The sequence below is a fragment of the Nycticebus coucang genome, chromosome 12 (assembly GCF_027406575.1).
Source record: "Nycticebus coucang isolate mNycCou1 chromosome 12, mNycCou1.pri, whole genome shotgun sequence".
Taxonomy (NCBI): domain Eukaryota; kingdom Metazoa; phylum Chordata; class Mammalia; order Primates; family Lorisidae; genus Nycticebus; species Nycticebus coucang.
Genome location: NC_069791.1, coordinates 16,451,249 through 16,954,824, shown reverse-complemented (window position 1 = coordinate 16,954,824; position 503,576 = coordinate 16,451,249). Strand labels below are relative to the sequence as shown.

At 45.6% G+C, this 503,576-nt stretch overlaps 12 protein-coding genes, 2 non-coding genes and 3 pseudogenes across 43 annotated transcripts; 9 read left to right on the top strand and 8 right to left on the bottom strand.

Annotated features, from left to right (window-relative positions):
• The first annotated feature begins 15,567 nt into the window (after window positions 1–15,567).
• On the top strand, window positions 15,568–25,457 carry TUBA1C (tubulin alpha 1c). Its single transcript, XM_053558136.1, has 4 exons — window positions 15,568–15,725; window positions 19,836–20,058; window positions 20,234–20,382; window positions 24,373–25,457. Exons 1-4 carry the CDS (start codon window positions 15,723–15,725, stop codon window positions 25,345–25,347), a joined length of 1,350 nt encoding a protein of 449 aa, XP_053414111.1. The 5' UTR covers window positions 15,568–15,722; the 3' UTR covers window positions 25,348–25,457.
• Window positions 25,458–45,092: 19,635 nt separating this feature from the next.
• PRPH (peripherin) lies at window positions 45,093–50,457 on the top strand. 2 transcript variants are annotated; one of them, XM_053558134.1, is made up of 9 exons: window positions 45,093–47,503; window positions 47,895–47,955; window positions 48,147–48,242; window positions 48,645–48,812; window positions 48,909–49,034; window positions 49,117–49,337; window positions 49,444–49,493; window positions 49,726–49,805; window positions 50,049–50,457. In XM_053558134.1, exons 1-9 carry the CDS (start codon window positions 46,959–46,961, stop codon window positions 50,112–50,114), a joined length of 1,413 nt encoding a protein of 470 aa, XP_053414109.1. In that variant the 5' UTR covers window positions 45,093–46,958; the 3' UTR covers window positions 50,115–50,457. The 2 variants fall into 2 exon arrangements, with proteins under 2 accessions (XP_053414109.1, XP_053414108.1); XM_053558133.1 differs by having other exon boundaries at window positions 50,046–50,457.
• A 17,779-nt stretch (window positions 50,458–68,236) lies between these two features.
• On the top strand, window positions 68,237–76,876 carry TROAP (trophinin associated protein). 3 transcript variants are annotated; one of them, XM_053557280.1, is made up of 15 exons: window positions 68,242–68,452; window positions 68,740–68,888; window positions 68,993–69,185; window positions 70,751–70,908; window positions 70,996–71,133; window positions 71,320–71,402; window positions 72,261–72,313; window positions 72,739–72,860; window positions 74,458–74,598; window positions 74,706–74,789; window positions 74,925–74,984; window positions 75,354–75,488; window positions 75,579–76,164; window positions 76,381–76,574; window positions 76,706–76,876. In XM_053557280.1, exons 1-15 carry the CDS (start codon window positions 68,341–68,343, stop codon window positions 76,751–76,753), a joined length of 2,256 nt encoding a protein of 751 aa, XP_053413255.1. In that variant the 5' UTR covers window positions 68,242–68,340; the 3' UTR covers window positions 76,754–76,876. The 3 variants fall into 3 exon arrangements, with proteins under 3 accessions (XP_053413253.1, XP_053413255.1, XP_053413254.1); XM_053557278.1 differs by having other exon boundaries at window positions 68,237–68,452; window positions 75,579–76,574; XM_053557279.1 differs by having other exon boundaries at window positions 68,404–68,531; window positions 75,579–76,574.
• Window positions 76,877–77,769: 893 nt separating this feature from the next.
• Window positions 77,770–80,958, bottom strand: C1QL4 (complement C1q like 4). The gene is made up of 2 exons (XM_053557403.1): window positions 80,422–80,958; window positions 77,770–78,326 (listed from the first exon to the last, which is right to left on the bottom strand). The coding sequence occupies exons 1-2, from the start codon at window positions 80,956–80,958 to the stop codon at window positions 78,147–78,149; spliced, it is 717 nt and encodes a 238-aa protein (XP_053413378.1). The 3' UTR covers window positions 77,770–78,146.
• A 10,123-nt stretch (window positions 80,959–91,081) lies between these two features.
• Window positions 91,082–179,417, top strand: DNAJC22 (DnaJ heat shock protein family (Hsp40) member C22). Of its 6 annotated transcripts, XR_008373146.1 has the most exons (7): window positions 91,082–91,222; window positions 91,560–91,632; window positions 91,733–91,803; window positions 93,353–94,310; window positions 95,496–95,677; window positions 129,645–129,734; window positions 177,482–179,417. XR_008373146.1 is itself a non-coding variant. In XM_053554108.1 (4 exons), exons 2-3 carry the CDS (start codon window positions 93,471–93,473, stop codon window positions 95,673–95,675), a joined length of 1,020 nt encoding a protein of 339 aa, XP_053410083.1. In that variant the 5' UTR covers window positions 92,048–92,187; window positions 93,353–93,470; the 3' UTR covers window positions 95,676–95,677; window positions 114,472–115,484. The 6 variants fall into 6 exon arrangements, 2 of the variants coding, with proteins under 2 accessions (XP_053410083.1, XP_053410082.1); XR_008373147.1 differs by lacking the exon at window positions 91,560–91,632; XR_008373145.1 differs by lacking the exons at window positions 91,082–91,222; window positions 91,560–91,632; window positions 91,733–91,803 and adding exons at window positions 92,049–92,187; window positions 139,193–139,262.
• Window positions 123,901–255,968, top strand: SPATS2 (spermatogenesis associated serine rich 2). Of its 2 annotated transcripts, none has more exons than XM_053554106.1 (12): window positions 123,901–126,384; window positions 204,782–204,861; window positions 207,324–207,432; window positions 209,000–209,049; window positions 212,400–212,661; window positions 213,912–214,091; window positions 225,431–225,566; window positions 240,440–240,498; window positions 246,595–246,704; window positions 251,853–251,955; window positions 253,644–253,858; window positions 254,955–255,968. In XM_053554106.1, the coding sequence occupies exons 2-12, from the start codon at window positions 204,850–204,852 to the stop codon at window positions 255,264–255,266; spliced, it is 1,548 nt and encodes a 515-aa protein (XP_053410081.1). In that variant the 5' UTR covers window positions 123,901–126,384; window positions 204,782–204,849; the 3' UTR covers window positions 255,267–255,968. The 2 variants fall into 2 exon arrangements, with proteins under 2 accessions (XP_053410081.1, XP_053410080.1); XM_053554105.1 differs by lacking the exon at window positions 123,901–126,384 and adding an exon at window positions 177,605–177,737.
• LOC128562934 (U6 spliceosomal RNA) lies at window positions 175,492–175,596 on the bottom strand. Its single transcript, XR_008373629.1, has one exon. It is a non-coding gene; the product is annotated as a U6 spliceosomal RNA (small nuclear RNA).
• Window positions 229,769–230,747, bottom strand: LOC128560736 (prothymosin alpha-like; annotated as a pseudogene).
• Window positions 255,969–267,718: 11,750 nt separating the features above from the next.
• Window positions 267,719–288,320, top strand: KCNH3 (potassium voltage-gated channel subfamily H member 3). Of its 4 annotated transcripts, none has more exons than XM_053554097.1 (15): window positions 267,722–268,327; window positions 269,565–269,798; window positions 270,233–270,367; window positions 271,244–271,377; window positions 271,795–272,038; window positions 273,406–273,563; window positions 273,653–273,860; window positions 278,517–278,798; window positions 279,061–279,260; window positions 279,702–279,951; window positions 284,732–284,949; window positions 285,632–285,963; window positions 286,388–286,494; window positions 287,205–287,281; window positions 287,363–288,320. In XM_053554097.1, exons 1-15 carry the CDS (start codon window positions 268,252–268,254, stop codon window positions 287,960–287,962), a joined length of 3,255 nt encoding a protein of 1,084 aa, XP_053410072.1. In that variant the 5' UTR covers window positions 267,722–268,251; the 3' UTR covers window positions 287,963–288,320. The 4 variants fall into 4 exon arrangements, with proteins under 4 accessions (XP_053410074.1, XP_053410072.1, XP_053410071.1 ...); XM_053554096.1 differs by having other exon boundaries at window positions 287,172–287,281; XM_053554098.1 differs by having other exon boundaries at window positions 267,723–268,327; window positions 269,504–269,798; window positions 287,172–287,281.
• MCRS1 (microspherule protein 1) lies at window positions 288,307–298,167 on the bottom strand. Of its 5 annotated transcripts, none has more exons than XM_053554101.1 (15): window positions 298,030–298,167; window positions 296,282–296,725; window positions 295,970–296,108; window positions 295,487–295,625; window positions 294,715–294,873; window positions 294,503–294,579; window positions 293,489–293,597; window positions 293,070–293,208; window positions 290,277–290,352; window positions 289,931–289,959; window positions 289,720–289,812; window positions 289,463–289,545; window positions 289,223–289,310; window positions 288,858–288,985; window positions 288,307–288,747 (listed from the first exon to the last, which is right to left on the bottom strand). In XM_053554101.1, the coding sequence occupies exons 2-15, from the start codon at window positions 296,400–296,402 to the stop codon at window positions 288,661–288,663; spliced, it is 1,467 nt and encodes a 488-aa protein (XP_053410076.1). In that variant the 5' UTR covers window positions 296,403–296,725; window positions 298,030–298,167; the 3' UTR covers window positions 288,307–288,660. The 5 variants fall into 5 exon arrangements, with proteins under 5 accessions (XP_053410076.1, XP_053410075.1, XP_053410077.1 ...); XM_053554100.1 differs by having other exon boundaries at window positions 294,470–294,579; window positions 298,030–298,166; XM_053554102.1 differs by having other exon boundaries at window positions 294,470–294,579; window positions 296,606–296,725; window positions 298,030–298,166.
• Window positions 298,168–298,551: 384 nt separating this feature from the next.
• FAM186B (family with sequence similarity 186 member B) lies at window positions 298,552–343,071 on the bottom strand. Its single transcript, XM_053556571.1, has 8 exons — window positions 342,803–343,071; window positions 341,228–341,453; window positions 338,740–338,916; window positions 333,980–335,624; window positions 333,017–333,209; window positions 320,667–320,836; window positions 319,776–319,961; window positions 298,552–298,633 (listed from the first exon to the last, which is right to left on the bottom strand). Exons 1-8 carry the CDS (start codon window positions 342,896–342,898, stop codon window positions 298,552–298,554), a joined length of 2,775 nt encoding a protein of 924 aa, XP_053412546.1. The 5' UTR covers window positions 342,899–343,071.
• Window positions 339,801–339,964, bottom strand: LOC128563081 (uncharacterized; annotated as a pseudogene).
• A 4,405-nt stretch (window positions 343,072–347,476) lies between the features above and the next one.
• LOC128562883 (U6 spliceosomal RNA) lies at window positions 347,477–347,583 on the bottom strand. Its single transcript, XR_008373582.1, has one exon. It is a non-coding gene; the product is annotated as a U6 spliceosomal RNA (small nuclear RNA).
• A 1,821-nt stretch (window positions 347,584–349,404) lies between these two features.
• Window positions 349,405–373,898, top strand: PRPF40B (pre-mRNA processing factor 40 homolog B). 9 transcript variants are annotated; one of them, XM_053555407.1, is made up of 26 exons: window positions 349,405–349,595; window positions 357,491–357,571; window positions 358,350–358,493; window positions 358,806–358,871; window positions 359,548–359,575; window positions 359,806–359,831; window positions 359,961–360,071; window positions 360,384–360,504; window positions 360,603–360,627; window positions 360,855–361,061; window positions 361,278–361,407; window positions 361,491–361,555; window positions 362,097–362,261; window positions 362,364–362,472; window positions 362,851–363,001; window positions 363,709–363,842; window positions 364,560–364,674; window positions 364,825–364,916; window positions 370,904–371,020; window positions 371,234–371,371; window positions 371,581–371,676; window positions 371,925–372,011; window positions 372,226–372,400; window positions 372,925–372,986; window positions 373,101–373,244; window positions 373,335–373,898. In XM_053555407.1, the coding sequence occupies exons 1-26, from the start codon at window positions 349,593–349,595 to the stop codon at window positions 373,425–373,427; spliced, it is 2,685 nt and encodes an 894-aa protein (XP_053411382.1). In that variant the 5' UTR covers window positions 349,405–349,592; the 3' UTR covers window positions 373,428–373,898. The 9 variants fall into 9 exon arrangements, with proteins under 9 accessions (XP_053411382.1, XP_053411381.1, XP_053411384.1 ...); XM_053555406.1 differs by having other exon boundaries at window positions 371,922–372,011; XM_053555409.1 differs by lacking the exon at window positions 357,491–357,571.
• A 137-nt stretch (window positions 373,899–374,035) lies between these two features.
• FMNL3 (formin like 3) lies at window positions 374,036–448,197 on the bottom strand. Of its 5 annotated transcripts, none has more exons than XM_053555395.1 (27): window positions 447,791–448,197; window positions 402,719–402,802; window positions 399,863–399,943; window positions 399,522–399,598; window positions 395,456–395,539; window positions 391,614–391,766; window positions 390,288–390,396; window positions 390,077–390,153; window positions 389,644–389,737; window positions 386,371–386,445; window positions 385,243–385,353; window positions 384,773–384,922; window positions 384,242–384,343; window positions 382,131–382,404; window positions 381,623–381,691; window positions 381,410–381,534; window positions 380,925–381,127; window positions 379,390–379,624; window positions 379,216–379,284; window positions 379,018–379,098; window positions 378,800–378,929; window positions 377,120–377,280; window positions 376,725–376,826; window positions 376,292–376,384; window positions 375,920–376,043; window positions 375,668–375,784; window positions 374,036–375,103 (listed from the first exon to the last, which is right to left on the bottom strand). In XM_053555395.1, exons 1-26 carry the CDS (start codon window positions 447,914–447,916, stop codon window positions 375,693–375,695), a joined length of 3,081 nt encoding a protein of 1,026 aa, XP_053411370.1. In that variant the 5' UTR covers window positions 447,917–448,197; the 3' UTR covers window positions 374,036–375,103; window positions 375,668–375,692. The 5 variants fall into 5 exon arrangements, with proteins under 5 accessions (XP_053411370.1, XP_053411372.1, XP_053411371.1 ...); XM_053555397.1 differs by having other exon boundaries at window positions 384,773–384,919; window positions 447,791–448,191; XM_053555396.1 differs by lacking the exon at window positions 375,668–375,784 and having other exon boundaries at window positions 447,791–448,191.
• A 21,006-nt stretch (window positions 448,198–469,203) lies between these two features.
• Window positions 469,204–477,934, top strand: LOC128561883 (60S ribosomal protein L7-like 1; annotated as a pseudogene).
• Window positions 477,935–478,589: 655 nt separating this feature from the next.
• Window positions 478,590–502,871, top strand: TMBIM6 (transmembrane BAX inhibitor motif containing 6). Of its 2 annotated transcripts, XM_053555411.1 has the most exons (10): window positions 478,590–478,675; window positions 491,086–491,173; window positions 491,836–491,944; window positions 494,109–494,229; window positions 497,320–497,368; window positions 497,476–497,573; window positions 498,336–498,415; window positions 499,149–499,249; window positions 500,416–500,620; window positions 502,734–502,871. In XM_053555411.1, the coding sequence occupies exons 2-9, from the start codon at window positions 491,118–491,120 to the stop codon at window positions 500,579–500,581; spliced, it is 780 nt and encodes a 259-aa protein (XP_053411386.1). In that variant the 5' UTR covers window positions 478,590–478,675; window positions 491,086–491,117; the 3' UTR covers window positions 500,582–500,620; window positions 502,734–502,871. The 2 variants fall into 2 exon arrangements, with proteins under 2 accessions (XP_053411386.1, XP_053411385.1); XM_053555410.1 differs by lacking the exon at window positions 478,590–478,675 and having other exon boundaries at window positions 500,416–500,491.
• Window positions 502,872–503,576: the final 705 nt, after the last annotated feature.

Sequence of the window (503,576 nt, the reverse complement as noted above, 5' to 3'; positions counted from 1 at the left end):
TGTATTTTTTTCTATTTTATTTTATTATTATTATTTTTTTTTGTAGAGACAGAGTCCGGCCCTCGGTAGAGTGCTGTGGCATCACACAGCTCACGGTAACCTCCAACCCCTGAGCTTAAGTGATTCTCTTGCCTTAGCCTCCCAAGTAGCTGGGACTACAGGCGCACGCCATAATACTTGGCTATATTTTTTGTTGTTGCACTTCGGCCAGGGCCAGGTTTGAACCCGCCACCCTCGGTATATGGGGCTGGCGCCTTACCGACTGAGCAACAGGCGCTGCCCTCTATTTTATTTTTTATTTTTTCTGTTGCAGTTTGGCCGGGGCCATGTTCGAACACGCTACCTTTGGTATATGGGGCCGGCGCCCTACTCACTACGCCACAGGTGCCACCCAAGTATTTTTTTCTATGTTTAGATATATGAATACTTAGCATTGCATTACCACTGTCTACAGTATTCAGTACAGTAACATGTAGTACAGGTTGTAGCCTAGGAGTGATAGGCTAGACCATACAGCCTAGGCGTGTAGTAGGATAGACCTCTATGATGCTCACATAATGAAAAAATTGCCTAAGGACTCATCTCTCTAAACTTATCCCCATTGCTTGAGCTCAGGAGTTTGAGACCAGAAAAACTAGCTGGGTATGGTGGCACATGCCTGTAGTTCCAGCTACTTGATGACGCCATGGAACTCTACCCAGGGTGACAGAGTGAGATTCTGTCTCAAACAAACAAACAAAAACTTAACCCCAACGTTAGTGACACATAACTGTACCCAAATAAAAGAAGACTGCTTCGTTTCCTAAGTGTATAATGTGTGTGGTGATATTCCCTAGTATTGAGGTTCTATTGTCCTAATTATGTAGAAAACTCCTAAAATTTAGTGTACTTAATAATGGCTAGCTCAGTGTCGTGGGAGCAGGAGGAGGAGGGGGGAGGTAGGGAGAGACCCAAAAAAGTGAAAGGAAAAAGATTGTCCTGAATGTCACAGGTGAGAATTCACCTCTGAGCTATTGAGTGGATCTGGTTCGTTCACCCAGCGGAACCAACAAATTCAAAGGAAGAGCAAGACCCTGGGGAGTAGAAAATGAGGTACCTGGGATTCCAATATGGCAAAGAGAGAAGTGTAATTTTTATTTAAAATTTATTTAAAAGCAAAGATGACTTTTCCAAGAGAGCGGAAAAGGGTCTTCCTCACAAGTGAGAAAAGAGGCCTTGCACCAACACGAGTGGTGAGGAACTCTCACCCCAGTTCCTCTTACAGTCATCTATAGGAATTCCCATTGGTGGGCGGCACCTCCGGCTCAGTGGGTAGGGCACCGGGCCCCATATACCGAGGGTGGTGGGTTCAAACCCAGCCCCAGCCAAACCGCAACAAAAAAATAGCCGGGCGTTGTGGCGGGCACCTATAGTCCCAGCTACTTGGGAGGCGGAGGCAGGAGAATTGCTTGAGCCCAGGAGTTGGAGGTTGCTATGAGCTGTGATGCTAGGACACTCTGCCCAGGGCAATAGCTTGAGGCCAAAAAAAGAAAAAGAAAAGGAAAATAACAAATTACCTTAGAAGATAATATCCTGCTATCCTGTATTTACAAAGGGTAAAAAGAAGAAAAAATAAACTGCCTTGAAATGGATACATTTTCAAATGATTATTGTAAAGGAGGTCTTAAAAGTGGTGTAAATTCCCTCTCACTTTTTCTTCATTGTTATATTAGTAGTAGCCCTGCCTTAAGGCAACAAATCAAAAGACTTTTTAGGACTTCCTTTCCCTTTAATGTAGAGCCAGTAGGGCTGAGGAAGACATAAAAATAAAACAAGCTGGCTCTGCGCCTGTGGCTCAAGCAGCTAAGGTGCCAGCCACATGCACCTGAGCTGGGTTCAAATCCAGCCAGGGCCCGCCAAACAACAATGACGGCTGCAACCAAAAAATAGCCAGGTGTTGTGGCACGTGCCTGTAGTTCCAGCTACTTAGGAGGCAGAGGCAGGAGACTCGCTTGAGCCCAGGAGTTGGAGGTTGCTGTGAGCTGTGATGCGATGACACTCTACCCAGGGTGACAGCTTGAGGCTCTGTCTCAAAAAAAAAAAAAGAAAGAAAGAAATGAAATAGGCAACTGTCATTTTAGGCATTTTTCTGAGTTCTTCCTCTTGAGGTTTAGGGTAAATTATTTCAAGTCTCAGGACCTTATTTCCTACAGTTCTGTAATAAGTACCTTTGTTAAAAAGGCCCCCTTAGGGGGGCGGCGCCTGTGGCTCAGTGGGTATGGTGCTGGCCCCATATTCCAAGGGTGGCGGGTTCGAACCTGGCCCCAGGCCAGCTAAAACAGCAGTGGCAACTGCAACAAAACGTAACTGGGCATTTGTAGTGGGTACCTGTAATCCCAGCTACTCGGGAGTGTGAGGCAAGAGAATCGCTTAAGCCCAAGAGTTGGAGGTTGCTGTGAGCTGTGACACCACAGTACTCTACCGAGGGCAACATAAAGAGACTCTGTCTCGGGCGGCACCTGTGGCTCAGTTGGTAGGGCGCTGGCCCCATATACCGAGGGTGGCGGGTTCAAACCCGGTCCCGGCAGAACTGCAACCAAAAAATAGCTGGGCGTTGTGGCGGGCGCCTGTAGTCCCAGCTACTTGGGAGGCTGAGGCAGAGAATCACTTAAGCCCAGGAGTTGGAGGTTGCTGTGAGCTGTGTGAGGCCACGGCACTCTACCGAGGGTCATAAAGTGACACTCTGTCTCTACAAAAAAAAAAAAAAAAGACTCTGTCTCAAAAAAAAAAAAAGGGTGTCTTATGCCTGTAATCTCAGCTTCTTGGGAGGCTAAGGCAGGAGGATTGCTTGAGTCCAGGAGTTCAAGACCAGCCTGGGCAACATAGCAAAACCCTGTCTCCAAAATAATAGTAATAATAAACAATAATAACTAGGCATGGAGGTGGTGGGGTTACAGTTCGGTTTTATACATCTTAGGGAGATGGGGATTACAGGTGAGCCCATAAATCAATATGTGGAAAATATACATTGGTTTGGGCCCAAAAGTTGGGACATACAGAAGCAGGAGTTTACAGGTTATAGGTGGGTTTAAAGATTCTTTAGCTGGCAATTGGCTGAAAATTAGGCTCTGTCTAAAAGACCAGGAGTCAGTGAAAAGGAATGCATAAGATAAAGGGTCTGTTAATTCTTTTTTTTTTTGATTTTGGCCAGGGCTAGGTTTGAACCTGCCACCTCTGGCATATGGGACCAGCGCCCTACTCCTTGAGCCACAGGCGCCGCCCCCCTTTTTTTTTTTTTGAGACAGAGCCTCAAGCTGTCGCCCTGGGTAGAGTGCTTTGACATCATAGCTCACAGCAACCTCCAACTCCTGGACTCAAGCGATTCTCCTGCCTCCGCCTACCAAGTAGCTGGGACTACAGGTGCCCACCGCAACACCTGGCTATTTTTTGGTTGCAGCCGTCGTTGTTTGGCAGGCCCAGGCTGGATTCGAACCTGCCAGCTCAGGTGTATGTGGCTGGCACCTTAGCCGCTTGAGCCACAGGCGCCGAGCCGAGGGTCTGTTAATTAGAGACAGAGTACCTAACAGACTGAAGTGGTTTGTATATTGAGGACCTGCAGGTAGGTCTTGCCTAGCCTTAGACCTGTTAGTGAGCCACAAAGAACATTTCTAAGAAAAGGAGAGACATGAAGAGGCCTGTCTGATCTCCTTTCTCATGATTAGCAACTGGTTTTAGGGATCCTCTTGGCCAAGTGGGGGTCGAGTCAGTCACTGAGGGGAGAGCCTTAAGTATTTATTTTAGTTCACATTTGTAACATGTAACTTATAACTGAACACAAATAAATTATTCAATATTTGACTAGTATCCCAGCATAGAAAACAGGAGTTTGACTTTTAAAAATATATGGTTTGGGGTGGCACCTGTGACTGAATGAGTAGGGCACTGGCCCCATACACCAAGGGTGGCGGGCTTGAACCCAGCCCCAGCCAAACTGCAACAAAAAAATAGCCAGGCGTTGTGATGATGCCTGTAGTCCCAGCTACTCCAGAGGCTGAGGCAAGAGAATCGCCTAAGCTCAAGAGCTGGACGTTGCTGTGAGCCGTGATGCTACGGCACCCTACTGAGGACAACAGAGTGAGACCCTGTCTATAAAATATATATATATATATATAGGGCAGCGCCTGTGGCTCAAAGGAGTAGGGCGCTGGCCCTATATACCAGAGGTGGTGAGTTCAAACCCGGCCCCTGCCAGAAACTGAAAAAAAAAAAAAAATATATATATATATGGTTTGGCCAACAGAGGTAACTCATGCCTGTGAACCTAGCACTCTGGGAGGACAAAGCAGGTGGCTCACTTGAGCTTAGGCGTTCTTAGTCCAGCCTGAGTAAGAGCGAGACCCATCTCTACCAAAAATAGAAAAATGAGCCAGATATGGTAGCATGTGCTTGTAGTTCCAGCTATTTGGGAGGCTGAGGCAAAAGATTCGCTTGAGCCCAAGAGTTTGGGGTGGCTGTGAGCTATGATGATGTTATGGCACTCTACCCAGGGTGACATAGTGAGACTCTGCCTTAAAACACACACACACACACACACACACACACACACCATTTGGTTTTATCTGAATTCTTTTCTCTTTACTAATATTTTGTGGACATGCTATAAGACAGTAATTTAAAGTCCAAGTTCTCCAGGCTAGAGTAAATATGCAACACTTATTTCCCTAAAGCGTTGCAAGACTTCAGCAAAAGCCTCATTTGTAATTATTTATCTAAGGTACTGGTGATTTTTCAGTCAAGAAGACCTTGAGTGAATGAAGCATGTTTTCATTTTTGCTCATATTTGTCCAGCTTATGTGGACTGCAGAAACAACAGTGTTAGAGCTGGAAGAGAGAATCCTGTCCAACTCTTTTTTTTTTTTTTGAGACAGAGCCTCAAGCTGTCACCCTGAGTAGAGTTCTGTGGCATCACGGCTCACAGCAACCTCCAACTCGTGGGCTCAAGTGAGTCTCCTGCCTCCGCCTCCCAAGTAGCTGGGGCTACAGGCACCCGCCACAATGCCCGGCTATTTTTTGGTTGCAGCCATCATTGTTCAGCAGGCCCAGGCTAGATTCGAACCTGCCAGCTCAGGCGTATGTGGCTGGCCCCTTAGCTGCTTGAGCCACAGGTGCCGAGCCCCTGTCCAAGTCTTTCATATTGTAACAGGAACCTAGAGTCTGAGAAGGAGGTAACTTTTTTTTTTTTTTTTGAGACAGAGCCTCAAGCTGTTGCCCTGGGTAGAGTGCTGTGGCATCATAGCTCACAGCAACTTCCAACTCCTGGGCTTAAGCGATCCTCTTGCCTCAGCCTCCCAAGTAGCTGGGACTACAGGCATCCGCCACAACGCCTGGCTATTTTTTGGTTGGAGTTGTCATTGTTGTTTGGCAGGCCCGAGTTGGATTTGAACCCGCCAGCTCTGGTGTATGTGGTTGGCACCTTAGCCGCTTGAGCTACAGGCACCAAGCCAGGAGGTAACATTTTTAACTGTTCACCCAAGAAAGAGATTTTTTTCCCCTGAAAAGTTTCCAGCAGGGGGCAGCAAACTTAAATTTAGATTCCAAAGCTTAAAGTGATTTTAAAATGCAAGAGAATGTATCCTTCATCTCTAATTTTGTCCAACACCATCTTCAACAGTAACAGCTACTTGCCAGGCACAGTGGCTCATGCCTGTATTCCTAGCACTATGGGAGGCCAAGGTAGGTGGATTGCCTGAGCTCATGAGTTCAAGACCAACCTGAGCTAGAGTGTGACCTCGTCTCTAAAAAAATAGCTAGGCATTGTGGTGGTAGTCCCAGCTACTTGGGAGGCTGAGGCAAGAGAATCGCTTAAGCCCAAGAGTTGGAGGTTGCTGGGAGCTGTGACACTGCAGCATTCTACCAAGGGTTGCAGAGTGAGACTCTGTCACAAACAAACAAACAAAAACCAACAGTAACAGCTACTGATTATTTTTAGGGCTTTCCCATGTGCCAAGCATTCTGTATATGCTGTGTATTATTTACCACATTTAATCCTTATAGTAGGCTCAGCACCTGTAGCTCAGTCATTAGGACTCCAGCCACATACACCAGACTGGTAGATTCAAACCGGGCCCAGGCCTGCTAAACAACAATGACAACTGCAACAAAAAAATAGCCAGGGGTTGTGGCAGGCACATGTAGTCCTAGCTACTTGGGAGGCTGAGACAAGAGAATCACTTAAGTCCAAGAGTTTGAGGTTGCTGTGAGCTGTGATGCTACAGCACTTTACCGGGGGCGACATAGTTAGACTCTGTCTCAAAAAAAATTTTTTTACAATAATATATCACCTAAGAGTTACATATTATCCCATTTTGTAAGGAAGGAGATTTAGAAAGATTAAGAAATTTGCATAAGCCCTCTGGGAGACTGAGGATTGCTTGAGCTCCTGAGTTCAAGACCAGGATGAGCAAGAACAAGACCCAGTCTCTACCACAAAAATAGAAAAAATAGCCAGGTGCAATGGTACATGTTTGCAGTCCCAGCTACTCGAGAGGCTGAGGCAGGAGGATTGCTCAAGCCCTGGAGTTTGAGGTTGCAGTGAATTATAATGAACCCACCGCACGCTCTACCCTGGGTTATAGAGCAAGACTCTGCCTCAAAAAAAAAAAAAAAAAATCACCCAAAAGATCCATAGCCAGAAAACAAAAAAGCCCAAATCTAAACTGAGGTCATCACAACTACAAAGCCATTAAACTAACATCTTGCCTGATTCAATATGAAGTGGTAGAAGTGAAAGGAAGAAAAATAAATACATTTTGTCATTGAATTAAATGAAAACAGAATCTAAAAATAAAATGTCATATATATATATATATATATATGTAGAGAGAGAGAGAGAGAAATTCTCACTCTATTGCCCAGGGTAGAGTGCCATGGGCTCAGCCTAGCTCACAGCAACCTCAAACTCTTGGATTCAAGTGATCTTCCTGTCCTGAGTAGCTGAAAGTACAGGCACCTGCCACAATGCCCAGCTAATTTTTCCATTTTTAGTAGAGAAAGGGTCTTACTCTTGCTCAGGCTGGTCTTGAACTTCTGAGCCCAAGCTATCCTCCTGCCTCAGCCTCCCAAAGAGCTAGGTACAGGTGTGAACCACCATGCCTGGCTAATATATATATATGTGTGTGTGTGTATAGATATAGGTATAAACTGAAACAGGGTCTTGTTCTGTTGCCCAGGCTAGAATGCAGTGACTCCATCATGGCTCACTATAGCCCCAAACTCCTGGGCTCAGGTGATCCTCTTGCCTTTGCCTTCCAAGCAGCTGGGACTACAGGCTGCACCAGCATGCCAACCTAGTTTATTTTTATATTTTATTATTATTATTATTATTTTAGTTCTTTGCTTTGCCTTTTTTTTTGGTTGAAACAGAGTCGCATCCTATGCCCTGAGCAGAGTGCAGTGACATCATAGCTTACTGCAACCTCAGACTCGGGCTGTGGGCATCCCACTGCGTCAGCCAAGGGAAGCTGCTGGGATTACCGGTGCTTGCTGTGGCGCCTTTTTTTTTTTTTTAATGAGTCAGGGTCTCACTCTCACTCAGGCAAATCCAACCTAGCCTTTTCTATCTTAGATAAGAAACTGGGCGGCGCCTGTGGCTCAAGGAGTAGGGCACTGGTCCCATATGCCGGAGGTGGTGGGTTCAAACCCAGCCCTGGCCAAAAACCACAAAAAAAAAAAAAAAAAAGAGAGATAAGAAACTATGTTGCCCAGGCTGGTCTCAAATTCCTTACCTCAAGCAATATTCCTTCCTGCCTTGGCCTCCAAAGGGATTATAAGCATGAGCCAGGGTTCCTAGACTATTTTCTTTTTTTTTGTAGAGACAGAGTCTCATTTTATAGCCCTCGGTAGAGTGCCGTGGCATCACACAGCTCACAGCAAACTCCAACTCCTGGGCTTCAGCAATTCTCTTGCCTCAGCCTCCCGAGTAGCTGGGACTACAGGCGCCCGCCACAACGCCTGGCTATTTTTTTGGTTGCAGTTCAGCCGGGGCCGGGTTTGAACCCGCCACCCTCAGCATATGGGGCCGGCGTCTTACCGACTGAGCTACAGGTGCCGCCCAAACCAGATTTTTTTTTTTTTTTTTTGTAGAGACAGAGTCTCACTTTATGGCCCTCGGTAGAGTGCCGTGGCATCACACAGCTCACAGCAACCTCCAACTCCTGGGCTTAAGCGATTCTCTTGCCTCAGCCTCCCGAGTAGCTGGGACTACAGGCGCCTGCCACAACGCCCAGCTATTTTTTGGTTGCAGTTCAGCTGGGGCCGGGTTTGAACCCGCTACCCTCGGTATATGGGGCAGGCGCCTTACCGACTGAGCCACAGGCGCTGCCCCGCCTAGACTATTTTCTTTTCTTTTTTTTTTGAGACCGAGTCTCAAGCTGTCGCCCCGAGTTGAGTGCTGTAGCATCACAGCTCACAACCTCAAACTCTTGGGCTTAAGCAATTCTCTTGCTTCAGCCTCCCAAGTAGCTGGGACTACAGGCGCCCACCACAATGCCCAGCTATTTTTTTGTTGTTGTTGCAGTTGTCATTGTTTTAGCTGGCCCTGGGCCGGGTTGGAACCTGCCAGCCTCAGTGTATGTGGTTATTGGTGCCCTACCCACTGAGCTACGCTACGAGTGCTGCTTCTATTTTCTTTTCAATTGCTAAACTTAACTGTTATTATCAAGATCACAGTGGCTAAATCTAATGGTCATTTTTATCTTGTTTCTTTTTTTTGTTTTGTTTTTAAGAGTATCAGTTGAGTACCATCAGTGGTCAGTTCTGAGAATTCTGAGACCTTATCCTTCTTCTTCTTTTTTTTTTTAGACATAGCCTTACTCTGTCACCCCAGGTAGAATGCCATGGCATCGTAGCTCACAGCAACCTCAAACTCTTAAGCTTGCATAATCCTCATGCCTCAGCCTCCCAAGTAGCTGGGACTACAGCTATGGACCACTACACCCGACTAGTTGTCCTATTTTTTTTTCTTTTTTTTGAGACAGAGTCTCACTCATTTGCCCTGGGATTGAGTGCTCTAGCGTCATAGCTCACAGCAACCTCAAACTCTTGGGCTCAAGTGATTCTTTGCCTCAGCCTCCCAAATAACTGGGATTACAGGTGCCCCACCATAACACCCAGCTATTTTTTAGAGATGAGGTCTCACTCTTGCTCAGGCTGGTCTCGAACTCCTGAGCTCAAGTAACCTGCCTGCCTAGGCCTCGCAGAGTGCTGGGCTTATAGGCGCAAGCCACTGCGCCCAGCCTAGTTGTCTTATTTTTAGTAGACACAGGGTCTTGCTTTTGCTCAGGTGTTTGGGAACTCCTGAGCTCAAGTAATCCACCAGCTTCAGCCCTCCCAAAGTGCTAGGATTTTTTTTTTTTTTTTTTTTTTGTAGAGATAGAGTCTCACCTTATCGCCCTCGGTAGAGTGCTATGACATCACACAGCTCACAGCAACCTCCAACTCCTGGGCTGAAGCGATTCTCTTGCCTCAGCCTCCCGAGTAGCCGGGACTACAGGCGCCTGCCACAAGGCACAGCTATTTTTTGGTTGCAGTTCAGCCGGGGCCGGGTTTGAACCCGCCACCCTCGGTATATGGGGCCGGCGCCCCACCGACTGAGCCACAGGCACCGCCCCCAGAGTGCTAGGATTACAAGTCTGAGCCACTATGCCCGGCCTCCTCATCCTCTGGACCTATCAGTGACAACTGACCCTGATGATCACTTCTTGCATGGTTTCTAGAACCTCATGCTGTTGAGTTTCCTTAGAACTCACTGGCTGTGCCTTCTCAGTGGCCTTTGCTGTTCGGCCTCTTCTCCTGGAGCTCATTCCTTAGTCCTCTTCTCTTCTATATTTATACTCCTTTGGTGATCTCAGCCATGCTTTAGGATATATAACTGTAGTCCAGCTCTCTCTCCCTTGAACTCTTGACTCTCGTTTCTAGCACTGTACTGTTTATCTCCATCTCTGTGTGGAAGTCAACATGTCCACTTAATGGAAAACATTATCATTGCCTTTATCTCCTGCCCTATTTGCAGGCTTTTAGATTTGTTGATGGCGAATACATCTCTCATTCCCTCAGGCAAAAACTCTAAAGTAATCCTTGGTATCTCTTTCCCACCCCTATGAATCTTTAGGGAATTATTTTGGCCCTATCTTCAGAACTAGCCAACTCCAACCACTTTTCACCACCTTCTCTGCTACCACTCAAGTCTGAGTGTTTGTCAACTTCAAATGCGCTACAACAATGAATATCACCTTAAAGTGTCTCCCTGACACTCCCTACCTGTGCCCTCCTATAACCTAGTCTCCACATATTAACTAAAGTGATATTTCAAAAAATGCATGAGGTCATGCTATCTTTCTGAACCAACACTGGCTTCCCATGTCAGAGTGAAAGCCGCCATTACTTGCAGGGGCTTACAAGGAGCTATAAGTTCTGCCTCCAGTTTCCTCTCCAAGATCATCATCTTTTACTATTCATCTTTTTTTTTTTTGTATTATTATGTTTTTTTTTGTAGAGACAGAGTCTCACTTTATGGCCCTTGGTAGAGTGCCATGGCATCACACAGCTCACAGCAACCTCCAACTCCTGGGCTGAAGCGATTCTCTTGCCTCCCCCAGCCTCCCAAGTAGCTGGGACTACAGGCGCCCGCCACAATGCCCAGCTATTTTTTGGTTGCAGTTCAGCCAGGGCCGGGTTTGAACCCGCCACCCTCGGTATATGGGGCCGGCGCCTTACCGACTGAGCCACAGGCGCCACCCTACTATTCATCTTTTACAGCCTGCTGGCCTCTCCACTCTTCCAGGAGCACTTTTGTGGCTCTTTTTGGCTCACTCTTGCCTGGGCCCTTGGTTCCAGCTGCTGGGTGTTCTGAGACTATTCTTCAGAGTTAATCCCCTTGGGGCGGTGCCTGTGGCTCAAGGAGTAGGATGGGGCCCAAATACTGCAGGTGCCAGGTTCAAACCCAATCCCAGCCAAACTGCAACAAAAAATAGCCGGGTATTGAGGAGTAAGCCCAGGAGTGGGAGGTTGCTGTGAGCTGTGACGCCAGAGCACTCTACCTAGGGCGATAAACTGAGACTCTGTCTCTACCAAAAAAAAAAAAAGACTAAAATGTAACAACAGACTAAAATGCTAGTTACTCCAAAAGCACTGCTCCCCCATCCCCCGCCCAGGCAGGGTTCGCACTCTATTGCCCAGGCTGCAGCGCAGTGGCATGATCATAGTTCATTATAGCTTCAAACTCTTGGGCTCAAGTGATCCTCCAGCTTTGGCCTCCCTGGTAGGTGGGACTTTAGGCGTGGACTATCATACCTGGGTAATTTTTTTCGAGACAGCCTTGTTATGCTGTTGAGGGTGTTCTTGAACTCCTGGTAAAACCACCCTTACAAATAGATGAAGGGGTGCAAGGCAACAACTAAAGTTAAGGGCCCCCAAAATTCTGAGAAGGAACAGGCCAAGCTAAAATAAGGATAATAATCAAACTCTGTGAAGGAACAGGCTTAGCTAAAATAACAATAATCAGTCATTGTCCCCTCTTTCCTCGATAATAGTCACTGTCCCCTTGTTTGCTTCACTATAATTGGGCACCAGCTGTGCCCTGTAGAGGAGCAAAGATTCTTAACTTTTCTCTGTAAATAACATCACCTGTAAAGATTCTTTTCTCTGTAAATGACATCGCCTGTAAAGATTCTTAACATTTGTCTGTAAATATCACCTATTTAGAACCTGGGGTTGGGCGGCGCCTGTGGCTCAGTCGGTAAGGCGCCAGCCCCATATACTGAGGGTGACGGGTTCAAACCCGGCCCCAGCCAAACTGCAACCAAAAAATAGCCAGGCGTTGTGGCGGGCGCCTGTAGTCCCAGCTACTCAGGAGGCTGAGGCAAGAGAATTGCTTAAGCCCTGGAGTTGGAGGTTGCTGTGAGCTGTGTGAGGCCACGGCACTCTACCGAGGGCCATAAAGTGAGACTCTGTCTCTACAAAAAAAAAAAAAAAAGAACCTGGGGTGAGTTTTTGTTTCTTTCTTTGAGACAGTCTCACTATGTCGCCCTTGGTAGAGTGCCGTAGCGTCACAGCTCACAGCAATCTCCAACTCTTGGGCGTAAGCAATTCTCTTGCCTCAGCCTCCAGAGTAGCTGGGACTACAGGCGGCTGCCACAATGCCCAGCTATTTTTTTTACAGTTGTCATTGTTGTTTAGCAGGCCCGTGCCAGGTTTGAACCCGCCAGCCTTGGTGTATGTGGCCAGCGCCATAATCACTGTGCTACGGGCGCTAAGCCCTGGAGGGAGTTTTTGAGATATCTTCCAGGTCCTGCATTCCAGTGGATCCACTGACAGACTCATTCCAAAGAGCTGATAATTCCATCCCAAAACCAGCCCATTAGCAGACCCTGATTGCCTGGCAAACTTCTTTTAAAAACTGGGTCCCCCCAGTTCTCAGGGAGATAGATTTGAGAAATGGCTTCTGCCTCCCCCCTTAGCACTGTGCAGAATATATTCTTTCTCTGCTGTAAACCTTGCTGTCTCTGGACATTGGCTTTCTCTAGGGCAGTGGAAAGAGCAATCTGCCTGGATAGCAACAGTTACCACATCAGCTTCCAGCTAATAAGCATTTGATGAATGAAAAAAGTATACACTGGGAAGGAGGGAGAGGGGTGGGGCCTTGGTGTGTGCCACACCTTCTGGGGGCAAGACATGATTGCAAGAGGGACTTTACCTAACAAATGCAATCAGTGTAACCTAGCTTATTGTACCCTCAATGAATCCCCAACAATAAAAAAAAAAAGTATACACTGTAATTTTTTTTTTTTTTTTGTAGAGACAGAGTCTCACTTTATGGCCCTCGGTAGAGTGCCGTGGCGTCACACGGCTCACAGCAACCTCCAACTCCTGGGCTTAAGCGATTCTCCTGCCTCAGCCTCCCGAGTAACTGGGACCACAGGCGCCCGCCACAACACCCGGCTATTTTTTGGTTGCAGTTCAGCCGGGGCTGGGTTTGAACCCGCCACCCTCGGTATATGGGGCCGGCGCCTTACCGACTGAGCCACAGGCGCCGCCCTAATTTTTTTTTTTTTTTAAGAGAGAGTCTCACTTTGTCACCCTCGGTATAGTGCTATGGCGTCACAGCTCACAGCAACCTCCAATTCTTGGGCTTAGGTGATTCTCTTGCCTCAGCCTCCTGAATAGCTGGGACAGGCACCCACCACAACGCCCAGCTATTTTTTTGTTGCAGTTTGGCTGAGGCTGGGTTTGAACCTGCCACCCTAGGTATATGGGGCCGGCACACTACTCACTAAGCCACAGATGCCACCCTATATGCTGTAATTTGAAAAAGCGTCTCAACATCTATTTTCACAGGGGCCATTTTGTATGAGTTGGGGTAAAACTTGAGTTCTTCCTATTCTGTATCCAAACCTATTTTGGGGAGTTTCATTTTGCCTTTCCTGTTATACCTGAAGTAAGTGGCCAGCACAGAGTCCAAATTAAGCAAGGGTCAGCTGGGCTGAGAGCGGGCTCACACCTCAAAGTCTTTTGATCTCACTCTGCGCCTGTGGCTCAAGCGGCTAAGGCGCCAGCCACATACACCTGAGCTGGCAGGTTCGAATTCAGCCCGGGCCTGCCAAACAACAATGACAGCTGCAACCAAAAAATAGCTGGGGGTTATGGCAGGCGCCTGTAGTACTAGCTACTTGGGAGGCTGAGGCAGGAGAATCGCTTTAGTCCATGAGTTGGAGGTTGCTGTGAGCTGTAAAGCCACAGTACTCTACCCAGGGTGACAGCTTGAGGGAGGCTGTCTCCAAAAAAAAAAAGGTCCCTTGATCCCTACAAGCAGGGTTGGAAACCTTTTTAAGGGGCTTTCGGTAGGGGAGGGGGAGTCCTTAATGCAAGCTGAATTTGACAAGAGCCAACACCTAGTAAGGGGAGCCCTTACAAGGGGAAGCTGAGGTTTTGCAGTTATTACTAAACTCTTTCAGCTGAGCTTCCTGTCTTAAAGAGGGAATGTGGAAAGCCCTTAGCAAGATGGAGTTGGGGCATAACATTCCTACTTCAGAAAAAAGACTGTAACTTCTATTCTGTAGAAAATTCGCTTCTGTTACTCACAATTTCCATAAACTTAGCTGGGCCTTGTGGTAGGCTCTTGTAGTCCCAGCTACTTGGGAGGCTGAGGCAAGAGGATCCCTTGAGCCCAATAGTTTGAAGATTTGAGGTTGCTATGAGCTAGCGCCTCACTCTACCAGGGTGACTCTGTGAGACTATCTCCAAAAAAAAAAAAAAAAATTCCATAAACTCTATCCCCCAGAGATGGTTAAAGAATATATGTGTACTCAGATAACACGATGAAGTTGGAGAGAAAGAAAAACAGGGCGGCGCCTGTGGCTCAGTGGGTAGGGCGCCGGCCTCATATACGGAGGGTGGCGGGTTTGAACCCGGCCTGGTCAAACTGCAACAAAAAAATAGCCGGGCGTTGTGAGGGGCACCTGTAGTCCCAACTACTCCAGAGGCTGAGACAAGGGAATCGCCTAAGCCCAGGAGTTGGAGGTTGCTGTGAGCTGATGCTACAGCACTCCACCGAGGGCGACAAAATGAGATTGTCTCTAAAAGAAAGAAAGAAAAACAACAGAAGTAAAGGATGCTTATACGAAATAAACCTTTTTAGCGACTATCGTAGAGGTGTGTTTAGTATGAAGCAGTACAAGTGAGTGAAGGGCAGTCACACAGTTGGATTCTAGCCCCCCCCCCCACACTGTGGACTTCATCTGTAAAATGGGGATAAAAACTCAGAGGGCTTGTCCTATGGGTGAAATAATGTGAAAACCCAACTATGCTGGAATCTCTTATTACAATGAACTAAAAATTGCTTTTGCACCTATTAGGTTAGGAACCAAAAGGTCCACTTAAAGAGGAGGTAAGTAAACAAGTAAAACAAAGCAGCCAAAGGGTGGGAATAAGGGTTTAAGGCCTGTTCTGTAGTAATTAAGGTCTAGAATGGGGGCACAAGGCACTCTGTCCGGACATCCCTCAGCGGCGAGGGAGGGGATGCCCGCGGAGGGTGCCAGGCCGCGCCGGGACTCAGCCGGGCAGAACCAGCCGCGGGCGGACCAGCCTTGGCGCCTCCCGGGCGCTCAGGGCGCGAGGGCGCGAGGGCGCGAGGGCGGGAAGGCGGCAGCCGGCCTGGCCTTGTAGGGAGCTGAGCGGCGGTGACTGGCCCGGAGGCCGGGGCGGGCAGAGGCGGACCTTCGCCTGGCGCTTTCCCTGGTGGGGGCCCCGCTGACGCAGCCACTGAGGACAGCACAGACCCCTCGCTCTTCCTCTCCTCCCGGTCGCCATCGCCATGCCTTCCCCACCGGCCACCCCGCTCCTCCCGCCCCTGGGTGGTTCCTCCCCTCCAGACTTCGGCCACTTCCAAAGAGTTTGGTTCGAACTTTTGAATCCACCAATCAGCAGCACGCGGCCTCCCCTCCCCGCCGGCCGGGTGCGGCGGGACGCAGGGCCCAGGCCGGGCGGCGGGAGGCGGGGCCGTGGCGGCTTGGGCGGGGTTCGGACCCCGCCTCCAGACGCGTGGCCCAGGAAGAGGTATATAGGGCCCCTCCGGCCACGCCGCCCTCTCACTACTTCTCCCTCGGACTCCTTGGTAGTCTGTTAGTGGGAGATCTCTGTTGCCGTCCCTTCATCTCCTTCAGCGCTCAGCGACCCTACAAGTCCCTGTCATGGTGAGTGGGCCCAGGGTGCGGGGGCCGGGGTGGAGCAGAGTGTGCATCCCAAGGGGCAGCGAGGCGCGCGGAGTTATCCTTGGGGCCGCGCCCCAGACGGCTCCCGACTGCTCCAGACGCCTCTGGCCAAACTGGCTCCTGGTGGCCGGGCAGGGAAAGCCGAGTTCACTGGGCAGACCCCACCTAGGATTCGAAAACGTGGCCCGAGTTCTGCCCTCGGTACAAATGAATAGCCCTCTTGACCCTATAGAGAGGGTTTCCCCGCCGGGACCGGCTACCGCCCTACGAAGGTCAAGGACCCGTCTCATTGACCTCCAAAAAATTGGAAACTAAGAATCCCCGCCCTCATTTCCCAAGTGACCTCACCTTCCCCACTGCCCTGGAGGACCTGGTGCGCTCCTGCTTTCACGGCTCAGACGCTTCCGGGCGCCCCCTCTCCAGCGCCCTGTGACTCGCTGCTGAGTCACCTGTGGCTGCACTCTGGGGAGAGTTTCCAGTTGCACCAATCCACCTGAAGGATGGAGGCGGGCTCCTCCTCCAAAGAGAATAATTAACTGTCAATTGTCTGATCCGGATTTCTATTGTTACTTTAGTGGGAGGTTTATTGCTGAAGCTTTCTACTGAAACCGAGTTTTGAAAACAAGTCCATAAAAGGATGTTTCCTTTAAAAACCGCAGAGTAAACTAGTACTGACCCCGTATTCTAAGGTTCAGCCTTCAAGAAACGTGAAACTATACACTTTTCTACATAGTTCTCTAAATTGTTTTCAAGACCTCTTTTAACATCTGTTGGAGGCTTATTTGAAAGAACCCATGTTTTAAAACAAGTATTCAAGTATCAAGTATTTCAGAAGAGTATCTTCTCTCTTTTTTTTTTTTTTTTGAGACAGTCTCTTTAGCCCAGGTAACTAACAGCCTAGCTCACAGCAACCTCAAACTCCTGGGCTCGATCTATCCTCCTGCCTCAGCCTCCCAAGTAGCTGGGATTACAGGCACCCGCCACAACACTTGGCTGATTTTTCTATTTTTAGTAGTCTTGCTCTTGCTCAGGCTGGTCTGGAACTCCTGAGCTAATGTGATCCTCCGGTCTTGGTGTCCCAGAGTGCTAGGAGCACAGACCCAAGCCACCACAACCTGGCCACAAAATAGTATCTTAAGGAAGAAAAGAATACAGTGAATAGTTAGTTGACCAGAGACTCTTCTGAGACTACCACAAAAATATGTCTCACTATAGCAACTTCCTTGGGCTATTTACCAAGCAAGTCCACAAAGATACTGGTAAAAGCGAGATTCAGAAAGTCATGGGACTGTTGAAGAGCCAGGAGAGCCGCAGCAGATCATTAGTGTTTTTTCTGGGAGAGATGGCTCAACACTAAGAGTAAGTGACCACCACCTGTTCCTCACTAAACTTCCCAAGTGGCTGGTGGGAGAGTGGAGAGCAAGCAGTGGCCATTAGCTTTGCCTGCTAACCCTTCAAGAAAACAGTTTAGGCTGAGCAATGAAAGAAAAATTGGAGGCTCGAGTGGTGCCTGTGGCTCAGTGAGTAGAGCGCCGGCCCCATATACTGAGGGTGGCGGGTTCAAACCCAGCCCCGGCCGAACTGCAACAAAAAAGTAGCCGGGCGTTGTGGCGGGCGCCTGTAGTCCCAGCTGCTTGGGGAGGCTGAGGCAGGAGAATCGCAGAAGCCCAAGAGCTGGAGGTTCCTGTGAGTCCTGTGATGTCATGGCACTCCACTGAGGGCGGTAAAGTGAGACTCTGTCTCTACAAAAAAAAAACAAAGAAAGAAAGAAAAATTGGAAGCTTAAAAATTCCAGTAGAAACTTTTTGTGGGTGGGGGGAACGGAGACTTACTCTATCACCTTGCGTTGAGTGCAGTGGCATCATAGCTCACAGCAAACTCAGCCTCCCGAGTACCAGGGACTACAGGTGCCTACCACAACACCTGGCTATTTGAGACCGGGATCTCTCTCTTGCTCAGGCTGGTCTTGATCTTGTGAACTCAGGCAATCCACCCGTCTCCTTCTCCCAGGGTGTTAGGATTACAGGCATGAGCCACCGGGCTCAGCCTGAAGAAGCACTTTCTTAGAATGAGTGGATCTGGCTGGGTGAGATGGTTCACACCTGTAATCCTGGCATTCTGGGAGGCCCAAGCAAGTGGATTGCTTGAGCTCATGAGTTTGAGACTAGCCTGAACAAAAGAGAGACCCCATCTCTACTAAAAATAGAAAAACTGAGGTAAGAGGATCAACTTGAGCCCAAGAGTTGGAGGTTGCTGCGAGCTATGATGCCTTGGCACTCTACCCAGGGTTATAGCTTGAGACTATCTCAAAAAAAAAAAAAAAAAAAGAATAATGAGTGGATCTAATCAGATAATTCATCTCCTTGGGCCTGGGGCCCACACAGACAGATACTTGGTTCTCTCCAGCCTTTGGGCGCTGTGGAATTTCCAAAGTCCAGTTAAAGATAAACATGATGCAATGGTATATAGTTGTAGGTTCATTAGAACAAACAGGTCCGGTTCTCCCACAGCCCTAGAGGTGGGCGAGTAAGCATGGGTAATACAGGAGACATTGATTGTTTTTGTTTTTTTTTGTGGGTTTTGGCCGGGGCTGAGTTTGAACCTGCCACCTTCGGCATATAGGATCGGCACCCTACCACTTGAGCCACAGGTGGCGCCCGACATTGATTGTTTTATGGGGCGTGTGGGTGGGAAGGGGGTGATCATAAGTCAAAGGTTGTGAGTAATTAGGTTTTTTTTTTTTTTTTAAAGAGAGTCTCACTTTAGTTACACAACTCAAAGTAACCTCCAACTCCTGGGCTTAGGCAATTCTCTTGCCTCAGCCTCCCTGGTAGCTGGGACTACAGGCGCCCCCCACAACGGGGGACTATTTTTTTGTTGCAGTTTGGCTGGGGCTGGGTTGAACCCACTACCCTCGGTATATGAGGCCGGCGCCTTACCTACTGAGCCACAGGCGCTGCCCCTAATTAGGGCTTTTATTATCTTGGGTTATGAAACAAGGCCCTTTGAGAACTTAGTGTTTGAATTTTCTTTAACTAGTTTCGTATTAGCAGCTTTAAAAAATTTTAAATCCTACTATTTGGGGGAAATGTACTGGGAGAATTTGATGTTGATACTTTGAAAGTCCTCTGCCAGTCTCCAAAGTAGCTAATCTGACTAATGACAAAATACAATGAACACTTTTTCTTAAGTCTGTGGGTACAGACTCTGTTCACTGCCTTATTTTACTAACCAGGAACAGGTTTGGGGAACTTCTTAAAGGGCCATGTTCAGCAAATAAAGGAAAACAAATATTTCCTCATAATTGTTAAATTCTTGAAACCATAGACTTTTTTCCCACATGCCAGATAATAAATGTATATTTTATCAGAAAACAGCTAATTTCTTAAATGATCAGTAAAGTCTTGGTAACACTTCTAGCCTTTGTTAACGTGTCACACACACACACACACACACACACACACACACACACCCAAATATGTGGATGGTGAAGGAAAAATGTTCTTCCTAAAGATGAAATTCTTCCACAGGGTTAAAAAGCTACTTCTGACCAGTTTTTAAAATACAGCTAACTGCTGCTTATCTAGCATTTTCTTCATGAGTCATATGCCTGTAATTTGCTGGTTCAAGCTGGTTTTAAAGAGGAGAGGGAGACCTTTTGTCTTGTAAAGAATAGGATTAAAGAGGGACCAGAATGAGCTCAGTGGTTACACAATCACACAGAGAATGAATCAGAGCTGGAAGGGAGAATTTTGCATCAGTTTAAGGAATCAGCAGACACATTTCCCAGGAGCTGGTGCAAATATATTCTTATAGAGCAGCTTATGTCATTCTAAAATGGTAGAAACCCAGCTTTGAATATCCACTGTGGTACAAAGCAAGAGTCTGGTTTTGCCTAATAGTTCAGTAACATATCTTTGGTTTTCCAAAATATTTTCTCTGAATTCGGTCTTCAATGAGGAATTTTGCTTGTGAAATAGTACCTGCAAAAGGTGATTATCTATCTTGAAGGTTAATTAGTCATTTAGGTGTGAATCATTTACAAGTGTCCCATCTGATGTGTCATATTCTGACATTTTCTTCCTTCCACAGCGTGAGTGCATCTCCATCCACGTTGGCCAGGCTGGTGTCCAGATTGGCAATGCCTGCTGGGAGCTCTACTGCCTGGAACACGGCATCCAGCCCGATGGCCAGATGCCAAGTGACAAGACCATCGGGGGAGGAGATGACTCCTTCAACACCTTCTTCAGTGAGACGGGTGCCGGCAAGCATGTGCCCAGGGCAGTGTTTGTAGACCTGGAACCCACAGTCATTGGTGAGTTGACCTCAGTAACCCAAGTGAGATCCCAGGGTTCTGGGACAGGAGGTCTGTCCTGGGGACTCCATTGATTACATACACACACAGTGCCCCACCCCCACCCCCTGCTAGGGCTCAGCAGGCTGGTGCAGGTGACTGAGTGATGGATGGCTGGTTTGTCTTCCCTTTCCAGATGAAGTTCGCACTGGTACCTACCGCCAGCTCTTCCACCCTGAGCAGCTCATCACAGGCAAGGAAGATGCTGCCAATAACTATGCTCGGGGGCACTACACCATTGGCAAGGAGATCATTGACCTTGTCTTGGATCGAATTCGCAAGCTGGTAAATAGTACTTTATTTAAAGTGGAGAGAGAGGTGGGGGGCTCACGCTTGTAATCCCAGAACTCTGGGAAGCCAAGGCGGGTGGAAGGCCTGAACTTATGGGTTTGAGACCAGCCTAAGGCAGAGCCAGACCCCCGTCTGTAAAAATAGCCTGGGCTCCGCACCCATAGCACAGTGGTTACAGTGCCAGCCACATACACTAAGGCTGTCGGGTTTAAACCCAGCCCAGGCCAGCTAAACAACAATGACAAATTCAACCAAAAAAATGGCCGGGCATTGTGGCAGGCACCTTAGTCCTAGCTACTTGAGAGGCTGAGGCAAGGGGATTGCTTGAGCTCAAGAGTTTGAGGTTGCTGTGAGGTATGATGCCATGGCATTCTACTGAGGGTGACAAAGTGAGACTATCTCCAAAGGGCGGGGGGTGGGCAGAGAGTGAGTTCTCTTATAGTTTTAAAACAGCCAAATTATAAGGGTAATTTCATCCCAACTAAAATGACATTTAGGCTGCTCACTAAATTATCTGGACTTATAAACCAGATAGCCTTGGGTATGGGACAACCATGGGAGAGGAGTAAGTGCTCCTTTTTGGCCTATTTTTTTGTTTCAAGTGGAGACACCCCTTTTTAGGTCATTTTAGTTACACTAAGTGGTTGATTCCTACATGTAACTAATTGATAAAACTCATTACAAAAAAATCTGGGGCAGTGCCTGTGGCTTAGTGGGTAGGGCGCTAGCCCCATATACTGAAGGTGGCGGGCTCAAACCTGGCCCTGGCCAAATTGCAACAACAACCAAAAAAAGTAGCTGGACGTTGTAGCAGGCGCCTATAGTCTCAGCTACTGGGGAGGCTGAGGCAAGAGAATCTAAGCCCAGGAGTTGGAGATTGCTGTGAGCAGTGTAATGCCACAGCACTCTACCCACGGAGACAAAGTGAGACTCTATCTTTTAAAAAAAAAAAAAAGAAGAAGAAATCTGGGCTGTTAATGTAGAAAGTTTCAAGCATAGGAAGCCAGTATAACACTGACTGGAAACTTTGAACAAAGCTGAAAGTGGGGTAGTGCCTATGGCTCACTGGGTAGGGTGAGGATGGCAGGTTCGAACCCTGCCCTGGCCAAACTGCAACCAAAAATAGCTGGGCTTTGTGACAGGCACCTGTAGTCCCAGCTACTCAGGAGGCTGAGGCAAGAGAATTGCCTAAGCCCAGGAGTTGGAGGTTGCTGTGAGCTGTGACACCATAGCACTCTACCAAGGGCGATAAAGTGAGACTGTCTCTTGAAAAAAAAAAAAAAAAAAAAAAAAAGATGGGCGGCGCCTGTGGCTCAGTCGGTAAGGCGCCAGCCCCATATACCGAGGGTGGCGGGTTCAAACCCGGCTCCAGCCAAACTGCAACCAAAAAATAGCCGGGCCTTGTGGCGGGCGCCTGTAGTCCCAGCTACTTGGGAGGCTGAGGCAAGAGAATCGCCTAAGCCCAGGAGTTGGAGGTTGCTGTGAGCTGTGTGAGGCCACGGCACTCTACCGAGGGCCATAAAGTGAGACTCTGTCTCTACAAAAAAAAAAAAAAAAAAGCTGAAAGTGGAGTCAGGGGAGGTTCCTTAGGAAGGTGATTTTTAAGTTATTTTCATTAAGAGTCAGATGGTCAGAGGATTCTTTGCTCTTTGGGCATGTGGGCAGGTAGTAAGTATTAACATAAAAGCCTGAGCAGAGTAACTTGTCAGGAAAATTACATTATACTAAGCCCAGCCACAACTGGTCTATTCTAGAAAGAATGGTCTTGCATCATTCATGGTTTCATACCTTTCTCAGATGTTTATCATAGTCATCTTGGCAAAATTGGATTAATGGCCCCTATGGTTGGAAATCAAGCTTCAGTTATAAGCATTGACTTGCAAATCAGGACCTGCCTTTAGGGACAAATAAACCTAGTAGAAGCCATTTAGGGTTCTGGAATGAAGTTTATTGACTACCAAACCAATTATATTTTTTGTTGGATTACTGTATCCATGGGAGAATTACTGGATGTAATTGGTATATAACAGTGTTCCTCCTACATTGCTCTCAATTAGTTACCTGGAGTAGGGACCACAGGTTAAGGAAACTGAGAGGTCCAGGGACATTGTCCACAAATCTGGGAGCACTTTGGAGAAGTGAGGCTTGTCAACAGAATGCTTTTGTTGACAAGCCTCCTTTCAAAATCATCCTTTCATAGAATAGCAGTTTATGGGCGGTGCCTGTGGCTCAGTGTGTAGGGCACAGGCCCCATATACCGAGGGTGGTGGGTTCAAACTCTGTCCCAGCCAAACTGCAAAAAAAATAGCCAGGCATTGTGGCGGGTACGTGTAATCTCAACTACTCGGGAAGCTGAGGCAAGAGAATTGCCTTTGGAGTGGAGGTTGCTGTGAGCTGTGATGCCACATACTCTACCGAGGGCAACAAAGTGAGACTCTGTCTCAAAAAAAAAAAAAAAAAAAGCAGTTTGTTAGTCAAATAGCCCAGGTAGGTGGTAGAAAGTCCCAGTGATCTCAGGTGTTGATCTGGATTGTGGTAGTATGTCACCTAAACCCAAGAGTAGGCCTCTGGGACATAATGTTATATCCTAAATGCTTATGTGTAGAGCTCTATTTCTTTTTTTTTTTGTAGAGACAGAGTCTCACTTTATGGCCCTCGGTAGAGTGCCGTGGCCTCACACAGCTCACAGCAACCTCCAACTCCTGGGCTTAAGCGATTCTCTTGCCTCAGCCTCCCAAGTAGCTGAGACTACAGGTGCCCGCCACAACGCCCGGCTATCTTTTTTTTTTTTTTTGGTAGAGACAGAGTCTCACTGTACCGCCCTCAGGTAGAGTGCCGTGGCGTCACATGGCTCATAGCAACCTCTAACTCTTGGGCTTACGCGATTCTCTTGCCTCAGCCTCACGAGCAGCTGGGACTACAGGCGCCCGCCACAACGCCCGGCTATTTTTTGGTTGCAGTTTGGCCGGGGCTGGGTTTGAACCCACCACTCTTGGTATATGGGGCCAGGGCCCCACTCACTGAGCCACACGCGCCACCTGCTTGCTTTTTTTTTTTTTTTTTTTCTAGTTTTGCTTTCAACTGGCTTTCACTCTTCTTACTTTGAAGTTTTTATTTTTTTTGTAGAGACAGAGTCTCACTTTATCGCCCTTGGTAGAGTGCCGTGGCGTCACACAGCTCACAGCAACCTCCAGCTCCTGGGCTTAGGCAATTCTCCTGCCTCAGCCTCCCGAGTAGCTGGGACTACAGGCGCCCACCACAGCGCCCGGCTATTTTTTGTTGTTGTTGCAGTTTGGCCAGGGCTGGGTTTGAACCCGCCATCCTTGGCGTATGGGGCCGGCACCCTACCCGCTGAGCCACAGGCACCGCCCTGAAGTTTTTATTTTTTTTAATTTTTTTTTTTCCTTTAGAGATTCTCTTGCCCTGCCTGCCACAATGCCTGACTTTTTTTGGTAGAGATGGGGTCTCCCTCTGGCTCACTCAGGCTCAGGATGGTCTTGAATCTCCGAGCTCAGGCAATCCACTTGCCTCAGCCTCCCAAAGCGCCAGGATTACAGACTTGAGCCACCATGCCTGGCCTTATCACTGCTTTCTTAGCAAATACTATTCAGAAGCAGTTTTGTTTGAGATCAGAGTCTCACTATGTTGCCCTCGGTAGAGTGATGTGGCATCACAGCTCACAACAACCTCCAGCTCTTAGGCTTAAGCGATTCTCTTGCCTCAGCCTTCCAAGAAGCTGGGACTATAGGATCCTGCCACAATGCCCAGCTATTTTTGTTGTTGTTGCTGTTGTCATTGTTTTAGCTGGCCTGGGCTAGGTTCAAACTCACCAGCCTCAGTGTATGTGGCCAATGGCCTACCCACTGAGCTACGAGTGCCGCCCAAGAAGAGTTTTAAAATCTCTATCGCTGTAACCGTGGATTCGTAGAAATCATCACAGCTTTCACCAAATGCCTCAATACTAAAAAGTCTTTCCTTTTGCAGGCTGACCAGTGCACAGGTCTTCAGGGCTTCTTGGTTTTCCACAGCTTTGGCGGGGGAACTGGTTCTGGGTTCACCTCTCTGCTGATGGAACGCCTCTCTGTTGATTACGGCAAGAAGTCTAAGCTGGAATTCTCCATTTACCCAGCCCCCCAGGTTTCCACAGCTGTAGTTGAGCCCTACAACTCCATCCTCACCACCCACACCACCCTGGAGCACTCTGATTGTGCCTTCATGGTAGACAATGAGGCCATCTATGACATCTGTCGTAGAAACCTTGATATTGAGCGCCCAACCTATACTAACCTGAACCGCCTTATTAGCCAGATTGTGTCCTCCATCACTGCTTCCCTCAGATTTGATGGTGCCCTGAATGTTGACCTGACAGAATTCCAGACCAACCTGGTGCCCTATCCCCGTATCCACTTCCCTCTGGCCACATATGCCCCGGTGATCTCTGCTGAGAAAGCCTATCATGAACAGCTTACTGTAGCAGAGATCACCAATGCTTGCTTTGAGCCAGCCAACCAGATGGTGAAATGTGACCCTCGCCACGGTAAATACATGGCTTGCTGCCTGTTGTACCGTGGTGATGTGGTCCCCAAAGATGTCAATGCTGCCATTGCCACCATCAAGACCAAGCGTACCATCCAGTTTGTGGATTGGTGTCCCACTGGCTTCAAGGTTGGCATCAATTACCAGCCCCCCACTGTGGTACCTGGTGGAGACCTGGCCAAGGTACAGAGAGCTGTGTGCATGCTGAGCAACACCACAGCCGTTGCTGAGGCCTGGGCTCGCCTGGACCACAAGTTTGACCTGATGTATGCCAAGCGTGCCTTTGTTCACTGGTACGTGGGTGAGGGGATGGAGGAAGGAGAGTTTTCTGAGGCCCGTGAGGATATGGCTGCCCTTGAGAAGGATTATGAGGAGGTTGGAGCAGATAGTGCTGACGGGGAAGATGAAGGTGAGGAGTATTAACCTGTGTGCTACAACTTTACACTGTGTTGTCCTGAGACTGTCTTATTTCTGTTCTGTTCTGTGAAACTGTCCATTGTAGTAGCCCTAATGTGTTAATAAAAGTGATATTTTAGATGCCAAACTGACTTCTCTGTCACAATAAATACTTGACCCACTTAAGACTATTTGGGGTTGTATTTGGGAACCGCCTGATCATTATTCAGTCAACATTTAAATGACTTTTGTGCTATACACTGTGCTAACTGGTTTAAGTTTCATTTAGACCTGAATTCATGAGTGGGAGAATCATTTAAGTGGAACAATAGGCTCAAATAAGTTGTGTCTGTGCTTCTTGAACTAAAGTGTATGCAAATCACCTGTAAATATTAAAATGCAGCTTTAATTCTATAGGTCTGAGAAGCAGCTTTAGATACTACTTTTCAGGATAAACTCCCAAATCATGCTCTTGGTCTGCTGTGACCTCACATTTGTACCGGAGAGGGTTTGCTAACAGTAAATACTGGAGCCAAAATTCAAGTAATCCAGTCACACTGCTGGGCTGAGAGTACTATTGCTGTCTTTAATGTTAAGTCACATGGGAGTGGCTTGGAATGTATTCCTTGCATGACCATAACCTACAATGGTATGTAAGATGGGTTTGTTCTACAGGTGTTACTGCTTGCCAAAGTTATAGTAGGCACTGGCTGTTAATTTGGGTTCTTGAATTACCGTATGTCATGGAGAATATCTGAAGTGGGAATGATGACAATTCATGTTATGCATAGGAAGGATTGGAAAGGGGAAGAGTTTCCTGATTTGGATCCTCTTCCAAGCGCCCATTGCCATAGGGAGCAATGTGGTTGTTGGGGTCAAAAGGGAGCTCAGGAAAGGGTAAAGGCCAGGGGATGAGGGGCTTGGTGCTTGGTATAGGCACAAGTGGTGTAGCCTATAAAGTTAAACGGTGATGGCTCGGCACCTGTGGCTCAAGTGGCTAAGGCGCCAGCCACATACACCTGATCTGGAGGGTTCCAATTACCCCCCAGACAATACGGCTGCAAACAAAAAATAGCCAGGCATTGTGGCAGGCGCCTGTAGTCCCAGCCACTTGGGAGGCAGAAGAATTGCTTGAGCCCAGGAGTTGGAAGTTGCTGTGAGCTTTGCTGCCATGGCACTCTACCCAGGGTGACAGCTTGAGGCTCTGTCTCAAAAACAGAAGTTAAACAGTGATGAGAAAGGACAATGACCAAAAAGGCCGGGCTTTGTGCAGAGGGAGGAACCTGTTTTGGTGCTTGCCCAAATGGGAACACCCAGCAGGTGGCTAGAGCTGCAGCACTGTGGCCTTTGACCTGTGACTTAACCTTGTTCCAGTGGTACCCATTACCATCTCTCACACAAGTGTTTTGTACCCTTTGCTCTTTGAAGCAAACACCTAAATGCATGTGTTCTATCTGCAAGCATGATATGACATGCTTTTATAGCCCGAGATGCTTACGTGCTCAGGATGGTTTTATAGCATTTGTCTTGACAGTAACCATGGTTATGTTTTTTTTTTCCTCTTAATTTTTTTTTTTTTAATAGAGACAGGGTCTGTTTCCTAGGCTAGATCTGGGCTCAAATGACCCTACTCCCTCACCTTCCCAAGTAACTAAAATTACAGACTACTTAAGTCAACCTGTATGGCTTATTTTTCTTTTCTTTTTTGAGACAGTCTCACTTTATCACCCTTGGTAGAGTGCTGTGGCATCACAGCTCACAGCAACCTCAAACTCTTGGGCTCAAGCGATTCTCTTGCCTCAAGCAATCGTTCTCTGGTCTCTGCCTCCCTAGTAGCTGGGACTACAGGCACCCGCCACAACCCCTGGCTGCTTTTTATTTTATTTTTTTAAATTTATTTATTTATTTATTTTTTTGGAGACTGAGTCTCACCATGTCGCCCTTGGTAGAGTCCCTGGGGTCACAGCTCACAGCAACCTCCAGCACTTGGGCTTAAACATACTCTTGCCTCAGCCTCCCAAGTAGCTGGGACTACAGGTGCCTGCCACAACACCCGGCTATTTTTTGTTGCAGTTGTCGTTGTTTACCTGGCCAGAGCTGGGTTCAAACCCGCCACCCTTGGTGTATGTGGCTGGCGCCGTAACCACTGTACTGTGGGCTGCGAGCCCCCTTGCTACTTTTAAGACATGGGGGTCTCACTTGCTCAGGCTGGTCTTGAACTCCTGAGTTTAGGCAATCCACCTGCCTCAGCCTCCCAGAGTGTTGGGATTATAGGCCAAAACCAATGTGCCTGGCCTAGGCCTATCTTTGAGCATAAATTTGGCTGTTGCTGCTTATCAGATGGGCCAGGTTTTCACTGCAGGCTGAGCGGGGGTGGGAGTTTGTGATCAAAAACAGCCAAAATGAACCTCTGAGATCTAGCAACCCAGAAGATCTGCTGATTGCCACAGCACAGTCACTGGAACAGGACACTATGTATGCAAAGGAGCAGATAAACCAGGCAACTTCAGTCGAGTGTGACACCACACGATAAGTGATAGGTCCATTCTGAACCAGTGTTTCCCAAGCAGGATGCCTTGAGAATGGGATTCAGGGGTGCCCACATATGACTTCTTGGCCTTGAGAACAACCTGGAGAGCTTGACCTCTCACTCCTGCCTGGGAGCCAGTCACCTCTGGCCAGGAGCAGCCTTTTCTGGAGGAATTATTTTCTACCTATGCCAAGATGTGAAAAAAGTTGAAAAGCTTTAAGCAGCCACAAAGGTATGGGGTGAGAGAAGGTGAAGAGTTTAGCTGAGAAGAAATATTCCAGTAAAACGAAGCCTGAGGAATTGGAAGAGCAAAGTGCCTGTGGCTGGGGAGGGATCTGTCCTTGTAAAGCTGATTTCCCCTCTCCCCTGTTGGAGAGAGAGTGAATAAAATTTAGCCTGCAGCAAGAACAAGTATACCTCAAGGTCTAGGTCACAGCTTTGTGGCTGACAATCATCTGATCTGCCCTTGAGTGCAAATGGAAAGTCTGGACTCGGAATGGCAGCCCATGCTGCTGAGGCTGGATGGGGATAAATGCACAGCCAAAGAGGGTGGGGCTCCTGAGGTTGCCTGTGGCCCCAGACTCTGGCTGTCTAGACCAGACTAAGGTCTTAGACTTCCCTCACCTGACCTGGCCAGAGGGGTGACCTGCTTCTACCACCTGGAATTGGCCAGTGAGGGTGAGTGGGTCTAGGCAGAGTGGCTAGAGTGGCATTAGTGGCTCTAAGCTGGGGCAAGGGAGAGAATGGCTTGAGCGTTTGGGAAGCAGCAGGCAAATACCTCTGCTCCAGCAGGAATCTGTCAGTCCAAAGGAAAGCCACATGGGTTTAGGAAAACTACAACTCCAGCCTGCAGAAAGCCCCTAACTCTGTGTTGAAGGCTGTGCAGCAGCTCTGAGTGAAGGGGCAGGGAGGCCCTGGCCCTGTCAGGACAGGAGAAAGGGGTGCATGCACAGCTCCCATGTTTCATCATCTCCACAGCACCCCAGGGCTGAGGTTCCTTTACCCATTTCCACATTTGGGGAGAGGAAATATCTGGCTTAAGGCTACAGAACTCTGGGCAGTGCCTGTGGCTCAGTGAGTAGGGCACCAGCCCCATATACCGAGGGTGGCAGGTTCAAACCCGGCCCCGGCCGAACTGCAACAAAAAAAAATAGCTGGGCATTGTGGCGGGTGCCTGTAGTCCCAGCTACTTGGGAGGCTGAGGCAAGAGAATCACCTAAGCCCAGGAACTGGAGGTTGCTGTGAGCCATGTGATGCCATGGCAGTGGGATTCTGTCTCTACAAAAAAAAAAAAAAAAATTACTCTGAAATTTGACCCCAGAACTCTTCACTGCATCTGTTGTGCACTCACTAAGTACCCCCAGGACAAGTCTCAGGGCCTGTAGCCTTTCCAGCCTGGGGGGTGGCACCATATCCTGGGCCGTGAGACCCACAGAGGCCAGCCCTCCTGTGAAACACCGAATGGAACCACAGCCACAGAAAGGAGATCTCATTATGCCAGAGATTGTCGGGAGAACTCCCAAGAGCCCCATTCCTGGACCCAGCAGGCAGCATGCCGATCCAGAATGGCAAAGCCACCTGGTCCCCACTGTCCAGGCCTCCCTCTAAACTCAGTGAATCAATTCTAAATTCATAGGGCAATATGGTGTCCTTGCAGGATAGCTGCTGCCACTTGCCTGGACTCCTGCTGAGAAGACACCCGCCAATGTGCAGACAGGACAGCTCACACCTGGAGGTCAATCCCCTTGGCACTAGGGCCAAGACAGTCAGTTCCTGTCAGCCAAGACCACATGGTGAGGCCAAAATGACCCTGGCAGATGCCTGGGCAGCTGTCTGGGAGACATGGAGCAGCAGAAACTGAAGAGAAAATAGACCCCTGCATGTCAGGGTGTGGGTTGGGAATTGGCCTTCGGCTCATGTGGAAGGTCCCCTTTGCTGATATCTCATTAGCCTATCACTGCCTCATTCATTCCAAGAACCTGCTGACCCTAAGTTTGTCAGCCCGGAGAAGGTTTTAGGGAAACAGTTCTTCCCTCCTCTGACCCTCCAAGTCAGCAGGAGAAAAATATTCAGAATCAATGAACTTTACAGAACTAGAAACATGTCTGCATTAGTCACAATATAGACGATGCTTTTAAACACTTATTTCACCACCAGAAGATTTCTTTCTCTCTTTTAGAAATTAGAACCAGACTATAAGGATTTTCCTAATGACATAAATGCTTGGTCTATATTCACAAATGAATGTAGCTCGTGGAGAGGGTAGGTATAAACTCAGCCTCATTGCTATCCCTTTAAACCCTCCCCACACTCCTCTGTTGTTTTTTTTTTTTTTTGTAGAGACAGAGTCTCACTGTACCGCCCTCGGGTAGAGTGCCGTGGCGTCACACGGCTCACAGCAACCTCTAACTCTTGGGCTTACGCGATTCTCTTGCCTCAGCCTCCCGAGCAGCTGGGACTACAGGCGCCCGCCACAACGCCCGGCTATTTTTTTTGTTGCAGTTTGGCCGGGGCTGGGTTTGAACCCGCCACCCTCGGCATATGGGGCCGGCGCCCTACTCACTGAGCCACAGGCGCCGCCCTCACTGAGCCACAGGCGCCGCCCACACACTCCTCTGTTTTTATCAAATATCTCATTTGGCTCACCAGAGTAAACTAATACTGAAATGCCCTTGGCAAAGGTAATCCAATTATACTATTATAGCATAGTGTACATTTCAAGTTTGTTTGTTTGTTTTTTGTAGAGAAAAGGTTTCACTATATCATCTAGGCTGGCTTCAAACTCCTGTCCTTAAGTGATCCTCCTGATATTACAGGCTACACCTTCATTTCCAGATTTTGTTTTTTGCTTTTTTTTTTTTATTTGAAACCGCAGTCTCACTCTGTTGCCATGGGTAGATTGCCATGGTGCCATAGCTCATAGCAACCTCAGTGTCTTGAGCGCAAGCAATTTTCTTGCATTAGCTTCCCAAGTAGCTGGGACTACAGGCCACAACACCTGGCTACTTTTTCTATTTTTAGTAGAGATGGGGTCTCACTCTTGCTTAGGCTGGTGTCAAATCCCTGAGCTCAAGCAATGCACCCTGCTCAGCCCCCCGGAGTGCTAGGATTACAGGTGTGAGCCTCTGTGCCTGGCCTCATTTCTAGTTTTAAAGTTTCTTTTTTTTTTTTTGAAACAGAGCCTCAAGCTGTCATCCTGGGTACAGTGCTGTAGCATCACAGCTCACAGCAACCTCCAACTCCTGGGCTTAAGCGATTCTCTTGCCTCAGCCTCCCAAATAGCTGGGACTACAGGTGTCCGCCACAACGCCTGGCTATTTTTTTTTTTTTGGTTGCAGCTGTGATTGTTGTTTGGCGGGCCTGGGCTGGATTCGAACCCACCAGCTCAGGTGTATGTGGCTGGTGCCTTAGCCACTCGAGCCAGATGCTGAGCCTAGTTTTAAAGTTTCATTCAGGGGCGGTGCCTGTGGCTCAGTCGGTAAGGCGCCGGCCCCATATACCGAGGGTGGCGGGTTCAAACCCGGCCCCAGCCAAATTGCAACCAAAAAATAGCCGGGCGTTGTGGCGGGCGCCTGTAGTCCCAGCTGCTCGGGAGGCTGAGGCAAGAGAATCGCTTAAGCCCAGGAATTGGAGGTTGCTGTGAGCTGTGTGAGGCCACGGCACTCTACCGAGGGCCATAAAGTGAGACTCTGTCTCTACAAAAAAAATAAAAAATAAAAATAAAGTTTCATTCAGGCCAGGCATGGTAGCTCATGCCTGTAATCCTAGCACTCAGGGAGGCTGAGGCAGGGAAATGGCTTAAACTCAGAAGTTCGAAACCAGCCTGAGCAGCTGGAACTATAGGAATGCTAATTTTTCTATTTTTAGTACAGATGAGATCTTGCTCTGTTAGTCCCAGCTGATCTTCAACTCCTGCACTCAAGCAATCCTCCTGGCTCAGCCTCCCAGAGTGCTAGGACTACAGTCATGAGCCAGTGTGCCTGGCCAAGGCTCTTTTAAATCTGTACAATTCTTTTTACTGTGCAAATATTGCTGGAGAAGTAAAGAGCCCGATTTCCCCTTCCTTTCTTCATTTGTTGACCTTTTTCCACATGTAGTTCCTGATAAACTTTCAGTCTTCCCAGGAGTCTTGGCCAAACTCAAACCATAGATCAAAAGAATAGGCTAGGCGCGGTGGCTCATGCCTGTAATCTAGCACTCTGGGAGATTGAGGTGGGCCGATAGCCTGAGGTCAGGAGTTGGAGACCAGCCTGAGCAAGAGCAAGACCCATTTCTAAAAATAGCCGGGCATTGTGGCAGATACCTGTAGTCCTAGCTACTCGGGAGGCTGAGGCAAGAGAATCACTTGAGCCCAAGAGTCTGAGATTGCTGTGAGCTATGACATCAGGACACTCTACCAGGGGCAACAAAGTAAGATTTTGTCTCAAAAAAATTAAAAAAAAAAAAAAAAAGGCTCAGTACCTGTGGCTCAAGCGGCTAAGGCGCCAGCCACATACACCCGAGCTGGCAGGTTCGAATCCAGCCCGGGTCTGCCAAACAACAATGATGGCTACAACCAAGAAATAGCTGGGCGTTGTGGCGGCTATTTGGCTCACCAGAGATGTCTAGCTCAATAGTAGTCCCAGCTACATGGGAGGTGGAGGCAGGAGACTGGCTTGGGCCCAGGAGTTGGAGGTTGCTGTGAGCTGTGATGTCATAGCACTCTACCCAGGGCAACAGCTTGAGGCTCTGTCTCAAAAAATAAATAAATAAATAAATAAAAGAACACAGGTGGCGCCTGTGGCTCAAAGGGGTAGGGTGCCGGCCCCATATGTCAGAGGTGGCGGGTTCAAACCCAACCCTGGCCAAAAAAAAAAAAAGAACACAGAGAATACCTGCACGTCCAAAAAATGTGCCACCTCCTCCCTGTGTGCACACCCCTGTGAGTGGGGCCTGATGGCTGCTGTGGGGAATCAGAGAAGAGCAAGTAAGCCCCTCTGAAGGAACCCCTTGTTCCCAGGAAGCCCACCAGAGTGAGCCCAGCCCCACAGCCTCCCACACTATTTCAGACCAAGGATCTTTGAGCTGCCCCTGTAGATAAGGGGTGTCTCTTGGGACAAGAAACAGACCAGACTCTGAAGGGTTCCAGGGTATGAATACAGGTCACCTAACTGGTCAGTCCCCTGTGTGGGGGCTCTTAGGCCCTTGAGAGGAGAAAGGCTGAGAGTGTCCTTTGATGGCTCATTTGGTTTTCTGTCTCTTACCTCCCCACCCCACCCCTCTTCTCCCTACCCCACCCCTCTTCTCCCTACCCCACCCCTCCTCTCCTCTCCCCTCTTCCTCTCCCTCCACCCACATTTCTCCCTTTCCTCTCTCTTCTATTCATGTCTCCCTTTTCCAATCTCAATCTCCTCCATCACTGCCCTCCCAAGAGTTGGAGGTTGCTGTGAGCTATGACACTTCAGAACTCTACAGAGGGTGACACAATGAGACTGAAAAAAAAAAAAACTGAAGAAAAATCAGCCGGGCATTGTGGCAGGCGCCTGTAATCCCAGCTACCAGGGGGACTAAGGCAAGAAGATTGTTTGAGCCCAAGAGTTTGAGGTTGCTGTGAGCTATGATGCCATGGCACTCTACCTAGAGCAATGGAATGAGACTCTGTCTCTTAAAAAACAAACAAATTAAAAGAAAAAAACAGTTGGTAATATTTGCCATTTGCTTTCTCTCTCAAGAACACGTATGTATTTTTGCTGATTCCCTAGAAAGAGGGTTGAAGACATCATGACACTCTATGCTAAATACTTGAGCAGGCATCTCCTAAGAACTACATAACCACATCCCCATCTTTCTTTTTTTTTTTTTTTTTGAGACAGAGTCTCACTCAGTCACCCTGGAGTTGAATGCTGTGGCACCACAACGCACAGTTATTTTTAGAGACGGGATCTCAGTGTTGCTCAGACTGGGCCTGAACTCGTGAGGTCAAGCAATCCACTTACCTCGGCCTCCCAGAGTTCTGGGATTACAGGTGTGAGCCACGGCAACTGACCACATCCCATCTTCACCTCTAAAACAGGAATAATCATTCCATAGCAAATAATTCTCCTAATCCTCCAATAGCCTCTTTTTCCCCCCCAAATTCAGGATCCAATGTAGATTTGCCCATGCATTTGGTTATTACATCTCTTAATCCCTTCTCATCCCTTCTCATCTAGAACAATCCCCCACTGTAGTGGGTTGAATGTTGAACCCCAAAACATAGGTCCATGTTCTGGAACCAATGAATGTGACCTTTTTTGTGAAAAGGGTCTATACAGATGTAAATAAGTCAAGGTTCTTGAGGTGGGCTTCAAATCTAATGATAAAAGAGAAGACATGGTCAGAGGAAGGGAAGGCCACATAGAGACACAGGCAGACACGGGAGTGATGTGGCCACAAGCCCAGGAATGCCTGGAGTCACCAGAAACTGGAAGAGACAAGGGAAGATTCTTCTCCTTAGAGCCTTCAGGAGGACAGCCTTGCTAACACCTTGATTTGGACTTCTCTAGATCTACGGGAGAGGAAATTTTTCTTGTTTTTTTTTTTTTTTTTTTTGTAGAGACAGAGTTTCACTTTATTGCCCTCGGTGGAGTGCCATGGCCTCACACAGCTCACAGCAACCTCCAACTCCTGGGCTTAGGCGATTCTCCTGCCTCAGCCTCCTGAGTAGCTGTAGCTGGGACTACAGGCGCCCGCCACAACGCCTGGCTATTTTTTTGTTGCAGTTTGGCCGGGGCTGGGAATTTTTCTTGTTTTAAGCCACAAAGTTTGTGGTGGTTTGTTATGAAAGCCCTGGGAAACTAATATACCAACTTAAAAAAAAATGACGTTAACTTGTTAAAGAGGGCAGCACCTGTAGCTCAGTGAGTAGGGCGCTGTCCCCATATACTGAGGGTGGTGGGTTCGAATCCAGCCCCAGCCAAACTGCAACAACAACAATAAAATAGTTGGGTGTGGGCGGCGCCTGTAGCTCAAGGAGTAGGGTGCCAGTCCCATATGCCGGAGGTGGTGGGTTCAAAACCAGCCCCAGCCAAAAAAAAAACCACAAAAAAAAAAAATAGTTGGGCGTTGTGGCAGGCATCTGTAGTCCCAGCTACTTGGGAGGCTGAGGCAAGAGAATCACCTAAGCCCAGGAGCTGAAGGTTGCTATGAGCTGTGACACCATGGCACTCTACTGAGGGCGACAAAGTGAGACTCTGTCTCTTAAAAAAAAAACAAAAACTTGTTAAAGAATCTAGGAATACTTTTTTTTTTTTTTAATAGAGACAGAGTCCCACTTTATCACCCTGGGTAGAGTGCCGTGGTGTCACAGAGGTCACAGCAACCTCCAACTCCTGGGCTTAGGCGATTCTCTTGCCTCAGCCTCCCGAAGCTGGGACTATAAGTGCCCACCACAACGCCCAGCTATTTTCTTGGTGCAATTTGACCGGGGCTGGGTTTGAACCCACCACCTTTGGTTTATGGGGCCGGCGCCCCACCCTCTGAGTCACAGGTGCCACCCTAGGAATATATATATATATTTTTTGAGACAGAGTCTCAAGCTGTTGCTCTGGGTAGACTGGTGTGGCATCACAGCTCACAGCAACCTCAAACTCTTGGGCTCCAGCAATTCTCTTGCCTCAGCCTCCCAAGTAGCTGGGACGACAGGCACCTGCCCAACACATGGCTATTTTTGTTGTTGTTGTTGTAGTTGTCATTGTTGTTTTAATTGGCCTGGGCTGGGTTTGAACCACTAGCCTTGGTGTATGTGGCTGGCATCCTACCCACTGAGCTATGGGCACCACCAGAATACTTGTTTTATAGAATGTCCTGAGTCTGAAATTGTCTTCAGATTGACCTTTTAAAATCATAAATCAGATCAAGTAACTTCCGGCTTAAAACCCTCCAATGGCTTTTCAATGCATTTATTTATTTATTTATTATTATTTTTTTTTTGTAGAGACAGAGTCTCACTCTACTGCCCTCAGTAGAGTGCCGTGGCATCACACGGCTCACAGCAACCTCCAGCTCTTGGGCTTATGTGATTCTCTTGCCTCAGCCTCCCGAGCAGCTGGGACTACAGGCGCCCGCCACAACGCCCGGCTATTTTTTTGTTGTTGCAGTTTGGCCAGGGCTGGGTTTGAACCCACCACGCTCGGCATATGGGGCCGGCGCCCTACTCACTGAGCCACAGGCGCCGCCCCATTTTCAATGCATTTAAAATAAACTCAACTTGTTACTTCAATTTAAAAAGCCCTGTGATCTCTGACTCCTTACCACACCCTAACCCCACCTTTCCCACTCTCTTTCCTCACCTGCCCCATTCCAGCTTCACTGACCTTTCTTCAGTTCCTCTAACATCCAGGCTCTTCCCAGCATTACCCCTCTGCTCTGGCTGTTCCCTCTGCCCACGAGACGACCAAATACAATTCATGATCTTTTTTTTTTTTTTCAGTTTTTTGCCAAGGCCAGGTTTGAACCCGCCACCTCCGGCATATGGGGCCGGCGCCCTACACCTTGAGCCACAGGCACCACCCACAATTCATGATTTTTGAATCCTGGATTGGTGGAAATAGCTGTAAAGAATGTTATTCTTGGGTTGGTGCCCGTGGCTCAGTGGGTAGGGCACTGGCCCCATATACTGAAGGTGGCAGGTTCAAACCTGGCCCCAGCCAAACTACAACAATAAACCCTACATAAAAAAAAAAAAAAAAGAATGTTATTCTTGGTGGCACCTGTGGCTCAAAGGAGTAGGGTGCCAGCCTCATATGCCGGAGGTGGTGGGTTCAAACCCAGCCCCAGCCAAAAACTGCAAAAAAAAAAAAAAATGTTATTCTTTAGCTGTAGTCCCAGCTACTTGGGAGGCTGAGGCAAGAGAATCGCTTGAGCCCAAGACTTTAAGGTTGCTGTGACGCAATAGCACTCTACCCAGGATGACAGCTTGAGATTCTGTCTCAAAAAGAAAAAAAAAGAATGTTACTGGGGGCTCGGCACCTGTATCACAGTGGTTACAGCACCAGTCACATCACATTACACCGAGGCTGGTAGATTTGAACCTGGCCCGGGCCAGCAATGTCATTGCCAACAATGACAACTGCAACAAAAAAATGGCTGACCCTTGTAGCAAGCACCTGTAGCCTAGCTACTTGAGAGACTGAGACAAGAGAATCACTTAAGCCCAAGAGAGCTGGAGGTTGCTATGAGCTGTGACACCACCGCACTCTACTCTGGGGGCATTTGAATACAGACTGTGTAGCAGGTAACATTGTTACATCAATATCTTGATGTATCTTCTGTTAGGCTAATAGTACTGTAGTTGTGTAGGAAAATGTCCTTGTTCTTATGTTATTATGAGATGCATGCTGAAATATTTAGGGATGAAATACAGTGATGTGGCTGGGCGCCTGTAGCTCAGTGGTTAGGGTGCTGGCCATATGCATCAAGGCTGGTAGGTTTGAACCCAGCTGGGGCCTGCTAAACAACAACTACAAAAAAAAAAAAAAAAAAAAGCTGGGCGTTGTGGCAGGCGCTTGTAGTCCCAGCTAGTAGGGAGGCTGAGGCAAGAGAATTGCTTGAGGGCGGCACCTGTGGCTCAGTCAGTAAGGCGCCGGCCCCATATACCGAGGGTGGTGGGTTCAAACTCGGCCCCAGCCAAACTGCAACCAAAAAATAGCCGGGTGTTGTGGCGGGCGCCTGTAGTCCCAGCTACTCGGGAGGCTGAGGCAAGAGAATCGCTTAAGCCCAGGAGTTGGGGGTTGCTGTGAGCTGTGTGTGGCCACGGCACTCTACCGAGGGCCATAAAGTGAGACTCTGTCTCTACAAAAAAAAAAAAAGAGAATTGCTTGAGCCTAAGAGTTTGACGTTGCTGTGAGCTATGACTCTACTGCACTCTACAGAGGATGACCAAGTGAGACTCTGTCTCAATTAAAAAAAAAACAAAGAAATAAAAAAAAAGAAATTTATCTCTTGATAAATCCAAGAGAGAGCTAATTATAGCAGCATTCTTTCAACTTTTCTATGGGTTTGAAATTTTTCAAAACAAAATGGAGTAGCCAGGCATGGTGGCATGTACTTGTAGTCCCAGCTACTTGAGAGGCTGAAGTAGGAGGATGGCTTGAGCCCAGGAATTCTGGGCCATAGTGTGCTATGATGATCAAGTGTCTGTACTAACCTTGGATTCAATATGGTGACCTCCCTGGAGGGGGGAACCCCAGGTTGGCTGGGTAAAGCAGCCCTGGTAGGAAATGGAGCAGGTTAAAACTCCCATGCTGATCAGTAGAGGGATTGCACCTCTGTATAGCCACTGCACTTCAACCTAGACAATATAACAAGATACTGCCTCTTTAAAAAGTTAAATAAATACAATAGATAAAAATACAATTGGATAGGGCGGCGCCTGTGGCTCAGTCGGTAAGGCACCAGCCCCATATACCGAGGGTGGCGGGTTCAAACCCGTCCCCGGCCGAACTGCAACCAAAAAATAGCCGGGCGTTGTGGCAGGCGCCTGTAGTCCCAGCTACTCGGGAGGCTGAGGCACGAGAATCGCTTAAGCCCAGGAGTTGGAGGTTGCTGTGAGCTGTGTGAGGCCACGGCACTCTACCGAGGGCCATAAAGTGAGACTCTGCCTCTACAAAAAAAAAAAAAAATACAATTGGATAGACTGGGCGGCCACAGCTCAGTGGTTAGGGCGTCAGCCACATGCTCCACCGGGGCCTGCTAAACAAACAAACAAAAAAAAATAGCTGGGTGTTTTGGCAGGTGCCTGTGGTCTCAGCTACTCGGGAGACTGAATCTCCCAAGAAGAGAATCGCTTGAGCCCAAGAGTTTGAGGTTGCTGTGAGCTATGAAATTATAGCACACTACAGAGGGTAACAAAGTAAGACTGTCTCAATAAAAAGAAATAAAGGGCGGCGCCTGTGGCTCAGTCGGTAAGGCGCAGGCCCCATATACCGAGGGTGGCGGGTTCAAACCCCGCCCCTGCCAAACTGCAACCAAAAAATAGCCGGGCGTTGTGGCGGGTGCCTGTAGTCCCAGCTACTCGGGAGGCTAAGGCAAGAGAATCACTTAAACCCAGGAGGTGGAAGTTGCTGTGAGCTGTGTGACGCCACGGCACTCTACCGAGGGCCATAAAGTGAGACTCTGTCTCTACAAAAAAAAAAAATAAATAAATAAAATAAAAATAAAAAGAGGGCAGCGCCTGTGGCTCAGTCGGTAAGGCGCCGGCCCCATATACCAAGGATGGCGGGTTTAAACCCGGCCCCGGCCAAACTGCAACCAAAAAAATAGCCGGGCGTTGTGGCGGGCGCCTGTAGTCCCAGCTACTCGGGAGGCTGAGGCAAGAGAATTGCCTAAGCCCAGGAGTTGGAGGTTGCTGTGAGCTGGGTGAGGCCACAGCACTCTACCAAGGGCCATAAAGTGAGACTCTGTCTCTACAAAAATAAATAAATAAATAAATAAATAATAAAAAGAAATAAAATAAAATTGGATGAAAAATGGCCAATTTAGGGTGGCGTCTGTGGCTCAAAGGAGTAGGGCACCGGCCCCATATGCCGGAGGTGGCGGGTTCAAACCCAGCCCTGGCCAAAAAAAAAACTAAAACTAAAATAAAATAAAATGCCAGTCATTGTTAAAATAGCTATTCACCTTTAAAAAAAGAAAACTGGCCAATTTAAATAAAAATATTTTAATTCAGGAATAATCAAAACCCACAAGAGTTTGTCAAATTCACATTCTAGGGATTCAGCAGATCTGGGTGGGACACAGGACTCTGCTTTTTAATGGTCCCCAGTGATTCTCAGGCAGGGCCCAGGCCACAGCTTGAGAAGGCTCACTCAGTGTTCTGCATGGAGTGTGGCTTGCTGGGCACAGCCATTCCCTTCTATTCTCCGTTGAGGACTAGCTGGTTGAAAAAGTCAGGCACGCAGACGGAGATGTGATTTTATAATGAGGGTGGGACTAGGCATTTCGGGCATAGTGAATATGGAGGATAGATTTTTTTTTTTTTTTAGACAACTTTTTTATTATATTTACTAAGAAAATAATCAGAAAAATTAAGCCAAATATTGAATAGGAATTTAGAGCCAGAATAGGGCTTATTGGAGGAAAAGTCTGTTAAAATAGGATTACATTTATGAACCATATGCATAATTAAAAAGTTGAAACTAAAGCAAGATGTAATTAAGAAAAGCAGAGGAGAAAGAATAAAAAACATGGAGAAATTGGCCTTTGACAAGGGAGGGACAGTTTATTATCACGAGAGGAGAAGAAGATGAGTTCAGACTCAACTAATTTGTGGATTTGATGATGAAAATAAAATGGAACTCAAATATAGTAGTTAGTATTTTCTTTTCTTTTTTCTTTCTTTCTTTTTTTTTTTTTTTGCAGTTTCTGGCCAGGGCTGGGTTTGAACCCGCCACTTCCGGCATACGGGGATGGTGCCCTACTCCTTTGAGCCACAGGCACTGCCTCGTAGTTAGTATTTTTTCTGGTATTATATCAGTCAGAGTTTAGTGAGAAAAAGAGAAATCACTTCAAAGTTTTACAAGAGAAAGAACAGAATACAGGGAGTTAGTTATACCAATGCCAAGGAGTTAAGTACCCACATAGGGATAATGAGATAACATTAGATAAGATTGTAGACAACAGCGCATGCTATCACCTCCACACTGGAGAGGAATGGAAGAGCAGCTGTCAATGGTTCCAGGCACTGAGGTCACCCCACAGAATCTGGAAACCGAGACAGTCTGCCTAATAAGAGCAGGAGGAAGTCCCGCTACTTCCAGAGATACTCCAATATGTATAGAGGAAGGAGGACAGGATAGCCCTGGCTTCTTCCCTTCTGTTGTCTTACCATCTTCCACCAGAGCTTCCCACTGGCAAACCAGATGAGAAAAAAAAACTCGGGAACCCCAAACAGCTGAGACCAAACAGGGCCAATGCATCCACCGGTACAAAATAATCTCATTGACCAAAATTGAGAAGGAGAGATAAGAAGTGGGAAGTTCAAGGACTGAAGAAATATGGTCACTGTGAAACAAGTGAGTGAACTTGTTTCGAGAAACAAAATGAGACTAACTTTTAAGTAAAATCATATGAAGTTGCCATTACCTTTAAGTAAAAAAATATATAATTTGGAAATCTAATATGGTTAAACTAGTACCAGTTTTCTCATTTTTGTGCAAGGAACTTAACTAGAAAATTATTACATAAATTGAGATAATTTGTATAGTGTACAACTACATAACATTTCTGTCATTAATGCTCAGCAGAGTCATAAGTTATCTGTTCTATGGGGCATGAAGTTTGTTTAGGGGGAACGTAAGACAGCAGGCCTCAAAAAATGACATCATTTATGCTAAATTTACCAAGGTCCTCATCCTTGAGGTGCAAAATAGAACTTTTATCCATATGGTCAGGAATTGGAGGATAGATTTTATCCTCTTACCCTGCCTTTTAGCTTCTGGGGGAACAGAGAAGGCTCCTAGAACCCAGAGGGGAAATGGAATCATGGCTCTGAATTCTATTTTTTTTTTTTTTTTGTAGAGACAGAGTCTCACTTTATGGCCCTCGGTAGAGTGCCATGGCATCACACAGCTCACAGCAACCTCCAACTCCTGGGCTTAAGCGATTCTCTTGCCTCAGCCTCCCGAGTAGCTGGGACTACAGGCGCCCACCACAACGCCCAGCTATTTTTTGGTCGCAGTTCAGGCAGCGCCGGGTTTGAGCCCGCCACCCTGGGTATATGGGGCCGGCACCTTACCAACTGAGCCACAGGCGCCGCCCGGCTCTGAATTCTTAATACCAGTGCTTCACTGACTCTAATTTATATTCACTTTGATCTTTCCTCATCCAAAAAAATAAGAGGTCGCAATAAATAATTCTGAAGCATCCCCCAAATCCAGACGTTCCAGGAAGCCTTCAGTCTTGCCCTCAAACTTTAAGCATTGGTGCGTTCAGATTGCTACAGGTCATTCTGGCTTATGACCAGAAGGTGGCAGCAACACATTTCTCTTTACATACATGTTAGGGACTTACAGCCAAGGGAGATTTTTCAAGTGCCTGACATTTAGTTAACCTAGACACCATGGACAGAAAAATGAGTAAGACCTGATCACTGTCCTCAAAGATCTTATTGTCAGAGAGGGGGAAGTCAGACATATAAATAGTTTACTTGTTTGCTTGCTGTGTGACCTTGGGCAAGTTGCTTAATTCTCTGCCTCAGTTTCTTCAACTGTAAAATGAGAATAGTAATAGTATCTATGTCACAGGGTTAGTGTAAGGATTAGAAGTGATGAAATGTATTAAGTGCTTATAACAGCGCTTGACACATAGGAAGTGTTAACTCTGACTACGTGATACAGTGAGAGAAGGGATAAGATGGCAAAAGAGGCCCAGGCTGCTCCCTAACTGTGAGGAAAAGAGCCCCAAGTGGAGATAATGGGGAAATGTTTCTACCTTGAAGCCACTCTGCAGCCAGATCAGGCAATGGAGAGTCCACTTGATGATTGTAGAACTGAATCCCTCTGGCTGAGGCTCACCAGAGCACAGAGTACTAGCAGGGCCACCCAGGGCCTGACCACACAGGATGCAACCTCCCAGAGAGGGAGTTGCCACCAACTCACTGTGCAACCTCAGACAAGCCACTTGATCCCTCTGAGGTCCTACCTAAGTGATGAGGAAAAGGACCATGGGAACAAGGGACAGTGCTCAGTTATACTCTGGGACATTTCGAGAGAATCTGTAAAGTCTGACAATTCAGAAGCAGGAGGGACTCAGAGCTAAGGACTTTCTCTTTTTTTGAGACAAAGTCTCACTTGATCACCCTCATTAGAGTGCATGGCATCTTAGCTCACAGAAAACTCAAACTCTTGGGCTTAAGTGATCCTCTTGCTTCAGCCTCTCAAGTAGCTGGGACTATAGACAACCACCATAATGCCCATCTATTTTTTAGAGATGGGGTCTTGCTCTTGCTCAAGCTGGTCTCAAACTCCTGAGCTCAGGCAATCCACCTGCCTTGGCCTCCCAGAGTGCTAGGATTACAGGTTTGAGGCACCATCTTTGCCCTTCTAGAGCTAGGGACTTAAGGAGGAAGCACTTAGGAAAGTAAATGAAGGTTGGGAAGGACTTCAGACTTTCTCTAGATGTGGAGTGGACATTTAAGGCAGTGCTAGACCAAGAACCAGAGAGACTCCAAATGATACTTAGTTACAAGTAATTAGGGATGTGTCGGAGCAGAGGGGTAAGGCTGGAATGAGCATGGTATGTCTTTGCACTATGACTGTTCTTTTGCCTTGCCTAGGAGACCAGGTATGGATCTCTCTTTTTTTTTGAGACAGAGTCTCAAGCTGTTGCCCTGGGTAGAGAGCTGTGACATCACAGCTCACAGCAACCTCAAACTCTTGGGCTTAAGTGATTCATTTGCCCCACCCTCCCAAGTAGCTGGGACTACAGGTGCCCACCACAATGCCTGGCTATTTGTCGGTTGTAGTTGTCATTGTTTGGCAAGCCTGGGCTGGATTTGAACCCACCATCTCTGGTGTATGTGGCTGGCACTCTAACCGCTGAGCTACAGACGCCAAGCCTGGGTATGGATCTCTTTACTCTCTCCACCTCCCACTCTCTCTTGCCTATATGCCCCTCCGAATGCAGCTTTGAGGTCATGACCGGTCATTTAGTAGCACTCTTGCCAGTAATCTAAACTTTGTTGCTCACCCTCCTTGCAAACCTCTGACCGTACCCCACTGCTGTTTCTCTCTAAGCCAGTGGTTCTCAACCTTCCTAATGCTGTGACTTCATGTAGTGGTGACCCCCAACCACAAAATTATTAGCAACGAAAATAATTTTATGGTTGGAGGTCACCACAACATGAGGACCTGTATTAAAGGGTCACGGCATTAGGAAGGTTGAGAACCACTGCAAGCCTTCACCAGAGCAGCAAGGGAGGCGGGCGGGGGAGGGACAGTAATAACACTGGGCAATACTTCTATAGCATGTACTAAGTATCAAGTACTAAATGCTTCACATATTATAACCACTTCATCCTCCCCATGCTGTAAGCTAGACAATAGCTTTCTTTTTTTTTTTTTTGTAGAGACAGAGTTTCACTTTATTGCCCTTGGTAGAGTGCCGTGGCGTCACACAGCTCACAGCAACCTCCAACTCCTGGGCTTAGGCGATTCTCCTGCCTCAGCCTCCTGAGTAGCTGGGACTACAGGCGCCCGCCACAACGCCCGGCTATTTTTTGGTTGCAGTTTGGCCAGGGCTGGGTTTGAACCCGCCACCCTCGGTATATGGGGCCGGCGCCCTGTCACTGAGCCACAGGCGCCGCCCGACAATAGCTTTCTTTAACCGATGGATAAAGAAAATGGAGTGAACAGAGGTTAAATCGTTTACTAAAACCCAAAGCACACAGCTAATTAAGTTGCAATGATTGAACCCAAGCAGTCCATCCAGAGTCTCTGTACCCGAAGGAAGGATGAGGCCACCTTTCCCTCCACCCATCTGTCATAAAGTATTTGAGTTCCTTCCACCTTGCATCTAGCACTGCTCTCAGCCAAAAGAAACAAACCCAGATCCTTGTGGGGTGATAATATCACTCAGGAGTTTAATAATAGTAGTAATACAACTAGCTTACATTTTCAGCCTTTACGGTGTGTCCTAAGCATTTTACATGTATTTATTCATTTAGTCTTCACAACAGCTCTGTAAAGTAGAATCCCCATTTTACTGAGGGCTGTAACAACGAGCCTTAATTCCTACAATAGAGAGTGGTAGGATCAGATGGAAGCTATGGCAGCTGGATGCCAGAGCCCCAGCTCTTAACTGAAACTCTTTTCTTACCTTTTTTCCTGTCCCAAGATCTCCCAGGCCAGCTCCTGCTGAGTTAGGAGGAGCTTCCTCTCCTGCAGGGTCCAGCCTTGCTCACCCCACACCTCCCAGAGCCCCTCTCCCCTGAGGCATCTGGGTGGTGAGATGGGCACTTAAGCAAGGGAGGGGATGGGAACTCCATCAGAAACTCCCCAGGCCCAGCCATCTCTACAAGCAAAGGCCCAGGCTATCACCATCTCTCTGTACAGACACCTAGTTGTCCTCCCCACACCCTACCTACCTTCCCCTGCAGTGCAGACTCCCAGTTTGCTTCTGGGTGGGGGACAAGTCTGGGGTAAGGCTTCAGACCAACGGCCTCCGGGGCTGCTGCAGAAAGCACTAAGCTTTCCCTAGTTCCTTCCTGAATCCTGCCAAACCCCCACCCCCACCCCACCATTTCCATCCCAGGTAGAACCCTACCTCTTCCCCCTCTCAGGAGTTAGGAGGGGACAGGCCTTGGTTTATTCATCCGTTCCCTCTTTCCCTTCCTCCCTTTTTCATTCCCCTGACAACCAAACCAGACCCATCAAGGCGAAGGACCTGGCAGCTGTGCAGGGAGAGACTAATGGCCCAGAAGGAAGGAGGGGCCTAGAGAGGAGAGGAAGGTGGATGGGGATGTGAGCAGGCGGGGCCTTGGCCCTGACCCAACTCAGAGGATGCACAATGGGGGGAGGGGTCCTCTGCCCTGCAATACGGATGAACTGGCCAGCCAGGGAGCCGCCCTCTTCATCCCCAGACAGAGATCCAGCCTGGAGCTCCAAACCTACTTCCCCAGACACACAGCTGTCATCCTCAAGTCCAATCTGAGGCAGATCCATCCTACAGGCGAGGTCTAGAGTCCCTGGGCACAGCAGTAGCCCCAGGGCTCCTGGCAGACCCAGCAGGCCTTGGCAACCTGACTCCTGCAGACTGTCCTTGCTGTCTGTCCACCTGGGCCTGCCTGTCCACCCTAGGACATACAAAGGCCAGAATCAGCCTTTTCACTAACTCTGGGGTGGGGGAAGGTATGAAGGGATGTGTAGCTGTATGTTTGTGTGTTTCTGTGTATAAGGTGAGTTCATATAGGTACATGGGATTATGTGTATGCACCTGTGTGCACGTTTGTGGGTCTGTTCTGGAGCCGTCTCTCTCTTCTTTCTGCTCTTGGGGATGGGTGCCTTCTCTTTTCCCACCTCTTCCCCAACCAGCCCCACCCATCCCTGGGTACCTGCAACTCCTCCATACTGACACCAATGCCTGCCGGTCTATCCATCTATCAGCTTTGGCAGCAGCTGTTGGCCCTCAGCCCTCTCCCCTCCCTACCTCAGGAATCACTCTCATTCCCGGAAGGTCTGTGACTGAGCAGTCAGTGGGGGTTGGGGGGTGGGGGAGAATCCAGTAAACCCAGGCAGCATATAGCAGCCACTCAGCTGGCTTCTAGCATGGCACAGACACTCTCCAGTGGGATCCAGATGTTCCCACCTATGACGTTCCCACCTTGTTGGGGTAGTCCAGGTTTGGAGGCTGTGTCTTTAAGGCTGAAACATCAGCAGGCAACCTCTGCTGGGCCAAATGTTCAGGAGAGGGGGAGGGGAGTTGGTCAGTCCATTAGCTGCAGAGCTGGCGCCAGACACCAACCCTTCTCCCGGCCCTGGGGATTAGGTAGAGACCAGCCCTTCCTCAGCCCCTCTACCTCTGCTCTCCTGTCCCCCATTTCACACTAGGCATGGTGAAGGAGTGGGTAGTTGACAGCAAGTAGAGCCCAGCATTTAGGAGACAGGTTGAGGCACAAGCTCTGGAGCCTAAGCCAGGCCAACTCTCTTCACTTGGCCTTCTCCCCACTCATGTGCCAGAAGCCTGCACTTTAACCTCAGATCCTCCTGTTCCCCAATTTTTACCAGCTCTTTCAGACAAGTCAGGCCTCAGATCGAGTCAGGCTCCGCCACCCTAGGCTCTAGCTTACAATGCTTGCTGGAAGGTGCTGACCCTGGCCTGCATGTGGTTGTCATCCCTGCTTCCTTCCCTGCCAGCAACAGGGGGAACCAAGTAGGCAGAGCAGCGGCAAGCAGGGAGGGGAGGGTGCTGTTCCGCAGGGGTGGGGCATCCCCCTCCCCACACAGCCCCACTCTCCCGGGCTGTCAGGCCAGTGGGAGGAGCTGCCCATGCCCCCCCTGAGACCGCAAGTCTATAAAGCCGCCTGGCAGCGGTCTGCGGCTCCTTCCCAGCCCCTGGCCTAGCTACGAACGGTGACTGCCCATCTTCGGCCACCATGAGCCACCACCCGTCGGGCCTCCGGGCCGGCGTCAGCTCCACCTCATACCGCCGCACCTTCGGGCCACCGCCCTCGCTATCCCCCGGGGCCTTCTCCTACTCGTCCAGCTCTCGCTTCTCCAGCAGCCGCCTGCTGGGGTCAGCGTCCCCGAGCTACTCTGTGCGCCTGGGCAGCTTCCGAAGCCCCCGAGCTGGCGCGGGAGCCCTTCTGCGCCTGCCTTCGGAGCGCCTCGACTTCTCCATGGCTGAGGCCCTCAACCAGGAGTTCTTGGCCACACGCAGCAACGAGAAGCAGGAGTTGCAGGAGCTTAACGATCGTTTCGCCAGCTTCATTGAGAAGGTGCGCTTCCTGGAGCAGCAGAACGCGGCCCTGCGTGGGGAGCTTAGTCAGGCCCGGGGCCAGGAGCCGGCGCGCGCCGACCAGCTGTGCCAGCAGGAGCTGCGTGAGCTGCGGCGAGAGCTAGAGCTTCTGGGACGCGAGCGCGACCGGGTGCAGGTGGAGCGCGACGGGCTGGCGGAGGACCTGGCAGCTCTCAAGCAGAGGTCAGGGGGCAGGATTGGGCGGCGGCCGTCGAGGCGGCTGCTCTTCTCCCTCCTCCCTTCCCAATCAGCAGCCCAAGGGCGTGGCTCCCCTTACCAACCCAATGTGTATAGGCAGCATCTTCGCCCGTGGGCTCCAAACCCTCACTTGGCTCTGAGAGTCTGAAGAGGTGTGGGAGGAGTATCTATGCCTCCCGCGTGTACTAAGGAGACCTTGTCAGCTCCCAGCCCATTAGTGAGAAAGTAGGGTCCATTCCATCAGGCAGCCTGAAGCTCTCCTTGTAGAGTGATGGGCAGCAGCAGCAGCATCTAACCTGAAGCTGGGGGGCGCTGTCTGGGGTGAGAGCTGAGGGCCTTCATTCTGCAACTCTGCCTCTGCGCCTCTTTCCCCTAGGTTGGAGGAGGAGACGCGCAAGCGGGAGGATGCGGAGCACAACCTCGTGCTCTTCCGCAAGGTGAGCTGAGGTTCCTCTTACAGTTCCTCGCCTTCATCCCTACCCCCAGCCTGAGTATTCAGGAGTGGCATCGGTATGTGTGCAAGGGTTGGAGCAACCAGACGCCTCCAGAAGTAGGCAGGGAAGACCTGACCCTTCCTTAGCCTAACCAGCCCCTTCCTTCTCTTGAACCCCACTGCCACCCCACAAAGGACGTGGACGATGCCACCCTGTCCCGCCTGGAACTAGAGCGCAAGATTGAGTCTTTGATGGATGAGATTGAGTTTCTCAAGAAGCTGCACGAGGAGGTGAGTGGACCCAGGTGTCAAGGGTGGCTTCGGAAGTTAGAGGGGGGTGGTCTCACTGGAGTTGCTTAGAGGAAGCTCTGGAGGAGGCTGACAGGTGGAGTGGCAGAATCGTCCTGAGGATGAGAAATGAGATTGGCGGGGTAGACTGTCACTCAACCCCTCCACAGGCGGTCTGACTCCCGCCCTTTCGCCCCCTAGTGGCAGACGCTGGGCTGGACCCTTGTGACCTGGCAGCTGCATTAGAGCCACCAGACAGCAGGGAGCGTCTTCCTGGGGTCCCTGCACTCCCTGGTGCCCCCTTCTGTTCATTCAAGTATTTCTTCTTTTTTTATGTGCTCTAACTGCGTGGCCCCGCGGGGGTTTTGCGCCGTCGGGTCGCCCACTGCCTGTCCTGGGCTGTAGGAGCTTCGAGACCTGCAGATGAGCGTGGAGAGCCAGCAGGTGCAGCAGGTGGAGGTGGAAGCAACTGTGAAGCCGGAGCTGACGGCGGCCCTGAGGGACATCCGAGCACAGTACGAAAGTATTGCAGCGAAGAACCTGCAGGAGGCGGAGGAGTGGTATAAGTCCAAGGTGGGAGAGCCCGGGAGGGTTTAGGAGGGAAGGGCTGCGTCGGGGTGGCGCGTCCAGGCCGGCTCAAGACTAGGTCGCCCCGCCCTTGCCTCGCAGTACGCGGACCTGTCCGATGCCGCCAACCGGAACCACGAGGCCCTGCGCCAGGCCAAGCTGGAGATGAACGAGTCCCGACGCCAGATCCAGAGTCTGACGTGTGAGGTGGATGGGCTCCGCGGCACGGTGAGTACGGAGCTGCGTGCCCAGGCCGGGGGAGCGGACGACGAAGGGTCCCTTGACTGGCTCCTCCTCGCCCCCGCCCCAGAACGAGGCACTGCTCAGACAGCTGCGGGAGCTGGAGGAGCAGTTCGCCCTGGAGGCAGGTGGGTACCAGGCGGGAGCCGCGCGGCTCGAGGAGGAGCTGCGGCAGCTAAAGGAGGAGATGGCGCGGCACTTGCGTGAATACCAGGAGCTCCTTAACGTCAAAATGGCCCTAGATATCGAGATCGCCACCTACCGCAAGCTGCTGGAGGGCGAGGAGAGCCGGTAAGGGGCGGGGACCTGGGCGTGGCGTGACAGAAGGAGGTTGGGGCTGGACGCAGGGAGGGGCGTGGCCTGCCCCGGGGGCGCTGACCTCGTGCATCACCTCCAGGATCTCTGTGCCTGTCCATTCCTTTGCCTCCTTGAATATAAAGACCACTGGTGAGTCTTCCACGTCGGGTTTTTACTTGTGCACTTCTGCCCTGATCGGACTTTTGCTCTGGCTCTTTCAGGGATCTGCTCTCTTCACGAGACCGCCCAGTCCTGGCCTATGCCTGACCCCTACCACCCATCAAGCCCCGCCCCGCCCCTGCCCTTGAGGATGGGAGTGGGAGCATAAAAGGAGAGAACCTCTAAGGCTTCCCACTCCCACCCCTCATCCTGTTCTCTCCAGTGCCTGAGGTGGAGCCTTCCCAAGACAGCCACAGCCGGAAGATGGTTCTGATCAAGACAGTCGAGACCCGGGATGGGGAGGTGAGACAGGATCCTCTGATACCAGGACCCCATCGTTTCCCGTGTTATTTCTGAGCCGCAGCCTGGCTGTGGCTGATCGTAGGGTGATGTGGGTGGGTGGTTCTTCGGAAGAGACAAGGAGAAACAGAAGGTGGATGGATAAACGGGAGCCTCAGCTGGTTATGCCAGCACCGTAATCCAAAGAAGCTGAAAGAAGAGCGGCGCTGAATGGTCCATTCTTGTCATGTGCCTTGGCCCCAGCAGGTAGTGACGGAGACCCAGAAGGAGCAGCGCAGTGAGCTGGACAAGTCGTCTACTCACAGCTACTGAACCCATTGGTCTGGAGATCCCTGCCCCTGCCCTGGGCCTGCTCTAAGCCCAAATCCTAGCACCAGTCCTGAATTAGTCTCCCCTCCTTCTGCATGTGTTAAGATGGGTTCCAGTGCCCCCCCCTTTCCTGGCCCACAGCCAAGCCCTACCCAACTAGCAGTTGCTGGGCATGTCCCTGCCCTGACACAGATGTGACTTGTGCCCTCCTCCTTTTCCTAGTGTGGTAAAAATCCAGTGACACTCTCCACACACACAGGTCTCTTCAGCCATGATCCTCTGGCCAATGGGTGGGCCAGGGTCAGAGTTTCACTTTTGAATCAAGTAAAGCTGCTGTTGAGAGAAACTATTCCAGTGCATCTGTGTCTGTGGGAACTGGACGGGACCTGAGGGTGGAGCCTCCACAGAATCTTCTTTGTCTCTAGTGTTTCTGACTCCCATACCTTGGTATTTGTGACTCCTCTTGACCCCTCCGGGTTTTCTCCTATCTCTCCATCCATTCCTTCTCAGTGTTCAGCTGCCTTCTGGGTGTCCCAACAGAGCTCTCACCTCCCTCTCAGTCTGAATTCATGTTCCTTTTCCAATTCCCCACCCTGGAAGAAGACAGCATTAGCACACCTATCACCCAAATTAGAATTTACCTCAGCCTACACACTTTGCTTTTCTTCCACTATCCCCTAAGACTATGAAACCTGCTTCCTAACTCTTGCAAGTCTGTCTAGTTCTCCCCATCCCCATGACCACTCCTTAGTCCAGGCTACTATGAACTTTGTCTGGGTTATATTATCTGCATTATGAGTGGTTTCCTTACCCTGGCCTTGCCCAGCAACCTACCCGAATCTATTCAATATCCTTAGATAGCAACTCAAATTCTGCTATGACCACCCCTGCACCTTCTTGAAAGTGTGTTATTTCCACACTGTCCACCAACTCTGTTCCATGCTACCCTTGTTTTCATGTCAAAATCCACTTCTGGATTTAAGATTATCTTCACTCAATTATGGTGCTAGGTACAGGGAATAATCCAGAGTCCCTGTTCCCAAGGAGATGAATAAGCAGAAAATTGTTACCTCCAGCTGAGTGCTCTGCCTGGGATAAGCAGATGGTGGTGGTGTAACAAGAAGAGGAGTGCCTAACCTAGTATTAGGGGGTGGGATAGGGATGGCTTCCCAGAGAGATGACATCATAACTGACCACTGAAGGAAAAGAAGGAGTTAGGTGAAGCAGGGAGAGAAGGAGGACTTTTTAGGTAGAGAAATCATCCAGGAAGTTAGAGAGACAAAGTTTGGGAACAGAAGTCCTGTAATGCTGGAGTGAAGGATAGAATGGAAGGAACGGTGTTGAGTCTGGAAAGATGAAATAAGGACAAAATCATGCAGGGCTTGATAAGCCATATTAAGACTTCCATAGCCAGGGCAGCGCCTGTGGCTCAGTGAGTAGGGCACTGGCCCCATATACCAAGGGTGGCAGGTTCAAACCCAGCCCTGGCCAAACTGCAACAACAACAACAACAACAAAAATAGCTGGGCATTGTGGCGAGTGCCTGTAGTCCCAGCTACTTGGGAGGCTGAGGCAAGAGAATCACCTAAGCCCAAGAGCTGGAGGTTGCTGTGAGCTGTGACGCTACGGCACTCTACCAAGGGTGACAAAGTGAGACCCTGTCTCTAAAAAAAAAACAAAACAAAAAAGGGCAGCGCCTGTGGCTCAGTGAGTAGGGCACCGGCCCCATATGCCGAGGGTGGCGGGTTCAAACCCAGCCCCGGCCACACTGCAACAAAAAATAGCCAGGTGTTGTGGCGGGCGCCTGTAGTCCCAGCTGCTCAGGAGGCTGAGGCAAGAGAATCGGGTAAGCCCAAGAGTTAGAGGTTGCTGTGAGCCGTGTGACGCCACGGCACTCTACCCGAGGGCAGTACAGTGAGACTCTGTCTCTACAAAAAAAAAACTTCCATAGCTGGGCATGATGGCTTGTGCCTATAATCCAGCACTTGGGAGGCTAAGGTGGGTGGGTTATCTGAGCTCACAGGTTTGAGAATAGGCTGAGCCAGAGGGAGACCCTGTCTGAAAACACACCTGGGCATTGTCGTGGGCGCCTATAGTCCCACTTGGGAGGCTGAGGCAAGAGAATCACTTGAGCCCTAAAGTTTGAGGTTGCTGTGAGCTATGATGCCACAGCTCTCTACTGAGGGTGACAAAGTGAGACTCTGCCTCAAAAAAAAAAAAAAAGTAAGGAAGTTCAGTCTGGCTGAAATGTATAGAAGGAACTGGAAAGAGATGGAGGACAAGTTCAGAGGTTTTTGCCATGAAACATGCAAGAAATGATGGTGGACGTGGTAGCAGGAGATGAGTTGGAGAAATATTCTGAGGGTAGAATGTGCAGTTCCTAAGGATTGATTGGCAGTATAAGGGAATGGGAAATAGATGATCCAAGTTTTTGGCTATCCAGGCAGATAAATGGTGGTATCTTTCATAGAAAGAGGGAAGATTGGAGTGGGGGAAGGAGGGAGCCTACGACAGTAAAGTCAGCTTAAGATTTATTGAGCGTGAGATGTTCTATATCCAAGAAGACAGGATGGTAGGCAGTTGGATCCACTAGTCTGGATTTTAGGTGTGATTGGATGTTTTGTGATACTGAATCTATTAGAATGCTTTTTATTACAAGTAACCAATAATCCCTTTATTTATTTATATTTTTAATTTCAAAATGTTAATTAAGGGGGTGCAAGTGTTTTGTTCTTTTTTTTGAGACAGAGTCTCAAGCTGTTGCCCTGGGTAGAGTGCATGGATATCTTTTTTTTTTTTTTTTTTGAGATGGAGTTTCACTATGTCACCCTTGGTAGAGTGCCGTGGTGTCACAGCTCACAGCAACCTGCATCTCTTAAGTGATTCTCTTGCCTCAGCCTCCCAAGTAGCTGGGACTACAGTTGTCCGCCACAATGCCTGGATATTTTTTTGTTGCAATTGTCATTGTTGTTTAGCTGGCCCAGGCTGGGTTAGAACCCTCCAGCCTCGGTGTAGGTGGCCAGCACCATAACCACTGTGCTACAGGCGCCAAGCCTGGATATCTTATATAATGCTTAAGTCAGGGCTTTTGATGAACCCAGCACCAGAATGGTGTTCATTATACCCAACATATAAGTTTTTATCCCACACCCACTCTCCTGTCCTCCCTCTTTAGTTGCTCATTCTCTTTTTTGACTTTGTGCCCACATATACTCATCTATTAATTCCCACTTATTAGTGAGAACATATGGTGTTTGGTTTTCCACTCATGAGATACTTCACTTAAGGTAATGGTCTCCAGTTCCATCCATGTTGCTGCAAGTACCATTATTTTATTCCTTTTTATGGCTGAGTAGTACTCTATAGTGTGTGTGTATTACATTCTGTTTATCCACTCATGAATTGAAGGGCATTTAGGTTTTGTAATTGTACTATAATAAACATTCAAGTACAGATGCCTTTTTGACAAAATGACTTACTCATTTCAGTCGACTTCCATGGCTGTAATCTTAGCACTCTGGGAGGCCAAGACAGGATTGCTTGAGGTCAGGGGTTTGAGACCAGCCTGAGCAAGAGCACAAGCCTGTCTCTACTAAAGATAGAAAATCAGCTGGGCAGCTCAGCGCCTGTGGCTCAAGCGGCTAAGGCGCCAGCCACATACACCTGAGCTGGCGGGTTCAAATCCAGCCCGGGCCTGCCAAACAACAATGATGGCTGCAACCAAAAAATAGCCGGGCATTGTGGCAGGCGCCTGTAGCCTCCCCAGCTACTTGGGAGGCGGAGACAGGAGAATCCCTTGAGCCCAGGAGTTAGAGGTTGCTGTGAGCTGTGATGCCACAGCACTCTACCCAGGGCAACAGCTTGAGGCTTTGTCTCAAAAAAAAAAGGGGGGGGCGGCACCTGTGGCTCAAAGGAGTAGGGTGCCTGCCCCATATGCCAGAGGTAACAGGTTCAAGCCCTGGCCAAAAAAAATACAAACAAAAAAAAAAAAAAAAAGGAAAATCAGCTGGGCATTGTGGCAGGTACTTGTAGTCCCAGCTACTTGGGAGGATTGCTTGAGCCCAGGATTTTGAAGTTGCAGTGAGCTATGATTCACTCTAGCCAGGGTGACAGGACAAAACCCCACCTCAATAAATAAATAAATAAATAAATAAATAAAATGTACTTAAAGAATTACTTTTTTCCTTTGGGTAGGTACTTGACAGTGGAATAGGTGAATTGATTGGCACGTCTACATTTCTTTCTGTTGGCCAGGCTAGAGTGGCCATAGCATCAGCCCAGCTCACAGCAACCTAAAATTCCTGGGTTAAAGCAATCCTCTGCCTCAGATTCTCAAGTAGCTGGGACTACAGGTGCCCACCACAATGCCCGACTAATTTTTCCATCTTTAGTAGAAATCGAGTCTTTTTTTTTTTTTTGTTTGGTTTTTGGCCAGGGCTAGGTTTGAACCCTCCACCTCCGGCATATGGGACCGGCGCCCTACTCCTTGAGCCACAGGCGCCGCCCTTTTTTTCCTTTTTGAGAAAGAGTTTCACTATGTCACCCTCGGTAGAGTGCTTTGGCGTCACAGCTCACAGCAATCTCAAACCCTTGGGCTTAAGCGATTCTCTTGCCTCAGCCTCTCAAGTAGCTAGGACTATAGGCACCCACCACAATGCCCAGCTATTTTTTTGTTGCAGTTGTCATTGTCATTTAGCAGGCCCAGGCCAGGCTCAAACCCGCCAGCCTTGGTGTACATGGCTGGTGCTCTACCCCCTGAGCTACGGGTACCACCAAGACTGAGTCTTTTTCATGCTCAGGCTGGTCTTGAACTCCTGAGCTCAAGCAATCCTTCTCCTTCAGCTTCATAGAGTGCTAGGATTACAGGTGTGAGCCACTGTGCCTGGCCTACATTTATTTCTTTGTGGAATCTCCATACTGTTTTCCAAAGATGTAGCGCAAATTTGCTGTCCAACCAACAGTGTATAAGCATTCCTTTCTCTGTGCAGCCATGCCAGTATTTATTGTTTTTCAGCTTTTTTTTTTTTTTTTTGTAGAGACAGAGTTTCACTTTATGGCCCTCAGTAGAGTGCTGTGGCCTCACACAGCTCACAGCAACCTCCAACTCCTGGGCTTAAGCGATTCTCTTGCTCAGCCTCCCAAGTAACTGGGACTACAGGCGCCCGCCACAACGCCCGGCTATGTTTTTCAACTTTTTAGTAATGGCCATTATAATAGGTGGTATCTTCTTATAGTTTTAATTAGCATTTCTCTGATGATTAGTCGTGTTGAAAAATTCTTCATGTGTTTTTTGGCCGTTTGTTTATCTTCCTTTGAAAAACATCTGTTTATGACTACAACCCTGACTTTAACCTTACTTTTTTTTTTTGAGACAGAGTCTCACTATGTCACCCTTGGTAGAGTGCTGTGGCATCATAGCTCACAGCAACCTCAAACTCCTGGGCTCAAGCGATTCTCCTGCCTCCACCTCCCAAGTAGCTAGGACTACAGATGCCCACCACGATGCCTGCCACAATGCCTGGCTATTTTTTTGTTGTAATTGCCATTGTTGTTAAGCAAGCCTGGCCAGGTTCCAACCCGCCAGCCCAGGGTATGTGGCTGGCACCCTAGCCACTGAACCACAGGTGCCAAGCCACACTTTTTCTTTCTTTTTTTTTTGGGGGGGGGGAGACAGAGTCACACTTTATGGCCCTCAGTAGAGTGCCATGGCCTCACACAGCTCACAGCAACCTCCAATTCCTGGGCTTAAGCGATTCTCTTGCCTCAGCCTCCCAAGTAGCTGGGACTACAGGTGCCCGCCACAACCCCCAGCTATTTTTTGGTTGCAGTTTGGCCCGGGGCCGGGTTTGAACCTGTCACCTTCAGTATATGGGGCCGGCACCTTACCAACTGAGCCACAGGCACCACCCTTTTCTTTCTTTTTTTGAGATAGAGCCTCAGGCTGTTGCCCTAGGCAGAGTGCCGTGGCGTCATAGCTCACAGTAACCTCCAACTCTTGGGCTCAAGCAATCCTCTTGCCTCAATTTCTTTTTTTTTTTAGAGACAGAGTCTCACTTTATCGCCCTCGGTACAGTGTCATGGCATCACAGCTCACAGCAACCTCCAACTCCTGGGCTCAGGCGATTCTCTTGCCTCAGCCTCCCAAGTAGCTGGGACTACAGGTGCTCACTACAACTCCTGGCTATTTTTTGTTGCAGTTTGACCAGGCCTGGGTTTGAACCCGCCACCCTTGGTATATGGGACCAGTGCCCTACCCACTGAGCCACAGGCACCACCCATCAATTTTTTCTATTTTTAGTAGAGATAGGGTATCAGTTTTGCTCAGGCTGGTCTCGTACTCATGAGCTCAAGCAATCCACCTGCCTTGGCCTCCCAGAGTGCTGTGTACCCCCATATACACAGCAATAAAAGAAAAAGAAGGGGCGGCGCCTGTGGCTCAGTGAGTAGGGCACAGACCCCATATGCCGAGGATGGCGGGTTCAAACCCAGCCCCGGCCAAACTGTAACAAAAAATAGCCGGGCGTTGTGGCGGGTGCCTGTAGTCCCAGCTTCTGGGGAGGCTGAGCCAAGAGAATCACCTAAGCCCAGGAGCTGGAGGTTGCTGTGAGCTGTGATGCCATGGCACTCTACCAAGGGCGATAAAGTGAGACTCTGTCTCTACAAAAAAAAAAAAGAAAGAAAGAAAAAGAAAAGAGAGAGCATTAGCCATGTCAAATGATGCTTGTAACTGAAGTTAGATAACAATAGGAAAATATCGGGTTTTTCAAGAAGGAAGATGCTAGACACCTCAGTGAGGGCAACTTCAGGACAGGGTAGGGTCAGAAGACAAAAGTGGCCAAGTGAGAAGTGAATGAGTGATGAGGCAGAGAGCAGATTACTCTTCCAAGATTTTTTTTTAATTTTAAATTTTAGAGACAGAGTCTCACTCTAACACTCAGGCTGGAGTGCAGGGGGACCATCATAACTCACACTAACCTCCAACTCCTTGACTCAAGCAGTTCTCCTACCTGAGCTTCTCTAGTAGCTGGGACTACAAGCACCAGCTGCTACACACCACCTCAAAATATTTGACTGTTAAAAGGAGATAAAAATCCTTAGCAAAGAAAGACCTGTGTTTTTAGGAAGGGAAATTTATTTTTTCACAGACAAGCTCTTACTCTGCTGTCCAGGCTTCAGTATAGTAATGCAATCATAACTCACTGCAGCCTCCAACTCCTGGGCTTAGGCAATGCACTTGCCTCAGCCTCCAGAGCAGCTGGGACTACAGGCACATACCATCAGGCCTGGCTAATTTCAAAAATTTTTTTGTAGAGAGGGAGTCTTGCTCTTTTACCCAGGCTGGTCTTGAATTTCTGGACTCAAGCTATCCTCCCACTCAGGCCTCCCAGAGTGCTGGGATTACACATATAAACCACCATGACTAGCCTAGGAACGGAAATTTTGAAGAAAGAAAAGACTGCACCAGTGTTTTTCAAACTGCAGGTCACAAAACATCATACTTTAAATTATTGGGTGAAGACTAGCCCTTTTTAAAAAGAAAGAATAGAAGGCGGCGCCTGTGGGTCAGTGAGTGGGGCGCCGGCCCCATATATGAGGGTGGCGGGTTCAAACCCAGCCCCAGCCAAACTGCAACAAAAAATAGCCAGGCGTTGTGGCGGGCGCCTGTAGTCCCAGCTGCTCAGGAGGCTGAGGCAAGAGAATCACCTTAGCCCAAAAGCTGGAGGTTGCTGTGAGCTGTGTGATGCCGCGGCACTCTACCGAGGGTGATAAAGTGAGACTCTGTCTCTAAAAAAAAAAAAAGAAACAAAATTTAAAAAATAATAAAATAAAAAGAAAGAATAGAAAAATCGAAGAGTTGGGCGGCGCCTGTGTCTCAGTGAATATGGTGCCGGCCCCATATACCGAGGATGGCGGGTTCAAACCTGGCCCGGGTCAAACTGCAACGAAAAAATAGCCAGGTGTTGTGGCAGGCGCCTGTAGTCGCAGCTACTCCAGGAGGCTGAGGCAAGAGAATCGCCTATGCCCAAGAGCTGGAGGTTACTGTGAGCTGTGATGCCACAGAACTCTACCCAGGGTGACAAAGTGAAACTTTGTCTCTAAAAAAAAAAAAGAAAGAAAAATCTGAGTGTTGTTCCATGGCTCAGCCTAGCTCACAGAAACCACAAACTCTTAGGCTCAAACAATCCTCTTGCCTCAGCCTCCCAAGTAGCTGGGACTACGGGCATGTACCACCATGCTCGGCCTAAAATTCCTTTTTAAATTTTCTTACTTTTCTTCTTTCTTTCTTTATTTTTTGAGGCAGAGTCTCAGGCTGTTGTCCTGGGTAGAGTGCTATGGTGTCATAACTCACAGGAACCTTCAACTCTTGGGCTCAAGAGATCCTCTTACCTCAGTTTTTCTATTTTAGTAGAGATGGTATCTCGCTTTTGCTCAGTCTGGTCTCAAACTGGTGAGCTCAAGCTATCCACCCGCATTGGCCTCCCAGTGTGCTAGTATTACAGGCGTGAGCCACCATGCCCAGCCAATTTTTTAAATTTTAGATTGTTATTTTAAAAAATTAAAAAAGACCGGGGTGGTGCCTGTGGCTCAAGGAGTAGGGCGCCGGTCTCATATGCTGGAGGTGGCAGGTTCAAACCTAGCCCCAGCCAAAAACCAAAAAAAAAAAAAAAAAATTAAAAAAGACCATAATTAAACATGTTTAAACATGGGGAGAATTTAAAAAATTAAGTTGTCATGGATGAGCTCAGCCATTTGTTAAAATGGTATGTGTACACCTTAGACTTGGCTGTGATTGAAAAGTTTTAGGGGGCGGCACCCGTGGCTCAAGGAGTAGGGCGCCGGTCCCATATGCCAGAGGTGGCGGGTTCAAACCCAGCCCCGGCCAAAAAAAAAAAGAAAAGTTTTAGAAAAATTCCAAGTCCGATTCTTTTTTTTTCTTTTTTTTTTTTGTAGAGACAGTCTCACTTTATGGCTCTCAGTAGAGTGCCGTGGCGTCACACAGCTCACAGCAACCTCCAACTCCTGGGCTTAAGTGATTCTCTTGCCTCAGCCTCCCGAGTAGCTGGGACTACAGGCGCCTGCCACAACGCCCGGCTATTTTCTGGTTGCAGTTTTGGCTGGGGTCGGGTTTGAACTCGCCACCCTCCGTATATGGGGTTGGCAGCTTACCGACTGAGCCAGAGGCGCCGCCCTCCAAGTCCAATTCTAATCAAGGTTATCTGATATTAACCTCAAGAAGACAGGGCTGGGATTTGACTGTAATTAAGAATGCTTATACTGGGGCAGCGCCTGTGGCTCAGTGAGTCACATATGCCGAGGGTGGCGGGTTCAAACCCAGCCCCGGCCAAACTGCAACAAAAAAATAGCCGGGCGTTGTGGCCGGCACCTGTAGTCCCAGCTGCTCGGGAGGCTGAGGCAAGAGAATCGCGTAAGCCCAAGAGTTGGAGGTTGCTGTGAGCTGTGTGACGCCACGGCACTCTACCGGAGGGAGGTACAGTGAAAAAAAAAAAAAAGAATGCTTATACTGGCTCGGCGTCTGTGGCTCAAGCAGCTAAGGCGCCAGCCACATACACCTGAGCTGGCGGGTTCGAATCCAGCCCAGACCCGCCGAACAACAATAACGGCTGCAACCAAAAAATAGCCGGGTGTTGTGGCTGGCGCCTGTGGTCCCAGCTACTTGGGAGGCTGAGGCAAGAGAATCACTTGAGCCCAGGAGTTGGAGGTTGCTGTGAGCTGTGATGTCACAGCACTCTACCCAGGTGAGGCTCTGTCTCAAAAAAAAAAAAAAATTAAAAATAGAATGCTTATACTTGGGGGTAGCACCTGTGGCTCAGTGAGTAGGGCGCTGGCCTCCTATACCGAAGGTGGCAGGTCCAAACTGCAGCAAAATATTGCCAGGCGTTGTGCCAGGCGTTGTGGTGGGCGCCTGTGGTCCCAGCTACTCGGGAGGCTGAGGCAAGAAAATTGCCTAAGCCCAAGAGTTGGAGGTTGCTGTGAACTGTGACGCCATGGCACTCTACCGAGGGCAATAAAGTGAGACTCTGTCTCTACAGAAAAAAAAACCAAAACAAAAAAAACAGAAAAAGAAAAAAAGACCTGCTTAAACCACAATGATTTTATTGTACTCTGCTTGTTGGAAAAAGGTTAACTGAAGGGAGAGAGTTTTCATTACATCTGTAAAAAGGTCATCTCAGAGGTGAGGGTGCAGCCACACATATTTTATACTGTTCTACAGAGAACCAGACTATGGCAGGCATATGTATCCTGAGTCCTACTGAGGTGCCCACTGTTATAGCAGGGATAATTCATCAGGGGCCACCTGCAGAGTGTAGAAGAGGGAGTTCAATTATCCGGGTTGCAAGGAACAGAGACTAATCAAATATCTCAGACAAGGGGGAGTTGATTGTGAGTTTCCATGTGGAAATAAGGACAAGAATTGAACTGCATGGAGTGTCGGGAGTGCTTCACAGGAACTGGGAAACACCTGTACAACCTGACCTCATGGAAAGAATGAGCCCAGTTGGGCCTCACAGAGCCTGTGAAGTGACCAGTAGTGCCCTTAGCAGGAGAGACACACTGCTTCCTAGACCAGGGTTCAAGTCTTCTATTGCTGGATGAATGAATGACCATGATGAATGAATGACCATGCCCAGCTAATTAAAAAAAAAAAAATTGTAGGCTCGGTGCCTGTGGCTCAAGTATCTAAGGCGCCAGCCACATACACCTGAGCTGGCAGGTTCAAATGCAGCCCAGGCCCGCCAAACAACAAAGACGGCTGCAACCAAAAAATAGCCGGGCGTTGTGGCAGGCACCTGTCGTCCCAGTTACTTGGGAGGTGAAGGCAGGAGAATCGCTTGAGCCCAGGAGTGGGAGGTTGCTGTGAGCCATGATACCACGGCCCTCAACCCAGGGTGACAGCTTGAGGCTCTGTATAAAAAATAAAATAAAATAAAACTGTAGAGATGGGTTTTCACTCTGTTGCTGGTCTTGAACTCCTGGCCTCAAGCAACCTTCCCACCTCAGCCTCCCAGAGTGCCAGGATTATAGATGTTAGCCACCACTCCTGGTCATTCTTACTTGTGGCTTTGATCTCCCCATGGCATCCATGTTTTCCAAGGCCTAGTAGCAACTGCATGCTGACTTCTGGGGCTTTCTTTGGTTCTGTTCTCACTTCCCATCACAGAAGGTCTCCCACTTTATCAGTATTACCACATTAATGAATACTCCCTATCCCCTCCCTAAGACATACCACCTGATGTCTAAAACATGCTGAGCTCTTTTTTTTTTTTTTAAGTTTTTGACCTTTATTTCTGATCCTGAGTTCTTTTTTAAAATACATTTTTATTGTTTTCTTGGCTAAGTCCAGTCAGAACCAACTCCCCAGAAGGGGGCGCCTGCCACACGCCTGGCTATTTTTTTGTTGTTGTTGCAGTTGTCATTGTTGTTCAGCGGGCCTGGGACAGATTCCAACCAGCCAGCCTCAGTGTATGTTGCTGGCGCTGTGCTACAGGCCCCGAGCGGCATGCTGAGCTCTTGAGACTGGTTGGCTGCTCTAGCTCCCTGCACACTTCAGCTCCCACAGGTTGAATTAACAAATGTTAAATGCATAATAAATGTTGGTTGTATTTGTTCCTAAATCTGTATTTGACACTTATACTTGCTATATAATCCTGTAGTTTAACATTTCTTAAACTGTTGAAAGAATGTGAAAAGTACAATTTTCATTTAACAGATGGCATAGTGGTTAAGAATCTCTACATTTGAATATTGAATCTGCATACCAGATGCATGATCTTGTGAAATGCACTTTACTTGTCCTTGCCTGCCTAAGTTTCACAATCTTTAAAATGGACACAACAATAGTTGTATAATAGTTACTTTATAGAATTTCTATGAAGATGAAATGAGATGACTGATGCAGATCTGGGTGGACTTGGTCGTCCTGTAGGCAAAGCAATAGTGACATGGTTCAGAATATGACCTCTTAGACTCCTTCCTTTACTGGGTAGCAGGAGATTGATCATAAATTGTAAACCAAGGATTACAGTTGGGTTTTGTTTGTTTGTTTTAGAGACAGAGTCTCACTTTGCTGCCCCCGGTAGAGTGGCGTGGCGTCACAGCTCACAGCAACCTCCAGCTCTTGGGCTTAGGCGATTCTCTTGCTTCAGCCTCCCAGGTAGGTACAGGCACCCACCACAATGTCCAGCTTTTTTTTTGCAGTTTGGCTGGAGCCAAGGTTGAACCCGCCACCCTCGGGTGAGCCACAGGCGCCGCCCAGGATTACAGTTTTAGTTGTTCTTCAATAGTGTAAACATCAAACAGTTTTTTTTCTGTTGTGAGTGGAAAGCTTGAACATATGATGCAGATTTTCATACTATATTAATTTCTTACTGGTGTCGTAACAAATTACCACAAACTTACCAGCTTAAAATCACAAATTTATTATCTTACAGTTCTGGGGGTCAGAAGTCTAAAATGGGTCAGATGAGCACAATTCCTGCTGGAACTGTTTCAAGATTCCTTGACATTTTCAGCTTCTAAAGACAGCCCACATCCCTTGGATGTGGTCCTCTTTTGTCTTCAAAGCCAGGAATTGTAATCACTCTAAACTCTACTTAAGTTATGACATCTTCTCTGACTCTGACCCTCCTGCACCTCTCTTATAAGAATCCTCGTTATTGGCCAGGTGCAGTGGCTCATGCCTGTAACCCTAGCACTCTGGGAGACTGAGGCAGGTGGATTGCTTAACCTCAGGAGTACTAGACCAGCCTGAGCAAGTGTGAGACCCCATCACTGTGAAAAACAGAAACACTAGCTGGGCGTGGTGATGGGCACTTATAGTCTCAGCTACTTAGGAGGCTGAGGCAAGAGGATCAATTGTGCCCAAGAGTTTGAGGTTCCTGTGAGCCATGGCACTCTACCCAGGGCAACAGAGTGAAGCTTTGTCCCCCCCCAAAAAAACAAAAAACAAAAAATTAATCCTTGTTATTACATTGGGTGTACTATAATGATCCAAGATGACCTCCTTACCTCAAAAAAAAAAAAAATGAGACAGAGTCACTTTGTTGCCCTCTGTAGAGTGCTGTGGTGTCACAGTTCACAGCAACTTCAAACTCTTTGGGCTTAAGCAATTCTCTTGCCTCAGCCTCCCCAGTAGCTGGGACTATAGGCGCTCACCACAACGCCTGGCTATTTTTGTTGTTGTTGTTTTTGTTACAGTTGTCACTGTTGTTTAGCTGGCCCCAGGCAGGGTTCAAATCTGCCACCCTTGGTGCATGTAGTTGGCACTGTAACCACTGTGCTGCAGGCACTGCCCCTTCTACCTCAAAATTCTTAAACACATCCTCAAAGTCCTTTTTGCATGTAAGAACATATATTCACAGATTCTGGGGATAGGATGTAGACATCTTTTGAGGAGAACATTATTATGCCTATTATAGTCTTCACTCTGGCCTCCAAAGATTCCTGTTCTTCTCACATGGAAAATATATTCATCCCATTTCAAGGTCTCCAAAAAGTCTGTAGCCGTTACAGTACTAACTTGAATACAAAACCTCATTTAGCTGTCATCAGCTCAAAAGTCCCAAATCTCATCAGTTAAATTATCTAAATTAAGTATGGGTGAGGTTCTGGGTGTAATCACTCCTAAGGAAAAACTCCTCTGCTTCTCTGGACCTGTGGATTTAGAAAAGAAGTTATTTGATCCAGGGTCAGTGCCCGTGGCACGGTTGTTACAACTCCAGCCACATACACCGAAGATGGCAAGGTTCGAACCCAGTTGGGGCCAGCTAGACAACAATGACAACTGCAACAAAAAACAGCTGGTGTTGTGGCGGGCGCCTATAGTCCCCGCTACTTACTTGAGAGGCTGAGGCAAGAGAATCGCCTAAGCCCAGGAGTTGGAGGTTGCTGTGAGCTGTGATGCCACGCACTCTACTGAGGGTGATAAAATGAGACCCTGTCTCTTAAAAAAAAAGGAGTTATAGACATTTTGGCTCAGTGCCTATAGCTCACGCGGCTAGAGTGTCAGCCACATACATGGGAGCTAGGTAGTTGGAATCCAGCCTGGGCCTGCTAAACAACAATGACAACTATAACCAAAAAATAGCCAGGCATTGTGGTGGGTGCCTGTAGCCCAAGCTACTTGGGAGGCTGAGGCAAAAGGATTGCTTAAGCCCTAGAGTTTGAAGTTGCTGTGAGCTGTGACGCCACAGCACTCTACCCCGGGAATAGCTTGAGACTCTGTCTCAAAAAAAAAGAAAAAGTTATAGACATTTCAATCAAAAAAGGATAAAAATGTAAAGAAAAAAGGAGTTACTTGTCTGAAACAATTTCAAATCCCAACTGGGAAAACATTATGTAGCCAAAGCCTAACAATAATCCTCTGTGGTTCCTGGTTCCCCATCCTGGCCATGCAGTTCTCCCCTTAGAGTTATCCTTCCTTTTCCATGTGTTTTCCTTTTTTTTTTGGAGACAGAATCTCGCTTTGCCCTTGGTAGAGTACCATGGCATTATAGCTCACAGCAGCCTCAAACTCTTGGGCTCAAGTGATCCTCTGGCCTCAGCCTCCTGAGTAGCTGGGACTATAGACACCCATCACAATGCCAAGCTATTTCTGAGGTGGGGTCTTGCTCTGGCTCAGGCTGGTCTCGAACCTGTGAGTTTAGGCAATCCACCCGCCTCAGCCTCCCAGAGTGCTAGGATTACAGGTATGAGCCACCACACCCTGCCCTCCATGTGTTTTTGTCTGTTATTTGGGAGTATGACAGCTTTCTTTCATTTTGCCCTCTTTGTTCCTTTCAGTACAAGCTGGCAGTGTTTCTGCTTGTTTAACATTCTTTTTTTTTTTTTTTTTGCAGTTTTTGGCCGGGGCTGGGTTTGCACCCACCACCTCCGGCATATGGGGCCAGTGCCCTACACCTTTGAGCCACAGGCGCCGCCCCTTGTTTAACATTCTTAAGAACATTGTAGATCTCCTTTGTATGTCTCAGGAATTCATTTCATTAGACAAGAGACTCTGCCACAAATCTTTTTGAATGATCTCATTTCTATGCTAGGCTTATGCTTAGACAACTGAAGAGATCCATGAGCCACAGGCCCCTTGTGTGACTGAATACTCTGACCTTTGATACTTCCTAGGCACTAGCAAAAGATTGTCCGGGTACACCTTTGCATTTCTCTTCATAGCACATTTTCCTGACAATGACTGGTCAAATTTAACATACTTGGCCTTATGGGTAGATTGTTACTAGTAAGTAGCAAGAAGAAACCAAGTCCACCTCAATACTTAGCAACACAACTAAATATCCAAGTTCATCCACACAAGGTCTGTTTTCTACATAAGTAGACACAATTCTGCTGAGCTTTCTGCCACTATATAAAAAATATCCCTTTTCTGGGAGGCTGAGCCAGGAGGTTCACTGGAGGTTAGGAGTTCCAGCCAGCCTGAGCAAGTACAAGACCCAGTCTCTACAAAAAGGGATAGAAAAATTAGCCAGGCGTGGTGGTGTGTTCCTGTAATCTCAGCTAATTGAGAGGCTGAGGGGAGAGGATGACTTAAACGCAGACGTTTGAGGTTGCTGTGAGCTATGCTGCCGGGAAGGCACTCTAGCCTGGGGCAAGACAGGGAGACTCTGTCTCAAAATAAAGTGTTTCAGGCTGAGTGCCCATAGGTCAGTTGTTAGGGCTCTGGCTACATGCTCCAGGGCTGGTGGGTTTGAACCCAACCTGGGGCTAAACAAAACAAACAAACAAACAAAAAATAGTCGGGCATGTGGCAGGCACCTGTAGTCCCAGCTACTAGGGAAGCTGAGGCAAGAGAATCATTTAAGCCCAAGAGTTTGAGGTTGCTGTGAGCTATGATGCCAAGGCACTCTACCAAGGGTGACAAAGTAAAACTCTGTCTCAATTAAAAAAAAAAAAATGTGGGGCGGCGCCTGTGGCTCAGTGAGTAGGGCGCCGGCCCCATATGCCAAGGGTGGCGGGTTCAGATCCAGCCCCAGCCAAACTGCAACAGAAAAATAGCCGGGCGTTGTGGCAGGCGCCTGTAGTCCCAGCTGCTTGGGAGGCTGAGGTAAGAAAATCGCGTAAGCCCAAGAGTTAGAGGTTGCTGTGAGCCGTGTGACGCCACGGCACTGTACCCGAGGGTGGTACAGTGAGACTCTGTCTCTACAAAAAAAAAAAAAAAAGTGGGTGGCACCTGTGGCTCAATAAGTAGGGTAGTAGGGTGCCGGTCCCATATACCAAGGGTGGTGAGTTCGAACCCGGCCCGGCCAAACTGCAAAATAAATAAATAAATACACAAGTGTTTCAGGTGGCCCCATAGCACAGTGGGTAGGGCACAGGCCACATACACCAAGGCTGGTGGGTTGGAGTGCAGTCCAGGTCAGCTAAAATCAGCAGTGACAGCTGCAATAAAAAAATATAGCTGGGCATTGTGGCCAGTGCCTGTAGTTCCAGCTACTTGGGGCTGAGGCAAGAGAATCTCTTAAGCCCAAGAATTTGATGTTGCCGTGAGCTGTGATGCCACAGCTCCCTACCAAGGGTGACAGACTGAGACTCTGTCTCAAAAAAAAAAAAAAGCTGGGCGGCGTCTGTGGCTCAAGGAGTAGGGCGCCAGTCCCATATGCTGGAGGTGGCGGGTTCAAACCTAGCCCTGGCCAAAAACCAAAAAAAAAAAAGAAAGAAAGAAAGAAAAGAAAACATGGCAGTAAACCAAAAGTAGTCAAGTCACCTTCATTGCCCTCTTAGAGGTTTATTGGGGGAGACTGAGTTTAATAAACATATTATGTTCACATTACCAACTGAGATACATGCTCTGAGGATATACATACTACTCTTTAAGAGCACATAACCAAGGAATCTTTTCTAGATTGGGGTGAGTTTGCGGCAGAGGGGTTCAAGGAAGGCCTCTCTGAGGAAGCAACAATGGGTATCAATTTGGAAGTATAAACAGGCAAAGTGGAAGCAAAGAAAGCATTCCAGACAGAGGGATTGCAGGGAGTATGACAAATTTGAGGAATTGAAAGAGGCCATGGAGTTGGAAGGGTGGGGGAAGGACAAAATGGAATGTTTGTATGGGTAGAGGTCAATATATCTAGTCATGCGACCAGAGTTGCATTTTGGAAAGATTATTCTAGCTGCTATATGGGGAATGGACAATGTGGAAAAGTAGGTGCTTTTAAAGTAAGATTAGGCCAGGCACGGTGGCTAGTGCTTGTAATCCCAGCACTTTGGGAGGCCAGGAGTTCCAGATCACATGATGGCCAGTGCCTGCAGGCCCAACAACTTGGGAGGCTGAGGTGGGAGGATTGCTGAGTTGGAAGGTACAATGACTATGATGTGCTGCTGCACTCTAGCCTGGGCAACAGAGTGAGATACTGTTTCTAAAAAAAAAAAAAAAAAGTAAAATTTCTAAGAGCGGACAAGAGATGGGATATGGAAAGGGGTGGGGAATAGTTCAGGAATAACTCCGAGGTTCCTGCCTTGTGTAATAGAAACAGCTGTGGTCAGGAGGGAAATCTACCAAAATCCTGTAAACTTGAGACCATTGTTTATTTCCTGTCCTCCATTAGGGTTATTCCTTCCATCCTAAGGAGGATAAGATCTCACACCCCTACCTGCCAATAACGAGCAGGCAAGCTCCCTCTATCCAGACCTCTAGGTGAGGAGACTCCCAGCTGTAAGAAGCCATTCCATTCTAGTGTTGTGTTAACTGAGCTCAACGACAACGAGTCCTATTTCTTATCTGTGGAGACCAAACCTCACTGAGTTGCAGGCTCCCAGCCCTCTCAGCCCATTTGGAGGGGGTCCCTCGTGCCAGGAATAACTTGCATATCTATAAGCGTCTTTAATGGCGCCCCCAAGCGTGGGGCATCACGATGATCGGAGTCAGGTCAGTGGCTATAGACAGCCTCCAACACTGCTTGCTACAACCCGGCGGTGCAGACCTTCCCACAATGCCGCAGCCTGTTTTGCCAGTGGTCCACCCCTCGCCAGTCCCGAGAGCTCGCGAGAGTACAGCGGCTCCCGCTGTCGCTCAGACTTGGAGCGTCAAGCAGTCTCCGGCCCCAGGACGGCTTCCTTCTTTCTTTCGCCGCGTTCCATTCGCGTTCGGCTCTGGGATTGGCTGATTGGGCCGGGTCAGTTTTTCCCGGTCAGATAGCGGTTCCACCACCAGCCCTTCCTTTGGCCCCGCCTCCGAAGCCTGTGGATTGGACGATTGCGTCAGATGTCACGAGCCTTCTCGGAAGCGCAGACTAACCAATCAGGAGCTTCGCGTATTTTACAAACTGGGGAAAGAGCTGCAGCTAAGTCCGAGAATCCGGGCAAAAGCGAAGAAAGTAAGGGCGACCCTGAGGGGTTCTCGGGAAGGTGCTCCACGGGGATCTTGGAGGGAGTGAGGACTGTGGGGGCTCATAGGTAGGACAGCAATTTGGGTTCCGGGGTCGAAAGAGTATAGTCTCAGGGTATCTAGAGATGGCACTTAGAAGACCGGCCTTGCAGGCGCTGAGGGCTTGTGGGCGCATGGATTTGGGTGGAGGTATCAGGGTGTCAGGACTGGCACCCCAAGAACTAGTTGACCTTTGATCCATGATCCTTCTTGCCTTCTTCCCTATCTCATTTGTAGCGGTCATGACCACCGTCCAAGCCACAAAGGATCCCCTCCTCAAGGGTGTGCCTCCCACCCCTAGCAAGATTCCGGTACTCTCTCAGAGACGGCCGCCTTTCCCCATGGTCAAACCGTGTGCTGTGGACCAGGAGAACCAAGATCCAAAGGTAAGAAGGGGCTAGTGGTGAAGACAGCAGTTGCAAGGGATAACATATGCCGGCAATGCACCCCAACGATAAACTCCAGCTTTTTATCCCCTTTCTCTCTCCAGAAATGGATGCAGAAGCCAAACCTCAGTATTCAACGCCCTCTGCTTGACTCAGCAGGTCCCAGGCCAAAAACCACACACCAAACAGACACATCACAGAGATTGGTGGGGATCACTGAGCTCCGGAACCCCTTGGAGGAGCTCAGGCCTAACCCTGGTGGTCAAAATGTGGGGCCTGGGCCCCCTCCCCAGAAAGGTACTTGTTGGAGGCTGGGAACACAGCCTCCATGGCTGAGGGACTGGGAAAAGCACAATGGAGTTTGGGGGCTTTGTACTCCCCCTCATCTCCTGCTTACTGTATGAGTCCTGGTCCCTGCTCCAGGAAAGCTCTTTGTTCTTGAAAGCCTTTCCTTCAGCAAAATGTCTGAGACCTTTTCCAGCACCCCTCCCCTCTAATCAATTGCTCTGTGTTCTCCTAATACTTTGCAATACCTCTTTTATAACATGTCCATACTTTGGCTTGAGTCCTCTACCACTTAGATTATAGCTTCTTTTTTGAGACAGTCTCACTATGTCACCCCTAGAGTGCTGTAGCGTCACAGTTCACAGCAACCTCAAACTCTTGGGCTTAAGCGATTCTCCTGCCTCAGCTTTCCAAGTAGCTGGGACTATAGATGCCTGCCACAATGCCCAGCTATTTTTTTTTTTTCCTGGTTGTAGTTGTCATAGTAGTTTGGCAGGCTTGGGCTGGATTTGAACCCACCAGCTTCAGTGTATGTGGCTGGTGCCCTGGCGGCTGAGCTACAGGCAGCGAGCCAGCTTCTTCTTCTTTTTTATTTTAAGAACAGAGTCTTAGAGCCATGGCATCATATGTAACTCATAGCAACCTGAAACTGTTGGGCTCAAGTGATCCTGTTGCCTCTGTTTTCCATTTTTAGTAGAGACAGGGTCTCACGTTAGCTCAGGCTGGTCTCGAACTCTTGAGCTCAAGTGTTTGTCCTGCCTCAGCCTCCCAGAGTTCTGGGATTACAGATGTGAGCCACCTCACCTGGCCTGATAATAGCTTCTTCTTCTTCTTTTTTTTAATTGAGACAGCGTTTCACTTTGTTACCCTTGGTAGAATGCTGTGGTGGGCGGCGCCTGTGGCTCAGTGAGTAGGGTGCCGGCCGCATATGCCGAGGGTGGCGGGTTCAAACCCAGCCCTGGCCAAACTGCAACAAAAAAATAGCCGGGTGTTGTGGCGGGTGCCTGTAGTCCCAGCTGCTCGGGAGGCTGAGGCAAGAGAATCGCATAAGCCCAAGAGTTAGAGGTTGCTGTGAGCCAAGTGATGCCACGGCACTCTACCAAGGGCAGTACAGTGAGACTCTGTCTCTACAAAAAAAAAAAAAAAGAATGCTGTGGCATCACAGCTCACAGCAACCTCAAACTCTTGGACTTAACTGATTCTCTTGCCTCAGCCTTCCTAATAGCTGGGACTACAGGTGCCCGCCACAATGCCCGGCTTTTTTTTTTAGTAGGCCTTGGCCGGATTGGAACCCACCAGCCCCGCAGCATGTGGCTGGCACCCTAACCACTGAGCTATGGGCACCCCACCAATGATAGCTTCTTGAAGATAGCAGCTTTATCTTATTCATCTTTGGGCCCCGGTGCTTAGAATGGTGTCTTTAGTAAAGTTCTGTGAACATTTGGGAAGCTGAGTTCAATTAAATGAGTCTTTTTTGCTCATTTTTCCACCTCAAGGTTATAATACCAAGGTCCCTAGCCCCTCTGTCTTCTTCTTTCCTGTTCCTTCTCATCTTTCTTTCTCCTCTTTCTTTGCAGAGGCTCCAGGGGCCATAGAATTTGTGGCTGACCCTGCAGCCCTGGCCACTATCCTGTCAGGTGAGGGAGTGAAGAGCTGTCAACTGGGGTGCCGTCCCAGTCTGGCTAAGAGAGTACTGGTTCGAGGGAGTCAGGGAGGCACCATCAGGAGGGGCCAGGTAATGAGACGGTGTGAGGAGATCAGGCTGGGCTGGGCTGAGGAGGGAATCTTGAGCCTCTGCTAATAGCCTCTGTTGGGATCCCAGAGTGCTCGGTCCTCTGCATATTTGGCTCCCAGAACCCCCACCCACCGACTGGACCCTACTAGGGCTTCCTGCTTTTCAAGACTGGAGGGATCAGGACCACGAGGCCGGACTTTGTTCCCCCAGAGGCTAGAGACTCTGGTGAGTACCCTTGAGGGGCTGATACTCTGCTTGTGGAAGCTCCTTTCAGGGATAAAGCTGAGCCCTGGGAGAGAAGGTCCCTCATGGTGAGTCAAGGGATTCTATGGGGGTGGATGGGGTTGGTGGTGGGGCCTGAAGGAAGACCCACTTCTGAGTCTGCTTTCATCTCTTGTTCCTATGGATCAGATTTCACCTTCAGGATCCTCCTTTTACCCCTCTACTGGCCCCAGTTTCCAGGAGCTAAGAAGAGAGACAGGTGGCAGCAGCCGGTGAGAAGGAGAGGGTATGGGAGAAGGTCATTTGGAAAAGAATGAACTAATGTATGATACAGGGCTCCCTAGATCTAGGGCCTTCCAGTAGTTTTAGGACTCCCTACGAACCCAGGAGGGGAAAAGGGATATCTGTAACTTGCCAAGGTGAGCCCTTGAAATAGGGTTCAGGTCTTTATAGCCAGGCCTCAATATGACATCAATTTCCACAATGAGAAAACTGGGGCGGGGTGGGGGGAAGGATGAGGAGGGCAGAAATATGCTGTGTCTTAAAAAAATATATATATATGCTGTGTCTTTTGTTTAGTGTCTAGTAGAACATAGGCTATGGCAACAAAGGGAATTTGAGTTTAATTCCTGACTCTCTTATCACTTACTAGTGCAAACTTGCCTTAATCTCTCTGAGCTTTGGTTTCTTTCTTTTTTTCTTTTTTTTTTTGGGGGGCGGACAGAGTCTCACTTTGTAGCCCTCAGTAGAGTACCATGTTGTCACAGCTCACAGCAACCTCCAACTCTTGGGGCTTAAGCAATTCTCTTGCCTCAGCCTCCCAGGTAGCTGGGACTACAGGCACCTGCCACAACACTTGGCTATTTTTGTTGCAGTTGCCACTGCTGTTTTAACTGGCCGGGGTGGAGTTCGAATCCACCACACTCAGTATATGGGGCCGGTGCCCTACCCACTGAGCCACAGGTGCCACCCTGAGCTTTGTTTTCTTTATCTGTCAAGTAAGAATAATGTTTGTAGCATCGTTAGAGGTTGCTGTGAGAATGAAATGAGACGTTCATAAAGTACTTAGCACCTGCCCAGCTCATACTTGGTACTCAGTGACTGCTAGCTGCTGTCCTTGTTATCATCAGGACTTCAGTGAGTGAGGCCTCAGGATTGCTCATGGAAACCCCTGTGCAGCGTGGTAAGTATGTTTGACTGTGGGCAGAGAACAGGAGCAGGTAGTCTGCCCACAGCAGGGAACAAGACAAGAGAAAGCTCAGCAGGCTATGGGGAGTGGGGCGAGTGAGGAAGCGGGGAGGAGTGTAAAAGGAAATGGTCCCCATTTCTTCCCCTCCCTCCCACTTTCTGCAAGATTTACCTTCACTCCATGTTCTATCCCCAGCCCCTAAGGGCCATCATCGCACCCACAACCCACTTAGACTGTTCAGATTAATAAGTGTTTACTGACATAGTGTTGAGATTTGAGGGCCTGCTAGATGTATCCCTTTCTCTAATGGTGCAGTGGGGGCTATTTAATGAGTGTTCCCTCTTCAGAAGTTGCAAAGCCCTGTGCCAGACTTTGGTGGATGTTCCAGACACTACAGCAAATTTCCTATTTCTTCCTAGCTTCCTCTCTCCCTAAAGGAGAACATGAGGTTGTCACTCACTCAGATGAAGGAAGAGTGGCCTCCCTTGGTCTGGCCCAGCGGGTACCACTAAGAGAAACCCAAAAGATAACACATACCAGGGTGAGCTGGGACCTTCCTGGAATGGGAGGTGGAGGTGAGAGGCACAGGAGATGCTTGGGGGAATTCCACAGTAGCAGCCAATACTAAGGATTGTGGGCAGTCCTGGGCCTCACAATGCTATTGGGTCTGCCCCAGAAGGACCCCAGCCCTCTCCAGTGTGGGACTGACCTCTCTTTACCAGGTGTCTGGGGCCTGGAGTGAGAGGTCACAGACTGGTATGTATCAGATCAATGCTGAGGGTAAGACAGATCTCACACTTGTCAGCCTAAAGCATTCATCCCTTCATTTCACAAATATTTACTGAGTAGGACCAGCCACTGAGTGCCAGGCACTGTTCTAGGATATGGACACGTAGCAGTAAGCAAGTTCATGTTTTATATAGAAGAGAGAGACAAAAAATAAACACGTGGAGCAGGTGGGATGGCTCCTAGCACTCTGGGAAGCTGAGGCAGGTAGACTGCCTGAGCTCAAGAATTCTAAATCAGCCTGAGCCAGAGCACGATCCTGTCTCTAAAAATAGGGCATCGTGGTGGGAAATGTAGTCCCAGCTATTTGGGAGATGGAGGCAAGAGAATCGCTTGAGCCCAAGAGTTTGAGGTTGCTGTGAGCTATGATGCCATGGCACTCTACTGAGGGTGACAAAGTGAGCCTGTCACAAAAAAAAAAACATGTGAAATATATAGTATTTCACGTGGTGACAAGTTATCTATAAAAGAAAAATAATAATGATAAGGCACTGAAGAGGACTGGGAGTAGAGGAGCTAGTATTGTACTTTAAAATAGATTGGTTAAGGGACTCTTGAGAAGATGATGTTTAAGTGAAGACCAGGAGTTGAAGGAGTGAGCTCTGTAGATAACTGAGGGAAGAACATTCTAGGTCAGGAGAACTGTGTAGGCAAAGGCTGGGAGGATGGAATGTGCCTAGTGTGTTTGAGGATCTACAAAAGGAGAAGCCAGCAAGATTGGAGAACAGTGGGAAATGAGGTTATAGTGATTACAGGGTCAGACTGTGTAAGGGCTTGCACACCAGTATAAGTCCTTACTTAGATTTTTCTTGGAATGAGTGGAAAGCTTTGGGGAGAGGGGACAAGCAGGAGAGTGACGTGATATGACTTGGGCCTTAAAAGAATCGCACTGGGCGGCACCTGTGGCTCAGTGAGTAGGGCGCCTGCCCCATATGCCGAGGGTGGCGGGTTCAAACCCAGCCCCGGCCAAACTGCAACAAAAAAATAGCCGGGCGTTATGGCGGGCGCCTGTAGTCCCAGCTGCTCGGGAGGCTGAGGCAAGAGAATCCCGTAAGCCCAAGAGTGGAGGTTGCTGTGAGCTGTGTGATGCCACGGCACTCTACCCGAGGGCGGAACAGTGAGACTCTGTCTCTACAAAAAAAAAAAAAAGAATCACACTGGCGGGCGGCGCCTGTGTCTCAAAGGAGTGGGGTGCTGGCCTCATGTGCCAGAGATGGCAGGTTCAAACCCGCCCCCGGCCAAAAACTGCAAAAAAAAAAAAAAAGAATCACACTGGCTGTTGTAGTGACAACATGACATAGGAAGGCAAAGAGAGATGGAGGTCATTCTTCCTACCTTTTGCCTCTTCACAGGATAGCTGTGACTCCCACCTGATGCCTTCCCCTTCCCCTGTGGCCCAGCCCATGCATGGTCATAAAGTGCCACCTTCTGTTACCCGTCCATCACCCTTTGGAAGGGCTCAGCGTGTATCCTCCCCTGGTTTCTCAGCTCTGGTTTGTATCACCAACTCCTAAGGAAGGGCCAGGGCAGAACATTCTGGCTGGAGATCCCTGCTAAGTCTAGGTTTTGTCCCTGCTCAGCCACCCACATTTCTCCACAGAACTCATATTCAGTGTTGCGGCGTCTAGCTGTTCGGCCCAAAATCCGGTTCACACCCATGCCATCAGTCCCTAGAGTTCAGCAGGTAAGGTACTGGCACAGGCCACAGCTGGAGGAGAAAGGAAATGGATGGGTATATGGAGAATTCAGATAGAGCCAAGGGGAGATTGGGTCCCATCTGTGGGTGCTGGGCCTTGCTGACCTCTTACTTCTGTCTCAGACCCGATGCTTGAGTGGCCTCTCCCCTCAGCCCTGTCCTGAAGAGCCTACCCTGCCCTGGGTAAGTATCAGAAGCCTTCTCATGCTGAAATCTATCACTCTATCCTCTTGGTCTGGAGTCCCACAGAGTTTGAGGCAGATGTGTTCTCTGGAAAAGCTACCTAACCCTCCAGCACTCCCTGCTTCTCTGCTGCCCTATTCAAAGTCTGGGGCCTGGGCGGCGCCTGTGGCTCAAAAGAGTAGGGCACTGGCCCCATACGCTGGAGGTGGCGGGTTCAAGCCCAGCCCTGGCCAAAAACTGCAAAAAAAAAAAAAACAAAGTCTGGGGCCTCTCAGGGATTTTGATCCCTTCATGTCGGTGGGACTCAGACTGGCCTTTTTGCTGCCCTAGCATGGCTCCCTCATGTGTCCCCTTCCTCCTCTATGGCAGGAGGATATCGCAGTGCGATTATTTGACCAAGAGAGTTGTGTAAAGTCACTAGGAGGACCTGGGAAGCTACCTGCACCCACCCCTTCTGGGCCCTACCCCAGTGGAACCCCCAGCCTCCCAGAGCTGAAGATGCAGGTGGGTGTGGGGAAGGGAGAAAGCAGGGGGATGGGAAGAGGACAGTGGGGGTAAGTTACCCCATCTTGATAATATTCTCTCCCACCACAGCGCATTGGTATCCTGCAGCAGCTGTTGAGACAAGAGGTGGAAGGGCTGGCAGGGGGCCAGTGTACCCCCCTTACTGGAGGCTCCCCTCTTGATATGGTTGAACTTCAGCCCCTGCTGACTGAGATTTCTGAAACTCTGAAAGATCCTGAGCATAATTCTGGGACTTCCCATGTTCCTGGATTGTTAGAGCACTCTGGGCAGCAGACAAAACCTTGCCTTCCAGAACAGTGTGAAGAACCACACGCCTGCCCTTCAGCAGAGCCAGGAACTCCAGAGTCCTGTAGGAGTGAGCCTGAGATTCCACAACCGTCCCTCGAGGAACAGCTTGAAGTATCAGAGCCCTGCCCGCTAGTGGAGTCCAGACCCCAGGGACCCACTGGATCCTCAGAGCCCTGCCCTGAGGTAGAGCCCAGGAAATCAGAGGCCTGCTCCCTGGAACGTAGAAATCCAGAGTCCAGCCCACCACCCTGCTGCATTCAGTGGGCTCCGGCTACCACCAGCCTGATCTTCTCTTCCCAACACCCACTCTGTGCCAGCCCCCCTATACACTCAATCCAGTCTCTGAGGCTCCCAGCAGGTCAGGCAGGTAAGGAGTTTGTTGGGAAGGGGTATGAAGAAAGGATGGCCTCATCTCTCCGTGCAAGCTGGGCCCCTGCCCTGCACCACATGATCCCATGCTTCCTTTCCTCTGCCTTGTACCCTTCTCCGTCCGGGAAAGGGGAGGAACTGTACCTGAGGGTAGGCAGTGTGTGGTGGGAGTATAGGATTCCAGAGTCCCCTCTACATTCTCCATGGCCCTCAGGCCCCAGCAGTCTGGCCCCTCGAACCCTGGCCCTGAGGCAGCGCCTCAAAGCATGTCTAACCGCCATCCACTGCTTCCACGAGGCTCGCCTAGATGATGAGTGCGCCTTTTACACCAGCCGAGCCCCTCCCTTGGGACCTACCCGGGTCTGCACCAACCCTGTGGCCACATTACTTGAATGGCAGGATGCCCTGGTGAGACTCCAAACCACAGCCATGCTGTGTCTGCACAGCAAGCCTTGCGGGGTGGGAGCAATCTGGGCTCCTTTGTGGAAGGGTTTGCTACAATTCAAGGATGACTGTGATAGGGTCTGCTTTCTCTCCAGTGTTTTGTTCCAGTTGGTTCTGCTGCCCCTCAGGGCTCTCCATCATGAGGCATCCAACTCCAGCCACTGCTGCCTTGCCTGGCTTCTTACTTTTAGCCCTTATTTATTGTTTGTCTGCCCCATGGTACTGGGAGCTGACACCCTTTTGTCCTCTAATAAAGTTTCTAAAGTGTCTAAATGTCTGGCTAATGAGTTTTGGTCCACATATGCCAAATACTGTTGCTGCTCTCCAGTTGCCCACATGGTGGCAGTGTCTCCAGCTTAGAGGCCAGTCCTGGGCTCTCAGGATCCCTCAGGAACCACCATCTGGAAGTTGTCCTGAAGGGAGAAGTCATCCACTCTTCCCAGCCCACCCCTCCAACAAGCTCTGAGTATGGTGGGGAAAATTGTAGGACCTGTTCCTCTTGTTCGTTGACCTCAGTCCCTCTTCCAAGAGCCATCAGCTACTCTTTCCTTCCCTAGCGCTCCTCTTGTAGAATTCCATCTGTCAGGCAGAAAAGCAGATGCACCAGACTTAGACCTTTGGAATCCTCCCTTGCTAGTGTCACTTAGCTGGTATCTCCCTCTACCAATGGTGTGAGGCCCCAAAGCTCTCATGAAAGTCATACCAACCCCCTCTTTCCCTTACAGAATAGAAGACCTGGGCAGCCCCCTCCCCTTCCCCCAGAGGCAGATCTTTCTAGGAATTAATTGAACCTTGGCCTTGAGAGGCGAGAAGAAGGCTCAGCCACTTTCCCCACACTCTGCACCATGTTAAGCAGCCACACACAATCTCCCAACCTCACTTTATTAGAAGGGGCAACAGCTAGTTGCCCCCAAAACTAGCCCGGATAGGGGTGGAATGAGGACTGTACAGAATGAGTTTTAAATGCCAGGAAGAAATTCACTGGTTCCTCCAGTTCACAGCAGAGCTGCCAAAGCTGGAGCCTGGAGTCTGAAAGTGGAGATGAGAGGAGGAGGGCATGGCGAATTGAAGTTGTCACGACAGAGAACCAGTCCTACCCTGTCTTACTATCTCCTCTTACCTAAATGTGCTCCTTCTGTTCTGTTTCTGTTCTTTCACTCTCAAGCTGCCAGGGCTTCCCTTCAGTTTTCTGAGCCCTGACTAATAAAACTGCTCCCCATCTCCAGATAGAAGAAAAAGCCACGACCTCGCCCTGATCTGGTCCCGGCTTTCACAAGCACATACGTGGATGCAGGTGGTCCCTTCGGAAGTCTCTCGGCACCTCCTCCAGCCCGGCCTCCTCCCCTCCTCGGCCTCTTATACCCTTGAGCACCAAGAGTCCGCCCATTTAGGCTGCCTCTGGGAGCCAGAGGGTCCGCCCCACCGCCAGGCTCTCAAAGGATGGGGTGGTGCCTTGGGTGGGGCCGGCTGGAGACGCGCAAGGAAGGGAGTGAAGAGGCGAGCGGGGGAGAGGGTGAAGTAGGGGTGGGGTTCGCCTCAGTCTGGGTAGATGATGAAGCCAGAGAAGGTGCTGTACTTGTTGGTGTTGCCCCCGTGCACCTTCCCGCCGTCCAGCTTGATGAAGACCTCGTCTCCCACATCCAGGTGTAGAATGACGCTGTTGCTGGCGTAGTCGTAGTTCTGGTCCGCATCCTGAGCAATGGCGCTGGCACGGACCTATCAAGGGAGAAAAAGACAACTGGCTCATGCCCTGTGCCGAGCTGGGGTAAAGAGAGGAGTCGGACCAAGTCTCCCGGTTGCAAGAGCAAAGGCAGCAGGCAGCGGTGGACAGCAGCTGGCTGCAGGGGCCCGGGAGCCCAAGGAGAGGGTAGGAGACCGCTGAGCTCATCAGGCTCTGCCATCCACTAGCCGTATGACTCTGGCAAATTTCATACTTTCTCTGGGCCTCAATTTGCACTCTAAGTGAGGGGGAGTAATACGGCCTACCTCTCAGGGTTGTTAGGATTAAATGGTTTACCATACTTGAAGTGTGTGCAAAACAGTGGTTTGCACTCGCTAATCATTATTTTCATTTTCAAAATAAAATTAACCTGCAGGACAATTTCTAAGATTCCATACCTGCTTGGGCTTCCTGTTAGACCTAAACATGGGTTCCATTCCCCAGGTGACAGGGCATAGGTGTGTCTGTGTGTGTGCTACAGAGTGTCGGCCGTCGGAAGGTGCACTGTTGGGCTCTTGCCTCAGAAGCTGATTTCCCTCTGATGCTCCAACCAGGAGTCGCCATCCCTGAACAAGGAGCTCGGTCCTCCTCTTCTGCTCACGGAGGCGGTTGCCTCGGCCTCCAGCCCCACTCTTTCCGTCCCACAGGGGCTGGTTATTAATTCATTAATTATTCATCATTATTCTAATCACTATTTACCGTCCCCACGGCCGCAGCGCCTGCACCGCAGAATACAGAGTGGGAGCCGCGGAGGAGGGGGCCCTCAGAAACCAACACACACTAGTTACACATTCACCCCCCTTGCTACCCTGCATAGATCAAGCACATACACTTGGTGCCACATGCAGATAAACACCTCTATTCTCACACCTTCACACTCGCTCACACACTCACTCACATCATGCATACACACTTTCATACTCCCTTACACACATTCACTACCTCCCCCATACAGATGTACACATTCTCTCACTCCCTCTCCCCAGGTACCTGGGATTATCCTGCTCGGAGGAGACCCCAGGCAGGTCTGGGGACAGGCAAGGACTGTGGTGATAGGTGGGCTCCAGGCTTAAACAGGGCCAGGAGGAGCAGGCCTGATACTCCTGGGTCACCACCACTCCCATCTTAGGGGAGCATTTGGAGGTCACTGCTCAGGCCCAACCTCCCTGCAGCCTGGGGTGGGGGAGGCTAGGCACCTCCCCCTACCCCATACTACCTCACACTTTCTGCTTCTGGGTCCTGATATCTGGGTCCTGGTCCTCCAGCAGAGTCCTTGGGGCTACTCTCCCAAATCAAGGTAGCAGTGACTCCTACTCTGCCCATAGGGGCAGGGAGTGGCATAACCTGGAGACTAAGAGGTTAGGAGGGAAGTTGTGGGGCTTATCGGACCAGGCCAGGGTCCAAAGCTTTGGTCCTACCTGTCTTTTTCTCAGCTACCTGGCTGGCCCCTGAACTGCCAGACCATTTCCCACCTCTGCCTACAGACTGGATATTAGCTTAGAGCAAGACTCATTCTAGGCTCGACTGAGTGTTTTCTTTCTTTCTCACCTTTTTCTCAAAAATCTAAGCTGAGTGTCCCCTACATGGGAACATCTGCTGATTGCCCATTACTTGAGACATGGATTCTATCCTACTTTGAAGGAGCCTAGGCTCTGGGTAGTTCACCCAGCACAAGGCTGGGAAACCCAAAAGCCAGTAGGATGGCCTCAGAAGGGAAGGTAGCTAAAGAATGGACAAGAAAAGAGGCTAACTGGCAGGCCTAGACAACCAAAGATGTTTGCTGTGGTGGCCAATAATTGGAGTGTGAGGTCACAACCGCAGAGACATTAAGCTTTGAGTCCTGAGTCCTAATTCTGACACCATTTCTAAAGCTGTATAAAGCCTTGGATAGATGGTTTTCTTCTGTGGTCCCCAATTCCATTTGTGGTAAGTGAAGCAATTTGTGAGTTTTAGGCAGCCTCCATTCCTAGACCAACGACTCCAGGGAGGGACTCAATGGCCTTTCTCAAGGGGTTCCAATGAGTGGGATGAGTGCGGGAGATTTAGGAAGCTGTCGGTGGGATCTGGGCTCGGTGGGGAAGGGCATCTCACCTGTCCGTTCTTCATCAGGTCAGCCCACATACTGGTGCCGTCGCCGCCGCGCATAAGCACGTGGTAAGCGAAGAAGTAGACACCCGGCATGGGGCAAGTGAACTTGCCGCTGGCTGCCTCATACGCGTTGCCCACGTTGGTCACCACGTCATCAAAGCGCAGCACCTCGTAACCCTCATGAGGCCGCTTCAGGCCCGCGTAAAAGGCGATTCGAGGCACAAAGCCAGCAGGGGCAGCCACCCCTCCGGGGCCTGGGCCGGGAGGGCCCGGGGGACCTGGCCTGCCTAGCTCTCCTGGAGGCCCTCTGGGGCCTGGCGGTCCCGGGGGTCCCCGTAGGCCTGCCTTCCCGCGCCGGCCTCCTTCTCCCTTAGCACCCGGCGGGAAGGGGGACACCGAAGCGGGCGCGCCGTCGGGGCCCGGGCCTCGGGGCCCATGCGGGTCGCACACCATCCGGCAGCGACCCAGCATCTCGTAGTGCGCGGGCCCGCGGGAGCTGTGCACCAGCAGCGGAATGGCCACCAGCAGCAGTAGCACCATGGCCACCCCGACGGCCGCGCCAGCCACCCGCTTGCGGCGGCTCAGCCGGGACGCGGCCAGGGCCAGTAAATCTTCCTCACTCTTGGGCGCAATGGCTGCGGAGGCTGGGGGCTCTCCGCGGGCCCAGGAGGCAGTGGCCCGGCTTGAGCCTGGATCTGTATTTCCCCCGACGGCTGCACCCGTCCCCCCGCCCCTGCGGGCTCCCGCCTCAGTAGTGCCTTTCCCCAAACGTCCGTCAACGCAGACCGAGGTGCCCTGAGGTTTACGTCAGGGGCAGTTCCCGACGGTCCAGCTCCTGTGGTCCTATATTACCCTCCTGCTCAGTCCTAACAGTCCCGGGCACCTGAGATCCGCGGCTTCTCGGACGGTTGATTTCCGATAGATCTAGGATGACTTCTCTCCAGACAGCTTCTCTATCACGGATGGTGGTACCTGGGTTCCAGGCTACCCAGACGGATAGCTCCGGGCTAGAGGCAGGACTACTCCCAGCGCTCCGGACGTCCCGGGCTTTGAGCTGCGGGTGGCGCCCACCAGACGCGACCTCCTCATAGGTTTGGCGCTTTGGCTCTAGGCGAGCACTGACTCAACCTCCTAGCCCAGGCTGGCCCCGGCCCCTGCGGAGCCCTAGCCCAGCGTCTGTCTCCTGCGAGAGCGCTCTTCTTCTTTGCGTCCCTAACCTTCCTCCTCTCCCTCCCGGAGCAGCAGTGCGGGTGATGTGAGTCGCCGCGCGGCCCGAGTCACTATAAGCGGCTGGAGACCAAGCGACCCCTAGCGCCCAGAGTAAGAAGTGCGGGGGCGGGGCAGGCAGCGGCCCCCATCCACGTTGCCCCCCCCGCCCCCGCAGTCCCCCTGCCTCTGGGTTCCTTCCCCACTCTGAGCTGGTTCTGCGGGTTTTGCCGCCGCCTGCACTATGCTTACTTTCTCCCTTTCCGCGGAGTTTGGCATACTCAGAGCCCAGAGGAAACCAAAAACAGCGGTGGGGTAAAGAGCGGTAGATTTCCAAGCTAAAATAAAGCGGGGGTGGAACCTCACAAAAAAGAAACAAAACAAGAAAGGCTAGGAAAGATAAAAATTCGCCATCCCACGGCCCACAATGCCCATGACCGAATGATATGGTAAAGGGTTCAAACCTATACTTGTTGGCCTAAACTGGAAAAGGCAAATCTCCATCCACCCCCACCCGTCAGTGTTGGGGGCGCAGCCGAGAATGTGAGAGTGTGTGTGTGTTTGTGTGTGTTTAGGGAGAGAGAGAGAGAGACCTGGGGGAGCGAGCAGGAAACAGACAGGAAAGCAGAGAAGGAGCGACAGAGAAATCAAAGAGAGGGAAAGCCAGTTAGAGACGCAGAGACAGAGACAAAGCTTGGAAAAGAGACTGACAGCCCCCAGGGGGAGAGGGAGAGACAGAGACGGAGACAGAGAGACGGGAGCCGAGACAGGTTGACAGATCGAGAGAGAAATGTAAATGGCGTGCTGCAGAGAGACACCCAGGTCCGTGTTTGGACTCCAATGTGACATATCAACTGTGGGAAGATGCGGGGGCAGGGCGGTTCTGCCAGCAGAGTGGTAGGCTCTAGGCCTGTGCATTGTGACAGTGTGTTGGAAGAGTAGAGGTGGCCATGGGATCCTGGCCTTGTGTGTTCCTGGGTGATGGGGTTGCAGATTGTGTTTCTTTGTGTATGTATATGTGAGTGCTGTTTGAAGGGATGTCAGTACTTGTCTTCCTCTTAGTTCCTAAATTTGGGACGCCCATGAATGCCATTTCTCCTACCTTATGACTGAAGAGCAGGTAGTCTTCTGGGGAGAAAGAGTCAGAAGACAGCAGTGGTCCTACTTGCCCAGTCCAGCCCAACAGAACCCACCCTGCCCCAGTCCTAGACCTGTCCATCTCTCCTCCTTCCTCACGGATTTATTGTTAGATGACACCCAGAGAAGCTGGATCCCACATAATGGGTGTTTGGGGTGGGGATGGAAGTTGTTTATGCAAATTAACCATTAAATGCAGATTACGGGTTAGGCATCTTCCTTTAAGGAAGAAGTTACTGTCTTTCAAAGTGACCAAGAGGTAACACAGCTTCAGGCTTTGGTACATCAGTGCCCAGAGAAAAAGGTATTGGCTCCCTCCTTCCCTGCCTTGGCCCTCTAGGGGAAATTTCTTCCTCACTGGACTCCAGGGCCAGAGGCTAGGAGAAGAGGCTCTGAGACCAGTGAAAGGTGGGATGCAAAGGCATCTTAGAAACTGTAATGTGCCAGGACTGTAATGTGTGGGAATACATTGTGTGAAATGGAGGGCACAGGGCACACCAAGGCATGATGATTGGGTAGACAGTGATTTCCTCATCTCCTTTTTCTGTACTCCTTCTCTGCACCTCCCCCCATCCCTTCACCCATAATGATGAAGGAAGAGAGAGGTTGCTGAGGTTGGGCCTGTACAGTGGTGGAGGGGAGACCCCTATATGCACGAAAGGATTGGAAGAGAAAGGATTGGCAGACAGTGGGGGAGGGGGCTCTTCCTCCAACCATAAATACAAATTTTATTCAAGGTCTTTGTCGTCATTTGTCTTCCTTGGGGGGCTGAGGGCCGTATCAGCCCCGTGCATGTCTAAATCCAGATCGGCTCCCCCAGGCTGGATAATGGATGGATCAGAGAGGAGAAAAGAGTAATCCTGGGCTCACACCAGCCTCCTCTGCCCAAATCCGCAGACCCCCATCTACCGCAGGTCCTGCCACCCTTCTGTTTCCCCCTGTCCTCCCTCCACTCACCAGAGGGCTTCTCTTCGTGGCCCCACTCCCCACCCCTCTGATTCTACTCACCAAGAGCCCTTTTTGAGTCCCTCACCTCAGTCCCTTTTAGATCCCCAGCCTCGTCTCTCTAGAGCTTCCCCTCTCCTCTCATCCCCAGCCAGGGCTGTGAGCTGCGGTGACCAGCAGAGCTGCAGCGAGTGTGTGTGGTGGGGGGAGCCGGCTTGGCTCACAGGGAGCTGAGGGGCCAGCTCCATGAATTTATTCATGTTCTGTTGCTCTTTCCCCACGCTCTGGAATGAAGCTGCCAGCTCACCAGGTCCTTATTGCTTCTCCTGCAGCTGTCACATTCAGCTGAGGAGGGACCTGGGTAGGGCCTGGGTGCTCCTGGGGCCAGAAGCCAAGTGTCTGGGCTCCAGGGAATGCTAAGGCCCAGTCTGGTGTCCAGGACAATTTACATAGAGGTCTTCTGGCAGCCAAACTGGGAGGCCCCAGGGAAGTGGTGTGGTTGGGATAGAGATAGAGAAGGGTGTGCTGCAGGAGAAAGGAGCAGTGAAAGTGGCAGACGGAGTTGGTAGGAGGGAAGGGAGGGGAGGGGAAGCCTTTAACAGTCTCCTAGCCTCCCTCATTTAAAAACACAGCCTAGTTTGGATCCTGCATTAATCCTTACCATTGACTCTGAACTAACCCCAACTAACCCTAATTTATACTAATTTATACACTTGACTCTTCTTCAATCCTAAAATAAATTTTAGCTCCATAATCTGACCCTAGATGGACTCCATTCCCCCACTGTCCTGGAACACAGAGGTCTCCCCAGAATTTCACCCCAGGGCTATAGCTAGGTGTGTGTCAGAGTTCTGAGGGCCAGACTTTAGATTAGCATGTGATTAGCATATGATTTGCATGTGATATGTGCCTTCTACTCTGCGGAAGTTTTCATGTTAAAATTTTATGAAGTCTAGCGAAAAGGTCCTGCCTTCTTGAAGGTTCTCTCTTTTTGTTCCTTCTTTCACACTTCTTGTCACTGACCCAAATCCCCTCAAGGGAAGAAAGGGGGTGAGGAGGTGAGCACAAGGTGAGGAGGAGGGAAGACAATAGCAGTGACATGCCTCCATCACTCGAATAAGCCTCAGTTTCTTCATCTGTAAGAGGAGAGAAACCTCCTTTCTAGCTGACTGTTCCATTAATATCTAAGGAAGTGTGTTTTCCCCTTGCAGTCTCTCCTTCCTCTCATTCAGGGCCAGTCATGGTGTGGTTCTTCCCCACCTCCTCCCACACTCTGGCAGTTCAACTCTCACATGGAAAATTACACAGAGCTGGAAGCAGCCTGGGTTACCTGTTACCAGACCCCTGGTATGAAGAGAAGGGAACTTTGTCCACCTGAGAAAACAGGAGATAGCATGGAAAGGAAGTAATGTAATTGAGTGCCTATTGTATTTGGGGGCTGACTACTCATTGCATCCTCACAGCACCCCCTAGAGGTGGATATATTGTCTCCATTTTACAGATAAGGAAATTGGAGCCCAGAAATGGGAAATGGCTTGTCTAGTATCAGCCTGTATAGTGGCAGTCCCACAGTTGGAATTATGATTTCCTGACTTCATTCTCAGTGCCCTAGAGGAAATAAATAGCACCCGGTGCTGGGAGGGTGAGAGAGAAAGGACATGAGTGAGCGGCGAGATATGAACGGGTCTTGGGAAGACCCATGTGTGTGAGGTCAACTGGGAAGGGTCTTGGGAAGACCCATGTGTGTGAGGTCAACTGGGAAGGGTCTTGGGTTTTTTATCCCCCAACCTCCACCCCAATACTGTCAAGCCTGACACCCAGCAGGCTCTCCGCCTTTGGCTAACGCGGGGCAAACGTGCCGGGATAGAGGAGGAGAGGGAAGAGAAAAGGGAGAGAAAGGAACAGGAAGCGAGCCAGAAGAAAATTTGCTAAGGGAGCAAAAGGGAGAGCTCTGGTGAGAAAACATCGTGGACCAAGACCTGAGCACACTTTGCCTCCCTGCAAAGACTGCCAACGTGCCTCGCCGCCAGGTCCAGGGCTCCATTGATCTGCTGCTCAGTTCAACCTTGAATTCAAAGAGTAGTGTCAGGGCCCATAAGGCTAAGGACAAGTTCGTGGTTCCCCAGAGTGAGTGGAGATTGCTTCCAAGGTGACTGTCGGGCCAGAGTGCCATAGCTGATTTACTTCCACAGCCCCGGCCCCCTGGCCAGGTGTAGCTCCTAACCTTAGCTTCTCCACCTCCCACTTTGCGCCTCTTCTTGGACTTGTCGCCTGCTCCAGCCTCCAGTTAATGAAATGTGGGGATCAGCTGTTGTCAGGCCCGCCATTTCTCGACTGGGATATTGGATCCCGCGCTGGGAGACCAACAGGTGGGAGAAGGGAGGTGGACCTGGGGAGCCGAGAAAGGGGCGCGGGCTGGTGAGAGCCCGGAGTGCCGGAGGTAGTGCCAAGCTCCAAGTCTACATGGCTCTGCGGAGCGAGATAGGCCCTAGGATACTCTTTCTGTCTGAGGCCCCTAGCTCTTTCCACTTTGAAGAGCGGCAAACTTAACGTGCACCACCCCCACTGCACCCCAGATCCAGGTGGACCCTGTACTCCAGATCCAGCTCTCCGGGCGGGCCCGGAGTTAGTGCGCGCCACTAGCAGAGCCTCGGGGCCGGCTGCCGAGGCCCGCGCTTCCTCCCGTCTCCTTCTATCCCTTCCCTATTGCTCCCCCTCCCTACTGCACTCCCTCCCCGGCGGCCGCGGCCTTTATTAGGGATTCCGCGGCTGTCGGTCCCGCCATCCATCCTGTCCGCCGGCAATTAGGCGGCCAGACAAAGAGCAGCTTCGGATGGATGAGGGTCCCGGCGGATCGGAAATGTGAAGGGTCAGCGCTGCCGCCCGCGGCGCACCCCGCTCCCCCTTCCGCATAATCACTGGCCGCCCGTCATTCAGCCGGCCGCGGGGTGAGCTCCGGTGCCCAGGCAGGGGAGGGAGGGGATGTGACTACAGCCTAGGTGCCCAGGGCAGGGCGAGCGCGGACCTGCAACAGGGGCGCCTCCTGCGGGAGAGCGGAAGACTGTGGCCAGAGGCGCCTTGAGAAGGGAGGGGAGTGGAATTGTGGCCACCGGCGTTCCCCGAGGAGGGACTCGGGGCCAGCGGTCTGGGGCGTCCGTGTGAGGAAGTCCTGGACAATAGCTGCCTGAGACAGGAAGATTGCGACCCAGGGCTCCCCCTGCTGGGAGGCTTAAGGGCGAAGCCTCAGTGTCTCCGGTCAGTGCAAGGAGAACTGTGCCCAGGGCGACCCCTCCTAGGGAAACTGAGGGTCTCAAGCCTGACTCGCCTCCTATCGGAATAGAAATCACACTGCGTTTCTCTTCCCTGCTCTCTTTAGTGAAATACAAAGCATCCATATCAAATAAAGAAAAGCTCAAAGTCCTGGGGAACCCGAGTAGAGCAGACAGGAAGTTCAAGGAGTCTAGGTTTTACTGTTTATTCTTTGGTGTTAGCTCCCAGCTGACAAATCAACATCTCAATCTGACAATTAGCGGTCTAGGTGGGGGGGAGAGGGGCTCTTACAGCCAGGGCCCTTCGCCTTCCAGGCGGGAGGCAGAGAGGTGGGCCGGTTCTGGCAGTGATGAACGACTCCAGGGGGGCCCCGGGGCCCCGAGCGCGCATTCATTACCCGACTGACAGGCGGGTGGCGGGCCGGGCGGGCTGCAGTGGACGTGCTGGGAAAGAGACCAGGGGCAGGAGGGGGAGCGAGGGAAGTATTTAAGAGTCCCACTGCTCCCCCTGGCTCCGAGTTCTTTGCCTTGATTACGGTACTTCTCTGAGCTCGGCCTTCTAGTTGTTGGAGCTGGCCCTGGTTGCAGAATTTGGGAAGCAGAGGCAGGGACCTAAGCCCTTCTCTGGGGTTAGGCGACTTAAGGTCTGAGATGTCAAGAAAGAGTGTAGACAGGCCATAGGACTAGGCGCTTCGGCCTGACCTCTGTGGAATTGTGCATGATTGCGCACTCAGAGATGGTGTGTGTGACAGGGATTGATGGGTGTGAATCTCGCGTGGGGATCAGTGACTATGTATGTCAGTGCTAGGCATGTGTTGGCCTGATTTTGTCAGTGGAGGTGTGAGATTCTCATGTCTGAGGATGAGACACCACCTCTCCCTGCGTGTAGGTCCCCCCACCCCACCAGCTTGCTGTCAGTTCTGTCTCCAGTTTTGGAGGAAATGGCAGTGTGCACAGTGACAGCTGAGGTGCTGCTGGTGTGTGTGTGAGTGGTGTTGGATGTTAACTGTGAAAGTGCTGATCAGGACAGTTGTTCCTCTACCACCTTCTCCACAACCATCATCTTTTTCTCAAGCATCTTCAAAGTACAGTATTTTTTCCTCCCAAAGTCTGGAGACCTGAGGTAGGAAGTGATTACCACCAGAGTTCTCTATAGTTCATACTCATACATACAGTCTTCAATATAAGATGTGATCTCCAAACCACCTGGGCTCTTCAGGCTGGTTGGTGGTCAGTGAGCAGGAGGTAGATGTTGAACAGACCAGCATTATGCTCAGGAAGGGAAGAGGCAGAACTTCATACCTGTGAGAGAGCCCTCCTCTTTGTGGCTTGGACTAGCATCCCCTGGGACCCTAACCTTTTGGATCTCAGGTCCATTCATTACCAGTTGACACCTTTGGGAGAATAAACCTAACTGTACTTTAATTCCTCTCCCTAATGACTCTCTTTTTTCACCTGGCTTTGTCTCCACTCTCCTCTATTCTCAAAAACACCTAGAAGCTGGGTGGCACCTGTGGCTCAAGGAACAAGGCACCGGCCCCATATATACCGGTGGCAGGTTCAAACCCGGCCCTGGCCAAAAACTGCAAACAAACAAACAAACAAACAAAAAACACCTAGAAGCTGAGCCTTGCCTCCTCCCCATCCCTGAGTATCCAGGGTCTATAGAGCAGACAATTGGAATGACTCTGGGTCTCTGGTCCCCTGTTTTGTTCAGTGAATCATTAAGGCACCTTCCCTTTGCCTTTCTGTTGCTTAGGGCTAGAGTATCTCTTGGAGCTTCTAAATCTTTATCTCTGTACCATTTTTTGTGTCTTCATGTTTCCACTTTTAGAGATTTCTTTGAAATTTGTCTTCTGTACATTTTGGGGGGCTAACTGTCTTTGTTCCTCTTGGTTCAATACCCCAGCCCAGTAGTGAGACCCACGGGGATTGGGGTAGAGGGAGCAGGGCTTCTTTCCTGCCCCCATCCAGAGGCGATCGCTAACACAAGGATGGTCATGCCTGTCAGGGCATGCCCAGGTCGCTTCTCATTCCGGGCACAGGAACCTAGTCGATGCCCCGCTGTCCGTCCTCCTTCCAAACCTCCCTCCTCCCGGCCCCCGCCCCCTCCGCCCGCCTGGAAAAGGCAAATTTGACATTTTTAAATCCCGAGCCTTAGAGGGATCGATGCAGCCCGGGGGCCCCGCCCGGGGTCGATATTCCTGATTGGGAAGCGGCCACTGAGCGGAGCCTGCGTGTAAATCACCCGGGCTGGGGGAAGGGGAGCGGGGAGCCTACTGCGTTCCAGACACGCGGAGCCTGGCAGGGTCAAGGCCCGGCCGGGACCCGGGGGCGACAGAATGAGGAGAACAGACTTTAGAGAACCAGAAAGAAGCCCGCCCAGAATTTCCCCCCTCCCTGCCCAGCCCTGCCAACTCCCCCGGCCGGCTCCAGTCTCGCTTCAGCGACTGCCACCCTCCGTTGCCCCTGGAGCCGCCGGGGAGGCCGGTGTCGGAGCCAGCCATGCGGCGGCTCCTCTCCGGCCGCTCCCGCGGGGCCGGGGCTTTGGCGGCGGCTGTCACGGAGCCGACAGGCCAGGCTAGCGGAGAAGGGGCGGGTGGCGGGGAGGTGGGGGGAAGAAGGCTGGCGCACCTCAAGCACTCAGTGGGCGCGCAACAGATGTTTGCCGAATTAAGAGTCTACCAGGTGGTCTGGGACACATTGGGGTGGGGTCGGAGGACGCCGGTGGAAAGGAGGCAGCCCAAACCTGGCGAGGGCCAAACCTCACTCGCGGGGATGGGCAGGCACTTGAGGGGCTCTGGCGATCGAGGGTCTGGGTTAGACGCCCCCTTCCTATCCCCCGCCGGAGAGACTAGGTAATAAAGCACAAGAGAGAATGGGATGGGCAGGGAAGTTTGGACCCCAACTACAACCTCCTTCTCTGCCCCTAGCCTCTAGTCTTTGCCACGCTCTGCTGGGGAAACCCAGGGCACTGAAGCTGAGAAGGACCAGGAAGGTTAAAAGCCGGGTCCTCGGCAAGGCTGGGGCAGCAACCAGGATTCCCGCGTGGGTCTCTGGATTCACCCGCTCACCCTGGTTCTGCTGGAGGGTAAATACACCACCACGCCTCTCTCTGCAGTTCAGACCCTTCCTTCCCGTTTCAGCTTGTCAGATCCCCCCACCTTCCACCCCACGCCAGTTTATAGAACAACAGTTTGGGGAAAACAATCCGGGCCGAGTGACGGCCCCGTAATTGTGACAAAGTGAGTGCGCGCGGCTGGAGAGCGCGCTAGGGCGGGAGCACTGCGGGGCGAGGCGGAGGCCCGGGCGCCTCCCGCCCTCCCTGCAGCCCCTCGTTCTTATTCTGGTCACCTCCCATCCCTCTCCTTGACTCTTCTCCAATTCCTCTTCTCCCGGCCCCTCGCGCGCCTCCCTTCGCTTGTTCCTCCATTGCTCTTCCCTTTCCTCCCGGTAACAGCTCTTCTCCGGCTCCCCACCCCCTCCACTCCCCTCCCCCGTGTGCTTTTTCCTCGCTCACTTCTCCCTCTCCCCTCCGCCCTCCAGTCGTTTTTTCATCTTTTTCTGCGCTTACATTGCCCTTGGGCCTCTAGCTTTCTCGGCACTATCCGCTTCTCTCCCTTCCCAGGCCTAATCTCCCAATCCTAGGTCGAGTCCTGAGTCCCCTTCCTGACCCCCCAACTCTCCAAGAGCTACCCCGGGCTCTCCTTGGTTTATCCAGCCGCAGAGCTAGCGGCAGGCTGCGGCCCTGGGGCCTCCCGCGGTCTGCCCCCTTCCCTCCCCATCCTACCGCTGCCCCCCCACCCGGCTCCCAGTGCGGCGAGCTAGTTTGTTTGTCCAGCGGCCACCGCCGCCTCTCTAGCTGTTTGCCAAGCTTAGCGCGCAGCGGCGCAGTGCCGGTCCAATTAAGTCTCATTCATTATTCAGTGCCCCGGTCGCCCCGCCCCCAGCGGCCTAGGGCGTTGCTTTGGAGCCCCTCCCCGCTCAGTCCCCTCAGTGATCCCTAAGGGTTCATGTGGGGAGCTGTATTTCCTCCTCTGGCTGGAGTAAGGATAGAGGGGATAGAAGCACTCTGCCTACTGCAGGGCGATGACACCGGTGAAGCGCACTGGGTTCACTTTGTTCTCAAGTTAAGACTGGGGGACCTTGGAGACCCAAACCCCTCCTTTATAGAGCAGGAGATTGAGGAGCAAGAAGCTGAATGACTTGGCCAAGGTCACAGAACAGAGCAGGACCCAGGATCGAAGGTCTGGACATTGAAATTAAGGCATATTGCATTCCAGCTCCATCCCGGCAGAAAGGCAGATCACCCTCTGAGATTTGGGCTGCTACATAGCTCTCCTGATGGGGCTTTGTCACCCTACCCCTTTTGCTCTTGTTTTTCCCCTCTAGCCCATGGTGGGTGGGAGAAAGCAGCCTCGGGGCTCCCATTGGATCAGGAAGCTCCTCGGATCTCAGGCCCAGGTCTGGATGTAGAGTCCTCTAACTGGAAGACTTAGAGGCAGAGGAGTGAAGGAGAGTTTGAGGCAAACTTGAGATGGGCCGTCTCTCCCTGCTGCCTATCTGTGGGTCTCTCTTCCTTAGAATAATTGGAAGTGGAACCAAGCAAGGCAGAGTCGAAGGGCAATGAAGTATGGAGAGGAGCCTGCAGCCAGAGGTGAGGGAGAAAAGTCACTCTCCCATTTACTATCAAGGGCATGTTCTTGCATTTATATCTATCTTGTTTGTTTGTTTGTTTGTTTTGTTTCGTTCTACAGGTCGGGCCCGTCTCCATGCTCCCGCCAGGCAGAGGCTGCCCTGGGCTGCTCTACCTGGTCTTTTGGACAAGGTGAGTCTGGGGATCCGCCCAGACCCGCCCTTCCATAGGCCGCAGCACCACCTGGCGGCTATAATACCGTGGTGCAAGAGGCGCGCTCGGCCGTGGGGGTGGGGCGCTGCACCAGCCCATTTGAGCTGCACGCGTCTGGAAAGACTTCAACCGAGTTTTCCCGAGAGGGCGGGCGAGAGGAGTCGGGGCGGGAGGATGATCCCGAGGGCACCGGGGAGGGCCTTGGGGGAGGAGCCTGCCCCAGGGCAGCCGGAATTTTCGTGACAAAGCAGGCACGGAAAGACAAAGTCCATTTGGATGGAAATTGTACCACAATGAGAGGGGCCATTTTGATCTGATGAAAGGAATGCCTTGTCGGACGCGGTCAGGAGCGGGGGCACTCAGGTAGGGCCACTCAACCAGGTACTAGCGGGTACTGGCTGACGATAGTGAGACGCGCTCCACCTAGAAGGGGACTGGTAGGCATGCGTTGACATCTGGTTTGAAAATCTGAGCATTCGTTTAGGTGCTTTGGAGAGGGTTTCCAAGTCTGTGGGGAGGGAGATGGTTCTGGGGTCTCAAGGGATGGTTCAAAATCGCAAAATGTTTAAGTGGAGGGAATTCAGCACCTACTTCACAACTTAGATGGGAAGGTTGGAGAGGCACTAAAGCCTGGGCCAGGTGTCTGAGGGCAGCCATAGTCGGAGTTAAATGTGTGTGTATGTGGGGAGGGATGACCTGAGGAAAGGGACTTTCAAAATGCTTGGGGAAATTTGAAAGGCATCCTATTCAGCCCTTCTTCACACTCCCTTTGTGAGTCATTCTGGAGTCAAGGGTCAAAGGGAAGGTCTGAATTTATTTATTTATTTATATTTTATTTTTTGTAGAGACAGAGTCTCACTTTATGGCCCTCGGTAGAGTGCCGTGGCCTCACACAGCTCACAGCAACCTCCAACTCCTGGGCTTAAGGCGATTCTCTTGCCTCAGCCTCCCGAGTAGCTAGGACTACAGGCACCCGCCACAACGCCTGGCTATTTTTTGGTTGCAGTTTGGCCGGGGCCGGGTTTGAACCCGCCACCCTCGTTATATGGGGCCGGCGCCTTACCGACTGAGCCATAGGCGCCGCCCCGGAAGGTCTGAATTTAAACAGTCTTCTCCCCTACATTTGAAGTTACTGTGTTTGTAAAGAACAAGACTGAGGTGCTGGGACAGAGTAGAGGGGATAACTAGCATTCCAGGGACTCAGGCAGGTCTGGATTTGACTTGACATGGTGGCTCACACCTGTAATCCTAGCATTCTGGGACACCAAGGTGGGTGGATTGCTTGAGCTCACTTTAAGATGAGGGTGAGCAAAAGCAAGACCCCCCATCTCTACTAAAAATAGAAAAACTGAGGCAAGAGGATCACTTATGCCCAAGAGTTGAAGTTTGCTGTGAGCTATGATGCCACAGCATTCTACCCAGGGCGACAGCTTGAGATTCTGCCTCAAAAAAAAGAAGAAGAAGAAGGACAAATTGTTACTGTGTTGGACCTGGATATAGTCATATGACTCTTTTGTCCATCTCTTAGGTTCTAAGGATAATTCTGCAGCCATGATGGTCGTGATTCCCACAGCAGACTCCAAGATTTCTGCACTTGAGCAATGTTGGGTGCCACTGGACTTGTTCTGAGACCCTTGCCCTAGAGGATGGCCAAGGGGCTCCTTGTTACCTATGCCCTCTGGGCTGTAGGGGGCCCTGCAGGGCTCCACCACCTGTACCTGGGAAGGGACAGCCACGCCCTGCTCTGGATGCTTACCCTGGGTGGGGGTGGGGTGGGGTGGCTCTGGGAGTTCTGGAAGCTCCCCAGCTTTGTAGCTCAGGCCAACAGAGCCCAGGGGCTGAGGCAGAGCCCAGGAAGGGGAATGCCCCCTTTGAGTCCCATTCGCTTTGCTGCCCAGATGATAGTAGGCATCTACTTTGGCCTTGTGGCTCTGATTAGCCTTTCTTCCATGGCCAACTTCTACACTGTGGCCCTTCCATTGGCAGTTGGCTTAGGGGTCTTGCTGGTAGCTGCTGTTGGCAACCAGACCTCAGACTTTAAGAACACTTTAGGAGTGGCATTCCTTACTTCCCCTATCTTCTATGGTCGCCCCATAGCCATCCTACCAATTAGCTTAGCTGCCAGTATCGCAGCCCAGAAGCATCGCCGCTACAAAGCTTCAGTGAAGTCAGAGACACTCAGTGTGCGGCTTTACCGGCTGGGCTTGGCTTACCTCGCTTTCACGGGCCCACTGGTATACAGCACCCTCTGCAACACAGCTGCCACCATCAGCTACATAGCAGAAACTCTTGGCTCCTTCTTGAGTTGGTTCAGCTTCTTCCCCCTTGTTGGCCACCTCATGGAATCTGTCCTCCTTCTGCCTTACCGGATCTGGAGGCTACTGGTAGGGGATCCTGGCTTCAGCAGCAGCTACTTCCAAGAGTGGGAGAAACTCTATGAGTTTGTTCACGGTTTCCAGGATGAAAAACGTCACCTGGCTTATCAGGTAAGGGTTTCTTACTTCTCATTCCTGTTTTGGATGGCTCTGGGAGTTAGGCTAAGCCTTGTTGGAACTAGCATCCCTCACGCAGAAGTACTTTTCTCATTTCTGCTGGAAGAGCATTCTATATTCTATTCTTTTGGCATCTGTGTGCAATGGGCAAAGGTTACAGAGGCTTTTTTTTTTTTTTTTTTGTAGAGACAGAGTCTCACTTTATGGCCCTCGGTAGAGTGCCGTGGCCTCACACAGCTCACAGCAACCTCCAACTCCTGGGCTTAAGCGATTCTCTTGCCTCAGCCTCCCGAGTAGCTGGGACTACAACGCCACAATGCCTGGCTATTTTTTGGTTGCAGTTTGGCCGGGGCTGGGTTTGAACCCATCACCCTCGGTATATGGGGCCAGCACCCTACCGACTGAGCCACAGGCGCCGCCCGGTTACAGAGGCTTTAATATTTAGTGGGGAAAAATATGCATATATTATTTACTTTTTATTGACATATAATATATAGGTATTAAGTGCCCTAATTTTAGGTATACACTGCTCAGATCAGGGTATGGAACATTTCCAGCACTAAAAAGGTTCTTTTGTGCCCCTTCCCAGTCTGTACTCCCGCTTTCAGAGGTAACTTCTATTCTGACTTCTATTGCCATAGATTAGTTTTGAACATCCTTGAACCTCCAATAAATGGAATCATACAGTATATACTTTTCTGTATTTGCCATCTTTCATTCAATATTATGTTTATGAGATTTATTGATATTGTTGCAGGCAATTGTAAATTATTTATTTTCATTGTTGTATAGTATCCCATTATATGATTATACTACAATTTATTTATTCACTCTATTGTTAATGAACATTTGGATTGTTTCCAGTTTGGGACCATTACAAATAAAGCTGCTAGAAACATTCTTGTACATATCTTTGGTGGACGTATATACTATTTATTTTTCTTGTGGAGGAGGAGATCTTATCAGGGAAGTTAAGTTCCAGATTAGAAAATGTCCAGTTGTGATTAAAGGCAAATCAGGCTCTTGCCATGAGATCCAGAACTTGTCCATGTTTCAGAAGGCTGGAATTCTAACCTGAGAGGGTGGTCTATTCCCATGGGTAAGTAGAAGCCAATTCCAGAGAGGCCCAGGGACCCTGACAACTTGTGAGATTCTAATTTTCAGCTTTGTTTCTGTAAGGTTTTGGGTATCCCAGAAGGGGCAACAGATGAAGAAATACATCAGAGTTACCGGGAGCTGGTGAAGGTCTGGCACCCTGACCACAATCTGCACCAGACAGAGGAAGCACAGAGGCACTTCCTGGAGATCCAGGCTGCGTATGAAGTCCTGAGTCAGCCCAGGAAGCCCAAGGGATCCTGAAGGTGAGAAGAAACTTCCCCCTGTGATGGACTCTTCTCAGCAGGGCTGGGCAGCTTTTCTCAATTCTAGCTTTGCCCACAAGTGACATCCCAACAGTATTAAAGAAATTATCTGCTTGCAGTGGAGATGAGAAAACCTTAAAAGGATGAGAGAGATTATGATAGAAGAATGTATTTATGTTCTGAATTTCTGAATTTTTGGCTATTGTATTCTTGACTATTTCTTCTTAAGACTAGAGAGTGAAAGACATATTATCAAACCAATAACATATCTTTTAGCATATATACAAATATTATATGTGAATTTTTTTTTTTTTTGTAGAGACAGAGTCTCACTTTATCACCCTCGGTAGAGTGCTGTGGCATCACATAGCTCACAGCAACCTCCAACTGCTGGGCTTAAGCGATTCTCTTGCCTCAGCCTCCCAGTAGCTGGGACTATAGGTGCCCACCACAATGCCCGGCTATTTTTTTGTTGCAGTTTGGCTGGGGCTGGGTTTGAATCCACCACCCTTGGTATATGGGCTGGCGCCCTACCCACTGAGCCACAGGTGCTGCCCCTATATGTGAATTTTTAAAGTTAAAATATATATATATATCTTTTAGCAAATATACCACCTCGTCACACCTGGTGACGAACACGAACATGAACATGAACATGTGGAGGAAGGTTATTTCATTTTCTTTTTTCTCTTTTTTTTTTGAGACAGAGTCTTACTATGTTTTCCTCAGTAGAGTGCTCTGGCATCATAGCTCACAGCAACCTCAAACTCTTGGGCTTAAGCGATTCTCTTGCCTCAGCCTCCCAGGTAGCTGGGACTACAGTTGCCTGCCACAACCCCTGGTTATTTTTTGTTGTTGTTGTTGTAATCATTGTTGTTTTAGCTGGCCCAGGCCAGGTTCAAACCCTTCAGCCTTGGTGCAGGTGGCCGGTGCCCTAACCACTGAATTACGGGCACTGAGCCAATTTTCTTTTCTTTTCTTTTCTTTTCTGAGACAGACGGAGTCTCACTCTTCTGCCCAGGCTAAAGTACCCTGGCATCATTATAACTCACAGCCACCTCAAACTCCTGGGCTTAAGTAATTCTCCCTCCTCAGCCTCCCAAAATGTTCAGATTATGGTGTGAGCCACCATGCCCAGCCTAATTTTTACTTTTTGAGATAGAGTCTCCCTCTCTTGTCCCAAGCTAGAGTGCCATGGCATCATAGCTCATAGCAATTTCAAACTCTTGGGCTCAAGCGATCCTCTTGCCTCAACCTCCTGAGTAGCTGGGACTAAGGACGCCTGCCACAACACCTAGCTAGTTTTACTTTTTTTAAATTTTTTTGAGACAGAATTTTACTATGTCACACTCGGTACAGTGCAGTGGCATCGCAGCTCACAGCAACCTCCAACTCTTGGGCTTAAGCGATTCACTTTCTCAGCCTTCCAAGTAGCTGGGGCTATAGGCGCCCACCACAATGCCTGGCTATTTTTTGTTGCAGTTGTCATTGTTGTTTAGCAGGCCCAGGCTGGGTTCAAACCTACCAGCCTCAATGTATGTGGCCGGCACCGTAACCACTGTGCTATGGGCACCGAGCCTAGTTTTACTACTTCCAGTAGAGATGGGGTCTTCTCTTGCTCAGGCTGGTCTGGAACTCCTGAGCTCAAGCAATCTTTCTACCTCAGCCTCTCAAAGTGCTAGGAATATGGGTGTGAGCCATGGTTCCTTCCCTAATTTTTTTTTTTTTTAATGTATAAAGTAGTAGGTTAGGAGATTGACAGAAAAATATGAAGTAGCTAATATTTTACACGCTGTCCTATGACAAGAGGAATTCGATGTATTCTGTAGATTACTAAGGGATAAGACTGGGGTTAAATTTCAAAATTTCAAAACAATATTTTAATTGTATTTATTTATTTTATTTTAATTGTATTTATAGGAGAACTTTCTAGCAGCTATAATTTTCCCAAGAAAGAACAAGCTGCTAGGAGTAGGGGGCAGTCCCCCAGCACACTCCTCTGCTTGGAGAAGTATTTCTGGAGAGTTTTCAAACTTTATATAGGTGGTTTGACTGGCCGAATTCTAAAGTCTGCCCAATTCTTGACATCTAATTTTGAGCTATATACACTGCTGGCTAGGAGTGTATAATCTGATGTGGTATGATAACACCCCATCACAGATATCAAAGGTACACAGATATCAAAGTCTCTGTTCCGTGCTTTGAACTAAGTGTTATAATGGCTGTAAATAGTATATTGGGATGTTGGAAGAGGGATAGATAACATTATTTTATAGGGACTCCTGGAAAGATTCATGATTTTATATCTTGTGTCTTCTTGGGAGACTTTGGGGAAACCCTAGGGAACTAGCAGCTTGAGCATCTCAAGGGGGCCTTATTCAATTCTAGGTAACTAGCCAGGTATGAAAGTAATTGCCTAGGATGTTTTAGTTTGCAGAAGAAGACTGGAGACTAGGAAAATGATGTTAAAATTATTTATCTTGACAGTAGCTCTTTTTTTTTTCTTTTTGAGACAGAGTCTTGCTCTGTCACCCTAGCTAGAGTGCTGTGGCACCATAGCTCACAATAACCTCAAACTCTTGGACTTGAGCAATTCTCTTGCCCCAAGTAGCTGGGATTACAGGCACCTGCCACAACACCTGGCTAGTTTCTTCTATTTTTGGTAGAGATGGGGTCTCACTCTTGCTCAGGCTGGTCTTAAATTCCTGAGCTCAGAGAATTTGCAGATATAGTGCTACATATCATGTTAATAAATTACTAATTAATAGCCTATAAAAATGCCCCAGGTGGGGCAGCACCTGTGGCTCAAGGAGTAGGGTGCCGGTCCCATATGCCAGAGATGGCAGGTTCAAACCTAGCCCCGGCCAAAAACCAAAAAATAAAAAAAATAAAAAAATAAAATAAATAAAAAAAAGAAATGAAGGATATCAGAATTATTAAAAAAAAAAAATGCCCCAGGTGTGAGCCACCATGCTCTTTTTTATGTATTTATTTTCTCTATACTCTTTTTTTTCTTTATTCTGGATGTTAATCTAAGTAATATATAGAAATATATATCATATATATATACACATATATATGTATATAATTTTAAGTAGAATCAAGTTGGGTAGTGTTCTCTAAAGATTAAGGAAATGGTCTGAGGCCAGGCGTGGTGGCTCACGCCTGTAATCCTAGCACTCTGGGAGGCTGAGGTGGGTGGAATGCTTGAGCTCATGAGTTCGAGACCAGCCTGAGCAAAAGTGAGACCTAATCTCTACTAAAAATAGAAAAACTGAGGCAAGAGGATCACTTGAGCCCAAGAGTTGGAGGTTGCTGTGACCTATGACGGTATGGCACTCTACCCAGGGTGACAGCTTGAGACTCTGTCTCAAAAAAAAAAAAAAAAAAGAAAGAAAAAGAAAATGGTCTGAGCAATTTTTTTTTTTTTTTTGGCCAGGGCTGGGTTTGAACTCACCACCTCTGGCATATGGGACCAGCGCCCTACTCCTCGAGCCACAGGTGCTGCCCAAAGATCTGAGCAATTTTAAGAAATTAAATTTGTAGATTTTTCTTGCACTAATATGTATAAAAACTTTTTTTTTTTTTGCAGTTTTTGGCTGGGGCTGGGTTTGAACCCTCTACCTCCGGTATATGGGGTTGGCACCCTACTCCTTTGAACCACAGGTGCCACCCTGTATAAAAACTTTTTTATAGGCCAGGCAAGGTAGCTCATGCCTCTAATCCCAGCACTTTGGGAGGCCAAGGCAGATGGGTTGCCTGAGCTCAAGAGTTCCAGACCAGCCTGGCAAGGGCGAGACCCCATCTCTAAAAAATAGCCTGGTGTTGTGGTGGGCACCTGTGGTCCCAGCTACTCAGGAAGCTGAGGCAAGAGACCCAAGAGTTTTGAGGTTGCTGTGAGCTATGACTTCACAGCACTCTAGCTGGGGTGACAGAGTGACACTCTGTCTCAGAAAGGAAAAAAACAAAACAAAAAACTTTTTTACATTTTGTCATCGAATATACTTATATACCATGGTTTTAAGACCAAATAAACCTTCACCTTTTTTTTTTTTTCTGTAGAGACAGAGTTTCACTTTATCACCCTCAGTAGAGTGCTATGGTGTCACAGCTCACAGCAACCTCCAGCTCTTGGGCTTAGGCGATTGCGATTCTCTTGCCTCAGCTTCCCAAGTAGCTGGGACTACAGGTGCCCACCACAACTCCAGGCTATTTTTTTGTTACAGTTTGGCCGGGGCCAGGCTTGAACCTGCCACCCTCAGTATATGGGGCCGGTGCCCTACTCACTGAGCCACAGGCGTTGCCCACCTTCACATCTTTTTTTTTTTTTTTTTGTAGAGACAGAGTCTCACTGTACCGCCCTCGGGTAAGAGTGCCATGAAGTCACATGGCTCACAGCAACCTCTGACTCTTGGGCTTATGCGATTCTCTTGCCTCAGCCTCCCGAGCAGTTGGGACCACAGGCGCCCGCCACAATGCCCAGCTATTTTTGGTTGCAGTTTGGCCGGGGCTGGGTTTGAACCCGCCACCCTCGGCATATGGGGCCTGCGCCCTACTCACTGAGCCACAGGCGCGGCCCCACCTTCACCTCTTTTTAAAGTTGCCAGAAATTGATACACATTTTCTCTAAAAAACACAGTTTGTGAGAGTATCACATGGAATTTTTTTTTTTTTTTTGACAGAGTCTCAAGCTGTCACCCTGGGTAGAGTGTCACAGCTCACAGCAAACTCAAACTCTTGGGCTTAAGAGATTCTCTTGCCTCAGCCTCCCAAGTAGCTGGGACTACTGGCACCCACCACAACCCCTGGCTATTTTTTTGGTTGTAGTTGTCATTGTTGTTTGACAGGCTGGGCTGGATTCAAACCCGCCAGCTCCAGTGTATGTGGCTGGCACCCTTACCGCTAAGCTATGGGCACCGAGCCTGTCACACAGAATTTTAATGGGCATTTTAATAGGCTATTAATTGGTAATTTATAAACATGATATGTAGCACTATACTGCAAATGTAAATATATTAAAAATAGTCTATAAGAAAAATGAAACTAAGGAGTGATTAGGGGCTTTACTAGATTTGGAAAATTGTTTTATTATTCTTAAATTTTATTATATGTTTTTGTTACAAAATATGGATATATTTACATTTATTTGAATAGGAACTACAGATGAGTATAAGCCAGGGTATAATATGTATCTTTGAATACATGTACTGATGCTTTATTTTATTTTATTTTTTTTATTGTTAAATCATAGCTGTGTACATTTGTGCAATCAAGGGGTACAATGTGCTGGTTTCATATACACTCTGAAATATTCTCATCAAACTGTTCAACGTAGCCTTCATGGCATTTTCTTAGTTATTGTATGTAGACATTTGAATTCTGCATTTAGTAGGTTTTGCCTGTACCTATTTACGATGCACCGTAGGTGTGGCCCCACCCATTACCCTCCCTCCACCCTGACTTCTCTCCTCCCTTCCCCTCCCTTGGCCCTTTCCCCATATTCTTGTGCTATAGTTGGGTTATAGCCTTCATATGAAAGCTATAAATTAGCTTCATAGTAGGGCTGAATACATTGGATACTTTTTCTTCCATTCTGGAGATACTGTGCTAAGAAGAATATATTCTAGCTCCATCCATGTAAGCATGAAAGAGGTAAAGTCTTCATCTTTCTTTAAGGCTGCATAATATTCCATGGTATACATGTACGATAATTTGCTAGTCCATTCATGGGTCGATGGGCAATTGGGCTTCTTCCATGACTTAGCAATTATGAATTGGGCTGCAATAAACATTCTGGTACAGATGTCTTTGTTATATTGTGATTTTTGGTCTTCTGGGTATATACCTAGTAAAGGAATTACAGGATCGAATGGCAGGTCTATTTTTATATCTCTAATATTCTCCAAACATCCTTCCAAAAGGAACGTATTAGTGTGCATTCCCACCAGCAGTGTAGAAGTGTGCCCTTTTCTCCACATCCACACCAACATCTCTGGTTTGGGGATTTTGTTATGTGGGCTACTCTTACTGGGGTTAGGTGATATCTCAAAGTAGTTTTGATTTGCATTTCTCTGATGATTAAGGATGATGAGCTTTTTTTCATGTGTTTGTAGATCATGCATCTCTCTTCTTTAGAGAAGTTTCTCTTCAAGTCCCTTGCCCACCCTGAGAAGGGATCATGTGTTCTTTTCTTGCTAATACATTTGAGTTCTCTGTGGATTCTGGTTATTAAACCTTTATTGGAAGTATAACCTGCAAATATTTTCTCCCATTCTTAGGGCTGTCTGCTTGCTTTACTTACTATGTTCTTGGCTGTGCAGAAGCTTTTTAGTTTGATCAGGTCCCAGTAGTGTATTTTTGATACTGCTTCAATTGCCTGGGGAGTCCTCCTCATAAAGTTCACCCAGGCTGATTCCTTCAAGAGTTTTCCCTGCACTTTCTTCAAGTATTTTTATAGTTTCATGTCTTAAGTTTAAATCTTTTATCCAGTGAGAGTCTATCTTAGTTAATGGTGAAAGGTGTGGGTCTGGTTTCAGTCTTCTACAGATCCCCAGCCAGTTCACCCAGCACCATTTGTTAAATAGGGAATCTTTTCCCCACTGAATGTTTTTAATTGGCTTGTCAAAGATCAAATAACGGTAAGTAGCTGGATTCATCTCTTGGTTCGCTATTGTGTTCCAGACATCTACTTCTCTGTTTTTGTGCCAGTACCATGCTGTTTTGATCACTATCAATTTATAGTATAGTCTCAAGTCTGGTAGCGTGATTCCTCCTACTTTGTTTTTATTTCTGAGTAATGTTTTGGCTATTCCAGGTTTTTTCTGATTCCATATAAAATGAAGTATTATTTTTCCAAGATCTTTAAAATATGACAATGGAGCTTTAATAGGACTTGCACTAAAATTATATATTACTTTGGGTAGTATAGGCATTTTAACAATGTTGATTCTTCCCAGCCATGAGCATGGTATGTTTTTTCATTTGTTAACATCTTCAGCTATTTCTTTTCTTTTTTTTTTTTTTTTGTAGAGACAGAGTCTCGCTTTATGGCCCTCGGTAGAGTGCCATGGCCTCACACAGCTCACAGCAACCTCCAACTCCTGGGCTTAAGCAATTCTCTTGGCTCAGCCTCCCAAGTAGCTGGGGCTACAGGCGCCTGCCACAACGCCCAGCTAGTTTTTGGTTGCAGTTTGGCTGGGGCGGGGTTTGAACCCGCCTCACTTGGTATATGGGGCCGGCGCCCCACCGACTGAGCCACAGGTGCCGCCCAGCTATTTCTTTTCTTAAAGTTTCATAGTTCTCTTTATAGAGATCTTTCGCGTCCTTTGTTAGATAAACTCCCAAATATTTCATCTTCTTTGGCACTACTGTGAAAGGAATAGAGTCCTTGACTGTTTTTTTGGCTTGGCTATCGTTGGTATATATAAAGGCTACAGTTTTTTTTTTTTTTTTTTGCTTGTACAAAAGTTTTTTATTGGCCAGGGAGGAGAGAAAAGAAGAGAGAGAGAGGGGAGAAAAGAGAGAGAGAGGAAAGGGGGGAAGAGATGGAGAGAGAGAGGAGAGAAGAGAGAGGAGAGAGGGAGAGAAGGCTACAGATTTATGGGTGTTGATTTTGTAGCCTGAGACATTGCTGTATTCCTTGATCACTTCTAAAAGTTTTGTAGTAGAATCCCTAGTGTTTTCCAGATATATGATCATATCATCTGTGAAGAGTAAAAGTTTGATCTCTTCTGACCCTATGTGGATACCCTTGATCACCTTTTCTTCCTCAATTGCAATGGCTAAAACTTCCATTACAATGTTAAAGAGCAATGGAGACAATGGGCAACCTTGCCTGGTTCCTGATCTGAGTGGAAATGATTTCAATTTAACTCCATTCAATACGATATTGGCTGTGGATTTGCTGTAGATGGCCTCTATCAGTTTAAGAAATGTCCCTTCTATACCAATTTTCTTAAGTGTTCTGATCATGAAGGGATGCTGTATATTATCAAAAGCTTTTTCTGCATCAATTGAGAGAATCGTATGGTCTTTATTTTTCAGTTTGTTTATGTGCTGAATTACATTCAGAGATTTACATATATTGAACCAGCCTTGAGAGCCTGGGATAAATCCCACTTTGTCATGGTGTATAATTTTTTTGATGTGTTGTTGGATTCTGTTTGTTAGGATCTTATTGAGTATTTTTGCATCAATATTCATTAGCAATATTGGTCTATAATTTTCTTGTTGGGTCTTTCCCTGGTTTAGGGATTAAGGTGATATTTGCTTCGTAGAATGTGTTGGTAATATTCCTTCTTTTTCTATATTTTGGAAGAGGTTTAGTAATATAGGTACTAGTTCTTCTTTAAAGGTTTGGTAGAATTCTGACATAAAGCCATCTGGTCCTGGGCTTTTCTTTTTAGGGAGATTTTGTATAGTTGATGCTATTTCAGGACTTGATATAGGCCTGTTCAACATTTCCACTTCGTTCTGGCTAAGTCTTGGTAGGTGGCGTACTTCCAAGTATTGGTCGATTTCTTTCAGATTTTCATATTTCTGAGAGTAAAGTTTCTTGTAATATTCGTTAAGGATTTTTTTAATTTCTGAGGGGTTTGTTGTTATTTCATCTTTACCATTTCTGATTGATGAAATTAGAGATTTTACTCTTTTTTTCCTGGTTAGGTTGGGCAAAGTTTTATCTATTTTATTGACCTTTTCAAAAACCAAGTTTTGGATTTATTCATCTGTTGTGTAATTCTTTTGTTTTCAATTTCATTTAATTCTGCTCTGATTTTGGTTATTTCTTTTCTTCTGCTGGGTTTGGGGTTGGATTGTTCTTCCTTCTCCAGTTGTTTGAGATGTCCCATTAAGTTATTAACTTCCTCTCTTTCCGTTTTCTTGAGGAAGGCTTGCAGTGCTATAAATTTCCCTCTTAGGACTGCCTTTGCAGTATCCCAGAGGTTTTGATAATTTGTGTCTTTATTGTTGTTTTGTTCCAAAAATTTGGTGATTTCCTTTTTAATCTTGTCTATAACCCATCTATCCTTCATCATAAGGTTGTTTAGCTTCCATGTTCTTGTATGGGTATGCAGGTTCCTGTTGTTATTGAGTTCAACTTTTATTCCATGATGGTCTGAGAAGATGCAAGGGATAATTTCTATTTTTTAAAATTTGCTAAGGTTAGATTTGTGGCCCACAATGTGGTCGATTTTGGAGTATGTTCCATGGGCTGATGAGAAGAATGTGTATTCAGTTTTGTTGGGATGAAATGTTCTGTAGATGTCTGTTAAGTCCAGATGTTGAATGGTTAAGTTTAAATCTAAGATTTATTTGCTTAGCTTCTATTTGGAGGATCTATCCAGCACTGCTAAAGGGATGTTAAAATTTCCAACTACTATGGAAGTGGAGGAAATCGAGTTGCTCATGTCTGTTAGAGTTTCTCTTATAAATTGAGGGGTGTTCTGGTTGGTGCATAAATATTAATAATCGAAATCTCATCATATTGAGTATAATCTTTAACAAATATGAAGTGTCCATCCTTATCCTTCCTTATTTGGTTGGTTGAAAGCCTATTGCATCTGTGAATAGGATTGCAACACCTGCTTTTTTCTGCTTTCCATTTGCCTGGAGTATAGATGACCATCCCTTCACCTTGAGTCTATATTTGTCTTTTAATGTAAGATGCAATTCTTGTATGTAGCAGATATCTGGCTTGAGTTTTTTTATCCAGTCAGCCAATCTGTGCCTCTTTAGAGGACAATTTAAGCCATTCACATTAATTGAGAATATTATAAGCCTTTTGAGAGTCCGGTGGATATTTTTAATCCTTTTGCGACTGTGGAAGGTGGAATTTGATCAAAATTTTCTGGGTGGGTTTACTTTTGTAGTGGAGGATTATGCTGGTCTTTATGGAGGATAGGTCTGAGAATATTCTGAAGAGCTGGTTTAGTTGTGGCAAGTTTCTTCAACATGTGAATGTTGTTAAAGTATTTAATTTCTCCATCATAGATGAAACTCAGTTTAGCTGGGTACAGGATCCTGAGTTGAAAGTTATTTTGTTTTAGGAGATTAAAAGTCGATGACCATCCTCTTCTAGCTTGAAAGGTTTCAGCAGAGAGATCTGCAGTTATTCTAATATTCTTTACCTTGTAGGTGATGGTTTTCTTTCATCTGGCTGCTTTCAGAATTTTCTCCTTCATATTAACTTTAGTGAAATTGATTATGGTGTGTCTGGGAAATGTCTTATTCGGGTTGAGTTGTGGTGGAGTTCTGAAACTGTCTGCTATTTGAATTTCAGAATCTCTTGGCATGTCTGTAAAGTTCTCATTCATAATCTCATGGAGAAGAGACTCTGTGCCTTGTGAAGCCACTTCATCACTTTCGGGGATCCCTATAAGACGAATATTGGTTTTCTTTGAATTATCCCAGAGCTCTCTGAGAGAGTGATCTGTTTTTGCCCTCCATTTCTCTTCCTCTCTGATAGTTTGGGAGCATTCAAAAGCTTTGTCTTGGGCAGCACCTGTGGCTCAAGGAGTAGGGCACCGGTCCCATATGCTGGAGGTGGTGGGTTCAAACCCAGCCCCGGCCAAAAAAAAAAAAAAAAAAAACCCCCCCAAAAAACAAAAGCTTTGTCTTCAATGTCAGAAATCCTTTCTTCTGCTTGCTCCATTCTGTTACTGAGGGATTCTACTACGTTTCTCAGATGTTTGAGGGCTGCAACTTCTTGTCTCAATGTGTCAAAATCTTTTTTTTTTTTTTTTTTTTTTTGTAGAGACAGAGTCTCACTTATGGCCCTCGGTAGAGTGCCGTGGCCTCACACAGCTCACAGCAACCTCCAACTCCTGGGCTTAAGCGATTCTCTTGCCTCAGCCTCCCAAGTAGCTGGGACTACAGGCGCCTGCCACAACGCCCGGCTATTTTTTGGTTGCAGTTTGGCTGGGGCCAGGTTTGAAACTGTCACCCTTGGTATATGGGGCCGGAGCCTTACCGACTGAGCCACAGGCACCGCCCTCAATGTGTCAAAATCTTTGGTCATTTGGTCTTTGTTTTTTGTTTTTTTTGTAGAGACAGAGTCTCACTTTATGGCCCTTGGTAGAGTGCCGTGGCCTCACACAGCTCACAGCAACCTCCAACTCCTGGGCTTAAGCGATTCTCTTGTCTCAGCCTCCCGAGTAGCTGGGACTATAGGCGCCCACCACAACGCCCAGCTATTTTTTGGTTGCAGTTCAGCCGGGCCGGGTTTGAAGCCACCACCCTCGGTATATGGGGCTGGCGCCTTACTGACTGAGCCACAGGCGCCGCGGTCATTTAGTCTTTGAATTCATTGAATTCTTGAGACATCTTTTGGGTTACTGCTTGGAATTCTTTTTTTTTTTTCTATAGTCACTTATTTATTTATTTATTTTTTTGGGGGGGGTTGCAGCCGTCATTGTTGTTTGGCAGGCCCCGGGCTGGATTGGAACCTGCCAGCTCAGGTGTATGTGGCTGGCGCCTTAGCTGTTTGAGCCACAGGCACTGAGCCAATTTGATGTAAGGAATTCTAATTTGATCTTATTTGCTATCCAGATTCTGAATTCGATTTCTGAGATCTCAGCTTTTTGTTTTTGCATGGGATCTTGTGCTGTGTCTGCCCCATTGATCCTTGGGGGAGTTGATCTACTCTATTCATATTGGCAGAGTATTTCCTTTGATTTTGTCTCATGATTGTTTTTCCCCATTGTCAGAGTTGGGGTGGTGTCTCTCCGAGATTAGACATGGGAGAATCACTCTATTGTTGCTGGATCTTTGTAGGGAGTGACCCTGTGTAGCTCCTCTGGGGCTGCCCCAGCCAGGGAGTTCTGGTTGTGGGAGCAGCTCCAGAGTGTGACACCCCGGGATCCAGCAACAGGGCGGGGCGGGGTGCTGCACATGGTTCTGGGAGCGCCTGGCGCCCAGTGACTTTGGCACAGAAGGCCCAAGGCTCCAGCAGTCTCTGGCCAGGAGAAGGGCTCCGCAGAGGCAGCGAGGGCTCCACAGGGCATGCGGTTACCAGAGTCCCTGGCCATATGAGCTGGTGGTGTGGAGGCCGGGAGGGTACAGGAGGGAGGACGCGGGGTTGCGCGGCTCCCGGAGTTCCTGGTTAGGGCGTCGGGAGGCCCAGTGAGCAGGGTAGTGGGTCCCTGCGCAGCTCTTACCTGGGTCTGGGAGGGTGCCGATCACGGGGCCCTGCACAGCTCTTCCTACGCTTTTTTTTTTTTTTTTTTTGTAGAGACAGAGTCTCACTGTACCGCCCTTGGGTAGAGTGCCGTGGCGTCACACGGCTCACAGCAACCTCTAACTCTTGGACTTACGCGATTCTCTTGCCTCAGCCTCCGGAGCAGGTGGGACTGCAGGTGCCCGCCACAACGCCCGGCTATTTTTTTGTTGCAGTTTGGCCGGGGCTGGGTTTGAACCCACCACCCTCGGCATATGGGGCCGGCGCCCTACTCACTGAGCCACAGGCGCCGCCCCACACTCAGCTAATTTTTAAAAATTTTTTGTAGAGGGGTGGCGCCTGTGGCTCAAGGAGTAGGGCGCCGGTCCCATATGCCGGAGGGGACGGGTTCAAACCCAGCTTCGGCCAAAAATCACAGAAAAAAAAAAAAATTTTTTTTGTAGAGGTGAGGTCTCAATATGTTGTTTAACATGGTCTTGAGTTCTTGCCCTTAAGGGATCCTTCCCCCTCAGCCTCCCACAGCGCTGGGATTACAGGTGTGTGTGAGTCGCCACGCCAGCCAATTCTTGAGCTATAGATTTAAAATGGGGCAGAGATTTTCTCAGCCTATTTTGATAGTAAAAGCCCTCAAAATGATACAATTTCAAGTGTAAGACAAATTTCATGGGGGAGGAAATGGAGAACTGTTTATGAGGTGACCCTTTTTACCTGAAGATTCTTCCTGATGACCCTTTTCAACCTGTAGATTCTCCATGCAAAACTCTCTGTTCATCCTCTGGAAGATTCATTGTAATTAGGGAGGTTATTCCTTGACATCTGGGGTCTTAGTCCTTGTATATTTATAGAAAAAAAGCTGAGATATTTATAATTTATGAGGTAACACAGCATGGATAGTCTATTGCCCACTCTGTAATAACTGGTCACTTTAGTGAGTATTGGTGCTAAGCTTTCCACAGGAGAGAGTTTTGTGGGTATGGGCTGGGGGGTACTAGGTGAGAAGTGAGGAAGAGGTTGAAGGATGTTTAATTCCTAGTGGGAAAGGCTTTTTGATTAAGTAATGCTTGAATTTCATCTTCCTTCTTATCCTGCGAGCAGGTTCAGGAATTGAGTCCTGACCAGAACTAGACTATCCACCCATCCTGAGAAGGTTTCTGTTTCTAGACATTATAGCCAGTGGTGTAGCTCAGCCAATTTTGAAAGTAAGGAAGTAGCACAAAATCATACAAATTGAGAACTTATAGAATGGAATGCCTCTTCACTACCAACCCTGGGACATTATAATCTTGAGAGAATTTTCTGGGGATGTGCTTCCCAAGTACCCATATAATGAAAATCAACTGAAAGTAGAAATTTAGTAAAGGCTGGGTGCAGTGCAGGCAGATTGGTTGAGCTCAGGAGTTTGAGAACAGCCTGAGCAAGAGCAAGAACTCCTTCTCTACTAAAATTAGAAAAACTAGCCAAACATGTAGTCCCAGCTACTGGGGAGGCTGAGAAAAAAGGATTGCTTAAGCCCAAGAATTTGAGGTTGCTGTAAGCTTTGACGAGGCCACGGCATTCCACCCAGAGAGTGTAAGTCTTATCAACAGAGTAACACTGTCTCAAAAAAAAAAAAAAAAAGGAAAAGGAATTTAGTAAAATAACTAAGTGTGGTGGCATGTATCTGTAGTTCCAGCTACCCAGGAGGATAAGACAGAAGGATCATATGAATCCAGGAGTTTGAGGCTGCAGTGAAACATGATCTTGCTTCCACCCTGGGCATTCTGTCTCTGAAAAACAAATGAGTAAAATAAAAAGTAAAAAACAAAGTATATTCTTTAAAAAAGGAAAATAAATTTAATATAAAAACTAAGATATTAACAAACAAGTCTTCCTTATTCTCTAGTTGATTTAATGAAATTCAATGATTTTCTATTCTCCCATTCCTACAAATCCAAAAGGCATAGACCCTTTAAAGAGTTGGAAGGGAATTGAGAAGGCCTTGAGCCTAAACACCTATACAGAATCTCAGAAATAGGTTACCTTAGTTAGAGATGACCATTTTAGTTTTTGCTTGATTTAGAAATCTCCTACCTGTCCCTTCTTTTGACATCTTTAATTGTCAGGGGGTTATTTTATGGTCTAAAATTTGATTCTCTAATTTCTAGACCTTCTATCTCTGCAACAAAGAAGAAAAACAAAAACTTTTTCTTTCTCAGAACCTGCCCTTTATCTCATATACCTCTAAATCTTCCCTTTTCCACATTAAACATCACCTTGTTTAAGGAGGCACTGTACTTTGGTGGAAAGAGGAGAGATGAAGAAATGAAGAGATGGGGTCCTACTTCTTCCTCTTTTAATGACCAGCCTGGTAACTTTGGGTGAGCCACCTTACCACCCAGAGCCTCAGTTCCCTCCCTTCCTTCCTTCCTCCCTCCTTCCTTTCCTTTCCTTTCCCCCCCTTCCTTCCTTCCTTCCTCCCTCCCTCCCTTTCCTCGCTGCCTCCTTCCCTCCCTCCCTCTCTCCTTCCTTTTTTTTTTTTTTCCCCAGAGTCTCACTTTGTTGCCCTCAATAGAGTGCCATGGCACCAACTCACAGCAACCTCAAACTCCTGAGCTCAAATGATGTCTTGCTTCAGCCTCCGGAGTAGCTGGGACTATAGGCACCCACCACAATGCCCGGCTAATTTTAGAGAAGGGGTATCACTCTTGCTCAGGCTGGTCTGGAACTCCTAAGTTCAATCAATCCACTGGCCTCGGCCTCCCTGAGTGCTAGGGTTACAGGCATGAGCCACCATGCCTAGCCATCTCAATTTCTTTCTTGTAATACAATGTGAGGGAATTGAACTTAGATGACCTTTTTTTCTTTTCTTTTTTGAGAAAGGTCTTGCTCTGTTGCCCGGATTAGAGTGCAGTGTTGTTATCATAGTTCACTTCAACCTCCCAGTCCTGGCCTCCCAAATAGTTTGTACTACAGGCATGCCATCATGCCCAGATAACTTTTCTATTTTTTATAGAGACCAGGTGTTACTCAAGGCAGTAGTCTCAAACTCCTGGCCTCAAGCAGTCCTCCCACTTTGGCCTTCCAAAGTGCTAGTTTTATAGCATGAGCCACTGCACCCAGATGGACTTAAATGACCTTTAAGATTGCTTTCACAGCCTCATGGTGCACACTACTCAGGACATTGAGATGGTAGGATCACTTGAGTCTAGGAGTTCCAGTCCAGTATAGCCAACAGAGCAAGACCTTGTCTCAAAAAAAAAAAGAAAGAAAAGATAGCCGGGTGCTGTGGCGGGCGCCTGTAGTCCCTGCTACTGAGGAGGCTGAGGCAAGAGAATCGCTTAAGCCCAGGAGCTGGAGGTTGCTGTGAGCTGTGTGATGCCACGGCACTCTACCAAGGGCCATAAAGTGAGACTCTGTCTCTACAAAAAAAAAAAAAAGAAAAGGAAAAAAATTGCCTTCAATACTGGATTCTGTGGTTCTTAACTTTTCAGCTAAAGCTTATGTTAAGTGATTAAATGGGGCTATGTGTGGTGGCTCACACCTGTAATCCTAGCATTTTGGGAGGCCGAGTTGGGAGGATTGGTTGAGGCCAGGAGTTCAAGACCAGACTGAACAAGAGTGGTCTCTGGATGGCGCCTGTGGCTTAAAGGAGTAGGGCGCTGGCCCCATATGCTGGAGGTGGCAGGTTCTAACCCAGCCCCAGCCAAAAACTGCAAAAAAAAAAAAAGTGTGACCCCCATCTCTATGAAAAAAATAGAAAAATTGGCCGCATGGTGGTGCACACCTATTGTCCCTCCTACTTGGGAAGCTGAAGCAGGAGGATTCCTTGAGCCTGGCAGTTCAAGGTTGCAGTGAGCTACAAAGATGCCACTGCACTCTAGCCCATACAACATAGGAAGATTCTGTCTCATTAAAAAAAAAAAAAGAGGTTAAATGGTTTGATTTGTCATCTTCTGTCTGCCCTCTTGTGGACACTGTTTTGGGAAGAAAGTAAGATATTTAATTTCCTACGAACAATTTAGTGACCCTCCCCCAAATTCACTTGCCTCCCACAGCTTGTTTTTAATTATTCATGTTTTCTTCTAGTTCTCATCCATAAATTTACCTCATTTTATAAGGATTTGATTTTATACTGTTTTTCTCCTTCACTGATAATGATGTCTTTACAGTAAAACATAAAAATGCCTATGAACTAATAAGCACCTTTTTATATAGTCATATACTATATGTCTTTATAGTCATAGACTATAAAGACTTTATGACCAGGCATGGTGGTCGCACCTGTAATCCTAGCATTTGGGAGATGGGAATTCTGCCATCAAACCACCTGTGCTATCTTGGCATTTTGGGAGGCTGAGATGGGAGGATGGCTTGAGGCCAGGAGTTTGAGACCAGCCTGGGCCACATAGTGAGCCCCTATCTCTACAAAATAATAAATTTAACTGGATGTGGTGGTGTGCACCTGTAGTTGCAGCCACTCAAAAGATTGAGGTAACAGGAATCATTGAATCCAGGAGTTCGAGGTTGCAGTGAGTTGTGACTGTACCACAGCACTCCAGCCTGGTCAACAGAGTGAGAGCCTGTCTCTAAAAAATAAATTTAAAAAAGGATTTTCCTTATGTATATTTAATTGAGATATAATTTGCATAAAACTCACCCTTGTAAAGTATACGATTTAGCAGTTTTTAGTATATTCACAAGCTTGTGCAGTCATTGCCGCTATATCATTCTAGAATGCTTTCACTATCCCAAAAAGAAATCCCCTACTGGGGCAGGAGTCTTGAGAGTCTGGTGGCTGCAAATGGCAGTCTGGAACATGGTACCATGGGTATATGGACAGCCTCCTACATTACCAAGGACACACTCCCAGGGTCCTATCCTAAGACCCTAGAAGAATGGGCCACTGCTACTATGCATGTGGAAAACTATGAGCTTTAACGTGGATGATGGCATGGGACCTGGTGACTGCCAGAAGGTCCCTGACTGCTCACAGCAGAAGGATCCAGGTATGACTAAGACTGCTCATACCTGATGTTGAACTGGGGTAAAACTGAGGTTCTGGGGCCTGTGCATGTGTATCAGGCATGTATCTCACAGCTGTTTCTTGGACTATCGTGTATAAGCAGCTCTTTGGCTTCACGACCTTTGTAATGTAGGATCAAAGAAATAGCCTTATAATAATCTGTATCTAGAATCAGGCTCTGGTCTTACCAAAGAACCTGAGCTTGTGGTTAACTGGAAGATCTAAGGAGGCTTTGTGGGCTTTTGTGCCCTCTTAACTCAGACTCTCTCATTCCTAGAAATTTAACCTTAATGGGAACTCTAATAAAACTTAGTGCTGTAGAAAAAAAGAGAAAGAAACCCTATACTCACTGGCAGTCACTCTCTATTCCCTCCTCCTTCCAGCCTCTGGAAACATTAACGTACTTTCTGTCTCTATAGGTTTGACTATCCTAGACATTTATTTTTATTTTATTTAACTAATTAATTTATTTATTTTGAGACAGTCTCACTTTGTCACCCCTTGGTGGAGTGCTGTGGTGTCATAGTTCATAGCAACCTCAAACTCTTGGGCTTAAGTGATTCTCTTGCCTCAGCACCAGGTATTTTTAGAGATGAGGTCTCGCTCTGGCTCAGGCTGCTTTTGAACCTGTGAGCTCAGGCAATCTACCTGCCTCGGCCTCCCAAGTGCTGGAGACATTTGTTTTTTTTTTTTTTTTGAGACAGAGTCTCACTTTGTCATCCTCGGTAGAGTCCCATGGTGTCATAGCTCATAGCAATCTCAGACTCTTGGGCTCAAATGATGCTCTTGCCTCAGGCTCCCGTGTATCTGGGACTCCAGGCACCTGCCACAACGCCCAGCTATTTTTTTAGAGATGGGGGTCTCACTCTTGCTCAGGCTGATCTCAAACTCCTGAGCTGAAGCAATTCACCCACCTTGGCTTCCCAGAGTGCTGAGATTACAGTTGTGAGCCATCTCGCCTGGCCCCTGACATTTTATATAAATAAATCATACAATATGTTGCCCCTTTGTGGGTATCCGGCTTCTCTCCTTTAGCATAGAGTTTTCAAGGTTCAAACATGTTGTAGCATGGATTATAATTTATTTTTTAATAACATTATATTTTAATGCTGTATAATATTCCACTTTTGAGAGGCATTTACAATATATATATATGTGTGTGTTGTAAATAAAGCCACATCAATATCTTCATGCCTCTAATTCATCTATTCTCTTGAATTATTTCCTTAGAATAAATTCCCATGGGTGGGATTACTGGGTCAAAGGGTATGAATATTTTTTATAGCTCTTGTCAATATTGCTCTCAAATTGTGGTGCCCAGAACTAAGTGCAATTCTGAGATGTATTCAGACAGAATGGGGTACTGTGGGGCTATTAAGTTCTCAAGGTCTGAACAATATATCATCCTTTAAATCCAATAGCCTAAGAATTTACTAGCTTTTTTTGTTGCTATGTAAGTGTGACTCATTGGCTTATAGCCCACTGAGGCTCTTAGATCTTTTCCTAGGACTTTATATTATAAAGCAGGGTTTTCATATGCTCTAGGACTCAGGTAGTTTTTGAGGACTCCTTGACTTGAATTTAGTACAGTATTCTTAGTTATCTTTTTTTCTTTAGCAGTGGATGTCCTAACAAGCTCACGGGAGGTATGGTTTATTGTAGCCTTAGCTAAGAACTGCAGATGGCGCTATAAGGCTGTCACAAAGGTAAAATATGTCCCTCTTCTATCCCCTTCACTTTTTTTTTTTGTAGAGACAGAGTCTCACTGTTCCGCCCTCGGGTAGAGTGCCGTGGCGTCACACGGCTCACAGCAACCTCTAACTCTTGGGCTTACGCGATTCTCTTGCCTCAGCCTCCCGAGCAGCTGGGACTACAGGCGCCCGCCACAACGCTCGGCTATTTTTCTGTTGCAGTGTGGCCGGGGCTGGGTCCGAACCCGCCACTCTCGGCATATGGGGCCGGCGCCTTACTCACTGAGCCACAGGCGCCGCCCTCCCCTTCACTTCACTTCACTAAGAGAGAATCTGGTAGAGGCATCTTCTTAGCAGGTTCATTACCAGAGTTCAGTCCTCCCCTTTTATTGAGAATGAGTCAGCAACTGTGAAGTTGGGATTGGGGTGTTAAGGCAAGCTCCAATTGAGGCGTGTTTTTCAGTTGTCATTGAATCTGCTTAGGGGAATCTGTAGCAGTCTATTTCACATTACAGCTCTGTTTGACACACATCTTATGCCACTGATTTGGCTTTTGAAGCTCACACCCTAAGAAACTGATTTTTGTTTTGTTTTGTTCCGTGTTCCTTGTGATCTTGTTCTCTCAGTTACTGCAAGGGATCAAAATTTGTTCAACTGTTTTTTTATTTTTATTTTTTTTTAAAGAGTCTTACTATGTCACCCTCAGTAGAGTGCTGTAGCATCACAGCTCTCAGAAACTTCAAACTCTTGGGCTTAAGCGATTCTCTTGCTTCAGCTTCCCAAGTAGCTAGGACTACAGGCACCCACCACAATGCCCAGCTATTTTTTTGTTGCACTTGTCATTGTTGTTTAGCTGGCCTGGGCCAGGTTCCAACCTGCCAGCTTTGGTGCATGTGGCTGGCGCCATAATACTATACTAGGGCGCTGAGCCTGTTCAACTTTTTTGGACAGAGTCTATGTCCTTGGGTAGAGTGCATTGGCATCACAGCTTACAGCAACCTTAAACTCTCAAACTCTTGGGCTTAAATGATTCTCTTGGCTCAGCCTCTGCTTTTTGTTTTTTTGTTGTTGTTTTGTTTTTGTGAAGATGAATTTTTGATTTTTGTTTTTTTGTTTTTGAGACAGAGTTTTATTATGTTGCCCTGGATAGAGCGCCATGGCGTCACAGCTCATAGCAACCTTAAACTCTTGGGCCTAAGCGATTATTTTGCCTCAGCCTCCTGAGATTCAGGGACTACAAATGCCTGCCATAACACCTGGCTATTTTTTGTCGCAGTTGTCGTTTTTTAGCTGGCCCGAGTTGGGTTCGAACCTGCCAGCCTAGGTGTATGTGGCTGGCGCTGTAACCACTGTGCTACAGGTGCCGAGCATAAGATGAGTTTTGGACAACAAAAGTAGAAAACTTATGTAGGATTCTAGCTAAATAAGATTTCATTTCAGCAATTTGTTTCTCATGTATTTTTCATTTTCTTCCTAATTCTCTTTTTCCCCACTTCACCCTTTCCATAGTCCATCTGCTTATATTTGCAAACTGTTATAACTCTAAGCAAGAACCTTGGAACTTCTGATTTTAAACCTTACAGACAGGCTGGGTGTGGTGGCTCAGACTTGTAATCCTAGCACTCTGGAAGGTAGAGACAGGTGGATTGCTTGAGCTCCCGAGTTTGAGACCAGTTGAAGCAAGAGCAAAACCCCGTCTCTAAAAAAAAAATAGCCAGACATTGTGGCGGGTGCCTGTAGTCCCAGCTACTTGGGCGGGTGAGGCAAGAGGATCGCTTGTGCCCAAGAGTTTGCGGTTGCTGGGAGCTATGACACCTCGCAGTCAACCTAGGGTGACAGTGACCAAGTGAGCTGTCTCAAAAATAAACAAACAACTTTGGCCAGGCACCATGGCTGATGCCTGTAATCCTAGCACTCTGGTAGGCTGAAGCGGCTGGACTGCTTGAGTTTACAAGTTGGGCACCAACCTGAGCAAAAGTGAGACCGCGCCTCTACTAAAAATAGAAAGACTGAGGCAAGAGGATCACTTGAGCCTAAGAGCCTGAGGTTGCTGTGAGCTATGACGCCATGGCACTCTACCCCGGGTGACGGCTTGAGACTCTGTCTCAAAAAATAAAATAAAATAAAATAAAACCTTATGGACAACAGAATAAAGCAGTGGCCTATATGGGACAGTTGGAAGGGAATAATTTTAACCCATTCTGTGTCAGACCTCAGTCCCATTTCTGGGCTGAGAAAGGTTGTTTGGAACATCTGCCAGGCAGGAACTGAGTTAGTATGTGACCTGACTTTGTAAGCACCACCTAACAGGGTACCAATAGGCTAGGCACTTTTCAGGTGAATCATTACCAAGAAGGGAATGGGAAGGGATTGGGGAAAATATGTATGTCTTGGCTCGGCACCTGTGGCTCAAGCGGCTAAGGTGCCAGCCACATACACCTGAGCTGGTGGGTTCGAATCCAGCCTGGGCCCGCCAACAATGACGGTTGCAACCAAAAAATAGCCGGGCGTTGTGGCGGGCGCCTGTAGTCCCAGCTACTTGGGAGGCAGAGACAGGAGACTCACTTGAGCCCAGGAGTTTGAGGTTGCTGTGAGCTATGATCCACGGCACTCTACCCAAGGCAACAGCTTGAGGCTCTGTCTCAAAAAAAGAAAAAAAGAAAGAAAATATATATATATGTTTTCTGATCATATGTTTCCCTATCACAGATCTAAAGTCCAGTGATGCTCTGGTTATTCCCCTCCACCTCCAGTTTAGACTTGACTTTCCTGCCCCTCCTTCCACACCCCTACCCACCAGTTTAGACTTGGCTTCTCTTGCTTTTTTCTCCTTTTCCCCTCCAGGGTCCACAGCACAGAGTGTAAGTTTATTGCTTTTCTTTACTTTTGCTTTTTTTGAAAGAGTCTTGCTTCCTCACCCTGGTTATAGTGCAGTGGCATCATCACAGCTTACTGCAACCTCAAGCTCCTGAGTTTAAGCAATTCTCCTTCCTCAGCTTCCCAAGTAGCTGGGACTACAGGCAGGTACCACCATGCCCAGCTATTTTTTTTCTATTTATGGTAGAGATGGACTCTTACTTTTGCTTAGAGCTGGTCTCCCAAAATTCTGGGATTACAGGCATGAGCCATTGTGTCCAGCCAGTTTATTGTTTTTCTGTATAGAGTAACTGGGTTGGAAAGCAAATAACTGCTCAGTCCAGGTGAGTGGTGCCAGATTATTTTATATTCAGTGCCTGGGAATTCATTGCCCCTTAGCAATTGTGATCACTTGCACAAGTAAGAAGACTGACTGATCTTTTTTTTTTTTTTGTAGAGACAGAGTTTCACTTTATGGCCCTCGGTAGAGTGCCATGGCATCACACAGCTCATAGCAACCTCCAACTCCTGGGCTTAAGCGATTCTCTTACCTCAGCCTCCCAAGTAGCTGGGACTACAGGCGCCCACCACAACGCCCGGCTATTTTTTTGTTGCAGTTCTGCTGGGGCCGGGTTTGAACCCGCCACCCTCGGTATATGGGGCCAGCGCCTTACCGACTGAGCCACAGGCGTCGCCCAGACTGACTGATCATTTCAGACCCCTCTCCCTTCAAGCTCTAATTCTTCTCCATCAATGTATTTCTGGTTTTGATGTTCCTATCTTTGCTGATGTCACTCTTCTTTCTTGTGATTCTTTTTCCTTTCTGCTAATCCACACCCAGTAATCTTCAACTCTTGGATTCCTTCTGTATATTTTTTTTGTTTGAGAGTCTCTCTGTTGCCCTGGGTGGAGTGCTGTGCCATCATAGCTCACAGCAACCTCAAACTCATGGGTTCAGGAGATCCTTGTGCCTCAGCTTCCCATGTAGCTGGGACTACAGGTGCCCACCACAATGCCTGGCTAGTTTTTTCCATTTTAAGTAAAGATAGGGTCTCACTCTTGCTCAGGCTGGTCTCAAGCTCCTGAGTTGAAGCCATCTACCCATCTCAGTTTCCCAAAGTGCTAGGATTACAGGCATGAGCCACAGCACCAGGCTTATACTGTTCTATCAGTTTCCTGTATATTGCTATACAGTTGTTTTCATGTTTGTAAATCTTCTCTTCTTAACCATATAGCAAAGCTCCTCGAGAGCAGGGATTGTGTGTTCTCCCAATACTAATAGCAGGATGTTTATTAAATGTGTGACCTTAGGTAAATTATTTAACAATTTTGAGTTTCAGTTTCCTCATTTGTTACATCTGGATAATGATGCCTGCATCACAAAGATATTGAGACAAATGACACAATGTGTTGAGAGTGCTTTATAAACTATAAAACATTTTACAGAGGTTAAGGCATTATTTTTTTTTTTTTGGCTGGGGCTAGGTTTGAACCTGCCACCTCCGGCATATGGGACCGGCGCCCTACTCCTTGAGCCACAGGCGCCGCCCTGGTTAAGGCATTATTTATTTTTTCTTTTTGTTTTTTCTTTCTTCATTTTTTAAAGATGGTGACAGAATGTATAATGAAAGAACATGCCAAAATACTATGAATGGGCCAGATACGATGGCTCATGCCTATAATTCCAGCACTTGGGAGGCTGAGGTTTGAGACCAGCCTGAGCCAGAGCGAGACCCCCCTGTCTAAAAATAGCTGGGCATTGTGGCCGGCACCTGTAGTCCCAGCTACTCATGAGGCTGAGGCAAGAGAATCGCTTGAGCCCAGGAGTCTGAAGTTGCTGTGAGCTGTGATGCCATTGCACTCTACCCAGGGTGACAAAGTGAGACTCTGTCTCAAAAAAAAAGAATCTCGGTGGCACCTGTGGCTCAGTGAGTAGGGCGCCGGCCCCATATACCGAGGGTAGTGGGTTCAAAGCCAGCCCTGGCTCAAACTGCAACAACAAAAAAAAGAATCAAAGTACTATTAATGTATTTAGAGTATAGCAGTGTTAGTTATATCCTGATACATATGAACAAATTCACTAACAATCAAATTCAAGTTTTAATTTACCTGTAGGGGCCGGGCACGGTGGCTTACACCTGTAATCCTAGCACTCTGGGAGGTTGAGGCGGGTGGTTTGCTTTAGCTCATGAGTTCGAGACCAGCCTGAGCAAAAGTGAGACCCCCGTCTCTACTAAAAGAAATAGAGCCCGAGTTGGAGGTTGCTATAAGCTATAATGTCATGGCACTCTACCGAGGGTGACAGCTTGAGACTCTGTCTCAAAATAAATAAATAAATAAATAAATTACCTGTAGGGCACTCACACTGTTTCAGATTTGAGTTTTGGTTTTGGCTCTGCTAATTATTCTGTGATGTAACATAGCTTTCAACACCTAATATACAAGTGAAAATTTGGGTATTTGGGCCCAGTTTTCTTTTTTCTTTTTTAGAGACAGAGTTTCATTCTGTCGCCCTTGGTAGAGTGCTGTGGTGTCACAGCTCACAGCAACCTCCAGCTCTTGGGTTTAGGCGATTCTCTTGCTTCAGCCTCCCAAGTAGCTGGGACTACAGATGCCTGCCACAACGCCCAGCTATTTTTTTGTTGCAGTTTGGATGGGGCTGGGTTTGAATCTGCCACCCTCACTGAGCCATAGGCGCAGCCCTTGGCCCAGTTTTTGATCCTCAGTTCAGTTATCTATAAAATGGGAAATGCTGACTTACTCAAATCCTTATTTATTTATTTATTTGAGACAGAGTTTCACTATGTTGCCCTCAGTAGAGTGCTGTGGCATCACAGCTCACTGCAACCTCAAACTCTTAGGCTTAAGCGATTCACTTGCCTCAGCCTCCCAAGTCGCTGGGACTGTAGGCACCTGCCACAACGCCCAGCTATTTTTGTTGTTGTTGTTGTCATTGTTGTGGCAGGCCCAGGCCAGGTTCAAACCCTCCAGCCCCGGTGCATATGGCCAGCGCCCTAGCTGCTGAGCTATGGGTGCTGAACCACAAATCCTTTTATTTATTATTATTTTTTTTTTTTGTGGAGACAGAGTTTCACTTTATTGCCCTCGGTAGAGTGCCGTGGCGACACACAGCTCACAGCAACCTCCAACTCCTGGGCTTAGGCAATTCTCCTGCCTTAGCCTCCCGAGTAGCTGGGCCTACAGGCGCCCGCCACAATGCCTGGCTATTTTTTTGCTGCAGTTTGGTCGGGGCTGGGTTTGAACCCGCCACCCTCGGTATATGGGGCCGGGGCCCTGCTCACTGAGCCACAGGCGCCGCCCCACAAATCCTTTTATTTTATTTCATTTATTTATTTTTTGAGGCAGAGTCTCACTTTGTCATGGTGTCATAGGTCACAGCAACCTCAGACTCCTGGGCTCAAGTGATTCTCTTGCCTCAGCCTCCCAAGTAGCAGGGATTATAGGTGCCCCCACAAAACCAGCTATATTTAGAGACAGGGGTCTCGCTCTGGCTCAGCCTTGTCTCAAACTCATGAGCTAAGGTGATCCGCCTGCCTAGGCCTCCCAGAGTGCTGGGATTACAGGTATAAGCCACTGTGCTTGGCCTGTCTATCTATCTATCTATTTTTTTCTGAGACAGAGTCTCAAGCTGTTGGCCCTGGGCCATGGCATCATAACTCACAGTAACCTCCAACTCAGGCTCAAGCCATTCTCTTGCCTCAGTTTTTCTATTTTTAGTAGAGATGGGGGTCTTGCTTTTGCTCAGGCTGATCTCACTCAAGAGCTCAAGCAATCCACCTGCCTCGGCCTCCCAGAGTGCAAGGATTATAGGCATGAGCCACAGTGACCGTACTTTGGAGTCAGAGTTTCATTTTGTTACCCTTGGCAGAATGCGATGACGTCATAGCTCACAGCAATCTCAAACTCTTGGGCTCAAGTGATCCTCTTGTCTCAGCCTCCAGAGTAGCTGGCACTACAGGTGCTCCCCACACCTGGCTATTTTTAGAGACCAGGTCTTGCTTTTGCTCAGGCTGGTCTTGAACTGCTGAGCTCATACAATCCACCCACCTCAGCCTCCCAGAGTGCTAGTATTACAGGGGTGAGTCACCACACCTGGCCTCAAACACTTTGATAGAACTTTGTAGAATTAATGTTCAAAGAAACATTAATCCTGGCCAGGTGAGGTGGCTCACGCCTGTAATCCTAGCACTTTGGGAGGCCAAGGTGGGCAGACTGCTTGAGCTCTGGAGTTTGAGACCAGCCTGAGCAAGAGTAAGACCCCATCTCTACTGAAAATAGAAAAACTAGCCGGGTATTGTGGAGGGTGCCTGTAGTCCCAGCTACTTGGGAGGCTAAGGCAAGAGGATCCCCTGAGCCGAAGAGTTTGAGGTTGCTGTGAGCTACAATGATGCCATGGTACTCTACTCAAGGTGACAGGGTGAAACGTTCTCCAAAAAAAAAAAAAGAAAGAAAGAAAAGAAAAAGAAACATCAATCCTGCAAAAAAGTCTCTTGGGTGGGGGTGGGGGTGTTCCAGCTACATATGTAGCCTGCTCAATTCAATATGAACAAAACACATTACCATATTAAGTACTCCCAGAAGAAACCAGTTTAACGTGATTTTCAACTAGTGCTTCCCAAACTTATCTGGACACAGAATAGTTTTCTCAGATAGCATCTTTTTAGCATCCTGTGAAACTAAATTTCTGTAACTCAAAATTTGGACTGCCAAGATGAATATTCTTAGGTACTAGCGGTAGTATAGGCAAAGGAAAAATACAATCTTAGATGTTCTCTACTGTTTTTTATGTCTGTTGTGATTTGTAGCTTCAATGGATGCTTTAAAAAATTATGTTCCTTATGGTTATCAAGTCTCTACGATGATGAATTAAATTTCTGTGACTCTTAGACTATAGCTTAATTTAGCCTCTTTCCCTCCAGAATAAAAACTTGGAATCTGGCAATCAATCACTACAATACTAATTATCAACTCAAAGCAAAAACACTAGGTGGCTCACGCCTGTAATCCTAGAACTCTGGGAGGCTGAGGCAGGTGGATTGCTTGAGCTCACCCGCTCAAGACCAGCCTGAGCAAAAGCAAGACCTCATCTCTACTAAAAATAGAAAAACTGAGGCAAGAGGATCACTTGAGCCCGAGTTGGAGGTTGCTGTGGAGCTCTGACACCACAGCACTCTATCCAGGGTGACAGCTTGAGACTCTCGTCTCAAACAAAACAAAACAAAACAAAAACACTAAAGCTAAACTGAGACATATGTATACTATTTCAAAATGATCTTTTTAAAGAAATCCTTAACACTTACTCTAATCATTCAAGAAATTAGGTTGTTTTGTGTTTTCACAAATACTATATGGCACATTTATTGCAGCATTTCTTTTCCTCCCATATAATTTATACATGAACTTTGAACAATTTGCAGTTATTTCAAAGCACTTAGCTATCACTTTGTTTTATTGTGAAGTAAAACATGCACATACTTGGAGAACATATATATAATATAAAGAATAACAGTATAATTATTGTCCAGGTCAAAAAAGTATTTTGGAAACATTTGTTCAAAGTCCTTTTAGAGAAGTTGAGTAGTGCATGGACAAAGGGTGAAGGTGGGCCACGAGTTGCAGTATCCCTTTTGCTAACTCCACACAGTAAGACATATGCTTTATGCAAACACCCTCCTTGGGAAGCAGATAGTTTGGGGGTAAAATCTCTGTGAGGTCAGCACTACTGCTTAGCAAAATGTTCCTTTCAACCACACTCAGAATGCTCCCTTGGAGGAAATGTTAAATACAATATTCTCCATCTCATTAGATTTCTAGTGTTTTTATTTATTGTTTGCTTTTTGTTTATTTATTTATTTAGAGATAGGGTCTTGCTTGCTCTGTCCCCTGGGCTAGAGTACAGTCATGTAATCAAAGCTCACTGCAACCCCAAACTTCTGGGATCAGGCAATCCTCCTGTCTCAGCCTCCCAAGTAGCTGGGACTGTATGCATTTGCCACCATGCACGGCTAAATTTTAATTTTTGTAGAGACAAGGGTCTTGTTTTGTTGCCTTGTTGCACATACTGACCTCCAAGTCCTGGCCTCAAGTGAGGCTCCTGCCTTAGGAGGAGCCCTCCTAATGCTAGGATTACAAGTGTGAGCTACCACACCCAGCTACCAGTGCTGTTTTTTTTTTTTTTTTTGTAGAGACAGAGTCTCACTTTATGGCCCTCCGTAGAGTGCCGTAGCATCACACAGCTCACAGCAACCTCCAACTCCTGGGCTTAAGCGATTCTCTTGCCTCAGCCTCCCGAGTAGCTGGGACTACAGGCTCCCGCCACAACGCCGGCTATTTTTTGGTTGCAGTTCAGCCGGGGCCAGGTTTGAACCCGCCACCGGCGCCGCCCAGTGCTGTTTTAATAGTTCTCAGAGATTGGGCCTAGGGTTGCTCCTTAATCTACCTCCCTTCTCTCTCTCTTTTTTTTTTTTTTTTTTTTTTGAGACAGAGTCTCACTTTTTGCCCTGGGTAGAATGCTGTGGCATTACAGCTCACAGTAACTCAAAATCTTGGGCTCAAAAGATACTCTTGCCTTAGCCTCCCCAGCAGCTAAGACTATAGGCGCCCACCATAATGCCCAGCTACATATATATGTATTTTATTTTGAGACAGTCTATGGCGCTCTGGGTGAGTGCCATGGAGTCACAGCTCACAGCAACCTTGGGCTTTAGCGATTCTCTTGCCTCAGCCTCCGGAGTAGCTGGGACTACAGGTGCCCACCACAACGCACGGCTATTTTTTGTTTATAGTTGTCATTGTTGTTTGGCAGGCTCGGGCTGGATTTGAACTCATCAGCCCTGGTGTATGTGGCTGGCGCCCTAGGTGCTGAACTACAGACACCGAGCTAATGCCCGGCTATTTTTAGAGATGGGTCTCGATCTTGCTCAGGCTGGTCTTGAATCTGTGGGCTCCACCCACCTTGGCCTTCCAGAGTGCTGAGATTACAGGCATGAGCCCATGGTGCGGCCCTCTTGACAGATTTTTTTTTTTTTTTTGAGACATAGTCTCACTATGTCGCTCTCGGTAGAGTGCTATAGCGTCACAGCTCACAGCAACCTCAAACTCTTGGGTTTAAGCAATTCTCTTGCCTCAGCCTCCTGAGCAGCAGGGCCTGCAGGCGCCCGCCACAACGCCCGACTATTTTTTGTTGTAGTTGTCATTGTTTTTAGCTGGCCCAAGATGGGTTCGAACCTGCCAGCCCCGGTGTATGTGGCAGGCACCCCACCCACTGAGCTACGGGCGCCGCCAACTTAACAGATTCTTTTTTTTTTTTAGAGACAGAGTCTCACTTTATCACCCTTGGTAGAGTGCCATGACATCACAGCCCACAGCAACCTCCAACTCCTGGGTTTTGGAAATTCTCTTGCCTCAGCCTCCCCAGTAGCTGGACCTACAGGTACCTGCCACAACGGTCGGCTATTTTGTTGTTGTTGTTGCAGTTTGGCTGGGGCTGGGTTTGAAACCACTACCATCGGTAGATGGGGGTGGCGCCCTGCTCACTGAGCCACAGGTGCTGCCCAACTTAACAGATTCTTGATCAGCATAAATGAGTGCCTCACACATGTGGGACACTGGCTTGAAAGATGCACATGTATTAAGAGATGCTAGATGGTTCCCGCGCTGAGGAGGTTGGGAGTCTTTCTTGGAAGACAGAGGAGTATTTAACAGAAACATTCGACGGCGGGCGTGGCTTACCACAGCCGTACAGTGGTAGACCCGGAGCCAAGCAGATCAGAAATCCGACCGTTCAGAAACTGACTTGGGCAGTGGGTGGAGCGGGCAACGCCCCGCCGGGACAGAGAACCTTCTTTCGCTCTGGAGGTTACCCTGCCCCAGGGGCGTCCTCCTCCTGACACCACCTCCTCGCCAGTCTCCTGGGACTCCCAGGAGGCTGAGCGACAGCGTTCGTCGTCGTTGGTAGGTCTCGATGTTTCCTGCAACTGGTGGCTCTAAAATGGCCTTGGGGACAAAATTTGGGTCGGGAAGGAGGAAAAGAGGAAAGCGGCATAAAGTCCCCCAGGTGGACTAGTCAGTGGCAAAATGGAGGGTGGCCGGACAGTCCCGGCCCAGGCGAAGAGGAAAAAGTTGCGCGGGCGCGAGGTTTCTTTCAGGCGTCCGCCTTCGGCCACCTCCGGGACAGTTTCGGCTCTTTCCGTCAGTTCCCGCTCAGGCCCTCGGTGCCCCGCACGTGCTATCCCGAGCCACACCGCCCGTTTTTGGGGGTGTATGGGCCGTTCTGCACGCGGACCCGAACTTGTGTCCTACTCGTTTCCCCCCTTCCATCTAGTTTATCCCCGATCCCACTCTTCCTGCTCCTTCCTTTTTTCAGTAATTCTCAATCCCCGGTGACGCCCTAGCTCCCATAACTCAGGCGCGTGAGCTGGCGAGATGCGAGAGACCAGGTCCGGAGAGGAGCGGTCACCAGACCTACAGGAACCCGCTCCTCCCTTCGAGTCTTTCCACTCGACGGTCTCCAGCGCGCGCGCTGCCTCGCTCTCGGAGCCGTGCTCGCGCGCCCGTTGGCTACAACGGCCTCGAGGTCGGCGGGCCGGGTTCGCGCCTACTCGAGCACGCGCCCTGCGCGCTGGCTGGCTGATGCGCACGCGCCCGAGAGGGCTCCGGGGCGGGGCGGGGCGAGCAGCTAGCGCTCTGGGGAGAGTCGGTGTGGGTCCGCTGGCGCTTCGGCCCCCAGCCGCGGCTGAGATCCCTGCCAGTTCCCCGGCCCGGGAGGAAAGCCGGGAAGGCGGTCGTGGGGGCAGGGCGGTGTCCGGTTCTCGGCAAGCTGAGGGAGGAGCGCGGCGACGGCGGCGGCTCTAGAAGAGGAGGAAAAGGAAGCGGAGGATCTTTCCTCTTCTCAGACCCCGAAGCGTCTGGGACGTAGAGCCCGGAACGAGGGGGACGCGGCGACTGCGGTGCCCAGTCTGAGGTGAGGCCGAGGGTGTTGGGCGGAGGATTTGGCTGGGGCTCAGAGGGGCACAGAGGTGCAGAGATCGGATTCGAAGGAGGGAAGAGGCGGTGGGGGCAGTTGCTGGGGGTTGGGAGACCGAAAATAGAGGGACGTGAGTCCTTTGGGACCAGGAGTGCCTAGAGGGTGGAGGGTTTTTCGGGTCCGCGGGCCGGCAAGGCACACGGGTCCTAATTGGGAGTTTAGAGAGGGATAGGCCAGGGAAACAATGGAGTGAGGGGAGCTCTGGTGTGAGCGTGTGTGGGGCATTGGATTTTAAGAAACCACGAGCGAGATCGAAAAGAATGGATCATTTGGTATGAGAAGTACAATGAATAGGGAATGCAGTGGGGATGCGTAAGGTCATGTGCGTGGGTGTCCGAGGTCCTTAGGATTTGGGGGGCAATAATGGGATTTGAAAATAAAGGGATGGAGGGGCATTCTTGGAAACGGAATAGAAAATAAGGCAAAGAGAGGCAGAGATATACAATAGATTTAATTATGGCTTGAATTAAAGCAGGGAGATCCAGTCAGAGAGTATAGGTGGGTAGGACTAGAGTGTATCTTTATCCTAATTCATAGAAGATGATTGGGTTCTTATAAAAAGTGGATCTTTCTCAATCTTGTCCCTCTCCCTATGCTGAGGAGTACAAGCTATTCTTTTAATAATTTGAGTGTCATTTATAGTCCATTTTATTGAGAAAGCATGACTGTAAAATTTATTTTCCCCATTTAGGTTACTGTATGTCATTTTAATGAAGCAGGAGAGGATAGATCACCAAAAATATCTTGCTTTGAGTGAGGTCAGTGATAATGCAGAGTTTAGGGTGTTTAGGGGGAATCAAGAGGTTGTATATTTGTTTTTAGTTGGACCAAAAGCTAATAATAGGCTTGCTAAAATCTAAGTTATTTGTACTTCGTTAGAATTGCAATTTCTCACTGAGAAATGTTCTTCTACCATCTTGCTACTGGTTTTATGCTTGTGCGAGATGCGAAATGTCCTGCCTCAAGAAATTATTTTCTTGATGCTGACTTCAGATTAGCAGGCTGCCTCATATCTTCCAGTTTGAATTAAGGTTATTTGAGAATGTTGTTAAAAAGTATTTCTGGAGTTAGGATCTTTGCATTTCCTTAAAACTTGGATGTCCAGACCAAATTTAGAATGATACTGTACACTAGATTAAAAAAAAGCAGATTTTGAAATTGTAGTTATCATTCCTTATTCATATATAGTCCACGTTAAACTTTATTTGTTTAGCATTAAGTTTTGCTGACTCATTTAACATTTTTGGACATTCATAAGTTTATATTTCTCTTGGATGGTAGCATTAGTCTGCTTTATAAAAGTCCACATAATGATCTAAATTGTCACTTTTCTTACATGTTATGAAAACTGAACAAAGCAATAAGTGAGTGCAGTGTCCTTGTTAGTGATAATGTGGCTCTTTATTGACGTCTTTCAGTGTGCTAACATTTTTTTCATGTATTACCTCATTTAATCCTCACAATTATTTCTTTTGTAAATTAAGAAGCTAAATAATTTGCTAATGTCACACAGCTAGTGAATAACAAAGCTGGATTCAGATCAGCTTTATTGGATGCCTTTAAATGATCACTCTCATGATCTCTTCTCTTTTTGCTCCACACTCATCTTAGTTGTAGTAAAGCAGCATGAACTGGTTGAAACTTGGGTCTGTTATGGTTAACAGAGATTTAGCTGAGGATTGGGTTAGTAGGCTACATCTGTAGGGTTATGGAAAGTGTACTGCTCCTGTGATTCAACAAAGCTAGAGTCCTAATGACAGGGCTAAAAAACATCTTCTTGCTAAGAATTTGTCCTGTGAGCACACTTAATTTTCTGTTAAGGCTTGTGTGGCTGAAGTACTGTGCAGATGTGGCACTTTTGTAGAAGTCAAGATAGCCAGTTGTGGAGCCAAAACCAATTAACTCTGGAAAACAATTGAAAACTGCTCAGTGCTCAAGGGCCCTCCAAACACCTGTTGAACCCACAGTTCGTACTGGCATTACCTCTATAGATAGGATCCTCTTAGAAACCGGGAGTGAAACAACTAGAACTGAGGGAAGCAGCTGGGGCCTGAGGGAGGAGGAAGTTACAGGCCAAAACATTAGCATAGCCTCTGGAGGCTGATCAGGCTACAGATACTAGTGAATGGCAGGAGGGGAGGGAATTTTCATTTGTTGAGCATTTATGTATGCTTTAGATGTATGTGTGCTTTATGTGTATTACCTGATAAGATAGTTGTAAGTATTATCATTTTTCAGAGGAGGTTCAGAGGATTAAGTAACTTGCACAAAGTCAATAATGGTAGTGAAGGAAGTTTGTATATAATGTTTTTTAAATTGCTGCTTGCAGTTTCCAGTTGTAGGGTCGCCATATTAAATCTGGGGACTAAAAGTCACTCAGATCTACCTTCCTTCTCTGTTAGAAGTGAAACTGATGGGCGGCGCCTGTGGCTCAAAGGGATAGGGCACCGGCCCCATATGCCAGAGGTGACGGATTCAAACTCAGCCCTGGCCAAAAAGTGCAAAAAATAAAAAGAAGTGATACTGATCATTTCAGTCTTGCTACTTTCATTGGAAACTGGAAGGAAAGCTTGTATTTCTCTGATTTAGTTGATCGGAAAGGGAGTCCATTCCATTTATTACTTTACAAATGATCCGACAAATATATGTGGTAATTCTCCTTCCTTGTTGCTTAGTGTATATTTGCAACAACATGAAAATATCACATCCATCTTTCCTATCCTGAGGTCTTGACTTTCAAGGTAAGTCATCTAGATTCTGTAGGATGACAGTGAAGCATGCTTGTTAAAAATGCTTTTACTTCTTTGATATGTTATTGCCACAAATGTTTGATCATTGTTCTATCTTGGTTACTTTGTGTTCCTTTTTTTTTTTTTTTAAGTTTTTTTCTTAGAGGCAGGGTCTCACCCCATTGCCCAGGCTGGCCTCAAACTCTTGGGCTCAAGGATCCCCACACCTCAGCCTCCTCAGTAGCTGGAAATAGAGGTGCATGCCACCACCACACCTGGCTAGCTTGGTTACTTTTTTTTATTTTTGTAAAATACACATAACAGAAAATTTACCATTTTAAGTAATGCCACAGATCACTGGTATTAAGTGCATTCACATTTCTTGCAACCAACACAACCATCCATCTAGAGAACTTCATTTTTCCAGATTGAAATTCTGTACCCAATCATTTCTCCTTCTCTTCCTAGCCACTGGCAACCACCATTGTACATTTCTGACTCCATGAATTTGACAACCCGTGTATGTGTATAAGTAGAATCATCATTTGACATATGTGTGTAAGTAGAATTATACAATATTTACTATTTTGTATGTGGCTTATATCTCCTAGCATGTCTTCAAGATTCATCCATGTTGTCGTATGTGTCCTAAGTTTCCTTTTAAGGTGAATACTATTCCATTGCATGTATATATCATAGTTTATTTATCCATCTTCAGTGGACATTTGGATTGCTTCCACCTTTTGACTTTTGTGAATAATGCTGCCATGAACATTGGTATGTACACATCCCTGCTCTCAGTTCTTTGGGGTATATATATGGGTTTAGTGAGCCCATGCTAACCTATGTTTAGTTTTTTGAGGAAACCTGGTTACTTTTAGATGGTGGCTTTGTTATATGTTTACCCGAAGATAGCACTTGGCCTTATGTATGAGGGATGGTGCTTCCTCTAGCACAAGGGTCCTCAAACTTTTTAAACAGGGGGCTAGTTCACTGTCCCTCAGACCGTTGGAGGGCCGGACTATAGTTTAAAAAAAAAAAAAACTGTGAGCAAATTCCTATGCACATTGCACATATCTTATTTTGAATTAAAAAAACGGGAACAAATGCAATATTTAAAATGAAGAACAACTAAAGTTAAATCAACAAACTTATCAGTATTTCAATGGGAACTATGGGCCTGCTTTTGGCTAATGAGATGGTCAATGTCTAGTTCCATATTTGTCACTGCTAGTTGTAACAAGTGATGCAAGTGTGCATCAGTTAGTCCCGAGACTGAGAGGAGGAGTCGAGAGACAGGAGGGGAGTCGGAGAGTGCTGCACACATTCCACACATGCACACTGTAGCAGGACAGGCAGGCAGCTGTAGCAAAAACACCCGGAGGGCCGGATCAATGTCCTCAGAGGGCGCATGTGGCCCGTGGGCTGTAGTTTGAGGACTCCTGCTCTAGCGCATTGATTTTCATCTAGTGTGCCTTGGCACACTGTTGCACCATGATAGTATCTTAGATGTGTTGTGAAAAATTTTAAAGATCATTAAGTTATTTTCTTTTTTTTTTTTTTTTTTTTTTTTTTTTGTAGAGACAGAGTCTCACTGTACCGCCCTCGGGTAGAGTGCCGTGGCGTCACACAGCTCACAGCAACCTCTAACTCTTGGGCTTACGCGATTCTCTTGCCTCAGCCTCCCGAGCAGCTGGGACTACAGGCGCCCGCCACAACGCCCGGCTATTTTTTTGTTGCAGTTTGGCTGGGGCTGGGTTTGAACCCGCCACCCTCGGCATATGGGGCCAGCGCCCTACTCACTGAGCCACAGGCGCCGCCCTCATTAAGTTATTTTCAAAAGAGGGTCAAATCACAGTAAGTATATTCTTTCTTTTACTTTTTTTTTTTTTTTTAGAGACAGAGTCTTACTTTGTCACCCTCCATAGAGTGCTGTAGCATCATAGCTGACAGCAACCTCCTGCTCTTGGGCTTAGGCAATTCTCTCCTGAGTGGCTAGGACTATAGGTGCCCGCCACAGTGCCTGGCTATTTTTTTTTTTTTTTTTTTTTTGTAGAGACAGAGTCCCACTTTATGGCCCTCGGTAGAGTGCCGTGGCCTCACACAGCTCACAGCAACCTCCAACTCCTGGGCTTAAGCGATTCTCTTGCCTCAGCCTCCCAAGTAGCTGGGACTACAGGCGCCCGCCACAACGCCCGGCTATTTTTGGTTGCAGTTTGGCCGGGGCCGGGTCCGAACCCGCCACCCTCGGTATATGGGGCTGGCGCCTCACCGACTGAGCCACAGGCGCCGCCCGACTGGCTATTTTTTTGTTGCAGTTTGGCTGGGGCTGGGTTCAGACCCGACACCCACAGTATATTGGGCCGATGCCCTACTCACTGAGCCCACAGGTGCTGCCCTCACTTTTTTTTGAGACAGAGTCTTAATCTTTTGCCCTGGGTAGAGTGCTGTAGTATCACAGCTCAGAGCAACCTCCAACTCCTGGGCTCAAGCGATTCTCCTGCCTCCGCCTCCCAAGTAGCTGGGACTACAGGCCCCCTGCCACAACGCCTGGCTATGTTTTGATTGCAGCTGTCGTTGTTTGGCAGGCCGAGCTGGATTTGAACCTGCCAGCTCAGGTGTATGTGGCTGGCGCCTTAGCTGCTTGAGCCACGTGCTGAGCCTTCACTTTTTTTTTGTACAATATAATTTGATTTGCGGAATTTAACTATAGGTTCAGCTGTGCCATGAGATAAAAAAAGGTTGAAAAACACTGCTGTAGTGACTTTTCCTATATTGCTAGCAGTATGCTTGTAGTGGAAATGATTCAAAAGGAAGTATTTTACCCAGTTTTCATGTATCCAGTATGGAAGGAACAATTTGTTATATGCAGTTTTTTCCCGTCATACTTGCAAAAATGGATGATTATCTTAAACACACTGTGTGTCTATGAAAAATGTGTCAGTAGTGTAGAACATTTTTAGTACACTTTGCTGCCTTTGAAATTCAGGGTATTTTTTTTCATTTAAAATGTTTTACATGTTTGAGCTGTTGGTTATTGCTTACCTGCTGTATCTTTTCTTCATTGGAAAACGTTCGAATGCCTGGCATATGCTTTAAATAGTTTAAGTAGGTAGTTGGAATACACAGACAGAACAGGAAGTAAAATTGATAGAAGTTATTTGTTTGACTCTATTTTCTCTCCCCGCATATACAGTATATGAGTTGTCTCATAATGTCATAATAACAGGTTGCAATAGCTGCTGCAGTAAACTGCCGCGTAGGATGGCTCTAACTTCCCATTTCATTTTTTCTAAATGTCACATGAAGGTTAATTATCCCTGTATCTTGCTTCACGAGGTTATTGGGCTACAAAGTGACTTCAGACTAATATGCTGTTTTCTGGGAGTCTTATAGGAGGCTTAGTGAGCCCATGCTTACCTTGCAGGTGGTAGTGTACCTGAAACCCAGGTTAATTGCCAGTTGAATTGGTTCTGAAATATTTCTAAAGATCTGACATTGGTAAACACTTTAGGTTGCTGGATATTAAGGATTGGCCAGAGGTCAGTATTCCCTCTCCATGTTGGTCACATCTAGCATGACAACCTATAGGAGTGGATTTCTGAAACATACATCATCTTCTACACAGATTCTATAGGAGCTCCAGGCCCTTAAAACATTTCTGCAGGGCCTTAGAATATAGATTTTATCTTAAAGATAACTTTTCTGAGGCCTTTGTCCTATGACTAGTTTGTGATTAGGCCCAAGTTGATTGGAGTTTTTTGGGATTCTTACTGGTCCAAACCCTAAATGACAACTTTGGATTGTTGGTAAGGAAGATTTTTACATCACTTTGTTTTTTTTGAGATAGAGTTTTATTATGTCACCCTCGGTAGAGTGCTGTGGCATCACAGCTCACAGCAACCTCAAACTCTTGGGCTTAAGCAATTGTCTTGCCTTGGCCTCCCAAGTAGCTGGGACTATAGGCGCCTACCACAACGCCTGACTATTTTTTGTTGTTGTAGTTGTCATTGTTGTTTAGCAGGCCCAGGCGGGGTTCGAACCCACTAGCCCTGGTGTTTGTGGCTGGTGCCCTAGCCACTGAGCTACAGCACTGAGCCATGGCTATTTTTTTGTTGTTGTTGTTGCAGTTGTCGTTTAGCTGGCCTGGGCCGGGTTCAAACCCACCAGCCTCGGTTTATGTGGCCAGTGCTGTAACTGCTGTGCTAACGGGTGCCGAGCCTACATTACTTAATTAGCACGATGACATGATTACTAGTTATAGAGAGAGAGAGTGTGTGTATGTGTGTTGTTTAGAGTTGACTAAAAGGTATTGGAACTGAGGAGAAGGAGGTTTGTGATGAGGACATATACAGGGTGGATATAAAGTTTGTGTGCAATTTACTATGTTAAACTATTTTCTTTTTTTTTCTTTAGAGACAGAGTCTCACTTTGTTGCCCTTGATAGAGTGTCGTGGCGTCACAGCTCCCAGCAACCTTCAGCTCCTGGGCTTAGGTGATTCTCTTGCCTCAGCCTCCCAAGCAGCTGGGACTACAGGCACCCACCACAACACCTGGCTATTTCTTTGGTTGCAGCCATCATTGTTGTTTGGCGGGCCCAGTCTGGATTCGAAGCTGCCAGCTCATGTGTATGTGGCTGGCGCCTTAGCTGCTTGAGCCACAGGTGCCGGGCCGTGCCTGGCTATTTTTTGTTAGAGTTTGGCTGGGGCTGGGTTTGAACCCACCACCCCCAGTATATGGGGCCAGCGCCATAGTCACTGAGCCACAGGCACCGCCCTATGTTAAACTATTTTAAATTGCACACAAACTTAATGTCCACCCTGTATGTATGATTGTGGGTGAATCAGGGTAGATAAGTAATATATCTTTTGTATGTGAAGATACTGCCGATGATAATATTTCCTATTGACTTAGGACTGAAAAGATCAGTTTTGCAGTCTTTTCTATCTTAAATGACTTGCTGCTGTTTTAAGGCTACCACCAGTAGTAGAGCAATAACTTTTCCTTCAGTTATCCACTTGGTCTCTGATTATAGGCATGTCAATGTGATTAGCCCACTGCTGTCTCTACTAGCTTACTGTTTAGCCTGTGGCAGAAATAATTCTTATCTTGTTTGGTTATCTTGCTACGTCTTTATAGTAATTTGCCTTAGTAGCCTACCTGCTTGAGCCCTTTGTATAAAGATATCATCATAAAGAGTTTCCATCACATTTGATGAAAACAGTGAAACTTATCTATGACTTATATGGGATGACAGGAAGCTAAACTATTGTACTTGAGTGATAGATGGAACAGACCCACCACAGAGATAAGTTGGCCATTTAGTTTATACCCAAACTTGATGTTTCTTTTCTTTTTTTTTTTTTTTTTTTTGTGTGTGGTTTTTGGCCGGGGCTGTGTTTGAACCTGCCACCTCCAGCATATGGGACTGGCGCCCTACTCCTTGAGCCACAGGCGCTGCCCGATGTTTCATTTTTTTTTTTTCTTACTAGTCAGTACACACTAGGTCTCTCTTCCCCTCCTCTTTTTCTCTTGTCCAGAATATACCTTGAACATAGCTATGGTTTTTTTTGAGGTAGAGTCTCATTGTGTCACCCTCGGTAGAGTGCTGTGGCATCACAGCTCACAGCAACCTCAAACTCTCGGGCTTAAGCAGTTCTCTTGCCTCAGCCTCCTAAATGTCTGGGACTACAGGCATCCACCACAACACCCGGTTATTTTTGTTGTTGTTGTTGTCGTTGTTCTTGTTGTAGTTGTAGTTGTCATTGTTGTTTAGCAGGCCCGGGCCAGGTTCAAACCTACCAGCCCAGGTGTATGTAGTCAGCGCCCTAACCACTGAACTATGGGTGCCAAGCCCATAGCTAGGTTTCTTGAGACAGTTACCGAATTTCATCTGAAGTTGACAATGCTTTAAAAAAGGCTTAATTAGGGCGGTGCCTGTGGCTCAGTGAGTAGGGCACCGGCTCCATATACCGAGGGTGGTGGGTTCAAACCCAGCCCCGGCCAAACTGCAACAAAAAAATAGCCGGGCGTTGTGGCGGGTGCCTGTAGTCCCAGCTGCTCGGGAGGCTGAGGCAAGAGAATCACATAAGCCCAAGAGCTGGAAGTTGCTGTGAGCTGTGTGACGTCATGGCACTTTACAGAGGGCAGTAAAGTGAGACTCTGTCTCTACTAAAAAAAAAAAAAAAAAAAGCTTAATTAGTTGGGTAATCTTCAGCTCTTTGACTACTCAAAAGTTGTATTTCAAGTAGGAATTTTAAAAATTTATATTTTTACCTGTGTTATTAGTTTGCTAGCCCATAATGTTATAATGATCCTGTAAGTTAGACTACAGGATATTATTATGTGATGTTATTGTAATTTGAGAGCACAGAAAATAATGCAACAACAATGATTACTAAATGTGCGCTTGGGCACATGAGATACAAAAAGCTTCTGAAAAAAGGAGGGATATTTGGTACTTTCTTTTTTTTTTGTAGAGACAAGAGTTTCACTTTATTGCCCTCGGTAGAGTGCTGTGGCGTCACACAGCTCACAGCAACCTCCAACTTCTGGGCTTAGGTGATTCTCCTGCCTCAGCCTCCCGAGTAGCTGGGACTACAGGCGCCCACCACAACGCCCGGCTATTTTTTGGTTGCAGTTTGGCCGGGGCTGGGTTTGAAACCGCCACCCTCGGTATATGGGGCTGGCACCCTGCTCACTGAGCCACAGGTGCCGCCCGATATTTGGTACTTTCATTTTGATTACTTGTTACCTGAAATCCTAACAGTTCAGTAAGATTAAGTATGATTATATTCAATTCTTACATGATTGTATTTTTGACTGGGCTGTAAAGCAGAGAACACGTGATTCTTTTCACACCCTACTGGCTAATTATTTTCATTGCGAAACAGCCCCCAGTTAAATTATTAACCAACTTGACAGCTGAAGTTTTTGATACCTGAAATGTGGATCTGCTGAATGGTGTTAGTTATGATCAGGCCAATACTGATAATGTATTTCCATGTGTAATATTTTCAATATTTTTCCTTTAATTTCTTATTAAAATAGGGGAGCTGTATAACAGGTTAGTTAAGAGCCCAAGCCATTGCGTGTATAAGTCTTGCTTTGAATCTCTACTTATTCCTTGTAATGACTTGGTGAAGTCATTTAATTTCTCTGACCTGTGTTCATATATCTGTGAAATGGATGAAGGAGTGGTCCTTGCTTACAGAGTTGTCATGACTGTTGGATTTTATTTTTGAGGTGAAATTCACGTAACATAAAATTAACTGTTGCATGCTATGTAACTGTCACCTCTATCTAAAAGTTCCAGAACTTTGTCATCACCACCAAAGGAGACCCCATACTCATTGAGCCTTCACTCTCCATTCTCCTCTTCCCTGTCTCTGTTAGCCACTTATTTGCTTTCTGTCTGTGGACTTACCTATTCTGTATATTTCAAATAAATGGAATGATTCAATATGACCTTTCGTGTCTGCCTTCTCTCACATGATATTATCAGTGTCATTCCTTTTTTATGGCGGAATACTATTCCATTGTATGGATATATCACTTTTTTCCTCCTTTTTTAAACAGTTGTGGCCATTCTTCTATGTGTAATATTTTCTTGTGATTTTTTACATTTCTCTAGTGACTAGTAATGTTGAGCATTTTTTCATGTCCTTATTGGCTATTTGTATATCTTCTTTGGAGAAATACCTGTGAAATCCTTTGCCATTTTTAAATTTGGTTGTCTTTTTATTGAATTATGACTGTTGAATTTTGGTTACAGTTTGGCCGGGGCCGGGTTTGAACCCGCCACCCTCGGTATATGGGGCCGGCGCCCTACGGACTGAGCCATAGGCGCCACCCATGACTGTTGAATTTTAATGGCTATAAAATATGTAGTATATGTGGTATGCACTTAATAAATATTAGCTTATGCTATAATTATAATTATTTTTGCTACTTGTGGCCTGAATTGGAAGGAAATTTTGCCTGGTTTTTGCAAGTAGGAGTGGAGGGGCAACAAAACCTATATTATTGTCTTTTTAAAAATCTTTTCTTGGAGAGAGTGTCTTGCTCTCTTGCCCGGGTAGAGTGCAGTGGGGTGATTGTAGCTCATATCAACCTCAAACTCCTGGGCTTAAATGATCCTCCTATCTCAGCCTCCCAAGAAGCTAGGAGTACAGGCATACACCACCATGCCCAGCTAATTGTTTCTGTTTTTGATAGAGACGGAAGATAGATGAATGAAAACAGGAGATCAAAGTAATTATTAATTTAGAACTTTACCTTCTAGTCAGGATTGAACCATCTAGACTTAATGAATATATTCTGCCAAGGTTATAGGATAGACATGCTCATTTCATTATGTCATGTAGAGTGGGACAGTAGCTTTAAGCAGAATGTTGAGAAAGCCATATGCAAGTCTGAATTGCTTATTTTCTTGGAATAAACAATGGAAAGTATATGCATTCCAGAACTAGTGATTATTCAAATCCTTGCAGGCCCTTTCTCCTTGTGCTTCCTGTCTTTGTCCTGGACTCCTGTCTTTTGTGATGTGCTTTTACCCATTCTATGAACTCTGCCTGTAAAGCCTTGTAAGTGAAACCCCAGTGAGAATGGCCCACATCACAAAATCTCAAAACTGCAGATGCTGGCGTGGTTGTGGAGAGAAGGGAATACTTTTACACTGCTAGTGGGACTGCAAACTAGTACAACCTTTCTGGAAGGAAGTATAGAGAAACCTCAAAGCACTCAAGCTAGACCTCCCATTTGATCCTGCAATTTGACCCAGAAGGAAAAAAATCCTTTTATCATAAGGACACTTGTACTAGACTGTTTACTGCAGCTCAATTTACAATCGCCAAAATGTGGAAACAGCCTAAATGCCCACCAACCCAGGAATGGATTAACAAGCTGTGGTATATGTATACCATGGAATACTATTCAGCCATTAAGAAAAATGGAGACTTTACATCCTTCGTATTAACCTGGATGGAAGTGGAAGACATTATTCTTAGTAAAGCATCACAAGAATGGAGAAGCATGAATCCTATGTACTCAATTTTGATATGAGGACAATTAATGACAATTAAGGTTATGGGTTGGGGAAAGCAGAAAGAGGGACGGAGGGAGCGAGGGTAGGGCCTTCGTGTGTGTCACACTTTATGGGGGCAAGACATAATTGCAAGAGAGACTTTACCTAACAATTGCAATCAGTGTAACCTGGTTTATTGTACCCTCAATGAATCCCCAACAATAAAAAAAAAAAAAAAAAAAGCCTTGTGAGTTGGTGACCTTTTAAGCCTTACTGAATTCTCTCAGGTGGAGGAAAACACTCCTTTTAGGTTTTTAAATCTTTCACATACTTCACAATAGCACTTACTCTAATGTACTTTTAAAAAATGCACATTAAATTTTTTTAAAGCAGGGCATGCACATGGTAAACAAAATTGAACAGCATAGAAATAAACAGTGTAAATAGTTTCCCAATTTTCTTCCAAAGGTAATCACTGGTAGCACTTTCTTTTTTTTTTTTTTTTTTGCAGTTTTTGGCCACGGCCAGGTTTGAACCCATCACCTCTGGTATATGGGGCCAGTGCCCTATTCCTTTGAGTCACAGGTGCTGCTCACACTTTCTCTTATATATATTTCCGGAGATGTATATTATATCATAATATAGGTGTCAAGTGGGGTTGATAGAAGAATTTTTGTAGTGTATGAAATGCTTATATTTACTCTTTATTATATTTATTTATTGTAATTTATAAATACTGAAAAAAATTCAAGCATTATTGAAATCTATGGAGTGTAAAGCAAAAGGTTTCCTTTACGTTGGTCCCTGACACTTTCCAAATAACTCTTCACTCCAGAGTAATCTCTGTTATAAGCCTAGTATGTGTCCTTTCAGATTGTTCCACTTACACTTACATACCTATGTACTTATTTAAAAGTATGTATTTTTGTATGTGGGTTTTTTGTTTTGTTTCATTTTTTAAATAGAGATGGTGTCTCTCAATATTACTTAGGTCTATGGTCTGTAACTCCTGGCCTCAAGTGATCTTCCAGCTGGCTTGCCAAAGTGCTGGGATTACAAGCGTAAGTCATCATGCCTGGTCTGTACTGTCATTTTCTACAATATTTTATGTATTTATTCTGTGATGTTTTTTCTTCTTCTTTTTTTTGTAGAGACAGAGTCTCACTTTGTCCCCCTTGGTAAAGTGCTGTGGTACCACACAGCTCACAGCAACCTCCAACTCCTGGGCTTAGGTGATTCTCTTGCCTCAGCCTTCCGAGTGGCTGAGACTACAGGCGCCTGCCACAACGCCTGGCTATTTTTTTATTGCAGTTTGGCTGGGGCTGGGTTGGAACCCACCACCCTCAGTATATGGGGCCGGCGCCCTACCTGCTGAGCTGATGTTTTTTCTTCTTAATAACTATTTGTTAGATGTTTTTTTTTTCTGTTAGTACATACATAGCTGTTTTATTCTTTTACCCTCTGCATGATATTTATTCCATAATAGTACAGGTACCGTTTATTTAACCATATCCAATTGATGGATATTTATACCGGGTATATATATATGTTTCTAACAATGCATCAGTTAACACTTTTTATATGTTTCTTTTGAGGCATATGTGAATGTTTCTCTAGACTGCTAGAAGTGAATTGCTACATGAAAGGTATGCTGTTCTAAAAATATTGGAGAATACTGCCAAATTGCCTTTTTTTTTTTTTTTCCTGGAAATTGTGTCTTGCTGTGTTGCCCTGGCTAGGATGCAGTGGAGTCATCATAGCTCAGTGTGGCCTCAAACTACTGGGCTCAAACAGTGTTCCCACCTCAGCCTCCCAAGTATCTGGGACTAACAGGCTGGCTCCATGATGCTTGGCTAATTTTTCTTTTTTTTTTTATTGTGAATTCACTGAGGGTACAATAAGCCAGGTTACACTGATTGCATTTGTTAGGTAAAGTCTATCTTGCAATCGTGTCTTACCCCAAAAAGGTGTGGCACACACCAAGGCCCCACCCCCCTCCCTCCTTCCCTCTCTCTGCTCTCCCCTTCCCCCACCCCCACCATGACCTTAATTGTCATTAATTGTCCTCATATCAAAATTGAGTACATAAGATTCATGGCCTGGCTAATTTTTTATTTTTATTTTTTTGAGACAAGAGTCTCATTTTGGCACTCTGAGTAGGGTGCTGTGCTGTCATAGCTCACAGCAACTGCAAGTTTTTGGGCTCAAGTGATCATCTTGCCTCGGTATTTCTATTTATAGTAGAGACGGGGTCTTACTATTGCTCAGGCTGGTCTTGAACTTCTGAGCTCAAGCTATCCTCCTGCCTCAGCCTCCCAAAGAGCTAGGATTATAAGCGTGAGCCACTGTGCCCAACCTCTATTTTTAATAGAAATGAGGTCTTGCTATGTTGCTCAGGCTGGTCTTGAACTCCTGAGCTCAAGCTGTCCTCCTGCCTCAGCCTCCCAGAGTGCTAGGATTATAGATGTGAGCTGCTGCACCTGCTCCCCCATTATTATTATTTTTTTTTTTTTTGTAGAGACAGAGTCTCACTTTATTGCCCTTGGTAGAGTGCTGTGCCATCACAGCTCACAGCAATCTACAGCTCCTGGGCTTAGGCGATTCTCTTGCCTCAGCCTCCCCAGTAGCTGGGACCACAGGTGCCCGCCACAAAGCCTGGCTATTTTTTGTTGCAGTTTGGCCGGGGCCAGGTTTGGACCCACCACCCTCAGTATATGGGGTTGGCGCCCTACTTCCTGAGCCACAGGTGCCGCCCCTGCTCCCCCATTTTATATTATGTAAGTAATATGCTTATTATGAAACATGTATAAAGTGAAAAGTCATAGTCTCCCCACCCTCTCTTCAGTTCTATTCTCTATTTGGGTACTGTTCTTACCCCACAGGCTAACAGATAAGTCTTTTTTTTTTTTTGAGACAGAGCCTCAAGCTGTCACCCTGGGTAGAGTGCCATGGCATCACAGCTCACAGCAACCTCCAACTCCTGGGCTTAAGCGATTCTCCTGCCTCAGCCTTCCAAATAGCTGGGACTATAGGCGCCCGCCATAACGCCTGGCTATTTTTTGGTTGCAGTCGTCATTGTTGTTTGGTGGGCCCGGGCTGGATTTGAACCCACCAGCTCAGGTGTATGTGGCTGGCGCCTTAGCCGCTTGAGCCACAGGTGCCGAGCCAATAAGTCTTTTTCTTTCCAGAACATTTTCTATGTAAGTGCAGAAACATGTATGTATGTGTTTATGTGTGGAAGCATATATGTATATGTAAAAACATGCATAAATATGCTTTTGTATTAACTCCCTTCTATATGACTCTGGGCCGGACTTACTGACTGTTTTTAACAAACAGAATATGGAAAGAGAAAAACAGCCAGGTGTAGTTCTCCTAGCTACTCTGGATGCTGAGGCAGGTGAATTGCTTGAGCCCAGGAGTTTGAGGTTGGTGTGAGCTATGACGCCACGACACTAGCCAGGGTGACAAAGTGAAACTGTCTCCAAAAAAATAAATAAATCAATAAATACATTTTTTTTTTTTTTTTTTTGTAGAGACAGAGTCTCACTGTACCACCCTCGGGTAGAGTGCCGTGACGTCACACGGCTCACAGCAACCTCCAACTCTTGGGCTTAAGCGATTCTCTTGCCTCAGCCTCCCGAGTAGCTGGGACTACAGGTCAATAAATACATTTTACAGGAGAGAAACCTGGCACAGACCACCTCAATGAGATAATACAATATTATGCAGTTTTATTTTTATCAGTTAACAAATCATGCAAAGTAATACTAATGTGTTATAAATGTATGTTTCACATATACTCTAGTATGTAGTATCTTTTTCTCACTAGATAAGTGCTTTCCTATAGTGACCATGATTCTTCCCACCCTACACCTATTCTTTTTCTGAATAAATGATACCACCAGCCGTGCATTTGTTCATGCCAAAAACCTTTTACTTTTTAAAAAACAAGTTTTATTGAGTGCCTACTATGTGCTGGGTACACAGGAGTAAAGGAAGCATGAAAATTCTTGCCTAAATACAGCTTATATTCTGGTGGGGGAAGGCAGGTATTAGGTGAAGGAGTGAAATGTTTAGTATTTTACTTGGTGATAACTGGTATTTGCCAGGAAACAAAAACCAAACTCAAAAAACAAAAACCGGGAAGGAGAGAACTATATGAGCATGTGAGAGAGTGTGTGTGTGTATGTGATAGAGGCAGTGACAGAAAGATACAGATGGGGTAAGGGAAGATGTCACTGAGAAAGTAATATTTGACCAGAGACCTAAAAGTCATTTTTGAGTCTTTTCTTTTTCATACTTCACATTAAATACATTGCCAATTTCTGTTCTTTACATCTTTAAAATATATCTGAAACTCACCTACCAGGTAGGTAGATTGATTTGGCAGTGAGAGTTTGTGAAAGTTTTCTTCTTACTGTTTTTAATATTCTTAGTGAATTAGAAAACAAAGTGCATTGTTGAGAGTGAGGGTGGGGAGGAGTGGAGGTTTGTGGGGAGAGAAGGTGTGAAATTGAGAGAAGGGAAATATTATATGATTACCAAGTGGCATTGAAGGCCTCTTGAGGTTTTGGTCATGAATTTAGAGTGAGATTCGTATGTTTCTTTTTTTTTTTCTTCCGGTAACATTCAGCTGCAGGACTGTATGTCTGGAGAGTATTTAACCAGGGAAGGGTTTCCTCAAGATAATAGAACAAAGCAGGAAAAGGACAAGGGAAGAGAGGATATCTGTATAACAATTATATAATATACTATGGAATTTAAACCAGGTAAGGAGGGAAGGAAGGACATAAAGTGGCTAAGAGAGAGTGAAAGATGGGAGGATCAGTAGATTGAAAGTTCTGGTGGTATCAAAAGCTGTTAGAGTTTGGGTATGTGAGATACTGAGTAATAAAGATGCTAGGTCATTATCAGACAGTGGTATACAAAAATAGAGATTGTGGAGGCATGATCATGGGCTGAGTGGGTGAAGGACAATATTATTGGGAATGAGAAACTTAAAGAACTGTTACAGGAATTCTGAGAGGTGGAGTATTGGAAAGATCATCTTTGTGGAATCACTGAGACTTAAGATGAGTAGTGGAAAGTCACAGTAAGCCAGGTAATGGGGGCCAGGTGTGGTGGCTCATGCCTGTAATCCTAACATTCTGGGAGGCTGAGGTGGGTGGATTGCTTGAGCTCAAGACTAGCCTGAGCAAGAATGAGACCCCATCTCTAAAAATAGCCGGCACTGTGGCGGGCCCCTGTAGTCCCACCTATTTGGGAGGCTGAGGCAAGAGAATCGCTTGAGCCCAAGAGTTTGAGGTTGCTGTGAGCTATGATGCCACTCTACCACGGGCTACAAAGTGGGACTCTGTCTCAAAAAAAAGCTAGGTAATGAGTAATAGACTTTTCATAGGATATTCAAAGCAGGGGAGTTGTTTAGGGAAGAGGGAGACTGGAACTCCCTCTTCAGACTCCCTTCCCTGAAGACTGATGTGGAACCTACAAGCATAGTTGGAGGACACTTAATCTAGCCTGGGATCCATAGAAGAGGCGTGGGAAAGATTAATTTACTCCACTTTAGGGCTGTAGGGCCTCAGAGGAGATCCAGATTTCGATTAGAGGAAGAAGTTAAAGGGAATGTTCAGAGATGTTGAAAATGTAGGGCACAGAGGAAGGGTTTTCAAATTTGGGGAGAGATGGGTATCACAGAGACAGAGCCAGAGATGCATAAAACCGTATGGAGGTTAAAATATAGGAGATGAGAGAAGGGTTTCTAGGCTTCTTTTGATGGCCAGCAGAGATGGAGATGAAGAATATGAAAAAATTAGGCCTGGTAAGGAGGAGGTGATTACCAGAGGTGAGGGTCAGAGTGTTGGCAGGGAGGGAAGGGCATTCTTACTCCAAGTACCTGGACCTCCTTCCTATGTATCGTCTGTCCATGGTGGGGAGAGTTATCTCACTCCAGATGTAAGGGGTTCTCTTTTGATGACCACATATTAATGGTTTTTTCATTAAGTCTTTTTATTGTTGTTTTTTTTTAGGTGAGTTCTCCTGTGATGCCCAGGCTCCCCTCAAATTCTTGGGCTCAAGTGATCCTTCTGCCTCAGGCTCCTAAGTAGCTAGGACTATAGGCACACACCACCATGCCTGGCTTTTTGCTTTAAGTTTTATTGCTTCTGTTATTAATATTAAAATGAATAACAAGATTTCTTTTGATTAATATTTTTGTAGCATATTTTTTTCTCAAACTTTTATTTTATGTTATTTTATTTTTTTATTGTTAAATCATAGCTGTGTACATTAGTGCAATCAAGGGGTACAATGTGCTGGTTTCATATACAATCTGAAATATTCTCATCAAACTGTTCAATGTAGCCTTTATGGCATAGGCATTTGTATTATGCATTTAGTAAGTTTCACCTATACCCATTCTAAGATGCACCGTAGGTGTGGCCCCACCCATTACCCTCCCTCCACTAAGACCTCCCCCCTCCCTTCCCCTTCCTTGGCCCTTTTGTAGCATATTTTTAACATCCTTATATTTTTCAGTCTTTCTGGCTTACTTCCCTTTCAAGTGTATCTTGGTAAGCAGTGCATAGTTGTATCTAAAAAAATAATGTGACTGTCTTGTCTTCTGATAAATTTAATCTTTTTGTCACTATGTCACCCTCCATAGAGTGCTATGGTGTCATGGTTCACAGCAACCTCAAACTCTTGGGCTCAAGCCATTCTTTTGCCTCAGCCTCCCAAGCAGCTGGGGACTACAGGTGCCTTCCACAATGCCCGGCTTTTTTTGGTTGTAGTTGACCTGAGCTGGATTCGAATCCACCAGCTCTGGTATACGTGGCTGGCGCCCTAGCCACTGAGCTACAGGTGCCGGGCCTTTTTCTTTTTTTTCCTTTTTTATTTTTTATTATTATTTTTTTTTGTAGAGACAGAGTTTCACTTAACCACCCTCGGTTGAGTGCCATGATGTCTCAGGACTCACAGCAACCTCCAGCTCTTGGGCTTTCACGATTCTCCTGCCTCAGCCTCCCAAGCAGCTGGGACTACAGGCGCCTGCCACAATGCCTGGCTAGTTTTTCTATTTTTAGTAGAGATCAGGTAAGCAGTCTGCCTTTGGTTGCAGTTCAGCCGGGGCTGGGTTTGAACCCCCCAGCCTTGGTATATGGGGCCAGCGCCCTACTCACTGAGCCACAGGCGCCTTCTTTTTTTTTTTTTTTTTTTTTTTTTGAGACAGTCTCACCATGTTGCCCTCGGTTGAGTGCGGTGGCATCACAGCTCACAGCATCCCCAAATTCTTGGGCTTAAGCGATTCTCTTGCCTCAGCCTCCCAAGTAGCTAGGACTACAAGCGCCTGCCACAACGCCCAGGTATTTTTTTGTTGCAGTTGTTTAGCTGGCCCTGGTATATGAGCCCACCACCCTCGGTATTTGTGGCTGGCGCCGTAATCACTGTGCTAGGGGTGCAGAGCCCAAATCCTAAAATGGAAGAAACATAATAGTCACTGGTCCACAGCAATTCTGAAATCCAACCAGGCATGTCTTGCCAGTTCTTCCTTCCCAGGAAAAAAAAGTTAATTGCAGCCAGATTTACAGGGTGTTGTGAAAAGTTCCTCCAGTTGGATGATAAATAGTTGTCTTAGCTGTTGGAGACAGACTTTTCACACGTGTTTCTGATCCTGTTGTTGAGTCTATGATACCATTTTGGATAGGTTTGAGGCCAGGTGCTCAGCTCCCAGCCTAGTGTTTCTGGGAACTCTGGAACCCCTGGGGCTATAGGAACAAATTCTGAAAGATGAGAACTGATGAAATGCAGAGAGAAAGCATTTACATTTCTGTCTGTTCTTTTCAGTGGTTTGTAAAAAGGGAAATCTACAGGTGGCCAGCTAGTAAGTCACTAGGCCGAGAAAGAATGCAGGTAGAGATTCAGGTCATAATTGAGTGGTATACCGGCCTGGGCCTGCTAAAACAACGACAACTATAACAAAAGAATAGCCGGGCGGGCCTTGTAGTGGGTGCCTGTAGTCCCAGCTACTTGGGAGGCTGAGGCAAGAGAATTGTTTAAGCCCAAGAGTTTGACGTTGCTGTGAGCTGTGACAACACAACAACTCTACCAAGGACGACATAGTGAGACTCTGTCTTAAAAAAAAAAAAAGGCAGTTAGAGAGCAAGATTGATTTTAGTTCTATTGAAAAAACTATTTTTCTGTCATTTCACTATAAAGACCGACTATTTCTGAACATAACATTTTCTTTTTTTTTTGGTAGAGACAGAGTCTCACTGTACTGCCCTCGGTAGAGTGCCGTGGCATCACACGGCTCACAGCAACCTCCAACTCTTGGGCTTACGCGATTCTCCTGCCTCAGCCTCCCGAGCAGCTGGGACCACAGGCGCCCGCCACAACGCCCGGCTATTTCTTTGCTGCAGTTTGGCCGGGGCTGGGTTTGAACCCGCCACCCTCGGCATATGGGGCCAGCGCCCTACTCACTGAGCCACAGGCGCCGCCCATAACATTTTCTTTAAGACTTTCCAGGTTTCCTGTGACTGTTATGGGTTGGAGGTTTCAATCTATTACGAAAGCTACTTACACATTGATACACAGAGCCTTCTCTAGCTTAGGGTTCCTATAAAGCTTTTGTGGAACAGCTTTAAGATTCTTAGCAGGACTGTTTGAAAGGATCTCTGAGGTATCACCTTAAATCTCTTACAAGTCTAAACTGGAAATAGGCAAGCTAAGGCCTTTGCGCTAAGTTTTGTTTTTATATTTTTAAATAATTTTTAAAAAAGAAGAATGTGCGGGCGGCGCCTGTGGCTCAGTGAGTAGGGCGCTGGCCCCATATGCCGAGGGTGGTGGGTTCAAACCCAGCCCCGGCCAAACTACAACAAAAAAATAGCTGGGCGTTGTGGCGGGTGCCTGTAGTCCCAGCTACTCGGGAGGCTGAGGCAGGAGAATCGCCTAAGCCCAGGAGTTGGAGGTTGCTGTGAGCCGTGTGACGTCACGGCGCTCTACCGAGGGCGGTACAGTGAGACTCTGTCTCTACAAAAAAAAAAAAAAGAAGAATGTGCAACAGAGACTATATACTTAACGGTCCTCATAATCTAAGATATTTATCTGGTCTTTTGCAGAAAATGTTTGCTAACTCTTGGTCTAAGTAAAGGTTTAACACTGCCCTGTAGTTCATCTTTGTCCAGAGGGGATTTTCCTTTTCTTTCTTTTTCTTTTTTGAGACAGATTCTTACTCTTTCACCCTGGGTAGAATGCTGTGGGGTCATTGCTCACAGCAACCTCCAACTTTTGGGCTCAAACGATCCTCTTGCCTCAGCCTCTTGATCAGCTGGTGGGACTACAGGTGCTCCCCACCACAACAGGCTAGTTTTTCTATTTTTAGTAGAGATCAGGTAAGGCTGGTCTCTAACTCCCGATCTGAAGCAGTCTGCCTGCTTTGGCCTCCGAGAGTGCAAGGATTACAGGTGTGAACCACTGTGAGTGGCTCTTTTTCTTTTCTTTTTTTTTGGAGCCAGGGTCTCGCTGTATTGCCTGGACTAGGGTGCAGTGGTGTCATCATAGCTTACTGTAACATCAAACTGCTGGGCCCAAGGGATCCTCTCACTTCAGCCTTTTATATAGCTGGAACTAGGCATCCAGCCAATTTTCCTATTTTTAGTAGAGATGTAGTCTCATTCTTGCTCTAGCAGGTCTTGAACTCCTGACCTCAAACAATTTTCCCACCTTAGCCTCCCAAAGTGCTAGGATTACAGTGTAAGTCACTGTGGCTGGCTGAGAGGATATTTCTTAATTTGAGTCATGTTTACAATACAGGAAGGCTGGGAATAAGAAGCAGTTTTATTTTTGGACCTAGCAAGTCCTGGCTCTTTCATGTATCTTCTATATTCACCTTGAAAATTGTATAATTCCTTTTTTAGCTCATCTCTCTCTGTACCTTATGATGCACAGCTAAAAGAAACCAGTTGAGGGCGGCACCTGTGGCTCAGCGGGTAGGGCGCTGGCCCCATATGCCGAGGGTGGCGGGTTCAAACCCAGCCCCGGCCAAACTGCAACAAAAAAATAGCCGGGCGTTGTGGCGGGCGCCTGTAGTCCCAGCTACTTGGGAGGCTGAGTCAAGAGAATCGCCTAAGCCCAAGGATTTGGAGGTTGCTGTGAGCTGTGTGATGCCATGGCACTCTACCGAGGGCGATCAGGTGAGACTCTGTCTCTACAAAAAAAAAAAAAAGAAACCAGTTGATACTTGATATTCTGCCTGGAAATCTCCTTATGCCGTATATTAGTTGATTAGTTATATTTTCTGTTTTCCACATTACTGCAGATGACAGCTTTGCTAAACTTTTCTACCATTTCCCTAATACAATTCTCCTTTTCTTTAGCTTCTAATAATACTCATTTTCTTTTAAGCCAAGAGTCAACAACCTTTTGATTAAAATGTTTGGTTTTGGGACTGGCTAACCCTCTCAAGACCTTTCTTGCTTTTTCCCTTATTGCCCAGTCTGAAAGCCAAACATTTTAATTTTTTGTTATGGCAGAACAAAAAATACACTCCCTATACCAATGTTTTGCTTATCTATTGCTGTGACACACCATCCCAAGTACATTTATATGAAATATAAAACAAAGCTCCGGAATGCACCTGTGGCTCAGTGGGTAGGGCATTGGCCCCATGTACTGATGGTGGTGGGTTCGAACCTGGCCCTGCCAAACTGCAACACAAATAGCTGGGCACCTGTAGTCCCAGCTACTTGGGAGGCTGAGGCAGGAAAATTGCCTAAGCCCAGGAGTTGGAGGTTGCTGTGAGCTGTGATGCCACAGCATTCTACCGAGGACGATAAAGTGAGACTCTGTCTCTAAAAAAAGAAACAACAAAAAACAAAGTTTTTTTTTTTTTTTTTTGAGACAGAGTCTCACTCTGTCACCCTCTGTAGAGTGCTGTAGCGTTACAGCTCATAGCAACCTCTAACTCTTGGGCTTAAGCGATTCTCTTGCCTTTGCCCTAGCCTCCCAAGTAGCTGGGACTACAGGTGCCGGCCACAACGCCTGGCTATTTTTGTTGCAGTTGCCACTGCTGTTTTAGCTGGCTGGGGCCGGGTTCGAACCCGCCACCCTCTTTATATGGGGCTGGCACCCTACCCACTGAGCCACAGGTGCCACCCACAACACTCCTTTTTTTTTTTTTTGCAGTTTTTGGCCGGGGCTGGGCTTGAACCCGCCACCTCCGGCATATGCGGCCAGCGCCCTACTCCTTAGAGCCACAGGCACCGCCCACAAAGCTCCTTTTTATCTTTTATGGTTCTGATGTTTGGGGTTGGCTAGGCAATTATTTCGTAGGGTTTCAGATGAAGGTGTAGTCAAATGATAGCTGGGGCTGAAATCATGTAGAAGCCTTTTTCACCAAGGTCTCTTGTGCAGTTGGAGAAAGATGGGCCTGGAATCATCATTTCAAACTGTTCTTCATTCACAAAACTGGTGATGGGGCTGGGAAGACTTGAATAGCTAGTGCTTCCAGACATCTTTTTAAACCTGTTAAGATTCACTGGGTATCTTACATAATGAGTTAGGACTCCAGAGTTGCCTCTGGTTGTGTCCAGAAGGGACACAACTCTGAGGTTGTGTCCCCTCCACTGTATCTTCTTCGTGGGAAAAAGAATTAGACTCTATCTTTGGTGGGAGAAGGAGCAAAGAATTTGCAAACATGTTTTGAAACACTAAACTACCCACACATATACTACCAACAAGTTTTGGAAGCTAGAATATAGTAGCTCCAACTTTTCCTTCCATTTTCACTGGGCAGGGGGGTGAAAGACTGCTTTCTTCTTTTTCTTAAATGCTCAAGAATGTGTTGTCAAGAGCTGTGGAAGGAGTCTTCACAATAACAAATACTGTACTTCTTTTCTTCACTAGAGACAGGACCTGGAATCTTTGAACTGGCATTTGTTTTCCTCTTCTTTTGGTATGAGAGTAGGCATAATGGTGCTTCTATCTCAAGGGAGCAGAAAGGAAGAAAGGGAGGGAGGACAGAGAAGAAAAAAAGGGAAGGGAAAGGAAGAAAGAAACAAAAAGAAAGCAATCTTTGAAATTATTAAAAATTTTACCATTAGGCCAGGCCTGGTGGCTTATGCCTGTAATCTTAGCATTCTGGGAGGCTGAGGGAGGAGGATCGATTGAGGTCAAGAGTTTTTTTTTTGGAGACAGAGCCTCAAGCTGTCACCCTGGGTAAAGTGCTGTGGCATCACAGCTCACAGCAACCTGCAAGTCCTGGGCTCAAGCAATTCTCCTGCCTCCGCCTCCAAAGTAGCTGGGACTACAGCCGCCCGCCACAAAGCCCAGCTATTTTTTGGTTACAGCTGTCATTGTTTTTTGGCCAGCCCGGGCTGGATTCAAACCTGCCAGCTCAGGTGTATGTGGCTGGTGCCTTAGCCGCTTGAGCCACAGGCGCCAAGCCGAGATCAGGAGTTTTGAGACCAGCCTGAGTAAGAGCAAGACCCCATCTCTGCTAAAAATAGTAAAATTAGCTAAATGCATATAGTCCCAGCTACTGGGGAGGCTGAAGCAGGAGGACCACTTGAGTACAGGGGTTTGAGGTTCCAGTGAGCTGTGATGATGCCACCCACTCTACCCGGGGCGATAGAGACTCTGTCTCAAAAAAAAATTAACATTTAGAGATTTGCTTGAATCCATAAAGTAATGTCTTCCCAAGGGTTAAGGAGTATGTGTAACTGTCATTCACACTTTCAATTGAATTAGTTTAGCTAGTTTTCTCAATTCCTACAGGGATAGTCCTAAGGGAGATTTTGAAAAGGAAAATAATTTTAAATTTGGGATCTAGAGAGTAGGTGGTAAAGCTGGTTATAAGAGACTTTGAATGGTATTAGGGAATAGCCTCTAAGACCATCTCACTGCCTGTGGAGCAGGAGACAAATTCAAAAAGTTTGTATTTTATGATGCGTGTTTATAAGGATTTTTTGTGTTTTGTAATCTTTACATTATGTTTTCTTTTTTGCTTCTTTGCCTTTTCTGGATTTGTACAATATGGGAGCTTCCACTCATATTCTCTGATGATCTGAAAAAAGACCGTAGCTTAGCAAATATGAAGTTGCTATTAAAAATAGCTGCCTGCCAGGCGGCTCCTATGGCTCAGTCGGTAAGGCACCGACCCCATATATTGAGGGTGGCAGGTTCAAACCCGGCCCTGGCCACACTGCAACAAAAAAATAGCTGTGCGTTGTGGTGGGTGCCTGTAGTCCCAGCTACTAGGGAGGCTGAGGCAAGAGAATCGCCTAAGCCCAAGAGTTGGAGCTTGCTGTAAGCTGTGTAATGCCACAGCACTCTACCGAGGGCAATAAAGTGAGACTCTCTAAAAAAAAAAAAAACTGCCTGCCATATTACTTGTTCCTCTTTGGGGAAGAACAGATGTCTGTATTCAATCATTTCCTTCTTTTATTTTTCTTGGTATCCAGGTTTATACATTCATCATTGAAATTGGGGTAGAGGGGGAAAAATCTCTTAGACCTTTTAAATGACTCACTTATCTTTTTACTTAGTATTTGAAAAATACTTTTACAGAGCTTTAATAGACTCTTTACAAGCACACACTTATTTGTGGTGATATAAGAACCATGAGAAGAGTCAGAAAAAAAAAGCTTTGGAATGAGTTACATCACAGAAAGGAAGACAGTATGTACATAATCTGAAAATCGAAAGACTTGGCTATAGTTCCTTAATTTCTGTTGCAATTTGGAGGAAGTATTGGGATTAGTATTCTATACCTTTTCAGGTTTTTATTTTGTTTTTATCTGCATTCTTTTTCCCCTCCATCTGGCATGTATTGTCCCTCCACACCTTCCTCACCTGTCCCCATCTCAAAGATTCCTGAATGGTTTGGAGTGAGTAAAGATGGAGAGAAGAAAGAGTTAACTTTTTGCGCTTTTAAATTCACCAGTATTACTTAACTAATTTCAGCTAGATGAAAACTTTTCTTTTAGAATGTTTAATGCATGATATGCTACATGCATTATGCATCCATTTTAGGAATTATAATACAGTAACATAGATTTATGAATGACACGGACAGCAAATTATTTCCAATCTGAATTGCTCTGTTCATTTCTAAGCAAAATAATTACTAGAGCAATATTTTTCTGACATATTACAAGCCTGGGAGTGGTTGGAAGGATTTAAATGAATGCTGAGTGTAAAGATTTTTGGTGTAACTTCATTTTCTTTATTGAAAGTGTCAGGGGATTAGAATGCTGAGTGTAAAGATTTTTGGTGTAACTTCATTTTCTTTATTGAAAGTGTCAGGGGATTAGTTTGATCTCACATGAGGAAAAAAGCTGGTTTGTGAAACCAGTAATTCCATAGACACTGGTGGTATTTAGATATTTTTAAATTTGGAGCTTAGAAAGCCAGAAAGTTGAGCTTGATGTGCCTTTTTATTTTTGCATTAAAAATAACGTCGTTCTGAATTTAAAATATATTATTGATTTGAAAATGTAGTTTGTGTATTGACTTCTGATTTGGGCTTCTTTAAACTGTGTACATATTTGAATCAAGTTAATTTGTTAAAAACTAACAGTTTACTCATTCTGTCCTTTCATCTGACATACTTTATAGAAGACAGCTATTATTTTGAAAACAGCAGATGTATTTAATATTTGGATTATTGTATAGATATGAACAGGAGCAAATCGTTTGTGTCCGAAATGTGTCGAATATAGATTTTTAGTCCAATATTAAAATATGCCATTTGGGCTCGGCCCCCATAGCACAGTGGTTACAGTGCCTGCCACATACACCGAGGCTGGTGGGTTCGAATCTGGCCCAGGCCAGCTAAACAATGACAACTGCAACAACAAAAAAAACAGCCGGGAGTTGTGGTGGGCGCCTGTAGTCCTAGCTACCTGGGAGGCTGAGGCAAGAGAATCACTTAAGCCCAAGAGTTTGAGGTTGCTGTGAGCTGTGATGCTACAGCACTCTACTGAGGGCAACATAATGAGACTTTGTCTCAAAAAAGAAAAAAAATATATATATGCCATTTGTTTTATTGGTCTGCAGTTAACAAAAGTAGTTTAGACAAAAGGTTCTAAGCATTTCTGAAATGATGAAATGTCTGTTCTTTTTTTTTTTTTTTTTTTTTTTTTTTGTGAGACAGTCTCTCACTCTGTTGCCCTTGGTAGAGTGCTCTGGAGTCATAGCTCACAGCAACCTCAGACTCTTGGGCTCAAGTGATTCTCTTGCCTCAGCCTCTAAGTAGCTGGGACTGCACGACGCATGTCTATTTTTAGAGATGGGGGGTCTTGCTCTTGCTCAGGCTGGTCTTGAACCCATGAGCTCATGAAGTTCACCCACCTCGGCCTCCCTGAGTGATAGGATTACAGACGTGAGCCACAGTGCCTGGCCCGAAGCTTCTGTTCTTGAGACACTGGTTTACCTGTTTTGAGACAGGTTCTTACTATGCAGCAAGAAAAAAGCAGCTGGAAATACCATTTCAGAGAATTCTTTTGTGAATTGTGGGCTCTTTCAGGAACAACCAACTTCAACAATGACTGTTTTTTAGAGTACTAAAATTTTGGAATGAGGAAGAGACAAGGCATAAGTTTTGTCTGGCCTTCCTTAAATACATAGAGGGGTGGAAAAGCAAATTCAGTCTAATTAGATGCTCTTGTATAACTTGAATTTTCTTGTGTTACTGAGAAACCCATGGTTTGTATTGGATTCAGGGAAGGCATTTTAAATAACATGTTTTAGAGAAAGTTTAACTCTCAAGGCAAATTTCCTTTTTCTTTATTCCATGGGAAGAACTCAGACCATTCTTTTTCCAGTTCAGTGATACTTAGACCTTTGTTCTTGAGTCCCATGTATTCTGTTCAGCAGCAGTCTTCTTCTAAGACCTCTTATATTAACCAGACCACACTCAGATGGGGTAACCAGGCTGCCTTTTGTTTTTTTTTCTTAGACAGAGTCTCACTTTTTTGCCCTCAATAGAGTGCTGTGACATCGTAGCTCACAGCAACCTCAAACTCTTGGGCACAAGTGATCCTCTTGCTTCAGTTTTTCATTTTTAGTACAGATGGGGTCTCACTCTTGCTCAGGCTGATCTTGAACTCCTGAGCTCAAGCGATCTGCTCGCGTGCTAGAATTACAGGTGTGAGCCACCTCGCCTGGCTGCTGCCTTTTGGTTTTTGTGAATAGCAGTTATGACCCCAGAAGCATATTCCTTTAAGCGTAACTATCCCAGCTTTGGTCAATTTGATTTCTCTTTTGTCATTACAATAGGTAGACATGTTAACAGTTAATATTTTTGCTTTATCTGTGTGGCATAGTATTAGTTTGCCGAAAGTTATTATGGCAAGCTTTCTTTGATTATAGAAGTGCTCTTAATCTGTTACTTTTTTTTTTTTTTTTTTTTTTGAGATAGTCTTCTTTGTCGCCCTGGATAGAGTGCTGTTGTATCACAGCTCACAGCAACCACAAACTCTTGGGCTTAAGCAATTCTCCTACTTCGACCTCCCAAGTAGCTGGGACTACAGGCGCCCGCCACAATGCCTGGCTTTCTTTTTTTATTGTTGTTGTAGTTGTCATTGTTGTTTTAGCAAGCCTGGGCCAGATTCGAACCTGCCAGCCTGGTATATGTGACCAGCGCTCTAACCACTGAGCTATGGGCACTGACCCAGTTACTATTAGATCTTATGTAGTTTACTGTTAATTGAAAAAGTTGGGGGCGGCGCCTGTGGCTCAAGGAGTAGGGCGCCGGTCCCATATGCCGGAGGTGGCGGGTTCAAACCTAGCCCCGGCCAAAAAAAAAAGAAAAAGTTGGTTAAAATAGGAAATAAAAAATGATACATACATACATACATAAACATTTTTAGATTAAAACATTATTTTAGATTAAAACAAATGTACATTTATTCACTAATCTTTTGATGTATTTGGTATGAGTGTGTTGATTAGAACTCTTTTGGAATTAATTATATTGCCTGCAACTTCTATTTAAGTTTTTTTAAGTAGAGTGAGAACTCTTAGAGACTTGAAGCAATGAGTGTAGACTCCTAGATTTTTTTTTTTTTTTTTAGAGACAGAGTTTCATTTTATCGCCCTCGATAGAGTGCCGTGGCGTCACACAGCTCACAGCAACCTTCAACTCCTGGTCTTAGGCGATTCTTCTGCCTCAGCCTCCCGAGTAGCTGGGACTACAGGCACCCGCCACAACACCCGGCTATTTTTTTTTTGCAGTTTGGCCGGGGCCGGGTTTGAACCTGCCACCCTCGGTATATGGGGCCGGCGCCCTGCTCACTGAGCCACAGGCGCTGCCCTCCTCCTAGATTTTTTAATTTCCCCCAAGCTTGTATATGTGTCTCTCCCACACTTAAACTGAGGACAGTTTTTAAAGCAGTATCATTCCGTCTTGCAGAGCCTTCAACTTAGTTTTCAAAGAAATAGCAACTTATATTCATAGTTCATTAATTTAGTATTTCATTACAATTATGTAATTGTAATTGTGGGTATTAAGTAGGTTTGAGAACAACAAATGCATCAGACTCTTAGTAAGTGTAGTGTAGTGGAAGCAGAGATGCCCCAGTGTATGCCAGTGTTGCCTCTTAGCTCACCAGTGTTCAGTTGAGGGTGCCATCGGACTATACTAAGTGGAGTGGAGAGTATCAGTTAAATTGTGAAGGTAAGAGGTAGAAGAACATCTTCAGTTTGTTTTCTTTTTTTTGGTAAACTTTCTTTGGGGGGACATGTAACATATACACAAAGTAAAATACAAAATCCTGGGCCGTGCTTGGTGGCTCATGCCTGTAATCCCAGCACTTGGGAGGGCGAGGCAGGCGGATTGCCTGAGCTCATAGGTTCAAGACCAGCCTAAGAGCGAGACCCCCATCTGTAAAAATAGCTGGGAGTTGTGGCAGGTGCCTGTAGTCCCAGCTACTTGGGAGGCTGAGAGTAGAGAATCGCTGAAGCCCTAGAGTTTGGGGTTACTGTGAGCTATCATGCCACGGCACTCTACCAAGGACAACAAAATGAGACTGTCTCAAACAAAAAACCAACCAAACAACAGCAACAAAAATACAAAATCCTTTAGAGTACAGCTTGATGAATTTTTACAAAGTGAACACACCTACATCTAACCACTATTCAGATCATGACAATAGAACATTACCAGGATCTTAGAAGCCTCTTTATGCCCTGACCCAGATTTTCTTCCCCATCACTATTCTGACTTTTCTCACTATAGATGAGTTTTGCTTGCTTATTAACAAGTTTGTATAAATGGAAACATGCAGCATGTACTCTTTTGTACCTGACAGTTTTTGCTTAGCATTACTTTTGAAATTCATCCATATTGTATCATGAGTAGCTCATTCTTTTTCATTGCTGTCTGGTATTCTGTTCTGTGAATATGTTATAATTTATCCATTCTATCATTGATAGATATTTAGGTTTCTTCCTAGTTTTGAACTCTTACAGATAATGCTGCTATAAACATATCCTGTACATTGTACGTGTATTTTTGTTGGCTGTGTACTTAGGATTGGACTGTTTGAGGGATAGGGTATGCTTATGTTCAGCTTTAGTTATTTTTTTTTTATTTATTTTGTTGTTGTTGTTGCAGTTTTTGGCTGGGGCCGGGTTTGAACCCACCACCTCCGGTATATGGGGCTGGCGCTCTACTCCTTGAGCCACAGGTGCCGCCAGCTTTAGTTAAATTTACTAAAAAGATTTGTATACTCTTATTAGCAGTATGTGAAGATCAGTTCTTTTACATCCCTCAATGGCCCTATTTAAAAACTGTTACTTATTTTCTGACATTTTGTTTGTTTTTTTAAATGTTATGTAGAACATCTATGAACCTGTCTAACCTAAGAAGTTTAATATTAAATATTGGCAATAACTTACATGTTTCCTTCTCTAATACTGTATTGATTTTTTTTTTTTTTTTGAGATTATGTCCTAACATTGTCACCCCTCAGTAGAGTGCTGGCATCATAGCTCACAGCAACCCCAAACTCTCTTAGGTTCAAGTGATCCTCTTGCCTCAGCCTCCCAAGTAGCTGGGACTATAGGCACCTGCCACAACTCCTGGCTAGTTTTTAGAGACAGGGATCTCATTCTTGCTCAGGCTGGTCTTGAACTCCTGAGCTCAGGAGATCACCTGCCTTGGCTCCCAAAGTGTTAGGATTACAGGCGTGAGCCACTGCACCTGGCTGTATTGATTTTTTTGTTTACTTTCTGTTGACTTCTCAAAAAGTAGTTTTATCAGATATAGATGTGTGCCTAAATAATACTTGGTCTAGTACTAGTTGTATTTGAATTTTATAAAAAGGATATTATGCTATATGTAGTCTGGGATTTTCTTTTCATTTTTTTTCTTCTTTGAAACAGAGTCTTAATATATTGCCCAGTCTGGTCTTGAACTCCTGGGCTCAGGCAATCCTCCTGCCTCGGCCTTCCCACTTGTCAGATGTTCAGCTGGGAGTGCCATCAGAGTATGACGTGAGCCACCACCCTGGACTTACTTTTTCTTTTTTAATATTTAACATTACATTGCTGAAATTCATTCACATTGTTGCATATGGTTGTAGTCGACTTTTTCTCTGCAGTATACTACTTTATTTGGGGAGTATATCACTATTTACTTATTTTCCTATTAATTACATTTGGGTTGTTTCCATTTCTTTCTTTTAATTTTAAGTAAATTTATTTTATGTTAATGTGAGGGTACAAGCAACCAGGTCAAAATATTTGATTTCGTTAGGTAGAGTTTGTCTTGTGGTTATGTCCCACGAGACATATGAAAGGTGTGCCAACCCATTTTTTTGAAACAGAGTCTCATTCTGTCACCCTTAGTAGAGTGCTGTGGTGTCATAGCTTATAGCAACCTCAACTCTTGGGCTCAAGTGATCCTCTTGCCTCAGCTTCCTGAGTAACTGGGACTACAGCCACTTGCCATCACCATGCCTGGCTAATTTTTCTGTTTTTAGTAGAGATAGGGTTTCGGCTCCTTTAAAACTCCTGAGCTCAAGCAATCTACCTGCCTTAGTCTCCCAGAATGCTGGGATTACTGGCATGAATCACTGTGCCTGGCCACTATTTCCTTTTTCTTTCTTTCTTTCTTTTTTTTGAGTTTACAAAATTGTGGTATATAATTCTTTTTTTTTTTTTTTTTTTTACATTCCCACATTCTCTTTTATTGTTAATAAACATTTGGGGTATTTCCAATTGTTTTTTGGCCTTTGCAAACAATACTGACAATACTGCTTTAAACAATGTTGGCATCGTTGAGCTTTCTAGTTTTTCCAGCCCAATAAGCAGTAAGTGGTAGTTTGCTGTAGTTTTTACTTTTGTCATTACTAATGTTTATAAACATCTTTTCATATGCTGATTATTAGGTTTTTCACTTCTATAATTTAGGTCTGCATTGCTGTCCTTTTCATATTGTTTTATAGGTTTAATGTCCGTTTTTCATTTTCTTTTTTTTTTTTTTTTTATTGTTGGGGATTCATTGAGAGTACAATAAGCCAGGTTACACTGATTGCAATTGTTAGGTAAAGTCCCTCTTGCAATCATGTCTTGCCCCCATATTCTTTCTTTCTTTTTTTTTTTTTTTTTTTGAGACTGAGCCTCAAGCTGTCGCCCTGGGTAGAGTGCGGTGGAATCACAGCTCACAGCAGCCTCCAACTCCTGGGCTCAAGCGATTCTCCTGCCTCCGCCTCCCAAGTAGCTGGGACTACAGGTGCCTGTCACAATGCCCAGCTATTTTTTGGTTGCAACCGTCATTGTTATTTTGGTGGCCTGGGCTGGATGCGAACCCACCAGCTCAGGGGTGGCGCCTGAGGCTCTTGAGCCACAGGCACCGAGACGGTTTCCTTTTTCTTAAGTGTCACGAATACTGTATGTTTTCTGTTGTACTATGAGTAAGAATTTCTCTTAGTGTTTAGGAACGTAATCTCTGGGACATAGGATTGATAAATGTGCTGCTTGATACAGTAATGATGTATTCCATATTCCAATTTACCCTAATACCAGCAATAAAGAAGAGATGAGGTCCTTTTGTTATGAGAGAATTTTAAATTATGACCTCCGTTTCTTTTACAGGTTATAGGATTATGTAGATTTCCTGTTTTTGTGTGAGTCTATTTTGTGCTTGTGTTTCTATTTTGTTTTGTCACTTATGTTTTTCAAGAAATTTGTAACTCAAATTTTCAAATGTATTAGCATATGCTTGTGTATATTTTTGACTTATGTTTTTAATATCCGTGTGTATAAGATCTTTAATGATTATTTTTAACAATTACTGAGAACTGCTATTCCTTTTTTTGTTTTTGAGACAGGGTCTCACTCTATTGCCCTAAGTACTGAGTGCAGTGGCATGATCATAGCTCAAAGCAGTTGCAACCTCAAACTCCTGGGATGAAGCGATCTTCTTGTCTCAAACTATTGAGTAGCAAGGACTACAGACGTCTGTCATGATGCCCTGCTAATTTTTCTATTTTTATTAGGGACAGGATCTTGTTCTTGGTCAGTATAGCCTGGAAGTCCTGAGCTCAAGCAGTCCTTCCACTCCGGCCTCCCAAAGTGCTAAGATTATAGGTGTGAGACACAGCTCTTGGTTAATAGTCTTTTCTTTCTTCTTTTTTTTTGGGGGGGGGGTCTTAGCATTTCTAGAGGTTTCTTGCTGGGCTAAGAAATGAATTATTTTCATAGGTGTTTTTCTTACTGCATTTAAAAATTTTTTTAGGCTGTACACAACGGCTCACGCCTGTAATCCTACTAGTTTTGGAGGCTTAGATAGGAGGATCGCTTTAGGACAGATGTTTGAGACCAGCCTGGGTAACATAGTGAGACCCCGTCTGTACAAGAACATTTAAAAATGAGTCAGGCATGGTGTCCTCTACCTGTAGTTAACAGCTACTTAGGAGGCTAAAACAGGAGGATTGCTTGAACCCAGGAGTTTGAGGTTGAAGTGAGCTATGATGATGCCACTATATTCCAGCCCGAATGACAGTGAGAACCTGTCTCTAAAAACATATATAAGTAAATTAAAATTAAATTTAAATTGTTATAGAATGAACATAACATGAAATTTACCATTTTAAACTTTTTTGTTTTTGAGACAGAGTCTTACTCTGTAAGAGTGCCATGGCGTCATCATAGCAACCTCAAATCTTGGGCACAAGCAAACTCTTGCTTCAGCCTGCCAGATAGCTGGGAGCACAAGCATGTGCCCCACTCCTGGCTTGTTTTTCTGTTTTTAGTAGAGACAGGTCCTGCTCTCACTCAGGCTGGTCTCAAACTCCTGAACCTCCCAGAATGGTAGGATTACAGGCATGAGCCACTGTGTCCGATCTCATTTTAACCATTTTTAAGCATACAGTTCACTGGCATTAACTACATTCACATTTTTGTGCAACCATCACCACCATCCATCTCCACAACTTTTTTCTGTCTTCCCAAACTGAAATTGCATTCATTAAACAATAACTCCCGGTTCTTCTTCCTCTCTGGCAGCTATCATTCTACTTTTTGTAGAATTTGACTAGTACATCAAATAAGTGAAATCATATAGTATTTGCTTTGTTATACTGGCTTATTTCAGTTAATGTAATTTTTTTTTTTTTTTGTAGAGACAGAGTCTCACTGTACCGCCCTCGGGTAGAGTGCCGTGGCGTCACACGGCTCACAGCAAGCTCTAACTCTTGGGCTTAAGCGATTCTCCTGCCTCAGCCTTCCGAGTAGCTGGGACTACAGGTGCCCGCCACAACGCTCGGCTATTTTTTTTCTGTTGCAGTTCGGCCGAGGCCGGGTTTGAACCCGCCACCTTCGGCATACGGGGCCGGCGCCCTGCTCACTGAGCCACAGGCACTGCCCAGTTAATGTAATATTTAAGATTCATTCAGGTTATATTACATGTATCTGAATTTCCTTTTCAAAGCTGAATAATATTTCATCTTTTATAGTTTTTTTATCGTTAAGTATTGGCACATAGTAGATTTGTATTAAATAATTATTAATCAGGACCAGGAGTGGTGGCTCACGCCTGTAATCTAGCACTCTGGGAGGTCGAGGCAGGTGGATTGCCTAAGCTCATGGGTTCTAGACCAGCCTGAAGAAGAGCAAGACCCCGTCTCTAAAAATAGTCAGATTTTGTGGCAGGCACCTGTAGTCTCCACTACTTGGGAGGCTAAGGCAAGAGAATCGCTTGAGCCCAAGAGTTTGAGGTGAGCTATGATGCCACGGCACTCTACTGAGGGCAGCAAAGTGAGACTCTGTCTTCAAATAAATATTAATCAATTAATAATTTTTACATTAGCAGGGCCTTTAAAATTGCCTTTTCTGGGCGGCGCCTGTGGCTCAGTCGGTAGGGCGCCGGCCCCATATACTGAGGGTGGTGGGTTCAAACCCAGCCCCGGCCAAACTGCAACCAAAAAATAGCTGGGCGTTGTGATGGGTGCCTGTAGTCCCAGCTACTCGGGAGGCTGAGGCAAGAGAATCGCCTAAGCCCAGGAGTTGGAGGTTGCTGTGAGCTGTGTGAGGCCCCGGCACTCTACCGAGGGCCATAGGGTGAGACTCTGTCTCTACAAAAAAAAAAAAAAAAAAATTGCCTTTTCTGTGTGCGTAGACTCTCCCTTTATGGGTTGGAATCAGTGCATAAAGTTGCTCTTAATTATCTTGTTTTGTTTTTGCCTCAAGCTGCTTGCTCTTGTGTGCTTTGGGAAGCTAGGAGGAATGGAGTTTATGTGTATGTAAAGTGGATGGGGATAAAATTATCAGTATTGTTTAAATCCATATCAGCTGAGGATAATTTAGCTTGGCCACCTGGGTGAGGAGGAGGTACAGACCGCTCTAACCACCAAGCTAGCTGTGAAGCAGGAGGAGCCAAACAGATAATGTATTCCAACTCTGCTCCTTTTGAGCTCCCTCTACTCCCACACTTACAGCTGCTGCTGGTGACTAGTGTTGAGCAATTTGGGGGGCAGTGTGTCTTTTAATAGTAGTAGGGAGGAGTTAATGGCATCATATGGTTCACGGTCCTGATTTTCCACTTAGAATGGATTTTAAATTTTCAGAAATTCTCTTATTCCACGGCACTCTACCGAGGGTGACAAACTGAGACTCTGTCTCTGGAAAAAAAAAAAAATGTAACCAAGAAAACCAACAACAAAAAAGAAATGGAAAAAATGAAAGAAATGCACACATTCACTATGTATGTGTGTGTGTATATATATTAATATATTGCCTGGACACCAGGTGGTGTTGTGGTGTTAAGAGACAGAGAACACATGCTAGGTTTTTTTGTGGAAAATGAGGGCCAGAGCCACTCTAATTGCAGAGGATATCAAGTCCTGTCTTCCTGACTTAGTTGCCCTCCATCAGAGCCTGGTGGTGTTGTCAGCATTCAGTCCCTGTTGGATTGAGATTCTAATGCTCTCCCCAAATTGCTTAAGACACATGTCAAACAGTGTCCTCTGATAACAATGCGGCCTTCGCTGGGGCATGAGGGACACTCAATTCACCCCAAGGATCGATGCCTGAGCTCAGCAGGCATACTAGAGCCAGCCAGCCATACACTAGGACCCTGTGGACTGTTTCTCCCACATGGCCTTTCTACAGTGGTGGTGCTCACCTAGTAGCCAAGCAGATGGGAAATCTACCCTACCCTGTATTCAAATCTGAACACTACGTGCTTTTCGAGTCTACTCACTCATTTCAGCCTTCCAAGGCAGCTCTAAGGACCTGTTTAGCCCCAAATCAAAAAACTGCATGATGGCCCTTTCCTGTCCCCGGTCCTCTGCCGATGGGTTTGCTGGTTGGCCCCTTCCCATTCCCAAGCACTTACCTTCTATGCTGGTTTTCCTCAGCTCCAGACCTCTCTGGCTTCACTGTGTCCCTGGAGTGATGTTCTTGGGTTTTTTTGGTTATATTTCTCCAGCCAGAGGTGGGTGGAGTTTTCTTTCTCCTGCCTGCCTGTGAATGACTAGAAAGGAGATGTTTCTAGTTTACCATCTTGCTCTGACCCATGCTTTAATTATCTTTCAAGAAGAAACAGGGTAGTCTCTAGCAGATACACTTCACTGGTTTCATTGGCATGCTGGTGCCTGAGCTAACTGCTGAATACAAAAAGGTCAGTCTTTTTTTTGGATACAGAGTCTTACTATGTTGCCCTCAGTAGAGTGCTGCGGCCTCACAGCTCACCGGCAACCTCAAACTCTTGGGCTTAATCGATTCTCTTGCCTTAGCCTCCCAAGTAGCTGGACTACAGGCACCCACCACAAGGCCTGGCTATTTTTTTGTTGTAGTTGTCATTGTTATTTGGCAGGCCCAGGCAGGGTTCCAACCTGCCAGCCTCAGTGTATATGTTTGGTGCCCTAACTACTGAGCTATGGGCCCTGAGCCAAGAAGCCAGTCTTATTGATTTGAGGCATTACATGGTGGGGTTCAGGGCTGTCAGAGTAGCTGGAAAGGGAAGAAGAAAATCTGGCTCACCAGAAAAAATGTCCTCCCAGGAAATGAAAAATGATACTCCAGAGCAGCCACACATGGAGCCTGACATATGCCAGCATCTTGTGCTCCTGGGTGCAGTGATAGAGGCTTGGGGGTGGGGAAATGGGAGAGCTCTTTTCATATTTCTTTATGTAGCTAATGAGAATGGTATTTATTGGTAAACTGATGATATTCTGAAGCCTTTCTTATAACCAGAACTCTAAAAATGAATAAAGAAATGTTGTGTTTGGAACTTTTATCGTTTTATTTTCTTTCTTTGTTTTTTATTTTTATTTTTATTTTTGAGACAGGGTCTTACCATGTCTCTCCCTCTGTAGAGTGCTATGGAGTCACAGCTCATAGCAACCTCAAACTAGTGGGCTTAAGCGATTCTCTTGCGTCAGCCTCTCAAGTAGCTGGGACTACAGGTGCCCGCCACAATGCTGGGCAATTTATTGTTGTAGTTGTCCTTGTTGTTTGGCAGGCCCAAGCCAGGCTTGAACCTACCAGCCCCAGTATATGTGGCTGGTGCCCTAACTGCTGAGCTACAGGTGCCAAGCCTTTTCTTGCTTTGTTAAGCAGGCTCAGGCTAGGTTCAAACTTGCTACCCCTGGTGCACAGGGCCAGTGCTCTAACCACTGAGCTACAGGTGCCCAGCCCTCATTTTCTTGTTCTCAGTTATTTTGTAGGTATAGCGAGCTAGCCTTTCTTAATTCTTTATTGACATTTCTTGAACCTGTTGATTGGTTTTTGAATTGGAATAAGTATTATTTAGACTCAAATGAGGGGCTGGGCGTGGCAGCTCGTGCCTATAATCCTAGCATTCTGGAAGGCTGAGGCGGGTGGATTGCCCTGAGCTCAGAGGTTTGAGACTAGCCTGAGCCAGAGTTGAGACCCTGTCTCTACCATAAAAAAAGCCAGGCATTGTGGCAGGCACCTGTAGTCCCAGCTACTTGGGAGACTGAGGCAAGAGAATTGCTTTAGCCCAACAGTTGGAGGTTGCGGTGACCTGTGATGCCACGGCACTCTACTAAGGGCCACAAAGTAAGACTCTATCTCAATAAAATAAATAAATAAAAGGGAAAAAAAAGAAAAGTTGAAAAACTTCAAACCAAGATAATTGAAAGCAAAATTTAAAAAAATAGATTCAAATGAGGGCTTTGATTTAATTTATGGAGGAGGGATCTTTTGTAAAAGAGTACATATTGACTGGCACCATCGCTCAAGCCTGTAATCCTAGCACTCTGGAAGGCTGAGGTGGGTGATTGCTTGAGCTCAGGAGTTTGAGAACAGCCTAAACAAGAGTGGGACCCCATTTCTACTAAAAATGGGAAAATTAGCCAGGTGTTGTGATGTGTGCTTGCAGTCCCAAGTACTGGAGGCTGAAGCACGAGGATTGCTGGAGCCTAGGAGTTTGTGGTTGCTGTGAGCTTTGACACCACCACACTCTACCCAGGGTGACAGAGACCCTGCCTCACAAAAAAAAAAGAGAAAGAAAAGATGTTTATGCTATTCCAATATCAAAATACAAAAAGGTAAACTAAAAAAGTTCTTAAACCTTAGTTTTCCATCTGTTCAGTTTACATTCCCCAATAGATTGTCACTGCTACACTTTTTTTATTTATCCTTCCGATACACAATTTATGTATATGTATGTATACGCAAGCCAGTATAAGTACATTCTTCTCCCTCATCATATTCATTTAATATTTTCCTGTATCAGTATATAGAGAACTTCTCAAAAACATTTACGTATCTCATTGCCTAGGTGAATCGTTATTTATTAAACCAGTGTTCTTTTAATGGATAATTAAGTTGTTTCTAATATTTTGTTCTTATAAATAATGTTGCATTGGGTAACTTTGAGCACTCCATCCTCTTGCTTTCCTCCCTCCCTCAACTCCCTGTTCTGGCTTCCACGGGTAATCATAAGTGTTTCTTCTGGTATTATTCTCTATATTTCTAAATAACATGGTTATAATGATTTTTTAAAATCTTTCACTTTGAGACATTCTCATTATGGAAGATGATTTATTTTTCTTACTATTTTCTATCCTTCTCACTCATCCTCCCTTCTTCCATGGTTCTCTTTATAAATAGATTTTGTAACACTGTATATTTTAAATTTAGTATGACTAAACTGTAAGTACCTTTGTGTACAGCCCAATCAATCCTTTGTTAGTTTGTCAGATCCATATAAAGCCTGCCAGTGTTAAAGTTCATGTACCCTAAGGCTTGAAAATCATACCTTCTGTATCTTTAGAGTACTTCAGACTATTCCAGTGTCTTAATTGTACATCACCTAAATTTAGTAAAGTTGCCATTTGAAAGCTCTAATAATAATTATGATCTATTTCCAGTAACCCATAATCTTGGTAAAGTCCCATTTCTTTGTAAGGAAACTTACATATAATCTATGATTAGAATATTTCAGTTTTATGGAACATGTCCTTCATTGCAGTTAATATCAGACAGTGTTTATTGAGTGGTTGTCAGTGTTAGACACTGTTTTAAGGACTACATCATACGTACATCTGTATGACCTCAATAAAGCCATGTATCAATCTTGTGAGGAAGGCGCTAGCATTATTTGCATTCGGGAGGCTGAGGCAAGAGACTCGCTTAAGCCCAGGAGTTGGAGGTTGCTGTGAGCTGTGTGATGCCACAGCACTCTACCGAGGGCCATAAAGTGAAACTGTCTCTACAAAAAAAAAAAAAGGAAAGAAAAGAAACTGAGAAGTGGAGAAGGTAAGTATTTTGTTTAAAGTCATTTAGCCATGATGTGATGGAACTGGAATGGAAACTCAGGCAGTCTGGCTCCAGAGCCTTCACTTATCCATTCTGCTATGTGGCTTCTATAACAACGATATACTCAATCTCAGCAGAGCATGTGCTTTGGTTTGATATTCTGCTAATAGCGATGGCTTTATACCAACCACCCATGTTTAACATTTATCATCTTTTTTTTTTCTCAAATCACCATATTCCTGAAAATTTTGAAAATTTCAGTACTGGTAAGAAAATAATATAAAATTTGCCATCTTAACTTTTAAAATATACAGTTCATTAGTGTTAAGTAAATTCACATTGTTACATAATGGATGTCCAGAATTTTTTTATCTTTGCAAAACTGAAATTCTGGGCTGGGTATGATGGCTTAGGCCTGTAACCTCAGTGCCAAGGCAGGAAGATCACCTGAGGCTGGAAGTTTGAGACCAGGCTGGGCAACACAGTGAGACCCCATCTCTAAAGAAAAAAAAAAGGAAAGAAAAAAATTAGTGAGGTGTGGTGGTGTACTTCAGTAATCCTAGCTGCTTTGGGAGGGTAAAGTGGAAGGATCACTTGAGCCTAGGAGTTTCAGGTTACAATGAACTATGATTGGGCCACTGTATGCCACCTTGGTTCACAGAACCAGACACTGTCTCAAAAAAATAAAAATAAAAAAACCCTCAACCCCCCCCCCGAAAAATTCTGAATCCATTAAATAGCAGTGTCCTGTTTCCCTCTCTCTGCACAACCCTTGACAACTTCATTCTACTTTCTTTTTCTATGAATTTGACTATTTAGATATCTCATATAAGTGGAATGATACAGTAACTTTTTGTAACTGGCTCTTTTACTTAGCTTAATGTCCTCATGGTTCATGTTGTAGCATGTGACAAGATTTCCTTCTTTTTTGAGGCTGAATGACATTACATTATATGTATATACTACATTTTGTTTATTCTTCCCTTGATGGACACTTGGGTTCCTTTTGCCTCTTGGCTATTATAAATATTGCTACTGTGAACACAAGTTTGCAAATATTTCTTTTATATCTTGCCTTCAGTTCTTTTGAATATATACCCAGAGGTGAGATTCCTGGATCATATATTAATTCTATTTTTAATTTTCCGAGGAGCTCCTATTCTGTTCTCCATAACAGCTATACCATTTTATTTTCCCACTAGTAGTATACAAACTTTCTAATCTCTCTACATCTTTACCAACACTTATTTTGCTTTTTGGTATTTTTATTGGGAGGGGGGAGAGTTGGTAGCAGTCATTCTGGAGGGTGTGAGGTGATATCTTGTTGTTTTGGTTATTTTCTTAAAGACACAATGCATCATTGTGGTTTTGATTTGCATTTCTCTAATGAGTGAAACAGCATCTTTTCATAGGCTAGCTAGCCATTAGTGCATACTCTCTGGAAAAATGTCTGTTCAACTTCTTTGTCCATTTTAAAATTCAATTATTTGTGTTTTGTTTTGTTGAGTTGTAGGTGTTCTGTATGTATTCTGCATATTAACTCTTTATCAGGTATGTATGATATGCACGTATTTTGTCCCATTCCATAGGTTGTCTTTTTACTCTGTTACCTTTTTTACTTTGTTGATTGCACAGTTTTTAAGTTTGATGTAGTCTCACTTGTATATTTTTTCATGTTTTTGCTGTTATATAAAGAAATAATTGCCAAATCTGGTGTCCTTCGATTTTTCCTGATGTTTTCTTCTAGGAGTTTTATAGTTTTAGGTCTTACATTTGGGTCTTCAATTCATTTTTAGATACTTTTGTATGTGGTGTAAAGTAAAGGTCTAGCTTCATGCTTTTGCATGTGGATAACCAGTTTTCCTAACATTTTTTGGGAAACTGTCCTTTCCCCAGTGGTCTTGGTACTCTCATTGAAGATCTTTTGACCATTTATATAGGGGGTTATTTCTTGGCTCTCTGTTCTTGGCTCTTTGTTTAGACCCCATAAAGACTAGTCTAGGGGTCTGTCTTATGGCAAAACCGCGTTGTCTTGATTATTGTAGCTTTGTAATACGTTTTGAAATCAGGAAGTGTGAGGCCTCCAACTTTGCTCTTTTTGCAGATTGTTTTGGCTTTTTTGGATCTGTTACTGAAATTTTAAAAAATATGCATAACATATTTATCATTTTACCATTTGTGTATTGATGCCATATCACAGGCATTAAACACAGTCACATTGTTGTGTAACCATTACTACTGTCTATACCCCCAATTTTTTCCCCAACAAAAACTTTTTACCCATCAAACAATAACTCTTCCTACCTGCAACCCCTGGTAACCTCTATTCTGTTTTTTGTTTCTCTTTCTCATCTGTGTCCCATTCTGAGAAATATAAAAACTGCATGCTTGGCTGGGTGCAGTGGCTCACGCTTGTAATCCTAGCACTCTGGGAGGCCAAGTTGGGTGGATTGCTTGAGCTCACGAGTTCAAGACAAGTCTAAGCAAAAAGAGAGACCCCGTCTCTACTAAAAATAGAAAAACTGAGGCAAGAGGATTGCTTGAGCCCAAGTCGGAGGTTGTGAGCAATGATGCCATGACATTCTACCCAGGGTGACAGCTTGAGACTCGGTCTCAAAAACCAAACAAAAACCATATGCTCACTTTTGTTGTGATTTGAAATGAAAAATAAATATGAAGATTAACTATAAGTCAAAGTAATAGATTTTAAAACGACATACGTCTATTTCTCTCCCATTTCCCTTCCTTAAGAGTGAGTCATTGAGTTGTACCCTCTGGTTCACAGGCCCTAGTTCATACTAGGGGTGTGGTCTGTGACCATGGACTTCTTTAGAGCAAAACTAATTTGAATATGGAATTTAAACTGTAGCTCCCTGAGGTAACTTATCCCAGACTGACCATTTTGAATTTTGCTTCATTATTTAATAAGCAACAACAAATTAATATAAACATCCATATTTGATCATTTTTCTTTTCAATACATCCAGCTGTTATTAATTACTAGTTTCTTCAAATTTCAAGTTTTATTTTTTAAATTTTTAAAAACATTCCAGGTTTTGTATATAATTCAATGTATTATATACATTTTCTTCTCATTTTGGAAAAATGCTTGACTGAATAGTTTCTTGCAAGCGACTAGATTAGTTGAGAGTACTCTTTGGAATTTTTCTCCCTAGTTTTATTTATTTATTTTATTAAATCATAGCTGTGTACATTGATATAATCATGGGGCATCATTCACTAGCTTCACAGACCGTTTACCAAGTTTCACATATACCCTTGTAAGATGCACCGCTGGTGTAATCCCACCAATCCCCTTCACTCTACCCACCTTCCCCCTCCCTCCCCTCCCTTTCTCCCTTCTCCCTATTCTTAGGTTATAACTGGGTTATAGCTTTCATGTGAAAACCCTAAATTAGTTTCATAGTAGGGCTGAGTACATTGGGTACTTTTTCTTCCATTCTTGAGATACTTTACTAAGAAGAATATGTTCCAGCTCCATCCATGTAAACATGAAAGAGGTTTTTCTCCCTAGTTTTTACAGAAAAATTAAAAAAAATTTTTTTGAGTTGTTTTATGTACAGTAAAATACACAAATCTTTAAGGGTATACCTTGATGAATTTTTATATATGTTGTATCCATATGAGTAACACTAGATCAAAATACATTTTACCTCCTAGAAAGGTCCCTAAAGTCTGTTCAGACTAATGCCTTCCTTCCAGAGGTAACTATTATTCTGACTTCTATCACTAGATACTACTCTTGACAGTTCATATACTTCATATAAATGGAATCATACAGTATACACTCTTTGGATCTGACTTCTTTGCTTAAATTAACATAATGCTTATGATGAGCAGACATAGTGGCTCATGCCTATAATACTTTGGAAGGCCAAGGCAGGAGAATCACTTGAGGAGTTTGTGACCAGCCTGAGCAACATAGTGACACTCTTATCTCTATGAAAATTTTAAAAATTAGCTTGATGTGGTGGCACATGCTTGTGGTCCCAGTTAGTTGGGTGATTGAGGCCAGTAGGATTACTTAAGCCCAGGAGTTTGAGGCTTCTGTGAGCTGTGATCATCAGGCAACTTCAGCTGCTTGAGCAATAGAGCCAGACCCTGTCTCTATAGCCAGATAGACAGAAAGAAAACTAAATAAGTAAACAACCAAACAGTGCCTATGAGATATATTTTATGTTATATGTAGCAGTGGTCCTTTTTTTTTTTTTTTTTTGGCCAGGGCTGGGTTTGAACCCGCTACCTCTGGTGTATGGGGCCAGCGCCCTACTCCTTTGAGCCACAGGCGCCGCCCGCAGTGGTCCTTTTTAAATGAGTAGTATTCCATTATTTTAACATACCACAATCTTTTGTTTCCACCCTGTTACTAATAAAAACTACTATTGACATTCTCATTTGTAGCCATATGTACTTACTTCTTTTGGGTATATGTCTTATCACATAGTTTGACAAACTTTTTCTAGGAAGGGCCATATGGCAAATACGGGCCATGTGATCTTTGCTGCAACACTGATTTCTGTGGTTGTAGTACAAAAACCACAGCTATATATTATACATAACCAGTGGGCATGCCTGTTTTAGAATAAAGTTTTATGCATAAAAACAGCAGAGCTATTTTTGCTGATTTTCTGTTTGGGTTATTAATCAATTATTGAGTGTAAGATACTGAGTTCTTTTTTTTTTTTTTTTTTTTTTTGATTTTGTCCGGGGCTAGGTTTGAACCCGCCACCTCTGGCATATGGGACTGGCACCCTACTCCTTGAGCCACAGGCGCCTCCCAGATACTGAGTTCTTTATTATTGTTTTTGTTTTTGCTTTTTTTTTTGAGACAGAGTCTCAAGCTGTCAACCTACCTAGGTAGAGTGCCGGGGCATCAAGCAATCCTCCTGCCTCAGTTTTTCTATTTTTCGTAGAGACAGGGTATCGCTTTTGCTCAAACTCATTTTGCTGATCTCAGACTCATTAGCTTAAACTATCCACCCACCTTGGCCTCCCAGAGCGTTAGGATTACAGGCGTGAGCCACTGCGCCCGGCCTGAAATCTTTATTATTGTTGAACTCTTTATTCCTTCTGTCAGTTTTTGCTTTATGTATTTTAGGTCTTGTTGTTAGGTGGATTATATATTTATAATTGTTATATAATTCTGACATCATGACCCTTTTATCATGATGATGTATTTCTTTCTCTAGAAATATTTTGTCTTGAAGTCTATTTTGTCTGATCTTAAGCTCTTTTATTATTACTGTCTGCATGATACATCTTTTCTTGCCTGTTTATTCTCAGTCTTTTTGTATCTTACTCTGTAGTGTATCTCTTATAGGCAACATACAGTTGGATTTTATTTTTTCATCTAGTCTGACAATTTTTGTCTTTTGAACGTAGTCTTTAATCCATTTATATTAAATGTAATTTATGATACAGTTAGATTTCCCTCTGCCATTTTGATTTTGGTTTTTTTGATATGTCTCTTATCTTTTTTGTTTGCTTGTTCCTCTTTTATTGCCTTATCTGTGTTTAATAGATTTTTTTAATGCATGATTCTTCTGTTGTCTTTTGTTTATTTTTACTGTTTTTTAATTTTTTCTTAGTACTTGCTCTGGACATTACAATATTCATTTTAACTTATCACAGTCTATTTTAATTAAATTACTGCTACTTTAATTCTATAATGAAGCTTCTTTGCAATTATTGTATATGTTATACCTATTTTTGTTGTACACCCAACACTGTAGTATTATTACTGCTTTACTTAATCTTGTATTTTTAAAAGAATTTAATAGAAGAAAATTTTAAAATATATGTTTTATATTTACCTACAGATTTGTTTTTCCCAGTGCTCTTCATTTCTTTGTGTAGATTCAAGTTACCATCTGGTGCCATTTCCTTTTAGCCTGAAAGACTTCCTTTAGAATTTCTTGTAAGTCAGATTTGCAGGCACTGTATTCTCTGTAAGTCTTTAGGATGCCTTTATTTCACCTTCATTTTTGAAATACAGTTTTGCTAGATATCGTATTGCTTGACAATTTTTTCTTGAATATCATTTCACCGTGTGCTGGTTTCCCTTATTTCTGATCTGAAGTCAGCTGTTACATTGTTGCTTCCCTGTACATGATTAGGTTTTGTTTTTGTTTTTGCTGCTTTCAAAATTTTCTGGTTTTAGCTTTCATCATTTTCTCTGTGTTACATCTAGTTATGAATCTCTGTGTGTATTGCAGTTGTAGTTCATTGAGCTTCTTGAGTCTCTAGATAACATTTTAAAAAATAATCAGTGTGCATTATTTGGGTCATTATTTTATCCCCTGGCTTCACTTCTTCTGGAACTTCTACTTTGTATATATTGATATATTTGACATGTTCCACAGATCTTTGGAGCTCCCTTTTGTATCGTTTTTTTCTGTGTCTTCTTCAGATAATTTCCATTGCTCTTTCTTCAAGTTCATTGATTTATTTTCTTCTACTCTGGTATTCAACTTAAGAATTTCTGTTTGGCTCTTTTATTTATTTATTTACTTTAAAAAATTTGTTTGTTTGTTTGAGACAGAGTCTCATTCTCTTGCCCTAAGCTGGAGTTCCATGCTGTTAGCCTAGCTCACAGCAACCTCAAATTCCTGGGCTCAAGTGATCCTCTTGCCTCAGTCTCTGAAGTGAATAGGATTACAGGCACCTAACATGATGTCCAGGTAGTTTTTCTATTTTTAGTAGAGACAGGTTCTCACTCTTACTCATGCTGGTCTCAAACTCCTGAGCTTTAGTAGTCTACCCACCTTGGCCTCCCACAGTGCTAGAATTACAGGTGTAAGCTACTGCACTTGGCCCATATTTTTCTTTCTTTAAAGAAATTTGAAGTCTTTGTGAAGTCAGGCATTTGGGCCTATTCAAGCACAATTTCAATTTCCTGTTGTTTTTTCTCCTGAGTTTAGGTTACACTTTTCTGCGTCTTTACATATCTAATAGTTTTTTGTTGTTGTTATTGCTGAAACTAGGTATTTTATTTGTTTTTATTTATTCATTTTTTTGAGGCAGAGTCTCCCTATGTTGCCCTGGGTAGAGTGCCGTAGCATCATAGCTCACAGCAACCTCAAGCTCTTGGGCTTAAGAGATTCTCTTGCCTCAGCCTCCCAAGTAGCTGGAACTACAGGCGCCCTCTACAATGCTTGGCTATTTCTTTGTTGCAGTTCTGCTGGGGCCGAGTTTGAACCCGCCACCCTCGGTATATGGGGCCAGCGCCCTATCCACTGAGCCAAGGCACTGCCCTGAGTGCTAGGATTATAGGCGTGAGCCACCGGCCCCTGTTTTTTTATTAAAGAAAAAAAAGTTAAGTCTGGCTTGTTGGAGTTGTACCTATGTCTTACTAGGCTAGTGGTCAGTTAATGACTAGTCAAAGGTTGTACTAAAATACCCAAATAGTACACGTTTCTTTCACCCTCTGCCTGTAGATCTTTTTGTGTGTTTGGACCACTTTCAAAGTTTGGATATTTTAAAAGTCTATCCTAACAGTTACTTTCCACTGGGCTTTCTTGTGCCTTTTTCACCTTTATGCACACACTTGTGATCAGCCAGAAATGTTTGGATAGTTTAGACCCTGTCTAGTATCTCTAGCATGAATGTGTGGAACACGTTGCAAGGTCCCCTTTAGTCTTGTTTTTGTATTTCCTTTTAAAATTTCTGTGTAGTCATTGATCTGTTTATTGCACCAATTATGACAGCAACCTTGGGCCTGCTGAGCCCTTGGTCTTGCTTATTTGTCACCAAGAATACAAACTGCCTATGGGTGTGGGATTTTTCTGTGCTTTGCTTTGAAATCAAGTCAGCCCCCTCTGTCATTAAAGCTGCTGGTTTTCATGGCTTTCCACTGGGCCCCGGGGAATATGTACGGGAAGTAGCTCCAGGCAACAGTTCCACAGACTCCCACTTTTCTTACCCCAAGTTCACAGTTTCATATGATAACCACAGAGAAGGTAACATTTGAAAAAAGACCTGAAGATGAGGAAGTGTTCCATATAGTTATCGAGGGGAAGAACATTTTGGGCAGAGGGAACACCTTCAGAGCCCCTAGGAGAGAACATATCTGGAGTTTAAAAAAGGATGATTGTAAGGCCAGTGTGGGAGAACAGTGGGAGGTCAGAGAGAGGTAGAGGAAGGATGGGTGCAGGACATTAGAATAGATAAGAACAAGTTAGGCCATCATAAGGACTTTGGTTTTTATTTTGAATGAAATGGGAAGCTGCTGGAGGGCTTAAGCCACAAAGTTGCTGCCTTTAAAATAATTTTAAAAGCAGCTGAGGTGAAATAGAAGCTGGAGAGTAGCAGAATAGAAGATTCAGGATGCCAGTTAGGAGGCTATAACAATCCTGATTATAGCAGTGCAGGTGAGAGATGGTTGTGACTTTTTAAAAAGGAGGGATGGCAGTGTAGGTGGTGAGTAGTAGTCCAGTTCTGGGTGTAAATTTTAAATGTAGAACAGATAGGATATTTTTGTGATGGATTAGAGGTGGTGGGGATTTGAATAGATTCAGGACTTTTATTATTTCAAGGGAATTTACTTGTATATTGTCTGTGAAAGCTTTTTCTGTTCTCTTTATTGAGTCCTAAAATTTTTGAGTCCCTCTGTTGATTCCAGTTATCCTTAGATTGGATCATTTTTTGTGCTCTTATGTTATCTTCTAGTTGCTTTAATCTCTGTTTTTTTTTTCTTCTGAAGGCTCTTTCTTTGGTTCATTCATTCTGTTTTCATGTGTGCCTATTGTACTTCTTGCTATTTCTGACTTCTTAATGATGGTGTTTTTTCAGTTTTTCTTTAATTTTGCAATCTGCTTTCTTTTCATTCTATTTTTATCCTTTATTTATAGCTTTTGTTTTATTGAATTCAAATCCTTATTTGAAATATTCAAATAAGCATTTAAGGGGGAATCTGCTTTTGTTTTGAGGGGTTATATTATTTTACAGATTAGAGTCTTCATCTTTTACATGGTAATTCTTATCTCTCATTATTTTTCCCTTTTGTTACAGTAGGTTTGGTAGTTGCTGTGTTATTTTTCTTTTAATATGGAATAAGTCACAAATTTGCATGCCATCTCTGAGTAGGATATGCCAATCTTTTCTGTATCATTCCAGTTTTTGCAAATGTGCTGCTGAAGTGAGCACTGTTGTGTTATTTTTATTTATCTTTTCTATGATCTGTGTGAACAGCTTTGGTTATACCTTTTGTTTGTAGCTATAGAGTATAGATGAAATACCCTTGATATGTTTACAAACTTACTTGGGACCTATCTTACCCATTCCTACTTACACACTATTGTTAGTTGTTGGATTTTGCTTTCATCTTCTTTTCTTTTCTTTGTTCTCTTCCTTTTTTGAGATGAGTTTGAGGTCTGCCTGTGTTGCCCAGGCTGGTCTTGAACTTCTTGGTTTAAGTAATCCTCCTGCCTCAGCATTTGGAATTAGTAGCTGGGAGTATAGGTTTACACCACAGCACTGGTTTCTTTAAGCTGAGAAGGTGAAAGTGGAGAAGAGCTTGCCTTAGGAGACTTCAGTTCTTTTTGATAGATAGGAACTTTTTTCTTTTCTTTTTTTTTTTTTTTTTGCAGTTTTGGAGGGGGCTGGGTTTGAACCCGCCACCTCCGGCATAGGGGGCCAGCAGCCTACTCCTTTGAGTCACAGGCGCTACCCTTTTTTCTTGTCTTTTTTTTTGTTTGTTTTTTGAGACAGAGTCTCACTATGTCGTCCTCAGTAGAGTATTACGGCATCGCAGCTCACAGCAACCTCAAACTCTTGGACCTAAGCAATTCTCTTGCCTCAGCCTCTCAAGCAACTGGGACCACAGGCACTGGCTACAATGCCTGGCAATCTTCCTGTTGCAACTGTCGTTGTTGTTTAGCAGTCCTGAGCTGGGTTCAAATCTGCCTGCCCTAGTGCATGTGGCTGGCGCCCCAACCACTGAGCTACAGGCACTGAGCCTATGAACTTTTTTTCTAAAATCTCATTAAATGTTCCCTATCAAGCTCACTGTATCCAGGGGGTAGATTCTATGTATTTCCATAAGCTTTGGCTGATTCTCCCACCTTGGCTTAATTTTCTGAAAGATTGTAAGTCTCAGATGCTTATGCTGCTTTTCCTGAGGTCCCACTGTGGTATGTAGAGGTACTTTTTCTTGGTGGAATTTTTTTTTTATTTTTATTTTTTGCAGTTTTTGGCCCTGGCTGGGTTTGAACCCACCACCTCCGGTATATGGGGCCCTACTCCTTTGAGCCACAGGCACCGCTTCTTTCTTGGTAGATTATTTTTTTAAACTTTCCTATTACCTACTTACCCCTTCCTTTTCTTTTCAAATTGGAAAGTATTTCAGATAAAGCTACTTTCCTTGCATTGTATTTTGTAAAATGTTTTTCCTGTCAGATGTCCAGGAGTAAGAGTTCTGTAATCCTTACCTTGCTTTCTTTACCCAGAAATCTTGGGCATGTGTCTTGAAAATGTTTAGTACTATGGAAACAATAGCTTATCTTTATAATTTAGAGAAGCTTCCTGTAGTATTGACTAATTTCATTTTAGTGCTTCAGTGTTCCATTTTAAAGTTCCTTTGCATTCCCCTCCATTACCCTGCTCAAGCTCCCTGAGTTTTTACAGCTGCATTTGAGCTGAGAAGTTAGATATAGGAAATTCTGGAGGAAGAGAAAAAAGACTCTTGATTTGAATGGGAAGATAAGGTGGTGAGAAAGATTTTAGAGAGTGATTTTAGGGAGGTAATATTTTAGATTGTGAAGCAGAGATAAGGATGAGATGTTTGAGATACATACAGAAGACTGAGAAAAATGCTTTCTAAACTAAGATGATCTGATTCTAAGATTAAGTTTTCTTAAGGCAAAAAATACTGCTTTTCAACAGATAGTCTTTCTAAAGTACATTTATTTTTTGTAAACTAGTTGTCTTTAGAGAATTACATAATAAACTTTATGGGTATTGCTCAGAAATTTTGTTTATATAGCCATTATTATAATCGTGAATGAATGTATGTTTCTGTTTCTCTCTCTAGAATCTTCCTGGAAAGAGACATGAATGAATGCCTGCAATGATACTTTTTGACAAGCAGTTGATACAAGAGAAGGAAAGGAGATTAACAGCAGTGAGCAGAATTTCCAACAACCAGGATTTTGTATTTATGACTTCTAATTATAGACTTTTGTTGCTGGCATAAATCAAAGATACCTACACAAAGGCAAAAGGATACTTTTCTTCTGTATTTTTTGAGATCAAAGAAACTGCAATGTCTAGGAAACAAAGCCAGAAGGGTAAGATTACCCGTGGGCATAAATTGTTAAAAGCATAGTTGTAGAGCAATGATCCCCATTTATAATCTATATATTTAAAAACTGTTTCTAACAAAGTGTTTTGAATGGCTTTGCAAATGCTCTAGGCTGTTAGGTATTAGCTTTGTGTAGTACTAGTCTGGGAATAATTTGTATAACAATTGCTTTTCTACTTATGCAAACATTAAATTGTAATATACTTACAGGAAGGCCAAATGCACCTTGGCGGTGCACTTTTGGAGAGTAAAAGCTTTAGGAAGATGTGGTAGACAGCTTACTGCAGAGCATTCTGTGTCCTTTGAGTTAACATTTTACTGGAGAAAGGAAATGAAACAAGAGTAAATGCTGGTGGTTTTTGTTCCTCCTTCACCTTTCCTTCCAGGAGTGTCACTCTAGCTTCTTATCTCAAGTAAAATGTAAAGTGCCAAAGAGTCAGGAAGCTCAATGGTCAAGGGTAGTTGAATGAGGGGAAGGACAATAAAGGCTTTGTAAAACTATTTTCAACTTTCCTAGAATAGCTGCAAACATTTAAAGGGACAAATTTAACAATAGCACTAGAACTATTAATATTACATGTTACTGGAATATATTTGTTAAAAGAATGACCATAGGTATCTTGGCCTTTTCTCCTTCACTCAGTTTAACATTCAATTTAAAATTGATGTTCTTTAATTCAAAACAAAGCTCCGTAGATCCCGGTCTCACATGTTATATTTGACAGAAATGCTTTTAAACTTTATTTTGACTTGGTAGTTCAAAAACCTCTCAAAAGAATAATATATCAGAGCTGCTTATGATTTTGAAAATTGTAGTTTCATTGTATTGTATTTTCTTCATCTAGACTTAACTGTATGAAGAAAATCAGAGTTCTAAGGAATGGCTAGATTATACCGAATTATTTATGGAGAGAGATTTATAAAGTGAAAATTTTTTTATAACCTCAATTCTTAGTCATCATAATTGTTTGTTTTTTTCCCAGTAATGGTTGAAACATTGAGCATCTTGTTTTTTTCTCCTACAAATGAAAAATACTGTGGTAAAAATAGGATTCTGGACTTTACAATAAAATAATTCCATCTACAAAGTTTAGCATTATTTAAGTATTCCTAAAAATACTGGCTTTGCAAATGCTCTAGGCTATTAGGTATTAGCTTTGCTTTGATCTCTTTAGCAGATTGCTTTGATCTCTTTAAAACTGGAGTCTTCATTTATTTCATTACTTTTCTGCCAGAGCTGTAAAAAAAATTGTTGCTTTTTGTAATTGGTATCTAAATACTATTAAATGAACTTAAATTTTAGACTACATCATAGGCATTAAGTGATTATTAATTTTGGTTAAACTTAGCCTATATTTACGCTTTATTTGGAAAGATAATAAAGTTTGTGGTGTTGGGACTTTTTTCTGAATCAAAAATCTATGCATGTAATGATTTATATGTCTGATATTTGATATAGAAAAGCACAAAGTATTATAAAATTTTGTCGTATTTATTGATTTATACATTTAGATTTTCATTGTTTGGGGTTTTATTAGTTCAAATAATCTGTAATTATAATGACTTTTATCATCTACTTAGTAGATTTTGTTCTCTAGAGGCATCTCATTTAACAGTCATTTTGTAATGAGTTATGATTTATTCCACAATAAACCGTGTTTCCATATTTTCCCTTTGTCAATAATACTTGTATATTCTCTATTTAATGAAATATTTAGAGAAGTTAGAGAAGTTAAATTTGAATAGCTCTGTTACAACTATTTTTTTTTTTTTTGCTTATACGAAAGGTTTTTATTGGCGAGGGAGGGATGCTGCAGAGCAGCACCAAGGAGGGGAGAAAAGAGAGAGGGGGGGAGAAAAGAGAGAGAGAGGAAAGGGAAAGAGCTCGGAGAGGGGGAGAGAGGAGAGACCAAGAGAGACAGGAAGAGAGAGGAGGGGAGCTTTTTTTTTGTTTGTTTGTTTGTTTTTTGTTTTTTGTCTGTTACAACTATTGATTGCTCAAAGCTTTTTAGCAGAAGTTCGGTAGCTAGTACTGCTCAGAGTGTGGTCCATGTGGTTACTTGTCTGTGAGCTGGCAAAATATGTAGAATGAACAGTGTATAGAAGTTCTTTCATAGCGATTTGATAATGCAGCAACATCTAAGCTCTTTTCAAAATAGTTTTACTGAGATGTAATTCAAATACCATAAGATTTACCCATTATAACTAATTTTTTTTTTTTTTTTTGAGACAGCCTCTCACTATGTCGCCCTCAGTAGAGTGCTGTTGCATCACAGCTCACAACAACCTCAAACTCTTGGGCTTAAGCAATTCTCTTGCTTCAGCCTACTGAGTAGCTGGGACTACTACTCAGTGAGTAGGTTGGTGTCCTACTCACTGAACCACAGGCGTAGTTAATATATGTTCCTCAGCTTCCAAAACTCTCTTACCTGTTTGGGATCAATTCCTGTTCCCTACCATAGCCCCAGCAAACACAGATTTTCTGTCTCTTTAGTTTTGCCTTTTCTAACTATTTAATAAATACAAATCAATATAGTTTTTATATCTGGCTTCTTTTACTTAGTATGTTTTTGAGGTTTCTTGTGTTATTGAATGTATCAATAGTTTGCTCCTTTTTATTACTGAGTAGTATTATGGTTATATCCCATTTTTCTTATCCGTTTACCAATTGCTCTTTTCTTGGATTATAGTTTATGCTATTATGAATAATGATAAATTATGTACATTTGATTATGTGTCTTTGTGTGGACATCTGTTTGCATTTCTCTTTTGCAAATACTTAGGAGTAGAATTGTATAACTTTCAGAAATTGCCAAACTATTTTCCAAAGTGGCAATATCATTTTATTATACAATCTCACTGGCTGTTTCAGATTGTCCATATCTTCCCCAACACTAGGTATGGCCAATTTTTTTATTACAACTATTATTGGCCATTTGTGTATTTTTTTTTTTTTTAGGTAAAATGCCTATTCAAATTCTGTAGTTATTTAAAAAACTGGAGCCTTACTGTGTTGTAAGTGTTCTTTATGTATACTGGATACAAGTTCTTTGCAAATGTTCTCTCAATCTGTGGCTTGTCTTTTAAAGAGTGCATTTTTTTTTTCTTTTAATGAAATAGAGATGGGGTCTTGCTATGTTGCATAGGTTTGTCTTGAATTCTAGGGTTCAAGCAATCCTCTTGCCTCAGCCTCCCAAAGTGCTCAGAGTACAGAAGTGCGTTATAGCACTTGGCCATATGAGTGAACTTTTTCAATTTTGGTGTCCTACTCACTGACCAAAAAAGATAAAGTCCAACTTATCTTTTTTGTTCTTTTATGGATTGTATTTTGGTATAATGTCTAAGAATTTTCTGCCTAACTCAAAGATGTAAAGATTTTTTTCCCAGAATTCATATAGTTTTACCCCGTACATTTAAAAATCTGTGATCCTTTTTGAGTTAGGTTTTCTGTGAGGTGTAAGGGTACCTATGATTATCTAGTTGCTATAGCCCCTTTTATTAAAGAGACTGTCCTATATCCCCATGAATTGCCTTGACATCTTTGTTGAAAATGGGTTGACAGGCCTGGAATGGTGGCTCATGCCTGTAATCCCAGCACTCTGCGAGGCCAAGGTGGATGGATTGCTTGAGCTCAGAAGTTCAAGACAAGCGTAAGCAAGAGTGAGACCCCATCTCTACTAAAAATAGAAAAACTAGCTGGGTGTAATGATGTGTGCCTGCAGTACGAGCTACTCGGGAGCTGAGGCAAGAGGATTGCTTGAACTCAGGAGTTTGATGTACTAAGTATCATGTTAGCTGTAAGTTTCTCATGAATTCTCTATCATCTTGAGGAAGTCTTTTTTTATTCTTACTTGCTGAGTTTTTGCATGAATGGGTTTTGGGATATTGTCCAATGCTTTTTTGCATATACAATAGAACTTCTGTAAGTTGACTAGGAACTAGGCCTACTGTATTGATTCCTACATGTGGTACATGTTTGGTCTATGAAAATTCGGTCAATTTAAGGAGATGGTTGATGTAGGAAGGTGGTCAACTATGGTTCTTAACTGGGATTTTTTTTTTTTTTGAGACAGAGTCTCTCAGATCTGGGTAGAGTGCCGTGGTGTCATAGCTCATAGCAACCTCCAATTCTTGGACTCAAGTGATCCTCTTGCCTCAGTTTTTCTATTTTTGGTAGAGAACGGGATCTTGCTTTTGCTCAAGCTGCTCTCGAACCAGTGAGTTCAAGCTATCTGCCTGCCGCAGCCTCCCAGAGTGCTAGGATTACAGGTGTGAGCCACTGCACCATGCCTTAAGTGGGATGATTTTGCTCCCTGGGAGATAGTTTGCAAGGTCTGGAGACTTTTTTGGTGATGACAACTTAGGAGCAGGATGGTACTGATACCTGGTGGGTAGAGATCTAGGCTTCTGTAAACATCATTCAGTGCAAAGGATAGCACTTCACAACAGAGAATTGCTCAGCATAAAATGTCAATGCTGCTGAAGTTGGCCCGGCACCTATGGCTCAGTGGTTAGGGCACCAGCCACATACACCAGGGCTGGTGGGTTTGAACCCAGCCCGGGCCTGTTAAACAACAACAATGACAACTACAACAAAAAATGGCTGGGTGGGGCGGCGCCTGTGGCTCAGTGAGTGGGGCGGCGGCCCCATATACTGAGGGTGGCAGGTTCAAACCCAGCCCCGGACAAACTGCAACAACAACAAAAAAAAAAATAGCCGGGCGTTGTGGCGGGCGCCTGTAGTCCCAGCTGCTCGGGAGGCTGAGGCAAGAGAATCACGTAAGCCCAAGAGCTGGAGGTTGCTGTGAGCCGTGTGACACCATGGCACTCTACTGAGGGCAGTAAAGTGAGACTCTGTCTCTACAAAGAAAAAAAAAAAAATGGCTGGGTGTTGTGGCGGGTGCCTGTAGTCCCAGCTACTTGGGAGGCTGATGCAAGAAGACCGCTTAGGCCCAAGAGTTTGAGGTTGCTGTGAGCTGGGTGACAAAATGACACATTGTCTCAAAAATAAATAAATAAATTGCTGAAGTTAAGAAACCTGATCTGGGCTGCCCATGGCTCATGCCTGTAATCCTAGTGCTCGAGGAACCAGAGACAAGAGGATGCCTCGAGATCAGAAGTTCTAGACCATCCTGAGCAAGAGTGAGACCCTGTCTCTACTAAAAATAGAAAAACTAGCCAGGCATTGTGGCAGGTGCTTGTAGGTCCAGGTACTCAGGAGGCTGAGGCAGGAGAATCACTTGAGCTCAGGACTTTTGAGGTTGCTATTAGCTAGTCTGGGGTCCCAGCACTATAGCCTGGGGCAACAGAGTGAGATTCTGTCTCAAAAAGAAAGGAAGGAAGGAAGATCTGTTAGGATTATGTGGTCTTGCCTTTTATTAATATAGAATATCTATTACATTACTTCATTTTCAGATGTTAAAGAAATCCTACTTTCTTTCTATAAATCCATATACCCCATCATGGTGTATAATTTTTTGTTTGTATTTTGTTTACTAGTATTTTGCTATTGATTTTTACACCTGTATTCACGAGTGATATAGGTATGTAATTTTCTGCTCTTGTGATGTGTTTGCGTGATGCTCTGTCCTTACAAAATGTGCTATGTATATCGATCTATTGTTGGGTAGAGTGTTCTGTATATGTCAGTTAAGTTGAGTGATAATGACCTTCAATTTGTCTGTATCCATATTAATTTTTGGAGTGTTTGTCCTGTCATTTACTAAGAGAAAGGTATTGAAATCTTTAACTGTAATTGTTTGATTCTGTATTTTCCCTTTTCATTCTTTCAGGTTTTCCCCCACATATTTTAGCACTCTGTTTTTTAGGTGCATATACATTTGTAATTGCTGTATCTTGTTGACATATTGTTTTGGTTTTGGTTTTTGGTGGGGATACAGATCTTGCTCTGTCAGTCCAGGCAGTGACATGATCATACCTCACTGCAGCCTTTAACTCCTGGGCTCAAGCAATTTTTCTGCCTCAGCCTTCTGGATACCTGGGAATACACATGCATACCACCACTCCTGGTTCTTTTTAAAAATTTTTTTGTAGAGATAGGGTATTACTGTGTTGCTCAGGCTTGTCTCAAACTCCTGGCCTCAAGCAGTCCTCCCACCTATCTCTGTATTATTCTAATTTTTATTATCATGAAATGTCCCTCTTTGTTTCTAATAATATTTCTTATCTTTAAGGGTTTAGTTTTTGTTTGTTTGTTTGTTTTTAGAGACAGACACTTTGTCATCCTCAGTAGAGTTCTATGGTGTCATAGCTCACAGCAATCTCCAGCTCTTGGGCATAGGCGATTCTCTTGCCTCAGCCTCTCGAGTAGCTGGGACTACAGGCGCCTGCCACAATCCCCAGCTATTTTTTTGTTGCAGTTTGGCCGGGGCCAGGTTCAAACCCACTACCCTTGGTATATGGGGCCAGTGCCCTACTCACTGAGCCACAGGCGCCGCCCAAGGGTTTTAGTTTTCAATTTGCTTTCTTTTTTCTCTTTTGACATAGGTTGTTGCTATTATTTGCCTAGTCTGGACTTAACCTCTTGGGCTGAAGAGATCCTCCAGCCTCAGCCTAACAAGTCCCCAGGACTATGGCCTTTTGTGACTGCAGCCAGCTTTTAAAATTAAGTTTTAATTTTTCTGCTAGTAATATAGCTGCTTCAGCTCTCTTATGGTTATTATTGGCAGGGAATATTTTTTTCATCCTTTTGCTTACTTCTGTTTGTCTCTTTGAACCTAAGGTGTGTGGGCACCATGTAGTTGGGTCTTGCTTTTTTATCCAGTCTGAGAAATCTACCTTTTGATTATTTAATCTATTGGCATTTAATGTAATTATCATATGATTGGGTTTATGCCTGTTACATGTTCTACATGGCTCTTATTTTTCGTTTCTGTGTTTCTCCTTTATTGCCTTCTTTTGTGTTAAAAAATAAAATACATTTTGTACTGCCTTCCTTTCTCTCTCTTTCTCCTTTATATTTTTCTCTCCCCCCTTTCCTTCCTTTGTGTCCTTTTCTTCTTTTCTCCTTTCCTTCCTTCTTTTCCTTCCTTCCTTTCTTTCAGTGAATAGTTTAGATAATATATATTGTATTAATTCTAGATTCTCATTTAATTTCTGAGGGTGTTTGAAAAATAATTTGTCTAGACTTATTAGACAAATAATAAGGACTCTTATAATAATGAGGACTCTTCCTTTCTCATATGTACAGCCTCGAATACATATGTGCTTTTTTTATTCTAATTTTTATCCTGTATTTTTAGGGATTGCCTCTGTGCTTAGTAGTGACCAAGTTATTTGGACAACCCAGAAATCTCAAGCCCATGAGGCCTTGATCCTATGTGGGCTGAGTACAAAGTTCAAACAGTTCTCAGTTCGGCTTTGGCTTTCACTTTCTGCCAGCTGCTGTGTCTCCTCTGTGCATGTAATACTTTTGTGTTTAGGTAGGTATGTATACACGGCTTATTTACCTTTTCTGTGGTTTTCTCATTTGTTGGAGTTCCCTGTTACATTTTCTATTTGTTTACCTCTCACTCAACTAAGACTCCAACATCAGGTTAGCAAAACTGCAAGCTCTGTTCATTTCCTACTGAGTTCTCCACTTCAGCTAACAAAGCTATGGGTTTTCAAGTCCTTTCTAAATGGATAGGCCTGGTTGTAGTAAAGCTGCTGATTTTCATGGCTAGCCCAGCCCTGGTAAAGTGACTCTTCTTGAGGGAGCTAGAGATAGCTGAATAGGAGCAGCCTTATTCTCGGCAAGGAGGACACAGACTTCACTGTTCTTACCTAATGCTTTAGCATTTTCTTGACAATTTGTGGTCTGCCTTTGGTTGATTTCCAGAGTTCTGAATTATTTTGTTGTTGTTTTGAGACAGAGTTTTACTTTGTAGTCCTTTGTAGAGTACCATGGCATCATATCTCACAGCAACCTCAAACTCTTGGACACAAGTGATCCTTTTGCCTAAGCCTCCCAAGTAGCTGGGACTACAGGCACTGGCCATAAAACACCTGGCTCTTTTTAGAGGTGGGTTCTTGCTCTTGCTCAGACTGGTCTTGAATTCCTGAGCTTAGGCAATCCACCTGCCTCGGACTCCCAAATTGTTAGGTTTATAAGGTGAGCCACTGCACCCAGCCTTTGAAGTAGTTTTCTTTTTCTTTTTTTTTTTTGAGACAGAGCTTCAAGTTGTTGCCCTGGGTAGAGTGCTGTAGCATCACCGCTCACAGCAACCTCCAACTCCTGGGCTTAAGCAATTCTCTTGCCTCAGCCTCCCAAGTAGCTGGGACCACAGGTGCCCGCCACAACGCCCCGCTATTTTTTGGTTACAGCCATCATTGTTGTTTGGCGAGCCCTGGCTGGATTCGAACACACCAGCTCAGGCGTATGTGGCTGGTGCCTTAGCCACTTGAGCCGCGGGTGCTGAGCCGAACAACTTGTTCTTTAATGTAGTTTGAATAACACTGAATTAAATAATGGCAACAGTGGGCAAGTCTTTAGAAATTAAGTGGCCTACTCGTTCATGTGGCTTAGTTGTTAACTAGGTAAAGATAATTTTGCCAAAAATCTCCTGTAGGCTGGTTGGGCATGGTGGCCTCATGCTTGTAATGCTAGCACTCTGAGAGGCCAAGGCTGGAGGATCTCTTGAATTTAGGAGATTGAAAACCAACCTAAGCAAGAGTGAGACCTCATCTCAACTAAAAAATAGAAAAACCTGGCTTTGGGGTGGGCATCTGTTGTCCCAACTACTTGGGAGGCTAAGGCAGGATGATGTCCTGAACCCAGGAGTATGAAGTTGTTATGAGCTAGGCGGAAGCTCTGGCACTCTAGCTTGGGGCAACAAAGTAAGACTCTGTCTCAAAAAAAAAACAAAGCAAAACAAAATGAAAACTCCTGTAGGCCTTACTCTGGGATTATGTAAACTGTTTATTGAGGAACCATGTCAAAAATTATGAGATAAATAAAAGAACCTTTGAATAGAAACCAAGGCAAAATATTTGAGAACCTATTATATTTATGACATGAATTTATAGCAGGATAGACATGTATAACTTTTTTTTTTTTTTTTTTTTGAGACAGAGTCTCACTCTATCGCCCTGGTAGAGTGCAGTGGGGTCATCTTAGCTCACAGCAACCCCAATCTCTTGGGCTCAAGCAGTTCTCTTGCCTCAGTTTTCCTGTTTTTAGTAGAGACAGGGTCTTGCTCTTGCTCTTGCTCTTGCTCTTGCTTAGGCTGATCCTGAACCCCTGAACTCAAGCAATCCGTCCACCTCAGCCTCCCAGTGTGCTAGGATTATAGGCTGGAGCCATTAGCTGGCCTGACATGTATAACTTTTTATCTTTTCCTGACTGATCTCTGAATCCAGCACTGGATAAAAGTAAGCAGGGGTAATGCAAAGTTAGCAGTAGCTTGTTTGTGATTCCCACAGATTGCTATTGCATCTTATATCACTCCTAACTTAACTCCCTCCCTTTCTCCCTTTTTTTGTTTGAGACAAGGTCTCTCTCTCTCTCATCTAGGATGGAGTGCAGTGGCACAGTCATAGTTCATTGCAACCTTGAATTTTTTTCAAGCGATCCTCCTGTCTTGGTCTCCCACGTGGCTGGAACAACGGGCATGTTCCACCATGCCCACCCCATTTAAAAATTTTTTTTATGAAGATGGGGTCTGTCTATATTGCTCTAATTTTCTTTCTAAATGGCCTCTCAAGCTGCCCATTTTAAAATATTTTTTGAAGTCCTCATTTTATCATATGATCGTTGCCTCCCAAATCTGACAGCATATCAGAATCATCTCAGAAATAAAAATAATTTTTACATCTTTCTCTCTCTCTGGGGATTGTACACTTGCCTTTTTAACAGTCAAGATTGCTATATTGTTTTAGACATAAAATTGTGTTTGCCTGTTAATGTCTAGCTCTGTTTATCAAGTTACAATAAGAGCAAATTCACAAGTGTACTTTTTTTGTCAACTTCATCTGGCATGTTAAGTTTAGTTCTCTCTCTTCCTTTTTTCCCCCTCATAAGACTATTCAGCTACCCGTTTTCACACTTGGTATTTAAATCTGAGAAACACTGAAACAGCTAACTTGATTTTCATAGTTTATCATGCATGAATGTCCTGTAGTACTGTGCTTATTGCTTAATTCTTTCTCTACTTGTCTAATAAGAGCTACATAGATGTTTCCCTCCCCTTCTCTTTTCCCATCATTTTTTTTAGTCTTTGGCTGTAAAAAGAAATCTTCATTTTGGTTTTCCTGCTTTTATTTGATTTTATTTATTTATTTTTGAGATAGAGTCTCACTATGTTGCCCTCAGTAGAGTGCAGTGGTGTCACTGCTCACAGCAACCTCAAACACTTGGGCTTAAGCGATTCTGTTGCTTCAGCTTCCCAAGTAGCTGGGACTATAGGCACCCGCCACAACGCCCGACTTTGTTAGAGATGAGGTCTTGCTCTGGCTCAGGCAGACTTTCTGGGAAATCTTATGTCACATTTTAAATTTCTTGAGTCAACCACTTGCTTAGAAATCTGCCACCCTGAATTCCTGTGCAAATTTTTTAGCAACTTCATCCCAGAGCAGTGATTTTCAGCAGGTGTACTGGGAGAGGATCTTAGGTATGCTGCGAAAATTTGTTTTTTTTTCGTCTTTTTTTTTTTTTTTAAGAGACAGAGCCCTAGTTTGTCGCCCTCGGTAGAGTGCTGTGGCGTTACAGCTCACAACAACCTCCAGCTCTTAGGCTTAGGCTATCCTCTTACCTCAGCCTCCCCAGTAGCTGGGACTAAAGGCACCTGCCACAACACCTGGCTAAGTTTTTGTTGCAGTTTGGCTGGGGCCGGGTTTGAACCTGCCACCCTGGGTATACGGGACCGATGCCCTCCTACTCATTGAGCCACAGGCGCTGCACCATCCTTTTTTTTGGTCAACATAATGTAAGTGTGGTGTTGAAAGTTAGCTATAGGTTCAAGTATGCTGTGAGGTAAAAAAAGACTGAAAAAACAATGGCCCAGAGATTGAAGTGTTAACTAACCTGGTTTGCTTGGACCAGCTTAACAAGCGTAATGTGGCTTCTTAGACTTCATTGAGGGAAGTTTTCCTCCTTTTCCACTGTAGGTCTTGGTTTCCTTACCATATCTTTCCAAGGGCTCATGTTTACATTTTTGGATGCTGTTAACATCCAAAATGTTCAACCATCTTTCTTTGGCTGCTGCTTTCCAGAAAATGTAGAAGATGAACAATTTCCTTCAGTGTCAGCCCTTGAGTCCTTTCCTTTGGGCCATCATGTCTCAACTCTAAAATTTTTTAGTTACTGTAGGGTGTACCTACCATTCAGTCTTTCACACTGAAAAGAAAATCTTCTACAACACATGATAAACAATTAGACATTATGCCTAATCCAGCATGTGGTAATAATAAAACATGAAAAAAATTTTATACTAAAGAAATAATAAACTAGGGGCAAAAGCTCATACTTTCTACCCTTTGATGTAGACTCAACTATTCAAGTTATAGAGGGTAAATTAATATTGTGTGTCACAGTCCAAGTGGTCAAGGTACAACTTACAGAGGTGGTCAATATATGGAGGTCAGTGTTCCATTGAGTCTATGTAGTACATGTCTGGTCTACGGAAATTAGATCAACTTAAGGAGGTGATCAACTATGGAGGTTCTACTGTGTACGTGTGTATGCATACACAGAGGGTGCCAAAAATGTATACATATTTTAAGAAAGGAAAAATACTATTAAAATTGTAATACTCGGGCCAGGCACAGTGGCTCTCGCCTGTAATCCTAGCACTCTGAGAGGGTGAGGAGGGTAGATTGCCTGAGCTCATGAGTTTGAGACCAGCCTGAGCCAGAGCAAGACTGTCTCTAAAAATACCTGGGCGCTGTGGCGGGCACCTGTAGTCTCAGCTACTCCAGAGCCTGAAGCAAGGGGATCAGTTGAGCCCAAAAGTTTGAGGTTGCTGTGAGTTAAGACACCACGGAACTCTCCCCAGGACAACAAAGTGAGACTGTGTCTCAAAGAAACAAAATAATAATAAAATAAATCGTAGGGCGGCACCTGTGGCTCAGCGGGTAGGGCGCCGGACCCATATACCGAGGGTGGCGGGTTCAAATTCGGCCCCAGCCAAACTGCAACAAAAAAATAGCAGGGCGTTGTGGCGGGCACCTGTGGTCCCAGCTACTCTGGAGGCTGAGGCAGGAGAATTGCCTGGGCCCTGGAGTTGGAGGTTGCTGTGAGCTGTGTGACGCCATGGCACTCTACCAAGGGCAATAAGGTGAGACTCTGTACAAAAAAAAAAAAAAAAAAAAAAACCTTTACAAAATAAATTGTAATGCACAATATATATTAATATATACCAATAACAGAAGATGAATATGTCACATTGAGCACCTTGTCATTGCAAAAGTCAAATGTAACTTGCATATTACAAATTTAATAGTTTTTTTTCATTTTAAAAATGCATATACTTTTTTTGACACCCTCTGTGTATACAAACATACTTGTTAAGAGAGGAGATGGAAAAATAAGCTTAGCACAAGTTGTATATTAAGTTACTATACCAAAGACTTTCCACTTAACACTTAATGTTATAAGATTATGTTACTTTTTTTCCATATGTAATTGTTCTATCCCATTATCTCTCTAAATAGATTACAAGTTCTCTTACAGTACTTAGTAAATATTATATACGCTTTTGTTTAGTATATATTTGTAAAATGAATTAATTATAAGATTAGTCAGAATGAGAAATGATCATCTGATTATAATATTATGATGCTTTTAAAAATTCATGAATTCTTAAGGAGACGTGATTATTTTTTTCTCCCTGAATAATGTTTTACTGTCTGTTGACAGTAATAACAAGACTTCCTTAATTTTAATTTTTAAAATTGTAATTATATCTACATAAAATTTTATATTTTAACTATCTTTAACTGTACAGTTTTGTGGCATTAAGTACATTCACATTGTTGTGAACCATTATCACATCTAGAACTCTTTTCATCTTGTAAAGCTGAAACTCTGTACTCATTAAACAGTAACTCAAGGTTCCCTCTTCCCCTCAGCCCTGACAGCTATCATTCTATTATCTATCTCTGTGAGGTTGGCTACTTTAGGTACTCCATATATAAATAGAATTATATAGTATTTGTCCTTTTGTGACTGGCTTATTTCACTTAGGGGATAATCTCATCAAGGTTAATTCATATTATAGCCTGTGTCAGAATTTCCTTTTTAATGCTAAATACTATTCCATTGTAGGTATACACTGCAGTTTGTTTATCCATTCATCTCTTGATGGACACTTGGGTTACTTCCATCTTCCAGCTGTTATGACTGAATGCTGCTGTGAACATGGATGTATAAAGATCAGTAATATTCCCTGCTTTCAATTCTTTTGGGTATATACCCAGAAGTGGAATTACTAGATCATGTTGTAATTCTATTTTTAATTTCTTTTTTTGTTTTGAGACATGGTCTCTCTGTCATAGGAGTAGACTGCAGTGGTGTCTCTGCACACTCTCTCTGCAACCTCAAACTGGAAGTCAGGACTACAGCACATGCCACCTTGCCTAGCTAATTTTAGAGATAGAGTCTTTCTCTATTACCCAGGCTGGTCACAAACTCCTGAGCTCAAGCAGTCTTCCTGCCTCAGCCACCCAGAGTGCTGGGGTTATACGCTTGAGCTGCTGCACCTGGCCCCAAAGTCTTACAAAATAGCATTTTGCCATAGTTATTTTTCTAAATTTTCTGTCTCTAATAAGCTTCCCTTCCAACCCTGATGCCCTATTATTTTCACTTTCTCCATGTTTACTTGGTAAGTTGGCAAAAGAAAGAATTGCCACCCAGAAAATTAAAGTTGGTAACATTGTTAGTTTTGAAGTTCTAAATACACTCTGGTCCTTAGCTCCTAAGGTGACAGTAAGTTTCTTTTCCATGCACTCATACTTGTATAGTATAGTCCTGGTCCTCACTTCTGCCATTAGCACACATGAAAAAACTGAAGTCTGTTTGTAATTTTTGTCCTTTTTTCCTCTTTTTATTAAATCGTAGCTATGTACATTAATGCAATCATAGGGTACAATGTGCTGGTTTTATATACAATTTGAAATACTCCATTTGTAATTTTATTGATGACTTACATGTAGATTATTCTCAGAGTTGGCATGAGAAAAAGCAATTCCCCAAATTGGTCACTTTATGGTCAAATTTTGGCTGTGTTCTATAAAAAGGAGAACTTGAGTCTGTTTAATTGTTGATGAGATACCACTTCTGCAAGAATAAGCACTTAAGTAGGCTCTGCTTTTGAGTTTACTTTTATTTATTTTATTACTTTATTTTATTTTTCTTTTTTTTTGAGACAGAGTCTCAAGCTGTTGCCCTGGGTAGAGTTTCATGACGTCACAGCTCACAGCGACCTCAAACTCTTGGGCCTAAGTGATTCTCTTGCCTCAGCCTCCCTAGTAGTACAGGCGCCTGTAACTATGCCTTTGGTTGTAGTTGTCGTTGTTTGGCAGGCCTGGGCCGGATTTGAACCTGCTAGCTCCCATGTATGTGGCTGACGCCCTAGCCGCTGAGCTACAAGCGCCGAGCCTTGAGTTTACTTTTTAATTTTTTAAGAGGAAGTTGATACAGTTAGAGAAAATGTGATAAGTGTACTTGTCAGGTTATCTGGACTTCTAGGATTCATTTGTGGACTTCACCTGTAGTTTAATTGGATCCTGTTACCTCTTCTGCCCTTTCTTTAGCCATGGTAAAATGTGAATAGTATTGTTACCCAGCTTCCTTGATGTATCTGTAAGGAATATCAAAGAGTTGTAGCAAAAATCAGAAATCCTAAAAGGAAGGTGATGTATCAAGGTACCATTAAAATAATGGCAACTTGAGAACTAGAATATTTGATGAGTTACAGTACTAATGTGTTAACATAAAACCTGGTTCTTCTTAATTGTACTGTAAAATTTAGCGTATGACATTGAAATCAGCACCATGGACTGATTTTCTCATCATTATAAAATAAATGATGGCAGGTGGGGTTGCTTACACCTATAATCCTAATACACTGAGAGGCCGAAGTGGGTGGATTGCTTGAGCTCAGGAGTTCAAGACTATCCTGAGCAATAGTGAAGCCCTATCTCTGCTAAAACAATAAAGAAATTAGCTGGATATTGTGGCATGTGCCTGTAGTCCCAGCTGCTTGGGAGGATGAGGCAGGAGGCTTGCTTGACTTTGAGGTCACAGTGAACTAAGGTGATGTCACTGTACTCACCTAGGGCGACAGAGGAAGACTCTGTCTCAAAAAAAAAAAAAAGTTAGAGAGGGTGTTCCGGGAGAGATTATAATTCCATCTTTCTCCTTATTTGTCAGAAGGAATAATTTACGATTTTCTATTTTAATAAAGAAAGATACAAGCAATCTAAAACCATGAGTGGCCTCATGAGAATCTACTTACTCTATGCCTAGTTTAAGTCCCCTTTACTCTTGTCTCTACTGTGAGCAGCTTGGAATTTGTGCACAGACCTATACATGATGGAGATAATTTACTCATGGGTAATCATATCAAGTACTTCAGTACTTCTAAGAGCCTTACTATGTATTCATAAAACTACTTCTGCTAAAACTCTTTAGACAGAGCCGAAGGTGGTAGGGCTTTTAATAATCTTCAATCCATAATAGATAGTGTTATTGTAAAGGTTTAGCATATGTATTTAACACTGTGCAATTTGATAAACTAATGCATAGTTGCTATCATAGTGAGATTTTTTATTATTATTATTTTTTTACTGTTCTCTTGCTCTATAGGCTATCAAACTCTTAAAAGGGCAGGAACCATGGATATCTTGTTCACCATTGGATCCTTAATGCCTACAACTGTAGTGGGTGTAAAAAATACCTCTGAGAGACCGCACTTTAATTTCTTTCGTGTATATACCAAAAAGCAGAATTACTGGATTGTATGGTAGTTCTGTTAATTTTATAACATCTGGGCATGGTGGCTCATGCCCATAATGCTAGCACTTTAGGAATTGAGGTGGGGGGATTGCTTGAGGCCAAGAGTTCAAGACGAGACTGGGTACACCATAAGATTCTGTCTCAACGAAACAATTTTAAAAATTAGCCTGACATGGCAGCTTGCACCTAGCTACTCAGAGGCTAAGGCAGGAGGATCCTTGAGCCCAAGAGTTCAAGGTTGCAGTGAGCATTGATCACACCACTGACTGTATTTCAGACTGGGTGACAGAGCAAAAAAAGATTCTTTTTTTTTTTTTTTTTTTTTTTGTGGTTTTTGGCCGGGGCTGGGTTTGAACCTGCCACCTCTGGCATATGGGACCGGTGCCCTACTCCTTGAGCCACAGGCGCCACCCAAAAAAAGAGAATCTTTTAAGGGACTACTAATATGGCTTTCTATAGGGGCTTTACTATTTTACATTTCAACACTTGTTGTTTTCTGCTTTTTTTTTTTTTTTTTTAATGTATAGGCATTCTTGGTATGAATATAATCAGGACTTCAAAACAAATTAATCAGGCCAGGCCTGGTGGCTCATGCCTATAATCCTAGCACTCTCGTAGGCCGAGGCAGTTGGATTGCCTGAGCTCAGGAATTGAAGACCAGCCTGAGCAAGAGTGACACCCTGTCTCTAAAAATATAGCTGAACATTGTGGCAGGCACCTCTAGTCCCAGCTACTTGGGAGGCTGAGGCAGGAGGATCACTTGAGTCCAGGAGTTTGAGGTTGCTATAAGCTATGACATCACAGCACTCTACTGAGGATGACAAAGTGAGACTGTCTCAAAAAAGAAAAAAATTAATTCTAAAACACTTAATGTATGATCTCCAGGTTAAATTATAAATTAACAGACCATGAAAAAAAAAATTAACAGACCATGTTTTAAAGGTTATTAAGATATGTGTTCAAGGTTGATTTAATACATAGAATAATTTGCCTTAGCAATTTCTGTGTTATCCTCAGTATCTAAAACAACCTTGACATGATTTTTTGAAGCTAGCAGAAACAAACCTACAAGAACATATTATAAATATGTGTCTGTTGTACAATAAATAACAGACTTTTTCTAAAATGTGCCTGAATGTGTGCTATTTTAAATTATTTCAAAAAACTTCTCAAATGGTTTATGAGAGAGGAAAATAAATGATCATAAGAAAACTCAGGTGTTCCTCATTTACTTTGTGAATCCTGCCTAAGATCTTTATTTTTTTATACAAACAAAGTCTTGTTCTGTTGACTGGAGTAGAGTTCAGTGGTGTGATCATAGTTCACTGCAGTCCCACCTCTTGGGCTGAGTGATCCTGTTGCCCCTGGAGTAGCTATGACCACAGTCCCATGCTGGCTAATTTATTTATTTATTTATTTATTTATTTAATTTTATTTTTTAAATTTCAGCTTGCTTGTTCATTCTTCTTCGTTTGAAGTACTCTTTTTTTTTTGTTGTTGTTCATTTTCTTCTTCCTCTGGCGATGCTCTTTCCTGTTGCCTCCCCAGTAGCTGGGATTATAGACGCCCACCACAACGTCCAGCTCTTTGATGTTAGTAGAGACGGGGTCCTACTCTGGCTCACTGCTGCTCATACTGGTCTTGAACCTCTGAGCTCAGGCAGTCCACCCGCCTTGGCCTCCCACAGGGCTGGGACTACAGGTGTGAGCCACCACGCCCGGCCGCTAATTTAGCTTTTTGATAGACACTGGGGTCTTGTTGTGCTGCCCAGGCTAGTCTTGAACTCGTGGCCTCAGTGATCTTCCCACAAGGGACTCCCAAAGTGCTAGGATTACAGGTATGAGCCACCATGCCTAATCTAGAATAATAATTGATAGCAATTTTAAAAAATGTATTTCTCCTCCAACAGTGGTTCTCAACCTGTGGGTTGCGACTCACAGGAACTATATTAAAGGGCCGCAGCATTAGGAAGGTTGAGAACCACTGTGCTAGAAATATGTTCTTCTATCATAGCTAAATAAAAAGATGAAATCTTGCTTTATTTCCTACTAATAAAATTAGGTAAATCCTAGCATTCTTTTCATGAAAAAATTACCGTGTTGTTAAATCACTAAATACTATTGACAGGAATTAAAAATTACTTTTCTCTATAATGCTGGGAGATACTCAAGCTCCAGTTCATTGAATATACTTATAGTAGTACTAGTTTAAGATAAACAAGGCAATATTCAGGGTGGAGCAAGATGGCGGCCGAGTAACAGCTTCCCTGTAACTGGGCACAGTGAGTCTGGGGAGATAAGACTCCAGGCATCTCTGGCTGGTGGGATCTGCCTATAATCATCCCTTTGAGTATACAGGGAGTCAGCAAGGGACTTCTGGACCCCAAGAGGAGGACAAAAACAGTGGAAAACTGGCAAGTGGTTGCCTGTGTTCGATCAACCTAATCCTGCCAGCAGCTGTAAGTACAAGCAGCAGTGAGACTGCAAACTGGAAAGGCCTTACCTGTGAACTGTTTCAGTGTTTTTGGACTTGGCACTCAGTTGAACTGCCTTGGGGAGAGCTTGAGCAGGTGTGCAGAGAACTTGGGCATTGTCTAGGGCCCCAGACTGAGCTGCTGAGCCGGACGGAGCTAATAGTGTTCGGCTGTGGGCTACAGGGAGCCATTGTAAGAGAACTGCCCCAGCAAGCTCCGCCCTCAGGGTCGCAGAGCAAGGATCCGGCGGGAGCTAGTAACATACTGACTGAGCAGCCTAAAGGCAGGAACTGACCTGCCTTACAGCCTTAACCCTCAGGGGCAGAGTGAGACTGGTTTTGGCACACTGGAGCCTCGGGCTATTGCCCTGGGTAGAGTTTTGTGGCATCACAGCTCATAGCAACCTCAAACTCCTGGGCTCAGCACCGCCCAGACCTCCATAAGATCTGCACCGCGACCCGCACCCGCCAGGCCTCCGCATGCCCTGACCAGGAACTGCGGGAGCCACACAAGCCTGCATCCTCCCTCCTCTACCCTCCCTGCCTCCACACCTGTCCCTCATCTGGCCAGGGACTCTGGTAGCCATGTGCCCTCCAGAGCCCTCCCTGCCTCTGCACAGCACCCTTCTCCTGACCAGAGACTGCTGAAGCCTTGGGCTTTCTGTGCCAAAGTCACTGGGGACCAGGCACTCCAAGAAGCGTGCACACCACCTCCCGCCCTATTGCTGGATCCGGGTGTGTCACACTCCAGAGCTGCTTCCACAACCAGAACTCCCTGGCTGGGACAGACCCAGAGGAACTACACAGGGTCACTCGCTACAAAGATCCAGCAACAATAGAGTGATTCTGCTGGGGTCTATTCTTGGAGAGACACCTCCCCAACTCTGAGGATGGCCAGAGGCAATGGTGAAAAACAATCATGAGGCGAAATCAACAGAAAAACTCTGGCAATATGAATAATCAGAGTAGATCAACTCCCCCAAGGATCAATGGGGCAGACACAGCACAAGATCCCATGCACAAACAAATAGCTGAAATGTCAGAAATTGAATTCAGAATCTGGATAGCAAATAAGATCGAATTAGAATTCCAAGCAGTAACCCAAAAGATATCTCAAGAATTCAACGAATTCAAAGACCAAATGACCAAAGATTTTGACATATTGAGACAAGAAGTTGCAGCCCTCAAACATCTGAGAAACACAGTAGAATCTCTCAGTAACAGAATGGAGCAAGCAGAAGAAAGGATTTCTGACATTGAAGACAAAGCTTTTGAATGCTCCCAAACTCTCAAAGAGGAAGAGAAATGGAGGGCAAAAACAGATCACTCTCAGAGAGCTCTGCGTAGTTCGAAGAAAACCAATATTTGTCTTATAGGGATCTCCGAAAGTGACGAAGTGGCTTCACAAGGCACAGAGTCTCTTCTCCATGAGCTCATGAAGGAGAACTTTCCAGACATGCCAAGAGATTCTGAAATTCAGATAGCAGACAGTTTCAGAACTCCGACATGACTCAACCCAAATAAGATATCCCCCAGACACATCATAATCAACTTCACTAAAGTTAATATGAAGGAGAAAATTCTGAAAGCAGCCAGATGAAAGAAAACCATCACCTATAAGGGCAAGAATATTAGAATAACTGCAGATCTCTCTGCTGAAACCTTTCAAGCTAGAAGAGGATGGTCATCGACTTTTAATTTTAATCTCCTAAAACAAAATAACTTTCAACCCAGGATCCTGTACCCAGCTAAACTGAGTTTCATTTATGATGGAGAAATTAAATACTTCAATAACATTCACAAGTTGAAGAAATTTGCCATAACTAAACCAGCTCTCCAGGATATTCTCAGACCTATCCTCCATAAAGACCAGCATAATCCTCCACCACAAAAAGTAAACCCACCCAGAAAATTTTGATCAAATTCCAACTTCCACAGTCTCAAAAGGATTAAAAATGTCCACCGGACTCTCGAAAGGCTTATCAATATTCTCAATTAATGTGAATGACTTAAATTGTCCTCTAAAGAGGCACAGATTGGCTGACTGGATACAAAAACTCAAGCCAGATATCTGCTGCATACAAGAATCGCATCTTACATTAAAAGACAAATACAGACTCAAGGTGAAGGGATGGTCATCTATACTCCAGGCAAATGGAAAGCAGAAAAAAGCAGGCATTGCAATCCTACTCGCAGATGCAATAGGCTTTAAACCAATCGAAATAAGGATGGGTAAGGATGGACACTTCATATTTGTTAAAGGTGATACTCAATATGATGAGATTTTAATTATTAATATTTATGCACCCAACCAGAATGCACCTCAATTTATAAGAGAAACTAACAGACATGAGCAAGTTGATTTCCTCCAGTTCCATAGTAGTTGGAGATTTTAACATCCCTTTAGCAGTGCTGGATAGATCCTCTAAAAAGAAGCTAAGCAAATAAATCTTAGATTTAAACTTAACCATTCAACATCTGGACTTAACAGACATCTACAGAACATTTCATCCCAACAAAATTGAATACACATTCTTCTCATCAGCCGCAGAACATACTCTCAAATCGACCACATCCTAGGCCACAAATCTAACCTCAGCAAATTTAAAAAAATAGAAATTATCCCATGCATCTTCTAAGACCATCATGGAATAAAAGTTGAACTCAATAACAACAGGAACCTGCATACCCGTACAAAAACATGGAAGCTAAACAACCTTATGATGAAGGATAGATGGGTTATAGACGAGATTAAGAAGGAAATCGCCAAATTTTTGGAACAAAACAATAATCAAGACATGAATTACCAGAACCTCTGGGATAGTGCAAAGGCAGTCCTAAGAGGGAAATTTATAGCACTGCAAGCCTTCCTCAAGAAAACGGAAAGAGAGGAAGTTAATAACTTAGTGGGACATCTCAAGTAACTGGAGAAGGAAGAACATTCCAACCCTAAACCCAGCAGAAGAAAAGAAATAACCAAAATCAGAGCAGAATTAAATGAAATTGAAAACAAAAGAATTATACAACAGATCAATAAATCCAAAAGTTGGTTTTTTGAAAAGATCAATAAAATAGATAAACCTTTGGCCAACCTAACCAGGAAAAAAAGAGTAAAATCTCTAATTTCATCAATCAGAAATGATAAAGATGAAATAACAACAGACCCCTCAGAAATTAAAAAAATCCTTAACGAATATTACAAGAAACTTTACTCTCAGAAATATGAAAATCTGAAGAAATCGACCAATACTTGGAAGTACGCCACCTACCAAGACTTAGCCAGAACGAAGTGGAAATGTTGAACAGGTTCTGAAATAGCATCAACTATACAAAATATCCCTAAACAGAAAAGCCCAGGACCAGATGGCTTTATGTCAGAATTCTACCAAACCTTTAAAGAAGAACTAGTACCTATATTACTAAACCTCTTCCAAAATATAGAAAAAGAAGGCATATTACCAATACATTCTACGATGCAAATATCACCTAATCTCTAAACCAGGCAAAGACCCAACAAGAAAATTATAGACCAATATTGCTAATGAATATTGATGCAAAAATACTCAATAAGATCCTAACAAACAGAATCCAACAACACATCAAAAAAATTGTACACCACCACCAAGTGGGATTTATCCCAGGGTCTCAAGGCTGGTTCAATATATGTAAATCTATGAATGTAATTCAGCACATAAACAAACTACAAAATAAGGACCATGTGATTCTTTCAATTGATGCAGAAAAAGCTTTTGATAATATCCAGCATCCCTTCATGATCAGAACACTTAAGAAAATTGGTAAGAACGGACATTTCTTAAAATAATAGAGGCCATCTAGAGCAAACCCACAGCCAATATCATATTGAATGGAGTTAAATTGAAATCATTTCCACTTAGATCAGGAACCAGGCAAGGTTGCCCATTGTCTCCATTGCTCTTTAACATTGTAATGGAAATTTTAGCCATTGCAATTAGGGAAGAAAAGGCGATCAAGGGTATCCACATAGGGTCAGAAGAGATCAAACTTTCACTCTTCACAGGTGATATGATCGTATATCTGGAAAACACTAGGGATTCTACTACAAAACTTTTAGAAGTGATCAAGGAATACAGCAATGTCTCAGGCTACAGAATCAATACCCATAAATCTGTAGCCTTTGTATATACCAACAATAACCAAGCCAAACAAACAGTCAAGGACTCTATTCCTTTCACAGTAGTGTCAAAGAAGATGAAATATTTGGGAGTTTACCTAACAAAGGACATGAAAGATCTCTGCAATGAGAACTATGAAACTTTAAGAAAAGAAATAGTGAAGATGTTAACAAATGGAAAAACATACCATGCTCCTGGCTTGGAAGAATCAACATTGTTAAAATGTCTGTACTAACCAAAGCAATATATAATTTCAGTGCAATTCCTATTAAAGCTCCACTGTCATATTTTAAAGGTCTTGAAAAAATAATACTTCATTTTATATGGAATCAGAAAAAACCTCGAATAGCCAAAACATTACTCAGCAATAAAAACACAGCGGGAGGAATCATGCTACCAGACCTGAGACTGTACTATAAATCGATAGTGATCAAAACAGCATGGTACTGGCACAAAAACAGAGAAGTAGATGTCTGGAACAGAATAGAGAACCAAGAGATGAATCCAGCTACTTATCGTTATTTGATCTTTGACAAGCCAATTAAAAACATTCAGTGGGGAAAAGATTCTCTATTTAACAAATAGTGCTGGGTAAACTGGCTGGCAACCTGTAGAAGATTGAAACTGGACCCACACCGTTCACCATTAACTAAGATAGACTCTCACTGGATAAAAGATTTAAACTTAAGACATGAAACTATAAAAATACTTGAAGAAAGTGCAGGGAAAACTCTTGAAGGAATCGGCCTGGGTGAATATTTTATGAGGAGGACTCCCCAGGCAATTGAAGCAGTATCAAAAATACACTACTGGGACCTGATCAAACTAAAAAGCTTCTGCACAGCCAAGAACATAGTAAGTAAAGCAAGCAGACAGCCCTCAGAATGGGAGAAATTATTTGCAGGTTATACCTCCGATAAAGGTCTAATAACCAGAATTCACAGAGAACTCAAACTATTAGCAAGAAAAGAACACGTGATCCCATCTCAGGGTGGGCAAGGAACTTGAAGAGAAACTTCCCTAAAGAAGAGAGACGCACGATCTACAAACACATGAAAAAAAGCTCATCATCCTTAATCATCAGAGAAATGCAAATCAAAACTACTTGAAGATATCACCTAACCCCAGTAAGAGTAGCCCACGTAACAAAATCCCAAAACCAGAGATGTTGGTTGGATGTGGAGGAAAGGGCACACTTCTACACTGCTGGTGGGAATGCACACTAATACGTTCCTTCTGGAAGGATGTTTGGAGAATACTTAGGGACCTAAAAATAGACCTGCTATTCGATCCTTTAATTCCTTTACTAGGTTTATACCCAGAAAACCAAAAATCACAGTACAACAAAGACATCTGTACCAGAATGTTTATTGCAGCCCAATTCATAATTGGTAAGTCATGGAAGAAGCCCAAGTGCCCATCGACCCATGAATGGACTAGCAAATTGTGGTACATGTATACCATGGAATATTATGCAGCCTTAAAGAAAGATGGAGACTTTACCTCTTTCATGTTTATATGGATGGAGCTGGAAAATATTCTTCTTAACAGAGTATCTCAGGAATGGAAGAATAAGTATCCAATGTACTCAGCCCTACTATGAAGGTAAATTATAGCTTTCACATGAAGGCTATAACCCAACTATAGCACAAGACTATGAGGAAAGGACCAAGGGGAGGGGGGAGGTTAGGGTGGAGGGAGGATAAAGGGTGGGACCACACCTACGGTGCATCTTAGAATGGGTGCAGGTGAAACTTACTAAAGGCAGCATACAAATGTCTACATACAATAACTAAGAAAATGCCATGAAGGCTACGTTGAACAGTTTGATGAGAATATTTCAGATTGTATATGAAACTAGCACATTGTACCCCTCGATTGCACTAATATACACAGCTATGATTTAACAGTAAAAAAAAAAAGCCAATATTAGCTAGTGAGTAAACAAATTAAGATATTATTGTTTTCTTTTTTTTGGTGATCTCACGATGTAGAATATGAGTACAAAATTGTCATTTATGCTTTGGGATGGCGGTCTGTATAAACTGTTGCATTGGCACCCTATACCCTCTGGCTGGATTGAGTTTGGCTGTTCGACAGCATTGGCAAAAGATTCTGAGGCAGGGAAGAAAGTCTGTCTCTGAGGGGTACCTATGTCCTTTGACTAAAGGGCATAGCAGCTCTCTGATAGCCCTCTCCATACTATATGAAGCAAAAGTTGAAAGAGCTCTTCTGGTTTGTGAGTTCCAGTAATTGCTCCCTCTTTAACACTCTTTAAAACCTTCTAGTAGCAGTGCACATTGCTGTTATTAGCCAAGAGGTACTGCACTCTGTTGATTTCCCTACTCCCTGCGAACATCTTTGAAAATAATCCCTTTATTAAACTCTATTCAGATTTCCCAATTTCATGTGCTGTTTGTTTCTGTTGGGATCGTGACTAAAATAACTGCTGGTGTATTTTTAATCATTATCCTAATTGATACACCAGAGAAGCCCTAATAATACTTACGCTAATTTGTCTGGGGGCAATAACTGAGTGTTTGCAGAACTACCCTTGGTGTGTTGTTAAGGTGAAAAACTGTGTTAGGTGATCTATAAGGGGCTAGTAATAATAATATTTTATTTAAATATAAACTATTAAAATGCTGTTTTACTCCAAATGGTCCCTATTTTCTCTAAAAGAGATTAGTGATTTGATTCTTTAATAAATTATCAGTATCCTTTGTATCAGTGAGACTCATTGATACCTCTTTGGAGGATACCTTGAAACATGCAAGAAATATCATTTGGCTGATCTGTGAATAACTCTGAGAAAGTTCAATATATAGTATTTTGACTGCATAATATTGTCATCGTTTTTTGTTTTTTTTTTTTGTAGAGACCGAGTCTCACTTTATGGCCCTCGGTAGAGTGCCGTGGCCTCACACAGCTCACAGCAACCTCCAACTCCTGGGCTTAAGCGATTCTCTTGCCTCAGCCTCCCGAGTAGCTGGGACTACAGGCGCCCACCACAACGCCCGGCTATTTTTTGGTTGCAGTTTGGCCGGGGCCGGGTTTGAACCCGTCACCCTCAGTATATGGGGCCGGCGCCTTACCGACTGAGCCACAGGCGCCGCCCAATATTGTCATCTTTATATATTGTGTCTCTTTTCAATTAATAAAGATAATTGGACATTAACCATTTTATATAGTCAAAAGACTCAGGCTTAAATACTGAGTTTGTGTTAAGTGCAACTAAATTTTTCATTTCAGTAAAATTCAGGATTCAAAATTAATCTATAAAAGAAGCTTTAATTAAAACATCTATAATAATAGCAGAATAATTTATAAAGTGTGACAGAATATTACTGTGGGTTTTTGGACTCCTTTTCTCAGAATTTCTCCTTTTATTTGCCTTGTTGAAATTCTAACTCCAAGCCACTTCTAAGTACTGTGCGGGGATCAGGATTACCTGGGAGTAAAAATTTCAGGCCATAGGCCAGACTGTTGAACCACAACCTACACTTTAGCATAAAATTGCCCAGATGATGAGTATACACATTAGAATTTGAAAAGCACTCTAACCAATTCCTGTAATTGCATCTCACTGGATTAAAACTAAGTTGCTGAGTGTTAAAACTGAGGTAATTTATTGATCACTTAATCAGAAGTAAAGATACTAATTAAGTTTACAAATAGCCTTTTATTTCTAAGTACAGAGAAGCCAGAACATTTTTTTGTAATCAAGCATATTGAACTAAGTTTCCCATAATTTAAACTTGAGTTCATTGCTTGTCGAATACAGAGTTTCATTTGACTAAGGTAAACTTGGGTACGTTGCTTCATCAAGCATTATATTGGGGTTACAAACCTGATTGTATCATGGAGTTTATCGCTTTAGAACATAATTTGTGTGGTGTAGTCTAGAAAAGGAAATTACTTTCATGTGTTATTATTAATGTTATAGGGCTTAAGCGATTCTATGGCCTCAGCCTCCCAAATAGCTGGGACTACACAGGCCTACCATAATGCCCAGCTATTTTTTTGTTGCAGTTGTTGTTTAGCTGGTTCTGGCTGGGTTCAAACCCGCCAGCCTCGATGTACGTGGCTGATACTGCAACCACTGTGCTAGGGGCACCAAGCCTGCTTGTAACATTTTTAGAGGGACTTTCAAATTAAAGTAGGATAATTAACGAGGATATCAAGGATACAGGACAGTCTGTTATAGTTGATATATTTAGTGTTTCCCTCAAGCTGTGACAGTTTGTAATAAAATCAAATTTTATTTTATAATTTAAACTCAAAAAGTTGATACAAGTTACTCATTTAATAGAATTTGCTGAATAGCAGCTAAGTTGTTAATTGTTCTATGGGGAAAAAGCAGCCAATCTTGGCCCTTCTATTTTGGAAATGTGTTTCATAATAGTTTCAGATCATTTTGAATATATTTTTCCCTTTTCATTCTTTCAGATTCATCAGGATTCATTTTTGATTTGCAGTCCAATACTGTACTGGCTCAGGGAGGAGCTTTCGAGAACATGAAAGAGAAGGTAAGACTAGTCACTATGGATAGTAAACTTGAATGTCATAGGAAAATTATGGCTATCACCAGATCATTATGAAACTGAATTTTAAAAATAATACATTGCCACCATGTAAGAGTGGTGATTATAAAGGTTCTGAAGAATCAGAATCTATTTAAAGTACAAACATGATTTCCTTTGTGTATATCCCTATGTATTCATTCTAAATTCTCTTGAAGATACTTACATTAATTAACTAATATTTATATGGCTGAGTTTGTATCTCATTTGGTAACATTCTTTGAAAACAAGCTGAGTAAGATACTCTCATTCACATGAAGAGCATTAAAGATCCTTGGAGATCTTTATTTATTTATTTAGTTAGTTAGTTATTTTTATTGAGACAGAGTCTCATTTTGTTATCCTCAGTAGAGTGTGTGGTGTCATAGCTCACAGCAATCTCAAACTCTTGGGTTCAAGTGATTCTATAGAGCATTCCTTCAGGAGAAAGTAGGTATTTTTAGAAACATAACACTTGGTGAACTATATTGAGAAAAACATAAGAGCTTTATATATACTTTCTGTCTTTCTAAAAGAAAGTATATTGTCATAAGGCAATGATTCAGTAATATAAGTACTCACATTTTAAATTATCAGAATTTTACCTTTGGGATCTTTAAGTTTTGCCTAAAGTCCAATTTTTAGGCATCAGTGCTAAGGGGTTTTTTATGTGGGGGGGGGGGCGTTGAGACAGGGTCTTGCTCCGTCACCCAGGCTAGAGGCAGTAGTGTCAGTATTGGAATATCTAATTTAGAGAACAATTTGGCATTATCTAATGAAGTTGCAGATGCCCTACTAGCCAGGAATTCTACTAGTAATTATATAAAACAGACATATTCACTGTTCACAGAAAACTCAATTTTTTTTATTGCTTATAATGTTCAAAACATTGTTTTTAGGGACTGAGGAGTTAGCAGCAAATAAGCATGAAAATGTTCATTACAGCATTGTTCATAATAACCAAAACCTGAAAACAATGTAAGTGCCCATCAATAGGAGAGTGAATAAATTTGATATGTCATACAATGGAAATACTTTGTGGTAGTTAAAATAAATGAGTGAGATACATTTATCAATGTGGAAAACAATAAAAATAACCAATGCTACTTGACAAATGCAAATCAAAGATAAACAGTGTGAGGGTGGCACCTGTGGCTCAATGGGTAGGGCACCAGCCCCATATACTGAGGGTGGCGGGTTTGAACCCGGTCCCAGCCAAACTGCAATTAAAAAAAAAAAAAAAAAAACAGGCATTGTGGTGGGCGCGTGTAGTCCCAGCTACTTGGGAGGCTCAGGCAAGAGGATCACCTAAGCCCAGGAGTTGGAGGTTGCTGTGAGCTGTGATGCTACAGCATTCTACCGAGGGTGATAAAGTGAGACTCTGTCTCTTTAAAAAGAAAAAGAGAAAAGAAAAAAAAAAGATAAACAGTGTGATGTTATAATATTTATGTAATACAGAATAACAATGTATATTACCTATGGAAACATCATAAAAATGCAAAAGCATATATTGAAATAATAACAAATTCAGGGAAAAATTAAGGGAAATGGGATTTATTAGGCATTCATGGGGCTTTACTTGTTATGTTTTAGTAAACAGGGTGTCACATAGTGGGTGTTCATTATTTTTTGTGTACCTGAAATAGTTTATTATAATTTAAATTATTTGTATACATTGTTTCTATAAAGTTTTTATATAATTAAATGATGATAAAGTAAAAATGTTTTAGAAAATGCTATACAAAAATTCAAGTTGTTTGGCGGTGCCTGTGGCTCAGTTAAGTAGGGCGCCGGCCTCATATACCAAGGGTGGCGGGTTCAAACCTGGCCTCAGCTGCAACAACAACAACAACAACAAATAGCCAGGCATTGTGGCAGGCGCCTATAGTCCCAGCTACTCGGGAGGCTGAGGCAAGAGAATCGCCTAAGCCCAGGAGTTGGAGGTTGCTGTGAGCTGTGTGATGCCACGGCACTCTACCGAAGGCACGAAGTGAGACTCTGTCTCTAAAAAAAAAATAATAATAAATAAATTTTAAAAATTCAAGTTGTTATTGTGGTTAAACTTTCCACCTCTTTTACAGGATACTAAAAATGAGTGAACGTTGATGCTAAATTAGAACCTGACACCTAAATTAAACCACCCTTTCTTGATACAAAATCTAGAACATATTCTATGTATTTCTAGAAATGTTCTGCCTTTCTAGGTTTTGAAATTAATTTTTTATGTGCTGTTATCACTCTTCTATTTATCATTCCCAGTGAGATGGTTGTAGGTACTCTTACTGACACAAGAGTGATAGATATTGTTAAAAATGAAATGTCAAAAAAAAAAAAAGAAATGTCATTCTTTCTGTTATTCTTTGTAATAGGCCTCAGCTGTCTAGTGACCTGTGGATGTTAAAATTAAATTACCTTATCATCTTTTCCAGATAAATGCAGTGCGTGCAATAGTTCCCAATAAAAGCAACAATGAAATCATCCTGGTTTTGCAGCACTTTGATAATTGTGTGGACAAAACAGTACAAGCATTCATGGAAGGTAACTAGCTCAGTTTCTTTTTTTCTTTTTTTGTAAGTTTATATTTGTTCAAGTAGAATTTGTTTCAGACTTTTATAACATTCAGCAATCAAATTCCTCATAGACGATATATTAGACCAGTGGTTCTCACCCTTCCTAATGCCGCGACCATTTAATATAGTTCCCCATAAAATTATTTCATCAAGTAGCAATGAAAATAATTTTATTATTGGGGGTCCACAACATGAGGAACTGTATTAAAGGGTCGTGGCATTAGGAAGGTTGAGAACCACTGTAGTAGACCCATGATAATGTAACATACCATGAAATTTAAGACACCTCTTTCAGCCCTATAAGCAATTCATTCATAAGTTATATGATACATGGAATAAGAGACAAGCTTGAGAAACTGCATCATTTTACTCAAAATGTTCTCTAATGGTATTTAGGAAGAAATCATTCCAGTGGCATAAGGAACCTGATTGGAGTTGGGTTGAATAAGAATTTAAGACTCTTCATATCAAAGTAGTGATTCAGTGATCCAGCACAGATGGCAAGTTTAAAGACTCAACATGCTGTTCCAGACTAAAATATTATTAGTTTGGCTCTGGCAGGTGACTTAGATGTGTGGATTTGAATTTTCTTATCTAGCAAATAGAAGAGTAGAGGGCTTAGTCATGCCTTCCGATTTACTGAGTTGAAGAATGTTGTACAAACTTCTTTCCACATAACTCATTTGAGAAAAATTTTACCTTAAGTAGCTGTCTCATTGAATAGCAACATCAAGTTGGGTCTCTCTGTTTCCCTTTTCCTGAATTTGCTAGGATAGGATAAACAGATTCAAATATGGTAAGATTTTTGTCTTCATTTATTTTCTTTATAATGTTAGCATTTGGGTGTAAGATATTGTGTAGCTCTCCTCAAAACATTGTAGCCAAGGTGGTTATGTTACCTGGAGGGGAAGGGATGGCACATTTGGGCTGAAACCAGTCATCTTGGTGTTCGTTCTACTGTATAGATAAAATAATTTTCTTTTCTTTTCTTTCTTTTTTTTTTTTTTTGTAGAGATAAGAGTTTCACTTTATTGCCCTCGGTAGAGTGCCATGGCATCACACAGCTCACAGCAACCTCCAACTTCTGGGCTTAGGTGATTCTCTTGCCTCAGCCTCCCGAGTAGCTGGGACTACAGGCACCCGCCACAATGCCCGGCTATTTTTTTTTTTGTTATTGTTGCAGTTTGGCCAGGGCTGGGTTTGAACCCACCACCCTCGGTATATGGGGCCGGCGCCCTACTCACTGAGCCACAGGCGCCACCCTAGATAAAAGAATTTTCAAAATGGCTAGACTACATTAGTTTCTTCTTACAAGAACTTAGTGAGGAAATTACATGGAGAAGGGTCTTCCAAAAGGGAAGCATGAATGGTTATCTCATCACATTACTTCAAATACTTGATCCTTAACTTTTCCTGTTAGAAGCTTTGGAAATTCTCCAGCAGCTACAAAACAGGATGGGAGAAGGGGAGACACTAATTCCTGCATGGTTGTGTGTGTGGTAGGAGAGAAAATGTATGATTGGTTTCTCTTACAGGTAGTGCCAGTGAAGTACTCAAAGAATGGACAGTAACAGGCAAGAAAAAGGTAAAAATGAATTAAATTTCAAAGTATAATATTGATGTTTATATTATTTCTTTATCTTTATTTTTTAGTATAGTTTTTTATTAAATCATAACTTTGTACATTGATGCACCAGAATTTTTTTTTTATTGTTAAATCATAGCTGTGTATATTAGTGCAATCAAGGGGTACAATGTGCTGGTATACTATTTCTTTAAATTTAGGTTCTGCAAAACTATTTGAAAGCAAAGGTTTACTTATATTCACATCTTCAGTTTAGCTGGGTTAAAATATACATCATCTTCTTTGACGTTGAAACACGCTGTGTGTCCCTGAGTACCACACAGACCCCTTCATGCAATTTAAGGCAGGAAACAGAATGACTTTGCCTCCATGGTGCATTTACTGAGGGGATATTGGACGGGGGGAAAAAAGAGAGCAAATCAAAGAAAGCAGAGCTCCTCCAGAGAAAGTAGTTTAATTGTATGGTTTTCAACCATATTCGTATTAGATAAGTTAAAACAGTTCAGATTTAACTAGACTGTAGTCTCTGATATTAGGTGCCTTGCAGAGGACTCTGATATTTCAATTTGAGGAGATAGAGGGCATTTGGGCTATGGATTCAGTCAGAACTGGATTTCTATCCTTGACCTTGTGACCTGAGAGTATTGTTTAACCTTCATGCACTTCAGTTCTTTATCTCTAAAAAGGAAAGTAGTACTAATAAATACAAGTACCTAATATAATGCCTAACATTAGTTCTCATTCTGTTTTTTTTTTTTTTTCTTGGTTTTTGGCTGGGGCTGGGTTTGATCCCGTCACCTCTGGCATATGGGACCGGCGCCCTACTCCTTGAGCCACAGGCACCGCCCTCATTCTGTTTTCTTTATCCACTTGAAACCAAATGCTTTTCCCAAAGGATACTAGCTGGTCTTAAAATTCTTCCCACAGTTCTATACCTTTAATGTAGCCCCTTAAGGAAATGGTTAAAGTATATATGGATTTTAATCAAACGTATCTATGAAATCTGTTTGAGGTATTCTTTTTCTGCATTAGTTTAGTGCTAGAGTTATGAAATGTTTTTTGAAATTCTAATATCACTTTGTGAGGAGTTCTGTCAGGTCTTGACCGAACCAGGCTTGGCCTCAAGGACCCTTGAGAATTTTTTCCAAGGGGTGCTTAGTACCCTGTTTCCCCGAAAATGAAACAGTGTCTTATATTAAGTGTTGCTCCCAAAGATGCGCTAGGTCTTATTTTCAGGGGACGTCTTATCTTTCCTGTAAGTAGGTCTTATTTTCAGAGGATGTCTTATTTTCGGGAAAACGGGGTACTACGACAGATTTTCCAGAAGCTCCCCATGCCTGGAACTTGGAATATTTAACTTTTTCTTACTGCTTTCAACCTACATAAATAACTATGAGTGTTCTAGAAAACACCAGTTCTTATTTATTGGCCCAGGGTTATAAGTTATTAGTGACATAAAATATGCATAAAGCTGGAAAAATACGTATATTGGAGATAAGTACACTTTTTTTAAAATTTGGAGAAAGCCTAGCACTCTGGGAGGCTGAGGCAGGAAGATTGCCTGAGCTCAGGAGTTCAGTACCACCCTGAGCAAGAATGAGACCCCAATTCTACTAAAAATAGAAAAATTAGCCAGTTGTTGCAGGCACCTTTGTAGTCCTAGCTACTTAGGAGGCTGAGGGAGGAGGATCACTTGAACGCAAGAATTTGAAGTTACTGTTGAGCAATGCTGCTGCCGTAGTACTCTAGCCTGGGCAACATAGTGAGACTCTGTCTCAAAAAAATATGTGTGTGTGTGTGTGTATGTATGTATATACACATAAAAAGTATATATGTGTGTATATCACACACACATAAAAGTATATATGTTTCTTTTCTTAAGAAAGAACAATAGCTTTATTATGGCACTCCCAAATGAATGCACTAATCCAGTCAGTTAACTGTTGGGAATAGTCCAACAGGATATGATTATATGCAGTTATGGGGCTAGCTATTAATATACATGGGACAATGATATTAGAAAACCAAGCCAGTTCACATGAAGGAAAGTATGTAAGAGAAAGGAAATTGATAGCTGTGTGGAGGAGAAAAAGCATATTTAGAATTTAGTAGTGTTTCTGCTAAGAGGGCCACAGAACTTGGGGAAAAACTGATTTAGTTTTATCAGTCTAGCAATATAGGTAGAATTAAGTATTGCCAGTGGAGCAGTGGGTTGACAGAACAAAAGGGTAAAGGACTTTTTGTTTGTTTTAATTTCCTGTTTATGTATATAATACATTCACGTGGCTCAAAATTCAAAGATACAAGAGTTAATACACTGAAACATCGTTATGCCATCCCTATGCCTCAGCCATTTGGTTTCCCACACATGAGGCGAACAGTGTATGAATTTTTTATTGCTAAGTATCACTATCCTCCAGGATATTTTATACATATATAAGCAAATATAAATACATGTTCTCCTCTTTGTCTTTTTTCTTTCATGTAGTATATCTTAGAACACATTTCATTAAAATATAAAGAGCTTCCTTAGTGTTTTTTTTTATGTATTCTACTGTTTGGATGTACCATAAGTTATTTAACCAGTCCCCTATTGATGAAGATTTGGGTTGTTTCTAATCCTTTGCTTTTAATAACAATATTATAATAAATAAGCTGTATGTGTATGTATATTTTGTATATATAATTTTGCATGTTAATATTGCCAGAAAAAATTCCTAGGAGTAGAATTGCTGGGCAAAGTACATATGCATGTAATCTTGAAAAGTATTACTAGATTGTTGTAGAGAGTACCACTTTACACACCCACAAGTATATATGAGAATGCCTGTTTCTCAATACCCTCAACTCTGTGAACCCTATAATGTTAATCATACTTTTTGACTTTTGCTAGTCTAATAGATTAAAAATGATTAATTTATATGTCTCTTATTAGACTTTCCTTTTATGTTTATAGCTTATACTGTTGTTTTCTGTCCGTTTTTTTTTTTTTTTTTTTGGTTAGAACTCTGTGGATATCTAGCTCTTTGTCTGAATATAAATTGCACGTATTTTTTCATGTTTTGTAATTTATCTTTTGTTCTGTTTAAGGTGGGTTTTACCATGAAGAAATGTTTTATATTTATTTATGTTTGAGTTTATCCAAACTATAGGATTTTGTATAGTAAAATTTTATTTTAGGCAGTAGTTCAAAATATACAAAAATGTGTTAAATTTCTGGAAGAATATATGAGAAATTGGTAACACTGGTTACCTTTGGGTAGCTAGAGTTACCTGTTTGGATGTTGGGGCTATGGGGGTGGGGGTGTCTTCTTTTACTTTCCTTTTCTCCAAATTTTTAATAACCTTAGAACAAAAAGAAGAAAAGCAAACCAAAACCTGCAGCAGACACAAGTAACAGTATCCCAGATTCCAGTAAATCAGTTTCCATTCAAGAGGAACAGTCTATGCCTTCCTCAGAGAAAGGTGGTATTAATGGTTACCATGTCAATGGTGCCATCAATGATACTGAGTCTGTGGACTCACTCAGTGAAGGTTTGGAGACACTTTCAATAGATGCCAGAGAACTGGAGGATCCTGAGTCTGCCACACCAGATACGCTGGATAGAACAGGTAAGTTTAGTGACGGGGGGGGGGGGGGGGGTTTGTTTTGTTTTGTTTCGTTTTGAGACAGAGCCTCAAGCTGTTGCCCTCAGTAGAGTGCTGTGACATCACAGCTCACAGCAACCTCAAACTCCTGGGCTCAAGCGATTCTCCTGCCTCCACCTCCCAAGTAACTGGGGCTACAGGTGCCCACCACAATGCCCAACTATTTTTAGAGACGAGGTCTTCCTCTGGCTCAGCTGGGCTTGAACCTGTGAGCTCAGGCAATCCACCCACCTTGGCCTCCTAGAGTGCTAGGATTATAGGCGTGAACCACTGTGCCTAGTCCAAGAATTATGATTTTTAGATGTTCTTTTATTGGTTAGTTCACACACACAGACTTGGAGAAAAACACTGTACTTACATTGACTTCAAACAAACCAATGTTTTTCTGAGCTAGCTTTCCTCTCATTTCCTAACTCTTTGTCCTTTTTATTGCCTAAAGCTTTTTAAATTCTTTGCCTGGGAGAGTGTAAAACTTTTTTTTTTCTCAACATAACTTATGGAAGGCAACCTTCTACAAGGCTGCCTTCCTCACATACAGTGCTTCAAACTGCTTATAGAAGTTGGTGATGTGGAGTCTTTATTTCCTTGTGCCAGGGCTAAAAGAAACTACTAAGCTACAAAGAAGCCACTGAGTTGCGGGGAATTAGCTCCCTCTCCAAAGATGTATAACCACAGATTTCTCTTCTTCATTCACACCCCTTAGCACTAAGCCAGCTGATTCTGATTTTTGTTTTATTTTGTCAGTTAATTTTGTTCACAACCTTTTAAGAGGCATCATTTTGTGTAAACCGTTTTTCCCTGTTGTTTTTTTTTCTTTTGTGTGTGTGTGTGTGCACTTAAGTTTGCTTGATTGAGGTGAAGACAGTGCTGTGGCTCATGCCTATAATCCTAGTACTCTGGGAGGCTGGGGTGGGTGGATCCCTTGAGCTCAGGAGTTCATGACCAGCCTGAGCAAGAGTGAGACCCTGTCTCTTCCAAAAATAGAAAAACTAGTCGAGCATAGTGGAGCTAACCTGTAGTCTCAGCTTCTTGGGAACCTGAGATAAGAGTATTGCTCAAGCCCAAGAGTTTGAGGTTGTGAGCTATGATTCCATGGCACTCTACCCAGGGTGACTGAGTGAGACTCTGTCTCAAAACAAACAAACAAAAAAAAGATTGCTTGATTGATTTATCTCTAACTTGTGTTCTGAAATATTGTTCTCTTTCTTGTACAGGATCCATGCAGGAGAATGGTGTCTCTGATTTGGGGTCCAAGTCTTTGTCTATGTACTCTATTCAGAATTCTCAACAATCCAGGAATGCTGCCAAATCTCTCTCAAGACCTACCACAGCTCCTCACTTTTCAAATCTGGGGATGGAAGATGTTCCCTTCTCCTCCACCAATAAAAAGTTAGGTAAGTTGAGGACCCACCTGTGAGAAAGAACAAAAAATCTGTGTTTTTGGCTAAAGAGGGCAAATTTATCTCTTTGTTGTCATAGAAAGTTTCAGAAGGGCATCTAGTAATACTTTTACCCAACTCTTCCCTGCCTCTGTGTAATCTTTTAGAGTCTGATAGTAGTTTAAATGCTGTATAGTCTTGTTAGAAAAAGAGGGACCCCTTAGCTCGGCACCTGTAGCTCAAGCGGCTAAGGCGCCAGCCACATACACCAGAGCTGGCAGGTTCTAATCCAGCCCGGGCCTGCCAAACAGCAATGACAACTATAACCAAAAAATAGCTGGGTGTTGTGGCAAGTGTCTGTAGTCCCAGGTACTTGGTGGGCTGAGGCAAGAAAATCACTTAAGCCCAGGACTTGGAGATTTCTGTGAGCTTCACAGGGCAATAGCTTGAGGCTCTGTCTCAAAAAAAAAAAAAAGAAGAGGGACCATTTTTTAAATTAAAGTCAAATTCTACTGCCAGAATGACTTATCTGCTAACATTAATCTATTTCTTTTGTTTGCTTTACTGCAACATTTTTGTGCTATTTCCTTCATTTTTATCTCCTGGTTGACTCAACAAGTAAAAAGCTCTTCCATGTTGGAGATGACATTTTAAAGAAATATTTTTACTCCTCTTCACAACTTCATGCTCTGACTGATGTCTGGAAGACTCTAGCTTTTAGATAAGATCATTTTCTCTTAAGTAAGTACATAGCATTGACTGGCAGTAGCTCTTTGCTTTGCTTTTTTTTTTTTTTTAAGCTATTAATATGATAGTCATTTAAATAAACAGCCAATAAACAAACAGAGATATTAACCCCTTTGAGTTTCATACATCTAAGTATAGCGGTCCATTCCATTTGAACAAATGAAAGAGAAATGTAAAGGACATATATAATTGATAGCTTTTTTTTTTTTTTTTTTGGGCAGTTTTTGGCCGGGGCTGGGTTTGAACCCACCACCTCCATCATATGGGGCCGGCACCCTACTCCTTGCTCCACCCATAATTAGTAGCTCTTTATGGAATTAATTTATTCTACATAAACTAAATTTTAATTAGTGAAGCTCTCCTTCATTTTCCTAGTAGTCCTCAGTTTGCTGCAAAAAAGCAAGTCTGAAAATACCCAATCAAGCAGAAGTAAAGAATGTATATAGGCACAAGGCTTAGAAGTTTTTAGGTTCTAAAAAAACTCAAGCTGACATGAGGAAGAATTTAAATAAAAACTTGAAAGTGTGTATCTTGGCACAATTATAAACTTTTTAGATTCATGATTCTGATAGTAATTTGTAAATATAACTTTGGCATTGGTAAATACAGAAAGGTCGGTAGAACTCTTAGAAACTGTTTAAAATGTGTTGGGTAGGTAAGTGCTTTTCATCTTTTTCTAAAAGGCTGCCTTCCTCATATACAGTGCTTCAAACTGCATGCAGACCCATGCAGTGTTAATTTTGTCATGTCCACATGGTGAATTCTATTTTTTATTTTTGTAGAGCTGAGGTCTATGTTGCCCAGGCTGGTTTTGAACTCCTGGCCTCAAGTGATCCTCCCATCTCAGTCTCCCAAAGTACTGGGATTACAAGCATGAGCCATGGTATACAGCCTCATTTTTAAGTCTTTTTTTCTGTTTTTCATTTCATTTTGGGTAGTTCCAAAAATTACTGTCTTTAAATGTATTAACCCGTCTTTAAACTGTTTCTAGTCTGTGTTTAACTCTATCCATTGTATTTTTCATCTTAGACATGGTTTTTTACATCTTTAGAAGTTCAATTTTCATTTATTAAGATATCGTTCATATCCCTCCTTAACATGCTTATGTGTTGTCTTCTATCTTCTTGAACCTACAGTATCTAATTATAATAGCTATTTGATGTCCTTTTTGATTGTCATATTTTTCTGCGTATTTTTATGCCTGATAATTTTCTTTTTTCTTTCCTTTTTTGTGAGACAGTCTCAAGCGGTCGCCCTGGCTAGAGTGCCATGGCGTCACAGCTCACAGCAATCTCAAACTCTTGGGTGTAAGTGATTCTCTCGCCTCCACCCCGGCAAGGCCACTATTTCTTTGTTGTTGTTGGCAGTTGTCATTGTTGTTTTAGCTGGCCTGGGTCGGGTTCGAACCCACCAGCCTTGGTGTATGTGGCCAGTGCCCTACCCACTGAGCTATGGGCACTGCCTATTCCTGATAATTTTTTATTGGGCCCAGAAATTGTGAATTTTACCTTATTGATTACTCAGTATTTCTGAATTTCTTTAAACATCCTTATGATTTGTTCTGAGACTTGTGGAAACAGTTTGAGGCTTGCTTTTAAGCTTTTTTTTTTTTTTTTTTTTGGCCGGGGCTGGGCTTGAACCCGCCACCTCCGGCATATGGGACCGGCGCCCTACCTGTTGAGCCACAGGCGCCGCCCTGCTTTTAAGCTTTTTAGATGGAACTAGAGTAGCCTTTAGTCCACAGTAATTTTGCCTCATTACTGAGCCAGTATCTTTCTGAGTGTTCTGCCATGTGCCACATTTATTGTAAGGTTCTCTCACTCTGGCTTGTGTGAACACAAACTATTCCTAGCCTGGGTGAGCTCTGGCTATTGTTCTGCCTGATGCTTTCTACCTTTTCTTTTTCCTTTTTTTTTTTTAATTGCTCTGCATTTGGGGACTTTCCGTAGAAAATCCTGGAATTGTGCTAATTGGCCCTAACATAGATTTATAGTCTTGACTCGGTGCCTGTAGCTCAAGCGGCTAGGGCACCAGCCACATACACTGGAACTGGCAGGTTCGAATCCAGCCTGGACCCGCCAAACAACAATGACAACTACAACCAAAAAATAGCCGGGTGTTGTGGCGGGCACCTGTAGTCCCAGCTACTTGGGAGGCTGAGGCAAGAGAATCACTTAAACCCCAAGAGTTGGAGGTTGCTGTGAGCTGTGACGCCACGGCACTCTACCCAGGGCAACAGCTTGAAACTCTCTCAAAAATAAATAAATAAATAAAAATAAATGTACAGTCTCTAATTGAATCTGTACTTTTCTTTTTTTTTAATTTCAGAATATGAAATTGGTACAAACGTTTTAGTTGCATAAATTTCTTTTGTACAGTTTGAGTCAAAGTTATAAATGTACCCCTCACCCAGATAGTGTGCAGTATATCCATTAGGTGTGAATTTATCCCTACCTTTGAACCCCTTCCCACCTGCTTGCTTTCCACTGAGTTGAGTTTTAATAAAATGTGCACACAGGTTAGTTTCCAATTTAAGATGTACATACGGTGTTCATTTTTCCATTCTTGTGAAACTTAGAAGAATGGTCTACAGTTCGATCTGGGTTGTTCCAAAAGGTATTAGTTCATCTTCTTTTTTAATGGCTGAATAGAACTCAATGATATACATATACCACATGTTATTAATTCATTTATGTGTTGTTGATGGGCACGTGGGTTGATTCTACATCTTTGCGATTGTGAATTGTGCTTCTATAAACATTTGAGTACATGTGTCTTTCTGATAAAATGACTTTTATTCCTTTAGTAAATAATAGTGGGACTGCTGGATTAATGTCGGTCTACTGTTAGTTCTTTGAGGTATCTCTGTATGACTTTCCATAGAGGTTGTACTAGTTTGTAGTCCTACCAACAGTGCATAGGTGTTTCTTTCTCTCTGCATCCACCCCAGTATATCATGTTTGGGGATTTTTTTTTTTTTTTTTTGAGACAGAGCCTCAAGCTGTCACCCTGGGTAGAGTGCCATGGCATCACAGCTCACAGCAACCTCAAACTCCTGGGCTCAAGCGATTGTCCTGCCTCTGCCTCCCAAGTAGCTGGGACCACAGGCACCCACCACACGCCTGGCTATTTTTTGGTTGCAGCCGTCATTGTTGTTTGGCGGGCCAGGCTGGATTCTAACCTGCTATCTCAGGTGTATGTAGCTGGCGCCTTAGCTGCTTGAGCCACAGGTGCCGAGCCGGGATTTTTTTTTTTAAATAAAAGCCACTCTTATTGGAGTTGAGTGACACCTCATTGTGGTTTGGATTTGCATTTCCCTGATAATTAGAGATACTGAGCATTTTTTCATGTTTTTGGCTATTAGTTATCTTCTTTTGAAAAGTTTCCATTCATGTCTTTTGCCTACTTTTTTATGGGATTGTTTGATTTTTTTTTCTTGCATATTTACTTGAATTTTTTATAGATTTTTATTATTAGCCCTTTATTGGATGAATAGCATGCAAACATGTTCTCCCATTCTGTAGATTGTCTGTTCACTCTATTGATTGTTTCCTTGGCTGTGCAGAAATTTTTTAATTAATTCAGGTCCCATTTGTTAATTTTTTTGTTGCTGTGTTAGCTTTTGAGGTCTTCATAAATTCTTTGCCTAGGCCAATGTCTGTCTATAAGAGCGTTTCTAACATTTTCTTCTAGAATTCTTATTGTTTCACATCTTAGATTTAAGTCTGTTATCCATTGTGAATTAGTTTTTGTGAGTGGTGAAAGGGGTAGATCCTGTGTCATTCTTCTACATCAGGCTATCCAATTTTCTTTTTTTCTTTTCTTTTCCTTTTTTTTTGGAGATAGTCTCACTGTGTTGCCCTTGGTAGAGTGCTATGGCATCACAGCTCACAGCAACCTCAAACTCTTGGGCTTAAGCTAGTCTCTTGCCTCAGCCTCCCAAGAAGCTGGGACTACAGACACCCTCCACAATGCCCTGCTGTTTTGTAGTTGCAGTTGTCGTTGTTTGGCTGTCCCAGGTTGAGTTTGAACCCACCAGCCTGAGCGTATGTGGCCAGCACCCTACCCACTGAGCTATGGGCGCCACCAGGCTATCCAGTTTTCTACATGTGGCTATTCATTTTCCCCAGCACCATTTATTAAATAGTTGAATAGGTATTATTTTCCCAGTGTATGCTATTGTCTACTTGGTCAAAGATCAGAGGATGAGGATGGTTTTATATCTGGCTTTTCTGTTCTGATCCATTGGTCTCTGTCTCTGTTCTTTTGCCAGTACTTATAACCTTTTCGTATAGCTTGAAGTTCAGTAAGTGATGCCTCCTGATTTGTCCTTTTTGCTTAAGGTTGCACTGGAGATTCAGACTCTGTTTTTCTAGATCTGCAAAAAATTATGTTGGTGTTTTAATGGGGATTGCATTGAATCTGTAGATCACTTTGTGTATTATAGACTTTGTATCTGTGTTGATTCTGCTGATCCATGAGCATGATATATTTTCCCATTTGTGTATATTATCTGTGATTTCTTATTTCAGTATCTCGTAGTTCTTCCTGTAGAGGTCTTTTACTTCCCTGATTCAATATATTCCTAGATATTTTATTTTCTTTGTTTCTGTTGTAAAAGATACTGAGTCTTTGATTTGATTCTCAGCTTGAATGTTGTTTGTGTATAGGAATGCTGTTGCTTGGTATATATTGATTTTGTATCCTGAGACTCTGCTAGATTTATCAATTCCAGGAGTTTCTTGGTAGAATCTTTGGGGTCTTTCTAGATATAACATCACGTTTTCAGCGAAGAGGCTGGTTTCACACATGGAGGCCTAGTAATCTCCCTGATCCCTAGCCCTCAGCCACCTCCTTCCTCCTCCTTCATTTTTTTTCCAACTGGTTCAAGGTCACATGCAGAGGCCAAGTAGAGCTCTCAGACCCTAGCCCTTAGTCACCTCCTTCCTCCTCCTCACAGGTTCTCTTTACATTCTCACTTTAACCTCTTTTTTTTACCTCCTGTTTCTGATATGGGGACCACTCAGTCACAGATAACCCTTTCTTTACCTTTAAGCCGCCTTTTAACTCACCTCAAGCCTCTAAGGCTCTATCCTGACCTTAAGCCTACATGCCTCATCTTTTTCTGTAATACTCCTTGACCTACATATAGACTAGAGTCCAGGGGTCCTCAAACTTTTTAAACAGGGGGCCAGTTCACTGTCCCTTACACCGTTGGAGGGCCGGACTATAGTTAAAAAAAAAACAACTATGAACAAATTCCTGTGCACACTGCACGTATCTTATTTTGAAGTAAAAAAACAAAACGGGAACAAATACAATCACACCGCTTCATGCGGCCCACGGGCTGTAGTTTGAGGACCCCTGGACTAGGCAATGGTTCCTGATGGCCTGAAAATGGCACATTTGACCTCTTAATCCTCACTGATCTCAATAATTACTGCCAGAGATTAGACAAATGGTTGGAGATTCCCCACATCCAGGCCTTTCTCCTCTGAAACATTCCTTCTCTGTGTTCATCTTGTAAACCTCCCAAATTTTCCTTGTACAGGCCAACCCCCCCCCAACCCACTCATCCAAATCTCCATTGTCTGTTTTTGACCCAGCAGACAACCTTTCCCCTTCTACCCCTCCAGAACCCCCCTTCCCTCAACCTCATTCTTACCCACAGAATTCCACCCCATCCCCCTCTCTCTCCACCGCCCTCCACCTCACATGGTAAAGAGAGAAAAGATGGCAGAACCAGGAGAGAAAAGAAACATGGTGGAACTCTTAAAAATTCCCCCAGGGCCCCCAGACCCCTTAGAAAGATCTCTTTGACCTGGCTTTCCAGGTCTTTAATAACTGAGAAGAGACCTGTAAACAGCAATGCCTTTCGGAACTCCAGTTATTGGCTTCTGCCATTAGACAAAACCCAGCTGCTTCTTGAAACTCCACAGGGCACTCAGGAAGAACAAAATCTCTCCCACTGGGACACTGGGCAAAGCAGTGCCCAAATCCAAACCGTCCCCCCAAACCACGTCCAGCCTGTGAAAGTCCTCACTAGAAGTCCAACTGCCCAGGTCTTTCTGAAGATCTGGTTTTGCAGTCACTCCCAGGACCTAGCAAAATTTCCTGACCTTTTAAGCCTAGCTGCAAAAGACTGACAATCCCTGTTAAAATCAGCATGCCCTCAGATGCTATCCTAGAAAACTAAACTCTGGGTATTTTTGCTAGTGGAAGGTAAGCCAGTTTCTTTTCTAATAAACATGGGACCAACTTCTTCCACACTGCCATCTTATAAAGGTCCTCTAAACAAACAGATCTCCATGTTGGGAACTGATGGTAATTTACCAGGCCCTCAGGCTACTCCACCCTCATGGTGCTGGAATCATGGCCTCCTTGGTTATTTCCTATTTTAGGGTCACTAATTATGATTTTTCTCATTCTCAGTTTCAGACCAGTAATTCTCTGTCTCATCTCCCCATTTATTGACCAGGCAGTCACCTGGAAAACAATTGCTCATATCCTTGCCCTGCATGGATATCAACCAGTTCAAACTGAAGACCCAAGAGTGTTCCTGTAAACATCACTGCCCTCCATTTTCCTTACAGTCAGCCCATGCCCGGCCATCATCCCGCCTCCATATAGTAGACTAAAAAGACAGGGATGACAGACCCAAATAGAGCGGACCTACCCAAATACAATCAACCCACTCAAACGGAATGTGTCCACCCCCACCCTTCCAACCCTTTCAATCCCCATCCACCTTAACCCAGTGCTGACTTCTTTCTCCAGCTCAGCTCAACTGCACCCCTGTGGGAAAAGGCCAGTGTTGCCCACCCAGAACCTGGACTCCATTTCCTTTTGTTCACGTTACAGAATAATCTTTTATTTTTGGCCTTTGACCTCTCAATAACCTTATGTAGAATTGTTACATAAGGTTAACCTTATGTATTGGAATTGCTTTCTAATTTTATTCCACTGTGGTCTGAGAAGGTACATGGTATAATTTCTATTGTTTTGAATTTGTTGAGACGTGTTGTGGCTTAAGATGTTGATCAGTCTTTGAGAATGTTTGTGTACTGATGAGAATTACATATATCAGTAGTTTTGGGGTAGAATGTCCTATAAGTGTCTGTTAAACTGTTTGCTCTGGAGTCTCATTTAAATGCCATGTTTGTTTTCTTTTCTTTTTTAAAATCTCAGATTAATATGAGTACAAATGATTATTTTACATTGTTTGTGTTTATTAGGTAAAATCCAAGTTGGTTGTAATTGAGCCCTTCACCTGGGAGGTGTGCCATATACCCCTACATTGTACCTGTTAGGTGAGAGCTTACCAAACCCCTTTCCTTCCCTCCTCTCTCCCCACTTGAATTTTTTCTTGTGTGGGCATCTTTGTTTATTTTCTGCTTGGAGGATCAGTCCAGTTCTGTCAGTGGGGTGTTGAAGTCCCCAGTATTATGATGTTGCTATTTATCACTTTGTTTACATATAGTAATGTGTTTTGGGTTTTTTTACAGGTTTTTTTTTTTTTTTGGCTGGGGCTGGGTTTGAACCCCGCACCTCCGGCATATGGGGCCAGTGCCCTACTCCTTTGAGCCACAGGTGCGCCCAGTAATGTTTATTTTATAAATCTGAAACCTATGTTATCTGGTATGAGAACGGCTATACTAGTTTCCTTTATCGGTTTGCATTTACATGGAATATTGTTTTCTATCCCTTTACCTTGAATATGAATGAATCTTTATGGAATAGATGCATTTCCAGAGATAACAGATAATTGGCTTTTTTTTTTTTCCTGAGACAGTCTTGCTCTGTCACCCAGGCTAGAATGCCATGGCCTCACCCTAGGTCACAGCAAACTCAAACTCTTGAGCTTAAGCAATCTTCCTGTGTCAGCCTTCTGAGTAGCTGGGACGAGGCATCCACCATAATGCCTAGCTAACTTTTCTACTTTTAGTAGAGATAGGGTCTTGCTGTTCCTAAAGCTGTTCTTGAACTCCTGAGCTCAAGGGATCCTCCTGCCTCTGCTTCCCAGAGTGGTAGGATTATTGGTGTGAGCCACCACATCCAGCCTGGCTTGTATTTTTTATCCATTCAGCCAAACTGTGTCTCTTGAGAGGGGAATTCAATCCCTTCACATTAATTGTTTTTTTAAGACAGAGTTTCATTATGTCACCCTCAGTAGAGTGCTGTGGCAGCACAGCTCACACTCTTGGGCTTAAGCAATTCTCTTGCCTCAGCCTCCCAAATAGCTGGGACTACAGGCACCTGCCCCAACACCTGGGTATTTTTTGTTGCAGTTGTCATTATTGTTTAGTTGGCCCCGGGGCCAGGTTCAAACCCACCAGCTTCAGTTGTATGTGGCTGGTGCCATAACCACTGTGCTACTAGCGCTGAGCTCATTCACATTTATTGAGAGAATTGATTAAGTGGGATGAATTTCTGTTCATCCTGTTGAGTAGAACTTAACTGTTATATTTTGGCTTTTGAGCCATTGTAATATTTGGGCTCTGAACTTTAGCATTTCCATGGTTTTACATTGGTGGATGTCTGTTGTGCTGATCAGTGTAATGCAAAACTGAATTATTTCCTGTGCAGCAGGTCTGGTCTTGACAAATTCCCTTAGTGTTTGCTTGTCTGAGAAAGTCTTTATTTCTCTCTCATATAAGAAACTTAGTTTTGCAGGATACAGAATTCTAAACTGGCCATTATTCTGCTTGTGAAGACTGAATTAGGACCCCAGTTGTTTTTGGTTTATAAGGCCTGCAGCTGATCTGACCGGTTTTCCTTTATAAGTTATCTCATGCTTTCTCCTTATGGTTCATAGGAGTTACTCTTTCCAATTAACTTTGACCAGTCTGATAACTACATGTCCTGGTGATTGCCTCTTGGTGATGAATCTCCCAGAAGTCCAGTACTCTCTCTAGCAAGACCTAAGAAATTTTCCTCAAGTAATTTGAGTTTTCCAGCCCTTGTGCATTTTCTTTTTTACTCTCCGGGATGCCTATGGTAGGCCTCTTTACATAATCCCATATTCTTATAGACTTTATTGGTTCCTCTTCTTTTTCTTTTTCTCTCTTTTTTATTTATTTATTTTTTTGAGACGGAATCTAAAGCTATCACCCTGGGTAGAGTGCTGTGATGTCATAGCTCACAGCAACCTCTAACTCTTGGGCTTACGTGATCCTCTTGCCTCAGTTTTTCTATGTTTAGTAGAGGCAGGGTCTCGTTCTTGGTCAGGCTGGTCTTGAACTCGTAAGCTCAAGCAGTCTACCTGCCTTGGCCTGCCAGAGTGCTAGGATTAAAGGCATGAGCCACCGCGCCCATCCTGTCTTATTTTCCTGTTCTTTCTCTTTGATTAACTTGTTTAATTCAAAGGTGTTGTCTAGTTTTGTGATTCTTTATTCTGCTTGATCTAGCCTATTCTTAAGGTTTTCCACTGTGTTTTATATATCTTTGAATGAATTTTTCATTTCCTGAAACTCTTCTTGATTTTTAAAAATAACTTGATTTATTTAGTGAATTTTTCATTCATTCCCTGTATTGTTTTTGTGATTTCTTCGTGTTGCGTTTCTATATTATTTTGCATTTCATTGAGCTTCTTTGTAATCCATATTCAAAATTCTTCCTCCGTCATTTGAATTTTTTTTTTTTTTTTTTTGTAGAGACAGAGTCTCACTTTACTGCCCTCGGGTAGAGTGCCGTGGCATCACACGGCTCACAGCAACCTCTAACTCTTGGGCTTACGCGATTCTCTTGCCTCAGCCTCTCGAGCAGCTGGGACTACAGGCGCCCACCACAACGCCCGGCTATTTTTTTGTTGCAGTTTGGCCGGGGCTGGGTTTGAACCCGCCACCCTCGGCATATGGGGCCGGCGCCCTACTCACTGAGCCACAGGCGCCGCCCCATCATTTGAATATTCTTATTTTGATTGATTTCCATTGGTATGGGGTTATTGCTTTCTTTAAGGGTGTCCCTCACTCTGGTTTTTCATGTTTCTGGAGATCTTTACGGATTCCTTCTCATCTAGAGCAGTTTTTGCTTCTTATTTTTGGTTCTTTTGTTTAGGTCATGTTTTTTCCCTATCTTGGAATGGTTTCTTCACACTCATGCACTGATCATCTCTGTAGATCTCTGTGTAGCTCTCTCTTTACCAGTACTCTGCTCTGAGAATTCTAACCACCTGGGCCTCCCTGAATTCTCAACTCGGCCCCCTCAAGTCAGGGAGACTGCTGGGCTTAGTTAAGGATTTCTCTTCCCTGCGTTGCAGTCTGGAAACTCTTTTGAGGCAGTAAGTTGGGATAATCATAGGCCTCACTTCATTTGTTTTGGTTTTGTCAGGGGAAAAGTATTACTTCCTGTCCATTGGCCGACCATTGTTTGATATATTTTGTGTGTTTGTGTGCGTGTATGTGTGTATTTAGTTGCATAAAATAGTAGGATAAATCTAATTCTTGATTTGGATACTTATTTTTTTGAAAATGTTAGTTTTTTTTGTTGAGAGAGTGGTCATTTAGGAAATATCTTTAGTCCACACGACATTTACCTTAGGTGTTTATATCCAACTTTCATGTTACCTACATTCCTTTTCTTTATTAATCCTTGGTTTTCCCCCCAAGGTTCCAATATTGAAAAATCGGTAAAAGACCTCCAGCGCTGTACAGTGTCTCTTGCACGGTATCGAGTTGTAGTTAAAGAAGAGATGGATGCTTCCATTAAGAAAATGAAACAAGCTTTTGCTGAATTACAGAGCTGGTAAGTTGCATTTGATACCAGTAGCATAAAAATGACCCTTTATGAAGATGGTCAGTCATTCACAAAGTTCTTTTGTTTCCAACCCCTCACTACTCTATATAGTGGGGAAAGACTTAAAAATTCTATGGTGTATTTAGCTTTCTGCTTTATTCTGCTTTTAGTGACATGTGGGAATGAGTGATACATAGAAATCACAATGTTCTAGAAATGGGCCTGAGGTTAGTATCGTTTAGCAAGGGACAAATAATTATAGAGTAGATCATACTCTCTTATTTTAAGGTCTGTTAACAGGAGTCTGTAACAAATGGCTTGATGTTTTTGAACAAAATTATAAAGTAGGAAAGATCCATCTTTGCCTTCTTCTATACTTCTTATTTATTTATTTATTTATTTTTATTTTTTTTGGAGACAGAGTCTCACTTTATCACCCTTGGTAGAGTGCTATGACATCACAGCTCACAGCAACCTCCAACTCCTGGGTTTAGGCGATTCTCTTGCCTCAGCCTCCCCAATAGTTGGGACTACAGGTGCCTGCCTCAACGCCCGGCTATTTTTTTTGTTGCAGTTTGGCCAGGACTGGGTTTGAACCCACCACCATCTGTATATGGGACTGGCGCCCTGTTCACTGAGCCACGGGTGCCGCCCCTTCCATACTTCTTAATACATCCCACCCCAATGTTCTCTTCTGTTCCTTATTATTAACTATTGATTCATTTTTAATTTTATATTTTCAAACTGTGTTCTATACAATACTTCTTAAAATATATTAATATATGTTTTGGGGTTGGGAGAAATGGCTTTGGTGGTTAAAGAGATATGGAAATACTTGTATTTTACTGCTGGCCTTGGTGCTTTTTCAATGCTAATGTGCATTGCTGTTTATCAAATATATTTGATGATAGAATTGTTTTGGGGAGAGGAATGTATTTATCTTAGTCCATTTTGCATTGCTATAACAGAATACTTGACGCTAAATTTAATGGACAGAGATTTATTTCTTACAGCTCTGGAGACTGGGAATTCCAAGGTCAAGGGGCCCATATCTGGTGAGCGCCTTCTTGATGTGTCATCTCATGACATGAGACAAAGGGCCAAGAGAGGGCAAATGAGAGACCACCAGAGAAGGCCAAACTCACTTTTATAATGAACCTTCTCACATGATAACAACATTAATTCATTCTTGGGGGCAGAGCCCTCACGACTAATCACCTCTTAAATGTCTTATCTTTAAAAACCATTACATTGGGGATTAAGTTTCCAACTCATGAACTTTGAGAAACACACTCAAACCATAGCAGTATTTTAATGTTCCCTTGAACACTGAAGCTGTTTTAACTATTAGATTTTAAGGTGTTAACTAAAATTTAAGCCATAACTTTTTTCTGGGGGTTATTTATATTTTATTTTTATTTTATTTTATTTATTTGGTTTTTATTATTGGGGATTCATTGAGGGTACAAGAAACCAGGTTACACCGATTGCATTTGTTAGGTAAAGACCCTCTTACAATCGTGTATTGCCCCCAAAAGGTGTGGTACACACCAAGACCCCATCCCCTCACTCCTTCCTTCTCTCTGCTCTTGTTATTTATATTTTAAAGGGATTTTTTTGAAACAGAAAAAGACTTAAAGACTAAATTAAAATTATGAGAAGACAAGGAGTTAGGTTGATGTTTTGAGATTCACTCTACTTATTTGTAAGAACTGCCTAGAGCTGAGATAGGGAGGACTTGTTCATGAATAGGGAAACTCTACACCACTCTTCCTCACAACCATCTGTTGTTTTCTTGTTGTCTTTAGGTCATACCCAGCTGTGTCTCTGTGCACAAACTTAGTCTGTCACTTTGTGCCACATCAAACCAGAGATAAAGGGGAGTACGGGTCCCCTCAGTCCACATGGTCTCTAGAATTGAAGGAGTGAATCAATGAAGCTGAATTAAGTAATACCTCCAAAAGTTAAATCACGACCAAAAAGTACTTTTAGGATAGAAAATTCATCTAGTAGTCTACCTATATGTGGTCTTGAATCCCAAGTTCACCTTTCAGTTTTTATAGCTAAGAACTTAATATCATGTCTTCTGTTTTTTGTTTTTGTTTTTTAATAAGACAGAGTCTCACTTTATCACCCTCAGTAGAGTCCTATGGTATCACAGCTCACAGCACCTCCAACTCCTGGGCTTAGGTGATTCTCTTGCCTCAGCCTGTCCAGTACCTGGGACTACAGCACCTACCACGACGCCTGACAATTTTTGTTGTTGTTGTTGTTGTTGTTGCAGCAGTTTGGCCGGACCGGGTTTGAACCCGCCACCCTCGGTATATGGGGCCAGCACCCTTTTTGTTTGGTTTTTGTTAGAACAAATCAGCAAAATAAAATTCTGGTTTATTGTTGGACAACATTGTTTCACACGTACATCAAACAGGTCAAAAATAAATAAATAAATATACAACAACTTCATAGACAAAAAGGGGGAAAGGCGACCTGTAGAAGACTGAAACTGGACCCACACCTTTCACCATTAACTAAGATAGACTCTCACTGGATTAAAGATTTAAACTTAAGTCATGAAACTATAAAAATTCTAGAAGAAAGTGCAGGGAAAACTTTTGAAGAAATCGGCCTGGGCGAATATTTTATGAGGAGGACCCCCCTGGGCAATTGAAGTAGCATCAAAAATATACCACTGGGACCTGATCAAACTAAAAAGCTTCTACACAGCCAAGAACACAGTAAGTAAAGCAAGCAGACAGCCCTCAGAATGGGAGAAGATATTTGCAGGTTATGTCTCCGACAAAGGTTTAATAACCAGACTCCACAGGAACTCAAACGTATTAGCAAGAAAAGAACAAGTGATCCCATCTCAGGGTGGGCAAGGGACTTGAAGAGAAACTTCTCTGAAGAAGACAGGTGCATTGCCTACAGATGTATGAAAAAATACTCATCACCCTTAATCATCAGAGAAATGCAGATCAAAACTACTTCGAGATATCATCTAACTCCAGTAAGATTAACCCATATCATGAAAGCCCAAAACCAGAGATGTTGGCGTGGATGTGGAGAAAAGGGAACACTTCTACACTGCTGGTGGGAATGCAAACTTCTATGTTCCTTTTGGAAAGATGTTTGGAGAACACTTACAGATCTAAAATTGGCCTGCCATTCGATCCTACAATTCTTCTACTAGGTATATATCCAGAAGACCAAAAATCACACTATAACAAAGATATTTGTACCAGAATATTTATTGCAGCCCAATTCATAATTGCTAAGTCATGGAAGAAGCCCAAGTGCCTATTAACCCACAAATGGATCAATAAATTGTGGTATATGTACACCATGGAATATTATGCAGCCTTAAAGAAAGGTGAATACTTTACCTCTTTCATATTTACGTGAATGGAGCTGGAACATATTCTTCTTAGCAAAGTATCTCAAGAATGGAAGAAAAAGTATCCAGTGTACTCAGCCCTACTATGAAACTAATTTATAGCTTACATATGAGAGCTATAACCCAATTATAGCCCAAGAATATGGGGAGAGAGGGGGGAGGATGGATGAAGGGAGGGTAATTGGCAGGACCACACCTATGGTGCATCTTACAAGGGTACATGTGAAGCTTACTAAATGTAGAATATAAATGTCTTAACAAAATAACTAAGAAAATGCCATGAAGGCTATGTTAAGCAGTTTGATGAAAATATTTCAAATTGTATATAAAACCAGTGCATTGTACCCCATGACTGCATACACAGCTATGATTTAATTTAAAAAGGGGGGAGGGGGAGAAACCTTTTATCATTGACATTTTTGACCATTTCATACAAACCAACTACTTATAGTACAGCTAAGTACATACACAAAAAAAGTTACTGGAATGCTCAGAATAAGATTGTTTTTTGGGTTTTTTGCCTTTTTTTTTTTTTTTGAGACAGAGCCTCAAGCTGTGGCCCTGGGTAGAGTGCCCGTGGCATCACTGCTCACAGCAACCTCCAACTCCTGGGCTTAAGCAATTCTCTTGCCTCAACCTCCCAAGTATCTGGGACCACCGGTGCCCACCACAGTGCCTGGCTATTTTTTGGTTGTAGTTGTCATTGTTTGGCAGGCCTGGGCTGGATTCAAACCTACCAGCTCTGGTGTATGTAGCTGGTGCCTTAGGCGCTTGAGCTACAGGTGCTGAGCCATGTTTTTGCTTTTTTTACAAGGCTTTTTTCTGCTTTGAGATTATAATGAACATGATCACACCACAAGTAAAGTCAGAGTCAGAAGTAGGACAGAAAATGTTCTGAGGCTGATTTGGTCATCCAAGATCATTAAAGATGGCTGACCCCTATGTACAAAAATATAAAATGTAAATAAAAAATACAAACAAATTTCCTTTTTAAAGTACTTTTAAGAATAAAAGCAGGGCCTTGGAAGTTTTGGTTCTTTTTTCCTCCCCTGTTGCAAATTCTCGTGGTTTTGGTTGGGTAGTAAAGAGTGGAATATGTCGCTGTGGCTTTTTTTTTTTTTTTTTATAAGTTTCACTTTTCCTTTTCTGCTGTCTGATCCTCCTCATCGGTCTTCTGCTTCTTGGTATCAACATAATCCTTTTCAGCTGCCCATTTGCCCGTGGTGGCCTCAACTTCCTCTTCTTCACCATTACCTTCTTCTTCTTCCTCCCCACCTTCTTCCTCTTCTTCATCTGCCTCATTGTCAGCCTCCTGCTCCCTGTTTTCCTCATTAGCGTTCCCAGTAGCAGAGGTGTCTCTTCCACTCTCTGCCTTGTCCACATCTTCCTTCTTCTCCTTTTAGTCCTTAGTGGTGATCTTAGAGGTGGTATCCACCGCTGTGTCTGACATGATGGGGCACATCAGTGATCCTATGCGGGGGATGGGAAAAAACGTGAGAGTTTGAGGACTCTGGCCATAAAGTTACCAGAGTCAACCGTGGCAGAGATGGTTGCGATGAGAAGGAAGCCAGACCCAGGAACAATGCTAAGATGGCCTTTTAGAGCCGTCAGTGGGGCATGTCTTTTGTTTTTCTTAACATACATTTTTAATCCTACCAGATTACTCATTATCTCACAACTTAACATTTACATTTCCTCTTCCATATATTAGTTAATGGCACTTTCTCAGCCTGATACACTCTCCTGTATCTCTCTGTTTATCTAAATCCAGCCAATTCTCCAAAATTCCCCCCTAAATTTTCCTGGAAATTTTTCTAAGTAACTTATTTCTCCTTTTTCTGAACCTGTGGGAGAAAGCAACTTGCCATTTGTACTACATTCTTTTTTTTTTTCATTGTGCCTCTGAGTTATAATTCAGACTGTATCTTTACATACTGGGCTTAAAAGACTCATTGGCTGGGCGGTGCCTGTGGCTCAGTGAATAGGGTTCCGGCCCTATATACTGAGGGTGGCGGGTTCAAACGTAGCCCTGGCCAAACTGCAACAAAAAAAATAGCTTGGTGTTGTAGTGGGCGCCTGTGGTCCCAGCTACTCAGGAGGCTGAGGCAAGAGAATCACCTAAGCCCAAGAGTTGGAGGTTGCTATGAGGTGTGATGCCACGGCACTCTACTGAGGGTGACAAAGTGAGACTCGGTCTCTACCAAAAAAAAAAAAAAACTCATGGCTTTGGTTTTAGTATTGCACTTCTTAAAGTGTACTACATTCTTGTCTATCAGATATTGTTGGCTCATTTGGAAAATAAAGAGCTAAGTGTAGGTCATCATAATTTTACCTTGATAAGCCTCTGGTCTCCATGGTTGTTTAGCTTACTGATTATTTAACCACAGAATCTGATTCCATTCAGAACAAGCCTGAACCAGGAAGCACAGTTCCTGGAAAGAGATTTGTGAGTTCCTGCTGACTTGGAAGCCAGCCAGGAGGAGCCTCCTTCAATAAATGACAAATGAAATGGTTTCCTGCCTAGGAACTGTGTATTTAGGATTGATTAGCAGGTGTAACAACCAGGTCAATTTAACCTGAAGAAAGAGATTACTTGCCCTTTCCTGCTGGTATAAAGCCCTTGTCTTTGTCTGATTGGGTTTATAAACTACCTTATTCCAATGTTCTTTGTAGTTTCTACTTTAAGACATAATTGACAGGTGAGCTAACTCCATATGGCACCAAACCAGAGTTTGGAGTTAATGTCACGTTTGGAAGGCATTTTTGGGTTGGTTATAGTATAAAAGAAATGCAAAGGGTTCTAATAGATTTCCAGCAGTAAGATTACGTTACCCCTGACAGGGCACTAGGGAAATTATACGGATAATTCTTTTGACTTTAATGATGCCAAATAGAAACTGACACACATAGGAAGGTAAAATCAGAAGCCTTCCAATATAAAAGACTTGAAGTTTGTTCTTATTGATGATTTAGTAATAATTATCTCTAGATTGAAGTTTACTTTTTTTGTGAAGTATTAATATTTTTCTGCATCATATTGTTGGAGCTGTTAGTTGACTTGAGTTTAAGGCTATTAATGAGGCAGGATGTGGAATGGAACCTGAAACTGGAAAGCTTTTTATACAACATTTTTTTTTTTTGGAGACAGTTTCACTATGTCTCCCTCAGTAGAGTGCTGTGGCGTCATAGCTGACTGCAACCTCAAACTCTGGGCTTAAGTGATTCTCTTGCCTCAGCCTCCCAAGTAGCTGCAGGCACCCACCACAACACCTGGGTATTTTTTTGTTGTTGTCATTGTTTAGCTTGCCCAGGCCAGGTTCAAATCCGCCAGCCCTGGCTAGCGCCCTAGCTGCTGAGCTACAAGTGCTGAGCATTTTTAAAACATTTTTTTATGAAAAATGCCAACAGGCTACATACTCAGCTTCCCTTTTAAACAGAATGGTTTCCATTTTATGCCAATCAATAGATATTTATTAAAACGAGGAAAGGGTAAGAGAAAGACTATCAAGAAATTTGAGATTATACAACACATAAGGTCATGTAAATGTGTAATTAAAATTTTGAAAGTTTTCCTGATATATCATTGCTCTTAGAAAAGTTATGTCCTTTTATTTGAGCTTGTTTACTGATGTTAAAACAAGCTATCAGTAGAATTACCAAAGGCTTTTAAGTCCTTAAATTTAAAGTCCATATAGATGCTGAAGTCTTAGGAATCATTTTGTAAGCCAAAGTATCTCCAGAAATATTTAGAAAGCATAGAGGTAGAAGAATGCTAATATAATACTATATTATCAAAAATGTTTACAGCACTATAGTTGTAAATGATTCAATTTTTTAATGTTTAATATGTTGATGTCTTATTTCTACTTGTACTTGATTCCATCGTTCTTGATGGTCTTTGATTTAAAATTCAACTCCTTAACCACCTATGAAAATAATTACAGGTTAAGTATCTCTTGTATGAAATACTTGGGACCAGAAGAATTTCACATTTTTTTGGATTTTGGAGTATTTGCAAAAACCATTTGAGCATCTCTTGATTTGAAAACCTGAAATGTCACATTTCCTATTAGCATCATGTTGGCTCTCAAGAATCTTCAAATTTTGGAGTACTTTGGATTTGGGGGTCAGAGATGCTTAACCTGTATTAACATGAAGAATGCCACTGAACAAGTTCAGTTACATTATCTGATTTATTTATTCTGATTTATTTCCCACAAAGTAAGGTATTTTAAATTGTTTTACTGAAAAAGGATTTATGTTTTAGGTTAAACAGTTAATCTCACATGGCTTCATAAATTGTAGACCTAATATTTGAATCTGTGTATTCTGACCCAGTAACTGATACTGTCCATCCCATATCTCATTGATGACTCCTCACTAGAGCTTGGGAATGCTAGAGACTATTGGTACATGTCACATAGACAGACAGTTTCTGACTTGCAGTGATTCAACTTACAATTTTTTTTACTTTGTAATAGTGCAAAAATGATACACATTCATAGAAATCATACTTTTGAGTACTCATACAATCATTCTGTTTTTCAGTTTCAGTATGATATTCAATAAATTATATTACATGAGATAGCCAACATTTTATTATGAAATAGGTTTTGTGTTAGATGTTTTTTGCCCAACTATAGGCTAATGTAAGTATTCTGAGCGTGTTGAAGGTAGGCTAGGCTCTAAGTTACAGTGTTCAATAGGTGAGGTTTATTAAATGCGTTTTCAACTTAGACTATTTTGAGTTTACTATGGGTTTGTTGGCATGTAACTACCTCATAAGTCAAGGAACATCTGTATTATTTCCTTCACAGCTTAAAGGCTAGGTATATAGCAAGTTCCAGAGAAATCTCAACATAGGAGAATTTAGTTACTAAGGAACTTAGCATTATGGAACAGGTATAGAATAAATGGAGAGGACTTGGAGTTTTTGATTGATTCTATGAAAGTATTTTTTAAATTCAATAAAGTAAAGCTATAAGAAAAGATACTGTATATGAATATTTAATGTTCTTTTGATTTTATAACTCAGAAGGCCATAAATCATTATTCTCCAGTCACAACTTGGGAGTACCTCATGATTCTTCAGGTCAGATCTTTTTTTTTTTTTTTTTTTGTAGAGACAGAGTCTCACTTTATGGCCCTTGGTAGAGTGCCGTGGCCTCACACAGCTCACAGCAACCTCCAACTCCTGGGCTTAAGCGATTCTCTTGCCTCAGCCTCCCGAGTAGCTGGGACTACAGGTGCCCGCCACAACGCCCAGCTATTTTTTGGTTGCAGTTTGGCCGGGGCCGGGTTTGAACCCGCCACCCTCCGTATATGGGGCCGGCGCCTTACCGACTGAGCCACAGGTGCCACCCCAGGTCAGATCTTAATAGTGGGAAAAGTGTTGAGGTGAAGGGCAAAGTCACTTTTGCATAGGGTTAATTAGAAAAGATTTCTTGGAGAAAATGAATCATTCTCAAGCTGTGGGGAAAAGCCTGGAATTTACGCTGGCAGAATAGGAGATAGAAGCGAAGGCATAGAAGGGATATGGAGGGACTGTACACAGTCTAGCTGAGCAACTGAAAGTAGAAAGGGATGAAGTCAAACTGAGGCAGAATAAGAGCATTTAATAGGTCTGAATTTTGTGGGGTTTTTTTTTTTTTAAGATTTCATCAGTCCCTCTTATTTTTACTCTATTACCTATGATAATAATAGTTTTTTAAAAAAATAGAATAAAAGACATATAATTCTACCACCGTAACATGTAATTTTTTTTCTTTCTTTTGGAGACAGAGTCTTGCTTTGTCTCTAGGATAGACTGTAGTGGCATCATCAAAGATCACCACAAACTCACACTCCTGGGCTCAAGTGATCCTCCTGCCTCAGGCTTAAAGAGTAGCTGGGACTACAGGTGTACACCATCATGTCCAGATAATTTTCTATTTTTTTGTAGAGACAGGGGTCTGGCCTCAAGTGATCCTCCCGCCTGAGCCTCCCAGAGTGCTAGGATTATGTTTGCCACCATGCCCAGCCAATGTAATTTTTCTATTTCCCTTGTGTTACTTATCTATATTGATAGACATTCTTTTTTTTTTTTTTTTTTTTTTTTTTTTTGGTTTTTGGCCGGGGCTGGGCTTGAACCCGCCACCTCCGGCATATGGGTCCGGCGCCCTACTCCTTGAGCCACAGGCGCCACCTTGATAGACATTCTTAATACTTATAATCCTAGCAACAGTGGAATTTTTAATGTGTCCTTTTCACTTAAAATTATCTTTCATTCATCTCTTTGTAACTGCCTACACTGTGCCTACCTTCTGTTAGTATGTGTATCTATTTACCTATTTCTAGGCCAAGGCTGGGCACAGTGATCCATGCCTGTAATCTTTTTTTTTTTTTTTTTTTTCTGAGACAGAGCCTCAGGCTGTCCCCCTGGGTAGAGTGCTATGGCATAACGGCTCACAGCAACCTCCAACTCCTGGGCTCAAGCATTCTCCTGCCTCCGCCTCCCAAGTAGCTGGGACTACAGGCACCCACCACAGCGCCCGGCTATTTTTTGGTTGCAGCCTTCATTGTTGTTTGGTGGCCTGGACTGGATGTGAACCCATGTGGCTGGCGCCTTAAGCCACTTGAGCCACAGGCGCTGAGCCCCATGCCCGTAATCTGAGCACTGTGGGAGGCCAAGGCAGGTGGATTGCTTGAGTTCAGAAATTCGAGACCAGCCTGAGCAAGAGCAAGACCCTGTCTCTCTAAAATAGCCAGGTGTTGTGGTTAGCACCTATAGTCCCACCTACTTGGGCAAGAGGATCTCTTGGGCCTAAGAGTTTAAGGTTCCTGTGAGCTATGACACCACGGCACTCTCCCAGGGGGCAAAAAAGTAGACTCTGGCTCAAAAAAAACTAGCTCAGGCACAGTGGCTCATGCCTGTAATCCTAGCACTCTGGTAGGCCAAGATGAGATGATCACTTGAGTCCAAGAGTTTGACCAGCCTGGGCAACATAGCAAGAACCTATCTTACACTGAATTTAAAATTAACCAGGCATGATGGTGTACACCTATAGTCTTAGCTCCTCGGGAGGCTGAGGTGGGAAGAACACTTGAGTTCAGTCATGCCAATACACTCCAACCTGGGTGACAGAGCCAGACCTTGTTTCTAAAAACAAAAACAAGCTAGTTCTTTTAGTTCGGTTGTGCCCCAGTTGCATGGCTCAGTATGATCTGGTTCTGGCTCCCTAGTTGGTGGTTTTTGTTTTGTTTTGAACCCAAACGAGTGTGCTGTACTCCCAACAAGGCCAGTGCTAAGAGTACAGAGTTATGCAAAACACATGAAGCGTTATTAATTCCCTGGTAACAAAACTATTGGAAATTCTCTTTTATGTTCGTTTTATATGGAAAGAAGAAAGTGTCTTCAAAGAAAAAAAGGGTTTGTATTTGCTTTGACTGAATTTCTGCCTTGATTGGCTGATGGAATTAAAATAAATAGATTTCAGATTTTGCGCAATTAAAATCAATTGCAAATGTTTTCTAAAAACATTATTTAGTGGTTTAGAGTATTATCCCCTGAAATAATTGGCTGTGGAATTGCCAGAGTTGTGTTTCCATTTTAATATTATATTTCTAATGCAACCACCATAAACAAATGATAAGTAACAATTTTTGGGTACCAAGAGGTTTCTAAAGGCAAGAGCTAGACTCAATAGCTGCATGTTAAATACCTGTGTATTAATTAAAGAGCTTGCTTCAAACGATGAGTATACAAGATGTAAATAGTAATACTACAGGAATAGCTATTCTGAGCAACTAAATTATGCAAAAGTTCTAGCATAAGTTGAGTAAATGTGACAATGGTAAGAAGTTCTGACAAGGAAAGAAGGAAATGTAGAACATTTAATTACCAGTCTTTTTCCTTTCCAGTAAGTGACCAGTCATCTCAAACCATCTTTCATAATTAAAGAAAGGACATGGAAATTCCTAACACTGAAGAATGTCCCAGCTTAAAAAGGCCTAGTGTCTTTCCAAATAGGGTCCCAGGAATATTTAGCTGAATATCATTAGCATTTTCCAAATCCAGTGTACCAGATGCTTGTTACAGCATATTCCATTCAGGAAAGTCTTGAGAGAAGCGTAGTACCCTGAGGCATTGGAGTAAGCTAGGTAACAGAAATTTGGAAAAAACCTTTCATCAGTCCCTTCATTGTTTGCAGTTACGGCATCTAAAAACTGTTATCTCATACCACTGTTACTTTTGAGTCTCTTGGCCACAGATAACTTTCTGTACATAGTGGGACTACTATTCAGCTCAGGAATAAATGGAAAACTTTGGCTTAAGTTTCTTTGTTAGAAAGTTGTATTATGGTAAATTGGGCGGCGCCTGTGGCTCAACGGGTAGGGCGCCGGTCCCATATGCCGGAGGTGGTGGGTTCAAGCCCAGCCCCGGCCAAAAAAAAAAAAAAAAGAAAGTTGTATTATGGTAAATCATTGTTTTTCATTATTAAAAAAACCTGACCTACTTTCCACTTTTGAACTTTTCCCACCTACTGTTTATTTTGTAATACATACAATCTCCCTAACTTTTTATTATGAAAACTGTCAAATATACAGAAAAGTTGGAAAGATATTACAGTGATCAATATATTTGCTGTGTGTTTGTATTTTGGGAGAACTATTTGGAAGTTGCAGACATAATTTATCACCCCTAGATACTTTAGCACATATGACCTGCAAATAGGTAATTTTCCTATTCAGCCATAATGTCATTATATGGTGTACTTAGTTTTTATTACATTTCAACATTTATTCATTTTTATATTTTTTTGAGACAGAGTCTCTGTCTCCCTTGGAAGAGTGCTGTGCCGTCACAGCTCACAGCAACCTCCAACTCCTGGGCTTAAGCAATTCTTTTGCCTCAGCCTCCTGAGTAGCTGGGACTACAGGCACCCACCAGAACGCCTGGCTATTTTTTTGTTGCAGTTTGACTGGGGCCAGGTTCGAACGCGCCACCTTCGGTATATGGGGCCAGCACCCTATCCACTGAGCACAGGCACCACCCTCATTTTTATATTTTAAAGATTGGTCCCTTTTCTCTGAGAAAACAAGCCCAACAGCCTCAATTAACTAGTAGGTTCTTCTGTTTAATGCTGGGGTGACATCACAGTACCTTTCATTAGATTTTATCAATAAATAGCAACGTGACAACAAATAAAAATGCTGTATTTCATTGGGGGGGTTGGCATGAAAATATAAGCTACTTTTTTTAAATGAAGGCTTATATGATGGTCCATATCCTGTCTAGGATGCTAGTCATTCTCAAGGGGAGGGGGGCATTGCTGTCACGGTGTACTAGCTCATATTGCCACAAACAGTCTGATTGTGTTGATATATAGCTTTCTTTCCTTGCTAAAAGTGCCATGCGATAATCTAGTTTTCGTAGTAAAGATCGTAAGCTGCAAAAAGCTTACTTGTTTGCTGAAGTCTTCTAATAAATATTTTACAAGCTTTGTCAGAGACAAAGAATTAGTCATCTGGTGGAAACAGCGTCTGCATCTTAAGGTGATGTGGCAACAGAAGATAGGTAATGTCAAACCACAGCCCTCGCAGCTCCTATCTCAGTTGTGCTTTTGTTTTGCCTTTTAGGTATTCCAAAGGCTGCTAGAGTTCTTGGAGCAAAATATTGCCAAGGTTTGGGAAATGTTTTTTTTTTTTTTTCTTTTTTTTTTTTTGAGACAGAGCCTCAAGCTGTCACCCTGGGTACAGTGCTGTGGCATCACAGCTCACAGCAACCTCCAACTTCTGGGCTCAAGTGATTCTCCTGCCTCTGCCTCCCAAGTAGCTGAGACTACAGGCACCTGCCACAATGCCCAGCTATTTTTCGGTTGCAGCCATCATTGTTGTTTGGCATGCCGGGCTGGATTCGAACCCACCAGCTCAGGTGTATGTGGCTGGCGCCTTAGCTGCTTGAGCCGTAGGCGCTGAGCCTGGGAAATGTTTTCTTAGCAAAATATGGCTACCTCACAACAGTTGTATCTTCTTTCCAGTCTGGTACTTTTGGATTAATACGACAACCAAATTTGTTTAGTTATAAATCTGTTTATCAACATGCATAATGAGGTGGCGCTTGTGGCTCGGTGAGTAGGGTGCCGGCTCCATAAATCGAGGGTGGTGGGTTCATACCCGGCCCCCACCAAACTGCAACAAAAAATAGCTGGGCGTTGTGGCGGGCACCTGTAGTCCCATCTACTCGGGAGGCTGAGGCAAGAGAATCATCTGAGCCCAAGAGCTGGAGGTTGCTGTGAGCTGTGACGCCCCCATACTCTACGGAGGGCAACAAAGTGAGACTGTCTCAAAAAAAAAAACAAAAAAAAACATGCATAATGATTATCAAACCTATGTTCTCTGGAATTTGCCCTATAAAGGAATTTGCTCCTTGAGTAAATGATTCTTCCTTATACATTTTTGTATATCTCACACTATAGTCTCTGTATTAACAACTTTGTGCTAACATAACTACATATGGAGCTGAATTGAATTAGTGTGTGTGCACATGTGATTGCTTTCACAATCAGAAACAAGAGTGGATCTTTTATTTACCCTGTAGTTATATTCCCTTCCGAAGGAGAAATGAGAATGAACGAATTTGAAAAGAGTTGGAACGCTTCGGTTTTTACGTGCGTTTAAAATTTTAGGTGTTTTCCTTTGTCACCACTAAACCAAACTGATATGGCAAGGAAAATTCTTTGTATTCAGAGGTTGGATACTAGGGTAACCTACTGTGTCCTTAAACATTAAAGTCTTTGGGCTCTTTTATAAGGACATAGAAAAGTTTATGTGTCTCCAAACCATATACATTTGCAGTGGAAAATTTTCTAATGGCTCGTTAATGTTCTTTTTCTGTATAAAAGCCTACCAGAAACCTTAAATTCCATCCTTTACTACTAAATATTACTCAGAAGTCAGCACCCTATATGTCTGTCTCTTGACCACTCTACATTCTATGTACTTGGGGCCAGTGGACTTGGCAACGGTGGTCAGCTGTTAAAGATATACAAGTCCTAATTATAGCTAAATTTACTATACCCAAACAAGGATATTGTTAGGTAAAAATTCATTAGAAGCAAAGCTGTTATAGACCAAAATATAAAAAGTATGTGAGTGCATTTGTGGAAATAATTTCCACAAATACTCTTGCTTTAGCACAATGTACTTAGAAACAAGTTTTATAACTTGCTACTGCCATCTACTGGTTCTCAACTCTTAGCCTTACAGTAATTGGTCAATTATAATAAATAGAAATAAAGGGGAATGGGTTCTATTTATTTTATTGGAAATGGCTAAAATATTCTTCACTGAGTAAGATAGCAGAATTTCCATGTGGTCCATACAGTATTATCTTGTAGTATGTATTATGCTTTTAGTGAACAGACTCACGTGTCCTCCTCCATTATCAGTAATGTGCTATTTCTGTGTCTCATCAAACCTTTTTTTTTCCTTTGTCATTTCTGCTTAGTTTAATGGATCGAGAAGTGGCATTGCTTGCTGAAATGGACAAAGTGAAAGCTGAAGCAAGTAAGATGATTACCTTTAATTAAAGTGATTACCTATATAAATAGTAGGTACCTGCCTCCCAACCCTCATCACAAAAGCTTAATATAAATGCCACAAAAAGAGTTTATGTACAGTATTTAAACAATCTTGAACAGTTCATATGCACTTGTATATGAATATTTAAGGTGAAATAACTTTATACAAGCATATTTTTTTTTCCTTGAGACAGAGTCTTATTTTGCTGCCCTCAGTAGAGTGCCATGGTGCCACAGTCACAGCAACCTTAAACTCTTGGGCTTAAGCGATCCTCTTGCCTCAACCTCTCAAGTAACTGGGACTATAGGCGCCCACATAACACCTGGCTTTTTGTTTGTTTGTTTTTTGTTTAGCAGGCCTGGGCCAGGTTGAAACCCACCAGCTGGGGAGCATATGGCTGGCACCCTAACCACAGAGCTATAGGCACCCAGCCTTTTTTTTTTTTTTGAGACAGAGTCCCGACCTATTGCTCTGGGTAAAGTGCTATAACATCATACTCACAGGCACCTCCAACTCTTGGGCTCAAGCAATCCTCTTGTCTCAGTTTTTCTATTTATCTTATTTTATTTTATTTTTCTTTTTTTGAGACAGAGCCTCAAGCTGTCACCCTGGGTAGAGTGCCATGGCTTCACAGCTCACAGCAATCTCAAACTCCTGAGCTTAAGCGATTCTCTTGCCCCAGCCTCCCAAATTAGCTGGGATTACAGGCGCCTGCCTCAACGCCCAGCTATTTTTTTTTTTTTTTTGGTTGTAGTTGTTGTTGTTTGGCAGGCCCAGGCTGGATTCGAACCTGCCAGCTCTGGTATATGTGGCTGGTGTCATAGCTGCTTGAGCTACATGTGCCAAGCCAGTTTTTCTATTTTTAGTAGAGACAGGATCTTGCTTTTGCTTAGGCTAGTCTCAAACTCGTGAGCTCAAGTAATCCACCCGCCTTGGCCTCCTAGAGTGCTAGGATTACAGGTGTGTGCCACCTCGCCCAGCCTACAGGCCTATTTTTAAAAGATTTCTAAAGTTTAATATTGCCAATGTGGAGTTCAGTGTCTGAGAGACTGCATTATGATATCTGCCACCAGGGTTTTGTTTTGGGTTTTTTTTCCTCTGATGATTAAGTAATTCCATTGGGTTTTTTTTTTCTTACTTGGAAAAAAAACTTTCAGCATAATCAGAGAAAACTTGATCAGGTTGCTTATAATTGTGTATATACATTCCTATCGTCATTTATCTCAGAACTTAACTTTGTTTCTCAGTTTGTAAAACAGTCTTCACTTAGTGTCTGTTATCAATGGGTAAGCAGAAAACTCAGTGAATTGAGGGTTCAGGATACCATATCTAGGATTCTTTGAAAGCTGACTAAAATAGATTCTGAAGGAATAGAGTCTAACTTGGGTAATTTGTGGGGTTTTGTGTAAAAGAGCCAGATTTCTTTCTTTTTTTTTTTTTTTTTGTAGAGACAGAGTCTCACTGTACCGCCCTCAGGTAGAGTGCCATGACATCACACGGCTCACAGCAACCTCTAACTCTTGGGCTTACACGATTCTCTTACCTCAGCCTCCCGAGCAGCTGGGACTACAGGCGCCCGCCACAAAGCCCGGCTATTTTTTTGTTGCAATTTGGCCGGGGCTGGGTTTGAACCCGCCACCCTCAGCGTATGGGGCCAGCACTCTACTCACTGAGCCACAAGCGCCGCCCAAGAGCCAGATTTCTGTTAACTGTTAGGTTAAGGATGCACAACCACATGAAAAGTAGGGATCGTCAACTGTAACACGTGCAATAGCATTGATTTGGGGCATATCATTGGCAGGTTCTACCTTCATGCATTGAATGCCAGATTTATAATTAGGAAGGTTGTTTCTTTTAACCCACCCTCAAACTGGTAAGAATAGAAATGCTGGGCTAGGTCGAGATGATGACTCACAGTTAAATCATTTGTGTATGTGGTCACAGGCCAGAGGAGGCAGCTTTGAAGCAGTGAGCTGAGTACAGTTTGGGTCCATTTTAACTTTAAATGTTGAGAATGTAGCAAGATGCCGTCCCAACTGTTTACCAGAAGTAGATGAGATGTCGTTTATATTGAGCAGTATATCTTGGAATTTCTAAATTTGACAGCCCACATTCTTACTCTGTGTATTCTCTTTTTTAGATGAAGGTTTAGATAAACTAAAGCCAGTAAGAGAAGAAGGTGCTTTTCTTTTTTTTTTTTTCTTTCTCCTCCCCAGACAGAGTCTTAAGCTGTTGCCCTGGATAGAGTGCTATGGCATTACAGCTCACAGCAACCTCCAACTCTTGGGCTGAAGTGATTCTTTTGCCTCAACCTCCCAAGTAGCTGGGATTACAGGCACCCACCGCAACACCAAGCTATTTTTTGGTTGTAGTTGTCATTGTTTGGCAGGCCCAGGCTGGATTTGAACCCACCAGCTCCTTAGCCACTTGAGCTACAGGCGCCAAGCCAAGAAGAAGGTAATTTTTAAAATACATTTTTTAATCCTAGCACTTGGGAGGCTTAGATGAGTAGATTGCCTGAGCTTGCAGGTTCAAGACCAGCCTGAGCCAGAGCGAGACCTTATCTTTAAAAACACCTGTGGCAGGGCGGCGCCTGTGGCTCAGTGAGTAGGGCGCTGGCCCCATATGCCGAGGGTGGTGGGTTCAAACCCAGCCCCGGCCAAACTGCAGCCAAAAAATAGCCGGGCGTTGTGGCGGGCGCCTGTAGTCCCAGCTACTCCGGAGGCTGAGGCAAGAGAATCGCTTAAGCCCAGGAGTTGGAGGTTGCTGTGAGCCGTGTGACGCCACGGCACTCTACCCGAGGGCGGTACAGTGAGACTCTGTCTCTACAAAAAAAAAAAAAAAAACACCTGTGGCAGGTGCCTGTTGTCCCAGCTACTTGGTAGGCTGAGGCAAAAGAATTGCTTAAGCCCACTAGTTTGAGGTTGCTATGAGCTATGATGCCACAGCACTTTACTAAGGGTGACAAAGTTCTGTCTCAAAAATAAATAAATAAAATATCTTTTATAGAAAATTTCAAATATAGGGGCTAATATTATATAAGAAACCCTTATTACCCAGCTTCAACCAATTCATGGCCAATTTTTTTTTTTTTTTTTACCAAATTCAAGACTACGGAATCTAATTAATATATATTTCATCAGTTTTATATACATACATATCTGTATTTCCTTTCTCCCTGAAAATCCTAGTTCTCAACACAATGTGATTACTATTTACCAATACTATCAAGAAGGTGGGTTTTTTTCTTTTTTACACATTATAGTTTTATTAAATAACTTACGTGTTCATAGGTCACAGTTCAGAGTTTTTTCACATATATTCATGTATGATCTTTACATCAACCCTATAAGGTATGTTTGTTTTTCAATTGTTTTTTTTTTTTTCATTTCGTAAATGAAGAAACACATTCTTTGGAACAAATATCACTTGTTTGGCTGGGCATGGTGGCTCACACTTGTAATCCTAGCACTCTGGAAGGCCAAGGCACGTGGATTACTTGAGCTCACGAGTTTGAGACCAGCCTAAGCAAAAGCAAGACCCCGTCTCTACTAAAAATAGAAAAACTGAGGCAAGAGGATCGCTTGAGCCCAAAGAGTTGGAGGTTCCTGTGAGCTATGATGTCATAGCACTTTACCCAGGGCAACAGCTTAAGACTCCATCTCAAAAAAAAGGCTCGGCTCCCATAGCACAGTGGTTACCTCGCTGGCCACATACACTAAGGGTAAAGGGTTTGAACCTGGCCCGGGCCAGCTAAACAACAATGACAACTGCAACAAAAAAATAGCCAGGCATTGTGGCAGGCACCTGTAGTGCCAGCTACTTGAGAAGTTGATATAAGAGAATTGCTTAAGCCCAAGAGTTTGAGGTTGCTGTGAGCTATGATGCCACAGCACACTACTGAGGGTAACATAGTTTTTTTTTTTTTTTTTTGTCAGAGAAAAAACAACAACAACAAATATCATTTGTCTAATGCTGTCTAATTAGGTCCTCTGAGTTATCTGACATGTGTAGAACTTTTTATTCATTACATTTTCTCCATCTCGAGATCCATAAGACTCCTATAAAAAGCTTTCCTGTAAATCCTGCCTTGTGAGTACTGGTTATAGCTCAGTGGCAGACTGTGTTCACATGACCATTTCATCCATAGCAAAGCCAGGAAACAGAGATTTTTACCTGAGCGTGTTGGTACCCCAAATCACTGGACTTCTGATAGGTAGGAAGAAAAGGAGAGTGGATATTTGGTCAACTAACAGTCTTCGCTATAGTCTTCCTATCTCTCTTTTTTCTAAGATGAGAACAAACTTACCCTCTTCTCAATGGCAACCCCTCAAAAGTCTCATCTAGTTAGCATTTTCGGCTGAAAGGCCAAGACTTCTAAATAATTTCAGATCTTCCGTTGGGTCTGGAAATGGTGTGTTGTGGTCTGGGTGTCATAAACTAAAAGAAAAGTTAAATGCCCCATCTGCCAATATTATATAATTAGAGAAAAAAGAAAATAATTATAGTCAAAATTCCCACTTAGAAAAGTAGCAACCAAATCTTGCTGGACAGAAATAGTGGAGTGGTAGAGAAGGTTGCTCTTATAACTTATCTTACAGCCTTAGTTCTGCTTTTTGGGAGGATTTCTTTTGCTCATTATCCATTGTAGCTCCTGTCTCTCTTCTCCAGGAGATTTTTGTTATCTATTATACACCATGGTTATATGTGAGTCAGATATCAGGGAGCATGCCAAAGCAGGTGCCATAACAATCTAATAGCCATCATTAAAGTACTTGGTAAATAATTGTGGCACAGTAGAAGAATAGGTGGCTGTTAAACTGAAAGAAAGTGATCCACATGTATTAATAAATGAATTTCAAGGGCGGTGCCTGTGGCTCAGTGGGTAGGGGGCTGGCCCCATATACCAAGAGTGGCGGGTTTGAACCTAGCCCCAGCCAGCTAAAACAGCAGTGACAATTGCAACAAAAAATTGTGCCAGGCACTCTACCGAGGGTGACAAAGTGAGACTCTTTCTCTAAATAATAAAATAAAATAAAAATAAATGAATTTCAAGATATATTAAGTAAAAAAGGTACAGTAAAGTAAGGGCTATGTGTGTGATATACTTCCCTTTGTGAGGAAGGAAGTACAAGGAGAGAGAGACATGTTGTAAATACATAGATAATATCTGGGAGTATACGTGAGAAATACTGTGATCAACAGTGATTTCCTCTGGAAAGAAGACCACAAATTCAGAAGTTTAAGGGTTTTACTTTTTGTTTTATACCCATTTATTCTAGATGAAATCTTTACCAATGGCTTATTTCTGGTTATTTTATTTATTATTTTTTTGAAGACAGTCTCACTTTGTTGTCCTTGGTAGATTGCCATGGTGGCACAGCTCACGGCAACTTCAAACTCTTGGGCTCAAGTGATTCTCTTGCCTCAGCCTCCCAAGTAGCTGGGAGTACAGGCGCCCAGCTATTTTTTAGAGATGAGGTCTCACTCTGGCTCAGGCTGGTCTTGAACTGTGAGCTCAGACAATCCACTCACTCGCCTTGGCCTCCCAAGTGCTGTAATCCCAAGGGATTACAGGCATGAACCACTGTAACCGGCCCCATATTTCTGTTTTAATTTATATACTTTTCTTTCTTTCTTTCTATCTATCTTTCTTTCTTTCTTTCTTTTCTTTCTTTCTCTCTCTCTCTCTTTCTCTCTCTCTTTCTTTCTCTCTCTCTCTCTCCCCCCCTTCTTTCTTTCTTTCTTTTTTTTTTTTAGGAAAGACTCTCACTGTGTTGCCCCAGACTAAAGTGCTATGGTATCATAGCTCACAGTAACATATGCTTCTTAGTAAAAAAAAAAAAAAAAATTGACTGAAAATGAGAATGACAAATGATATATTAGTCTTTGTGATTCATAAAAAATACTTACCATTTAACTCCAGAAGGTGGAAATTAGATCTTTGATATTTTCATTTTCTGGATAGGTGGGCAGCTAAGGCTTTGGCTATCCCAACACATACTGAAAGGCTCGTACTTGCAGTTCTTCTTTATCCTATTTAGCAGTAGAACAAGATTCATACTTGCTTTTTCTCTACAGTGGAAATTTTGCTAAGCCGACAAAAGAAAGCTGAACTTCTAAAGAAGATGACTGATGTGGCTGTTCGAATGTCAGAGGAGCAACTGGTTGAGCTCAGAGCTGATATCAAGGTAAAACCCCTTCTCCTTTCTGCCTTTCTTCTTAACCTCAGGGGCTAAAGTAATAAATCTCTGTAATTCATGGCCATATCTAATATACTGAACTCATGACTCTTCCCTTCCCCAGCCTAGCCCTCTTCCAGGTCCCTTTCCATTAAGTGGTACTGTCATCTATCCTGTTGTCCAATCTGGAAACCCTAGGAAATTTCTCCATTTCCCACATGAAATCTATCAGCAGACCTTGTCCATCTGACCTCCTACTAAATTTCAAATCTGATCTTATTCCTTCATCTCTACCACCACTGTCATGATCACCATCAGCTACTGCCGTCTCTTATGTGGACCCGTGTAATGGTCTCTGAACTGATTCTGTGCATCATTTTGCCACTGCCTTGTCCTCCCCACCATTTCATATCTGTTCCTCACACTATAGAAGTCTGCTCCAAACTTTCCATTGCTTTTATTTTTTATTTATTTTTATTTTTTTGTTTTTGTTTTTCTTCGGTTATTGGCCTGGGCCGGGTTTGAACCCGCCATCTTCAGTATATGGGGCCAGCGCCCTACTCCTTGAGCCACAGGCGCTGCCCCTTACTTTGTTGTTGTTGTTTTGTTTTCTTATTTATTTATTTATTTATTTTGGGCTAAGCAAGTGAAACATTGGGAGAGGAGAGGGAACAATCCATTGATTTTAGGATATATGTTCTAGTCCTCAACCTGGATTGTAGGCCTGCATGGTCTGACTCTGCCATCACCCTTCAGTCACTCCGTAACTCCCCTTGTCCTCTGTCTTCCAGCTGAATTTGTTTTTCCTCTCCACAGACATATCCTCCTCCTTCCTGCTAGCGGCCACTGTGTGTGCTTTCATCTGTCCAAAACACTGCAGTGGTGCTAACGTAGCTCAGTGCAGCCTTGACCTCTTGGTTTAAGCAATCCCTCTGCTTCAGGCTTCTCAGTAGCTGGGACTACAGGCATGTGCCACCACACCCAGCTAATTTTTAGTACATTTTTCTAACAGGATCTTGCTCTATCATCCATATTATTCTCAAACTCCTACCCTCAAGCAATCCTCCTGTTACAGCCTCCCAAAGTGCTAGAATTATAGATGTGAGGCACCATGCCTATAATGTGATAAATCACTCTTTAATCTTTTTTCTTTCTTTTTTTTTTTTTTTTTTAGACAGTGTCTCACTTTGTCACCCCTGGTAGAGTGCCCAGGTATCATAGCTCACAGCAACCTTGAACTCTTGGGCTCAAGTGATTCTCTTGCCTCAGCATCCCAAGTAGCTGGGACTACAGGTGCCTGCCACAACACCCAGCCATTTTTGTTGTTGTTGTCGTTGCAGTTGTTATTGTTTTTTTAGCTGGCCCAGACCGGGTTCAAACCCATCAGCCTCAGTGTATGTGGCTAGTGCCATACCCACTGAGCTACGGACATTGCCCTCTTTAGTCATTTTTCACCTACTCATCCTTCTTACTTCTCTGACATCATATCCCCTTATTCTGTGCTTTCAGAACACGGTTATAATTTTATGTGCATTTGATTAGTATCTTTCTACAAGATTGTGAATTTCACAATGGCAGGAGCTTCTGTATCCCTACTGTCTAACACAGTGCCTTGGCACATAATAGGTCTTCAGTAAATAGTAGTTGGTTGGTCAGTTCTGATTTTATAAAGAAAAAGTAGCAATTTAAAATGTTGATTATAGGATCGGCGCCTGTGGCTTAAGCGGCTAAGGTGCCAACCACATACACCCGAGCTGACGGGTTTGAATCCAGCCCAGGCCCGCCAAATAACAATGACAACTGCAACCAAAAAATAGCCGGGCATTGTGGCGGGTGCCTGTAGTCCCAGCTACTTGGGAGGCTGAGGCAAGAGAATCGCTTGAGCCCAGGAGTTTAAGGTTGCTGTAAGCTGTGATGCCACTTCACTCTACCCAGGGCGAAAGCTTGAGGCTCTGTCTCAAAAAAAAAAAAAAATGTTGATTATATTGTAATCTGTTTATAAAGATTCCCTGGGTTCAATATTTATCCCTATTAAATTCTTATTTTTAGATCCAGAATTTTACTTTGTCACCCTCGGTAGAGTACCATGGTGTCACAGCTCACAGCAAACTCCAGCTCTTGGGCTTAGGCGATTCTCCTGCCTCAGCCTCCCGAGTAGCTGGGACTACAGGTGCCCACCACAATGCCCAGCTATTTTTTTGTTGTTGTTGCAGTTTGGCCAGGGCTGGGTTTGAACCCGCCACCCTCAGTATATGGGGGCCAGTGCCCTACCCACCAAGCCACAGGCACCGCCCCCTTTTAAATTCTTATATAAAGAACTGTATTTGTGAGACGAAACATGGGAAGCTGGGATATTCATGAGTAGTTGTGGATATTACATTGGTGTTCTCCATAATTGGTTATTCTGTAGACCATGAACTGTATGGACCGGAGAATTGGTCTTTTCCACTCCTGTGCCCCTTAACCTCTGCTTCCCCCACCCCCCAGACAGTCTTACTTTGTTGCCCTTGATAGTATGCTATGGCTTCATAGCTCACAACAACCTGAAACTCTTGGGCTCAAAGCAATTCTCTTTTTTGTTAGAGACAGAGTCTCATTTTGTTGCCCTCAGTAGAGTGCCATTGCGTGACAGCTCACAGCAACCTCCAGCTCTTGGGCTTAGGCGATTCTCTCGCCTCAGCCTCTCAAGTAGCTGGGACTACAGGTGCCCGCCACAACACCCAGCTATTTTTTGTTGCAGTTTGGGCAGGGCCGGGTTCGAACCTGCCACCCTCGGTATATGGGGCCGGCGCCTTACTCACTGAGCCACAGGCGCCACCCTCAAAGCAATTATCTTACCTCAGCCTCCCTGGTAGTTAGGACTATAGGCACCCGCCACAACACCTGGCTATGTTTTAGAGATGGGGTCTCGCTCTTGCTCAGGCTGGTCTCAAACTCCTGAGCTCAGGCAATCCACCCACCTTGGCCTCCCAGAGTGCTAGGATTATAGATATGAGCCACTGCTCCCAATCTAACCTCTGCTCTTTTTGAACACATAAGATTTGTTGTCATAATTGAGAGGGACACTTGCTACAGAAGCTGTACAGTACCCTCTGTAAGATCAGCTAGGACCCTGCAAAAAACCTCATGATCATTCTGACCCAGTGTTTTATACAAACCCCTAGAGTAATTAACGATTCTCACACTCCTTCCCCTTAGACTCTGTTGGGATGAAGTAGCCAAACAATGCAAATTTTAAATTACTGTTTTCTGTTTAACTAAAACTATATTACTAAATTTTATAGAAAGGCTTCTTACTTTGATGCTGGTCATGCTCATTCAACTATCTGGGAGAAGCCGGAAACCCCTTTGGAATTAGATGAGAATGCTGGCTCTCACAGGCTTCATCTGTTCCCCTTCCCACATGGCTGAAAAGCTGCTAGAAATATTTCTGCAGGCTGACTAAGGATCTGTTTCTCTCTACATTTTCAATGTACTGAAGCGGGTGCTGTACAATTTAAATGTCTTATTTCCGGATAATTTTATTTCCGTCATTCCTATTATGTCTTTGGCTCAACAAACCCTAGAATTTGTTTCACAGTTAATCTCAGACTAATATTACATTTCCAAAGGCTTTCTTACAAGAGGTTTATGTGCTTTTCTAAAGCCACAGTATAATCTGATGCTTTAGGACTTTAAGGCCAAAAGGTAATTTTTAATCTCTGCTTTCCTTTTCAGTGCTTCTAGATGCATTCGAAGTAGAATCAGACCAGTTAGGAGGACTGCCCTGAGTAGTTCAGTTGTTCTAAATTATATTTAGGTCTTTAACTTTTCTTTTTCTTCTTTTCATCTAGGGGAGAAAAAAAAAAAAGATTCCAGGCTACCTTAGATATTTCATATTAAAATAGACCCCTAGAAGCACTATACTTGTGACATGTTCCTAGGCCCACAATTTCTATAGTATAATTAGTTTTTGCCTCAGGGGGTTGGTTACTTCTCAGGTCAGTCTACCTAAAAATATTAAATTACCTACAGCATAAACTCTTCTCATTTGCAAAGTTGACTTCTCACATGAATTATGTTTTATTGTTCCTGGCTCAGCACCCGTAAGCACAGTGATTATGGTGCCAGCCACATACACCAAGGGTGGCAGGTTCGAACCCGGCCCTGGGCCATCTAAACGACAATGACAACTGCAACAAAAAATAGCTGGGTGTTGTGGTGGGCACCTGTAGTCCCAGCTACTTGGGAGGCTCAGGCAAGAGAATTACTCAAGCCCAAGAGTTTGAGGTTGCTGTGAGCTATGACGTCGCAGCATTTTACCAAGGGTGACATAATGAGATTCTGTCTCATGGGGAAAAAAAAGAAATTGTTCTTACTTCAAGGACTAACGAATCCTACTTTATAAAGAGGTAAAGTGGGTTTCCTAAGGAAGTTCCTATTAATAGCAAACCATTTATCTAAATGGGATCATGGTTATAACTTATAAATGTTTTCTCTGCCTCTATTTCTGTATAAAATGGAGTGATGTGAAAAATAGCCAACTGGAAAGATGGCCTTCTACTATAAATTCTTCCTCCTTTTCTCTTTCCCTATAGTTTCTCTTGATGATACTTAATGGGGTTTGACCGTCACGTAGCATTCATAAAACTTCCAGACTTATCTTTGAGTTCTTGAGAAAATGTATGAATTTGTTCTTTCACCCAGCATTGGTAGTATGATGGCCGTTTAGTAAACTTTGAAGCGGTAAAGAGAAGACAATTGAAAATAATTCTAGCCGGGTGTGGTGTCTCATGCCTGTAATCTCAGCACTCTGGGAGGCCAAGGCAGATGGATTGCCTGAGCTCAGGAGTTTGAGACCAGCCTGAACTAGAGCGAGACCCTATTTCTAAAAATAGCCTACCACAACGCTGGCTGGGAGGCAGAGGTAAGAGAATCGCTTGAGCCCAAGAGTTTGATAGCCTACCACAACGCTGGCTGGGAGGCAGAGGTAAGAGAATCGCTTGAGCCCAAGAGTTTGAGGTTGCTAGGGGCTATGACACCCCATCACTTTGCTACGGACGACAAAATGAGACTCTGTCTCAAAAAGAAAGAAAATAATTCCGTCTTATCTGTACATGTATAGATCTCACATATAATGTTTATCTAACCTAGAGGCCTTTCTTGCCCTTTCTTCAGCACTTCGTTAGTGAACGTAAATATGACGAGGATCTGGGGCGAGTAGCCCGGTTCACCTGTGATGTGGAGACCCTAAAAAAGAGCATTGATTCCTTTGGACAAGGTGAGATGGTGAGGGATTCTGAGCACTAGGGGTGGGGATTATTAATTAGAGACTGACGTGCTAATTGGCTCCTCCACTGTGCTTCTTCAGTGCCTCTTGTTTGCTTATTTTTATGAAAAGTAACTACAAGATACATATGAAGTCCATGGATGCAGATGCTTTGAACTCTGGGGACAAGCATTTGCTAGTTCCCTAAATGTGAAAGACTAGTCTTTCATGATTTTCTGCTGAATTGAGGTGTATGATAATATAGGATGTCCATAAAGTTCGTGTACAATTTAAATTACTAAACTGATTTAGATTGCACACGAACTTTATGGATTCCCTATATAGTGTAAAGAGGGCCCTATTGTCAGACCTTGCCTCTTGGAACCTTATTCTACTCCTTTCCAAAATGGAGAAAATAATGCCTAGCAAATAATAGATCCTTAAAAGCATTTAAGCGTACGTGGTGGAGGTTGGGGAGGAGGGGGTTCCTACAAGTTAAGCCCTGAACTCAGCTTCTGTATTCTTTTTCAGTATAAAAGTTAATGGCTGCGCCTGTGGCTCAAGGAATAGGGCGCCGGTCCCATATGCCAGAGGTGGCAAGTTCAAACCCAGCCCTGGCCAAAAACCAAAAAAAAAAAAAACTTATTCAGTATAAAAGTTATGGGTTTTTGGGGGGGAGGGAGGGTGTTTTTTTGTTTGTTTGTTTATTTTTGAGATAAAGTCTCACTCTGTTGCCCTGGGTTGATTGCCATGGCATCATCATAGCTCACAGCAACTCAAACTCTTGAGCTCAAGAGATCCTCTTGCCTCAGCCTCCAGAGTAGCTGGGACTACATATACTCACCACAGCACTTGACGAATTTTTCTATTTTTAGTAGAGATAGGGTCTTGCTCTTGCTCAAACTGGTCTCGAGCTCATGAGTTCAAGTGATCTACCTGCCTCAACCTCCCAGAGTGCTAGAATTACAGGTGCGAGTCACCACACCTGGCCTAAAAGTGAAATGTTGAACTAGGGCAGCGAGTATGAACTCATCATTAGCTTAGGCTTAAAGCCTAGAAAAATGTCTGGGGAGTAGTTTTAAACCATTGAATTCTGACAAAATTTGAATTGAAAATATTAATACCTTTTCAGTTAGACTGGTATTTTAAATTTGAGGTTGAAAGAAATTTGACAAGGTACATGTTTGTTGTAAAGACTAGTTTTATTCATATTTACATGATCTTGATTATTTATACTTTGCGTCATTCAAATTTTTTAAAAAGGATTTAGCAAAGATTTGATTTATTTACCTTTTTCTTTTTTTTGCAATGTCTGTACTTTGGAATGTTCCTTGCATAGGAAACTGAACATATGGCCTATACTATTGTTCTCAGCTTAGTCATCTGCTAGAGCCATAGCCAGGACTTTAGGTAGTAGGAAATGCCAAGAAGTCATTAGCTGAGGAGATGAGTAACTTCAATCTTAAACTGTTCTCCTTTCTCTAAGAATTCCTTTACAAAGCAGTGGGGATTTGGAGGGAGTGGAGGAAGACAGCAAAAGGGAGATTTTTCTTCCTGTTATCTTTTTTATAGGGTTTTTTTAGATTGCTTAAGTAGATCTTTATCTTTAATTGCTCATTGTAAAATTGAGATATAATAGAAATCTAACTCATTATACTCTTCCATCATCTGACTACATATTCCTGGCATTTCTGTTTCAGTGTCCCATCCAAAGAATAGCTACTCGACCAGATCCCGATGTAGCTCAGTTACATCTGTATCCTTGAGTAGCTCGAGTGATGCCTCTGCTGCTTCCCCTTCCACCTTTGCCTCTGCTCCCAGCCTTACAAGTGCTAACAAGAAAAACTCTACACCAGGCGAGACTCCTCCTGCCATAGCAAGCTCCAGTGGCCGGCCCTACCAGCCGCATCGGGAGGTAACCCAACTTTCACACTGAGCATGTTAGGAAGAAAAGCCAGCCAGAGTATCAAAGTTTAAATGTTGATAGTTCAGTTTGAGGTAATACACTGGGAATAAAGATATTACCTTACTTTCTTTATTCCTATTCCACACCTATTTTGAATCCCTCCAGCCCCAGTTAGTTCCTGAGAAAGCATTTGAGATGTATATTCCAAACCACCAGGAAGTTTAAATTTCCTGGTAGCAAGAACTTCTGACTTTGTTATATTGGTGGTGATCCTTACAGTTGTAGATTCTATTGCCTGGTAGTTAGTCACACTGGGAGTCGTGCACCCTTCTCAAGGTAGACAGGCGTCACATATGGCGTGGTTAACCAGCATGCATATGAAATCAGCAACTCCCTAGAAGCACAATGTGGACTATATTAGGGAAAGAGTGAACCTGGGTGGGGAGATGGGGCGGGAACACTAGAAAGTTGAAGAGTAATCCATAGTTTCTTTTCCTTGGTTTGAAGAAGAAACACAAAAGCTTTCCAAGGCAATGCTGTCAGTAATTCTTTAGAACTGGTATAAAATTGGAATTTTGGAGGACAAAAATAAAATTCCATGCCATAAGCATAAGCTTTTTTGGATTGTAATGTGAAAAATATACTAAATGTCATAGCAGCATGGCTTAATCTGTGGTTCATGGTGTATAGCAAAGCAGAGCATAATGATCTTTATTTTATATCCCAAATGTTTATTATCTTCATAAACGGCCTTATGATCTGCAAAGTTCAGACATGTGATACTCGTCTAGTTGAGGACTTATAACAACCCAAAGAATGTTCTTTCTTCCTTCTTAGCTTTCTTCTTGTGCCCAGCTAAAGAAAAGTAAAGTCCTCTACAGTAGAGAAGAGCCTAGGAATGAAAGGCAGGGGAAAATGTGTTAATTCTGATGTAGTGACTATATTGGATTTCTGACAGAATTCTGTGAGTCTTGAGAGATGACTGAGTCCCAAGCATGGGATACCACCACAGTTATGCTTTCAGAATACTCCTACAAATGGATCTGGAACAAATGGGGCCTGATGATGCCAGAGCACCTTGAACATTGTATTATTTTCTCCTTAGGTATTGCCGGGGAACAGACGAGGAGGACAAGGCTACAGGCCACAAGGGCAAAAGTCCAATGACCCTACGAACCAAAGTCGACATGACAATGTGGGTCATTACAGAAACAGCTCGTGGTATTCATCTGGTTCTAGGTATCAGAGTGTTCTGCCCCAAGCACCAGAAAACACGAGTGAATGGGGCCAGGCTCACTCTGCAGGGACCAGTGGAACTGGAGCCAGCGTGGAACCTAGCCCACCCAAGCCCTCATTCAAAAAAGGGCTCCCCCAGCGCAAACCCAGGACCTCTCAGACGGAAGCCGTGAACTCCTGAGGGAAATTCCAGTGGGCCTCTCTCTTCCATCCTACACAATTTAACTTGATAACTGGACTTAGGAAACTTATAGCTAGATTTAATGACAGAAAGAAGTTTATGCATATAACTTTTTGTGCCATTCTAAATATTTTTGGTTTCTTGTCTCCTTACTTCCTCTTTCCCATTTTTGGAGAGGAAGCTGTTTTTTTTCCTTGATCTTTCCCAATAATATGGATTTATTCTGATTGGTCATTTCCACCAGGAATCAGAAGCAACTGTTGCCAGGTTTCCCAAGGATAACAACATTATTTCCAGTGCGCCAGGCCTCCTGCTGTCTAAGCTGTCTCAGGAGGAAGTGGGTCACAGCTAGTCAGTGGCCTTGCCAATCTAAACCAAAGCCACAGATGCCTGCTAGGTTCCCTCCAAATAGTAGTTTGACAGGAGAGGCAATGAGGGAATTTCATACTGCACTGGATTAGCCAGAGAAGGGGAAACGTAATTGGTGAAAAGGAGAGAATACTAAGAAACGGTTGAGAATCTGCCTCTATCCCAGACCGTGCCTGAGATTTGACACTGAGTTCAGGGTTTCAGTCTTCTGCTTGGTACCATGGCTTAACCTGCAGTTTCTTCAAAATGCCCAGAGCCTTGTTTCCTATTACCTTAGATTACAAACCAGTCTAGGGAAATCTAAGGGAAAGTGCATTTAATTAAAGTTTAAAAGTTTAAAAAGAAGTATTTCTCTGTTTCAATGTTCAGAGACTCTTTTTTTTATTATTTTTTTATTTTTTTGGTTCTCTCCCTTTCCTGAATCCTATTCTGATCCTGAACCAAATTTATAGCAGTGTAATTAGTGTTAATCTAAGGTGTTACCTATCAAAAAATTGCTGCAATCTTTATAATTGAATAAAAGCAACTGCATAAATGTTCCCATATTTGTTTTACAGCAGCAAGTGATTTCATTTCATTTTCAATTTTTCTTCAGGCCTCACAGGGTGGAAATCACTCAGACAGCTTGTTCCTGAACTTAAATGAGGTATCCGACTCCAGAGTCATTTGTCCACTGCTGCTTATAGCTTCAGGACCAAATTAAAATGTCAAAGCCAAGATAAGCAAATGCAGTTGTTCCTAGAGGGAAAGGATCTATAGGACAGGGAATGGTGACTTTCCAAAGGAGTATTTACCAGTTAAGAAAAACCACAGCTGCCAATGGCTCTCCCAGGCAACCAAGGTTGTATTGACACTCTGCTCCCACACTTCTTGTGCCTTGACTGAGCAGTGAACGTATCTGTGTAATTGAACTCCTGCAAGTGGCATTGATGCCTGACCCCCCCAGCCTCTACCCGCCTCCACTGTCTATGATTTAATAATAGCAGAGGTTTTTCTCCAGCATGCATTCTCCCAAGTCAGAAGCCCAAACTGTTAGTGGCAGCAGTGCAGAATGTACCTGCCTTGGGGCTTTCCCTGGCTCTTTGGCTGAAGCTGAGCTGCCAAGGTTCAGGTTGGTTGAACAGATTGCAAGAGAGAGTGTGTGTGTGTGTGTGTGTCTGTGTGTGTCTTTCAGTAAAGAAAACAGTAGTAAAGGAGTACTGTGGAAGCCATTTTCCAAGGGGCTGATCACCTCATTTTTAGGAATTGGTTCAATACCATCAGCTTGTTGGGTATCCGGGAAAATCCCTGCTTTTCTAATTAATTGCTTACCTTTATCAGAAATCCAGAGATTGAAGCAACCTTGAAGAATTCTGTCCCTTTATCCAGGCAAGACTGTATTTAACCACCCAGACAAATAGGAAACCACATATTTGTCAAAACCACTTTGAGGTTAAAATTCAAATCTCCTTATAGGAAAATAAAGATTTTTTTTTTTTTAGATACCAAGTTTGAATATTATGAGGTTTTTTTACATTTTGTTTTTAATTACAAAAGTATTTAAAATATCAGATAATATAGAAATATAGAAGGAAAAATAAAAAATGTTCCATGTTCCCATTCTACCTTTCCGGGGTAGTAGTAACTATTAATTATTTGGCCTTGTCCTTCTAAACCTCTTTCTTTTTTTTTTTTTTTTTTTTTCTTTTGTTGTTGTTTGTTTGTTGTTTGTTTTTAGAGATAGGTTCACTGTATTGCCCAGGCTGGCGTGCAGTAGCTATGCAAGGTGTGATCATACCTCACAGTAACCTCAAACTCCTGGGCTCAAGTAATTTTCCTACCTTGGCCTCCTGAGTAGCTCGGACTACAGGCGTACACCACTGGCATCAGCCTAGCTCACACCAACCTCAGACTCCTGGGTTCAGCAATCCTGCTTCAGCCTCCCAAGTAGCTGAGACTACAGGTGCCTGCCACAATGCCCAGCTAATTTTTTTTTCTATTTTTAGTACAGGCAAGATTCTTGCATTTGCTCTGGCTGGTCTTGAACTCCTGAGCTCCAGGTATCCTCCTACCTCAGTATCCCACAGTGCTAGGATTACAGACATTATTCTCTGTGTTTGGCTGAAGAGAAGTTAGGATTATCTTAAGTTTGGATTGCATAGTCCAGGGGTGTCCATCCTGCAGCCCATGGGCTGCGTGCGGATTGAGGACTGTTTTACTTACCTATGGCGTCAGATCTTTCGTTCATCTGTTTTCATTAGTGTTTATGTTATTTACTGGGTGGCCCAAGACAACCTTATTCTTTCAATGTGTGGCAGAAAAAAAGAAAGGCTGGACACCCCCATAACTCCATTCCTTGCTCCCTGTAATATCTCTGGACTTCCCAAAAGTTTCCATACCCTGGGCAGCTACTACTAGTGCTCAAAGAGGCCCTGCCTATCCCTCATTTTTCCTTCCTTTCTCCATTTCCCCTTGTAGACAAATGTCTTGCTCTCCCAGAGAGAGATGTGGGACTTAAGTTGTTTAGCTCTCAGTATTTAAATTTTGAGAGAAAATTTAAGTTAACATGGCTTCGTTATGAATTTCAGATATTTCCTAAGCAAACTAATCTTAAAAAAGGATACATAGTGAAAATTTAAAAATTCCCACTCTCCAGGAAAAATCACAGGTAAGTTTCTTAAATATCTTACCAGAAATGTTCTAAATCCAAACATAAAAGTACATTTTTTTCAGCTCAGCACCCATAGCATAGTGGTTACCGCACCAGCCACATACACCAAGGCTGACAGGTTCAAAACCAACCCAGGCCAGCTGAGGCAACAGTGATAACTGTAACAAAAATAGCCATTGTGTTGGGCACCTATAGTCCCAGCTACTTGGGAGGCTGAGGCAAGAGAATCTCTTAAGCCCAAGAGTTTGAGGTTGCTGTGAGCTGTGATGCTACGGCACTCTACTAAGGGTGACGTAGTGAGACCCTGTCTCAAAAAAAATAAATAAAAGAATGTAAGTGTGTGATCCCTGTCTGAACAACAACAAAAAATACCGTTTTTCTTTCTTTTATGTAAATTGGAATCATACTATGCATACTCTTATAAAGCTTGCTTTTTTTAATTTGTCCTCACTTTTCATAACTAATTTTTGTTTTAAGTAAAACCACTATATGGAAAGAGTAAAAAAAGAAAAATCTAGGCTTAGGGCCTGTACCTCAGTGAGTAGGGCGCCAGCCACATACACCAAAGGTGTTTAGCAGCCCGGGCCTGCTAAACACCATGACAACTGCAACCAAAAAATAGCCAGGCATTGTGGCGGGTGCCTGTAATCCCAGCTACTTGTGAGGCTGAGGCAAGAGAATCACTTAAGCCCAAGAGTTTGAGGTTGCTGTAAGCTGTGACGCCACGGCACTCTACTGAGGGTGCCATAGTGAGACTCTGTCTCAAAAAAAAAAAGACTAACCAGTTCAAAAGATGTGTGATGGAAGAAATAAGTCTTTATCCCTCTCTGTACTATCACACCTCCCCAGAGTCACCCACTGTTACGTTTCATGCGTATCCCTCTGGAGATGTTCATGCTAGTGTAATCATGTCCTAAGAATGTATACCATTTAGACCTCCTTCTGTGTAGGATATGTAGATATAACTTGTTTTTTCTGTGGCCACATAGTATTCCATTGAATAAACTTGTCACAATTAGTTTAACCAGTCCCTAATGATAGTTTTCAGGGTTTTTTCTATTATAAATATTGCTACAAAAAGCATCCTATAATGCATATATCATTCCTCACTCGTGAGATATCTTTGTAGGATAAATTCCTAGGAGTGGAATTGCTAGCTCATTCAGTTATTGATAAAGAATTCTTCATTATTGATAAAGTTGCACAATGTACCAGTGTTTGGGAGTGCTTTGAACAGTAACTGAGCTGGAGGCTAAGGAGACAGAAAGAACTAAAGCACAGTTCCTAACATCAAGTGGCAATAAACTAGTTGGAGCAACTGAGAAATACAGATAAATAATTCTTCAAGAGAATAGTGTTGGCTTGGCGCCCAGTGAGTAGGGTGCCGGCCATATACACAGATGCTGGCGTGTTCGAGCCTGGCCCAGGCTTGCTAAACAACAATGACAACTGCAACCAAAAAATAGCCAGATGTTATAGCGGGTACCTGTAGTCCCAGCTACTTGAAAGGCTGAGGCAAGAGAATTGCTTAAGCCTAAGAGTTTGAGGTTGCTGTGAGCTGAGATGGCACAGCACTCTACTGAGGGCGATATAGTGAGACTCTGTCTCCAAAAAAAAGAATGTTGTGGGCGGCGCCTGTGGCTCAGTCGGTATGGTGCCGGCACCGGCCAAACTGCAACCAAAAAATAGCCGGGCGTTGTGGCGGGCGCCTGTAGTCCCAGCTGCTCGGGAGGCTGAGGCAAGAGAATCGCTTAAGCCCAGGAGTTGGAGGTTGCTGTGAGCTGTGTGAGGCCACGGCACTCTACCGAGGGCCATAAAGTGAGACTCTGTCTCTATAAAAAAAATAAAAATAAAAAAAGAATGTTGTATGAAGGCACCACTATGTCCTTGAGTAAGGTAGAGGATGCACTGTCATGTCAGAAGGACTGGGTCCTAAGCTAGAACTGCACCAGCAGGTGATCAGGCAGTTGTGCAGTTATGTTTAGAGATGGTGACCTGTTTGAGAATCCAAAACGAAGGTACAGTCTTGTGAGTATGGATGTAGACAGAGTTTCGCTCTGCCACCCAGGCTCTAGAATGCAGTGGTGGCATCATAATTCACAGCAACCTCAAATTTCTAGACTCAAGTGATCCTCCTGCCTCAACCCTCCTGATAACTGAGGCTCCCTCCAGGTGTGCCATCATGCCTGGCTAATTTTTCTTTTTCTTTTTCTTTTTTTGTTGGAGGAGGACAGGGTCTTGCTGTTGCTCAGGCTGGTCTCATATTCTTGACCTCAAGCGATCCACCCACCTAGGCCTCCCAGAGTACTAGAATTACAGGCGTGAGCCACCATGCCTCACCCAAAATAGTCGTGTCTTGCCCAATTTATAGGGTTCATCCCACCTTGTCCCATCTGGTGATGATTGTATCCTTATGGTAGCACACTTCTTGGAAGAAACAGGTGTCTAAAACAACACATGTTGAGAAGCCACCAACTGATAGGAGGAATTATTTTAACCAGTGAGTTCAGAATACTGGCCCATAATGCTGGTAGCCAAAACAAAATATTATAAAATCAATCAACCTTCTGTTTGTTGTAGTCACTTGGGCGCATTCTTTCCTTCAAACACTGAGACACCTCCTGTGTGCTAGGTACTTTCTTGAGTTCTGAGGCAAAGATAAATTATTCCAGCTCTTTCTTCAACCATTTTGCAGGTGAAGGAAGTAGAACTCTTCCTTAAACCCTGGAAAGCCTTGCCTGTTGGCCAGGCAATGTGGTAGTGTAAGACAGACCCTGGGTAGGGCCAAGCCTGGTAGTGCACACCTTAGTTCCACCTACTTAGGAGACTGAGGTAGAAGGATCCCTTGAGCCTAGGAGTTTGAGGCTGCCGTGAGCTATGGTCACAACACTGTACACCAGCAGCCTGGGCAACACAGTGAGACCTGGGTAGTTGTGGGACTGACTGGGTAACCAAGATAATATATTTGAACCTCTTCCTGAACTGTAAAGTGGAGACACTACACTTGATCTTAACCAAAAGGCGGAGAAGCAATTGTAAAGTGGAGACAATGGCAACTACTTTAAAGAGGTATCTAGCCAAGTACTATAGCTTAGCCCGGCATGATGGCATACCTGGTGGGAGCCCCAGTTACTCAGGCAGCTGAGGCAGGAGGATCACTAGAGCCAGGAGTTTGAGTTGCTGTGAACTATGACAACACCACTAGAACCAGGGTGGCAGAGCAAAACTCTACCTACTTACAGAATAGGTATCTAAGCTAATCTAAGACAAGTTGAATGTTCATTCACCATAACTCCTTTACTTCTGTGTCTCTCCTGCCCTGTTAAAAAATATGTGAAAGAAGACTTCTTCTACCTCCAGCCATATAGACCTTATTAAAAAAAATTTTTTGGAGTGGGGTCTCATTACTGTTGCTCAGGTTGGAGTACAGTGGTACATCATAGCTCATAGCAACACCTCCACTTCCTAGCTCAAGGGATCCTCTACTTCAGCCTCCCAAGTAGCTGAGACTCCAGGCATTTGCCACCACACCCAGCTAATTTTTTACATTTTTCATTTCAGAGAAGAGTTCTTAGTGTGTTGCCTAGGCTGTTCTCCAATGCCTGGCTTCAAGGGATTCTCCTGCCTCAGCTTCCCTAAGTACGGGGATTATATTCATGAGCCACCACACCTGGCCAAAAGAATAATTTAGTTATTGTATTCCTTCTGTCACTTTTCTCCTTGAATATGTGTCCTTCCAGCATGTGAGCCTTGTACCCTCTGTCTGTCTGCATACCTTTCAGAAAATGTCTGCTCAGGGCAGCGTCTGTGGCTCAAAGGGGTAGGGCGCCGGTCCCATATGCCAGAGGTGGCGGGTTCAAACCCAGCCCTGGCCAAAAAGAAAAAAAAAAATCACCTTTCTAAAAAAAAAGAAGGACAGCACAGTGAGTAGGGCTCAGTGAGTAGGGCGCTGGCCCCATATGCCGAGGGTGGTGGGTTCAAACCCAGCCCCGGCCAAACTGCAACAAAAAAATAGCCGGGCGTTATGGCGGGTGCCTGTAGTCCCAGCTGCTGGGGAGGCTGAGGCAAGAGAATCGTGTAAGCCCAAGAGTTAGAGGTTGCTGTGAGCCGTGTGACGCCACAGCACTCTACCCAAGGGCGGTACAGTGAGACTCTGTCTCTACAAAAAAAAAAAAAAGAAAATGTCTCCTCGCCCTAGTTTCAGAGCTGGGTGAGTGGGGCAAGTGGATGCTGATGGAGTTGAGTTCGGTGAGCAGGGTCACCACTGTAGTAGCCTGTGGGAGTGATGCCAGGGCTGGGGTTTCCTGGAGGAAAGCCAAGGAACATTATTTCCATACAGGTGATGAGGGAGTTTTATAACCTGCTCTGATACTCCATACCAAGGAGGAAACCCTACCTGAAGGTGTCTTGGGGTGAGGAAACCCACCAGCACAACTGTTCTGCTTGCCCCTTCGCTGTTGCCAAAACAGCAGAAACAAGTATCACCCTCTCTGATTCATCAGAGAAAAGTCAGGTTTCCTTCTTAAGTCTCTAACTTAATGTAGTTAGTCCTCTATAACTTGATTTTAAACACACTGTTTTCTGATACTGCTGGAACATGCAAAAGAGATTATGATGTTTCTTGGAGTCAGGCACTCTTATGAGGTTTCAAAGGAGTCAGGCACTCCTTTGCCAGCTCTAGGACAGTTGACTGCCCTTCTGGCGGGGCCTGCTCTCACTGTAGGTCCTATAGTCAACTGCATTATCTGCCTGTGCCACCAAATCCCAGGTGGTTGTGCACAGAGGCTGCTCACTACAGGTCACTGCCTGACCACCCGTCAAACTGACCATGCTGTTCCCTTTTCATGGGCTGTTTACCAAAGGATAGGACAAAGCGTCCCTGCAGCATGGCCCAGTAGTGAACTGCTATCAACCTACTCAAATCCTAAGTCCAGGCCTGGTTCTTTCACTTATCAACTGTCATATATATATGACAGTTTATCTGTACATAAAGCCTTGTACCTTCTAGGATTCCCTTATTTGAACAGGTTTATTGTGCTCACACTAGCTAGAGTCCTCCACGAAAAGAAAAGGAATACCCTAGAATGAGACAGCCAAGGAATGGCCAAGTGCTGGAAGTCTCAAAGAATTCTAAAACGTTTATTTTGTTTTGTTGTGGTTAGGGACCTTTAGGAAGGGGCTAGAATTGAAACCCAGACTAGTTTGACTTGAAAACCCAAGATTTCCCCATCAGAGAACACAACCTTAGAAGCAGAGCCTGGCCACACTGGCTAAGAGCTGGGCTTGGAGCAGGCCTGGGGATCTCCAGAAAGGAGGTAAGGGGGGAGGGGGGCCCCGGCTTTTTTCCTCGACAGCCACCTGTTCCCACCCCTGCACACAGTGTCTGACTCCGCCTGCGCTTTGTGGTTAGGGGGTGGGGGGGCTTTTTCCATCTTTTGTGTCTTGAACGGTTTTTTCCTTGCTTTGCTCTTCGCTACTCTCTCTCCTTGTTCCTTTTTGTAGATAATACTCCCACAGGCCTCCCACAGCAGCTCCAAAATGCAGTCTCCTGAGCTGCTGCTTGTTGACAAAGGCTTTGAGCATCTCTAACAGGGCTCCTGCTCAACCTTCCCCTCCCTGTGACTCCCCACCTTGTTGAATGAGTCAAGAGTTGGGGGAGGGGACGAGTATGGGCACGGTGGCTCATGTCTGCAATCTGAGCGCTCTGGGAGCCCAAGACAGGAGGATCACTTGAGCTTATTATGATTTGAGACCAGCCTGAGCAAGCTCAAGACCCTATCTCTACCAAAAATAGAAAAATTAGCTGGCATTGTGGTGGACACCTGTAGTCTGAGCTACTTGAGGCTAAGGCAGGAGGATTGCTTGGACCCAGGAGTTTGCTGTGAGCTATGCTGAGGCCACAGCACTAACCGGGACAACAGAGTGAGACCATGTTTTGTTTTGTTTTGTTTTTTGCCGGGGCTGGGTTTGAACCCACCACCTCCAGCATATGGGACCGGCGCCCTACTACTTGAGCCACAGGCGCTGCCCAGAGTGAGACCATCTTAAAAAAAAAAAAGTTAAGGCGCAGTGGCTCACACCTGTAATCCTAGTACTCTGGGAGGCCGACGTGGATAAATTGGTTGAGCTCAGGAGTTCAAGACCAGCCTGAGCTAGAGCAAGACCCCATCTCTACTAAAAACAGAAAAACTAGCTAGGTATTGTGACAGGTCCCTATCGTCCCAGCTACCTGGGAGGCTGAAGCAGGAGGATCTTTTGAGCCTAAGAGTTTGAGGTTGCTGTGAGCTATGATGATGCCATGGCACTTTACCCAGGGCAACAGAACAAGACTCTACCTCATTAAAAAAAAGAAGAAAGAAAAAAGTTGGGAATGGGAAGAGGAGATGGAGATTACAGTGAGGAGGACAGTGGTCTCCAACCACCCAGTGTCCTGCTCAGTTTTCAATTCCTTCCCAACCCCAGTCTTCTATCTCCTAAATGTTCCCTGCTTGTGTGTGTGTGTATGTGTGGTGTACATATTGGGGAGGGAGGTAGAGGAAAAGGTAGGGAGTTAACCACCAAGAGTTGAAGGAACCTATAGAAACAAATGAAAGCCAGGTCTGGAAGGAAGTTTTGGGGGACCAGGTAAAGGTGCAGAGAAAGAGTGGGCAGAGATCCTATACCTGAATGAACTCATCTAAACAGAAAGGCTAGACTAAGGGAGAGGGTCAGGGGCTGCACCACACCCATACACCCATAAGGCATTCACACAAGTTCTTTGAGGGGAAATGGGAGAAGAGGCTAAAGACCCAGCATGGGATTGGCAAGGTAATTTAGCCTGTAATCCCAGCACTCGGAGGCTGAGGAGAGGCACGTGGATCGCCTGAGCTCACAGGTTCGAGACCAGCCTGAGCTACAGAAATACCCCATCTCTCAAAATAGCTGGGTGTCGTGGCTAGTGCCTGTAGTCCTAGCTACTTGAGAGGCTGAGGCAAGAAAATCGCTTGAGCCCAAGAGTCTGAGGTTGCTGTGAGCTATGATGCCATGGCACTCTACCGAGGGTGACAATATGAGACTCTTGCCTCAAAAAAAAAAAAAAAAAAAGAATGGCCATAATATTTAATAGTGTATTTTCTTCTGGAAGTGGGAACCAGGGCACCAAAACCAGTGACACAGGCAATGTGCCTGGGGCTGCTGGAGGAGGCAATGTATTTTAGACAAGGTAGCAAACCTTTCTGCCTCAAGTTTTCCCTCTGTGATTGGCAGTTATAATAGTAACTAGCTCATAAAGTTATTATGAAGATTAATGAGATAATCCAAGTAAAATGCTTAGCACAGTGCCTGGCACAAAGTGAATGCTCAATAAATGTAAGCTGTTGTACTTCTCAGAGGCACCCCAGACATTCCATCTACCCACTGCTCACCCTAACCCAAGATGACTGGTTTGGCTTAATGCTCAAAACCAACCCAGGCAGGTGAGCTAGAAACCTGACAGTTTAAACCAGTGGTGCTCAACCTTCCTAATGCCACCATGTATTTTCATTGTTACAAAGGAGTACGACCCACAGGTTGAGAACCACTGGTCTAAACCGTCTAAACATTTTTACCTTACAAGGGCGACTGTAAGACCACCTGAACATCAGCCACTAACAACTAGTACTATGCTGAAAGGAGGATGACTTGGGACGTGGGATTGAGAGATTATCAAAGTTGGAATCCTGGCTCTGCCAGGGTACCAACCTTGTGACCTTGAGCAAGTCTTCCCCCACCCCTTCCTCTCTCCCTGAGAAAGCTCTGTGATACAGAGCATGAGAAGTATCTAACCTGGCTGTTTCACAAGGCTCCTATGAGACTCAAAATCATACAATAATCAGTAAATAATAAGCATTTATGTGATTCACATGTGACACACTCTTGCAGGTCCTTTACACATGTTCTCTCAGGTAGTCCTCATGACAACCCTGTGAGGTTGTTATTGCCATCCCCAATTTACAGATAAAAAGCAAGAGTCGCAGATAGCTTAATAACTTGCTTTTAAAAAATCACACAGGCCAAATCATCATCATCAGGGGGCCAAGTGGCAGAGCAGTACTCAAACGTAGGTAGCCTGGTTCCCAAGTCACTAGGTGGATTCATCCTTCACAAAGTGAACTGACTCCTGAAATGCCCTTTTCAGTTGTAGAATGCTTGACCTGTCACCAGGAGGGGAACAGATGAGCATCTGGGAGAGGGGATCAGTTCACACCAGGACCCGTCCAAGGTGGGAAGTGGGGTGGGGAGCGTTATCTGCGGACTCCTTAGGGTCATTCCTCCTCTTGGGAGTCAGATTGCTGGCTTCACAGGCCTAGGGGAAGGAGAGCGCTTCCTGCCTTCTCATTTAAATACAGGTGCCCTGGCCTTTAGTCCTGGGTGGCTGATGAGGGTAGGTGGAGCGGGAACACTTCTTTCCGATGCTAGTGGCTGTGGGTGTGTCTCGAGGGGTGGGCGTGCTGAACCTCCCGCTTCACTCGTTCGGGAACAAATTGCTGTTTTGGCCCCGGCGGCTCCTTTGGGGCGCGGGCGGTAGCCGCGCTCGCTGGCAAATCGTGGGAGGGAGGAGGAGCGGGGCTGGCAGGCTAAGCCTGAGGACCGCTTGGCGCGGGAAATGACGGCCGCCCCTGACCCGGCTCCTCTCCGCCCCGCTGGCCCCTCCCCCCGCCCCCTCGCGGGAGGGACAGCGGGCGCTCGGCTCTTAAACCCTCTTACCACGACGCGCGCCACAAGGTTAGGAAGTTTTCCCCAGCGTCTGACCTCTGTCGGTCCCCAGTATTTGCAACCCCACCCTGTAGTACGGCTTAGGAACGGCAAAAGGTGACAAATACAACAGAGTAATATAGGGGCGAGACAAAAGGTCTAGAGCTACTCCCCCCACCACATACCCTTTCCACCTCTGGGTCGCAAGGAGGGTGTCTGGACCTTACTCCTAGAGCTACCCACCCTCCGATTTCCTGACAGCTCCTGCCTGCAGCGGTATCTCCTGGTAGCAGCTTGATCCGTTTTCCAGAGGGTCAAGCTAAGGATAAGACAGGCTTGAACGCCCAGAAGCTGCGTTCAGAACCTCCGACCCCTCTCCTTTTAGACTTCCCTGAGCAGTCGGAGCCCCTCTAGAGGCCCCGACCTCCGCCTACCGCCGGGCCTTCACCTCCGCCTGATCGCCCAGTCCCTTTATTTTCCCCGTTATATTTTTCCTCGGGGAAAGCATCTTGTACAACATATCCTCCGACACGCCTCGAACCCCCCTCCCGTTCCTCCGGGGGAGGAGAGGCTGCTAGGAGGCTCTCTGAGAAACCCCCAGGCTTCAGAGAAAGACGCCTCGCCCCTCCGCTGAGGCTGAGTCAGCTGCAGCCGACCAGGCGCTCACCAGTCGTTCTCCGAGGGGCGGGAGGGGCGGCCCCTGTGGCGGGGTGAGGGCGGCCGCCGTCTCCCCTACCCCTACGGAGGTCCCGAGGGGAGAGGGATCCCTCGGCGGGAGGCCTGTCACTTTAAGAAGGCGGCCCTGACTGGGTGTGCCCGGTCTCCATGGTTACCCCGGTGCAGGCGGCGGGCGCGGGAGGTAGTCAGGGAAGCTGCAGCTTCTTCCCGACAGACGGAGGAAGCTGCGGGAACCCGGTGACTAGAGGAACCCGGGCGGGAGCAGATCTGCTGAAACCCAAGCTGCTGCCGCGGCAGCAGGTGCACAGAAAGCACCGGCCTCGGAACCTGGAGCCTGGGATTTGTGAGCCACCAGGGCGCTAGGGGCCGAGCGCCATGCTCCGGGCCCCGACGGCGCGGACGCCTCCTCGAGCGTCGGGAGCTTGCTGGACCTGCGAGCTTGGACTGGGCATTGTCCCCCGACGGCTGCGCTAGAGGGCGCGGGGCTCGGCAGGGGGCGGCCAAAGTGGGCGCCCTCCCCCGGTGCTGAGTCCCCGCACCCCGGAGTGATGGGGCGGGCGGCCACAGCCGCCTAAGATGCCGGCCATGCGGGGGCTCCTGGCGCCGCAGAACACCTTTCTGGACACCATCGCTACGCGCTTCGACGGCACGCGTGAGTCCGACCCTCACCCCACTCCCTCTCGGTCGAGCAATCCCCCGCTGGAGCTCCCGCCCAGCCTTGAGCCTCCACTTCGCGGCTTGTCGCCCTCCCGGGTCCTCTCAAAGCTGACCATGGTCTCCTCTGTCAGGGCTGTTTCCCTCTAAAGGGTTCAGTATCAGCACTGCTGCAGGCTAGGCAACAAGGCTAGAAGTCCCTAGGTATGAAGCCAGGGATGCTCTCTCTTAGCAGCGGCTCACCTGGCCCTAGACAAACTGACCCATCCCATCCTGTGGCAGTGCTCAGGGACGGCCAGGAGGGTTCCAAAAACGGATTTAGACAAGAGATATGCAAACAGAAGTAGAGTAGGAAGCACTCAGGAGAGCTATGTGTGTCCAAGCCCATCTCACAACCTGAACCCACCAGCCTTAGCCCGTTCAGCCCCATTGAAGATGGGTTTGGGGACTCCCACCAGACTAAGGAAGTTTGGAGAAGGCACCCTGAGCTCTGGATCCTGGGTTCTTGAGGCTCTGAGGAACAGGGAAAGTTGTGAAACCCCTTTCCTCCTCCTCCTCCCTCACACTCACCCCTACTGGGGCTTCCCAGCTCTCTGACTAGGTCCTCCATGGTCTCTGGTTCCTGATAGCCAGCAGGCGTAAGCCCATAACGGAGCTCTTCCCCCTCCAGGCTTTTCCATCTGCTTCATCAGTGTGCTTGGCTCCTGCAGCCTGCTGATTCAGCGCCCCCACTCCCCAATACATTCCTGGCTCCAGGCTCCCGTGTTCAGCCACCATTCTTACTCCCCCATTCTTGATCGTGTTCACTAATTTCTGAGCCAGATCAGGAATTGTATAGTGGCCAGGGTTCCCTCCCAGTGGGAGGAGTGAGACAGGCAACCTGGTTACCTGGCTGATGGGTGAGCCTGGCAGAGGTAGAGGTGGGGCTGCGGCTGACTTCCTTTGGGCCCCCCAAACTGCTCAGGACACCTTCCAGAGAGCATAGTGTCCATACAGGGCTGCATTCACCAACCTTAGTGTTCACACGTGCTGATTCTTGAATGTACTCTCACACATGCTGCTAGTGCCTTGCAGGGCACTGACACATAGGTGACTGATTCTGATTCATAAACAGTTCCTGCCCTCCCATACACACAGGATTCCTGGGTTTGTCAAATGTACTCTTTGGTTGCAGGCATTTGGGAGAGGAAGGCTCCCCTTCACCCCACACCCCTCTGAGAGGTGCTCTCTTGCAGACAGTAACTTCGTGCTGGGCAACGCCCAGGTGGCGGGGCTCTTCCCTGTGGTCTATTGCTCTGATGGCTTCTGTGACCTCACGGGCTTCTCCCGAGCTGAGGTCATGCAGCGAGGCTGTGCCTGCTCCTTCCTCTATGGGCCAGACACCAGTGAACTCGTCCGCCAGCAGATCCGCAAGGCCCTGGATGAGCACAAAGAGTTCAAAGCTGAGCTGATCCTGTACCGGAAGAGCGGTGAGGGGCCACCTGGCCCACCTGCCTCACCTTTGCAGTCTCACCCACCCATCTGCGGTCCCTCCTCCTTTCCCTTCCCACCTTTCCCATCTCCCCATCTCATCCCCTCTTCCTCCACCCACCTCTCATCCCTGGCCCCTTCTTTCTACCATCCTCAGCCTCTATTTAATTCCACTCTTGAGTTTCCCACATCCAACAGAAAAACATCCTGTCTTCACAGACAACTGACTGTCTGCTGTCCCTTGCCGCCTACCCACATCCCCCACTGCCCCCATTCTATCAAGCCAGTCTAAAGTGAAACTGGACTGCCATCCCCTCCCAGAAGCCCCTAGACAATGCCTGTGACTTGCCCAAAATGTCAGTAGAGCCAGGACCTCTGTCATCTTAGGCAGGACTGAGGATAGGAGGTGGACTGAGTCTGTTTTTGTGCCTAGGGCTCCCGTTCTGGTGTCTCCTGGATGTGATACCCATAAAGAATGAGAAAGGGGAGGTGGCTCTCTTCCTGGTCTCTCATAAGGACATTAGTGACACCAAGAACCGAGGGGGCCCTGACAGATGGAAGGAGACAGGTGGGTACCCATAGGACCATTGATTTAGCTGCTGTGGCTGGGGTGTCGGGTGCTCAGTCCTGGGAGAAGCCTTGGCACCCAGTCTGAACTTGTGGACCCCCTACTTGTCTTGCACTCATGGGCTTCTACTCATCTCTACGTGCCCAGGTATGGAAATCTTTTTTTCCAAATAGGCTGGTTGGAGCAAAGTTGGAGTTTTTAAGTCAACTTTATTAAGAAATGGAAAGCAATGAACTCCACTGTGCCTGTGACCAGTTATCGAGGCTGACCACAAACCCACCTGATTCCTTTTCCCCATGCACACCTAACTGGGGAGCCCTGGCCAAACCCCTCTTTTAAGTTCTTGGGGTCTTTGTCCTTTGTATCCATCTGCCAAAGGCTGGGGAGATCTTTGGGCAGGTCATCAGAAGTTGCTCCAAGTCCTCTTTGCTATGCTGGGGATACTCTCTATTCCCAATCTCCCAGGTCTATCTTTCCACCATCTCAGACTTCAGTATCACCTCGGGTCCCTCACCTAGACCCTGGGCTCCTTCTCTGAGCTCCCACACCTCTGCTGATGGCCTCCTGCTAGTTCTGCATCCCTCCCCTGTGAACTAGCTCCCACTTCTTCTCCCAGACCTCTCCTGCCTCATGTGGGCCAAACCCCCTCCTCCTAGAAGCAGGCCCTGGACAGTGTCTGTATGCACACCTAGGTCTACCCATTGCTGGGGTAAACAAGCGAGCCCAGGAAATGAGGAATTACTGAGCCTTCAACTTTAAACAAAGTAGTCAATGAGCCAGACCAATCCATGAGCCAGCAATGGGTGTCCAACACCCAAGACCCTGTGCCGGGGTGTTCGGTGTTCATCATCTTCAGGAGTCCCTCTTCTTTTGCAGGTGGTGGCCGGCGCCGATATGGCCGGGCAGGAGCCAAAGGCTTTAATGCCAACCGGCGGCGGAGCAGGGCTGTGCTCTACCACTTATCTGGGCACCTGCAGAAGCAGCCTAAGGGCAAGCACAAGCTCAATAAGGTGGATAGATCACTGGGGTGTGTGTCTGGGGTGAGGGCCAGGGTAGGGGCAGACAGAGGAGATGGGGAAGCAGAATGGGGCCCACCACAGAGAGAATGTCCACTTAAGCTTCACTAGTACTTTGGGGGCTGGGACTGAGGGTGGGAATGTCACATCCTTGATCCATCAAATCTATAAAGTCTTGGCCTCGGAATCAGATGGGCCTTGGTTCAATCTTGGATCCTTCTTAAGCACCTGTGTGTGACCTCCCTGCTCCTCAGTTTTCTGATTTATAACATGAACATTCCAATTGCTATGTTAGAGGTTGCTTTCAGAACACAGGGAAAGAAAGGTGGTGAATGCCTGTCATGGACACTGTCCAAACTCATTCTGTGCCAATGTCCTTTCTTCCGCCTGGACCTGCCCTGCCTTACGCAGGGGGTGTTTGGGGAGAAGCCAAACTTGCCTGAGTACAAAGTCGCCGCTATCCGGAAGTCACCCTTCATCCTGCTACACTGTGGGGCACTGAGGGCTACCTGGGACGGCTTCATCCTGCTTGCCACACTCTATGTGGCTGTCACCGTGCCCTACAGCGTGTGTGTGAGCACGGCCCGGGAGCCCAGCGCAGCCCGTGGCCCACCCAGTGTCTGTGACCTGGCCGTGGAGGTCCTCTTCATTCTTGGTGCGTGCTCTCTGCCCTTCCACACCACATGCCGGGAAAGCTGGGGCTTTGATGGGGATGGTCTGCATGGCTTCCGGTGCCCTACAAGTGTCCCTCTTACCCTCTCCCTGTTTGTGACTTGTGAGCTATGAATTCAGACTTAGGTTCCAAACATGTCTCTGCCACTAATGTGTTACAGACCCTGAGCCAGTCACAGCCTCTCCAAGTCTCAGTTTCTCCCTCCATAAAATAGGCATGACAACACCTACCTGTTAGAGTTACCATGGGAACTAAGATGGATAATGTATGTAAACGGACAGTGTCAAGTACTGAGTAGGTGTCTGGTAAAGAGTGGCTTCTGCCAGATGTGGGTGGCTCATCCCTGTAATCCCAGCATCTTGGGAGGCTAAAGTGGGAGGATCACTTGTGACCAGGAGTTGGAGACCAGCCTGGGCAACACAGTGAGACACCTTCTCTAAAGTAAAAATGAGAACAATTAGCTGGGCATGGTGGCATGCACCTGTAATCCCAGCTACTTGGGAAGCTGAAGCAGGAGGATTTCTTGAGCCCAGGAGTTTGAGGTTGCTGTGAGCTAAAATGATGCCATTACACTCTACCCAGGCCAACAGAGGACAACTGTCCAAAAAAAAAAACAAGCTCGGCTCCCATAGCACAGTGGTTTCAGCACTAGCCACATACACCCAGGCTGGCGGGTTCGATCCCAGCCCAGGCCAGCTAAACAACAATGACAACTGCAACAAAAAATAGCTGGGCATTGTGGCGGGCACCTGTAGTCCCAGATACTTGGGAGACTGAGGAAAGAGAATCACTTGAGCCCAAGAGTTTGAGGGTACTGTGAGCTGTGATGTCACAGCACTCTACCGAGGGCGACATAATGAGACTCTGTCTCAAAAAAAAAAAAAAAAAAAAGGCTGGGTGCCAATGGCTTAAGCGGCTAAGGCACCAGCCACGTATACCTGAGCTGGCGGGTTCGAATCCAGCCTGGAGTCTGCCAAACAACAATGACGGCTGCAACCAAAAAATAGCCGAGCATTGTGGCGGGCACCGTGGCGGGCACCTGTAGTCCCATCTATTTGGGAGGCGGAGGCAGGAGACTCGCTTGAGCCCAGGAGTTGGAGGTTTCTGTGAGCTGTGATGCCATGGCACTCTACCCAGGGTGACAGCTTGAGGCTCTGTCTCAAAAAAAAAAAATAGGGCAGCGCCTGTGGCTCAAGGAATAGGGCGCCAGTCCCATATGCCAGAGGTGGTGGATTCAAACCCAGCCCTGGCCAAAAACCACAAAAAATAAATAAATAATTAAAAAAAAAAAAAAAAAAAGAAGGTCTTTCCCCCCACCCCATACTGATTCCAACTCCAACTCCCCACAGACATTGTGCTGAATTTCCGTACCACATTCGTGTCAAAGTCGGGACAGGTAGTATTTGCCCCAAAGTCCATTTGCCTTCACTATGTCACCACCTGGTTCCTGCTGGATGTCATCGCAGCACTGCCCTTTGACCTGCTACATGCCTTCAAGGTCAACGTGGTCAGTGTGGCTGGGCTGGGTGGGTGGGCTTTGGGGTGGGGCGTGTGGGGCTAGCCCGGGCTGACCCATCTCTTCCTTCCTTGTGTCAGTACTTCGGGGCCCACCTGCTGAAGACCGTGCGCCTGCTGCGCCTGCTGCGCCTGCTCCCACGGCTGGACCGTTACTCACAGTACAGCGCCGTGGTGCTGACCCTGCTCATGGCTGTGTTCGCCCTGCTGGCCCACTGGGTGGCCTGCGTCTGGTTCTACATTGGCCAGCGAGAGATTGAGAGCAGCGAGTCTGAGCTGCCTGAGATCGGTACTGGAGGTGCCCTGTGCTTAGGGGTGGGGTGTGTGTGTGTGTGTGTGTGTGTGAACGCGTCAGTGGAGTATGTGTGCTGATCCAGGTCAGAGAACTTGTGCAGGCCTATGGATGTGTGAGTCAGAGAAAGGCGTGTGCAGGTGTGAGTGTGACGGCCACCACCATGTAGCAGGCCTGCTGTCCAATAGCAGGGCACTGTAGAGAAAGCCTGAGGGTTGCCTTGGGCATCCCAGTTGCTCTTGTGGCCTCCTGGTGGCCAAACGTTGATCATATTCTGTAAGCCCCTGCTGGCTGGGAAGGCTGAGCAGGAAGCCAGGCCCTCAAGGGTTCCTCTACAGCTGGCACTTCCCTGCCATCCTCTCTGAAGCCCATGCCCACCAGCTTGGCTCCCAAGGCCCCTGCCTCCCTCTTGCCACTTCCAGCCAATGTCTCTGCTGTGTCTCCATTCTCCCCCTGCCTGGAAAGCAGCTTTCCCTTTGTCCCCCAGCTGTCCTTCATGTCACCTCCACTTCCACAGCTCCTCCCTCTGCTTGCCACCCACTTGCGTCTTAATTCCTGCTGGGAGGAATTCCAATCCCACCGCTGCACCCAAAAGGTCAGCATGACCTTCCAGGGCCAAACCCTCATCCTCCTTGAAGTCCCTATAGCATCTGGCGCTACCAACCTCACTCCCCTTTGCCATGTGTGGTGTGGCCTTCTGCCGGCCTCCTTCCAGCCCCTGGAGTTTCAGGATCTCCAGAAAGGCTTTCCTCACATTGCTGCTCCCTCTTCTCATTTTCCCTTGGCCATGACACTAGCACCACTACATGAATACTCAACTTCCTTACTTTCTTTTTGTGCACACCATTCCTTTCCAGCCATTCCTACTCTCTACATGCCTCAGATCCAAAATTGAACCTACCTTCTTCCTCCCAAACCCTGCAGCCCTCTGTCAGCTTCCCAGTAACTACTATTTGGCCATGTTTCCAGCTGTTCAGGTGGCCTCTCATGACTGTCTACTCCTTGGTGGAGTCACCAGGTCAGCCTTAGAAACCTGCTCTTATCAGTCCCCTGGGGACATAGGCTCCTGTGAATCTTCTCTCCTCACCACGCTCACAGGAGACCAGCGTGTGCCCAAAAGGGCCCACTTGGATATTCCCCTGAGCACTCTAGTTGCTGAGCGAGGGGACACCAGGACACTCTAGGCAGTGTCAGATCCTTGTTGCCTATTCTTCCCAGAGGGCATCTGTGGTAGATGCTGCTCTGGGGTCAAATGGCCACATAGCAAATAGGGAGTCAGACGGCAGGGAGATGGATAACAGTAAAACAAAGCCCTGATCCTTCTCTGCCATCCCTACCCCCAGAAGTAGGATCCAGGCACACATGGTCTTGTGTCCACAAGGCTCTTCTCTTCCAACTGCCCCACAAGAGTTGGGGGTATGACATTAAGAACATCTCTGGGCTTGGCACCTGTAGCTCAAACGGCTAAGGCACCAGCCACATACACCAGAGCTGGCGGGTTCGAATCCAGCCCAGGCCCGCCAAACAACAGTGACAACTACAACCAAAAAATAGCCGGGCATTGTAGCAGGTGCCTATAGTCCCAGCTACTTGGGAGGTGGGAGGCCGAAGCAAGAGACTTGCTTAAGCCCAGGAGTTGGAGGTTGCTGTGAGCTGTGATGCTACAGCACTCTGCCTAGGGTGACAGCTTGAGACTCTGTCTCAAAAACAAAAACAAACAAACAACAACAACAACAAAAAAAAAAATCTCTGGCTCCCAGAGAGGCTGTGGACAGGGGAAGATGTGGGGCCAGCTGACCCTTGCAGCTATACATGGTACTTCTTTTACCCCTGATCCCTGAGTTCCAGGGTGCTTACATTCTATCTGGAACTGGTACAGTCGACATTTGGAGAATTTCTAAGTCCTTCACATCATCAACCCCTTCTTTCTAACCACTACATGGTTCAGACCTCTCGAAGTTCACCCTTGGTTTCCTTGTTTTGTTTTGGGGTTTTTTTATTTGTTTTTGTTTTTGTCAAGACAAAATTCATATGCCCTGAGCAGAGTGCAGTGGTGTCATAGCTCATTGCAACCTCAGACTCCAGCTGTGGGCATCCTGCTACCTCAGCCTCCAGAAGACACTGGGATTACAGGGTTTTTCTTTTGTTTCATGAGTTGAAGTCTCACTCTCACTCAGACAAGTATTGAACTCCTGAGCTCAAGCAATCCTCCTACCTCAGCCTCCCCACTGTGCTGGGATTACAGGCGTGAGCCGCCACGCCCAGCAAAGTTCAGCCTTGGGAAGAGATATCTTTATAGGGTTAGGTAAGGCTGAGCTGGGTGGGTGGGCTGGTCCAGTTCTGTCTAGTGGGAGGCTCCTTCTCCATGCCTTCCTTGCCTGGTTTCCCTCCCACAGTATTCCATCCCCAGATTCCCCCATCCCAGTAGAGGCGGGCTTGGTTTTCAAAAGATTGTTCTAAATACCTCAGGGTAACTGAGGGCATTTCTCAGTGTCAAAGCCAACAGCCTCCAGAGCAGCCTGTGCTGGCCTGACCTACCCCAGGTGGAAACACCATCTTGGCACCAGCTCCTGGAGCTGCTGATGCCCCATGGCCAGGACTGAGCAGAGAAGCCCCCCCTCACTTCCCTCTGTCCTGTAGCTTCTTGCCACCCTACCCCTACCTTTCTTACCCTGGGCACCCCTTCAGAGGCCAAACTAAATGACAGTGAAGACTCCTATATACTCCATTGCATTCTCATGGGACACATCAAGTAACAGAACGGCAAACCCTCACCTTACCACCACAAATTCCTTAGCCTGGAATTTGAGGATATTGGTGTCAACCCCATATTCCAGCCAAACCAAGCTACTTACTTGTACCTGGTTCATACCTTTATCTCCGTCAGGAATGACCCCCCGCCTCAATGTCTTTGTATTGAAACCCTACATATCTCTCTTTTTTTTTTTTTGAGACAAGGTCTCACTATGTTGCCCTCGGTAGAGTGCTGTGGTGTCACAGCTCACAGCAACCTCAAACTCTTGGGCTTAAGCAATTCTCTTGCCTCAGCCTCCCAAGTAGCTGGGACTACAGGCGCCCGCCACAATGCCTGGCTATTTTTTGGTTGCAGCTGTCATTGTTGTTCAGCTGGCCTGGGCTGGGCTTAAACCTGCCAGCCTCGGTGCATGTGGCCGGTGCTGTAACCACTGTGCTACGGACACCAAGCCAAAACCCTACATATCTTTCGAGACCAAGCCCAAGTGTCACTTCTTCCAGGAAGCCTTCGAGTCCCAGGTGTGGCACTTTGGTTTGATCCCCTTGTGTGGGACCTCAGAGGTGTAGCTCCTGTCCCACATTATCTGTTCTTCTGAAGTAAAGCCTGCAGGAAGCTCCTCTAGTCTCTGCTCCTGGCACACAGGGCATAAGGTTGCTGAAGGAATTGGGGGGTGAATGAGAGGAGGGCGTGGGGACCATGAGGACACACGTGCAAGGTGTTGGGGAGACTATTGAGCAGGGGTCTGTGTGCTAGGGTGGAGGGTCAGAGCACAGGTGGAGAGGTGAGGTCCCACTGCCCCCTGTGACCATGAACCATACCCCATGCTTATACCATCTGCTTTCAGTTCTAGATCGCTAGTCTGCCTTCTCACACTTGCACCCCATGGTCCCTGCACTGCCACAGGACCTGTATGGACCCTGGGATTTCCCCACACTCACACAATCCTCCAGTGAGGCTCATTAGAGACCCCAGCACACAGCCCTACCTCCTGCCAACAGCAGGCCAGGCCAGGAATATGGGATGGAGGGGGAGACCTTTCAGCCTTTGCTCAGTGGCCCAGTCTGGCCTGTGACTGTGTGTGTGCATGTCTGTGTTCAAGTGCACATGCGCCTGTGTAGTGCCCAGGTGCCTGCCTGCCTGCCTCTGGCCTGAGTGTATGATCTGTGTGCTCATGTCCTCTAAGTGTCCCCACCCTTGCCTGTGTGTCAGAGGGCACATACCTGTGTACCTCTGTTTCTCTCCCAAGTGTGCACAGGCCTTCTCAGGGTGAGTGGCTGTGGCTATGTGAGGTGCTCTCACTTGTCCATCTCAGCTGTGTAGGGTGCACCCATAATCTCAATGGTGTGTATGCACACGTCCACATGGGTGTGCCCGAGAGTACGTACATGTACTCAAGATTGGGTGGTTGTGTGATTGTGGAGAGGGATGAGCCTGAATGAGGTGGGGAGGGAGAACTTTCTGGAGCAAATGGGCTTGGAGAGACAAAGAAGAGGAGTCAGGGCAGACAGGTCAGAGGAGGTGGCCTCACCATAACTTTGGGGACAAACCTATGACTGAATGCTGTGAGCCCTTCCAGTCCGTTTGTTCTCTCCAGTGGGACTCATTACCTGAGATCAGGCCAACCATGGGGAAGAGGGTGTGGTGCCCCATAGGCTTTGGTGCTCCTTGGCACCAACAGGAGCCAGCTGGGGAGATGACAACTTCTTCCCCATGTGCTTGTCTTGCTGAAGGTTGAGGGAGTGGACAGGGGTGTGCCAGGCTGGTCAAGAAGGAGAAGTAGTGGGTAGCCAAGGAGGTTTTCTGTGCGTGCATGTCCCCACTCCCAGGTTCTAGTGGGCACACCTACAGTGTAGCAGTGTCCTCCTGCCAGCTCAGGCTCTTCCCCTTCCCCTTTCCAGGCTGGCTGCAGGAGCTGGCCCGCAGACTGGAGACTCCCTACTACCTAGTGGGCCAGAGTTCGGATGGAGGGAACAGCTCTGGCCAGAGTGACAACTGCAGCAGTGGCAGCAGCGAGGCCAATGGCACAGCGCTAGAGCTCCTGGGTGGTCCGTCGCTGCGCAGTGCCTACATCACGTCCCTCTACTTCGCACTCAGCAGCCTCACGAGTGTTGGGTTCGGCAACGTGTCGGCCAACACAGACACGGAGAAAATCTTCTCCATCTGCACCATGCTCATTGGTGGTGAGACCTGGCCCGGGACCCTCGGTCTTCTGGGCCCCCAGGCGAGCCCTCCTTTCTCACCTCCGCCCAAGTCCTGAGGCCAGGGGTTCTTCCGCTCTAGGTGGTCCACAACCGAGGCCAGGGCTGGGAGACTGTGCCACACAGCGGCCCGTCTACTTTGCCTAGGAGCGTGCTGGGGGGGAGAGGACAGATGTGTCCAGCGTGGTGTCAGGCTGGGCCAGACCCGTCCTGTAGGTGACTCCCTCTCGCCACCCTCCCCCAGCGCTGATGCACGCGGTGGTGTTTGGGAACGTGACGGCCATCATCCAGCGCATGTACGCCCGCCGCTTTCTGTACCACAGCCGCACCCGCGACCTGCGCGACTACATCCGCATCCATCGCATCCCCAAGCCCCTCAAGCAGCGCATGCTCGAGTACTTCCAGGCCACCTGGGCTGTGAACAACGGCATCGACACCACCGAGGTGCAGCCGCCTCCCCGGCTGGCCCTTCTAGCCTCTGCTCCCTCAAGGGGTTGGCACGTGGCCTAAAATTATCAGCAGTGCGCTGGGCGAGGAATGCAGAATTTTGGGTCCTGGGGCTCCCTCTTGGGGCACAGCAGCAGAAAACAGAGGGCAGCTGAGGTGGCTAGGAGGCCCCTCTGAGCTCTGGTGAGGTCTGGGGGCTCTGAGCTTATTGACCTCTGAGCCAGAGTCCAGGAGGAGGAAAGCTGGGCTGCTCACAGGTGACTGAAGTGGTTGGGAGGGAGGCGGAGGCAGCCCCCTCACTGACTCCACCCTGAGTGGAGCTTGATGCTGGGTGGGAGGCCACAGGTCCTGCCCACACCTCCCCCACCCCAAGGCCTGCAGGGTGGAAAGGGTCTGACTCTTCTGCCACCCCCAACCCTCCCATACGCTTGTCTGCAGCTGCTGCAGAGCCTGCCGGATGAGCTGCGCGCAGACATCGCCATGCACCTGCACAAGGAGGTCCTGCAGCTGCCACTGTTTGAGGCTGCTAGCCGCGGCTGCCTTCGCGCACTGTCCCTGGCCCTGCGGCCTGCCTTCTGCACGCCTGGCGAGTACCTCATCCACCAAGGCGACGCTCTCCAGGCCCTTTACTTTGTCTGCTCTGGCTCCATGGAGGTGCTCAAAGGTGGCACTGTGCTCGCCATCCTAGGTTTGTGAGGGTGGAAGAGAGGGCGTGGGGACACTGTGTGGGGGTAGTGTGTGTGGGGGTGACCAATCTGCAGAAAACCCAGAGAGAGGATATACACAAGGCCACTGGGAAAGAAAAAGCCAGAGTGGGGTCAGAGGTAGCCATGGCGTCCTGGGCAAAGCTCAGAGAAGACCTAGTGACTGCAAGGCGGCAGCATAAGGAGGATCTCACAGGTGTTCCTGGGACGGAGCTAGTGGGGCCTGTCTTTTAAAAGGAGCCAATCTATGAGTGAACAGATGGGAGGAGCACTTCTTGTTAGGAGAAAATTCAAATGCTGAGGATGGAAGTGCTGGGGATGGTCAGGCAGGGCTGAAAAGAGAAGGAAAAAAAGCCGCGCTGTGGGTTGGGTGGAGAGGTAGGATGCTACTTTCCTGTGGTCGATCACAGAGCAAGCCCAGAGCCAGGACAGGTGACAGCAGAGCTCAGCCTCCAACGGCCAGGAAGAGGCAATCTGATAAAAGTGGTGTTTACAGCGTGCAGTAGAACCTCCATAATTGACACCTCCCTACATTGACCACCTCCTTAAGTTGATCTAATTCATAGACCATTCACCACATGTGTCAGTACAATAGGCCTCGTTCCTTAAGTTGACTACTTCCATGTGTTGACCAGTTTGTTATAGCCCCTTGGGTGGTCAACTTACAGAGGTTCTATTGTATATACTTCCCTTCTTGGCAAAAGAAAGATGTGAGAATAGGCCAAGAGCAGTGGCTCACACCTGTGATCCTAGCACTCTGGGAGGCTGAAGCAGGAAGATTGCTAGAGCTCAGGAATTCAAGACCAGCTGGAACAAGAGCAAGACCCCATCTCTACTAAAAATGGAAAAACTAGCCAGGTGTCAGGGCAGGCACCTATAGTCCCGGCTACTTGGGAGTCTGAGGCAAGAGGATCGCTTGATCAAATTTAAACCAAGAATTTGAGGTTGCTTTGAGTTCTAATGACTCCACTGCACTCTACCCAGGGCAACAGAGTGAGACTGTCTCAAAAAATATATAAGAAAGAAAGATGTGCAAATGAGGAAGTACTCCCTAGAGGAAGACAAGGAGATTGAAGTTGTGGAATGGACATAATCATTGTGCCGATCACAGGGTCTCCTAGCATGACTAGCCCAGTCCCAGTCCCCACATGCTTGGTGTTACTTAAGCCTCCCAGAACCCAGTGGTGTAGGAAATAATATTATTCTCACTTTGCATAGAAGGAGACCAAGTTTAGAGAGATTAGTGAACAGGTAGGGATTGGCCAACTAGGCTTGGAACCCAGTCTGCCTGGCCCTAACTCTCACACTTCTTCACATGGTGCTCTGAAGGGAATGGTGCCTACAGAGAGGGAAGGATCTCAGGTGTGGTCATGCACCCTCGGCTTCAGGAAAGCATATTCAAGCCCTCTGGTAAACCTGAGACAGCATCCATGAAAAGCTGCTAACAAGGAGCACAGCACTGTGGCTGTGGGAGGCACTCAGGGGTGACTCTTTAGGGTGGGGGACACAGGGACCTGCTTGAGTATTGAAGGCACCCACACAAGATGAAAGGGACATGGTGACCAGAGCATAGATGATCACAGCTGAACCGTCAGGCAGCCAAGGCATGTGTAGACTCATGTGGGGACAGCTGCAGTCCTGAGAGAGGACTGAGGTTTGTCACTAGCCTGGCAATCTGCAGTGAATGTAAGAAGTAGGGAAAAGCAGAAGGTTGGTATGATGTTGCTCCAGGCCCCAGTGGGTACTGTGTGTGCACTCTTAGCCCCTTCAGGACAGCGATCTTCCAGCAGGAAACAAGAGGGAAAGTACCACGTTGAAGCCCGAGAGAGGTGACAGGTTATTGACACCCTTCATTTTCCATGTGGCTTCTGGGCCTAGATCAGCTTATGCCAGATTGAGAAGACATAGGTGTGCCACTAAAGTGGTTGGCAGTCCTCAAGGAATGATGGAGAACTGGAGAGATTCAGAAGGGCACAAAGACAGATTTTGACCATTGAACGCTGGTCAACCCAAAGCAAGATTGTCGCATGGATTACTCAACAGATGGTTTTCAGCTTGGAGCCAAGGAAGCTGTGTGCCTGGGAGCTGGCACAAGCCCTCAGAGATGCTCTTCACTGGTTAGTGCCAGGCTCCAACTCTCGGAATAGCCACATTCAGTGTTCACTACTGACAGAGCCACAAGAATGGCCATTGCCTGTGCCCTGGGCCTTTTCCTATAAGATGTCTTTAGTACTAGGACTTATGTTCTCATCAAACTATCCTGTCCTGGCCCATTTGTACTTGATGAACAATTTCCCCATTCACTTGGAGGCTCTGGATGCCCTGACGAATGCCCCAAAGCTGGTTCCCAGCCCCAATAAGGGCCTGGCTTTCTGTACCCACAACTCCCCCAGCTGCTGCCTTACCCCAGATTCACCTTACCTGGCTGCATCCTGCCTGCTCCTGGCAGCTGAGGCTCGCCCACATTTACCAGTGTAGCTTCTGACCCCTACCTCTGTCTGTGAAAAGTCTCTTGTGAGGAAGGAAGGATTTGATGACCTGAGACACCAACCTGGAAGGCAGCCTTAGTTCCTGAGACTCTGCCCACAGACCTATTCTGTTTCTCATTTCTTTCTTTCTTTAGAGACAGTGTCTTACTCTGTCTTCTGGGCTAGAGTGCAGTAGCATCATCATAATGGCTCACTGCAACTTCAAACTCCTGAGCTCAAGTGATCCTCCTGCCTCAGCCTCCTGAGTAATTGGGACTACAGGTGTGCACCACTATGCCCAGCTAGTTTTTGATTTTTTTCGATTTTGTAACAACCGGGTCTCACTCTTGCTCAGGCTGGTCTTGAACTCCTGGTCTCAAGCAATCCTCCCACCTCCTGGCGTGCTAGGAATACAGGCGTGAGCCACTGTGCCCAGCATATCTCATCTCTTGAATGAGGCGTGAGCCACTGCATCCAGCATATCTCATCTCTTGAATGAAGACAAGAAACACACATCCTATTTCAGAGGACACCAATGAGAAGAGAGCTCATTCCTCAGGTGATCACACTGAGATCCAAACAGCTCTCAGTAGGAACCAGAAAGATGGCTTGAAACCAAGGAAAAACCCATTTAATGGGGGTGCATTCTACATTTAAATTTGTGCAAAAGTCCAGAAACATTTAGAGACCTCACGCCTCAGTGTGTGCTCCTGGCAGCCTGAGGGGGCCCGCAGGAAGGAGTGGCAGCTATCCTTTGCCTGTAAGCATAATGAAATACTTTCTCATAATTTGAGTTGTCTAGCAGTGGGGTGAACTGCCTGGAGGCCAGTTAGTGCTCTGCCTGAGCCCAGTGCAGGCCTATCCCTGTGGAGAATGATCTATAGGGGTTTTTTGTTGGAAAAGAAAGGAAAGAAATGAACTTTTTTTTTTTTTTTGAGATAGAGTGATGTGGCATCACAGCTCACAGCAACCTCAAACTCTTGGGCTTAAGCCATTCTCTTGCCCCAGTCTCCCGAGTAGCTGGGACTACAGTTGTCTGCCACAACTCCTGGCTATTTTTTTGGTTACAGTTGTCATTGTTGTTTAGCAGACCTGGGCCAGGTTTGATTCCGCTAGCCTCAGTGCATATGGCCGGTGCCCTACTCACTGAGCTACGGCGCCCAGCCAAGGAAATGAACTTTTATTGGTCTTTGTGTCAGGCACTTTATCTACATTAACTCATTTAATCCTCACCAGTCCCTGGCCAGACATATCCTATTTCATTGATTTCAAGACATGCCCTCCCACCCCCCAAAACACAGAATTCACCATCTCCAACACTGGGTTGAAGGTTGCAATTGATACCCTTTTACAATTGCTGTCAGCCAGATGGCAATTCCAACCTGGCCATGGGGAAACCCTTCATTGACCCTTTCTGGCTAAATCAAGAAAATTCCAGGGACTCAGTTAAATTCAGCAATCTCTAGTAGAAAAGAGCAGCCAGGGCCCAGGAAGAAGTAATTTGGCCACATGACATTTTCAGTGTGCCACATGGGGCTTTAAATTGCTGGTTCCAAACACTTTTCCTTGGGCAAGCTGTATCTGAATCACCTCTTTTTTAAAATATCAGATTGTGAGGTCTCCTAAAATATCAGATTGTAAGGTCTCCTATAGACACCCTGGGATGCTGTAGGGGGTGGTGAGCTGGGAGTTTGGTCTAACTTCCCCAGGGAATTCTTTTTATTTTTATTTTATTTTATTTTTTTCAGACAGAGGCTCACTTCGTCACCCTTGGTAGAATGCTGTAGCATCACAGCTCACAGCAACCTCAAACTCTTGGACTTAAGCAATTCTCTTGCCTCAGCCTCCCAAGTAGCTGGGACTATAGGCACCTGCCACAATGCCTGGCTATTTTTAGAAACAAGGTCTTGCTCTGAGCTCAGGCTGGTCTTGAACCCGTGAGCTCAGGCGATCCACCCGCCTTGGCCTCCCAGAGTGCTAGGATTACAGGTCTGAGCCACTGTGCCCGGCCATTACCCAGGGAATTCTAATCTACAGGGCCAGCCTGTGACCACTACGACTGGTTCATTGTGTCAGAACTGAAATTCTGATGTTTCCACATGGTGGCTTTGCTCCCAGATGTTTTTGAGAAACCGGGAGGCAGGCAGCAGGGGCTGGGCCACTCTGCCTGCTACAAGGTTGCACAGTGGGTCTCAGCTGAAAAGGCCCACTGCTGAGGGAAGCTCAGCAGCTGGGGGACAGGGAATTTCCTGTGGCTGAGGGTCAGGCCTTGCTGACCTCTGCTTCCTCTCCCCAGGGAAGGGTGACCTGATTGGCTGTGAGTTGCCCCGGCGAGAGCAGGTGGTAAAGGCCAATGCCGATGTGAAGGGGCTGACATATTGTGTCCTGCAGTGTCTGCAGCTTGCGGGGCTGCATGAGAGCCTTGCCTTGTACCCTGAGTTTGCCCCTCGCTTCAGCCGCGGTCTCCGAGGGGAGCTCAGCTACAACCTGGGTGCTGGGGGAGGCACTGCAGAGGTGAGGGTGCTGGGTATGTGTGGAGAGGGTTGGGTGCCCAGGAACCTGGGTCTGGGGCGGTACTATGCATGAAGCGTGACCAGGGAGGAAGCCCCACTCTCCCTGCCCATTCACACCCACAGCCTTAGCCTGGCCCTCCTTGGCTTATCAGAGACAGCCTGGCCCTGCCCAGAGCAAAGCCTTAGTGATGGAAGCTGAGTCCCCCAGAAACACACCCTTGTAGGGTGTAGCTGGAGGAGTGGCTTCCATGGTCTGGGGCTGAGCAGGGCAGGGACAGGCACCAGCTCTCCCAGCTTTTTCTCAAGACAGCTCTGGGGCTTCCCCTGCTTCTTGATGGTGAAACGGGGCTGTTCTAAGGACTTTTTGCATTTGCCTGGATTCTGGCACTAATTCCAAACCAGTTTTTAGTGCCCTGTTCTCTTGGATAATTCAGTTAGCCTTAGAGACCAAGTAGAGGGGTGGAATTTAGAGAGCCAGTGAATACCTTTAGGGCTTAGCAGCTTCGTGGCGGCAAGTTTCCCCTCCAAACTGGACCTCTTCCTCTGTGGAGTGGCAGACACTGGATGCTCTGTTTAACAAAGATAGCTCGTCACTTCTAGGGGAGACGAAGCCTTCGTAGAGGAGATGAGTAGGACATAACAGTGGCCATCCATGCTAATTCACTGTCCCCCACTGTCTGCAGGTGGACACCAGCTCCCTGAGTGGTGACAATACCCTCATGTCCACACTGGAGGAGAAGGAGACAGATGGGGAGCAGGGCCCCACCACCTCCCCAGCCCCAGCTGATGAGCCCTCTAGCCCCCTGCTGTCTCCAGGCTGCACCTCCTCATCCTCAGCTGCCAAGCTGCTATCCCCACGCCGAACTGCACCCCGGTCACGTTTAGGTGGCAGAGGGCGGCCGGGCAGGGCTGGGGCTTCAAAGGCTGAGGCTGGCTCCTCTGCTCCCCCACGGACACTAGAGGGGCTGCGGCTGCCCCCCATGCCATGGAATGTACCCCCGGATCTGAGCCCAAGGTAAGTGGGTCCTGGGCTCCCATGGCAGAGATGGTGGCAATAAGGCTGAGACTCTAGGCAAGCACACCCCAGCCCTGGGCACCCATCCTTCCATCTTAACTCCTGCCAGCTTGCCTGGTTCTGCCTGCCTCTCTGGGAAGCCTTCCTTGGCTGTTCCTTCCTGCTGCGGCCCCCTGTCATGGTATGGTACATGGCATAACCCAAACGTTTGCTGTTTCACACTGCTCAAGCTTGGCCTCCCTGCTGAACTGCCAGCTTTTATGGGAAGGGGCTACATGTTAGCTTTCTCCTGAGACCCTGAGGGCTCCTGGTCAGCTCCAGCCGCCTACAGACTGTGTATGTGGACACAGGGGAATCCTGTCTCATGTGACACTGCAGTGGCTGCCTGTCCATTGATTTGTTGTCCTGGCACCTGGGTCCACAGGGTAGTAGATGGCATTGAGGATGGCTGTGGCTCGGATCAGCCCAAGTTCTCTTTCCGCGTGGGGCAGTCTGGCCCGGAATGTAGCAGCAGTCCCTCCCCTGGACCAGGTACTGGGGGCCCGGCATGGGCTAGGTTGGTGGGACAGCCCCTTTGTCCTATGAATCTTAAGCATTGTCGGCCTCTGAGCCTTCGGTGTTAGAGAAACCCGCAGAGTACAGACTGCCTGGGAGCCCTCTTGCTCACCACCCCCCTCACCTGTGCCAAGTGCACAGGGGAGTTAAACTAGTGCCTTGGTGTTAGATGTACCTGGGAACTGGATTTGGATCCCTGCTCTGTCAGCTTTCAAGCAGTGTGAACTTGGCTTCTCTGGCCCCAGCTCCCTGCCTATAAAATGAGTTGTGTGTTAACTAAGATTATGTAACTAAAATCTTTACCACAATGTCTGGCTTGATGGGGGATAGAGGCCTGGGGAAACAGGGTGAAATGGGCTCTAGGCCAGGCCAGGCAGGCCTGGGAAGTGGACCAGGTAATGAGCTCCTAGGAATGTCCATTTCCCTGGAAGACAGGCACAAAGAACAGCTTTCTGAGGGGAGGTGAGTGCTGAGCAGTGTGACTGTGGGCTGCTAGGAGGTGTTTTCCCTGCCCCTGGCAGTTTGGGCAAAATTCAGCACCTTGGCTGAGGCCAGAAGCCATGATCCTTAGAGTTGGGTCCTCCCAGGTCAGTGAGGTCTATTCTAACTGGGGGAGAGGCCTGGACTCCACACTGTCTGTCTCTTCTTACCAGCCCCAGCTGATAACCCCATCCTACTACCCACAGAGAGTGGCCTGCTCACTGTCCCTCTTGGGCCTGGCGAGGCAAGGAATACAGACACACTGGACAAGCTGCGGCAGGCGGTGGGTGAGGGGCAGGGTGGAGGCAGGAAGGGATGGGGCAGACATGCTGTTATGTGACCTGGCCTTCTACTTCCCCTGAAGGTGGTGGAACTGTCTGAGCAGGTGCTGCAGATGAGGGAGGGACTGCAATCACTTCGCCAGGCTGTACAGCTGGTCCTCACGCCTCCCAGGGAGGGCCTGTGTCCTCAGGCGCCGGGAGAGGGGCCTTGCCCAGCCAGTGCCTCTGGGCTCCTGCAGCCTCTGTGTGTGGACACAGGAGCATCCTCCTACTGTCTGCAGCCCCCAGCTGGCTCTGTCTTGAGTGGGACTTGGCCCCACCCTCGTCCAGAGCCCCCTCCCCTCATGGCACCCTGGCCCTGGGGCCCCCCAGCATCTCAGAGCTCCCCCTGGCCTCAAGCCACAGCTTTCTGGACCTCCACTTCAGACTCAGAGCCCCCTGGTTCAGGAGAACTCTGCTCTGAGCCCAGCACCCCTGCCTCACCTCCTCCTTCTGAGGAAGGGGCTAGGACTGGGCCCCCAGAGCCTGTGAGCCAGGCTGAGGCTACCAGCACTGGAGAGCCCCCACCAGGGTCAGGAGGTCTGGCCTTGCCCTGGGACCCCCATAGCCTAGAGATGGTGCTTATTGGCTGCCATGGCTCTGGCACAGTCCAGTGGACCCAAGAAGAAGGCACAGGGGTCTGACTGCCGGCTCCAGGACTCAAGTGTTGCCAGACATGCTGCCATCTGCTGTTTTGCCCAACCTCAGGGTGGAGGAAGAGTGGTACCACCCCCCAGGACTCCGTGCTGCCCGCTGGCTCAGGGCAAGGAGCCTGAGAGTGAAGGAGGGCCTGGCCCCTGACCCTCAGCAAGGGTGGACTAGAGCCTCAGGTGCAGGCCCTACTCCCAGGGCCCTGACCTCCTGGTCTCTCTCTGCAGGCTTGGGGGCACAGGCCTGAGGACAAGGAGGGGTTCTGCCATCCCCTGCATGTGCCCCTGCCTCCACCTATCCCCACATTTTTTATGTTAAAAATAATAATAAAAGAAACTACTTTGGAACATGGTGCTTTTTATTTACAAAAGAAAAACAATAAAGGAAAAGGCTGAAGCTAATCAGCTGGAGACGGGAGTGAAGGTGGCAATCTGAGGGGAGGAGATAAGAGTTGTCTGCAGAGAAAGAGGGGGAGGGGCTCTGGCTCTAGGGAAGCCAAGTGTCCCACCTTCTCCTGGCTTCATGGTGCCAGCCCTACCCTCCCTCCAGGCTCAAATCAGTGGGCTAGCAGCTGGGCTTCCTGCTGCTCACCCTGGACAGGTTTTTCTAGGAGCCTGAATTCCCAGTTCAAGGGGGCTGGAATGGCAGAGGAAACCGACCAGAGAGAGCCTAAAGGTCCTGCTACCACTCCTCACTGTGGTGTGATCTTGGCAGCCTCCGCCCGGATGAGGGCAATGAGGTCCTGGTTGATGAGGAAGACAAAACGCAGGCTGGCGATCTAGGTGAGGGAGAGGAGGCTGGGGTCAGAGGTGGGATCAGGGCCGAGCCATGTACTATCTCACCACACCCAGGTCTTGCCCTGGCCTTTGCACCTCCCTCCCAGCTCACCTCCACCACAGAGTTGTTGCTAAGACGCCATTTGGAGCCACACAGCACAGGCCGTCCATCAATGTAAATAGGCCTCCGGCCCTCATTGGCAATGAAGAAATCTCCGTTGTTCTTCAGCTTGATGACACCTGTGCAAATAGGGAAGAAAAGGGAGAAAATGGGAAGCCCAAAGAGAGCTAGAAGTATGGGGACAGGAGCAAGAAGGCGTCTAGAAGTCCCATGTTAGGGATCTTGAAATGCTGGCTCCTTAAGGTCCTGCTTCAGATGCTCCATGAAGATTCCCATGACACCAAGCCCCAGGACTGGAAATGGCAGGCTAGGAGGGACATTTCACACTGCTTCCTGCTGGGGTAAGGGGCTGATACCTTGCTTCCGGGAGATCTTCCAGGCTGGACCTTCCAGAGACAGGTCCACATCAATCTGGTTATCCTTGGTTGCTCTACCCAAGGTGATCTGGAAAAATGGAGCAGATGAGGACTGGGACCTGAGGAGTTGGGGAAGGAGGTCCACACAGGCCAGGAAAAGATGAGAAATCAAAGACTGTACAAAGGGCAGTGACAGAGAAGGGATGCCTAGGAAGAGTGAGGTGGGGGAGCCCGACTCACCTCGCGAGAGCGCATCAGGTACCGCACCATGCGGCCCCGCAGCACTGCCAGGGTCTGGTTGTCGAAGTCTGGAGAGCTCATGCCTGGGGGAAGACAGAATTCAGAAGAGGCCACTCCTGAGGGCCAGGGTGGAAGACAGGGAACCAGGGCAAGATCTGCAAGGGAAAGGAGTTGGACCTGGGAAACAAGAGCCCACCTAGCTAGGGTGGGCTGAAGGATGCTGAAGAGTGAGCCTTCTGGTCCTTGGGCTTCCTCACCTGTGATGCTGTCGACTAGCACCTGCCACTTATGCAGTTCCTGTTCCAGCTGCCGAATCTCTCGCTTTTGGCGCCGGTCTGCCACTGTCAGCTCTGGGTTGAGGTAGGGTGGTAAGGAAGGACATTCTGAGCCCACCAGCACCTGGTACTGGTCCTCTCTGTGCCAGCAGAAGCTTCTATCCCCTCACGGTCTCCAACAGGGCACACTTACCATGTTCCAGGACCTCATCTCGCATGTCCCTGAGGGGCAAGAAGAGAAGGGTGAATTAGGTCCACTTTTAGCTCATCTGCTAATTGGCTCATTAGGGTCCCTGAGCCCCTTTAGCCAAGCGGCCTAGAAGAATATGTATATAGCCTTGGCCTAGCCATCTTCTCTGTGGCTGGAGAGGGGATAAGGGCAAGGGGTGAATCTAAGAGGGCCCCAGTAGGAGGGGAGCAAAGGGCCTCAGCAAGGAGGACCAAGTACCAACAGCTACAACAGGAACCTGAGGGCTGGGACTCTACCCCAGGGGAGTGACTCAATTCTCTCCATGCCTGCCTGTGGGCCGGCCACTCACTTGAGCTTACTGTCATCAATCAGGTCCTCTGCATCAGAGAAGTTCAACACTTGGTCCCCCTTGGGCAGTGGCTGCACTGAACAAATGATAAGAGGAAGGGTGAGCATTGAGGGTCCTACTCAAGCCCAAGCTGCTGAGCAGACAATTGAGCCAAGTGGAGAAACTGCAATAACTGAGCCTGGGTGAAGAGCCCCACGCAGGTGAGGGAGTGCTCTGATTCAGCACGATGCATTCCTAGGTTTAGCTAAGGGCTGCAGTGGTTCTAGAAAGGGAAGGAAATTAAAACTGAAATTTTATAGGCTTCTCAGTGTACGCAGGGCTCTTGATTACATGGCTGCAAGTAGGGAAGACACTACTACTATTAAATGCTCCACTTTACAGGTCAGAAAAGAGACATGGGAAGATAACCGAACTATGGCTTCAGTTGGAACAGAGCCAAGATTTAAGCCCTGCTCTCCTGATTCCAAATCCAAATTTCTCCTTCCTCCACATCACATGCCCTCAGCATTTCCCACCATCGTCTGCAGGGCTAAGAAGACATGCCAGTCAAGACCCACTTAGAAAGCAGTTCTCAGTGGGGAATTGCTCCAACGTAAGCCAGTGTTTTTCAATTTGGGAGTAATGAGATGGTAATGGATCATGAAATTAGTTTTATTTTTAAAAAAACGAAATGGAATAAGAATCACATTAGAGCCCATGGGGACACAATTCAAGATAAATATTGCTTCATGAAAGTTTTTCAGTTTTTTCCTGGTCAAAATGTAACAGGGCTTAGGGCCACAAATATCTAAGAACCTCTGCCTTTAGGCCAGCTGTTCCCAGGGTTGCAGGGTCTGCTCTGTGGCAGCTAGTGGCCCTATGACTGTTGGCTGAGGAAGTGAGGGGACCTACTCAGCCCAGGAAGTGGGGCTGCCAACACTCCCTTCCTGGGCCTCCTTAGGTCAGACTGTGTGGGGAGGCAGGGACTGGGGAATTCCCTCCATACCACCACATGCCTCTCTCCACCCAAAGCTGCCTAAAATCTCACCAATCTAATATCCAGCTGATCTGACAGCTGAGCAGTGTCTACCGCCTGTTCCTAGAGACTCCCAGCTCTAAATGGCAAAGGAGAAATCAAATCCCCACATATAAAGACTCTTGATGGAAAAAATCAAACTTTTAAGGCTTTCAGTTAAAAAATAACTTTACACAAAATAACTTTCAAAATAATGACAAGGCAACTAGCTTTAACAGTTGAAAATAAATTTTATCCAGTGTCTCTGAGAATTCAGTGATACCAAGTATGAGGAAGCAGAATTTTGCAAGCTGGGGGAATAAAGAAGGCTGCCCCCTGACCCACTAAAATCAGAGGTCCTGAGGAATGAAAGATGAGGCTTCCCTCCGATAAGGGAGATTTTCTAAAATCCTCCTGTAGGAATACCTTTTCCAAACTAGAAGCTGCAGGACCCTAGATATAAAGTGAAAGGCACAGCTGAAGCTTTATGTTCAGAACTGTGTAAAAACTGAGCAGACATGTAGAAGGCAACGGACAGTCACATTTATTTTTTTTTTTTGTAGAGACAGAGTCTCACTTTATTGCCCTTGGTAGAGTGCTGTAGCATTACAGCTCACAGCAATCTCCAACTCATAGGCTTAGGTGATTCTCTTGCCTCAGTCTCCTGAGTAGCTTGGGACTACAGGCACCTGCCACAATGCCTGGCTATTTTTTATTGTGGCTGCAATTTGGCAGAGGTCGGGTTTGAATCCACCACCCTCGGTACATGGGGCAGGCACCCTACCCACTGAGCCACAGGCACCGCCCAACACATTCATTTTATCTATTTATTTATTTGTTTGGACAGAGTCTCACTATGTTGCCCTCGGTAGAGTACTGTGGCATCACAGCTCACAGCAACCTCAAACTCTTGGGCTCAAGCGATTCTCTTGCCTCAGCCTCCCAAGTAGCTGGGACTACAGGCACCTGCTACAACGCCTGGCTATTTGTTGTGTTGTCACTGTTGTTTAGCATGCCCAGGCTGGGTTAGAACCCACCAACCCCAGTGCATGTGGCTGGCGCCCTACCCTGAGCTACAGGTGCCGAGCCTGGACAGTCACATTTAGCAAGTAAGAGTACGCCTGTGCTGTGGACATAGGAACCTCAATCAGTCTCACTGAAGGGTTCCTGCAGCTTTATCATTTGTCACTAGAAGAGCAAGAGAATTTTGTAGCACTGTTCTGGCCCTTGGGGAAGGAGAAAGACAGAAGGAAGAGAGCCGATGTCCCAGTGGGGATTCCTGAATGGCCTGAGGGTAGGCTGACAGTGCTGACTGCCTTCTAAGAGGAGAGGAGGAAGAGAGAAGGAACAATGGAGAGAGGAAAGGGGCAGAAAAACTTAGAAAAAGTAAGGGCAGGAAACAAAGGGAACAGTAAGCAGTGGAGGGGATTTTCACATTTTGCTCATGTTTGAAAGTTACCCATAAAAAAACATATCAATGTATTTTTTTGCACGTTAAGGCTATATTAATGTATTATTTATGTAGTGGTAAAATGTCAGAAAAAAATAGGAAGAGGTAGACAATTCTGCTATTTGGATTTTTGCTCAGGATTCCAGGAAAATTTGGCTACCCTTACCCTGATGCTAAGATATCTATAAGTACTTTCTCTCCTGGAAGAAAGTTGTTATTGCAAAGTGAGGTGAACAAGACACGGCAGCGCCACTGAGGAATTTGCTACACAGCACTTCAGAGCAGCTGTGCCCAGACTACTTCTCTCTTACTCACTCTCCCACCTGCCAGCTCCTAGGGCATTCATTACCTGTCTGGTCCTCTAACAGGTAATACTGCTTCATGAGCTGCCAGTGAGCCTGCAGAGCCTTGGCAGTACGGGCCAGATAGAAGGCATCAGGGTGTCTGTGTAGGAGGTCCTGGAAGGTCTCCAAGGTGGGCTGGCTGGTCTGGAGGGTGAGAAACATGCTCTGAGCAGCTGAGCTTTCTCACAGGTGCCCTTGACTTCCCAACCCCTACTTCCTACCCTAGTCCCCTGTGGAAGCTGGGGAGCCCAGGGGACCACACTTGGCTCCTCCCAAGGCCCTCATCACAAAGGCCCCTGCACAAGTCTGTGCATTCGCACATACATGCATTTGGACAGTGGGAGTGGGGGCACCTCATATTGTTTCCTAGTTGGTCCAACTGCCCCCACTCTGATCCTCAATCTTTCCAAGACCTTAGCCTTACCGATCCCACTTTACTCAGAAGCTGCTCCTCAGCCTTGCTAAACAGGGCCTTGCTCTGGATGGCTGCAATGGCCTCTGGGTGCAGCTGCCTCATGGCCTGGCAGGCCAACCTGGACCAGGGAAGAGACAGAGGGCAAGGCTAACGAGAGGGTGTCAAGCTATCAGGGTTCCCACTTCTCCTAAATCTAAAAGCCTTTGAGATCCCAAACCTAGAGGCAAGGCCCTCAATAGGAAGAGCCTAAGGCTTAGCATAGGACCTATGGCCCCACGAGTTTATCAATCAAACAGGCAAATCAGATAATGGAGGCTCCTAGGTTCCCTTATTACCCCAGTCCTGAGGCAGATCTGGAGATAAGCTGCTGCTCCCTCCCAAGCTCTTCCTCTCTACTTGGCCAAAGTTGCCACCCCTCCTCTTTTCCTAAGCTGAGCCTGGCCCATTTCCTGGTGTGTCAGGATTGTGGCTGCAGCTTAAGTGGTGCCAAGGGCTGTGGAAAAGGAAAAGATTGGGGTTAAGCATCCAGCCAAGCACTGAAAACGCTGAACTAAGTGACTGAGGAGGAGGAAGAGTGTGTTGAGTGTGTACACGGGTTTATTTGGAAGCCTGGCTATTGGTGATGGAAGGGGCTTTGGTGATCTGTTCAACTTCATCTTCTTAGGAGGAAGAAACTGTAAGAGGGCAGTGTAGGAAGGTTAGGAGGTCACCTGCCCAAAGCCACAATGCACATAGTGATGGAACCAGAGCTCTTGGCATTCACTGGAGAGGTTTCTCCCATGCTATTTCCTGTGCTTACAGACTCCCTTACTTCTAGCAAGGACTAGCAGGGCTAGAGGTAGGAAGAAGGTTCCCTTTGAAGTCTGGAAGGGCTTGGTATAACCCCTGGGAATGCAAGGCTCTTTGGACCCTGGTACAATTCTCTCTTCTCCAGGAGCCAAATTCTGGTGTCTCTAGTACCTCCCCACTGCTGCAGTCACCCCCACTCACTTGGAGATGACAGGGTCGTACAGCAGGGCGTACCAGCGCTCCTGGACTTCCCGAAGGGTGAAGCGGCAGCTGAATTTCACTCCCAGGTGGACAGATGTCAGGTCATTGGTCTGCAAGGCCCCAGAGGCGTTTGCTCCAGCCTTAGCGATGAGAAGAACCCTTCCCTTGCCACCATAGGGCCCTGCCGGCTAGTTTAGGGGCTGGGAACTAGAGGCTAGAGAACACCCTGTGGAGAGACGCAGTACCTGCAGCACAGCGTTGATGAGTAGGAGGTCATCTGCAGGCTTCCAGCGGCCCAGATCCTTGGTCACCTGAAGTGGCTGTTTACTCTTCTTCACACGCTTGGTGAGTCCAGGGGCTGGGACTGGGCTGGGTGGCACAGGAGTGTTGGGGGTCTTGGATACCTGGGCAGAGGACAGGAATACAGTGAGCTCAAAGAAGCCATCAGGAGAGCTGGGACGTCAGGCCCAGAGCTTTATGTACTCTGTGACAGCCCCAGCCAATGACAGGAAGCCGAGGAAGGGAGCTCAGCTTTCCAGTACCAACCCCCACCCCTGCCAAATTACTTCTACATTGTCCTTGGCCACAAGGGGTCTTGTCTTTGCTGGTGGCACCCCCAACGCCAGAGTGAAGGGTGGGTGAGGAAGATACAAGGAAATCACTCTTGCTGGTGCAGTGTCTAGGGCCAGAGTAATGCCACCTGGGGGTTATTTTTACACCCTGCAATGCTGGGAACAGGCTGTCTGCTCCCAGAATAGATACATGCTCCATGCCTCCCACACAGAATGTGATACAGGCTGCACTGTCAGGGTTGGGGTGTGTGTGTGTGTGCGTGCAGTAAGAAAGTGGAAGCAGGGAGAGAAGGGCTCCCAGGAGGGAGGCATCTGAGATCGGGGCTGGGGCAGCTTGGTCCTCACACAGCCTCCTCTTCAGGGCTCCTGGCAGCTGGCAAAGGTTCTGGGGAAACACAAAATCTGGCACTGCTCCCCCCAGCCCCTGCATCTCCCAATCCCTCACCTTCTTCTTCTCACTGGAAGAGGGTTCACTCCCCGAACAGCGCCCTGGTTCCACCCCACTGGCCCCCTTTGCCCGGGTAGAGGACTTCGCCAGGCTGCTCTCCACGAGTTCATCATCAAACTTCTTCCTCTTGATGAACCTGTGGAGGGTCCAGCCCAGTGAGCACTCCTTATCCCTCCCTGGTAGCTGCACACACACCCATTCTCCAAAACAGAGTAGGTTCCAGCAGGGAGCTAAGTTCACACCAGAGTGAGGCTTAGATGACAGGGGACTGCACAAAGACTTCATGTGGTAGATCTAAGACCTTCCTCCCCATTCCTTAATTCCACGGGGAGGGATTTAGCAAGGATAGGAAATGCACAAGGCTCTACCAACACTTAGTCTTCAAGGGGCTCAGATAGCCATTTCCAACAGTGGCACAGGCACCCAGCACCTAATGCCACAGATCCCTTCCCAGTCCCTGGCCCTCCAAACCCTTATTACCTGGAGGAGCTTCTCCGTTTAGGGATGGTGCCCAAGGCCTGGGAGGAGGCTCGCTTCTGCCCTGCCAGCGATTCCTCATCCTCTGAGCGGCTGGCAGTGCCTGATGCCATCAGGGATGAATCTAGTAGTCCCTGAGAATCTAGAAAAGGAGAAATGGTGAACTCATAGCAGTGCCTTCAGCCATTGCACATAGGACCCCTCCTCAGTCCCCTTTCCTCCTGCCAACCCTCTTGGCCCCTCCCCAGTCTCCTTGACACTTGAGGTTTTAAGGTAGGAGTTCCTTGGCCATCCAGATCCCATCTGGGCTCAGACCTGGCCCAGACCTTCCACGTTGGGCAGTTCCCCCGGTGCCACGTGTCATGTCGTGCATGGTGCTCAGGTCAGACTGGTGATGCCGACACACTGGGCTCTGGGCATAACTGTGCTCTGCCATCAAAATGCAGCCATGCCAAAGAGTGGCAGCTCAACAGCAAGTCGGTAAATTGTGGCTCTGCCGACAGGTACGTGGATGGTGCTGGCCCAGGGGGAGGTGACAATGCCCGGCCAGGACCAAAAGACACATGTGCCAGGCACAGGGTGGAATCAGCAGATGCTTGGCGCCCGAGCATTTGGGGAGCTGGCCCGGCCTCATACTACCTTTATCCATCCTCTTACAGTCCCAAAGCCACTGGTTCCAAACCACAGGGCTAGGAGGAAGGGTCCCACAGGCTCATCCAAGGATTCTGACCAGGTGAGCTTAGAGGCTGAGAGGAGAGTCTGTGAAGGAGAAATGAGGCTCCCTGAGGCTCAGATTTCTAACTGGCCAGCCTCATTGCCTTAAAGTGGCTCAGGTCCTTCAGGGTCCCATAAACTAGGGAAGACACATGGAGGGGAAAGAGGCCCAAGGCTCTACTCTGCCAATATTACCTTTATAAATCCTTCTAAGCCTTGTGATGGTCCCTGACACCTTTGAGAATATGATACAAACTACAGATTTCTGAGAAACGTACGAACACATACTACTGTAGGGGGTTCATAGATCCTTCTAATTCTACTCATAACTTGTAGGTTAAGCACCTTAACTGCAACTACGAACTAGCAAGAAACAAAGGATTCTTGGCTCACTTTTTCTTTTCTTCAGCTGCCCACTCAGCTCAACAGCACCATCCTTCCCCTCCCAGACCAAAACTGGAAAAAGGAAAGGGAGATAAAACTCCAACCACTCAACCTCATTTTTTTTTCCATATGAGTTTTTGCCGAAGATTTAGTGAGTAGTATCTTGTGATAGCCAAAAAACCCGGTTTGGGAATTGCAGGAGTTATCAACCGCTTTGGGAGTGGTGTAAGGGAGAGGGCCACTGCTATACCCTGGAGAACTCAGGTTCTGTACTTTTGGGGCACTCCACTTGCAGGTCCCCGCCCTTGCTCGCCAGGGTGGCTTTTTTTTTTTTTTTTTGCAGTTTGGCCGGGGCCGAGTTTGAACCTGCCACCCTCGGTATATGGGGCCACAGGCGCCGCCTCAGGGTGGCTTTTGGCAGCGTTCTGGCCCTGTCCTCAGATGCCTCTCCATAGGATACGGCTGAAAATACTAACACCTGAGGAGAGGGTGAAAGGGCCAGAGCCTGCGGGCAGACTGGGGCAAGGTCTTTGGCCCCTTTCTTCCCAGCCCTCTGAGCCTAGTTTTTCTGGGAGTGCACACCCAAGGTGAAAGACCGGTCCTGGTCTGTTTTCAGGGGATCGGGTAGGAACAGTGATGAAGTCAACTCTGCAACTCAAAGCAGAGCATTAGGCGAACCCAGATGCTCTTGGAGCCTTGGTTTAAGATCCACAGGCTAGTTGAGGGGGGAAAGGGATCAACTCTCAGGCCAATTCTCACCCCACTTCTGCCCGCCACTCTGCGCATGCGTAACACCTCAGGCCAGCTTCTGGCCCAGTCCTGCCCACGCATGCGCAGATTTTCGGGGCGCTACTGGGGCGGGGCCCCAAACCTTGGTGGGGAGTCGTCCCCAGCGGCACTCTGGAAAACTCCACTTCATCCCCAACTCCGCTCAGAACCCTCTGCGGCGAACCGCAAGGTCTCACCATTCCTAGGCTGCCAGCTCCAACAATTTCTCCGCGGCGACGGCAGCAGCCGCAGGGCCAAAGCCGGCTTCCGTGAGCTACGTCTACTTCCGGGTTACAAACTAGGGGCTGGGCAATCTCTTCCGGCTCCTGGTGCGAACAGACCTGAAGAGGTGTGGCTGTGGCGCTGAAGATGTCCCTGTTTTGCTGATAGCTGAAAGCAAAAGCTTTCCTGATTGGGACAGGATATGTGGAGATATTAGGAAGTATAGGTACCAGAGAGGTTAAACTGATCGAGGGAGCGGTTAAAGGGAAAGGAGAGACGTGGGGCGAGACCTAGAGAGGCCAGCTGAGGTGACGCTGGGCGGGGCGGAACCGAGAGCGGGGCGGGACCGCGGACTGGGTTTTGTACCCGCGAAGTGTAGGAGTCTTTGAGGGTTTTGTAGCACCAATTATGCGTTCTTTGAGTCTGCCAGAGGTTTTACTAGTCTATCAGGCCCTGTGCTAGGCCCGAGTCAGGGAGATAATATTGAGGAACTCGCTCTAGCCAGGGAGCTGTGGCGCGAACAGAAGGAGCAGGAAGGTTAGCGTTTTAGAAACGGACAGGAGATCGTGGGTCACGTTCCTAAGAAGGCAGAGCCCCTGGGAAAAGGAGCGGTGCCCAATTGATCCCATCAGCCCCACCCCACCGGACTACTGGGGGGTCTTGTGGGTGCCAGGAGGTAAGAGTGAAGACCAGTGGAAGCACCCTCAGACAGGAGCACTATGGAAAGAATCTAGAGATGGGAGAACGAGCCGGTGCGGAAAGTTTGGAATTTGGAGAAACTAGAAAGACTGTCCTGTAGAAGAGGGGTTCTATTTATATTCGTTTCTTGCTTTCTTTACTGGGTACAAAAGTAGCAGCTCTAGAGAAACATAGTTCATTTCAGAGTAAGGAATATCCAATTCCAAAGCTGTCCAGCCTCTAGGGCAGCTTCTTTAACATAGGTGCTAAGCACACATCACCAGGACGTTGCAAGGGTATTCATTTGTCAAATAGGACAGTGTGTGATAGCCCTCTGCTTCAAGAGTCCACCTCATTTACTGTCCTGTAGACTTGCTTAAAGTGTGTGTATTTATTTTATCTCCCATGAAAACCTGAGTTTTCTAGCTCAAAGCTTGTAGCTCACTGGCTAGGGCGCCAGCCACAAACACAGAGCTGGCCGGTTGGAATCTAGCCTGGGTCTGCCAAACAACAATGACCACTACGACAAAAATAGCCAGGCATTGTGGTGGGCGCCTGTAGTCCCAGCTACTTGGGAGGCTGAGGGAAGAGAATCTCTTAAGCCCAAGAGTTTGAGATTGCTGTGAGCTGTGATGCCACGCCACTTTATCGAGAGTGACATAGTGAGACTGTCTCAAAAAAAAAAAAAGAAAAATTGAGTTTTCTTTTTTTAACAGGCACTTGGTTAAATATGTATATTATGATGTAATCTTGTGAAAATATCAGACAAGCAATAATCTTTATAAAAATGTAATTACATAGAAAATATTAATGTCAACATGTTAAATACGTATGAATTGATTATTAAAAACATACAAAGGAAAAGACAATTGAAATAAAAATGCCAAAATATTACCATATTTTGTGTCCAAGAGGTACAATCAGTCACTTTTATTATTATTTTCCAATTTTTTGTGCTTGCTTTAGCAGCACATGTATTTGCTGATTTTTCTATGCATGGCACATATTTTACACAACTTTTTTTTTTGTTTGTTTTGGCTGGGGCCGGACTTGAACCCACCACCCCTGGTATATGGGCTAGCGCCCTAGTCCTTGAGCCATAGGCACTGCCCCAATATACAGCTTCTTTTATGATTTTTTTTTTTTTGCAGACACTCTCACAGCAATCTCAAACTCTTGGGCTCCAGTGATCCTCTTGCCTCAGCTTCCAGAGTAGCTAGGACTATAGGTGCCTACCATGATGCCCGGTTGGTTTTTCTGTTTTTTAGTATAGATGAGGTCTTGCTCTTGCTTAGACTGGTCTTGAACTCCTGAGCTCAATCAATGGACCTCCCTCAGCCTTCCAGAAAACTAGAATTATAGGTGTGAGCCACCATGCCCAACCTCTTTGATTTTTTAAATTTTAGATTAATATGAGGATATAAATGATTAGGTTACTTTTTTTTTTGAGACAGAGCCTCAAGCTGTCACCCTCAGTAGAGTGCCGTAGCATCACAGCTCACAGCAACCTCAAACTCTGGGCTTAAGCGATTCCCCTGCCTCCACCTCCCAAGCAGCTGGGACCACAGGTGCCTGCCACAACGCCCAGCTATTTTTTGGTTATAGCTGTCATTATTTGGTGGGCCCAGGATTCGAACCCGCCAGCTCAGGTGTATGTGGCTAGCGCCTTAGGCTTTTGAACCACAGGCGCCAAGCCAATTAGGTTACGTTTTGTTTGTGTTTGTTAGGTAAAGTCCCTGTTATAGTTGAGCCGCTCACCCAGGTATGCCATGTACCCTTACGTTGTGCCTGTTAGGTGAGAGCACACCAATCTTCCTCCCTCTTCCCCCTTTCTCCCTCACTCCTATCCCCTTCCCCCAACTTGAATTTTTTTTTTTGCAGTTTTTAGCCAGGGCTGGGTTTGAACCCACCACCTCTGGCATATGGGGCCGGCGCCCTACTCCTCTGAACCATAGGCGCCGCCCTGAATTTTTTTTTTTTTTTTTTTTTTTTTTGAGACAAGAGTCTTGCTATGTCACCCTCAGTAGAGTGCTTTGGCGTCATACCTCACAGCAACCTCAAACTCTTGGGCTTAAGCGATTCCCTTGCCTCAGCCTCCCAAGTAGCTGGGACTATAGGTGCCCGCCACAACGCCTGGCTATTTTTTTGTTATAGTTGGCATTGATCTTTGGCAGTCCTGAGCCATGTTTGAATCCGCCAGCCCCAGTGTATGTGGCTGGCACCCTACCTGCTGAGCTACAGGCACTGAGTCCCCCAACTTGAATTTAGTTGAGGTTTTTCTCTCAAGTACACAACTTCTTGAGTGAGAGGAGAAAGGAAAATTCTTGACTCCCAGCTTCCTAAAGTACTTTCATACCCCAGGGTCCTCTGCCACTAGGGAAAGGTGGTGGTCAAAGCTTTGGTCTCCCATCTTCCACTATCTTCTTTCAGGTGCCTGGAGACTCAAACTTCCTTTGTGGTCCTCATTCTTCTCTCACACTGGATAAAAAGAGACCTGGCCCTGGCCCAGCACTCTGGGAGGTCTAGGCAAGCGGATCGCCTGAGCGCATGGGTTCAAGACCCCCTGAACCAGAGCAAGACCCCTTCTCTAAAAATAGCTGGGCATTGTGGCTGGCACCTGTAGTCCCAGCTACTCAGGAGGTTGAGGCAAAAGAATTGCTTGAGCTGAAGAGTTTGAGGTTGTGAGCTATGATACTACGGCACTCTACCCTGGGCAATAAAGTGAGACTCTGTCTCAAAAAAAAATAAAAATAAAAAAGACCTAGGCACTTTTATGGTATGGATATAGGAATTTCTTGCCTACGATTCTGAGTTTTGTAGCACATACATAGCACACTAGTGTCTATACTAGATGAATTATCAGCGCTATCTTTGAAGAGGTAACAACTGAGTCAAAATTTGACAGTTGGTTGATAAGGACTATTTCTTTTGAAGAGTTGGGGTAAGACAACTCAGCCAAAGAAGACATCCAGTGGCTGTGAATCAGGAAGTTTTATAAGTTTGAGGAATGGGAAAGAGCCCAGTGTGGCTGGTGTGGCAAGGTGATAAGAAAAAGAGAGGTGATGAGAACAAAAATGTCATCAAAGGACAGATCATATCAGCCCTTGTAGTTCACAGTATAGATTTTGGCCTTTATTTTACTGCATTGGAAAGCTCCTAAGGTAATAGATTATAAGCAAGGGCATCCTATGATATGATTTAATTATTTATTTTGAGACAGAGGCTCAAGCTGTCCCCCTGGGTAGAGTTCTGTGGCATCACAGCTCACAGCAACCTCCAACTCCTGGGCTCAAGCGATTCTCCTGCCTCCACCTCCCAAGTAGTTGGGACTACAGGCACCCGCCACAATGCCTGGCTATTTTTTGGTTGCAGCCATCATTGTTGTTTGGCGGGCCCGGGCTGGATTCAAACCCGCCAGCTCAGGTTTATGTGGCTGGTACCCTAGCTGCTTGAGCCACAGGCGCCAAGCCAATTTTTTATTTTTTTGAGACAGAGTCTCTCTATGTCACCCTTGGTAGAGTGCCGTGGTGTCACAACTTACAGCAACCTCAAATTCTTGAGCTTAAGTTATTCTCTTGCCTCAGCCTCCCAAGTAGCTGGGATTACAGGTGCCCACCACAATGCCGGGCTATTTTTTCATTGTAGTTGTCGTTTAGCAGGCCCAGGCCAGGTTTGAACCCACCAGCCCCAGTATATGTGGCTGGCGCCCTAACCACTGAGGTACAGGTGCTGCCTGATTTAATTATTTAAATGATCCCTCTGGCTGCTTGTGAAAAACAGGTGTAGGAGGCAAAAGAGGAAGCAGAGAGATAGGTAAGAAGCTGTTGCAGCAGTTCAGGTGAGAAGTAAACCCAGGTGTTTTAGTGGGGTTGTAGCGGTTGTGAAGATGCACAGAAATAGTGGCTTTGATGTATTTTGGGAGTGGTGTTAACAAGGACTTGCTGATAGTCTGACTATGGAATGTGAATAAAGGGAAGAATTAAGGATGAGACATAGAATTTTGGCCAAAGAAACTGGATGGGTAATGCAGCTTATCCAGAATCTGAACCTCTCTTATCAGCTTTTCCATTCTTTCCTGGTCCTTTTCCCCATCATCCAACATCTCCCACCCGGACTATTATAGGAGTTCCCCTAAGTGGTCTCCCAGTTTTCATCTTCACTGCCCTTCCTTCAGTTTACTCTGTTTACTCAGTTTACTGAGTCCCCCAGCAGCCAGGGCATTCCTACTAAAATGGAAATCTACTCAGGTCCTGCCTTCTCAGTTCAAAGTCCCCTCATCTTCCTCAATGTCATGTTGAGTGGTGCCTGTGGCTCAAAGGAGTAGGGCGCCAGTCCCATATGCCAGAGGTGGTGGGTTCAAACCCAGCCCTGGCCAAAAAAAAAAAAATCTCATGTTCTGGGTGGCACCTCTGGCTTAGTGAGTAGGGCGCCAGCCCCATATACTGAGGGTGGTGGATTCAAACCTGGCCTCCGCCAAAACTGCAACAAAAAATAGCCGGGCGTTGTAGTGGGCACCTGTAGTCCCAGCTACTTGGGAGGATGAGGCAAGAGAATCTCCTAGGCCCAAGAGCTGGAGGTTGCTGTGAGCTGTGATGCCACAGCACTCTACTGAGGGTGACAAAGTGAGACTCTGTCTCTTAAAAAAAAAAAAAATCTCATGTTCTAGCTCCTGTTACCTCTTACCTCTCTGACCTCATCTCCTGCTTGTCTCACTTGCCCTTAAAATTTTCAGTCCCCATCCCCTGTACTGCCTACCTCTTCTCAGCTTTTTCTTCTTAACCCTTTTCTAATGTATGATGTAATTTACTTATTTTTTCTATTTATTGTATGTCCCCCAGCAGTTGGATATAAGTTCTGTGAAGGAAGGCGTTTTGTCTGTTTTGTTCATGGCTATAGTAAGTGATTAAAAAATATTTACTTATTGGGTGGTGCCTATGGCTCAGTGGGCAGAGCTCCAGCCCCATATACCGAGGGTGGCAGGTTCGAACCTGGGCTCAGCCAAACTGCAACAAAAAAAAATAGCCAGGTGTTGTGGCAGGTGCCTGTAGTCCCAGCTACTCCGGAGGCTGAGGCAAGGGAATTGCCTAAGCCCAGGAGTAAATATATTTACATATTAAGGATAATGTCTTTTTGTTTTTTTTGAGACAGAGTCTTATTTATCGCCCTCGGTAGAGTGTCATGGCATCATAGCTCGCTGCAACCTTAAACTCTTGTAACTCTGGGGCTCAAGCGATTCTTTTGCCTCAGCCTGCCGAGTAGCCAGGTCTACAGGTGCCCGCCACAACAACCAGCTGTTTTTAGAGATGGGGGTCTCGCTCTAGCTCAGGCTGGTCTTGAACCCATGAGCTCAGGTGATCCACCTGCCTCGGCCTCCCAGAGTGCTAGGATTATAGGCGTGAGCCGCTGCACCCAGCCAAGAATAATGTCTTAAATATATTTACTGCAGAGAATTCTGTGGAGGAACTGATTTGTATAGGAGCAAAAATAAAAGAGTTCTGTATTAGACACGTTAAGTTTGAGGTGCTGCCTATAAGGTATCTTGGTTGGAGGCATTGAGTAGAGATGGACATGCTAGTCAGGTCGGGGAAGAGGCATGGACTGGAGATCTACTTTAGGGAGTCAAAGATCTGAATGTGAGTGCCTGGGGAGAGTGTAGATAAGAGAATGAGGAAGGTTCGGGACCACTATATAGGGCATGCCAGCATTTGAGGTAAGGTAAAGGAGCCACCAAAGGAACAACAACCAAAAAAAAGTGGATAAAAAAGAAAGCTAGCAATGGTACCAGTCACCTAGCTTCTAGAGTTAATTAATTAACCATCTCTGGCTTCAAAGTGTTCTTTCATAGTTTGACATTCTTTTTCTGGGATAGATGTGGCTTACAATGGAGTCATATTCATAGAACTGCATTCATGGTTTCTCCTGGATCTTTGTTGAGGGCTCCCAACTCTTCCTTCTGGGGAATTAGAACAGAGTGGTTAAGAACACAGGCTTCAGAGTCAAACTGCCTGGTTTTAAACAGTCTCTATTACCCACCTGCTTGTGACCTTGAGGATGTTACACTTCTGTGCTTCAGTTTCATCGTCTGTGGGGAAATAATAATACACTTTATAGAATGATTCTGAGGAGTTAATCATTGACTACTTAAATAAGGTAGGTAGGTCTATAGCAAGCGTTCAAAAAATGTTAGCTGTTGTTTCTACTCTTAGGGCTTGGGTCTCTGTGTCTTCTGCCAGGTAGTCTGAGTCTAGGACCTAGTCCTTCCCTACTAGAGCAGGACCGGGACCTTTCCTCTCACTCGGGGCTGTAAGCTCCAGGGACCCAGTCAGAGGACACAGGATCTTTCTGCTGTTGGCGCAAGTACTTCATCTTGGTGTTTGATAAAGCTGTTGACCAGTACAAAGTTACCTTTGGATTCACAATGCAATTTAATTCTACATAATACTTTCCTTCATATCTGTATACTGTTTTTTTTCTCTAAGGTAATAGAAACCATTTATAAAGGAAGTCTTACACACAGACCGAAACTTTCTGAACTATCAATCCCCAAGTTAGAGAATCGCAGACAAAACTTTATAAAACATCCAACTTCTTTAATGTGACAAAATCTCACTCCAAAAGTCAGAATCATGCTTAATGAGATACCAGTTATCATTATTATTCTCATTAATTAGATATGTGACAATTAGTTATGGCCCCTATGATTATTTTTATTTTACATTGTTTTGGAAGTATTGGTCTGCTTATTATAGAAGAGAAAGGAATGAGATATAAAAACTAGAAGAGTTTAAGAGAAAAATATGTGAATAACAGTATTTGAATGCACATGTAACTATTTTTTTATTTTTTTATTTTATTTTTTTTTTGTAGAGACAGAGTCTCACTTTATGGCCCTCAGTAGAGTGCCATGGCATCACACAGCTCACAGCAACCTCCAACTCCTGGGCTTAAGCGGTTCTCTTGCCTCAGCCTCCCGAGTAGCTGGGACTACAGGCGCCCGCCACAACGCCCAGCTATTTTTTGGTTGCAGTTCAGCTGGGGCCGGGTTTGAACCCGCCACCCTCAGTATGTGGGGCTGGCACCTTACCCACTGAGCCATAGGCGCCGCCCTGCACATGTAACTATTTATAAAAATAAGTGGATTTTGTCATTGAAAAAAAAACTAGAAGAGTTTAAATATTTATGATATGATAGCCTACCTGGGAAATCCAAGGACGTTAACTGAGTAATGAGATGAGATATTTTAGCAAAATGGGTACAAATTAGTGTAGAAAAGAACAATGAACAGGTCAGGTGTGGTGGCTCATACTTATATCCTAGCACTTTGGGAGGCTGAGGTGGGACGATTGCTTAGGAGTTCGAGACCGTCCTCAGCAACATAGCAAGATCCTTTCTCTTCAAGAAATAGAAAAATTGGCTCGGCGCCTGTGGCTCAAGCAGCTAAGGCACCAGCCACATACACCTGAGCTGGCGGGTTCAAATCCAGCCCAGGCCTGCCAAACAACAATGACGGCTGCAACTCCTCCCTCCCCCCCAAAAAAATAGCCAGGTGTTGTGGCAGGCACCTGTAGTCCCGGCTACTTGGGAGGCTGAGGCAAGAGAATCACTTAAGCCCAAAGTTAGAGGTTGCTATGAGCTGTGGCACTCTACCCAGGGTGACAGCTTGAGGCTCTGTCTCCAAAAAAAGAAAGAAATAGAAAAATTATGGCCGGGAGCAGTGGCTGACACCTGTAATCCCAGCATCTGGGAGGCCGAGGCAGGTGGATTGCCTGAGCTCATAAGTTTGAGACCAGCCTGAGCAAAAGCTAGACCCTGTCTCTAAAAAATAAATAAATAGCCAGGCATTGTGGCGGGCGCCTGTATTCCCAGCTACTTGGAAGGCTGAGGCAAGAGAATTGCTTCAGCCCAAGAGTTTGAGGTTGCTGTGAGCTGTAATGCTATGGCACTCTACTGAGGGCGACAAAATGAAACTCTGTCTCAAAAAGGGGGGGGGGCAGTACTGTGACTCATGCCTATAATCCTAACACTCTGGGAGGCTGAGGCAGGTGAATTGCCTGAGTTCAAGACCAACCTAAGCCAGAGTGAGACCTCGTCTCTAAAAATAGCTGGGCGTTGTGGCGGGCACCTATAATCCCAGCTACATGAGAGGCTGAGGCAAGAGAATTGCTTGAGCCCCAGATTCTGAGGTTGCTGTGAGTTATGATGCCATGCCATTCTACTGGTGGTGACAAAGTGAGAAGAAATAAAAAAATTAGCCAGATAGGTAACATGCACTTGTGTTTCCAGTTTCTCAGGAGGCTGCAGTGGGAAAAATCTCTTGAGCTCAGGAGTTCAAGGTTGCAGTGAGCTATGATTATGCCACTGCACTCTAATCCTGGCAACAGAGGGAAACCCTGTCTCCAAAACGAAACAGTGAACATCAGCCAATTAGAAAGTATAGGGAAATAGAATGTATCGTTTATAACGAACAACAAAGTGATCTAATCAAGAGTAATCCTAGCAAGTAAATGTGAGATCTAGGTGCCCAAAACTAAAATGCTACAAAAGGACGCTTGAATAAATGGAAAAACATATTCTATTTGGGCGTAGAAAGATTCACTATCATAAAGATGTCAGCCTCCATAAAAATCTATAAATCTAACACAAGTCTAATAAAAATACCAAGACTATACAACCTGAATGTAAAATTCATATGAAAATTTTTACATCAAGAATGGCCATGGGGGCAGCACCTGTGGCTCAGGGAGTAGGGCGCCGGCCCCATATGCTGAGGGTGGCAGGTTCAAGCCCCATCCCCGGCCAAACTGCAACAACAACAACAAAAATAAAATAAGAATAAAGTTAAAAAAAAAAAAAAAGAATGGCCAAGAACATTTTTAAAAAGATTAGTGTGAGGGGACTAGCTTTACTAGATTTAAAATATTAAAAGATTTAAATTTGTAAAATTCAGGGGACATTAGCACACAGGCATTTTGATCAAGAGAACAAAATAGACCAGAAATAGACCCCAGAAATTAAACATTTTTCTATATGGTAAAGATGGCATTATCTTGTCAGTAGGAAATGATGGATTATGCAGTAAGTAAGTAGTATTGAGATAATTGTGTAGCCACCTGGAACAAGAAGTGGTGTCTCTCTTTTAGTTCTTATACTAAAATAAATCCATATGAGTCAATTGTGTTTAAATAAATGTAAAAGAAGAAAACCGTAAATTTATAACGTGGAGAAAGTATTTTTCAGAACAGCATTTAAGAAATCCTGTCCACATAAAAATCCATAATTTCTGCAGAGCAAAAACACCATGAACAAAGACAAATGGCAAACTGGGGGAAAATTTACAACTCATATTGCAGACAAAGGGACTAATATGCCTAATATATACAAAATCTCTACAAATCAATATGAAAAAGAACAAGAATCCAATAGGAAAACGGGATGGTTAACAGAACAGGAAAGATAAATGAGTCTTAAAATTTTGAAAAAAATACTCTTAACTCTCAAGAAAATTGAAACTATATTTAGATATAATTTTTCACCTACAGACTGGTGAAAAATTCCAGTCTTTGATAATACACGCTTGACATGGTTGTAGGAAAATAAGCCCTCTCATACTGCCAGTAGAACTGTAATTTGTCAATACTTGTCCAAATTACAAATGCATATAATTTCTGCTCTAATACATTTGAACACATGCAAAATAAACTATATACAAAATGATCAACTATAACATTGCTTATAGTGGCAAAAGTTTAGAAACAACCCAAACACCTATCACTAGAGGACCAAATAAATCATGATACATCCATACAATGGAGTATTATACAACCAGGCTGAAGAATTCTCACAAAAATATAGGCCATAAATAAATCTCATCTGGCAGTGGCGCCTGTGGCTCAGTGGGTAGGGCGCTGGCCCCATATACCAAGGGTGGCGGGTTCAACCCCGGCCCTGGCCAAACTGCAACATAATTAAACTTCATCCTAAGAAAAGTGAAGAGCCATTAAAAAGATTTTAAGTGGGAGTATGGAATGAGATTTGCATTTTAGATTTTTCTGGCGTAGTATGGAGCATAGACTGAAAAAGTAAAACCAGAGCCATGAGACCAGTTGGTGGCCCAAATTAAGGCAATCACTAATATGACATGTTGTTTACTTGGTGATAGACTGGACTATCAGGTCCAACAGATGAGGCATTGATGCCCCTGGTTTCTGGCTTTGGCTGTGGTTGCAGGGTGATGGTTATGCATTGAGATGGGGATACAAGTACAGACATAGGTTTGGGGGGCTGGGTAAGAAGGAAAGATGATGAATTTTGTTTAGATGAGTTGGAAGTGCCAGTGGGCAAATAGTTGAAATGTTCAGTTGAGTTTTTGCATATGCAGCTCTATGATTCAAGAGAGAGATTGAAATTGGGGTAGATTTGGCAATCATCATATAGCTAATGCTGTATGATGTCATGGGGAAGATGGAGTTAGCTTGGGATATCCTGTGGCATGAGAAGAGAGAGTCCAAGCCCTGGAGCAACCCCTTAGAAAACACAGGCATAAGATAATGAACTCCTACAGGGCTAGAGGGACCTGGGAGGGGGGGGTAAAGGAGGGAAACCAAGAAAAGCATCACATCACATAAGGGAAGAATATATGTCTCTCACTTGATTTAAAATCCTTGAGGACAAGGCCGGGCACGGTGGCTCACACTCTGGGAGGCTGAGGTGGGTGGATTGCCTGAGCTCATGAGTTTGAGATCAGCCTGAACCAGAGCGAGACCTTGTCTCTAAAAAAAGACCTTCCCAGCTACTTGGGAAGCTGAGGCAAGAGAATAGCTTAAGCCCAAGAGTTTGAGCTTGCTATGAACTGTGAATTACTGACAATTTCCCCCTTGCACAGATGCTGCCGCCAGTGAGGGACGTTTAGGTCACTGACTAAATAAAATATACACCTGGGCGTTCTACTTAGGGCAACAAAGTGAGACTCGGTCTTTAAAAAAAAAAATCCTTGAGGACATAAACTGGGTTTTGTTTTTCTTTGTCCATCCCACCCCACCTTCAGTCAGCACAAAGTTGTGCATATAATAGACATGTTTGTAAAAATAAGGGCATGAATGAGATAAACCGATTATTAACTGGTTCTGGCAGTACTAAAGTTCAAACCTCCTCCATTGCTCCCCTAATTGCTCTCTCCCTATCCTTTCTCTAAATTCTCCACATTGCCACAGCTACCTCTTTAAAGCACAGATGTGGTACTACCACTTCTATCGTCAGAAACTGCCTACAGGGGAAAATTCTTTAAGCCTATCCAAATTCAATCTCAGCTGAGCTAATCTCCTGCAACACCTGGCTTCTACCCATTGAACTATAGCCACACCAGACCACTTGCTGTTACATAAACATGCTCTGTACTTACAGTGTCATGGTGTTCTTTTCCCTTGGATTCCCCAGATTAGCCCACCCCTGCCGCCTGTGATAGTAGTTCTGTCCTTCCTTCAACATTTCACTGAAATCCTGCCTAGCCCTGAAGACCTTTCTAGACCCTCACTGCGACAAACATCTCCTTTCTCTGTTTTCCATTTCACTTTGTACCTGTATTACTACTGCCCTGTACCATGTGCCAGCTTCCTAATATTTACTACTCTGTAACTGCTCTGTCTCCACGCTGTAGTGTCCCAATGTCATCATTATAACTTTAGTACTTGGCATAGTGCACTCAGTAAGCAGTTGCTGAATAAGTCAATGGGTGGATGGACTTTGAGTTCTTGGGAGTACAAGAACCTAGTTTTATTTATTTTTGTAACCACTCCAGTGCTTTGCATATAGTCAGAACACTGTGTAGTAAGTTCCTTCGAAGTTTGTTTTATTCACTTCACTGCCCTCACCACCTAGTACTTACAGAGCATGGTACCATAGTAGGTGCTCAAAAATGTTTACAATACTTGTCTTGGCACCCGTAGCTCAGTAAGTAGGGCGCTAGCCACATACACTGAGGCTGGCGGGTTTGAGCATGGCCCGGGCCAGCTAAACAACAATGACAACTACAACCAAAAAATAGCTGGGCGTTATGGCGGGCGCCTGTAGTCCCAGCTACTCAGGAGGCTGAGGCAAGATAATTGCTTTAGCCTAAGAGTTTGAGGTTGCTGTGAGCTGTAACACCATAGCACTCTACTAGGGGCGACAAAGTGAGACTCTGTCTCAAAAAAATAAATTTATGTTTCACCGTAGCACCTTTTGTCATCTGACATGCTGTGTATTTAATGAATTTGTTTTTGTTTCTTGTCTTTCCCTCCCAACAATAGAAGTTCCATGAAGCACTTAAAAAAAATCTGTTTTATTGGCTTGGCACCTGTAGCACAGTAGTTATGGTGCCAGCTATATACCAAGGGTGGCCGGTTCGAACCCAGCCTGGGCCAGCTAAACAATACTGACAATTGCAACAAAAAATAGCCGGGCATTGTAGCAGCGCCTGTAGTCCCAGCTGGGAGGTTGGGACTGTAGTCCCAACTTGGGAGGCTGAGGCAAGAGAATGGCTTTAGCCCAAGAGTTTGAGGTTGCTGTGAGCTGTGACATTCCAGCACTCTACCCAGGGCGACATAGTGAAATTAAAAAAAACAATCTATTTTATTCACTAGTGTCTCTCTGATACTTAGAACATTGCCTAGTATTAGGTACCCAATAGATATTTGTGGGGTTTTTTGTTTGTTTGTTTGTTTTTGAGACAGAGCCTCAAGCTGTCACCCTGGGTAGAGTGCCGTGGCATTACAGCTCACAGCAACCTCCAACTCCTGGGCTCAAGTGATTCTCCTGTCTCCGCCTCCCAAGTAGCTGGGACTACAGGCACCTGCCACAATGCCCAGCTATTTTTTGGTTGCAGCCGTCATTGTTGTTTGGCGGACCTGGGCTCGATTTGAACCTGCCAGCTCAGGTGTATGTGGCTGGCGCCTGAGCCGCTTGAGCCACAGGCGCTGAGCCTAGATATTTGTTGAATGAATGAATGAGGACATGATACACGTTTGAGGAAGTGTACAGGAATGGTCTCCCGGTAGAATTCCTAAAATATAGTTGCCTGCAGAGTCATTTGCAAGGACATATCTCTACACTGCAGAGCTGAGGACCCTGCTGAGGGTGGGTGGTCAAGAAAGAAGGAGGTGGTGGTAGGCTGGGGGAGAGAAGACTCTGGCCACCACAAATCACCTGCAGGATCTCGATGTCCAAAGGATGGATCAGGAACACCTTGTTTGCTTTGGCTCCCTTTGCTGCACTTGCTGTCGTGTCCAGCTTTCAGCAGTTGCCTTCCTTTGATTCTGCATCCCTGTCTACCCAGGCCTGCTGAGGCCTTTAAACAAGCACTTTGCTGCCTCCTTGTGGCTTCTGCAGTAAAGGCTCCTGCAATAAAGCCTCCTGCCTAACTTCAGAAAAATCAGGCAACAGGAGGCTGTACAGTAACTCTTAGAACAGGGGTTTTGGGAGAGGAAACCTGAATCTTCTTTACCCCATTGTCAAGACCCCCTGAATTACTGACAATTTCCCCCTTGCACAGATGCTGCCGCCAGTGAGAGACATTTAGGCCACTGACTAAATAAAATCTACAGCCTCCACTTCCTCTGCTTCCTCCCAACTGTAAGCCAATAAATTTGAGAGGTATGAAGCCTCTAGCCAGGTTGGGGCCTTCCATATGTCAGAGAGGAATGTGGCTGGGTGTGATATGGGAGGGAGTGGCTAGGAGCTGTGGAGAAGACAGCCCATACCCTGTGGGAAGCTGCTCAGCTGAGCACTGTCTAACCTAATAGCCTCCAATGGGAGAATGTTCTAGAAGACTACTGAGTTATCTTGTGGACCTATAAGGCAGGAAAACAGTTGGGCCTCAGGAACCATCTGACTGGCAAAGTTTCTGATGAGCAGACTGCTTTATTTCTTACTTTACTATGTAACTTTTTTCTTTTCTGGCTGCTTTCAAGAAACTCTTACCATCAGTTTCAGCAGTTGGACTATGATAAGCTTAAGTGTGTTTTTCTTTGCATTTATCCTGCTTAGGTTCTCTGAGCTTCTTGGATTTGTGGTTTGTTGTCTGTCATTAATTTGGGAACTTCTCAGTGACTGTCTCTTCACATATCTCTTCAAATATTTATTCTCCCTTCTGGGACTTCATTCACATGTGTGATAGACCATTTGATATTGTCGCAGACACCTTGGGTGGTTTGTTTTGGGGCTGCTTGTTTGTTTTTACTCTCTTTGTATATAAGCTATTTTACACACAATAACAAATGTTATTGGTATATACTGAGTATTACAACTTTTTTTTTTTTTGAGACAGAGTCTCACTGTGTTGCCCTTGATAGAGTGCTGTGGCGCCACAGCTCATAGCAACCTCCAACTCTTGGGCTTAAGTGATTCTCTTGCCTCAGCCTCCCAAGTAGCTGGGATTACAGGTGCCTGCCACAACGCCCAGCTATTTTTTGTTGCAGTCATCATTGCTGTTTAACTGGCCAGGTTCGAACCCGCCACCCTTGGTGTATGTGGCTGGCGCCGTAACCACTGTGCTATGGGTGCCGAGCCTGAGTATTATAATTTTAATAATTTTTCCTTTCTTAAAATGAGTATATATTTTATTAGCACCCTGGTGTACATACACAGTAGAAGCTCTATAAGTTGACCACACAATGGACTGTAACAAATTGGTAAACATATAAGCCAGGTGCAGTGGCTTATCCCTGTAATCCTGGCACTCTGGGAGGCCAAGTGGGTAGATTGCTTGAGTTCAAGAGATTGAGTCCAGCCTGAGCAAGAGTGATACCCTGTCTCTACTAAAAATAGAAAAACTGAGGCAAGAAGATCACTTGAGCCCAAGAGTGGATGGTTGCTGTGAGCTATGATGATGCCATGGTGCTCTACCCAGGGCAACAGCATGAGACCTGTCTCAAAACAAACAAATAAATTTTTCAGCGTACAGAGATGGTCAAGGGGAAATGAGGCCTACTATACTGATATGCACATATGGTGTATGTCCAGTCTGTGAAAATTAGGCCAACTTAAGGAGGTGGTAAGTATAGGGAGGTGGTCAACTATGGAAGTTACCTTAGTGTGTGTGTGTGTATAAATATTGATAAAATAATATTGTGAGTTTTATTCACTTTTTTTTTTTTTTTTTTGTAGAGACAGAGTCTCACTATACTGCCCTCGGGTAGAGTGCCGTGGCGTCACACAGCTCACAGCAACCTCTAACTCTTGGGCTTACGCGATTCTCTTGCCTCAGCCTCCCAAGCAGCTGGGATTACAGGCGCCCGCCACAACGCCCGGCTATTTTTTGTTGCAGTTTGGCCGGGCTGGGTTTGAACCCACCACCCTCGGCATATGAGGCCAGCGCCCTACTCACTGAGCCACAGGCGCCTCCCATATTGTGAGTTTTATTCACTTTTCAATTTAATATCCAAAATAGCCTCATTACATTTATAAAACTTGTTGGATTTCATCTATATGCATGCTGATTGCTGAGAAGTTGCAGCCAGCACACTTTAAATAACTTCCTCATAGCCAGTTAATTTCTATAACAAGTTATAAAAATCATTTCATTAACTTTCTCAGCCTGATAGTATTCTACATTTATTTTATTTATTTATTTATTTATTTGCAGTTTCTGGCCAGGGCTATGTTTGAACCCGCCACCTCTGGCATACGAGGCCAGCATCCTACTCCTTTGAGCCACAGATGCTGCCCCGGTATTCTACATTTAAAGAATTTTTTAAATCCGTTCAGATTGTTTAAAGCAATACATTTAAGTTATAAACATCTTAATATGTTGGATATGATTGAGGTCAGTCCTCTAGAAAAGAAAGAGCCTGTACCCTTAAAGGCTAGAAAGGACCCCATACCCACCACAGCTATCCCCTGCATGCAGCTTGCATTAAGAATGCCTCCCACCTACCTTCCCTAGGAAAAAGGCTTTTATTCAGCTTCAAAATGGCCCTGTTCCCTGACTGACTTGGTCTTTCTCTTTTTATCTCCGGTCAAAAAGTTCCAACCCATGGGTACCTTTCTAATTGGTCAGTTTGAATCAAGCAGGAGAAACTGTTCCAGCCTCGCCCCCCCGGCCCCGAACTTCAGGATTTCACAAAAAGCAGAAATTTCCAGGTCCCAGGAACCCTACCAGGCTTTGTTGTGTAGTCTTCTTTTTGTTTGTTTTTGTTTTTTTGAGAAAGAGTCTCACTTTGCTGCCGTTGGTAAAGTGCCATGGTGTCATAGCTCACAGGAACCTCAAACTCTAGAGCACAAGTGATCCTCTGGCCTCAACCTCCCAAGTAGCCGAGACTACAGGCACCCACCATAGTACCTGGCTATTTTTAGGTGGGATCTGGCTCTTGCTCAGGCAGTCCACACACACACACACACGTGGCCTCCCAGAGTGGTAGAATCACAAGCGTGAGCCACCACACTTGGCAATTTTTTTTCTTTTTTTTTGAGACAGAGTCTCACTATATCACCTTTGGTAGAGTACCGTGGTGTCACAGCTTACAACAACCTCAAACTCTTGGGCTTAAGTGATTCTCTTGCCTCAGCCTCCCAAGTAGCTGGGACTATAGGCAACCACCACAATGCCCAGCCCGGCTATTTTTTGGTTGTAGTTGTCGTTGTTTGGCAGGCCCAGGCTGGATTGGAACCCACTAGCTCCAGTGTATATGCCTGGCACTCTAGCCACTGAGCTACAGGTGCCAAGCCAACACACCTGGCAATTCTTGTGCAGTCTTAGTCTGTGGCTCAGAAATCACCCTGACATTATCCACAGAGTCAGCTGTTTACTTCCTATATCATGTTCATTTTTCCAAAGTCTTAATATTAAAGTGGAAGCAAAGTTGGGTGCCATTCCCGAGAAGCAAATTGCGGGGTGTGGGTTCTCTGAGCACAGGGTCACTTCCTGTTTGCCCTACCTAGTCCCTAGCCCAAGTGTGCCTGGGTGAGTAGAGACTGAGTGGGGATGACACAAGTAGCTGTGTGCCAGGAAGAGTAAGGGCAGGCAGGTGCTCACAAGCAGAAGGGACTAACCAAATTAGTGTCTTAACTGAATCAACAGACGACTGCCAGAGATGGCCTCCTTAACCCACACCATCTAGATTAGGAAACTCCACATCTACATTTATTTTACCTCTTTCCTTGCTTTCAGAGACACACATTTGCCTCCCACCCATGAAAGTTGGCTCTGACTTTTGCTATCTCCTTTGTTCTTACTGTCTGAGCTTTCATTCACATCACTCTCATGTCAGTTACTTATCTGTCTGTATCTTTGATTGAATGAAAAGTTACTGATACCTTCTATGTGCCAGGCACTATGGCCATCTTGGCACGCTGGCTTCCAAAGGACGGAAACAATCCTAGGGTGGGGGGAGGGGTGTTCTAAAAATGAGTTGAGGAGGTGTGGGTTTCAACAATGAGACAGAAAATTTAAAAATAAACCGACCTCTTTATTAACAATGTACAGTTGGGGATTGAAGGAGGAAAGTAGTATTTCTCAAAATTTTAGGCTACTTAGCGACACCCATAGTATTTGTTTAAAAGGACCAGCTGGGAACCTGCATTTGCAACAAGTTCCAAAGTGATTTTTGGTCACCTTGAAGTTTTGAGAATCACTAGCTAAAGGATGGAGCAGGGAATGGGGCTGTCTTGATCTTCTGGCATTTTAGAGTTCCAGGGAGTGACTCGCTTGACTTTTTATGGACAAGCTCAGTTGACTCATCATGGGTTCCTGTCATTCCTTCCTTTGGTTCACTGAAGCACTGGAAGAGTCAATATAGTTACATATGGGGGAGGAACTGAGACTGGGAATATGGTGCCCATCCAGCCTACCCAAGAGCATACAAGTCCAGAGCTGGGCCCATATCAGTCTGCTCAACACAACATTTCTGCCAAATTCCAGGGGCTCTGCTTCTCTTCTTATAATTTGCCTCTTGTCTTACTTCACAGAATGTTTCCTCTTCCTCCCTTCATTCTTCTTTGTTCATTCCTCCCTGTCATGTTTCCTCTTCCCCACTTCCATTAATCTCTTTCCCAGATACCAGAGTATGAGCCCTCCTGTCTGGCATGTTGGGCATCTGTGTGAGTCTGTGCTCACGTGCATCTTGATCCTTATGTGTGTACCAGCATGTACTTCAGCTGTGTGAAAATAGAGCCTGAGCAGGGGGAGGGCAGGACACTTAGAGTTGAGGCTAAGATTCTCCTCCTACTGCAGAAAGCATTTGGTGTCTGCAGACGCAGCTATCTTACCTGTCAGGCAGAGAGCCCAAGGGAAACGCTTCTAAGACTAAGCAAAAAAGGTCTTGAAAAAGGAGGTCTGCTGAGTTTTGAGGTAGATGGTCTCTCTCATGTCTCTAACCACAGAAGGAAGATGTCTAGCCCTTCCCCACATCCTAGTGGGCCTAGAAATAAGATGGGCTACCAATGCCAGGCAGACCAGGAAAATGGGGCAGTCAGTGTGAAGTCAGTTCTCGTTATGAAACTACATGGTGCTGGGAACTGGACAGAAAAGAATGGCAGAACTACAAAGAGGTGAGTGACCTGAAGCCACCCACTTGCATGGTGGGCCAGGAGCAGGTGGCCAAAGAGAAGATGCCCTTCTGGGAGTGAAAGAAGAGTGTGTCTGCAGGAAAGCACATGTACAGAGTGCTACAAAGAGAGCAGCACGACCACTACCCCTGAGGCAAGAGCAGCCTGGGCAGTGACACAGAACTTTTGTTCTATGAAGACTGGCAGATCCTCATGCCACAATAATGGATCCCAAGACAATGAAGGGAGCCCCCACACTGAGACATTGAGGAGCAGCCTGACACACAAGTGGGTGGTGTCAGCCTGGGATATGATGAAGACAACAGAGGCAGCAGGCTTTGCCTCTGCACCTGGTGGTGAGATAAACTGAATAAAGTTGTGCAGAGCTGGAAGGGAGGGGAATTGTATTCACCTGAATTCTTAGAAAGGGGAAGCTGTCTTTGCTGAGAACAATATTTTGATAAGTACTTAAGCCTGAAGCTGAGATCCCAGTGGAGGCCTGGGTGTGGGAGGAATAGCTCTGTGTAAGACATGAAGGAACTTTAGAATTTTGCATGTTATACTAAAGAGAGGGGAGACGATGAAGGGAAGAAAGGAGGCTTTGATGCTGTTCCGTGTGAATCCCTTTCCCTATTATCATCTTACATTTTCAAAAACTAATGTTATGAAATTGTTGGTGTCAAGTGGAGTGTATATCTGTGGTATTTATGTGCACATTATCTATGTGGAGGTGTGCAAAGGTGCTGGCCTCAGATTCAAACAGATGCTGGGGAGAGCCTGGACGCTGGCAGGGATACAGAGCAGAGATGCAGGAGCTCAGAAGAGACCCCACTCGGGGGTTACCCTGTGCAAGTTCAACCAGATCTCAGTGGGTGAGGCCCCAGCTGACTTCTGGGTTACTGATTTCTCCCACAGTGTTACTTTGGTTATCCTTAATTCTGTTCACTATATCCAAATCAACTAGCAATGAAAACCACACACATGCACATGCACACGTGCGCACCCCTCAGAAACTCTCCAGGAACTGAACACCAGGTTTCTATCCTAGGTAGGCTAGAATGCTGATGTCCCAGTTGGGACTTTAGGCCTACTTCAGAATGGAGGCAGCCTGCGGCTGGCCTTTTTTGATGCTGCTGTGCAGCACTGTCTCTGAGTCCCCATGTGGAGGACAGGGCAACGCCAGCATTTTACGGCTCTTGGCTCTGGTTAGGTCTAGGCTGGCAGGCATATCAGTGTCCCCTCCATGTTGGAGATCTTTTATTGGACCAGGGCCACAAGAGGCAGATGGGATTGGTAATATACAGAAGTTCCTTCAGAGAGGCTTGAGACTTCAGTAGTGACATCTTCAAGCTAAGAGAGGCAAAGGAGAGCTAAGTCTTCTCACCAGGAAAGCCTTTTGCTGGCCTATTGAGTCCTGCCTCCCTGCCCTCAGCTGCTCTTTCTAGGGACAGTTCTTAAAGGTGGTAAGGAAAGGAAAAAATTGACAAAGCCTTTGTCTTGGGTTTATCATGCAATTCATGATCTCCCATCTCCCATTCCTACACCTGGCTCTCCTGAGGTGAAGAGGATGAGATGTGGCTAGGATGAGATGTGGCTCTTGAGCAATTCATATATAGCCCAGGAAACAAGTGTGAAGGAAAAACTCCTGTAGTGGCTTGGCACCCGTAGCTCAGCGGTTAGGGCACGGGCCACATATACCAGAGCTGGTAGGTTCAAACTCGGCCCAGAGCCTGCCAAACAACAGTGACAACTACAACAACAACAACATAAATAGCTGGGTGTTATGGCGGGCACCTGTAGTCCCAGCTACTTGGGAGGCTGAGGCAAGGGAATTGCTTAAGCCCAAGAGTTAAAAGTTGCTGTGAGCTGTGATGCCACAGCACTCTACCAAAGTGACAGTTTGAGACTCTGTCTCAAAAAAAAAAAAAAAAAAAGAAGAAAAGGAAAACTCCTGTAGCGATCTTCCGAGACACTCTGGAAAGTCCTTTGAGAGAATTAACATGATGTTGGGGGCCCAGGCAGTGGCTCATGCCTATAATGCAAGCATTCTGGGAGGCTGAGGTGGGAGGATCACTTGAGACTAGGAATTCAAGACTAGTCTGGGCAGCATAGAGACACCCCATCCCCTACAAAAAAATAAAATTAGCTAAGCATAGTGGCATGTGCATGTAGTCCCAGATACTCGGGAGGCTGAGGCAGGAGGATCACTTGAGCCCAGGAGTTCAAGGTTGTAGTGAGCTGTGATCATGTCCCTATGTTCCAGCCTGGGCAACAGAGTGAGACCCTGTGTCTAAAAAAAAATTAAAAGATAAAGTGGCATTGGCATGGGGATCCAAGCTCCCAACTAAAAAGTGGATGAATCAGGTTAGCATTTCTCTCTCTTGTGTGGTACAATAAACGAGATCGTTATTAATATTTAGAAAGAGATTTCCAGGGTTGTTGGACAGGGACAGTGTGTATTCTGGCCCCTGCCCTTGGTGGGCGGGTCTTCCTGAATTCAGATTAACTATCCAGCCTTGCACCTTACCAGGCATTGAGGTACATCACATTTTTGTGGTAGGAGGAATGCGTATCCAGTGCCAATAGCTGAGGAATATTTGGGTGTCCCCCTAGTTGGTCCCAGGGTATGTTGGCAGGGGTCTTTTTTTCTATTGGGTGACTGGAGGAGACCACATCCATCTTCCAGATGGCCTCCATCTGTTTCTGCTGTTGGCTGGGAGTGAGAGCAGAGAATGCAAAAAGAGAGAGGGAGAGAGAGAGATTAAGAAGTAACAAGCTCTCCAAAGCCACAAGGCCTGACTCTGGGCCTTGCTTTTTTCCCTTCTCAAATGGAGTTTGTCACTGCCCTACATGTTTGTCACATGCCCTCCCCTCAGTCTTGACTCTAAATCTCACTTCTCTGGGGCTTTTCTGTTTGAGGAGTTGCTGGAAGAGGCACCCAGAATAGCCCCTATAATTCCAGGCACATACCCTAGGCCTAAAGCCCTGAACCAGCAGCACTAGGGTGGCTGTGGCTGTATGTTTTGGCTGCCCAGAGGCTTGCGGTGTCTCTTTTTGAGCCTGGGGGTCACACAGTAGGAGGGATCGGGCTTGTTTATATGGGCAGACCAATGGCAGATGGGGATCAACGTTCAGGGTAGAAGTGGTTATGAATGTTCACTGTGGGTCCTCAGAGTCTTTCAGTTGTATAGTTTGGAACATAGTTGGTCAGGCTAGCCCACGCATCGCCACACATGCACCCGACTCTGGGTCAGTGAGCCAGAGCTGGGTAGCGCAGCTGAGAAGACAGACATCTTGCAACTTGTGGGGTAATGTTCACCTGTCTGTGCCCTGCCCGTGCTGTCTGCCTTCCCAGACTGGTCACTCCTCCTCCCTGCCTCCCCACCCATTTAGCTGGCTTAGCTTCCCCCACACCTACCAACCCATCTGCTGGGGCACACGTTCCTGGTGCTTGGATGGAAAGGGCTGCTTGATGGTGCTGCCACTGTGGGGAATGTGCTGGAGTAAAGCTGGGGGCAACTTGCACTTCCTTGGCTTTGGAGAGGTGACCACAGGGATGTTCGGGGGAATATTCTCCTCCAGTTGGAGCTAGCAGAACCAGCAGAAAGGTATCAGGTAGAAGGAAGTTATCCCCTCTCTGGGATGGGAGGAGGCACTGCTTGCTGGCTCACAGCTGAGCAGAGAGGGTAAGCCCCGGGGAATCCCTCCATGTGCTCCATTTAGAAACCTTTGGGACACTGGAGTATCAGATCTTTCCTAGAGATTCCTTGAATTTATATTTTCTGTGTTAGTTCCTTTTTCTCCTTTGTTGTGAAGAGTCTGGACAATGGGCAAAATAGCAAGGAAGAAAACTAAGAGAAGCCAAAGCATCTGGAATTCATGAGAGCACTTGTAAGATTCTGGGCCCAGGGTCAGGTTGTGCCTGGAGTGTTCTGCGTATCTTTGCACCCAGACCCAGCCCTATCACTGAGCAAGGGGCTGAGGGAACCCACACAACCACTCAAAGATTTGCATATAGTTCCCTTCCTTTTGAACCCCAAAACAAACTTAGCAAGTCAAGACACCTACAGGAGATTATCAGGACTGATAATCCTGATAATCAGGACTAATAATATATATGTATTATACTACATATAAGGTAATATGAAACTGAGTTGGAATAAACCTCCATGCGAAGGCCAACTCACTGATGCCCAAACCTGCACTAAATGCCTCATTACACTGGCTCCCCAAAATCAGGCCACTGCTGCTCAGGACTCAGGGGGGATAGCTCCTGACCCAGCCCTTGGGCACATCCCAGCAGGTTCTGACCCACTGCTGTAGGACCATCCAGTCCCTAGGGATCACGTCAGCACTTGCTGCTTCTGTGCTTCTAATAGCTAAGAAAAAGTGGAGGAAACTAAAACTAGCCTTTTTTCTCCTAGCCTTTCTGAGCCTCAGATCCAGAACTGAGGGCTGCTCATGCCAAAGCAATGAAAGGGTCTAGCAAGGAAAGGTCTGGTACTCATAGTGCAGAGAGCTATTCCCAACATATGAAAGACTAATATAAATGTAAACCCAATACTCTGGGTTTACACAATTATTAATATTCCCAAAAGATATGAATTCTTTTTTTTTTTTCTTTTCTTTGAGATAGAGTCTTACTATGTTGCCCTCAGTAGAGTGCTATGGCATCACAGCTCACGACAACCTCAAACTCTTGGGCTTAAGAAATTCTCTTGCAAAAAAAAAAAAAAAAAGAAATTCTCTTGCATCAACCTCTTACAGGCGCCTGCCACAATGCTCACCTACTTTTTTGTTATTGTGGTCATTGTTGTTTTAGCAGGCCCTGGCCAGGTTCAAACCCACCAGCCTTGGTGCATTGGCTGGTGTCCTAACCACTGAGCTAAGGTGCCGAGCCAGGATATGAATTCTTTTTTTAAAAATTAAATTAAATTAAATTAGTTAATTATTCTTATCATTATTATTTTTTTTGCAGTTTTTGGCCCGGGCTGGGTTTGAACCCGCCACCTCCAGCATACGGGGCTGGCGCCCTACTCCGTTGAGCCACAGGCACTGCCCTAATTAATTTTTTTTTTTTTTTTTTAGATAGAATTTCACTTTATCACCCTCGGTAGAGTACTGTGGCATCATAGCTCACAGTAACCTCAAACTCTTGGGCTCAAGAGATTCAGGGTGGTGCCTGTGGCTCAAAGGAGTAGGGCACCAGCCCCATATGCCGGAGGTGGCGGGTTCAAACCCAGCCCCAGCCAAAAAAAAAACCAAAAAAAAACACAGAGATTAACTTGCCTCAGCCTCCCAAGTAGCTGGGACTACAGGTGCCCAAAAATAGCCATAAGGCCCAGCTATTTTTTTGGTTGTAGTTGTCTTTGTTGTTTGGCAGGCCTGGGCTGGGTTTGAACCCGCCAGCTCCGGTGTATGTGGCTGGTGCCCTAGCTGCTGAGCTACAGGCACTGAGCCAGGATATGAATTCTTATATGTTGGGTGAGTGAGTTCCTGTGTGTCTTTTTGTTTAGACAATCTGGAAAACGGGCAAAACAGCAATAAAAAATTAAAAGATATCAGAAAAGTTATATGTATAGATATAAAATAGTTAAAAGAGGAGGAGATGGGAGTCTCTGATTCCATTATACCCAAATTTTAGCAGATATGTTTTGGCCTTATGTTTTGATTTTTTAAAACTTCCTGTACTATTTTAGATCCATTTTAAGTGTCAGAAATTTCAAGGATTCCCATATGATAGGAAGTTTATTCTTTCTATGTATGTGCATATCTAAATATGTGCGTGTGTATATATATATATGTATATATTTACTTTTTAAAATAAATAGAGTCAGGCTAGGCACAGTGGATCATGCCTGTAATCCTAGCACTCTGGGAGGCTGAGGCAGGTGGATTGCCTGAGCTCACAGGTTCGAGACCAAACTGAGCCAGAGCGAGACCTCATCTATAAAAATGATCCCAGAGACCAGAATGTTGTGGTGGGCACCTGTAGTCCCAGCTACTTGGGAGGCTGAGGCAAGAGAATCGCTTGAGCCTAAGAGTTTGAGGTTGTGGTGATCTATGATGCCTTGGCACTCTACCAAGGGCAACAACAACAACAACAACAAAATAGAGTCAACGTTTTGCTATATTGCCCAGGTTGATCTTGAACTCCTGTTCTCAAGCAGTCCTCCTGACTTGACCTCCCAGAGTTCTGGGATTATAGGCCTGAGCCAATGTTCTGCCCATACTCTTTATTTTTAGTAATTCAGTATATAGATAAATATTGATATATACATAAATCCATTTTCCCCTAGGAGTTTATGGCCTATAGATTAGTAATCACTTAACTAGACCAAAAGAAAATAAAGTTTGGGTCTCAGAGACATTATTTAGGAGTTTAAAGAGGTTTTCTGGATATGGGAAAATGGGAGAGGAGAGGAAAAGATAAAGAGAAAATAAGCATTACTATGGATTTTAAGTTGAACCCCTTTTAGTGATTTGAGTAACCCAGTTAAAGGTTGGGGTTACTTTTTAATTGTTTTTGGTTGCTGAGCCTTATATTCCTGAATAGGATACAATGGCAAACTAGGTCACATAGCATCTTGGGATTTATTTGGTATATGAATGCTCAAACCACGTCTTTACATTTTGCATGATTACCTTATTGAATTTGGCCAAACAATAAGGTTTCTTCTAGTGTCAGTTTCAGGGGAAAATATGAGTTCTCAGCAAGGACATAGAAAAGATGAGCATAGGTCCTAGGTATAGAGAATAAGACAGAGAGATTTTCCAAGTCTGTTGGCCTAGCCCTCAACCAATGGTTCTTTTTTTTTTTTTTTTTTGTAGAGACAGAGTCTCACTGTACTGCCCTCAGGTAGAGTGCCGTGGCGTCACACGGCTCACAGCAACCTCCAACTCTTGGGCTTACGCGATTCTCTTGCCTCAGCCTCCCGAGCAGCTGGAACTACAGGCGCCCGCCACAACGCCCGGCTATTTTTTTGTTGCAGTTTGGCCGGGGCCGGGTTTGAACCCGCCACCCTCGGCATATGGGGCCGGCGCCCTACTCACTGAGCCACAGGCGCCGCCCGACCAATGATTCTTTATTCATGCACCACAGTCCTTTGAGAGGCAATGGATTTCTCACACAAAGGGCCCAAGAATGCAAATAACGTACCAAAAATTGTACATGAAATAAATAAAAAGTAAAACCACTATTGTGTAGGAATCCTTGAAACTTTTTTTTTTTTTTGTAGAGACAGAGTCTCACTTTATGGCCCTCGGTAGAGTGCCGTGGCCTCACACAGCTCACAGCAGCCTCCAACTCCTGGGCTTAAGCGATTCTCTTGCCTCAGCCTCCCAAGCAGCTGAGACTACAGGCGCCCGCCACAACGCCCAGCTATTTTTTTTTTTTTTTGGTTTGCAGTTCAGCCGGGGCCGGGTTTGAACCTGCCACCCTCAGTATATGGGGCCGGCGCCTTACCGACTGAGCCACAGGTGCCGCCCGGAATCCTTGAAACTTTTTTTTTTTTTTTTTTTTTGCAGTTTTTGGCCAGGGCTGGGCTTGAACCCACCACCTCCGGCATATGGGACCAGCGCCTTACTCCTCTGAGCTACAGGCGCCACCCGGAATCCTTGAAACTTTTAACATTAACAGTAGTTCCTAATGTCAGGCATGGTGGCTCACTCCTGTAATCTCAGCACTTGGGAGGCCAAGGCAGGTGGATTGCCCTGAGTTCAAAGGTTGGAGACCAGCCTAAGCAAGAGCAAGACCCCGTCTCAAAAAAAATAGCCAGGCGGGCGGCGCCTGTGGCTCAGTCGGTAAGGCACCGGCCCCATATACCGAGGGTGGCGGGTTCAAACCCGGCCCCCGCTGAACTGCAAACCAAAAAAAAAAAAAAATAGCTGGGCATTGTGCCAGGCATCTGTAGTCCCAGCTACTCGGGAGGCTGAGGCAAGAGAATCACTTCAGCCCAGGAGTTGGAGGTTACTGTGAGCTGTGTGATGCCATGGCACTCTACCGAGGGCGATAAAGTAAGACTCTGTCTCTACAAAAAAAAAAAAAAATAGCCAGGCATTTTTAGTAGTGGGACCTCCCTGTAGTCCCAGTTACTTGGGAGGCTGAGGCAAGAGGACTGCTTGAGCCCAAGAGTTTGAGGTTGCTATGAGGCCATAGCACTATACCTAGGGTAACAGAGTGAGACTCTGTCTCAAAAAAAAAAAAAAAATTAAAAAGTTCCTAAAACTACAGGGATTTTTTTGAAGGCATAAACTGATGATAATGAAGTAATAGAGTAACATTTTTCCTTAAACAACTAGCATGCCAAACAAAAATACATAAACCAATGACTTTCACCCATTTGGACAATAGGCAATGGAAGTCAGTGATCCCTGAGAGAAAGGAAAAAAAATGAGAATGTGTCCAGGCCATAGTGTAGGGTGGAGAACCCAAACAGAGCCCTTGCTGAGTCAAAAAGACTCAGTTTCAGGAAGCCAAGGTGACTAGAATTTGAAAAGCAGAGTAACAAAAAGGAGGAAATTATACCATGAGAAAGATCCAAACATCTGCTGAAGGGTCCCTTCTAGTCTTTGTAGGCGTGGAAGGAAACTACTAAGTTGGAGGAAGAACTACTGGGCAAGAACAGGCAGAATGCTTCTGAGAGGTCATATATCGGGAGGAAGAGGTTTTTGGTTTTTTCTGCTTTTTTTTTTTGAGACAGAGTCTCAAGCTATAACCCTCAAGCTGTAAGGTAGAGTGCCATGGTGTCACAGCTCACAGCAACCTCAAACTCCCGGGCTTAAGCGATTCTCTTGCCTTAGCATCCCAAGTAGCTGGGACTACAGGCACCTGCCACAATGCCTGGCTATTTTTGTTATTGTTGCAGTTGTCTTTGTTGTTTTAGCTGGCCCAGGCTGGGTTCTAGCCTTGGTGTATGTGGCCTGTGCCCTACTCACTAAGCTACAGGCACCGCCCTGTGGGGAAGAGTTTTGTTTACTTTTTTTTCTTAATTTATATTTTGGAGACAGTGTCTCTCATTCTGTTGCCCAGGCCATATAGAGTGCAATGGCATCACTCTAGCTCACAGCAACCTCAAACTCCTGACCTCAAGCCATCTTCTTGTCTTAGTCTCCCAAGTGGCAGGGACTACAGGTGCTAGCCATCATGTCCAGCTAATTTTTCTATTTTTTTATTAAAGACAGGATCTCGCTCTTGCTCAGGCTGGTCTTGAACTCCTGACCTCAAGGGATCCTCCCATCTTGGCCTCCCAGAGTGCCAGGATTCCAGTCATGAGCCACTGTGCCCAGCCAGTATTCACAATTTAAAAATATTGAAAAAGAAAACTGTCCAGTTAGAATTCTATATCCAGCAAAAAATTCTTTTAAAACTATAAGCTAAATAAAGACTTTTTCAGACATACCAAAGCTGAGAGAATTCATCCCCAGCAGATGAGCACTATCAGAAATGCTAAAGGAAGTCCTTCAGACAGAAAGAAAATGATACCAGATATAAACCTGGATCTATACAAAAGAATAAAGACAACTGGATATGTGAGTAAATATAAAAGATTATTTATTGTTTAAGGAAAAAGTAATAACAAGTATAATCATCTTTTGTTACCTGTGGGAGTTTGGTTCTAGGATCTCTTACAGATCCCAAAGTTTGAGGATGCTTACTCTCCTTATGTAAGTATAGTATTTGCTTATTATCTTCCCACATCCTCCCTTATATTTTAAATCATTTCTAGATTATTTATAACATCTAATATAATAAAAATGTGATGTAAAAAGTTGTTAGGCTGTATCATTTAGGGAATAATGATAAGAAAAAAAGTCTGTACATGTCCAGTACAGATGCTACTGATCCATGTTTTTTCCAAATATTTTTCACTGTGAGGTTGGTTGAATCCATGGATGGAGAACCCAGGAATATGGAGGGCCAACTATATTAGGTGATTTACATATTACAACATGTATAGAGGCAAACTGTATGACAATTATAGGACAAAGGCCAGTCAGGATTAAATGGATGCATACTATTGTAAGGTTCTTATACGTGAAATAATGTTTTTGAAAGTAGATTGTGATATATTAAAAATTTATACTGTAAACCCTAGAGCAACCATGAAAAATAACAAAACAGGTATAGCAAATATGCCAAGAGTGGAGATAAAATGAAATTTCTTTTAAAAACTCAGTTAAGCCAAAAGAAGGCAGAAAAAGAGGGGAAAAGGACCAAAGAGTAGATAGGACAAATAGAAATGGAGAGTAAATTGTAGACTTAAGCCCAATAATGTTGATAGTCACATTAATTATAAGTGGTCTAAAACCTCTGAATAAATGGTAAAAATTAATGTGTGCATAAAAAAGCAAGAAAATATCAATAACCACAAAATATCAATAAAAAAACCAATATAAATATAGAGACACAGAGAGGTTAAAAGTAAAAGCTTAAAAAAAAAGATATACCGGGCGGCGCCTGTGACTCAACGAGTAGGGCACCAGCCCCATATGCTGGAGGTGCTGGGTTCAAAACCCAGCCCCGGCCAAAAAAAAAAAGATATACCATGAAAACACTAAATAAAGGAAAGCTGGAGTGATTATCAAAGTCTTTTGGGAAAATATCTGCCAAATACTGTAATCTGTCTGTCAGTCGTTTTTTTCAAGTAAAAACAGTGCAAGAGTTAGAGGTTGCTGTGAGCCGTGTGACGCCACGGCACTCTACCCGAGGGCGGTACAGTGAGACTCTGTCTCTACAAAAACAAAAAAAACAAAAAAAACAAAACAGTGCTCCATGAACAAAGCATCTCGTTCAGTTTACAGTCCACACAGATGCCTTTCCTTGAGAGAGCCCTCATACATTATATGCAGCACAAGTACTCTTTGCATATTTCCCAGGCTGTCACACAGAAACATGAAAAAGATGTGTATTCAGGAGTTGAGATTCATAATTTTTACTGCTTCATCTAATATTCCCAAATAAAACATCTTACATTCCTGGGCGGTGCCTGTGGCTCAAGGAGTAGGGCACCAGCCCCATGTAAGGGAGGTGGTGGGTTTGGACCCAGACCCGGCCAAAAACAGCAAAAAAAAAAAAAAAAAAAATCTTACATTCCTAAGTGAAACTGCCTTTTTTTTTCTTTTGAGATAGTCTCACTTTGTGGCCCTCTGTAGAGTGCGATGACATCATAACTCACAGCAACCTCCAACTCCTGGGCTCAAGTGATCCTCTTTTTTTTTTTGCGGTTTTTGGCCCCGGCTGGGTTTGAACCCCCTCCGGCACATAGGGCCAGCACCCTCTCCCTTTGAGCCAACTATATTATTCTAGATTATTTATAACATCTAATATAATATAAATGTGATGTAAAAAGTTGTTAGGCTGTATCATTTAGGGAATAATGACAAGAAAAAAGTCTGTACGTGTCCAGTACAGATGCTACCGATCCATGTTTTTTCCAAAGTACAATCATCTTGGTGTAAAAATTGTTTTTTTGTATTTTTTTCCTAGAGACAGAGTCTCACTTTGTTGCCCTCGGTAGAGTGCTGTGGAGTCACAGCTCACAGCAACCTCCAGCTCCTGGGCTTAGGTGATTCTCTTGCCTCAGCCTCCTGAGTAGCTGGGACTACAGGCGCCTGCCACAACGCCTGGCTATATATATATATATATATTTTTGTTGTTGTTGTTGTTGTTGTTGTTGTTGCAGTTTGGCCGGGGCCGGGTTTGAACCCACCACCCCTCGGTATATGGGGTTGGCACTCTACTTACTGAGCCACAGGCACTGCTCGTAAAAATAGTTTTAAAATTCAATAGTGGGGTAACCGCTCAGGACCACTTCCATTGTGTTGGAAGCTTTCCTATTTTCTAATAAACTATCACTCTGTCACTCAAAAGAAAAAAAAAAAACTTCAATAGCAGGAAAACATACAACCTGATTTAAAAATGGACAAAAGACCCACATAGACCTCTATCCAAAGAAGACATACAAATGACTAACAGGTATATGAAAAGGTGCTTAACATCACTAATCATCAGGGAAATGCAAGTCAAAACCACACCTGTGAGGACAATTTTTTTTTTTTTTTTTTGTAGAGACAGAGTCTCACTTTATGGCCCTCGGTAGAGTGCCGTGGCCTCACACAGCTCACAGCAACCTCCAACTCCTGGGCTTAAGCGATTCTCTTGCCTCAGCCTCCCGAGCAGCTGGGACTACAGGTGCCCGCCATAAAGCCCGGCTATTTTTTGGTTGCAGTTTGGCCGGGGCCGGTTTTGAACCCGCCACCCTTGGTATATGGGGCCGGCGCCTTACCGACTGAGCCACAGGCCCCGCCCTGTTTGTTTGTTTTTTTTGAGACAGAGTCTCAACCTGTGAGGATAATTATTATCAAAAAGACAAGAAATAATAAGAGTTGGCAAGGATATGAAGAAGAGAGAACCCCTGTACTCTGTAAGTAGGAAGGTAGATTAGTGCAGCCACTATGAAAAACAGTTAAGGAGGTTCTTAAAGAAATTAAAAATGGAAATTACTGTGTGATCCAGAAATCCTTCTTTTGGGTATATGCAAAGCAAATGAAATCACTAGTTTGTAATAGAACTCCCCTTCCACGTTCATCCCAGCATTACTCAGAACAGCACAGATATGGAGATAACCTAGGTGTCTATTACCTAGTCAATGAATGGATAAAGAAACTGTGGTGTATACAGTCATGCATTGCATAACATTTTGGTAAACAATAGGCTATATATATAGCAGGGTCCCATAAGATTATAGTAATATATATGTATATTTATATATATTTTTTTTTATTTTTTGCAGTTTTTGGCCGAGGCTGGGTTTGAACCCGTCACCTCCGGCATAAGGGGCTGGCGCCCTACCCCTTTGAGCCACAGGCACTGCCCTATAGTACTATATTTTTACTGTACCTTTCTACTCATATGTTCAGATAAAAAAATATTTACCATTGTGTTACAATTGCTTAAAGTTTTCAGAACAGACCAGGTGCAGTGGCTCACTCCTCTAATCCTAGCACTCTGCAAGGCTGAGGCAGGTGAATTGCTTGAGCTCACCAGTTTGAGACCAGCCTGAGCAAAATCAAGACCCCATCTCTACTAAAAATAGAAAAACTGAGGCAAGAGGATCGCTTGAGCCCAAGAGTTGGAAGTTATCGTGGGCTATGATGCCACAGCACTCTACCCAGGGCAACAGCTTAAGACTCTGTCTCATAAAAAATAAATAAATACAAATAAAGTGTTCAGAACAGTAACATGTTCTGTAGTCTAGGCAAAATCAACTATACCATTGTAGCCTTGGTGTATAGTAAGCTGTACCATCTAGGTTTGTATGAGGACACTCCATGGTGTTCACAAAATGACTAATTTGCCTACCAAAGCATCTGACAGAACATATCCCCATTGTTAAGAGATGCATGACTGAATATACAACGGAATATTGTGTGGCCTTAAAAAGGAGATCTTGACCGGGCACAGTGGCTCACACCTATAATCCTAGCACTGTGGGAGGCCCAAACAGGATGATTGCTTGAGCTCAGGAGTCTGAGACCAGCCTGAGCAAGAGCAAGATCCTGGCTCTACAAAAAATAGAAATATTAGGTGGATGTGGAGCTGAGACAGGAGGATCACTTGAGCCTGGGAATTTGAGGTTGCAGTGAGCTGTGATGACACTACTGTACTCTAGAACCAGGGTGACAGAGTAAGACTCTATCTCAAGGGCGGCGCCTGTGGCTCAGTCGGTAAGGCGCCGGCCCCATATACCGAGGGTGGCGGGTTCAAACCCCGCCCCAGCCAAACTGCAACCAAAAATAGCTGGGTGTTGTGGCGGGCGCCTGTAGTCCCAGCTACTCAGGAGGCTGAGGCAAGAGAATCGCTTTAGCCCAGGAGTTGGAGGTTGCTGTGAGCTGTGTGAGGCCACGGCACTCTACCGAGGGCCATAAAGTGAGACTCTGTCTCTACAAAAAAAAAAAAGACTCTATCTCAAAAAAAGAAAAAAAAAAACCCAGGAGAGCCTACCATTTGCCACAACATGATTGGAGCTGGAGGACATTATGCTAAGTGAAATATGCCATGTATACGAAGAAAAATATTGTATGATCTCACTTATATGTGAATCTAAAGAAAAAGACAAATTATATATAAAGAAAATAAAACAGTAGTTACCAGGTTGGGGTATGGGGGTAGGAAATGGGGAGATGATAGGTCAAAGGATACAAAGTAGTAAATTTGTAGGATAAACAAGTCAAAAGATCTAATGTATCCGTGAGGGTTATAATAGCTAATGGTCTATTGTATTTTGAATTTTTGCCAAATGATTATAGCTGCTTTTGCCACAAGGGAGATAAAAATGGGTAACTATGTGAGATGATGAATATGCTGGTTTTTTTCACTATAGTAATCATTTTACTATGTAAGTATCTTTTTTTTTTTTTTAAGAGATAGGGTCTTGGTCTGTCACCCAGACTAAAGTGCAGTGGCACCATCATAGCTCACTATAATCTTAAACCCCTGAGCTCAAGCGATCCTCCTGCCTTCGCCTCCCAAGTAGGTGGAACTACAGGCATGTGCCACCACACATGGCTAATTTTTTTGTTTGTTTTGTTTTGTTTTGGTAGAAATGGGGTTCCACTATGTTACTGATGCTGGTCCCAAACTCCCACCTCAGATTCTCAAAATGCTGGGATTACAGGCATGAGCCACTGTGCCCACGCTATACACATATCTTATAATATCATATTGTACACCTTAAATATACACAGTAAATTTATTTAAAGTAAATAAATAATAAAAAGTTTTTTAAAAAGAAAAAATTATATATATAAAAAAATACTTTTGATTTCCCCTGATCCCCATGGGTCAGCAGACTGTACTCTGAAAATGCCTGATCTAAAGTATAATTTGAGAAAACATTCCAGAACTTAAGTTTCCAAATTGAAATGGCACACTAAATGCCCAATAAAGTAGATAAAAATAGACCCACATCAGGTTTATCATTATGAAATTGTGGAACACAATGAAGACAGAGAGATCCTGTCAGCTCTGAGAAAGTAAAAATAGGCCAAACCCAAAGGATCAGAGCTCAGAATGACTTTGACCTCTCAACAGCTACATTAGAAGGCAATAAGCAGTGCCTTCAAAAGGGTGAGGGCAAATGCATTCTAACCTAGACTTCCGTATCCAGGCAAACTGTCAATTAAGAGTGAGAGTGGAGATTAAGAAAACACATATTCAGACATCCAGGGTCTCAACAGTTTGACCTCCTATGCACTCTTTGTCAAAAAGTGATTGGGGGAGGTACTCTACTAAAACAAGAAAGTGAACCAAGAAAGAAGAGATCTGGGATGTGGAAAGTGAAAGAGTGACCCAGGGGAGAAGCAAAGCAAGTCTGCTGCCAGAGGGTGAAGATGACAGCTGTGCACGCAGACTGGGAAACAACCAGACTGGACAAGAGCAGGGCAGAGAGAGCCCTGTGGGAGGGAGAAGCCCAGCACAAAGTCAGGACTGCAGCATCCAGCTACCTCCACCCTCCAGAACAATCTTCTCTGCCATTGCTCTTTGTGATAGGTTGCTCTCTTGCTCTCCCATGTACACAGATGGGAAAACTGTCCTTCCTTACGCTCGGGCCACTTCCTGCCTTCACCTCTCGCTCGTTCAGAGCCTTTAACCTGCCCTCTGATTTCCCATCTATCCACCACCTCCAGTCACATCTGCCAGCCCCAGTGACTGTGCTGACACACACACACACCCTCCCCTGCCCCAGGCAGCAGGGTAGGGCCCACCTTGGGGAACATGGTCACCCTGCTGCTCAGGCACTCTGGGAGCTTCTTCTCCAGGCCCTTCTGCTTGTCCATCCAGGTCTGCAGCCTGCGGTTCTGCAGGTCATCAATGTTGTCCAGGAAGACATAAAGGTTCTGGGCCTTGTAGGGTGCCCCTGTTTCTTGCAAAATTTCTATGTGTTTGATCACTCCTTGTCTGGAAAGAGAGGAGAAGTGAATTAGGAAGAAGAGAGGCCTCCTCTTCCCCCCAAGTCTATTAACCAGAGACAACTCTGGGAGCAAGAAAGGAAAGGAGGTAGGGGACAGCTGGGAAAAACCAAGTACAGAAGTGTGGGACTTGGTATCAGGTGAGGAGGCTTGGGGCTGGAATGGAAACAGGAAGAGAAAGTAAAGGGGAAAAGGAGCACATTAGGTGGGTTATGGACCAGGCGGTAGGAAGAGAGGAAGAAATGGGGAAGGGAGGGACGGCGCCTGTGGCTCAGTCGGTAGGGCGCCAGCCCCATATACCGAGGGTGGCGGGTTCAAACCCGGCCCCGGCTGAACTGCAACCAAAAAATAGCTGGGCGTTGTGGCGGGCGCCTGTAGTCCCAGCTACTCGGGAGGCTGAGGCAAGAGAATCGCTTAAGCCCAGGAGTTGGAGGTTGCTGTGAGCTGTGTGAGGCCACGGCACTCTACCGAGGGCGATAAAGTGAGACTCTGTCTCTACAAAAAAAAAGAAATGGGGAAGGGGGTTAGAGGAAAAGCCCACTAGGGACAGCAGCATGTGTCCTAGCTCCTACGTCTTCAGGGGTTACCCAGGGCCCCAAGGCCAAGTGTGTTTGCTAGTCACCTCCTTGTCCAGGAGACCTTGTCCAGGTCTGGGAAAATTCTCCTGACCTCCCTTGCCCTGCACTCCTCTCCCACCGGGTTTTGGCTCTGCCCACATATTGCAGTGTGTGTCCCAGGTGGGTCCCCGGGAGGACCTACCGGAGATTCTGGAAGTATCTGCAGAGGATGTATTTATGGCACAGTTTGCGCAGCCGGAGTCTGTTCAGCTTCACGGTGGTGGCGGGAATCTCCAACGCCTTGCCATGTTGGTAGTGGGGCAGCCCCAACTCAGCCTTCTTACTCAGGAGCTGCGGATTCTTCCTCTGGGCCTCCATGTCCATGTGGCTTACTTTCTCCTTAACGGTTACCCGGGATGTCCGCAAAGAGGGCCCGGTCATCCTTTGCTTGGTTGTCCCCATGGCAGGAAAGGAGGCAGATTTCTTGGGCTTTGTGGGAACATGGTGGGCTTGTTGTTTACAAGTAAACTCAATTGAACTTGTGGGTCTCCGGCTTCCTAGGGTGGAAGGCTGGGTGTTAGGGGACCTGGGCAAGCGTGGCCTCCTGCTTTGGTGAGCAGAATGGGCCCGGCTTTGGCGGGGCTCTGGCTTTGCCAAGTCCCACCATCGACTGGTGGGTGTGAAAAATGTCCTTTCCATGCCCTCTTTTGGCTGCTCCAGCTCTCTCCTTGGGCTCTCTTGCTCCTTTTCTGGCTGGAGGACGCTGTGCTGCTGCTGCCTCACTGCATCCTCCATCTCCCTCTGCTGCAGCATCTCCCACTGTTGCAGCTTCTCCTGGTGCCCCTTCTCCAGGAGGGCCCACTTCTGACACTGCACCCACGTCTTCTCGTCCTCCAGCCACTGCTGCCTCCACTTCTGGTGGAGCACCTTCTCCCAGGGCTGTGCCTCGCTCTGTGAGGGCACCTTCCGGGAGTCCTTTAGAGATAACTGCTTCCTAAAATGGAAAAGGGGTCCTTCTTTCTCCTGGAAATAATCCTCTTGGTCTTTGTCCTCATGGCCTGGGCTTTCTGCCACCAGTTTTTCATATTCTTTAGGAAACGTATGATCCACTGAGGGTGGTGACACAGGCTCAAGGCCGTCAGTGTCCTTGCTGCTGAACACATCTGCGATCCTCGAATGCATGGTCATGGTGGAAAGCAGCTGAGGTGCTGAAGGTGTAGCACCACTGTCCTGGGCTGTGGCCAGAGGACTTGGGGACGGTGGTGAAAACAACTGCTCCTTGGGCTCCTGTTGGGTTTCTTCCATGACTGCTTCCTTCTTTGGGAGAGTCTCTTTCTCAGAAGGGCCTGGGGAGTCAACCAAAACCTTGACCAGGTCTTCTGCTTCATCCCCATCAGTCTGAACCTTCTTCAGCTGGAACTCCAAGGCATGCTTTATCAGGAGAAGGCCATGGCACTTTTCTCCTAGAATTTCTACCTGCTTTAGGAGAGCATCCCTATTGCTTTTAAGGATTTGAATGGACTTCTGGAAGTACAGCCTCTGGCTGTTTAACTCTTTGGTCATCTCTATTTGCAGGTTCTTGTATTTGGTCTCCAGGCTTCTGTTCTCCTTGTGCTGAAGGATCAAAGCCTTATTGAGATTCTCCACCATGGTAGACATGTACCTGATGGCTCTGGCCTCCCCCTTGTTGAACATAGTAGAGTCTAGGAGCTCCTGCAACATGGACTTCAACTCAGAGACCTTCATGCAGGTGGCATGATTGTCCTGGAGCATCTGCTCTGGGCTTGGTGGCTGAGAATTTTGTGGATTTTTTTCCTGCCAGCCCTGCCAGAAGGTGAATTTGGACCCTGGGAGAGGTGGAGAAAAAAAAGGCAACAAACTCTCATGACACCCAAGGATTACACTTTGATTCTCCAAACCCTGTTTGTCCAAAATTCCCTCCCAACCTGCTTAGGGATTTGACAAGAATAAGGAACTGGGGAGCCGGGCACAGTGGCTCATGCCTGTAGTTCCAGCTACTTGGGAGGCTGAGATAGGAGGAATCTTTTGCACCCAGGTGAGCTGTGATCATCCCACTACACTCAAACGAGCAGGACCCCATTCCTTAAAAAAGGGAATAAGGTGATGGAGCTGTAAGTGGGCCCAGGGGAAAGGGTGTCAGGAAGAACCTCTGTTGGTGGGTCCAGAGCTGGTCCAGAGCCTCCCTGCAGGGTCTGCCAGCTCCACAGCACCTGCAGAGCCCAGAGGGGCCTGGAATAGTCAATCCAGTTCAACCTAATTCAACTTTTGATCCTCCACATCCCCCTGGAGTAGAGTTGTTTTTCTAAACATGCCACTTCTCATTCCTCACTATCTGTGTTTGGCTCCTTATCACCAACTACCCAAACACTTAAGCCCATCTGGGAAGCTTTATTTACCTTTCCTATTACCACTGAATTGTTCTTGTAAAGAATTTATTATATGGTCTTGCACTGTTCACATTTTTTTTTTTTAAATGAGTAATGTCTTTTTCCATTTGGGGGATCACAAACTATTCTGATACTCTGATGAAAGCAGTGGACCCTCTCTCTACTGTTTTCATCAGAGTGTCAAGAAAATCAGTGTATTAGGAAAATCGACTAAACACAGATTGTGCATGCCATGTTCAAGCCCATTGATGGATTTCAGTTCCTGTAAGGCTGGATCATGGTAGTAGTTGTAACCCCATGCCTGCTATGTGTAGGGCTGATGGAATAATTATCTTGGAGTATCCATTCATTTGCCTGTTCAGTGAGGATCACTGATAGAAAAAACAGTGGCTAACTTTGGATGAGAGAATATAGGAAATATGGAAAGTAAGTGATACTGAAATTAAGCTAGCATCTCTCTAACACTATCAGAGAGGCCAGGTGGCCTAGTGATTCAGAGCTTGGATTCTGGAATCAGATAACTTAGGTTTGAATCCCATTTTTCCCATTTGCCTGAGGCAAGTTTCCTAACTTCTCAGTGTCTTAGTTTCCTAATCTGAAAAATGGGGATAATCATAGCATCTATTTAACAAAACTTAATCAGATTATGCACATTTAGTGCAAAGTGCAGGGCCAAGTACCTAGTAAGTGCTTGAGAAATAATCCCTAAAAAGAAATAAATAAAACACAATCTATGCCCTTTAGGAATTTTCAAGATAGTATGGTAAAGATTGCTAGGGATTGTTTTCTCAACCCACTTTTCCCTACCTTTGCCCTCCCCCTAGCTATCAATATTACTTGACCAATAATAAACCTGACCATGAGAATCAATTGTAAATGCTAATGATATCTGGTTTTGCTTTTGTTTTGTTTTGTTTTTGTTTTGCGACAGAGTCTCACTTTGACACCCTCGGTAGAGTGCTGTAGTGTCATAGCTCACAGCAACCTCCAACTCTTGGGCTCAAGTGATTCTGTTGCCTCAGCATCCCAAGTAACTGGGACTACGGGTACCTGCCACAACACTTAGCTATTTTTACAGATCTGGGGGTCTCACTCTTGCTCAGGCTGGTCTCGAACTCCTGAGCTCAACCTATCCACCCACTTTAGCCTCCCAGAGTTCTGGCATTACAGGTGTAAGCCACCATGTCTGGCCCTGTTTTTGTATTTCTTTTTTTTTTTTGAGAGAGAGAATCTCACTCTGTTGCCCTGGGTAAAGTGTTGTGGCATCATCAGAGCTCACAGCAACCTCAGTCTCTTGGGCTCAGGTGATCCTCCTGTCTCAGCCTCTCCAGTAATTGAGACTACAGGCACCCACCATGACATCCAGCTAATTTTTCTATTTTTAGTAGAGATGGGAGTCTCCCTCTTGCTCAGGTTGGCCTTGAACTCCTGAGCTAGAGCAGTCCACTTGCTTTGGCCTCCCAGAGTGCTAAGATTACAGGCATGAGTCACCTCACCTGGCCTGGCAACTGTTATTTATTAAGCCCTGAGCATGTTTCCCAGCATGGTGTCAGACATCTCACACATGTGGAAGCTTCCCTACAACCCTGAAGGTGGGCAGTCTCCTCCTCTTTTTATATATGAGGAACTGAGGCACAGAGAAATGGAGTAACTTTCCCAAAGTCATACAGCAAGATATTGGCAGAGATAGGATTCAAACTCAAGTCTGTCTGACTCTAAAGCCCATGTTCTTGTGTAAGATTAAGTCATGCCTGTAATCCTAGCACTCTGGGAGGCTGAGGCGGGTGGATACCTTGAGCTCAGGAGTTTGAAGCCAGCCTGAGCAAAAGTGAGACTCTGTCTCTACTAAAATAGAAAAAGGGAGGCAAGAGGATCGCTTAAGCCCAAGAGTTGTAGATTGCTGTGAGCTATGATGCCACAGCACTTAACTCAGGGAAACAGCTTGAGACTGTGTCTCAAAAAAAAAAGAGAGAGAGAGAGAAGCTAGAAAACCTAAGTGTGGGACCTGCCTTGCCACAAGCTTTCTTTGTGGTCCCTTCTCCTCTCTGAGCTTCCATGTTCTCATCCACAAAATGCAGGAGCGTGATAATCTCAGGTTTCTTCCAGTGTTGATCGGAGTAAGATCCCAAGGCTCAGCCATGTTGTGGACTGGCCACCTTTGGGGCAGCCATAATTGGCATGGCTCTCAGAGGAGCCTCTGACTGAGCCTCCCCAAACTGCTTTGGTTCTGCAACTGGGTTTAGAGTGAGGCCCTAGCCTTCCTGCCTTCTATTCTTGTTCCACAGAACCCACATGAGGCCACAGCTCTGAGGAATACCCCACAAGGACCTGTTTCCACATCATGCCTACCTCTAAACCTGAGGGACAGCTCAGGACTTTGAGTGCTCAGCCTGGGTTCAACACCTCAGCCCCTCACCACTGCCTATCCACCTCAAATAAAGCTGTATGGAGGAAGGTCAAAAGGACCCGTAAGACCTAGCCTATAGCTTCTCCCCTTGAAACCACATCCATTCATCCCCACCCAGCTCCCCCCACCAGGTGTTCTGGAACCTACTTTGTGCCCTTTTCTTTTGTTCTTCAATGAGAGTGGAGCAAAGGGAAATGAGTGACTGGATACCTCCTTTGTTGGCAGTGAGGGAGAGAGGTAACACTTTCTCCATTACCTCAATCCATTCATCCAGGTCTGCTTCTTCCTCTCCACTCTTTCTGATCTCATAGGTCAGACTGTCACCTGGAGAAGGAGTGAGAGTGCAGGCTCAGATTGGTTTCACTGCTTGTTAGCTATGTGATGTTGGGCAAGTCATTTATTCCCCTGATCCTCAGTTTCCTTCCCTGTAAAAGGGTTGGGTGAAGATTGAATGAGATAATATGTGTGAAATAATTAAGACAAGGCTTACCATGTAGAAATATACAATAGACATTAAACAGTATTGTTGTACTATATAGCCAGGGAAGTGTTTATCTTGTGATTGCTCTATGCTTATAGCCTGGTCCAATATCTGGACAATTAAATGAATTAAGTGGAGTCAACATCTATTTTAGTTCTTGAGGGCAACTGAAGGACCCCTGAACTGAGGGCTCCCAGAGGGCTGGGCAATATGAGGGGGCAGGGCATACCCCTATACCTTCTTCTTCTCATACTTGAGCATCTAGCAACCTCCCAGCACACAGGTCCTGTGATGGGATGACTCTGATCTGAAAGGGGGATAGCACCTGGCTTCAAGAATGAGGGCAGTTTGTCCATACCTGATTGGCTATTCCCAGCTGGCATCAGTGCCCAGTAAGGGTCATTCAATGCTTTGACTATCACCCATGGGTCCTCTCTAAAATAGCTAGTGTAGGTTGGATTTAACACATTGCCACACAGGAAAAACATTTTTTTTTCCCCTCGGGGCCAGGGTGTTTTATTATGAAAATAAATAGAATAGGGCAGTGCCTGTGGCTCAGTCGGTAAGGCCCTGGCCCCATATACCGAGGGTGGTGGGTTCAAACCTGGCCCTGGCTGAACTGCAACCAAAAAATAACTGGGCGTTGTGACGGGCGCCTGTAGTCCCAGCTACTCGGGAGGCTGAGGCAAGAGAATCGCTTAAGCCCAGGAGTTGGAAGTTGCTGTGAGCTGTGTGATGCCACGGCACTCTACCGAGGGCCATAAAGTGAGACTCTGTCTCTACAAAATAAATAAATAAATAAATAAATAAAATAAATAGAATAAAAACTTTGAAAACAAAATCATGCTGTCTAATTTACACTTGATCTTAGCCAAAAGGCCGAGAAGCGATCATGCTGTCTAATTTAATGAAAAATTTGTGCCTGTAATACTAGCACTTTGGAAGGCTGAGGCGAGTGAATTGCTGCTTGAGGTCAGGAGTTTAAGACCAGACTAAGCAAGAGTGAGACCCTGTCTCTACTAAAAATAGAAAAACTAGCAGGGCATTGTGGCAGGTGCCTATAGTCCCAAGTACTCAGGAGGCTGAGGCAAGAGGATTCCTTGAGCCCAAGAGTTTGAGGTTGCTGTGAAGTATGATAATGCCATGGCATTCTACCCAGGGTGACAGAGTGACACTGTCTCAAAAAAAAAAAATTTTGCCAGCGCCTGTGACTCAGTGGGTAGGGCACCGGCCCCATATACTGAGGATGGTGGGTTCAAACCCAGCCCTGGCCAAGGAGTTGGAGGTTAGTGTGAGCTGTGTGACACCATGGCACTCTACCGAGGGCGATAAAGTGAGACTCTGTCTCTACAAAAAAAAAAAAAAATTTTTTTTAAATTGTTTGCTGTGTGTTTAGGCAGGCCAGCTGGAGCAGGGCAACAGCAGGTATGGGGGGCATGCCAATTGATAGCAAAAACAATGAGTGGAGAGGTTTCACAGCTTCATGAGGCCCCATGCTCAAAACAAGTGTCAGTTAAGTACAACTCACATGACAATAAGATAATTTCTATCCTGCAAAAAAATGAGATGTCATGATGGCCAGGTACGGTGTGGCTCATGCCTATAATCCTAGCACAATGGAAGACCAAGGTGGGTGGATTACTTGAGCTCACAAGTTTAGAATCAGTCTGAGCAAGAGCGAGACCCCATCTCTAAAAATAGCCGGGCACTATGGCAGGTGCCCATAGTTCCAGCTACTTGGGAGGCTGAGGCAAGAGAATCACTTGAGCCCAGGAGTTTGAGGTTGCTGTGAGCTATGATGCCATGACACTCTACCAAAGGCATCAAAGCGAGACTCTGTCTCCAAAAAAAAAAAAAAAGAGAGAGATGTCATAATGGACCCATGGCTTAGGATGCATCATGTATTCAGATAAAGTCATGATGTGGTACATTCTGGACACTTCCATGTTTGTCCCTCTGGGGCGTGGAGGTGATGTGTTGTGACGAGTGGTGGATGTGTCATGGGGGAAGGGATATTACAACATGTTCTTTGCTCTCTCTGTGCCCACCACCAAATGCTGCCTCTCTATAGAAAGGAGAAGACTAAGCAAGCTGGACCAGCGTCTTGTAGGGAAGGCGCCCACCCTCGGGACTGTGCCCAGGCTATAGACTCACCCCAGTCACCCAGCCAGTGGAGAATTTCATATAAGTGCTTCTCTTTTGTCTTAGCCTCTTTGGAAAAGGAGGCAATTTTCTCCAGAAGGATGAATCTCTTTGTGCTCTTTTGCTCTGTCTGGTGAGATTTTTCCTTTTCTTTTAAGTCATATCCTAATTCTTCCTGGAAGCGGCTCATGACACAATTGACATTGCCCAAGATGTCCAAAAGCTGCGTAGAAATATCCTGTATGGGAGGCAGCAAAGTGTAACATTTAGGGCTGTGGACTTGAATCAAATGTCACGTGCTAGCAGGGTGATCTTAGACAGGTCACTTACCTCTTTAGGTCTCAGTTTCCTTATTTTTAAAGTGGGAATTATCATAGTACCTATGTTGGAGGGTTTATGTAAGGGTTAAATAAGTTAATATTTGAAAAACAAAAAAACAAACAAAAAAACAAAATAAAAAATAAGTTAATATTTGAAAGTGCTTAGAATAGTACCTGGCACATAACAAAAAGTTAGCTCTTACTATTACCTTTTTTGGGAGGGGGAACAGAGTCTTAAGCTGTCCTCCTGGGTAGAGTGCCGTGGGGTCATAGCTCACAGCAACCTCCAACTCTTGGGCTTAAGCAATCCTCTTGCCTCTGTTTTTCTATTTTTAGTAGAGGTGGGGTCTCACTTTTGCTCAGGTTGGTCTCGAACTCCTGAGCTTAAGCAATCTACCAGCCTCGGCCTCCCAGAGTGCTGGGATTACAGGCGTGAGCCACAGTGCCTGGTCATTATCATCATTTTGATTATTAATAAGGTCAGGAAGAAATAGAATACTAAAAATCCACAGTGAACATTTCTTTATAATTTCAGAACTTGCTGGGGATTTCTGGGCATTTGTCCTCACAAGGATTCCTAGGCAACAGAAAACTGGAAAAGTGAGGCCCCAAGAAACCCACAGGATCAGAGGCTCAAGTTAAAAATGCTTGCAGGTGGCTGGGTGTGGTGGTTTATACCTGTAATCCCAGCACTCTGGGAGGCTGAGGTGGTGAGTGGTTCAAGACCAGCCTGAGCAAGATCAATGTGGTGGGCGCCTCTAGTCCTAACTACTCGGGAGGCTGAGGCAAGAGAATAATTTGAACCCAAGAGTTTGAGGTTGCTGTGAGCTATGATGGCATAGCACTCTACCAAGGGTGACAAAGTGAGACTCTGTCTCAAAAGAAAAAAGATGCTTGCAAGCAGGGTGATGCAAGCCTCTGGCATTTTCCCAGCCCTCATGAACTTCCAGGGCTGAACTTGGGGGCTTCTGGAAGGTTGTCCAGGGAAGACCCAATCAAGGAATATGGGCCTCTCCTCTTGTTCTCTTTGGATTTATAACTATGTGCCCCAGGGCTATCCTGGGGCTTCCTGCACCCTTCCCTATGGTCTGTTCCCTTCCTGGTCCCTGCTGGTTGATTCCAGCATACTGTGCAGACCCAAGTCTAGGAGGTAATCTGTCTCAGGACCCCCTAAGGAACCACAGCTGGAATCTTCTCAAACCTGGATCAGTCCCTGGCCTCCAGGTCAGAGCCAATAGAAAGGTAATTCCTTCATCTCAGGGACTACCTCTTGAGCCCGAGTCATCTGGGCAGTCTCAATCCTTGAGATGATGGATTTCACTGAGGCAGGAGTCACCAACTCTGGGGGGTCATCCTTCTCCATTTTGAATCACTCTGTCAGTCATAAGATGTCCCGTGTCTCTAGTCCACAGGCCTGCACACACGACTTTTGTCGCTTTGGAAGTTAAGGGCCCCAGGGTGGTTCCTGGGTACCCGCTGCTCAGCCACAGTTCCTCTGGTAACTGCCAAACACTGGGTTCCAACTGACCTTCATTTCCCCAGTGACATCATCAGTTTGATTAGCAAAATTAGAAGATTAGACTCTCTGTCATCTATCTGCGGTTATCTAACTTTTTATCCATTACATAATTATATTTACTTGACCTGTTGCTTTTTAAACATTGTTATATGAGGCCAAGCCAGGAGGATCACTTGAGGCCAGGAATTTGAGACCAGCCTGGGTAACATAGCAAGACCCCATCTTTAAACAAATTTAAAAATTAGCCAGGCACAGGGCGGTGCCTGTGGCTCAAGGAGTAGGGCACCAGTCCCATATGCCAGAGGTGGCGGGTTCAAACCCAGCTCTGGCCAAAAATCACAAAACAAAACAAAACAAAACAAACAAAAAAATTAGCCAGGCATAGTCATGAACACCCATAGTCCCAGCTACCCAGGAGGCTGAAGCAGGGGGAACACCTGAGCACAGGAGTTGGAGGTTGTAGAGCTATGATCATGCCACCGTACTCCAGCCTGAATAACAGAGAGAGACTCTGTATCAAATTTTAAAAAAATTTAAATTGCTGGGCAGGGGGGCTCACACCTGTAATCCCAGCAGTTGAGAGGCTGAGGTAGGTAGATTGCCTAAGCTCACAAGTTCAAGACCAACCTGAGCAAGAGCAAGACCCTGTCTCTAAAAAAATAGCTGGGCACTGTGGTGGGTGCAGTCCCAGCTACTTGGGAGGCTGAGGCAAGAGAATCTCTTGAACCCAAGAGTTTGAGGTTGCTGTGAGCTAAGATGCCACAACACTTTACCAAGGGTGACTAAGTGAGACTGTCTCAAAAAAAAATTGAAATTATTAAAAGTTATTTTCCCAAATTAAACATTAAAGGCTAATAATAAGAAAAAGCAATTGGAAAAAGTTACTTTCTCAAAGAGAACTTTTGAAACTTTTAGAAATTAGAGCCAATCAATAACTAAATGGAAAAGTGTTTCTATTTGCCCTGAGGATCAAGGCTCAGTCAGCACTTCCACATGGTTAATCATAGCAAGAGACTTTTCTTTTTTTGAGACAGAGTCTGAATCTGTCACCCAAGCTAGAGTGCTATGGTGTCAGCCTAGCTCATAGCAACCTCAAACTCCTGGGCTCGAACGATTCTCCTGCTTCAGTGGGACTGCAGGCACCCACCACATTGCCCAGCTAATTTTTCTTTTCTTTCTTTCTTTCTTTTTTTTTTTTTTGAGACAGAGCCTCAAGCTGTTGCCCTGGGTAGAGTGCCATGGCGTCACAGCTCATACAAACTCCAACTCCTAGGCTTAAGCGATTCTCTTGCCTCAGCCTCCCAGGTAGCTAGCACTATAGGCACCCACTACAATGCCTGGCTGGGTTTTTTGGTTCTTTTTTTAAGGTGTCATTGTTGTTTAGCAGGTCTGGACTGGGTTCAAACCCGCTAGCCTCGGTGTATGTGGCCGGTGCCCTAACCACTGAGCTATGGGCGCTGAGCCTAGCAAAGGCATTTTTAAAGGCATACATCCACAAGGACAGGGAAACAAGATAGAAGACAAGAGCAAAATATTTTAGGAAGCAGGAAAGCAGATGAATGAGTGGTTATTGACTTATACCGAATGGGGAAAGGTAGATCCTAAGGCAGCAGCAGGACAACCATATGGCCAATAGAATTGGTTGTGCCAGACCGCAGATAGGCCGTCACCCCTGTCTGACAACCCTGAGAAGAAGACATAAGGATGGACATCAGAGGTTGCCAGCCAGATCATTATGCAGAGAAGCTCCTGACCAACAAGCTCATTCAGGTGCCTAAACAGACGAAGAGCAAATGATTCCAAACATTTTTTTGATGACTCATCCTTAAGTTTAAGTAGACAAGCAATAATTGTAAGACCTCCAAGAAAAGAATCTAACATGGAAGACACAGACTGAAACAGGATAAGAAATTTGGAGCAAACAGAGATTATGCAAAGAGAAGAAAAAATAACAAAACTATCAGTAATAGCTTCTGAGATAAGATGTTGCAACCCTGATACAAAATAAGATGTGATGGAAAGGAGCATTCAGAGAATAAAAATAAAATTAAAGCAATAAAAGTTATCAAAATATCAAAAAAGTCAGTAGAAGAATGGAAGATAAAGTTGAGGAAATCCCCCAGGAAAAAAAAGTAAAAATGATGGAAAGTGGGGCAGCACCTGTGGCTCAGTGAGTAGGGCATCGGCCTACTGATTTACTCATTTACTGAGGGTGGCGGGTTCAAACCTGGCCCTGGCCAAACTGCAACAAAAAATAGCCAGGCGTTGTGGCAGGCGCCTATAGTCCCAGCTACTCGGGAGGCTGAGAGAATCACTTAAGCCCAAGAGCTGGAGGTTGCTGTGAGCTCTGACACCATGCACTCTACTGAGGTGACAAAGTGAGACTCTGTCTCTAAAAAAAAAAAATAAATAAATAAAATAATGGAAAGTGGTAGAGAAAAATAAAAAGTCGAAGGACCAGTCCAACAGATCCTTCATCTAAATTATAGGAGTTCCAGGAGCTCAGTGTGATGGTTCATGGCTGTAATCCTAGCACTCTGGAGGCCAAGGCAGATGGATTGGTTGAGCTCATGAGTTCAAGACCAGCCTGAGCAAGAGCGAGACCACATCTCTATAAAATAGCTGGACATTGTGGTGTATGCCTGTAGTCCCAGCTACTTGGGAGACTAAGGCAAGTGAATCACTTGAGCCCAGGATTTTGAGGTTGCTGTGAGATGTGATGCCATGGCATGCTACCAAGGGTGACAAAGTGAGACTCTGTCTCAAAAAAAAAAAAAAAAAAAAACAATTACAGGAGTTCCCAAAAAGAAAGAATATAGAAAATAGAAGGGAGGAAATTACCAAGAGGATGATTCAAGATTATTCCCCGGAAGTGAGTGGCACTGAGTGCCCAGCGCAAAGGAACAAAATAGCCTCTCACCAAGACATACCACATAGTACTTAAATTTCAAAACAATGAAGACGTTCATAGAGGGGAAAAGTCACTTACAAAGGAAAAGGAATTAAAGACCTGTAGAGTTCTCAACAGCAATAATGGGAGCTAGAAGGCAATATAGCAAAGCCTTCAAAATTCTGAAGGAATTCAATACCTGCTCAGACAGCCAATCCAAGAGTCAGGGTAGAAAAATGACAATGGCAAACAAAGTTGCAAAATCGTTTATCTTCCCCTTTCTTGGGAAGCTTCTGGAAGATGTCCTCCAAAAAGAGGGAGTAAATCAAGAAACATGGAATATGGTAAATAAAAGATACAACAAAAGAGAAAGGCAAAGAAAATGCCCAGGAGAATGAGAAAGGAGATGTCAAGTTGCCAGGTGTGCAGCAAGGTTAAGGGATCAACACTCACTCTGAGGCTCCAGCAGAGAGGTCTGCAAGAAGATGAAACGAATAGAGCTGTCTGCTGTATGTAGGTATTCTGAGAAGAGAATAGACAACTGGAGGAAGAGTTTGAGGGTAGATTTTGTGGTAAAACTAAATAAATGAAAAACAACATAATTTCCAGGAAAAATAAAAAAAATTGTTCAGGAAAGGAAGCATAATCAAAGTTTTCTACCCAAGTCAACTCTGAATAGCATATGTAGTCACAGTGTTATAAGAATTGAAAATTGAAAAATAATTATTATAGAATTAAATTAGGCCGATGGGAGATGGAAGTAATGTATAAGTGCTAGGGACACAGGAGGAAAAAGAGCTAACTCCTCAGATCTGCCCTTATTATTTGTGAGGACTGGGACAAGACTACAAATGGAGACTCAGGTACTAAATATTTCACTGTTATAAATTCAACGAGCAAACTGTTGAATGAAATTGGTTCTAAACTCCCAAGTTTATAAAAACATACCTTTGTAAGAACCTGGAAGGCCAGGTTCTAAATTAGAACTTCTGGACTCTGGAGAGTTATGCTAAAAAAATGGTAGCCTCCAGCCCTTTGTTCTGGCCTGAAGAAAAAAAAAAAAATGAATCCCACTTCCTTTTTTTCCCATTTGTCACTTTTTTTTTTTTTTTTGTGGAGACAGAGTTTCACTTTATGGCCCTCGGTAGAGTGCCATGGTATCGCACAGCTCACAGCATCCTCCAACTCCTGGGCTTAAGTGATTCTCTTGCTTCAGCCTCCTGAGTAGCTGGGACTACAGGCGCCCGCCACAACGCCCGGCTATTTTTTTTTTTTTTTTCCGTTGCAGTTCCACCGGGGCCTGGTTTGAACCCGCCACCCTCGGTATATGGGGCCAGCACCTTACCGACTGAGCCACAGGCACCGCCTTTTTTTTTTTTTTTTTTTGAGACACAGTTTCACTTTGTTGTCCCAGGGTAGAGTGGTAGGCATCACAGCTCACAGCAACCTCAAACTCTTGAGCTTAAGTGATCCTCTTGCCTCAGCCTCCCAAGTAGCTGGGACTACAGGCGCCTGCCACAATGCCTGGCTATTTTTTTTTTTAACATTTCATGAATTTGAGTGTCATCTTTGTGCAGAGGCCATGCTAATCTTCTCTGTATCATTCCAATTTTAGTATATGTGCTGCCAAAGCAAGCACGACCTGCCTATTTTGTTGTTGTTGCAGTTTGGCTGGGGTTGGGTTCGAACCTACCACCCTCAGTATATGGGGCCAGCGCCCTACCCACTGAGCCACAGGCTCTGCCCACATCCGGCTAGTTTTAGAGGGGTGGGGTGTCTCACTCTGGCTCAGGCTGGTCTCGAACCTGTGAGCTCAGGCCATCCGTCTGCCTTGGCCTCCCAGAGTGCTAGGATTACAGAAGTGATTTTTGTTGTTATTGTCCACAGGCATTTTTTTGTTGTTGTTGAGACACAGTCTCACTCTTATCACCCTGGGTAGACTGCAGTGGTGTCATACCTCACAACCACCTCAAACTCTTGGGCTTCAGAGATCCTCTTGCCTCAGCCTCTTGAGTAGCTGGGTTTACAGGGGCCCACCTCAATGCCTGGCTAATCTTTCTTTCTTTTTTTCCTTCCTTCCTTCCTTCCTCCCTCCCTTCCTTTTTTCCTTCCCTTTCCCTTTTTTCTTTCTTCCTCCCCTCCCTCCCTCTCTTCCTTCCTTCCTTTCTTTCTTTCCTTTATCACCCTTGGTAGAGTGTGGTGCTATCACAGCTCACAGCAACCTCCAACTCTTGGGCTTAGGTGATTCTTTTGCCTCAGCCTCCTGAGTAGCTAGGACTACAGGCACCCACCACAACGCCCGGCTATTTTTTTGTTGCAGTTTGGCTGCTGCTGGGTTCGAACCCACCACCCTCAGCATATGGGGCCAGCGCCCCACTCACTGAGCCACAGGCGCTGCCCCTTTCTTTCTTTCTCTCTCTCTCGCTTTTTTTTTTTTAGTAGAGACGGGGGGGGGGGGCTCACTCTGGTACACTCTGGTCTTGAACCCGTGAGCCCAAGCAATCCACCCGCCTCAGCCTCCCAGAGTGTTAGGATTAAAGGCGTGAGCCATCGCACCCGACCTCCAATTGTCACCTTTAATTGGGGACATCAGCTTCCACTTCAAGTTAGTTGTTTTTCTACTTCTCCCCTGCTAGACACTAAGTTTCCAATGAGGAACCCGACTCACAGGTCTTTGGATCTCAGAAACCTAGCATAGTACTAAGCACAGAGCACTGACTCAGGTGGATGAATAAAGCAAATAGAAAGCATTTTTACCCAGGGTTTGGCGGGAAGGCGTTCAATTCCTTTTTGTACCCGCATGCTTTGAGTCCTGTCAGTTACTGGCGCTGGGACCTTCAGTATATTCATCAAATAGCTTTAGCTTACAGTTTCTTTACCTACCTAATGTATTTGTCTTACGTTTTAAATTCCTGTAAAAGATCGGTCCCTGCTATGTTGAGTTCACCGCTTGGTGGAAGCTGTATTCCAAAAGTACTTCAAGGTCGTGTGAGAAGCACGTGTACACCTCATGGGGCCAGGAATTTCTAGGATTTGTCTGCTCTACTGCTGTGCGCTCGGTGCCTGGAACAGATCTTGACACCTAAGAGGTGTTCGATAAATAGTTCATGAATTAATTTAATTAAAAGTGCTAACGATAATTACACAGCAAATTAAAAAATGCTTTGTGAAGTGCAAAGTTAGCCTAAATACGGAATGAATGAATGCTTGGGTCCAGCCCCCAGTGCCCGGATCGCCGGCCGGGCGCGGAAGGCCGGGTACGCTACAGCTGGCTAGCAGCGCCGGGACAGCAGAGTCGCAGGGGCGTGTGGTGGATGGGTACTCGCGCTCGGCGCCGCCTAGCGCAGCCCAGAGTTGGCTGCTGGGGCCGTCAGTCAAGCCCAGGAACAGGCGCGCCCCGCCCTCTCAGGGCGGGACTCGGGCCTAGCGGCGTGGGGAGGAGCCTGGCTCTCCGCGCCGGGGGGCGGGGCCAGGCCCGGGCGTACCGGGCCGGTTGGGGGCCCGGATCGTCGGCGGGAGCAACCGGAGCCCCGGCCACGAAGGGGTGCGACCCCCACGGGCCCCGCCCTCCCGGCTGCAGCCCGGCCAATCAGAACGGCCTTTACTGGCGGGTGGGCTGAGCCGGCCCAGCTGCTCCAAGGCTCTGGCATGGTAACGTCCCCGCGCGGGGGTGGAGGGGCCCGGGGCGGTCCCACAGCGTCCCCTGCGGCCCGGGACGGGGGCAGGGGGGCGGGGAGGCCACTGGGGGTACCCAGGACCCTGAGGGAGGGCAAGGGGAGCGAGGGGTGAGGGAGAGAAGCCTAGGAGGGGGGATGGGGGAGGGGATTTGGGGGAGAAGGGGCGGAGGAGGCCATGATGGAGCATGGCGGGGGTGTGTGCGGCAGGGGGTTAAGAGAGCGACAGGAGTTGCAGGCCTGGATGAGGAGGAGGAAGGAAAGATGTGAGGGATGGGTTTGTCGAGATAGGTTGGGAAAGAAGAGGGCGGGAGATGAGGGAATCGCAAGATAAGAGGAAAGGTGGAGACCACAGTTTCCCCTCCTGGGATATTTGGCGTAGGGCATGCCCCTCCACAGACTCCGTGCTTGTTCACTTTGGAAGCTTTGGGTGCTCCTTAAGGCCACTTGGAGACGCCCTCCTTTGCTTTGCTTCCCAGCATTTGCAAGACCCCGTCTCCAGGGGTGTACAGCAGGCGTCTGAGGAAAGAGAAGCTCCCAGCTCCTGGCTCTGTCATCAATAAACTATAGACTCTGTGTGACCTTGGGCAAGTCACTACCTTTCTTTGGGCCTTAGATTTCCTATCAGTTTAAAAAAAAAAAAAAAAGGAAAATGCTTGAAAATGCCATCCAACATCTCTTCCAGCTCCAAAATGTTTGGTTTGAGGAGAAAGTTCAGGAGAATGGGTTCTAGGAAATGGGGAAGCAAAGGAAAGAAGGTTGAAGATGGAACCTTAAGCTGGAGCTGGAGAAAATTCCCAGGGATGTGGGGGGATGGTAGACATAAAGCCTGCAAGGTTAGGGCAGGCTAGCTAGTGCCTCTGGAATCCTGGTGGAACATTGGAGAACCTCTGGAAGCAGAGGAGGAGTTGAAGACCTAACTCCACAAAGATGGGACTAGAAGTAACATTCTGTTCTTAAGAGGGAGAGTGATGAGGAGAGGGCAGGATCAGAGAGAGGCAACTGGAAGATATGTCTATTAAGGCCCTCAGTCTCTTTGGGGGAGCAGAAGAAAAAGCAGGGCTGGTACAGGGGAGAGGGGACTAGGATGGTTTTGGAGAGAGGGAGGGAGAGGCAGGTGCTGTTTGGGGCAGCTGAAGAAGGTAGTAGGTAGATAGACTGCAGGATGAGCAGCTGGTCTCTTAGCCCTTGCTTTTTGATGATGGTTATTACTTTCTGAGAAATATGCCTCCCAGCCTTCATTTTCCAACACAAATCACTTCAGGGAGTGGGAGTGAGGCAAACCAGTCAGACTTTGGGATCACCTGGTTCTCTGAGGATTTCAAGATTGAGGATTGGGATAAAAAGAAAATGGGAATGAATCTGAGTGTAAGAAATACCATCTGTGGAACCATCATCCTTGCCGGGAGATATCTTTGTGAAGTAGCTTTGTGAAGTAGTAGCTTTGGAGTCAGACTGCTTAGATTCCAAACCTTCCTCCTCAATTTAATCTCTTGGAATTTTGGTCAAATTACTTAATCTCTTCGAACCTCAGTTTCTTTATCTATAAAATGGGATTAATAACCTCTAAGATGGCTGCCAGGTTTAAATGAATGTTTGGCACGGTATCTGGCTCATAATAAGCACTAAGTAAATATTGGCTATTAGCTGTTGTCATTCTTTCCATCCTCTTCTGTCTCTTCCACTCTTGTTCTTTTCTTTTTTTTGTTCTTTTTTTCTGAAAGCTCATTTTCGAAATGCCTTTTAGATGTAAAGACTGAGAAGAATTGATTACATCTTCGGTGTTGGTGTGTGTGGGGGGTGGCCCAGGTGAACAGGTGATAATCAGTGATCAAGTAGCTCTTCGTTGTCTGTCCTCAGCTCACAAATGTGTTTTTGTTCCAGGGAATACACAGGATCTGCTTCTCTTTTAGCCCCTGTCCCTGTAGCCTTCATTCTCACTGGTTACTTCTTCAGAGTCTAACCCAGAGTGAAATAAGACCCAGAGTTGTATGGCACTGCAGCAGGTGAGGGAGGGACAAGCGTGTTTCAGGAAAGAAAGGACTCATATAGCTCAGGGAAGGGAAGGGCTTTAGAAGTTCCATAGTAATTTACATTCATTCCATTGCTCTATCTTCTGTGGGGAACTATCCAAGACAGGCCAGTGTCTGAATCCTGGTCAGAGGTCTTCATCCCTGGTTGAAGATGGTCACATAGAGTTAGCTTTTTATTAAGTTTTCCCACACCAGTGTTTTTTTCCAGTTTCCTTTCCTCAAGCCATACAAACCTCTACTAAGCTATTTCTCTAGATCATAATTAACCTATATTTAGAGAATTCATATAAATGAACGTGGGTGCATGTGCATGCACTGTTTTAGGAATATGTTTTAGGATATTCCAGTATGTAAAAATCTAATAAGGTTAGGGGTGAGCCTGCATTTTTTCTTAACACTTTGTGTGCAGGCCCTGACGAGGCACTTGGGGGAGGTTTCAAAGGCGGAAACTCAATCTCTGAATGTAGGGAAATCCTCACATCACTGAGGAGACAGGCAATTCCACATGGAACACCCAGCAAACATCGCAGAGTAGCGAGTCACTCTGTAAAGTAGTGCAGCACTTAATCCTGAGGGGACACGGTAGGTAGGTGTGTGTGGTGGGGGGGAGGTAGTCTTAAAGGTAACCTGGAGGAGGTGAATGTTGGATCATCTCAAAGCAAGAGACAAAGTGGAATAAAAGAAGCACATGAGGGTAATCTAACAATTCCTGTGCAAAGAGGAGGAGGAAAGCCATTGAGTCAGGGTGAGCCAAGAAGACTGTGGGTTGGCTTTCGTTAAAGGCTTTGAATGTTAGATGAGAAATTTTGTAGGATGGGCAATAGGGAACATCATTAGTTTTCAACCAAGCAAATGTTGGATCTTTGATCATTTAACCACTTAGGTTGCTAGCGATATGCTGGAAAATCAGACCTGCTTCCTGTGGCAGAAACTGTGCTTTTGAGGGAGGAAGGATGGAAGGCGGATTGGATCCAGTCCTGGCTCTGTCCCTAACCAGCTGTGGGTCAGATTATTCCCTGAAAAGGGGGAACTACCTTGGATCGTTGCCAGGGTCCCCTCAAACTACGTTTGTGTTTCCTAAATAGTCACTAGGCCATACCAATGGTCCCTGCTGTTTTGTGGGAGGTGCCAAGACCAGTCATTGAGTCAACAAATATTTATTAGCACCTACTTTGTGTCTATGGGAGGTGGTGAGGAAAATACAATGAGAATTGGATATGAGGTGAGCAAAAACAGATACAAGTTCTTTAGAGTTTTCAGTCTAATAGGGGCTTGAAGATATATATGTCGTTAATTCTAACACATTTTAACATTTCTGATGTCAGGATGTGTCTTAAAATTCGTGAGGTATCGTAATTTAATTGGCAGCATTTCTGTTTTTGTTTGTTTGTTTTTCTGAGACAGTCTAAAGCTGTTGCCCTGCCTGGAGTGCTGTGGCATCATAGCTCACAGCAATCTCCAACTCTTGGGCTCAAGCAATCCTCTTGCCTCAATTTTTGTTCTATTTTTAGTAGAGATGGGGTCTTGCTTTTGCTGAGGCTGGTCTCAAACTCGAGCTTAAGCTAGGGTTACAGAGTGCTAGGATTGCAGGTGTGAACCATTGCACCCGGCCTATAGCATTTGTGGGGTTTTTTTGGTTTTGTTTTGTTTTTTCCTAGAGACAGAGTCTCACTGTGTCGCCCTCGGTAGAATGCCATGGCATCCTAGTTCACAGCAACCTCCAGCTCTTGGGCTTAGGCGATTCTCTTGCCTCAGCCTCCCTAGTAGCTGGGACTACAGGCACCCGCCACAACGCCCAGCTATTTCTTTTGTTGCAGTTTGGTCAGGTTCTAACCCGCCACCCTATGTATATGGGGCCGGCGCCCTACTCACTGAGCCACAGGCACCGCCCAGCATTTGTTTTTATTAGTGCCACAAAGTAGTAGTACAATCAGAATTGCACAACTGACTGTAAAATTCTAGTGGATAACTGCTGAAGAGGAAGGTACTTGGTAGTATATGAGCGAATAAAGGAAGGCTCTAACTAGCCTAGTGGGCTGGGAAAGGCTTTCCTGAGGATGTGGTGAATGGTAGGGGTGAAATATTACCTAGGCAGGGTCTGCGGGGTTGGCAGGGCCAACACGGTTGTTCCAGCCGTGAGTGAATATCTAAGGTGGGAGAGCTACAGCAGGTGAGTGCAGCTGGAGCACAGACCTTGGAGCTTAGCATGGGGAGGCTGGCAAGGTAGTTAGGGAGCAGACCTGCCATGGCTTCACAGGCCCTGGGCAGGGGTTTTGGTGTTTACCCTAAGAGCAGTGGGAAGCCACTCAAGAGTTTTAAGCGTGGGGAGTAATGGTCTGAGGTGCATTTGTCACGGCTGCAGATTGGGGCAGATGTGGGGAGAACAGTTGGGAGGTGACTGCAGTAGGTCAGGTGAAAAAAGGACTTGGATGAGAGCAGTGGTAGTGGTAGAAGAGAAAATGGAGAGAAACAGATTTAAGAGATCTTTAGGAGGTAAATTAATAGGACTCAGTGATGTATGGGTGAGGAAGAGGGAGGTGTGGTGGAGGGTCTCTTAGGACCCAAAGATGGTTATCTGGGAACTTAGGAAAAGTGTAACATGGGAAATTGGATTTCCTCCTATACTGATTAGTTTCTGACTTTCCATCCTGAGGAGAGTTTCAGAGGCAGGAGCAAGTCTGAATATAAAGCTAAAGTCAAGAGAATCGCTTAAGCCCAGGAGTTGGAGGTTGCTGTGAGCTGTGTGAGGCCACGGCACTCTACCGAGGGCCATAGGGTGAGACTCTGTCTCTACAAAAAAAAAAAAGCTAAAGTCGCTGAACACAGAAAAGGTGTCAGGTTGGATTAGCGTAGCCCTTAACTTTCTCTTCTTGGCACAAGATAAAGGATAGATTTTTTTTTTCTTTCTTTTTTTTTAATTGTTGGGGATTCATTGAGGGTACAAGAAACCAGATTACACTGATTGCATTTGTTAGGTAAAGTCCCTCTTACAATCCTGTCTTGCCCCCCAAAGGGGTGGCACATATGAAGACCACCCCCCCGTTCCTCCTCCTCTCTCTGCTCTTCCTTTCCCCCACCCTCCATCCTTTCTCTCTCTGCTCTCCCCTTCCCCCACTGTGTCATTAATTGTTATTAATTGTCATATCAAAATTGAGTACATAGGATTCATGCTTCTCCATTCTTGTGATGCTTTACTAAGAATAACGTGTTCCACTTCCATCCAGGTTAATACAAAGGCTGCAAAGTCTCCATTTTCTTTTAATGGCTGAATAGTATTCCACGGTATACATATACCACAGCTTGTTAATCCATTCCTGGGTTGGTGGGCATTTAGGCTGTTCCACATTTTGGCGATTGTAAATTGAGCTGCAGTAAACAGTCTAATGCAAGTGTCCTTATGATAAAACGATTTTTTTCCTTCTGGGTAGATGCTTGTAATGGGACTGCAGGATCAAATGGGAGATCTAGCTTGAGGGTTCTCCATACTTCCTTCCAAAAAGATTGTACTAGTTTGCAGTCCCACCAGCAGTGTAAAAGTGTTCCCTTCTCTCCACATCCACGCCAGCGTCTACAGTTTTGAGATTTTGTGATGTGGGCTATTCTCACTGGGCTTAGATGGTATCTCAGAGTGGTTTTGATTTGCATTTCTCTAATAATTAGGGATGATGAACATTTTTTCATATGTTTGTTAGAGAAGGTTCTATTCCTGTCTCTTGCCCATTGATAATATGGGATTGTTGGCTTTTTTCATGTGGGTTAATTTGAGTTCTCTATAGATCCTAGTTATCAAGCTTTTATCTGATTCAAAATATGCAAATATCCTTTCCCATAGTGTAGGTTGTCTATTTGCTTTGGTTGTTGTCTCCTTTAGCTGTACAGAAACTTTTTGGTTTAATTAAATCCTGTTTGTTTATTTTTTTTTGTTATTGCAATTGCCACGGCAGTTGTCTTCGTGAAGTCTTTCCCCGGCCGATATCTTCCAGTGTTTTTCCTATGCTTTCTTTGAGGATTTTTATTGTTTCATGCCTTAAATTTAAGTCCTTTATGAATCTTGAATCAATTTTTGTGAGTGGAGAAAGGTGTGGGTCCAGTTTCAGTCTTTTACATGCGGATATCCAGTTCTCCCAGCACCATTTATTGAATAGGAAGTCTTTCCCCCAGTGTATGTTATTGTTTGGTTTATCGAAGGTTAGGTGATTGTAAGATGTTAGTTTCATTTCCTGGTGTTCTAATCGATTCCAAATGTCTATGTCTCTACTTTTGTGCCAGTACCATGCTGTCTTGACAGATTTTTTTGTTTGTTTGTTCATTTTAGAGACAGAGTCTCACTTTATCACCTTCAGTACAGTGCCATTGCATCACAGCTCACAGCAATCTCCAACTCCTGGGCTCAGGCGATTCTCTTGCCTCAGCATCCTGAATGGGTGTGCCCACCACAACGCCCGGCTATTTTTTTTGTTGCAGTTTGTCCGGGGCCAGGTTCGAACTGCCACCCTCAGTATGTGGGGCCGGCGCCTTACCCACTGAGCCACAGGCACTGCCTAAGGACAGATGTTTTAAAGGTAGAGATTAGGAAGCATTTGCAAATGTTCAGCCCTCTCACTAGGGAAGTCATTGGGCGGCAGTGAGGTGGCTTCTCTGTCCTCCTTCTACCAAGTTCTTGTGTGTCATCTTTTCTGTGTAATTTCATAATTCCTTCACTACTGAATATTAGGCTGGTTCCAGCCTTCTGCTTTTATAAATAGTACTAAAATGAAAACCTTCTACATGTATTTTGGCTATGTGGGGCTGTACTTACAAGATAAATTTTTAGAATTTGAAGGTTCTGTATATATAGGATTTGTTTCTTCATTTGTTCTTCATTCAATATTTATTGAGTACCTATTATGTGCCAGACACTGTGGCAGGTACCAGCTTTCAATACATCTGATATGATCCCTGTCCTCATAGGACTGTCATTAGCTCTAGTTGGGAGGGGCACACATTCAGGCAAATGTCATAATTCCAAAATTGTATATGTGAAGAAAAGGGGATCAGTTAGAGAATAAATGGGAAGGAACTATTTTAAATAGAGTCAGGAAGCCTTCTTAGAATAAGTGATATTTAACCTGAGAACTAAAGGATGGGATGCAGTCAGCCATTAGGTACAGGATGAAGAGAGAGGCTGTCCAAAGCCTGACTTCACAGGGAGATGAGCTCAGGATTTGTAGAGCCACCAGCTTCATCCCTTTAGCTCTACCCCCCAGGTAGATTAGGAGGGGAAGATGTCAAAGAAAGTGGGTGACTAAGGTTGAGACCAATTAGGGGAGGAAGCTAGTAGTGAGGAGGGGGGAGTTAGGGAGACTGGTACTTTAAGGGACTCGTGACTATTTGTGTTTCAAGACCTTGGATGGAATCTCTGTAACTGGGTTAATTGAGGTAGGGGAACTGGAAAAGAGGCCACCCCTTCCCTAGATGCTTTGGGAATAAAAGCAATCTCTATTTAACTGGTTTGAGAGAGGCACAGCCTTGCCCACAGGTGGGAGAATGGATTAAAAACCTTGGGAAGAGCCAGTCTGTGCCTATAGTAGAGCCTCCTCCATCTTCTGTGGCTTTGGCAAAATGGAAACATCCAAAATAAAGATGACATTGAAGGGGCTCAGCCAGCTGCCTCTGGGCTGGCACAAGAGAGAGCAAACCTACCTTCGGCTCAGCATGTGGGGTGGGCAAGAAGTTGGGCTTGGAGACCCTCCCTCTGAACTTTGCACTCCTTTTTCATCCTTACCTCTTCTGCTTCCCTTCTGCAAAAGCCCATCTCTGTGCCCATCCTGGGTCCTATGACTTTTCTCTCCCTCAACAGTCGGTTCCCGATTCTGGTCCCCGGCCCCCAGCAGCGCCTGCCCCCTTCCCACCGGGGCCCCCCATGATGCCACCACCCTTCGTAAGTTTGATGTCTTTCCCTGGGCTTGGCTTTTCCAGCCTGCACCCCAGTTCCCCAGCTCCCCAGCCACTGCTGCATTGCCAGCACAGTTTTCCTGTAATGCCCTCTTTTGCTGCCCTTGGAAGAGGGATGGTTTTGCTTGGGCATTGGGGTGGGGAGAGCTGCTGTTAAGCTCTCAGTCCATAAAATTGACAATTCCCTCTGTCCTTTTGTCCTTGGGATACACTGGGGCTAGAGGTAGGAGCAGTGGAAGGGAAAAGACCCCATTAGTGTGAGGGCAGAGTGGGACTGTCTTTCTCTTTCACTACTCCTTACCTGTGCTCTTTAAGTATGCCATGGAATTCAGGCTGGAATGGCATTGGTGATCACAAGTTGAAGAAAAGGGGATGGGAGGCAGGGGATTGGGGGACTTGGGTACCTGCCTTCTGCCCCTTCATGTGAGAGGCCTCTTTGGGGGAGAATTGCTGAAGAGATGGAGCCTTTTAGCCGCAGTCTGGTGCTGTTACACTTCTCTTCCCTGCTCCCTTCCCTTCTTAAGCAAGAAGCTGTGTGATTGCCTCTTAGGCCCAGTAGACACCCTCAGTTGTCAGTCATTCTCAGTGGTGAGGAGGGAGGCAGTTTCATGCCTTGTGCTTCTCAGACTAAAGCCATGGAATTGCCTCAGAGCCAGTGTGAAGGGTTGGAGTGGGAGGTGGTGGGTGTTTCCTGACAGGTCTTCTCTGCCTCTGATAAGGTAGCATCTTCTCTGCTCAGTGTCTCTTCCTTTCCTCATTTCTAGATGCCCCCTCCAGGGATCCCCCCACCCTTTCCTCCGATGGGGCTACCCCCCATGAGTCAGAGACCACCAGCCATCCCCCCCATGCCACCTGGCATTCTGCCCCCCATGCTTCCACCAATGGGGGCGCCACCACCACTCACACAGGTAATTGTTTCTCTTCCTCTTCGGACTCAGAAAACCTTGTCAGTTTAGCTGGGGGTAGAGAAGAGAACTGGCATTTGGGCTTCAGAAACTGGGGAGGGAGAGAGATGTGGCCCAGGCCTGCATGGATTTGTCTGCTGAATGACCAAGACAACTCTCAGGCAAGGTGAGAACCAGAATGTGGGGACTGCCTGAGAAGGTGCCAAAATGAGGGTCATGGGCCCCAGCAGGATCTCTCACGACCCTTTAGGGTACCCTGCCCAGCCTCTGCCTGCCTTCACCTTGGTTGGCTGATTTTTGTCTTTGTATCCATAGATACCAGGAATGGTACCTCCGATGATGCCAGGAATGCTGATGCCAGCAGTGCCTGTCACCGCAGCGGTAAGCACTGAGGGTAGGCAAGAAGCAGGCTCTGCCCTGCAACCCTATGGATCTGACGTGGAGTGCAGGGATATGACCTCCATTCTTTCCTTCTTCTCTTCGTATCCACCCTTATCCCTTGCAGCACCCTCTACACTCAAATCCTCCTCGCCGGCCATGCACTCAGATCTCCTCATTTTCCATTCAGCGCCAAAGACATATGCATTCTCTTTCTTTACTCCCCAGCTGTGCCCATCTCCTTTAAGGAAATCACTCGTGGCAAACACTCTTCACTCTCACAGAGCCATGCATTGTGGATAAGGTCCCTTCTTCACATCCTCTTTGCCTCTGGAGGAGGCAGCTGCACCTGGGGATCTTGCTGTACCTTTTTGTGCTGTCGCTTAGCATAGTAGCATAGTAGAGATGGGTAGGATGTGGAACTTGGCATCCACTGTGGAGAGAGGGCTCTGAACACAATACTCAGTTGCGGATAACAAAGAAAGGAGCTGCCGTGTGATTCTCCCCTGGGGTCCTAGAGGCACAATCCTGGAGGGTGGGGAAGCCTGTTAGGGAACAGAGATCCCTGAGAGCAGGACACGTGGATTCTGGCCTGGCCTGCTTCTCCATCCCCCATGGCCTGGGTCGTGGGGGCCACTGGGCTTGGCCCCAACCCTTCCCCCTCCTCTTTCTTCGGCAGACGGCTCCGGGTGCGGACACCGCCAGCTGTGAGTCTTCTGGGGGTCTGCTCCCCCCAGGCTCGGAGGTTGGGAGGCATAGGGGAGAGGGGACCATGGACTGGAGCCACCCTGGATCATGCCTGTTGGGATGCCAGGGAGTCTGGGCTGTTGACGGGACCAAGGGATATTTACTGGGGATGGAATAAGGGAGGAATAGGTGGGGATAAGATGGAGGTTGGAGCAAGGACTTAGTATGTTTCTTGTGGCTTCTTTTCTAGCTGCTGTAGCTGGGACAGGTCCTCCGGTGAGTTCTTCTAGTTCAAGGGTCTCTGGGTAGAAAGGCTGAGAGTGGGGGGCTGATGTCAAAATCTTTGGGTGAAGAGAGGCTTTGGGAAGGGGGTCTTGACCACCATTCTGTGTCCCCCACACCTAGAGGGCCCTTTGGAGTGAGCATGTGGCCCCTGATGGGCGCATCTACTACTACAATGCTGATGACAAGCAGTCCGTGTGGGAGAAGCCCAGCGTGCTCAAGTCCAAGGCGGAGGTCCTGAGCAGGGCTTTCTGGCCCTTTTTTTTTTTTTTTTAGCTGCCCTGATCCTTTGACATACTCGGCTTCCCCTGCATCTCTAACCATACTTGCTTTGGTTCTTCCAATCCCAAGATCCCTCACCACCTTCCATCTTCCCTGAAAATGTCTCTCTAGGATCTTAGGAAGTCCACTTTCCCCATTTTTAAGCCAGGCCAGGTGGCAGATATAGACTCCTGTGTCCTCTCCTCACTGGGTTCCCCCAGCTCCCCTGACTGTGGCTGGAGAGCATGCCTAGGCCACTGATGTCCCTGACCTATCCTCTTGCAGCTGCTGCTGTCCCAGTGTCCCTGGAAAGAATACAAGTCCGACACAGGCAAACCTTACTACTATAACAACCAGAGTAAGGAATCCCGCTGGACCCGACCTAAGGATCTGGATGACCTGGAGGGTGAGGGGTCCTGGGTAAAAGAAGTTCTAGGCCTGATCAGGGCTTCTGGGGCTTCCTTGTTACCCCGTGACTGATGGTGTCGTCTTTTCTCATTGCAGCTCTAGTCAAACAAGAGGCTGTAGGGTGAGTGACTTACCCACCTTGCCCACCTATCCTTTCATTCTTGGGGCACCTGGGAGGTAGAAGTGGATTCTCCATTACCTGTACTCTGTAGGAGGAAGACCTAGCTCTCAGTCTCCTTGTAGAATCGTCCACTCTGGTCCAAATCCTTTCCAGGATAGAGACAAACCATCTCCTGACCTCCTCTGTCATTGCTCTACTCCTGGACACTGCCCTCTGGTTACCTGCAGGAAACAACAGCAGCAGCAGCCACCGACACTACAGCCACAGCCTCCTCAGCCACAGCCTGATCCGCCACCTGCACCTCCTGGCCCCACCCCAGTGCCCACAGGCCTCCTAGAACCTGAGCCAGGTGGGAGTGAAGATTGTGATGTATCAGAAGCTTCTCAGCCCCAGGAACAGGGGTTCCTGCAGCAGCTGGAAGAGGGCCCCAGCAGGTGAGGCTGCCCTTCATGTCATTCCAGATGCTGTTCTTGGGCTCCCAACCTTGTTCTCTGCCAGGCTTCTCAGGAGGTTTGTGAAGATCTGGGCAGAAAAGGGTTGCCCTGGGGAGAAGGAGGGAGTGATAATGTTGCCAAGAGTGCAGGGCACTGAAAGAAAGCTCTGAGAGCTGGGGTGTCCTGGCCTGAGTCCCCTCTCCCCACTCCCCTCAGTTCTGCTGGACAGCATCAGCCTCCACAACAGGAGGAGGAGGAATCAAAGCCAGAACCAGAGCGATCTGGCCTCAGTTGGAGCAACCGGGAGAAGGCAAAGCAGGCTTTCAAGGAGCTGCTGAGGGACAAGGTGCTAGGGGGTGGGGCTCCCAGGGAAGGCCTGGAAGGGCTGGAAGTGGGCAGGCCCCATGACTCCCACCTGTTTCATTCCAGGCTGTCCCCTCCAATGCTTCGTGGGAACAGGCCATGAAGATGGTGGTCACCGATCCCCGTTACAGGTAGGCCTGGGCCAAGGGAGCCAGGCCATGCTCGTGAGAACAACTAGGCCAGGGACTCCTTCAGAAATCCCAGCTTATCACTCAGCCCCAAGGGAGCCAGAGTTAGGAAAAAGATAGACTGGGGTAGGACACAAGGAAGAGAAAAGCTGGAGGCCTCTGGGTGCAAGAAGGAAAAGGTATCTGACACGAGACATTCAATAAATGCTTGTTGAACTGAACCAAACTGAACTGAATTAGTTGGGGAAGGAAGGGGCTGGATATGGCAGAGGTCTGATGGTGACTCGAGAGCCCTGAAGCGAGGGGGTCCAGTATTAGCAGTGTCTTGGGGCCATGTCTCTTCCCCTCACTCCCTCTCACACTACCTGTCCAAGAATGGTGTTCAGATCCTATACATTTATGCTCTGGGTGCTCCTGTAGTCTGTCTGCCTGTGCACGGACCCCTACTCAGCCCTAGGGAGACCCTTCCCCAGTCTGCTTTGTGAGCTGTGCAGGGGGCTAACTCCTCCTCTGTCCCCTCCCCACTCTCAACTTCTCCACCTAGCGCCTTGCCCAAGCTGAGTGAGAAAAAGCAAGCGTTCAATGCCTACAAGGCACAACGGGAGAAGGAGGAGAAGGAGGAGGCCCGGCTAAGGGCCAAGGAGGCCAAGCAGACCCTGCAGCATTTCCTGGAGCAGCATGAACGCATGACCTCTACCACCCGCTACCGGTCAGGGGGCTGGGCAGGGGCTGGGGCCTGGGGTTCCTGGGGACACGAAGGCCCATGGTCTCTGTTCTCTGCCTACCTACTCACAGCGCTTATGCTCCACAGGAGGGCAGAACAGACCTTTGGAGAACTAGAGGTCTGGGCTGTGGTCCCTGAGAGGGATCGAAAAGAGGTTTATGATGATGTCCTCTTCTTCCTGGCCAAGAAGGAAAAGGTAATGGTCACTAAGCCAGATCCTTCAGCCCCAGTCTTATCCTGAATTCTCCGTGTCTTTGCTTTCTTGTGGTCCCTACCATTCATTCCTCCACATCTCCAGTGTCCCTGCTTCTAACTTGGAAGCTGGTGTGGCCCTTGCACACGCCCCTATTTCTGCCCTGGGCCTGTAGCCCTGAGTGTGGGAAGGCAAGAAGGAGTCTTTGAGAGGTTGGTCTGTAACCTGTGCTCTCTCCTCATCCCCAGGAAATGAACATCTTGAGTCTGGCATTCCTTCTAGGGTTCTTTAGTCACCGTCTAGTCCCCAAATCCTCCTATGCCCAGACCTACTTGGGTAGCTCTGGCCTGCCCTGCCTTACCCTAACCCTGTGGCCTCCAGGAACAGGCCAAGCAGCTCCGGCGCCGCAACATTCAGGCTCTGAAGAGCATCCTGGATGGAATGAGTAGTGTCACTTTCCAAACCACATGGTCCCAGGCCCAGCAGTACCTCATGGATAACCCCAGCTTTGCTCAGGACCACCAGCTCCAGAGTAAGCCTGGGTCTCCACTCACCCCTGCGTCCCCTTTCCTCACTGAATCTGGTACCCCAGAATCTGCCTCACACCACTCTTCTGTATCTCCTGTCCCCCTGGACATTGTGGGAGTACCCGGCACTTGGTCCCTGCACCTTGCTGGATCCTGGGCATCCCAGGATAGCTTCGTAATACATCCTCCACTGTTGACCTGGATGTTTTGTGTCCTTGGAGGAGAAGGTCTAGGATAGGAACCAATGCTGGAGATGATGATGGTGCCTACATCTCATCTGAATATGGTCTTAATTGTCAGAGCACTTCAGGCCTTAACTGGTCACATTTGTTACAAGTTGTTCCTGCTCTGTAATCACTGATGATAATCACAAATTCACCTTCTGAAGTTGCATCAAAGCCTGATTGATTCCCAGTTCCATGAGATGTGAAACCTCAGGTCCTAAGACAACTGGTTTCATTGACAGCCTCTAATGACTGAATTCACAAGAGCTGAATACTTGCTAATTTTGTTCTTATATAACGATCCTCCTCCTCAGCTACTGTTCCAGTGGCTATTCCCACAGACCCCTATTCCCCTCACTTCCCTCCCCCAACTTCTCCCACCACACTTGAGTGTCCCCAGTACTTATGGGCAGCATAGCTGAAGGTGCTGGAATAGGAGAGGGTGTCCTGCTGGTATGGTGTCTGTTCAACCTCCTCTCTACCTTTAGACATGGACAAGGAAGATGCCCTGATCTGCTTTGAGGAGCACATCCGAGCTTTGGAGAGGGAGGAGGAGGAGGAGCGGGAGCGGGCCCGGCTTCGGGAGCGGCGCCAGCAACGCAAGAACCGGGAGGCCTTCCAGGTATCTCTGTGGTCCTTTTGGATTAGAGCTCAGCCCTGCCCCAGACCACAACCTCTTCACCCATCCCTTGCCTCCTCTCAGCTAGCTTGCTTGTCTTGTTTGTGCCTAACTCTGTCTATGTGAGCTCTGTGAGGCCTCTCCTGCAGTCTGCTCCTGCTGTATGCCCTCACTTGTGTGCTGTGCTTTTCTAGACTAGATGTGTGGTGCACCATGCAGGAACTACCGGCAGAGGGCACCCTAGAGGCAGGAATTAACAGCAAGGCTGCATTTGTTTCCCTCAGCAGGGGAGCAGACCGGCAGAGTTTATCCACCCAGTTTAGGGGTGGGGGGTGATGGTGGTGGGAGTAGTAGTGGAAGTTATTTTGCTATAACATGTCAAAAAGTTGCTGCAGGGCGGTGCCTGTGGCTCGAGGAGTAGGGCGCTGGCCCCATATACTGGAGGTGGTGGGTTCAAACCTGGCCCTGGCCAAAAAAAAAAAGTTGCTGCAGGCAGCTTTCTGTACCTTTGGCTCTTGGTCTGGCTTGTTCTCATCTTTTTGTTTTGTCCTCTACATGTTCATATTCTCTCCTTACATACCATGTCTCCCTGTCCGGATCTCTTCATCTCTGTGTCTTTTGCCTGCATTTCCTCAACTGGATCATCCCTGCCTCTCCTCAGTCTGTGGCTTTGCCTCCTCCCTACCTCATTCTCCTTGTAACTGGCCTCTCCCTTCTCAGACCTTCCTGGACGAGCTGCACGAGACAGGGCAGCTGCACTCGATGTCCACCTGGATGGAACTCTACCCAGTAGTCAGTACTGATGTCCGCTTTGCCAACATGCTGGGCCAGCCGGGTAAGGCAGCCAGGTGCCCGCCCCCTTCTCTGCCCTGGCTTCCTGCCCTGCCAGCCTCTGTATCCCTACTCCCTGGTCCTGTCCTCGGCCTCAACTCCCAGCTTTTGGGAAGCTGCCGCCCGCCAGGCCCCCCTCCCTTCCTCCCTGCAGGCTCCACCCCTCTGGACTTGTTCAAGTTTTATGTGGAGGAGTTGAAGGCACGATTCCATGATGAAAAGAAGATCATTAAGGACATTCTTAAGGTGAGGGAGTCATGGGGTTATGAATGGATGCATGCTGGGTGAGGGCACACTCCCTGAACTACTCCCTGTAAAGTTCTATTTTGTCAGAACATTACAGCTTGGTTCAGCAGAACCAGGTCCTTTACTGTGCGCTGGTGATATAATAATGAATAAGACACAGTTTCCGGCCATAGGAGGTCATGGTGCAGTAGGAAGAAAGACACAAGAACTAATATACAGAAGGGCAGTGTTATTATAGGGACAGGAATCAGAACTGGCATTTGAACTGCACTGTTAGGAGTGAGTAGGTAGAGAAGGGTAGAGCATTCTGGGCATAGGGTAGTACAGGAGCAAAGGCAAGGGCGTGGGAAGGGCACACCAGGTGTGAGGTGCAAGAAGCATAGCCAGTTGTAAACTGGTAGCCCACAGGTTGTTCTTTCTGGTCTGTAGAGTGTTTTAGAAAAATTTGGAATTTGTTGCTAACATTTTAAAATCAGGAGATTTACATGAAAATCTGAATCTTTAGCTTCTTTTGTCGATTTGAATTATTCAGCAACACTGGGCTGGATTTGCAAGGCATTCTGAGGACTCCAGCTGAGTTGCCACTGCTCTTTTACAAAGGGCAAGTAAGTCATCCTTATCGTCATGACTCCTTAGTGCCTTCCTGATACTGCTGCAAGTTTCCGGCTGCCGTTTATCATCACAGAGGCACTGTTGCTTTTCTTATACTGGTGAAGAGAAGTAGTTTTCAATATCCATGTTTTTCAAAAGTAGAAAGGTAGCTGGGCATGGCTTGTAATCCCAGCACTTTGGAATGCTGAAGCAGATTTGAGCAGGAGTTCAAGATCAGCTTGAGGAACGTAATAAGGCCCTACCTCTAAAAAAATTTAAAAATTATCCAGGCTGGGCGGCACCTGTGGCTCAGTGAGTAGGGTGCTGGCCCCACATGCCGAGGGTGGCGGGTTCGAACCAAGCCCTGGCTGAACTGCAATAAAAAAAAATAGCCGGGCGTTGTGGCGGGCACCTGTAGTCCCAGCTACTTGGGAGGCTGAGGCAAGAGAATCACCTAAGCCCAGGAACTGTAGGTTGCTGTGAGCTCTGTGATGCCACGGCACTCTACTGAGGGCAATAAAGTAAGACTCTGTCTCTACAAAAAAAAAAAAAAAAAAATTATCCAGGCATGGTGGTGCATGCCTGTAGTCCTAGCTACTTGGGAGATTAAGGCAGGAGGATCACTCAAGCCCAGAAGTTTGAGGTTGTAGTGAGCTGTGATGATGCCACTGCACTCTGGTCTGGGGGAAAAAAAAAAGAAAAAGTAAGTGAATGATGAACTAAGAGGCATTATATTTCAAAGGAAAGAAATAAGGAGAAAGCATGTTTCTTCATGGAAATGAAGAACATTCTAATGCATTTGAGGAGACAGTGTAGTACAGTGGTTAGGAGCAAAAACTTAAGGCAGACCGCCTGGTGTAGAAGTCCAGCTAAACCACTTGCCAGTTGTGTGACCTTGGACAAGTCACTCAATCTTTCTGAGCCTTTGTTTTCTCGTCTGAAACATGGTGACTGTTCCATCATAGTACACCTAATTATAGAGGAGAGTAACCTAGTACCTGGGTTGACATGGATCTGGGAATAAAGCTAAAAATGTCCCACTGCACATACATTTCTTTGAAGCTCTGTGTTTTGCCTCCTAAATTCATGTAGGTATTACGTTTTAATATAGTATTGCCTCTCTGTTTAAATTTAATATTTTAAATTTATTTACCATTATGTAAGATGTATCATATTGTTTTATAATTTCCTTTATTTCTCTGAAACCACATGCCCCAGTTTGGAAGTAGAACCCTGCATGTAAAGTGCCTTGAATGCTAAAATAAGAAATTTGGATTTTTATCTCGTAAGTAATGAGGAACTGGGGAATGATAAGATCAGATGGTGTCTTGGAGAAGCCACTGGTGATGGTGTATAACAGCACCTCTCCACGTAGAGTACACACACTTGTGTCCTTAGGGGAGGTGATGGTGGAGGTGCTGGTAGAACAGATCTTGAAACATCAAGATGTTAAAAGTAATATTGGCAGGTAAATCCTATCGATTTGAGTGAGAGTCATCCTCTTCTAACTCATCCCCAGACCTTTGCTGCTGTTGGGGCTCCTTGGTACAAAAGTCTGAGAGGAGCACTGGATGCTGAAGGCTGAGTAAGAGGCATGGCAGAGGGAAAGCTGGGAGACCAGTCAGGAAGCTGGTGTAGGATTCCAGGTGGGAGGTGCTCTCAGGCATGGGCAAGGAGGATGGCAGATGGGGAGAGGCTTACAGGGCTCCAGATGTGCTGCTCAGATGCCTTAGGTTTCCTCATAGATGCCTGAGAATAGCAGGGGCTGGAGGAGTATTTATGCTTCTGCTCCTGTTTTCAAGTGGAGCAGCTGGCATCATTTTTATGCTTTATGGTTTTACATAAGATTTTTATAATGTTTCTGCTGTTTAAAAAAAAAAGTTTGACTTGGCGCCTGTAGCACAGTGGTTACGGTGCCAGTCACATACACTGAGGGTGGTGGGTTCGAAACCGGCCCGGAGCAGCTAAACAACTGCAACAGAAAAATAGCCAGGTGTTGTGGCGGGCACCTGTAGTCCCAGCTGCTTAGGAGGCTGAGGCAAGAGAATTGCTTAAGCCCAAGAGTTTGAGGTTTCTGTCAGCTGTGATGCCACTGCCCCCTACTGAGGATGACATAGTAAGACTCTGTCTCGGGTGGCGCCTGTGGCTCAGTTGGTAGGGCACCGGCCCCATATACCGAGGGTGACGGATTCAAACCCGGCCCTGGCCAAACTACAACCAAAAAATAGCCGGGCGTTGTGGTGGGCGCCTGTAGTCCCAGCTGCTCGGGAGGCTGAGGCAAGAGAATCGCTTAAGCCCAGGAGTTGGAGGTTGCTGTGAGCTGTGACACTCTACCGAGGGCCATAAAATAAGATTCTGTCTCTACCAAAAAAAAAAAAAAGACTCTGTCTCAAAAAAAAAAAAGTTTTAAACTAGTGGCATAGAGGCACTAAAGTAGAGTTGACAGACTGCCTTGTAAAACTGAAGAGAAGGAAGGAGTGGGCTGGAGATGGCAGGGCAGTAGATGATGGCCACATTGGTAAGGATCAAGTAGGAGGAGCAGGGCTGGAGAAAATAGGAATTTCATTTGGGGAATTATTCTCAACAGCAACCTAGGGCAGTGGGGGATAAAGCAAATACCATGATTTATTTATTTATTTATTTGTTTATTTATTTATTTATTTTTTTTTTAGCAGGCCCTGGCTAGGTTCAAACCTGACACCCCCAGTGCACAGGGTCGGCGCTTTAATCATTGAGTTATTGGTGCACAACCCAAATACCGTATTTTTTTTTTTTTTTCTGTATTCCAAGTAGAGCTTTATAAAAATAGCACAGTAACAGGAATCAAAGCTTAAATTTTCTATAGGACAGTAACTGAATGTTACTCAAAGTAATTTTAGTCATGTGGCTTTTGTAGATAACACAGAAGACAATAAAAATAATCAGTATATGTAAGATATTACAGGAAAAAATGCATACAATATTCCATCCAGGAAGCTATCCACTTGATAATCAATTCTAAATGTCCATATTAAAATTTAGCAACAAAGAGGAAGAGAAACGTGAAAAATTAAGATGGTAGATAAGATTTCATTCTTAACCTTGTGATGGATTATTTATGTCTGAATAATTTCAAATGTATCCCATAAAATACTATTTTAAAATATAAGTACATAGGGAAAGGTACTAATAACCCTTACTCTACACAATAAATCAGTTGGAAAACCTGCATTATCCTAGGGCTATTGATTGATAGTACTTACGTCAACATATGCCAAATACCATATTTTAAACAGAATGATCATATAGAGTAGAAATACCTAATACCAGGATAGCTAAATTTTATTGGACAATTACCTTTTAACCAGAGTGGCAGTCACTGCTGATAGGCCTGCAGGGGTCCTCCCTGGGTCCTTTCCATACCTCCTGAGAAAGCAGCTTTTTGAGGCAATTCCCCTTCTTATTCTCCATCTGGGGTCCCTCCTACAAAAGGCACATGGACCCAGGAGTCCCTGTGGCCATCCACAGGTGGGTGGACTGTGGTGGTACCTCTCATCCCATAGGTTGATGCAGAGAACCCTGGGCTTGGAGCAGGTAGAAGATCTGGGTGTGGGATGTCCATGGGGTGCCTGGGGTGGGGTGCTCATGAGCAATGTATTCTCTTGGGAATCTTCTGAATTTGAAGTGTTTATGAAATCTGGCTAGTATGTGTCTAAAAATCAGGAGAGAGGTGAAGGGTGAGACTGCTAGAGAGAACATAGACAGGGCAGTGAGCACGTCAGGAACAGGCACATGGGAGAGAAGTGGTAAAAGAGGCCGGAGACGAAGGACCTGGAGAGGGGAGTGTTGAAGTAAACAGCCAGAGGCACTGAGGATCAGATGAGGACCAAGGAGGCCTTGGATTCAGCCTTTAGGATGCGAGCAGCCACTGGGAGAGCAGTGTTATGGAGGTGGGATAGGCAGCACACTTCTTGGGGTCAGTAACTGCTTGGTGCTGACAGTTACGTAATGTCTCTGAGCCTCTATTTCCTTATCTAAACATTGGAGATGATCCATATGGAGGGTTGTAAGAAATAACATTCGTAAAGTGTCTTGCTTATAATAGGCTTTCAATGTTTGTTCCTTTTCCTTTGTGCTGCATTTCAAGAGATTTTAAAACAAAGAAGTAGTAGTTAGCTTGAGGAAGGTGAGAGCAGTGACGTGTGTGCTTGAGGGAAGGAGCCAGTGAAGAGGGTTAGACTGAGCTTTTAGTCCCCTGAGAGGGGATATGGAGAGGGTTGGAGCGAGTGGGTTGAGGACGTGCTCTTGGAAAGAAGCGAGAGCCTGCCTCTGCCGCCTGTAGGAGAGCCGGTGGTTAGAGCACTGTGGAGGGCGGAGAAGGGATTTGGGTTGGGTGCAGCTCACTCAGGAGCCAGACTGCAAACTCTAGTCAGTCCACTTACACTCTGTCAGCTCAAGCCAAGTGAGGTCACTTTTCTGAGCCTCTGCTTAACTGAGATGCTGAGGCACAGGTGAAAACACAATGCCGGGCTTGTGGAGATGTTTTTAGTATTGGGGAGCTACACACCTGGTGGCCCTTCTCCCGAAGCCTGAGCGATCTATGTAGGTGCCTGACAGCACAGGGGTTGGGGGTAGATTCTTGCCCAGCCATGTGTGATCTGTGAGACCTTGTGCAAGTGCTGAGGCTCTTCTAAACCAGTGTTCTTCAAACTTTGTATCTCATGGCACACTTGAACCTATAGTTAAACTTCCACAGCACTTAAATTACGTTGATTAAAGAAAAAGAACATACTTACTGTGCTTTGAACTTCTTTTGTAAACAATTTAATCTTTAAAAATTTTCGTGGCACACCTCAGATTCTCTCATGGTAACCAGTGTGCTGTGGCACACAAGTTGAAAATCACTGCTCTACACCTTGGGTTCTCCTTCTACATGTAATTAGGATTCTAAGACCTGTTCTTACATGCAGAACTGTGAGGAGTAAATCAGATGTTTGTGAAGCACTCATCATGGTACCTGGTACATAGTAAGCACTCAATAAGTAGAACCAAAGGAACCAGCAGATAGTGAATGAGAAGGCACTAGGCGTTACTGAGCTAGGAGGGCCCAGCTGGGGCAGAAGTTTAAGCCAAAGGAACAAAGAGCTAATTGTGAGAAACTTAGGCATCAATCAGCAGTTGGGAGACACCTCTCAACTGCCCTGTCGCTCCTTGTAACATCCAAATCAAGGATAGGCATGGGGATTTGTCAAGTAATGAAGACTTGGACAACTTGGTTTCTGGGGCATGTCACGGCCCTGTGGCTCTCTTGTGGGGGTGGGGGCTTTCCTGACCATCTTGTAGTCTGACCCCTCTACCTGCCAGCTTTGGCCCTCAGGCCCGTGGTGCCCCTGCTTCATGCGCTGCTGTGCCCACAGGACCGGGGCTTCTGCGTGGAAGTGAACACAGCCTTTGAAGACTTCGCCCACGTCATAAGCTTTGACAAGAGGGCTGCTGCACTGGACGCAGGCAACATCAAGCTGACCTTCAATAGTGTGAGGGGCTGGGCAGGGTGTGGGGCTCAGTTCTGTAACTCATCCCAGTGTCCTGTTCCATTCCTTCTCACTCACTGCCCCCAGCTGTGTTTCTAGTTCAGGGGATGATGGTAGAAGCCCAGTTCCAACTTTCTACCTCCTAAGGTATGCCTGAGCGGGGCCCAGGTATCCGCCGTCCTGGGTTACCCTCTTCTGTGTCCCTTCTACCCCCAGCTGCTGGAGAAAGCAGAGGCACGGGAGAGGGAGCGGGAGAAGGAGGAGGCACGAAGGATGCGGCGCAGAGAGGCTGCCTTCCGAAGCATGCTGAGGCAGGCTGTGCCTCCTCTGGAGCTAGGCACTGCCTGGGAAGAGGTCAGGAGCGCGGCCTGGCCCCAAACACCCCTCAAGCCTGAGGGCAGCGGTGCTTCTCCACCTCTGAGGGCCCATCCCAGTCACAGCACAGCCCTGGGCCAGCTCCAGTTCCCTTCCTTCCTGTGCCCCAGCCCTGCCCTGTGCTTGTGGCGGTGTCCAGGCCGGGCCAAACGGGTTCTGGTCTGATCAGCAGTGCTCTCCTGTTCAAGGTCCGTGAGCGCTTTGTGTGCGACTCAGCCTTTGAGCAGATCACCCTGGAGTCGGAACGGATCCGGCTCTTCCGGGAATTCCTACAGGTGCTGGAGGTGAGGCAGATTTCTTGTCTTCTGTATATATATCCCAGGCCTTTGAACTCCCTGGGCCGGCTGAATAGACGGGTTGGGCCTCTGCCCCCTAGGGTTTTCCTTTCCCTGGCCAGCTAAGAAAGGGGAGGCCTAGGATAGGCAGAAGGCCCTACCCTGACAGAGGGAGGCAGAGCCAAGTTTTAGGAGGCAGGAGCCTTCCTGGGGCTAAGGCTGGTACTGTCGTCACCTTCTCCCTCTGCCTCTAGCAGACTGAATGCCAGCACCTCCACACCAAAGGCCGAAAGCATGGCAGGAAGGGCAAGAAGCACCATCGCAAGCGTTCCCACTCGCCCTCAGTGAGTTAGTGGGTAAAAGGAACGTGGGGTGAGACTGCATTGTTTTGAGGAAAGGAGAAACACTTTTCTTGCTTTTCCCCTACATCCTCTCCCTTGGAGAGAGATTTGAGGGTTCCTTTGGCCCTGGATCCTCCTCTCTGTCCCCAGTTCCCCGACAAGGGCTTCTGGAAGTCAGAGAACCTTTACGCTGACACCTATCTGCTGATCTGCCCAGGGCTCTGAGTCAGAAGAGGAGGAGCTGCCCCCACCATCTCTCCGGCCCCCTAAGCGGAGGAGGCGGAACCCCTCCGAGTCAGGCTCTGACCCCTCTTCCTCACTTGATTCGGTTGAAAGTGGGGCTGCTGCCCTTGGAGGACGGGGCTCCCCTTCCTCCCACCTCATTGGATCAGGTAAGTAGTTGCTAGCAGCTGGGAACTGGAGAAGTAAGTGTTGGCCTAGACCAGTGGTTCTCAACCTTCCTAATTCCTCCTCATGCCGCGACCCTTTAATACAGTTCCTCATGTTGTGGTGACCCCCAACCATAATGTTATTTTCATTGCTACTTCATAACTAATTTGGCTACTGTTATGAATCGTAATGTAAATATCTGATATGCAGGATATATTCTCATTGTTACAAGGGGTCATGACCCACAGGTTGAGAACTGCTGGCCAGACTGAGGAGGCCATTGGCAAGTCCCAGTCCCCTTGACAGTAAAGTGGATTGGGAGGGTACACCTGTGGGAGAGTAGGAAGAACTACCTATCTCTGCTCAGGCAAGAAACTGGGAGAAGGAAAACTGGGCTGACTCAGGCTTCGTCAGACTACTGCCTGTGACCATGAGGTCTCCACCTGTGAAGGATGAACAGAGGGGCTGCAGCCTAGAGAAGGATGAGCCCTCCTTTCAGGACTCAGAGGGATTTTTCTATTTCTAGATCATGGCCTTCGGAAAGCCAAAAAACCAAAAAAGAAAACTAAAAAGAGAAGACACAAGTCGGTGAGTAGAGAAGGAACTTCTACCCAAGGCCCTGCTGTTTTGTGAGCTCTGTTGCACCTGCTTCCCAGGCTGTCCTGCACAGGAACTGACAAGGTGGGCTCTGGACTCTTACAGAACAGTCCTGAGAGTGAGACGGACCCTGAGGAGAAAATTGGCAAGGAGAGTGATGAGAAAGAACAAGAACAGGACAGGGACAGGGAGCTCCGGCAGACAGAGCTCTCTAACCGCTCCCCAGGCTTTGGTATCAAGCGGGAGAAGGTGAGAAGGGCAAGGGTCCCAGCCCCCACTCTGTCCAGGCTCCATGGCCTCAGTGGAAGCTGAAGGTAAGCTGTGCCTTTGCTCCCACAGACGGGCTGGGACACGTCAGAAAGTGAGCTGAGTGAGGGTGAGCTGGAGCGGCGGCGGCGGACACTCCTGCAGCAGCTGGATGATCACCAGTGACCTGACAAGCTGTTCTCTGCCTTGAGTCTGTGAGGCTGTGGCTTCTGGGCCACCCTCACCACCTGCCTCAGACTTCTTAGTCTGGTCTGTGTTCACGTTTCCTAAAGTAGCCCCACCCCCCGTACACCACTGTTGGCACCTCAGAAGGTTGCTCTTGGTGTGGAAGGGTTCCCTACTCCCCGGACAACTAGTGCAGTCCTTGTCCTCAGCCCCAGACCAGAGATGGGTGGTATATGCCATATGAGGTGGGTAATGCCAATAGATAAAGTGTGAGAGAAGAGGCACCCAGGGAAGTGTGACAGGCTGGTGGACATAGCCTGGGTGGCAGAGGGCAGAGTCCTTACCCTCTAGAATCAGTGCCTGCTCCTGCCTGCCCTGGCCATGGCACACCACCACTTCTTCCTCCTGCCCCAGGACCCAGTATACGTGTGTTTTGTTTTTGTTTTTTAAATAACGATATTTATAACATGGTCAGTGATTCTTTTGTCTTCTCCCTGTGTTACTGGGACAGGCGGGGGACTGGACAGCTATGTGCAGGCCCAGCAGAGGGCACTAGTATCTCACAGTGGACCTGCCTCCCTTTGTGTGGCTGGAGCCCACCCACCCTGGTTCTCCTTCCCCAGGCTTCTGAACTCCTCACCCCAGATTTCCTATCCCCACAGTTCAGGTGATCCTGCATGGCCACCCCCAACACACAAAGCTCAGAAAGAGGAGACAGACTCAGGCCTTGTGCTTTAAGCCTTTGTTGGGAGAGGGAAAGTCTGGGTTTATGTACAAGAGAGGGGAGGTGATACATGTACAAAAAGAAGTGGGCCCCCACATTCCCTTCTAGGGGCAGAGAGGAAGCTGGCAGGGAACTGTGCTGCAAATAGTTAAGACCACCATGATGCTTCCTGCTTCCTGCAAAAAAATACCTAGCTGAGGAAAGAAGGGAAGGATGATGTTGGTATACCCTTTCTCCAGCTGTCTGCAGAGAAAACCTTTGCTCTTCTACCTTGGCAAGGACTGTGTCAGCTTAGAATGAAATGGGTCAACAGCCAAGGGTATAAGCAGTGAGCCTGGTTTCTCTCCTCTACCCTTATCAGCAGGGCACAACTGGGCAGGGTCCAGGCTTAGAAGGGCCTCGCTCCTGGTAGGAAATGATCCCAGAATGGCAGTGTTCCCTAAGCCTGGATACTTCTAGATCAGGGCTGACCATCGGCCTGCAAAAAGGAAGGAAACAAAAAAGAAGGGATAGTTGCTCTTTCCTCTCATCCCTCTGGGCTTTATGGGAAAGGGACGTAGGTGCCTCTGTAAAGGCTAAAGCTGGAAATGGTTTTTCCCAGCCCCAAGCTGATCCTTGCAGACCCTTCAGGAAATGAAGCTGAAGACCCTGGGGGCAAAGTGCAGTACTAGAGGCACCAAAGGTGTGCCAGCCCCTGCAGACCTAGTGCCCATGGTGGCACGGGTAAGATCCAGCCTCGAGAGCTAAAGGGAAATGATTAAGCAGCACAGCCCTCTGCTGGGCCCTGGGCTGACCCCAAGGCTCCAGGTCTACTGGTTGGATGTGCAGGACTCAGGATTGAAGTGCTTCTGCCTTCTAGAGGCTCAGTGGGGGCCTGGAGCCCGAGGGGGTCCGCTCTGTGGTGCAGCACTCCTGACTTGGTGGCGAACAACAATGGGCTGGCAGTGGAGACCTGTGAATAGAAAGGGAGGCTAAGCCAGGGCAGTGACTTCAGTTGTAGCCCCACAGGCAGGGCTGGGAGGAGGAATCTCAGGGCTTGAGGGGTACAGGAGGAGACTGCTGGGACTCTGGGGCACTGGACAGTAGGCAGAAATAAAGACCCTAGAAATAAGAGACCCTAGGCTAACTGGATGTCAGGAAACAGATCAAGGGACATCTAATTGCCCCGGGGCATAAGCTACTGTCAGCTTTCTGGAAGAGGGAATCTGAGAACAAAGGATCCTGGGCCCAGGAATGGAGCTGCAGCCTTAGTGATCACAACTGTAGGTTGGTCCTGCCTGCTCTGGCCCGGCTCTCAACCCTGGCCTGGCAACTCCTTGCCCCTTAAGTCTTAGTAGAAGCCAGGACAGCATTAGTGGGAGAGAGACCAGTTCCCTGAGGGTACATGCAGGGGATAAGCCGCTCTTCTTAGAGCGCGGGCATGCAAGGAGACTGCAAGTCATGCAGGGAGGTGTCTGTTGGCTCTCAACAGGAGTCCCCGGAGATGTGCATGCAGGAGGGCTGTGGTGCCTGGTACCTGGCAGGGGCCCCAGCCTTGGGGGTTAACAGTTTGACTCATCATGGTGGGCTGCATCACAGAAGAAGCGTGAGCCCCGCTTGGCAGTACGGGCCGTGAAAGGGACACTCTTCAACACTGGCCCAGGAGAGAGACACGGTGGTCAGCCCTCATGGGAGAGGGGGGCAAGGGAGGAAGGCCCCAATGGGAATGGGCTGGGTTGCACTTTGCAAGTTGGATCCAACTGCCAGATCTCAGGGAAAAGGGACCCACCTGTGATGATATCCTCAATGGTACCATCCTTCCCCTCATAAACAGGCCGGTGCTCCTTGGCCTGGCGCCGCCTCAATTCTGCAATTAGCTCCTGCTGTTGCCACTTATTCCGCTGGGATGGGGTCTAGGATTTGGAGAGGGAAGGGACACTGACCTTACCTGAGACTGGTTCCTGCCCATGATGCAGCCTGAGGACATCCTGGCTGTGTACTGCTAGGAGTCCCCTTCCCAAAGCCCCTCTCTCCAGCCATCAGACCCTGGCCCTCAGGCTCTCTGGGTGGTCTCGCCACCCATTTCATCTCCCTAGCTCTGTTCCAGCCCCCAATCTTTTGCCCTATCTTCCTCCAGTCCCTAGCTCTTGGTCCCACCCACCTTGGCATCCAGTTTCTTGGCTTCCTGAGCCAGCTGCTTCTCTCTCATTACCTCCTCCTGCTTCTTACGGGCTTCATTCTCTTGTTCTGCTTCCTAACAGCCATGGAAGGTGGGTGGGGGGTGAGGCTCACACAGGCTTTGAGGGGAGGGGTTAACACTGAGGGTGGAGAGTGGGTGGCAATAGGACCAACTAACCCCAGGTGGCCAGCCTCTGGAGGGGTACTTCCTGTCCCAAACAATGACAGGAAGGGCCTAGGCCCCCACCCTACCCACCAGTTCACAGCTGACCTAAGAGGTCTGCTACCAGCTTCCATTGCTCCCTCCCCAATACTCAGGAGCTGTCAGGAAAGGACCATGCTTGAAGCCCTGGCCTCTCTCCCACAACCAGTTTTCTCTCAGTCAAACTCCTCTTTAAAAGCTCTCTTTGCCTTACCTTGTAAGAACGAATGAATCGAACAAATACTGGGAAGAACACAGAAGGAGGCGTGGTCTTGGGACTCTCACCAAAGTAGCGCACAACTGCATTATACGCCTCCTGGGGAAGGGGTGGGCAGGAGGGGTCAGCCTAGCAGGAAGAAGTCCAGCTCTCGTAGCAAAGACAGGAGGCCTATGTGAAGCAGGGCCCCAGGCCAATGGAGGAAAAGCAACCACCCAAGCCCATGAGCTGGAGAGAACCTGGACTCCTAAAGCTCCCAAGAGTCCATGACCCCAGAGGTGGCTGCCTGCCACCCCCATAGCCCTCTCACCTCACAGCCAGCCAGCTGCTTGGTAAAGAACCAGAACTAGGCCCACCCAGAGGGGACTCCCACCCTTGCCCCCTTCGCTTGCCTCTGCTGTCTTGGCATCTCGCTGGAGCTTGTCCAGTTTGCCCTCATTGGTGCTCAGGAAGTTCCGTAGGACACTGTTGTCATGGATGCTGCACTCCCGCCGTATCAGCTCCATGCCCCGGCCCAGCTCCTTCACATCCAGCAGCACATTCTCCAGGGACACTGTGGCCACCAGAGGCCTGGCTGAAATCTACCCAGGGCCTGGCAAGCCCACCTTCCAGCTCAGGGCTCTAGTGAACTCTGGCTGTCCCTCAGCATAGGCTTCCTCAGGTTCTCATGCCCATATGGACATAGAGAAGTGTACACCAAGCCAGCTGCACTCTCACAGGAAGGGAGCAGAGACTGTGAGCTCGTGACCCCAATGAAGGAGGCAGCTAAGGAAGGCAAGACAGACCGCTGCTCTGGGAAGTGCAGCTGCCTCAGGCCTGCTACAGCTTTCATGGGTGAGGCATAAACAACAGCTACCTTATGTCTGCAGGGAGTTTTATCAGTGTTTTTCAAAGCACTTCACATACATTATAAAGAAACACAGGCTCGGGTAGCACCTGTGGCTCAGTGAGTAGGGCACCGCCCCCATATACGGAGGGTGGCAGGTTCGAACCTGGGCCCCGGCCAAACTGCAATAAAAAAATAGCCAGGCGTTGTGGCAGGCACCTGTAGTCCCAGCTATAGGGAGGCTGAGGCAAGAGAATTGCCTAAGCCCCAGAGCTGGAGGTTGCTGTGAGCTGTGATGCCATAGCCCTCTACCAAGGGTGACACAGTGAGACTGTCTCTTAAAAAAAGAAAGAAAGAAACAGTCTCTTAGCTCGGTGCCCATACCCCAGTGGTTAGGGCGCCAGCCACATGCACCAGGGCTGGTGGATTCAAACCTGCCCAGGCCTGCTAAACAACAATAACAACAACAACAAAAAAAAAACAGCCAGGTGTTGTGGACATCTGTAGTCCCAGCTACTTGGGAGACTGAGGCAACAGAATTGCTTAAAGCCCAAGAGTTTGAGGCTGCTGTGAGCTGTGACACCACAGCACTCTACCGAGGGCAACACAGTGAGACTGTCTCAACAAAAAAAAAAAGAGGGCGGCGCCTGTGGCTCAGTCGGTAGGGCGCCGGCCCCATATACCAAGGGTGGCGGGTTCAAAGCCAGCCCCGGCCAAACTGCAACCAAAAAATAGCCGGGTGTTGTGGCGGGCGCCTGTAGTCCCAGCTACTCGGGAGGCTGAGGCAAGAGAATCACCTAAGTCCAGGAGTTGGAGGTTGCTGTGGGCTGTGTGAGGCCACGGCACTCTACCGAGGGCCATAGGATGAGACTCTGTCTCTACCAAAAAAAAAAAAAAAGAAAGAAAATAGAAACACAGTCTCCAGGGCCAGGTTATAGGGCTTGGGAGTACAGAGCCACTGTCCCATCCCCCTCCTGTTCAGAGCCACTGAGCCACTGTCCCATCCACCTTCCTGTTTCTGCTCCCAGTGCACCTAGCTGGGAAGGGGTGCCTGAAGGAAGGTTCCCTCTGGAGCGGCCCCTGCTCATGGCTCCAGCAGAAAGCTTTGAACTACCCAGAAGGTAACAAAAGCCAAAAACAAATGGACTCAAGCGTTCTCTCTCTTCATGCCCATATGGACATAGAGAAGTATACATCCACCCAGGATTGTCCTGGGTTGGATATGAGGGGCAGACCCTCCCCTTACCTGCTGCAGCCTTCTCCACAAAGTGCAGCTCATGCCAAAAGTTAGCCAGATCTGGGTATTTCTCCTTCACCGTCAAGGCGATGAAGTGCAGCAGCGTCATCTTCCGGTCTGTGGACTTGGTATCCAACAGCTGGGAGAGAGGAGAGAGCTAAGCACTCTGGCTCCATCACTGCTGCCCCCAAGCCACTTGGCCGGTGCTGGCCCCCACCCCATCTTACCAGATCCAGGCTCTGGAGCTTGAAGCCATACACAGCTCCCCGCTTGCTGCTGTTCATGTAGTTCCCCAGGGCAAGGATGATCTGTGCAAGAGATGCCAGGGATGCAGGTCAGGCCCAAGCCTCAGGGGCTCCTTCTCCTAGCCCCAGCCCCCACCTAGGACCTGGGAACCACAAGCACCCAGTTTACCCTCTTCCCACCTCCAACATCTGCTTCAGCTTCTGCGAAGACTTGACAGAGGCAGAGGCTGCGATGATGGCATTGAGTTGCTGGAAGGTGAGATGAACACTTAAGTAACCCAGGCTGGGTAGTCAGGGAGGAGCAGGAAGGATGGGCTGGGCAGAGAGGTGACTAGCAGGTGGAAGGGGCTGTACCGGAGTGAGCATCTGCAAATTGTCCTGGAAGTTGCCCAGGAAGGCCATGCCGGCCATCCGCTGGGTTAGCCGCTCCACCTTGCTGAAGAGCAGCATGAAGCGGTCCTCAGCCGCCAGCTCCTCCAGGGGCTGCCGCTCACGCTCATACTGCCGCAGCAGCTTCACCTCCGCCTCTGTGGGCAGGAAGCGCATCAGGCACTCCACGAAGTCCACAGGCAGAGTCTGCAGGTCAAACCTGTGTGGGGAGAAGGGCCCACCTCTGGTCTCACAGCTGCCTGCACTCTCCCTCACTCCTTTAATTCTCCAGCTCTTGGAAGGACTGGGGTAGGGGTCTGTGCCTGGAACATAGCCAGTGAGAGAGGACCAATTGCCTCATTTATCACAGCACCAGTAATGATAATATTTGGGGGACATTCCATGTTCCTGTTTAAAAGCTTCTGCAACTTGGCTCTGCGCCCTTAGCTCAGTTAAGGTTAGGGCGCTGGCCACATGCACCAGGGCCAGTGAGTTTGAACAAGGTCCTGGCCTGCTAAACAACAATGACAACAACAACAACAAAAAGAGACAGGCATTGTGGTGGGCAATTGTAATCCCAGCTACCTGGGAGGCTGAGGCAAGAGAATCCCTTAAGCCCAAGAGTTTGAGATTGCTATGTGCTGTGACACCACAGCACTCTACCAAGGGCGACATGATGGGACTCTGTCTCAAAAAATAAAAAAGAAGCTTCTGCACCTAGGTGAAATCCATATACCTGTGCATGGCTTAGGAGGCCCAGCCTGTCCAACTCTACCCAGCTCTACCTTCTCTCCTACTCCTCTCCCTACACTAAAGCCAGATTCAAAATTTTCAATACCCAAGCACCCCACTTCTCCCTTCCAGGCTCTGAACTAGACTAACCTGTATGTGTCCCTCAGTCCCAGTTTGAGACATTACCTTCTTTAGGGGGCCTTTCCTATTCTCCCAAAGCTGTCGGTACCTCTGCCATCTTAGTAGTATCACCCAGTATGATAGTGCTGTCCCCACTAGACCAGGTACTGGGCCAAGGTCTGGGCTGGATCCCCAGCACCTCATACAAGGCCTGGCACACAGCATGGCTACAGTAAGTCATGACCATGCCAGTGGATGACTGAGGGGTGTGAGGGAGTTTTGTCAGAAGCCCTGAAATCATAGGCCAGGCATAATGGCTCACGCCTATAATCTTAGCACTCTGGGAGGCTGAGGCGGATGGATTGTCTGAGTTCAGGAGTTCGAGACCAGCCTGAGTAAGAGCGAGACCTCATCTCTAAACATTGGCAAGCACCTGTAGTCCCAGCTACTCCAGAGGGTGAGGCAAGAGGACTGCTTGAACCCAAGAGTTTGAGGTTGCTGTGAGCTATGACACCACAGCACTCAACCCCAGGGTGACCAAGTGAGACTCTGTCTCAAAGAAAAAAAAGAAAAAGCCCTGAAATCTAGGGACAGCCAGGCTCCTAGGTAGAGAACTGGACTGCCAACCAAGTGGCTGGGGACCACGGCCAGGTCAGTGAGAGCCTCACATGTGAATGGCCCTGCAGATCTCCTCGGCTGAGCGGCCAGCCTTGCGTAGGGTGATGGCCAGGTTCTTGGCACGATTGGCTTCCAACAAGGTCACCTTGCTGGCAGCCTTCTGTGCAGTCTTGTTCTTGGAGCAGATGAGGTCAAGGGCAGGGCCCTGGGCTTTCGTCTTAAACAATTCTTCAAACTTATCTAGGTCCAGGTCCTGGCAGGATAGATGAGCAGGGAAAATGCTGTGGCTCAAACTACTGCAAGACCCCCCTGGCAACCCACCCAGCATAGGCCCAGAACTCTGTCACTCTGGAGTGTTTCAAACATACAGACACAAGTAGAGACAACTAGAAATGCATGTATGCACACAGTAACAGGCTCACGGAGCTGACCTTCACCCCAGCCTGAAGGCTTTTCTAAGGCTAAGAGATCTGCTTAAAGGGCAACCTGATGCCCAGGCCCCAACCCCACCTCTCTGGGCCCCAAACCCTGTCACCTCTAAGATCTTCTCATCATCAAGTTCACTGAAGACAGTGCCACTGATCTGGTTGGGTTTCAATGCTGTCCAGTTGAAGACAGGCAGCCGGAACTTGGTCTTGATAGGTTTCTTAATTCGAATGGCTAGTTTGGAAAGAGGATCAGTGAGGCAGGGGCCAAGGCCACACTCCCCTGGTCCCACCAGCCCTGCCCAAAGCCAGGGGACACTCACCAGATAGGCCCACCGTCAATACTACAGAGGGAGCGGCACCAGGGAGAGGCGGGGCTGGGGGACATTTGTCTGGGATAGGAAATGGCACAGTGACCAGGGGTCAAGAGACTTCACAGGCTACCCTCCTCTCTGCGCACCCCCCACCCCATCTGCTCCTTGAAGAGTGTCGGGGAAGGAGCCTACATGAACTCTGCCTCAAGCTGCTCCCAGGAATCCTAACTCTGACAGGGCAAATCTTGGCAGCGTCTAACCCAGTTTCTCCTACTATAGTCTAAGCCTTCTCCTTGGCTGTCTTCAAAGGAATCTTTATGATCCTTAAAACAGGTCCACATCTGAGCTTCTCTCAGATTTCAGCACTCCCTTAGTCCTCTCTTATCCTGATTTTACATCCTTCCAGCCCTCAAATGATGCCATATTCCCAGCTACTAAGGAAGACACTGCTAAGATTTTAGTCCTTATGAGGAAACGGTCCCTGCCAGCTCCCAGGGGTCATAGGGATCATGGTTACCTGGTAATGGGGGAGGTGGAGGGGGCAAGGGAGGAGCTGGTGGTGGAGGCAGAGGGAGGACCTCTTCGGGGGGCTGGTCTGGAGCCAGGATGTCCAGGTCAGAGGGTGGTATGCCCTCACTCAGCTCTGCAGGGCCTACTCTGGCCTCACTGCCCATGGACTCCAGGCCCCGGGCACTTGGCTCCAAACGGCATCGGCGCTGGAAAGCCTCCTCCTTCTCTTTAATAAGCCTCCGCAGGGTGTGCACCTGGTGGTTCGTGTTCTCATATGTCTCCTATCGGGCAGACAGCACCATTAAGGGGAAGAGTGGGCTGAAGGCACAGTAGTCACTGCCCCTAGGACTACCCAAGGATCTCTCAACTAGGGTGCTCGAAGTGGCAGAAATCCTTACAGGGAGATGGGGAAGTTGAAACACAGAACAGGAGACAGGCAGAAGAACCAGCGTGCTCCCACTGGCACCCTGAAGTGTCTTCCTCTCTGTTCCAGCCTATTCTCACTGCACAGGTTCCTCAAGGCCAGAGAAAAGGCTGCCCCAGGTGGGGGTGGTAGCTCATGCTTATACTCCTAGCACTCTGGGAAGCCAAGGTAGGAGGATCACTTGAGCTCAGGAGTTTGAGACCAGCCTGGGCAAGGGTGAGACCCTGCCTCTACTAAAGAGAGAAAGGGAGGGAGGGAGGGAAGAAGGAAAAACTAGCTTGATATGATGGCATATGCCTGTAGTCCCAGCTACTTTAGAGGCAGGAGTGTGAAGCTGCTGTGAACAAGGCCGACACCACACCACTCAAGCCTGGGCAACAGAGTGAGACTATCTCCTTCTCAGCCCTTTGGGCCTCATTTTCCTTTTTCTTTTCTTTTTTTGAGACAGAACCTTAAGCTATCACCCTGGGTAGAGTGCCATGGTGTCACAGCTCACAGCAACCTCAAACTCTTGGGCTTAAGCGATTCTCTTGCCTCAGCCTCCCGAGTAGCTGGTACTATAGGCACCTGCCACAACGCCCGGCTATTTTTTGATTGTAGTTGTCATTGTTTGGCAGGCTCCGGGCCTGATTCAAACCCGTCAGCTCTGGTGTATGTGGCTGGTGCCTTAGCTGCTTGAGCTACAGATGCCACCTCATTTTCCTTTTTCATTGGCCTTCTATAATTGCTCAGTTGGAAGCCCCCTGATGGATAAGACCCTGTTAGCAACCATCTCTGTATGCTCCATAGCTCCCCATTCAGTGCTTACCGCTTACCAAGGTCTAGGCAGATACATATTGAGGTCAAAAGAGCAACAATGGGGTGGTGCCCGTAGGTCAGTGGGTAGGGCACCAGCCCCATACAACCAGGCTGGCAGGTTTGAACCCGGCCTGGGCCAGCTAAATAACAATGACGGCTGCAACCAAAAAACAGCCAGGCGTTGTGGCAGATGTCTGTAGTCACAGCTACTTGGGAGGCTGAGGCAGGGGAATCACTTGAGCCCAAGAATTGGAGGTTGCTGTGAGCTGTGACCAAGGGCAACATAGTGAGACTCCAGTCTCAAAAAAAAAAAAAAAAAGCAGCGCCTGTGTCTCAATGAGTAGGACACCAGCCCCATATACTGGAGGTGGTGTGTTCAAACCCGGCACTGGCCAAAAACTGCAAAAAAAAAAAAAGAGCAAGAATAGAACAAAAAGGTAGGGTAGGGGCATGATTTTATAACAAAAAGATTAGGAAACAGAGAAGAGACTGAAACATGAGGAGCCCCTGCTCTCACGATTTAGTATACCTGGCAGGTATCCCAGTCAGCAAAGTGCCTGGGTTACTCTGACCCTGCTCACAAAGCATGGCTGGGGGAACTACGTGGAGGTGCAGGGGAGCATAATTGACAGCATGGTAGGGTGAGAAAAGGCCTGGACCGGGTCCCGGGAGGTGCCCATGAGTACCCCATCTGCTCCCACCCTTTTCTGGGTATGTCTGGCCCACTCTGGCTTCAGCTTCCCTCTCCAACTAAAAAATGGGTAAAATCATCATCATCTGAAAGCTTCAAGGTGGATCAAGATCTGAATCCCAGAGGATCTGACATGACTCAGGGAACAGCAGCAAAATTCCAACGCCCTGGAGCCCAGGGACTGCCGTCCCCAGAGTCTATATACCTTGATGCTCTCCAGTTCCTTCTCCCGCTGCAGGAGCTGCTTCTCTAGCTCTGCCACCCGCATCATGTTTTCATTTTCCAGGTCTAGAAGCTTCTCTGTGAGCTACAAGGACAGGAAGGGAAGGCTTGAGGATGGCCCTCAAGCCTGAGTACTCAGCACAGCCTGAACCCCAGATGGGACCTGGGCCCAACCCTCCACATGGGGCCCCCAAAGGAGCTCCCCTACATTCCTCTCATAGGATAGGCTCTGATACCACAATACAGCAACAGAAACAAGGCAAATGGCCACATTCTGACTTTCTCAAGCCTGATGCATACTATTCCCAGCCCTGGGGGTCAGTGTGTGTTCCCATCAGTGGATGATTCAGTGGCTCCAGCCAGACTGTGCTCTAGAGAGCCTCCAATGAGTTCTCCAGCTTCCCAGGGCTCAGTCTGGAGGTAAGTGGGTCAGCTCAGGATTCCTGGGATTCAGACGTCCCCATCTGCCCCTACCCTCAATGGTGACTCTGGCAGGCAAAGGGGAACCACCTACATGGGACACATGCTCCTCCAGCTCCTCCACCTTCTCCAGGGCCACATTCTTGGTCTCAGCATCCTCCAACAAACCCCCCACATCAAACACGTTGTCCAGGTATGCCTGAATCTGCACCTGCAACTTCTCACTCTCTGTGTGCCTTGACTTCTGGAGGGAAAACAGAGAGAGTGGTAATTAAGGAAGCAGGCATGGGATCAGGGGAGCTTCCTGAGAAAAATTAGTCCTCTTTACCCCTCACTATTACTTCTTAGAGCATAAAACCTAAGGAGTTCCTGCTCCTGCAGCTGCCTGATGAGGGAATCATCTGCAAGAAGTCCAAGTATCAAGCCACAGAAGACAGTCTGGGTTCCAGGAGCATTCAGGACGAGGCACTTATAAAAGACAAACCCTCTGTGATATGAGTAAACTTGTCCTCTACCTCAAAGCAGGGATAGATCCTCACCTTCCCAGGATCCCATACAGCTCACCTGCAGGAACTCTTCTAGCCCCAGCTTGGTAAACTCATACTGCAGGTGGACTCGGAAGTTCATGTCCTCCACGGAGTGCACCACAATATTGATGAACTGCATGCAGGCCACCTGGGGAGCAGCCCAGAGAGGAAGAAACAGAAAGGGCAAAGCAGAGCAGAGCCAAGAGACGGGGAAGATAGGTGGCTGTTAGAACATCGTAATTAGATGGATAATCAAAAAGAGTGAAGAAAAAAGTCTAAGACCAGGAGCAGTGGCTCATGCCTATAATCCGAGCATTTGGGGAAGCTGAAGTCGGGGGATCACTTGAGCCAAGAAGTTTGAGACCAGCCTGAACAACATAGCAAGACCCTTTCTCTATAAAAACCAGAAAAATAAGCTGGCTGTGGTAGCCCACACCTACAGTCCTAGCACTCTGGGAGACTAAGACAAGAGGATCACTTGAGCCCAGGAATTTGAGATTTCAGTGAGTTATGGTGATGCCACTGCACTCTAGTCTGGGTGGGTGACAGAACAGAACAAGAAGTCTTTATGAGGTAGTAATAAGAGTATTTTAACTTAAAAAATGGTCAAATTTCATATTCAGTATATAAAGACAAGTAAATTACATGAAAAATAGATGTAAATGAAGATACAGCTATCTTATTTCCTTTGTACCGAAGCAGGTGTTTCTTGAGACAACCCTACCTAGCTGAAGACCCTGGGCTATGGGGGATAAGTTATATCCCTCATGGGGGATAGGAAGGGCTTAGGAAAGGTAAGTCAGCTCAAAAAGGATCCAAATCAAGGACAAAAGAGCCACAGAAAGGAGGAAAGTAGATCTAAGAAACATAAATGACATTGTCCTAAAGTTTCTAAGAGCTCTCTGGGGTGTGTGAGTGGACAAGGAGCATTTATAAGTAGAGAGAATAATTCTGGGAGAATGATTCACAGAACATCAAGATATGCTGTGGGGAGGACACTGGTATTATTTGAGACAGGAGTCTACCAGCCTTCCCATTTGCCAGTAAATTAATAAACTTCTCTTTCTTCCTCCTCCTCAAAAAAAAAAGCTGTTAGCCTGACCCCCTGTTCTTGAGGAGTACACAGCACTGTGGGTGTGGGACTGACCCAGGCGCAGTTCCTCACCAGAAAGTCGATGTTGCTGTCCTCATTCCGGAAATACTCCATCAGCTTCTCAAAGCGGTGTAGCTCCTTGCACACCTAAACAAGCAGACTTTCTCAGTCAAAGGATTTGCCCCATGCAGAACCCAAGTTCCCAAATCCTGGCTCGCAGGAATGTCACAGCAAAGGATTGGTTCAGGGCAATTTTAATCACAGTTCTATCTATAAAATGAGCCATTCTGGACACTATACACATAAAAGAAAACCTTAGACCTAGAATCTGGCTCCCACTAATTTGCTGAGGGAACTCGGACCACACTTTAGGTTTATAGGCCAAGAAATGCAGGGATCTGATGCTTACAAGTTATTGAAGGAAGGAAGAAAAGAAAGAGGAAGGGAGGCAGGTCACGGCTGAGGCAGGAGGCTGAGGTCCTAGTGGGGACAAAGGAGAGGGGACAGTGGGCAGGAAAGCCCTCTCTGAGAGAGGTACGGAGACTCCTATAAGCCTCTGGGTTTCAAGGAGGAAGAGCCATTTCCTGGCTTGAACAATGGATGCTAGGGAAGAGGTCCAAAGAAGAGGAAGGGGTGGGACCAGCAGCTGTGGCTGGATGTCGAGGAATCCTAGTCAAGCAGATAGGGACTTCAGAAGCCAGGCCCAGAGGCTGGGGAAATTCCACATAGGAGTTCCCTCTCCCCTTACCAATAACAGCCAACAACCCAGGAGACATGCTGGCTCACCTTCTCCCACTGCAAACACATCTGCTTTGGGTTCTATCAGTGAGTTTACTGCCTCAGACTCCCACTTGGGTAGTCTCTTAAAATATAATTGCCCAGGCCTACAGTGGGCCTAGAGCGGTGGTTCTCAACCTTTCTAATGCTGTGGCCCTTTAATACAGTTCCTATGGGTCATGACCCACAGGTTGAGAACCGCTGGTCTAGAGTGGCACAGGAATCTGCACTTTCAACCAATTCCTCAGCAGGTGATTCTGATGCATGGCCAGATTAAAATCACTGGACTAGGCTTGGCGCTTGTAGCTCAGAGGCTAAGGGCATCAGCCACATACATTGGAGCTGGCAGGTTCGAATCCAGCCAGGGCCTGCCAAACAACAATGCCAACTACAACCAAAAGATAGCCAGGTGTTGTGGCAGGGGCCTGTAGTCCCAGCTACTTGGGAGGCTGAGGTAAGAGAAGTGCTTGAGACCAAGAGTTGGAGGTTACTGTGAGCTGTGATACCACAGTAGACTCTGTCTCAAAAAAAAAAAAAAACAAAACCCAAAACAAACAAACAAAAAAAAACCAACACTGGACTACAGCCCTCAGCTAGATCTGAGGGGATCCTATCTGGCTAATGGGAGGTCTCCCAGCACAAGATCTAATAAGACTAAAGCCCTAAATAAATACAGTAATGGGGTAGGGGGAGGCTGCACACAGTGGGTCACATCTGTAATCTCAGAACTTTGGGGACTAAGGCAGGAGGAATGCTGGAGCTGAGAAGTTCAAAACCAGCCTGGGCAACATAGCAAGACCCCATCTATAAAAATAAAAAATAAAAAGTCGGGCGGTGCCTGTGGCTCAGTGGGTAGGGCGCCAGCCCCATATACCAAGGGTGTCAGGTTCAAACCTAGCCCCGCCCAAACTGCAACAAAAAAATAGCCGGGCGTTGTGGCGGGCACCTGTAGTCCCAGCTGCTCGGGAGGCTGAGGCAAGAGAATTGCCTAAGCCCAGGAGTTGGAGATTGCTGTCAGCAGTGTGACGCCACGGCACGCTACTGAGGGCGATAAAGTGAGATTCTGTCTCTACCAAAAAAAAAAACCTCATCCAGGGGCTGGGTGTGGTAGCTCATGCCTGTAATCCTAAACACTCTAGGAAGCTGAGGCAGGTGGATTACCTGAGCACATGAATTCAAGACCAGCCTGAGCCAGAACAAGACCTAGTTTCTAAAAATAGCCAGGTATTGTGGCAGGCACCTGTAGTCCCAGCTACTTGGGAGGCTGAGGCAAGAGAATCACTTGAGCCCAAGAGTTAGAGGTTGCTGTGAGCTATGATGCCATGGCACTCTACCAAGAGCAACAAAGTGAAACTCTGTCTCAAAAAATAAATAAATAAATAAAATAAAAATAAAAAATATAAGTCATCCAGGTGAGATGGTATCTCTGTAGTGCTAGCTACCTGGGAGGCTGAGGTAGGAAATTGCTTAAAGCCCAGGAGTTCGATGTTATAGTGAGCTATGATCACACCACTGTACTCCAGTCTGGGTAACAGAGCAAGACCCTGTCTTTAAAAAAAAAAAAAAAAAGTGAGGAGGCCAGGTGAGGTGCCTCACTCCTGTAATCCTAGCACTCTGGGAGGCCAAGGCAAGTGATTGCCTGAGCTCACGAGTTCAAGACCAGCCTGAGCAAAAGCGAGACCCTGTCTCTACTAAAAAATAGAAAAACTGAGGCAGGAGGATCACTTTACCCCAAGAGTTGGAGATTGCTGTGAGCTATGACACCACAGCATTTTACCCAGGGCAACAGCTTGAGACTCTGTCTCCAAAAAAAAAGAAAAAAAAAGAGAAGAGGCTAAGCACAAAGGCTCACACCTATAGTCCTAGCACTCTGGGAAGCTGAGGTGGGTGAATTACTTGAGCTCAGGAGCGCAAAATCAGCCTGAACAAGAGTGAGACCCCATCTCTGAAAAATAGCCAGGCGTTATGACAGGCACCTCTAGTCCCAGCTACTTGGGAGGCGGAGGCAAGAGGATCACTTGAGCGTAAGAGTTTGAGGTTGCTATGAGCTATGATGCCATAGCACTCTACTGAGGGCAACAAAGTGAGATAATGTCTCAAAAAAAAAAAAAAAAAAAAAAGGAGGGATGGGGAGGCTACTTAGCCAACCACTGGGATGTTAAAAATCACTGGTGGGCTGGGCACAGTGGCTCATGCCTGTAATCCTAGCACTCTAGGAGGCCGAGGTAGGAGGATCACTTGAGCTCAGGAGTTCGAGACCAGCTTGAGCAAGAACAAGACTCTGTCTCTACTAAAAACAGAAAAATTAGCCAGCCACCTATAGTCCCAGCTACTTGGGAGGCTAAGGTAGGCAGACAGATCATTTAAGCCCAGGAATTTGAAGTTCAGCGAGCTATGATGACACCACTGCACCACTGCACTCCAGCTGGAATAATAAAGTGAAACTCTATTCCCCCAGCACCATCAAAAAAAAAAAAAAAAATCACTGGCGAACACGGGAAATAAAATAATGCTTATCCACCTGGCTCCCCACTTTCTCCCACACACATGTGAAGACACCAGACAGACCTCTTTGAAATTGTCAAAGGCAGCAAGGATGATTTCGTGACCTCCCCGCACCAAACACACAGCTGCCAGGAGCTCCAAGACAAGGGCTTTGGTCCTAAGGGATGAAGAAGGAAGATTAACATCCTAGCCCCCCATGCTGACAACCACACAACTCACTCCCATAATTGAGTGAGTCGCTTTGGAGAATGGAGACAGCCTCAGTGGCAGAAGAAAGGGTGGGTTGGGGAAGAAGGCAAGAGAAGGCAGGCATGCTCCCTCACTAAGCTGTGAAGACCAGAAGGAAGCCAGGAGCACTTATCCTCTAGCAGAGGTGAGGGGGCCAAACCAAGCCTCTGACAGGACCCATGGCCAGGCAGGAATTCTTGGAATATGTGGAGCCCAGATTTTCAGAGCCCTGGGCAGAGGGGAGAGGGGAAAGAGAGAAGGAACACACCTTGGATTCTTGTTGTTGAGGCTGAGTGCAATCTCATTGACAGCATGGGGGTGGGACATGACCAGGTTGAATCCATACTACAAGAGAAAGGAAGAAGGAGGGGGCCTTGATGTAGGAAAAGGAGAGCTTAGCCTGTCTTTGACAAAGTGCTGCCCTCCTAGGTCTCCTCTTTGGCAGAAGAGGTAGAACACACATTGCCGGTGTCCCTTACCTGATAGTTCATGATGGCTCTGAGACAAAGGATACAGACGTGAACATCATCCTTCTGGCTCACCAGGCGAGAGTTCTTCAGGGCCCTGCGCCCAGGGAGAGTGCTATACCTGGGGGAGATGGGCCAGGCAGTCAGGTGCGAGCTGAGGCCATGGTAGCAGTGTCTAGGAGTGCTCACCATCATCCAGATAGCAAGCCACTCCTTAGCAGCAGCAGCAGAAGGGAAAGAGAACCTTGTACCAACAGCCAAGAGAGACAGGATGCAGGAAGCGGGCTGGTCAGCCTATATTCACCTGGCTGGAACAGGCCTTTGTCAGCAACTACACAAGATCCCCTCTTTATAAGCAATGCCCAAACCATGCTAACACTAGAGATCCTTCAAAATACAAATAGTAGCTGTATAGGCCGTTCTACTTCTCCAGATGGGTCCAGGTAGACATCTCAGCCTTCTCTCCTTCCATTTCTGCACAATCTGTGGGGCAAGATGATCTTGACTCTTTCATCCCACTTCTATCCCCCAAAAGGCAAAGCAGATCCCCACAGACTTCAGGAAGGCCAGGTGGCTATCTGGCTTTGTGCCACCTCTCCCCACTTTCAATGATGTTTCATGAAAAAAGGAAGCAGTACATATGGAACCTGCCCATTCACAATGAGAATCATGAGCAATGTCCAAGGGACAGAACCCAAGGGAGACTAGGAGAAAAGCATGAGCATGAGAGAGACCAGAGACCAAGGAAAGGGCCACAGGACCCAAAGGAAAGCCTCCTGAGTAGGAAGGGGCTCTGAGAAGTCATCCAGTCCATCCGCCGACCTCTAGGTAGGACAGCTCTTAAGATACTGTAGACAAATGAACACGCTACAGCCCTGGAGAGAAAAGGCCTGAAGGAAGAAGTGAGGGGCAGGAAGGCTGGGGGAGCTGTTCCCTGAGCAGCTGACAGGGCAGAGTAAAGAGCCAGCGGGAGAGAGAACGAGGGCAGGAGCTGGACCTCCCATTGAAGGCATGGACCTATGTGAGATGTGCCCTGCTTGAGAGGCCAGGAGGAATGGCAGAGCAAGAATCAGGAATGGAGGGGCCCCAGAGAGGGGTAAGGAGCGGGGAGATCCAGAACCCCAGATGGGGTGGGCGTAGCCAAGAACTATGTACTTACCCAGGAAAGACCGCTGGGCAGAGTCAAGGAGACAGAGAGGACAGACCAGAGACAGACTGGCAGGCAGAGGGCAAGAGAGCTGAGCCTGGAAGCGAGAGTGGAGGAGGAGCGTGAGCTCTCACCACTGTACTGAGACTGGGCAGGGCTGGGGGCAGGCGGGCGAGCGAGAGCACACATACCGGAGCACAGACTGGCGCGCAGAGCGAGCGAGGCTGTTGGTGAAGGGAGCCGACAGGGCACTGGGCGGCTGCAGGTCCTCGATTGACCTGCTCCAGGACCGGAGCTTGTCAAATGCACCATCATCACCACTTTCCAGACCCTCAAAGTCAAACCTGGAGCATGAAAGGACACACGTGCACACACAGAGGCACATACGTAGGAGAAATTCAGTGCCAAGCTCCCACCCAGCAAGCCCGCCCCTCCCCTTCAGGCCTTAGTGACACAAGAAGCAAGGGCAGCAAGGAAAGAAAGCACAGCTGGGCAGCAGAGACCCGGTCCTGGTTGGGAGAGCCACCGACACAGGACAGGGGCAGAGCAGGCACAGGCACAGGCAGCAACCAGGAGGGAAATCTGAGATGGGATGCTGACGTGGGCCAACTCCACTGCTCCCCACTGGCCAGGCAACTCCAGGAGGAATGGCTGCCCCTAGGCAGCCGGGGAGCTGGCAGTCTTTCTGTACTCAGAGCCTTACATGGGACATCTCTAAGAAGCTGTGACTCCCTGCAAAGATTGGCCTGTGGGCCTGGTGTGGTGGCTCACGCTTGTAATCCTAGAACTCTCAGAGGCATGGGTGGGTGGATTGCTTGAGCTCAGGAGTTCAAGACTAGCCTGAGCAAGGGTAAGATAACGTCTACTAAAAATGGAAAAACTAGCCAGCTATTGTGGCTGTAGTCCAAGCTACTCAGGAGGCAAGAGGATCGCTTGAGCCCAGGAGTTTAAGGTTGCTGTGACTGCATTCTACCCAGGGTGACAGAGTGAAACTGTCTTAAAAAGGGGGGGGGGGGGGAACGGTGCCTGTGGCTCAGGGGAGTGGGATGCCAGCCCCATATGCTGGAGGTGGCGGGTTCAAACCCAGCCCCGGCCAAAAACTGCAAAAAAAAAAAAAAAAAAAAAAAAAAGAGTGCCCCATGGAGGGAGTGGTAGGGAAGAGGCCAACTGCAGGTCTTGCTAAGTGGCAAACAGCAGTGCCCAAGAGGTCTCTCGGGATACTGAGGGAGACCAGCTCATTCTGGGTTGGGCAGGACTGAACAGTGGGAGAGGGGGTCCTGGCGAACCCAGCAGGGACGGTCCTTTACGTTTAAAAAACACCATAGTGCCCCATCTTAGCACTGGGTTTTAATGACTAGGTTCTTTATGGTTCTGGCTACTTGAGCTTTCTAGGTTTTCCACATCTAGAGGCTCCTAGGGCTTCAGCTCCCTGATGGAAGACATCACAGGTTGAGACTATGGACTGGGGTCCTGCAGTTTAGCCCCTGCAGGAGTTGGGATGGTTTCTGTTTCTCACTTCCTGCTTCCAGAACCAGATGTCTCCCACAATCAGCAGTCTGTGAATGTGGCCAGAGCAAGGACAGCCAAGATCACAAAGCTCTCTTACACATCTTCACTTTAGGATATACCCCTCTGAGAAACAGCCCTACTCTGCTGTCCTCCTCCCCTGTGAGGTCGCTAAGGATGGAAGGACACATCTCTTATAGATCCTTCTCCCCAGGGAGCATTCTGCTCAGACATGCACAGCATTGGGGTCAAAGGCACGGGGGCTGAGGCTTTCTGGAGTATGGGAGGAGTATGCCAGTATGTTTCACGGCAGTGGGAGAAGGCTCTGCAGTGCTGACAGTGCTGACGATCAGGAGGTGCTTAATGGGCTCTCACGTAGACCTCAGGGGTCTCCCTCATAGGGAAATGGCTTGCTGGTGGTGTCCCTCCATCGCTAACATACTGCATTCCCTACTGCTATGCATGCAGTTTACAAATAAATGCCTTCACTCAAATTCCTCTGGGCCTTACCCTTTTCCTCTCAACCCTTCCCAAAACACATTGTTTCTCTCCTCCACCCTCCTGCTGAGTCTTCCCTTTTGAAACAGAGTCAAAGGTACTGCCATGGACACTACAATACTGAGGTTCCAGTGTAGTCTTGGTTAAGAGCAGCTGGGATCTGTTTGCTTTTCAAAATAAGAGAGATAGGCTTATTTGGAAAAAAATGATCTCCATCTTTTTACTATAAAAGCTCTGAATTAAAAAAAAATCACTTCAGCAAATATTTTTCATTTCTTTCTATAAAAAGAGTAGTTTTTTAAGGGATAGGAGGATCATGGGGTATGACTTCTACAGGGGCAAGAATGGGGAGTGGGCCACTCTTGGTTTTTCCAGATGACCTGGAAAAGGTGACAGAGAGGCCAAGCACAGGAGAGGCATTAGTTCGAACCCCTAAGAAAAGAGACTCAAGACCTGCTGGGCAAAGGAGAATGGCCAAGGGGGCAAGGACAGTATTAAGAAAAGTGGGAGTCTGGGCTAGGCTAGGGCAGAGTCTCAGGACCAAGGAGTTTCCTTGGACGCTGGAGAAAACTAGGAAAAGTCACAGACACACCAGGAAGACTGGTTTCCCTAGGGCATAAATCCGAATGTGTTGGTCACTATGTTTATTATCAGTATAATTCCTCTTTCTATATATGCAGGTAATTATGGTAGGGTATACCGCCTTGAATAAAATTAACAACAAAGCTGCTACTGTGCTACAGACCTAGGACATATATGCTCCAAACATCTAGGGTTTTCACACATCATCATCTAATACTTACAGTGACCCAGGAACGTGGATCTCCTTTCATAGAAGAGGACATAAACTTGCTTGAGGTCATACAGTAAATGACAAAACGGAGACCCAAACCCAGCTATGTCTGACTCAAAAGACCTTTCCTCAAAAGACTATACTGTGCTGTCTTTCCTGTGCTAACTCACTTCTCCAAGCCCCCAGACTACTTGGAAGTCTCCTGAATGTTTCATTCTTCTGCTCAGATCACTTCTCCTATGTTCTTCAATAATGGAGTAACCCCCTCAAATCTGGAGACCTAACCTTGCTTCTTGAAGATTTATCTGCAAAGATGAGTCAATCCCACCAGGGCATCTCTCCCAGAAGCCAGGACACTTTCTTGGATTGCTTTCAGCCTGGCATTTAGAGCTTTTAGGTTCTGATTCCAAGCTCCCTTTCCTTTTTTTTTTTTTGAGACAGAGTCTCATCGCTACCCTTAGTAGAGTGCTATGGCGTCACAGCTCAGAGCAACCTCAGACTCCTGGGTTTAAGCCATCCTCTTGCCTCAACTTCCAAGTAGCTGGGACTACTTGGCCCCCACCACAACGCCCGGCTATTTTTTAGAGATGAGGTCTTGTTCTGGCACAGGGTGGTCTCGAACTTGTGATCTCAGGCAATCCACCCACCCTGGCCTCCCAGAGTGCTAGGATTACAGGTCTGAGCCACCACACCTGACCCAAGCTCCCTTTCCACTTTTTTTTTTTTCTTTTTTTTTTGAGACTTAGTCTCACTATGTTGCCCCCGGTAGAGTGCTATGGTGTCACAGCTCACAGCAACCTCAAACTCTTAGGCTTAAGCGATTCTCTTGCCTCAGCCTCCCAGGTAGCTGGGACTACAGGTGCCTGCCACAACGCCCGGCTATTTTTAGTTGCAGTTGTCATTGTTTAGCTGGCCCAGGCTAGGTTCAAACCCGTCAGCCAAGGTGTATGTGGCTGGTGCCGTAACCACCGCGCTGTGAGTGCTGAGCCCCAAGCTCCCTTTCCAAAGCCCATCTTCCTACTTCCCCAAATGCACCTTCTACTCCCATCAACTGGTACTCTTCGCTGACCCCCAGACACCTCCATGGCCTCCTATCCACTTCCACACTGCTGCCTGGCTCCTCCCTCCTATCCTGGAATCTCAGTCCCATCTTCCCCGTTGAACTCTCACCCCTCCTCATCAAGTAGAGTGGAACTTCCCAACCTTAGCCAACCTTGGTCCCAAGGTGGTACTCACATGACAGAACACTGGGCAAAGGACAGGTAATCCACCAGCACATCCAGACCTTTGTTTTCATCATTCAGAAATTCCCGAACCCACCTGCAGATAAAGGAAACCCAGTGAAGGGGATCTGCTAGAGTGAGTCAAGGGCAAGGCAACCTTCCTCCTGGCTCCTTCTGAAACCTAGCACTAGGTATTAAAGATCTGAAGATCAAAACCCATGAGAGACTCATTCATGGACATGTCACCAGCCTAGACCTCCCCCTATTCAGGGGAGCCAGGAATGAAGAAAGTATAGGTCCTGCCAAAATCTCTCGCTTTAAAGTGAAAAGGCTCTAGTCAAACAAGCTTCTAGGCACTCCCTGCTTAAGGGCAGGACCCTGGCTCAGTCACCTTCTGTACCCACCACATCACCCATGCTCAGTGTTTATTGGAAGAACTGGGGAGGTATCAAGAACATTCACCACCAGCCCATGTGTAGAGCTGTGCTTGACAACAGGTCCCAACTTGACTGTAGTCTCAGTCAAGACACAGGCAGGAAGGGATAGGAGCATACTGGGCCAAAGTACTCACCACCAAATCCAGGAAAGGAGTTTGGGGAAGCAACGAACAAATAGGAATGTATAGGAGCTTTATGTTTAGTCAGAGTGAGTTTAGTAGGAACTCCTGAATGGCTGTAACCACTTAGAGCCAGACTGGAGACTTGGGCCCTTCAGTCAAGGAGGCAGGAAGGCAGACAGCAAGGCACCTGAGGACAATGCCCAGGGCATTTTTGCCCTTCTGCCTTCAATCTTTTGGGCTGACATATCCTTGGAATGAAAGTCAAAAATCTAGGTGCCCCATGATTGCATTAATGTACACAGCTATGATTTAATAATAAAATAAAATAAAAATCTAAGGGACTGTTACATGACAGGTTTATTCCAAGGCAGATATAGAGAGAAAACCCTCAGGATAAAACCCTTACTTTCTAGAGCATTCTACTCTCTCTGAACATCCAGGGGTCTTTACAGGCCAGCTGTGCCCAAACTGCCCCGCAGGGCCACTTCTCCCCCATAGCTAGAAAATCAGCACCTTGTTGGCCAGCCATACCCGGAGCTATGGAAAGACACAGGGGCTGGAGACCAGGCCCGGCTCAGATTTGGCAGCAGGCTCTGGCTGAAGCTGACTGACACCGGAGCTGCCTGAAATTAGCTTCCTCTCTGGGGGCCGACAGGCCTCCTGTTTCCTGTCTGTCTGCTCTCCAGCTCCCCACCCCCTTCTCATTTCCTGTCTGAGTCTATACTGCTATTTCGGGATCTTGACACTTTGAGGAGAGGTTAAAGGGTACTTAGGCAAGGCAGAGAGACCAATACAAATCAGGGAGCAGGGAGGAGCCAGAGAGGCTCTAGAATCCCACTTCTTAGCCTCCCTCCACAGCATGCTTTCTGGTCTGCTGTCCCTGCGCACCCAGCTTCCGCAGGCTCTGGGCCGTGACCAGCACAGGGTCTTCTACTCCCTACCCTGCCGGGGTTCCTACCATCTCAAAGTACCAGCTAGCCTGACAGTCTGACAGTCTGGCAAACTATTCTTGGCCAGAAATCCAGAAGGGATGCTGACCCTTCCATGAAACTCTACCCAGAGAAGCCTCAGTTCAGATGGCAGGGCCTCCTAAAATGCCAGGTACCAAGCTGCTACCTGGGAACCAAGGCACAGGTCAAGACCTCTAAACTTGTATGCCAACTGCCCAGGGGGCCTGGGCCTGGGAACCATGCTGCTCTCGTCTGGGCTTCTGGCTAGCAGCCAGGGGGGCAGGCACCAGGTAGAGGGGGAGGGCACATAAGAAACAGTCACATGCTTTTCTGTGGCTGTCTCCCAAGAAGAGCAAACCTCACCCTCACCCCAACACCAGCAGGAGATAATGAAGAAGACAGAAGAGCTAAGAGGAAGGGCCGGGTGCGGTGCTCACGTCTGTAATCTTAGCTTTGGGAGGCGGAGGCAGGTTGATCGCTTGAGCTCAGAAGTTCTAGAACAGCCTAAGCAAGAGCAAGAACCCGTCTCTACTTAAAATAGAAAAATTAGCCAGGCCTTGTGGAGGGTGCCTGTAATCTTAGCTACTCAGGAGGCTGAAGCAAGGGATCACTTGAGCCCAGGAGTTGGAGGTTGCTGTGAGGTATGACACAACAGCACTTTACCCAGAGTGGACTCTGTCTTAAAAAAAAAAGAAAAAAGGCTCAGCACCTGTAGCTCAGTGGTTAAGGGTGCCGGCCACATGCACAGAGGCTGGTGGGTTCGAACCTGGCCCGCACCTGCTAAACAACAATGGCAACTGCAGCAAAAAAAATAGCCAGGTGTTAAGGCAGGCACCTGTAGTCCTAGCTACTTGGGAGGCCAAGGCAAGAGAACTGCTTGAGCCTAGGAGTTTGAGGTTGCTGTGAGCTGTGATGCCACAGCACTCTACCAAGGGTGACAAAGAGACTCTGTCTCCACTCAGCACCTGTGCCTCAAGCAGCTAAGGTGCCAGCCACCTACACCTGACGTGGCAGGTTCAAATCCAGCCCAGGCCTGCCAAACAACAATGATGGCTGCAACCAAAAAAAAAAAAAAAAAATAAGTAATAACCAGGCATTGTGGCAGGCACCTGTAATCCCAGCTACTTGGGAGTCAGAGGCAGGAGAATCGCTTGAGCCCAGGAGTTGGAGGTTGTTGTGAGCTGTGATGCCACGGAACTCTTACCCAGGGTGACATCTTAAGGCTCTGTCTCAAAAAAAAGAGGAAGGAAAGGGCCCTATGGAAGAACATGGGGTGGCAGGTGATACTTGGGACTACCATCAGAATCACTCTTACCCTCATGCAGGGCAACTGAGGAGCCTCTACCACTTTGTCCTTCCATGAAGGATTCACCAAAGATATAGGCTTGGCCCTACCGTTACCAGTGGCTCGGCTTATAATCTTGTTCACACATAAGACGTGGTAGCCATACTCTGGCCACCAGAACACAGCTACTGAGGCCAGGAACCATCCTTTTCCTGTTCTCTCCTGTGCTATTTCCCTTGTGACTGCTGCTGCAGCCAGCAACATGCAGGCATCCCCTCCCTCTAGAGCCCTAGGCTGGCTCAGCCCAGGCGTGGACAAGTAGGCAGCTGCCATGACAAAAGGGGAAAGGCTGATTTATTATTGGCTCTTTCCACCCTATCCTCAGAAGCCCAGAAATCTCCCCCACACCGAGGCTGCACTCCTCACTCATGTAAGCTCAACGTTCACATCAGGCCCCCCACCAGATCTGTGACCCCAAATGCAGCTCTACATTAGGTATCCCTACTGTCCTTTCAGTGCACACACGTACACATCTTTCTCTCTCCCTTTCACTACATATACCCTTACTGGTTATAGTTTCCTAATACTAAGGCCGTTGCCCTCTTTCACTGTACCTCATGCATTAGCCCTCTGCCTATTCAGCAATTCCTGGTTCCACAGGCAGAGATTGGAAAGAAAGACTCATACAGTTCCTAGGGGCCCTGTCAATGGGTTGGCAGCACCAGGGCCTGTGAATATAGAAAACATTCGGCTCCTGGGCCTCCCTACCCCCACCATCTTACATTTTCTTTCTTTGTGTTTTGGAAAAGCTGCTTCTGCTCATGAACTAAGATTGTCTTTTCTCAAACAAGCAAATAATCTTCCGGGCACCAAAAAGTCCACATAGTTACCGAATAGGAAGTAGGTCTCAGTTATCCAAAGCAATGTTTTCCCCCACCCCCAGCCCCCTCTGGGCCTTGCTTGGCCTAGCACCAGGCCACAGGCAGACTCTAGTCTCAGCTGCTGTGGGAATGTCTTCCATTCAAAGCCACAGGCTGAGGACCCCACGAGAGGCCCCAAGCTTGCCAGAAACATCCAGTCAGCAGCTGGCAGGGCTGAGAGGGAAGAAAAGCCAGAAAAGGAATGGTCTGAAGCTCTGGAGGGCCAGAAGCCATTCAAGAGGCAATTCTGCCCTGTGGTAGGGAGGATAAACAGACAAATCCTCCTCAGACGACACCAGATCCTGTGTAACCTGCCAACCCCCTGGGCCCAGGTGAAGAGGCTGTAGTGACCAGATCCAACTCACCCAATGTGGTTGGTGCGAAGTGAGATCTCCAGTTCTCGTAGCACTTTGGTTGACTCCTGCACTCTCCTCCTGAACTTCTGTAAACATGGAATTTTATGTCACTGATGGAGGCCCCTAATCCAACTTTATAGTACAAATAAAAAAGTAGAAGGGGAAAAGGAAAGGATATGAGAGGACAATTACAGACCCTCCTTTAATTACTGGCCAGCCACTCCAGGCCCCTCACTGCACAACCCAGAAATCCAACCCCCATTGCTCAGAAACAGATGTCTGAGCCACAAGTCAAATCCCCATGGGACTAAAGAGGCAGCAAGATAGGACCTCTCTAGCCCATACTTTACCTTCCGAGTTACACTGGGGTCCAAGAAGCTCTGGAGTTTCTGGATGTAAGTGTGGGGAGGATTCTTCACCTGGAATCGCTCCTGTAAGGGAAACGTGCCTATGTGTACGCACACAAACACCCAGAGACCCAACCAGGGCCCTGAGGAAGTGGAGCACTCAGAGTATTCAGTGGAAGGGGACACAGACTCTCAAAGTTGTCACCTGGCTCTAAACATGGCTCAAACCCGAGTTTGCCTTCCTTGACTTATTATCCCCAGTGCTTCCCATCTGTTGCCATCTTATCTTTCTCCAATTAGTGCTCCCTGAGCCTAAAATATTTTTCTATGTCAAACTTATTTTAAAGTCTACTGTTTGCTAAGAAGATGGGGGACATTACAGAGGATAAACAATATCCAAAATATAGATATGTCCGGGAAATGCTGCTCACCTGGCCAACTGATGGACAGGGGTTTAGGAAGGCCAAAGGGAGAAGAGCCTGGCCTTGTGGAATCCAGCTTTCTTATTCCTGAACCTTACAGTCAGAACTAGACTGGTTTTGCAGCGATGACATAGCTCAGCGCTGCAAACACACTATTTCTTGCCCAGACCCAAACCCCAACAATCCCAAGCAACTTCAAACACTGAAGGGTACCTTCAGCAAGGTCATCCCTCGATCCCCATCTACACAGTGCACAGGACCATGTCCCTTCTTTGTTGATCCTCGATCTGACTCAAAAAGAGACTCAGAGAAAATCTTGTAGCACTCTGGTCCTATAAAAGCCACCACCACTGGCCCACATAAACTGGAGCCGGCAGGTTCAAATCCAGGCCAGGCCTTCCAAACAATGACAACTACAACAAAAAAAATAGCCGGACGTTGTGGCGGGCACCTGTAGTCCAAGCTACTTGGGAGGCTTGGGGCAAGAGAAATGCTTAAGCCCAAGAGTTTGAGATTGCTGTGAGGTGTGACACCACAGCACTCTACCCAGAGCGACATAGTCAGGCTGTCTCAAAAAAAAGAAAAACAACGGCTCTGCGCCTGTGGCTCAAGCAGCTAAGGCGCCAGCCATATACATGTGAGCTGGTGGGTTCGAATCCAGCCTGGGCCGCCAAACAACAATGACGGCTGCAACCAAAAAATAGCCGGGCATTGTCGGGGACACCTGCAGTCCCAGTTACTTGGGAGGCGGAGGCAGGAGAATTGCTTAAGCCCAGGAGTTGGAGGTTGCTGCGAGCTGTAATGCCACGACACTCTACCCAGGGCGACAGCTAGAGGCTTTGTCTCAAAAAAAAAAAAAAAAAAAAGCCACCACCACTAAGATATCTGAAGAGCTAGGGGGTGGAGGGGCTGGAAAAGGTCCAGTATAATGGAAATATGGTTAGAAAATAAGGCTAGCTGGGCATAGTGGCTCATGCCTGTAATCCCAGCACTTGGGAGGCTGAAGCAGGTAAATTGCCTGAGCTCACAGGTTCGAGACCAGCCTGAACCAGAGCGAGACCCCATCTCAAAAAAAAGAAAAAATAGCTGGGCATTGTGGTGGGTACCTGTAGTCCCAGCTGCTTGGGAGGCTGAGGCAAGAGGACCACTTGAACCCAAGAGTTTGAGGTTGCTGTGAGCTATGATGCCACGGCACTCTACCAAGGGCAACAGAGTGAGACTCTGCCCCCCCCCCACAAAAAAGTAAAGAAAAGAAGGCCTAAAAACAAATGAAAGAAATAAGAAAAGCTTGAGAAAGAGCTGAAATTCTGTGATCTAGAAAAGACTGAGAGGTCATAAATTAAAGAACCTCAATACCAAAGAGCTACTATTCTCCAAACCCCAAGCAGGTGCTAACCAATTCCTCTTTGTGGAGAACAAAAGGACTGGGTCTTAGTTGGAGAAGAATGGACTGAGACTGTCCAGAATCTCTGAAATAAGCAGCATGTCCTGGGGAAGACATGGAACAGAACAGTTAGTGTGGACTTGGCATCTGCTTGCCTGAGCCCCACCCTGGCTCCATCACTTACCAAGATTAGGCAAGTTACTGAGACTTGGATTCTTCATCTATAAAATGCAACAGTGCCCTCCTCAGAGGGTTTTTGTGACAATTAAATGAAATATTTCAGTATGTGCACAGTACTTGGTTCATAATAAGCACTCAGTAAAACTAACTCTTGATTTTATTGAAAAGAGCTTGGAAGAATAAAAGTCATGCCCACACTTTGTGCCAGATACGTTCATACCTAAATGATAAGAAAGTAATAGCTAACTCTTCCAGCCCTGCAGATAGACCTGTTTGAGTTCACAGACTTATGATTCGTGATCTTCCTAAGTGTAAGGGGAAAGAGCCAGGTCGTAGGTGTTAAAAGATGTCAATTCTGAGCAAAGTAATGACCTTTATTTTTCTCCAGTTCTAAAAACTATTCACGCAGGGAAAGCTTCCAGTTGTTGACTATTCTGAGATTTGGGAACAGAGGGACTGGGCTTCTCAATCCTAGAGGCCTATAGATAATGAGAAATACTCTGCTATTTGCCAGGTCTGGAGCAGAGGGAGAGATCAATGGTCCTTTGGTATAGCCCTCACCCTGGGAAAGGCAAAAACAGACTCTGCTGGGAAAACCACCAAACTCTCCAGCCAAAGGACCCTATACTCCAGGCCTACACGCCACTACCTACTAGTAGAAATTAAGGCAGCTCTTGGCAGGAGCTGCAGGGGAACTTGGCCTACTGGCTCTGTCTCTGTCATGAGTGTTCTCTAGGAACAGAAAGTGAGTACAGACTGAGGCCAAGCCCAGGCCAAGGGACCCAGGGCTGCAGTAAATGCCTTTGGCCCTGCTGCTTTATTCAACTCAAGACACAACTCCCTACCCTTCCTGCCCTTTCCCAAACCCCATACCTGGTCACAGATCAGATCCCACTTCTTCTCATTGTCATACTGCCGCAGAAGCCGGGCCTTGTCGGGAGGCAGGTTCATGGAGCTCTGAGGAGAGAACCCGAGTCAACGGGGCTAAAACCACCAACCACCTGGAGAACAGGAAGGCTAGATGCCCATCCCTTTCCCCCTCCTGGGCCCTCAGACTTCACCCTGACACTCTATCACTGAGAAGGGAGGCATGGGAAGGGAACAGTTCTTCTGCCTTCTCATTTAGCTGAGTTTGGTAGAGCAATATTTTCTAAACCATAGGTGATGGAATCAATTTAGTGAGTCAAGATTAACTTCAGGCTCGGCATGGTGGCTCATGCCTGTAATCTTAGAACTCTGGGAGGCCGAGGTGGGTGGATTGCCTGAGCTCAAGACCAGCCCGAGCAAGACCTCATCTCTAAAAGTAGCTGGGCATTGTGGCAGGCACCTGTAGTCCCAGCTACTTGGGAGGTGGAGGCAACAGAATCGCTTGAACCCAAGAGTTTGAGGTTGCTGTGAGCTGTGATTCCACAGCACTCTACCAAGATCAACAAAGTGAGACTGTCTCAAAAAAAAAAAAAAAAAAAGTGCTCATGCCTGTAATCTTAGCACTCTGGGAGGCCAAGGTGGGTGGATTGCTGAGTTTGAGACCAGCCTGAGCAAGACCTCATCTCTAAAATTAGCTGGGCATTGTGGTGGGCACCTGTAGTCCCAGCTACTTGGGAGGCGGAGGCAATAGAATCGCTTGAACCCAAAAGTTTGAGGTTGCTGTGAGCTGTGACTCTATAGCACTCTAACAAGGGCAAAAAAGTGAGACTGTCTCAAAACAAAAAAGTTTACTTTAAGGCCAGATACAGTGGTTCACACCTGTAATCCTAGCACTCTGGGAGGCCGAGGCAGGTGGACTGCCTGAGCTCATGAGTTCTAGACCAGCCTGAGCCAGAGCGAGACCTCATCTCTAACAATAGCCAGGTGTTGTGGCGGGCGCCTGTAGTCCCAGCTACTTGGGAGGCTGAGGCAAGAGAATCGCTTAAGCCCAAGAGTTTGAGGTTGCTGTGAGCGTGACTCCACAGCACTCTACTAAGGGTGACAAAGTGAGACTCTGTCTCAAAATAAAAAAAGAATTACTATTCTATTCCATTCTATTTTATTATTTTGAGACAGAGTCTCAAGCTGTTGCCCTGGACAAAGTGCCGTGGTGTCATAGCTCACAGGAACCTCCAACTGTTGGGGTCAAGTGATCATCTTGCCTCAGTTTTTTCTATTTGCCACCACACCCAGCTTGATTACCTTTACTTTAAATGAACACAAGCAGATTAAAATAGAAGATACTAGAATCTATCACAAGTAGAAAGATAAAGAATGTTTCATGAAACTTTTGTTTTTTATATTTAATATATGTATACATATATATGTCGTACACATAGGCCATGCTATAAAATGTTCTTCTTAAAATGAGATAGGCAAAAAAAAATTGAGAACCACCAGCTTAAAGCACCAGGTTTTTGGGGGGTTTTGTTGTAGAGACAGAGTCTTACTTTGTCACCCTCAGTAGAATACTGTGGCATCACAGCTCACAGCAACCTCCAACTCCTGGGCTTAGGCGATTCTCTTGCCTCAGCCTCCCGCCACAATGCCTGGCTATTTTGTTTTTGTTGTTGTTGTTGCAGTTTGGCTGGGGCTGGGTTCAAACCCACCATCATCGGTATATGGGGCCGGCACCCTACCCACCGAGCCATAGGCACGGCCCAAAGCAGTAGGTTTTCAATTCACCTTTCCCCCTTGACCTGAGAGACTGGCAACTTTTCTGCTCCACACATTTCCATGGGTGAGTCCTGAGCCACCCACAGCTTCTGTAGATGCTGCAACTCTACCCTCTTTCCCTATCAGCATACAAGTAAATGAGATGGACATCAGCATAAAGAAAACATTCACAAAAGTCCAGGATTTTAATAATTAATAAGTAGTAAAGTACTTCTGACATATCTCTCAATTAGTTAAGATACAGCAAAGTGTCCTAACATGTTGTTGAGACACTCTAACATAGGGTATTGAAGGATGAGTGAGCCCAGGAGTCATTTTATTTTGTTCATTACTGTTGGGTGAATGAATAAAGTGTGAGCAAGTGAGTGAAGCCTAAGGCATCCATGTGGCCCCATCTGTGCCAGGCTGTCTTCCTACCTTTATTCCCACCCAGCCACACCTCTTCAGTCTGTCTGCCTTTGTTCCAGGTCACAACCCTGGCCTCTAAAGACAGTGTGGTTCTTTGTTTCTCTCCCTCCTTTTCTCTCTTTCTTCCTTTTTTCCTCCCTCCCTCTCTTTCTTTTTTCTTTCTTAAGACAGAGTCCCTGCTCTGTCACCCGGGGTAGAGTGCGCAAACTCCTGCGCTCCAGTGATTCTTCTCCCTCAGCCTCCCAAGTAGCTAGAACTAAAGCCATACCCTATCACACCCAGCTAATTCTACTTTTTTTTTTTTTTTTGAGACAGAGTCTCACTATATCGCCCTCTGTACTCAGGCACCTCAGTAGAGCGCTCTGGCATCACAGCTCACAGCAACCTCAAACTTTTGGGCTCAAGTGATTCTCTGGCCTCTGCCTCCCAAGTAGCTAGGACCACAGGCGCCCACCACAACACCCAGCTATTTTTTGTTGCAGTTGTCATTGTTGGTTAGCTGGCCCGGGCCAGGTTCAAACCCACCACCTTCGGTGTATGTGGCTGGCACGATAACCACTGTGCTATGGGCGCCAAGCCAATTTTACTATTTTTTGTAGAGACAGGGTCTTGCTCTTGCTCAGTCTGGTCTCAAACTCCTGAGCTCAGGCAATCTTCCTGCCTCGGCCTTTCAGAGTGCTAGGATTATAGGCATGAGGCACTGTGGGCCAGTCTGACACTTTAATCAGATCCCTGCACCTGCCTCTCCCCAACTCCTGAATCAAACATGATCCCTCACTTAAAAGTGTCATGGCTGTCTGATAACCCACATGACTTCTCACGGATACAGCCTCTTCCACAAGCACACTGCCGGTCACCTGGAAGGCATTCCTCTCATCTTTCTGTACTTTACCTACTGCTCTGAGGTCGGCTCTAACTCCCTGGCAACCCAAGCATGCCACTGGGCTTACCCCTGCCCACTCCTTGACATTCTCAGCCCTGAGGACATGAATCATGTACACCCAGGGTCCTTAAGGAGTCACAAAGGCCCTGCACTATTCCAGATACAAAAGAATCCTGGGGAGGAAGTCCATCACTTTCTAAGGAACCAAAAGAAACCACCCCCCCCTTTTTTTTTTTTTTGAGACAGAGTCTCAACTCTGGTTCTCTGACTAGAGTGCTAGAGTGCCACGGCATTATATCTCACAGCATCCTCAAGTTCTGGGCTCAAGTTCTTGGGCTCAAGTGATCCTCTTGCCTCAGTTTTTCTATTTTTAGTAGAGTTAGGGTCTCGCTCTTACTCAGGCTGGTCTCAAACTCCTGAGTTCAAGCAATCCACCCATCTCAGCCTCCCAGAGTTAGGATTACAGGAGTGAGCTGCCACGCCTAGCCAAAAGAAAATTTTAAACACCATTTATTTCTGCAACACCATTCATTTGATGTATTTACCTCACACACGCTATTAAACCAGCTGTATTCTCATCTAGCTCCTAAAGGGCTGTGTTTATTCTTACTGTCTCCAGCTCCCAACATGTTCATAGTAGGGAGTAAGGACATGGTGACCCTATGAGTAAGAGTTACCAATGCTGTGCTTTGGGCCCAGGTACTGGCTAGAAACAAGGTCACTATGGCTCAAAAAAGAAAGTAGGGCTGAGGTCTCTGGTCGGAGTTTACAAGTGGAAGAATTTAGGACTATAGAAGTGGGGCAAATGAAATAAGAAGGGCAGAAACCACGATATCAAATCTCTCCCCAGGGTTTCTGCTGCCCCATGAATCTGAACCTCCATAGGAAAGAGTAGCTACCTGAGTTTTTCCCGTAGCTGTCATGGCATGGATGGCAAGATGAGCAAATGCAAGCCTGAAATGTTCTCTCTGGAACTAGGCAGCATATCTGTGTGGATAGCAGGATGGAAGCAGGAGGCCTCAACCAAACAGGGACCCAGTGGTTAAAGGCAAGGCCAGAGCAGGTCTCCAGCCTAACCAGGGCCAGGCTGTGGCCAGTTGAGAACAAGACAGAACTGAGCAGAAACAGTCCTCAAGACTGGTCCTGGCTCTGTGCACATCACTCCCATCTGACTGTTTCCCCCAAGACTGTGCCATGAAAATAGTTTTCTGTTGTCTCCCCTGGAAGAAAGTGGGCAGGGGCAGCCTGTCACCACTGTGGCAGACATTGCACCTATCTATACCAACTTCCTCCCTCAGCTCCCACTGCCAGCTGCTGTGGCTCACACTTCCCCACCAGGTGAACTGGTTAGGAAATGCTTGGTCCCGTCTGGGTTTCAAAGACTGAGCAAAGTCACCCCCGTGGGGAATACTAGCCTAGGAGCATGAAGAAGGCACATCAAGGACCTGTTCAAAACTGGATATCCTCAGCTAAGATCCAGAGCACAGAAATGGTTGGTGCAAGCATGAACCAGCTCTGATTACAGGCCACTTCTCCTGCCTACAGCTTTGGGTGGTACTTCCTGGATAGCAGCCACATCCTTCTCTGCTTCTTCAGGGGAATCAGATGGGGAAGGGGAATTCCCCCAGGCTCTAAGACTCTCACAGGAAACCTGAGAGTGGGAGCCACCTGCCACACAGCCAGGACCAGGGCCTGGCCAGGACAGTTCTCTTCCTGCCAGACAAGGGCATCAAGGTTCTGATTCCACCTGAGAATGTGTGTGAGTCCGGCAGGGCCCCACTGTCCTGAGGAAGCTCTGCTTGGCTTCTAGGGAAGGCCAACTTCCTGAGTTCCGGGGACAGACAAGGAGCAACCCAACACAGTTCAGTCTCAGTCAAAGGTTTGTTTCCTTGACATTTTTCCTCACTGGTTCCACAGAGACTGTGGGCTCTTAGAAGGCAGAAGCCGAGCTGAGTTTTTACTAACTCCTGGTTGAGACCCTTACTGAAAAGAAAGGACCTGGGAGAGCAAGGGCATTGAATGTGGATGGCGGCAGAGGTCCAAGATCAACTGTGGGTTCTTCAGAGTTCACTGAACCTTACAAAACTCTTCCACAGATTGGAGATAATCTCACTACTTCACAGGGTTTTATGAAGATTAAATGATAAATATTTTGTATCCATGTCTGGAATACTGTGGGTGTTCAACACAGTTCCCTTCTCCTTCCTCCTGAAAATCCTGTGCAACATTCTGACATCCTTGGGACCTGTGCTCTTACTTCTGGATTGCCTCTGTCTCTCTACCTCAATCCCTCTTTCAGCACCTATTTCTCAACACTCTGACTACAGAGCAATCCCTTCCCCCTCTATTGACCCCACTCTTCTTTCCTCTAAGATTAGGAGACAATTTAAGTACCCAAGCAGGTAGTGGGTACTTTGGTCATAGCCAAAACAGCCATACTAGGACATGGGAGGAGAAGGGGTGGGGGTTAACTCCAACTGGAGCAACTCTGGGACTGATTCCTAAATCACAGGGAACCAGCAAGAAGTCTAACAATAAAAACCTATAATGGGAAGAAGCGGAAAGGCCTGGATCTGATGCTTCTCCCGCAAGGCTGCTCTGGTTTGCTGCCAGTTTGAGGCCAGAGGCAGATCACCCTTGCTCTAGGGGTTCCCAGTCCTTCCAGTGAGGTTTCCTTACTCTTCAGCCACCCCGCTGGTCCCAGGGAAGCAGAGAAGGAGGGAGGCGGCTCTGGTTGCAGAGGTTCCCTCCCCTCCTGCTCTGCCTCCCAGCCCAGTTAGCCCCTCCTTGTTTCCTTCCCACTGCCGGAGAAGGGAAATGCCAGTGGGGTTTGAAGTTTCCTTCAAAGCTGTGGGCCTTGCTCTGGGACTTGCCCCTATTCTGCCAGTTTTCTTGGACCAGGCCTGGGGAAAACCCAATAAACAAATACGAATGACCAAAAATTCCAAGTGATATTCTGTTAGTCCTAGTTGATACAGCTTCTTTGAGAGGGAGAAAGACATCTGAAATGTTCCTGGGAAAGGGACTGTGGAGGCTTAGGGAAGCTCCAGTAGGGGCTGTTTATTTTGAGCAAATACAGAAATTGAGTGGTAATTTTATTAATGTTTTGCTTTTGGAACTACCTCCCACCAAGTTTTCTATGGCTGGACCTTTCCCCCACTTCCCAAGGGATAGGAAACCCTGAGAAGAATCCAGAAATGCCTGGCAGATAAAACAAGGCACTGTCTCAGCACCAGATGCTCCTTGACATGCTGCTGGGCACTTGTGGCTGCAGGTGCCACAAGTCTTCCCTGTATCTACAAGTCAGCCCACCGGGCAGATGAGCAGAGATGGAAAGTGGTAGGAAGGCACCAAGTTTGGGAGTCCAAGAGACTGCCATAGGAGGAGCTATAACACTGTTCCCATCCTCTGCTCCTACTACCATCCTCCTCACAGACCAATGGATCTGTCCCAAAGCCAATGGCAAAGCAGGCAACATAAGGCACAAAGGCCCATTACTAGCCACCAAAAGGATAGAGTGTTAGGAATGGCCCAGCATGCCATCCACATGTCTGCTGTGGGCAGCAGGCACAACTATGGCCAGCTGGGCACTGCTCCCAAAGGGCAAAAAGCCCAAGATGGTGGGAGGTACCAGCTCCTGCTGCCTTGGCCCCTTGGCGGCCACAGCCAGCCCTGCTGCAGTAGCAGCTCCCAGACAATGAAAGTTATTTTCAGCCAGTGCTTTAACGCAAGCCAGCTGGCCAGTGCCGGGCAGGAGTCCTCCTCCACCCAGCCCGCCCAGACAGCAGGCCAGCCCAGCCCACGGCCTACTCCAGCACTGCTGCCGCCTCCAGCTGCTGCTGCCTCCACGTCACTGTTTGTTTATCTCATTGTTTCAGCACACCTCCTAACTCCCCCCTCCCCAACTGCAATCCTGTCAAAAAGGAAACCAAAAAAAAAAAAAAAAATCAGAGTTTGACCAGAGGTCTAAGAGCTAAAATTTTCAAAGGTCCAGACATGGGAAGCACAGCAGCCCCTCCAAACACCCACACTTTTCCCCAGACCCGTGACTGGCTGGAGTAGTGAAGGGGAGGAAATGGAACAGATTGATGGCCAGATCTCACTGCAGTGCTCACAGAGCAAGACCAAGCCTAGCTTCATTGCCAACCTGGGGAGATGAAGCTCGACTGTTCTCCCTGCCTGATTCCCTCCCATCCTCCTCTCTAGAGCTCAGGCTTGGAGACAATAACTTGAGAAAGATATCCCATAATGGCCATAGTTAACCATGAAAAGTTTTGGGCAAACTAAATCTCCTGTGGCAGAAAGGAAATCACAAGAACAGTAAACAGCATGCGGCTGGACAGAGAGGCAGCCCTCTGCCTGGCCTTGATGGGGCGGAGGTAAACACTTCATCCAGCCCTCACACCAAAGAGCTCAAGAACAGAAGGGTAGAAGTGACCCTCTACCCTTAGGTGCAGCAGTGACCTCCCTGCACTCTAAGCCTCTAGCCCTGGTTCTGCCGAGCTCCACAGCCTCACCAGTACAGCCCCCATCACCACCCATCTCCTCCCTATGTGACCCCATATGTGGGAAGAACCATGTGGGTCTCATACACTCCAGCTACACAAAATTTTCTCTAGGTCTGAGATGTATAGGAAAGTTGCTAGGGTGCCACATGACAAAAGGCATCAGAAAAGTGGGATGCTTCTTGACTTATGCATCTGTAGTGGCTTAGGTCTGGCTTTTTTGTTGTTGTTCTTTAATTGAAGCTATCACTTCGGGGACGAGCTGCCAAGGACAAACCAGGTCTCACAGCCTTGGAACCATGTCTGAAGAACATGCTTCTGTGGTCACTGATGACTATATTAACAGAAATGACTTGCTGAGCAGTTTTAGGCCACATCCCTGAGTAGCCCAGAGGGAAAAGAAATGGATTCACCAGATATCTCAGGCTGAGCTCTGCAATTTACACCAGGGCAGTCATAGGAAGTATGAAGGAGAGGGCCTCACCAGCATCACTCAAAGAGATGCCTTTTTCCAAATATGATTACACATGAGGCCTCTTCTTTACTAGAGGATTCCCCCATTGGATCCTGAGAAGGCTAAAGAAACTGGCCATGTCCCAGATGCCAGTAAAGCCCCTAGCTCTAACCTCTGCCACATCATTGGCCTCACGCCTGATAGCAGATCACTCCGCAGATAACCTGGCCCCAAGACCCTGGCTGAGGCCACCTCTTCTGGCCTACCTGGTCAAGAAGTAAATTATCTCAGATAGGAGAGCCCCTGCTAGTTCCTCCCAAACGAGTCCCTAGGCCCCAGCTAAAAAGCCACAGCCACAGCAACTTGATCTGTCTACTGGCTTCTCAGCCTCTCCTCACGGTTAGCCAGACCCACACACAGTCCCCAGTTACGCAGAATGGAAACTATTCCTCTGGGGGCAGCTGGTTTTCCAAAGCCAAACAGCCTTGGGGCAGAGCCTCACATTCTCCCTGCAACCAACTAATGTCACCCCTCTCTTCATGGGGTTCTGTCCTCCTATCTAGGGAGACCAAGAGACAGTACTACCTCTGAGAGCAAACAATATTTCTGAGGTCACATCCCCCTCTCCCCCAACACCACAGCCCAGTGAGTCTCTCTCCCAAGGTCTCTCAGCTATATAATCCCTTCTATCCCACCGTCACCACCTGGATAGGCACATATTGTTCACTCTCAGCCCTCTGGGATAACCTAGCTGGCATCCCTACTTCGAGAACTTCCCTCCCCCTCTACTGTGCACATGGATGAAACTTCCAAACTTCCAAGCACATGAGATAAATCATGCTTCTTACTGGTTCGTAAACTTTTTGACTCCTTATGATTTACACAAGAAAACTGACCCCCTTGGCCTGTTGTTCTTAGCAACTTAAAGTAAGAAAAGAGATTCAGAGGTAAGATTCACTCCAAACCTGTGGACTATCTCTCTACTGCGACTCTTGCCATTCCCTAACCAGGATTTGCACGTAACTGATGTTTTCTTCAATCTTCTGAATCCCTACCTATTACTACCTGACTTAAAATCTGACGGTTCTGTGACTATCTGACCTAAAATAATCAGCTCCTCTTCTGAGCTCCAGGTACAATCACATGTGAAGAATGATATGGCAAAGATCTGCTTGTTGTCCCCCAAACTCTTCTCACCTTCCTTAGTAATGAAGCTCCAACGTTCAGTTGAACACTCAACAGCCTAGAATTATTAATAATATATTTCTCAGCTTCCTTGCATTTAAGTATGGCGATACTTAACACGGTCACTAATACCATGGACCTTTATTACAAAGTGAATGTTTTATATAGCGGGGTTTTTTTTCCTCTCTCTTTTTTTTAATATATGGTGTTTTTTTATGTGTGTATCCTCTATTCATAACTAGAAAGAACACGAACTCCTTGAGGGTAGGGATCCTGCCTTAGCCTTCTTTGAATCGTGTAGAGGTGCTTAATAACAATCATGCTACTACCTCTTCCTACCACCAAGTTCCTTGTTCAGCCCCTGGTTATCTAGGGGGAATGGACAGAATTCTCTTAATTTCTCACCACTGTCCTTGCCATTTCTGCACTTTCTCACCTATAATCTTGCCTCAGCCTCCCATGTAGATGAGACTATAGGCGCCCACCACAACACATAGTTTTTCTATTTTTAGTAGAGGCAGGATCTTGCTCTTGCTCAGGCTGGTCTCAAACTTCTGTGCTCAAGTGATCCACCTACCTCAGCCTCCCAGAGTGCTAGGATTATAGGCATGAGCCACTGCACCAGGCCCACTTTCTTTATATATTGCTTTTCCCTCAGCAAACTCCTACTTCTCATTCTGAGTTTCAACTCTGTCCTTAGCTCTTGCCATAATCTAACCCATGTCCCCGCCTTTCTCTCACCAGACTCATCTTATAACCTACTACACCACAGGCTTCTGAACACAGGGATCATCCTTGACTTGTTTACCACTATAGTGGGTACTCACTAAAGACAGGGAAAATTGAATTTCTCCACACATATATTTTTCTTTCTTCTATCCCTAAGTTTTCTACTTCATTTACACCCCAAAGAGATCACCTCCTTTCCAATTACTAGCCATGCCCTGCCTCCAATTCACAGCAGGCGAAATCCACTATCTCCAGCCAATCTTTTATAAGTGTGAGTGGTAAGATCCACTCCCCCATCAGTGCCTCCACACATTTACTAACTCTTTTAAAATGTGTTCATGGAGTTGTGACTCATGGCTAACCTTCTTCATCTTTTCTTGGACATTTAATAAATATCCTTATCACTAATCTTAGTGACGGTTCTAAAGGTACATATACAATGCAGTTGTTAAAGCACTGACTGGAGCCACACTACCTGGGTTTGAATCCTGGCTCCACCACTTACCAGTTGTTTGTTTTTGGGAGAGTTATTTAATTTCTGTGAACCTCAGTTTCCTCATCTGGAAAATGGGGGTAGGAATAGTACCTACCTCATAGGATTACTGTGATGATTATGTAAGTTAGTATATGTAAAACATTTAAATCAGAATCTAGGTAGTAGCAGTATGTGTTACACATAATGATAGCTACATCTTTTTGTTTGGGCTTCTTATTCAACATTAGCAACACCTAATGCAGTAAGCTTGAACTGGGGATATCAAAATAAACAGGGCATGATCACTAGCTTTCAGGAAGTTTATATATCCTGCCTGAGGAAAGTCAGACACAGACAGCACAGCTGTGAAAGAGACACAGACGGGCCTGATGGGACCCCAGGGAGGGAACATTTAAGACCAAGCAATCAAGTAGGGTTCCTGGAAGAAACATTACAGGATTTAGTTTTTGGTTTTTGTTTTGTGGGTTTTACTTTGGGATAGGGTCTCACTCTATTGCCTAGGTGGGAGTACACTGACATTGTCATAGCTCACCGCAACCTCAAACACCTGGGCTCAAGCAATCCTCCTGCGTCAGCTTCCTGAGGAGCTGGAGCTACTGGTGTGAGCCACTGTGCCAGACCAGGATTTAGTCTTAAACACTGAGCAGGAAGGAGTAAGGCAAAGACAACTGAAGAAGGGAAGACGGTGATAGTGGGACATTCTAGGCAAGGAGACAGTATGTGCAAATATGTGGAAGCACAAAACACCATGACAAATCCAGAAGTCTGTAAGTGATTTGCTATAAAGGAATGGAAGTATGTAGGAGGAAATCACAGCAGGCAGGAAACAGACGACAAAGGGTAACAACAATAATAATACCATTAAAATGAACATAATAATAATGCAAACATTTATCGACAGAACTGTGCTAAACACTCTATACAAATTATTTCATTTAATTCTCACAATGATAAGAAGTCCTATGAAGTAGGGACTATCATTATCCCTTTTGTACATTCAGAAACAAAGGCCTGAGGAACTTGCCTGTGGTCACAAAGCAAGTACCTGGTGTAGTTGAGATTAGAACCCAGGTTTGACCCCAAACCCTGACCTTTTAACCCCAAACAATGCCTTCTATAAAACAATGAATTTCATTAGCCCTTCTTTGCACCTGTCTAAATTGTACACATCCTTCAGGACCAACCAATACGATCTCAACCTTCCCCTGGAACCACTCCCAAACAACCCAGACCTCTGCACACTCCTTCCTCCAAACAACCCAGACCTCTGCACACTCCTTCCTCTGAATTTCTGCAGGGTTTACTGCTCTTACCACCCCTAGATCCTTTAATTACAAGATTTCTTGGAAAAAAAATCACTTCTCTCTCTTATTGTTATTCACTTTTCACATTTTGTATTATTTCTCAAATGAGACTATAAGCTCCTTGAGGACCTTGCCTTGAACACACTTTTTCCCAGACCATATTAGTTTAGGCTGGGCGCAATGACTTGCACTTGTAATCCTAGTACTCTGGGAGGCTAAGGCAGGTGGATTGCCTGAGCTCATGGATTCAGAAGCCAGCCTGAGCAAAAGCGAGACTCAATCTTTAAAAAAAAAAGAAAAAGCCAGATGTTGTGGTAGGTGCCTGTAGTCCCAACTACTCAGGAGACTGAAGCAAGAGAATTGCTGGAGCCCAAGAGTTTGAGGTTGCTATAAGCTATGACTCCATGGCTCTCTACTGACGGCGACAAAGTGAGACTCTGTCTCAAAAAAAAAGGGGGGGGGTGTTTAAGAGATGCCATGACCTGCCCAAGTGGACAGCAGAGGCTGCCTGGGAGGGGGGCAGTACCCCTGCATTGATGCAGGGCTCCACTCTGGCTTTCCAGGAGTCTCATTATAAATCCAGGAACTTATCAACAAAACCATAAAACTTAATGAATCCCTTCCTACTTCCAGACATATGTGGGAGAGTCATGACTTCTGCTTTATGGAAAGGTAAACTGAGACTCAGCACAGGCATACATCTGTCACAAGCCATATATGTCAGGGAGAGGCACTATAAGTCCTCTGGGTCTCCTTGCTTTTTTACCTGCTCTCAAATGTGGGTCCACCCTCAGTGCAGCACTTCTATCCTGTTTTGGGATGAATCATAATGATCCCAGCCCACTCTAGACCCATGAGCTACCCCCCGCCCCAACACTGTGTCACCTATGCCTTTAGAGCTTGACATAGAGATCTTGGCTACCAACACCTTAAGTATTTTTATGTCATCTGATTGTCCAACCTTTTTTGGAGACAGCCTTCTGAGATTTTCTTTCCTATGACCCAAAGAGACCTCAAATATTCTTTGCTTCTTGAAATGTCTGGCATCGTAAGTGTCATATTCTTAGAGGCCAGAGATAGGGAGAAAACCATCACCGAGCATATCTTATACCTCAGGTATTTTTCTCACTCACTGCTCCCATTAACTAATGGAAGTAAATATTATTATGTCTATTTAACTGGTGAGGAGATTAAGAATCTGAGATCAGTCAGTCATGGTAGTATGAACATGTCATCCCAGCTACCCAGGAGACTGAGACAGTCGGAGGATTATTTGAGTCCAGGAGCTCAAGTCTGAAGTGAGGTATGATCACACCACTGCACACCAGCCTAGGTGACAGAGCAAGACCTTGTCTCTAAAGAAAAAAAAAAAAAAAAGGAATCTAAGACCAACTGGCTCAAAGTCATACAGAAACTAAAAGAACCAAGATTCAAACCCAGATGTGCGGCCTCCAACATACAGGTTTTCAATCGTGTCCTGCAGCTCCTTACAAAGCAAACAAATCTCCACTTTTCATTGGAGAAAAGGTCTGACTGAATCTGTCTGACTGGTTTTGGTTGATCATTACACAACGCTTTCCTGTCCAGCACAACTGGGTAAAACTTGCTGAATGAGGTATATGGGACCGATACCTGCAGTTCCAGGCTTCACAGAGTGAGGAGCAGACTATGCAGAGCACAGGGACAAGGAAACCATCCTCTTGGACGCAACATGATCACAGATCCCTTACATCTGAGTGTCATTTTAGACTTTCCAGAATGGTCCAAAGCATGGTCTTTGGAATCAGGGATGATGATGACCTAGATTTGAATTTTTAAAGTCATTAAACTTTTTTGAATCTCGGTTTCTTCATTTACAAAACATGGATTATATCTACTTCTTACTAATAACCATTAAGTGAAAAGATGAATGAATGAAAAGGACTTGGCCTAGCATAGGAGAAAGGTTCTATAAATAGTAACTGGAATGACCCACTCCAGGAGGTGCATCTGATTCAAGTTAGCATCTAAGTACATCTGCAAAATACTATCTCATAGTACTTTACAATACATAAAAAGGAAAGCACACAGAGATAGCTTAATGCATGTAGGATACAATTCTATTGTCTCATGTGACCCAATAATTCTCTAGGTTAGAGCAGAAGTTACACCACAACCCGTCAAAAGATAAAACTGAGACACCAGCAGCCACCCTGGGGATTCATAGTAAAACTGAGACCAGAACTTGGGAAGACAGAATTGAGTCACTAAGCTGCTCTGCTATTTGAGCAGCTGAGTGATCTGGGACAATTCCTCTAAACTTTGGGGGCCACAGTTCTGTTATGTGTGGAGATCTGGAATTTTCTGCCAAGTTATCTGGCAAGTGTACCTGACTCACCTCAAATCCCTCATTTCCCCAATTGTCTCTTTACTTCCTTAGGTTAAACCTGAGGTCTGATTCTGACACAAATGTCTATTTTATTTGACCAGTAGACACCGATGACTCTCGAATATGTGTCTCTAACCCAGACTTCTCCTTTGAGTTTCAGCCTTAAATATCCAGTTGCCCATTAGACATTCCACTCAAACTCCAATGGCACTGCAGCCTCGTCACAAAGTAGCCTCATCACTTTCTCTTCTAAGGTATTTCTTCTCCTAACTGTTCCCCCAAAGATGGTACCTCCATCTAACTAATCTGGCAACCTAGAATCTGGGTGACATCCTGAATTCCTCCCTTCTCCCTCATTTCCACCCTCACAAGACCAAATCTGATTAGTCAACAAGTCATGAAAATTTAATCTTTTGACTCTTTATTATCAGTTGACTTTCATCTGACTCTGTTCCCATCATCTCTACCATGCAAACTGGCCCCAGTTCCCGCTCCCACAATCATCACCACACTACCAAGGCCTTCCACTTGGCTGCTCACCTCCAATTCTGATTCCTTCCCATGGCTGCCAGACTGACCCCTCCACAACTCACAATCTGACTGTGCCACGCTCCTACAAAACTTGAAACACATGAGTATAGTCTCTTCCATGCGGCATTCAAAGCCTTCCTTACCATGTGCGTTAGCCCTGCCTCCCATCAGCCTTACCCTCACACTACAGTGGCTCTGAGCAGCTCCACAAGGGTTCTAAATACATCAAGCTCTGTCTCACCTTGATGCCTCTGCTCACGCTGTCCCTCTACCTGGAATGTTTCTCTCCCACACTGTCCAACTCCTAATTACCTTTTCAGCCAGCAGAGATTTCCTCCTCCAGGCAGTATTCCTCAAGCCCCAACACTGAGGAGAGCCTCAGTATTCCTCGATGTTTCCTATGTATTTATCTAGACCAGCGGTTCTCAACCTGTGGGTTGTGACCCACAGGAACAGTATTAAAGGGCTGCAGCATTAGGAAGGTTGAGAACCACTGATCTAGACCATTGCACTTACCCAGCAGTAGGTTATAATTATTTGTTTAACGTAAATTCTAGACTGAACTCCTACAGGCAGGATGACTGTCTTAGTCATCTTTATTTCTCTGGCTCTTAACATAATTCCAAGGGCTTGCTGAGTGAATGAGTACCAAGCTGCACCTGGTGAGTCTTGGAGGGCTGGTTTCTTGTCTCTCTCCCTTGTCTCCAGCCAGGGAAAATGACACCTTAGCCACTCTCGGTTCACCCCATCAGGAGCCCTCCAGTGTACTGAAGTGAATCTTCACCTGCCTCCAGAATAAGGCTGCAGTAAGCTCTCTGGCCTCTTACCTTCAAGACCCCAATCAGAAGCAGCTGGTAGTGCTTTTATATTGTCATGACACCATACTGACGTGTCTCTGGGCATCTGCAGGTAATAAGTACTATCTATATGGTTCCTTTACAGTTCTTGGAAAAAACAACTAGGAGGTCAATTGCTACCTGACACTGTCTAAGCTGGCTATCCTTCAATTCCTGGGATTATGCTCACAACTTTTAACAAGGATATTCTGGGGAAATGACAGGTAAATAAATGCTTTGGGAGGTCACCAGGACCTGTTGCCCCAGAAATGCAGAAGACATTCTTAATTCCTTAGTCACACACCATGCCAGCAATAATTAAACAAGCCCAAAAGGAGCAATTAATAGCTGCTATTGGACTGTCAATTTGGAACTCATGCCAGATACACCAGAAAACAATCTGCAGATGTGAGCACTTCACAAGGGAGCAAGATTCACCAAGTGCTCTGCCTGCCAAAGGGCCTGAGGATAATGAGAGCTTATGTGATGCTGATTCTGCTGAGCAGCAAGTAAAAACAAAATAACCACAACCACAAACAAGAAGTCAGTCCAAAGTGAGGGGCCCAAGCATATTCTGGACAAAGAAGGTTCAAACGAAGATACTCTTTTCTAGTCAGATGGCTCTAGTTCATTCATTCCAGAACTTTGTCTGGGCCTCACTCCAGGGCTGGCATTGAGGGAGGGGAGGGTGTGATCTCCAGTCTACAAAGTGAGCCCACACAACAGTGTCTCCACCATCCCAGAGTTCAGTACAATCCCAAGAACACAGGTCTTAACCTTGGCAGGCCTATGATGGCTGTTATAACCTTGGTAAAAACCCTCCAGTTCAGAAGACTCTAAAAGTTGGGTCCTTCCATGGCTGCACCACAGATAAAATGTGCTAAGTGGAGGCCAATAAAAGCCAAGGGTTTCCCTGGTTCCTGAAGGTCTATAAGGCCTGAGGAGAGGTCACGACTAGGCCAACATCATGGAGTAGAAAAGAAAGATGACTAATGTGTGAAGTTCAGTGATTTTACAACTTCAAGGTACAGAGAACCTTGTCTCTGTACATCAACAATAATTCTCTACCCATCAACAACAAGTCTCTACCCATTAACAATAATTCATATTTCTTGAGTATTTTCATCAAGCTCCTCCGTACTAGACTTTCCACTTAAAATGTACAGCGCATCCACTATGCCACACACTGCCCTGGACCCTTTACATTTGTTATTTAATCCTCACAAAATCCCTATAAGTTAAGTATCATCGTCCTGGTTATACAGATAAAAGAATGTGGGCTACTGATAGGCATGCCAAATAAATAAAAGGTTCAAGGAGGTTAAGAAACTATAATTCTAGCACTCTGGCAGGCCAAGGTGGGTACATTGCCGGAGCTCACAAGTTCAAGACTAGCCTAAGCCAGAGCAAGACCTCGTCTCTAAAATAGCTCGGCGTTGGGCAGGTGCCTGTAGTCCCAGCTACTTGGGAGGCTGAGGCAAGAGAATTGCTTGAGCCCAAGAGTTTGAGGTTGCTGGGAGCTATGATACCACAGCACTCTACCCAGGGTGACAAAGTGAGACTCTGTCTCCAAAAAAAAAAAAAAGAAAGGAACTGTCCCAAGGTCACAAAACTAATAAATAGTAGAGTCAGGATTCAGATTCAAATCCATTGAGGCCCAAAGCTCTTGCCAAAAGCCTTGACGAGTGACCAGACACAGGCACAAGGAATCCCTGCACTCTTTGCAGCTGTTTTCCAGACCAGACTTCACATCCCTCCCCAAACCGAGAACACATAGAACAACTTCAGGAAATCTTGAGAGAATCAGGTTTGATGAGCCCTGGAAAAACAATTATCTATTTATAGTTAATCAGCACCCTGCCCAGCGCTGCAGACAGTTCTGACAGCCAGAAAAAAGCAACCATGAGCTCTGAATGGGGCCCACCTAGGGCTAGGAACCAGCTGGGTTCCCAGATGAGCACTGACTGCACAGCCCACCCAGACTGGCTATGTTGTCATAGGGGCCCCTTCCTGGGAGACATGCTCAGGCACTGAGATCCGGAGTCCATGCAAAGCTGCCCTTCACTATTTTGCTTTCTCTTATACCTCAATCTCCCAAACTTCCTGATCATTTTATCTAAAATATCACTCTCATCATTCTTCTAATCCAGTAGTTCTCAACCATCCTAATACTGCCACCCTTTAATACAGTTCCTATGGGTCGTGACCCACAGGTTGAGAACTGCTGTTCTAACCCCTTAGTCTTACCTGCTTCTTCTTCGTGGCACTTTTTGCTATTTAACATTACATACCTATGTATTTGTTTATTGTTCTCCCCAACAACATGAATGCTATGAGGCTAGTCTTTTGTCTCTTTTGTTCACTATGGTATCCCTAATGTGTAAAATACAGAATAAACAAATAGTTATTAAACGAATAAATGCGTGATCACACAAACATTTTAAAATTTTACTTCCATCCCACTGGGCTATGTGAAAAGCAAGACTGAATTTTGCCTACTTCTCAGGAAGCCAAATCAAACATGTTGCTGGACCCCAATGTTCCCTCCAAATATCTCCCTAAAGTCCCCCACATCTCACCCCCACAAACCCTAGTCCACCCCAGAGTAGGTACTAAAGAGAGAAAATGGAGCAGCACCTTGGGAGGAGACACATTTCTCCTCCAGTTAAGTACAGCCCAGAACCTCTGTAAATTAAAAGCTCCCTCTTCACTGAATCCACTCAGCTTTAGTTATAGGTCGCATTTTTTATTTTTGTAACCAGCCAACCCACCAAATTATAGGCTCAGGCCACCAGTAGGCACGCCAAACACTGGGGCCAGCCTAGCTGAGGCACTGCCTTTCTGGCCTGAGGGTAAATACAGACAGGAGTGAGGGCTGAGCACTAGTCAAACCTGAAAGGGCAGAGGGCACCATCACCCTGCCGGGTCTCACTCAGGCCAACCTGCTGCCCAATGGGCAGACAGAGTCCAGGATTCTCCACATAGCAGCCACAATGAACTCAACCCTATAAAACAAATAAGGTCATTACCATGCCTAAACTTCCCTCTAGAATCCATGTAATTTCCAAACTCCTTACCAAAGCTGACAAGATCCATGTGGGCTCAGCACCCGTAGCATAGTGGTTACGGCACCAGCCACATACACCAAGGCTGGCAAGTTCAAACCCAGTCCGGGTCAGCTAAACAACAATGACAAATGCAACAATAAATAGCCAGGCATTGTGGCGGGTGCCTATAGTCCCAGCTACTCAGGAGGCTGAGGTAAGAGAATCACTTAAGCCCAAGAGTTTGAGGTTGCTGTGAGCTGTGACACCACGGTACTCTACTGAGGGTGACATAGTGAGACTCTGTCTCAAAAAAAAAAAAAAAGGTCCCATGTGATCTGGGCCCTGTTCTCCTACCTCTTTTATGCCTTCTTGTCAACCAATATAGCCTGTCAGTTCTTCAAATGTACAAAGTTGTTTTCTACCCCCAAAGCCCTGCACAATTTCTTTCTTCCTTGAAAACCTTTCCCCCTGGCTATGATGCTGGTTTGGAGTAGGTGGGTCTGCAAGACCACACTGCAAAGAGATCACTAAGGGGTCCATCACAACAGACCAGGCCAGATCAGGAGTACAGATGGAGGGAAGGTGAGGGAGCAGTAGTATAGAGTGACTCCTAGGTGCTTGGCCTGGATATTTAGCTGCCTATGCTGCCCAAAATACAGTGTGCAAGAAAACACCAACCAGCAGGTAGGCTAGGTGCAGTGGCTCACGCCTGTAATCCTAGCACTCTGGGAAGCCAAGGCAGATGGATCCCCTAAGCTCAGGAGTTCAGGACCAGCCTGAGCAAGATTAAGATCCGGTCTCTAAAAATAGCCAGACATCGTGGCAGGTGCCTGCAGTCCCAGCTACTTGGAAGAATGAGGTAAGAAGATCACTTGAGCTCAAGAGTTTGAGGTTGCTGTGAGCTATGATGCCACAGCACTCTCCTAAGGACAACAAAATGAGGCTCTGTCTCAAAAAAATAGGCTTGGCTCCCGTAGCTCAGTGGTTAGGGCGTCAGCTACATACACGGAGGCTGGCGGGTTTGAACCCAGTTGGGGCCTGCTAAACAACAATGACAACTAAAACAAAAAAATAACCAGGTGTTGTGACAGGCGCCTGTAGTCCCAGCTACTTGGGAGGCTGAAGCAAGAGAATTGCTTAAGCCTAAGAGTCTGAGGTTGCTATGAGCTGTGACACCAGGGCACTCTACCAAGGGCAACATAGTAAGATTCTGTCTCAAAAAAATAAATAAAAAATAAAAACAATACATGCTAGCAAGCAGAAAGTGGCTCACATTCTAAAGTGGTTACTATAGAATGAGACATATTTATTGAGCACCTACCATGAACAAGGCATTGTTGATAATACAAATTATTCAGTACAAGACAACATCTCACCCTAAGGGAAGGCAAGATATATTTAGCAATGGAAAGAATTAGCTCAAACTCAGTGACTAGAAAGGGAAACTTCTACATTTGGATCGTTTTCTATCCAGTTTTGCTTACATCAAATTATCCTGATTCTCTAACCTATGAGGACGGAGCATTTATTTCTCATAAATTTCAATCATTCAACTTTTAGTGGGCAAACTCCTGAATGGTAAGGGACCATTTACCAACTAATCTCTATTCCCTGTTGAAAGCCTCTACACTAAGACCTCCACAACCTTTTCTAACAATCAGCAATTCATCAAACAAAACTCAGTGTGAAGCAATGATTGGTCTCCTGATCCAAGCTCCTCTCTGTCTATAATCAGGCTCCTCTATTCCAGCAGGAGGGCTGCTGAATGTCCCTCACATAGCTACTTCAAGCCTCCTCTTTAATCCCCTCCCAAAACGCTCTGGCCTGGAACAACCTCCTCTCTCCTCATCCACACCTATCATCTTTAAGACCAGACTAAAGCCTATGTCCTCCTTAAAGCACTGCCTAACTAGTGATCTATACTATGCTGGTCCTTCCCTAACTCTCTAATCCTTCTCTGTTTATAGTTGTCTGGCACCACTTCACTGCATGATCTCACTTGGTCTTTACAAAACATGTGATTGGGTAAGACAAATAGTATTCTCATGTTATGGATAAAATAACTATTGCACACAGCCTCATAGACAACCTGAGGACACACACTTGTTTTAATTCTGTTGTTCAAAATACAGTTTTAGGTATATATTTCGTCTCTCCAACTTAGATAAAGAACATTACCTTCTATTTCTTTGATATACTCCAAAGCACTAGGGAACGTGCTGTGTATACAATAGGTATGTAAGAAATATTTCCTTAATAAATCAAGAAGAAAAGGAAAGGGCGGCGCCTGTGGCTCAGTCGGTAGGGCGCCGGCCCCATATACCGAGGGTGGCGGGTTCAAACCCGGCCCCGGACAAAACTGCAACCAAAAAATAGCCGGGCGTTGTGGCGGGCGCCTGTAGTCCCAGCTACTCGGGAGGCTGAGGCAAGAGAATCGCTTAAGCCCAGGAGTTGGAGGTTGCTGTGAGCTGTGTGAGGCCACGGCACTCTACCAAGGGCCATAAAGTGAGACTCTGTCTCTACAAAAAAAAAAAAAGAAGAAGAAAAGGAAAAACAGAACGAACATTTAGAGTGGACTCAAGACTTCCCAAGTTAAATGAAGTGTTGTTAAGCTCTCTTAACAACCTGCTATTTTCCTCCCAAGGAGTTATAATTTGTAATATTTGTTTAATATCTGTCTTTTCCTCTGAACTCCATGAAGTCAGAGAGATTATTTGTTTTTTCAGCACTAGTGATATCATTGGCATGTAGTAAGTTAAATCAAAAACAAACAAACAAATAAAACTTGCTGAATAGCAAATGTCCTAGTGGGATAGCTAGGATTCAAACCCAAATCAGGCTGAGCCCAAATATTTCCACCATACTTCTAGGCAAAGGAGGACTTATTCTGCTGAGCTTCCTTACATTCTGCCACAATCTACTCAATTCTCTCCAAAGCAGTACTAAAAGCAAGGAGGTGTCAACCCTGGACAAAGGAGATTATAACTACAGTTAAGAATATAGGCGTTAGCCAGGCTCGCACCTGTAATCCTAGCACTCTGGGAAGCCAAGGCAGGTGGATTGCCTGAGCTCAGGAGTTCCAGACCTGCCTGAGCAAGAGCAAGACCTTATCTCTAAAAATAGCCCTGTAGTACTGTGGTGGGCACCTGTAGTCTTTGCTACTTGGGAGGCTGAGGCAAGCATATCTCTTGAGCCCAAGAGTCTGAGGTTGCTGGGAGCTATGACGCCACAGCATTCTACTGAGCGTGACAAAGTAAGACTCTGTCTCAAAAAAGAAAAAAATGGGGGTTTTAGAGTCAGACTGCTTGGATTTAAATCCTGACTTCACCACCTATTGTGTGAACATAACTGAGCTAGTTAACTTCCTTGGACCTTAGTTTCCTCTTCTATAAAATGGAGATAATAACAACTACTTTGCAGAATTGTAATGATTAACTGAGATAATGTGTGTAAAGTGCTTTGCATGGTTCTTGGCACACCATTAGCAATGAATAAATGTTAGCTATTAAAATTATAAGCTATCCTTATCCCTAGGAGATAAGAATCTAGAGAAGATGATTTTCATGGTACTCAGGGCTTCTGATCTGACTTGACTTTTGAGAAGCTTAGGTATAGTGAAGCCTAGAGCTCAAGTTTATTTTCTTTGCTGACTTTACCTGCTGTGGCTCTGCTAATGCTGGAGATGCAGCTTTCACTGGCCTGAAAATGAAAGAGGCTAAAAATACACAATCTGCCTGTGTCTGGAGCTCCAGGACCGTGCCTACATTTGGCGCTGCCTGTGGCTCAACCGAGTAGGGTGCCAGCCCCATATGCTGGAGGTGGCGGGTTCAAACCCAACCCCGGCCAAAAACTGAAAAAAAAAAAAAAAGAATTAAAAATATAGCCTTATGGCAAAAGAGCATCTCTTAGGATTCTTTCTATGTGAAAACTAGTGCCAAGCTCAGCAAGGGCAGGAAATGGACAGTGGCCAGCCATTGACCCCACTGGTGTCCTTTCTCTCTCTTGAGTGAGAGAGAGGAAATTTCTTTTTTCAACTTGAAAGTTAAGGAGAAATAAATACATAAGTAAATACTGTAAAAAAATTTCAATCAACTCAAAAGCTTACAGAATAAAAAATGAGTCACTCTTCAGACTCATTTTTTACTCATACCTGTAATCCCCAGCCCTCCTCATTCCCCTCTAGAGGTCACCAGAATTAACAGCATCTTCCAGGCTTTTTTTCTACACGTTTACATGCAAATGTGGTTTTATAAAGCATTATATATAGCCTTGCTTTAATTGCCATTTTAGATTATTATATTTATGCACACACATATCTTAAGAGTTCCATTAAGCCACATCCATTTATTGAGTGCCTACCCTGTGCCAGATATTCGGCTACACTGAAAAGCAAACAATGTCCCAACTCTAATAAAGAGTCAACAGTCTGGTGAGATGGATAATAAATACATAATCAAATAAGTTATTTCAAAGTAGAAATGATACAAAAGAACAAATAGGATGCTAAAATGGAAAATAATAAGTGGGGGAGGCCTCTCTGAGAAATAAGGCTTTTAAAAACAGACCTAGAGTATAAACTAGAATGAATAATTTGAATATCCAGGCAAAAGACATTCCAGGAGAAGAAACAGCTTGTGCAAAGACCCTCAGATAGAAAGGAACTTGTCCTGAATGAGTAAAGGCTAACATGAGCTTGGTAAACAGGAGGGCAAATAAGGTTAAAGAAATCAGCAGGAGTAAAAGATGCAATCTTAAAAAAAAAAAAAAAAAAAAAGAGATGCAATCTTATGGGTATCAGGAGTTGCTTTTTTCCTTCTCTCCCTCTCTTTTTTGTAATACAAAGGAAGACCATTAAAGGTTTTTGGGCAAGAGAGTGATACCACTGGATTTATATTTTGAATCTGGCTGCTTTGTGAAGAATGGATACGAGGATGAAGAAAGAGACAATAGAGAAAAATGGAGGGGGGCAGTTGGTTGGCTATAATACAATCAAGAGCTGATATTTCCATGTTCATGGATTGGAAGAATCAACATTATTAAAATGTCCATACTACTCAAGGCAATCTACAGATTCAACGCAATCCCGACCAAAATACCAATGACATTCCTCACAAAAATAGAAAAAAATAATCCTAAAATTTATATGGATTCACAAAAGACCTAAAATAGCTAAAACCATTCTGAGCAAAAAAACCAGAATTGGAGGAATCACAATACCTGACTTCAAAATATACTATTGAGCTAAGTAATCAAAACAGCATGTATGTACTGGCATAAAAACAGAAACATAGCCAGGCACAGTGGCTCATACCTGTAATCCTAGCACTCTGGGAGGACGAGGAGAATGCATTGCCTGAGTTCACAGGTTCAAGACCAGCCTGAGCAAAGAGCGAGACCCTGTCTCTAAAAATAGCCAGACACAGTGGTGAGCACCTGTAGTCCCAGCTACTTGGGAGGCTAAGGCAAGAGAATCACTTAAGTCCAAAAGTTTGAGGTTGCTGTGAGCTACGAATCCATGGCACTCTACCAAGGCAACAAAGTGAGACTCTGTCTAAAAAGAAAAAACCAGAAACAAACCAAGGGAACACAATAGGACTTCTTGAGTAATATATAAGGTAAAATGTACTCCTAAAGTACAGCCAAGTAAAGCAAAATGGACAAATGGGATTATATCAAGTTAAAAAGCTTCTGCACAGCAAAGGTAACAGTCAATGAAGTGAAGAGACAACCCACAGAATGAAAAAAAAAAATTTGCAAACTACCTATCTGAAAAGGGATTAATAACTATACTACATAAGGAGCACCAACAATAGGGAAAAAATCAAATAATCCAATTAACACATTAATTGCTAGGTGAGCTGTATTTAACTCATGCTAGTTTTGAGCCCAGGCCCTTGTGAAGCTGTGAAACCTCTGCTCGTTGTTTTTGCTGTCAATTGGCATGTCTCCCCCACCTGCTGTTGCCCTGCTCCAGCTAGCCCGCCCAAGTGTGCCACATGCGCTGAACTGTGTTCTCCGATTACGGTAACTTCCAACTGTGCATTTCACCTTGAATGTTTGCCTGGCAGCTCTTTGAGTGAAATCAATGATAGTATGTGGCAACATGACATTGCTGCCCATACCCAGGGATATGATACGAAGGTCCTCATCCAGGACTACCACAGGTCCACTCCAGACACAACTAAATACTTGTAGAATGATAAAAGACTCGATTCTCAGAAACAAATTCAATAAGTACCCTGTTCCCCCAAAAATAAGACATCCTCCGAAAATAAGACCTACTCACAGGAAAGATAAGACGTCCCCTGAAAATAAGACCTAGCGCATCTTTGGGAGCACACCTGAAAATAAGACACACCTGAAAACAGGGTATGTTGTGAGTCACATACAACTCACATGGCATACACTATAGAAATTGATTCTAGCACCGCATAAGTTGTATATAACTCATGCACAGAAAACAATAAAAAATAACAAATTTTAGGCCAGGCACAGTGGCTCACACCTGTAATCCTGGCACTCTGGGAGGCCGAGGCAGGTAGATTGCCTGAGCTCAGGAGTTCAAGACCAGCCTGAGCAAGAGCAAGACCCCATCTCTAAAAAACAGTTGGGTGCTGTGTGGGGCAACTGTAGTCCCAGCTACCTGGGAGGCTGAGACAAGAGGATCACTTGAGCCTAGGAACTTGAGGTTGCTTGAGGTATTATGCCAGGGCGCTCTACCTGGAGCAACGGAATAAGACTCTATCTAAAAAGAAAAGAAAAGAAAAGAAAGGAAAAGAAATTAAAAGAGTTAATATTAGCTGGGACGGTGTTTGTAGAAAGGGAAGGGGTAGCTTTGAGATACATACTTTTGGAGATTGTAGATTGCTGGGTCATATGGAATTCTATTTTGAGCTTTTGGAGAACCTCCATACTGTTCTCCATAGTATGGAGAACACTAATTTACACTCTGACCAAAAATAAATGAGGATTCTCCTTCCTCCACATTCTCACCAACATGAGTTATTGCATCTTTTTGATAAAAGCCATTTTAACTAGGGTGAGATGCTATCTCATTGTAGTTCTGATTGCATTTCTCTGATGCCTTAATGATGTTAAGCATGTTTTCATATACCTGTTAGCCATTTGTATGTATTCCTTCGAGAAATATGTATTTAGATCCTTTGCCCATTTTCTTTCTTTCTTTCTTTTTTTTTTTTGTAGAGACAGAGTCTCACTTTATCACCCTCAGAAGAGTGCCGTGGCGTCACACAGCTCACAGCAACCTCCAACTCCTGGGCCTGGGCAATTCTCTTGCCTCAGCCTCCCAAGCAGCTGGGACTACAAGCGCCTGCCACAACACCCAGCTATTTTTTTGTTGCAGTTTGGCCGGGGCTGGGTTTGAACCCACCACCCTCGGCATATGGGGCCGGCGCCCTACTCACTGAGCCATAGGTACCGCCCCCTTTGCCCATTTTTAATTGGACTATTTGATTTTTTTTCTACCAAATAGTTGAAACTCCTATATATTCTATTTTTTAACCCCTTGTCAAATGGGTAGTAAACAGAACTTAACTCACAAATTGGGCATGGAAAAACAAGAAAAAATTAAGAATACTTTAAGAGCCTGGTGCAGTGGCTCATGCCTGTAATCCTAGCACTCTGGGCAGCCTAGAAGGAGTTTGAGACCAACCTGAGCAAAAGCAAGATTCCATTTGTACTAAAAATACTAGCAGGCTTTGTGGTGGGTACCCGTACATGTAATCCTCATATAAACAGACCCACACAGCCCAAACAGTGTTGTTCAAGATCAAGTAGCCTGTTGTCCCAGCTACTCAGGAGGCTGAGGCAAGAGGATCACTTTAACCCAGGAGTCTGAGGTTGCTGTGAGCTAGGCAGACAGCACAGGACTCTAGCCTGGGCAACAGAGTCAGACTCTTGTCAAAAACAAAACAAAACAAAACAAAACAAGAATACTCTCAGGATTCCCTTAAGTACCTAGGTGAATGAGAGAGAAACAGATTTAGATAAAAAAATAGGAATAACCTTTTTTAACTGTTAAACAATATAATCCTGAGTATCCCTTATATGCACTGTTTACGTTGTAAACAGTCTGTAGAACACTTTCATAGAAGTGAGATGGCTGAGTTAATGGATATAAACATTTTAAATGACAAACCCTATAAAATGCCTTCTAAAATGCCTGCACCAAATTACTCTATCATTAATAACAAACATGAACATTGCTGCTCTTTTAAAATTTGACCCAGATGATCAATATAAAAAATATATCCTCTAAATTTTCATTTCCACTTTCTCTTTAAAAAATACAAACCACAGGCTTGGCGCTTGTGGCTCAAGCCGCTAAGGTGTCAGCCACATACACCTGAGCTGGTGGGTTCAAATCCAGCCCGGGCCCGCCAAACAACAATGACGGCTGCAACCAAAAAATAGCCAGGCGTTGTGGCGGGCGCCTGTTGTCCCAGCTACTTGGGAGGTGGAGGCAGGAGAATCACTTGAGCCCAGGAGACAGAGGTTGCTGTGAGCTGTGATGTCACAGCACTCTACCCAGGTAAACAGCTTCAGGCTCTGTCTCAAAAAAAAAAAAAATAAATAAATAAATAAATAGTTTAAAAAAAAAAAATATATATATATATATAAACCACAGCCAGGCATGGTAGCTACTCAGGAGTCTAAAGTGGGAGGATCACTACAGCCCAGGAGTTTGAGTTCAGCCTGAGCAACACAGTGAGATCCCACTTCTACAAAACAATAAAAATAAATATTAAAAAAAAAAAATTACAGGGTGGCGCCTGTGGCTCAGTGAGTAGGGCACCAGCCCCATATGCTGAGGGTGGTGGGTTCAAACCCAGCCCTGGCCAAACTGCAACAACAACAACAACAACAAAAATAGCTGGGCATTGTGGCGAGTGCCTGTAGTCCCAGCTACTTGGGAGGCTGAGGCAAGAGAATCACCTAAGCCCAAGAGCTGGAGGTTGCTGTGAGCTGTGATGCTACGGCACTCTACCAAGGGTGACAAAGTGAGACTCTGTCTCTAAAAAAAAAACAAAACAAAAAAGGGCGGCGCCTGTGGCTCAGTGAGTAGGGCACCGGCCCCATATGCCGAGGGTGGCGGGTTCAAACCCAGCCCCGGCCACACTGCAACAAAAAATAGCCAGGCGTTGTGGCGGGCGCCTGTAGTCCCAGCTGCTCGGGAGGCTGAGGCAAGAGAATCGGGTAAGCCCAAGAGTTAGAGGTTGCTGTGAGCCGTGTGACGCCACGGCACTCTACCCGAGGGCAGTACAGTGAGACTCTGTCTCTACAAAAAAAAAACTTCCATAGCTGGGCATGATGGCTTGTGCCTATAATCCAGCACTTGGGAGGCTAAGGTGGGTGGGTTATCTGAGCTCACAGGTTTGAGAATAGGCTGAGCCAGAGGGAGACCCTGTCTGAAAACACACCTGGGCATTGTCGTGGGCGCCTATAGTCCCACTCGGGAGGCTGAGGCAAGAGAATCACTTGAGCCCTAAAGTTTGAGGTTGCTATGAGCTATGATGCCACAGCTCTCTACTGAGGGTGACAAAGTGAGACTCTGCCTCAAAAAAAAAAAAAAGTAAGGAAGTTCAGTCTGGCTGAAATGTATAGAAGGAACTGGAAAGAGATGGAGGACAAGTTCAGAGGTTTTTGCCATGAAACATGCAAGAAATGATGGTGGACGTGGTAGCAGGAGATGAGTTGGAGAAATATTCTGAGGGTAGAATGTGCAGTTCCTAAGGATTGATTGGCAGTATAAGGGAATGGGAAATAGATGATCCAAGTTTTTGGCTATCCAGGCAGATAAATGGTGGTATCTTTCATAGAAAGAGGGAAGATTGGAGTGGGGGAAGGAGGGAGCCTACAACAGTAAAGTCAGCTTAAGATTTATTGAGCGTGAGATGTTCTATATCCAAGAAGACAGGATGGTAGGCAGTTGGATCCACTAGTCTGGATTTTAGGTGTGATTGGATGTTTTGTGATACTGAATCTATTAGAATGCTTTTTATTATAAGTAACCAATAATCCCTTTATTTATTTATATTTTTAATTTCAAAATGTTAATTAAGGGGGTGCAAGTGTTTTGTTCTTTTTTTTGAGACAGAGTCTCAAGCTGTTGCCCTGGGTAGAGTGCATGGATATCTTTTTTTTTTTTTTTTTGAGACAGAGTTTCACTATGTCACCCTTGGTAGAGTGCCGTGGTGTCACAGCTCACAGCAACCTGCATCTCTTAAGTGATTCTCTTGCCTCAGCCTCCCAAGTAGCTGGGACTACAGTAGTCCGCCACAATGCCTGGATATTTTTTTGTTGCAATTGTCATTGTTGTTTAGCTGGCCCAGGCTGGGTTAGAACCCTCCAGCCTCGGTGTAGGTGGCCAGCACCATAACCACTGTGCTACAGGCGCCAAGCCTGGATATCTTATATAATGCTTAAGTCAGGGCTTTTGATGAACCCAGCACCAGAATGGTGTTCATTATACCCAACATATAAGTTTTTATCCCACACCCACTCTCCTGTCCTCCCTCTTTAGTTGCTCATTCTCTTTTTTGACTTTGTGCCCACATATACTCATCTATTAATTCCCACTTATTAGTGAGAACATATGGTGTTTGGTTTTCCACTCATGAGATACTTCACTTAAGGTAATGGTCTCCAGTTCCATCCATGTTGCTGCAAGTACCATTATTTTATTCCTTTTTATGGCTGAGTAGTACTCTATAGTGTGTGTGTATTACATTCTGTTTATCCACTCATGAATTGAAGGGCATTTAGGTTTTGTAATTGTACTATAATAAACATTCAAGTACAGATGCCTTTTTGACAAAATGACTTACTCATTTCAGTCGACTTCCATGGCTGTAATCTTAGCACTCTGGGAGGCCAAGACAGGATTGCTTGAGGTCAGGGGTTTGAGACCAGCCTGAGCAAGAGCACAAGCCTGTCTCTACTAAAGATAGAAAATCAGCTGGGCAGCTCAGCGCCTGTGGCTCAAGCGGCTAAGGCGCCAGCCACATACACCTGAGCTGGCGGGTTCAAATCCAGCCCGGGCCTGCCAAACAACAATGATGGCTGCAACCAAAAAATAGCCGGGCATTGTGGCAGGCGCCTGTAGCCTCCCCAGCTACTTGGGAGGCGGAGACAGGAGAATCCCTTGAGCCCAGGAGTTAGAGGTTGCTGTGAGCTGTGATGCCACAGCACTCTACCCAGGGCAACAGCTTGAGGCTTTGTCTCAAAAAAAAAAGGGGGGGGAGGCGGCACCTGTGGCTCAAAGGAGTAGGGTGCCTGCCCCATATGCCAGAGGTAACAGGTTCAAGCCCTGGCCAAAAAAAATACAAACAAAAAAAAAAAAAAAGGAAAATCAGCTGGGCATTGTGGCAGGTACTTGTAGTCCCAGCTACTTGGGAGGATTGCTTGAGCCCAGGATTTTGAAGTTGCAGTGAGCTATGATTCACTCTAGCCAGGGTGACAGGACAAAACCCCACCTCAATAAATAAATAAATAAATAAATAAATAAATAAATAAATAAAATGTACTTAAAGAATTACTTTTTTTCTTTGGGTAGGTACTTGACAGTGGAATAGGTGAATTGATTGGCACGTCTACATTTCTTTCTGTTGGCCAGGCTAGAGTGGCCATAGCATCAGCCCAGCTCACAGCAACCTAAAATTCCTGGGTTAAAGCAATCCTCTGCCTCAGATTCCCAAGTAGCTGGGACTACAGGTGCCCACCACAATGCCCGACTAATTTTTCCATCTTTAGTAGAAATCGAGTCTTTTTTTTTTTCTTTTTTTTTTTTTTTTGTTTGGTTTTTGGCCAGGGCTAGGTTTGAACCCTCCACCTCCGGCATATGGGACCGGCGCCCTACTCCTTGAGCCAGAGGCGCCGCCCTTTTTTTCCTTTTTGAGAAAGAGTTTCACTATGTCACCCTCGGTAGAGTGCTTTGGCGTCACAGCTCACAGCAATCTCAAACCCTTGGGCTTAAGCGATTCTCTTGCCTCAGCCTCTCAAGTAGCTAGGACTATAGGCACCCACCACAATGCCCAGCTATTTTTTTGTTGCAGTTGTCATTGTCATTTAGCAGGCCCAGGCCAGGCTCAAACCCGCCAGCCTTGGTGTACATGGCTGGTGCTCTACCCCCTGAGCTACGGGTACCACCAAGACCGAGTCTTTTTCATGCTCAGGCTGGTCTTGAACTCCTGAGCTCAAGCAATCCTTCTCCTTCAGCTTCATAGAGTGCTAGGATTACAGGTGTGAGCCACTGTGCCTGGCCTAGATTTATTTCTTTGTGGAATCTCCATACTGTTTTCCAAAGATGTAGCGCAAATTTGCTGTCCAACCAACAGTGTATAAGCATTCCTTTCTCTATGCAGCCATGCCAGTATTTATTGTTTTTCAACTTTTTAATAATGGCCATTATAATAGGTGGTATCTTCTTATAGTTTTAATTAGCATTTCTCTGATGATTAGTCGTGTTGAAAAATTCTTCATGTGTTTTTTGGCTGTTTGTTTATCTTCCTTTGAAAAACATCTGTTTAGGGCGGCGCCTGTGGCTCAGTGAGTAGGGCGCCGGCCCCATATGCCGAGGGTGGCGGGTTCAGGCCCAGCCCCGGCCAAACTGCAACAAAAAAATAGCCAGGCATTGTGGCGGGCGCCTGTAGTCCCAGCTGCTCGGGAGGCTGAGGCAAGAGAATGGCGTAAGCCCAAGAGCTAGAGGTTGCTGTGAGTCCTGTGACGTCATGGCACTCTACTGAGGGCAGTAAAGTGAGACTCTGTCTCTACAAAAAAAAAAATAATAAGTAAAAACTAAAAAACATTACAGATAAAGCTAAATTCCCTTTGACTCTCCTGCTCCCCTCATCATAATTAATTCCCTGCACCCCAGAGGTAACTATTGTTATCAATTTTATTTGTATCCTTGCAAAAATTATTCTATGTATTTGAAATCTACATACAAAAAAATCCAAAGATTAAGTGCTTTTCAGAAGTTGTTTTTCTAGCAGTCCTTTTAGCATAAACAATAAAATCTAATCAAAAATGGTTTCCTTTAGGCCTAAGTGACATTTTAAATTCCCCAGTCAGTTAACCCCTCTGAGCCTTAGTTTCATCACCTGTAAAATACTGCCTTAGAGCAGTGATTTTCAACTGGCATGCACACTGGTGTGCTATGAGAGGATCTTATATGCCGTGAAAATTTTTAAAGCTCATTAATTAAATTATTTTTGAAATAAGTTCAAAGCACAGTAAGTGTATTCTTTTTTTTTTTTTTTACTTTTTGATCAATATAATTTAAGTGTGCCCTGAAAGTTTATAGGTTCAAGGATGCCATTGAGATAAAAAAAGGTTGAAAAACGCTGCCTTAAGTTAAATGAGATAATACATGTCAAAACATGTAGCATTATCCAACCAATGTTAATAAGTCTTTCTTTAAATCCAGGCATATGGAAGGTACCATACACAGAGCCATTTCTCAAAGGATGAGATGGGGGAAATCCACCCTAAAGAAATAACTGTCATCTTGAAAAAGACTTTTTCTTTTTTCTTTTTTTTGAAACAGTCTCACTTGCTGCCCTTGGTAGAGAGTGGTGGCGTCATAGCTCACAGCAACCTCAAACTCTTGGGCTCAAGCAATTCTCTTGCCTCAGCCTCCCAAGTAGCTGGGACTACAGGTGCCTACAACAATGCCTGGCTATTTTTAGAGACCAACTCTGGCTCAGGCTGGTCTTAAACCTGTGAGCTCAGACAATCCACCTGCCTGGGCCTCCCAAGTACTGGGATTACAGGCATAAGCCACTGCACCTGGCTTTGAAAAAGACTTTTAAAAAAATAACATAAGGCCCCCAAATGGTCTCAATTTTTCTTTGAAAACTTTTATATTAAATATATGAGCAGTCAAAAAAGGCATAGGTCATTTTTTTGTAAGGTAAAAAGAAAGGATTTTTTTGTTTTTTGAGACAAGAGTCTCAAGCTGTTGCCCTGGGTAGAGTGCCGTAGTGTCACAGCTCACAGCAACCTCACACTCTTAGGCTTAAGCGATTCTCTTGCCTCAGCCTCCCAAGTAGCTGGGACTACAGGCACCTGCCACAATGCCCAGCTATTTTTGGTTGTAGTTGTCATGGTTGTTTGGTGGGCCCGGGCAGAATTCGAACCCGCCAGCTCCGGTGTACGTGGCTAGTGCCCTAGTCACTTGAGCTATAGGCTCCGAGCCAGAAAGAAAGGATTTAAGCACAGAAGCAACTGCTAGAGAGAGCAGATGTTCCCTGTCCTTTCTCAAGCAAACCCTGGGAAGCTGGAGTATTCCCAGAGGACCTCAGGCCTGCAGGAGAGAGCTGCAGCTTTAGACAGGTAGTATCTCCAAACATAGAATATGATCTAACCTTTGGCCCTAACTGCAGGGGGTTCCTTAGGACTTGTCAAAGTACAGTCCTTCCTCAATATCTGAGGGGGATTGGTTCCAGGATCTCCCTTGAATACCAAAATCCATGATGCTCAAAGGCCTAATATATAATGGTGCAGTACATATATTTCATGTAAGCTATGCACATCTTCTTGTATACTCTGAATTACTTATTAAGTAATAAGTAATTATTAAGTCATCTCTGGATTACTTATAATACCTAATACAATGTAAATACTAGGTAAATACGGACACTCCATCGTATACATGCAGGATTGGTTCTAGGACCAATCCTGGAACCGAAAACTACACATATTCAAATCCCTCAGTTGACCCTGGAGAACCCAGGTATATGCAAAAGGTGGCCCTCTAGCCAGGTGTGATGGCTTACAAGTTGAAGACCAGTCTGAGCAAGAGCAAGATCCCGTCTCTACTAAAAATAGAAAAAATAGCTGGGCGTTGTGGTGGTTGCCTATTGTCCTAGCTACTCAGGAGGCTGAAGCAAGAGGATTGATTGCTCAAGCCCAAGAGTCTGAGGTTGCTGTGAATTATGACACCATGACAATTTACCCAGGGGCGAAAGAGTGAGATTCTGCCTAAAAAAAAAATAAAAAGAAAAAGAAAAGAAAAGAAATACGAAAAAGGTGGCCCTATACATATGTAGTTTTGCAGCCCACAAATGCTACAATATTTTCAATCCTCTCTGGCTGAAAAAAAATCCACATAATTGGACCCACACAGTCCAAACAGTGTTGTTCAAGATCAATTGCAATTGTTATACCATATTGTCTATGATATCAAGAAAAAGGCTGGGCGTGCTGGCTCATGCCTGTAATCCTCGCACTCCAAGAGGCTGAGGCAGGTGGATTCCCTGAGCTCAAGAGTTGGAGACCAGCCTGAACAAGAGAGAAACCCTGTTGCTAAAAACAGCCAGGTATTGTGGCCGGCACCTGTTGTTCCAACTACTTGGGAGGCTGAGGTAAGAGGACTGCTTGAGCCCAAGAGTTTGAGGTTGCTGGGAGCTATGACACTACGGCATTCTACTGAGGGCAACAAAGTGAGACTCTATCTCAAAAAAACAAAAACAATAAATAACAAGAAAAAAATCTGTACATATTCAGAACATACGCAATTTTTTTCAAGTATTTTCGGTCCAATTGTTGGTTGAATCCACAGAGGCAGACCCATGGATACAGAGGGCTGAAGAGGTAGTCTATCATCTCTAGGTAGATACTCTCAGAGGTTGAGGGCTAATCCCTAGCTAGCTTAAGGGGTAGACTATACCACAAAGGATTCTTAATCAAAAATAAACCAAAATGTCTAAGGGCCTGAATATCTCCCTCTGAGTGAGAATCAGCCAAGTTTCAACAAGCTCTCTTTGTTGGAACCACCAACAGGGGCATCATTTTATCTGAACATATGATAACCAGGGCTGCTTTTTACAAAATACCAAGAAGCTCCCTACGGTAGTCCTCGCCCAACTATCCCTTTCCATTCCTCTAGGCTCAAAGCCAGAACTTCCTTAGCAAATCCAAGAATGGGCGTTAAACCCCCCCAGTTGAACTACGTGTGCTCACATACGCATGGAAGGCAAGGGGAGTAATAGAAACCACAAATTTGACGGCACCCATAGCTCAGTGGGTAGGGCGCCAGCTGCATACACCCAGGCTGGCAGGTTCGAACCCAGCCAGGACCAGCTAAACAACAATAACAATTGCAACAACAAAACAAAAAAAAATAGCCAGGCATTGTGGCGGGCACCTGTAGTCCCAGCTACTTGGGAGGCTGAAGCAAGAGAATCCCTTAAGCCCAAGAGTTTGAGGTTTCTGTGAGCTGTGACGCCATAGCACCATACCAAGGGCAACATAGTAAAACTCTGTCAAAAAAAAAAAAAGAAAGAAAGAAAGAAAAAGAAACCACAAATTTAATCAAATATCTAAAGGGATCTATTACCCAAAGATTCAGAAGCATCGTCAAAAGATCTCTCATACTCCCAAGTTATAAAAACTTTTACCCTGGCCTGAGGAACTGACCAAAGTGGTAGGCATAGTAGGTATACCCAAATTGCTCCTTGATGAGTTTTAGGGTAGAGCCCACTTATAGGTAGAGGTAATAAAAAAAGGTCTACCTCTTTCCTAAGGATAGAACAGAAAATGGGAAGACCAAGAAAGCACTACAAATTAAGGGTCTGGCTTCACTTTTACTGCTCTGGAAGCTTTATCCCCAACTATGACCCAGGACTACGGAGGTACAGATAAGTCAGAAGGCAATTTTAAGCAGGGGTGATTATCAGTATTTGGGGCTCAATCCATCTTTATGTGTGGGACTGACCCAAACACTATAGGATGCTTAACATTCCTGGCCCTCAGGCAGCTTACCATTCCCAGTCAGTATGATAACAAAAACATTCTTACTTATTTTCTAAAAACTTCTCCTAGGACAATACCTCCCTAATGAAAACCACTTTAACTTATGGAAACAGAGGTAGTATAGTGCATAATGTTTATATAATAAACATTTATTTATAAAACCTTTATAGATTAAAAATATTTTCATTGTGTTGTCTCCTATGAGTATCCTCAAAACCTAGTAGGGTATTATCCTCTCACATGTCATAAAGAATGAAACAGGCTGGGCAGCGCCTGTGGCTCAGTGAGTAGGGCGCTGGCCCCATATACCAAGGGTGGCAGGTTCAAACCCAGCCCCGGCCAAACTGCAACAAAAAATAGCCAGGTGTTGTGGCAGGCACCTGTAGTCCCAGCTACTCGGGAGGCTGAGGCAAGAGAATCACCTAGAAGTTGGAGGTTGCTGTGAGCTGTGATGACACTGCACTCTAACAAGGGCAACAAAGTTATCTCAAAAACAAAAAAAATTAAACAGGCTTAGAAAAGTAACAGATTTGCAAAGGTCATTCAGATGAAAAAAAGACTAACTAAACCAGGACCTAAGCCTTCTGATTCCAAAACCAATGAACTTTCAAACCACCTTGATTTGAATGTTAAAATCAGCTACTTCCTCCCAGAACAGATTTTTTTTTTTTTTTTTAAGTTTCATAGGATACACTAGGAAGACCTAGTGACTGGCTCCTCAACTCCCTTTAAATAAGTGGGCAAAAACAGAACAGAGTGTAAGTAGTTCTTAAAACAGAATAACTATCTCCTAAAGTATCCAAACATCAGGCTCATGCTCAGCTCTTCTGTGATAATCTCCATTCTGGATCTGAGTTCAGCTGAGCAAGTAGGGGAGAGAGAGTTCATGTTAATGTGTAAAGGACCCAGAGTCCCAAATCCAGCTCTGACCGTAACCCTGGATGAGAGTGGAAAGATGGTAAGAGATTGAGGGGAGGAAGAGATGAAGATAAAAATTTAATCATCACTGGTACCTCAGGGGTGTCCAACCAGCAGCCCACAGGCTTCATTTCACACAGATCGTTTGAGGGCTGTTTTGCTTATCTGTGGTGTTGGATATCATGAAAAGTATGCGCAGACCCTTTGTTTGTTCATCAGCTTTTAGTCAGTGTTTGTGTACTTAACGCATGGCCCAAGACAATGCTCCTTCCAGTATGAAGCAGAGAAGAAAAAAGGTTGGACGCCCCTGTTGAACTGGCAAACTTGCCATGTAAATAATTCTGTTAGACCCTCATGGTTCTGAACATTATTTAGAACATCCTTTAAGGACTTCAAAGTACCTTATAAACTAAGAAGAGCGTGCACAGTAGTAAAGCTAAGGGAAAGGAGGACAGTGTTCCCTCCAAAACCCCTGTCAACACTTACCGACCACTAAATCCCTATCCACTACTTTATTTTGAGGAAGACAGGAAAGGTAAGAGAACCTGGAAAAAAGAGAATTCGGAAAGAAAAAAAGAGAAGTAGAGAGAAGGCTGAGAGGTAAAGACAGTTAAGTCTCTCTAGGACAGAGAGGCAGCTTGACACTTCCATGTCTTTCTTGGGGGACTCACTCTTTCATGTGGAAGGAAAACAAGATATAAACACATAGCTTTGCCAAGGGAAGCAAAAGAAAAGAGACTGGAAATGGGAACTCAGGAATGGTAGCTGCCCAGATCAGATCTATTCTGGAATCCACTTTTCTTCTTCATGGATGACAACCTTAAACTCCCAATGTTCCCATCTTCTACTATGCAAAGAGGGAGCCCTGAAATACCCAGCAAGGAGCAGGAGAAAAGGAGGCTATGATGTGATGACAGTATCCTCTCTTTATCTTCAAAGAAAAAGGTCCTTTTCCTTCTCTAAAGTCATTTCTGAAATCAGACAAACCCCCACCCTCTCCCTGGCATTGCTGCAGCTTAGCTCAGACTTGGGAGAAACAAGCCTGGACTACCCAAGCAATCTTAGGGCCAGGGGACGATCTGTAGTCTCATTTCCTCTCCACTTTGGCTTATTTTTTCACTTTATTGAAGAATAGTTGTTTCCATCAAGACCAGTTCCTGTTCTCACCAGCTGTAGCAGTTGTTTCCCCACAGACAGTTATGAAGCACTGGTGTGGCCGCCACCTGGACTATCCCAGCTGCAGAACACAGACCAAACAAGTTCTGAGCTAAAGGGCTTTTTCAACCCGGACGGCAGGAAGAAAATAAGAAGAAGGAAGCAATTGTAAGAACTCCACAGTGGATACACTGGTATTCATTTTATTATTATTATAACCTTACATAATAGTTGTATACACTCTTTCATATGTGAAAAATCTTTTATAATGAAAAAGTGTGAAAAATGTATACATTTATTACATAGACATATATATATATAATAAATCCCCAACAGAGAGCACAGGACACAAATGAAAGATGACCAAAACACTTGTGATGAAATGTTCAGAGAAATGCAAAGTAAAGCAAGATATCACTTCTCTTAGCCAGGCATTGTGGTGGGTGCCTGTAGTCCCAGCTACTCAGGAGGCTGAGGCAAGAGAATCGCTTAAGTCCAAAGTTTGAGGTTGCTGTGAGCTGTGACACGTGGCACTCTACCGAGGGCAAATAGTAAGACTCTGTCTCAAAAAAAAGAACTATGCAGCCATGAAATCATGTTACTAAAGAATAAACAAATAAGAGAATGCTTTAAAAGGAAATGACCTTGTCTCTACAAAAAATTAGAAAAATTAGCCAGGCATGGTGGTGCCTGCCTGCAGTCCCAGCTACTCAGGTGGATGAAGCAGAAGGATTGCTTAAGGCCAGGAGTTCCAGGTTGCACTGAGTTATAACACCACTGTACCCTAGCAAAGGTGACAAAATGACCCCCTATCTCTAAAGTAAATGAAAAGTCAGTTTACAGGGACTATGCCTGTGGCTCAATGGGTAGGGTGCCAGTCCCATATACCGAGGGTGGCGGGTTCAAACCCACCCCGGCCAAACTGCAACAAAAAAATAGCCAGGCGTTGCAGCAGGCACCTGTAGTCCCAGCTACTTGGGAAGCTGAGGCAAGAGAATCCCTTAAGCCCAAGAGCTGGAGGTTGCTGTGAGCTGTGACGCCACAGCACTTTACCAAGGGCGACAAAGTAAGACTCTGTCTCTAAAAAACAAACAAAAAAAGTCAGTTTACAAAACAATATGCACAGTATGATGATCCTAATTGCTAAAATATACATATAAGTACCTTGAAAGTTAATAGATGATGAGATTACAGGTAATTTCAATTCTCTTCTTTATACTTTTCAGTAAATTCCAAATTTGCTTAATAAACATGTATTGTATTATTTTCATAATCAAGAGAAAAGAAGCTGCTCTCAATCATCTTTCCTCCCCTTAAGGACATTCACATAAATTATTCGGTTAAAAAGAATTAGAAATAAAAACACTTTATCCTACTATCTAGAAAGTTGAATTTTGGGTTTCTATCCTAAGTAAAACTCCAAATGTTGTATATCCAGATATTCATCACAGCATTGTTTACTACAATGGCAAACAGAAGCAAATAAACTGAGTGTCCAAAAAAGGTGTATGTTTAGGTAAACAATGGTACATTCATGTGATGGACCGTTGTACAAGCATTTTAAAATGCTTACAATTACTAGCCTGGGAAAACAAATGAAATAACAAAAGAATGGCTTGGTGTCTGTAGCTCAAGCGGCTAAGGCACCAGCCACATACACCAGAGCTGGTGGGATCGAATCCGGCCTGGGCCTGCCAAACAATGACAACTACAACCAAAAAATCGATGGGCGTTATGGTGGGTGCCTGTAGTCCCAGCTACTCAGGAGGCTGAGGCAAGAGAATCGCTTAAGCCCAGGAGTTGGAGGTTGCTGTGAGCTGTGACGCCACAGCACTCTACCCAGAGCAATAGCTTGAGGCTGTCTCAAAAAAGTTAAAAAAATAAAAATAACAAAAGAAAAAAACGGGCTAAAAAATATATATATTCTAGATATCACAACACTGTACAAAACTCTATGTAGAAGAAAAATACAAAAGGTTTTAAAACATACTGGCTGCATTTGGTAATGGAACTAGAGAAAATATAGATGCTTTTCTTCAATCCAAATCTTTGATCTTTTTTATTTTTATTTTTTTTGGAGACAGAGTTTCATTCTACTGCCCAGGCTAGAGTACCATGACATCAGCCTAGCTCACAGCAACCTCAAACTCCTAGGTTAAAACAATCCTGCTGTCTCAGCCTCCCAAACAGCTAGGACTACAGGCACCGGCCACAACATCCAGCTAATTTTTCTATTTTTATAGAGACAGGGTCTTGCTCTTACTCAGGCTGGTCTTGAACTCCTGAGCTCAAGCAATGCTCCCACTTTGGTCTCCCAGAATTCTAGAATTACAAACATAAGCCACTGTGGTTGGCCAATCTCCAATCTTCTCTTCTTTCTGAATTGTCTCATACTTTAAAAAATAAATAATTACTTTAAGAGAAAAAGAAAAAAAAAAAGCTGAATCTCTCTATGAGCAATGAAAACATTCCCAAATGACAGAGTCCACTCCATCAGTCCCTTCCTCAGATACACACCTTCCCCAGATTGAAACTGGGTGGTATCAAAAGGTCAAGGGAGGTAGCACCGATAGCTCAGTGGGTAGGGCGCTGGCCACATACACCGAGGCTGGCAGGTTCGATGGAGCCCAGCCAGGGCCTGTTAAACAACAATGACAACTGCAACAACAAAAAAAAATAGCCAGATGTTGTGGCAAGCGCCTGTAAGTCCCAGCTACTTGGGAGGCTGAGGCAAGAAAATCACTGAAGACCAAGAGTTTGAGGTTGCTGTGAGCTGTGACACCACGGTACTCTACCCAGAGCAACAATTTGAAACTCTGTCTCATAAAAAAGAAAAAAAAAGGTCAAGAGAATGAGACACCTCTCTGTGGCCTAGGGTCTCCTCTATGGGGGATTTGAACAAGAAGATTCCTCTGATTAGCTGATGCCAATGGTCCTTTCCCTCCTCCCAAAGTCTTATTTCAGCCTGAACTAATTCACCACAATCCCTAGGCTGGGAAAAAAATTTCCACCATGGCTATTTGGAACCTGATATTTATATAGTCCAAGTTTTTCCCAGCCCTTTTCTGTGTCAAAGAAGACCTCTCAAAGCCTCTTAGGCAACTAGCACCCAGGCCAGATCAATGCTACACTTTATAGCAAAACCCCAAGTCATCAGTCATCACCAGGGAAATAGGAGAGGTGGAGCTGCAACAGGGAAAGCCCCTGTCACACACCCTACCCTGACACCCTGAAAGCCTCTTTCTGAGGGATATCCAGGGCTTTTTCTGGCACCAAAACTTTTAGATTCAGTTTCAACTCTGTAATAAGTCAATAAAGATAAAAAATCAGGGTGCAAACCCAGAGAGCTATCCTTTCAAAGTCCTTAGAGCCCTCTGCTTTCTCTCTCAAAGAAACGTCCAGTACTGACCAGAATACTAGCTCCTACAACACAGACTCAGGATTTACTGGACCAGAGATTGGCTCTTCCAAACTTAGCAATACTTCACAGAATAGGAACTGCTGCTCAGACAAGAGGGTAAGGAAAGATCCCCAAAAACAGTGTAACATGTTTTTTTTTTTCACACCAGAACACTTGTAGAAAATAATACTATTTGTGTAGTATATGGGGTAAAAGCTGATCTTAGCCAGGTGGAACAAACTGGGGACCTTAGCTGGCCCTAGGAATAAGTGGATCAGTATCCCACCATACCAGTAGTGATGCCCTGGATAAAGGTACTGGACTGGGTTAGGACTCTTGGGATCAACGTCCTGAACAAATCACCTCGAGGCCTCAGACCTGGAGCTCTCTAACCTCAGCTGGAAGGCTGTGAGTCAGATTATGTATCTGTACCAGAAAGCTGGGAGCCTGTGATCTTGACTCAACATTAATACAACTTCCCCAGCTAAGGTGCTCTTCAGGGGGGTTTCCGTTTTACACTGGGACAGAGGAAGCCCTCATCTGACAGCAGCTGCCATATCCTGAGACTGAGTATACCAAGTGGGATAATTGGTTTCATCAGATTTCTGAACTTAAAACCCCTTTTTGGGGCTCAGCACCCATAGCACAGTGGTTACAGCACACCACATACACCAAGGGTGGCAGGTTCAAACCCAGCACAGGCCAGCTAAACAACAGCTAAAAAAAAAAATAGCCAGTCTTGGCGGGTGCCTGTAGTTCCAGCTACTTGGGAGGCTGAGGCAAGAGAATCGCGTAAGCCCAAGAGTTTGAGGTTGCTGTAAGCTGTGACACCACGACACTCTACCAAGGGTGACATAGTGAGACTCTGGGTCAAAAAAAAAAACAAGGGTGGCTCCTGTGGCTCAAAGAAGTAGGGTGCCAGCCCCATATGCTGGAGGTGGTGGGTTCAAACCCAGCTCCGGCCAAAAACTGCAAAAAAAAAAAACCCTTTTGGGAATACAAATGATCTCCAATCTGACTCTACTGAAAGGCAGAAACTTAAAAGCTGCCATTTGCTAAACATTTCTGCTAAGTATTTGACTTCAAATTTCACTAAATTCATACAAAAACTTTATGCTGTTACATGCTATTATTATCTGGATTTATATGAAGAAACTGGGACTCTAAGAGATTAAGTAACTTGCTTGAGGTCAAACACTTTTTTTTGCTTTTGAGACAGAGTCTCACTCTGTTACCCTCAGTAGAATGCCATGGCGTCACAGCTCACAGCAACCTCAAGCTCTAGGGCTTAGGTGATTCTTTTGCCTCAACCTTCTGAGTAACTGCAACTACAGGCACCCGCCACAATGCCTGGCTATTTTTTTGTTACAATTTGGCCAGGGCTGGGTTCAAACCTGCCACCCCTGGTACATGAGGCTGGTGCCCCACTCACTGAGCCATAGGCGCCGCCCAGGTCAAACACTTTTCTAACTGAAGTTAGAAATTAGAAACTCTGACTTAGAAGTCCTTACACTTAACCAGGACACTGGTATGCCACCTCAACAAACTCTTCAAACACCTTTTTAATAAACCAAACCATTTATAATGAAGCTGACAATGCCAAAAAGAAGAAGGTGAAGAGTAGCTAGTCTGTTTCATACCATCAAAAAAGAAGCTAATATATATTGAGTACCTACTGGGTACCAATTACCTTACATACATAAGTTCACCTAATTCCTACAATCTCACCAAGATAAGAATTATTAGCCCCATTTTACAGATGAGGAGATCTAGGTTCAGAGAAGTTAATAAACTTGCTAAGACAGTCTTTGCTTTTTCTACTACACTATGCTTCACCTGATGGTTCAGGAAATATACCTGAGCCTGTACTTGGGTCAAACATCTCACTGCCAGTACCATTCCTAATTTTATTTATTTATTTATTTATTTATTTTATAGTCTCACTTTGTTGCCCTTGGTAGAGTACTGTGGCTTCGTAACTCACAGCAACCTCAAACTCTTGGGCTCAAGCGATTCTCTTACCTCAGCCTCCCAAATAGCTGGGACCACAGGCACCCACCACAACGCCTGGCTATTTTTAGAGATGAGGTCTCCCTCTGGCTCAGGCTGGTCTCGAACCTGTAAGCTCAGGCAATCCACCCACCTTGGCCTCCCAGAGTGCTAGGATTACAGGCATGAGCCACTGCGCCTGGCATAAAGGCTAGTTTTAATAGAAAAGGTACTTTTCAGGAACAGCAGAAAAAAGGAACTTTTAAGAGCTCCCAGAGAAGAACTCAAATCCTTCCCCCAGAAAGCACAATTTCCCAGTATTGTAAAGTATTACTGGAGAGCCCTCCTCTCCCAAGACAGCACTAGCCCTGGCCTGCTCTCATGGCCTGTCCTCATGGCTTTTGTTTTGGTCTTGTTTCTGTGTGCTGGAGCTGCTGATGGAATCCAACCCTTCATCAGCAGCTCCGGCACACAGAAACAAGACCAAAACAAAAGCCATGAGAAAACAAATCAAAAGTTTATATAGAAAGGAAAGTTTGCAAGTGAGTGTTCCAGTCCTCTGTTGGACCTGGGCTCTCTGGGTACTCTGGTTAATAACCAGCATACTCCGTATGTTTTGTGGATATTAAGCCAAAAGTCTGCTGACCAAACAAACTGATTCAACCAAACTCTAATGAGGACATGATGGACTCTAGTTTTAGGCTCTCACAGTAAATGACCTAGCAACCTCTACCTAAGCAGACTTCCACCCATCCACCTCAAATCATCCCTTTCTCTCTAATTTCCATAGCTAACTCATGCCAGCTTACTGGGGGTTTTCACACCCCCACCAGAGTGCAGATTTCTTCCCACTCTTTTCCCCAACAGTTGAGCTCTTGTTCTCAAGGGCACTAAGTCCCAGTCTCTCCTCCTCAGCCTCCAAAATGGTCACAGCACATTAGTAATCACTGACTCACCCCATCCCCCTGAGGAAGCAGGGGGAAATGCAGAGGGCCACAGGATGTGTGGCCCAGATCTCTTTGGCCCTTAGCAGAGCTGGCAGGCAGAGCCGTCATCGATGACGTTGCTTACCCTTTGGAACACTGTGTGGACCCTCTGAGCCAACTCTAGTGCCAGTGGGCTGATGTCAGCCTCTCTACCATTGCAGAGGCCAGGATCTCTAGACAGCTCCACTGTTGCCAAGAGATCTAATCTCCCTATTCCAAGGCAGATGAAATCCAATAAGGCTGCTAAGTCCACAACTTATCCCTGGCCACAGGCAAAGGCAAAGATGACCATGCTAACAATAATGCCAGAATTATTACCATCTCTTAAAGAGTTCTTTGGCCAACTGACAACTATTTCCCCAAGTTTCTCAAAGATTTACCTTTGTGAGCAAATGGTGTCTTTCTCCAAAACTTCATTTTCAGCTCCAACATAGTCTCTGGCTCCATCCCAGTGACACCTGGTCAGAACCTCTCTATTCACAGAGCCAGTGACATCAATGTGCAATTCCAAAACCAAAGGAGAATCCCAAAGTCAACTCTAAAAACCCATCTACACAGACCATTACGGAACTTACAAAAAAACTAAAAAGAAGCACGTGCAAAAGAATACAAACTAGGCACTAGGACTTAACATGAAAAGTTGGAGAAGGCGGTATGGTTTGTGTACTGTTTCACTTGGAAAAACACCCCACATGCTCAGCCTTTTAGGCAAATCCACTATAACTTAGGAGAATGCCTGCAGGCCATTCTGAAAATAAGTAGAATGGCACAACTCTTTATTCCGCGCTCTTCAAGAGCTGCCAGCCCCCTCTCCATTCCCTCTCTGCCCCCAGACATCTGGTCTGGGCTGGGAATAGGACCCACTCCCTGGGAAGCCTCCATGTTGGCACGACAGGCCGTCTCCCCACGCAGAGCTCGGAGCAGTCTGACTTGGGCTGAGGAGTGAGCCAGCCCCTAGCTTCTGAATTCCCCCACCAGCGAGAGGTTCAGGAATGAGAATTATAGTGACTGAGGGACTGACGAGGAAGTGGGGAGAAGAGAGGAAAGCACCGCACAAGGGGGAAGGAGGAGGGAGAAGTCTGGATCCCAGGGCCGTCCCGGGTTGGGGACCCCTCCTCCTAAGCGTCCAGCAATTGGGCGCCCCAAGGACCGTAACGGTGCAGTCCGGGCCGAACAGCAACCAAGAGGTTCCCAGTAAGACAGTGGAGGCCAGGATCTGACGGGGCCCTGACTGAAAGGGTGGGCGGGACCCGGACCCAGCACAAAGTCCCACCCGGGACGTCGGGACATGAGGGGCGGTAGGAGGGGGTAGGGGGTAGGCTCGGCTCTCACCAGCACCAGGGCGAACCTCTCCTCCAGCTCACAGGGCTCAGGCATCGGCATCTTGCCGGGCGGCAGCAGCAGCGGGACAGAGGGAGGCTCTGCCGGGCCCCCCTCGGTGCTCTCCAGGTTGCCCATCGCGGCGGGGCCCCCTCGGGGGCCTCAGCCCCCTACCTCCACTCCCGGGGGCCTTGGGCTCGGCCGCTCAGACCAGGCTCCTCCCTCAGCGCTGGCTCCCCAGTCCCGACTCCTGTCTCGTGGGGGGCGCCGGGGATTCCTTGGAGTCCCGCCCGAGGCGCGAAGCGAGGGCTGAGGCACTGCAGCGGACAGGAGCACCGAAGCGACACAGACGGCGGTAGCCAGGTCTAGCTCACACCAGCCGCCTCGCCGCTGTCGGCGCACAGCCCGGGCGCTGCCCCTCCCCGCCCCCCGCGCCCTTTCCCTTCCCCCCACCCCCCACCTCGCTTCCTCCCACCCACTCCGGGCTGGGACTCCGGCTTCCCCCGCGAGCGCCGACTGCAGCCCGCGCGCCTTGCTCCCCATTCATGCAGGTCCCGCCTCCCGCCCACAGGCCTCCCGGCGGCGTGCCCCGCCCCGCCTGCGCTCGATTGACGGCCACGCCTGCTAATCACAGCTCCTCTCGCCCTCGGCGGCCTTGAGCCTGGCGCGGAGCGCACCCTGGTGGCCTCGGCGGGCATCGAGTAGCCGCTGTTGGCGGACGTGAGGTGCTGGCCCGGACACCCGGGAAGTGGACACGGCTGCCCTTTTTCACAAGGAGCTCATAATGTGTACAAACAAGTGAAGTAGAAGGCACAGTGTAGGAAGTTAACTACAAGAGAAGTAGAAGTACTAGGATACTCAGAAAAGGGGATCCTAACATCTGTTAAGAGTCATCAGGAGGGAGATCATATTTGAGATGGGCTTGGAGAGTTGAGGAGGACCTTAACTGACAGAGACAGGTGAGAAGGCATTGAGGAGGCGAGAACCTTAACAATGTTCAGAGACTCAGCTGGCTGGGTGTGCAAATGGAGAGGCAGGAGGATGCTGTTCTGGGCTCAGTGTGTTGGTAGCACATCACTGATGATGCGTTGGTTATCTGTTGATTGTCCCAGTCTAGCCTCCATCCCTCTTCTTTCTTTTAGGGAACCAAGTGAAGCCGAACTTCACTCCCATTCCACCAGGTCTGGTTAGTCACAACATTTTCCTTCTCTACCCTCAGACCCTGTTTTAGGGTTTGCCATTTGACCCAAGCCCCGTCTGTAACACTCATATCCGAGGCTTTCACTGGAACAATCTGGAAAGAAGCATTCTCTTTTCATTTGTGCTGCTGAATCGTTAAAATGTAAGCCTATAGGCCCGGCATGGTGGCACTCACCTACTTGGGAGGCTGAGGTAGGCGGATCATTTGTGCCCAGGAGTTTGAGGTTGCTGTGAGCTAGGCTGAGGACACAGCACTCTAACCTGAGCAACAGAGTGAGACACTGTCTCAAAAAATATATGCATAAAAGAAAAGTAAGCCTACAGCTATTGGTGGCTGTCTTATCCATCACCCATCGCACATTAAGCCTGCTTGAGAATGAAGCCAATGCAGAGGAAAGGAAAGAGACAAAATTCTAATGGTATCTTGAGAACCTGGATCTAACCATGCCTGAAGTTATCACCCAGACTTTTCATCCATTTATTCAACAAATATTTATTGGAAAGCCCATTATTTGTCAGATACTATACTGGGCTACATCTGTGAACAAACATGACAGACATTTTGCCCTCTTGGAATTTTTTTTTTCTTTTTTTTTTTTTTTTGCAGTTTCTTTTTTTGCAGTTTTTTGGCCGGCGCTGGGTTTGAACCCACCACCTCCGGTATATGGGGCCGGCGCCCTACCGGCTTGCCATTTGACCCAAGCCCCGTCTGTAACACTCATATCCGAGGCTTTCACTGGAACAATCTGGAAAGAAGCATTCTCTTTTCATTTGTGCTGCTGAATCGTTAAAATGTAAGCCTATAGGCCCGGCATGGTGGCACTCACCTACTTGGGAGGCTGAGGTAGGCGGACCACAGGCGCCGCCCCAGTCCTCTTGGAATTTAATTCTTTGTAGCAGGAGAGGTAAACATAAGTAAAATTCATAGAGGTTAGTGAATTAGTATTAATAAAAATAAAACTGAAAGAGGATAGAGATGGAAGAGGGATTAAGATTTTAAATAGTATTATTAAGGAAGACCTCACTAATAAGACAGCATTTGAGCAATGAGCTGAAGGAAGTAAGGAAGTAAACCATGTGGGTATCTGGGGGAGAATTATCCAGACAGAGGGAATAGCAAGGCATCCTATGCCTGATGTGTTAGAGAAGTAAGGAGGCCAATGCGCTGGAGCGCAATGAGCAAGGAAGAGCAGCGAAATTGGTACCAAAGCCATATTATGTAGGGCCCTTAGGCTAGTGTAGGGACTTTAATTTTTTTAAAGCAGGATAGGTAGCCATTGGAGAATTTTGAACAGAGTGATGTGATCTAACTTATGTTTTGTTTTGTTGTTTCGTTGTGTCACTTTGTCGCCCTCGGTAGAGTGCCGAGGCATTACAGCTCACAGCAACCTCAACCTCCAGCTCTTGGGCTTAGGTGATTCTCTTGCCTCAGCCTCCTGAGTAGCTGGGACTACAGGCGCCCACCACAACACCCAGCTATTTTTTTGTTGCAGTTTGGCGGGGGCCAGGTTTGAACCCACCACCCTCAGTATATGGGGCCGGCGTCCTACTCACTGAGCCACAGGCACCACGCCTAACTTATGTGTTATAACAAGATCATTCTGGCTCTTGCACTGAAAAAAAACTGAACAGATGTATAGACAGGGAGACCAGTTAGCAGGCTATTATTATAATTTAGGTGAGAGATGACAGTGGCTAGAACCAGGGTGGTAGTTGTACGGGTAGAGAAAAAAAGTCAATGGATTTGAAAGTAGAGCCAATAGAATGTATTGACAGTTGGAATGTGAAGGATAAATGAAAAATAACTCCGAAGTATTTGACTTGAGCAATTGGAAGGGTGGGGTTTTCATTAATGGAACTGGAGTTGATTATAAGGGGTATAGTTTTGGTGAGGGGGATTGGAAAGGAAGATCAGGAACAGGGTTTTGACCATGTTAAGTTTGATTTGCCTATTGGACAGTCCAATAGACGTATCCACTAGGATACATATTAGGCATATGAGTCTGGAGAGGTTAGTGATTAGTATTAATAAAAATAAAACTGCGCTGGCCCCATATGCTGGAGGTGGCGGGTTCAAACCCAGCCCCAGCCAAAAACTGCCAAAAAAATAAATAAATAAATAAAACTGAAAGAGGATAGCAATATAATGGCAATATAAATTTGGAAAAATATCAGCATATAGACGCTATTGAAGCTAATAAATTCTTTTTCTAAGTCAGTCTGCCTTGGGTTTCTGTTGTTTACAACCAAAAAGTGGAGTCCCTTATCTTTCCAGACCATTGAAACCCTGTCTCGTGAAGCTCAGCCTCTTGTAATCAGCTGGAAAAATCAATCATCTCATTTTTTTTTTTTTAAGAAAGAGTCTCATTATGTTGCCCTCAGTAGAGTGCTGCAGTGTCACAGCTCACAGCAACCTCTAACTCTTGGGCTCAAGTGATTCTCTTGCCTCAGCCTCCCAAGTAGCTGGGACTATAGGCACCTGCCACAATGCTTGGCTATTTTTTTGTTGTAGTTGTTATTGTTTCGCAGGCCTGGACCAGGGTCTAACCTACCAGCCCCAGTGTATATGGCCGGCACCCTAGCTGCTGAGCTACAGGTGCCGAACCAATCAATTCACATCTTACCCCCTCTTTTTCTTCCCATCCCCAACACCTAACACATACTCTTCCAACTTCTGTGGCAGACTGTTTTGGGCAGATGGTTATCACAAGACTGCAGACCTCTACTAACCAAAATTGAGAACTTAAGAGGGTAGATAATTCATCAGAGATGTTCAAGGAACATTTAGCAGAAAGAGGGACCCTGATAGGACAGCAAACAGCAGTGTATTCACTTTTGTGGGTCTCTTGGTGCCCAAACTTTCATTTTTGTTTTTGCTTGCCTCAAGCTTAACCACTGTATTTACATATTCTAGAGTTTTCTGGGGTCTGCTATATTACTGATTACTCCTTTCATTGTTAGTTTAAAATAAAACTGCATCCACCATCAATGCTATCTTGCTTTCTATAGTACAAAACTAAAACTTCTTAATTGGATATTCAAGGGTCTATATCATCTCCAAATTCTAACACCTTCAATCTACTTTTTCTACCTTATTAATCTCTAATCAAATCAGTTATTTGCCTCAGCTGGGAAGGTCCATCTCCAAGCATTAGTTGCTTATTCTTATGTCTTTAGCTTTGCTCTTTGTGGAAGACAGAATAATAGTTCCCCAAAGTGTCCATGTCCTAGGCTGGGGGCAGCAGCTCACGCCTGTAATCCTAGCACTCTGGGAGGCCAAGGCAGGTGGATTGCCTGAGCTCACAGCTTCAAGACTAGCCTGAGCAAGAGCGTGACTCATCTCTGAAAATAGCCGGCATTGTGGCAGCACCTATAGTCCCAGCTACTTGGGAGGCTGAGGCAAGAGAATCACTTGAGCCCAGGAGTTTGAGGTTGCTGTGAGCTGTGATACCATGGCACTTTACCAAGGGTGACAAAGTGAGACTCTGTCTCAAAAAAAAAAAAAAGCACCTATGTCCTAATCTCCAAAACCTGTGAATATGTTATCTTATATGGCAAAAGGGACTTTGCAGATGTGATTAAGTTAAGGATCTTAAAATAGGAAGATTAACCTGGATTATTCAAGTGAGCTCAATGTAATCACAAGAATTCTTTTAAGAGGGAAGCAGAAGGGCCAGGATGAGGGAGGGAAGTATGATGACAGAAACAGAGGTCGGGTGAAGTGGAGCCATGAGAGCCAAGGAATGCAGCAGTCTCTGGAAACTGAAAAAGTCAAGGAAACAGATTCTACTCTAGAGCCTCTAGAGAAGGAACATAGCTCTGCTGATACTTTAACTTTAGCCCTATAAGACCTATTTTCAGATTTCTAACCTCTAGAACTATAAAGTAATAAATGTATATTGTTTTAAACCCCTGTCTGGTAATTTGTTAGAGCAGCCATAGTAAACTAATACACTGTGTCCCTGATCTGGATTTCTCCTTCCATCTACTCAGACTATCCAGATCCCACTCTGCTCACTGCAATTTTTAGTTTTTAACAAAATGCAACAAACACATTGCTTATCACATATAAAACATCTGGCTAAATATCAATATGTAGAGAAATAATGCAAGATACAAAGATGAACAAGGGACACCCTCCACCCTCGTCTTCAAAAGAGCTCAAAGTCTAGGGCAGGGGAGGCCACATAGAGAAGAAGTGGGGTCGGGACCAAATTTGAAGACACCAGGTAAGATCATTGGTGTTATATTTGTAGGTACTGGCTTTTAAATTCCATTCTGGAGTTTTTCCAAATTCAAATGGGCATGACTTTTATTTTCTCTGTATCCATTTGGAACTAAATTCAACAACATTTACTGAGGGCCTACTACATACAAGTCACTCTGCTAGTGCTAGGTGCCATGGAAGATGTGTAGATATGTAACTCCTGGTTCCTTTACTGCCTTGTGCTGTTCAGTTTTTGTCTGTGTCTTGTCTGGACAGTGCAGTTTATTTGTTTGTTTATGTAAGTAATATGTATTCAATACCTCCTTTGTTTCAAGCACTAAGAAAGATCCAGCAATGAATAGTTGACTTTCTTCCAGGTGCTTACAATCTAGTAGGAATCTAGTAGGCTCTCAAACTGATGTTTACAAAATAGTGTGATAAGTGTTGTAACACAGGGATGTACAAAGTGCTGCTGAGAAAACTGAGAACACATCTATAAAAGAAGGCTTTGGGGAGTAGGTGACCCTGAAGCCGGGGCTTAAGGATGAATAGATATGCCAGATGGAAAAGAGAGAACAGAGTGATGATAAGGCGATGATAAGCTTGATTAGGAGGGGGAAAATGCATTCTGGGAGGGGGGAACAAAGCAGGTGAAAATGAAGCACTGTGAGTATGTGGAATGTCTCAGCAATGGTAAGAAATCCAGTGAGGCTGAAGTGTTGGTGTGGAGAGGATTTAAAGCTAGAAAAGCAAGTCTAAAGATGCTCAAGAAGAGCTTTGTGCTCAGCTGAGGACTTTGCCTTTTATTCTATAGATAATTCTATGTCCTAGACAGTTTTCAAGTAAGCTCTTTGGAAAGATTCCTTTAGGAGCATTTGAGAATATGGAGAAGTCTACAGAAATTATAGGGGGCGGCACCTGTGGCTCAAAGGGATAGGCACCGGCCCCATGTGCTGGAGGTGTGGGTTCAAACCCAGCCCTGGCCAAAAACTGCAAAAAACAAACAAACAAAAAAAAAAAAAACAAAGAAATTATATGGAGAAGATAGGAGCCTGAACCAAATCAGGGAAGGGGATGAAAAGAAGTGAAGTTGGAGAAGGACATATACCAAGACAGAATCAACCGGAGAAGATAGGAGCCTGAACCAAATCAGGGAAGGGGATGAAAAGAAGTGAAGTTGGAGAAGGACATATACCAAGACAGAATCAACCAGACTTAGTAGCCTATTAGATAATAATAGTGACTGATATTTTTATAGTGTTTTTAAATTTTCAGTATTTTGTCATAATCATTGTCTGATTTGATCTTAACAGCTTGGGGAGACATATTATCATTATCCTCATTTTATTTTATTTTATATTTATTTATTTATTTGACAGAGTCTCACTTTGTCACCCTCAGTAGAGTGCTGTAGCATCACAGCTTACAGCAACTTCAAACTCCTGGGCTTAAGCAATTCTCTTGCATCAGCCTCCAGAGTAGCTGGGACCTAGGCGCCCACCACAACATCCTGCTATTTTTTTTTTTTTTTTGTAGAGACAGAGTCTCACTTTATGGCCCTCGGTAGAGTGCCGTGGCCTCACACAGCTCACAGCAACCTCCAAATCCTGGGCCTAAGCGATTCTCTTGCCTCAGCCTCCCAAGTAGCTGGGACTACAGGCGCCCGCCACAACACCTGGCTATTTTTTTGGTTGCAGTTTGGCCGGGGCCGGGCTTGAACCCATCACCCTCGGTATATGGGGCTGGCGCCCCACCGACTGAGCCACAGGCGCTGCCCACATCCTGCTATTTTTTAGAGACGACGTCTTGCTCTGGCTCAGGCTGGTCTCAAACCCATGAGCTCAGGCAATCCACCTGCCTCAGCCTCCCAAGGATTACAGGCATGAGCCACTTGCCCAGCTCTATCCTCATTTTATAGATGAGTAAACAGACTAGTAATATGACCAAGGCCATTGAACCAATCAATGGTATCCCTGTCACTGACTTGAGGGTTTGCTTCAGAATCCCAGCCTATTCTGATTCTCTTGTAAGAAGTAAGGAAGTAAAGAAAACCGAGGAAAAATTAAGGCCAGCTCAAGGATATTCTACCCTTTGTCTTGAAGAAAGCCCAGAATCTCTCTTAGTTTAACTGCTTCCCTACTGACAGCACTTTCAAACTCCTGCCTCCACCCTCACCCTCCACATCAAGGAAGCTCCTACTATCCTAGCTCTCTCCCTTTACACCTCCTCTCTCCATCTCTTTTGTAGAAAGAGGTGGGGGAAATGCTAAATAATATTTAAGAGTTTTATTTAATAATTTGCCCTATTGCAGATAAAATGCTTTTCCTCTTCTTGTCTGCTGGTTCATTCCTACTGATCCATTAAAATCAAGCTTCAAGGTCAAGGTCACCTTTTTCATGACTTCTCTTATTGAACTCATCTCTGTGAACACAGTATTCAAACACATCTATCCTCATACTATGAACTCATCTGATTGTATAAGCTCCTTTAGGGCAGCTTCCCAGTGCTTAGCTATAGCATGGCCCACCTCATGTCTGCTAACATGTTTATTGAGCAAATAAATAAATGACTTCCCGCATTCCTCCCACGTGATGGGAGACCTTTTATTCTTTCATTCCTCCCAGATACATCCTGGGTATTAGGATTCAGAACAGGAAACAGAAATCCCTCAAATATTTTAAGGATACAAGGAAATTAAGTGCTTACAAAATCCTTTGGAAGATCTAGAGAAGGAGGGGGGAGAAGGGAATGGGTCAGTTCCCACCCAATGGGTACATTGCATACTTTCTGGGTCAGGGGCACAAATATAACTTCAACTTAAAATATACAAAAGCAAACTATATAATCAAATCATGTATACCCCCGTAATTTTTCTGAAATTTTTTTCCAAAGAATTAAATTAACAAGTACAACAATAACAAAAGTCTAGAGGAGACAACTCTGGGCTGAAACTCTAGGATTGACTACCAGAACACGGTAGAAGTGCTCCACCAGGGAAGCTGCTTCCTTTGCCATAGTCAGGGACGGTGAAGTACCTGGAAGTTTCTACAAATGACTGAGTTTAAGAATAAGTTGCTTTGCTGGGTGTGGTGGTTCACGCCTATAACCCCAACACTTTGGGAGACCAAGGTGGGAGGATTGCTTAAGTCAAGAGTTCTAGACAAGCCTGGTAATAGTAAGGCCCTGTCTATACAAAAAAAAAAAAAAAAATTAGAAAAATTAGCCAGATGTGGTGGTGGGCACTTGTAGTCTCAGCTACGTAGGAGGCTGAGGCAGGAGGATCACCTGAGGTTAGGAGTTCAAAAGCAGCCTGGGCAACATAGCAAGACCCAGTCTCTACAAAAATTTATTAAATTTGCCAGGTGTGGTGGTGCACACCTGTTGTCCAGCTATTCAGGAAGCTGAGGCAGGAGTTTGAAGTGGTAGTGAGCTATGATTGCATCCCTGCACTTCAGCTTGGGCAAGACCATCTCAAAGAAAAAAAAAAAAAGAATAAGTGGCTGCAGCTGCAATCCAGGAATCTGGCAGCTATATCAGGACATTACCACTGCTATTCTGATGCAACCATCCCTTAATATTTGCAAAGCTGTAGACATCACAGGATCACTGCTATAGAAATATGCCGCTTGTCCACAACCTTGCTTGCCAGGCAAAATAGGCAAAGCAGCAGGATGATGGATGGTCTTTGTCTCATTTCTGCATTCTAAATCTCATCCAAGTACATATGACTGGCTGCAAGGTATTCTGAGAAAAATCCTTAGTTTTTCAGCCTCTTCAGTTTAGGCAAGTATACTAGGAGGAAATGGGAATGCATGCTGAATGCTAATCAACTATATCCACAACACTGCTTATCTGAAAATCTACCCACTGTCCCCCTATCTGCGAGTGCATCTCTTCCTGCACCTAGACTCTTTGTCGCTGGTTTAGTCTTTGGTTCTGGCTCTTAATTTGCTCTTTCAGAATACTGTGTGACCAGTTTTGTGACCTAGGGTAGGCGAAATTCTTAGCTATGATTGCAAAAGTACAATCTGTAAAGTAACAATTGATATATTGGACCTCATCAGAATTAAAAACTAGGGCGGCGCCTGTGGCTCAGTAGGGGTAGGGCATGGGCCCCATATATCAAGGGTGGTGGGTTCAAACGCAGCCCCAGCCAAACTGCAACAACAACAACAACAACATAGCCAGGCATTCTGGCAGGAGCCTGTAGTCCCAGCCTCTTGGGAGGCTTAGGCAAGAGAATCGCTTAAGTCCAAGAGTTTGAGGTGGCTGGTGAGCTATGATGCCATGGCACTCTACTGATGGCAACATAGTGAGACTGTCTCAAAAAAAAAACAACAAAAAATACCCACCTCTCATTATTTACTCCTGTTTTCTTATAATCCATTTGCCATAAAATTTTTAAAAATTTCTTTTAGAGACAGGGTCTTGCTTTGTTGCCCAGGCTGGTCTTGAACTTCTCCCGCCTCCTGTGTAGCTGGGATTATAGATGTAAGCCATTACTCCTAGCCAAATCCTAAATCCATTTTTTTTTTTTTGAGACAGAGTCTCACTATGTCACCCTCAGTAGAGTACTGTGGCATCACAGCTCACAGCAACCTCCAACTCTTGGGCTTAAGCAATTCTCTTACCTCAGCCTCCCAAGTAGCTGAGACTACAGGCGCCCACCACAACACCTAGCTATTTTTTGTTGCAGTTGTTTAGCTGGCCCCGGTCGGGTTCGAACCCGCCACCTTCTGTGTATGTGGCTGGTGCCGTAACCACTGTACTATGGCCTCTGAGCCCAAATCCTAAATCTTAACAAGAGCATTAAATATTCACATACATTTATAGGTGGTGGTGTGGATTTTAATGTATTTTATTTCCATTAGCTGCTTGTTCTTATACTTACTGGGCAGAATAAGGTCAGTGGGTTTGAGAAGAGAAGGAAAGCTATAAAAGCAGACAAGGAAAGGTGTGAGATACAGAAATGACCTCAGGAAAGCCATGTTTATCACTATGTGTTGGGGAGCCACACTGGTCTCCCTAAGATTAACCCATTCCCAAATTGCCCCCATCTTTTTCTCCTGTCCATCCTTGCCCTATTTTGAGGAATTCAACCTTTTTTTAAAATTAATATTTCCTCTTTAACTCTGCCACACCCTCCTCCCTGACTCCCAGGAAGCAGATCTATTGCTATCTTTTCACCTTTCTCTTCTCTTTCTTCTACTCTCCCCTAGCCCTTAAAGTATTAGTACCATTTTAAAAATATATAGATAAGTAGAGAGTTTATTTGGGCTAAGTTTAAAGACTGCAACCGAGGAATATAGAGTTCAGTTTCCCTGAATATATGCTCCCAAATACCATTTTCTTTTAAATGTTTTATTTTTAAAAAACCATAAAACCTGGGTGGCGCCTGTGGCTCAGTCGGTAAGGCGCCAGCCCCATATATCGAGGGTGGCGGGTTCAAACCCGGCCCCGGCCGAACTGCAACCGAAAAATAGCCGGGCGTTGTGGCGGGCGCCTGTAGTCCCAGCTGCTCTGGAGGCTGAGGCAAGAGAATCACTTGAGCCCAGGAGTTGGAGGTTGCTGTGAGCTGTGTGAGGCCACGGCACCCTACCGAGGGCGATAAAGTGAGACTCTGTCTCTACAAAAAAAATAAAAACCATAAAACCTTACAAAATCACATTAATACGTGCCAATTGTACCATAAGGTTAGAATAATGGTTAAGAGCATTGTCTTGGCAGGAGACACCTAGAACTCAAATTCAAGCTCTATGACCTTGGACAAACCATTTGAGCCTTAGTTATCTCATGTGTTGTGTAATCATTATTCCTGCCTCCCACGGTGATTGTAAGAATTAAACAAGTTAATATATACTAAGCATCTTTTTTTTTTTTTTTTTGAGACAGAGTCTCACTATGCTGCCCCTAGTAGAGTGCTGTGGTGTCACAGCTCACAGCAACCTCGAACTCCTTGGCTTAAGTGATTCTCCTGCCTCAGCCTCCCAAGCAGCCGGGACTACAGGTGCCTGCTACGACGACCAGCCATTCGTTTTTTTTTTTTTATTAAATCATAGCTGTGTACATTAATGCAATCATGTGGTACAATGTGCTGGTTTTATATGCCATTTGAAATATTTTCATCAAACTGGTTAACATAGCCTTCACCACATTTTCTTAGTTATTGTGTTAAGACATTTATATTCTACACTTAGTAAATTTAACATGTATCCAACCAGCCATTTTTTGTTGCAGTTGTCATAATTGTTTTTTAGCTGGCCTGGGCTAGATTCAAACCTGCCAGCCCTGGTGTATGTGGCCGGTGCTGCAACCACTGTGCTATTGGCACCAAGCCTATACTAAGCATCTTGAACCTTGTCAGGTATCACAGTAAACAATGTTAAAAAAAAAAAAGGGCAGCACCGGTAGCTCAAGGAGTAGGGAGCCAGCCCCATATACCAGGGGTGGCGGGTTCAAGCCCAGCACTTGGCCAAAACTGAAAAAAAAAACAAAAAAAAAAACCACTGACAAATGGAGCTGGAGAAAGCCAAGAGAGGGATCTCACACTTGTATGCTTGATGACAAAAAGGACTCTACAAAAATGATAATCTAGCACAAAGGCCACCTTACACACGCACAAAGATATTTCTGCAAGGACATCTGACCAGCAATGTCCTGTCCAACCTCAAACTGGCATCATCATTGTTATTGATCTTTGTAGCCAAGGATAATTATTTCAAAACAATTATATAATTCTTATTTTTTCCTTTAAAAACCTTTGTCTTCCTTCACCTCTCTGAACATGTATGTAGATTACTATGGCATGTGTGTTTCCATTACAATGCTTTATTCCCAAATAAATATATTTTTCTTTTAGAGGGCCTCTCTATTTGTTATTTAGGTTGATGCATGCATCTAAATTTTTCCTCTGTGTCTTTTCATGGCTCATTTCTTTTTAGCATTGAATAATATTCCACTGTCTGAATGTGCCTTCAGTAGTACCATTTACCTACTGAATGACATCTTGGTTGGTTCCAAGTTTTGGCAATTATTTTTATTTATTTATTTTTGAGACAGAGTCTCACTATGTTGCCCCTGGTAGAGTGTCATGGCATCATAGCTCACAGCAACCTCAAACTCTTGGGCTTAAGCTATTCTCTTGCCTTAGCCTCCCTGAGTAGCTGGGACTATAGGAGCCCACACAACGCCTGGCTATTTTTTTTGTAGTTGCAGTTGCCACTGCTGTTTTAGCTGGCCAGGGCCAGGTTCGAACCCGCCACCCTCGGTATATAGGGCTGGCAACCTACCCACTGAGCTACAGGCACCACCAAGTTTTGACAATTATAAATAAAGCTGCTGGCCAGGCATGGTGGCTCATGCCTATAATCCCAGCCCTTTGCAAGGCTGAGGCAAAAGTATCATTTGAGCCCAGGAGTTTGGGATTACAGTGAGCTATGATCATGCCACAGGATTCCAGGCTGGACAACAGAGCAAACCGTGTCTCTAAACATACATAAATAAATCGATAGTTGGTAGATAGATAGAGCAAGCAAGATACTCTAAACACCCATCTGTAGGTATTTGTGTGGAGGTAAATTTTCATCTCCTTTGGATAAAAACCAAGGAGCACTGGGTGGCACCTGTGGCTCAGTGGGTAGGGCGCTGGCCCCATATACCAAGGGTAGCAGGTTCGAACCCAGCCCTGGCTAAACTGCAACAAAAAAATAGCTGGATGTTGTGGCGGGTGCCTGTAGTCCCAGCTACTCAGGAGGCTGAGGCAAAAGAATTGCCTAAGCCCAGCAGCTGGAGGTTGCTGTGAGCTGTGACGCTGCAGCACTCTACCGAAGGCAATAAAGTGAGACTCTGTCTCTAAAAGAAAAAAAAAAAAAAGACAAAGGAGCACCATTGCTGGACTGTTTGATAAATGAATTTAGTTGCTTAAGAAATTGCCAAAGTATTTTCCAAAGTGACTGTACCATTTTGCACCAGCAGTGAATGACAGTTTCCATTGCTCCACATCCTCACTGAAATTTGGTGAAATTTGTCTGTGTTCTGAATTTTGGCCATTCTAATAGGTGTGTAATGATATCTTATTGTCCTTTTAATTTGTATTCCCAGATGACATGTGATGTGGAGCATCTTTTTGTATGCTTATTTGTACATCTTGTTTGGTGAGGTGTCTGATAAGGTCTTTAGACCATTTTTTATTTTTTTGAGACAGGGCCTCAAGCTGTCCCTCTGGGTAGAGTACCATGGCATCACAGCTCATAGCAACCTCCAACTCCTGGGCTCAAACGAGTCTCCTGCCTCTGCCTCCCAAGTAGCTGGGACTACAGGCGCCGGCCACAATGCCCGGCTGTTTTTTGGTTGCAGCCATCATTGTTGTTTGGCGGGCCCGGGCTGGATTTGAACCCGCCAGCTCAGGTGTATGTGGCTGGAGGCTTAGCCACTTGAGCCATAGGCACAGAGCCTGGACCATTTATTTTTAATTAAATCATAGCTGTGTACATTAATGCGATCATAGGGCACCATACACTGGTTTTATAGACCATTTGACATATTTTCATCACACTGGTTAACATAGCCTTCCTGGAGTTTTCTTAGTTATTGTGTTAAGACATTTATATTCTACATTTAGTAAGTTTCACATGTACCCTTGTAAGATGCACGTAGGTGTGATCCCACCAATCACCCTCCCTCCGCCCATCCTCCCCCCGCCCCTCTCCTCCCTATTCCCCTTCCCCATATTCTTAGGTTATAACTGGGTTATAGATTTCATATGAAAACCATAAATTAGTTTCATAGTAGGGCTGAGTACATTGGATACTTTTTCTTCCATTCTTGAGATACTTTACTAAGAACAATTTGTTCCAGCTCCATCCATGTAAACATGAAAGAGGTAAAGTCTCCATCTTTCTTTAAGGCTGCATAATATTCCATGGTGTACATATACCACAATTTATTAATCCATTTGTGGATCAATGGGCACTTGGGCTTTTTCCATGACTTAGCAATTATGATGGACCATTTTTTAATAGGCTTGTTTTCTTATTGTTGAGTTCTAAGAGTTTTTGTTTACTTTGGATAACAGTCCTTTATCAGATATGCCTTTTGCAAATACTTTCTCACAGTCTATGGCTTATCTCTTCATTTTCTTAACAGTATCTTCCGCAGAGCAGAATTTTTTATTTTTAATGAGTTCAACCTTATTAATTTTTTCTTTCATGGACTGTCTTTGCTGTTATCTAAAAAGTGATCTGATCTCCAGGTAGTGCCTGTGGTTCAGTGGGTAGGACGCCAGTCCCATATACCAAGGGTGGTGAGTTCAAACCCAGCCCCGGCCAAACTGCAACAAAAAAAATAGCCAGGCATTGTGGCAGGCACCTGTAGTCCCAGCTACTCAGGAGACTGAGGCGAGAGAATCACCTGAGCCCAGGAGTTGGAGGTTGCTGTGAGCTGTGATGCCACAGTACTCTAGTGAGGGTGACAAAGTGAAACTCTGTCTCTTAAAAAAAATAAAAAGAAAAATAAAAAATGATCTCCAAATCCCAGGCTATCTATGTTTTCTCTATGTTATCTTCTTGGAATGTTAAAGTTATGCCTTTTTATATCCTTTGCCCATTTTTATGTGTTTTTTTCTTTTTCTTATTGACATGCAGAAAGAACAATCTTCCAGTATCTATACCATCCCAAACTTGATGGCGTAAAACAACCGCCATTTTATTTGGCTTATGGATTCTATGAAACAGGAACTTGGATGGGCACAGAAAGGCATTGGTTGGAAGCATCTGATGTGTCTTTCGTTCACACGTGCAGCATCTGGGCTAGGATTACTCAAAAGCTGGGCTTGGTGGGGACTGCTGACCAAAGCACTTAGACATGGCCTCTTTAATTGATTTAGGCTTACAAGCTGACAGGCGGGTTCTAAGAGTGAGGTGTCCCAAGAGAAAGTGTATAACGAGACTTAGGGAGTAACTGCATGGCTTTTAATGATATAGTTTTGAAAGTCACACAGCATCCCTCGTTTGGTAGTGTATTAATTGAAGTAGTCACAAACTTGCTCTTATTCAAGAAGAGAGGGCATGGACTCAACTTCTTGATGAAATAATCATTAAAGCATTGAAGACCATGATTTTTTTTTGAGACAGAGTCTCACTCTATTGCCCCAGGCTAAAGTGCCATGGCATCAGCCTCGTTCACAGTAAGTTCAAATTCCTGGATTCAAATAATCCTCCTGTCTCAGCTCCTGAATAGCTGGGACTACAGATGCCTGCCACCATGCACAGCTAATGAAGACCATTTTTTTTTTTTTTTTTTTTGGCCGGGGCTAGGTTTGAACCTGCCACCTCCGGCATATGGGACCGGCACCCTACTCCTTGAGCCACAGGCGCCGCCCATGAAGACCATTTTTAAAAAACTACCTCAAACTTGGCTTCCAATTCTACTGCTGAGAGAGTAAACAGAACTAGCAACAGCTGAAATGTGGCTTTTTATTTATTTATTTATTTATTTTTTAGTCAGAGTCTCATTATGCTGCCCTCAGTAGAGTCCTGTCTCATCACAGCTCACAGCAACCTCCAACTCTTGGGCTTAAGTGATCCTCTTGCCTCAGCTTGCCAAGTAGCTGGAACTACATGCACCTGCTACAACATCGAGCTATTTTTTGTTGCACTTGTCATTGTTCTGCAGGTCCCGGCTGGCTCGAACCCTCCAGCTTCTGTGTATGTGGCTGGCACCTCCTCACAGAGCTACGGGAGCCAAAATGTAGCATTTTGTCTCGAAAGATGTTTATTAGGGTAGTGCCTGTGGCTCAGTAAGTAGGGCTCTGGCCCCATATACCGAGGGTGGGGCCCCAGCCAGAATTCAACAACAACAAAAAATAGCTGGGCATTGTGGCAGGCACCTGTAGTCCTAGCTACTTGGGAGGCTGAGGCAAGAGAATCACCTAAGCCCAAGAGCTGGAGGTTGAGGATGCTGTGAGCTCTGATGCCACGGCACTCTACCAAGGGCAACAAAGTGAGACTCTTTCTTTAAAAAAAAAAAAGAAAAAAGAAAGATGTTTATTATGTGTAGGACATTGTTTAGAAATATGCTCTACTACTTCAGTTGTGATAAATGATTAGCAAATATGTTTATTTTATTTTTTGAGACAGAGTCTTATTCTTTTGCTCATGCTAGAGTGCCTTGGTATCAGCCTAGTTCCCACACCTCAAACTCTTGGGTTCAAATGATCCTACAGCCTCAGCCTCCCGAGCATCTGCAACTACAAGTGCCTGCCAGGATGCCAACTACTTTTTTTATTTTTAGTAGAGACAGGGTCTTGCTGTTGCTTAGGCTGGTCTCAGACACCTGAGCTCAAAGGGTCTTCCTGCCTCAGCCTCCCAGAGTGCTAGAATTATAGGCATGAGCCACCACACCCAGCCTATAAACATGTTTTGTTTTTTTTTTTGTTTGTTTGTTTTTTGCAGTTTTTGGCTGGGGCTGGGTTTGAACCCACCACTTCCAGCATATGGGGCCAGCACCCTACTCCTTGAGCCACAGGCACCGCCCCCCACATTTTTTTTTTTTTGAGACAGAGTCTCACTTTGTCACCCTCAGTAGAGTGCCATTACGTCACAGCTCAAAGCAACCTCAAACTCTTGTGCTTAAGTGATTCTCTTGCCCCAGCCTTCCCAAGTAGCTGGAACTACGGACACCTGCCCAAACGCCCGGCTATTTTTTAGAGACGGGGTCTTGCTCTTGGTCAGGCTGGTCTTGAACCCATGAGCTCACCTCAGCCTCCCAAGCTCCGGGATAAACATGTTTATTAATATAAATAAAACCCAGAGGATGACCAAAAAAAAAACCTATTTAAGCAGTTTTAACTTCAGAAATACATTTTTCTTCATTTGGGGGAAGGATTTAGCTGCCTAAGTCTTTTATTTTTCCATTTTAATGGACGTATGTATTATTTTATATTTTATATTCTAATATTTTGTATTTTTTCTTTTTTTTTTTGAGACAGAGTTTCACTTTGTCGCCCTGGGTAGAGTGCCTTGGTGTAATGTAGCTTGCAGCAACCTCAAACTCTTGGGTTCAAACAATCCTCTTGCTTCAGTCCCAAGTAGCTGGGACTATAAGCACCCACCACAACACTAGCTAATTTTTTTTCTATTTTTTGATAGAGACGGGGTCTCGCTCTTGCTCAGGCTGGTATTGAATTCCTGAGCTCAAGCAATCCATCTTTCTTGGCCTCCTAGAGTGCTAGCATTACAGGCTTGAGCCACCATGGCTGGTCTCTCTCTTTTTTTTTTCTTTGCACTGGGGCTGGGTTTGAACCCACCACCTCCAGCATATGGGGCCGGCGCCCTACTCCTTTGAGCCACAGGTGCCGCACCGGTCTCTCTCTCTCTCTTTTTTTTTTCCTTTTTTGGGAAGACAGAGTCTCATGCCATGGTTCAGGCTAGAGTGCAGTGAAGCAATCATAGCTTACTGCAGCCTTGAACTCCTTGGGCTCATATGACCCTAATGCCTTAGCTTCCCAAGTAGCTCAGACTACAGGTATGAGCTACTACACCCACCTAAGTTTTTTATATTTTATAGAGGCATGGTCTCACTATGTTGTCTAAGCTATTCTCAAGCTTTTTTTTTTTTTTCTTTTGAGACAGTCTTACTCGGTCACCCTGGGTAGAGTTCTGTGGCATCATCTGTTACAGCAACCTCAAATTCTTGGGCTTGAGCAATCCACTTGCCTCAGCCTCCTGAGTAGGTAAGACTACAGGCATGTGCTACTATGTCTGGCTAGTTTTTTCTATTTTTAGTGGAGATGGGGTCTTGCTCTTGCTCAGGCTAGTCTTCCACTTCTGAGCTCAAGTAATCCACTGCCTCGGCCTCCCAGAGTGCTAGGATTACAGGTGTGAGCCACAGCACCCCACCTTGCTCTCAAACTCCTTTTTTTTTTTTTTTGAGACAGAGTCTTACTTTATTGTCCTCCGTAGAGTGCCATGGTGTCACAGCTCACATGGTGTCAGGCTCTCTTGCCTGAGCCTCCCGAGTAGCTAGGACTACAGGCACCTGCCGCAACATCCGGCTATTTTTTGATGCAGTTTGGTCAGGGCTGAGTTTGAACCCACCACCCTTTGTATATGGGGCTGGCACTCTACACACTGAGCCAGAAGCCACCCGCTCTCAAACTCTTGACTTCAAGCAATCCTCTCTCTTCAGCCTCCCAAAGTGTTGGAATTATAGGCATGAGCCACCACATCTGGCCTGTGCCCAATTAAAAAAAAAAAACAAAAAAAGGGCGGCACCTGTGGCTCAAAGGGGTAGAGCGCCGGTCCCATATGCCGGAGGTGGCGGGTTCAAACCCAGCCCCGGCCAAAAAAAAAAACAAAAAAACAGAAGTTCAACAATTTTTTTCTTTCTTTTTTTTTTTTTTTAGAGACAGAGTCTCACTTTGTCACCCTCGGTAGAGTGCTGTGGCATCACAGCTCACAGCAACCTCCAGCTCTTGGGCCTAGGCTATTCTCTTGCTTAGCCTCCCGAGTAGCTGTGACTGCAGGCGCCCGCCACAATACCTGGCTATTTTTTGTTGCAGTTTGGCTAGGGCCAGGTTTGAACCCGCCACCCTCGATAAATGGGGCCAGCACCCTACCCAGTGAGCCACAGGCGCCACCTAGAACTTCAACATTTTCAAAAGTGAGAACTTTCTCCTTCTGCTGCTCTCCCTATCTCAGTTGGATGGGAACTCCAGGTGCTCAAGTGGTACTGTAACTATATCTTTAAATACCTTGATATTCCACCTTCAAAATGTGGTCTAATTCCCTTCCCCTTGAAAGTAGACAAAAATCAGTAATGGAAATAGGGCCACACTTAGATGTCTGAGACCCTAGGCAAATGTTTTTTGATTTGATTTAAAGTGTACTACATTCTTAGATGTGACACATTTAAAGTATAAGCAACCAAAGAAAAGGTGGATAAATTGGATTTCTCAAAACAAACGAACAAACAAAAAATACTTTTGCTTTAAAGAACCATTAAGAAGGAGAAAAAACAACCCACAGAATGGGAGAAAATATCGGCACACCACATATCTGACTAGTATCCAGCATAAAAAAAGAACTCTTACAACTCGACAATAAAAAAGCAAATAACCCAAGTAAAAAGCGAGCAAAAGATTTGAATAGATATTTCTCCAAAGAAGAGATACAGTGGCCAATAAGTTGCTTAATATCATTAGTCAGTAAATGCAAAGCAAAACTGTGGTGAGATACCACTTCACATATACTAAAATGGCTGTAATCAAAACCATGGGTACTAATGACTGTTGGCAAGGATGTAGAGAAAGTGGAGACCACATAAACTGCTGACGAGAACATAAAATGATACAGCCACTTTGGAAAATGGTTTGGCAAGTCCTCAAAAATTTACATCTAAAATGGCTCAGCGCCTGTGGCTCAAGTGGCTAAGGTGCCAGCCACATACACCTGAGCTGGTGGGTTCGAATCCAGCCCGGGCCCACCAAACAATAATGATGGCTGCAACCAAAAAATAGCCGGGCGTGGTGGCAGGTGCCTGTAGTCTCAGCTACTTGGGAGGTGGAGGCAGGAGAATCGCTTGAGCCCAGGAGTTGGAGGTTGCTGTGAGCTATGATGCCACAGCACTCTACCCAGGTGACAGCTTAAGGCTCTGTCCAAAATAAATAAATAAATAAATAAATAAATAAAAACCCAGTTATTCTACTCCTAGGTATGCTCAAGAGAAATGAAAGCATATGTCCACACAAAATCATGAACTTAAAAGTTCATAGCCGTGGGCGGCACCTGTGGCTAAGTCGGTAGGGTGCCGGCCCCATATACCAAGGGTGACGGGTTCAAACCCGGCCCCGGCCAAACTGCAGCCAAAAAATAGCCGGGCGTTGTGGCGGGTGCCTGTAGTCCCAGCTACTCGGGAGGCTGAGGCAAGAGAATCGCTGAAGCCCAGGAGTTGGAGGTTGCTGTGAGCTGTGTGAGGCCACGGCACTCTACCGAGGGCCATAGAGTGAGACTCTGTCTCTACAAAAAAAAAAAAAAGTTCATAGCCACATTATTCATAACGACCAAAAACTGAAAAGAACCCAAATGTCTATCAACAGATGAGTTGACAAATGAAATGTTGCACAGGCTTACAATGGAATATGATTCAGCCATAAAAAAGGAATGAAATACTGACAAATGCTACGACATGGATGAACCTTGAAATATTATGTTAAGAAGTCAGATACCAATGGCCACATATTGCACGATTGTAAGTATATTAAGTGTTTAGAATAGGCAAATCTATAGAAATAGAAAGTAAATTAATAGCTGTCAGGAATGGGGGGAGAGGGAAATGAACCCTGCTGATGAGTACAGGGATTTAGGGGGAGAAATGAAAATGTTCTGCAATTAGCAGTGGTGATCAATATTAGAAAGATGATGGACTAGCTGGGTGCAGTGACTCATGCCTGTTATCCCAGCACTCTGGGAGGCCGAGGTGGGTGGATTGCTTGAGCTCACAAGTTTGAGACCAGCCTGACCAAGAGGAAGACCCTGTCTCTAAAAATAGCCGGGGGTTGTGGAGGGTGCCTGTAGTCCCAGCTACTCAGGAGGCTGAGGCAAGAGAATAGCCTGAGCCCAAGAGTTTGACGTTGCTGTGAGCAGTGACATCATGGCACTCTACCCAGGGTGACACAGTGAGACTCTGTCTAAGAAAGAGAAGAGAGGGCAGCGCCTGTGGCTCAGTTGGTAGGGCGCTGGCCCCAGATACCGAGGGTGGCGGATTCAAACCCGGCCCCAGCCAAACTGCAACCAAAAAATAGCCGGGCATTGTGGCGGGCGCCTGCAGTCCCAGCTACTTGGGAGGCTGAGGCAAGAGAATCGCTTAAGCCCAGGAATTGGAGGTTGCTGTGAGCTGTGTCAGGCCACGGCACTCTACCGAGGGCCATAAAGTGAGACTCTATCTCTACAAAAAAAAAAAAAAAAAGGAAGAGAAGAGAGGATAGGAGAGGAGAGGAACAAATAAAAAATATACCTTGGTTCTAAAAAATCTGAGAAAGAAGAAGTCTTACCAAGTCCTCAAAGCCACCCAGGCAAAACAGGCACTTTTTGCAAAGAAGGAGCAGAGGAAAGAAAAAGGGCTTAGATTTAAGCAATGGAATTATTCCTTCACGATTCCTGGCTGCAGCAATGTGACAGGGTGGGTTCCAGAAGCCTACAGGTGAAACTTCATGCCTTGGGATTGCCAGATAAACATTCCTTGCCTTTGTTGTATGCATCTAAAGGATTAGTGGGGTGCAGAACACCATTGCAAGACTTCACCTGAAGAATATTGTCAATGGTGTCTTTGCCAAAGTCACCCGCAGAGCCTAAAAATGCTGCATATGGTAGAATCTTATGTGACCTGAGGAATTCCAAAGCTGAAGTCCATCTGGGAACTCATCTTGAAATGTGGAAAAGCTAAGGTCAAGAATAAAACCAATCATGGGGGTGTTGCCTGTGGCTCAGTGGGTAGGGCGCCGGCCCCATATGCCAAGGGAGGCGGGTTCAAACCTGGCCCCGGCCAAACTGCAACAAAAAAAAATAGCCAGGTGTTGTGGCAGGCGCCTGTAGTCCCAGCTACTTGGGAAACTAAGGCAAGAGAATCACCTAAGCCCAGGAGTTTGAGGTTGCTGTGAGCTGTGATGCCACAGCACTCTACTGAGGGCGACAAAGTAAGGCTCTGTCTCTACCAAAAAAAAAAAAAAGAATAAAACCAATCAGGGTATGGTAGCTCATACTTGTAGCCCTAGCTCTTTGGAAGGCTGAGGCAGGAGGATTGCTTGAGTTCAGAAGTTTAAGGCCAGCTTGAGCATGACCCTGTTTAAAAAAGACAAAAGAATACGATCTTGACAGGCAACCCAGTGATTGAGGGGCACGTAGGGAGGTTCGGCATCATTTGCTTGGGACAACTCATTCATGAAATTTCCTTTCTGGAGAAGTATTTCCAGGAGATCTCAAGGTTGTGCCATGTCCAACTCTCATTTAGCCCACCAGGCCACCACAATACCGAGAATAAACAGGCTTCCTCAAAGAGATGGGTTTACCTGACTACCCTGTTTCCCCGAAAATAAGACCTACTTACAGGAAAGATAAGACGTCCCCTGAAAATAAGACCTAGCGCATCTTTGGGAGCACACCTTAAAATAAGACATTGTCTTATTTTCAGGGAAACAGGGTATTATAGTGAACAATGCATCAATCAGCTCATCCACCAACTGAACTAAACCCAGAATATCTGAAGGCACAGTGCATGTGTTTTTGGTTTTTGGAACTGTAAGCAAGCATCTTCAGAGAAGATTATTTTCTGTTCTAGCTTCAAAAATTGGAATGGAAGGGTCAGGGAGAAGATAGTAGGGTAGGTTCGCAGCAGGCAGTCCAGTTCCAGTGTTTTCCACATTAACTGCTGCTGCCTCTGAAATCAGCACATCTCGTGGAGGAAGAAGTCCTGCTTTGACACATCTTCTATTCCTCACATTTAATGTTGGTGAATGAATAACTCAGTGTGTGTATCAGGCTCCCTATGACTCCTACAGTAGTAGGTCAAGCCCAGGGGGGGCATACTTGAACCCAGGGGTTCCAAGGGCCTTATTTTGAAAAGACTTGAAATACAGTTAGGAAGAAGAGCCCAACTATGAGTTTCCCATTGTTTCTTCTGTAAGTCCATGTTCTAGGTTTTCTGGGATGGCTCTCTAAAACCATCACTGAAAAGTGTACCCGGTGGCTTTTGTATTCTAGATGGCAATTAATTAGCTTAGTCTTTTTCTCTAGCTCAGGATTTTTTTTTTTTTTTGAGACAGAGTCTCACTAGGTCACCCTCTGTAGAGTGCTATAGCATCACAGGTCACAGCAACCTCAAACTCTTGGGCTTAAGCGATTCACTTGCCTCAGCCTCCCACATAGCTGGGACTACAGGTGCCCACCACAATGCCTGGCTATTTTCTGGTTGTAGTTGTCATTGTTGTTTTGGCAAGTCCGGGCTGGGTTCGAACCCTCCAGCTCCTGTGTATGTGGTTGGCACCCTAGCCGCTGAGCTACAGGTGGTGAGCCTCTAGCTCAGGAGTTAAGAATGAAGGACACCTTTGCCAGGAAAACATGCAAACACTCAGGACTGATCACCTAGGCTCTGATCTTGCTAGTTTCTGCCTCCATTGTCCTGTGGAAGAACAGCGCTTACCAAGATAACTTTTTCCTCCACAGTGGCAAATTGTGTTGCCCCCTGGATCATTATAACTCTGGGAAATGCCCACCATTCCCCTCTATGGGCTTCAGGATGGAATTTCCTGGCTGCTCTATCATCCTCTCCTTAAAATAAGATCAGGAAGGAATGAACCATTTTCTTGGTTTGGCACAGATGAATTTAGCATTATTTGGCTTATTAGGCCCCAAGAAGGCAGTTTAATTTGCCCTTTCCTTGCATATTTTGGACTCCAAAGGTATTGCCCTTTGCCTGCTAATAATGATGTAGTAGCCTAGCAACGGGGCTTCTGGGGATGTTAATCCTGAAAAGAATAGGTCTGATACTGCTTGTGTTTCCATCAGTGTCCACCCCTTAGGCCTTCCCTCTGCTCCCTTCACTTAGTTGTCTCAGCTTGCCATTGGAGCGACTGTGAGGATGTGCCAGGCCTACCTAGGATGAACTTGAGAATATTCTTGGCCATTGTGTTCCCTGGTCCTTTCAGATCAGCTTTGCTGCAATTTTGTCTCATAGAGCTCTTAAATATATTTGTGCAATTGAGTTAGAGGTATAACAGTACCTGAAAATGTGCCAGGTTATGAAGTGATTAATTAGGTTGGTTGCTCCAGAGTTAACCTGCCAGAAATAAATGTTATAGATATTACTGTTATACTGAAAGCATTGTGAAATCAGATTACCTTAGAATGATGCATCACGAAGTCATGGGAAAAAAGCAGTTGTATGGATGCCGGGGGCTTATATCCCAGCTCTGTCTTATACTAAATGGCAATAGTATTCCCACTCCTGCTTGTAAAATGGAGCTACTGGCCCTAACTTGTCTGTCTCACATAGTGGTTAAAAGGAGTAAACAAAATAAGTTTGTAATTTCCAATTTTTTTTTTTTTTTGAGACAAAGTCTCACTTTTTGCCCTGGTAGAGTTCCATGGCATCATAGCTCACAGCAATCTCAGACTCTTGGGCTCAAGCAATTTTCTTGCCTCAGCCTCCGAGATGCTGGGACTATAGGCACCTGTCACAAAGGTGCCATTTCTGGCTAATTTCCTGTCTCCCACTAGGGGGAAAGGTAGTAACTCTGTTAATACAATGTCTTTGTTTGTATTGAAACAGTATAGATATATTTTATTCTAGAGTTCCTCAATACTCCCGGTTACATTACTCATGATACTTCATCATTACTTTGCCCATAACTCTCTCAAAAATTATTACTGTGTTCTATTGATGATGATCACAAACACACATCTTACCTACAAAATGCCTGAAAGTGTGAACAAGAATTTGTTTTCTGGCCATGTTAAGTTTTCTTTCATAATTTTTTTTTTTTGGAGGGGGACAGAGTCTCACTTTGTTGCCCTTGGAAGAGTGCCATGGTGTCATAGTTCACAACAACCTCACTCTCTTGGACTAAAGGATTCTCTTGTCTGTGAAGCCTGACCAACTCATTGGATTCAGTGTACTGGCATAATTCTCTATAATTCCACTTGTGTTTGGGTCCAATAGGACTAAAGGTGCCCCCCCCCCAACACCCAGCTATTTTTAGAGATGAGGTCTTACTCCGGCTCTGGCTGGTCTCGAACTCATGAGCTCGGGCAATCCACCCACCTCAGCCACCCTGAGTGCTAGGATTACAGGGATAAGCCACTACACCCGGCCTTTCTTTCATAATTTTATATCATAAATAGACAATAACACTTCTTCAAACCATATCTTCTCATGTTCACTTTAAACCACAATCACAACATTCCTAGACTGCGAGCTCTTTCCAGGTTGACCACACCTCCATCTTCCAGACATTATCACCAAAAGGGAAGATATGTGAAAGGCCTGTGGGTGCAGCAAGAAGAGTGATCCATTCCTGCATGCTTTATTTAGCATGACTTAATATGGGAGAAAATGTTGCATCACCACATCATTCAGAAGCAAAAGAGGACAGCAGTTGGAAAAGGCCCTTTCACCCTGTGGAGAAACAATCCTAAAAGCATTCAGAAATGATCTTGGGAGAGAAAGACAGGAGTACTCCAGGACCATGCCATGGAGTCTTCAGAGGGGTTGTCGAATGCCAGTGATGGGTCAGGGAGAGAGGTGGTATGCCTGCTGGATAAAAGATGTCTCAGGTGCTGTGGACCACCAGCAGTTTGACGTAACACTGACAAGGAAGTACCAACACAGGGACCCAAACATATGGCTCATGCCCAAGGATGGGTGGAGGACTTTCAGTAGCCCTGAGACCTGAACTCATCTTGTGTTTGATCTAAAACCAGCATGTCAGTACCATTTTGGAGACTCAATCTCACCTTACTCTGCACAGGGTATACTGCACTGGCCAACAAGACTGATAGACTTGCTAGGATACCTTCTTGGATTTGAGACTTAGTCACAGGACCCTGGGATGACCCCATAGGCATGAGTTCCTTGGGTATCCTGGGATTGGAGAATGCCATGAGGGGAGAAATTGGGACCAGGGATCCTGCAGGACCTGGTCTGGGCTCAGCCTTAAAACCACTAATGGTCCTGGCTGGTCCCAAGTACTGAAAGAAGACTTGGAGAATTTTCAGGACAGCCCTCCAAAGCATGAGCCCCTTTGAGGCACAGGACTCAGGGAGAAATCTGGATACATAGGGGTGTCATAAGGAAATGATTGCTATGCGACTCATGAGGGTAGTCATAAAAGGAATTTATCTCAAGCTCTCTAGGTCACTGGGATTGCTCACTCTGGGGAAAGCCAATCCTCATGCTATGAAGACATTCAAACATCCCTACAAAGGAGCCTACATGGGAAGGGGCTAAGATCTTCTGTCAATAGCCAACACTACACGGTCAGCCACTTTGAGCGAGCTACTTCAGAAGTAGTTCCTCCAGCCCTAGTTAAGCCTCTGGATGACTGTAGCTCCTGCTGACATCTGAATGTGACATCATGAGTGACCCAAGCTGCTCTCAAACTCTTGACCTGCAGACAATAAATGATTATTATTTCAAGCCACTAAATTTTGGGGTGATTTATTACAAAATGACAAATAATACTAAAAACCTAAGAGTCATCCTTAGGTTTCTCCCCTTTCTCTTACATCCCACATCCAATGTGCAAGCAAATTACATTAGTTTTGATTTTGAAAAATCTATTTCCCATTACCTTTACCACTACCACTTTGGTGTGAGCCTTCCAACTGTACTGCTTCTACCCTAGAATCCCCACAACTTACTATTTTTTATTTTTTTTAGAGAGAGGGTCTCACTCTGTTACCTAGGATGGAATGCAGAATGCAGTGGTGTGATCATGGCTCACTAACCTTGAACTAAGCTCAGGCTATCCTCTGGTCTCAGCCTCCTGAGTAGCTAGGGTTATAGATACAGCCACCACATCCAGCAGATTTTATTTTTTAATCTGTTTTTTTTTTTTTATAATTTTTTTTTTGCAGTTTTGGAAAAAAAACTGGGCTGAACTTGAACCTGCCACTCCCAGTATATGGGGCCAGTGCCGCCCTCCAGCTGATTTTTTTTTTAAGAGATTGGGTTTTCTATGTTGCCCGGGCTGGTCTCAAACGATCCTTCCAGCTTGGCTTCCCAAAGCACTGGGATTATAAGAGTGAGCTACCCTGTCCAGTCCCCACAATTTATTTTCAAACAGCAGCCAGCATTCCTATAGAAAGGTACGTCAGATTCTGCTCGAAAACCTGCAATGGTTACCCATGTTCCTTGAGCAAGAAAAGTCAAAGGTAACCCAAGTCTTTCAAGGCTCTGCATGATCTGCTTATTACTAAATGAGCAGTACCTCTCTGACTGCATCCCTTGTAATTCTGATGGAATTTATACTACTTCATCTGCACTGGCCTTCTTGCTGTTTTTCATGCTGTGCCAGGCATGCTCCTGACTTAAGGTTTTTACACTTTCCTCTGCTTGGAATACTCCTTCTTTAGATCCTGCATTGCTCAGTCTCTTGTCTCCTTCAAGTTATTGCTCAACTGTCACTTCCCAATGAAGCCTACCACCTCTGTAATTTCTACCTACCCATCTCTCAGAACTTCTGATTTTAATTACCCTACTCTATACACCATATAATTTACTTATTATGCTTATCGTTTAGTTTACCCTACTCTAAGACACTATATAATTTACTTATTATGCTTATCGTTTAGTTATTCTCTCCCTACTAGAATGTAAGCTCTGAGAAGGCAGTGATTTTTGTGTTTTGTTCACTGATCTATCCACACGTGCCTAAAAGAGACACATGGTAAGTGTTCAATGAATGAATAACATGTCAGTCAACACTGCAGTCAGAGCTCTAAGCAACCTATAGTTCCAGGCTAAGAGTTCATTATCAGACTGACAAAAGATCTATTGTATCTTAAGAATGATGTGGAAATAGAGCAGCTACACCTTTCTGAAAGGGCCACACTAGTACAAAGGTAAAATTTCTGCAGCAACAGGTGTGGATTGATGACCAGGAATCAGACAGGTCCTGGTCCTCAGCATTTTGGCCCCAGGAAGGTGGCAGTATTTAGGGTGGGGGTGGGATGGGGATAGAAACTCCAAGAAAGACTGATAATGCATTTTCTTCATTTTGGCAGAATGAGGTTCAGGGTAGTTATCAGGCTGCATACGGAAAATGAACATTTATTGCATACCTGGGTTTGCGAACTGAGAATCATACTCTGCATGTATGTAGTTTTATGGAAAAAATAAACTATTCTATCCTCCTAGAAAGTAATTTCCTTAATCCTGGATTTTGATAATCACCATTGATCAAATGCCTAATCTAAATTTATTATCTGGCCATAACCTTTTCTATCTGTGGACCTGTTTCCTCATCTGTAAAATGAAAGTTAGGAATGCTCTGTGGGACTCTAAAATTATTCAATAAAGTCAATATTTACACACTTGATCTTAGCCAAAAGGCCAAGAAGTGGTATGAAGTGAATATTTAAAGTACCGTAAATAAAATTATGTAATAAAGAATACAGAATGATGTAATAAAGTCAATATTTATTTAAAATGAGAAAAATTATAGATTTTAAAATGCTAACAAAAGCCTGGGCAGTGTTGCAAGACCCTCATCTACACGCAAAAATTAAAAGATCTGCCAGGAGCCATGGCTAATGCCTGTAATCCTAGCACTCTGGGAGGGCCAAGGTGGGTGGGTTGCTTGAGCTCATGAGTTCAAGACCAGCCTGAGCAAGAGTGAGACTCCGTCTCTATTAATAATAGAGAAACTTGGGCAGTGTCTGTGGCTCAATGAGTGGTTACCAGCCCCATATACTGAGGGTGGTAGGTTCAAACTCCCCTGGCCAAACTGCAACAAAAAAATAGCCGGGTGTTGTGTGTGGGGGAGTACTTGTAGTCCCAACTACTAGGGAGGCTGAGGCAAGAGAATTGCCTAAGCCCAGGAGTTGGAGGACATATACATATATAAACTTGTCGGGTGCTGGCCACATGCTCTGGGTATGGTGGGTTTGAACCTGCCTGAGTCTGCTAAACAACAAACAGAGCCTGCAGCTCAAGTGGCTAAAGCGCCGGCCACGTACAACAGAGCTAGAGGGTTCAAATCCAGCCTGGGACTGCCAAACGACAATGACAACTACAACCAAAAAATAACCAAAAAATAGCTGGGCATTGTGGCAGGCGCCTGTAGTCCCAGCTACTTGGGAGGCTGAGGCAAGAGAATCGCTTAAGCCCAGGAGTTGGAGGTTGCTGTGAGCTGTGATGCCACAGTACTCTACCCAGGGCAACAGCTTGAGGCGCTGTCTCAAACAAACAAGCAAACAAACAAAACAATAAATAGCCGGGTGTTGCGATGGGTGTCTGTAGCTACTTGGAGCTACTTGGGAGGCTGAGGCAAGAGAATCGCTTGAGTCCAAGACAGTGAGGTTGCTGTGAGCTGTGATGGCATAGCACTTTACCAAGGGCGACAAAGTGAGACTCTGTCTCAATAAAAAATAAGTAAATAAAAAATAAAAATAAAAATAGAAAAACTGAGGCAAGAGGATTGCTTGAGCCAAAGAGTTTGAGGTTACTGTGAGCTCTGACACAACGGCTACCAAGGGCAACAAAGACACTGTCTCAAAAAAAAAAAAAAATTTTACCCTGGCATGGTGGGCAGTACTTGTACTGCTAGGTATTTGGGAGGCTGATAGGAGGATAGTTTAAGGCCTGGAGTTTGAGGTTGCAGTGAGCTATGACTGCGCCACTGCCCTCCAGCCCGTGACAGAGCAAGATTTTGTCTCAAAAAGGAAAAAAAAAAAAAAAGCTAATTAAAAAAACACAGACATTACACAATCCAGAAAAATAGTATTACTAACTGCCCGGCAACTACTGTAAATCTTCTCCCCAATTACTTTTTTTTTTAAAGGAGCTTCACAACTCCTTTCTATCAATTTTTGCACAGGTGGTGCTTCCTGCCGGAGACGGGGAGTGAGGAGAACTCCAGCCCTTTGATCTCCCTAGGCTTGGTCTCCAAAGGGGCTGCTAGGACAGCTTGGTCAGGTCTTCGCTTCCCTTGTGCCCTGTCCTACCCACCCCTCTCCACCTCCAACTCGCAGGGCTGAGGTAACTACGAAGAAACACCCAACTCCCTCGAGCAGGCGGTTGGGGAGGTGGTCCTCGCCTGCGGTCCTGGGACCATCACTTGGCTTTACAGAGTGACCTCTATGCGGGAGTCCAAGCATCCGATGCAAGACGACTGGGCTGTTATTTACTTCTCGCGTTCTGGAGAATTGCTGAGCCTTCAAAGGTGCTCTCAAGCTTAAGTTACACTAGTTTCATGGTAGATGGGGCCAGAGAAGGCACTTCTCATGGTAGATGGGCCCAGAGAAGGCACTTTTCTAAGTGTTTGCTGAATCATTTCCCCCCTTTAAGATTTCGTGAGAAGCTAAAACCAGAATCCCAGAACTTTGCAGCTGCAGCGCTATCCCACCACACATCTGGGGGATCTATTACTTGCCAGATGTCGCCGGGGGAGACAGTCCCTTTTTATTTTCTCCACTAGAGGCTGCGGCGAGCAGTGATCCTCCTTACGGGAAGGAGGACACCTTTTGCTACTACGGCAGTTGGTGGCCAGAATCTTGATCGACAAGGGTGTTAACTAATGACTATAAAGTAAGCGACCGTTGTTTATGCACTACAACCAATGGAAAGGCAGAAGTGGATCCAACGGCCAATCAGAATGAGGGGCGGGGCTTCCCTAGAGGGGCGTATGCTGGGTAAAGAGCCAGGAGTGGACCCTGAGAAAGCCATAGTACATCCGGTGTTAGAAGAGCTCGTAGGCTCCGGAGAGGCGGGTTAAGAAGGTAAGTCTGAGGCTGGGACTGGGCAAACCGGGCGTGAGAAGTGGAAAAGGAGTTAGTAGTTACTGTTTGAGCAAAAATGGTATTAGTTTCCGTTTTCGGACAGATTGTACACTGAGGGAACTAGGCCCCGCTCGGAGACTAGCCTTCGCAGAGCTGGGTGGGAAGGGAGGGAACTAGTGCTGCGCATGCGCAACCTACAGGGCGGGGGTGGCGGCGGTGGCGGCGGTGGGTCTGCGGGGGCGTCAGAGCCCTCATTCTGCTCCGGAGCTGCCGCGGAGGCCCCCTCTTAGCCTCCCTACCTTACTTTCTTCCCCCCCACTCCGCGTTCCTCTTTTCCCCCACCACTAAGTGTAGACGCCGGGCTCCTTGGCCCAGCTGGATCGCTTGCATACAGGGCGCATCCCCTTTCTTCCGAGGTGAATTCTGAAAGCGAAACCTCACGAGTTTGTGGTCACCTCCACCCCACCCAACCTTCGCTGCTCTGCTGCGGGTCTTCTGGTCGGCCTGCCCCTGGTGAGCGGCCTAGAGCTGGGACTAGAGCTAGGGCCTGGTCGGGCAGGCTGCCTTGTCACGGCGGGGCGGGTGATGTCATGCTCCTCTGTGACACGCGATGCTCCTTAGTTACTTGGGAGCCAGCTGCAGAGGCCGGAGGTGAGACGAGAGACTGGGGCTTGGTCTGGCTTCCCAGCCTCACGGGACAGCCCCGCTCTGGTTTGATTGGTTACTTTTGGACAGGTGAGATGGCCTTGCTTTGCTTGGTCCTGAGCCTTGTAGGCGTCTTTCTGAAAGTGTGCTCAGGCAGGGCACCGTTGGCCAGTTGTTATTTTGGGCCTACTTGCTGCAGCTGTGGTAATAAGTTGGCTTGGTAATTTGTGTATTTACCAAGTGTAGAATTGCTGTCCCATGCCAGCCCAGGTTGCATTGCCCATCCCACTAGCCTTTCACCGACCAAACAGTACAAATCATTATGAACTTGAGACTCTGTTCTAGCAATAGTTAACTCGTGAATGTGTAACCCAGCAGAAGAGCTGACTGTTCCTGAAACAGACAAGGATTTTAAGGGTAAAGGTTAATGGCGAGTGGGTTTTTCTAGTTACTTATTTATCTTTATTTACAGTTTATCTTTCAGCTGTACATGTAGTTTAATAATTTAGTCAAAAATTATCCGAATTGCAGGCTTGGCGCCCATAGCTCAGTGGTTAGGGCGCCGGCCACATTCATCAGGGCTTGTGGGTTCAAACACAGCCCGGGAGTGCTAAACAACAATGACAACAAAAAAGTAGCCGGGCGTTGTGGCAGGCGCCTGTAGTCCCAGCTACTTGGGAGGCTGAGGCAAGAGAATCGCTTAAGCCCAGAGTTTGAGGTTGCTGTGAGCTGTGATGCTACGGCACTCTACCACAGGCGACAAAGTGAGACTGTCTCAAAAAAAAAAAAAAAAAATTATCCGAAGTGCATAATCATATTTATCATGGTTTCTGCATACATACTTATTTTTGTAATTATTAAATTTACTCTCTTTGGTGTTTTCTTCTTCCACTGCTAAACATTTTTGTTCTGGCTTCAAGAGTATGTTGACAGATTCTCTGACAATTTCCTCCAGTGGAAACATAAATGGTTGACTCCTTGAGAAATGTAATTGGGATCTAGAGTTTCCTTCTTCCATTATTCATCTTGTTATGGAAACACAGCTTAGTACTCGCTTCTCTTCTGTCCCTGCCCCACTGTTGATCTGAGTGAAGTCTTACTGTCCTAAAAAATAAGAAAAGGAAGGTTGGGCACAGGTGACTAAATCCTGTAATCCTAGCAGTCTGGGAGGCTGAGGTGGGTGGATTGCTTGAGCTCAGGAGTTGGAGAGCAGCCTGAGCAAGGAGATCCCATCTCTACTAAAAGTAGAAAAAAACTAGCCAGACGTTGTTGCTGTATTTGTTGTAGTCCCAGCTACTCCGGAGACTGAGGCAAAAACAAGAGTTTGGAGCTGTTGTGAGCTATGATGATGCCATGGCACTCTAGCCTGGGCAACAGAGTGAGGCTTTGTTTCAAAAATAAATAAATAAAAGAATAAGAAAAGGAGGCCAGGTGTGGTGGCTCATGCCTGTAATCCTAACACCCTGGGAGGCGGAGGCAGGTGGATTGCTTGAGTTTACAAGTTGGAGACCAGACTGAGCAAAAAAAGCAAGACCCTATCTCTACTAAAAATAGAAAAATTGAGGCAAGAGGATTGATTGCTTGAGCCCAGGAGTCGTAGGTTGCTGTGAGCTATGACTTCATGGTACTCTACCCAGGGCAACAGCTTGAGACTCTGTCTCAAAATAAATAAATAAAGAAAAAATAAGAAAAAGTACATTGATCTAGATACTTAGCATTTTCAATTTTTTTCCTGGTATAGTTCATGCTCTTTGTAGAAATGCTGAATAATATAGGAAAGTCTTAATAGGAATCAGCATAGGTTTTGGGTGGTTGTTTGGTTTTATTTATTTACTTTGAGACAGAGTCTCACTATGTCACCCTCAGTAGAGTGCTGTGATGTCACAGCTCACAGCAACCTCAAACTCTTGGGCTTATGCAGTTCTCTTGCCTCAGCCTCCTAGTAGCTGAGACTACAGGCGCCTGCAACAATGCCGGGCAATTTTTTTTGCTGTTGTTATTGTTGTCACTGTCGTTTAGTGGGCCCTGCCTGGTTCAAATCCACCAGCCCTGGTGCATGTGGCTGGTGCCCTAACCACTGAGTACGGGTACCAAGCCATGTTTTTAAAGATTTCTCTTGACCTATGGTGACTGGAGCTTAACTTTTGAAAGTTTATATAAATGAAAGCTTATTTTTATACTGGCAGGTGCAATAATAGAGCACCAAGACTAATCAGAAGACTCCAAATCTGGTTCTGGTTCTGCTACTTATTTCAACTTTCTGATATTGCTTAAATCAATACTGTTTGTTCAGCACTTTACAATGATTTCACACAGATTTTCTTATTGGCATTCAGTAGAGCAAGTGTTTAATCATCATCCTTACCTTACAAACAAGGAAGCCGAGATGATTTTCCCTGGGTTTTGTGATAGAAAATGTCAGGACTTTGACATTAAATCCTGTGCTTTTGCCACTGTTACACTACCTTTTTAAACCTTTTTTTTTTTTTTAAATCTTTAAAGTGGGACTAATCGTCCTTGTCCTTTCCTGATGGATTGATGTGTGATCCAAGGGGATATGTATAAAAGCTCTTTGAAATTTACACAGAGAAGATACTAGCACTGCCTTGAAGAGTTTCATTTTATTTCATAAACTACCCAAGGGTGTTAATTTCCTCTAGGGAAACCACTGCATATTCTTGTGATGCCCAGTCTTCTAAATTTTCCTTTCCTACTTTGACTTGGCTGTAGAAGCTAGCAGAAGTGTCTTCCACACTATCCTGTTTTGTTCCCCCAGAGTTTCTAACAAATTTTCATGCAGCCCTTTGTAGTTTTTATATATATATTTATTTTATTTTATTTAGAGACAGAGTCTTTACTTTGTCGCCTTTGGTAGAGTGCTGAGGCGTCATAGCTCACAGCAACCTCCAGCTCTTGGGCTTAGGTGATTCTCTTGCCTCAGCTTCCCGAGTAGCTGGGACTAACAGGTGCCTGCCACAATGCCTGGCTATTTTTTGTTGCAGTTTGGCCGGGGACAGGCACCGCCCTAAAGCCACTTTCATGACCCTGTGAGTTAGGTTCCATTCTGAGCCAGCTGGGGAATGTTGATTTGAGCCAGCTGGGGAATGTTGACTCTATTATCCTGATGTGATAATAGAGTCTAGATTTGCAGTGGTCCTCAAACTCTTTAAACAGGGGGCCGGTTCACTGTCCCTCAGACCGTTGGAGGGCCAGATTATAGTTTTTAAAAAAAAAAAACTATGAACAAATTCCTATGCACACTACACATATCTTATTTTGAAGTAAAAAACAAAATGGGAACAAATAAAATCACACTGCTGCGTGTGGCCCACGGGCCATAGTTTGAAGACCCCTGGTCTAGAGATTTCCTGCACTTACGTTTGGGATATAGCTGAGCTGAGTCAGATGCAGGCTCTGCTCTCAAGGTGAGAAGTTCCTCCACAATTAACTGAAATTGGAATGCAAAACACTTAAAAAAGCTTCAAGAGTGAGGGTGAAGTGGATGCACTGTTTGTCCTAATCTATGCTTGCTCTCATTTGGGCTAAATATGGTGTTATTGGGGAGGGATTACTGGTTTATACTGGAAGAAGATTATGTATTTAGGACATTGGGACCTTCTTATGATTCGATATCTGTCAAACAGTTGTGTTTATAGAGAGGTAGTATCAAAGTTTACTACAAAAAAATAATTTATTGAGGTCAGTAGGCATTCTATCTGTAGTTACTGGTTAGGTTCTGAGGCAGCTCTCTTGGAGAGAGGTGTTCAGTTTTATCTAATAATTCAGGAAGAGGCAGGGGACATCTTTCATTTCAATCTGAGACAGTCAAAACCCAGCTCTAAAGAAAACGGAATTCCTTGGATTGTTGTGAAACCGAACTGACCTATCTTCTTGGGGGGCAAGGAAAGCATTGAGCTAATGACCATTTACTTGGTATTCTCTACCATATCAGATGATCAGTTAGTGGTTATTAGGCTGTCTCAAAACGCCTGTGGGACAAGAGGAGAGGTATGTCATTTAAACAGAAATACAAATGTCCCCACCTTAATGATTTCTGCCTTTACTGTGGCGTAAAAGTGCTACACATTTAGTAGAAACTGTATTTCAGATTTTGGTCTTTTCCCAGAGATACGCCGTAGTTTCGCATGAGACATTCAACACTTTAACACTTTCAACAAGTAGGCTTTGTATTAGATGATTTTGCCTACCTATAGGCTAATGTAAGTGTTCTGAACATGTTTAAGGTAGATGAGGCTAAGCTCTGATGTTTGACAGGTTATGTGTAGTAAATGCATTTTGATTCACAATATTTTCAATTTACAATAGGCTTATTGGGATGTAACCCCCATCATAAGTCAAAGAGCATCTATAGTTTTAACCAATAATAAGGTTTATCAAGTGCCTTTAAATTTCAGTTTATAGTTTTCTTAGACACTTGTTCCCCAAAATTTAATTTTACTCTCATTTGAGTGAATAGTAAGCCTTCAGAATATAGCTAGTTGTGAGTTAATGGTCAAGCAATATTTAGAAAAAATTAATTTATATGACATGTAAACTAGATATGAGATAAACATCTTGTAAAACTATTAAAAGGAAGAGTAAGGCACTGAGGACATAAGAGTAATGAATATTTACATCAGTAACAACAGTTAATGTCATTGAGCTCGTCTTGTGTATGAAGTGTTATTCTGAGCATTTCATTTTTATTATCTCACTAAATCATCAACCCTGTGAAGTAGGGCCTTATTTTTATATATTACCATTTTACAAATGGTGAAACTGAAGCAAGGTAAAGTTAGTTAATAAGTGCCAGAGGCTTGCTGCATGTCTCATACCTAGGGAAGTAATAGCCAGAATTCAAAAGCAAACAGGCCGTGCTCTTAACCACTATGTAAAGGCCATGGTTATATAATGGGAGTCTGAAAACTATTCAATAGTAAGAACTACTGAAAAATTACAAGCAGTCCTTCCCCCCTTTAAAAACCATATGGGATATGGGATTTTTCTTTTAAGTACATAGTATCAATTTGGTCCCCTCTGACTGTGTGGGGGGGGCGCTGGGTTCATAATAGTTGGAATAATACAACAGGAAGCTAGAACCCTGTAATTCACAAATTAATATTTACTTAAATGTGTGAACAATGTTTCTTTGACTTGTTGGTTTAGCAATTTCTGTCCTGACTCTGGCATTCAGCAAGTTTTTCATTTTCAAGGCAAGGATTTTTTTTTTTAATGTACATTAAATGCATGATGGTTTTCTGTTTGGCGTAGCTGTTGGCTGCTTCAGCATGTTTCATGTGCACTGTACTTACTGTGTTGGAATAGGATTGTAGAGAATTTTTTAATTAAAGCTTGACCCTTGATAGGAATCTTTCATTTTAAGACAAGAATAAGGAAGCTAACTGGAGCAAAACAACAAGGGGTTTAACATGACATAGATGTCCATTGATAAGAAAATCTGTCTCTTTACCAACCCTGTGGTTCTTTCTAAACCAAGCAGAAACAGACCATAGTAATGCCTAACTCAAAGCCATGCATTAAGTGCTTAGTTTTTTATTTTGTTTTGGAGTGGCTCAGACAAAGAAGGCTGGTCTGGGTAATCCCAGAATAGTTGACACTTAAACACAATTTTAGCAGTATATGCATGACAAATTTTGACAGACCCTTGACAAGTTTGCTGCTACCCACTTTCCTAGGAATGAAGGCTTTGAGGCTCTGAACCACATTAAAGGGGTTTGGTTATGGTTAATACCTGAACATTTGGGTGGCGCCTGTGGCTCAGTGAGTAGGGCACCAGCCCCATATACCAAGGGTGGCGAGTTTGAACCTGGCCCCAGCCAAACTAAAACAACAACAACAACAAAAAACCTAAACATTTACTTACCATTTATAAATGCAGTATAGGCAAATTTCCTACAATTCAGGGAGGCACTGTCCACATTCTGTTTTTATGAACAATCCTCTCTGTTTTAGAGTTGAGTATTAAAGTGGGAATTGGAATAGAATCTGGTTTCTAGGTTCCTGTTTGGAGTCCAGAATGAGACAGACAAATGCTATTATCAATTTTGTAATAGGCTTGTGTGTGTTAGGACTACTACGTTGAATTTTTTAGAAACTTGTAATATGTGTATGTATTTTTTTTTTAATTGTGGTAAAATATACATAATATCCTTTTTTTTGGATGAAAATTTTCATTTCAGAGCGGTGCCTGTGGCTCAGTGGGTAGGGCACTGGCCCCATATACCGAGGGTGGCGGGTTCAAACCCGGCCCCGGCTGAACTGCAACCAAAAAATAGCTGGGCGTTGTGGCGGATGCCTATAGTTCCAGCTATTCCGGAGGCTGAGGCAAGAGAATCGCCTAAGCCCAGGAGTTGGAGGTTGCTGTGAGCTGTGTGATGCCACCTCACTCTACCGAAGGCAGTAAAATGTGACTAACTCTGTCTCTACAAAAAAAAAGAATTTCATTCACCTATGGAGCTTCTCTGGAATGTTAGCTGAGTTACTTCGATAGTGGTTTTGAATGCAGTACTTTTAAGCTTTGTTAAGAGCCAGCTTTTCCTGGGATTGGAAATACTTTTGATATGGGAGCTATTTTTGAGCTATGAGTGCAATTTAATCTCAATCAGCTGAGTTTGCATATAAAAATAAAAATAGATACCTGGTAAGTTTCTTCTATCTGGCAAAAATTTAAGAACAGTTTTATCTCATTACTTATCTGTACATTAGTTCTTGTGTATTTGGACCAGACCTAGAACACACTATATTTCCTGGATTCTAAACTCTACTTTTTCTGCTTCCTGTTTTAATGTTTCTGAAATAAATTATCATCTATATGTTATGTTGTATACATTGAATGTACACAGCTGCTTTTTTTTTCTGAGACAGAGTCTCACTATGCCACTTAATTACAGAAATAGGTGTATGCAGAAACCATAAGAAATATGATTGTGCAATTCCGATAATTTTTTTTTTTTTTTTTTTTTTTGAAACAGAGTCTCACTGTCACCCTTGGTAGAGTGGTGTGCTGTCACAGCTCACAGCAACCTCAAACTCTTGGGCTTAAGTGATTCTCTTGCCTCAGCCTCCTAGGTAGCTGGGACTATAGGTCCTGCCACATTGCCCAGCTATATTTTGTTGTTGTCGTTGTTTAGCAGGCCTAGGTTGGATTCGAACCCACCAGCTTCGGTGCATGTGGCTGGTGCCCTAACCAGTGAGCTAAGGGCACCGAGCCTATATAGATGCTCTTAACTTATAGGGCTATATCTGCATGAACCCGAGGTAAGTTGAAAATACTGGAAGTAGAAAATGCAAGTCATTTTAGTTTTGTAAGTCGACTTATGGTTTCAGTTTAGAATATTCAAAGAGTGTAATTTAAGGAATATCTGCATGAACCCGAGATAAGTCGAAAATACTGGAAGTAGAAAATACAAGTCATTTTAGTTTTGTAAGTCGACTTATGGTTTCAGTTTAGATTATTCAAAGAGTGTAATTTAAGGAATATCTGCATGAACCCGAGGTAAGTCGAAAATACTGGAAGTAGAAAATGCAAGTCATTTTAGTTTTGTAAGTTGACTTATGGTTTCAGTTTAGAATATTCAAAGAGTGTAATTTAAGGAACATACTAAATGCATATTGCCTTCTCACCATCCTAAAGTCTGAAAAGTCATAGGTCAGCAGTGGTAAGTCAGGGACTGCACTTCATTCGATTTCCTTATTTTTCACCATAATGCTATTATAATTGGTTGCTGTGCACTTTTGCATCTATAATATTTGGTCATTATGTGTTTCACTAAAATTTTGGAGTAGAGGCTGGGCACCCGTAGCTCAAATGTTAAAGCGCCGACCCCATGCATCACGGGTGGCGGGTTCAACCCCAGCCTGGGCCTGCTAAACAGACAAACAAAAATTTTGAAATAGTGATGTCAAAAAACAGAAGTTTTGTTAATTTCTTATATTACAAACCACAAGCCACTACTAAAGCTAGGCAAAATTACTCTTTGACATCTCCTTCCTCACCAACTCAGCACACAGCCTTTGATGATTTTGGTTTTTTCAGTTGTAAGAGAGAACCAGAAAGAGGTGGTCAATACCCCCTGAGAAATGTCAAAGAACAAACTGGAAAAAAGGAGTTTCTGTGATTTCTCCCATCTCAACAGTTTCTTCTCAGTAGCATCTGGTTATTTGAGAGTTTCTTCCTATTACCCCTCCCACCTGTAAATTCTTAAAATTGGAACCAAAAGGTACTTTATGGTGCTGTTGTGAATAGTAAGAAACTTGGCTCTGAAGGTTGCTTCAGTGTTGTTGCAAGTTCTGCCTAGGGATGTCATTAGAGGTGTTAATGGAAGCCTTAAACAAAGACACTTTTCCAGGTGCTGAATTCTGTCATCCTGTAAGTGTGCTCTCTAGAGGATATATTCATCATGGTTATGGAAGGCTGTGGTTGGCCTTGTAACAAATGGCAATAATTGCACCATCTAGATCAAGAGGGCCTAGAGTCAGGTGACTCAGGAGAGAGCAACAGCTTTTGTAGGTTTTGCAACTTCTCTCTGTGTCCGTCCTTAAGAACAGAACCAACGAAAGAAGTGAGGTGAGTAGGGATGTTGATGAGAGAAGGGGAAATCAGAGAAGGCAAGCCAGCCATTGTGACTGTTTCATTTGTGAGAGGGAGCCTCAGGAAACAAATGGTAGTGATTTGTATGAACTCTTAAGCGTAACATCTTTTTATTGGCCTGGGATCCCTTATTGGCCGCCAATCCCTAGATTGGCGGTGCCCCTCTCTATTACGTATTATTTTATTATATATATATAAGGCATTTATGTCACTTTTATTGCCTAGATTAATTTTGTTCAATGCTGGGTTGAGTATGATTAAAATGAGTTAAATAGGCTTGTCTTTGAAGCAGCTTATCTTTTGTGTTTGAATCCCTTCTTCCACCCACCCCTTGTTTGGTAGATTTGAAATGGATGGGCATTATAGGCCTTTTATAAGAATTTGGAGGATTTTCTAGCACTCTGGGAGGCTATGGTGGGTGGTTTGTCTGAGCTCACAGGTTCAAAACCAGCCTGAGCTAGAGCGAGACCCTGTCTCTAAAAATAGCCAGGTATTGTGGTGAGCATCTGTAGTCCCAGCTACTCAGGAGGCTAAGGCAAGAAAATCGCCTGAGCCAAAGAGTTTGAGTTTGCTGTGAGAGTGCCACGGCACTCTACAAGGGCAACAGAGTGAGACTGTCTCAAAAAAAAAAAAAAAAAATAGAATTTGGCGGATTTATATTTAGGAAAGATAAAAGATCTTTAGTTCCATAGATACAACATGTTTATTTAGGAGTGCATGTGAAACAGGGGATAAAGCAAATTTTAAGAACCCGAGTTCATGGTATTGATATAATGTAATCAGGATATAGTTCAGTTTTTAAATGACATTTTTGACATTGGGACAGTTGCCAAAATCTGATAAGGTCTATAGATCATGTCTATAGTATTGTATCACGTTAATTTCTGATTTTGGTCCTTGTTTTCATGATATAAACAATGGAGTAATGGTAGTAAAGGACATAACATCTGCCTTCACAGTTAGGAAAAAAAGGACAGACTCTTTTTTTAAGGGCAGAGTCTCACTTTATCACCCTCGGTAGAGTTCCGTGGCATCACACAGCTCACAGCAACCTCCAACTCCAGGGCTTAGGTGATTCTCTTGCCTCAGCCTCCCGAGTAGCTGGGACTACAGGCGCCCACCACAATGCCCGGCTATTCTTTTTTTGTTGTTGCAGTTTGGCCTGGGCCAGGTTCAAACCCACCACCCTTGGCATATGGGGCCGGTGCCCTACCCACTGAGCCACAGGTGCCACCCCTCTCTATTGTATATTCCCTTGTACATAGAGAGGATAAGGCATTTATGGTGAAATATTAATTAACATTTAGGAAATCTGGGATTCTGAAAATACAGAAATTCTTTGTACTATTCTAGCCATTCTATAGGAAAGATTCTGGAACTTTGTAAAAAAAAAAAAAATATCCCCAAATCCTCCTTTCTGCATAAATTATTTTTTCATGGTGGTAGGAACTTTCTTCCTTTTAAAATTGTGACTTTTTCAGTTCAGTTTTAAAATGCATGGATTTCCCTAGGTGGAAAATTTTTTTTATTTTTATATTTAAAATATAGCTCTTAATGCCAGGCCCACCTTTATAGTTTTTTGACTGAGGGAATTCTCTATCATCTAGAAACAATGACATGAAATTGCTTTATGTGTTGGTGGCTGGCTCCTTTTAAGTAGATTGCTAATTGAGAATTTCTCTTACAAATGAATTGCTTTATAAAGGGACAAATTACCTTCTGAAAAAATAAAAATCAAATGATAGTAACAAAAGAGTTTGAGCTGGGCGAGGTGGCTCACACCCGTAATCCTAGCAGTTGGATGCTGAGGCAGGTGGATTGCTTTAGCTCAGGAGATAAAGAACAGTTTGAGCAAGAGTGAGACCTGGTTTCTAAAAGTAGCAGGAATTGTGGCGAGTGCCTATAGTCTCAGCTATTTGGGAGGCTGAGGCAAGAATATCGCTTGAACCCAAGAATTTGAGGTTGCTGTGAGCTCTGACATCATGGCACTCTACCCTGGAGTGAGAGAGTTTGGAAGAAAGGGTAGATTCCTTTTCTCTGTCCTCTTTTAAAAGGTTAACTATAAAACTTAAAAAAATAAAATAAAATGGTTAACTATGATTGCAAATGCATTTTTTTTTTTTTGTTTGAGACAGAGTCTCACTTTGTCACCCTTGGTAAAGTGCTTAGGTGTCATAGCTCACAGCAACCTCAAACTCTTGGGCTCAAGCAATCCTCTTGCTTCAGCCTCCCAAGTAGCTAGGACTACAGGCGCTTGTCACAATGCTCAGCTATATTTATTTTAGAGACATGGTCTCAGTTCTTGCTCAGGCTGGTCTTGAACTCCTGAGCTTAAGTAATCCACCCACCTCAGCATCCCAGAGTGATAGGATCATAGGTGTGAGCCACTGTAACCGGCCTACAAATGTATTCTTGTTTTTTTTTTTCTTATTACAAATGTATTCTTGATGGACATATTAAAATGAAAAATGGTAGGCGGCGCCTGTGGCTCAGTCGGTAAGGCACCAGCCCCATATACTGAGGGTGTCGAGTTCAAACCCGGCCGTGGCTGAACAGCAACCAAAAAATAGCCGGGCGTTGGCGGGCGCCTGTAGTCCCAGCTACTGGGGAGGCTGAGGCAAGAGAATCGCTTAAGCCCAGGAGTTGGAGGTTGCTGTGAGCCGTGTGATGCCATGGCACTCTACCAAGGGCTATAAAGTGAGACTCTGTCTCTACAAAAAATAAATAAATAAATAAAATGAAAAATGGTTGTGGGCGGCGCCTGTGTCTCAGTGAGTAAGGTGCCCGGGCCCCATATACCGAGGGTGGTGGGTTCAAACCTGGCCCCAGCAAACTGCAATAAGAAAATAGCCAGGCGCTGTGGCGGGTACCTGTAGTCCCAGCTACTTCGGAAGCTGAGACAAGAGAATCACCTAAGCCCAAGAGCTAGAGTTTGCTGCAAGCTGTGATGCCACGGTACTCTACCGAGGGCGACAAAGTAAGACTCTGTCTCTAAAAAATAAAAAAAATAAAATGGTGTGTTAGGGCAGTGGGATTTTAGACAGCTTTTCATTTTTCCAAACTTTATGTTGCTGTTTTTCATGAGAAAGTTGTCTGTATTATTTTACATGTCTTATTTAGTATTTTAAAAATAACTTTATTCTTAATTCTACAGAAGGGAAGCTTTGTCACACAGACTCTGGAACCATGAACATATTTGATCGGAAGATCAACTTTGATGCACTCTTAAAATTTTCCCATATGTAAGTGTTTTGGCCTTGACTGTGGTTTCTTACTCCATTTCCTTTCACATATGGTTTCTTTTCCTTTTTCCTAATTTATTAACTTTTAGGTGTGTAAACTAACTTGGTTAGAATCTAGAAGACCTGATAAAAAATCCCAAATTCTAAGGGCTGATATGTGGTCACTGAAAATGCACTTATTCTAGTTTGGGTAATGATCATTCATAATTTTGGCTTTTCCCAGCATTTAAGACTCTGTTAACCTATTTTCAAGATACTCTTTTTTGTTAAAAATTTGGCTTCCCGGGTGGTACCTGTGGCCCAAGGAGTAGGGCGCCAGTCCCATATGCCAGAGGTGGCAGATTCAAACCTAGCCCCGGCCAAAAATCCAAAAAAAAAAAAAAAAAAAAAAAAATTTGGCTTCCCCAATGACAACTGCAACAACAAAAAATAGCCGGGTGTTATGGCGGGCGTCTGTAGTCCCAGCTCCTTGGGAGGCTGAGTCAAGAGAATCGCTTCAACCCAAGAGTTAGAAGTTGCTGTGAGCTGTGATGCCACGATACTCTACCGAGGGCAACATAATGAGGCTCTGTCTCAAAAAAAAAAAGAGAGAGAGAAATGATTCTTAGCTTAGAGATGAGATTGGTCTGGGAGTGGTTACTATTATTAACATTTTTTCCTAGAACCCCCTCCACACAGCAGCACCTGAAGAAGGTCTATGCAAGTTTTGCCCTGTGTATGTTTGTGGCGGCTGCGGGAGCCTATGTCCATATGGTCACTCATTTCATTCAGGTAAGAACAGCTTTCTCTCCTAATTGCTATGGCATGAACTGTATTAAGAAAGACCAGCTCAACAGGGCAGTCCAAGTCTGCCTTACCTTAATCCTTATCAGAAGTTGAGGATCTGCACTCACCCAGCCCCTTCCAGACACTGTAAACAGAATGTCTTAACCTTGGCACTGAATTGTATGCTGCCAGTGTACACAACCCCACTGCCCCCTCCCCCCCCACACACACACATTAAGTAGAAGCATGGTGTGCCTGCTGGGATTCTTTTGCACAGTAGCCTTTTTATCTTTTCCTCCTTTCTTTGTTGATTTTGCCTAAATGACCGTGGAGTACTTGAATATAAAATGCTGATTGTTTAGTTTATTATTAGGAGAGGCAGGATTGAGACCTTTAATGAATTGACCCATTTTGTTTTATGATACACTGTTATCTGCATGGTTGGGTAAAAACCTTTAACAACTCATTTTCCTGTGTGAAAGAGACTTTGGGTTTGGCCAGAAGGAGTAGAAGGGACAGTGTGAGGAATTACCACATTTGAAGTTCTCACTGGTAAAACCTTGTCCCTTTTTATCATATGAGTGGGCCTTTGTTGGCATTTACTACTGCTTAGAAGAACTATCTCTGTGCTCAGGCATCTCTTGGCAGGAGTTGTGAGAAAAATGACTCCAGATACTCAGAGGACAGGCTTTAATCCCTTGAGTTTTGGGCATAGTTGGCCCTTTTGGTTCCTGGTTGTGAGTTACTGTTTTTTTTTGTTTTTTAAGTGAAATAGTTCTCATTATTCATGGATGGAGTCTATATTTGGGAATTCACCTACTCACTAAAATTTGTTACCTTACTTATGGCACTTTTTACAGAAGTGCAGAGTAATGAAAAATTGAGTCACCTGTCCTACCATGTTTCCAGCTGGTGTCTAACACAGTGCTCTGCCTTATTGTTTAGTTTTTCATTCCGTAAGCAAGTATCCTTTTCATGTTCACATAGTGTCATTTCTTTCACTTTTTTAGGCTTTCCGTTAGTGATTTTACTGTTTAAAATGCAAGCGGCTTAGTGCAGAAGTGTTGTCTAGTATTCCTAAGTGCAAGAAGACTGTAACGTGGCTTACAGAGAAAGTATGTGTGTTAGGTAAGCTTGTGCAGGCATGAGTTATAGTAGTGTTTGGCTGAATTCAAAGTTGATGAATCAATAATATACATCAAATAAGATATCCTTAAATAGAAACATACATAAAACAAGGTTATGTATTAATTATTTGGGAAAATCTTGTGACCAGAGGCTTATAGGGATTTAATGCTATATTTCCCCTAGGAACAGTGGGTTACTAACTCTCTAATTTATTGTCTACTGTAACTTTGTAACATAAATACTGTAAATAATGGATCAGCTGTATTTTTTTTTACGGAATTTTTTTTGTATTATTAAATCATAGCTGTGTACATTAATGTGATCATGGGGCACCATACCCTGGTTTCATAGACCGTTTGACACATTTTCATCACACTGGTTAACATAGCCTTCCTGGCCTTTTCTTAGTTATTGTGCTAAGACATTTACATTCCACATTTACTAAGTTTCACATGATCAGCTGTATTTTTAAAGGTAAGAAGGAACTTCAGCAGTGTGTGTATTCATCCTTGATGATAGCATTGTTTTTCTAATCCCTGGAGTTTTTCCCACTTGCTCTCCTTAAAAATAAAGAAAAAAATTTTTATTACAAAACTGATGCTATTCTTTGTAGAAAATTCAGAAAACATAGCTGGGCATTGTGGCAGGAGCATGTAGTCCCAGCTACTCAGGAGACTGAGGCAAGAGGATTGCTTGAGTCTAGGAGTTTGAGCCCTGCACTCTACTGAGGGGACAAAGTAAGACTGTGTCTCAAAAAAAAAAAAAAAGACTCACTTATAGTTTGACTTGAGCAGTTGTGCTTAAAGGACTGCCCAAGCTAGAAGAGCCTCCAGCATTCACTATGGTCCTAACTCTGTGCTTCAAAGCTTCAGGTTTTTCTCCTCAGCCTTTACCCCTGAGAAGACACTGCCTTTCTCTTGCCTCCTCCAGATTAGCAGCAAATATTAGGAAGTTCAGATGAGTGTTTTGGACCCAATAAAGGTCTCCAGCACGATAAATTTGAAACTATCAAGTTTTTAATTATTGACTCTGGCTCTGACAGGCTGGCCTGCTCTCTGCCTTGGGCTCCTTGGGGTTGATGATTTGGCTGATGGCAACACCTCATAGCCATGAAACTGAGCAGAAAAGACTGGGACTTCTTGCTGGATTTGCTTTCCTTACAGGTATATTAAGGGATTGGTCTAATTCTGAGGGGGGAGCTATATTTTTAGGGGTTTTTTTAAACTAAATCTCAAGAATTTTATTTACTGTTGGCCTACCGTGTTCTTAGGTTCCACATCTGCTTCAGATTCAACCAACTACCGGGGCTGGGTTTGAACCCACCACCCTCGGTATATGGGGGCCAGGAACCTCACTGAGGGTGGTACAGTGAGTCCTCAAAAATATTTGGGGGCAGGGGATAAAAACAATCAAAAATAATACAAATAGAGCCTGGCGGGATGGCTCATGCCTATAATCCTAGCACTCTGGGAGGCCGAGGCAGGTGGATCACCTGAGCTCAGGAATTTGAGACCTCCCTGAGCAAGAGTGAGACCCTGGCTCTAAAAATAGCCCAGCATTGTGGCAGGCACCTGTAGTCCCAGCTACTTGGGAGGCTGAGGCAAGGGGATTGCTTGAGCCCAAGAGTTTGAGGTTGCTTAGAGCTATGATGGCTATGATACTCTACCAAGGGTAATGAAGTGAGACTGTTTCAAAAACAAACAAAAAAACAAATAATTCAATATAACAGTAATTTACATAACATTTACATCATTAATGTTAGGTATTTTAAGTAATTTTGAGATGATTTATAGTATCCAGGAGGACATGTATGTATTATATGCAAATACTACACCATTTTATATAAAGAACTTGAGCATCGGGTGGCGCCTGTGGCTCCATGAGTAGGGTGCTGGCCCCATATACTGAGGGTGGCAGGTTCAAATCTGGCCCCAGCCAAACTGCAACAAAAAATAGTTTCATTTTTTGGTATTGTGGTGGGCACCTATAGTCCCAGCTACTTGGGAGGCGAAGGCAAGAGAATTGCCTAAGCCCAAGAGTTGGAGGTTGCTGTGAGCTGTGACACCACGGCACTCTACTGAAGGTGACGAAACTGTTAAAGAAAAAAAGAAGAACTTGAGCATCCATGGATTTTGGTATAGTGGGGGTGGAGGAGGGAGGTCCTGGAAGTGGTCCCCTGAGGGTACCAAGGAAAAGATAATATATTGATTTACCCCAGCCGGCATACTTTCTTGTCTGCCTATTCCAATTGTACAATTCCTTCGGAAGACTTCTTTTTATAGAATCTTGCCTGAAGCTGAAGTATCTCACTCAGCTGTGATTTCTCCCTTCTGGTTTCTGTAGCACTGAACTCTCTAATCTTTTTTTTTTGCAGTTTTTGGCCGGGGCTGGGTTTGAACCCACCACCTCCGGTATGTGGGGCCGGTGCCCTACTTCTTTGAGCCACAGGCAGCGCCCTGAACTCTCTAATCTTATACAGTAGTTCTCCCTTATCTGCAGTTTTGCTTTCCTCAGTTTCAGTTACTTAATGTGTAGTATAATAAGTTAATTTGAGAGAGAGAGGAGGACCACATTCACATAACTGTTACTAAATTTTATCATAGGGTATATAACTTTCATTAAACTTTATCATAGGTATATTTGTATAGGAAAAATCATAGCATTTATAGGGTTTGGTACTATGCAAGGTTTAAGGCATCCATGGAGGATCTTAGAATATATCCTCCTCAAATGAAGGGGATTTACTATATTTGAGTTTATTTGCCTTGTAGTACTTTCTTGAGAGCTGTTTGTAGGTTCTAGTAGAGGAAAGCAGCTACTTGTATACCGTCAGCCAGAGAAGAGTCCTGGCTTTGGGAAGGAAACACGTGGAATCGTGAGGGAGGAAGGGTTCATATGGCTGGCTAGGTGAGTGTCCACTTGTCAGCCTAATCAACCCTGCTGGTCAATGGAGTGACATGTCAGGCAGATTGCCCTCCCATCCTGCTTTATTTTATGTAGGTTCATCTTGCTTCCCCATTCACAAAGGAAGCTCTTTGTGACTACCAACTGTGACTTCTATTTTTGTATTCAAAAATAGTCATTGTATGCTTGAGTGAATGAGGTTTTAGAACTTAGGTAGCATAACTTTTTTTTTTTTTTTTTGTAGAGACAGAGTCTCACTTTATAGCCCTCGGTAGAGTGTCGTGGCATCACACAGCTCACAGCAACCTCCAACTCCTGGGCTTAAGTGATTCTCTTGCCTCAGCCTCCCGAGTAGCTGGGACTACAGGCGCCTGCCACAACGCCCGGCTATTTTTTTGTTGTTGTTGTTGCAGTTCAGCCAGGGCCGGGTTTGAACCCGCCACCCTCGGTATATGGGGCCGGCGCCTTACCGACTGAGCCACAGGCGCCGCCCGGTAGCATAACTTGTTAATGGTAGACAGGCAACTAAACTAGGGCTGTGATGACTTCCTTCAGATTCTTGCAGATAGCTACATAAAGCTGTATATTGAGGTCCATCAGACAGGACACCTTGCTGATTCTCAAGAAAATAATTAAAAGTTAAGTTCTTCTAGAGCTGTCATTAAAGGAAAAATTACCCAAGCTATATTACAAAAATACTTGCAAAGCAACATTTGACCTAGTACAGCTTGTTCTGACTGACAAGCCTAATCTATGCAGTGTTGTAGAAATTTTAGAAAGGAAAGGATTTACAGATTAAGATTTTTGCATCAGGGAAAGCTAGTTTCTGATGGCATTAAGGGGTAGAATAATCAGAAGGTGAGAGGAAAGTAACCAGAATGGAAGAAATGTTGGAGCTGGAACAGGTTGTCCTCCAGTTGGCAAGTATCCACCTGCGGAACCTGTCTGGCCTTTGCTACAAAGGGAGTCAGTCCTGTGCGACAACAGGGTTGCTGGCCACAAGAGCTGCTTTGCTCTTTGTCCTTTTTTTCTGTTCTAATTCTAGATCTGGCCCACATTACAGACTCAACACTACTCTAGCTGAAAAATGTTTAAATGTCTGCTTCATTTTTTTCTAATTTCTGTTCCTCCTGTGGTCATCTATGACTGTCAGCTAAGAGAATGATTTGCAGCTATTTCTGTAAATATATAACTCAGTCAAGTATATATTCTCTTGAAAATGATTGAGAGATTTAATTACTTTAGTCTATGTGTTTGTTAAGGAGCATGAATGTGCCTAGGCTGTTAATGATCAGCTATTGGATAAGAATTGATGGTAATATCTTATGCTGGGCTTTTTTGTTTTCTAGGAGTTGGCCTGGGCCCTGCCCTGGAGTTGTGCATTGCCATCAATCCCAGGTAACTGTTCTAGTAGTCTTTTATGTCTTTTGCCTTTATGAATATGTCTTTTAAATATAGGCCATATATCTGTAACCCTCAATCTTACAGGTGTTTTTCTTTAATAGCATCCTTCCTACTGCCTTCATGGGCACAGCAATGATCTTCACCTGCTTCACCCTGAGTGCGCTCTATGCCAGGCGTCGCAGCTACCTCTTTCTGGGAGGTAAGTGTTGACTGGGAAATGGGGAATGAGACTCCCCTTTAGCCAGAATTCTTACTAGGACTCATTCTTTACTCTCAACTCCCTTGTGACTATTGAGCTGAAATTAAAAGCCTTCATTGTATGGGCAGCGCCTGTGGCTCAGTGAGTAGGGCGCCGGCCCCATATGCCGAGGGTGGCTGGTTCAAACCCAGCCCCCGCCAAACTGCAACAAAAAAATAGCCGGGCGTTGTGGTGGGCGCCTGTAGTCCCAGCTGCTTGGGAGGTTGAGGCAAGAGAATTGCATAAGCCCAAGAGTTAGAGGTTGCTGTGAGCCGTGTGATGTCATGGCACTCCACCTGAGGGTGGTACAGTGAGACTCTGTCTCTACCAAAAAAAACAAGCCTTCATTGTGTGGCAGCGTCTGTATCTCAGTGGGTAGGGTACTGGCCACATACACTGCAGCTGGTGGGTTCAAACCTGGCCCAGGCCAGCTAAAACAACAATGACAACTGCAACAAAAAAATATCCGGGTGTTGTGGCGGGCACCTGTAGTCCCAGCTGCTTGGGAGGCTGAGGCAAGAGAATCCCTTAAGCGCAGAGTTAGATGTCGCTGTGAGCTGTGACACCATGGCATTCTACCCAGGGCAACTGCTTGAGATTCTGTCTCTAAAAATAAAAATAAATAAAAGCCTTCATTGTTTGGAAAAGTAAGGAACAACCTTAATGGGATTGCATTACTTTGCATTGGCTTCTCTCAAGATAGCGTTTTGTTGTGTCTTACAGGTATTTTGATGTCAGCCATGAGCCTAATGTTCTTGTCTTCCCTGGGAAACCTTTTCTTTGGATCGATTTGGCTTTTCCAGGTAAGACTTTGTATAAAACTTTCTAGCAGCCATTTGCCTCATACTTTTTTCTTTGTTTTCTTTCATACTTTTTTTCTGCCCTTTGGGCAGTGTTCCCTGAACCTTCCCGCCTAACCTTCATAAGAGGTGGAGTCAATTGCCGTAGTGAATGTACAGGCTGAATATAGCTGGGCATTGCTAAGAGAAGATGTTTTGTTCAGAGATCATTTGTCTAAGCTAGTCCCGCAGTGGCTCCTTGTTAAAATAGCTGAAGCTTTTTCAGTGGCCTAAAAAAATGAATGCAGGATTGTGCCTGGAGAAGTAATGTGGTCCTCACCATAGGCTGCAGTTCCCATGAGTGTTAATGTCCATATCAGTAGCATGTGATGTACTTTTTTTTTTTTTTGTAGAGACAGAGTCTCACTTTATGGCCCTCAGTAGAGTGCCATGGCCTCACACAGCTCACAGCAACCTCTAACTCCTGGGCTTAAGCGATTCTCTTGCCTCAGCCTCCCGAGCAGCTGGGACTACAGGCGCCCGCCACAATGCCCAGCTATTTTTTGGTTTGCAGTTCAGCCGGGGCTGGGTTTGAACCCGCCACCCTCGGTATATGGGGGCCGGCACCTTACCGACTGAGCCACAGGCGCCGCCCTGTGATATACTTTCAAATGGCCAGGAACCAGAAAGTATGGCTGGCTGGATTTTTTCTCTACAGGTTGTACTATGTGGTAACTTCATCTCATTCTTTTGTTAGGCAAACCTGTATGTGGGGCTGGTGGTCATGTGTGGCTTTGTCCTTTTTGACACTCAACTCATTATTGAAAAGGCTGAAAATGGAGATAAGGATTATATCTGGTGAGTGTGAGAACTGGTCTTTAAGGAAGGTGGCATTGGTTGCACATAGGTGGCCCAGCTTTGGGAATGTCTATGATAGGAATCCATAGTCTCCCTCAACTCCTAAAAGATACCAGGTTTTCAAAAAACAAGACTAATAATATGTATTTATCCATAGTTTTTTTTTTTTTTTTTTTTGGATACAGAGTCTCACTACATCACCCTTGGTAGAGTGCTGTGGCATCACAGCTCACAGCTCACAGCAAACCTCAAACCTCTTGGGCTTAAGCGATTCTCTTGCCTTATCCTCCCAAGTAACTGGGACTACAGGTACCCACCACAATGCTTGAAATTTTTTTTTTTTTTTTTTTTTTTTGGTTCTAGTTGTCGTTTGGCAAGCCCGAGCTGGGTTCGAACCCACCAGCTCTGGTGTATGTGGCTGGCACCACAGCCACTGAGCTATAGGCACTGAGCCATATCCATAGTTTTAATAGTGACTATTTCCAGGCGGTGAAGAGGAAAAGAGATCTTTTCCTTTTACTCCTTAATGCTGCTGGATTTCTTTTTTTTTTTTTTTTTTCCTCTGAGACAGAGTCTCACTCTGTCTTTCTGGGTAGAGTGCTGTGGCATCATAGCTCACAGCAACCTCAAACTCTCGGGCTTGAGCAGTCTTCTTGCCTTAGCCTCCCATGTAGCTGGGATTACAGGCGCCTGCTACAATACCCAGCTAATTTTTCCATTTTCAGTAGAGACAAGGTCTCACTCTTGCTCAGGCCGGTCTTGAACTTTTGAGCTCAAGAGATCCACCCACCTCAGCCTTCCAGAGTACTGGCATTACAGGCATGAGCCACCATGCCTGGCCCTACTTCTAGATTTTTTTCTACCTTTAACAATGAGAAGAAGATAACACGTTTTTCTAAGTGTAGTAATCCTCTCAAAAGTCTTAAAACTAATTCTTGGTAGTTTAGGGTTCAGACTTTGCCCTCTGAAAGATGTAAAGCCCAGTCTCTCTCTCTTCTCTGTGCTACATGATTTCAGCTCACTGATCTCAGAGTTTTACTTCCTTAGTTGGGGGTGGAGTGTTCAGAAGCTGGCTCTTGAGGGTGGAGGTGGGGTTTATGTCTTGTGTCTTTACAGATAAAACAATAGTGGGAAGTACGGATCCTAACCTGGTTCTTTTCTTTCAGGCACTGCGTTGATCTCTTTTTAGATTTTGTTACTCTCTTCAGAAAACTCCTGGTGATCCTGGCTATGAATGAGAAGGTTAGCCTACAATCCGAAAGTGAGAGGGTGGCTCTTGAGCTTGTCATCTGGGTGTATTCATATTTGAAAACTCAGTCTCACCCTGAGTAGGTCCCTGGTACTGTAAGGCCATCCACTGAGTAGAAAGAGGTAAACCAGAAGTCTTCCGCTGATGGAGAAAAAGAAATAAGTCAAAGCAATCTTGTTTTTTAACCACTGGGATTAATATCAAAGGCAAAAGTGCTTCAGTGGCAGTAAGAAACAATCTACTAGAAGAATTTAAATGCTATAAAGATATTTATGATTCGGAAAAATATTATAGGGGATGCTGTATAATACTGGCAGCCAGCTTTTATAAATTGGAGTAGTAGACAAATTTTATATTATTTGTTAGTCTTAATTTTTTTCCAAAGAAATGTTCTTTGTAGGGTTAATGAATTATCAAACATAGTCTCATCCAGCCGTGGGGAAACAGATGAAACTATAAGCTTTTTGTTTTCTTTTTTTTAAGTTTTTATTTTCTTTTCTTTTTGCCAACAGAGTTTCCCTCTGTTGCCCAGGCTGACTAAAATGCTATGGTATCATGTGTGCTCAAGCCATACTCCTGCGTAGCTGGGACTATAGGTGTGAACCACCACGCCTGGCTGGTTTTTCTTTTTTTTTTTTAATTTGAGACAGTCTCACTATGTCACCCTCAGTAGAGTGCCATGGTATCACAGTTCACAGCAACCTCAAACTCTTGGGCTTAAGTGATTCTCTTGTCTCAGCCTCCTGAATAGCTGCGACTATAGGCACCCACCACAACACCTGGCTATTTTTTGGCTGTGGTTGTCACTGTTTGGCAGGCCCAGGCTGGGTTCGAATCTGCCAGCCCTGGTGTTACGTGGCCGGCGTTATAACTGCTGAGCTACAGGCCCCTGGTTTTTCTATTTTTAGTAGAGATGGGGTCTTACTCTTGGTTGAGCTAGTCTTGAACTCCTGAGCTTAAGCAATCCACCTGCCTCGGCCTTTCAGTGCTGGGGTTACAGGCATGAGCCACAGCGCTCAGGCCACAGCTTTTATTTACAGACCTTATTATGGAACCAGTGCAGTGATAGGGGAGCAGGTGACTAGATGGAATTGCTTGTTCTCTGTTTGGGCTGTGCCACAATTGGACCAAGCCACCAATTAGGCACCTCAGTTTCACTGAAAAAGCAGCTCATCTTTTATTCCTTCCATGCATTGGGCTTCCACCTGAGATTGAGTAAAGTATTCCAGTGAACTAGATGATTACTAATTTATTTTATTTTATTTTTATTTTTTTGTAGAGACAGAGTCTCACTGTACCGCTCTTGGGTAGAGTGCCGTGGTGTCACACGGCTCACAGCAACCTCCAGCTCTTGGGCTTACGCGATTCTCTTGCCTCAGCCTCCTGAGCAGCTGGGACTACAGGCGCCCGCCACAACGCCCGGCTATTTTTTTTGTTGCAGTTTGGCTGGGGCTGGGCCTGAACCCACCAACCTCGGTATATGGGGCCGGTGCCCTACTCACTGAGCCACAGGCACTACCCCACTAATTTATTTTTTATTAGGGACAGAGTCTTACTTTATCACCCTCGGTAAAGTGCCGTGGCGTCACAGCTCGCAGCAACCTCCAGCTCTGGGGCTTAGGCAATTCTCTTGCCTCAGCCTCCCGAGTAGCCGAGACTACAGGCGCCCGCCACAACGCCCGGCTACTTATTTTTGTTGTTGCAGTTTGGTTGGGGCGAGGTATGAACCTGCCACCCTTGGTATATGGGACTAGTGCCCTACTCACTGAGCCACAGGCACCACCCTGAACTAGATTATTTTTGAATGTCAGTTTGTGCTGAGGACTCATGCTCATCCTTCAGGATAGGGCATCTCCCAAGCATTATAGACAAGTAGGTGGTCTTGGCCTTGAGATTTATTCTTTGAGAATAAAGTGGTAATCTGTAGCTTTAGCTGTGGGGGTTGTGAGTAGCCATGAGTGGTCAGGCAGCCTGCCTAGGTACTGGGGGGGAGGGGTCAGCAAGGAGACAACTGTTTGGGTTTCGTCTTTGTTCTCACGAGTGTATCAGCATTCTTTGGGACCGTGGTATGGTTAAGATTCAGTTCTTGCTGAGTTAAGGGATCATTTCTCATTTCTTTTTATTGTTTGGATCCCTTCCAACCAATAAAAAGAAATAACCAAAGCCTCACTCAAAAATTTTAGCTTGTCTGTCAGATGTCAAAAATTAATTGGGTAATTTTTCTCCATTTTCTAGGATAAGAAGAAAGAGAAGAAATGAAATGACCACCCACCCTTTTCCAATTTGACATCCTCTCCCTTCACCCCTCATTTCTTCTTTGCACACATTACAGGTGGTGTGTTCTGTGATAATGAAAAGCATCAGAAAAGCTTTTGTACTTGTGGTTTTCTCTATTTTGAATTTTTTGATCAAAAAACTGATTAGCAGAGTATAGTTTGGAGTTTGGCTTCCCAGGCTTCTTCCTCTTCCTGGGGTTATTCTTACTCCCTTTTCTGTCAATCCCATCCATAGCCTCTTCCTCTGCTCAGGCAGCTGATCTGCTGTGATGAGGAGTGGGACCAGCAGAGAGCGCTAAATAACTACATGAGTCTGCTTTCCCCTAAGTTTCACCAGTGGACCTGAACTGTGGGGTAATGCCACCTTGGCCCTTCCTTCCTCAGCTTTGTTTGGTTTGTGCACAGTTCCTGTGGGACTGGGCAGTGTATTTTCCATTGGAAAGAAGTTCTGGTTCCATTATTAACTCGGGGTTGCTATATGTGAGCTATCAACCCTACTAAGGAGTGAAGATCTGCTCCTGGTGGATGCTTTGCTTCCTAATCCTGCCAGATAAACCTAGATGAGGACCTATTTGGGGCAGAGGGAAGCAAAATCTCCCCAACCAAGTAGTTCCTTGTTCAGATCAACAGAGCAGGGCTATAGTGATTTGGGGAGCAGCATTCATAACAGTTCTTTGGTGTATTTTTGTCTATCCCCACCTGGATACTAATAGGTAGTGTCAGGCCAGAGATTTGGGGGCAGTAGATAAATGTTCATTTTACTAATGCACTTTAGGTTTTGGTTTGCTCACCTGTTTCCAGA

What these genes read in the sequence shown, in the direction of transcription:
- TUBA1C (XM_053558136.1), top strand. An exon ending in CCTGGAACCCACAGTCATTG is followed by an intron (nt 20,059 to 20,233) that starts GTGAGTTGACCT and finishes TTCCCTTTCCAG; the next exon opens with ATGAAGTTCGCACTGGTACC. An exon ending in TGGATCGAATTCGCAAGCTG is followed by an intron (nt 20,383 to 24,372) that starts GTAAATAGTACT and finishes TTCCTTTTGCAG; the next exon opens with GCTGACCAGTGCACAGGTCT.
- PRPH (XM_053558133.1), top strand. Translation starts at nt 46,959, where the DNA reads ATGAGCCACCACCCGTCGGGCCTCCGGGCCGGCGTCAGCTCCACCTCA. An exon ending in CTGGCAGCTCTCAAGCAGAG is followed by an intron (nt 47,504 to 47,894) that starts GTCAGGGGGCAG and finishes TCTTTCCCCTAG; the next exon opens with GTTGGAGGAGGAGACGCGCA. An exon ending in CTTGAATATAAAGACCACTG is followed by an intron (nt 49,494 to 49,725) that starts GTGAGTCTTCCA and finishes TGTTCTCTCCAG; the next exon opens with TGCCTGAGGTGGAGCCTTCC.
- TROAP (XM_053557278.1), top strand. Translation starts at nt 68,341, where the DNA reads ATGTCACGAGCCTTCTCGGAAGCGCAGACTAACCAATCAGGAGCTTCG. An exon ending in AAAAGATAACACATACCAGG is followed by an intron (nt 72,861 to 74,457) that starts GTGAGCTGGGAC and finishes GCCTCTTCACAG; the next exon opens with GATAGCTGTGACTCCCACCT. An exon ending in AAGAGCCTACCCTGCCCTGG is followed by an intron (nt 74,985 to 75,353) that starts GTAAGTATCAGA and finishes CCTCTATGGCAG; the next exon opens with GAGGATATCGCAGTGCGATT.
- C1QL4 (XM_053557403.1), bottom strand. Translation starts at nt 80,958, where the DNA reads ATGGTGCTACTGCTGCTGGTGGCCATTCCGCTGCTGGTGCACAGCTCC. An exon ending in ACCTGATGAAGAACGGACAG is followed by an intron (nt 78,327 to 80,421) that starts GTGAGATGCCCT and finishes CTCCCTTGATAG; the next exon opens with GTCCGTGCCAGCGCCATTGC.
- DNAJC22 (XM_053554107.1), top strand. Translation starts at nt 93,471, where the DNA reads ATGGCCAAGGGGCTCCTTGTTACCTATGCCCTCTGGGCTGTAGGGGGC. An exon ending in AACGTCACCTGGCTTATCAG is followed by an intron (nt 94,311 to 95,495) that starts GTAAGGGTTTCT and finishes TGTTTCTGTAAG; the next exon opens with GTTTTGGGTATCCCAGAAGG.
- SPATS2 (XM_053554105.1), top strand. Translation starts at nt 177,713, where the DNA reads ATGTCTAGGAAACAAAGCCAGAAGG. An exon ending in TTTGCTGAATTACAGAGCTG is followed by an intron (nt 225,567 to 240,439) that starts GTAAGTTGCATT and finishes ATTTCTGCTTAG; the next exon opens with TTTAATGGATCGAGAAGTGG. An exon ending in CCTACCAGCCGCATCGGGAG is followed by an intron (nt 253,859 to 254,954) that starts GTAACCCAACTT and finishes TTTTCTCCTTAG; the next exon opens with GTATTGCCGGGGAACAGACG.
- KCNH3 (XM_053554096.1), top strand. Translation starts at nt 268,252, where the DNA reads ATGCCGGCCATGCGGGGGCTCCTGGCGCCGCAGAACACCTTTCTGGAC. An exon ending in GATCCTGTACCGGAAGAGCG is followed by an intron (nt 269,799 to 270,232) that starts GTGAGGGGCCAC and finishes TTTTGTGCCTAG; the next exon opens with GGCTCCCGTTCTGGTGTCTC. An exon ending in CCCCCGGATCTGAGCCCAAG is followed by an intron (nt 285,964 to 286,387) that starts GTAAGTGGGTCC and finishes CTGGGTCCACAG; the next exon opens with GGTAGTAGATGGCATTGAGG.
- MCRS1 (XM_053554100.1), bottom strand. Translation starts at nt 296,402, where the DNA reads ATGGCAGAGCACAGTTATGCCCAGAGCCCAGTGTGTCGGCATCACCAG. An exon ending in CCTGTTAGAGGACCAGACAG is followed by an intron (nt 290,353 to 293,069) that starts GTAATGAATGCC and finishes TCATTTGTTCAG; the next exon opens with TGCAGCCACTGCCCAAGGGG. An exon ending in GCTAGTCGACAGCATCACAG is followed by an intron (nt 289,546 to 289,719) that starts GTGAGGAAGCCC and finishes GTCTTCCCCCAG; the next exon opens with GCATGAGCTCTCCAGACTTC.
- FAM186B (XM_053556571.1), bottom strand. Translation starts at nt 342,898, where the DNA reads ATGGAGAAGGATGACCCCCCAGAGTTGGTGACTCCTGCCTCAGTGAAA. An exon ending in AGATGACTCGGGCTCAAGAG is followed by an intron (nt 341,454 to 342,802) that starts GTAGTCCCTGAG and finishes CCTCCCATACAG; the next exon opens with GATATTTCTACGCAGCTTTT. An exon ending in GTGCCCCAGCAGATGGGTTG is followed by an intron (nt 319,962 to 320,666) that starts GTAGGTGTGGGG and finishes TCTCACTCCCAG; the next exon opens with CCAACAGCAGAAACAGATGG.
- PRPF40B (XM_053555400.1), top strand. An exon ending in AGAACCGGGAGGCCTTCCAG is followed by an intron (nt 363,843 to 364,559) that starts GTATCTCTGTGG and finishes CTCCCTTCTCAG; the next exon opens with ACCTTCCTGGACGAGCTGCA. An exon ending in AATTCCTACAGGTGCTGGAG is followed by an intron (nt 371,677 to 371,921) that starts GTGAGGCAGATT and finishes CTCTGCCTCTAG; the next exon opens with CAGACTGAATGCCAGCACCT.
- FMNL3 (XM_053555395.1), bottom strand. Translation starts at nt 447,916, where the DNA reads ATGGGCAACCTGGAGAGCACCGAGGGGGGCCCGGCAGAGCCTCCCTCT. An exon ending in AGAGGTTCGCCCTGGTGCTG is followed by an intron (nt 402,803 to 447,790) that starts GTGAGAGCCGAG and finishes TTCTCTCCTCAG; the next exon opens with AGCTCCATGAACCTGCCTCC. An exon ending in TCCACCTCCCCCATTACCAG is followed by an intron (nt 381,692 to 382,130) that starts GTAACCATGATC and finishes TTCCTATCCCAG; the next exon opens with ACAAATGTCCCCCAGCCCCG.
- TMBIM6 (XM_053555411.1), top strand. Translation starts at nt 491,118, where the DNA reads ATGAACATATTTGATCGGAAGATCAACTTTGATGCACTCTTAAAATTT. An exon ending in CAGCTACCTCTTTCTGGGAG is followed by an intron (nt 497,574 to 498,335) that starts GTAAGTGTTGAC and finishes TGTGTCTTACAG; the next exon opens with GTATTTTGATGTCAGCCATG. An exon ending in GATCGATTTGGCTTTTCCAG is followed by an intron (nt 498,416 to 499,148) that starts GTAAGACTTTGT and finishes TTCTTTTGTTAG; the next exon opens with GCAAACCTGTATGTGGGGCT.